Source organism: Aythya fuligula, chromosome 3, assembly GCF_009819795.1.
Source record: "Aythya fuligula isolate bAytFul2 chromosome 3, bAytFul2.pri, whole genome shotgun sequence".
Classification (NCBI taxonomy): domain Eukaryota; kingdom Metazoa; phylum Chordata; class Aves; order Anseriformes; family Anatidae; genus Aythya; species Aythya fuligula.
In genome coordinates, this window is record NC_045561.1 from 111,747,960 (window position 1) to 112,324,675 (window position 576,716).

Sequence of the window (576,716 nt, forward strand, 5' to 3'; positions counted from 1 at the left end):
CTGTGCAGCTGAAAGGGCAAGGAGCTTGGTAGTGGGGCTGACAGCTGGAAAACGGGCTGGGTGCTGGTGTTAGCACGGAAGGGAATGTGCTGTGGACCCGGCACAGGTCTGATAGACTGCTTGGAAAGGTGAGCACCAGGCAGAGGATGTAGGATGTAAGAGGATGTAAGCACAAGGAACTCCCACGAGGAACACAAAGGGAACCGTAGATCGATCTTTCCTTTCCTCCACCTTTCAGACCCTGCTGCCTTCTCTCTGGTTACCAGCACGCAGGGTTATGCTCCTTGTCTACAGGGTGGCTGTGAATAAAGGCAACTGCACGATAAATCCAGCACCCAGAAGCTGTAGGGCAGTGAAACCCGAAAGTAATTGAAATTGGACGTGATTTTGGAGTAGTTGGTAACACCTGGTGAGCACTGGTGTGCCTGTGGTCCACGGTTTGGTGGTTGTTCGTGGTTAGTCCCAAGAGCCAGGTGTCTCTGGAGGAGTAATGAAGACCCTTGTGTTGTGCACAGAGCACTCCTGGAAGATGATGCTTTGCACCACCAGTTGGGGCTGGAGTTCCACTATGCAAAAACCAGGAGCTGCTGCGGGCAAGGTAAGCGCAGCACCTTCCAGTGGTAGCAGAAATGGGATGGAAAGAGGAAAAAAAACAAACAAAAAAAAGTGACGGAATGCAACCATTCTGTCAAGGTGGGAAGGACCTCTGGAGCCATCTGGTCCAGCCCCTGCACCAACAGGGACACCCAGAGCAGAGTGCCCAGGCCGATGTCCAGGTGGCTTGTGAAGATCTCCAAGGAGGAGACCCCACAACCATCAGGGCAGGGCTCCAGCACCCACCCAGCACAGAAGTGCTGCCTGGTGCTCAGGGGAGCCTCCTGGGCTCCAGGTTGTGCCTTAACCTCCTGTCCTGGCACTGGGCAACACAGAAAAGAGCCTGGCTCTGTGTCCCTTGCACCTCCCTGCAGGTATTGATAGACATAGAAAAAAATATAGGTTTAAAGCCCTCCTGAACACTTTCAGAAATTCTGGGTGACGTTTTGTGAACCTGTCAGGGCGGTATCCCAGCTCCGAGTGCAATTCAGCTCAGTCTGGAGGATTTTCTCCAAGCACCTTGGAGTTCTCCACCTCTTTCGTTACGACCAAAGGCAAATGCTAGCAGCTGTTTTAGTGGCTGGTGTAGCCTTAATACGATGTTTTGTGGGCTGCTGATTTTTGACGGTGGCTAAATTTCCCAATAGGCAATAAGAGATCGTATTAGTCCTGAGGCAGCAGCTCCAGTTCCATAATCTTGTCACTCGATTCCTTCTCGCAGTCAAGTGCCACCGTGAAAGCCTGATAAACTGCTTAATGTCACCGTGCTTTAATTTTATGGGCAGCGATCCTGGATTACTGCATTTTCTGGTGCTGCAATCCACGCCACATCAACTTGTGCTGTTTTCTAAATATTTCACCCTTGCATTCTCTCTCTCTCACTACAAAGGCAATAGAACATTTTTTTTTCTGTCCTCCTTTAAATTGGAGGCTCTCAGGGTGGTGGGTTATTGGAATTCCTTTTTGCCAGTTCTCTCTATGAGAACTTAAAATAGACGTACTGAAGGCAGTGTTGTTAAGATGATTGTTTTAAAGGTGATGGGAAAAAAATTCAATATGCAGACCAAGAAATACTTACCAGAATACAAACGTTAGCTAGCAAAAGCTTACAAAAAGCTTACAGCTATCCATATGCTGACGTCCTTTTGCCTATAAAATGTGCTGGGCCTGGCTGGGATGGAGGTTTCTTTCTGGCAGCCCCTGTGGTGCCGTGCCTTGGATCTGTGACAAGCACAGTGCTTCTGGAGCACTGATTCTTTTGAGGCTTTCTCTCATTCCCCCTCTGTCCACCCAGCACGGAATCTGGGGGTGTGCACGGGGTGGGGAGGGGCGGCCCCAGGTGATGAGGGATATTCCTGACCACAAGATGTCACGCTCAGCAATAAAAGCTGGGGGGAAAAGGAGGAAGGCAGAGGGAATGTTTGGGGCCATGGTGTGTGTTTTCCCAAGTGCTACATGATGAAGCTTTCCCTGAAGCTGCTGGAGATCCACCTGCTGATGGGAAGCAGAGAATGAACTCCTTGTTCCGCTCTGCTTGCACACTGAGGTGTTTTGGTTTGGCCTTTCAACCTTTTAAACTGTTTTTATCTCAACTTGTAAGTTTCTCCACAGATTTGCACTTCTGATTTTCTCCTTAGCTGCCAGCTTGGGTCAGCCGACCACCACCGCTTCCACACGTGAGGGCTGCTTCCCCAGACTCAGAAAATTAAGCAGAGACATTAGCAGTGGGCACAGGAGGAGCAAAGTCTCACTTCTACACCATGCCCACATTCTACACAACCCTACTTTGACCCAATTCCATATGCCTAAACTACTGCTCACAGCCTTAGCCAACACCAGTGCGTAACCAGATGCACTCCAAGCATCTACAAGCTTCTGAGTATTTGGCAGAAATAAGGAAAAATGCAGTGTTTTCAAGGATGTCTTTATTATGCAATGTTTCTATCATCTAAAACCACCAAGATATTAAAGACCGAGGTGCTAACTTCAGCTCTGGAGCTTGTTAGCCCTTCTACTTTCAAGCACTGATACAAATACCTGCTGTATGCAAGAGGCATATTTAAAAAACGTCTCGGTATAAAAAAAAAAAAAAAAGCTAATGTTTCCAAGGACCAAATAAATAAATACATAATTTAGATGTCAACAAAAGTGACAGAAACCCAACCGAGGTTTGAGACAGACCATTACCTAGAACTCGCAGTCCATACAGTGTCTCCTACCATACGACAGCATTACAAACCCTCCACCCAACGTCACATTTTGCTGCTGGCTTGTTCCGAAGGACCGCTGCTGTCTAAAGCCTTGGAGGAACAGTCTCTGAGGACTTCCAAAGAACTGGTGATATCCAGGCTTTCCGAAGCAGCGGGTCTGCAGCCTTCTGTAGAACTGATGATGTCCAGCGTTTTGGAGGAACGGGCGCTGTAGCCTTTTGCGCTGGCATCCCTTACGACTACCTCCTGCAGGGACGTAAACGTCAACGGGACAAAGCCCTCGCTGTCTGCTGTGAGAACAATCCAGGACGAACCTGCGAAGGCAGACACACAGCTGGTTACAAACTCCTCTGTAAGTAGGCACGATGCAGGTATAAAACACATTTCTTCTAAAATTAAATGCTTCGGTATGCTTACAGCAGATTTTTCTGGCAAAGGGCACAGGGAGATGCAAAACTAAAGGATAGTTAACAACCATGCAAAATCATGAGCCTCCTGACAGTTTTCCCACTAGCAGAGGTGGCCATAGCAAATGCACGCTTTAAATAAGGAAGAGGAATTCAATTCTGAGCAGAACTCTTAAGCATCCAGACTTGGTTTTAATTAGGTATTCATAGACTACTTTACAGAGCTTAAGCTGTGCAGATACTGTACGAAGCAGATTAAACTAAATGACAAATTAATTATAATTAAAAAAAAATAGAAACAGCTTCTGTTATGTCATTTCAGTATAATTAATTCCAATAAACATGAGGCAGAAATATTGTTCTAGATTGTACAAGCCTCACATCTCTGGTCCATTTTTTATTTGACTTCACGTCGTTATTAGCATGATTTTTGCGATTTGAAGTAATTTGCTGACTCAGAAGCACCAACTTTTACCAAATGACACAAACCAGAATATTTCCCTACCTGTGTCTGTTAAGCTGATGAAGTAATAACACTGAGCTCGGGGTGGGGGGGTGTGAGGGAGCTGAGGGCAACATTTCCAGCTGTTTCTGCAGTTACATTATGTAACTTCATGTCACAAGATAAGGAGATTGCAGCTTAAAAGCACACGACCCTTTAATCTTTCGGCTTAATATCTCGTTTGGAACAAACTTTAAAATCAGTACAATTCGGGAATTTGGAACTACCATTCCTGTTGTGCCCATTTACCTAGTAATACTTGTAAAAATAATAAAGAAACCTACTATAACACTGTTTCTTTCTGAGGTTTAATTAGGCTAGTTGTCTGCATGATTACTTATTCATGGGTAACCAATTCTGCTAAGTTTACATTTGAAGCTATCAAGGAGAAGTCTAAATAGCAGTGGTAATGGGGACGCCCTCCTCAGTACTATCCAGAAAGTGAAGTTCTTCGAGTCCTATAGCTCAAAATAAAATTGCAGCATGACAGCAGACACAGTGGGTGAGCAGCTGGAACAGTACTGAAAATACACGTAGGAGTACGAGCTCATATCCCCAAGGCACGTCTCCTGCTCTTGCCAGAAGGGAGACTCTTTAAATTGACACACACCCAGGCACTCGGGATGTGCATGAGATGAATGCATGGCAGCAGAGGAGAACACAGGAAGAAAGCAGTTTCCTTCACGGCAAAAACTGGAGTGAACCAAACTGCTAAAATTTAGAGCGCTACTGTTGTGTTTATAAAGAACTATCGGATTTATTAAAGGACACCTGATAATGGAACTACAAATTAAAATACAGAAAACTGTGCATCAAAACCACCAACTCTAACCTTCCTGTTACTCAGGTTTCTCCATTTAAAACAGCTGAAAATACATCTAAAATGCTAGGTGACGGTAATTTTCCTGTATAACTAGCTGCTTGAAAAAGGGAGAAGACCAGTACATTAAAGTTTACTCATTTTATATACTGTAAAGGTTCTTCTCAGTCACAGCCTAGACTGAAAAGAATCTTTACATTGTAACTAGGAGCTTTTATTAATAACCTTTCAGTATTTGTTCCTTGTTTTTTTTTCCAGATCAGGTTATGCACACTGCTACTGCTCACTGAGAGTGCTGCGTGTGTTTGAAGTGTTCGTATTGTTGGATAATTACAACGTACCGTGCTGCATTTCTACAAGAGAGAGGTTGAATATCTGCTGGACTATACTCAGACGAAGTTTACCCTCACAAAGAATAACAGATCGCCTTTCATCTGAATCGTTTCTGGAAAGCTGCTTCTGTAAATTCAAGAGAGAGTCGTTAGATACAGTGATGTACATTTCAGCAGAGATATCAAAATGACATTTATCAAAACAAAATCGCAGCTATGCCTTCAACTACACCACTTACAGAAAGCCAAATGCTACTTTCACTCAGACCAGTTTGCAGGATTCATACTTCCAAGCCTTAGCTCTCAACATGAGAAGATTTGTGAACGACGGCAGCAAATCACTACGTGCTAAATCCGTGTCAGCACAGGAGAGGAACATTGCCCCTGAGGAAAACAACAGGCTACATCTGACCCTCATCCTACCACCCGCAAGGGACACTTCCCTGGGGAGTTCGTAAAGCAGCAAGTTTTCCATCTTTCCCTCTCCTGTGATCCACTCCTCATTGAAGAGTTGAGAAATCCTGTCCGTAAGCTTCTGGGACAAGAAACGGACAAACACATCAGAAGAGCCTGCCTCACCTCTGATCATCATGGCTCCAAGCCATAAAACTCACTAAGTGTCTGCAAAGAATATCCCCCATGGGGCCAACAAAGCATTTTTGAAGTCTGCAGAAGGTCGGTTGTTACCAAACCTACAAACTCTGCCTTCGCATAGGATAAAATTCACCTAGCCACATCGCTTCCCAAAGAAGCCTTGGTCTCAGCTCTGGGGCACGACACAAACAAGGTGAATTCTGACTCCTCTTCCACACAGACCCGCCCATCCACAAAAAAGACGTGTTAAGTGTGAAGCCTGGAAATGCACTCATGGTCCTCCTTCCCTGCACTGATAAACGTGCCACTGCTCTTTCTCAGACACTGCTTGTTTAGGATACTTTGGGGTTCCTCACCATTTTGTAAAATCTGCCTAATAAACTGGACAGTAGAGAAATGATCAGGGCTCGACACGTAAGGCGAGGATCCCTGTTTGCTTGCTGAAGATTTCTGAATCAAACGAACCCTGACTCAAGTTAGAACACACCATTCCCTGCCAGGCCTTCCAACTGCAATCATAGAAATCAAATTATTTTCTTATCACAAGTCATCACCAACCAAAATCTGGAGGCAAAACTGGAGCCTTTAATTCATGAAATTTAATTAATTCTCCTGCAAGTGTAACTCCTCGAGCTCTTGCAGCTTCAAGACAAGCTGAAACGTAACTCAATTTCAAACTATATTTTAAAAGAGATCCGAATACAAAATCATCATCAAAATTTGTGTGACCTCAAATATAAAAAGGTCTCTAAATAAGCAACTCAGGAAAATGAGACAGCAGCCATGCTCCCATGCTCAGGAAAACTTTCACTTAGATATTTAAGTCCAGTTTCTGGAGCAATGCCCTACATATCATTAGGATTTAAGAAAGCCAGAAAAAAAAAAATCAACAAACAACAGTTATTATAATTATTAAATTTTTAGAATGGAAAACAGCAAACAGAGTGAGGAAATATGGTCTAGGATCTAACAGTATGATGCTACAGAAGTTGAGAATACATTATTTTTAGCAATAAAGACCCCAAATTAGTGGTTATTGAAAGGAAATGGCAGTTTAAATTGCTACGCATATCGACTAAGAATTATTAAAACCACCTCTGGAAGAGAACTAATAGTTTTGTGCCACAATTTAATAATTAGCTATCTTACACCTTCTAGCATGAGATTTAGAAATACCTGCTTTCAGCCAAAAGTGTCTTTCAAAGGAAACTTGATTTTAAAGCCACTTTAAGCTATGCTAATTGAATTATCTTTCTGTCATTACGGGTCTCCCTCCTTCTCAGATGGTGCTCTCAATACTAATTGGCAAGACTTCTGCTCTAGAGACAAAGCCATTTTTTTTTGTTTCAGTCCCCATTATTACAGTTCTTCTTGGAAAAGGGCAGGAGAATCAGAAATTCCCATAGACAGCATTTTTCACTGCCTGAATTGCTGCACAAAAAGCTCCAGAAATTGCTGAGGAAAACATCCTAGACCTTGAGACAAGACTTTAATTCTGCAACAGAACTGTGACGCATGGGTTCTTTGGGTTCTCACCACCTTCTGCAGAGCAGGGCAAGGTACAGCTGCTCGGGTCGGAGCCGACGAGCTCAGCCCAAACGTGAGGTGGGGACAGGCAGTGCTGAATAATCCCCCAAATGAAACACTTTTAAATAAAAGAACTTCAAAACTGCAATGTAATTGCAGGAAGAGTGGGGAAGAAGGACACCAAAAAGAAACCAGACCTATCTAAAAGGGAAAGCCCTAAAATAAGGCTCCTCTCGGACTCATCTGTACCGAATCTGCGCGTACTAAACACGTGAAGGATGGCGCCCTCCCCGTGTGCAACCTGACCACAGCTTTCAACCGGTCCTTTACAAAGTCTGTTACATCCGTAAATGGGTTCAGCCATGAAGGCTTCCAATATTTAATTACCTGGTAGGTGATGTTAATAAAAGAAGGCTCCTGAGAAGATGGGTAGAGGGGAAGATTTCTCTTCCCCGATTTTAGCAGCTCGGTTAACTCACGGACGTGACGCTGCAATTCGGTAAAGTTACCAGAGAGTTTTTCTACGTTCTTTGATAAATAACTCGCTTCCTTTTCACTTAACAGGTTATTCTTGTAAGAATTTGGTATTTTGGACGCTCCATCTGTCTGCCTTTTAGGAGATGTTGGCTTGTTAGAAAACGACAGCGACGTGGTGGACAACGCCACAGCCCGATTTACTGGTTCAGCATCGAGAGCCTCAAGAGCTGGAGGGAAACCCAAAGGCAGCTTTTTGTCTTTGAGGTCGTTTACGTTCAACAACGAGCTTTGCTCGTACGCAGGGCTCTTAATTTCTTCAATGAGCTTTCTCCTGCTGGTAGGGGACTGAGGGGCAGCACGGTCTGGTATCAAGAGCCCACGACTGAGAGGGTGAACGTCTGCAGGGAGCTCGTGAGGAGCGTTGGAAAGATTAAAACAGGAATTCCCGTTAACCGCTGTGGATGAAGGACCCACTTCAAACATCAGTTCCTTAATCATCAACCGGATCATGTATTTGTCTGACCTCGAAGAGGGAAGAAACGCGGGGTCAGTGAATTTCTGTCTTCCAACCAGGATCAGTAACAGTTTGTTGGTCAGGAAGCACAAACCCTTCGGTTTCTCATTTTTTTCTAGCTGAATTTGCTGGATGTTGGGCAAATTGGACGAAGTCAGCGAATAGACTAAAATGACGTTACAGGTGTTGGAGGCGACCGACACAGTTTGAGTTCTGGGGTCAAAAGCCATGATGTCAGGAACCAGAATGCCTGGGATGCTCACTTTCTTGGTGGAGGTCACCTTTCTCTCAAAAGTCACCAGAATGAGATGCGAAGAGTCCTGCCCGCTTCCCGTCAGGTAGTCCTTGGGCCTCAGGTGAAGCAGGGGGCTGCAGTCGGCCCCCTGCTTGCTGGAAAGCAGGTGTGTCAGATCCACGGGAGACGGAAGAGTGGACGCGGGCTTCTCCGAGTCCAGCGACTTTTTGCCCCCGTCCATGGAGAACTCCTCCTCGCCGCACAAGCTGGACTGCGAGGGGAAGGATTCGGTCTCGATGCTCGCCGGCACTTCGAAGGCAACCCCCGCGTTGAGGCCGCAGATCTTGTCCAGGGGGAGCTCGGTAGCCACAGCAACTTGGAAACTCAGGGTGGCTTCTACAGCGCAGATGTAGCCCCCCACGTCGAAGATGGGGCAGAAGGAGCAAGCGTGGAGCGCTTTCTGAGCCTCATCCCAAATGTAGGAGTGAAGGGCACTGCCCACCCCCACGACTAAGCGGTTGCCTTCCTTCGTCCAGCAGGCGCAGTGGATGAGGCCGCTGCCCTTGATATCGGCTTTCACCCTGCAGCTGTTGAGATGCACGGAGTGCAGGACCGAGGCGTCGCGCGTGGTGAGCACGGCCAAGATCTCCTGCTTCGGATGCCACACGCAGCCCTGGGGGAGCACCGGGAAGGGCTCGCTGATGTCGCATGTCTGAGAGACCAGGAGCTTATTCCTCTCCGCGGCGTTCAGGCAGAGCTGCCAGACGGTGATGTGCTTCTTGTGCTGAACAGCGAGCAGGGCGGGGGCATCAGCGGGGCTCGGGCCCCAGTAGAGTCCGTGAACGTGCTCGAACTGCCCAACGACGCTCGAGTCACCAAATTTTGGCTCTCCGTTGTGGAGGTGTAAGGAAGTCAGGATGACCTGCTTCCCATCTGTCCAGGCGATGCCATGCACGGGGTGAATCGCTTGGTGTAAGGCATTAAGGCCGGTTCTCAGGAGCTTCGCCTTCCCTAGCTCCATGATTTTTTGATGTGAGGCATCTGAACAAACCAGAATGGAAAGAAAAAACAATTATTGTGGAAGACAGAGCAAAACACCTGCAGGATTATTTATCTTATGGCCCTACCAATGCTGGACTCCTCCATTCAGTGAAGTCAACACACACATAAAGCTCATCCACAACCCAACTTTTGTTGTTGTTCGTAATGTTTCCCCGGTGAAATGCAATTTTAAAAGAGGTTTTGTTGTTTTTACAGGCTTAGTCTGCTGCTTTTTCATCACAAAACCAGCCCTTTCATTCTAATTGACAGGTTGCTGCTTCTCAGGATATTTTCGAATGACTTTTAGTATTAAGAATTTCTCAAAACATCGCCTCTCACCCTCAGCTTCGTGGCCCAGTTGTGACCAGCTAAAGTAATCTCTTACAAGTATGACAGGGCATTAATGTATTATCTATAAATCTGATCCTGTACTAAGTGGGTTAGAACGAGGCATTTGTCTGGTTATTCCAGAAAGCTCTCTAAAAGAGCAAATGCAATTTTGAAACAAGTTAGAGTCAAAGTAGATTCTTCTGAGGAAATGTATGAGAAAGAATTTAAAAGAACTTAGAACACGGGTACGGGACGGAACCATCCACCTGAAAAATACTTGTTCCAGTGTTTCTGAAAAATGGGTTACATGATTTTCCTGGTGCCTCCGCGGAAGGCTTTTCACTTCCCTACACAGTTTAACAGCTTCAAGAGAGAGAAACTGACAGCAATCATTCTGTCAGGGACATCCAAAAGCCATACACAAGGTACCACAACTTCAAAGGGGTTCACAATTTTACCCACATTTCTAGTTTTTGAGCTCCAAGCAATCCCTATTCTGTGCACAGAAGCCAACTCAAAGGAGTCAATGGTCCCCTCGTTTAAGATTCTCTACGGGATTTTGCTCAGCTACAAAGTCATGGCCCAGAATGAGCTGCAGCTTTAGTAGGAAACGTGAAAAATAAGAAAGCGTTTGAGAAAGTCAACAGTCAAACTGGAAGGGTTATCATCACATGAAGGAGCTGGCTCTACTTCAGATTTTAATTAACGATTTGTTGCTGATCCCAAATGCGGAAGAAAAGCATTGGAAGAGGCTAAAATTAGACAGTTATGATGATCAGGATGACTCCTTATCAAGTTAATAACGAGTGCAAAAAATAGTAAAGGGGGATGGGAAGAAGTGTGAATACCTCTCCAGGAAATCAAGGATGGTTTAGGTTGGAAGGGACCTTAAAGATCACCTGATTCCAACCCCCTGCCATGGCAGGGACACCTCCCAGCAGCCCAGGCTGCCCAAATCCCATCCAGCCCTTAGGCACTGCCAGGGATGGGACACCCACAGCTCCTCTGGGTGTAACTGCGTAGATAGGTGCATGGCAAAAAAGGATCTGGCTTAACAGCAGATCACAAACTGAGTAATTTGGTAATTTCAGTGAGAAAGTTGCAAGATAAGACCGTATAATTTGGGAATGTTTCTAGGAGGGGTGCTACACACCAGGGAGATAATTACCATCCTACCACTGGAGCTCCGTGCCTAGCTCTGAGTTTCACAGTCCAGTGATGATGGAAATGTTTCCTAGAGTTCACGGACCACAGAAACACAAGAATTGGGTTAATTTCGTTTGCAGAAGACTGTGAGGGTAAACTTGCAACCACAAAGCGGGCGGTTGATGACAGCCCTGCTCCATTGTTCTCCAGGTCTGCCGAGCAAGATAATAAGCAGCTTAGTTTCAACAAAGGAGATTTAGGTCAGCTATTAAGGAAAAAATTGCAACTAAAAATGACAGCTCAGCACTGAGGCGGGTTACCTTGCTGAGGGGGAGCAGGTGCTCTGTGAATGTGGTACCTGTGCTATGGCACTGACAGGATTTGATGGTAAAAGTCTGTCAGGGCCAACTTTTGGCGCGTCACCTTGTGGCAAATGCACACCTGAGGTACTTCCCAGTCACCTTCTCCATCACCTACCTGGTGTTTCTCTAAGCTCAATCTTTCTTTTTTTTTTTTTTTTTTTTTTTTTTTTTTTTAAAGCAATGGCCACTTGTGGAAAAATTAAAGCGGGATTTGGTTGTTTTTTAAGTGATCCGAGCGCCACATCCCCGCCGGGCAACCCTCACAGGGCGATGCCAAAATCGCCTCACAGGACGGGCTGGGATCCTACAGCTCCGGGGCCATCGGGGCGGTTCCTTGTGGCGCAGGAGCCGCTCCTCATCGCCCCAAAAGCCCTGGAAAGGGAAAACCGAGCCCGGCGGCCACGACAGCCGGCACCCCGGGGTGCTGAGGCGTGCCGCAGCCCCCTGCCATGGCGGAGGCCGGGCTGGGCTGCTGGGTGCGGCACAGCTCCAGCTCCATGCCTTTCTGAGGAGCCGAGGAGCCTGCGGGGAGCCCCGCGGGGCAAAACGGCGCAAAATTGGGAGAAAAGGGGAAAAAAGGGGAAAAGGGAGCGCCCAAAGCTGCCCGCCCGCGCCGCTTTTCCCCAAAAACCAGCCGCCCGCCCCGCCGCTCGCTGCGCGGGCCCGCCCGCACCGATCTCCCCCGCCTCCCTCAGCGGCCCGCCCGCCGCGGCCGTTCACCGACCTCACCCTCCCGGCGGCTCGGCACGGCCCCGGCGGCAGCGAGCGGCGGCCGCCTGCTGCTCCCGGCCCCCGTTCCGCCTCTCCGCCCCGGCCCGGCCCGCCCGGAGCCCTGTGACGCGGCGGGCGGCGCCTACAGGGGCCGGGCGCTGGGACTACAACTCCCAGGAGGCAGCGGGGCTCGAGCGTGACGTCACGCGGCTCTCCGCCAATCCCGAGGGTGGCGGGAATGGCCGGCGGTCTGTGAGGGGACTGAGGGCGAGGGGAGCTGCCCCCTGCCTGGGGACCGCTTTTTTTCCTTAAAGATGGAAAATCAGCTAATTAGATACACGCCCACTTTTTTTTCTGTGTTATCCTTGGGAGATCACGTTTAAACCCAAGGAATAAAGCACGTAAACGTGATATAGAATTGCTCCAAAACAATTTATTTGGTCTGGATTTATTGCATTGGGCACAACACACTGCGAAGTCCCTGAAGCCTTTTTAAAGCTAATTGTGTGCTCCTGCAAGGTGTGTGCTGTGGCACTTGCCAGTGCTTAGTGTTGCAGAGCTGCCTGGTCACTGCACAGGTTTTGAAACTGTTTACAACAGGATGTTGAAGCACTGGAAAAGATGCATTAAAGAGCTGTCAAATTGGGTCAGGGTGTGAACACAATACTCAAAAGGAGTGTGAGGTCAAATGTACAAAAAAGCTCAAATGTAAATTAACAAATAAATAAATATATAAATAAAATAGATAAATAAATAAAAAGACTAGTGTGTGAGGGGGCTCAGGGCAGACCTCATTGCTCTCTGCAACTGCCTGAAAGGAAGGGGTGGGGAGCTGGGGGTCGGCCTCTTCTCACAGGTAACCAGTGATAGGATCAGAGGGAATGGCCTCAAGTTGTGCCAGGGGAGGTTCAGGTTGGAAATGAGGAGACATTTCTGCTCAGAAAGAGCAGTCAGGCATGGGGATTCGTTGCCCAGGGAGGTGGTGGAGTCACCGTCCCTGGGGGTGTTCAAGTCAAAACGTGGCAACTTTCTGGAACATATTTTTTAGCTAAATGCAAATTTTTCTTTAGTCACAGACAAATTTTGGAGTTCAATATATTGATATGAAATTTAAGGGTCTGTTATGCAGAAAAGGTGGGGAATCTTTGGATCTGTGACAGACTATTGGTTACAAGGTAAAATTCCAGGTATTGTCTGTCAAAACAAACAAACAAACAAACAACAAAAACGCCCTAATTTGATTGTTTTCTACCTGACAGGATACCTGTAAGATGCTGGATTACAGGATAAAGGGCTCAAGAAGACTGAAGTGCATACGAACTCTTCTCATATCTGATTACAGTGGGAAAGGGGCCTGGAAGAGAAATTCATGCCACTCATACAGAAATTTCACTTCCAGCTTCCTTCAGAAAATTGTCCTGCAAAGGAGAAGTGGCCATGAGACTTCTGGATGGCAAGAGGTAGAAAATAGGGTTTGTTTGAACTGCTGTATTTTTGAAATGAAAGGGTCTTTCTGCCAGCTACAGGCCCTTGATGCTGTGAGGTGCTATAAACAAAACAAACAACCAAAAACATCAACAAAATAAAACCAGGTTTGAGATGATGAATAGATTTATGAAGTTATATTTTAGTTCAGAAAGCAGAGGACCCAAACAACAGCTTTTGTATGTTGTTTGACAAATACATACTCTCAGATGTCTGAGAATTAATCAGAAAGTGAGCAATCACGATTTTCACATTTCGTCTCTGTGTTCCCTTTTCTCCGACAGAGAAAAGATTAACAGCAGACAGTACAGAATGCTCTACGGTAGAGAGAACAATCCAAAACTAACCTGGATCTGAAAAGGAAATCTGAAAAATGAAGTAATTCCTGCAGTAACCTACTCTTAACGATCACTACGCACACGTTCCCTATACACTCGGGGTTAGGGCCTTGACGCTTCTCAGAGGTGAGCAGAGCTATGCCCTTTAATCATTTCCCTATGGACGCCAAATAAATAAGGGTGACAAAAAAAGTGCACCTCCTATAGCATTAATGAGACTGTGGTTGTGATAGATTGGTAGTGAAGCAGCTAAAAAGTGCTGCCAGGCCACCCATGGATAAGAAGACTTTTGGGGACGGGTTTTAGCCGAGTATTTTCATCAGTGCCTGGCACCAGAGAGCTGGCAGCTGCTCTGTTCCCTGGTGGTTAAGGCAGAGCGGGGCCACCAGGGGGCTATACCAGACAGCAACAGCCTGCTGGAAGAGCTGAATTCCCCGCTGCGATGGTATTCTCGTGAGGGGAATGATTTGACACTTTTTTGTCTAAATTGTTTCATCAGGTGGAGAGATCGCATTTAAAAATGAATCAGGAGATGTTTTCACGTTAAACGTTTACTTTTTCTTTCTGTGCCTAGAGTTATGTGATCAAGTATTTTTAAAGACTTTCATTTTCATCGTGTAAATTTGCTTATAAATATATTAATTAAATCTTAATTAAGGTCTACAAATGAACCAAAGGTATCAGAAAAACTCGTAGCTATTTGTACATCTGTAAAATATGATCACTTGTGTAGTGTTTTCATCGAAATAGAATTGTCTCTGCCTACCAGAGTGCCAGGGTGGTAGGTAGGTAATTATTACTGTAATCTTTCTTTCTTTCTTTTCTTTCTTTCTTTCTTTCTTTCTTTCTTTCTTTCTTTCTTTCTTTCTTTCTTTCTTTCTTTCTTTCTTTCTTTCTTTCTTTCTTTCTTTCTTTCTTTCTTTCTTTCTTTCTTTCCTTCTTTCCTTCTTTCCTTCTTTCCTTCTTTCCTTCTTTCCTTCTTTCCTTCTTTCCTTCTTTCCTTCTTTCCTTCTTTCTTTCCTTCTTTCTTTCCTTCTTTCTTTCCTTCTTTCTTTCCTTCTTTCCTTCTTTCCTTCTTTCCTTCTTTCCTTCTTTCCTTCTTTCTTTCCTTCTTTCCTTCTTTCCTTCTTTCCTTCTTTCCTTCTTTCTTTCCTTCTTTCCTTCTTTCCTTCTTTCCTTCTTTCCTTCTTTCCTTCTTTCCTTCCTTCTTTCTTTCCTTCTTTCTTTCCTTCTTTCTTTCCTTCTTTCCTTCTTTCCTTCTTTCTTTCTTTCCTTCTTTCTTTCCTTCTTTCTTTCCTTCTTTCTTTCCTTCTTTCCTTCTTTCCTTCTTTCCTTCTTTCCTTCCTTCCTTCTTTCCTTCCTTCTTTCCTTCTTTCCTTCTTTCTTTCCTTCTTTCCTTCTTTCTTTCCTTCTTTCTTTCCTTCTTCTTTCCTTCTTTCTTTCCTTCTTTCTTTCCTTCTTTCCTTCTTTCTTTCCTTCTTTCTTTCCTTCTTTCTTTCCTTCTTTCCTTCTTTCCTTCCTTCTTTCTTTCCTTCTTTCTCTTCAAGCTATTTATTTTTATATATATGGCACCTCTGCTACTGCAGGGATGCAAAAACCCTTGGGAGATGTATGTAAGGTAAAAGTGAGACAATGAAATTACACAGGGAAAAGTGTTTAGAAAGAAGAAATGACAGCAATAAATTCCAATGGTCATGCTTATTGGAAGCACACATTTTGTCCTTTAAAAATACACACTTGCATTAAGGCAGGCTTCTTAAGCACCGAACAGTTTCACAGATCTGCAGTCCCTGCAGTGAGAACAGCTTGGTGTTCCCAGAATTTTGTTTGCTGTATCATTTTGGCATCTGCTTTTCAAGTCAGTTTGAAATACAATGTTAGTAAAAACATAGGACGGTCAGGAAGAAGTGTTATGCATACCTGGTAAAGAGTGGCAGAAGAGGAAATAGGTGTGATGGGGAGACTTGCTGTAGTGTTATTATTTCAATACTCTGTAGAGTTTCTCTTTGCTTTCATTGAATATTTTCATATTCAAATAACGTAATAAGGGCAAAGAATAATTTGAAGATGCTTGCTGTTAACTTCATAAGCATAATATTTTTAAAAAATCTGTTTAATCCAGGACACTACTGAACTAGCAAAAAGATCTCATCACAACATTTCTTAATGGGAAGGCTTAGTGAGGCACTGCCATGTAATTCAGTCCCCTGAAACGGGATGTGGTACAGCCTAGGATCAGTAGCTAAATGTGCATGGGTTTTATCTGCTTCTTGCCATTACCGTAAAAGTGTTTTGGGGTTTCTTTGTACTTTTGGGAGATGATTAGTAACAAAGTTCATAAAAGATGAGCAATTTTGTGGAAAATGACCTAAGCCTGAATCAATATCGTACTGTTACAGGAAAGCAGACAGCACTGTGAGGTGTGTGAACAGGATCACTGAGTGCAAGACAGGAGTAACTCGTCTGTTCCGCCTGGCTGAATCAAGCCAGGAGGGCTCACGGTATTTCCATCATGCAGGAGACGTCGAATGTCTCTGCTCTACGGGGGAAGGACTTGAAGGGAGTTCCTTGTGGCTCTGGCCTTTGAGGAATGCCAAAGATCAGTGACAATTTGGGGGATTAAGACAGCAAGAAAGGGAGTGGGAATTACCAGTATCTACCATGCCATGTCTGCTGAAGCAGCTGCTATTGTTGTGGACCATAAATAACATGGAAAAGCAAAACAAGGTGCATCAAAAAAAGGAGATGGCCTTTTGACGAGAGAGCCTTTCAGTTCTAAAACTGATTTGGTCAAAACAGCTATTTTTAAATGAGGATTTTTAATATGACAATGTTCCTTTAGAATAATCTTTCCAAGGACATTTTCCAGCGTACTTCATCAGAACAAATAACATGTTCTAAATTACACACCTTTATACCTGTGGTTAGGCCAGAACCACGCTAATATACAAATCATACCCTTACAGGTATTTAACAACATCGTGCAAAAGAAATTGTTCAAGTTTTAATCTTTCTAGTGGGCACCTGGAGCTCCCTTTCACTTGCATTACCAGACCTAGAGAGACCTTTTCTCCTTCTTTGCCAGTCTTGGGGTGAGAACCCTTTATTGTTTCAGTAACCAATTCAGTCCTAGGCACTTCTACCTTCTAATGTTGTGTTTTCTGCTCTGCTTTTAAGGAACTAATCTGCAAAAGCACTGCTTTCATCTTGCTTCTTCGTAGATGAATCCTGCTTTCCAGGCACGCTCCCATCACGCAGTTCTCCTTAGTGCTATTAACAGGTACAAGTGTTTTGAGGGAACTGTATCAAGGATGATCAGTGGGGCTGTATTTCACATTGGTAACTGTCACTGGTTTCTAAATTAAATGTTAGGAAAGGTAGAGGTGCAACCAGACATGACAGCTGTATGCAGGCTACGGGAGTGTAGGAATATTTACAAGCTGAGTGTGAAATCATGAATTGCTTGCATTCAACTGAGATAAATTTTGATGGTAACAGAGCTGGTATTTTGAATTATACTTATTTAGACTTATTTTTGGGCGAAATGGGTTTCTGAGGAAAGAGTATCAAGGAAAACAATTCGCATCACATTTAGTAATCAAATTGTAACCAGTTCATTTTTATCTGTTAATTGCTGGTTATGCTATCTCTCATAGTAAAATGTCAAGGAACACAATCAATCTTCTCATAAAATGCACTGAGGTGTTCAAAATAAATGTGTTGGTGATTACAGAGACTTGGGGTTCACTGCTGGATAAAAGGTACGACAGCAACGGGCACATTACTAATTCCTTTGCATGGTGTAAGAATTGCAGTGCCTTCTCCATGGTGTTGGCACAGCCGTGCAGCTGAGCTCTGGGCTGAATCAGGGAAATGATCCATTTTAGAAGAGTTTTGGTAGTTTTTTTTTAGCTGTTTACAGCTTTGGCTCCCCACATGTTCACCCAGTTGCTGCAGGACGGGAGCAGGAGCGAATGGGGTGCAGTGGTGGGTGGAAAAGCCCTTCACCAGCATCACTTCAGAAAGCTTGGCATTAATATCCCACAACTAAATTTCAGCTGGGATGTTTGAACTTTTCTTATCTGGCAAAAATATATTTTTTTTCCCTGCCATAATTAGTGCATTTTAATGTATTTTGTACTAATTTTTAAAAACAATGTTCGTGGACTGTCCCATTATCTAACAGTGCTGCCTTTTATATTTATGAAATGTGTTAAATATGTTTGATGTGAAGGAAATGGCTGTTGCCTCTAAAGTCAGCTAAGTTTGCATCTTCCTGGAGTTTGGGTTCATTTTTTTTCTTAAGATCTTTTCTTTTTTGTTCCTTTGTAGGATCACGCTGTGCTCTGTAGATGTCCTGCTCTCCTGGCTGCGTGGTCCCTTCTCCATTAGGATATCACAGTGCCCACTGCTGATGAATCCTTGCCAAAGGACAGAACTTGTCAACTCCTGATGGTTTTAAGCAGCAGGTCTGTGCAGTGCTGTGAACCTACCTCCTGTGCAGGATGTCTTTTGGTGCCAGTACCAGGCTTTGGCACAAACATCTCATCACACCTGCCTGGTGGCATGTACGGGGCAAATAATAGCAGGGAAAGGAAGGGTGAGGGTCAAGGACAGTGCTGGCTCCCTGCAAACAGGGGCTGAATTGCAGTGAGAGCTTTGGAAATCCAGATGAGAGGTACCCAAACGGCATTAGCAGGGAGATACTGGCAGTCCTCTGCTCGTCCCTGAGATAACAGCACCAGCAGGGACACATTGAAGCTCAGGAAAGTGAATTTGCATTTAACACAGAGATTGTAAAATTACTTCAGTCTGGCAGAAAGCTGAAGCCATAATAGTAACTAATTAACGTATATATTAACATATATTGCGAATATTAACATATATAAGGCTAATACATAAGCTAAATTACATTGTGTGGGACGCCAGGGGAGGTTCAGGTTGGAAATGAGGAGACATTTCTGCTCAGAAAGAGCAGTCAGGCACTGGGACGGGTTGCCCAGGGAGGTGGTGGAGTCACCGTCCCTGGGGGTGTTCAAGGAGAGGTTGGACGTGGTGCTTGGGGACATGGTTCAATGGGTGACATTGGTGGCAGGGGGATGGTTGGACCAGATGATCTTGGAGGGCTTTTCCAACCTTAAGGATTCTAGGATTCTGTGTTGCATAACCCCTGGGACTTACCTTGCCTGACTTTAAAGTTAGGTCACAGGAGTCAAGGACTGAAGGACTGACCTGTTTTGTAATTGCAATCTGGTCCTAAATGTTGGGTTGTTTTTTCAAAGAATGAGTTAGATAAACTGTCTGTCAAGAGTTATTTAGGAAAAATAAGAACTGTTTTGGGTTAGAGAGTTAGAGACTCTTGCTCTACATCTTAGAAAGGGATATTGGGCCAATGCTTGCAGTTTTCTCTTAAGACAGGCTAAAATATGTTCATTGTCCAAGCTGAGAAAGCACAGATAAAAATCAGAAATAAGGAAAAGGATTTTAGGCGTGATTTCTGCTGTCCAAATGACTGAAAGTGTATTACAGGAAATTTATACTTGAGGTTTTTAGGATGAGTATAGACAATAGTATTCTGGAGCTTTCTTCCAGGGCACATAGATCTTCAGTAACAGTAAAGAAAAAAAGGGAAAGAATAAGTTGAGGGTCGTGCAGAGTTCACCTTATGTACCTCCTGAACTGATCTCTTAGTTTTTAGTTACTATCAAGAATTTCAGAGCAATATTTCATTGTGCAATCAGCGTCATGGACTGGCTAACTGACGTTCAGTTTACTTTGACTTTGTTACATTCGATTTGTATATTGGTTTATTATCGTTTTTGCAATGCTGTTTTCAAAACCCAGGAAGAGGAGAACCTACCTGGGATGTAACATTTCTGTCCTCTGCAGTTTCCCCAAGCAGGGAGGCCATACAAGAAACCAGGAAGACTAAAATAGACGCCACGTGCTTAGCAGCAAAGTTATGGGAAACGTAAGGTAAGCTTCAACTTTAATTTGAAGCAGATTGTACTTTTAAGTAAAGATATAATAAGTCCTAAAACACACTAGGATGCATTTAAATGTGCTGCATAAAAACACAGAGCAATTAAAATGGAAATTCAGACTTTCTGGTATGTTTATTCCCCACAGGGGTAATGTTTGGGAGGAGCTGGTATGCCATTAAGTGTTTTGAGTGCCACTGGTACAGTGTACTGAGTGCAACCTTTGTGCTTTGACTTCACATTTAAGCTCCTAGCTTTCCTCTGTTTTAATTACGAAAGGCAGCCTTCCCTCCAGGCAGGAACCTTGCTCATTCTTCTTCTGGAGGAGCCTGTCCTCTCTGCTCCTGAAAGAAGGGGCCTAAAAGAGGGACTCAGCACCTTCCTGAAATTCAGGTGACCTGAACAACTCCACTTTTTCTAAACTGATCGATTTTGGACACTGTTTATGAAACAGCCCTGCTGGAGGAAGGTGAACACTTCCCAGTCTGTGCTTTTCTCCTTTCCACAGCCTACTCTCTGCTCAGCTCACTTAGTACAAGCTCTTTTTATCTTTCCACACGCCTTTTTCATTGTTTGTGCAAAAATCTTCTGTACAGCTTGTGCTTAATAGAACAGCCTTATATCTCTTTACTTCGCTGATTCCCCATCTGTTCTCCATCCAAACCAAAGCTGAAAATTATCCTCTGCTTTGCATAAATCTCTTCAGCACTTATTCCAGTGCTTTTATTACTTTCAATTTTAACTTGATAGCCCTGTGATAGACACTATACAAAATAGTTCTGCACCGGACCCCTAAATCATTAACTGGAAACAAATCTTCCTTCATTTAGGAGTTGTTCATTTGTAACTGAATGTATATGAGTTGAACACTTATTTTCCATCAGTGTGATGTGTGTTCATAAGCATGGAGGGTAGTGCTGGTTTTTAACTGCATTAATTTTTAATTGATTATAGAGAATGTTTTTCCTGAGCCTCCCTATAAAACTGTGAGTGTGCAAAAAGATGAACTGGGGTCCTCATTTGTTACCAGACTAATTGTGCTGGATAATGGTAGTGCCTTCAGGCAGATTAGGTCCTACATAGGTTCAGTAACCATTGAATCATACAGCAAAGGAAAAAATGTCAGCAAAGTATAAGAAATCCCAAAGTTTGTTAAGCATCACAGAGCTAAGTTTCCAAATTTTACAGCCACCTTTTAGAGCTATTCCCTGAAACTAATTGTTTTGTCATCTGAAAGTTTATTTGCCTCCTTTTAGCTCTGCTGAACCAAGCGAAACTTAGCAGTCAGTCAGGCGTGGAAGCTCCTTTCACTCCTGATCTTCTCAACAGGCAGATCGTTTTATAGAAAAGTTGTACATGAAAAATCCAAACGATAGTGTGTCAGACTGACAGTGAAATGCCTCGTGATAATTACAAGTTCTGAGGCTTCTTTGAAGCACATACTTGCTGATCTTATTAGGTAAGATTTTCACCTTCCAGAATTCCCCCTTTGGGAATTATTTATTAGTATTTGGGAATCCCCCCTCAGTGTGGCAGCACTGAGGCATGAAGATGACAAAAGGTAGAGCAGGAGCTCTTGGAGTATGATTCTTCTGAATAACGTGTATCAGGAACTCAAAGAAGCTATGCAGTGCAGATGGGTGTCTCGGTGTGTTATCAGCCCGATAGGCTCAGTCCTCTATTTCTTTGATTTCATATGTTTGTAGTGCAGGTCTGTACCACATAACACATTTTTTTGTATTTCAGTAGCCTCATATTAAGTGGACCAAACTGAGGGACTACCACCATTTCCCTTCAAAGACAATATTTGTCAGGAAAATTTCCTTTAATTCTTCCTTTAGTTTATCCTAAATATTCCCATAAAATATATCCTTCCATCATTTCTAGTTAATTATAATTCTGTTTTATTTTACTTGGCCACAGACCTGAGTATTTGAAGTACCAGAAATCATTGTGATACGTGAAGATGTTGGTGAAGTGCATTTTGCTCCTTCAAAATGCATTAAATTGTTTAGAAATATAAGGAAATATTAGGACAAATGGACCCAGCTCCATCACGTACCTGTGCTTGCCGCCTTGTTAGAACAATGATCTCTTTGTCTCTGGGAAGATACTTGCGTGAGAAGGACATTATTTATATCAGTGAATTGAATTAATCTGTTCCTCCTGTGATTTCTGGCTGCATCACTGGGGTGACACTCGTGCCAAACTCCCCAATCCCATTAAGTGCTTTCAGATCATAGACCTGCCTTACTGATCCAGGACTGGTACAGGGTGAGGTATTACACCTGGATTTTAGGGTGTCTCTGCACTGTGAGGCTTGACATGGTTCCCAGGAGGGAAAAAAGACTCTCCCATAGCACTAACAAGACCCAAAACACATAGAATGACAAATAAGTCTTAACAGTAGATTAAATGCCTCATCCCTTTTATGTTTCCCTGATTGTACAGGATGAAGCAGGTACACCTCGTGTGTTTTCTGCAGGGACCTATGCAGCAGTAGGAGATGCTGCACCTCACCCACGTGGCTGCTCACAACACTTTACTCATCTCATGGCATTGACAGGATGAGAAGACTGGGAGTTCCCTCAGGAGTTCCCTCAGTTCCTCCGTTACTCCTCCGTTACTCCTTTGTGACTCCGTTACACCGTAGTCACGAAGGCTGAATTTCCACAAATCTGCCTGTCTGCTCCTCAGATGTGTTGGTGTTACCCCTTGTCTCTGAGGGTGGGATCCCTCTGACTACATGCAAATGTCTGCATTCAGACCAGTCACACGAGCTCGCTTTGCAGGCAGTGGCATGGAGTAGGCACTTAATGACTGACTGAATAGGGATGGTTCACCACGATCACTTTTAGAGATCTACAGTAGGACACAAGTGATCTGCTGTAGGAGTGCTTTTGGCTTTAGGACTGATCCTACAGGAGTCTAGGTGGCAAGTTTGGTGTAGACATCTGCATGTAGCCAAATGAAATTTACATTCAGTGCCTTTGATCCTTAATTTACCTGGCAAGGCTTTTTTCTTTCTCTTCCACATGTGTGTATAAATCTACATGCTGTGTAAGTGAGACAGCGATGCAGCCATTTTAGTAGTTGAACGTTTTTTGTGTTAGAATTATGCATTTTTGAAAACATTGCAGGTTTCCATGGGACCCACTGGAACAGCAAAGAGAGCCTAAAAGTGCTTTCCTTTCTCATTTCCCTCCCCAGTTTTCCTCAACATAAATGCTCTTTAATTGCATTTTCTCCTGCAACAAAAAACATTTGGTTGCTTTTGTGGAGTCTGTACTCCTGGATTAGCCAGACTTGTTTTTACTGCATGATTTTTAGCATAACGTTATTAACATTATGCTAAACAACAGTGCTGATATGCAACAACAGTGCTGATAAACTTCAGACTAGGTCTGATCCTTCCGAAGAAACCATCAGGGTCCAGCCAACCCTAGGACTTAGCTAGTGTGTAACCATATCACAGATTTTACAGTTAAAATATATTGCAAGTAGTGAAGACAGCTTCCTAGTCGTTCAGTTTCCGACACTGCAGAACATTTCTGTATTGCTTCAGACAAAAAAAAAAAAAAAAAAAAAAAGGATTGTTAGTGGGTTTTGTTGAGCAATTATGTCACTCTGCTGGGAGGCTGCATTAGGCTGCCCTTTTTGTAGGAGTGCCCTCCACAGACTTCCGAACTGTCAGTTCCATCCCTTATGATTATCTCCTGTGCTGCTTTGAATATTAATGGCACGAAGCCGTCCTTGTCTGCAGTGAGCACAATCCAAGAGGAGCCTACAAAAATGAAGCAAAAAAAGGCAATGAGCGTATGGCTCTGGTTAAAAGCGCACAAACACATTTTAAGAAGCCATCCAGCACGTGAGCAGAGCACGCTTCCCTTTTGTACACCAAAACCTTGTCATGTTAACAACAGTAAGATCTGGCAGTCCATGCCAAACACACTTATGTGTAAATGCAAAGGGAAGCTAAACAAAAGGTCTTGAGAGTTTGAGGCATTTTATCCCTTATTTAGGTTATGTTGAAAAGCCAAGCATCTCTTTGCTAGCTCTGATAAACCGAAGTATCTCCATTTTCTGAAAACTCAGCCAGCCTTTCCGTGCCAACTTTTGTTCCAGTGACATCTACTTCTGCTTATCCCTTTTGCTCATCTGCTCTTCCCAAATGATGAAGAGATCATAAAAATGGAAAAAAAATGGTAAAGAAAATGCTTGTGCTGTGTTGGCTCTAAAGGGAATTTGGGATTTCCATCTCCTTCACTAAACCAAGATTGTTCAGTATGTTTACAATTTCATATCGCAAATGGAACAAGTTACACCTTGGAGATGGTTTCCAGAAGATATCATGATTTTAAAAAGCTGATTTATAAAAGCTGATATAATAAAATTCATTGTCCTTTAATTATTAATCAAAACTTTACATAAGAAGAGAATGAACAGAACCTGAATAACATTTTAAATCTGTTTCCTTTTAGGAAAGAAAAAAAAAAAAGGAGGCAAGATTAAATGACAAAGACACTAAAATCATTCAGGATCACTCTCTGTATTACACAGAAGCAGAAAATAAATGTAGCCTCCTACACTTTGTTTTTTACCTTCCTTTGAAAGTCAGCTTGCAAATGAAGCTATATATAATTTTTTTTTCTTTTTTCTTTTTTCTAGTGAATCATCTGTTTCCTGTTGGACTGGATCTTACAGCTGTTAAACAAAATAGTGAACTTTCTGTTTGTCTGTTGTTCGATTTGGCATTTTGTGGAAATTAAAAAAATAAAAGAAAATACACTGTAGCAGCTGGTAAGCATTGTGGGAGCCCCTGTGTCACGCATTTTCTTAGAGCATAGGATCCTGTCATTACTGAGCAGTGCCATTGGCTGGGATCTGAGCTAAAGAAAGCCTTGTTATGTTTTATTGTTCACATTTTTAATTTGGGGAGATAAGATTGAGTTTTGAAAAGGCAGATGGAAAAAGAAGATGGAAAAAAGGAACGGAAAGCCATGCTTAATTTCTGTCAGTTGTAACAAACCACGTTACTGGACAAAGCAAATCTCCCTTATACTATTAACAGAGCACCTCTCTGGGCTGCAACGCTGTTCCAAGTTGTCATGTCACCTGTTACATCATAAGGAGCTTGTCATTCCAAACCATGAAGCTTTAATCTTCTCCTCTTAATACTGTCTTTCTAATTCTGGACAGTCTTCAGATTCTGTAAATGGTGGGCCTAGAAGTGGAAACTCTGCTGTCCCAGTTGATATTATCGGTCAAATTGATAAAGCACACTCTTTTGTCATACTCCTAAGGCTTTTTATTTCCACCCAATGAAATATTTGAAATTCTCTGTGCAGTTGGTAACGTTGCTTTGAAGCATTCACCCCAAAATCCACTGAAGGCAGAAAAGCCTTGTGCTGAATGCAATTCCCTTCTGCTATGCACAGTTATTGGCACGATGACCTGCAGAAAAGAGAGCCTTGTGTGCGCTAACACCACGGCGCTATGTGGCAGGCTATATTTAGCCCAGGTAATGGTATTACGGTCCTGGGCTTAATGCACACATGATGAGGGCAAGTTCATTGCTCGTATAACTCTTGTGATCCTAATAGCCTTGCTGTGGGTATGAATGTGGTCTGCAGTTATAAGCTTTTTTTTTTTTTTTTTTCTTTTTTCTTTTTTTTTTTTCAATGCATTCAGTTTTAGGTTCATAGTTAAAAAATGCTGGGCTATCACCACAGTACAAGCACACTTTTCATTATGTCCCCTTTAATTATAGAGCATTAAAGGATGGGAGTGATATTTTTAAACATCAAATTTAATATTCATGTCCTGTGGCAAAGGAAAGATTGAGGAACATAAACCTCACCTGGTCATGACTGCAAAAAGAGCCGCATAACTACCTCTGTCTGCAACCTGACAATTTTTGCAGGATTTTGGTGAGTTTCAGAAGGATTTTTCATTCAGTCTTTCTTCTTGCAGCCAACAAACAGGCTCAATTTCTGCAACACGAAGCAGTGTACTGTGCATGCAGGGGTCATGTTAGCATGATTCTGAGATGTTGTTTGGATATCTCCCAGGTCTAATGCATGACATTGAAGAGCAGAGTTCTGCAAAGTGAATATTCAGCTATTCCACAGAGCAGAAAATACGTTTTCTCTGGCCCATTATTTATTGTTTTCCTACTGAATTGTAAACCTCTTTGCTCATTGTAGGTATTCATTTCCAAAATCAAGAACTGGAAGTACGAGCCAAAAATGTGTCCTCCTCACCCTGCAAAGCTGCAGTGTGCTATCGCAGAAGCCTGTTGGGAAAGAGCTCCGGCCTCTGCAGCACGTGGAGGGCTTTGTGTTTGCTTCCACTGCACTACACAGGCAAGAGAAATTGCTGACAAAAGTACAAAACCTGCATATACTCGTTATCTGCATATCCTGCATATCCATATTAGCTGCTGGAACAACTCCTGTAGGCCAGGGAAAAACCGAAATGTCCCAATGTGGCTGGGAGGTAGGCAGCCTCCCTGGGCTGGGGCACGTATGTAGCCATCAGTTCTAGCTTCATCAGTTAGCCTGGTATATATCAGCCTGGTACGTAACTCTCATTATTTAGAACACTTTAACATTACTACTGTCCTTTTCATTTTGATCTCACCAAAAGTTGAATTAATTTCTCATAAAACAAAGTCTTCTGATGAAGCCAGCGTGTCTCAGCCTGTCAGGGGCTAAGACAAAGGCCAAGACAAAGTTATTTGTGGATCCCTCAGTGCAGAAACAAAGCAAGGAGATCATAATTGCAGCCAAGTACCGTGTACCTTAAGGTCATTGTATAATAAGGCTGTGATGAGAAAAGCCATCAGAAGCACTGTAGAGAAATGGATAAGAGAAAGTGGGGGCCTAGGTTTCCCTGGCCACTTCTGTCTTTACAAAGCAGTGGTGTTAGAAATGTGGGATTGACAAATCAGAACATCGAGCACTGCTGTTTATTTTAGATTAAAATAGTCCCAAATGCTGCATGGTACATCTATCACATTGTGAGAATGACTTTTCCTCCAACCTCCTCTTCACTGTCAGGTGTGGGACACACTTGTGACGATGGGCAAGGCAGAATGCCAAAAGGGCTTGGAAGGAAGTATTTCTATTTCCAGATAACCCAGTGGACTGATTATTTTCTCAACCTTCCTCTGCAACGGCATCCAACATACTACTCTGGTAATAGGTAGTTCTGCAATTACTTAGCATTTAAGTGAATTTAGCTATCTGCATTTGCTACAGCATGGGGTAATTACCACAAATGCCTCATTTACACTAAAAATCTCAGTTGAAACCAGATACCAGAAATAAAAAGAACATACCATGTTTCATTTCAATAATGGGCAGATCAAACAGCTGCTGGACTAAATTCAAATGGATCTTGCCATCACAGAGGAGAACATCTTTTGTTTCTTCAGTTACTGCTCCATTTGAAAAACATTTCTTCAAACACATATATGTAAAAGAAAAGATCTTGTTAAAGGCTTAGCTGTTTTACCTGAATCCTTTTAACCATTCCCCTGTTCTCAGTCCTTTCAATTCTTTCATTATTTTGCATTTCCTTTCTCTGTCATTGCTACAGTTTAGAGATGGCACAACTGTGGAGTACAATTTGAGGCAGAGAGACCCACGGAAAGAGGCACATGCCTCTTTGGCTTTTGCTTTTTGTGCTTATGTGGCACAAACTGCATCACCCCTTCATATAAAATACATCAGGCCCCACGTTCCTGTGGCCATTGGGTCTTTCTGGCTCAAGGGTCAGTTCAGTGGAAGGGAATATTTCATGCCTACAAGGAAGTTGCTTAAGTCTTGTGCTACCAAAGCAACTGCTTTGGGTTCTGCTCAGTTTGGGCTGTACGTGTGGGTGTTTCGATACTCATTGTTCTGCTATTCCGCCCCAGTAAAATGCCATTTCTGGCACAGAGGATTGCAGAGAGGCTGTGCATAGAGACAGTCTCCCTGAAAGCTGCTGTAGCAAAGTGGCTTGGGAATCATACATGTAAGGGTGTTTTTTCTATTGATAGAGAGAGAATATATGGATCTACTGCTCTGGAAGTTCTAACATTCCCTAAAAAATATGTGTTTGAATATAAACATGGCATACTCCAGGTGGCACTCGAGAAGTTTATCTGGTCTTGAGAATTGGCACCTTTGTGTTCTGCCATTCAGGTTACTACAAAGTGCAAGGACCACAAAAATATATTGTTAATATTGTCAGTGGAGTTAATTCATTCTATGTGTTATGGAGTGAGTATGGATTTGCATTTGCAATTTCCCATCTGATATCTTTTGAAAGTCAATCGTAACATGAAAACTCCCCCAGTGACCATAAAACTGTTCTGTGTTGTACATTTAGAAGGGATCCAAGTTAATGTTTTAGAACATCTTGAAAAGAAGTCGTCTGTGCTAACTCCTTTTCTTGTCCTACCCTGTCTGCATCTAACTTTATACCCTTGCATCTTCCTTTCTGATACAAAATTATGTTTGAATAAGTTCCCAACTGCATCTGCTATTTCTGTACTTCGTAATCTGACATTTGACTAAACACATCTCTTTTAATGATTGTCTTTTCATTTCTAATTGTGCTGTCTTTTGACTCTCCCAGTGAGCACGTGCTTTTTTGCTGTGCAACAACTTTTCTAAACCAAACAATCACTTCAGTTGTTCTGTACATGGTATGTATGCTCTCGTGCAACAACACTGAACTCTGTAAGTCAGAGTGTCTACCAAACTCTCTTAATTTGGCCATGCAGATAAAGTATTTTTTTTTGTTGTTGTTGTTTTTATATTTTTATCAGCTTGTTTTTTATTTATATATTATGACTGATAGAAGGTGTAAGAACTGTAAAAATATCTTTCCATTAAAAACTTCACCCAACTTTCAAAGGTTTCCTCATCTCTTTGCCTGTTCAAAACAGCCAGAAATTTGTTGTTGTGCAATTAATGGGGAAATACCAAAAGAATCCTTAGTCAAAGAAATATCATTTTCTTAGTCATAAACCTAGAGTAGCTTCTTATTACAGCTATAGCTATATAAGAGAACTGTCATTTTTAGGTCACTTCAAATTACAAAGTACCACATTGTTTTGAACCTAAACAGACTTAAAACTCAATGGGCTGAACTGTCAGCTTGGCATTTACATTCCCAAGATGCTATTTGCCTGCTGTGTGTTGTGGATTAGTACATCTGAAAACCACTTCATTTCCCTGATCTCAGGCTGAAATACCAGAGTTTATTCAAACCTGTAACTCAGTTAATGGATTATTAAAAAAGATGACTGTCAGTTGAGACAGGTTCATTGCCTTGACCCAAGCAGTTCCTTTTTTTCATGCAGATATCCTTCAACCCAAGAATAATCAGAAAGTGGTCTAGCAATGTCTCTGTTGACTTGAAACCCACTGCATGGAAATGTATATTTAGGATGACTTTGTTCTAGTGTGCTTTCTACTTAGCCTTTAAAGTTACAATTTTGATGGGTATTATAAGTTGAAAACATTTTTGTGCATAAAAACCTACATGGCATCTCTTTTGTAAAACCCACGGTTTTACAGTTTTTCAAGTACAGACCTCAAAGCTTAAGTTTCAGAGGTGTTTGTCTTTCATCACTTTTGAGCATTCATATTAGCTGTTCTCTCTTTGTTCTGTACTTCTGTTTATAATGATAAACTTGATCACATTTACATTTTATTTTTTTTTCTGCTGAAAAATTCGGTCAGGTCCAGGATCATTCAGTTTCAATCTTCTAAATATTTAGCCTCTTTTCGTTTAATGGTGGGTTTAAGTAACGATAACGTTCCTCTTTGAGGAATATGTTCCCTCACATCACATATATTAACTGAATTAACTTAATGCTCTTTTGAGAGGTAGGTAACTCTTTTTATTCCCTTTTTATAGATCAAACCATTACACAGAGATCGACCTTGAGAGATTCACTCACCTTAGTACTTGCCATTTTCATGTGTTGAATAAAAGACCATTTTCTAGCCAAATTTTAATTTAATCCACCACTTACTAAAATATGTACCTCTGGTTTTGTTGTGTCGCTGTTTATCTCCTGCTGAAGCCAGAGACTTCATATTAATTTTCATATTAAAAGCTCTTTCTGCTGGTTGTCTTATTTTAAACCAAAGTTTATTGGTGGATTAAGAACACGTTAATCACAGAATAAACAACTGTATTTTCACATACTTGAGGGGATATTTTCAGATAAAGCTTCTGCAGCCAAACACCTGTAATCTGTCAGGTCCAGCCCTCCCTCAACACAAATCCAACAGAAACAAACCATCGATTCAGGAATTGCTTTCCCTCAGCTGTGTCAGCCTGCCCCTTGACCATTTTATAGCCTACAAAGGATCTCCTGGGCTGCAGCCAGCCAGTCGTGCTGCTGCCAATTTGTCTTTCAAAACTCATGGTTTGGAGCACAAAGAAAATCATTGACCGAGGCAAAAAAGGCTCCTGGATTAGGTGCTATACACCATAAAACCAGACAATAAACAAGCGTGTCTCTTCTAACTTTTTGGATTCCCACTGAGCAGCTAGCCAGTTCTGCCTCCCGATCCTTTTCACGTCTTGTCTTTTATTTCCAAATGCGCTGCCTACAGCTACCTGGATGCTGAGATCGTCCTCGTGAGCTTAAATTCGACGACTGATGAAACAGTGATGTGAATCAGGACGTGCTCCAATCAACAACGTTTTTACTACCCCTGGGTTAGTAACTGATTGCAGTTTGCTTGTGTTGTTCCTGCACGTGGATGTCTAGAAATGGAAACTGTCCCAGATGAGGCCCCACAGCTGTGTTGCCCCCACCTGCATTTCTTACTGCATGCACCTCACCAATGCCTCACCAAGCCATAGCCTTGGTCTTTCCATAAACGTGTCGTATTCCTAATTCATTGTCATCTTGCAGTCACTTAACACATGCAAGTGTTTGTCTTCCTCTGTTGTTTCCAGCTAATGAATATAGTTTATAGCAGAAATTCCTGCTTTTTATCCTGGAATTTCCACTATGCACTTCATATGAGTTCATTTCAATCCATTTTTTCTTATTCAAGATGGGAAGGTCATTAAATTACAGGTGTCATATTCTGATCCCCAACTGAAAATATTACAGACTTTATGCCATAAGCAGATTTTATTGGCATATCTCATCAGGTTATTAATGAAACTTTAAGATCGGCCTGAGGACAATCATGTGAAATCCACTAGAAAATTTCTTCAATTTTTTTTTTTAAATATATATTTAGAACTCTTTGCTGTCCTCTTTCCAGCTCATTTTTTAACCATCTTCATATTTCTTTTATTAATCCCAATCCCAATATTAATCTTGCTGTTGAGCAAATAATTTCCCCCGTGGCATGATTTCGAGTGCTGTACTGTACTACAAGTGTTTTAAATACTCTTCCTATCCTTTGTGTTAATAATCTCTTCTTTATAAAGGAAAGGTATCTGGTTAGTCAGCCACATCTGTGCACTGCAAGACGAATAAGGGCTGCAGTTGCCTGGATCTGTGTTTTCTTTTCTTAAACCCTTGATTTCAGCTCTTTGAGCTGTGATAATTCCAGTTCCAAACCCCGGTCCCTATTAGTCAGCTCGCTTTTGCCTTGCCCCCACATTCATCGTGTGGGATGCCAGAAACTGGTGAATAATATAGATGTGGGGGATCTGACCAAGAAGACAAGGAAAAGAGAGCTCGGTGGCTACAGGGGAGCACTGAAGAGGAAGGAGAACTATGATTTCCAACACTCAGAGAGCTCTGTGGCACAGCCTCATGCATCATCACCACAGGTACCACCAGTGAGCTTTGGCAGCCTGTGCTGCTTCCCTCTCCACCCTTGATTTCTGCTGCTGGGATCCCGGTTTGATTTCTGGTGGATCCTGATTTTATTTTGGTGGAGCTCTCAACAGCTCAGCATCTTCACATGGCCTTATGTGGGACATTCCAGCTGCAACCCTAAGTAACCTGTCAGAGAAGAGTAAGCCTGTAAAATGTTTGAATTAGAAGAGATTTGAGGTGCTCAGGGGTGCTTAAATCCCAGCTCAGTTTGCATTTATAGCACGCAGAAGGACATGTGTGATGTGATGCTAGCATTTCTCTGCTCTTTGCTCCCTCTTAATAGCTCTGCAACTAATGTTGCAGGTGTCTGGTCATCTAAGGCATGCCCTTTGTCATCCTTGATCTTTGGGATTTTTGTTGGTTTGCTTACTCAAACCTTTACTTTGCACAGTACAAAAGCTTGGCTTCATTTTTGGCTTTACATTTGTCTCTATGTATCTGACACCCAAATGATCTGGCCTAACAAAAGGTGTTGCATCTCCACTACAAACCCTTCTTGCCTGCTGCTGGTCACCTTCACAACACTGTCGTCAGAATTTGTTCTTAACAGATTCCTCACCCTTTGCTCAAAATGTTATCCCTGCATTAATCACCCCTGGTCTTGACTACTGCAGGTCTTTTATGGTCATCCTAAATCTCTTCCTTCTAAACTTCAGGCTGGCTGACTAGTTTCTTACTCCAGGGAGCAGTCATAACGCCTTCCTCTTCCATCATTTTCATGACTTTCTTTCTATTGCTCGACTCGAGGCAAAATTACCCTTTGGATTTCCAGAAGGTTCGTGGTCTTATCATAGCTGATCGCTGCAGCCTGCTTTCTCCTTATCGCTTTGCTCATTTTACTGTCACCCCCCTTCTTTATCTCTACTGCATGTATTTGTATCAGCAAATTTATTGCCACGTGTTTGGATCCCTTCAATTCATCTCCCAGCTCTGTGTAAAAATTGTTGATTTTGTAGCTGACCTTGGCAATAAAGTTTCCCATAGTGAATTGTAGGAAGGTATAAAAGTACAAATTGTCTTGTATCTAATTGTTGGTGAATGCTAACAAAAGGAAGTAAGGAAATCCTGTTGACTAATTGCTGAAAAGATATTTATTTCCTGTGTAATCAGGCAATACTTTCTGTGATGTAGGTTTTTGACATAATGCTGCTTGTGAGCAAAACGCAGGAGTTTTTAAGATACTCTTTAGATTAAGATGAATTTTATTCCTCCTGGAGAGGTTCCCCTAAATGCCATTATTTCCAAATCCAGATTGCCTTTATTTCCACTCTAATTAGCTTTTGAATGAGGCTAGTTTAAATATTCTGCAGCTGTTTCTTTTCTGGGGGAAATGGATGATAAAAGCATCTTTTTGCAAGATGAAACAGAAACAGATCTGTGGCAGATCTTCATCTCTCTCTTTTTTCCCCCCTTGTTAAATAATATCTCCTTATTGTGTCTGTCTGTCTGCCCTCCCACACTAGCCTGAATCACAAGTCTGTGTGTGATGAAAGAGCAATAATATTTGCTTTTCAGGGTTGAATGATCAAATCACCTCTGGTGGCTGGCTGCTATTACACAAGTGATAGTGCAGTGACATTTCCGAAGTGTGAGTGATCGTGTTTTTCTTTTATGGCTGTGGGCTACGCAGAATATAAATTCCAGTAGTGCTGCATGGACATGACTTCAGAGAAGTTGTGGGCAGGCCAGCACTAACAGAATAAAGGTTTTGAAGGCTATTCAGTAAGAAGATATTCTGAATAATTAAGCAATACGCATTCTGGTTTATATTACAGTTTTCTAAGCAGATCTGGAATCTTTATGTACGTCAGTAACGCTGCTGCACAGCAGTGTTCGTCATTGCCTGTTAATCATTGCTATATTTTTATCTATTATGCTTTAAACTTTTATGTTTTTAATGTATATGGCTGTGTAGTACTGCTCATTCTACTTTACGGTAAAATTTCTCAATCAAGATTGAGCCTCTGCTGTGCTGGGGGTTGCACAAACACCTGACCCAAGAAGTTTCCAGATAATGGCCATATTATTGACCGGACTGCAGCTCCTAAAATTTAGAGTCTTTTCCACAGGCTGATATTTATTTCATATGGCAATAAAGCTATTTCCTGACTTTCTGCACCGTGAACACAGAGCCTGGCTGGAACTCATAGCCCAGCTGGTCCCTGAGCTCGCAGGGTGCTCCTCAGCTCCTGCAGAAAGAGCAAGGTTCAGATGTCTGAATCCAAATTAATTAAAAGAACTTATCTTCTGAGAAAATTATCAGCTGCCTATGAAGCAAATATTTCCCCGTCTGTCTGGAGGCCTTTTTGCCATCAGTCTATTTTTCATTATTTTTTGGCATCATTATGTGATGCTGCTGGATTTCAGACGAGGGGCTGAACTACTCAGGGCATTAGATGTGAGACTTACCCAGAAGATCTATGTGTTGGGAAGACATCAAGTGGCATTTTCTGAGTCATTATAGTGTAGTACTAGAGGGGCTTTCTGCTGACTCAATGTGAAATTAACCTGTTTAGATAAATAAGAGACTTCCTTTTTAAATCTAGTTACTTTGGCAATAATTTAGGCACACTAGTTTTATTGCTTATTATTATTTATTTATTCCCAAATAGGAAATCAGGAAAATTAATTCTTACTGCTTGTGTAAGCCAACACGTGCACGTTGACTTCAGATCTTAGATTAATGTTAGGTGTCACAATCAGAACTTCTCTTTGGAAAGGTTAATCCAATCAAATCCAAGAAAAAGGGGCTACTTGTTAAATAAAGAAGTTGATTTATATTAAGAAATGAGAATTAATTCGAACATGCCGGGGAACAGAAGATCTTGATTCTTGCTAAATAAAATCCTAAATTATTTAAAATAGACTTTTTTTTTTTTAACCAGAATTTGTATAATATATCCAAGTTAAATTATTGACTAATTCAGATCAAAAGCTTTGCTTTTATCCAATGTACTTAGCATACCATCATCTGCTAAAATGCCAAGTAAATAATTGCTAACAATTAATGAATATGTTTAAATCAGTCACGATTCCCTTAATGAGTGTTCAAGGAAGGGTGCTTAGACGTCTATACGGATCCCTATCAAATAAAAGGAGGTTGTTATTGTACAACCGTGAGTCAAATTTGTCTAAGAAATACATACTGCAGCAGCAGCGTTATGAAATTAATGTATCACTTGAGTTGACTCTGCTTATCTTGCAACAGAGAATGCATTTGCAACTGGCATCAATATCCCGAAAGGAACCCTGGTTCTAGCAGCGATGCCAATAGAATCAGGATGAGCAAACTATTATCAATATAATATCGGTATTACTGGTAATGATACTAAGAATAAACACAAGAAATAATTGCACAGCCTTTGTTCCTTAGTTGAAATTCTTATTGAAGCCAGCAGGAATTTTGTTAAAATAAGGGTGGGATAGGAACATGGGGATTTGATATTCATCTATTTATTTAATGAAATGATAATTGCATACTGGCAGATAATTTTTCTGAAAAATTTGTAGTGATAACACTTTTTGCAAATTGATTGTGTCCAGTTGTGTAAAGATTAAAAGTGAGATATTGAAGTAGAAATAAGTCAGCTTTGTATCATTCCCACCTGAATTTTCTCCAAGTTGATATTCAGTACTTTGTTTCAGCCATCATGAGAGTCTAGCTACCTTCAAACTTTGGATTTGAGCTCAGGTTTGAATTTAATAGGTTTCTGGTGGGGATGCCTACAGATGGCTACTCACAGGCTCCTCTCTACACTAAACTAACACATAAACCTTGTTGTACACCTAGCCACGTGTCTTTGTGCTCTTATTTGATAGAGGCACACAAAGTCAGCTACTATCCATGACAGTTTTGCTTAGAAGTTTTGCAAAGAAAATACACAGATCTCCCGCATGATGTATCCTCTAATCCACGTTAGTCTTAGTTATTGTTTCAGTGACAAAATACCATTTTAAATTAAGCTCGATGCCAACCTCAGGTTGCATTTCTCATGGGTTGGTAAGAATTAAACTGCATCCTCTTGGTCTAAAGCTATATAAATAAAATATTGTTTTAAAGTTCAGTGGCTTATCACAATATTTGTAAATTGATGAAAAAATTACCTGATAAGTGATACGAACAACTGGCGGTTCCTGTGAACACGGGTAGGCTAAAGATACCCTTCTCCCATTTTTAGCGAGGTCTGTTATTTCCGAAAGACTCAGTTGTAACTCGTTAAAGCTGCCGCAAAGTCTCTCTAAATTTCTGGATATGTGACTCATTCCTCTTTCACTTGGCAAATTGTTATTTTTAGAGCTCGATGTTTCTTGGATCACGCTGAACTGCACTTTAGGGGAAGCTGGTCTACTGGAAGGCCTGGCAGGTGTTCCAAAACCAAGAAGAGCCATTGAGCGATTGGTAGGTTCAGCATCCAAATTTTCCAAGGCAATGGAGGCGTCACCTGGGAGCTTTTTCTCATCCAGGTCGCTAACGCTTGAGGAAGAGCTCTGCTCATAACTGGGGCTCTTCACTTCTTCAAGGAGTCTTCTCCTGCCACTAGGAGACTGAATAACTGTGCTTCTCGGTATCAACAGCTCCCTGCTTGGACCTTGGTCTTCTGTGGCAAGATTTTCAAAGAACTTTCTTTTTCCAGGTATGTTCACAGAGGATACAAAGCTGTAAAGCATGTGCTGCTTAGTGTCTGGCAGAGCTGAAGAATCCTCTTCCAGCATCAGTTCTTTGGCCATCAGGCGCATCACGTACCTGTCTGAACTCGATGAGGGAATGAAGTTAGGCTCAGGGAACTTTTGCTTCCCGATGAGGATCAACAGGAGCTTATCGGTCAAAAAGCACAGGCCCTTTGGTCTTTCATTTTTTTCCAGCTGGATTTGTTGAATATGGGGCATGCAGGAAGAGGTCACTGAATACACCAAAACAATGTTAGAAGTGTTAGAGGCTACTGCCACAATCTGAGCTCGAAGGTCAAAAGCCATAATGTCAGGAACCAGAATACCTGGGATGGTGACTTTTCTGGTGGTGGTTACCTTCCTCTCAAAAGTCACCAAGATCAGGTAGGAAGAATCTTGACCATTTATTGTTGCAGAGTCTTTGCGTTTCAGTGTAATGAGAGGACCGGGATCAGACCGCCGGTGGTTTGCAAGGATGTGGGTTAAGTCCATAGGTCCCGACGAAGAAGAAGCTATTGAATCGACAGTGCCTGACCTGTCTGAATCTGTGGACCTTCGTCGCAGGTCCATGGAGTATTCCTCATCACCAAACACCATAGACTGTGAGACTAAAGAGCCAGTTTCAGTTGCAGATGGCATATCAAACGTAATGCCCGCGTTCAAGCCGCAGATGTTATCCAAAGGAAGCTCGGTAGCTACAGCAATTTGGAAATCCAGCGTGGCTTCCATAGCGCAGATATAACCTCCCACATCGAAGACTGGACAAAAGGAGCAGACGTTTAGAGTTTTCTGAGCATCATCCCAAATATAGGAATGCAGGGCACTGCCTATAGCGACTACCAAACGATTGCCATCCTTCGTCCAGCAAGCGCAGTGAATAAGCCCACTGCTTTTGATGTCTGCCTTAACTCTACTATTGTCCGTACGAACGGCGTGCAAGACTGAAGCGTCTCTCTTCGTAAGCACAGCCAAGACCTCCTGTTTCGGGTGCCACACGCAGCCCTGGGAAAGCAGTGGAAATGGCTCCCCAATTTCACAGGTCTGAGAAACCAAGGGTTTGTTCTTCTCGGCGGCGCTGCAGCCCAGCTGCCAAACGCTGACGTGCTTTTTGTGCTGAACAGCGAGCAGAGCTGGCATCTCTGCAGAGCAACACGGGCCCCAGTAAAGCCCATGCACGTGTTCAAACTGACCGACAACGCTCGAGTCTCCAAACTTCAGCTCTCCGCTCTGGTAGTACAAGGCAGTCAGCACCACTTGCTTCCCATCCGTCCAGGCGATTCCATGCACGGGGTGGATGGCTTGATATAAAGCATTGAGACCAGTTCGCAGCAGCTTTGCCTTTCCCAGCTCCATCCTTTGAGGTTTTCTCCCTACTGGTGATTGTTCCAAAGTAGAAAATCCATGGAATTCATTTGCAGACCATGATGAGGAAAGGAAAAAAAAAAAAAAATCTTTTATTTCCTTCCCTTCCTTTGCAGAATCAATCTGTGTTTTGTTTTTTTTTTTTTTCTGTTAATTGTCCACGAGCCTATATTGTGAACGCCTTCCCAGTAAGCCTGCAGCTGCTCTTCTAAGTATAAACCCATGTCAAAGCTGCTTTTGCTATGTCTTTTCCTGGGAGGAGTTATCATCTTCATGTGATGGCTAACAAGGTTTAACCAATTACTGGACGTTTTCGTAGAAGTCTATTTTTAACTCTTCACTGCTGGGCGTGTGTTTTAAAATAGCATTTAATACCTTGACCTTCAGTGAATGAAGGTCTTTGGTGAAGGCTGGAGAGAGATCGTATGCCGTTAAACCTAAGTATTAAGCTACAGCCTGAAATAATGACCTAACACTTCTTTCAACCAGCCTTTGAAGGGTAAAGGAAGATTTAAATATATCCGAGAACTGCACAAGGCAGACTGCAATCTCTGATGGACAGCGCCTTTCAGGGATACATGGCCCCAAGTGGCTGTGAAAGGAAAGGAGAAAAAAGAAATCCTGTTCTGTTTTGTTAGTAATTCCAGGAAGATGAAGGAAGGTGAAATTAAATATATATACATGTATATATATATTCTAGAAGCAAGGACAGCTGACTAGTGTTCATTTTACGGGGTTGGATTTCCTAACTGCAGCCATGTATTGATTTCTTTCTTGGTCTTCCCAGCCACCCATATGTGAGGACTCTTCCCTCAACACGCAGCCAAAATGTATTGCTGAAAATAAATGTTCAGGGTGAGATCCCATACTCGGAGATAAGCGACCATTGCTATTAGAAATGCCCTAGGATGCCAGGGACAGCCAAGGGGGCCTGGCAGGTAGGGCACAGGGCTTGCAGAAGGTTAGTGCCACCCCAAGTGGTAGTAGGCAGCACACAGACTATCCCTAAATAGCCCCGAGACCATCAAAAATGGTGTTAGAGGCTTACGGGCAACTGGATCCCATCCTCAGCATCTTTATGTGGTTCTGGGTTTGCTGCCAGCTCCTTCCTGCTTTGATGGAACTTGTGTCTCTTGTGATTTTCATGACAAAATAATGTGAATAAATTACACCTAGGCAAAGCAGGTTGTAAAGTGATCGGTGTGATAGCTACGGTTAAAGGTTTAAGACAACTGTAAATATTCTGCACCTTTGGCTGATTTATAATTTATCTATTTTTATATTCCACCTGGCAAAAGGTGACCTCTTCTTGGATCACCGCTGCAAGAATTTTCTTAATGTCCTTTTCCCAGGTGTATTTAGTGGGGATGGTGAGTACCACTAAAGAGCTCCCAAATTTATGTAGAGTAATCACGCTGTAGTCTCATTCACAGCTACTTGCTTTTCGTAGCTTATTTCATGAAGACTGCATTCAGAATCGAAATATTTTATCCTCATCAAGGACAAACCAGCAGTGGTGACTGGATAGGTAAAAATCAAAATTAAAGAAATAGGTAAAAAAGCTAAATATGGAGGTTAGAAGATCCATTTTTTTTTTTTTATGTAAGTCTCCTAAATTATTGGTCTCTGTCTATGCTTGCAGTGAGAACATATTTTTAATGCTTTTACCTTACTGATTGCTGACACCAATGCCCAGACAGTCCCTAAGAAGCCACACTGCCAGTCTCACTAGGAACTCTGACCAGGCACTTTCTTAAAGCGGCTGCAGGATTATTCTTTCATATATAGTGGTAGCTTTTTTACCCATAGTAGTTATAAGAAACAGATTACGTTAAAAAACAATCCCAGCAGCTCCACAAAATTGCAGAGTCTGTATAAGATATTTTTGTTTTGCTTTAAAATAAGGCCACTTAGCTGCTTTGCTGTCTTCTGGAAGTATTTTACTGATAAAGCTTTTTTTTTTTTTTTTTTTAGGACAGACACCTCATCTACATTCCGAATGGTGCTTAAAATATCATTAAAAACCAAACAGCAACAACAAAACACAACAACAACACTGTGTTGCAGCTGGATTCTAGTAACCTAGAATGTGGATTTGATACAGACACTTCTGCTTCAGTATGACTGAAATGCTCAGAAAATGTTTCACTAAGGAGGATGTGTGTTTTGCCAGCTAAGCAGACATCTTGAGATCACGGACTACTCACATGGAAGATTGTCTTTTTCTTTTTCTTTTTCTTTTTCTTTTTCTTTTTCTTTTTCTTTTTCTTTTTCTTTTTCTTTTTCTTTTTCTTTTTCTTTTTCTTTTTCTTTTTTTTCTTTTTCTTTTTCTTTTTCTTTCTTTTCTGGGGGTCCTGGTAGACACCAAGCTGGACGTGATCCAGCAGTGTGCCCTTGCTGCAAAGAACACAAATGCAGTTCTTGGCTGCATGAGGCAAAGTATTGCCAGCAGGTCGTGGGAGGTGATCCTTCCCCTCCACCCAGCACTGGTGAGGCCACACCTGGAGGAGGGGGTCCAGCTTTGGACCCACTCCTCAGTTCACCAAGATAATGCATCTCCTGTTTCCTGTCACATAACATCTCTATGTCCTATGGTATAATTGTTCTAGAAAGTTTGAAGCAAATCAGTAAAAAGCCTTAGTAGCTATGGAGTTACAGTGTTTGCTCAAAGCAAAGGAGAATCCGAGATCCCTGACTACAAAGAATCTTTTTAATACAGCTTCGGTGAATTCAAGGTGAGGCCCACCAAGGAGACAGAGAACCTCTGAAGAGTTTGCTGTGCCCTTTTCTTGATTCTCTAAGAGTCTGTGTTCCTTGAAATCTGCAGAGCTTGGACACCCTGCAAGGTTTATTCTGTAGCAATTGAGTTTGAACCTCAGGCTCCATTGAGGTAACATTTTAGGATCTCAAGGAAAATCTCCTGCCATGGTTCATTTAGCGGGTTTTTGAGTGGGAGGGAATAAAGTGGGCCAGAAACTTGTGTGTGAACAGAATCGCCTCCCTGAACACCATACATGAGGAAAGTAAATTGAGAAAGATCACAGTTCACAGTTTATCTTTAAAAAATTTTCCAAGTAATGGAAGACTTGTGAAATACACAAATGAAAAAAACTAGAGCTATGTTGTGATTACAGAATTTAAATAATATCTGGATCAAATCAAGTTCCAGGCACAGACAAAGTGCAAATGAAAGACAATGAGGCTTTTTTTTTGGCACAATCTCATTTCTGAAAAAGATTATCCAATTTGGGGCCGGGGGGTTTCTTTTCACTCACTTAGTATAATTTTCTGGAAACTGGTAAAACATTTCAGTGATATTTCTGTGTCACCTTGGCATGCAGAAACCTATATAATGCCTAAAATAAAGTCTGGTAATTGAAAGCTGTCCTGGCAATGCTATAGTTTTTCTTTGAGACCTGGAGTAATCTGCTAGTAATCTGAGACAGTCCAGTGAGCGACCACAGTCTTTACAGGGACACTGAGCTAGATTCTGATCCTATTACCACCGCTGTGCCTCCGATTAACACTGGTATAACTAAGATCAGAATGTCACCCACGGTTTAAATCAAATATTTCGGCTGGTGGCACCTTTGCTGGCCCTGTCCTGCAGAGTGATCCCAGCCAGCCAGTCTGTGTCTCTTCAGAGGAGGTGGTTGTTGGAAGCACCAAACGAAGTCCAGAACTGAACACCATCCTCTGCTGGTATGTTAATAGCTAACACGTAGTTATGTTGATAGAACATAACTATTAAATAGTGGCAGTAAGTTCCCATCATTCTCAATGAACCTTGAAAAACCAAATCCAGCCCTGACAGCAGCAGAGGTTGAGCTACCCTTTTTTATAATACTCTTTTTATATTGCTGTTTTCTCCCATTGCTGTACCTACTATTCACCTGTCTGGGGAAATGGTGAATATTTTTGTGTTCAATATGAATCAGGGATAATGAGATCCAGGCTCTTAAATATATTTACTTGCCTATTTCCTGTCTAGTGGGAGATAGGTATCGCAGTATCTCTGTGGATCTGAGTTGAGTGCCTTGCTGGAAAAGCTGAGATTCAGACTTCATTTTCTCCTTTATTCATGGTAAAATAACTCCTTCTGGGCTAAATCTTGCTTCAAGTTAATTAAATTGATGTTAATATTCCTGGTGACTTCAAAGGAAGACAGATTCAGCTCCATATGTAATGAAAACATAACAGTAATAATTTTTCTAATACTAATTTAACTCAGATTTATAAAATGTCTAATGCTTTGTGATATTTCTACTTCAAAAACATTTCTATTTAAAGCTCCCCGCCATGATTTCACCAATTTAAGTTGATGTATCGTTTAGCTCGAATACTTTCAAGAAGCTTGAGTAATGTATTTATTTCTCCACATTGACGTCTCTTTTCCTTGAGATCTGATTTTAAAAAATAGTTATCTGTCACAGGCTGACTGGAACAGAATGTGAAAATGATGCACAGTTAATAAAGATACAAAATACGTAATCTGTCAGAGCAGATCTACTGATCACGCTATGTAAATCAGCATCCTCCTGACAGCGGTATGTCTGCGAGCTGTTGCTGCTCTCGGAAGGGGATTCAACCCGCTCTTCTGCTGGTGAGCTCTGGTAGGTATGTGCCAGGTGAAGACCTAATGAAACGTATTGTTTAAATAAATACGTTCAAGGAAACTGTTAAGAAGCTTGGTTAATTAAAAATAAATAAATAAATAATGTAAGTTATTATGTAAAGGTAAAGCCCCAGGCTTTTCTACGCAGGCTGTATTCTAACTAGAAGAATAAACTAAGAAGAGTTCAGGCAGGGAAGTCACGGCTTCTCTCTGTGTCTCTTTTTTTCCATATTTCAGTGTCACAGTCTCACAGGAGTCTTGTCGACAGCTCTTTTGGTCTTCATGGCTCTTGCAACTCCTTCTCTTGTGTAGTATAAAGTCAAATCTTGTTCAGTTCTAACACAGCAGTCCAGCAATATGGGGATAGCAGAGTTGGTGAAGGATTTATTAATCTCCCAAGCTTTCTCTTTTGTGAGACTTGGAGTTCACTGCAGTGGGGGAAGAGAACCAGACTTTTGTGGAAGGTCACTTTACTCTTGTTCCCAGCAAGACCATTGGGCTCAACCTTTTTCTGGTTAAAGCAAGACAGGAGAGGACTAAGGAAGGCAAGCACGCAGAGGGTAGCTATGCAAACATGATCACAGAGAATGAGATTCATCCCACTTTTAATTGTATGGATGGGATTCATCTTCCAAATGAACGTGCCTCAGTTGAGGTACACACAGTTGGCTGCCTACATGAAGGCAGCACCCAAGCTCCCAGGGGGCAGCCGAGCTGAGCCTCAGCTCTGTAACACACCCCTAGGCATACACGCCACGGTTGTCTACATCTCACCCTGCTCACTGATTCTCTCCAAAGCCAGCAGTGAGAAACAGCCACTTTCAAGGCATGATTCATCCCATCTCGAAGCACCTAAAATAGAACAATAAATCTTGCGTTATGAGTCTAGCTGATGTACCCAGCTAGGCCGTGGTTATGGGCAGATGAATGCCAAGGAGTGGCTGCGTAGGCATCACACGCGTGCCTGTTACAGCTAGCACGTTGATCAGTGATCAGCCCACGGACAGCTCGTTCTTCAGCTACCCACACCCTGCCCAGCACTGAACGCCCGGTCTCAATCCAGTTTTGTGGCTTAATACCCCCTGTCTGTATATGCCAGTCTCCACGCTGTTCTTAAAAAGGAGGATTTGCTGAGCTTAAGCTGTGTTTGTCTGGAAGAGAATCTTAAGGAAAGTGATAGAAACTCCAGTACTTACGTTATTAAAATTAGACTAGGCAGAAGAGTAGGAAATGTTCTTTAGGAACTGCTCCTGTCTTGGCAAAGAGAGGAAATGAATGATCTAATAGGTCTTTCCATCTGTAAGTCAGCATTCGGCTTCCAAATTGCCAGCCTTTTTCTTTCACAGGCATTACATTTGTTTGCTTTTAAAGAAAACTCGTATAGTATCTTCTATTTTCACACAATGAAGTAAATTTGGAGCCATATTTTTATCACCTGCACCAAATACATCAAACAACTTGGGAACTTCTTGCATGGCTACATGCTCTTTGCTGTAGTGTGCACGTTCAGTTATATCACTCTCACTGGAAAGCCCATAACTTGAACAAGAACAAAGGATAATATTTTTGCAGATACGTATTTATCCCAGCTTGATAATTTGTAAAGGTCATTTAGACTCTGTCGGCACTGAGAAAATAATTTATTATTGTAATGGGATTCGGGTCGGTATGACCCTGATACAACCCTGTATCGAAACTGGTTGGTTGATATTATAAAGAGTCAAACTCTTAGCAGCATCTGTTTTGGAAAGAGCACTAGAAAGCAAATTTCATAAAGTATATCAAAATTGGTTGCTTCTGAGTCAAGTGGATTCTAGTATCTATTCAAGCAGTTAAACCATGGTTGAGAATATTGATTGAGGAGGATGGTCAGGTCTCTCTCTGCAGCTAATTTTGCTTCAAGTATGGGGGGTGTATGATGGCAATGTGTCTGATGGCCACGTTACACAAATATCTTCACTGTTGCTTTCACTGGTAGAGCTGTTCTGCTTCAGGGATGATGAAGAGACAATTTCAGAAGTATCTGAAGAGAGATGTCTCACAGATCTTTTTGGAAATCCTTGCAACAGATAATCTTTGGCTTGGTCTTCCCTAGAAATGTTCATGCTAGTTAGATTTAAGAGGACTTCCTACTCCCTACTTCTTCCCCCCGATATAGACAAATACCTTGGTGAATGTTTTCTAATACAAACCTAATAATTAAAATTAGTGCTAACATCCTGCTGCTATCCACCTATTTTTTTTAAATAGTTCACCTTTAAACTTTCAGTGCAGACTGGAACAGAACTATCTTGAGCTAGCTGAAGTGTTAGAATTGTAGAATGTAGAATTGTATTGAGGGTCCTGTGGTGTTCAAACTTTTACAGAAAGGCTGTGGTGGTTCTGTTCTGGCTCAGATACAGCCTTAATTTAGAAGCAAAAGAATAAAATACTCTCCTACTTCACCAGTAGGATGGGTTAGAAATTTTTGCACTCGAGGGTCATTTTAAGCTTAAATGTTTGTTTCCCAGGATTCAGCCACCTTGACTCCGTAGGTGCAAGACCCAGAAAGGCTGACTCAGCCTTTCCTTTCTGTAAGAGTGCCAAAGGCCAAATGCTGGGTCAGCCCTGATGGGGAGTTGAATGCCAGAAAGATTAGTGTTTGTGTTTGTGCTAGAGATGAAACTGAAAAGCCCGAGATTTTTAGTGCCTATTGTAGATCTGTTGGCGCTTACCTAGAGTTAAATCTGTCCCTGGAGTATCACACGAAACCAAATTAAAACAAAACAAAAGTTTTACCAAAGTTTTACTGTCCTGCTCATAGCTGTTCTGCGAGGTCTACAACCTACCTCTCTGCCTGAAGATCTTTTATTTGTAACTTCAAATCATTTTGGTCCAGAGCTTCTAGGAACTCATTACACGGCATTACCATTCCACATGCAGATTGAAGGAAAACAAATATAGCCTTAATTTTCTGAATCCATTACCCAGCTCCCTTGATTCATTTATCTGGAGGATTGAGAACGCCAGTTAATTTCTTTTCCATAGTTACATTTTCCAAAATCATCGAAAGACTAATCAGAAGCTTGTAGCTAATATTTGCGGTTTGTTTGGTTTTCTCCTGTTGTTTGAACTGCTTCCAATATGTCTAGCCAGTGACATTTCTTCACAATGCAGAATAAATACCAAAACTATGGAGGAAAGAGTTTTGCTGGAGAGAGCAGCAAGTGTATTGCATTGTAAATACAAAGTTTCTCAGCGTGATCCCTCTGTCACTTCCATGGCAAGGAAATGGCAGAGCTGGAATAATTAGTTTACTGTTTATAGATGTGATTCCAGTTCTGTTTTGTTCAGTTTGAAAGACAGACTTGCTTACATTTCTTTTTATCCATTTTTTTGGTGTTGCTGTTGTTGAGAAAGATTGGATGAAAGAGAAATATTAATCCTCTTGGGCTGTCTGCTTTTATATTGTTATTACGAGAAATGTTGGTGGTGAGACCACCCCACATGACCCCAAGTTTAGGCTTTGGGCCCCAAGCTGTTACATTTATTTATAATAAAAGAGGACCTCTGCTCTTGAACTGTTTGCAATCTAAATAGACGAGGCAAAATTATCACCCTCATTACAAAGGTGGAATACTGAGGCACAGAGCAATGCAGAGTCTAACTTCAGCAAGCTGGCTTCAAAATGGTAGGCAGTGAAGCACTATCAGTGCAGTAATCTACATGCGTGCTAATTAGCCTGGATGGATGCTGCAGTTACATGTTTATATGGCACCTGAGATGCTAACTAGGTTTTACACACATTGATGTCCTGACTCTACAGCTGTGTGGTCAACCTCACTGCCACCGCTTTATTTCCTTCTCTTCTGAGTTTGGTACGAAAAATATTACTGATAGGGCAATTTAGGGAAGGGATCTTTAGAGGCCATATGGTCCAGCTGCTTGCGTGGACCAGCCAGCTTCAAAGTTCAGTCAGATTCCCCAAGGCTTCGTAGGAAAATTCATCTTGTGAAGATGTTTCCCCTAAATTTAGTCAGAGCTTCCTTTGTGATTTGTGTCTGCTGCTTCTTGTCCTTTTGCTGGGCATCTCCACCCTCATTAGGCAGCTGTAGACAGTGACTGAGATCCTTCCTTAGCTTTGTCTTCTGCAGGCTGAACAAACCCAGATCTCTCAGCCTCACCCCTAACCATGCTGGTGGCTCTTCATTGAATTTGTTCTAGCACATCAGTGTCTTTTCTTGCACTGGGAACACACAAACCTGTGAGAGAAGATACTAATCCAAAGATATTAATCCAAAATCACATTCTTTGGAAGTGGTAAATTGTGTTCTAGAAGTCATCCCCCTTGGGTCCTGGTGTCATGGACTTTTTTGCCTCCATTTCTGAGCATTAGCTACCACGTTCCTCGCCCTCTCAACTAATTCTCTAGCAATTCATGGTGTATATCCTGATGAGCTGGAGCTCTTCCCCGTGTACACCTCCTCTCTACTTTGCTTATCATGGCCAGCGATGCACAGGAGCATTTGCAGTGACATGACCTGCTGAGCTGTGCAGGCTGCTGTTTATTTTCGTTGTTTTTTCCAGCATGCTGTTGGTTTTGCATGTTCTGCACAATTTTGGATTAAAATTACTAGACAGCACTTGTTGGTTCAGTGAGGGGAAAGGTCAGTATTTGTAAAATATCCTTAGTTTGCTCTTGTTTTTTGTTCATAGAACAGTGGTTGGGTTTCAAAGTAAAATTGAGTGCTTCCCCAAGGATGCTGGTGTGGGAAATGTGTGTTTTCTGGTTGTTGTTGTTGTTTGTGGCATCCATGAATTTCTGTGTTTGCAGAATTCGTGCTTTCTGTTTATGGGCAATTTAGTGCTTTGGCCTTCAAGGGGAGTTCTTTGCACACATGGAATTTATTACACATGATTTGTAGAGCCTTTGTAGATTTTAAAAGCAGGGAAGAATGGGATTTCACAATATAGGAACTATGAGCTAAGCTATGAACTAAATTAAAACACCCTCAAAATTTGAAAACTCTTTGTCTTCCTAAAAGTGGAAGTGCACAGTTTGTAATCAGTGCAGGCTGTGCGGTTTTTAGCTAAAGAAAAAGAGATACTCAGCTGCTAAACTTTGAGGTTTGGGATTTCTGCAAAACCTCATAATGGCTGTGACCAATTCATCTTTTGTTGTGACCACTGAGGAATTTTAGAAGTCGGAGTCATGTGGTTCCAAGGTAGTGTTTGGGAAAGAGGGTTCCCCTCCTGCTTTTCCAGGCTGCTGTTTTTGTTGTCAGGATGAAAGGACATGTTGTGGGAAGGTCTTGTGGTGAGCCACTGCTCAGGAAGGTGAGCTCTGCAGAGCCTTGAAAGCTGAGACTAACGAACTTTCTCCTTGATAAAGATACACTAGATCCCAGCGTGGGAGGAGGTGAACGTCATGCAACAGCTTTGAAAGAACATTCTTTAAAATATTGCTTTCCTATTTCTATAATTGAGTTCCAGTGATTCCCTTGGTCGTGGGATTACTTTCCCTCTTGGCCCTTTTGTTGTTTTTGCCTCTCTTATAATTCTCTGCCAATCCTAAACCACTTTCCCTGTATTTCAAAGGCTTTCCTGAAGATATGGGACATTCCTTGTTTTACTCTTCTCTTCCAAGATCTTCATAGGCTGCACAGTTGCTAACACCAGTGTCTTTGAGGATCTCAGTTACAGTAAGTTGAAAAATAACAATGCTATCTGTTGTTTGATGCCTATGGCAACAAATATTTATAAATATATATTTACTCAACAATTTTGAGACACCCTCTACAGATCCTTTTTTCCATCTTGGAATTGAATCTCACATTTCCTTCCAAGTGCTTGGGAATAACAGCGTAGGGGATCTAATTAGCTCATGCCCAGAATAAGCTGTCTGTCTGCATTTAAGGATCCAGAAAGGACAAGAGACCATAGGTTAAGATACTTACAAATGCAGTAGGTTTAAACCTAGGTCACAGCCTTCGTCTCTCCTAATCCCTTCCTGTGGCTTGTGCCGTTTGCTTTAGGTGGGCTCTGTTTTTTTTCTGATGGTTTTAAGTCTGTGTGAGGATGTTGGGTTTAAGGCCTATTGTGTGTGATGAAATTCGGAGTCCATATTGTGGTCTCATCTGAACTCTGCGTGTTATGTGATTGAGTCCAGTCTCTTCCCATCACAAGACGTGACTCAGGAACAGCTAGCTATTCTTCCATCATCGTGGAAAGATACATGTACATACCCTTGATCAGAGGAACCATGTACTTACAAAGTCTAAAGTGAGCCCAGCAATGTATAAATTGCTTTTATTCATCAGTGTTACACCTTCTGATGTTCTGATTGTCTAAGAAGACAGACATCTACGTGGAGCCTGGATGAAAGCAGCCCTTTCCTGTACAGTCAAGGGCCCTCCTAGGACACAGTGTATCTAGAATTTCACTTTGTACTTATATGCTCAGCATTTTCTGAGCTATCAGTGTTGCTCTGTAATGACTCTGAGGCACATCTGGAATTAGCAATATTCACATCTTCTTAATACTTCTGTGCCACTTACATCCTGCCTAGCATTTTCCTATTTCTGCAATACATTTTAGTACCATTGCACCGATTAGAAATAAAAAGACATTCTGAGATTTGAACTGAGAAAAAAAATATTCCCTTTTCAGAATTTGCACTGTTACAGACCTGTTATGATCAACTGAAATAACTGATTGCTGAATCTATATTTACCATTTACAATATACAGATATATTTTACCATTTAATGCTGAATTAACTGGGAGGGGAGGCAGGCAAAGGGAATCCTTACCCAGTCCACATTATTTCTGAACTCAAGTGCGCTCATGCCTCTTCTTCATTCACTGTTCGGGGATCTTCATCCAGCCCAGTAATTTCAGAGTGTCTGAGTCAAAATAAACCATACACAGAGTTTGTGGGTGAACAATTGGATCAGAATAGTATAAAAAGCGGTGTGGAGGTGGTCAGCGTAGTTCTGAGCACACATGCAAGTACCACATTATTGCTGTTACAAAGCAATACAGTAATTCCCCACTTAAATCATCCTGACAATTGCCCTGTGCAGATGAAGATCATTTTCCCTGAACAAAGTCCAGGTTACAAGAGGTAAAAATCCTGAAAGAGCAGTGTCAGAGAAGCGCGGGTTGGAATTAGCTGGATACAGATCTTTCAGGTGGAACAGTGGTGATTTTGAATTTGTTTTTCCTATTTTGACTCAGAACACACAGAACTGCAAACAGGACTATTTCCTCAGAGTCACTGGGGACGGCGAGACTAATGTACACAATAATTTGTGAGGAAAAAGTATTTTCCATCTATTTCAGGTACATCCACCAGAAGCAGCTGTAGCTCTTGCACAGGTTTTTGACTTTGTAATCATCACAGAACCATTTACCTAAATTTTCTCTCACAAACTATTGTGTGCAATAGTTCTGGACGCAAGCACAAAGAAATAGTTCTGTTTACAGATCTGTGTGTTCTGCGTCAAAATATGTAAAAAAAAAAACTTCAAAATCACCAATTCTCCAACTGAAAGTGCACAGGCTTTAAATATGTAGCCTCACATCATGGCAGCGTGTATGTAGTATGTACACAGATGTCTTTTTTCTTATTTAAAACACAAATTAGGGAAGGAAGGGTTGGTGAAAGCCGGGGTGCCTCAGAGCTGCCTGCGGGAGGGCTGCCCCCACTGCCCCCACCCATTACCAACAGCGGTGCTGCGGAGAAGATAAAAAAGGATTTAAATTTACTTCAAAATGCAAAAAATTAATGCTGATGACTCCCTCCTCGGCTCTGTCTGACCGGACAAACGCCGTGCCCCGGAGCCACCCGTGCCGGGCGCTTTTCGGATGGCGCTGCCCGTCCCGCGGCCGGGCCCTGTCAGGGAGCCGGGCATGGCCCCACCACCTCCCCCCCTCAGCCCCCGCTCATGTCCTCGCCTTCTCCTCGGCCACAACCCCAAGGGAACCGGCGGCGACACCTCAGTGGCTCCGTGCTGGGGCTGAGGGGCTCCGGGCTCCCTCCCTCCCTCGCCTCCCCGCCCCTGCCCTGCATTGGCTGCGGGCGGCTGACGGGCAGCCGGGGAGGCCGCTGGCAGCCGGCCTCAGAGGGGCATGCCTGCACCGGGGGGTCCGTGCCGAGCCGAGCCGAGCCGTGCCGAGCCAAAAAGGGGCCGCCAGAGCTGCTCCTGAGAGCCGAGATGGGGGTGGAGATCGAGACCATCTCTCCGGGAGACGGTACGGGACCTGCCGGGGAGCGGGGGGCAGCCCTGAGGCTGCCGGAGGAGCTCCGAGGCCGGGGGGGTGGGGGGGAGCAGCAGCAGCCGCCAGGCTCCTGGCTGCAAGCGGAGGAAAAGGGGGAGGATTTATGGGGTTTTCAACCGGCAGCCGCTGGAGCTGAAGGAATTGGGGAGCTGGGGGCAGCCCTGTCCCAAAACTTTGCCCGGTTCCTTGCCCCCGGCTTGGCGCTGGGGTCCCCTTGGCGGAGCCCGGTCGGGTCCCCGTGCTGTGCCACCGTGCTGGAGCACACCCAGAGGTCTCTTTTGCCGCTGTTCTTTTAAGATTTATTCATTTTATTCCTTTATTTATCGGAGGAGAACGCGATTCCTAGCATACAGCCGTGAGCATCCCTCCAATAGCCCAGGTTCACCCTTGGCTGATAATAATTTCCCCAAGTCCACCTGCCGCTTAACTTTGGTGACCCCCCCTCTCTTCTCTTTTTCGGCTTGGGATTTTTATTTTTTTTGGACTTCTCCCTCTGTGATTTTTGGCTCCGGGGATCAGACCAGCTCCTGGTTGTAAAATCAGAGCCCTGGCAAGGGGGTGAGCGGCAGTGCAGGGAGCATAAAGGGTGGCAGGCAGCCTCCTAACAGTGCTGAAGCGCATCAAGGCTGCCTTTGTCAGCAGCGCGCTCTTCCACATGAGGGTCTGCGGGTTATTTCTCTGGGTTGCAAGCCTTCATCAAAATCAGCTGACTTGAAAACGCTGTCGTAAAACCACAGCTCGTCACTGGTCCTGGGAATCTCTGCTTCTAATTCAGCTGGGGTGTGAATTTGTGGAGCTTCGCCGACTTTGCTCCCGCGGTGCGATCTGTGGCGGTGTGGTCTGATACTCCCTTTCTGTGCTATATTTAACAGTGCATCCTGTGAATAACACCTATTTTACCAAGCGTAGGGTTCGTCTTGCATAACTTTCCTCAGGTTAGGTGTCTAGTCTAAAGCAGTCTTCCCAATATTTTTTTTTTTTTAATTATTTTTTGGATGTTTTCTTTTCTTCCTTTTGTGGTCATCTTGTCTCTCGCAGGCTAGGCTGGGTTTCTCTTAAGGCACTATGATTTCTCCATTGTCAATAGAGGATCTTGTCTTTCTTCTCCGTTTCATGCTACAGCTCTCAGTTCATCCTAGCCTGCTCTCCTTCTCGTGTTGTTTCTGGCATCCAAGTCCTAAGTACATAGCTGATGTCTTATTAGGTGGTATACCCCGTCACGAATAACTTGCTACCATGTTAATTCAGACCAAGGAGGCCAGAGAACCAAACTAGATATGAGCCTTAGTTTCTATCTGAATCCCCATTTCCCAACTTTCTGAGAAGGGTGTTCATTAATGATCAGTCTCATTCATACTTCCGAGCCTGGGCTCAGCCCTGGCCAACATTGCTTTAGAAATCAAGGTTAGCTGCTTCATTATGCAACTAACACCTTTGTGAGCCTGGAAGGTCTTCCCCTGTCCTTCAATGCCTTTGGCAGTACCTACAGCAGGTAACATGGAAATAGTAATTCCATTTTTCAGTGGCAAGACTAAAATTTAAACATTCTTTTCCTTTCAGTATGAACATTTGAGGGGTAGGTACTAGGCTCTTACAAGAGCTCAGTGTATCATTGCTTTACTGTTGCTTGATACTACCAAACTAAACTGCCTTTGTATGTGATTTTTTTTTTGTAAAACCCTTCCCTGCTAATTAGAGATGCCCTTGCTAGAGCTGTCTCAAGTGAAATGTGTTGAAATGTGAATACAAATAGATTTTTTTATAATGTCAAACTAAGACTTTACTTGGAAAAAATCATACCAAAAACATTCTGAGAATTTTAAGGTTATATTTCATGAAGTTTTGACAGTCCTTTTGCACTTACAGAATGGAAGTGTATATGTAATGCACACACATACAGGGAAAACTACATTACTGTGAGGAAAATATTATTTGGTCTAACAGCTAAATAGGAGCCAAGCTGAAATCTTCTACCCTAAGCTCTACCCATTCCTGCCCTGCATATAATTGATTTGATAAGGTGTAGTCAATACAAATCTCAGTCTAGCATTTTCCTCCTACAAGTTAAACATGCCTAGCTCAATCAGAGAAGATAAAAGAATAACCTTTTATAATTTTAACAGGACGGACATTTCCAAAGAAGGGTCAGACGTGTGTGGTGCACTACACAGGTAAGGTATCTTCTGAATACTCTCTCATTACCAGCTGCTTTATGCTCAGAAGTGTTTTCTCAGTTCTAATGTGGTTGTATTTTTTCGCTTTGCTCTGCCATTCATAATCAATTTGCTTGTGTTGCGATGGGTTTCCTGAATATTTGACTTCTAGCTGAGCTGTTCAGGCTACAGGAGCTAACTGTGCCTGCTAGTAGATTTGCCAGGTGTAGTGTTTAATGGTGAGAAGTTGACAGATGAAACCGTGGAATGAAGACCTGATTCTCTAAGTCAATACGCCAGCGAATGAAATTGAGCGTGAAGCAGTGAAAATACTGGGTTCATATTTTTCCAGCCTCTGATCTTGGTACAGACAATTAATGATTGTTTCTATCTGAAAAGCATGTGTCCATGTATTGGCACTAAAATTCATTCCAGTTTGAAGAGATCAATACAAGGTCTGTTTAACACCTGCTTTATGGACTTGCATGGATCTTAAGCGGTGAGTTGGCTAATGGAGCTGTTTACACCCCACCTTTATGCAGAGGGAAAATGCCCTTTAAATCAGTTTGTAGCACTGTGCTTTGTATGTAGTTATATAAATTGCCAAAAGGATGCAAAGAGTTCTGCAGCCTGAGTCCGGAGCTGTGAATTTCACATCAAGAGCTGCCATTTTGTGCAGTCTTTTCCTTAATTATATAAAATAAAGGTGATGTAGGGATCGACAGCTATTGTTCTGGGCATGGATCCACAAGGTAATGTTTTCCTTCAGGATTCTATATTATAGGAAAGTGATCACGAGTAACTGTTGCTTTATTTCAGCTTTGTACTTGGTTCTGTAGCTTATAACTAATTATTCACTATTACTAATGAAGTAAACTAATGAAGTAAAACTAATGAAGTATTTATATATTCAGGAAGCTTTTTGACATACTTTCAATATCATCTCTCCTCAGAAGGTTATGTGGGAGTTAGCACACCGGCTTGGGACATAGGATATCAGGCTTTAAGCTTCTTTACTTGTATATATTCAGAGTATTGTGATATAAGGATCTCTGGTTGGAATTGGAATAGTGGGCAAGTTAAAGACATGGGTCTCTGTGCCAGTCTCAGCTCTTACAGACATTCCTCTGTGACTTGGATCTGAAAATAGATGTTTTGAAACTGTTTTTGTGAGGATGCTGAAAGATATGTTTCTCTTCCAGCCCAAACTTCAAAAGTTTTCATGAAACAAAATTGTCACCTCCCACCTCCAGTTAGTTCTAGATAAATTTAAATGCCAGAACTGAGAGGAAAAAAAAAAAAAACAAACTTTGAGGTGACAATTTAGCTGTGGTCTGTGGCTGCCACAAAGTACAGTTCTGCTGGGTAGCTTTGAAGAGAGTGTGAATGATGAATATGGAAAGATAACAAAATGCTGCATACGCTTATTGATAATAGATAACGCCTTAGATGAGGCTATCACAAGCTGGCTTTTCATATAAAAGACTTCATGAAAACTCATTAAATCAATCTCCAGCCTGAACTGTGCTTTCTCCATTGCTAGTGGTCTCCTTGCTAGTGGTGCTCTCGAACTCCCAGATTAGAACAGGTATCAAAAAAGCTCATGAGCTCACTTTCAATGCTGCTGCAATGTTTAAGCAGTCGTTGGTGGCAATGTTTTAAAAGGGAGCCCATGGTTAGTGGATCACGTGTTTTATTCCAGTGGGGAAAGTTGAGATGTAAATGTCAGATTTTAATTAGGATTATGTTATCTAAATACAGTGTAAGTTCATTTTATACTGGTGTTGTTCCAGATATGTCTGGGATTCATCTTGAAATGATCTGTCCTATTTATATGACCTTACTAGGCCACACCGTACTTAATGTTTATTCTCCCCGCACTCATAGGAGTCCTGTATTTTTAGCAGGTGAGTACCCAAGTTACAGACATAACTGGAGAACATTTATTTTTTCACCCAAAATGAGAGTTAGGAAGAGTTGAGACACCTAGGTATGAGGACATGATCCAGATATCCTGCTTTCCCAAGCTGCTTAATATTAGAAGCATGTAAAGCCTACAAGTTGGTTTGGTGTTAAGCCTATGCAGTGCTTTGAAGCTAGGCACAAATGCCTGTCAAGAGGCATTGAGTCTGAGAATTGAGGAAACCGTGTACCAATCAAGACCTGGAGAAAAGGCATTTGGTTCCCCAGAGGAACCCAACCTCATCGGAGTACTGTGAGCATGAAGCACAGCAGTAACAGCCATTTTCAGTCAAAAACACGACCTGTAGGATCCAGCTTTACGTAGACTAGCTGAACAGTTGCTTCAGACAAGGCAAACCTGCGTTAGTTCCCTTTTCCCCCAGACAGGAGTCATAGCCACAACCTGAACTTGCAGCTGTCACGTTCTTGGGAGATGAAAGCTGACGTGAGGAGGTGCAAGAGCTGTGGGCAAGAAAAGGAGCAAGCAAGAGAGTGAGTAATTGGTTCAGGCACTCGTGAGAGTGCTGGAAGAGTTGTATTGCAGTCCCTGTCTCCAGGATTAGTTCTGTACTTTTTTTTTATCCAGTGATTTTTCCCACTGTCATCATCTTGACAACTTGCTTGGCCGTGTAACTTCTTGCAGCGGCCCTCCCGCTCTCATACCAGTGCATGCACTGAGTGGTGGTGATATCCTTAGCACCGTTGGTTCCTTGCTTCCCTGAAGGGCTCAGTTTTTGGAACGGGTTTAGGAAAAAACATTGTTCACAAGGTATTTGTGTCTTGAGAGTTTCCGGTAAGGAGGAGGAGACCAGAAGGGGCTTGCTTCTGCCAGATCAAGTTATGAATTTTCAAGGACTCTATTTTTATTTTTTTTCAAGGGCTCTATTTTGTCTTCCTTCCCCATCGTCCCTTCCCTTGCCAACAGTCTCACAGTGGTGTGTTTGCCATAGGATGAGGAGTGGTGACAGAGAGAGCATGGGCAGGAGTGGGCTGCTACCACTACAGGAGAAGCAGGCCTGCAGCTTGCTTCTGAAGCGTATTTGGGAAAAAGGTTTTTAGGAGCAAGCTGTCTGTTAGGGTTTGCCCTGGCAGTCCATCTGCAACAGGTTGGAGGTTGAGCATCCCAGCCTAATGCAGAAAACGCCCACAGAGAACCACAGGCTGCTACCCTAGGTATTTGGCAGAACTTTTGAGTCCTGTCTGGTCATCCTGTGCACCTTCCGATTCGTGCATCTTCAAGGTAGGGATTCACCAGGGTAGTTTCTAGTCTGACAACCGTACATGTTCCTGAGAAGTGGGAAGTGAGAACTGGAATCTCCTCAAGATGAGGGAGAGCTGTGACTGAGCTTTACACTCCCGTCAGCGCTGCAGCTATTATGCTGTTAAATGTGGCAGCTCTGCCTCTTTTCTCTCCTCATTCAATTAGATGCATAACCTCAGGAGCAGACTCTGTGGTCTGACTCACAAATGCATTTTGATGCCTTAGCGGATAAACCTAAGTTCCAGTGGCAGCAGGAGTTAAAGTGCAACCTCACTAGGGAACGGTTTACAAGGAACCTCTAATTCAACCGATTTTCTCTTTTTTTCTCCTTTTTTAGTGATTACATAGGAAGACTGTGATAGAATATGAAGCTGGGTCTTAGTGTATGACAGAAGAAAGTGATCAAATTCCCCTACTTTCTATCTTTCTCAAGAAATTGTAGATGTAGAGCTCAGTGATACGGTTTAGTGGAGGACTTGTTAGTGTTAGGTCAGAGGTTGGACTAGATGATCTTGGAGGTCTCTTCCAACCTAGATGATCTGTGAAACATAATTTCTTATCATCCGGCATCTGTGCTGTGTCTCAAAAGCTACCTGACCCAGCAAAGTAATGGGATTAGTAGATATGGCAGTGAGTTGGCATCGAAACGCGTTTCCAGCAGCAGTGGTTTATGTCATGTTTGTGTCATAGATTTCTTTAAGCAAGCTTCTGAAAGCTTTTGGCAATCTGCTCGCTCCTTCTGTTTTCTGTCTGCAGAATGATAGTTGTGCTTTGTGTGCCTCGTACGCTGATAGATTGCAAGCAATTTGGGATATGAACTGCCTCCTTCTTCATGCCTAATGTAATAGGGTCCTAATTGTGCTTGGGTCTTCAGGTTACGTTGCAGCACTGATAGTACTACCAGTAAACAAATTACACTATCATTAGTCCTGGAGCGTATCAACAGAACTGAGGCATTTTCTGCAGTTTGCTTTCCCGTGATTTAAATTTGTTTATTCTGGCAGCAGGAATTAGCAGTGCAGAATATTCAAAGATTTATGAAGATGATGGAAAAACGTGACTTTCAGCGAGAAGTGCCCCTAAACACAGCAAAACCTTTGCTGAGATTGTGAATGCTTTGGCTGTATGGTAAAACCAGCATTCTGGGAAGCTGACTCCTGTTTCTGGCCCTCCTGCTAGCTGATGGTGTGCCCTCAGATAAGTTTTTTTGTACATAAGTCCTCAATCTGCTCAATCTGTAAGAGGGCAGCTTTTTTTTTTTTTTTTCAAGTTATTCAGAGCTGACATTCTCTTGTGTCATCCTACGTAGCCCATGGTAAAGGTGAATTAATTCTTAACCTCCTCGTCTTTCTCCTTGCCCATCTGTAAATCTGTGATAATAATACAATTATGCTTTTTAAGAAGAAATAAGATTTGTATTTGTAGTGTGCTGGAACAGACTTCTATGAGTAAGACCACGAAGGCAATTAAATCATTAATTACTTCCTAAAGCGAGCTTCTAACAGATATCTTCTTCCATGGGTGTGTTTGACTTAGGCAATGGCCACAAAATTGCACCAGATACTTATTTTTTTAATTTATTTTCTGTAAACTCATAAAGTGAAATTCCCTGTTGGAGTAAATGAATACCACTCCATTTATTTCGGATATGCTATGTGGATTTATTGCATTTTAGGAATCAGGTCTATACTTAAAGCAGAACAAAAGATTAATTGATCTTTTCGTAATGATCTGAGGACAAGCTCAGATTGTCTTCTTTTTCCATATGTTACCGAAAGTGCTTTATATTGCCTTTTTTTTTTTGTTGTTGTTTCTTTACCTTTGGCAGTGGTATAATGTGAAAGTTATGCTTGTATCTGTACAGTTGAAAGCCCTTTTTTTAAAAAAAACCTTTTTAATAAGAGAAGCAGACTGCCTAGATGCACATTAACAATTCATAGAATATGGCAGATTCACTGTGATTTAAAAAGCATTTTCCATTTAACACGATACAAATACAATGCAGTTCCCTTGAAACAACACTTGCCAAGAAGAAAAGAGATCTGCCTATTTTTCTTGAATCACAATCAACCCAGTTTAAAGTGTAAGCAATGATAACCAGAGATTTCTCTAAGCAGACACAATCTCAAAAGACTAAGGTAAGTCCAGAATAACTTCGCAGAGTGCCATATAGTCATATATGAACCTCAATATCTGCATAACTGGATGTGCACCAGCTTAGTATGAAAGTGTTTTGAACCAGGTGACTACGGGAGCATGCTATTCCTCTGGTCCCGTGTTCTGAAACATCTGCACAACTTCAGTGAGAGCTGTGCATGTGTATCTGCGAGGAAACTAAGGAAGGAATTTAATCAAAATTATTTGTCTCCAGGAAGCTGTCTAGATAGTTTTGGAAAAGAATAACGAGCAATGCAATTAGAGCTAACGTTAATAAGAATTGTATTGTAACAGACATAATTGAGCCTTGAAATAGAGCCAGATGAATTTTGCTTACCTAGAAAGAACTTAATTGTTTCATCGAGCATGTTCACAAGATACATTATACCAGGAGAGTGTGATGTGTGTCCATCTTTTGGAACCTGCCAATTCGCATACTTTTTTTACTTGAAGTAATTTCTTCAAATTGTCCTGGCTTAAAAGATGAGAGCCTTTTACTTCACTCTGAAAATATATTTGAGGCAGCTAAGCACTTATAAACATCCTTTTTCTTGAGTGAGTCATAACTGCAAAAAGTAGTTTTGACTCTTCAGTCAAGAACATGTTCCTTTGATGCCCTACAGACACAATTTGTCAATCTTAAAACTCTCGATAAAAGCAGTAAAATTTTCATCTTTGCTTGTTTAATGCACACTGGTTACCTTTAAAAATATTTCAGTGGCATGGTCATTGGAGTCCTGAAGCAAAAGTTTGAGGAGATTTTTGCTAGGCATTTTGCTGCCAGCTTAGTGACTGATTTCAGGCATATTACTTGTGCCTTCAGTTTTGAAATCTGACAAGAAAGAGGACTGCGCCTCACAAAATTGTCTTGAAATTAATGCTTGCAAGTGCCATGAGACTTCTATAAGAAGAGACTATTGACGTGAAAAAATGATTTGAAGAATAAAAAGGGTGCAGCCATTTGTAAGAAGAAATGTAGTAGCTTCAGCAGCTAAATTAGTGAGTTTAAATTGAACATATCAGATTGTTGCCTGATGGGAAAGGATCAGAGTAATAAACTAGAGCCTCAAGTTTCCCAGTTCCTCCTCTGCACTGAATGCTGTTTTACCATGTACTGTACCCATTAGTTTCAGTGAAATTAATTCAGGTATTAGATGCTATTTAATGTGGGTAAGTGAAACGGAAAAGGAGTTTGAAATTATCCAACAGCATTTTTACAGGCAACCTGTGCTGCAAATACAGTTTGACCAAGTATTGGACATCGCTCCCCTTAAAGGTGATCCCTGTGGCACTGAGGTGTTATTTGGACACCTGCTAATGCTCTTTGTGCAAAGAAAGGGAAGAGTAGGATTGCCTGTAAACTCTGTCTTCGGTTCATTTTGGAAAAAGACAGGATGAGATTTCTATTTTTTTGTCTTGCAGAGTAAAGGAGATTATAGATTTCTTCAAGAGAACACACACAGGCACTTTTTTTTTTTTTCCCCAGACAGACACTTCCCTGCCAGTATGAGACGTGCTGAATAATTTGGTGACTGCTAGCTTCTGTTGTGGAGCACGTACTAAACTCTATAGGATTTTCTTTCATGGAGGTGCTGGAGCATCATGCTCTATTCCCGTTGTGCATAGAAATGAAATTGCTAGCAAATAATTAAACCTCCTACTCCTACCTCACAAAAACCTGAAAGACATTTTTTTTTTTTTTTTAATAAAACCTGAAATCAAAGTTTGAAAATCAGATTATGTAATGTAACAAGTAGCCAGTGGCCTCTGTGCATCAGTTTTTTAAAAGCACGGAACTGATCCAAACAGTTCTTCTAGAAAATCAAATTGCTATTTTCAAACAAAATATTTTTGCTGTATCCTCATCATACTTGTTTTCAATGATCCTAATGTGTCACTCTGCATACTTACAGCTCCTGCATATATTTAATGACCAGGATCTGATAGGGTTGCATCAGTTCTTGATAATTAGAATTCCAAGTCCTCACAAGATTGAGCAATTCTTTGTTTTTTTTTTCACAATTTATTAGAAAACAAACAGCTGTTGGAACTGGGGCTGCCTAGTGCAGTAAATAGTGTTTGTTCTTGCAATGTGCGAGTGGTTACAACATCATCTAAATGAGAAACTCTATCAGCAGGCAACAGTGATGGGCTTTTCTCCTTCTATTGACAAAATAGAACTGACATCACCGTATTTACCTAATTAAGAAGTCTAAATTGAGAGCTTAGTTACCTTAGGCTACCTAAATAGTTAGCCTTTGGACGTGCCTCACTCTCTATTGATCAGATAAAGAGCTTAATCAGGTTCCTAAGTCAGGTAGCTCAGCCAGGCAGGGCTTGTGGAAAGGGTGATATTTTTTAATTAGACAACGTGCAGTGTCATCTCTCTGGGGAAGATGTACAGCACCCATGTTTCAGGTGTATCACCCAAGCTGTTGCTGTGTGGCCAGGGATCTCTGCAGGCCGGTGCTCCTCTGAACTCCTTGGGTTGGAGCTCCCAGGGAAGACCATTGGCGAGGAGCTTATATGATGCCCATCTTTTGGCACTGGTAAGCAACTGAATGGGAGGCCTCGGAGGAAACCCGCGCTGCTGTGGGAAGCAGTGATGCAGCATTGGCACGAGTTCTGCTGAGCCTCGCTGAACCAGCGCCAGGGGCCTTCTGAAGGGGCCCTGTATTCAAAGCGACATCTCGCAACTGAGATGTGTTATTTCACTTTGGTTACTTCAGGGCATTGTAAATCTTAATTATTTTTTTCAAGAGGCTGCTGGCTGCAGAAGTCTGTACTCCCTTGCACATCGCTCAGCATGAAGGATTGTGTATGATGTGGCCGTAGCGGATCACTGTAACTGAGGCAGCAGCAAGTCCATGCGATCAACATAGTCCTTTAGTTCCCATCCAGCATCTCAGGTCTCCCAAAACTCAGTGTTCCAGCAGTGGTTGTAAGGCCCATTTGATTTGTAATCCTCCCTCTGTCTCTGTTCGTGGTATTTCAAGTCTGATTTCCTCTCCCAGACCTTTTACATTAACCCGGCATAGGTACTGGTTCTCTTTGGTCTCTCACTGCTCTAAATCTCTTCCCTTTGCACATTTAAGGATGCAACTAACTTGGTTTAGCAGGATTGACATCTTTTGTTTTGTTCTCAATGAGAAATAGAGGAATTTTGGTTTGGTAAGACCTAACACTTCTGGGGTGCATCAAGCACAGCATTGCCAGCTGGTCGAGGGAAGGGATTGTCCTGCTCTGCTCTGCACTGCTGTGGCCTCACCTTGAGGTCACAGGTTTGGGTGCCACAATATCAGGACATTAAGCTATTACAGTGTCCAAAGGAGAGCTATGAATATGGTGAAGGGCCGAGGGGAAGGTGTTTGAGGAGAGACTGAGGTCCCTTGGTTTGTTCTGCCCACAGCAGAGCAGGCCGAGGGGAGGCCTCACGGCAGCCTGCAGCTCCCTCACGAGGGGAGCGGAGGGGCAGGCGCTGAGCTCTGCTCTCTGGGGACAGCGACAGGACCCGAGGGAACGGCATGGAGCTGGGACAGGGGAGGGTCAGGTACACAAAAGGGGAGGGAAAGGTACACAAAAATATGTACACAAAACAAAAGCATGATGGAAATCAGGCTATAACACTATAAGGGATTATAGTTACAGTAATTTAGGTTTTTGTTCTTCTCCATGGATAAATTCCTGTTATGCTTCTACTGGGATTTCCAGTAGAAGATGAGGGTTTGGTACTTTAGGAGGTGAAATCTAGTGATATGTAGGGCACATAAAAGAAAATAGAGGATGAGTCACACAGTGGGCAAGTTCCTGAGGCATCACCATGAAGCATTGCTGTTTCCAGACTGGAATGCACAATTTTCACCCTAAAGAACTGAAGCAATTTTTGTTGTTGTTGTTGTGAAAGCTGTAATTTTGGTTGAAAAGCTTCTGCATGTTTTATTTTGAAGGTTGAGAATCTGAGACTGAAATTCATGGGCTAACTGCCAAGTCTATGTTGGCCTGAGCTAAAGTGTTGTATATTAACAGAAGTATGTTGCAGTATTTAAAGCTGTGAATCTGAATTTTACAGCTCAGGGTTATCTTCAGTTGTGATCTGAATTAGTCTGAATGGATTCTGCCTATGTTCATTGTAAGGCAAAATTACTTTTTCTTATTAGGGGGTTATTCTGTCCTTTCATGGCTTTCTTGCTTGGAAATTGTAGTACATGATGGTCACCCTGCCATGCATGTGCAGCCATGTTAAGAGCATCAAGACATGCTTTCTGCAGGTAGATTAACTGACCACTATCCACACATGCTTTAATCACAGAGGAAAAGCAGAATTACACTTAATCTTCTTTCATTCTGAAACCGTTCTCCTTTTTTTCTGGAAGAAGGTACAGTAGGGATCATAAAGAGTGACTTAAACCGCAAGAGAGAAGTCTTGCTGCAGGATGCCTGGTGTTGGTGGAGAAGAGCAATCTTCTCTGCAGGGCTTCCCAGCCTTCCCAACCTTGGCTTGGGCTTGAGATCCCTCTCTGGAAGTGTCTCTCTCCACTGACAAGGGCAGGAGATGCTCCTCTGTCACGCTGCCTGTGTGATTATCTTCCCCAGCCCCTCCGTGCCCCATGGTGGCCAGCTGGCAACAACTCTGGAAAAGCGATGGCTGCATCTGTCCCACCCTGCCAGGGGAAATTCTGGAGTGCCCAGACGGCCCCGTCAATAGCTTTCCTTTTATGCTCTGCTTTCAGTTTTCTTCTGCTGTCATATGCACCTTGTCTTCAGTAAAATAAATAGCAGGGGTAGGTTCACAGCTCCTGCTCTGTTCCTCAGGTCAGTCAGCAGTGCTTCTGCACAGCACAGCTGAGAGCTATCATCTAACTGGGGCTGAGCCCATTTTGTAGCATACTGCCTTTTCCTGGCTGGAGCTCAGGAGTCGTGACATTATATATGAACTCTGGGGACTTCAGAGGCTGTAACTATAAGAAGAGGTGTTGAAAGGGCATTGGATCGGAATGAAAGAACCTCATTAAAAAATTATCTTTACCTGTGCCATAAAAACTTGTTCTGTGTGAGGCCATTTACATGGCTTACCTCCTTTTCTACAGTTATTCAGATACCTGGCTGGGAATGCAGGAGTTTTAAACTCTTGTGAGTCAAATGCAAATTCATGCTTGATACCATAATAAAGAACTGCTGTTGTTAATCCCCTGTGGACACTTCTTAAAGTTGAATCTGATCAAAACACTACACCCTTCATTCATAAATCACCTTGGAAATGGAAAAGCATTGTTTACTCCTCTGTAAAAGACAGGGAAATTCAGAAGGGAAATGGTTTGTCCAGAGAACTCAGCAAGTTTCTGATAAAGCTGGGGATATAAATTTATTTAAAGGTCTTATCTATTATGTTTTCTACCAGGCTGTACCAACTCTGGAAGAGTTGTTTCTTTCTCCCCAGACTTAAAAAGATTTTAATTTTTGAGAACACACTATTTGAATTGGCGTAAAAGGTAGAAAATCAAAAAGTACTTCTGTTTTTATTAGGTTTTCTGTCTTTCTCTAACCAATCCTGAATTCAGTGGTTGTATAAGCACTGTAAACAGATAAAGAGCTCAGTCCTTCCTTGCTGTAAAGAATAACTGGGGACGTGATGGTAACGATTCTTTTTTTTTTCAATAAGGGAACTAAAGCTTGCCATACATCGATTCGCTGAAACTGCAGAGCCATTTCTGAAGTGTTCTTATAAGACTTGCTGTTGTAGCACATTCAGAGCTCCTCTTCAGGTGCAAAAGTTCCTAAAGTATTTGGGAAAACAATATCAAATAAAGCAGGACCCGGGAGAGCTTGTGGCTGGAAACATGGGTGCCAGAGAGGTGAGAAATGGTTTGTGTTGCAAAAAAAAAAAAAAAAAACAATGAAATGTTGGATTGGGATTTTTCCCTGCAGTAGTGTAGGAAGAAGCATTGGCTGCAAAATTCCTCTGTATGGTATTGGAGTCATACAACCTGTAATCTTTCTGTTATTCAGTCAGTCGCTGTGACTGGCCCATTTGTAGGCTACAAAGCATGTAAATGATGACAGTTGTATTAGGGAGTAATGGACATGGTTAGCCCACTGTGTTGATAGAGAGCAGAGAGATAAGAAGAGCTACTGGTCTTCAGTACTTCCCACATTTATTTTAGGTTTCAGACACCTCTGCACATTTTGTGGACAAGTAGCTGTGTTGAAAAAAGTGGAGGTACGAGGGCAGCAGTTATCTTAGCTCTTCTTTTTCCCCTGAGAAACTGATGTACAGCACAGCCCAAGAGGGTGTTGGCTGATGAAAGCCAGGCAGATGTGAGGTGTTCTCTGGATTTGATGTCAAGGAGCCTGCTGGCCGAGAGGAAGCACACGGAGTCTGGAAACACAATGAATGAATGAATGAGTGAATGAATGAATTAATATCATCAGTGTGCCCTTCCACTGGGCCCTCCTGCTGCCCTGGACTCCTACCATACCCAGGAGCACTCTTGTTTTTCCTCAACACGCTGAGGCTATAGTAGACTCTTAGAAAACAAATAAAACTAGTTTATTGCATATTTAGATATAATTTTCCATTCATGTTTCATTGAATTATTTTATCTTTAGAATTGTGCACTTCATAGAATCACAGAATGGTTTGGGTTAGGAAGGGACCTTAAAGCCCATCCAGTTCCAACCCCCAGCCATGGGCAGGGACACCTCCACTACATCAGGCTGCCCAAAGCCCCATCCAGCCTGGCCTTGAACACCTCCAGGGATGGGGCGTCCGCAGTTTCTCTGGGCAGCCTGTTCCCGTGCCTCACCACCCTCACGGTAAAGAATTTCTTCATATATCTAGTCTAAATCTACACTTTTTTTAGTTTAAAGCCATTCCTCCCTGTCCTGTCACTACACCCCCTGACAAGGAGTCCCTCCCCAGCTCTCCTGTAGGACCCCTTTAGGTACTGGAAGGCCGCTTAAGGTCTCCCTGGAGCCTTCTCCTCTCCAGGCTGAAAAACCCCAACTTTCTCAGCCCCTCTTCACAGTAGAGGTGCTCCAACCCTCTGATGATCCTTGTGGCCCCTTGTTTGTTCAGTTACACACAAGTTTTAACACAGTTGTAAGGATTACTCATCCTGTAGCTTCTAAACCCATTAGAGCAGTATCTTAAACAATGGGACTGCTGCTTGTTTTCTAGTTGTGCCCTCAGAGGGAGAAGCATGTGCCATGAAGTGTTTTATCCCATCCGAAGTGTTAACATGAATTCCAGACTGGGCTTCTTACAGCAGACCAAGCCTCACTCTTAAAACCTCAACAGCCCTGTGTTTCCACGAAGTTCTTATCTGTGTCTCAGTTCTGTAGCTATTTGTAACTAGCCAAAAATGAAGTAAAGTAGGGGGAAAAAGAGACTGGAAAAACAAGAGGGTGTCTCAAGCAGCGCTCTGGGACTGAGTGGACTCTTGGCTTGTGTCCCTGACCTCACCGCTATTTCCCCTCAAGTAAATCACCTGACTGTGTTTCCTCATTCATAAAATGGTTATAACAACACCAGGAGAACTCACAGAAGTGTGCGTTTGCAAAATAAGGTTAATATCTGCAGTGCCTTTCAGTGTAGGAGTAGAAGGCCTTTAAGTATTATAAAGGATTACATGAAGAGGAAAAAGAATTTACATTTTAGGAAGGAGAAACAAAAACCTAAGAGAAACGCCCACTTTTAACCTATTCTTTTAACTTTATAATGGAAAGTAAGGACATGAAGTATGTATATGTGTTTTTATTTACAGATGTGTATTAATATATTTTTGATTATTACAGCAAAGGCAAAGAGTTTGTGTTCTCATTTTGGACAAACAGGAGCTTAACACAGGAGGAAAAGGTTGGATTTGTTGTGGGCTTACTCTAAAAGAAGAGCAACCAGTTTCATGTGTATTTTGTGTTAGGAAATTAAAAGTATGTACACTTTGCAAGGCTTGGGGCAACCAAAAAAAAAGCATCATGAAGCTGTAATATTGAATTAGATAGCTGAGTAAGAACAAAGTTTAGAAGAAGAATCACTGGTCACTGGGCTGGGATTGATAAACAGGAGGCTTTCTACCCTCTGCATTCCTAAACTCACGCACCTTGGTCATGTCAGGCTCTTTTGACTTTGGTGCAGAACTGACCTGCTTAAATTCACAGCAAAACAAAGCAGGGGAGTCTCTGACAGTATGCGGCACCATGTTTCATCTTTAATTCACTTGTCTTTAGCTCTTCCAACAGAATCTGAGGCCTGATTTGGGCTAATATCAGGGTGAATGTCAAATCAGAGAGAAGTGACAGTCTGTTCTGTTGTCACTGGAGTCCGGGGTATCAATTTGTGTTTCCTTTTTGCATTTCTGTAAAACTTCCAGAGTGCAGTTAGGGACCTTCCCATAGGGCGTTCTCAGTCTCTCTGTTGTAATATGCACAGGAATTATTTTCTCTGTTTAGCATGGTTTGTGTATTTAATGCTGTTGTGGCTGGCACTAGGTAGTGCTGCTCTTACTTGTTTGTATCACTGATCTCAGAGTAATTTTTTTTGACATTTTCCCCCCCCTCAACACCCAAAAGAAGACAAAAAAAAAAAAAAAAATCTCATCCTTGAATCTCTGGACTAAAGCATATTTTTGGTTGTTTAGTGGTTAGGTGCACAACAATTTCTAGGCCAAGATTATGATTCACAATGAGAGAATTTTACCTTGAACAGGTACACAAGCTGTCTATAGTCTGGGACAGAATTATGGTTACTAATATGGTTATTAATACAGTGTGCATTGCTTTGTTTAGAGGACAAATCACTGCCCTTCTGCTGAGTGATTGCAAATTTCAAGCCTTTATAATTAACTTCTTATCAGAACATAAATCAATGTCACTAGCCGAGGTAACTTCTGAACATGCCTTGCATAAACCTGTCGCTGAGCAGGATTCATCAGAGCTGCATTTGTTCCTGATCAAGGAATGGTAATAACTTAGAGATGACAAGTCCTACCAAGGTGAAGTATTTAAAGACTACCACCTTACCCTGATCTTACAGCCTGGGAGCTGTTAGTGGGGTCAGTTGTCAGCAGGTTTGCTGAGAAATACTTGCTAAATAAACCCCACTGGTTCTCCTTCCCGAAAGTGACCCGTGGTGGAGCAGTCCCAGAAGTGAAAACCATCAAAAGCAGAAAATGGGCTTGGGGCAGGCTGATGCAAATAAAAACATAACGTTTCAAAAATCTTCTAACTTGTATTTGGGTTACAAATTAAAACTTTGTGGCAAAGCTGAACTGTCTTCTTTTTTCCCCTCCCCACAGAAGATTCATGGCTTTTGGATTTAAAAGTCAAGGAACGCTGTTTTGCTGAACCATCCTTTTACTGCTCCTTACGAAGCAGTGCTTTCTAATTTAGAAATGCTTCTTTTGGCTGAGCTAAGGATGGACTCCATGGCTGCCTCTGCGTATGAGGAGGGTACTTAGGGCCCTTTTACTCTGAGAGGTAACAGCTCCTACATGATCTTCTACTTGCTGCTTGCTGAAGAGCTGCAGAGTCAACTTAGAACAAAATGAAATTAATGTAACAAAGATTTTGAAATTTTGGTATCTCGTATACATCAGAATATTGTATTAACTTAAATATGGGATCAGCGTTTAAATATTCAAGGTCAACTAGTGTTTATTTTTTACAAATTGTTCTCTTGCTCTTGGATTTACTTGAGTAAGCCGTCTGCAGTAGGGGTGTACGTGTGTGAATGTTCTTGAGCGTGACGATCTTAGATCATAATGTTAAAAACCTTGGGTCAAATTGCAGTTTTTCTTAGTATTCAAAATGTTTTTAAACAAATCCTTATTCCATGTTTTTAGTCACTATTGGGGTTCTGAAATGTGTTATGTTACTACAGAATCATAGAATAATTCCGGTTGGAACAGAAATTTAAGATCATCCAGTGCAACCTCTAACCTAGTACTAAAGTCCACCACCAAACCATGCTACTAAGCTCTACATCTGCATGTTTCTTGAAGATCTCCAGGGATGGGGATTTTGCTTTCTGTTGGTGTTAAGATGGACTGGTGTTAGCCCTACTGTAAGTGATGTTGTTATCAGTGGAAAATGATGTAAAAAAGACTGCAGATGATAAAAGAAATAGTTCTTAAATAAGGGGTCTCATCAGTAGGTCATTGATGCGGAGTAATAGGGATCACTACATAAAAAGGTCACAAGCAAATCCTATATTTAGATTTCTATAAACCCCTTTGTTCTTCCACGCAGGACATTACAAAGAATGAAGCCTGTGCTTACAGATAAGAGGACTTGTGACAAGGAAGCAACAACACTGAGAAAAAATCCTGGGGAGTGGTGGCTGATTCTTGACTGAATGCAAGCTCTTTTGCCCAAAAGCTGGCTACAAGCCATGAATATACAAACAGGAGCACTGGGGAAAAGGGGGGAGGTTCAGAGGCCTCACACTCCTATGACTGTTTCAAAAATAGCATGCTCAGCTTTGTAATCCACAATTCAGGAAAGAGACACGAGGATGGTGGTGGTTGGGAAACCTGCCTGAACCAAAAATGCTCGGTTTGTTCAGAAAATGTTAAGGGATGGCTTGGGGAGCATAGGGAAGAAGAAATTGACAGGACAACTAAATTGCTTCATTAGTTCGTGAAGATACATTGAGGTATCATGTCTGGAAAGTGAAATTTTACGAGTTCACTTTAAAATAAGGCATTCATTTGAGCTGGAAATACTGATCTATTATTGAGTGCCGGTCAATAATTGCAGTCAATTCATCGCCCTGAGACATCTTTAAATCAGCACTAGTTCAAACAGGAATTATTTAGTGAAAATCCTGCAGCTTGCATTAAAGTAGGAAGTCAGATGAAGAGATTGCAATAATTACTTGTAGCATATAAGTGCATTCATTGATAGTTCTGTCGTGTATTTTGGAAGCACTGTTTGCATTCTCTGGTCATGCTCTTCCTCAGGTAGGTCAGTCCTAGAGGCTTCAGACCATTCCTAGGGTCATAGATTTTAGGGCTGGGCTGATAATTAGTCTGACTCACCCAGTAACACCAGCATTTGAGCTTAAATTCATTTGCTTCCCTAGGCTTAATCATGTCAATTATTTTTTCCTTTTTTGTGTGTGTGTGTGTTTCACTTTTTGCTTCTTCAGAGTTTCATTGTGCCTATCTGTATAGCTGTGGATGAAAATCAAAAAAATGGAGTTGATAAAAAATATTCTCTGTTTTTTCAGCTTCTCCTTGGCTTTATAATGGTCAGATAAAGGCTTTGCCCCATGTGAAATTTACTGGCACCAGAGGACAGTCAGCACTTTGCAGGAGATGCTCTGTATCGTGAAAAATGGGCTGGTGCAGAGCTCTAAAACCATTTGTAATTCATGTGTAGTCTGCTTGCCAGCTTCCACTGGGCATCCTTAGGATTGGTCACTTCCCTAAAAAGTACTTGGAGCATATTAAAAAGTGATTAACAAGATGACTAATCAATTCTAGAAGGTGATATTACGTCTCCCTCAAAGTCATTCTCCATACATATCCAGGGGCTTAATTAAGCTTTTACGCCACTTTGGTTGATATGATTTTTTTTTAGTTAGTTCTTAATGTGCATGGAAGAAAAAAGCTGCATTAAAACAGATGGATATTCAAATTCAAGGATATTTCTTCAGCGCGAGGATCACTCGGCAGAAACCTTTGATCTGCACTCTGAACCTGGCCAGGTAGTTCTCTCTGTAAAAATAGGTGAGAGTCAGAAATCCCCAGCAGAAGCCAGCGGCATCCACGAGACGGGAGCTTTCTGTCCCAGTCTGTAACGTGCAGAAATATTTGCAGCTCGGGAAGATTGACAAGCCAGCGTGTGCTGTTCAGGGTAACGAAAGCTGTTTGTATAAATCCCCTCGCAGCGCTCGTGTCTCATTTAATTGACATCCCACCAGCTTGCGTGGTTTTTTTTTTTCTTCTCGAAAACTTCATTTGGCTGAGTTTTCTGGAAAACCCTGCGTTACTAATTCTGCAGGGGCAAAGCGAGCTGTCACGTTGCTGTTATTTTTGGGAGCTAATTTTAGCCCTGGGAAGCATTGTCCTGCCTTCAGCCCTGCCACCTTGCCCCCACACACACGGGCCGGGCGTGCAGTTGTATGGGTCAGCGTGTCGTGGGCACATCAGGGCTGTATCGCCTTACCAGAAAACCCTGCCTTGGCACACGGCTTTCACGGTTTATGCTGTTAAGCATACCTCAAGGACATCTGTGTATGGTAAAAATAAAAATAGCCCCGCTGGAAAGAACATGGAAAAAGCCTCCACAGAGTGACTATAAAGTGAAGCGATCACGTCTAAAAATATGATGGTACCCGACGCAGAAGATCACCTTGATTTTCAAGTCCTGTGGACACTGGAGGCTGATCTGGGCCTCCAGAGGACCCAACAGGTAGCCTCACAGCTGCTGTTTGTGGTGTCAGTGCCACAAATCATAGAATCACAGAATGGTTTGGGTTGGAAGGGACCTTAAAGGCCATCCAGTCCATCCCCCTGCTGTGCTCAGACCAGGCTGCCCAAAGCCCCATCCAGCCTGGTGTTGAGCACCTCCAGGGATGGGGCATCCACAGCTTCTCTGGGCAACCTGTTCCAGTGCCTCACCACCCTTGCAGTAATGAATTTCTATCTTATATCTAATCTAAACCTACCCTCGTTTAGTTTACAACCATTAAAATAATAGTTTGGGTTGAGCATGAATATCTTCAAGTCCAGTCGTGAGATACTGCCTCATCCCATCAATGGTTTGGGTGCAAAATTTATCAGTTGATTCTGCAATATTTTAGTTTTTAAGTAGAAAATGAGACCAACTTTGTGTATTTCCTAAGTGGAATTGCCTAGCGATCAAACCAAATGCGCAACGAAACCTCTGTGAGAGATGAAAGCTCCCTTACCTGCAGCGTCACGCCGTGAGAACTCCCTCATGCAAATCCACCTGTAGCCTTGGTTTGACGGTGCACAGGTCCTGTTTTGAATTTTCTTCTTGAAGTACATATCCATCATTATTTTGAGCAGAAGGCAACCATCCTTTGCTTGTGTTACAGTAACCCCTAGAGGTCCCACCGGAGGGTCCGTCGCGCCGCGCACGGCTAACATAATGAGGTTCGTTTTATGTAGTGCCTTTGGTTCCCTGTACCCCGGTGCTCATGATCCATCATTTCTTTTGTCAGTGAATAGTGAGATAATGAGATAGCAGGTTGACAAGGGCAGAAATAAATTCAAGTTTAGGATGACTGATGGGCCTTGCGAGCAGGTTCAGCTGAGGAGGACCTCCATCTGTTCAGTGGGCACTGCTAGGTCAAAGCTGACTCAGAATTAGTATTTATGAATGCTCTATCAAAATGTAAGCATAAAGAATGATAAATGCCTTACTAATACACGTATTAACTGATATTTTCCACTTACCCGTATTTCTTAAAATATCTACGCCCTGGAGTTGAAAGGAACAATCCTGGAAATATCACTGGGTCAGAATTATGGCTGCCTCTTGTCATTCGGTGTGTTCTTCATCCAAGATAATAAAAACACGTGCTTTGTACAATGTGGACGTGGTAAGGTTTGCAACGCTCTTGCCTGTCCATTTTGTTGTTTTATGACCTGGGTTTTAAGGGATAAATGTCAGGCAGGTTTTCACACACTTGCAGTGTAGGATGTCGAACTTCTTTAATGAACCGTGTGCATTTGGGAGCAGTGGTAATTGCTATAACGTCGTAGTTGTGGTTGTGCTGTCTGGGCAAAGTTTAAGCAAATACTTAGAGATGTTGGGTTTTAAAATAATTTAGTTGAAAACAGAGAAATCAGGTGCCCAGATAAACCTGAAATTCCCACTGAATGACTCCTGCACCTTTAGACACCCGAATATCTTCAAATACATGCATTTTACGTTATGTTCACCTGCAAAAATTATGCTATTTGTAGTTGGTGTAGTGCTTTCTGTCGTGGGTATGCTGATGCGAACATTGTGGAAGCACTGAGAGAAACTTGTATCTTCGACCAACATCTCCGTATGAGAAGAAGCGTGTGTAGGACCAAATACTGCATTCTTATGGACATTATATTTTTAATCTGGTTAATACACGGCTTGTATACATCGGTGCTTAAAGGAAGCTTGTGTGCTGCTCTGCAGCAGGCACGGAGCGTTTCTGAGCTTTTACTGGGCTTTCAGTGCTATGAGTCATGGAGACAGGGGAGTATTAAACATTCCTGGCTACATTAAATGAACATCGGTCCCATTTGGCTTGCAACTTTAAGTACTTAATAGTTTATTTAATAAAGATTTTTGACTGGCCTTTATTATGTATATGCGTGTGATTCACAGGCTTAGGAGATACGGCACGTTCAGCCTCCAGCTCGAGAGGATCCCACGCTGGAGACAAGCACGGTGTAGCTCTTGAACAACCCCCCAGGCCACGTCTACATTTCAGCACAGTCAGAGGGGCTGGGAGCAAGAGCCGGGTGCGAGCCACAGCTTCTGATCGCAGCCCTGCCCCGCAGGCAGTCTGCAGCCTGCCCGTTCGGGTGCGCTAAGGTGCCTGGCGGAATATTAAACTGCCAGACAGACTTAGACAGAAAGTCCCCTGGGCCATGCCTGGGGCTGCACTTGTAGCTTCGCCGTCTGAATATAGAGCGAGTCTGATCCAGAGGGCAGCCTTCGGGTGACCCCGGAATACGATCTGGAAATACCCGTAAGTCTCAGAGCGCAGCCGGCTCTCTGAGCTGGAAAGTCAGGTCGCAGATACACTGCTACGAAGGAGAGAGAGACAGAGAGCAATTTCAGCTGAGGAAACATCCATGACCTCTACATGCCCCAGCCATGATTTTGTGGCTCTCCACTGGTGATAATCCGTGTTGGCTCAGCCCCCAGCTGGGATCAGACAGGTCAGCTCCTGCTTTGAGACTTCTGAGTGGGGGGCAGAAACAGCTCTGAACACAAGGAAACGAATGAAAAGCTTTAGAGTAAGTCTGAGAAAGGTTTGGGAGCCGAGTTTGGGAGCAGCTTCCTGACCACACCACGTTGTTCATGCAGCAGAGTCCAGGCTGTGTTATCGAAGTGTTCACTCAATTTACAAATTTACAGGTGGCTCTTGAGCCAGCCACGGGACTTGCTACCAGCCTCACCAGGCAGAGTACTCGTCTGCTGGGCAGACTGAGAGCCTGCTGACAAGAATATCCAGTGCATGATTTAGCTTCTGCAGATGGCCAGGACGTGCCAGGCTCGTTCCTTGCACGGAGGTGCCAAAGGGAGTGAAAGCAAGGAATTTGATAGGCACAGTCACAAGGAACACCCTCCTGGTGCTCTGCAGTGTAATGCAGAACAAGCCATGCAAGGCAAGTGTTTTATCTATGAGGACACTGGGTTGCGTTTGCTTCATGGGGCTCTTTAGGGCTATGTAGGAAGAGTATTTATGTCCCTCTTGAAGGCTGAATGTTGCTGCAGTTTGTGAGGTTTGTGGGGTTTTGCTATTGATTTATATTTTTATTTAGGAGAAGAGGTAAATAGCAAATCATTCACTTGCACACCCTGCCATAATTTGGGCTTCAGGACTTGTTATTAAAGCTTGAGGTGACTGAGAAACAGGAGACACTTCAATATTTAACCTCCCAGTGAAGAAACCTCTTTTATTGTTTTTTATGGAGCTGCTTTTTCTGAAAATTTCTGTCCTCTTCTATACATGCCTAATTTGGTTTCCAGTTCCGTAAACATGGGCGTGTAGGAAGAAAGAGCAAAACTGCTCTGTAAATAGTTAAAATGATGCAATAACCCCCTGTACTTACATGCTACAGGACGTGGCCATTCATTTTAAGGTCCTTTTTGCTGGAGATCTGTCCCTTCTCCAGTGATGGTGGCAGCTCTTGGGCTTCAGACAGTGACATTAAGGAAGGCACAGCTGGGGAGATCTTCAGGCTGACTTGATCCACCGCAGTTTTATGGGTGGAGTGACAAGATCAGTGCTCGGAAGGTAAGGAATGAGCTCTCTTATTTCTGGTTGTCATCACAACTAAACAACAGCTTTAAAGATCCTTTGTTTGCTGGCCCTGCAGGTGCTTTGAAGACAAAGTTCTGCTCCCAAACACCCCCCATGCTATGCATATACCCATCTTTTTTTATGTTTTTCTTTTTTTTTTTTTTTTTTGGTAGCATTGTTATTGTTTCAGGAACAGAGAAAAGAGAATTTGATTACAGTTGTATCCTAGCATCTTTCAAGAGCTCCGTTGTGCTTAACTCTGCACAAACAGATGAAGAGAAACTATTATCCCCAGACAGCTAAGGGAGGTTGACAACAAGGAACAGAGGAAGAAAGGATGTACTCAGAGACATGTATATCTTACTATCATATAGATATTACTATTATATATAGATCTTACTATTATATATATCTTACTGTTCTATATGAACAGTATATTCAGCCGACTATCCACCAGTGATGGTGGATAGTCGGCTGAATATGAGCCAGCAGTGTGCTCAGGTGGCCAAGAAGGCCAACGGCATCCTGGCTTGTATCAGGAACAGTGTGACCAGCAGGGCTAGGGAGGTGATCGTCCCCCTGTACTCAGCTCTGGTGAGGCCGCACCTCGAGTACTGTGTTCAGTTTTGGGCCCCTCGCTACAAGAAGGACATCGAGGTGCTTGAGTGGGTGCAGAGAAGGGCGACGAAGCTGGTGAGGGGCCTGGAGAACAAGTCCTACGAGGAGCGGCTGAGGGAGCTGGGCTTGTTCAGCCTGGAGAAGAGGAGGCTCAGGGGCGACCTTATCGCTCTCTATAGGTACCTCAGGGGAGGCTGTAGCGAGGTGGGGGTTGGCCTGTTCTCCCACGTGCCTGGTGACAGGACGAGGGGGAATGGGCTTAAGTTGAGCCAGGGGAGTTTTAGGTTAGATGTTAGGAAGAACTTCTTCACTGAAAGGGTTGTGAGGCATTGGAACAGGCTGCCCAGGGAAGTGGTGGAGTCACCATCCCTGGAAGTCTTTAAAAGACGTTTAGATGTAGAGCTTAGGGAAATGGTTTAGTGGGGACTGTTAGCATTAGGTCAGAGGTTGGACTCGATGACCTTGAGGTCTCTTCCAACCTAGAAATTATGTGATTCTGTGATATACCTTGCTATTATATTTGCTTTCTATTTCAAAGGTAAATAAAGACAATAAATAAAGACAAAGGTAAATAAGAGTCATCCCGTCACTAACTCATTTCTCTCCAATGTCAGGACACGCTTGGGTGCTGAGGAGAGCTGCTCAGAGAGAGGTGGCCTCAGGGAGATACTCAGAGAGACAGAGAGCATTCGGGCTATGCATCACAAGAATCAACACCTCCGCAGGTCCCCGAGAGCATTTTGTTTATTTTGGAAGCGTTGAAACCCCCTGGCAGCCCTGCCTGTTCTAGCTCCAGAGAGAGATGGTTGTGCCATGGTGTGTACAGTATGAATGCATGGCTATTAATACAGGATTTATTTTTTTTTCTTGAGAAAGGGGAGGACTGCAGAGACATCCTGCGCTGCTGGCGGCATCGCCCTTGAGTCATCCCGTCCCGGGGAGCAGTCACTTCAGCGCTGCAAAACCGCCACGGGCTAATCGTTATTAGAAGCACTCAAGGCACAGTCTGGCTCCCCCCTCATTTAGTCTCCCTCCACTTTAGGTCTGTAAATATTTGTGCTGTCCACATCTATTGTTGGCACAGAGGCATCAGAAGAAAGTTCTCCTAAGCCTTCGCTTGCATATTTGGCTCCAGGCCAGCGCGAGTTAAATCCGAGCATCTTAGCCTCTTGCTGCCCCTGCTAATTCTTTTTTTTTTTTTTCAGGAGTAAATGATGGCTCTCTTCGAGATAGGCTGGCATTTCCTGAGGGTAGGCTGGCACTCCCCCAAGGCATACTCATTTAATAGCATGTGCCAGTGCAAGTAAACAGCAGGATAGAAGTTTTTTCTTCCCTCTGTACACACCATCCAATTTGTTCCTTGGCACTTTCCCCGCTCCCAGGGAAGGATGGCTGTCTCTCTATACAAGCCACAGTTGGATTTTCTTTTCCCTTCCTTCCTCTAGCTGTCTGTAGCAGGCAGACCACATTTCCAAAAATTAAGGTGTTAATAAAGGTATTTCTTACTGCCCCTGCTGCAACATCTCTGCCACCGCTATTTGCAAGTAACCCAAAAATGAGAAAATAAATTTGGATGACTCAGGGAGACTGCTGTGACTCAGACTGTTTAACGTGGGAGTGCCTCGGGGTCGTGTACATTTCCATTAATACAGGGTCAAACGTGAGAAGGGAGCTCTGGCTTGATTTGCCTATTTTTAGCAAAGTCACACCGATGCTGCCAACCCTGACGAATTAGACATCGCTGCAGGTAGGGAATTTTGTACAAAGTCCTCTTTTCTTCTTGCACCCCCTGACTGATGTGACCATCTAGCATCAGCTGTACTGCTTTTGCAGTGACAGGAGTTGAAGCCTAACTATTTGAGTACCTCACACACAGGTTTGTTTTTTTTTGTTGTTGCTGTTCACACAAATGAAATCTCTGTCGAGCTCTGTTCCTTTAAAAGTGGTTATGCAAGGAGACTGAGCAAGGTGAAATCATTTCTCTTGCCTCTCAGAGGGCTCTTGATGCAAGGACAAACGAAGAAAGAGTTTGGAGCCAGGTGTGCAGTTTAGTGCAGTTGGTAATAAGAAGGTGTGGGTACACGCTGTGTCTTTTGTCAGGCTTCCAAGGTTTAAGTCCTGGGCCCAGCAGAATAATGTGAGGCTCCATGTCAGAAAAAGTGACTGGTGCAAGGATCAGAGCGTGTCAGTTGTCTTGCTCCCAGGGAGGCAAATTATCTTTAAATACAGCAAGTGAGGGAAAAAAAAAATAAAAAGTTGAGGAATCTGTATTTAGGAGAGTAGAAAATGGTTGTAAGAATGTGTGTGGTGGGAAAATACCTGTACCCAAAAACTCGTGTCTCTGGAATGGCCCAGTGGGAATTTCTCCTCAGCTTGCCAGCAGTGCTCCTTTGACCTTCTCAAGGTTCAACTGATTTACCCCAGCTTCAAATCTGACCTTGTGTGTCCAGATAGCAAGGTGGCGGAGAACTGGAAGAGATCAGAGCAACACTTCCTAATCTCCCCGGAGGCTTCTGAAGCAGATAAGAAGGTAACAATCCTGCTTTGCATTCTTTGACACTTCTGCAGAGTGAATGGGATGTCGAAGGTGCTCTGAATGAGGTCGGAACAAGGTAATTCTTGTCACCCTAAAAATGCAGGTGACGCTGATTCCTGCTAAGCAGCCAAACCGAGCCATGGCCCAATGCCCTTAGTTGGGTAGCGCCGTAAGCACAAAGACAGAAATAAAGATCGTATCAGATCACCAGCCTAAAAGGCTGCTAAACAAATTAGGGACCAGATATCATGTTCTGCTGGTCACTGGGACAAAGCCTGTCTGCTTCAGAGTAAAAACATACATTGTGCCCTAGCTGGAAGGGCTCTCTGCAAACTTCTTGTCGTGGGTCAAAATTCGTGTGCTGAGCAAAGCATTAGGTCATCTGAAAAAAATGACAGAAATCTGTAGTTTGAATTGGCGTCCCCTCTTTGTTAGGCAATACCGAGTCAACACAGGTCTTGGAGCTCACCCAGAGGAAGTTTGGTATTTGATTTGAACATGCACAGTGCATCTCTGAAATTCAAGCTTGACGTGGAAGCCAGACAGATATATTCAGACAGGCAGCCTGGACCTGCAGCCTGATGTCATGCTCTTAGCCTGCAAAGCGTTTGTAGCGCAGCATTGGGAGCAGGAACCATCCCTGCAGCACCACAAACGAGGGCTTTCTGTTGGTTTTTATCACCGCCAGGGCTTCATCTCCAGCCATTATCAGATGATTAGATAAGGAACCTGGCACTGAGCTCAAGCTAATGCAAGAAAATACAATTGCGTGTATCTGTGCGTGCACCAGCTCTGAAGAACTGGTACTGCTTATGTGTTTATGGGAGATAGGATTCACCTGTAGGCTGCACCACAGCAGTGTCTGCATCGCTGGGCCCTGGGCCATGTCTGAGCTTCCTTGCTGATACGATTCTATAATTTTCCCTTCCTTCCCATTCTTCCAGTCTTACTCACAGCAGCAAGACTTAAAAAGAAAACCGTGATCTTTGGATTTCTAACCGGCAATACCTTGGGAGAAGCAGCTCGGGCTGCTCCGCTGAAAAAGTGGCTACGAGATGATCTCATCTGGCAGCAGGCACCACAACAAGGCTTGGTGTTGCAGCAGCTAAAAATGGCAATCTGCAATGCACCAATACTTCGGTTTCAAGGTCCCGTAAAGCAGTTTAATTCAAGCAGATGCAGCTAAGCACTGGTCGTGTTCTGGCTTCGTGCAGGACGCACTGTGCCTGCGTTATGCTCATAACTCGGTGTAACAGAAGTAGAAGAAATTATTACAATGAGACAGAAGCAGGCTGTGTGTGATACTTGCTCCAAAAACGACTTCTCTGCCTGTGCAATGTTGCAAATCCAAATAAAAGCTGGTCCAAATAAAGCTGGTCTGTAAATCACTTGACACTCTCTTAAAGCCCCGGTGAAAGAGGTATTTCTGGAATGGTTCAGCAAAATGTTAATTTCGGATTTGCTATCTAGGAGTCAGGTGTGATAACCTACAGAGCCAGGTGCTCAGGTTTTTGCAGAAAAGGCTGTTGATGTTAAGGAAGCCACCTCGGTGCTACGCACAGCTCACAGGAGGGCGTGCTGATTCATTTGCGGGCTGCGCAAAAATTTCTGTGTGTTTTTTGCCTGGAGAATTGGCTCCTAAATACCAACCAGATTGGTCTTTGGAACACGTGACCATCTCTAAAAAGGCCATGAGTAACGAGAGAAAAAGTAGAGTTCCATATGGACAGAAGGCAGTATGTAATCCCACTGCTAGAAGGGAAGCACCGGGGCACGCAGCGCTCAAGGGAGGCAGCTGATGTATTGACTTCCAAAGGCAGAGCACACAAAAATTACCGAAATACGCGTAGATCGAGAAAGTAGCTACCAGAATTGTTAGTCTGCCTGCTGGAGACCTCTTGATCCTAGCACGTAATAATTTTTCTGAAGGCAGAGGGGAGGTTAACGTTGCAGGCTGGTGGAGAATAGCTGTCTGGCACCCCAGCCATGGAGCCTGTATGGTGGTGCAGGGGCTGCTCAGAAACAGAAGCCGTGCTCACACGCCACAGCCTGCATGACAGAAAGCTCTCAGTGGAGCATTTTCAGAAGTGAAGAACTTGTTCTTAGCAGAAATTGAGCCTTCCCCAGCATACGGGCTGATGGAGGAGTGCTGCAGCAGCATAAGCAGCAGACAGAGAGCTCGCATAGCGTTGCTGCAAAGCCAGCAGGCAGAAGAAGCCACAGGAACTGCCTGAGCACCCTGATCGTGCCACGATACGTACGAGACAGAGGAACCAGTGCTGCAAAACAGACCGTACCCCAAATTCAGGTAAACCTTTCAGTTTACCAACAAGAAAATACAGCTGATGGTCTCAGCAGGGACTCCTGTATCAAAGAAAGGCTCAAAAAAAATTGATAGCCATAACTGGGAAGCACATCATAAGCTGTAAAGCACAGGTTTATTGGGAGCGTTACCAAAAGTCATGGACGTACAGATCCTCATCAGAATTATGTGCTGGTAAAGACTGAGTGCTGACGACGAGCTGGTTCATGTGAATCAAAGTGCCTTGTCTCCTGGGCAGATTATTAAGTTGTAAGCATGAAAGCGATGCCAAAACCAGCAGTGGGTCTGGTGAAAAAGGCAGTTTTACTACACCGTGGTGTTTATTCTGCTAGGTGGATGCTTATAATAGCCCAAGTAGGAATGTGATATATGGTGCTCCGTGTCTCTAGGATACTGCCGGAGCCCACAGACTGCAGAGCACGTGAGATGTGAAATGAGATGCAGGGCATGCTTTCGTGTGGTTTGTTCCTGTTAGAAGAGAGTTATGGCTCTGTCCTTAGCGATCCTTGGGCACGTGAGCAGGCAGCAGCCTGTAGGCATTTGGCTGTGTTAGAGAACACGGATGACATATACTGAGAAATTTAAATTCTCTGCACCTTTTTTTTTTCCTTGAAAAAGCCACAAATAAACCGTGCTTTTCCAGGAGAGAGGTTTGTAACCGTATCAGGTTGGGGTCAAATCAACAGTGCTTTTTATTTTTTTTTATAATTAGATTACTTAAATTCACTGGTTTTATGTAATTTTCCATTTTATTTCCTTTCTTTCCTAGCAACTATTTGATGACATGAGCAACCAAAATACTTGGGGTTCTGATGAATGATTTCCAAAGATTCAGCAGCCTGGGTGACTGCTGCCCCTGGGAGCTGGATGACTCGAACTCCCCGTGCAGGCAGCCACTAAATCTGCAGTTCCGTCTTTAAGCTTTAAAATGATACAGGAGACTGAGACAGATAAACTCCCACAAACCTTGTTCTTTACTCCACAAAGCAGGAAAATGGAAGCAGCAGCCTAAATTAATGGAGCTTTGCCACGTTCCTTAACATTACGTAGATATGGATTATACCTGAATTTTATCTGATACGCTTCCCTTTCAGCATGTTCTTCATGAATTTTTACTTTTCTTTCTCTCTTTAGTGTTTTCTGCTTAACAGCTCTGTTATCTCGCAGATTGGATGTAGCTAAACAGTATCTGGTGTTAAATAATTGGAAAGGTGGTGTAGTTCAAGAACTCCCTAGACCTCACAGAAGCTGAAATTAATTAGTTCATATTAGTAATTTGAAAACAAAGCAGTGTATTCTCAGTGGAATGGAACATTTCAGATGAACAGAAGGGATTTTTTTTTCATTTCTGAAAGTAAAATGTCTCACTATTTCATTCCATTCAAGCCTGAATTGTATTTTCTTTAGAGTTTTTGATAAAATTGAGCAGGAAAATCCCTTTTTTTTCTGCAGAAAAACATCTTTCGTTACTGTGCTCAGGATTTGTATGGTTTTGGCTACTTAATTGCTAGGAACAGATTTTTTCTTACACCATATAGTAAGTTATTCATATAGGATGCAATTTTTTCAGTTACATTTACTGAGATGATGAAGGATAGTGTGACCTGTGATAGAAAGCTGTCTGGTCTGTAACCATTCCCGTGAGTTGTGCAAGGTATTTACCATCTCTGTCTTTGCTTTTAGAGATGATAACATTACATGTTTCACTACAGAGTCTGAAATCTTCCAAGTTTTCATTGCTGGTGTAATAACAGTTGTGTGTACGTAATGCTTCACAGTTAGGTCCTCTCTCAATTTGCTTGTTTTGTTTTCCACTCTGTTGTCCTGTTGAGGTATTTTTAGCAATGTTTATCTTTGTTGCTTGTGTCTATGGGCTGACTGCTATTTCTGTTTGTGGTGTCTACGCTGACTTAATGTACGTCTTTTGTTTGCTGTAGCCCCGTGTGTGAAAATGCTTCTGCTTCGGGAAAAAACATCATAGCCTGTCGAGTCCATTCTCAGGCTTCTGCTGAAATCAAGGGGAACTTTGTCTAAAAGTTGCAGGGATGAACCCTACACAATGTCAGACATGATTGATCTAAGAAGACCAAGGAGCAAGGATGCAGGTCTTTGCCTATCCCGCTGACCTCCCTACTTACCACATCCTTATCCTCCTACCTTCATCATTCTCCATGCCCAGCTTCCACACAGGTTGAAGAGAAGGCATAGAGAGAGCTCCTGTTGAGTGTTTGATTGTCCAGTGATGAGAATACCATTGGAAAAGGTGAAGGATGTGGTTTCTCTGAGGTGTTTCCCCTAAAACATTTATTTTGCATTCTCCTTGCTTCTTCCCTTCGCTAGTCCAAGACACGAGTGGCTGGTTAAGCAGATGAAAATAGATACAGGCACTTGGAAATTCCTATTGTTCTCTGCAGAGACGACTGCCTAATGTCCAGCAGAGCCCTGCCTGAGACCCATCTGTCAAGATAACAGCTGCCACTTTTTCCATAGTTTCTTTATAAGATCACAGAGATCAAAACTGAGAGATGGAAAAGACCTATTTATAATAACAAACTGCGCTGTTAATAGCTCCTTTCCACTCTGGCTCTGAAGATACTTTAAAGGCTTACTGAATGAAGCCTTTCAAGATTCCTGAGGCTGAGTACATTAATTAATAATATAATTCCTGGTTAGGCTAGCGACTCTCTTTCTGACCTTTAGGAAACCACAGTCACCGTTTCACAGGGATTAAAAAGAAGGTGAGTTATACTTAGCTGTCTGGTAGCAGAACCCATTCTTTCTGACATACAGCCTTTTGCCTGGATCACAGATCTGTGCTGTTCTGTATTCATGCAGGATTCTGCTCTGGAGAGCGATTTCAAGTGCATCATTCAGCTTCGTTTTAAATTACTGTGATCTGGGTCTTAACCTGCTATATATTTTTTTTGTACTTTCATTAATAGCAGGGAAACCGTGCCAGTTTACACCAATGAGGACTGGCAGCATTGGGAAGGATGAACAAACCCAGGAAACAAATGTGGAAAAAGAAGACCTAATATTATTGCAGAACATAATGAGAGGCAGAGAGAGATTTGTGATTCTGCTAGGGTCTGCCTTCGAGCATGTAAAACTGTTTACACTGAAAACAGTATGCATAAAATGTTATTTTTGTGAAAGCAGGTGCATTCCTAATAGGTGGGAAGAGCAAGCTACACATCTATAGAAAGGTTTGTTCCTTTGATGAGTGTATCTCACATATTTTTTTTAGAGCAGACAGCCTAGAAAAATAACGCTGTCTGAATAAGGCATTCTTTCATTGGCGTGTTGCAGCATGTGGCAAAGGCTCCTTGGCAAGATGCTGTTTTTATCTGATCTTAATTGTAGGCTGGACTTTGACAACGTAATGAGGGCTATTCAGTGCATAACTTGCTAATAAACCCTTTTCAGTGCTCACTCGAAGGCCAGAAGTGACTTTTATCATCTAATTGTTGTACAGCTTGTTTACTGTATGTAGTACTTTACAGAAAGTGACTTGCAAGTAGATCTGCAGTCACCAAGTCTTACAGACTGTGGGCAGCACAATCCTTGGGAAGGAGTTCAGTATGCAAATCAAAACCAGTTTGGGTTCAAACTTTATTTTCTCTCCAGTCTTGACTGTGATCAAGTCATTTTGTGTGGGATTCATGTCAACTACCTTTAGCTACCTAAAAGCCCATGGTGTGCCCTTGTCAGCAGAGGGGTGAGCAGCATCCAGCTACCTCTCCTTGTCCACTCTTGAGCAGGGTGTTTGTTCCCCAAGAGAAACAGTGCTGAGTTCACCTGACTGCCCTGGAAAACGTCTGTGCCCTACAACATTGAGGCCCCACAGAGCCCTGCCTGTGCTGTTTTCAGACCGGTGTGGCTGAAGTCGCGTCTCGCTTGCCCACGTGGAATCGCACCCGGGAGGAGACGATTCCTCGGGAGCTCTCCGAACACTTGCGGCTATTACATAACGCCGGCTAGGAATAGCATCCCACAGCTCTAAAATAAGGCACATGGCAGAAATGCCTGACAAGTCGGGATCAAAAAGTTGCATGCCCTGAGTGAAAAGCATTTGACTTCTGCATTGTGTGTGTTTTGTGTACACATGAGCTGGGGATGGATCAACACTGTCTGCCTCTGACTTATTTAGCTTATATGTAATCCTGGCACATCGACTGTCCCTTCTTACATGCCTTAGTCAACAGCCATTTTTATAAGCTGTGTTTTCTTCTCTGTTTGCATCTTGCATGTCTCTTTTTCCAAGAATGCTTTTCCTTTTCTCCTTCCTATTGAAGAGCACACTAGTGGCTGAGTCCTTTGCAAGATTTTAGATGATTACTCCATTTTTCAAGATAAGTTTCAGCAGAAAGCTCCCCTGTGAATGAGATACAACCATGCTATGCGTGAAGAAAGGTGGATGTCACAAAAAAAAAGGGTAAACAGAGCCCTGAAGGAAAGAAAGCACGTTCATTCATGAGGGATGTGACGAGAAATGTTGTTTTTCAGCTCTAAATGCCCCAAAGGCCAGCATTAGGTGGTAACACCAAGTGGTAACACATTAGGAATAGACTTTTTTTGTGTGTGTTCACATGTATTGTTTCAGGGTATGCACAGCTTCTTAGCACAGTGCCCTACCAGAAATTTGTCACTGGGCTGGTACTACTTCTAGCCAAAGGGATCCAAAGTGTGGCACTGATAAATTAAGATTTCAGCACAGATTTTATTCAGAAGGAATTGGAGGCATATTCTGGAAGTCTAGACAGATGAAAATCAAAGGATGGCCAGGCTGGGAACAGGTGGTGATTAAAGCCCACCTAATTACTGAAGAGGTTTTGTTGTTGGTATGGGCTAGGCTGGCTGGGAATGGGTGGTGGTGTTCTTCTGGCAGATCAATCTGCCTCCCCTTTCCCAGCACAGAGGAGGAATTGATTGGTAGGAAAGCTGGTAGAAACACAAGAGACGTGAAGTATTTCTTTAGTAACATGTTCTCCCTAAGATGTTGCTTTAGACATCTATTGTCCCAGCATAGCCAGGCTGACCTGAATCTGCCATACTTACTCAAACAAAATTTGCCTTGTGCTGCAGAGCATGTATGTTTTACAGCTTAATTTTGTAATGGTAACAGAATCAGAGCCTAAAATGAAATAACTTTGTTAAGGCAACAGGATACCAGAGGAATTGTTTTGGTCTCCTTACAACTCACGCAGAAGATGCTTACTGAACCTTACATCTGCCTTGGGGGTGAGCCTATTTTCTCTTCTCTTTTAGAAGTATGCAAATCTATCAAGCCGTTAGGACGGAGTGATGCCTTTCAGGAGAGCGAGCTAGACAATTGCATGTAATTTTGCTTGGCTGTGAAGTCAGGCTAAGTGCAAGGCTCAGTCATGTTGTCTTGTAGTGGTGCGCGACGCTGATAGATAGCGCGCGGTAATGCATTATTGAGCAGTTGTCTTTGGTGTCTTCATCGCATGGTGTCAGCTGCATAATAAATAATTGATTACATTGCTCTTACTCCGCATTAAAGATATATGAGGATATAATACACGAGGAAAAAGCAGCAGTGAGGCAGCCCGTGTGGAAAAGATCAACCCTTCTGAAGTGCTCTGCGGTAACAGGAGCTACCAAGTGACCACCGCCGCTATTTCCCCCTTCTGTACTTGGAGGCAGTGATTGCTTGTCATGGCAACAAATGGCACGTACAAACTGTTGCTGTTGCTTTTTAAACAGAAAAAAAAAAAAAAAAAGATTGTGGTGAAGATCTGATACGCTGCAGAGATGCACCCCCAAGTCTCGCCAATTATTATCCCTCTAGACGGAAAAAATCCCTTAGGAAGGCTAATCATGTTTTCTTGAGTGGCTGCAGACTGTCAGAAAAATACAGTCTAAGCAAATCCTTTTCCCTCTTAAGGCTATGTTTATATTAAGTAGAGAAAAAGTAAGTTAGAAGGGAAAGAAATTGTATTTACAGGGGTACTAAAGCTCTGCTGTTGAACCTTCCTTTCCTTTGCAAAGCCGTGCTTCCCTTCCTAATTCATGTCCCTGTACAGGACACAGTACTGCTATGTAAAAACATAGTCTAGGAAACAAAAGCATCCTCCAGCTCACATTCAACACTGTTTCTCTGTTTCCATTGCAAGAATTGCTGATGAAAACAAATTTCATCATTAAAGTTGATAAGGCGGACAGTTTTTCCAGAAAGAAGTTGACTTTGGCAGTCAAATCACGGAAACGAAGGAGGAATCGGCCACTTCCCGGTGGCTGTTTGGAAGGAGGCAGGTGGCCAGGAGAAGCTACAGGTCACTGGAAGCTGTTATTACGATGAAAAGTTGTAAACCAGCGCGCTGCGTTTTGAGGTAATAATGACATGACAAATGAAGATGTAAGAGGTGCGAGATATCCGCCCTGCGCGGATCTGAATTCTGCTGGAATGCCCTGAGGAGCGAGAGGCATGTCAGGTCCTCCAGGCATTTCCCTGGGAACGAAAAGCCCAGGGCACCAGCCGCATTGGCCTAGAAAAATATTGCCCAGATCTTTAATACTATCACAGACATAAAACTGTTTTTGTTCCTGATGGGAAACAGCAAGATTTTCAGTTATCATTAGACATGAGATCCAACCACAAGCTAGGGAGCAAGCCACCGAAGGCAGGAGAGTTGTCCTGCTTTACCACAGTATGTCCAAACTGAATCCTAAATTGGTCCATTTTCATGTAAACTGTGAGTAACCAGTAAAATCAGTGAGTTCTGCTGGTGTAGTCCAACCTGGGATATGAGTTGGGACTTTTTGGGTGTGTTTTTCCCACTACTCCTCTAGGATTGTGCTGAACTCTTCTTCTCTAAACCGTGTCCTCCTTCATACACTATGAAGGCATCAATGTTGAGATAAAGGCTTTTGTGCAGTTTCTAGAAACTTCCCAATAAATAATGGATTTTTCAGACTAAAATTATATATCAGTGATAGTCATCGACTATAAATGGGAAAATTGAGAATTTCCAGCCTGCGTGAAATTCTTCTGACAGAATATTGATGTATTTTGACATTAGAAACAATATATTTTAGGGAAGAAGGAGCACTTGAGATCAAAAATTCTTAGCTCACAGCAATGCTGACTACAGGAAATGTTGCCCCTGAGAGCCCAAGGCACTTAAGTCACAGTAACCAAATCAAATGACAGGTTTGTAACAGCACAGATTTATTACCAGGCATAATTGGAAAGGTGATTGCATTAAAGGCCATCAAAATATAGTCCCTGTCCTGAAGAACCCCTGGTCTCCATAAAACGAAACAGGATAGCGTCCTAGAAACATCTTCTGAATATCTGCCCCTCGTTCTCCTGCCAATAAATGTACGGAAAATAACTGTCTTCGAGTACATGAATTATGTTTACTTTCTGCAGGTAACTGCAGTTTGAAAAATAAGGGAACAACCTGCAACTGTTTTTTGAACATCACCCATTCAGTTCATCCCCTTAATGCTCTTGTCAAGTAAGCAAATCCCGTTGTCGAGGATAAAAGAGCAACTAGGGAAATCGAGGGATTTGTCCTGGATTAGAACCTGTGTCTGCTGATTCCCAGAATGTGTCAACACTGCAAAAATAAGTTAATTCAGTAAACGTTGGAGCCAGTGAAGCCTGGGATGCAATTCAGTCTACTTTCAGGTAGATGGATGGTTGAGTCTCCTCACTTGGGTCCTCTGAGGCCCTAGCTGCCTGGCTTTTAAAATTAATGGTGTTAACTTTTTAACTTTTTTAAGTTGGTTGACTGAGAATATACAGCAATTCCAGGAGGTTGTTGTAGTCCTCAGATACATATCTGAATGGCACGAATCATTCTTGGAGATACTGTTCTTTCTCCACTGACTGTAGACGTAGCCCAGATGACAGACTGGGACTCAGTTTCTAACTAATGATGAGTAACATTAGTAGCAGAATTCATCTCACCTCGTTTACACATATATTAACTAGATTCAGGCACCTAAATTTGACAGGAGGCCAAATTTATTATGGAAGACCTTCAGTGTTATCGCTCTCCATCCATCTAATGGATAGGTAATGGTCTGAGCATGGTTTTGGGCATGGTTTTGTTGGAACCGTGAGACTGAGCCTTTTTCATGGGAGAAGCTCTTAAAGGATCTGTTTCCTACCCAGATTTATTTTCGTGGCATGCATAGGATCTTTATGTCATTATGAACCCTACTCCTCTGCCAGACCTTGTCGAAACTGGCTAAAAGATTCAAAATTTACAAATTAAGTTCAGACGGTGCCATTAGCCTGTTCCCCTAGGAATAAACTTAAATGGTGTGGTCTTAGCTGAGACTGACCTCAGGTAATTCATGTTAAAAGAGTAGTGCAGGCACGCCTGTCCCTGGGCCTGTTCCTTAACAAAAAGATCTGTCTATTCTTTAAATTTCCTCAGCTTCAATGAGCTTTTCTACAGCCACCTAATTTTTAACACCCAGTTGATGAGGACACCTCGTATATCAGATTGTTTTCACATCCCCATGATATTCTGATGAATAATTTTGTACACTTAATTATTTTGATACGACGATTGCTACCTTTGAGAACCAAACGTGAGGTTATTGTAAGAAGCGAGCATGGAGGCATCGAGGTGTCCTTGCTCAGTCAAGCCTCCCATTGATTGCCAGGGGAGTTTTGACTTTGCAGAACAATGCCATTGATCAGTTCCCAGTTGTGTGGGTTTTTTTTCTCCCTGTTGTTAGCCAGATAAATAAAGGTGCTTGCAGGCTGAAGATGGGCATCCATCCTTGTTGAGGAATATTAACCAAATCAATTTTTTCACAAAAAGAAAATCAATTGATGCATTAGCAAGAGAGAAAATAAAACATTATGCTCTTTTAGCTCCCAGGAGGCTGAGGAGTCGACTCTAACTTTTAGAAATAGAGAGGTAAAAAAGATGGGCTTCAAAGTTCAGATCTAAATCCGGATCGGATCTTCTCCAAGACACATGGGGACTCTGACTCATTTCTAAACTCGAAGTCCATTTAAAGGGCAGTCCCATAAAAACTGACCCTCTTGCCAGGGCTTCAGCAAATACGCAGCATCTGACTCTTTGCATCCCAATTTGTCCTCCAAAAGCAATGAGGAGATTGCATTTCCGAATTCATCACTTGGTGACTTTTCATCCATTTCTGAAAATAGGATGTTCTCGTAAACATAGGAGAAAACGGAAACCTATTTTCTTCTACAAGCCTGTCTTCTCTAGACTTTTGACGGTGAAATGAGTTCAGTTTTGATATGATACATATTCAATTAGCAAGCTCTCCAAAGATACAGTTCTTGTTCTGTCACCAGTTTGATCTGTGGTATTTAGTAAACCATCAGACCTTTAAGCTAAGTATTTTAATGGGCTTTAGTTACAAAACTAAGTGAAAACATGCTGAAGTGTTGTGGAACTTTGCCTCTGAACTTGAGCTTCTAGAGTGAGGCTATTTTATGATAAACATCTTTTTCTACCTCCTTGGGATGCTGTGCGGAATAATTAATGTTTGCACACTACTTTGAATATGCAGAATCTAATGGCAGTACAAAGACTTAATATTAAAACCACAAAATATTTGGATTCTCTAATAGTCTCCTTCCATTTCATAGAAACAAATGGTTTTATGATGTGCTTAAAAACAAAATTGCTGTAGGAAAATCTGCTATTTAAGATCAAATGCTTCAAAATGATTATATGATATGCCTGAGAGTTCCCCCTGAGCTGAATCTCCCTGCCTGCCTTCCTGCATATGCATGCTGGTTTTCTCCCATCCAAATGAATCTGTGCTTGTATCCAGAAGACAGCTGTCCTGACATCCCAGGCTGCATGAGGAGCTTCGGGAGATCACCAAGCAGATAGATTGCATAATGTGTATGTACAGCAGAGCATACAGAAAACGCCTCACTATTCTACTGTAAAAACAAAAATAATCAGGAATATGACAAATGCTGCTGGTGAAGGCTGTGAAACATAATTATGGGCAGGTTACTCCATAACTGCTCTCCTAAGGTCCTCTGCACACACCCTCTTCTCTGAAGCAGCAGCTTAGACAAGTGTTGGACTTGGTCAACAGCTAAATTGCCTTAATATGTCACTTGGTTTTCGTCCTGAAAGCTCTGGACATGGAACCTCACTTGAACAATCAATATTTTGTATTCATTACTGCAAGTCTAGAACACCATCATTACTGATTTAACCACTAATGAGTTTGGAGACACCTGTGTGTGAGCTGGTTGTTTGGACTTCCTGCAAAGAAATAGGCACTGCTACAATGCGATTCTTCGTGTCCTCATGCACATCTCTAGATTTGGTCGGATGAATTGCCCCCTGAAATTGCTTTCTTTTTCCTGACTTGTTTATAGTGGGAAACAGAGTAATTAGCTCAAAAATAGCAGGAAACGTAAAGATAGGCAAGGTGAATCCGACCCTTTTAGTCCTTGCTTTTCATTCTGGCACAGCTCTTTACATTTATCATTGATTCAGAAGATGTGCTTTTTAAGTAAGCCAAATGTGCCAGGTTTTGTTGTTTGAACAATGATTTTTCACTAGAAAAAAAAAAAAGAAAAATCAACCTCATGCATTGAACTGGTCTATTAATATAACTGCTTTAATGAAAGGAAACCAGATAGACTGTCTTTCTCATATTGAATCATAAGTATAGTATTTCTCAGCATTTCCTGTCAAAGTTTGCTGGATAAAATTGTTTTCAACCAGAAAGTTTCCCAAATACTTGCTTATTTGTGGGAGTGTGTTTCTTTTTACAGCACCTGGTACAGTAGGGTCATTGTATATGCCCAGAACACCCTGGCATTGCAGCATTACAAAGAAAGTATTTATTCTAATACATAAATATCAGCCCAACCTTGCAATATTCAGAGTGTAACATTTGGAAAGAGTGGTTCTTGACTACTCTTAAGTTTAAAGCTATCGTAAATACCAGTCTGAAAAAGAACGAGGATACCTAATGATGTAGAGCCCTGTAGAGGCTTGTCCATTTGCTGTAAAATCTGTGCATAAGTTCATAATTTACAGGCTGAAACAGTGTTGTGTCTGTCCAAATGAGCAAATAAGGTGTTAACTGTGACTGACTTGGGGCTGTATGGCAATAGAAGGAATGAGCTAAGGGAGTATTCTTATAAATGTCTTTCCCTTCCCTTCCCTTCCCTTCCCTTCCCTTCCCTTTTTTTGAATGCAGTTAAACATGAATATGTTTACCTGGCAGCAAATTGGCTCGGAGTTCCCAAACCTGTATCTCCATCCCCACCCTTTGAAGTCAGAGGAAAGGTCCCGTTGGCTGCCATGAGCTTTGGACCACACATGGCACTAGTCCGGGGTCACCCATGTTCTCCACAAGGACTGTTTGGACCTGCCATACCCATTTCTGATGAGGCTTCAAAGTGAAAATGGAAACGAACAGTTGATGCGTCCAAGACACTAATTTGTCACTTCTTTCCCCTCTCAGCACTTCAGTTTAGGTGTAGCTCGGACTGAAGCTGTTTGTCTTGCTTTGGCAGGAATGCTGCAGAATGGGAAGAAGTTTGATTCCTCCAGAGACAGAAACAAGCCCTTCAGGTTCAAGATCGGCAGGCAAGAAGTCATTAAGGGATTTGAAGAAGGTGTCACACAGGTACGAAGAAGTTATTCTACCTGATTTTCAAACCACGTGAAGGGTGTGTAAGCACAGCAGTGCTCAGTGCAGTGTTGACAAGACCAAGTGGAAATGGCAGTGTGGAATCCCACAAGCTTTTCTTAATGGTTTTAACCACCCTGCCAGGTGTCAATGTGCCACATAACCCTTGCTTCTTCCCCAGGGCTAACTACCACAAATAAACCCCATCAGCCTCTAAAATGTTCCAGGTGGCAGCATTTATGGAGTGGCTTCTCTTCAGCTGCTCCATAAAGGCCAAGCTGCCATTTTGATGACCTCCACGGCTTTGAGCCTTACTGAACGGGGTACCAAACACCATTGCTTTTATGACTTAAGGCTCCCAGCTACAAAATTCAATGAGAAGCCCTCAGCCAGGAAAAAGAAAACTGCCCTCTGTTAACTACAGCTTGAGTGCCAGCACGGTAAAACCTGGAAGGAGCCACACAAGGCAGTTCATTGCCATCTCTGCACCGTTTTGTCTGCAACGCTGTGAGATCCCACCCTGAGGAGTGCCATCAGGGCTCTCAAGTGCCAGAGTGAGTGAGAGCAGGGTGCAAAATTCCTTTTTATTCCCTAGTTCTGGGTCCGGGAGCTCAAAGTAGGAGGAAATTGCTCAAATATTATTAATGGGAATAATTGTTTATGCTTAACTAAAGAGAAGGAAAGAATGCAAAATGAGAAACTTGGGTGCAGAGGGTTTAGTTTTAGCCCAGTGCAGATAAAGCTCTAGCAGCAAGCTCGAGGTGAATCAGTTTTATCCCTCCTCTAACACTCACTCATCACCCCGTGGCCCTTCATTAGGGTGGCCTGAACCCAGGCCAGCAGTCGGGGTAGCCACACGCTGCCCTCCTGCTCCTCCTAGCGGATCAGTCAGCCCGTGGCTGTCTTCTGAAGGCTTTGGGGACTGTGATTGACACAAGGCTCTTGGAAAAAGGCAGCTCACTCTGTCTAGCATTTAGATTTGGATTTAGGGAGCTCATCTGCTCTTACACCCTCAGTCCTGTGCTATGAATGCTCCCTGAATGTGAGAAAGTCATACTCATATTTTTCTTCTACCCAGTCATCAAAGCTCCATCTTTGGTGTATTTTATAGAAACCAAAAAGAAATTCAACAGGAGAAATTGCATAATCCATAGTCCAGTCCAGTCTTGGGAGAGAAGGCTGAGTTAAAATCACTGCATCAAATCCGGGATCATTCCCCGGTCAGTGAATATTCAGTCACCAGCATAGGGTGCATGAGTCTTATTTTAAGAGGAATTCAAGTCCTACCTCAAATTGTTTGTTGGAAGAACAGGGTTTTGACTCTTCATACCCCAAATACTGGTGAGTACTTTTACCGCTAGAACTAATCTGGGCTGAGAGAAATGGGCATCTCTGTCCGTCCCAGGGGCAAGGACTCTCTTGTGGAATAAGCAGCACCTGAGGTGAGGTGTCTGCCCTCGGATTTGAGCCTAGGGGAACCTCTTGTAAGTAGGACTACATCAGTCTACACATTGCATCTGCCCAGCAATAGCAAGTTGGACATTTACAGCATTAGCCTTTGGGCAGTAGTTCTGAAGTCACAGAATCACAGAATCCTCAAGGTTGGAAGAGAACTCCAAGATAACCAAGTCCAACCTCTGGCCTGACACTACCCAGTCCTCCACTAACCCATATCACTGAGCTCTACATCTAAACGTCTTTTAAAGACCTCCAGGGCTGGTGACTCCACCACTTCCCTGGGCAGCCCATTCCAATGCCTCACAACCCTTTCAGTAAAGTAATCCCTGCTGGTGGCTGAAGAAGGAAAAATGGGGCTTCTTCACTGCTTGCCAGTGAAGCAGTGATTGTCACTTCCCACCTGTGTTTCTGCTCTGATTTCTCATGACTACAAAGCTCTGACTGTACCTGCCACTGGGAGCCTTGTCCGTAACGCCTGCTGACGGCGTTACAGGAATCCCACACCCCTCAGCAGAACTCACACCTCATGCAGCTGCCTCCGGGGTAAGCCTTGTGGAGGAAAATGTTCCTTGAAAACCCTTCCTGGTGCTCTCAGACTGGCTCTGGCGATCTAAATCTCACTCATCAGCAGTGAGAAGCCAGAGGAGTTAGGAGACCTGAGCTGTGGTAGCTTGAGCTTTCTACAAAGGCTGAAAGATGAATCCCATGGTTCTAACTGGCCTCGATTCTGTAAATCTGCCATGCAGCGATTTGTTCTTTTCCTCCTAATATTGTGTGTTATCTTTTTTCCTCTCTCCCACACCCAAAACCCAGATGAGCTTAGGCCAGCGAGCGAAGCTGACCTGCACACCTGAGATGGCCTACGGAGCCACGGGGCACCCCGGGGTCATCCCTCCCAACGCCACCCTCCTCTTTGATGTGGAGCTGCTCCGGTTGGAGTGAGTCTTCTCGAGGGAGGCACCTGTCAATAACCATCCCTTCCTTCTCCACTGCCCCGCAGCGGGAGAAATCTTCACTGGAATCCTCCCCTTCCCTGCTCAAGCCGTCACGTCAGTAGCGCCTGCTGTTCGGTTTCTGAAGCCTTCTCTCCGGTTTTTTAACTCTGTGGTGTCCGTAGTTGCCTTTTATCGGAAGCTTTGCTTTGGGAAAAAAAAAAACGTCTCCCGCTGTAACATGTTCAAGTTGTACATTTTATTTACCTTGCATGTAATAAACAGTCACGGTGACGATTGCAAATATATATAAATATAAATATATATATATATTCCTTACTGAAAAACCACTGCCTTACTGTACACTTAAACCAAGAAAAAAAAAATAAAAACACAAAAGGTGCTCAAGAAATCCAATGTACGCCTTGTACATGAACGGGCATTAGCCAAACAGAGTTACCTGCGCTGCCACTTTTCTCAACTTGTACGTTCTGCTTGCTGCTGTTTTAAAAAGTACTGTCTCATTTAAGAATTAAATATATATATATAAAACAATAAAATATTGATACTTTACAATTTCTGTGTGTTTTTTCTGCTTTCTGCTGACCATTGGAATGATATTTGGTGCATAAGATGCTCTTCGAACAATCACCCACCATTTTTTTTGTTATTTATGTCTCTCTTTACATGAACACGCATAATTTTACATACTGCTTCTGTTACAGACTGCCCCGTGGAAGATCCCTGTAGGGGCAGCAGCACCTAGGAGGGTGCACATAGGTGCAGGGAGGTTTCCTGACCCTCCATCATCTCCCCTGCACTGCTGGTGGCCCTTCAACATTGGCCAAAATTTGGCTGCTGAAGAGAGGGAAAGGGATGTTCCTACAGTGCAGGTTCAATTCTCAATGGTAAAACCAGCGTAACAATTCCTGCTGGAGCTGAACCAGGCTGAAAAGGAGCAAAATTGTATGCATCCACCTCACAAAACCTTGTTCATTATCACAAAATCTTATTTTTGGGCTGCACTTTCAGGTGCTGGTCACGTAACCTGCAATCGTACTTCCCATGCTGTGCTCATGGCACTCAAGGCAGGAATATTTCTTCCATTTGACAGTTGCATGAATGCACAAAGCACTGGTTCCTCCTCTGGAGGCAGGAGGATGCGTAGACTCACCAAGAGCTCACAGTGAGGACCTTTCCCAAATGCCTCGAAAGCAAACGGTGTTGGGAAGGATCAATGCAGCGTGCCCGGAGCGACCGCGTGCTCCTGGTACACCTCCATCACCTCTCCACCCTGCTGCTGTCTACACAACAGCTCGGGCATCGCTCTCCTTTTCCTCTTCTTGGGTTTCTTATCATGGAAAAAGATTAAAAAAAAAAACCTAGGCACCTTTCCAGTGCCCTCAGCCGAACAACCCCAGCCTGCAAAACCCTCGTTACAGCTGCTTGATGAAGCTCTCTTCCCTCATCACCCCTCTCTCTTCAGAGACCTTTGTTGGAAGCAGAGATTATGACATTTTTCATGCCAATTTCATTAAAAAAAAATCTGAAAGGAAAACTAATTGTGCTTTGTGATACTTAGGGAAATTAAGTCTTCAAGGAAATGTAATCTTCAGCTCTTTATTTGACTGCAAATGTGTTAATTTATTTAATTGTATCATCGATCAACACAGTACATATAATTATTACCACTGTATAATGGATTGGAAAAAATTTGCTGCCACTGCCTGTGTAATCAGATATGCTCTTGTTACTAATTTCTAAACAGTGGAGATGGAAAAAAATGACCTTCCAGGCTTAATTTCATGCCCTACTTCCTGAAAAATTAAATGGAAAGCGAGCACACACAAAAACCAGCACAGATGTAGACTGCAAGGCTGGTAACATCTGCCTTATTTGCTGCCCTCTCTGCCATTCATACAACTGAACTCATTTCCCCATCCTTTGATATTCCATTTCAAACAAAATCTTGAGCAGACCTCATCAAAACAATCCTCCAGGCATTCGATTTCCATTCCCTCTGTCTTGCAGGTACAAATTATTATTTCATTTTACATGTGCAGGGACACTGAAAGCCCTGAACAGGCACTAGAAGAAAAAGTATGAAATGGAATATTTAATGAAAGGCAGCAGCTGAGCTCTCCGAGAAATCAAAAGCTGCTGATCTTGAGGATTCATTGAAGGAATTTTTATTAATCTTATTACCCTAAAGAATTGCTTTATATATATATTTCGAAGAGCATCAAATCCTCACCCAAACAGACCCTACAGTGCACGCAACGCGCTCTGTGCTATTGATAGAGGGAATGCAGGATTTGTACGTGACTTTAAACAAGTCTGACAGAATGCGGCTCCATCCCTAGTCCATCAGTGGTTTATTGCCAGCATTTATTTATTAGAAGCATAAATCCAGCGTGGTAACGAGCACCTTTGGTTCCAGTTACAGCCAGGGGCTTTCTAAATGCTCACTAACAACTTGTGTCAGGGGTGTGTGCGTCCTTCTGGCACCCCTCAGCACCCTCACAGAGCTGCGGCTGTGCACACAGCAGTCAGGCCTCGGGGCCTGAAGGGAAATTCGCTCATTGAAGCATTCCTGAGGCACCCCGTGTGTGCTCCCAGCTGAGAAACGACAGGAACAGCACCCGGCAAATACAGGTGACAGCTTCTGTTACAGTGCTGGGCATCATCCCCCCCTCACCCAGCTGCTGAACACGCAGGAATGTTTATGCACACACCACATGTACAGTGAGGGGTGCTCAGCAAGTACTTCCTGTGTCACACCTTCCTGTAATGATTAATTCCTTTTTAAAAAGGTTACAAACACAGCATAAAGTTTGATTAAAAAACAAAGCAAAATTATATACATGTTTATTTATGGTTTTTTTGTTTGTTTGTTTTTACTAAACAGACAGAACTGCATGTTTTAAAGTCAGATTCAATAAAAAAAAGAAAATTGTCCTTTATGACAACGTAATAGACAATAATTTTTAACCTGATTTATATATCCTCAGGCAAAGCACGTTTGCATCTGCCCATGTTCTGCGCTGGCTAGGAGTTGCACAGTCAGCGAGCTGAACATCAAAATCCAAGCACATAAATCCTCCTGGAAGGTGAGCTGACTACCTGCTGTCACACAACTCCCAGCTGTTGAGACCAGAGGCAGAGCTCAGTCCTGTCTACTTCTCAATTAGACTGGTTATGCAAACCAACAAACTGATTTTTATCCACAAGACATGAGCGCTGATGCTTTTAGAAATAAAGAGCCCCAAAATTTAAATCTGGTTTCCTTTTTCCTCCACCAGATATTACAGAGTTCAAACGATGAATGGGAAACAATTACATCACAGGTATCTAAAATTACCACCACTATCTGTGGCCTTGCTTTGCTCTGGTGTTACCTAACAACATGAAAAGCATGAAGTTTATTCCTGATGCTCCTACTAACTTCAGTTTTAACCTGGTACACTTAAAAATCTCTCTCTTAGCTATACAGCAAGATTGTCTCACAGCAGCTCACCCGGTCTGTCCTCATTGCTGGGAACAAGGCATTTTGACAGAAGTCACCAAAGCAGTTGGACTATTTTAAAAGGCCACTCATTTCCTAGTTCGTAGAAGAAACTTCATTATAAACATGGAGTTAGGCTTTGTTTGTTCCTAGGAACAAACATTCTGAGGAGAAAAGTTCAGTGAATTGTGTAAAACATACAGGTGTGAACGAGAATCAAACCATACTTTTTTTTTTTTTAATGAAAAACCAAAAAGCATGAGAATCCCTGTGGCAGGGACACTTATTTACTCGCAATACTCCATTTTTAAGAGTGGCAAGTGAAATTCACCACGCAGACAGCTGATACAAAGCCCCTTGAGCTCTCTGCATTAACTGGCTGCCCTGTTTAAGCTCAGTCCTGCAGTCTGGGCAGGATTTCAGCAGGCCTGTGCTCGGTCCTGTCCTACAAGGGCCTGCCAGAGAGGACAGTGGTTACACAGCGCTTACAGCTCAGCCCTGCAACACGATGAAGCTGTGTCCATTTAGGGGGGGTTGGTCTTAAAGCAGATCTTCTGATGCTTTACATTTATTCCTAATACGAAGATCTAAAGATTGAGATTACAGCCTATTAAATTTTAAAAATATATACATCAGAGAGAATCCTTACGTAGTTCAAGAACACAATGGCAGGTCTTGAAAACAGTTTTCAAAAAAAATTATCAGTTTATTTTGGTGGGTCTGTGTTAATTCCATATTTTTCCTTGAGAAGTTTAAGCTGTTCCTCTTTCTTCTTTGTGTCCATCTTCTGGAATGCCTGTGGTTAGGAAAATAAAAATAAAAGGCATAAGAAGAAAATCTGAACCTTTTGGCGTGTTCATTGCCAGAAATGGCCACCAGTTATCACCATGGGTGACACTGGTCTCAGGAAGCTTAGAAAACACCAAGCACTCACCCTGTTTGCGTTGTAGTACAAAACGACGAGGTATCTGTTGCACACGTTGAACCCTGACAGATGATCACAGGCGTTTTTAGCATCGAAGATGTCTTCATAGACTACGTAGGCTGTTCCTCTCGTTTCGGGAGTGTTCCCACTGCAGAGCAAGATCAGGGTGAATGTTAGACTAACTGAACAGGAATTTATTCTACTCGTGTTTAGCAGTGACTGAGATTGGCTTAGCTCGTGGAGCTTCACCACAGAATGATTACTGGGTTTGCCTGGCACTGAAATCTATCCCTGCTTCCTACACCAATCTTGGAATTCAGAGTCAGAAGCGGTAGGAAAATGTAACAGATGTGGTGCTGTTGCTGTGAGGGGTTATCACGTTTCGGCAAAGTTTTTGGAACAGCAGTTAGCTTGTTTTATCGAAGGTTATGGGATTGGGCTGTCTGCTAGTGGCTGCCCAGACCTGCTGCCTCCCAGGATGGGATGCTGTCCTTAGCACACCACAAACCAGCACACTGCTCCAAGACCACTTCAGACACACAGCCACCACCTGTCAGGCCATCAGTCCAATTTCCTTTGCCTGAGGGACAGCAGACACGTCTGGGCCCATAACGCTAATGAGCTCAGAGAGCTGACAGAGCTCACGGGTCCCAAAGATCCCGGCTGGTACACAGCTACAGTGACCTTTATCAGCAGAACCCTTCCTAAGGCACGGACTTGTCAGAGAACTCCACCAAATGTCATCTCGCATGTCTGCTCTGGGATGCATACGCAAATGAAGAGGTGAACAGGTTAAAAACCGCACAAAGGGGCTAAGTCGTTACAAAGGGAGCTCCACAGTGCTTCCTGTCTCACAACATCAGGATTTCTGAACACAACACGAACCAGCAGTGCTGAACAATCAGCAGGCACGCTGCTAGCGGCTCCTGTCAGAAACACTTCAGCGCATCTCCTGACACACCTGAATCTTTCACGTGCCGCTGTCACACCGCTCCAAACAACCCTTTTTCAGAAATCTTAGCTTTCCTTTACTGACTAATGACCGTTAATGAACAATTCCACCTATTTAGCCAAGTAACAAATTTACACCATCCCTTGCTCCTTTTACCACTTCCCCAGTAACTTTTGTTGCTCAACTCTGTATTGGAAGGATTGCACCAGCTGCACGTTCCAACCCAGCATTCAGGAGGACACCCCCATATTCCCCTCTGTTCCTGCTTGTTTCCTGAAAGGAATTCTATGCATAAAACTCGCTGCTCCTGTGCTGGTTTTACACAGCTGGGCAGCTGAGCCCCACCACATCTCAAAGGAAAAGGGGAAGAAAATGTGATAGGAAGGACTCAGGGGTTGAAATAAGGACAGGGAGATCAATCAAAAGTTACTGCCATGGGCAAAATAAACTCAGTATAGGGAGAGTAATGCAGTTTATTACTTATTACTAACAAGCTAAAGCAGTAAGACTCTAAAACACAAAACAAAACCACCTTCCTCCCCCCTCCCATCCACCCTCTTCCACCTTCTCCCTCCAAGTGGTGCAGGGGAACAGGCAATGGGGCTGCAGTCAGTCCCTGACGCTTTGTCTCCGCCACTCCCTCAGGGTCCCTCTCTGCCCTGCTCCACGCAGGGTCCCTCCCATGGGATGCCGGCCTTCCCAAACTGAGCCTGCAGGGGCTGCCCACAGGCAGCAGCTCTTCAAGACCTGCTCCCACACAGCTCTGTACCGCGGGGTCCATCCCCCAGGAGCAAACTGCTCCAGCACGGGTCCCCCACGGGTGGGTGGCAGCTCCCCCCAGACCCCCTGCTCCTGCGTGGGCTCCTCTCCATGGGCTGCAGCTCTGGCCCGGGGCCTGCTCCTGCGGGGGCTCTCCATGGGCCGCAGCCTCCTCCAGGCCACATCCACCTGCTCCACCGGGGGCTCCTCCACAGGCTGCAGCGTGGAGATCTGCTCCATGTGGGACCCATGGGCTGCAGGGGGACAGCCTGCTCCACCAGGGGCCCCTCCACAGGCTGCAGGGGAACTTGTGCTGCGTGTCTGGAGCACCTCCTGCCTTCCTTCTGCAGACCTGGGGGGCTGCAAGGGCTGCTTCTCTCCCATTTTTCACTCACTCTCAGTCGCTGTTGCACAGCAGTTTTTTTCCCTTCCTTAAATCTGCTCTCCCAGAGGTCCACAGAGGGTTGCTCATGGCTCAGTTCTGGCCAGCAGCAGATCCCATTTGGATGGACTCCTTTTTGTTCCCTCTGCTCTGACATGGGGCAGCTGCTGGGCTCTGCTCACAGAGGCCACCCCTGCAGCCCCCTGCTACCAAACCCTTGCCACGTAAGCCCAATGCAGTTCCTTACACTGAACAACCATTTTTCATCACTATGGTTCTGACTGAAATAAGCACTTTGATCCGGGGTAAAGTTTGGTCTGTTCAGCTGTTACCATCTTTACATCTTGCATAATGCAACCAGTGAAACTCACTGTGGATTCAGTACCCACCCCACTCTCAGAGCATAAGAAACAGACAACAACATAAGCAAGGCCATGTTCTGCTCTGGTCCAACTAACAACCTACTCCAAAACTCAGAGATGCCACAAGTTATTTTGTCAACACCTGGACAAAGGCAGTATGAAAAAACCTTATCAAATAAAATCTATGTTTCCTCTCTATTTGTTCATCTAAAGAAGTATGACTGACAACGTTTTCTTTTTAAGTACTGAACATGAGCTCTAAGTTTGGTCACCCACTGCTTTCCAAATACTTAGAGGGAGAAAAAAAAAAAAAAAAAAAAAAAACAACTTTTTCTGAATGTCAATACTGCAGCCAATCTTACTGCAGTTCTCAATAGCTAATCCCAAATTCCAGCTTCAACCTGACTCTTTTTGCCTGCAACTTATTAGAACACTTTATTAACCAGATGAAATTATGGGTAAATCCACAGCAATTCGACAGTACTCTGGGTAACAAGGAACATCAGAGCTCAGGTCTTCAATATTCAAAGGAACTAAAAGGAAGAAACTCAAACGTGCTGTAGAGAAGTATAACCTTGGTGCATTTAGAACAAAGTTATGGTCAGATCTCTCTGATCCAAGGACTACAGCTTGAGGACAAGCTGGATCTGATAGTGGTGCACTAGTTTTTGGTAGACATGTCCAGTACCAACAGCAGCATCTCTACTTTTCCATTACTTCAGTATCTAATACTCATTAAGCAGCAAAAGTGGTTGCTTCCAACCCTCGCTTCTCAAACATTTACATTACAATAAAAGGTTAGTGCATTTAAGGTTGATTTAAATAAAAGTCCTTATTTTACCTCCTTACCTATATTCACATCAGGTTTAAGCTTTTCCAATCTATCTACCAGCAATATTCTTTCCTACAGAATTCACACAGAAGAGAAACATCACCACCTTCCCCGGGGATGCTCTGAAAGTACATTCACCTTTTCAGCTGTAAAATCCAATTATTACCTACGGTAGTAGCACCACTGACTTAGAACAGCTACCCCAACGCCCACAAAACACTTAAGTTCTCACAGAGAGCTAAACGTACTCACACTCGGATCTGCCGAATAGGCCCGTATTTCCCAAAGATATCGTACATCTCCTCCGCGGTGATTTTATAGGGCAAGTTCCTGATGTACAGGATCCGGTTGACTTCTGGCGGCAGCCGGATCTGGAGGGGAAACAAGCCATGCGGTAACAGGCTGAAAACACTCACTTCAAGCCTTACATGTTACAATTTAAATACTAAACCTCGCGCCTACGACAGCGGAGAGACTCCGCGTCCCTTTCTCCCCCTCAGCGGCTGTGCTTTTGCCTAACCAGAGAGCAGCCCGGAGGGCCGCCCCTCTCTCCCAGAGCCACCCCTCGCCTCACACCCCTCCCGAAGGCCTCGGGGCAGGGGAAAGCACTCACATTAGCTCGTTTGGCCGCTTGCATCGCCATGGTGCCGGCTGGAAGGGGGGCCTAAGGCCTGGGAGCGAGATGGCGGCGGGCAGCGCTCCTCCAGCCCCGCCGTTTACCTCAGCGAGGTGCCCGGATGCGATCCCGGCAGGCACCGCGCAGCGCACCGCAAATTGCGTAACGCCGGCGGCGCGCCGCAAAGGGCGTAACGCAAGGGGCGTAACGCCAGCCACGAGACGCGAGAGACGTAACGCAAGGGGCGTACCGCTACGCTACCGGCGCTAGGAGCCGCGCGCTGCAGAGCGCGGGACCCCGCCCCCGGCCGCCTGAGGGGAGAGCGGCCATTTTAGCGCAGCCCCCCTGCCCTGGCAGGACCAGGGTGTGGGGAGCTCAAGAGAGCAATAAATGTGGTTTTTTTTTTTTTTTTTTTTTTTTTTTTTGTTTTGTTTTGTTTTGTTTTGTTTTGTTTTGTTTTGTTTTTTTCTTTTTCGCTCACGGGTTCAAGCCATAACGCTGGAGCTGCAATATGAATCTTTTTATTAAATGTGTCCTGCAAGGCTTTGCTTTATGCCCCCTTTTTTTGAGTCCTTCCACAATAAAACATTTGAGTCCTTCCACAGAAACATGAGTCTTTTTTATTAAATGTGTCTGTAAAGCTTTGCATTATGCCTCATTTTTTTGAGTCCTTCCACAGTGAATCATTCCAAAAACAGACAATGCAGAATCTCTGCTTTTACAACATCCATAGTGCTCCTACCCATCGAGTAACTACAGCGGTAGTTTCATCTTCTTTTAAGATGGCACTTAAAAAAAAAAAAAAAAGAACTTTAAGTTGAAACAGGCATTTCAATGACAATTTTGCCGATATTCCTGTTTTCTTCCATTGCCCTGTGTGCCTCCGCGATCTCATGCAGAGGGTAAACACTGTCGACAAATGGCTGGAGACGAGGGGAGGCTCCTTGGGCAAAATATGGCAGCACGTTTTCTGTGAAGGCTTTCACCAGCTTTTCCTTATACTGAAGGAAAAATAAAAGTGTTTTGAAGATTATTTCTAGTCATTTAATTCCCAGAAGTATCTCTAAACACACCATGCAAAATGTATACAATTCTCAGATATTTCATGGTGAGACAGACGTAAACATCTGAAAGGTATAAGCTGCTAGTGAAAAGAAAACTTATAGATGAACTATATTTTAACAGAATGAGCTTCTCCTCCAAAACAAGTGGTTTAAACTCAGTGCAGAACCATTTAAAACTCAAACTGTTAAGGTCATTGAAAATATTATGTATTGGATTATGGACAGTCTATCCTCAAGCTCTACATTGGTGTCTTTTACTGTAATAGTTGAGAAATTTCCACATAAAGTAGAATCAAACTTGGTCTTGATTGAGAAGTATATCTGTAGATGACCTAATGGAGGTTTTTTTATGTCCCCCCCCCCCCCAGACTTGATTGAGTCATCTGATCACTTGAGTTCTGTTTCTTAGAACAAACCTTTAAACTATGGTACTCATGAAATATATTAAAAAGTCTTGGGTATCATACCTCTGTGGCAGTAGTTACAAAAGGGAAGCATCTCAGACAAGCAGAAAAGGGAAAATGTGACTTTTGCAATGTTTCTAAAGTATATAGAGATAGTTCAAGGTGGTGCTTTTTTTCTTTAGTAATAATGCATTAGATTCTGTTTTAGTGCTAATAGCAAAAGAAGGACCCCAAAACTACCACAGATTTTAAGATCAAACTATATACACTGTTGATAATTACTACTTGCCTCCTTGTCTCGTGATCTTAATAGACTTGTATGAATGGTCCCTCTTTTGGAAAGCAGCCTTGCAAGCAAATCTCCATTTACAACACCTCCACTCAGTAGTCCATAAATAATCCACCGTCCATCAGTACTCAAACAGTTAAGGTTCTTCTCCCAGTAGGAGCCACCAACACAATCTAAAATAATATCTACGCCAGAACCTCAAGTAGAAACAGAAAAAAAAACGGCAATTATAGTTGAGCTGCACTAAAGGTAGGGTAATTTCAGGTGAAACTAAAACCTTATTTTCTGTAGGTACAGAATCAATCTTGCAATTCTTATTTAAATCCTTCTGCTGAAAATAGGAATTGGCACAATGATTTGTAAAGAATCCTAGCATCAGGCACGAAAAATGAATCATTACAGATAGCAGATACAAATCCTGTCATAAATTGTCTCAAATGCTTAAAAAGCTATTTTTTTCTATCTGTAAGAGAACTGTAAGAGTTTTTTGCCATAATCAGACACAAATACAAGTGCTACACTTCCTTGTAGAGGCAACAATAATATCAGCACAATTTTTATGCCCCAAATAAACATAAAGCCAAAGGGAGCCCATTCAGAAAACAGAGCCCAATTAAACTAAGATACATTCTTGGGCCGAACAGGATAACAGGATCTTTACTGTCTGTTCCTTCATTAAGGTGACATCTTTCCTCCTTGATAAATCAACCCCTGATTAGAGAATTGCTATTCTCTAACCTGGGAGGTGATTTTTGCAAGTCCAGCTGAAATAAATCACTTCCAAGATAAAATGTAGTCTACAGCACTGAAAAGTGAGTTTAGGATAGGAAGAGGAGAATATTGCATAGAATTGAAATAGAGGATTTAGTAACTCAGTATGGAAATTGGCCAGGAACTTATTTGGGGGAAACGGAAGGCATAAGATTTTCTGCATTCTCTTGCCAAAATCTGTTTAAGGCCCCATCCATAATAAAGCAGATTCAATACCGCTGGATTCCCATCCTGTTCAGCACCAAAGGGAACATGAAAAATTTGCAGTGAATCATTCCTGTCTGCAAAATTGGTCTCTTTGAAAAGATGATGAAGTCACAGTTGAAACTGAGTGATGTGCATATGCTTTAGGAGATACATATTCTTCCTCAACTGTGACTTCCACTCAGAGGTTCTTACCTTGGGTGAACGCCAAGACCTTTTCACTGAAGTCTTCATTTTTGTAGTCGAACCCTGCAGCTGCTCCAGCGTTTGCTGTCGCTTTGAGTTTCTCCTGAGTTCCTGCTGTCACGATGGGAATAGCTTTTGCCAGTTTTACCAGCTGAATGGCTGCCATACCAACACCACTAGCTCCGGCATGGATCAACACTCTCTCCCCCTTCTGTATTTTACCTGAACGAGGACATAACAGAAACGATTCCCCTGTTGGCTTTATCAGTGGAGTAAAACATGATTGAGGTGGCAAATTCGGAATAGATGAAAATATTGAGAGCTGAAAGAGATGCCTAAACAAATCCAGAGTGAACAGAACTCACAGTGTACAAACAGGACTCCATTTTACTGACTTCATTGAAATGACTTTGACTGGTTCCTGTCCAGTGGTGAGCATCCATGACAAAGCTGCCAGGGTGAGAGCAGCCAGCCTTTTTATACTGGGACCATCCACTGCTGCCAGCTGAATGTTAATAATATTTGCTGAGTTAATACCAAGCACTTAGCAGTGGAGAAATGCTACACAGATGCTTTGTAATGTTAAGGACCAGTTCTGCCTATCGTCTTACCATCTACACCGTGCCTTAATGCATTGGTTTGTTTCCTACTGATTGCTACTGGAAGTGGGATGCCTAATAATCATAATAATCATGGAATCATCATCCTAATTGACTGAAAACCCCCTGGAAGCAACACTGCTCGAATCAAGTCTGAATTTGTGGTAGTGAGGGAAGATCCTTCTTTGTAACTCATGTTCTTTATTACAGCTTTTAAGTACTACTGCTGAAGAGGATAGAAGAAGGATATCTCTCAGCTGAAGAAAGCCCTGAGAAAGTGCTATTAGTAGTGCCTCTGTAGTACATTTTAAAAGTGAAGAGTGTAAGCTTATGTCTTTTTAAAATCAGCTCAGAGGGAATGTTTCCTACAACATCTCTGTGAAGCAAGGTACAAGAAGATGTTGTCTACTCTCATTCCACAGGCAGTGAGTGAGGAACATTCACGATATGGTCATGCTTGCAGTGAAGACAAATCTTTACAAGTAGGATTTGTATTCAGTTGTTTGCAGAACATGTAAGTCATTTCAGAGTTTAGGCTTAGTGGAAATCACGATTCAAGCTGAGACACATAGATGAAAAGAAAAAACTGGCCAGCTTTCTGTATCCTTCCTTGTAAATATGCAGCCAACAGAGTATGTTGTGGTCAAGATTTCAGAATTTGGGTCTGGCCAGATAGGTAAAAGGCCCATGTGAATAGAGTGACAGAGAAAAGGGTTTTCAAAGGCAACCAGCATTCAGATGGGGGCAACAAAGAGAGGATTTAATAGCAGAAATGAAGGCGAGCTGTTTTGATGAGGCAGATTTAGAAATGCACCTCTCACCTACAAAATGCAGCAGCTGAAAGGCTGTTAGCCAGGCTTCGGGAATGGCTGCAGCCTGAATAAAAGTCATATCGTTTGGGGCTGGCATCAGGCAGCCTTCGGGTACCGTAACGTATTCTGCCTGGCCACCTCCGGAGAGCAGAGCCATCACCGCATCACCAATCTTCCACTGGCCCTTGCAGCCAGGTCCAAGCCCAGCCACGCTTCCAGCTGCTTCCAAGCCTAAAATTTCACTTGCTCCTTTGGGGGGAGGATACTTCCCTCTCCTCTAAAACAAAACAGAAGAGAGGGTAGGGAAGGAAAAGCCACACATCAATGAGCGTAATGACCTGCAAGATTTTATTTGCATGCCTCCTACGCAAATGCCTTTTTTATTTTATCCTGATTTTGGACTATGTGTTTCAGCAATTTAAGGATCTTCTGTCCTTTGGCAATGCTTCTTGTTTTGTTACTAAGTCTGTTTTATTCTTAAAAACATAAATAAAAGCATTTACCTACTGAATCAAGAGACATCTCTTCTTTTAGCCCTATGAACATTTCCTTTTAAGTCTCAGAAACAAATGCTTGCCAAGCTCGAGCTCTTTTAACTCTTCTGATTTGTAAAGACTTCAGATGGGGACTTGAAACGTTGGTGTACTTTTCAGATACATAAAGCTGCTTAACTTACACATACCTGGAGTAAATCAGCCCTATTCAGAGCGCTAGCGGAGACCTTCACAAGAACTTCTCCTTCTCCTGGATGTGGCTTCATCACTTCTTTCACATAGAGATTTTCTGGGCCTCCTGGGCAATCAAAATAGGCTGCCAACATTTTCTCTACAAATCTCCACAGGCAGTTTCTGACCTCCTCGTTTTTGCCAGCAGCAAAATCAAATCTGGAGCAATCTACCCTGGGTGGAAGCATAAAAGAAGAGGGAATCACAGTGGGAAAGTCTGTGGTATTTCCTATACTTTGCAGTATATGAACGCCATGTAGGTCTGCTGCCCAAAGATGTGTGCAGGCAAACCAGGCCCTCTTCGAGGAAGAGGAATGTGTGACTGACCTCTGTAAAATCACTTGCACGATGACCTTAGTGCTTACTTAATCATTTGTTGCAAGGCTGGAGGTGTGGAATGATGAACTCCTCGAAACCCCAGGAACGTAAATCCCCACAGGGTGGTGCTCTATGGCTGTTGTATGCTGAATAAACAACTGCTACCAATTATCTGCATAAAATACAACTTTAATCCTTTTAATTCTTCGACTGGCTGGCTATTTGTTGTTTTCGGCTAAACTGCTCAATCCAGTCCCACAACATTTGTCTGTATGAGCACAAAAATTTAGTGGGAAATCCATCCAATACTGCCCTGTGACAGGTCTTTCCCCCTCTTTATCTGTTCAAATGTAGTCAATTAAAAATCCCACGCTAAAGACATTTTTGTCCCTCTTCCACCAGTCCACTAACCTGCATTTGTCTGGATGCTTTGCTGCTAGAAGCAGCCCCGCGAAATGACCAAAAAAAACCCTGTGTAGTGACGATATGAATACCTACGTTGCTTTCAAATGCACAGAGAAATGCACAAGTTGAGAACCGAGTTTCCAAGCATGACACCTTCAAGCTGTCAGATCGGCCCGCAGAGGTCTGAGACAAGTTTTAAGGAGCTCTGTGGCTCCTGACCACGGTTTGGGACCCACCTTTTTGCTGTAAAGAAGGGAAGAGCTCCTCTGCACTGGCAACAGCCCTGGCTGTCCCTGGGAGCAGAGTCTGATTTCCTCCTCTCCAGGCTCTGCAATCTGCCATTCCCCAGCAAGTCACGGGGTGGAATGGGACGAGGTTGTGTTTTCCTTGCAGGGAAAGACGTGAGCAGAGTCAGAAATACTGAAATATTTCACCAGTGTTTCTCCCCACGGACCTGGTTTATTCCACAGGTCGGGGCAGAAATCAGCTTTTCCCTTTGGCACCGAGGTGGAGATCGCACACACACCCCCAGCACGCAGGGAGGTTTGCTCTGGTGCTTTTACCCCACTGCTGGCAGATCAGGGATCTGCAGGGTGCGTGTTTGTAGCTTCCTGGGCAAAGCATTGAACCTCTGGGCTCTGGATAGCTCAGACTGGATTTACCTGGGTTGCATTAAGGGCATGTTGAGCTGTGACAGCCCTCATGCTCTGTCTGTGGAGTCTTTTAGCATGCTCTCGTTCCATTGAGACCACAGCATTTGCAGTTCTCTGGCTCGTCTGTCAGCCCGCAGCATTTCTACCTGCTGTTTCAGCTGCCTGATCTCACCTCTTGGCTGAGCTTTGCCATTTCCCATCGGGTTATGCCTTTCTCCATATCCTCGCTGCCAGCTCTCGACTCTTTGGGAGCTGTCAGAGAATAAAACTGACATTTCAAAGCATTTAAAAATGGTGTCGTTTTTCATCTGGGTGCTCCTGTGTGGGATTCTTCTGTGGGTTTCTTTTCTTACTGATTTGGATATTTTGGGATTCAGACATTTCAATTTATACTTGACACTAAATTAATTTGGAAAATAATATAGCAAAAAAATACTGTGTTTTCACACAACTCTAAGAGCTAGTGGCTAATTTGTTTCTGCAGATGAGAAGATCATGAGGCCTGGTCTTTCTGAACCTGGTCTTCATCTGGTGAAATAGCTCAGTTGTCTGAACAGTGAGGGGTTCACCCAGATGAGAATTATTTGATATCTTACAGCATAGACAGTCTGATTATAGCCTGGTAGGAACATTGTTCCTCCTCCCCAGTCCTGACAAAACTTTGCAGTCTACTGCAGATTAAAATCAATTTCTATAACAGTCAGTGAGAGAGAAAAATGATGTGAAAAATGTGTTTTATTTGTAATACTCAAGGGCATGCAGGACAAACTGAAAATCTGTTAATGTAACAATTTCCGTAGTCCCTTGGGTCTGCGATGCTACATAGCTGAGAGAAATGCTCTGAGCGAAGTTACTTTGCTCAGGGAGATGAATAATGTTCTTATCTAGAAACAGGCTAAAAGACAACACTCAAAAGATTAAGGAAAGCATCCTAAACCAAATCTTGAGGACATCACTCAATTCTATTTAAAAACTTGGGTGATACATGCATAAGGTAGTCCTCTTGGGAGCAGTGAACCTTCAAGAGTTCTTGAAATAAAAATGGGGAAACAGCCTTCACTCTGCAGTTGGAGTGTGGTAAAGCAGCAGGTGCTTGCTGGAGTTGGGTAACGCATCGAACATCTAGGCTTATTTGCCTGGTGAGCAGTCCTTCTGAGCTCGATGAAGTTCATGGCTTCTGCTGAGTCAGCTGCCCTTGTCTCTAAAGTAGTCTGCTATAAGAATACAGGGAAATAAAAAAATAAAAAATAAGGAAAAAAATCAATAAAATATTATTAAAATCATACACAGACTTGCTGTAATGGAGATACTTTTTTTTTTCAAGCTCAGATCCACCTCAGCCTCTAATCAGAAAAACAAATATCAGCATTTATAGCTGCACATTAAAAATAGTGGTGCATATATTCATGAGGTATTACCTATTCTACAGAATAAACACTGACCACTTTAAACCTAAGTCATTTGCAGAAATCTCTCTTAAGATGCAAAGAAAAGCTAATGCCATTTGTTTTCTCTTCACAGAGAAATCATCCAGAACACCACGAACTCCAAAAAATATGCATTGTCAAAACCATTGAAAATCTGGCCCTGGAAACATGTAGACCTTAGATTTTACTCAGGAAAACTGCTCCTGATCATAGCTTACAAATTATAAAAAAAAAAAAAAAAAAAAAAAGATTTGATGAAGAATTTATTACTGATGGTCTTACAGCTCATTCCAGACTAAACAGCTTAGTCAAAACACAAATGATTTCCACTTACTTGTAGACACCTCAGTGAGGAACAAATGCTAGGAGAAAAACGGGTCTAGAATTTCATTCCTATTCGGTGAAATGAGATGGGCACATCCATAGATTCAGATTGAACTTGTTTGTCCAAAAATATTCCTTAGAAATACCTCTGTCTCCACACTGAAAACCAGGGCTGTTGAGGCTGAGGCTATATCAGAAGGACTATCAGCTCTCGTGCATTTTATCCATCTGGATGATGTGACAGAATGATAGTACACTTGATATAGTCAGCCATATACTACAGCAGTAAGATGTGTAACTTATTTATCTACCTGGTTTAATCCTTGCCAGCACCTCCTCCTAAAGGGAAAACTACGTTTGAGATGCTGTCAGGATTCTGCAGCTTGTCTACAAAGTTTTGAAATATTCTCAAATGGGGAACAGAGATGGTAACATAAAGTCTTTAACACACTGAACCCAAGAAAGAGAAACTTGAGAGGGCACACAAAGGAAACTTTGGCAGAAGAGGGAAGGAAATGGGCACTTGTTAGAGAAGAGGTACTTTGTGACACAAAGCATGAGAGAGGAAACAAAACTTCATGATGTCTCAAGATTCACGTGTAGGAAAGGTGAGTAGGCAGAGAAAGAAAGTTTGAAACCCTTAGAGGGCAAAACTGGCTTTGAAGAAGTGGACTGTGAATCAGAATATCAAGGATAATGCCCAGAGGATATGTGCAGAAGACACTGGGTCAGGATTAGTTGTATGAGTTCAATGAGACGTGACTGTCAGGTCCCACTGTGTTCAAGTGCAACTAACAGAAAATTTGTACCAAAAAGATCAAGGCCAGAGACCATTCTGCAACCTGTTCACACCCCCGGAGGCTTTGGAACATGTGGGATGTGATGACTGGAGAGGGTTCAGCCATGCAGGAATAGAATAGCCCAAGTCTGTATTCAGTTGCCAAGGTTTTCAGGATTTGATAGCTTGTCAGATTAATTTTTTGAAGCTGTTTGCGAGAGCAGAGCCAGTCAGTGAAACACTGACATGCAGGCACACAGATGCATTCATTCATCTTACCGAGTTTCTCTACAGCTTCCACGCACACGCTGGGATACATGCCCACCTTGTAAGTAGCAATCAGGATGAAAGCATTGGTCTTCACAGCTATCAGGCCTCCATCTGGCTGGATAATACAGAAAAATGGCACAAGGTTCTCAAAAAATACACGTGCATGCATATTGCCTCACAATTTAGGCTAATTACAGACCTTTTTGCTCAAATACTCTCTCAAAGCCTAAGCCATGATGCAGACAACACACATCCACATGTGTTTTGAGGACTACTGGCTATTAAAGCAAGTCACTCAAATGCTTTTTTGTATTGCCTATCCTCACTTCCAATGCTCAATCATATGTAGCAGCATTAATAAGTGCAAGTAAAATAGGTATTTACATGAAAGCACATAAGTTTTTATGAACCCTACATCCCAAACTCCACCCCACTGATTTGTAATAATGACTGGAAAAAGACACTGAGAAGTACTGCATGTTTTCTGAACTGGGGTCCAAATTTAAAAGCAGCTCAGCCTTTTCTGCAGGTTACTCAGGTCGTTTCAGCATCCCACGAGGTAAGCTGATCTAACAGCTCTGGCAAACAGGCACTGCAGCTGGTGTTAGGGGTTTGTGGTGGACATGCAGGGATGTAAATATTCACATATGTGCACACAAACAGGAACCATTTAGCATCAGGGAAACACCAGAACAGTTCAAAGGAGGAACATATAACTGAAAGCGAAAGGCAGCTAGTTTATAGACTAACCATGGGGGCTGCACTTCTAATTTTAATGCAACTATTGAGGGACAGAGTATAAGTGCTCCACTGAAATACAGCCACCAGCGTCACCAAACTTGCACCCTCCAAGTATCCTACCCAAGTTTTACATCTCCATTTGCCCACAGCTGAAAAGAGGGAGCTCACATTGATGCAGCTTAATGCCTTGCTTGCTCTAAAGGCACGTGGTAAAGGAAAAGCATGGGTAAAGTGGTTGTGCCAGGAAAAGCATGGGTGAAACCTTCTCTTGTTGAAAAATAAATAATAATTTATTTATTACTAAAAAATAATTGATGAAAAATAAATAATGGTGCTACCCATTTAATTCCACTGCTGGAAAGGTGATGTTAAGAGAGAGAAGGAAAGAAGCATGTGAAGGCTTTCAGCTCGTGTTAAGGTATTCATGTCACCAGGCAGTGAAAGAAAAAGGATGTTTCCAAAGGTTTCAGGACTGCCATAGCTCTTGTCAACGTACGTTTTTAAGATAGATGGAATACTCATCTGCTCGGACACATTTATAGTGCTTCTGCTTGAAGTAGAGTCCTTCCCTTCTGACTTGCATTAAGTTATTGTAGAAACTGTAGATCAGGTTTATGGCATTCTCTGGTGGCACCTATGTTCACACAGCACAGTGTTATGGACCAAAAGGGTACGTCTTTGCAGGGATGAACAGTTCTCCACCCTCCCACTTTCTTTGATAGTTCACTTAAAATTAAGATATTTTTGAGTGGAAAAAAAAAAAAAAATTGAGCCTTTCTATAGAGTCCGCTGAATTTCTAACATCTCATTTGAAACAATCTGCTTAATCTATGGGTACTATCTGTGCAGTCCCACTACTCACCAACACTTCTCTAGGGAATTGATACACCCAGTGGTGACTGGAGCCCTCTGTTAAAAGGCAATGAAGGGCAGGACTCAGCCTTATCATGTACTACAGTACGAGCAGAAGTGCTGTTATTCTGCTCTGTTTATCAGCTGATAGACAGTAAAAACAGATAAACTACATCCGTATCAGAAAACTAGAAGTGTCAAGGAGCATTTCTGGGTACTGTTATAACAGTCTAGCTACAGATTTGGCCTGGGCCAGCAATTCACAGGCAGTCTGGAAAATGAGAATGAGTGAGGACTGCTCCCCAGAAGCAACTTGGTCGAGCCTCTGTTTCAGGGTCATAGTATGGACACGGCCATGCCACAGCAGCATGTCTCAGTGTCAGCACATGGACCTAAGAACATCTGCTTTACAAGCACAGGGGGGATCACTGAGTGCAAGTGCTTCAAAACAACCCCTTGAAAATGCCAGTTAACTGGCATCTTTCTTCCAAAGATCAAAGGTGTGAAATTAGCAATCAGCTTCAGAAGATAGCTCTCAGAGCAGCAGCTAGGCTGTACCCATTTAGCTCAAGCTCTGAGGCTGAAAGAAGTCGCCGGTCCATTTAGTATAGCGCAGAACTCCCTGACATGATCACTACTTTGTGCTCTGGATTCCCGGAGTTTCTACCACTGCTGCCACTTCCCAGGACACTCTTTCATCACTTACATAAAAGCCAATGGTTGATGCACAGACTTTTCTTTCATTTATGTTGATAATAGCTGCATTTTCCACGTGCTTTGTTCTGATAAGACTGTCATTCAACAAAGCCTGAAGTTGGCTCATTTTCCATCTGTTCTGTGAAAAGAAAGAGATGTATAAATGTTCGTTCTCCTCCCCTCTTATATTGGAAACCAGCTCTTTCTCCAGGGAGAATTTAGGAATTTAGGCAGAAATAATGCTAAGCCTCAGATAAGAAAAATAACAATATTGAAAAATCCTAAAAATCAGAGAACAGCCGAACACTAAGGAATGAGATAAAACTTGCTGCAGCCAGCAGATCAGAGCAGAAATTGGGGTGTGAAGTATTGGTTGCTGGGCCTGAACAAACATTTTATTTTAAATGCTCAGCGTGGCAGTTTTTAGACCTTTGGGTCAGTGCAGCTCCACGAGGATGCTTTTTGGAAGTAAACCCTACATTTATCTCATTATAGTGTATCTCTGGCTGTCTGCATAAGCAGCAACAATCTCAGAATCATTGAATCATAAAATGGTTTGGGTTTGAAGGGACTTTAAAAATTGCCTAATTCCAACCCCCTGCCATGGCAGGGACACTTCCCACCAGCCCAGGCTGCCCAAAGCCCCATCCAGCCTGGCCCTGAGCACCTCCAGGGATGGGGCACCCACAGCTCCTCTGGGCAGCCTCTTCCAGTGCCTCACCACCCTCAGAGTAAAGAATTTCCCCCTTATAACTAGTCTAAATCTCCTCTAGATTTAGAAAATCCTCTAGATTTATTTACTTTTTAACGCGAGGGTGGTGGAAATGAGGTATCACAATCAAGGAGAGCTGTCAGGCTTATCAGTTAACGTGGCCAACGGCCTGCCACAGGGACATCGGGCCAGCAATTATTAATAATTTTTGAGTACTTTATTAATAATTTTTGAGCACTGAGGGCGCATTTGACTTTAAAACCGATTATACATGAGGGGCATGGACCCCTCCAGGGGCCTTGGCTGACAGGAGGCAGCGCCCCCCGCCCGCCTTCCCCGCTGAGCTGTTGCCATGGCAACCGCGCCCCGACCGTCGCCTACCCGGCTCCTGATTGGCTTAGCCGGCGGGGCGCTCCCTTTCTGATTGGTTGAGAGCGGCCACCCCGTGTCGGCGGGGGGCCGGGTTGGCGTTGCCGCGGGCTGTGAGGGCGGTGGGCGCGGAGGGATCCGGCCGCTCCTCGGCCCCGCCTTGCCTCGCTCCAGCCGGGGATGCCGCCGGTGGGTGCCTGCCCTGGGGCCGGCGAGCCGAGCCGCTGCCCGTGCGGGGGGTCCCACCTCTTCCGAGAGGCGGGAGGTAGTGGGGAGGGACTATTTCCTCAGGCGGAAGGACTCGGAAAAGGGTGTGTGTGTGTGAGGCGGTTCTGAGGTGCGAAGGGCGCCGCCATTTTCGTACAGGACCGGCGCTGTGGTTTTGCCCTGAGGCGCGGCCATGGCCGCCGCCCTCGCCTCCTCTGGTGGCTTCCCAGAGCTTCCTTGGGGCTGGTGAGGGGATCTCAGCTTGGGGGTCACCTCTATGAGGCCGGTGAGGGGTTCCCCACTCCGGGATGCCCTGGTGAGGGGGGCTCGGGGCACTACTGTCCCGCCCTGGCTTTGCCTAAGGCTTTGGGCTTTGCCTCAGGGCCCGGGAGGCTGCAGGGCAGGGTGTGCTGGGACCCAGTTCTGCCCTTGTGGCCTTGAGGGGACCCTGGCGTTCTCAGTCACTGATGTCCCCAGCCAGTGGAGGGACCAGGTGGTGGAGGTGTTTGTGGGCCCTCCAGATGCCTGCGCAGTATCTGTTCTAATGCTTTTCCTTCTGTCACAAACCAGCAGTCTGGGTTGTCTGCCCAAAACTGGCAAGGTTTCAAATCATGTCAAAATGCCAGATTCACTACATCTCATTCATTATCTACCAGGTCCTGTTTGTAGGCTTGTGCCCAGTTTGCCTCAGAGGCTGATGTTCCCTTGTGGCTCTCCTCCTCCAGGCACCTGAAGGAGTAAGGGGGGACAGAGCCACCAGAAGTGCCCAGCTGTGCTCACAAGGGGTGATAGCCCAGTGTGACGAGGAGATAGGGATGAAGACAGGTGTAAAAGATCTCTTAAGAAATAGCAGCTGAGCATTTTGTGGATGTTGGATGCATAACAAGCTGGTTTTGCTCCAAGTACTCAGTACTTTTTTTTTTCCTGTTATTTGCATATAGATTCGAGAAGTGGGACAGCTCTTTCCCTTGGAGATGAGCATTCCCTTTCTTTTTGTACTTCACAGCTCAACAGCATGACTTGGCCTTAAAAAAAAAAAAATAAAAAAAAATATTAGCATGCTTGTTACATCACTTTAGAATTAACTAAAAATTACAATGCTATAAATCTTTATTAAAATTGCTGGAGGCCTGATGAGAAACAGAAGATTTTGAAGGAAACCCTTTTGGAAAATTTCATATGCATTAAATACTGGTCCTCACACCAGTATGCTCTAATGCAGGAAAGTTTCTTTAATTTAAACAGCATTTCTGTTATGAGAGAAAAAAATTTACATGAACATGGTGGATTTTTACTTAGCAATTTTACTATTTCTTCTGCCTGTAAGGATTTTTTCTCTACACACAAGCAACAGAAGTAATCTTGCTTTGGTTTTTGTTCCTGTTAGACATGGTAATTACACGTTAGGTAGTAAGTTGAAGTATAAGTTGTATTTAATAAGTTAAGTGTGGTTGGACTTGATCTTGAAGGTCATTTCCAACCTTTAAGATTCTGTGGTTCTATGTGAGCCTGCAGGGCAGCTTCTTTTAAAGGCTTTTGTCAGAACAGGGGCTTTTGAGAGGACTGAGGCACGTGTGTAAGGATCCTTACCTTTTCTCACAGAAGTGATTAATCTGTCTTCTGAAAGTTTCTGCAAAAACTTGTGTTTAGGCAGAGCCTGCGTGTGGATTGGAGCAGGTGGGAGAACATTCTGTGCTGCTGAACAGAACTCACGAAGCAAGAGAAACCTTTAAAAAATGATTTTTAATCCTGCTGACAGCAAACCACGATGCACGTGTATCCAGCAATCATTTTAGTTAGTCAGAGATATTCCCAGGTCTGATCATAATAGAACAAGCTTTTATTTTGGTCTGCTTTTTGCCTAAATAATTCTGTAAATACATCATTTCCTGGAAGCACTGTCTCTCCAGTAAATCTGAAATAAGTAGCATTTTAAATAGGAATTCCCGTAAAGACTATTTTATCTCCATGTTTCTCCTGTCTCCATTATAAATCAATCCAAATGTACTGGTAAACATATAATACAGGAGATGGAATTTCCTGCTTGGTATCAGTTAGTACTTTAGTGTAAGCTTCATCTGTCAGAACTTTAAAAACCACGAAAATACAGCTATCCCTTTGGTGGAACGTTGCGGTTATCGGAAATCACTTTTACATAATTGAAAAAAGCACAAAGGATAGAAGTAAAAGGGGGTGGAATTTGATGACTGAAACGTTTTCGAAGCTGGCAAGCATTCTGGAGTAATTTGTGAATCACTTTGTGTCTTGAAACAAAATTTACTGCCCATTTATCATGGAGATGAGAAGAGACAGTTCCTATCAGAGGGAGTATCTGGCTAGAAACTCAATACTTCGTCTCCCTCCGTTTAACTTACTGTGATACAAAACCACTGTTGGCATGGGCTGCCAGCAGGTAGAGTTCCTTTGGAGATTTGTAACATCATGTGTCTGGAATGCTAAGGAAATCAGCTTCTTCATGTTTATGCAGTATTTTTATACGTTTCTGAATGTTTTCATGCTTCTCCCAGACTCATCCGATGACGTGTGCTGTGAGTAGCCCAAAGACTCCCTGGCAGCAGAGGCCGAAGTGCCCCAGCCGTGTAACAGAACAGGAGCAGCAGAAGCTGTGGCAGGTGAGTGATTTTCTGCCTGCCTTCAGCTGTAAATTTGGCTGTGGAGAACCAAAGTTCAGGACACATAAAATGAGGACCTGCAATTGGGAACGCAGGACATGCAGGTGTAATTGAGTTCTTGTCTTGGAAACAGCATCTGATACCCCCTGAAGTTCTAGCCTGCCACCTCGCCTGTCCTTCTGCTTGCCAGGGCTGGCACTGGCATCTGCCTGAATCCATTAGAGTCCCACTTAGCAGGATCATTCCTGTGTTTTTGTCTCTGCCTCCTAGGCATGTTCAGAAATGTGTCTCACAGGAAAATGCATGTGCATCATGTGCAAAGGATGCAAATGCATCCTTTCAGCATCCAAGTCCTGTGTGAACCTTCCAGAGAAATTCCCAAATTTAATGCCGGTCAGCAGCACCAAATTCAGAAATGCTGTTGCAGCCTGTCTTAGGTACGCATGACTAGGCTGCTGACTCAGTAAGCAGCGGTTTGATATTACAAGAGCTGCTTCAATTGACTGCAGAATTGAACCTAGAGCTACGTTTATTTGAAGAAGAGTGTCCAAACCATTCAAATCGTTGTTCTAAACCAGGATATCCCGATCTCCATTGCTTCTGTTCCACGTGTGTGAAATGTTCTTCCCCGGTCCTGAAGCTTCCTGCGAATGGCTGCAGGATGCTTTGTTCCTGCAGAGGACTGATGCTGTTTGCAGGGCACTGTGGTCTGAAGAGTGTAGGTGAACTTTTGGTTATATTCCAGTTTGTAGCTTGATCATGGATCCTAGATAAGAACCTGATCTCTACAAAGCAGGTTGATTTTTTATGCAGACCTTTCCCTTTTTTTTGCATTTATCCAGAGGTTCCCCTCAGCCCCAGCAAGGAGCAACGCAGCAAACACTTTTGACTGCAGCAGATTCTTTGGGAAGAAGAATGCCACCAAATATTGGCTGACACAGAAGGGCTTACGTCACTTGAAGGTACAAGTGGAGGAATGAGATAGCACAGGGATGAAGGGAGGAATGGAAAAGGGTTGTTTGCAAGGTTCTGTCAGTCTCAGATATCTGTGTCATTGGGAAGCAGAACAAAGAACTCTGAAAATAGTAACCCAGGGGGGTTTATTGAGCCCTTATCTCCCTGTGAGGTAGCTTTATTGAGCTCCATCTTACTCGGTGTGTTGGAATTTTCCACATGAAACCTAACCAAGCTTGGGCCTAGCTCTGTGCAGGTGCTTCGGAGCTGTGTCACCCTGAAGGCAGAGTTCCCACCTGCTCCCAGTGCTCTGAGCGCGTTCTGCTGGTGTTCTGCTCACGGGGCGATGCCTGGGCCTGCCTGGTTTCAGAAAGCTGCTGTGATTAAGTGATGCAGATATGTCAGATGGAACATAACATGGAACTTTTTGCAGATATTAGGATGAAAGGGCCTTAATACACACCTGAAATTCAGATTTCTCCTTTTTTTTGATGGTCCTTGCCAGTTCCTGCCCTGTCCTCCCTGCCTTGCTTCAAGGACTGTGTCCATAAACAATAGATGAATTTGGTCTGTATTGCCTGTGCTCCTTTACTAGGTGCCGGAGTTGCAATTAATAAGCTGGACAGTGCAATAAATTACCAATTTACAAATCAGGTTGACAACAGCAGAGCATTTCAAGGGCTGTTGTTCTCAAACCATGTTTTAGTATCCTAGCACTCATGATCTGCAGAAAGAGTAAGATGAGGGTGATGCTAGAGGAGAGCTTGGCTGATGTCCCAAAAGTCACTGAGATTTAAGATGCAGGCAGATTTATGAGCAAGGCAGAAACAAGACAGTTTCCTGCTTTGGAAGTTTTTTTCTTGTTACCTTTCTTCTTCCACCTGTTCTCCTTTGTGGAACTCCTGCACTCCCAAAACGCTGCTGCTGCCACATTGAATCCAGCTCCTCACAGCAAGGCCCCCTGGCTGTGTTTCTGCTGCCTGCCTTTCATCACAGCACAAGTAGTTATTTTGAATTCAAAGGGAGCTCTCACTCCTGCTTTTACTTCTTGTGTTTTGTTGGCATTTTGTCAGGCAGCCCCTGATGAAAGTCGAGGCATCATCGCTTCTGCTCAGGCCATCTTGGACAGAGAAAATTATTTTGTGAGGGTAAGAAGTGATTTGTCTTTTCTCACTTGCTGTGTGCTTTCCTGCATGTAAAAAATTTTATCTTCATCAGTGAACTGTGATAAAATGTCGATTGTCTGTATTCTTGGAAAGTTAAATTTAGAAGCACAGGCTTCTGACCTCTTCAGGATGGGACTGAAGTGGTAACACCTGAAATAAGAGTTTGAGAATCCTCTCTCTTCAGTGACTTAGCTTTTGTTTTGGGGGTGGGCCTGTGAGTAAAGGCCAGGAGGGCTGATCTGATCTAGCAGATTGCCTCTGCTGGAGGAGATCTCCTTCTCCCGCTGCCTCTCTTGCACTGTCTGGTGCTTATCAGCCTCCCACGCTGAACAGATTTCAGGTCACTAACCTGGGGTGAAAAAAGTGGGTAGTCCTTGGTGTTGCACTACAGCTTAAAAAAAGAAAAAGAGTGCAAAGAAAAGCTTGGTGGGAAGAGGAGAGAGGGGGGAGCAGAAAGGAGGACAGAGAGCAGGGCAGCAGTGCCCAGTCAGATCTGATTAGCCAGGCTGTGCAGCTGCCCCCATGGACTCATTAATGTGTTGGGCCAACGCGCTGTATGGGTTTTATTTTCCATCTTTCACTTAGGAGGTGGACAGGTATTTGAGGCACAACAATTTCTTAAATCTGAGGAAGAAGGAGATCCTCTACAAGAAATGGCTTGAGGATGTTTCAGAGCCACTGCTGCAGAAAATTGAGGACAAGATGGGCAGCCAGTCGAGTGACGAGATAGAGAAACGGAAGGAGGAACAGCTCACCCTCTATTTAAACTACTGCAAAAAGAAGGTATCGAGAAATAAATTTCTGTCATGGAAGCAGTTGCTTGTAGAGGGCTGTGAAACATGTTTGTGCCTTTGGGTGCTACCGGTCAAGCTTTATGAAAGGAAAAAAGCTGGGAGCAGACACCAGCAGTTTCCTTCCGTGTGCATGTGGGTGAACAGCCCCAGCACATGGGTGCTGTCGCACTGTGCTCAGCACTCACAGGAGTCACAATGGCTGTATGAAATACTTGGTTTCACTCTGAATTTCCCATCCCTGTTTACCAGATTCCTTGGCTCAGCTGCCTGCATCTCGGGATGGCACACCTAGAGTAAGAGCAGTTAGATATCTCCCAGGGACAGAGCAGGTTTATATACAGGGCATGCTTTTGTTGTCAATGGAAACCGCTGCACAGCGGATTTATGTGGCTGTAAACAAGCTTTTACAGTCCAGAAACGAAAACCCTGGGGGAGCTGTGGTGTTTTAATGACAGCAGATGGTTTATTTTTTCGAAAGCCTGATGTGAAAGCCCCATGCATTTAAACTGCACTTAATGACCACGGGCTGGATCAGTCCTGCTCCCGAGGTCCTGGCGTTTAGGACACATTGGGTGTGCGCTGTCCTTATCTCGGTCTGCATCAGCCCATCCCAAAGCTGTGCCCATCAGGGTGCCCTCCAAAAGCCATGGCTGGTGCACTGGGACGTGTTCTCCCCAGATGAACACAGCACCAGTGATGAACCTCCAATCTCTTTTTTCTCTCCTCCTTCTTCCTCCTTTTGCTCCCTCCCCCAAGTCTCTCACCGTTTTGCCTCTCTCTCTTCTGTCAGACTCCCCAGTGCAGCGTCTCTTGGCTTTCTTCCTGCTGTGTGCTCCCTCAGGGGACTGCCAGGCTCCAGGGAGCTCAAACCCTGTGGCACTGCCCAGGTGCTTGCTGACGGTCTGGGAGCAGCACAGGTTCTTGGGGCCTTGTTCCTGCAGGCCGCCATCAACACAGCCCTCTCTTCACTCACTGTAGCTCCCATTTTTGGGGTCTGGATATGTGCTGCAGCACTCCTGAACTGTTCAAAGTGTAGGATTTCCAACTCCGAGCTTGAAACCACAACCATCAGCCTCCAGAAAGAACTATATAAGGCCAATACCTCGATGGGCTGGATGCTCCTTCCTTGCTCAGGCCCCTGGAGAACTGTGTCCACAGGAAAGCTGGAAACATTCATCTGAAGGAAAAATGAGGCTGGTGGGGGCTTGGTCACTTTTTTTTCTTGTTAAGATCTGTTTCCTTCTCTTACCAAAACCTTTCTCCATGAACAGAATTTCTATTACCTAGCCTGCCCTAGTAGCGATTATCATTTTAGACTGTATTTATTTCTGTATGCTTTGTGAGAGCACTTCTAACGTGTTTATGCCTGTGATAAATTAAATTTGGTGTAGGTATTTTCCTGCTATGCTTCAGTCACCTTCCTTCTGAAGCGCAGTGTGTGAAAATTAGGAAACCCTTTAATTTTTTGTTGCATTTGTGCTATGCTCTGTGCTATCCCCAAAAGCTTCTGAGACCTGACCCTCTACCCGCTTTTCCTGCAGGGCTATGTGGCTTTGGAAACTTACGACCCAGCGGAGTACGACCCGTTCCTCCTGCAGAGGAGCACAGAGTGCTGGAAGGTGCCGTGCTTGGTTAGCCCTGGGTTTAGGTGCACCCTGTGACTGCAGAAAGTTAGTGTTAAAGAGCAGGCAGCGTGTTCCTGACTTGCTGCTCTGAGGCTGGCTGAACAAATGTGTTTCTCGAGAGGCAGCACAACAGTTAGAGTGGATAAGGTCTCTCCTATTTGGCTACCTAGTAAAGGATTTGCTAAAACATCAATTTTATGGTACCAGCTCCCACTGTATTTAAATCCAAGAGTGCCTGAAAATGATTTTCACTGGGAACACGGTGTGAATCCACACTACTTATATGTCAAATATTAGGTTGATGCTCCTCTGTGCTAACCTTGAAGCTCACACTTGCCTGACTTTGAGACAAAATCCTTGAAATCCTTGCCTCCCTCACAGGTTTCAATACCAGCCTTACAGGACCCTCTGTTAGAAGCCATTCAGCGAAAGTTCGTTGAGACAGGCATTGTCAAGCAGTGCGAGACAGGTACCTTAAATGATCGGTGTCCCTCGGAAGCACTTTCTGGCACCTTCCTTGGGGCAGCAGGCACTCACACGAAGCGTTTCTTTCCCTCAGGCAGGCTGTGCTCCGCCAGAGAGGTGAACGAGCTCAGTAAGGCAGAACCGCCGCTGCTTCCTCTGAGCCGGCAGCGCATGGATGCCGTGGCCTGGCTGAAGATCCCTCCGCTCTACATTGCGAGCGAGGCCCACCGGACCAGGAGGTGAGAGTTAATGTGTGTCTCGAGAGGCAGCACGACAGTTACAGTGGATAAGGTCTCTCCTGTTTGGCTAAAACTGAAATTTTATGGTGAATTCTGCTTTATTCTGAATTTCTCATGAGAAGGGAGCATTGGTGGAGGGAAAGCCCTCAGGCATGGATTGGACAGCAGGGTATATTAATGGAGAGCACTGCTGGTCAAGTGAAAGTAAATGGCTTTAGGGGAAGATTTCCTGTGTTCCCTGTATGCAGCCTGGAACCAGCCCTAGAGTTCAAGCCATGGAACACCTTCTGGATGCTTCACTGGAAAATCTGAAAGGATTTAATGTTCTCCAGTGTTTTTTGTTTGTTTTTAACTATTACTTTCTAGATTTTGGGAGCAGAGTGGGGTCATACTTGTGTCACAGAGCAGCTGAGGTTGGAAGGGACCTCTGGGCTCAAAATACACCAGAGCTCACTTACGCTTTGAGGATATGATACAAGACAGAAAATGAATTGCCAAACAGTCCCTGGGTACGTGCTTGTACTGGAGCACTCACCACCTGGCTTCCCTGGGGTATTCTAGCTCCAGCTGAAGGCTGTTCAGAAAATGGGGCTGCAGCAGCTCTCAGCATTTGCAGCTCTGAGCTGCAGAAGCACTGAGAGGGAAATAAATGTTTGGGATCAGGGAAGAGTGATTTTTTTTTCTAATTTTAGTTGCTGACTTTTTTTCATCCCATGTCCCAATGCTCTGGTTCCCCCCTTTCTGAAAGCCCTCTGGCTCTGCCATTGCAGTGCAGCACCGAAAGGCAGTTTGCTCCCTGGTGACAAGAAGAGCCGAGCTCACTGGGGAGCGGATGCCCTCCCAGAGCCAGGCCCCCTCTCTCCTCTCTGCCCCTGCCCCAGAGTTTTATGCCCAAGGCCTTCTCCGGTGTAATGCTTGGAGCAATTACAGGCTAACGGCAAGTTCCAGAAGGAAAGCCGATCACAAAGACAAACATTTCCTGGCGTGACTCAGTGTGGCAGAGAGGTAGCGCAGGAAGCTGTGCCGCACTCTGCAGCCTTGGCCCTGAGCGAGCTGCCAACGGTTTGTGTTTGTGTTCACAGGCTGCGAGTCGTGGAGCACCACACAGACAGCAAGAGCTGATGGCACCGGTCCTCCAGCTGACTGCCGCGGCAAGCAGGGCCATCAGAAGGTACCATATGCAAAATGTGTTAGGTCTGCCAAAGCAAGTGGTAACAGGCCAGGTCTCCCCAAAACCTGCAATAAACTCATTGTCTGAAACGTCTGCTTCTGAACTACTGTTACCAGCAGCCAAAGGAAGGTAGGAGATGTTGCTCCCATCATTTCCAGTTCCAGCCCTTGCTGTTATCCCCACGTCTGGCTCTAGCTACAGCTCCTGAGCCTGACGCATTTCATCTTACCAGAACTGGGAATGTCAGCAGTGGGCACAGGGAATGGCAAAGCCTGCACTTAGCTTCAGCTGCGGCCGTTTTGCACAGAGCTGAAAGAGGGCTCCTGGGGTGGTAAGAACAAGCTCCCTGCGAACGAGAAGGAGGTGCTCTTGCTGATGTGCACGGTTTGCACGAGTGTGCAACAGAGCTGCTTAGAAAGCACCGAGAAGGCTGCTGCAGGCCTGACAGCGTAGCGTGGTGTCCGCTGTGGTCCTTGTCTCCCTGCTGCTGTGGCTGTGCAGGAGCTCTGGTGGCAAGGCCTGAGCACAGAAACAGCTCCAGTCTACCACTGTACAGACACAGTCCGTCAAGGGTTGCCAAGATTTAGTTTTATTTAGGATTAGAAATACTGAACCACAGAAAACTGTTAAAAGTAACAGAGGTTTACTCAGCCCTGTAACAGGGGGGTACACAGATGGCAGTCAAGTGTGGATCTGTCGACATCGGGAGGTATTGCAGCACCCATGGAAAACAAGGGCATGCGCTATCCAGAACTGCATGCTGTGCTTTTTCAACAAAGCAGTTAAAGGAGGCAGTAAAATGGTTACAAAGTATCAAATCCTTTACATACTTTTTTTCCCAATCAGCCCAGGTTTTGGTGCCAAGAGAAAGTTTTTGCTTTCAAGCCGTCTCATTTTACAGACTCCCATTGGGCTAACAGTTCCCCCAACCAAACCTTTTAAACTTTTAATAAACTTTTATTGAATTTAATCCTAGAAGTTTTTCTCATTATTTCACATTCCCTTGTACAATAAAATATACTTTTTAAAAATCACTATGCATCAATAAACATCTGTAGACAAATTACATTAATAAACTTATATTTTACTCTCTATATACATGTTGGCAATGTCAAAGCTTCAAGATTCACCTGGAGGTCTGCAAAACCGAGGAAATGTACACAAATAACTTACATTTAGGAAAACCAAAAGCCGGAGGAGTATTTTTCCACATCATTGTGGGTCACAGTATTTAAAATATTTTTTTTCTAGTTACTTTTTACAACCACATTGTCTCAGCAGAGAATGATTAACCAACCAGAAGCAGAAAGAAAAAAAAATCAAGTTGCAGTTACTGATTTCAGTGCAGAACTAAGTCAAGTAAAAAACTACACTTGATTCTTAAAGAATATACAATAGAGTGGAGACCTCTCCAGTGCTAAGGCTTCTTCAGCATTTAGTCCTTACAACTACCGTCCTGAGGCAGGAAGATTCCAGTGGATATCACTTTTCATGTTTTAAACGGAATGATTCTAAACTAAACCATTCCTCAGTCTATACATTAGACCAAGTGGTAAAATACACGCGCGTTTCGATGCCACATTTCTGCTTAATACTTTTTATGGCCCTGAAAAAGGAAACATTGGCATCCAAAAACAACATTTTCCAACATAATAAAAAGGCACTGAGCTATAGTACTGTACATACAGTAACATCTGTGTTTGCATAGATCGACAACAACTTTGAACGCAGCAAGGGAAACAGTAACTGAGAGGGAACACGGAAGCAGCAGGAATTCTTGCTCAATAACCAGCTTAGGGCAAAGAATCTTTTGGGAAAAAAAAAAAAAAAAGTTCAGTCTGTCAGTTTCGTTTGTCCTTCATAAATTAATAAAGTGTTCTTAGAGGAGTGTTTTCTGCTCAAAAAGCTGCAGGTCAAAACGGACCCAGACTTCCCCAGTTGGGACTTCATGCAGCAGTAAGTGTTTAGTTGTGGGGCCTTTGCTCTCTTGTTCCGTTCGGATTTTCGCTACTGGAACTTCAGTGCGACCCAAAAAATCTGTTGGGCAAACAAGTAAAAGATGTCATTAAGCAAAGACACAAAGCTTAGAAAATCTGAAAGCAGGAGGTTAACCAGCAGGGATGGAGACCAGCACAACATGTCAGTGCGATCTGGCCGACAGTTTCTCCATGCAAATTCAGTGCAGCTCGGGCTTTGACTTCACACCGTAGCTTTGGGTAGTCACCCGGTACTACTGTTGTTAAAGACTTGAACTTTCCTTTCTGCAACAATTCAAATTTATGACAAGTGACAATCTCGACAGAAAGAGCAAGTTTATAGCCAAAGGGATTCAGTTCTAGAGCACTGCTCCCAAGCTTACTGGCTGAGTGGCCCCCAGCTCTGTGTACATGTATATCAGCCAGCAGTGACAAAAAAGGGTTTTTTAGAAGACAAAGTGCTATGGTGTTAGAATGGAAAATACACCTTTATGTCACAGTTTGATCCAAGGCCTTTAAAAATACAGATCCCTCTCAGTAACGCAACTTCCAATGTTTTCCATGTCAGCATTAAGTAATGGAAGCGATTTACAAGTCAGCTGCAGTGCTACACGGACCATAAAAAATGCAATATTTGGGTTCAGCCAACTGGTAATTAGGCTTGTAAGTCATTCTTTTTACAAGAACAGCAACCTTGAACAAATAATGCCACAGCGGGTATAGGGTCCGATTCAGAAATGAAATGCCCTCTTTCATGGCCATTTCATATATAAGCACAAGAGAGTGCTGTTGCAAGGTGCATTTAACAGGAACTCAGCTCTCCAGCTGGGAGAAGAAGCCTTCCAGCAGCCACACGTCAGCTGAGCCACAGAAAGTGTGTTTGCAGAGGGCAAAGTCACGTTTCCTTGCAGGAGAAAAGATGAAGAAGCTATAAGCCAGCTCGGCTCAAGGCAGTACCTTGCAAATCGGCAGTAATTAACCCTGTGTCAGAGCCCTGAAGAAGCACTTTTGAAGAGCACCAGAAGCTACTGACTGCCAAAAATATGTTTCGTTTCCAAGAGAAAAAAAACAAACAACACACAAGCTTATCAAGCTACTGCAGTGCAAATATAACCTAAAGTATTATTTCCAGGCACCGCCTACAATGACAGAGAAAAACTGCTTTCAGTTTCTGTTGTCTCCCCAGCTTGACAGAAAATACTTCTGCTTCTGATGCAAAAGCCAGAGTGGGATCAAATCTTGACTGCTGGGGCTATTCAACCTCTTCAGTAATCAAGTATTTTTTTTACACAGCGTTTCTCAGGAAGCAAGTGTACCTACAGGCTCTTGGAGCCACTGGTGAGGAAATCTGTTATCCCTAGTCACAAAAACACGCTCTTTTCCTAAAATAAAGGCTCACGCACTTACCATCGGGTGAGAATTGATCCCTGTCGAACATGGTGATGCACAGGACATCCTGATACAGGTCCTTAATGAAGAACTGGCAGTTGAAGTTCCACTTGGGGTTCAAGGTGTCCTGCATGGTCCTCGTCGTGTAGCTCTGAGAGCCCATGCTGATTTCACAGTAGGGGTTGCTCTTCCCTAAACACAGAGGCAGCGATGAAATCCCTCAGCAGTGCAGAAACCTCCCTCCTCTCAGCGAGCCCTGCCAGGCATCGCAGTGCTCTGAGCCTCCTGCCCGCACTCACCGTTGGGCTTACAGGCCTTTAACTCCGTTGCTTCAATCACGTGCACCATCAGGCGTCCTATTCCTGACGTCTTCTGGGAGCGAGCTGGGAACGACAAGCCAGAAATAAATGGATTGGCTGCAACCAGAAAAACTGGCAGCAGATCTGGGGATCTGAGAGGTCCCACACAGGCACTGGGGCATCTTCAAGAACTGGCCTTGCTCCAGTGTGTGCCGGGGATGAGAGGAGGACAGGAACTCAGTACCTTGATAAGCTTTTTCACGTTTCTTCTTCTCGGTCTCGATGTACTGCTCGGATGCTGCTTTGATTTTCTGGACCCAGGCAGTACTGCAAAGAGCAATCCCTACGGTGAGCGCTGTACCACAAGCAGGGAACTCCTCATCATTGCTGACTTTACCCCAACCTCTTTCACCATTTTTTCCCCCACTGGATTTCAGAGGAATTGCAAGTCAATTCAAGGACTACTACAGAGGTTTTGGATTCAATCTTATGCCACATTTCCCTATCAGCCTAAATAAATGAAATCAGAACTGCTGCTTTATTAAAGTCTGCTGCGCCACATCAAAGACTGACTAGGACTGGGGAAGAATTTTATGGGATGTGGGACTTTGCAGTCCCAAGCTATTCTCTACAGCTAGGAGCAGTCGGTGTGAACACGGATTTCACTGCAAGAGCTGCCACACAAGCAGAACAAAGTGAGAGAAAGCTTCCCATTCAAATGAGAGTCAGAGGAATTTTATGTCCTGCTTGGGAGGCTGAACCCTGTCCTGTGAGCTCAGGGCCCCCCTGTCTGCTCACTGGAAACAGCCCCAGCCACGTTCAGGAGGGTTCATCTCACACCTGTGTTTGCGCTACTCACCGCTCGTTAATGTTGTCGGTTTTAAGCGTGTAAACCCTGTCGATGTGCGATATGTGGAAAACTGGCTCATCGCTTGAAGGGTCCGTGGGCAATTTCACGAGGACTTCATTGAGGAAGACAGGCTGAAGGGAAAGCAAACATCAGTGTAGCAGTGGCACCCTGGCAGTAAGCAGAAACTTGACAAGGATATTTAAATACATGGTTTTCCTGGAGAGAAAACTGAAGTTGACACAGGAAGAACAACCAGATCGCGATCACCACAAAAAATTGCAACAATGGACTAAGAAAAAACTGCGCTGTCAGTAAGCCTCACGCTGTCCTCCTAGCTTCGGAGCTCTGTGAAGGGGACAGGACTGTAAGAAGAGATGTAGTGTGGAACTGGAAATCCTGCCTGCATGGAGCAATTTTCCAGGTTGCCTGTCTGAAAGCAGCCCCAATACTGAACTCTATCTCCCCAGCTCCAAAATATTGAGAACACTGACCAGTGAGCACGTGCTGTGTGTATACAGAGACTGAAGTTCTTAAAAACTTGGCTCCTGCCACTATTTGGAGTCCTAAACAAACATGCATATGTCAAAAAACAGCTCAAGCCACTGGAGACCTAAACAATCAGGCACACTTTAAAAAGGCACAAGCACGCTGCACTTTCTACTTTTTTCAGAAGGTCAAGTACTTTCTTGTGGGTGCAAGAACTTCCACAAGCTTAAGTTAAGGCTCCTGATTCTGAGCATGGTGCTGAGCTCCTCAGCAGCAGAGTAGACACGATGCTATTTCTGCTCCTGCAGCATGAAGTGGAAGGAAGTGTTCATTCAACCAAGACAAAGAAGCCCGTCCTTTTCAGGGGGTTAAACCGAATGACATTGGCATGTTCTGTCTGCCAGTACACGCCTGTGTGACAGCAAAAGATCAGACAGATGGTGAATCCCAGCAGACAAAACAGCATTCCTCAGCAGCAGCCGTGTCCCACCAGATCAACGTGACCACGGGGCATCTTATCTCACTCACCATTTTGTACATTTTGAACTGGGAGTTGGATTTGGGGCTGAAGAGTTTATCGGAGCCAGAAGAGACAAATTGTTTCACCATGTAGGTGAGCAGCAGGAAGTCGTTGAAAAGGAAGCCGTACAGCTCCTTGCTGCTCTTCGCCTTGTAGAGCTTGCCGCTGTGCAGGAGTTTCCGTGGTCCCAAGCAGTTCGTCAGGGAATTGAAAACTGGTTGCTACGAGAGAAAAAAATCCATCATCATCAGCAAGTTAATGCTCCTCCTCACAGTGAAGACTGCTCAAACTGCTCAAAATCCTCTTCTCTTTTGTTTAATGAAGGTGGAGTTAAGAAGAGCCCACAGAGTCACGAGTTGCTCTGCTCATTTAGCTATCTAAGTGGTGTTAGTTTTACGCTGGTAAATGGAGGTTTCTCCACTGCCAAAACCAGGCACAAACAATGGGGGCTCATCGTACTACGGCTGCGGGCAGAATTTAATAAAAGCTTCTCTGCCAAGGGCTCAGCAGTGGATCACTTCCCAATAACAGATATGAGCAAGCACTCCCACTTCACCCCTGTGGCCCTTCCAAAATGAACAGCAGAAGCCCTGGCCGCACAGCGCAGCGGTGCAGCTACCTCAGCGAGTCCTTCGCACTGCACGTGGGACTGGATCCACTCCAGCCTGTCCGAGTTCTCCTTCTCACGCACCCCTTCGTTAACCTGAGAGCACAGCTCCTCCGCACGCTCCAAGGCAAGCCTGAGGTTACTGTGGTCTGGGTGATTTTCTGGAGTATTCTCTAGAATCTGGCGCAGAAAAAAATGGGAGAAACCAAGAGAAGAAAAGATATAAGCAAAGGAACAGTTCCTCCACACTCTCAGAGAAATCCCTGTAAAGGGATAATGCTTTTCTACTTTTGCTTTAGAGACCAAAATCAAAAGCATTCTCCCCCAAGGCTTCACTTGGGGTACTCACACTCTTTATAAGCAGAGGGTAGCGCGTTATTCTTTGCATCGGCTTCAGGAGGAAACTGGAGAGGGGCATCCCTTTGCAGCGAGGGTCCAGGGCGAGTTTCTAGGGTGCAATCCAGAGATTTAACAGAGACATTGCGTTATTCATCAAGGAACAGTTCCTTCACTGCACTGAAAAGAGTCTGATCAGATTTATTTTTTTTCAGGTATTCCAAGAAATCTTAGACTTTTAGGTCAGCAAACAGCACAGTTCACTGGAACAAACAGGAAAGCCAGCGCTGTCACTGTGCTCAGGTGCTTTGCCAGAAAAAGCTGTAGCATCATTGTTCACGTGGAGTCCTGACGTTCAAAAGCATTCTAGCTTTTATTTTGACATAATGTGCCTCACTTGGGTTGCAAAAACAAACCACAAAGCAATGAAAGAACCAAAAGCCTGATGTCAAAGGTTCTGGCATTTCTCCTTTACAACCTCCTTTTTCTCTCTTCAAATCCCCAGCATCAGCTGCAACACGGCAGCAATTATTTATTTCTGTATTTATTTTTTATGCTGCAGCCCCACCATTCAGACACCCTGCACACACCCCACTGGTTTGCAAGTTGCATGACGTGTTTGGGACAGCAGCCTTCTTGTTTTAACTCTGCAGACTCCTTTGACCACATATATTTTGGAAAGGCACTGGCACCTTGTAGAGTTAACCAGTACACTGAAGGAATGAGTGACAAACAGGGAAATGGAGCAATGTACTCACTAAAGACATACAAAAAGCACACACAGTGCTATCCATGGAAGGTTCTTGTCTATTTTTGCAAGATTTTGTTCTCTGGGTTATTTTGATCTGGTCGCTGCTGGTTAGACAGGCTCCTGTCATTGAGGAAAGGAGAAGGTACGAAAGCTGCTGAAGAAGATACCTTTAAGTAGTCTTTGAAATCAGCATCTTCATCAGTTTTCTGCTGCAACAATGAGGCCCCGTTAAGCTGGCAGCTGCAGAACCGAATGTAGGCCTGCATGTGGGACAGTTCTGCTGCCAGGATGTCCCCGATCATCTGCACAGGCATTTTTTCTCCTCCTGTTTTCTTACGCACTCGCAAGGCTCTGGAGAGAAAACAAATCACCATCCAACACTGCTGCAAGGCCTAAATCAAAATTCTTACAACACGCAGCTGCGAAAGGATGTGAGCCTCAGAAGTTCAGGCTGCAGGAAGCTCAGTGTGGCCTGAAAGATGCCCGACAGGGTCTGCGTGACTGAGACACTCCTTTGAGGCTTCTAGGACAACTGCTGTGTTCAAGCACCATCCCACTACAGCACACTGTTAGCCACTCTGTCTCCCCAAAGATTATTTTTAGAGAACAGAAGGTGGCTTTGCAGAGAGCTGGGGAGAACACCTCCCATGCTCGCTGTTTGCTGCAGGGCTCTGTTTCTAAGAGACTACAATAAATGTGCATCAGTTCTTGCTGTTTATTCCTGCCTCTCTCTTGTAACATTTCCTTCTTTCTGAGACGCTCTGAATGCCTTCAGCTGTTCTGAATGCACACGTACACAGCAACTAATCGGCAAGGACAGAAATATTTACTGTAAAACCAGAAACGTCCTGAGGGAAGGAACAAGAGGATAAAGAGGAAGAAGAAAACACAAAAGGTGAAATTCACAAAAAAAGTGAATTCTTACTTTACAAGACAAAAATGTAAGTACTCACTTCAGCAACTTTGTATTTGACATGATGAGTTCCTTCCAGTTAACAAAGATCAGCCCCATTTCCCCTTCCGTGAGGCAGCCTGAATCAGCCATTGGTTTCTGGAAAACCTGTGGTCAAAAAAAAAAATCATAAAGGTGAGAAACTCTCCAGAGACAAAACCACGCTCTCATTTAGATTAGCAGCGATCTTGCTTTTTTTATGAACGCTCAGCGCCCAACGTCTCCACGGAAGACAAAAACAATTCCTCTCCAGCTCTTGTGACAGCCGTGCCTGTTTTTCCTACACGTGTGACCTCGTTCTGATGGTGGCATCACCACTTGTGAAGCTGGGACAAGCGCTGGGACCCACAGGCTGACCATACAGCCTGAGAACCTTCCTGCAATTTCAGTCAAACGCTGCAGACACTGCACCTGTCCCATGCCCAAAGTGGTCACAGCTAACACGTAGAGCTACCCCTTCCTTCCTTCCTCCATGCAACACCTCCGGATACCAGAACACCTCTGCAACTTGCTCTATTTTAAGGTGTAACACTCCACCAGTTACTTTATGTAGAGAGACCAAGACTCCCAGGACTGTCTAATGCTGGCCCACCTAGCAGGGCAGTCTTGCTTCTAGAAATAAAGTCAGAGACAAAGGCAGATGATCAACTTTTATGGTACTTTCAGAGTTTGTCATGAGCCCGTGCAGCTTTGCCAGACAGCCCATCAACCTTTGCCCCTCGTCTTTACACTGAGCGTTGGCCCAAACTCTTAAGAGCAGGGTTTGGAAAATCCTAAGGTCTTTGTAGAGCAATGTCTTTCACAGCGTGACTTTTTAGCCTGTTGGGTGACCACGTAATGTTCACTAGAAAAGGAGGTGCTCACACAATGTCACTTTCTTCCTCTAGCATTTCCCAGTTTCTAAGGATCCCTTTACTTGCTCCTGTTCTGTAGGACCAAGGTGGTGTTTGTCCAAACACGTTTTCACATGCACGACATCTCACCTCTAAGACAAGCTGGAGGTCGTCCATGTACCTTTCTTCCGTCTGGATGAGTTCATGGATGTAGCCCTGTCTTTTCCTCTCTATGGGTTGCATAGTATCAAGGCTTTGGAGATCAGCACACCCTACAAGAAGCAAGCCAGGAGTTTAGATCCCGCTCAAGCCACCACATCTGGTGATTTAACAACGTTGCATCAACACAGACCAACCCATGACTCAGACTATATGCACAGCTCTTCTTTCTTGGGTTTCAATAAAAAACAGTGTAGTGGTTAGCCCCCTCCCCTCTTTGTGCCAGGTTTCATTCTGTCACCTTTTTATTTCTTCGAGCATCCCTTTATGTTGAGCTGTGATGCAAATGAGAATTCCTGACTTCATGTAACTCCATTGATCTTATGTTTTTTTCCCCCTCTTCTCCTTTTCTGCAGTGCTGTTTTCAATCACAGTTGTGATTTTCTCTTACCTTACACAGTGCCTGTTGTGAGACGAAGTCATCCAGAACGTGTCTGGCATTAGTTCATGACATTGCACCTTTAACCTCCACCCCATTTCTAAAACACTCTGCCTTGATTATTAATTTACTCTACAAACCACCAGCAGAAGTTTGCAAATGTGTAATGCAAAATTCATAGTTGCACAAACCTCAGAGTTGCACAACTTCTTTCTGGTTTAGAAACCAAATGAGCCAGGGATACGTTGAATTGGTTTGATGCATTAAGTATAAACAATCAAAATCATGCAGAGGAACACACAGACATCCAGGGACACAAACCCCAAGTTCTCTATGCTAACATGCAGACCCTACAGCTTCGTTCTTTCTCCATTGCACATTAGTAGACATGACAGCAGTGATTGAAATTTAGTAACTGAAATGAAAACTGGTAAAAGCAAAGTCAAAGTGGTGAATATATTTAGATGGGTAAAGGGGAATAGGTGAAGTCAAACTCTGATCCGTCTGTTGACCATCACGTGCTAGCAGAGCACTGCAACGTAACGGGGGGGGAAGAAAAACAATTACAGCGTATTTAAGGATATACATCTCCCATTTGATGTGGCTGCATCAGATTTGGATGAAATCTGAACTGGATTATGTAGAATAACAGAAAGGACATGGCAGCAACTCTTTTAGACCAGGCGTTTCTAGGGGAACGACGACTCTTTGACAGTTTACAGGTGTAGAGAAAGGCAGCGCGACCTACAGCCCCGAGGGTTGTGCCTCCCCTGTCACCCTAACGCACCCAGGGCATCAGAATGAGGCTTCGTTCTGTTTGCTGCCTGTTTATAGACTTGCCTGTGGGAAGACTGCCCGAAACAATGACATGAAAACGAATAAATAATACATTTGTAAAAAAAAAAGAAAAAGGAAAAAAAAGCCAAAAAACGGGGAACATTTGGCTGAACTTGATGTGACAGTGGCTGAATGTGAACTTCCAGATTTGTGTCCTTCTTGTCGGGCAGGCACCCAGCTGCTTGGAAGCAGCAGCATCCTTCAGCAAAAGAGACGGCCACGCCAGAGAAACACTTGTCAGATGAAGTTTTAGGAAACCACTCAGAGTATTTTAATGGGGAAACCCTTGGGGCAACACAAAGGAGTACAGCAGTAAAGACAACAGCTCGATTTAAAACGAGGGCTTTTCACTTCTGCCATGTGCCCTCCGGAAGGATCACGAATCTGAAGCTTTCAAACAAGGACTGAAAAAATACTACTTTTGATGAAGGGATCTGGGATTTCAGCTCTTCCAACTGTGGAGAACACGGCTTTCAGACTTAATTATTTCCAAAGTTAAAATCAAGCCAAAGTCAGAAGAGAAAAGGGAGTAAAGCTATAGATCAAACTGATTCCTATGATCTCATCACGCATCAGTTTTTACTTTGGCCAACCCGTGCAACTTCTGGATTCTGGTGTCATTCTTTAGCATGTACAGAACCAAATTTAAGCCCAGCTATGCGGTCCTGAGTGTTCCTACGACCGACAAGTCCTAATTTTAGGCCTGTCAGGTCCTTGCACAATAGCCAGACTTTATTTGCCCAGACTCAGACCTTAGATCTCAGCTTTGACCACGTGTTTTTTCCTTCCGCTGCGAGGTACAGCCCTACAACCGGGGCAGCAAAGCACTGAAGCTCCCGCTGGTGTTTGCTTGTACCACAGCTGTCTGAACCACCCACACCCTTGGGTTTGTGTCTGTCTCCTGCTAAGTCAGGCTGAAGCAAACTGGGAGGCAAACACGCCTTTTATACGCACCTAAAATAATCTGATTTATAAATCTTGTTGTCAGGCACAAAACTGCAGTTCACTTAATTGGCCCCTGTACTAACCTTGCCTTTGGACTGCCAGCTTTTGGAATCGGTGGATGAACGCTCTTATATTTAAATCAGTCCAAAAGCTCTGGGTTTTGATGGCTCTGACGATAGTGGCATAAAAAACAGCTTGGAATCCATACATCTGATTTTAGAAGGCAAATTTTAGGCCTTTGGATCTGAGGGGAAGAAGGTGAATGAGGGAATACAGCGATGTGCCTCACCCTCGCCAACCTTTCTCTAAAGCAGCCGCAGCAACCCCTTGCAGCAGGGGTGGGCCCGCAGCTCTACCTCTCTCCTCCCACATTCCTGTTCCCTCCTTTCCCTGCATCACCGCTGGCACTTCGCTGCCTCCCAGCTCGCAGCCTGGCAGAAAAGGAATCCTGAGGGAGAAAAGGAAAACAGCTGTTTTCTGCGAGTCCAGTAGCCAGGAACGCGCATGGAAGCAGGAGGAGCGCCCTTTTTTTTGGCAGCCGAAAGCTATTGCCTTGGCTTCTGCCTTGGAAAGCTTCATCCCAAGCTCCCCATGCAGCTCGTAAAAGCAGAGGGCTTTTCAGAGAGCAATGCCTGCCACGGCTGTGGTACCTTTCGTGTTAAATCCTGCTCTCCAAGATGGGGAAGCAGCTCTCTCGCAGCGGCAGGGGAGAACGAGCTGGAGAGTTTATAAACAGGAAATCCCAGTCTCTAAACTTATGTTTAAAATTACACTTCCCACTCCAAATATACCTGAGCAAGAAATACTTTCTTGCTACTAACTTAGTTAACCCTGCTTGGAAAGCTAAAGCTTCATAGTCCAAAGATTTTCTACCCTGCATGAGATTCAAACACTTGAAAACCAGGGGCAGAGGGGATCTTTCAGATTACCGACATATTCTGGACTTCAGGTAAGTTCTAGGGGAAGAATGACTCTTTCTGAAGAAACCCTTCTGTGAAAGACAGATGAACAACATCTATCACCATTTCAAAAAAAATATATTGTTTTTTTTCCTTTGTTCAAAAAGGGGAAATGAATTTCAATTCTTGACTTAAATCCAGTTCCAAAGAATTGAGGTAAAAACCAGCCAGACACAAAGCTCTCAAAGATGCCCAGATTTGCTTGGGCACCACATGCTTTGCCCACTTCCCCAGCAATGCTGCCCACTCAGTGAACAATGAAAAAACACATTTAAAAAATGACAGCTTTGGAAAGACATCTTGAGCCTCAAACATGAGCTCAAGCACCTTCCCTGAAGTATATGTCCTAAGCAAGCTGTGAGGCATCACAGCCAGGTCATTTAGTGAGGAGTATTTCAGGGCAGACGTGGCCTACTTTAGTAAACTCCGTTTGTAAGCAGATAGCTTGGTTTAAGATTTGTGGATTTAGCTCAAACCAGTTGATATGGTTGGAAAAAGCGGATAAGGCTTTTGTTTTTTGTCTGTATTAACCTGTCTCTGTAATCCTAGGCTACTGTAGAAAGAGCACATCTCACCGTGGAGCAGCATTAAAGGAGCCCCTTCACTACAGGCAGAGAACAGACTGATGGTGTCAGGGAATCTCTCTCACATTCCCAGCTCTGCTGGCACACCAAGAGGCTACCTGACTTGCAGCGTACTCCTGTCACTGCCTGTAGCTGTCCGTAGCCTCTGCGCCTCCTGGAACCTGTGCAAGGAGCTAATCCAGCAAACCTGAAAAGGTCCGTTTCCATCAGGCCCCAGGAAACATAATCCAAGTTGTATCCAACCACCCCTAATCACTATGTGCAGTTTATTCTCTCCACTACAAAAGAAGAAATTAATGATTCAATTTACAAGAGGTAAAAAGCAAAACTAAGTCGCTGTGTCACAGACCCAGGTAACATAATGCTTGTCCCAACTATTCAGACAGGAAAAAAAAAACACAAACCTCCCCAGGTGAACAAAAAAACCACAACAGACAAACTAGATCCTTTTATGCGTCCCTTTAATAAAGTACATTTGCATAGTTATCTTACAACTTTGTTTGAAAACAAAGATGAACAATTGCCTCATGCTAAGCACAGCCTGCATTTGCATGTCTGAACAACCATCCCCACACGTTAATACTCTAGCTTGAAGAGAACAACACAAGGTAATTTTAAGGCAGCACACACCATGAAGTAGCAGTTTATTAGTTCATTACATCAAAGCAGCGTTACCCTGCAGCAGCTCCCAACACGACTACAGGCCAAGGTTCGCCAGCGTTCCTACGAGCAGACTTATGTACAGGTGTTTTACCCCGACCCCAAAGCACCGCACAGGGATACGGTCTGACCAAGCACCAAGGTGGGACATGTGGTCATGGACTGGTAGGGTGTGTTGTGACTGTTAGCGTGTAACTTTTGAGTGGAGCTTTACGCCTCCTGTGCTCCTAACTCCACTAGTAAGGACGACGTTAGCGCAGTGCTCTGCTTTCACACTACTCGCACGCCCAGACCTGCACCGGGTCTCGGTGGTCGCACGAGGCTTTCCTGCATGGATCTAATTGCTGAGTGGGAACTCAGCTTTGGAAATCAAGCTTTTGCAAAACTAAGCTTTTGTAGGTTTTGATGCAAACCAGACAATTACAAAATTAGGAAGCGCTTCAGTCCTTGTTCTGGTGCACTTCAGTACCATTTGCAATCTCGCACCCAGTTACACAACGGCCCCCATTCTCTGCTGGCCCATAGGAAACGGCATTAAGCCAGTGCTATGCTGCAGGCAATGTCATGTTCTGCTTCATTTGTAACATCTTGTGGCTCTGAGCAACACTTAGCCTCTCAGGCCTTCAGGGAGGACTGTCAGTTCAAGAACTATCCCTGGCTTTCACCCTGTCCTTAGCTGAACTGTCTTCACCCAAATCCAGGATGAGCACTTTGATGCCAGTTTTACTTGGCTGGCTGGGACAATACCTGAACCTCACTCCAGGGTCATTTATCAAGGAGAGAGAGGGTTACATACAATCAGCAAAGACTGGATGTTTTTAAATCAAAAAGTCTGATTTAAATACAGCTTCCATCAGCTGCACCTCTTTGCTGATAGATTATTTTAAAATCCTGCAGTACATACAGCCTCAGCAGAGCCTTTCCTACTGACAGCCTGATGTAGCTGTGCGATTCTTTCTGCACCAGCACGTGACAGGAGAGCAGAGCTCTCAGGTGACTGTGCTTGACCTGTATTAGGCAGACTTCTGAAAAGAGAAATACCAATGGCAGGGACATTGTCTCTTTCAATCAGCATTATTATTAAGTCTATTGTTATTATTATTATTATTATCATTGTTATTAGAGAATTTAGAGCATACTCAAGTAATACTGAATCATCAGAAGGTAACTGTGAAAGCCCAAAATGCTTCACCGCAATACTCATCAGTTCAAACTGAGGGGCAGCTGTTGCAATAATTAGTAATGCTCATATCTATGTACCCAACGACAGGGCTACATGGGTGAAACTGTACTTGATACTACCCTAATCTCCAACTGCACCATTAAAATTGGGTAGAATGACAGTTGTTTTTGGAAAATGCCATGATATTAGTTTGTAAATCATCCCAGATGTGATTTGAAGTTGTTTTTCTTTTTCCCAAATCAATGAGTAGCAATTTGGCATTCCAGGAAAATTGACACTGAACGTTTGGGAAGTCAGCTTCGCTTAAATCCCACAGGTTCACAGTGCCTCTTAGAAATGGGATAATTTATACGATCACCTAATTCTCAGACTAACGTGAGTGACTGACTGCTTGATGCCACTGGTGTAGCACAACAAAGTTCGGTCTGCATTAAACAGACCTTCAAAATCAGAAATTAAGAGAAGGCAATTCAGAGTGATTAGCATATTTTAGCAGAAATATTTAAAAATGTAGTTTCAAAAGGAAAACAAGTCAGCTAGAATACTGGAGAAATTATCTAGCACATTATTTGCCTACAGTAACATTTCATTCTACGACAAAATACTGGTTTAGACAAAATACATCCAGAATAAAAATCCATTTGTAGTTTTATGTAGGCACGTTGCTGTAGTCTGTATTGCACAAAAGATATACCTCTGACCTAAAGGGCACATATACATCATTTGATAAAGTATATTAAATATGTAACATTCCACTTTTTCGATAGAAATTTCGGAGAAAGGCTTTTAAATCTCTGCAATTTGACTAACCTTTTCCTGATAGTACCTTCACAACATTCATATATATATAAATATAGTAAACATACAACGGTTTGTAAACATTTCTGATTGCATAAGTGACCTTTTCTGATTTGTTACCAAATTCAGGAAACCAACTAAATTAAATACTGTGTGTGACTAGGTCTCTCCTGTTGTTACAGGATCAAAGAACTATTTCATCAGATGAGTAGTCTGCTATTGATTAATCCTTTTATCTAAAGGGATATCAGGGTTATAGTCCTGAAGTCCCAATTCCTCTCTCTCCCCATCCCAAAAATATGTGGGCACCTTTACTGCATTGTATCGCTAGCGTGCCGTAACTGTGCCTTCAAGGGCCACTTTGTAGATGAGGAATATAGGTCCATTTTTAAACCAAAGTTCCCTGCCTTCAGCTCCAGGTGTCTGTTAGTGTTTCTCTTCTGACAACATCTCTTTACCAAGGCTGCCTACGTACTAGGCTGCTATTTATTTACCAAATAGAAGAGCAGCAGCTTTCAGCTGGTACTTACTTTATGTCGCTGAAGAATTTAGCGAGATAAAAACACCACTCGGTACCATAACTATTTAATGAAAAAAAAAGGAGCAGAGCAAGGGTCTAGTAGCACAGAGGCTGTACAAGTACTGCACTAACTAGTACATACCCACTATCTGCTAAAACTGAATCAAGGCAGGAGGTTGTTTAGGGTACAACTTATCAAGCCAAAACAACCTGAATTCCTGCTATAGGACTACTGTGAAGGAAGAAAATAAAAAGTATCTTCCATTCTATGCTAAATATTTCTTTCCCCAGTAAAAAGGGTATTTAAAGGCTGGACTGCACCAGATCTAAATCTTAGATCGTGTAGCATGTTTGTAATCACAGTGACCACCAGCAGTACAGACAGGTAGGGTTTGGTTTCTGGATGAGCCTTACGGGCTGTCATTTTAAAAGCTCAATATGCAGAAGATCAAATCAAATCCATTAGAACAGTAATCAGCGAACATTTTAATTCTGCAAAGTATGTACAGTACAACATTGAAAGAACACAACTGCCCATTCAAAACAGCTCAGATAAACTGTGCAAATAGTGGGTCTTTGTGTGTCTGCAATCCCACCATGCAAACGATAACTTGATATGCATGCTAATGATCTAGGATTATCAATGCCAAAGAAAAATGCTAAAGGAAACAAGAATGAACAGCAGTGAAAGCCACACAAAGACCCACTATCCTTTCTCCTTTTACAAATCAACTGTAAATGTTATAAGAAAACCCACAAAAAAAAACTAATTTCTTGACTGGATCTAACATTCAAACGAAGCAAAAGGATTGTTTCAGAGATTTTTGAGCAGGGCTGGCCACCCTGCCTCCACGCTACAGTCAAACTTGGATAGTGGGTCTCTGAGGTGCTTTCACACTGGAAGACAACATTGGGTCCTAAAAAAAACAAAAAAAAATGAAGGATAAAATGAACATAAATTTGAAGAGTGAAACATATGAGTTCTATGGACAGACAGAACAACACCACAAAGGTCAGAAAGGAATGGCTAACACCCAGCTTTCAGAAAACAGACATAACGTGCTTCTACTCTTGCAATTTGGTATTTATAAACACACCCAGCATTAAGTACTTGCAACCAGCCATCACTGACTCAAAACCACTGCAGTTGACTCACTTTTTTTCTCAAAGAAGACTTCTGTTATGCAGACTTAACACACAAGGTCAAGCCCTAGGTGGTTTTTAAAAGGCAATGGCAAAATTCCCTGAGATTTCAACAAAGCCAGGATTTCTCCTGAAAAACTTGTAATAAGGCATTAGAAAAGCAGATAGAAAGTCAACTTATAAAGAAAAGCCCAAGTGCTATTCATATTGGCACATAAAAACTAACCTGACCCCTTACTTGATAGCCAGTAAGAGAAACACTGAGTCCTTCCACAGCAGCGTCCACATTCAGGCACAGAAACGCACCTGCCCCAAGTATGTTGGTGCACAAGTTGGTTTTTCAGTGTGAACACCCTTGAAAATGAGTCAGCTTCACTAATTAGACCATGGTGAACAGGAATTATGATCTTTCAGGCATGGGAATAAACATCTGGGAAGACAGAAGTTGGTGAAAGGACAGGACTTGCCTCGTGTCTCTCTCTAATGTGTCTCACGTACACATAAGGCTTTGGGAGGGAAAAAAATAGGTAGATCCACTGGTATTACTAAAACCATGAGGTGTGTTGCTAAGGAAATTCACTGTTGCCATATGCGTGTCAAGAGTCTAAGGAGAAAGGATCTGTTATTCCCAGTGCTTCCAGTCTAACTATCTTCACCCAAGGCCCCTGTGCTGACAGAAGGTACAGCAGTGAGATTTAGGGGGGGGAAGAAGGCGCTTGTCAAGCAGTGGGGACTACCTGGAGCTCAGGTCTAAGCACTTGAAGGAATAATTTAGATGCAAGAGGAGCTTCAGCAGCACTAGTACATGGAAAGGAAAAAGAGTGGACAGAAACAGGAACTATGCATGCATTAAAGCAGAAAGAATGGGTACATTTCAGTACGATGAAAGAGAAATCTCAGAGACACCTTGGGTAAGAAGAGCTCCACGTATGCTCTGCACACTGAGTGCAGGCAGGTTGACCTGGCTGAGTTTGCCAGCTCTCAGCAACAATGTGTCTGAGGGAAGGAGCAGATCTCTGATACAAAAGACATCCAGCAACCAAGTACGCCAGTGTAGCCGGACCACTTGTCCTGCCTCTGTCTGAGGTGGATGAGGGGAAAAAGTTGCAGCTAAAGAAAATAAAAGAAAAGGCTCCGACTGGTCCCATGGACAAGACGACAGACTGAAAAAGCCAATATGTAAGAAGAGAACAAATTCCTAAACCCAACTGTTTAAAGCAGACAAAGATTGTCTCCGGTGACAGAATTACGTCCAGATCAGGCCAGGCCATCAGAAAGACCTGTCAAGTGGTCAGGGCTCCCCACTCACCCACCTGCACCCCCTGGGAAGAGCAGGAGGAAAGCCTGGGAGAGACGCACCACGCATATGCTGGCAGCACACGTAAGATCTGACCCTCAGTGGATGAGCGAGCACTCAAAGACAAGAAAATAATAGATACTCCTGTAAGTAAATCTATAGCTATTTATGCTTTAAAACTTTCTGCATGTCTTTATTTGCATGAGGATGATTTGAGGGCAAACATTAGAATAAGAGCTATTATAATGCCATTAAAACCTGAGTGGCTCTAACCATCACCAAGGTCGCTGAGAGCAGGACTCTCAGTGCTTTCTGTTCTGCAGTCACCAAGAGCTGGTTTGTAGTAAGAGACATGCTTACAGAACTGTGATATCCTTTTTTATTTTTTAGTTTTCCTTGCAGAGACCTCATGGCAGAGCGTACAGCTACACCAACCGAAGAGAAGAATCGTCTTGCTCAGCTAAGTTACTGCTCTGCTAGGGAAGTTTGCCATTACAGTTGTAAATAGTAAGCCCCAGGAAAGACTCTAGGTGCAAAGGTGGCCCATATAACAGAGTTTAGATTTGAGGGAAAAGTATAATTTTCATAAGCTATAAACCTATTTGAGTAAATCCTATCTGCCTGCTCCCGTTCAAATACAATTATATTTGACTGGCTAGAAGAGACAGTAAGAGAAATTGGTATTTGTCAAAAGCATTACAATACTTAGGTTAAGAATTCTTTAAAATATGAGAATACATTTTATAAATTATACTGATTTTTATCATATGTCTAAACTGGTCCTTAGAAGACCACAGAAACAGTTCTGTGGGATAGTTCCTTACCAATTTGTCAAGAACACCAGTAATAGTTTCTGCACTACATTTAAGTGTAAGCAAAAAAATAATTTTTGAAATATCCAAGGATGTTTGAAAGTTTGGTCAGTACCTATTTAAACATTTCTATGGTTATAGAAAGGTAGTGCTAGCTTACTGCTACCACAACTTACTAGCTCAGACTTCACCCTGTGTGGAAGCAGCCCAGCTGACGTGAGCCATCACAGAAATCTGTGCAAGGCTGTTTGCCTGATGCTGCACTTAAGCCATGCTGGTTTTGAGAGGGGTCTAGACAGAATACTGTTGTTTTATTCCTGACATTTCCAGATGCATGTTTTAACACTACACAAGAGTGACAAATTCTAGCACAAAACTGATTCACAAGTTGGCTTATTTGAAATACTCAGAGAATTTTTTGTTTAGATTTTCAACACATTCTTAATTCATCAATAGGCAAGTTTTCTTAATTTAGCATCAGCAGATGTGCTTCACAGAAAAGAAGACAACAACAACTCAGACAAACAGAACTGTAACAGCCAAGTACAGATGAGATCTGCTTTTTGCTGACTGCCACTGGCTGGCCTTGTCCATATACTTTCAGAGGACAACTCTCTTCACATAGCCACAATTTATGTGGCTGGAAATATTTTTAATCCTCAACATTGAAGTCTGAGAAAGAGTCTAATGACTTAACAGAGAACGAGAAAGATTACCACATCAAATGTTCCCATTAACCTTAATTTCATGGCCTGTCTGGATTTAGTCTATACTATTTCTTCCAAATTGAGATTTTGTCTGTATGTAAAGAGAAAAAAATTAGAGGAATATTTCAGTCATTTAGACGTGTCTAATCAAAAGTACTTAAGGTTCAATCTAAATGCAGATTTTGACATCACAGCCATGCCAGTCAGAAGCATTTAAAATAAAACAAAACAAAAAAAAAAACACATCATTGTGTTACCAAAAATGTTAGCACAGATGTAATTTAACTACAAACCTCAAGAATGGTGCAATATTGTATTTTGACCAGGTACCATAGCAAGCTACCACGGGAAAATATTTCATCTTCCCAATCAAAGTTGTACCTCCTCTACTAGGTTTGTGAATTCTCTAAGAATATAGCTAAGTTGATCAAATCTTAACTGCAAACTGGTCCTACAGACTAGCTTTTAACCAGACTCAAGCAGACTTCCAGATGCACATCTTTATACTGTGAAAAATACAAATGATGCTTAAGGAAAAACAGCAAGTGAAGGGAGGAGGCTTGGTATTGAAAGGATCAACTTTTAGACCAAACCCAGGTGGGCTCCCAATGCCACTAACGTCACGGGCTGATCAAAAGTTGATTTAATCACAGTGCCCCAGGATGAAAAGCCAGGTGTGTAAGAACAGAGGTAGTTTCCTCCGTGGAGAGGGAACAAAACAAAAAAACAAAAAACAAAACAACAAAAAAAAAAAAAAAAAAACAAAACAAAACAAAAACAAAACAAAACAAAACAGAAAGGTGGGCAGGGGATGAGAAACATTTACTATGTTTGTGTGCAATATTTACTCTGTGTTGTTTTTTTTTTTTTTTTAATCCATTCTGTGGCTATTTTTACTGATTTGATAAATAGTTTAAATGTAAGTTAAAGTTGACTACAGGAGACACTTTTTTCATATTTTATAAAACTCAATGAAGTTCTACAATCAAGCGTAATATACCTGCACTGACCCCCTGTCAGTGTAAGTTATCAAACATCAGCATCTTTAATGGAAGGTAATCACCTATCAAATCTAATATTTTAGCTCACCCTTGCACCCTTACTGTTACACACTGGCTGGTTGGTAACGTGATGGTTGTTCGTAGGTTAAATAGAAAACTATTTAAAGCACTTAGAACTATAGTAAGGTATTTAAAGAAAGACCATTTAAAATACCAATAAATTCAGTTGATGCATGGAACTCTAAATTTCAAACACAAAGCAAAATTAGAGCAATGCACTTTTGAAATAAAGTAACAAAAAGTTTTTTTAAGAAAAATGTTGCTTACACTGCTGACTTGGATCAGAATCTGTGGTCATCTTCACGTAGTTTGAGGGGAAGAGACCTGTCACACCATTGATTTCTCCTTGCCACCAGTCAGCATCATCCTTGCTCAGTACGTTAATTAGCTGCCCTTTGGAGAAACTGAGCTCGTCTTCGTTGTTTGCCATGTAATCGTACATTGCTATCACTTGACACACTATTAAGAAAAAACAAAGTTAGCAGAATGCTGTTACACAAGTATTATTTTTTCAGTATTTTACATAATCACAGGAAACAAACAACAACGTCACATAAACTGTTACATAAGAAACATACCAGACATGATTTTATCTTGATGCAGAACTGTTCTCCCTTTTCTTTTACTCAGATTTTGAACTGGGCCAGGCAGAAATATTTATTTTGATTTTATGTATCTATCTATGCACGTACACAGAAAATTATTTCCATTAGCACTAGGATCTATCAACCTTCTAAACATTTTAAATATAACCAAGTGTACTTCTCTCTCTTCCACTGGCTCAGCAGGGAAAGTGAGTTTGATTATCTTACAGCTGATACTTGTGAGAAAAATGCAGCAGAGGAAGAGGAAACACACATTAGCTAATCATGAATTACAAATGTAGCCAAAGGGAAGTTTTGTCCGGTAATACCTAGGAAGTTGTTGTATAAGCAAGTCATAGCTGCAGAGAACAGCAAAATTTAAGCATGCAGAACCACAAAAACTGCTTTTATATGAAATAATCTCATTAGTAGCCAGCCATCCAAATGAAAAGCACTAGTGGAAATTGCAGCTCAGTCTCCCTTCTTAGAAAGGAGGGCATGTATAATTCTAAGGTGTTTGCCAATGATTGCTAACATTCTGTAAGATTGTTGCTGGCAGTTGGCAAAAAGAAAAAGGAGTTTCCAAACAAGAACATTGTTGCTCTTCAGGGAGTTCAGAAGAATTAAAAAGCTTTTCTATGGAAGATGGACTCGTAGATTTCTGGATATAAACATCATCATATGACTGAGACTTTCTGTTGTAAGGTAGGTAGCTAAGTACCAGCCATGGCAGGGACCCCATGAAGAACTGTTTTGATTAAAAAGCCATGAGATTTTGCCTTTCTTGGTCAGAGATGATATCTGAACGGACATGTCTGTCAAAAGACCCAGACGCTGACTAGGACTTAACCTTCCACAGTGATGCACAGTAAGGTAGGGCCATTAAATATACTATCAAGCTAGTGATGTAATTCAGATTAGTATCTGAACAACCAAAGCAGTTACATGAAATACTTTAAATGAAATATAAATAAAATCTTTTTTTTTTTGGTCACCTGAGGGAGCAGCAGATGTGGTTCGTTCACTGCTTGGACCCAGTAATTTCACATGGCTGGCAGGGAACCATCCTTTCTGTCTCTTTTTCCCTCTTGCCTGTAAACATTTAAAGAGATGTTAAACAAGAAACCAAACAGTCTATAAACTGGAAAAAATGCAACAAATGTGTCACACAACTTTGCCTACGAAAGACAGAAAAAGTTGGTCTTCCAACACCTACTAAACACTAAGCAACTCAAAAGGTAAATTCTAGCTAAAGGATAAAATAGCCGAATTCAAATAAAACTGCATCCTGATATGCTCTGGCAAATGCGAAGTGCAGTTAATGACTTCAGTGCACAATTTCAAGGTAGGGCTGAATATTTGCTCTACGAAAATTGCACTTAATGTATCAAATATAGTCTCTAATGAGATACCACAACTTTCTAACCAGCTTTCAGAACACTATACTTGTTTGTTTTTTCAAATGAAACCAAAGATCACCTCATTACTGTTCATCAAATCAGAATTATGTTTCCTTCAATTAATTACCTGCAGCTCTCCTTGCCACCATCCACTAGCATTTTTCTTCAGAATAAGTATTAGCTGTCCTGGAGCGAGACTAAGCTGTTCAGTTCCTGAGGCAGTATAGGCAGTAGTAACCTGAGCAATTTCTGAAAAGACAGTATATTAATTGCATTTGTTATCTTTTTTGTTACAATAAGAGCTATTTCCACAGAAATACACTGGTACATATCTTGTAGGTAAACACACCACCTGCCATTAAAACACTGCTATGAACCTAACCACTCATCATCACTTTAAAAACAGTCCAAAACATTAAAGTTATAACACACTTACCAGGTTTCTTATTTATTGTTCCAGTTTTGCCAGCATTACTAGAGCCCTACAAGAAAGACAGAACAATCTTCTTTTAATATGCAATAAAACCAGTAGACTTTGCACCATCTTTAAGCATGTGAAAAGAAAATAGAGGTTTTAACTCTGAGGCCATTTTTAACAAAATACCATGCTCCTGTACTGAGGCAGTCAACGTGACACTGTGGCTAGAACTCTCATTCAGGTCTCAAACTTTATGCTCTTCTTTTCTGCAAATGAGTTTAATCTCTACTTAAAATCATAATTTAATAGGTGGGTATCAATAACAAAAAAAAAGAGAGAAAGCATCATGCATTAACTAAGCCTCAAAATAAGAACTCACTTCTTGATCCTTTGGTCTGACGTAATTGGAGGGGAAGATTCCAGTTCTGTCATCGATGCTCCCTGTCCACCATTCCCCTTCCTTCTGGGTCACGAGAATTTCCTCTCCTTCCGTAAAAGTCAAGTCACCAGGTTCGGAGCTTGAATACGAATACAGCGCAACATACTCTGTGCGCACAGTACATATAAAGGAGAGAATAGTTTAGATAAAAGGATAAAAGTTCATCAGACACAAGCAAAAGTACCTTTGATATCAACGTTCATCAGTGTGTTCATAGCATGGATCATGTCTTAGCAAGCCTGCGTATCAGCTTACCTGCCTGACTGTAATCACAGCTGGCCTCATGCTTACAGCTCTGAATTAAGGGTACACAACATCTTACAGACAAATTAATTTGGCAGAGTGAGAGTTACTACGCTTTGAACAGACTGCAGATAAGCCTGTAGGCCACAGCTAGAGAACTTACATCTCATATAAGAAGTACTCCACCCTACCTCCATGTTTCATAGCAGGCGTGTATATTCCACACCTACATCTGATTAAATCCATTCTTATCTAATACAGCAGAAATGAAAAACACAATTGGAACAAAAAAAAAACAACTGGGGAAACAAATATACTGTACTAAAAGGCTTAGAAAGTGTTTCCAACAAATTCTTCTGCAGCAATACTTTTCTCTACTTCTCACTGATTTAAAGAGAACAATCCACATTCAGGAGACTAAAATCCCTTCTCCTATCTCTACAGCACAGAATAGCATAGCAGAAAACAGCAGGAAGAGAAGGCAGCTTATGGACACGAGACATTTTAATTTTCAGAAGCAAATTACCGGAGCATAAGCCCTAAACAAACAAGCGATCAAACACAACCCAACAAACAAAAACAATATGCCTGAGCTCAACCTTAATTAGTTACAAATTTTACTCAAGTTCTTGTTTTAGGATTCCCATAATAATAAGTCGATATTTGCACTGTATCTTTTGGACAAACATTAAAAGACTTGCTCAGAACTTTTTCATATATTTAAGCTTAGTCACATGCAGTTAAGCAGAAACAGGGTGTAGCATTAAGTAATATACTTCATGCAGGCTTACCCTCTCCTACTGTATAAGACTGTGTATTAGGTTTCTTCTTTACAGCTGCATAAATAGCTTCTGGTCTGCAGTAAGAAAAAAAAAAAAAGTTTGAGAAACTAAAAAATCTGACCAAGAAAAAGAATCTCTTTCTTAGGATGAGACTAAGCTCACATTAGCTGTCTTAAAGTTGGTATTTCCTCTAAATTATTTACAAAGGCTTCTTTGAATGTCAAACAGTGACAGATATTATGGATATTTAAGATGTCAGTAGCAGCCAAGTGCACACCACACTTCAAAAAAAAAAAAAAAGTAATATTATAGATCTAAAAGATATGTTCACGAATTATGCTACCCGAAAGAAGTACAAAATAAATTATTTTTTTTTTTGGTCTAAATTCTCATACCAGAGTGTTTCTAAGAACTTTCATCATAACACATGTCAAGAACAATCCACACACAATGGTGCAGCCACTCCAGCAGTAACCAGGCTTTTAATAACTACCTGAGCAGTTACCTACAGCATTAGAATAGACATAAGGATTTTTCCAAGAAAGAAAAATACCACTATTTCTGTAAGATGTGCCTTACAAGCTTTTAATGCTGAGTGTTAAGGAATTCCTTTTAGGTCACTTAGAAGTTGGCACCCTTTAGAGGCTCAAAGCAACTCCACTGCAAGAGATCTGACTTGGTAACGAACCAAAAGAAAGCTGGCACTTGATGAATGACCAAACACCATTGACTTTTCACAGCACTCAGCTTGGAAGACTGTCTGTTTACTCAGTAGTGAGCCCAACATTACTTGGCTTGCTAGAATGAAATAATAAAGGCCTAAAATGGTATGGTGTAAATTATGAACATTATGTAGAATCTGTACTTTAAAGCACTGTAGCGATTTTGCACTCTAAAACACCTCTTTTTGTAAACTTTAGAACAAAACAATAATAAGGCACACTTACTCCTCTTTCTTGATTTCGCTTCCAGGTAAGAGCTTGACGTAAGATTTTGGAAACCAACCCCTTCCTCCATGTACCTCCCCAAACCACCAGTTCTCCTGCTGCTCCAGGACAGTGATGATATCATTTTTTGAAAAATTCAAGTGGTTATCTTTTTTTGCAGTCCAAGAGCAAAGTGCTTGTGCTTTTAAGTTCTCGACAGGTTGCCCCTGTTTAAGACAGAAGTGGAGATGTTGGCTGACCATACTACCCCTAACTGGTACAAGTGCTAAAAATAAACATATGTTGATGTCTAAGCAAGTTCATTCCTAAGTGTTGGCTGAACCTTTTTTACTTTGTGCCTGGACAATGTTTTACATTCCTGTATGTAAGTGATAGACTCAGGAACACTCTCTCAATTCTGTTTCTTACTTGTTACAAATACCTTGTGTGTCTAATTACAGGTAAAAACAATCACAGAATTATGAAACACATTGCATGAGCACTCTTGGTCACCAGTCCACTGAAATGTATGGAATTATGTCTATAGACAGTAGTGGAAAATTCAGACTAATTTGTTTATCCCCTGCCTGCCCAGTGCACACAGTATTAGAAAAATTAGAAAAGTGTGTTTGTGTGTTTGTTTTTTGTTTTTTTCTTAAAAAAGTGTCATTAATGTGAACAGCAAGTTCTCCACTCTCACACAATATACCTGTCCGTGAATGGGTGAAACGGATCCAGGGGACACAGTGCGAGTGAAAGCTGATTTCTGTTGCCATGCTGTATTAACGTTCAGACTAGAAAAATGTAAGTTTTGGTAATCAGATTCTTCCGCAGATTTACTTGGTGAAAGTGGTCTGCAAATTGAACAGAGACATATTTAACATGACAGTTTTTATTTTAAAAGTATCTCAGTAGAATCACTGTGTTCCTTTTTTTCTTTTCTTTAATAAATATAAAATAGATAATCCTATGCAATGCAAAGCAGATGATCAAATATTTAAAATGCACAAGCTAACACTTTCAGGTAGACTTGTCAGGAAGTTTTCTGCATTTATATTTATATTTTCTGTATCATCGAATGATACCACGTAGCACATTACGTTTTAACTTTGAAAAAGCAATTTTAACACCAATGTAACAAACACTCACTCTGAAGCAGCTGAGGTAGTAGATAAAGATACTGTAGGAGGAAGTAAGGCCTTCTTAGGAGATAAAGGTTTTTCTCCTTCTGGTATTTTTTCTACATAATTGCATGGAAACCAACCAATACGTCCTTGAAAACTCCCGTAAAGCCAACCAGGTTCTCCAACATTTTTTTCATCAACCTATGAACAGGCAGATAAATACCAAGAAAATACAATTAGCTGTCTGAAACAAGAGGATATCTCATGAGTCAGCACCTGTTGGCACTCTGAATAGCACATGCAGCACTCTCACAGGATCAGCATTTTCACCCTGTTTTTCAGAACTGAGCTGATTTTGCCCTGTTCAAAAAAGAGGATGATGCAATTTCACTGTCTCTCCAGCAGCTCCTTCCAAGGTAACACACCAAATCTGCCAGCCAGATCCAGAGACATGTGGAGACAGGCCTCGAAGATGTCATATTCCTTCAAACAGGCCCCAGACAACATGACACTGGGGACCACGTATGATACCTGGAACAATTCTGGCTTGCCAAATGCATTGTGTCACATTTCATTGAACACAAGACCAAGAAGCAGTGGCTGGCTGGCTCAGCAGCACAACAAACTGGTACAGCTCTGCTTAGAGAACAGCGGTGGTCTTAAGTGGGGAAGTGCAACCACATTTCTCAGTGGTTTTCTGTAAAAGACTGCAGGAAGGATGTGCTGCAATTAACTGCAGACAAAACACATCCAAAAAATCTGTTATTTACTGTAATGATTAAGAGTAGAGCATTTGTATTATACATTCCTATCAGTAACGAAACCTCCGCTATGCTGCATATAGTCAAAGCTATAGAAAGAAAAAGCAAGCTAAAATTAGCAGCTAATCAAATACTAACAGCTAGTTAGCTTAGTTGAGCTTGAGGGTAGAAGAGGAGGCGGTGTCTGCTGGCATATTTCTAAAACAGGATATCAGCAGTTAAATGAGACAGTTAATTTTATCTGAAAGGGAAGACAAAACAACAACTTTTATTTCCTTGTCTGTACCTCATTGGCGTGAAAATGCAAATAAATTATTTAACTCTATCAAACTGAAGGCTAATACCTAAAGGTTTCGATATTCTGTAACTGCTTTCTGAATTCTCCCCTATCACCTCTCTGTATCATTATAATTTGAGTGAAGGAGATCCATATGCACTTATACATTAGATGCATGTATATTAACTGCATCACCACAGCTGTAAATCAGTTTTCACAAGTCTACCTGACTGCACAGACTTTCAAAATTGTTTACGCTAACAAATAATGTAATTAAATGAAATAAAGCAAATTTCAACCAAGAAACCAGAAAACATTTCTGGTCTTATAATCCCTCTGAAACATTACAGACATCATACTCCACAGATACAGAAAAATACTACACAGAATGGATGCAGAATACTCTGCTATGGGCATCTGCCTGAGAGAGCATTTATGAAGGAAATACCAACAAGACACAGATTATGTTAACCATACATTAGAAAATGGTACATAGATTCAGAGGAACCTTTCACATTAACTTGTTAAGAAACTGGCCTGTTTCAAATGCCATTAATAATCTTGTCTTCTTATGTAGCCATTCGTGCCTCTATTTACTACTCTCATATTTCAAGCAGACACTTAGAGGCCAGCATCTAAATGTACAAAAAACTGCCGCAACTAGATCATTCCTGATCCAATTTTAGAAAGTCTATATTTACAGTTCACTACTGTTATACCAGACAAAATCTCGACACTTCTAAAATACAAATAAAGATTTTATCTGAACTAATCCTAATTTCACCTGTTAAAAAGAAGTGATCAAGTTTAAATTGTAATTAAATCTAAAATTTATCAACCTAATGCTTCTGCCATCTAGGACTTTGTGTATCTTAGGATCAGAGGAAGGGGTTGTTTTCTCACAAGTTAAATATGAATGGCAAATCTTACCTGAATTATATCCCCGGTATTAAAGCTCATCTCATCATGATTCCTTGCTTCAAATGGATATAAAGCTCTGTAATTTACGAAGGCAACCGAATTCCTAGACTCTGAGGTACTAATTGCATTGCCTGAAAGGATAAGAAAACTGGTTACTGCAGCTGAAAGCACGTGGAGCTCTACCATGCTAAGCAACATGTACGAATATAATAAGCAGAGAACAGTTCTTGCCTTGAAGACACTAAGCAAGTATCGGAGGAGATCACTAGGTAACATGCTGATGGGATGCACACAGTGCAGGGGTTTAACATGCTAATCACTAAATGTAATGCAGACAGTAAAATGCATTTCCTTCCCAAGTGAAAAAATGAGATCTCATCCTTTCTCAAACACCTCTGGCTAGGCCAGTACTTTAATATAGTCTCGTCTAACACAAATTTAATTTTCAAGTCAAAAAGATAACACTGCTCCAACAAGTGTTCAGCAGCGCTGTGAAGATTTTACTTGAAAACCTCACAAAGCAAAATACCATAATTTCTGTTTTCTTTGCTTCTGCTTTCTCAAAGTCTGTGAGTGATGCTGCTTAACAGTGAATGTTTTACAAGGTCTAGATAAGCTGTGCAAATATCTTTCAGTGCTGTCCTAACTTGGTTCCTGTTTAATTCAGTGATAAAAATAGCTAATGAAAACTTACAAGAACTAACGAACAATGGATTAAGCAAAACTGCTTTTAGTGAAAACGTTGTTAAACCAGCATTTTTCAAAGTCCTACAATGAAAGTTTAGGTTTTTTTTTGTTAATAAGATGCATTGAATAAGGCAGAAGTAAAGTGGATTTCAATATTAATAAGTTACTGAGTCTATCCACTCATTACCTGACAAAACTCCATGTTAGCATTCTGCTTTAATCACAGAAAGTTCTGGCCTTATGAAAAAGCTAAAATATTACTGTTTCCAACATCCACAATTTGTTAGCCATGATCCCTGGAATATTTGTCTTCAAGGCCGCAGGTGGTGATAATTGACAAAAGACAAACTAAATTAATAGGATGATTTATACCTAACTAAAAACATAGAACACTTGTTTTCTTTCTTTCTTTGTTTATTATTATTACAATATTTTAGACAATATGTCTGCCAGTGTTACATTAAAACTAATACATCTAAAGAATGAAATGGTACTCAGGAAAATAGGAATCATTAAAGCAATAACTAAACAGGCTACAATTACCTTCATTTTTCCAGGGTGGCTTAAGACTTTTACCCTCTGTTGGTTTCAACAGATCTGCAAACTTTTCGGGTATGTTTAATTTAGAAGCGCGTTTTTCTGTCTCTTGAGAGTTGGTCACTTCTTTCTTCTTCTTTATTTCTTCGTTCTTCTTACGCCTCTCCTCAGCTTCTTTTGCAATTTGCTCTTGCTTTCTTTTATCTTCTTCCAGTTGCCTCTGTCTTTGTTCCGTTTCTCTCAAGATTGCAGCTTGCCTATTTTTGTCCTCCTCTTCATGAAGCTGTTGTTTGTTTTCCCTGTCTCTCATCAGCGCAACTGCTTCTTCAGCTTTCAGCTTTTCTTGAACTTTTCCTTGCATTCTTTCTTCCTCTAACCGCTTCTTTTTCTCCTCCTCTTCCCTTCGGATATTTTCCTGCCATCGGTTCTCCTTCTCCCGTTTTGCTTTCCTTAAAAAGGGGAAAAGGAGAGTGAGAATGAATTTTTATTTTTCATAAAAATGAAAGTCATTGCAAGAATAATCATCTGCACTTTTAAGTAAAACCATGTCTATAATATTGATGACTTTTCTCTCTGGGCAATAAGCAGATTGTAAAAACGTATTTGTATTTTCTTTTTGTCCTTCTAAAAAGGAGCAAAATTTAAAATCCATCTTTCAAGATTAACATATGAGTTAGGAAGTCAATGCACTTCCTATTATCTTAAGTATCTATCTCACAGTTGTCTGAACATACATGACAGAAAAACTAGGAATTAGTCAGAAGGGCTTGTAAGGAGATAGGTACACGGCTAGCAAAACATGGTAGAAAATATGAGGAATTTTAGAGGCGTGAGTATTATTTATTAAAGAAGCTAAAATCTTAATAGCAAGAGTAATTACTTGGTTTATTTACCTACCAAACCTGAGTTTACAAATTCTATGAAAATGATGATAAAAACAGATTGGGAAGAGGACATTCAGAACACCTTGTCTCAGTGATACTCCATATAAAATGTTTTCTCTAAGGCAACTAACCAGGATGTATTTTTACCAATTACACTTCCTGTTTATTACAATCAGTGTCTTAAAGTCACCATGACATTTTTTTTTTCTTTAAAAACTGCAGTGCTGACAGACTTTAGACATGGTACCTTGCAGCCTCATCTTCCAGTCGCTTTTTCTGTGCAAGTTCAGCTCTTCTTTTTTCTACCTCTCTTATTTTGTCCTGTTTGATCTTGTTGAGCTGCTCCAAGGCTAATTGCTGCGTGCTGTAACTTTCTCTCAGGTCCTAATAAATAAACACAATAAAGTACATCAAAAGAAATAAAATCAAGCTTTCGAGAAAAGCATCAAGGCATTTTAATGTTTTGTGAATCAAAGTATTACTTGGTCCATAGAAATGAACAAAGTAATATGAAGTTGTAATAGTCCTTGAAGGTCACTGTAAAGAAAGTCAAACAAAGTATAAAAATAGCTGCCAGGTTTGCAAAGCCTTTTATGTAACTTAGGCTTTCAATGAGCCCTTCAGTCACACACCTGCTGAAAATGGCAAATGTGACGGGAAACAGGAAAATATAAAACTTAATGTCCAAGCGCAACATTATTTAAGAACAAAGAAGACAATGAAGCATATTATAAATAATCACAAAACACATTTCTCAAGGAGGCAGGCTCCAACTGAAAGCCAATGCAATGCCATAAAGCCAAGAACATATCCCTTAAAAAGGGTCTTCAGCTTCACCATGCTTTCTTTTTTTCCGCTCCATTCACCATTGTAAATTACAACTACAAATTGGTACCATCAAATGGAAGATTGAAATAACTCTGACAGAGTAGGCTTACCACTGCAGGAAGCTATAGCCTAAGGTCACTAACTCAGGCTACAGTTTTGCTGTATTTCTGAACTTTTCTTTTGAACATATCCTTCAATTCCTATTCCATCTCTCTCTGTTTAAGAACAGTTTCATAAAACATCAGCCTGAATCTTTGGGATAATTAAATTTACAAAATAAAATTTAAAAAAAAAAAGGCAGGAAAAAAAAAAACAACACAATAACACAAATACTTCAGAACGTCTTCATCACATTACAAAAGATTTCGAACATACTACATTATTTTTATTAGGAATCCTTCTGATATGCGACAGGTATACCCTGACTTTTTATATTTGATATCATAAATGCAAATAAAGCAATTAAGAATGATCTATTCCCACTATGATATGCACCACTACCAATAATCATGTTCCCTAAAAATTACTGTGCATTTTATATGAAAAGGGCAAGGTAATAAGATTTCTCTGTCAGTGAAAGTCTCTAACAACTAATTAAACTGATCAATTTACCACTATTTTTCCCCAAACATGTTCAGCTGAAAATGCTTCTAACTCTACACAGAAATCTTTGATTTGAGGAGAGAACAACTCTTCTGCAAAACTGAAAGGTCAGTGAAGTAGTTCTGAGAATAGTTTATGAGGAGGAAAAAAAAGCCAGGTTTCTGACAGCAGAGGACAAAAGCAGCATTGAGGAAAAACAGTAAGCAAGCTTTAGTACAGGGTTAATATGGAGGTTTAAAAGCATTGCATTTTCATGCCATGTGTCATATTCTGGGCATTGATGCTATTTCTAGTCTCTAACTCAGAAGAGAATTTGTATACTTGACTCACAGCTTAAGATGTATGAATATAGGCATGGTGAGACAAGTAGAGAGCAACAGATGGAAAAGTGAGAAAAGACACTGTTTCCATCTAAGACAGTGTTCTTTTTGTTGATGTTATCTTAATTAAAAGAAAAATATCTAGGTGAACATAGCTTATTAAGAAGTAAAATGTCTATCCGTATTTTGCACTTTGGCTTTCTAAGCACATAACAAAATTGCAAATCTTTCCAAGGATTTAAAAGTTAGCAGAAAGAAAAAGAGCCTACTGATTTTCTTTTATGAAAATGTATTTAATAGAAGTCATATATCCAAACAGAAAGGGTAAGCAGAGGAAAATTGCGAAATAATTAAAAAGCAAAAGAGCCAAAGATTAGAAAATAACCTTAAGTAAGAGGAAGAGGTTGTTGAGACAGCTTAGCAGAGACAAAAGGCACTGAAGAACAGAATCATCCATATTCTCACACTGTAAGATAAGGCAGATAAAAAGCTAATTAATCTTTGCACTGTATTTTGAAAAATGTATTTTAGGGAAGACTAAACTGTGGATGCAGCCACTGAACACAGCAAGCCATGCAAGTAAACAAGTAACTAAAAATGCAGGTAACCAGTGTTACATGAAGCCTTTTTTTTTTTCCAAGGAACTCTTAAAATGTTTACAAATTTTGACTTTTTGTCATTTTTAACAGAGAGCATAGAGCCCTCACATTGGCCCAGCATAAATGAATTATTTAGGAATAAAGTTCACACCAGAGCCACTAGGAGTAAGCTGGGAAGTGGATATTTGCTAACCTACCTGACAGTTGCATGCATTTTAAGGTAAGTCAAGAATTGCCAAATCATAAAAAACAAAACTGCTTTTATTTCCAACATTCAACATTTACTAACTTACTCTCCAGTTAAGTGGCCTGTGCTTATTTACAGAACAATACCTAAGCCTGCTACCAGATCTTCTGCAATATACTAGGAAACCCTGTTATTCTTTCGATTAAAGTGTCCACAATTCAAGAATTGTTGCCAATATAACCCTGTAAGAGCAGAATCTGCAAGAGCCTGAGAAATGGATTAAAGTTTGTATCTCAAGCCAAATTAATTCTAGAAGGCAAAAGTTTACAGTGAGCAATCGGTGATTCATGCAAAGCAAGGATGAGCAAGATGTTGATATTTTAGTACATTAGCAATAGTTTTAAATGTATTTTTATTGTACTCCAAGAGTTTCGGAAATTCTTATGTGACACTAGAAGTTGGGAAGAGCTTTTTGGAAGTCTGGTGGAAGTGCCACCAATTTTTTTGTTTGGATGGAGAAATAAGAGACACTGCTCAACACTGCAAAACTATGTATTCAGAGAATACACTTACCTTAAGCTGACTGTTAAATGCATCCATTTCAGCAAGTTTAGAAGCAGTTTCTTTCTCAAGGGCATCTAGTTGTTCCTTAAGTCTTTGGCATAATTCTTCCTTTTCTAAGGACTTCTTGTGCACTGAACTAATTCCTGCACCTGCATAGAATCATAGAATCACTAAGGTTGGAAAAGCTCTCCAATATCACTTGGTCCAACCACCCCTCTACCACCAGTGTCACCCACCACCATGTCCTTAAGTGCCACATCCAACTTTTCCTTGAACAATCCCAGGGACGGTGACTCCACCACCTCCCTGGGCAACCCGTCCCAGTGCCTGACTGCTCTGAGAAGAAATGTCCCCTAATTTCTAACCTAAACCTCCCCTGGTGCAACTTGAGACCATTTCCTCTAGTTTTATTGCTGGTTATCTGTAAGAAGAGGTCAACCCCCAGCTCCCCACAGCTTCCTTTCAGGTAGTTGTGAAGAGCAATAAGGTATCCCCTGAGCCTCCTCTTCTCCAAATGAAACTATCCCTGTGCCTTCAGCTGCTCCTCACAGGACTTGTGTTCCAGGCCCTTCACCAGCTTCGTAGCCCTTCTCTGGGCATGTTCCGGGGCCTTGATGTCCTCCTTGTAGTGAGGGGCCCAAAATCAAACACAGTACTCAAGGTGTGGCCTCATCAGAGCTGAATGAAGGGGGACTATCACCTGCCTGGTCCTGCTGGCTACACTGTTCCTGATACAAGCCAGGATAAAAAAAAAAAAAAAAAAAAAAGACAAGCAATTTTACAAGGACTTTTGTTTTCATTGTGTTTTTTGTTTTGTTTTGGTTTTTCCTAATATAAATGCATTCCCAATGTCTTTCCTCACAAATATCCCTTGATTTATCTTCCTATTTGTATACAGCACAAAGAAATAGGCCAACACCTACCTACCTGAGGCATACAGACATCACGTATAATATATACAGAATACTTTGCAAACTGTTTTTAACACCATATTAGACCAATTCATAGCAAGCTTCTGAAAGAAGAAAAATCTAGTGTGATTTGAGAGGAACTTCTAGTGTGATGTAAGGGCCAGTGTCAATTTTACATAAATTAACTCCCTTGAGTCTACACTACAAAAAAAACCAAAAAGACATGGTGTAATAAGGATCATAGTATCTGCAGTCTGTATAGTCTGCATAAGTAAACTTTTGAGCAAAATCTGTTTTGTCACAAATACGTGTTTGTTTGCCCCTTTTTAGAACACAAAGGAAATAATGGAATGCAGATGCAGCACTTCCAAGGTGGCACTCACTGAAAAGATAGAAAAAAAAAAGCAAAGGTGTGATTAACACCCCTGTATCCTACAGCTTTTTTGTTGTTGCTTTTTTTTTTTTTACACTACAAGTGATGAAAAGCAAGCAATGCAACAGAAGAGAATTCATTTGCAGGTACTTACTCTGAGTGTTGTCAAGTTGAACGTTTTTAATTCTTTCAGTTAACAATTGCTTTTCAGGAACTAAATAGATTAGTTTATTCTGGTACTCCTGTAGATATTAAAGAAAACACAACAGCTTTTTAATACTGTTTATACTTAAGTAAAAGTGGGTGAATTTCCAAACATAACCTCAACTCACAGTAATGAAATGTAAGATGCAAGTTATCATAGAGCAGAGGAAAAATGATTTTTGCACTACCAACATAAACACTCTTATAACTATTTATTTATTTATTTATTTATTTTACCAAAAAAGCATTAACACAGCTGGAAAAAAAAAAGTTACTATTTATACAGTTAACATAAGAACATTTGGCTACCTCAAATCTAATATAAAAACAGTAACTTTCTGTGACACACAAGAAGATGAAAAGAAGTTTCCCTGACAGGCAGGAGCATTACATAAAAATAAGGTAGAGGATGATTTATTGTAGTCAACTATTCTGAAATAATTTACGTCTTGCTATTCAAATACAGAAAAAAAAAGGATAAAAAAAGACCTGCAAGGTAACTCAGCCAAAAGACCAACTTGGTCTGCATACAGAAAAGCATTCCTCATAAAAATCTGAGTTTGTAGCTATAAAAGAACTCATAATTAAAAAGAAGTCACTAGTATCAGTTCACAAAAGTAAAGCTGATGTTTTGACTGGTGTCCTTATTCAACTATCAGCTTGTTGTAGCATATGTAATCATTTCTTTAACAACACAAAAAAAAAAAAAACTCTGCAACTTTGATGGCATCGCCAATTTCCTCTCTGCACTATAATCAAACTGATTCACTATTCCTCCCTATCAAAACTGATTATCAACATTACTGAAGCACAGAATAGGAAATAAAGGAGAACTACAAACATATCAGAAAGTTATGTACCTGCAGCTGTTGTTGTAATTGCTTGACTTCCATAATTCCTTGATCACATTTCTTATCTAAAGCCTCCAGCTCAGTTTTCCGAAGCTGCTTCTTGTTTCGAATATCTTGCAACCTGCCTGAGATTTGCTGATGTTTGTCCGTCTAGGAAAAAATGAGAAACGAATTATATCATCTACATCAAAAAAAACAGATCTCCACAAAGCCTTTGGGCAGATTAGCTCACAATCAATTCTTTGAAAAAATATATATATATGTATCTGCTTTAGAGCGCTCACCCAAAGCAGAGTGGAACTCCTAGCAGGCCATCAACGTATATTCTAAGATTCGCATACTTTAAAATACTGCATTTCCTTTCAAGATGGGCAGTAACACTGTGTCTTACCAGGGCTTCTAATTCAAGATTAAGGCTCTTCTTTTTAGAGGTCAACCTGACAATTTCTTCTTGTTCCCTGTTACGTTGATTAAGAAGTTCTTGGCGACGAATTCTCTCCCATTCCAATCGTCGCTGGCGCTCAAGTTCTTGCTTTGCTGCCTAAGGAGAAGTTACATTACTTTAAATTACAATGTAGATACAGAACCCAGAGACTATGTTTTAATACATTGTGCTCTACTTTTAGATAGTGTAACAGGAACACAATGTATTGTTGTTTTCAAAGTGATCTTGCATATTTTGGCATTAAAGAATGGAGAAAGTGACCCTCTTAAGAGGTGGCACTTCATGCCATGCTCCTAAGTCCAAAGGAAAAAAGCTGTTTGAAAATAGTTGCATAATTCAGAGAAAAAAATCCATTTAGCTCAGAATACAGACCATAAATGAGCTTGTTGAGAAATATTACACAAGCTTCTTTGATTATTTCACGGAACTACATATAATATGAAATTTTTATGCATGCAGTGTGATACCACCTAGAAGCAAATTTGTCTTGAGTTCAAACAGCAAAATATTATCAATTATGAATTCAGTAAAATCTTGTTTGGAACAGAGTTTTTTGCACGAATCTAAGAAGCATCCCAGAAACCTCATCTGTCCTTTGAACTATCTGAAAGTCTTTGACTTACACCAACACTGCATTCACTTGACACAATGTTTTCAGAAAGAAATGACATTGGCTCTACAAGAGAGCTTGCCACTAGCCATGCAAGAATAAGGAGCCAAAGTCAGTGCTCAAATCCTGAATGTTGCATCAAGTGAATGCTGTATGCATATATACATTCCTTAAAGCATTATAAAATAATTTCAAGAAAACAACCTCCCGCCTTTCTATTTCTTTCTTCCTTTCTTCTTCCCTTTGTCTTTCCAATTCTCGTTGTCTCTCCAGCTGCCTTTCCATTTCAAGTTGTTTCTTCCGTTCCTGTTCCTGACGTTCCCTCTCTCTTCGTTCTTGTTCTTCACGTTCTTTCTGAGCCTTACGTTCTGCCTCTCTTTGTTGCTGCTCCAACAGGACCTGACGGCGTTTTTCCAGCTCCATATTTCCCCTCTCATAGTTTGCTTTCCTTTTGTCCTCAAATGTAACTAAAATAAGCAAAAGTAGTTATTTCTGCCCTGTGCAAAAACATTGCTCTCAAACAAGTACCTCAGTTGCTCCACTAAAGATAGATATTTCCTTTTTGGCAAGTTCAGTTAGTTAGGTCATGGATAATATAAGCATCTTGCATTTTTCTAGTATTATTTTTCTTTTCAAAAATACCTTTAAATTTTCCTAAGTCTATTCCAACTGAAAAAATGTTGCAATTTAAAACTGACAAAGAAAATGGCTTTAATTTTAGAGGAAATACAAAGGAACAGTTTTTAAAAGCTAACAGAAGACAATCTTCTGTTAAAAAGGTTTTCCACTGTGCAAGAAAAATTAAACACACAGAACAAAGAGTTTAGTCTTAAAGGCTATTCCCTGTAAGATCTCTTGGAGTTAAGAACAGCAGAAAACAAAATAGGATTGAGCTCAGTTACTGCAGTACAAAAAGAGATACAAAGGAATGGTTTTGGCTCCCAGCAACCATCTTTCCAAATAGAGAGACAAATTGTGTCTCATGCTCCCCACATAACAGACCTTTGCTGGCAGGATCATGGAGCCAACAGCAGAATTCACTTTGTGTTCAAATTGCACCTTGTTTTCAGAAAATTGAGCAACATTGGGACCTCTTGTTTCCAAAACACCCAGAACAAAGTAATGCCAGTAACATTCAACTGCTAAAAAAAATTGCTGTAGCATTGCAGTATTTGGCCATGAAATATTTCTTTTCCAAAATACATTATTAATCAGCACACTTTCCCATTCCTACAGCTAATAATAGTCCCTTTCTCTGCCTTCTCAATTTTATTAGATGTAATAGGCTGACTACATCCCCTTAACAACCTTCCCACCGTCAAGTTAAAATGGATCTAGCTTCTGAAATGAATCCCCATAGGGACTTGTTATGTCTTCCTCTTCCTAAATGTTTCAGTGTCCTTCAGAGACAGCCCTATATATTAAGAATGAGACCATGAAGCCTGTTTTACCTGGCTGTTTTTTCTGTGGCTCCTCCTCTTGCACTGGCTGGTAAGATGGCAGAGTTCCATTTATATTTTCAGTATATTTTCCACTCCTGGAGGGGAAAAAAAGATACAAAAAAAAAAAACAACGTTAGACAAATAACACAGATAATTTCTTTGCAAAAAGAATTTGCATTGAAAATATGTTTCACTGCTCTCAGTGATTTACCTGAAAGAAGGTGGTACCAGTTCAAGAGGCAGAGTTAGTGGTAGAGGTTGTCCGGCTTTGGCCATATCGGTTAAGTGCATGGCTAACACAAACTCATCAGCTTTCAGTTGTCCATCTCCATCAATATCAGCTAGTGACCTGCACAGTTTTAACAGCAATAATAATTAGAACTAAATATCACAACCACTCAAGTGACAGCTGAAAATTTTCACAGCTGAAACTGAAATAATTTTGAAAATACAGAATTTCTTTGAAATTATCTGTCAAAAATGATTACAATTGATAATATGAATAGTGGATGAAAGAAAGTATTCTTTTGTTTATAATGTGCTGCTATGCAGATCACAGATGTTTTAAAATACACAAAAGGATAGGAAAATTTAAGAGACTTCTTAAACTTCAAGAGGAGAGCTGGGAAGGGATTTCATGCCTGTTCTTAAGCAGTTCAACAAGGCAGAAACCACTTCTTCCTTTAATACAAAATAAAATGTTACATAAAATTAACCAAATGCTGCAATGGGAACCTTGGCATAGAATTCTTTTTTCCCTTGTGTTTCCTTGGCATTGAAGGGAAGATAGGAACTACTCCAGAGCTCCTTGAAATGGTAAGAAAAAGATCATATGCCCCCTCTAAGGAGGAGGCAAATCACACAATCATACCATCAGCCTACTTGTACTCAAAATGCTTCCCACACATTCAGGAAAAAAACAACAACAATGAAATGTTTCCAGAGATGCAGACAAGAAAACAGGAATCTTTCTCAGAGAACTGTCTATATAGATGTAATTGCAGGAATGTGTCCTTAGACTGGACTTAGGTGAAATGATTACTAAAATAAGTGCTTGTGCCATTTTTTTTATACACACTACTTTGGACAAAAAATATTGAGCAGTTTAAAAAAAATCAAAAAGGAAACAGACAATAAAATCCACCACACATCCACACACCATGGTGAAAGATGAAAGGAGATGATTAAATGAGATTTTTTTTTTTTACGTTGACTGAGCAACACTGTTCACATATAGCAGTACTACTATTACAGTAATTACCATGAAGATCATACTCTGGTAGAAATATTTTATAATTCCTTACTTTGGGCAAAACTGTAACTAGGACTTGGATGTTAATCCTTAACATGTGTAGAGACATCCCTGTGCTGGCTCCTGATAGCTTTAGACTGGGCACCCAGGAGAAAAACAGTACCTGCTTTATTTCCCCATACTCCTGTGTGGAGGAATATAACCTGAAACTCCATTTTTACCCTCACAGTGTGCAACCAAATCAGCTGAACTAATAAGAGGAATGTTTCAGCTTGCTGCTGGAAAAGACAAACAAATGACTCCTCCTGAGATACAGAGGAAGAAGAAAGCAGCCTGCCTCAGAAGGAGCTGTAAAGCACAAAGCTGTTATGAATTCCTCTGGGACAATGAGGCTTATGCACAGCATAGAAGTTATGTCTGAAGGCAAAATCCAAACTACCTTATCTAGCAGGTTAAAGGCAGATTATTCAAGCCTTCAGATGACTGTAACTATTTCCATCACCACAGTAAAGACAAATCTTATAAAATGTGTAATACATAGTTATCTTCATGGGAACTGCAGTGAGTCTCTAAAAATCTGATGGGCTACTCGTTTTTAAATTTCTCTCCACATTTTAAAACTAACAAGGTCAGACAGTCTTTTGTTTCCCAATTCTACATTTGAAATGAATAAAGCTCAACTTAAGTAGCAAATCACTGAAATGGTAATTAACATTAATACCTATACTATCAAAGGGAGTCTAACAAACAAATACAAACACTGAAAGGCTTACTATATGAAGTTGAGGTATCTTTCGAAAAATGCATTAATCACCAAGCCAGTTTAATAAGTAGCTTACTTTTCATTTACTATAGTAGATCTCTGGAGTCCCTTCATCATTTACTATTAAATAAAGTACAATTCCTCTCTTTAACACTACAAATGCATTGAACGCATAATCAGTAACTAAACTTACCAAATAGTAGCCAGTTGAGTCTGTGAAAGGTTTGATTGCAGAAGGGCGTTTCTTGCTTGAAATCCTTAGAGAAAGTGTGAAAGATATTAATAAAAATAAATACTTCCAACAAAGATTCACATGTAGCAAAAATGGGTCATGAACTAGGGCATGTTTATTTTTAATATTAATCTAATCCCTTTTCATTAATGGCTGACAGTTGGCACTGCTCCCAGGCTTAACCAGAGGTATTACAATCTGAACACAACAAAGATTTAAGTATTTTTGGGTACTTTTTTTTTTTCTACTCAAAATTCGAAACAGTAAAAACTGACATGAAAAATGGATGCTTAGGGTAATCCCCACAGCTGTTACAAGAGCACAGCTGATTGTCTGCTGAAAGCTGGAGCTAGTCAGCTGGAAAACTGCCAGTTCTCCTCAGTTAACAAAGGACCATACACCCTTCTAGGCAGGTCAATGAAACCTTCAGCTCAAAAATCAACTGAGCAAGATAAAAAGCATTAAGTCCACTTCAAAAAAGAGAGAATTGCCCTCCTTTCTTGTGGAGTACAAAACTGAGGCAGAGGCTTGGTAAGTACTCATTCTGAATGAGAAATTTGGTCACCTATCTTTCAGAAAATCCTACTCTTGTACTAACTGTGTGAAGTCTTTCAGAATCACCATAATGTTGTGGCACAGCATACATCACTGAAACTCAACAAGGAATTACTCCCTTAAACCACTTCTGAGACTTTACAATCGTGTCTGTAGTACTGCAGTGTCCTCCTTGATCTGCTTTCTATGAAAAGAAGAGAAAGCCCAAATATCTAAACAATTATACATAGCACAGGAGCATGACACAAAAATGATTGTGCAGTCATCTCTCATTTCACCAAGTCATAAGAAACAGTATCTACTCAAAGACTGATGTTTGAGAAACAACTGCTGATTTTATGGAGTTAACTTCCCCGGCCTTACAGCTTTCAGGCTCTTCTAGTTCTCACTGCTGGCACTCTTCTCTTCTTCCCATTGACTGCTACTGTTGCTTCCCTAGACCATTTGGGAAGACTGATACCTCCTCAGTCCTCTCCAGGTCTAACACAGACCCTGAGCCAATAAGCTAATGCCCATTTCTATTTTCTGGCTGACCAAAAGCAGAAGCCAATCCTCACTGTCTCCTGCACAGTTCTGAATATCAACAATTTCAGCTTTCATTTCGTTTGGAAGTCAAGTGGTTTCCATGATTTCAGCAAGCCAGAATTTCATCCCTAAACCTTCAATGTTCCAGAGGCAGAAAACAAAAAACACTGCTCCACTGTCTTTTCCCCATCTGTATCAAATGCCACACTCACCTGATAAATATCCACTCATACTTTTATCCAGGCTGTTAAATTTCTGTCTGTATTTTAATCTGGAGGCCTGAGGAACTGCCCAGTCTGAGGATGTAATCTTTGGTGAATTCCCAACTAGTGAAGCACTGGAGGAAGAATTTGAACTGTAATAATGTTTCAAAAAAAAAGAAAGAGAGAAGACCTCTAAGTTACTTGGCTTAAAAAGCAGGCATTGGTACAAAAGATATATAGCATCTTCTGGTAACAAGAAACAACTTCTACAAAGTTGTCTCTGCTAACTTGCTATAAATATTTTCATGGCTAACATGAAATCCTACTGTGAAAGTAGGAACTTATACCTAAAGGGAAATTTTTGAGCTCAAGATCCCATTCCCTTAGTATCACGTTATTATTTTATTATTATTATTATTTATATTTTTATAATTTTATTATGCCACATGTTTCACCAGAGGATCATTGTGATAATAGTAGTACAGAAAACCACACGGATACATCTCAACCTTCATAAGAATGTTTAAGGGAACTGTGAATCATTTGGTAGATGTCTACATAACTTTGAAGATGTATGCAAATGGGTAGCCAGGAACACCAAAAACACCAAAAAAATCTATCTGATAAAGCTGCTAAAACCGCTATATTCCACCTCTCTCTCTGTTTTGCCATTAGTGACAATGACAGGCTGAATGGAGATTTTCTGGTTCATGCAATTTCTGCAGAACAGCACTGATCGAGTGTTTAGTTATGCCTAAAATGCTTCTACCTTTAAATCCCAGAATTTTTGCACTGTGCCATCTTCGAAGACCAGAAAAAAACAGTCTGGTTTACTTAAGGTAATCCCCCTATTCATCCTACAGGTTGTGTATTGGCAGCAAAAAGGTGCAAGCACTTCTAAGTCACTTTCTGGAACAGAGCTGGGGCTGAAATGCCCTCTGTGTTGTCTTTTAGAAGACTGTTCCTTCAAAGTCCAATTGTAGAGATAAATCTAGACCCTCACTTAGTCTCTGACAAAGCTCTACCATCAGTGAAATAGAGTTGCTGATGACAAAGATTTATAATCCTCTATTATTCATAAAATAAATCCATAGATAAATATTTATAACAAATACAATTCTTACATGTCTGCTAATTATTTGGTGCCATCTATAATGAATGAGCACATCAATCCATAAACATTCCTTTTACAACCACTTGCAAGTTTTACCTCTACTTACTAATGCTGTACATTCCCTCCTTTTAGTCTCCACTTTCTCTCCTTTGAGCTCCTCACCTACATTTACTGAAAATATTACTTATTTGCATATATGAAAACAATCTACTTTCAGACCTGGTAGACCATTATTAATGAATGAGACTTTGAAAATACAAGTGTTCCATAATTTTTAGAAGACATACATTTAACATATAGCCATTTTAAAATTAACTTTCATACCTGCTAGATCCCAAATCGATTAGTGACTGTGCCTTCTGCATATTAGTACCACCAAACCCTCCTGCCATGGGACCTAAAGAACCAGTATGAGGCAGCGCTGAAACAAACAAACAAAACCAAAAGCTTAAGGCAAACAGGCATGGTTGTTTGAGGCTTTGAGACAAATAAAAAAAGTTAATCAATGTCTTGTTTTAAAGGTTAATTAGTTAAAACTGATATGATGAATGTGAAATTTGGGAAAAATATTATTATTTCAGTCAAAAAAATACTGGACTATACTATACTTACTTGAAGAGAAAGGTATGGACAAAGGCTGCAGAAGGCTGGATGTTCCATTTGGCAATGATGAGGTACTGACAGAAGGCACCAGGGGAGCAGAAATTACCAAAGGAGGAACGGAACTCATTGAGGTCAGAGACATGGGAGCTAATGGTGTGACTGCAGACATAGACGTTGGCATGGACAGATTTGGCATACTACCCATTCCTAGAGTAAAAATCAAACAATTAATGATTTAATACCACAGAGACTTCAGGAAGAAACTGACTCCACTATGGTAGGCAGAAACTGCACAAAGCAACCTGCATCCAGAGATACAATAAGCCAAAATAGATGCTCACATAGAATATTTACTTTTTTTTTTTTTTTTTTTTTTTTTTAAAGCTAAGCAACACAGCTCACAGAGGAAAATAAGGGAAAATATACTGAAGAACATTAATTTAAAAAACAAAATGCATTCTCAAGGTAGCTAGTATTTCACAAAAGGTTTAAGATCTAATGTTCTGTAATTAGAGATATTTACAGAATTACTGTTCTTCAAAAAGCCCATCTGCACCTGCCCCCTGAGATAGAAATATAACAGAACTAAAGTGTTGTGGGAATCCTCTATAAAGATCAGCTCATACTCTTTCTGAACTAAGTCTCTTCCAAATCTCAGCCCTGGGAGAATCTGTATGGGTGAAACGTCCATTTTGAGGGACACGTGCCCAATAATGTATTCCTTAAATCAGTTGTCTGAAGCTAATTAAAACACCTGAATTACTGGCTAACTCTTGTGGAAGAGAACTGGATGCAGATGAAATGATGAAAGGTTAATATTAAGTAATTGTATGCCAACCACAGCTTGGCATACAAATAAATGCATGCACTTGTATGCAAACACACAAGATTCGGAGTTGGTCAGACATTTTACATCACCTATGTCACTTATATACAAACATTTAATTTCAGTGTACATATACAGAAGCATATGCTGCATTTTGTAACCTAGCTGAAGTCACAGTGTGTATTTATTTATACAAAACAACATGTCAACTAACAGACACACATTGAAACCCAAAACACAGTTAGAAAAAAATAAAAGTACTTATATCTAATTGATCATATAGTTAGTGAACAATCTGATTCATTTTGAAAAAAATATTTAAAATAACTGTTGCACAAAAACCATGGCTTTTGCTAAATTTAACTTAAAAAGGAAAAAAAAAGTAATAAGTATAATTTGGTGAATGAGTAGGAGGGAGATAAAAAAAGCCTTCAGTATAAGAGGACATTGCAAGTCAGATGGGAGGTGTGAATGACCTTCTTGAACCTCAGGTCAACATTCAATAAAAGCTTTTATTAAATATCTTCGAAGATATTTCGAAGATAGCAAAAATATATACAATTTGCTCTGTCTCAAGAAAGAGGCTTTGTGAATTTCCTACATCACCATAGTCATGGTGGTTGGTTTGTTGTTGTTTTCTTTGGTTTGTTTTTAACAAATTGCTTCAACTATTGGTCAGATTAATGATACTTATACTTGACTGCAGATCAACCATGTATTTTCTTTCTGAACACTAAGTAATTACATATAAATAAGTACCAAAGCGAGCTGACATTAGCGGTGAAAGTACAGGAGATTGTTTCATGACAGGAGGGAGAACCATAGGCAAGTGCTGTCCTTGTAATTTCAGCTTGATGAGTTTCATGGCTATAGAGAACTCCTGTTGATCCATTTTTCCATCCTTGTTCAGATCTGACAGTGCCCTTTGGAGAAAGAAAAAAAAAAAGCCCACAAGGGAGAAATGTAAATTAAAGGTTTTCATTTAACGAGAAGCTTTTCTATCTGTTTTATTTACTGTTTTTATCTAAGAAAACAACAAACATTGCAGCCATTTCTGTATTTTCTACTTTCGTTAACAATGAAACCCTGAAAAGTTTGCATAATTTCAAAGCATAATGTTTGTCTAACTACATTAAATGACTTCTACCAAGTTCAGTTTTAAAGTTACTGTGTATGAAATACTTGGCACTTGAGAAAGTAAAAAGATATTTGGAAAAGCAGTAGTCTCCTGCCTGGAGTCCTCTGTTCACTTGTTGCTACAGATAAACCTCAGCTATGCTTCCTTCTATGCTACTAGCAAAATCAATGCAAAAACTTCCTTACCACTCTTTTCATGCACATTAAGTCTCAGATGAAGAAACTAGCTTAGCATTATTTCAAAATAAATGTTTTCTTTAATATTTTCCATAGGTGAATTCGTCTTAATTATTATGGCCCTCCACTCTGTGACTTTTAGCATGTGCATGTACTGATAACAATGAAGTATTTTGAAGCAAACGCAGCATTCTTTGTAACTCCTCGGTCTTCACCATAAAATTTCTGTTTTAAGTCTTGTAACTACATGCTGCAGAGAGCAGCACTTTCTGCAGTGTTGTAGTACTGGGTTGATATCTTACAGTGTATTATAACTGATCTTTTCTGTAGCTTCTGATTTTTATCTTTTTTCTGGTTTCATTATAGTTTCCACTCCTAGCTGAGTAGTATGTAATTTTTCCCACAGCTAATCTTATTGCCATTTTTTAGTGTTTACTGGTATTTTAAATACCATTCATTTCAGTATCTCCAGAAATTCATTAATCTCTTTATTCCATATTATTATTTATAACATTAAAACATGGTTTGGCTTTTGCAGCAGTCCAACAGGTGCTTTCCCCCATTAGTGCCTTTCAATTTTTCAGCACCTTTTGCTTCAAGCACTTCTACAGTTTAAAAAGGCAGTGTTCAAGACGGTCTGATTTGAATTAACATGGTAAGAAAGATTTAGAAAGATACTGCTTTTTAATTAAGTGTTGGTACACGAGTTCAATCCTTCCTCTAAATTTAATAAAATTAAAACAACACTCCTTCTTTGACTGCTGAAAGCATCTTATGGACAACGCAACATGCCAGAGATGGTATTTGGAAGCTACATACTTCTTATAAAAAAAATAAAGAATACCTTACCATATGTCAGCAAGGACTGAAGCTGGTAGACCCGATTGCAAAAAAAAGGTACGTGCTTGATCACCTATGACAAACAAGAAAGAAAGAAAGAGACTTTTACACTAGAGACATGGATATTTACTAATACCTTCATTTTCAGGTGATCTCAGCACCCTTTTGAGGGACCAGATCTTCAGAACAAACCACCACAACAGATGCTAAACTTTCCAGTTTCCTACCACCCAACTCCTTCCTCAGTGACAGCAATTACCAAATGTCCTTCTGTTCTGTAATCTTGAGCCTTTGCTCTGAGAAGTGGATTTAAATAGATACAAAAAGCTTTAACAGGTCAAAAAACAACAGCTGCCAACAGTTCATCAAATGAAAGATGCAAAGAAATAACATACAGTATAAATGACTGAAAAATTCAGTCCTGACCCAATTACTTTTATAGGAAAGGATGAGCATGCTATTTCTTTCCTTTATCCAATCTAACTTGAGCCAGTACTGCCACTCCAGGACAAAAAAAAAAAAAGGGAAATATCATGTTCTAAGTAAAATTCTGTTCCATCACAGAAGCATCCAATAATCCAGTATTTCAGGAAGGGAACAGGAACTGTTGTGCAGGTCCATACTGAATTCCACATCAGTTGGTAAGGATATGATAAAACACAGATAGTGGTGTTTATGCTTATCTGTGAGTGAATTCTACATGCTTAAAGCCAAGACTTCAGGATATTCTTTCAGAACTTTCCTCTCCTCTATTCATATATAGCATTTCATTTCAAGCACTTGCCAAACAAATAATAAAGCCTGCAGACATGCAGGTGTCGGCCCTGATGTGGCCTAAAGGTAGTCCCCAGGACTGCATACTTTTCCAGCTGGTGGTAAAATAAACACCAATCTCTCAGTGCTGTTTGCTCAAAGGAGGAGATGATCCTAGCCAGAAGATGGGCATGTTCCCAACAGACAACTTCTCTCTTTCCTCTGTCTTTTTCAGACCAAAAAGAGGAAAAACGGGGGCACTAGTGTTACCAGATAGGTTAGTCAGCAGATAGGCAGGCAGAAGTGATCAGGGCTCATCTTTAGCACCCCCCCAACCACAAAGAACAATGCATTCTTCATTTCAGTCATCTGTGCCACTGAACTCAAGGCTTTTCTCCACGTCACAAAGTGCAAATTCTGAAGGGCACAGCAACATGACACAATTATTCCATAGAAGAAAAAGTTGAATTCAACTGGAACTGACAGCAGGCAACTGCAAAATGCCCTGAGCCTGTCCAGAATTTGCTGAAGGCCCAAGGGTTAAAATATTTCAAGCAGTCATTAACAAGGCAGAGTTGTCAGTAACTCTCCCTGCCTCCCCCCCATAACAAAGATCTCTAACAGCACAGTGTTCTCTAGCACCATTCAAACAGAAGAGAGTCACTTGTGTTTCTGGTATCACTTGTCACAATAGCTACTAAAAGTGTTTCTTGGCAGCTTCCCATCTCAGCACAGATTTAGCCTGATACTCTGGTTTTTGAAACTAGACAGAATGACAGCGCATAACTGCTGGCTGCAGAAGTGATGGGGTTAATAAGTGAGTGTTTCTGTGCCAGACTTTAGTCCAAAGCTCATAGAAGTTTTGTAATAACCTGTGGCTGTTTGCCTGAAGAGTATGGTTATTAGTCACACAACAAAGGGCTGAAATAGGATGTAGTTTTTAAACAGTTTCACAAAGATACTCTGTGTACACAGCAGTTAATGTGTAATGCAGAATCCCAGACCAACCTGTAATGTAGCCTCCTGTGGGTTTAAGGCTATCAAACTGCTTGTCATGCTTGGTCCGCTCTTCCAAGGTGATGGCCCATATGTTTGGACCTCCTAAAAAACAACAACAAAAACCAGACTGAAGATTTTTACAAATAAAGCACATCATTTGTGAAATCAAAGCTTGGTTTCTCGAGAGACAAAATTAGATCTAGACACACCCAGCTCCTACCAGTTTGGCAAGGACATTCTGAAACACAAAAACCTGCTTCCCAGATGTGCAAGTGTGAGCTGAGACAACTCCTCAGCCAGATCGCTTTATGCTCTGCTTTCAAACAAGCTGTCTTGGCTTTCAAAGCTGGTGCAAAGTAGTTTCCTGTTGCTGCTGATTGTTTGCAGTCAGGGCAGGAAGCATGTTGCTCACAGTACTTTGTGTGAACCAAATACTCCCCTGGTTCACCGGTAAACAAATAGGATTCAATGTCACTTACAGGTTCCCATACTGAAGGCTCACATTCCTCCAGCTGCCAAAAAAACTTATGCTTCATCTTGCCGATGTTCTAAAATCAAGAGTGGGACTGCTAATAAAAACACGCTGGTTTTGTATGACAAAGGGGTAACACCTGAGACGTGTTTTTAAGCAGTTCGTGATTTCAATTTAGCATTTTTCAATGCTTAAAAGGGAAAAGTATAAAATATTACAGCCTTGAGGTAACCAGGAGAAATTGCAGGGAACAATCTTGTTTACAAAGCTGTGCTGATACACCAGACAGACCCTGGAGTGACTTTCAGAAATGCTCCAAGGTGCTGTAGAAAGGTCAGCGCGTTCACCCTTGCAGGAAATGCAGTTTGCCAGTAACAATTGGTTTGGGTTTCAAGTAGGCAGAAGTTTTAATTGGGAAGCTTTTGACAAAATCTCATTTTTCAATCAACGAGTGCAAGAATTATTCCAAATTCTGAATGCAAGCCCCCAAAATAGCATTAAAAGGTTATTTTTAAAATCTCAAACTAATTCTACTCAACATTACCACTTTCAAAGAGCTGTTGCACTGTTCTTCAAAGATATTGCTCAGTGAAAAAACAGCCGTGGAAATAAATAATTCTTTTAAGAAGATATTAACAAGCTGCTTTAAAATGCACGGCACTTCGAAAGAAAGTTACTACAAAGTGCTTCCTGTTTTCCGACACAAACCTCACTTCAAGGCTTTGAACCGACAATATTTCAAGAGCTTTTTTCACTGCTTTCCCCAAAGCAGTAACAAAGCTAGCAGATGGCAAGCTAACATACATGCCAATACACACACATACTGGCAACGTTAAGTCGCCTCTCTGTTTATTCATATATGCAAACACATTTTCCAAAAATACTACCGTCTCCTCTTTACAAGGTCCCGTAAAGATTACCCGTATTTTCAGATCCTTTACACTGCTGCTTCACAGGGAAAGACAAATGGTTAAAAACCAAACAAACAAAACCCAAAAACTTGCTGGAGATAGGAATTGCAAAAAGGCCAGGAGGACATTTGGATATAACCTTTAAGCACCCGAGTTTGGAGTTTTGTTTCTGCGCCAGCAGCAGTTACCCAAGGTCTACAGTGAAACAGCTGTGTGATGTACGAGACATCTCGCTTCGGAGGAAGGAGAATGAAGATGGGATGTGAAAAAGAGCACTGTCAGCTCAACGCTCGCAGGCCTCCTTCTGGCTCTCCACACTTACATGCTGGCCCATCTGTCCAGTGTCTTACTGCTACTGAAATTAAAGATGCCTTAGTCCCAGAGAAAACATACCCCAAAGGACTTTCCAGAGTCTTTCCAAGAAAGGGAAAGGCTTAGAAGGAGGTTTTTGCAGGCTACATGCAGAACTGCACTTCAAGAACCCCACCTTAAATGACAGGAACCTTCTTTCTTCTGATTAAAGGCATCTAAATAAATCTAGATTAGATTCTGACAATAAATCTAAATAAATCTCTCCAAGATGCCTAGAAATTGATGGGCACTGTGAGTATCGCCATAACACACAAATGAGGACAACTTCCAGCCTATGGCAAAAAATCTTTGGTAAAAATGGCACTTAAATCTTTTAAAATGTCAGCTCTGAGATACAAATGGAAAGCGCATACTGTGGTTAATCCTTAAGGAATTTATCTGAACAAGATGAACCACTGCTTAACTGCAACTTCAGAAAACCTGACCAATTTTTTTTATATATGGAAAATAAAATCATAGCACCACCATGGTTTTGTTATACAACACCGTATTTTAATCAGCCTTTGAAGCAGGTAGCTACAGCACTCCTCACCTTTAGATTATCAACCAGAAGGATTAAGGCTGCCACAATATGTTCACGCGGTCAGTGGCTACAAAGTGCTAAAAACACTGTAAGAATTCATTGACTGTTGTTACTGGCACCACTGTAGTTTATCCAATATATTATATATTACGTGTTTCTGTTTAAACTTATTGAAATTCACAGTTTCACGTAAATGTATCACAAAGTATGCAAGAAGATGGCAATCAACCTTGAAACACTTCTAATATACTTCAGCGAAACGTCTCTGCATAAAATCTGGTGACTTTTCCTTCCTCCCCTTCTTCTTTTGCCCCTTAGTTCCCAAATTAAACATCCAGCAGCATTTCTTCAGCACCCATCTCTGTGACAGGTTTCTTCCAAGTATAAATCTCATTCATAAAAGCTCTGGCTGAGACCGACACTGTTATAGCACCAAGTGTTTATGGCATAATCTTAGTGAGACACTGCAAGCAGCTACTGGCCTGTCCAAGTGCTAACCATGGAGTCGTGTTATGAAAAGTGCACAGTGAATGTTTCAGGAAACCAATTCCATATCCAGAAAAGACCAACCTGCTAATAATTTATTTTCAAAGATAAGAATTTCAGATTTTCCCTGTTCCTGCAGACAGACTGGAAATGTTTTCGTAAGTAACTCCACAAAGATATGCTGTCATCTCCTGAGGGGCTTGTAGTAAGAAGCAAATAAAGTAATAGACCTTAAAACTCAAAGCAGAACTCCTCCCATGTACCTGGAATATTCTCCTTGTAAGTAAGTGTATAAAATATGCATACTTTATAAATAGAAATTCAAAGGAAACATGTTCCATTCAGACTACTTCAGCAACATCTCACAAGATCTGTCAACCTTCAATACCTTGAAAGGTAAGATGTTTAAAGGGAGATTATTAGAGCACCTTTTAATTTAGAAGGCTGAATGAAAACACGTACTAAACTTCAAACAGAGATGAGATTTGGGTGCAAGACAGTACCCAAACAAAGTCCTTCCAGAGCTGTGATTCTTTACATGCTAAGAAAAAAAATAAGAGCATGGCACTGAGGGAAGGTGAAAGTGTTGTGAGGGCTTATTTTCAGCTTAACCAGGTGCTCATCCCTCTTTTGATGTTACTATTTGGAGACAAGATTAAGAAAAAAAAATTGTCTGTACTGAAAGTGTCATTAAAATTAAGATTCCACAAAGCACCAGGCAAAAATACCACATCAATCTATCTGAAATCAACACGTTGAACCGGGATCACAAGGTCTTGACAATTCCACAAAATGCCTTGACACCACTCTTCAAAGCAATTACTGTGTTTACTTACAGTACGACTGAGCCCATCACAATAAAGACTTGCCACAGATGATAAAGTTAGTTTGAAACTCTGCTCTCCTGTGCAATCACCATCAAAACATGTTACAAACCTCGTGAATGTTGTGGCTATCTCCCAAAGTAGCCACCTGTGGCAAAACTGACCAGTCAGTATTGCTCTCAAGAAAAATAACACTGCCTGATGCACAAACTACCAAGTTTTCTTGGTTACTGAATGTCTTGGGACTCACAGCTGACACAGGTAAGCGGAAGAGCACAACTCCAAGTCGTAAGTACCATGGGCACGTCAAAGTGTGTGCCAATGGGAAGAGCACTCCTTTCCTTGGAAGGACAAGACTGCAGGAAGAAGCAAACAGAAATCTGCCATCCAAGACACATCACCTAAAAAGATCTGGCCCAGCTCAATGGTCTTTGCACGAACATTTCAACCCTAGGGCTGACAAACCTCTTGCCAGTAAGCCAGATCTGACCAAAGGGAACAATCAGTTTTGCCCAGAGCCTCTGCTGTTCTTCCTTCCTCACAGCCCCAACCCTTACTCACGGCAAGTCATGCATGAATCACAAAACCCAACTGCAGGCATCTCCTCTGCTCAGATTTTGGTGGGTGGGACACAGGATGGGGGAAGCACACGTCTCCTTGATGGAGCCGTGGCGAACCTTCGGCACTCCAGAAATTTTGAGCTGGCATCAAGTAGTAGGGAACTACACTATTTAAAACAAGTTCAGCACCAGAGATCAAAATACCATTGCCGCTGTAGGCTCTCATGACAGGCTTTGCTGGGGGCAATTAATAGTAAGTTACTACTTCTCTAACTTAAATTTCTTGGAAATTTTCATGAAAGAAATACTTTTCCCAGCTATAGATGGTATAGTTTGGGATGGAAAAAACGCAGTGTCTTTGGCAATAAGGTATCTCCTAAAACCACTTCTTTTTTCCTCCAAAGAGGTTCCCTTGCAATCTCATGCCCTCATACCTGAAACACATCCACTTGAATGAAGCTAACACCATATTTGACTACTCTACTTTTTTAGGAATCAAAACTCAAGAAAGGTTGAACTTGGAGACTTACCTCACACAGATTCTCCCCAAATAAAGTAATTATTGCCTTCACTTTCTTTTCTGTCTCTGAAAACAAGAACATGAAACCACCACAATCCTATAGAGTATCATTTTTAGATCGATCTCCAATCTCTTCTAGCAGTGGCTAGTACTTCAGAGAAGACTGGATAAACATCAAGACTGACAAGCAGTCTCAAGATTAAACACAGGAAATCCGGACTCAAGGACCAGAAACGTCTCAGCTGATTCCTTATACCAGGCCAGAAAGCCTGGGAGAAACCAACAGAGAAATCTCCTTTCCTCCTACTCCACAGCTCGATGACATATTCAAGAATTCGGTCGTGTGGGGATTCTGCCTACATTTAAGGGATCCACAGAACTACAAAGACCATAGACCTTGGTAGGAACAGCTCTAGAAATGCCGTCAGAGCTCTGCATCAGACTGATAATCTTCTAAAGAAAATAAAGGACTTGCTTTGATGGGCTGCCAACACGAAACAAAAACAAATGTGTCTCTTTCCTTAAAACGGTAAGCTGCAAATGAAAAAGAGGGGAGAAACGAAAGTGCAGTCCTAGGAGAGCAGCAAAAAGCCTTGGAAATGCTGCAGTGAAACGTCTGCCACGTGTTAATATTACCTGCAGGCAGAAGGGAGCTGTACAGAGTGGTGGTATTAGCAAAAGGGATACGGGCAACTTCTCACTTGTGGAACATCACAAGACATTTCTCACATTCTTCAGAGAATTGTGTTTGGTTTTCACTGATTGGTGTTGCTTGCTTGTTATTCTTCGGAAAAACTACGCTCCTACGAGCTACAAAGTTAATTAACTCCACGGAGGTAATAAACCAAATTGAAAGGGAACTCCCTGTACACATAAGTCACAAGGATGAGTGATTATAGACCACCTCCTTAACCATCCCAAAAAACAGTATTAAATTTCATAAAGACCCTAAATAAATATTTATCCCTGTGTTTAGGGAGGGGGAAATGTCATGCAGCAGCTTGCTTGTAGCTGCACAAGGGGCTTTCCATAATTCAACCACCAAGTGCATTACTGTCTCCCATCAGCAGGCTCGAGAGAATTGTTTGGTGTAAGGAATATTGGGATAAATCTAACATGTACAAATATAGACAGGAATCAAGTTTACCACAGGATTATTTATTACAGATCAGATTTAATGAGCCCAAATGAGGTAACTGAAATGTGGAATTGTACTTTTGATTTTTCCTTGGGATTGGGTAAACACACTAGGAGACTAAAGTACACAGATTTCTCATTATTATGAATTCCCTTATTTCTTACCAGTGTTTCTACTATTTTCAGTAACTGTTTCACTTGATTTATGTTGATTTTTTCAATTTATTTTTGTTCTTAGCTCATTCCACAGCCCCACCTTCCCATCCTTGATGAATGCCCTTTGAATCCCAGCTCCCCTACTCTCAGATCACAGCAGGAGCCACACGACCTGCAACGTGTGCATTAATCCCACTACTTCTGGTCCTGCCAGAAATCCATCAGAGAGGCTCACAGCACGTTAGGCAACACTGCAACAACTGCCAGGGGAAAAGGGTATGTCTATGCTTAAGGAAAACTTCAGCAATTTCTTTATTTCTTCAACATATACACTGTTGGAAGGAAACAACCAGACCTAAAGCTCATTCAACAGTAGGGCCAGGCTCCTGTGTTTCTCCTTCAGTTTTGTATTTTCACTAAAATTAAAGAATTGTGCCTTCTAAAGCCAAGAGTATTTTTAAAGATTTTTTAATGTCTCTGATGTGCTTTCCAAAAACAGCTGTTCCACACAGGGTGGCTGTTAAACAGTGTCTGACAAGTGCAGGGCTACGCAGATTTGGCCATGAAATGCCTGCTTAATTCAAGAGCTTCCTGACAGAAACATGAACACAGAAGCATAAAACACTGTAATTTAGGGTACAGTTCGTATTCTTTCCATTATGTATAGGAATATAGGTATTTTCACAGAATCACAGAATCATTAGGCTTAGAAAAGACTGCCAAGATCATCTGGTCCAACCATCCCCCTACCACCAATGTCACCCACTAAACCACGTTCCTAAGCACCACGTCCAACCTTTCCTTGAACACCCCAGGGACGGTGATGCCACCACTTCCCTCCTCATGTTCAGTAGTTCACTAAAATCAAATCCTGGGATCATTTCATCTAACTACGTGTCCCATGAAACAGGAGCAGAACTCCATACGATGCAGTATTTTCTCTGATGATATGGTAATTGCAACCGAAGCCCCACTTCAATATACAAAATCTATCTGCAAAGTAAGACCATTAGACTTTCCTTGGCATGCCATGATCTCAGTGTAGAAACATAATCCTTTTAGAATGAATATAATCCCTAAAGCAATGTAAAGATGCATAATAGCCCGGTGTAAAATACAGAACAGTCTGCCTGCGCTGCAGGTAAAGAGCCACTTGTTTTCTCAATTTCACAGTGCAACCTGATGATTCCAAAGCACTTAAACTATCAGGTTATAATAACGGGATGCATTGCTCTGCTTTATAAAAATCACAATATCATCTAGCTCATTATGGCTATCCGTTTTTAGAAGTGCCTTTTTAATCGTTATTGCCAAGTTCCACTGAAACATAATGCAATGTACCAAGCAAAACATAAAAAAAAAAAAAAAGAAAAAAACACAGATGTAGCGAATGACAGAAATTTTGTTTTAAGATGTGTAAATGAAAATCTTTCTTAAACTTCTGTTAGAGCTCTACCAATGCAAAAATTAGGAAAAGTGTCCTCTGACATGACAGTACTCTCCACTGCACATTAGCATGCTTTTACACTACTTTCTTGTAGTAGCTTTGATAATTCATTCAATAGTATTTTACATTCTTTTTTAAATATTAAAAAATTGCCAGAAAGCCAATTAAAAATTGTTATTTTTATGAAGTAACCAGATTTCTATTTATCATCAAAACGTGCAATCACTGTAACCTACAGAGTTTGTAAACTTGTACTTTATTACCAAAACCTAGGTTAATTTTTAATTTTCTTACGGAAAAAGTTGGCACACAGACTTGTCTTAACCTAAAACTCCCCCATTCAATACTACCAATAAATATATTTTCTGTCCAATTCTGGAGAACCAAACCAAGGAATTATTTGAAATTGCTGAGCTACCAGCAGATGCACGTGAAATGAGCCCATTTTTCCATCTACTGATACTGCTGTGTATTTGCCCAATATTAATACTTCCTGATGGATTTAAGAGATGGAAAAGAGGAAGAAATAGCAATAAAATCGTACTACCAAGAAACTTTTCAATGGCAGGTATGGAAAGTTTGAAGTAAGCAGCACTGTCATGACAATAAATAAATAAAACGGGGGGTACTTTGCCACGTTCTTCCACACCAAGCTGCAAAACCTGCCTCCATCTGTTGTTAGCATAAGCATGCTTCCAGCTGGCAGACTGCAGCCTTCCTTGTCAACAGGAGACAGAAGTTGGAAGACATGCTTATCCTTCAGTTTAGGGCACGTCAGCAGCTCTTCTGGGTGAATTCCTGTCAACCTGTATCAAAGCCTTCAATAAGGAAAATTCAAAGGTTTTAATCATCATTGTTGAGGAAAAAATCTTCCAGTGTTTAGACTGAAGTCTTCTATTTCTGAAGATTGATTTCTTTTACACTGCTGATCACCAGCGTTCACAAAAACCCTACTCATTAATTAAAAAGTTACAAAAGGATAATTTGTTTAATTATTGTCTAGCAAATCTCTATGGAATGCAGCAAAACTAATAAGATTCAGGTCAGTTGCCATCTGCAGCAAGTAATAAATCTTTTAGCACTGGGAGAAACACTGGCATTACAAATACCAAGGAAGAGGATGCAAAATGAACCTTGAAATTAGGTTGAGTAAAGGAAACAATCCTCCTACAAAAACATAAGCTGACATAAAATCAGAGCAGATTTCTGTACAAAGAATGTTATATCCTTTATAGTAACTTTTGTAGTTCTCTTCATTCTCAGGCTATTAGAGTAAAAACGACATTCCCAGGTTCTCAGACTTGAAGAGGAAGTCTGGGACCAAGAGGAAAAGAAAAGAACCACCAAATAAAAAGTCAGACAGGAAGGGTGAGACAGAAGGAATATGAAGAGGCATTTCCTGAGTAATCCGTGGAATAAAATAAATTAGGAGATAATTTAGGAAACAAACCACAGTAAAGACCCTGCCAGTTCAGACCAAATATTCACCTAGCTAAGTACACGAATATTCATCCAGCTAAGTACCTGGCTCCCAAGCTCAACACCTGGCACAGAAAGAAAGAATAAAGTAAGCATGTAGTGTTTATTTCCTCAGCATATTTTCTCAGCCTCCAATGTAGCTCCTGATCCAGACGTGATACCTCATTAATGGGAGCAAAATCCATCTATGTACGGAATCCAAGTAACTGTTTGGCATCCAGCTTCCTACAGCTTTCACTGTTTACTTGACACTGTGCAAAGTTTGATACCTGCCAATAGTATTTTCACTTGATACTGGTTAATTCCTGTATTATGAGAGATCAATTACCACTCCCTTGTCACCTTCTCAAGGTGATTTTATAGGCATTTACTGTATCCAGCATTCCCACTGTTTCTTTTCCAAGCTGAAAGGTCCCAGTCAATGTAGTTTCTCCTCATACGAAAGGTGTTCTGTAGCTTTGATCACTCCTGTCAGCCTCTTTATAATTTCTAGTCCTGATACACAGAAAACACATAGAGAGAGTTGGAAAAAACACAAAGGTAACAAAAATCAAAAATAAGAGTTTCCTTAAAGAGTGCTCATTATAATGTTACATTACTAATTAGCAGAATCTCCAACTACAGTCCGTATACATACACTACTGTCTATAGTTGTATTAGTTGTGTATTGGTGTTGTACACATACGATATTACTTTCCCAGCACCCTAAAGAGGTTGATTTTAAACTAAATAAATGACAATATGACTCATTTAAGAATGTAAGATGTTTACTATTGGGTCATACCAAAGTCCCTAACCCTGTTTCTACAGTAGCTCATGTTCACTGAGAGAATTAGAAATAGAGTCCTTCCCTGGGTATTATACACCCTTAACTTTCAGAAATCAGCAATCTGGGAGATTTCTTGAGCCAAAAGAGGCATCAGAAGAATTGCATTTAACAGCCAAGTAGCCAAGGCATAGATCTTTCCTCCACAAGCTTTGGTTCCAAGTATTTGGAGCTCTGGGTTCCAAGGCACCTTCATACAATGAGTTCCAAACTATGCTGGTCATTAGGTAGAAACAAACAACAAAAACAAAAAAAAACACACAACCACCACCAAAAAAAAAAAAAAAATTCTGCCTGCTTTAAACTCAATAATCTTATTTTGTAATGATAAGAAACTAGTCAATTGAACCTTTTTTTCTTTCCTTTTTTTTATTTTTATTTTTTAAGGATAGAAGGGGTAAAACACTGGAAATCTATCTCAGTTATAACTTAAGGTCATTGTCCAATTCTAAGAAAAGCAGCAGATGTCTTCAACAACTGATCTAGCATAGCCTGAACCTACAAGATTCCTAATTAAAGTGACACAGCACTGTATAAATACATTTAATAGAAAATGAACAATGCCTAAAAATGGTTTATTCTTGACATTATAATTAGCAGGCTAAACCTGAACTCATTCTGCCAATACCAATTAGTCTTATCTATGGCCTGTTCCACTTGGATGGGCCATAATGACCACAGAAGACATGGTAGTTAGTAGCTGCTAAAAAAGAAGCATTTCACCTGACGCCAAAAAAAGATAAGTTGCACTAACTATATGAAGCAGATGTAGTTTTCGAGAAAACTAAATTTTTAACAGTTAAAGCCCTTTGAAGCTCTGCCATGTGGTAGATTTGTTTCTGAGTTCCGTCAGTGAAACCTTCAGGCTCTGGCTTCCTTTCGGGGAAGTACTTGTAGATCTTCCTGTGTTTGCAGATTTGTTTTTCCACATGCTTTGAAGAACAACAAAATCATGTGGAAATTTCACTGATACCCCAGATTAATAAAGCAGCTTGCAATACAGCATTATTACAGATTAAAGAATACCTTCAGTTCCCCACTTACTGCAATCTTACCTTATAAAACCTAACACAATACTAAAAGCAAGACAGGGCAGTTACAAGCTTAAATTAACTCAGGGGATGAAGATCTAAAACCTTTGCTAGGTTATTAATTAACATTTAGGTTTCTTTTGTTGGTTTGTTTAGGAGGTTTTTAGTCCTTGCTGCCAGAAATGTCCCAATTTGACTGATGTCGGTCATGGCAGACGGGGTTTGGGCGGCCATGTTGAGCTCAGGGGCTGGCGCTGAGGGCTGCGAGGTCCCTTTGTCACCCACGGCCATCACAGTCGACTGAGTGTGGCTGAGGCTGGTGGAGCTTTGGCACATGTAAGGTGTGCAAGGTGACATCTCAGCCACTAGATACTTCCAGAGGAGGAAATGGGGGAAGAGGGCAATTCTTTTTTGGTCTACAGAACAAGTCTTACGAGGGAACCGGGGTTACTTAGCCTGAAGAAGAGGAGGCTCAGGGCAGACCTCATTGCTCTCTGCAACTGCCCAAAAGGAAGGGGTGGGGAGCTGGGGGTCGGCCTCTTCTCACAGGTAACCAGTGATAGGACTAGAGGGAATGGCCTCAAGTTGTGCCAGGAGAGGTTTAGGTTGGATATTAGGAAACATTTCTTCACTGAAAGGCTTGTGAGGCATCGGAAGAGGCTGCCCAGAGAAGCGGTTGAGTCAGCATCCCTGGAGGTATTCGAAGGCCGTGTAGATGTGGTGCTTATGGACAGGGTTTAGTGGGAGGCTTGGCAGTGCTAGGTCATAGGTTAATGGCTGGGATGATGATCTTGGAGGTCTTTTCCAGCCTAAGTGATTCTGTGATTTCCACACCAACACACGAGCAGCCGATTCATCTCCATTTAACCTTGTGCTATCACTATACTGAAAGAAAAATATTTTCCTTCCTTAATATTTACCTTCCTAACAAGTAAAATAAAGATCAAATTTATTTACAGTAAAGTAAATACAATTTTTAAAAAGCAGTAAGCTTTTATTTTGGTAGGTTAACCAAGGCAATCTCTTTAGTCTTTCTCAATACTTAATTCATTTCGCTTGGATGACGCTGAGGCCTAACTGCACCTATTAATTTATTTTTGTTTTGTCCTTCCTTAAGCATTTAGTCCAAGCTCTGCCTGGTATCCCCGAAGATGTCTCTCTCCAGCCTTATGCAAGAGCACACAGGATTTCTAATTTCACCCATCACATTTCAGGATGCATTTCCTTTCCCTCAAATCACGTAATTATTACGTGATCATCTAATACATCCTGTTGCCTTTCTCCTTAGTCATAGCCAAATCCTGAGCTGCGAGCATCCAGCAGAAATTCTTCTAGCCTATCATGGGATGACTAAAAAGCTATTTGAGGACAGCATAATAGAAACATGATGAAATTGAACCAATGATATGCAGTGGATCCTGTATAAGTCTCTCTGGAAAATGACTCCTAAGTTTGTATCATCAACAAATTTAACCAGCCTACGCTTGCTTTTAACTAATGGATGCTTCCATAAATAATAAACAGCAAAGTCTGGTTCCAAGATACAAATCCATGGAGAATTTCACTGTTCTGACCTCCTAGTCTAATACTTCAATTTTCTCTCCCTTTTAGCAGTTCTTTCTCTAATAAAGTCCAAATACGAGATTTGTTACACTCCATCTACAAAATTCAATTATTGAAGAAAGTGTAAGGTGCAACCTTCATTAAAACCTAGTTTCACTTATTGCATTTAACGTCCACATCTTATTATTTTCTCCTTCCAAAATTTCCTCTTACATCTTCCATGTGAATCATGTTATCCTCATAATTAAATATGAACAGGACAATTGCTACTCTGCAATCGTGTATCACTATTTCTGACTTTTTAGGACTAAAGAAAACGTGATATGGCACATAGAATTGGAAATCTATTTTTTTTTTTTTATTTTTTTTTTTAGAGTCTAAAGGTGGAAGATATATGTCATTCTGATTTGAGCATGCAAATTTTACTCTGTATCAGCTGACACCAGTGTCCTCACTGAGAACTGAGAGGAAGGAATAGTTTATAAGTGAGGCCATGGAAAATTTTTTGTCTTTATCTTTTAATTTATTTCCCTTCTTTGATGTAGGAGAACAAATTCTGACATTTTCTTTGCAAGCTCTAATTCAGTTCATTGTCTTTACCTACTCTTGCTGATATCCAAGTCTACAGCTTCTGTAGACTTGGGTTAAAAGTCATGTTGCATTCATGAAGGTTTAAATTGAGCTGTGATGACCAGGGAAATAGAATTCCATAGAATGTATCGGTGGAACCAGGACAATCTGCTGTGAATTGTATTTCCAGCAGCATAAAATCCAGCTTGACTTACAAAGTTTGCAAAGAAGGTGAAATGAGAGTTCTGAGCAGTCCTTTTTGCACCTCAGCTTACCAGAGGAATTTTCCTGCTGGACCACAATAAATTATATCAAAGGAAACAGGTGGTAGGAGGGAAGAGGAAGGACAAATAAAAACATAAACAAAAAAAGCACAGCCCAAAAATTCCAATGGTACTTAAGGAAATTGTGATAGATACTGATCGGCAAATACTGCCTTCCTTGTTCCAGCTGGACTGTGGAGATTAAATTTTCCCCAAACCAAAATTCAGCATCGGCGTGGATATTAAACCCTGAGAAATTCTAGCCTAAAGAGAGTTAGGAGAAGAGTAACATCTTGCAACTGCTCTCAGGCTGTAGCAGAAGGCATCCCATGGCAGTGAAGACCACCTTTTCCTGCTTTGTGATTAATACAGCAATCACAGAGTTAAATTAAGTGGAAATTCTATTACAGCCTCTATCCTTTTAACTTTTGTTTGTTATGAATGTATTAACTTCTTTAAAAGGTACTCATTTGAAGGTACTCATGATTTAATTTAACTAAATGCCACTTTTACAAGACTTGGGATGAAATGTTAGAAAAGCTTTGTCTAGAGGGAAAAATAACTGCATGTAAGGAGAATAAGCCACAGGAATCTGGATTTATCATTTTCCCTAGAGATGATGATCAATATTCAGACAGTTACAGGATAAATCAAGATGCTGAGTAGGGAATACTAATTTGCAAACTGGGGAGATAGATATGCCTGGAGTAGCTATGTGATAGACTTGGACTTCACAGAGATATACTCAAATGTCTGTGATCCATCTGGTGTTATATATATGCTTTGTAATCGGCAGCCTTTCCACACAAGAAGAAAGGCATTACTCAGCCTTGCCTGTTCACATAAAATGTCATCACAACCTTTACATTCTTCATGAGATAAATTTCTGGGAACTGCTGGGCCCACCCTGAGTTCCGTATAAAATCAACACACACTCTTCACATCCTGCTTCTCCTCTGAAATTCCAGCCTGCTAGCAAGACATCCACAAAGGTCACCTTGGACAGAAATGGAAGGTCAAAGGCAACTTGTTTGTCGATGTTTACTGCATACTTTCATGTCTTTAGAGAGGTAAGGTAAGTGGTTTAACAAGAGTGTGTGTCCCAGGAGCATACAATGTCTTGATAAGCTGAAGTTTACATGTGGCCACATAATTAAAAAAGAATATGCCAGTTCCCAGCCTAACACGCACTTTGGCCGTCAGCCACATGCTGAGGCTGGAGAGTCTTGCAAACCTGTTCTGGTGTTGGTGGATTCTGAATAACAGCTCAAGGTGAGCCTCTGGACTGGAACTCCAGCACACAGCTAAGTCAACCTTCACGAGATCCTGCAGACTTCCCTTTCTCTGCTCAGACTGGGAGACAAGGAGTTGTAGCATCTTCTGCTTGTAGTTGTTTGAGCTGATCTGAGCATCTTGCTTCGTCATTTGAACCCTGCACTTCTCCAACTCGGTGTAATCCTGTACCTTGTAACCACTCGCTCATGCACACGCCTGCTCCACGATATCCACTTAATTTTAACATTGAATGCCAAAAATAATCCTGAAACAGAAACTACTTCACATCTTATGTAACCGATGATCTAAAAGCTAGGTATATTGTATCTTGCTGAGGACAGGGGTTCCTTCCCAGAAGAAAACCATTTCCCCCTGGTAGAGTACAAAACAAAAGGGTCAATGCCCTGCTAATACCAAGGTGTGGCAGGCAGCCAGTGCCCTCCACTTGGGCTGCAGCACTTTACTTGCCACATGCATAACCTCGTTCTTCATCCAGTGCTTGAAGTCACTCACTACCTAGGTCTACTACCATAATTAGAGGTTTCCACTGAAGCAGTGAGTGGTAAACGTAGGTGATCTACTCTGAATGAAAACACTAGTAGGAAGTAGCAGAAAAGAGGAATGTGGATTAGGGAAGAATGATTTCAGTTGCAGAGTTCTCAGTATTTATTCAGAAATAACACTGAAACTACTCTTTTTAACCCACATGACTTGTTTCAAATTTAATCAAATTCTGATGACAAATGACTGCAAAACTACATGCAATCATTTAAATTTATGTGAGGGGGAACAATTTAACTGTTGCTTGGTATTGCTCTTACTTACATTCTCTCACTAAACATAGAAAAATTCTGTTACTGACAGAATAAATCTGCATCTTTTGGCACAGTTCCCTTTTAGGCCGATGGAGAGTACTGTCAAGGGATTCCAGATCCAGGGCCAGTCTCCCAAACTAACAGATTTCTGAGTTTGAGTCATGTACCTGCTCACTGCTGTCCTCCAGCAGCATCAAGGAGTAAAGAGCCAAGCCAAAAAGACAGAAAATACTTTATGCATAGATCAACCACAAAGGCAGCCAAGAACATAAAGCTGTAACCTCCCTGAACAGTGGTTTTTGTTCGTTTGCTTGTTTTAAATTGGGGACCAAAGAGTATGAGTATGTGACAATTAAAAAATGTTTTTTCATTATGCCCAAGTGGAAGTAAATCTGATACTTTCACTATTGTATGTGATACATCAACCCCTTTTACTTCTCCTTTTATTAAGTCTGTGAAACAAAGTCCAGATCAAACTGCAGCTGACTGCATAAAAAAGGTGTTGATCACACAAATTGTTTCACAAGATGTTTTATGCACATGTGAAATGTGTAAGAGTTTAAATTTGAAATCTGAACACACTTCATTTGCTAAAAAACACTTTACCTTATTTACCTAACTCATTTTAGCAGCAATGACTCAATTTGTTAAATAAAGACCTCTCAGTCCTGCAGTAACCTTCACAGATAAAAAAAAAAAAAAAAAAAGAAAAGTATTTCTTATCTCATTTAATTATTTTTTAAATTCCACTCAGTATTTGGAATACCTGAAGTGCAAAGCATTGTTGCTATATTTGTCTTTTCATTTTGGCCAGCTCTGTAGACAGCACCACATAACCATTAAATTTCTTAGCAGATATTTTCAACTTGTGACTTCACAAATAAGCTTGCTTTCATAATAACAAGCTCCGTTATATACATATACACATGAACACACACAGTTTTCAAACTTCATCTTTCATACGTCTTTCAAAGAAAATCACCAAGAAACAAATACAAAAGTTTCTGTATTGCCTGGGATGCAGAATCAAGAGGAAAAATCTTAATTTTTCTTTTTAAAGAAAGTCTGCTTATTTTAGTAAATAGTAGTACATCATTTAATAAGTTCAAATATATTTGGCTTAAAGTAAATAGCATAATATATTGCAATGAAACAGATTCTGTGCTGATTTACGTAACACAAAAGGTATGCAAGTTTAATCAACTATTACTTTGCATATTCCCCACTTGAAGTCAACCATTATTCATAATACAAGTCACACATTCCTCAACCCTTTAAATAATCTGAGATTTCTAGATGCTCCGGGCATATCTGTATCTAAATTATGCCACAACAATGCTCGTACTCATTTTCTCCCAGTCTTACACTCAGAGTTGGGCTACAGGAAGCAAATTGCAGCAGACTGACCGTATTGCTGCTGCAGGTACTAAAATCAGCTATTTTCAGTATCAGCATTTAAATGAAAAATAAAGACAAACATCCACACCCCGACCTAGACAAACCAAACCCAGCTACTCACCATTCATGGCTGTGGGAAACTGAGCCATCATGGTCTTGAATCTGCCCCGCTAGCTCTTAGCCATCTGCAACATAAAAACATTGTGCCATTAATAATGCAACAAGGGCAAAACGTCGCTGCGCGCTCCCGCTGAGCAGGGGGAATGTCTGTCCCCTTCAGCTCCCACTTCCGATAGCAAACAATGCAGGGCTTCAGAGCGCTGCTGAACAAGCTGAATTTACATTTGGGAGGGGGCGGGGGATTTTTATTTATTTATTTATTTATTTTTATAGGGTGTGCAGTGCAGTCTTGAACCTAGTGGCACATTCTTAAAGGAAAACAGTACCAACTGTTCAGCAGCTCCTGCATAACGTACACAAACAGTTGACAACATGTCAGGACATATGGCGTGGGGAACAATCCTCCCCTGGTGAGGAGACAGACTCCGTGTCCTCACACATCTTTTCCAGTGCTCCCTGGTAAATATTTATGTATATCGTTAAAAAGTTCAGGGTGCAGCTCCGTAAGAGAACGCTTCTGTTGAGAAAATTGGAAGAACAATCTCTATTCAAATTCGCACACTCAGCTACTCCAACGCAATTTACAAAAAAACGTTCTTATATGATGTATTCTGGGAGGAGAAAAAAAAAAAAGGACTCGTTCTAATAAATCTTGCAGTCAGTTTTCCATAACCAACACCATGAAATTATTTCTTTTCTTGGGCTACTGAAGGAAGACTCAACAGCAGCATTTAAGGGGGTTGGTCTCATTAAAATGCTAACAAGAAATGTCAGAGCACTACAACTTGTCTTGTTTATCCAGTATGTATAATGGCAAGAGTACCTATAGGGGTTATTATTTTTTTGGCATTGCAAACTATAAACTAATACTTACAACTTATCTGAGGGATAAGCACAAGCATTGCTTTACATACATCAGATTAAGACAGTACAGAGAGCTCTTGCTTTGAGTGAGAGAATTTTAGTCAAACACTAAAGCTTACACATCATCATCCAGCACACTACATGGAGAAACTATTGTTCAGGATGAAGCTAGAGAAATGAAGTTCTGCAGCTGATCACTGTTGCCCCACTCCAGCAAGTGCATCACATCGCAGACCCCTCTGTCACCCCCTCTTCAGACACCAATCTGTTTCCTCCCACACCAAAAAAAACCCTGCACCTTCTCAGCACAACCATGGACTTTAAGTACAGAAAAATCATGACCTCATGCTCACCCACCCCCAAGGAAACTCCTGTGCATCGTGTCGTGAAAACCCCACAACTGGAAAGCACTCCAGTTTTACTTGTGGACAGGGGAGCATTGTGCATTTCTGAAATAAAAATAATGAATAAATAAAGAAATTAAGATACCTGGGGTCAAGTGTCAGCAACCCTCTCTCTGTATGTTTATACACTATTTATAATTTCATTTTAATAAATATTTACAAATTTATACATCCTATAAGCAACATCTAACATCAGGAAACTGTAATAGGATATAAGTCATTCATTCTCATTGGATCACCTGTAAACATCACAGCCACACGTGCACTTGGTTCTCCCCCAAAATGAGTGAAGAGATGTATTTTATCTGCAGTTGCCTTGCTCTGTGGTGCTATACATAACTGTCCAATACAGAAAAAGTATATAATATATATTTTTTAAATGAACACATTTCTGAGCAGTATCAGTAAGACACCTGACACTCCTGGGCATTTTTTTTTTTTTTTTTATGTATACACAGACACGTACGTTATACATTCGTATAAATAAAATATATATAAACATATTCTGCATATACAGAACACACACACACAAATGGAAACAACTGATGAGTCCAAATAATCTCCCAGGGTGTCATTTGACATCAGCTGCAGAAAGATGCAAAAAGGAGGCATGGATCTATTCCGAGAGGAATTCTAAAATGAATTTGGATATTTTTAGGTTGCTTCCAGCATCCCTTCCTAGGCCCTACCAGCAACCTAGCAAGAGGCGCTTGAAGTCTATAAATAGCTTTCCCGACAAATGCCTTCGATGTTATTAAACATTTCTAAAGCACATTTCTCTGCAAAAGCTGTTCTGTCAAGGAATGCTAAAAGAGAAGGCGAAGCCAGGAGAGAGAAGCAGGATGCTGAAGAACATCCCCAGCATCCCCAGAGCAAAGAGCAGCAGAGCTCCATGCCGACAGAAACCTCCACCCGTCCATGCCTTGCTGCAGACTTACAGATGTGTGGCCTTCGGCCATTGAGACTGATAATTCCTCCAACATACTTTATTTTTTTGCTGGCCACTTCTTGAGTTTTTAAATTAGTAATTACAAGGTACAATGCACAACGTCTGATAACGCACTGATTCACTCTTAAACACTCTCAATCTCAAAATACATATTTTAAAAACTATTTACAACTTACAATAACAAAGTTAAACATCATTGTCAAATTCCCTTCCCTTCTGACACCAGGGTTACACCAAACCGAGGACTTCACTGAGGACTGATTCAGAAGTTGTACTGAAGCTAAAAAAGAGAAAATAAAAGCATCTCTGCAACATAATTTCTCCCCATTAACTGTTTTTAGGGAAGGAGGGAAGGGGGAAACAGCCCAGTAAACTCCAAGCTCACATGTTTTTTCACAGAAACAATCCTTTTCAAAGGATTTGCTTCCCTTCAACAAGCATTCTGCCTGCTGAGTTTCCACGGCGTGCCCCGAAGGCTCAGGTATGATGCATGTATCAAAGTTAAAAGGAGTTCACTTTCCACACATTCCGAATCAAATTGCTCTTACCACCCGTAAAAGTATCTTGCACCTTTAGGACACAGGTGTGCACTGTTTATTTACAGGGAGAAATCTCAGGAAAACGTTACTTTAGGCAAAACTTACTCATTTTAAGACAGCTCTGTTAACTTTTAATCATTAATGGCAGCAAAAGCTCTACATTTCCAAATAACCTTATAACACTACAGGGAAATCTAATGACATATAGAAATGCCATAAGAAGCCATGTCAGGAACAGCACGAAATCCACCCTGGAACAGAAGTGTATCAAGTGTCCCACTGAACAGTGTAGGCTACAGTGAGTCCTGCTGCCATTTAGGGCGAAAACAGGAAAACTGGGATGTTGTGTATAAATAGCAGGACCACAAGTTCTTGTAAACAAGTGATCTGACGGCTCCTAATGCTTAAAGCACTAACTGTGTCAGATGTGCCGAACTGCAACTTCTGCTCTCAGTATTGATTAGAACTGAGACAAGCTGAGAAATAAAGAGACCGCAAGAAGGAGGGGGGAACTTGAGACTGTGCTGAAGTATTAAGAAAGCATTAGAGCTGGGCAGAACGCAGGAAAAAGGAAAAAAAAAAAAAAAAAAAGGAAAAAAACACTACTCTCTTTTCCATTGTAGGCTTATTTTTTGTTTGCCATTTTATGAAGAACAGCCTTACCACAGCCTTTGTTAATATTTATACCTAAGCCTTTTTTTCTTTTTTCTTTTTTCCCCCCCAAAGTATTTCGCAGGGAAACCACAGCCACATAGTTTCAGGAGGAACGAAGGTCTGGTGCATCAGGTTCTGGCGCACCACTTGTGACTGGAAGCGAGCAAGCGCTGTAGGAGCTGCACGGCTGGACTCACTCCTACTCTTCCGCCTCCCTCACAGACTGCAAGGAGTCACGCTGAGGATTTCTGCTGTAAGAGCCCACTAGCAAGGACAGGCACCACAACAGCAGTTGGCTGATTCCCCCTTCACAACACCTGTAGAACTGGGTGATACAAGAACTGCTGGTATTGGCAAAGCAGACAGCGATAACGCGATACCCATGTGGTTCTCTGCCTTGTTAAGTGTCAGTAAGGCATTATAAACCAGCACAGCCCAGCATCTTTCTTTGCTCAAGACATTTGTGTAGAAAAGTCTACTGATTTTAAATATATAAAATAAAAACACAACATCTTGGCAGGCCAAGGATCGATTTTCTTCATGGAGTTGGACACACTGACCTGGCCCTTTGAGCACAGACTGCATTCAGCTTCGCAATGCCCATCCGCATCAGTAACACAGAGTAAGTGGATCTTTGAAGCCAGCAGATCACTAGCTCTTCCTGCTCCCCTCTGCTACAGTGAGTAAGTGCACTGCAAGCCTTAGTTAACATTTTGACATTTCAAGACGAAAACAAAAACAGTGGAGCATTAAATACTTTACTTAACCCTAAGTGACGAGGCCCCTTCTTTGCTCACTGCCATACAGCGACTTGCCTCCAAACAGCGATTACAACAGAACACAAAAAATATTGCTTCCGACGAGTATTTGCTGTAAAAAGCATAATTACAGTTATTTGCTACTGAGCTAATTATGTATAATTTTCCATCCCCACTGTTTTGCACTTTCTGGTTTATGCACTCCCTGCAGCAGGAGGCTCACAGCAGAGCACATTTGTTATTCAGGTGAGGCCTTTCATGAATTAAGCATATTTGGAAATCACAAGATGCTTTGAAAGGAAGGTTTTAGAAGTAGCAACCCTACAGACTTGAGTCAGAGACACTGCTAGTTAATTCTGTTCCCCTAGGAAGCGCCATCCCAGCTATGTTATCCTTCCTATTCTGCCTTTAAGTGAGATTGCAAAGACTCACGACTGGATTTGATTTTAGGTAACTGCAGCGATCTAACTGGATCTTTAAGAGCATTAAGAACAACAAAAATCAGAAGTGCTGCTAGCTATTGACCAGGACAAAAATTAAATTAGTTTTAACAGAAGACATTCCCACACTTCACTGTTTGACACTACCAGCAGGAGCAGTTAGGGAAAATGCTAGCAGCAACTGCTCCAGGTACCACGACTCTGCACCAGACCGACAACGTTCAGGAGTAAAGATAAGTTTACACCTTTATTCTCCACTCTCCTAACTACATTCCTCTCCCAAGGGGATCCAAAATTCATGCTCCAACCTACCCCTTCCTGCCCCTTGCCAACCAGACCCCTGTTCCTTCCTCTTGCACACCCATCCTGCCTATGCAATGTGCTGCCTACAGGTGCTGGACACGTAATGCCAAGAAAGAAAATCCTATTCCAGCTCTTTTGGTGGCTGCTGTGGCAGCAGAGAAAAATTGCTGATGTCACGCAGTAAAAGCAAGTCAGCCTGATCAGTGCCAACCATCAAGGGATAGAAGTCTTCTTCCAAATAAAAACACCTCCATGCAGGTGACTGCTAAGTCAACAAGCATAAAATACCAGAGCAACTGTCCTCTTTAGGACTTTATCCCATAGTTCAGTTTAGAACTGGTACAGAAGTAATCCAGAACCACCTCAATAATGCATTTAAAGTGGTCCAGGTACCAGTTTGGGCATCTCTGCTTTAAGGAGTTGCTACATTGTACCTGTCACAGATGAACCAGGTTTTAGTCTTTATTCTGCTGAAGTCAATCTGACTCAGGTGTTAGCCAAAACACCAGAGAAGTTAACAGAAAAAACTCTCCCAACAAAAGAACAGCACATAAACCAGTAAGATTCATTTGACTTCATTTTAAGGAATTTGGTTTGTGTTTGGCTGGTGTACGTCAACCTACAAGCATAAAAACCTCCGCTCCCACCTCATTTAGTTTCCAACTACCACTTGGGTTGCTCACTTTGCTAGCTCAAAAGAGGTTTAAATCGCATTGGAATTCACAGGTACAGCCTCCTGCCCACCTTGTCCGACTCACTGTGTTTCTGAATATACTGACCATGCAAAATGGATGCCCTGCAAAATAAAATAATCACTGCTTCCGTTAAACAAACAAACAAACAAAAAACAATAATTGTGTAGTCAATATTGATGAATTTACTCCTTCACTATTTGTTTTTTACAGACAGCTGCTCAATTTGACAGTACCCACTGAAAATACTAAGACACATTTCAATTCTCTATCTCTGGAGACCTAAATCCATCTTTCCTTCCTCTCAGGAGGAGGCACTCCCACATTTTATTGCACAGCCATTTAAGGAAACCTGCACACAGTGTTTGGAATAGCAGTGTAAACTCAGGACTTCACCCTGCTATGTGAAAATCTCCATCATCAAGCTGGAACGACACAGGTCCCTGTCTGTCCCTGCCACCACAGCTTTGATTCTTCCTCGCAAAGAAGAAATTTTGAAGGAGGGAATGGGAATCCCACCTTGGAAAGTTCACTCTTGAAATCCCAGGGCTCTCTCCTAGGAGATGTGTGTGTGAACTTCCTCAGGAAAGGATGGGAATCCAACCCAGCTCTGCCACACCCCGAAAAAATGCGTTCACTAACCTCATTCCAGACAGGGAAAGACATCAACACTTCCACTTGCTTCGTTTAAAAAGAAGAAAAAATAAAATAAAAAGAAGCAAGAACAACAACAAAAAAAGACAGAGGGTAAATTATTTCCAAGATGAAACAACAAGAGCTTCTACCTCTGAGAAGGAATTCCAGGCTGTATATCGTAACCTTCCCGGGTAGCTGAGTGAGACACAACTGCTCCTGAATGGGTGGTAACTTAAAATACTCTCTTGCCTTCTTTGCTTCCTACTTCCTAATTTGCATGACTGTGCACTCCGTATGCTGCTTTTTCTAGATCCTGTTTTGAGACACACAATTTTCTCCTCTAATACTTTGCAACCATTGCACAAGAGCCCTACGATGCCATTCTGTGGGGTGCACACACCTCAAAAAATGCAGTTCTCAGTTTATTGCAATTCTTACTTGTGTCAGTGTGGACTTAGGCAAAACACAGATCTTTGGTGTATTTTCTCTTTGTTATTTCTCATTTCTACCATGTTGAGCAACATTCAGGGCAGGTTATTTAAGAGCTTATCTCTTTGAAATCTCGTCATGCACTCTTTCTCAAAGTAAACTTTGAGTCCCCTCCTACCCTTCCATCAGAAGCACAAGTGACATCTGCCTCCTAACAAAGCAAAAGTAGAAAGAGAATTCTTACATTATCTACAGCTTTGGATACAAGAGCTGCTACTTAACCTTTTGCTTGGGGTTCAGACCCTGGTAACAGTTCAGAATATACACAAAACATTCAGGGGCTGCTAAAGGTAAGCATAAAAGAAAAGGTACAGAATAAGGGCAATCACTTATGCTCAGCAGAGAGCAATCTTTCACTGTTTGTAAAAGTAAAGGAGGCAAACTAATCAGCCAGACTTAGCTTTACGTTTTCAGAATTTGCTTTCACGTTGGGCAGGTATACAACCCATCACAGGCTTTGCTCCTCCAAACCAAGTGAAATGGAAGGCAGAGAGGAGACAGACCAAAAGAGGTCTGTAAAGTGGTGAAACGTAGTTTATCTTTGATGAAAGGGGTAAGCCACATGGGTGAAAAAAAGCAAAAGATCAGCATTTATGTAGTCAAAGCAAGAAAAAACAACTCTATGTCATTATTTCAAATGGGCAACAGAAGGGTAAAAGCACATTCCTTCTTAAAAAATACGAGGCTGGCACATTTGGAAGCACCAGATACCTAACCTACAGTATTATGGTTGTAGGATTATTAGTTTAAAAGTAACAATTAGTTCACAGGATCCCCAGTGTTATTCAGAGGAAGTCTGGCTTTGCTAGCTAAAGAAAAACATCTTTTTAGATCATAAAAGACAAAAAAAGAGCGGACATTCAACTGAAATTCGGTCACTTAATCTTTAACACTGAGCTCTACTGCACACCAGTGACATTTTTACATTACAACCGAATTTCATGAACTTACGGAGTCGTTATCACGGGAGTTAGACATAGATCTCAGTGTCGTGTGAAGTCCCCAGGAGCTAAAGTATAGAACAGTTCGAAAGACAGTTGTTCTGCATTAATAAGTTCATAATAATATGAGGCCACTAAGAGTGTGGTGAAAAAAAAAAAAAAGGAGTATTGGTAAAATTCTTGACCTCTGAAAGAGAAGACTATAAGTAATTTCATTGGAAACCAACATTCTTGCTGCATGTATTAATAAGGCCATAATGTCATTTCTTTGCATTGCAGCTGTCATATTTTTAGAAACAAAGAAGAATAACTCCCATTTCCTGTTCTTCCCAAGCATTACTTAATGCTCGCTGTTGAATCACTTACAGATATCGCCCCATGACTGATGCCACTGCACTTCAGAAGCTCCACTTGCATCAGCACCGAAAATTTTCACCCAAAGAGTCAACTCAGAGCTATCATCTGCTACTTCTAAAGCCGAAGCAACACCACCAGCACGTTCCAAGTCAGATCTGCTGCTCTTGGTACTGCAAAGCAGCAGTGACTTACCTGAACTAACAATGTTTTTTTCAACTGGCTGTAACTACAAAAAAAAAAATTATAAATAGTTCTCAGGTAATTGTTCCCTATTAAGTAATTCCAATGTGGTGTGCTGCTACTGTCATCAGGTTACGTCATTTGAATTTCATGTGCTTCTGAGAATAAGGGTTACACAACACCGGGCTTGTCTACACCAACACTCACCCTTCTGCTTCGGCTCTAGGACCCAAGAAAGCCTGATTGTATTCCTACACTGCAAGAGCCTTAAACCTGAAGTTGAATAAAAATGAAACTTCATCAGCTCCACATTCATTTAATGATTCATTTCTGTTTGTGAGTTAATCCGCACCTTTTGAACATTTGGTGCTAATGGCACAACAGCACCAGAAAAACAAATTGCTACAGTCCCTGTGTAATCTTGCAATATGGCAAGATATTTGTAAATACAAAAAGAATCAAAGATGCCTCATGAAATAAAACCAACTAACCTGTTTTCTGCAGAGAGGCTTACCTTTAAAGAATAAAAATGTCCCGATAGGCTAATCAATGAGAGAAGGAACAACATGCCAGTAAGCAGCACGCTTACATTTTTAGTCTGGCTTTCTCAGGGTATGAGCTGAGTGGTTAACAGGTACTTTGATGAAACCCACAATCAACACGAACCAAACCTGACAGAAGGGTACAAAAATATTAACTGCCTACAAGATTCATGAAAATAGGCAGCCAGGCAGAGGAGATGCTGCCAAATTTAGTGTCCCCGTTTATGAAGAAGACTGCTGTGGGTGTATGCTTGAGTACCAATACTAGACACCAGAGAATCCATCTGGCTGAAAGCTGTTTGAAGCACACAAACCATGAGAAAAACTTCTCCTAAAGCTTGCATCTCATTAGGTTCAGACACCCAAAGCCACAGGAAACTAAGCTTTGCCAGTGGTGTTGCTCACACACAGCTGGTTTAAGATTTCAGCTTACACCAGTCTGTCAAGCCAAGGAAACTGAACTTACCACCAGAGATAAGCCCCGCAGGTGATGAGGATTCAGAAACAGGTTTCCGGGGTATGCATGGTTAAAATGTTTGCAAATAAGCATTTGAAGATGGTGAGATCACTTCAAACAGCTGCTTAGCACTTTGGAAAATCTGACTGTACTCTAACAGGAGTGTTTCTCCCCCATATCATCTGTTGCACCATCTACCAGCAACCAGGGTACAAAAGGAAGATACAATTTTAAAGGGTAAAGGATGGAAACGTTTCTAAAGCTAGAAAGGATACAGTAGCCATAGTTTTCTCCTATGCCTAGGGTCAACCTCTGAACCCCGCAGTACACTTGGCCTTAAGTGTTTTACTGAAAAGTGATAGTGCTTGAAAAAAGTCAAGGCCATAAAGGAGAATTCCCTAATTAACTCTACATTATCTTTGTTATCTTTATAATCACCAGTAGTCACCTAAGACAAGGAAAAAGATAAAGAAAGGTCGCTGACTTTCTCACATAGTTCAGCCACGTGAAATGAGTGCTCCCATCTAAAAGCAATGGCACAAATTCACGAATTCAGCAGCCCACTGCTCTCTGTTTTCACAAAAGGACTGTGTTTATGCCAAGCTTCCCCCTCAAAACTAAAAATATGGCATGATCCATCATCTGATCACCTTGCCAAGAGATGTGGCATTACAATGAACTGAAAGTGGCTTTCGGAAGTCAGAATAATTTGAAAACAATAAATTACAGCAGTTGCTAAACACGGAACAAAGCTGGGAGCAGTGCTGCCAGGAACACTGGCTGAGGTCATTGCGAGACTGCTCTCGATGGTTTTTGAAAGGTCCTGAGGACTGGAAGAAGGCAAATATCACACCCATCCTCCAGAACAGCAAGAGGGACAATTCGGCAATAGAAAAGCTTCAATTCTGACTTCAGTCTTTTGAAAGACTGTGGAGCAAATCCTGTTGGGAGGCATGTACAAAGAACAAGATGGTTACTGGAAAAAAAATGTATTTTCCTTTCTGTTTTCTGTTTTGAGACGAAGGGAGAGCAGCAGGTACTGCTTATTTGGACTTCACAGCAGCTTTTAAGAGGTCTTCCACAGCATCCTTCCCTTGGGAGCCAAACTGGAGGAACGCAGTTTGAACAGGCTGCCTGTAAACTGGGTGGAAAACAGACTCAAAGCATTGTGATGGGCAGTATGAAACCCAGCTGGCTGCCACCAGCGATGCTCCTCGGGGCTGACACTGCTTAATGTCATCACTGACAACATGGGCAATGGGATGGCACGCACTCAGCAAGTGCAGAGGATGCCAGATGGGAGCAGGCTGCCTGGAGAGGCTGCGGATTGCTGGCCCTGGAGGCATTCCCAACGCGAGCAGACGTGGCTCTGAGCAACCTAAGTCAGCCCTGCTTTTAGTGAGGGTCGGACCACTTAAGGTCCAGAAGCCCCTTCCAAACTAAATCCTCCTGTGCCTGTGTTTTAGGTAACTAAAAGCAAAGGGAAGCAGTGAGGAGGTATTTTAAAAACTGAGATATTTGAGGTATTTCCTTTCAAGTGAAAATAGGCCAGAAATGAACACGTCCAATGTCTGAGCCATTTAAAAAAAAAAAAAAAATGCAAAAAGAACAACTCAGGACTTTCACAGAAAATGTCATGAAATGCTGTCTTCCTCAATTTTATGTACCGATCAAACCGCATTTCATGAGGTTATTGCAGAGACTTACAAACTTAATTAGCAGGTTCTCTCTCAGGCCAGAGACATCCGTGTCAATTTGTAACAGGAACCAGCGAGCAGGAATGTGTTCCTCTTCAGGACCTGATCACAAGGTCTTTTCTTACCAGACACCTGCTTTCAAGGGGGTGAAGCTTCTTCACAATGCCTCCAGCCAAGCACATAAGCTACCTTTCACTTTTCAAATCCCATCCCACTTCCCCTAGCAGTAGCTGAGTGAAAAATTACTATCACCTACAGAACGTAACTTCATTTTTGCTTGCTGCTGCTTTGCTACGGAACAAAATTAATTCACTTCTCATTATTAAAGATCAAAACCAGAAATACTTGTAAATATCAGAGTGGTGGAAAAGAATAAGCAGCTCATAAAGCACTGGTAACATAATACCACCTGTGATAGATGACTCCATAAGCATAAATGAACCAGAGACAGCATTTTTGTTACTGCTAGGGCTAAAGCACTGTTCTCTTTATATTAGAGTAGCAACTAACAACTCAGTCTGGGACATATCTCATACCCTAGATCTTGTGTAGAAAGAGAAGAAAATAATAAATGCAATTCCCTCAGGATGGTAATTAAAAGCAGAATCAATCATACTCACTTGATCTAATTTAGGCACCTGATTTAGGAGATTAACCTGACCAAAATTTCCGTGTAACAGAGAGCATGGAGCAGTCCAAATCCACATTTGTAGGGATGCATATAATTTTCCTAACGTCATACAGAGCCTACAGCCTGCGTAAATATTTCCCTAAAGATCCAGAGGCGAAGTGGTGTCAACCCCCCAGCTTAGAATTAAAAATAATAATAATAATAAAGGACAAACCAAATGGGGAAGTAAAGCGGAAGCATGAAAACAAAAATGAAGTTTAGTAAAAGAATAAAGTCCAGCTACCTATTCCTACAATCAGTTCCTACTGTTTGTTATTTCTAAATGTCACTGTCACACCAGTGGATTCAGATGCTTGTCACAGCTGAAGTCTTTAAATTTCAAAGCAAAATGCATTTTATGTACCACCAACACAGTGTATAAACACACCACAGGAAAGCCGTATGTGAACGCTTCTTATGTGTTTTCCTGTGTATAGACAGACCTGGGAACTGCTGCCACCACAGGCAAGCACGAACAAAACAAGTTTAAAGCACCCTGGGTTCCCAAACGAGACGCATGCGATACAGCAGCCTGAACGCAAGTGCAACACCTTGTAACTTCTCGCTCCAGGGCTGTAAATGGGTAATTTTCAACTCGCCTTTGAGAGACCTGCTACGAGCATGCGTACTATGACGGGAACTACCTAAAGCACAAGCTACTTTCAAGTGTTGTAATGTGACAGATGTCAAAGCGCCAAGTGCCGTGCAAAGTGTTTCGGGGCACCGAAAACCCAACTTGATACCTCAGCGCTTGGAGAAGCGGATCAAGCCTCGCAGCCTCCTGTTATTCTCCAGATTGTTACCTCCCATTGCATACAGTTCAGATCAAGGAAGAGCAATCTATTTACGAAGAGCACGACTTTATCACCAACATTTAACCCCCCAGAGCTCTAGGTTTTCCTCATTTTCCTAAAAAACTACCTCAAACTCACCAACACCACAAGAAGCCAGGAGGGACTCTCAGCACACCCCATCACCCAGCTCCGCCAGCGGGCTCCCCGGTGCAGACACCAACCGGTGGGGCACCGACACTGCTATTTCTTCCCTGGGAGGGCATTAATAAAACACAGGGGAGCAGCAGCAGGACCTACCGTGTTTGTTTTTCACTCCTGCCTTCAAAAACACACACACAAACTACACGCACACCCCGGCCAAACTTCACCACCCGAAGCTGGAGCCGGCCCCAGGGGGCAGCCCCCTCGGCCCTGCCAGCCGCTGGCCGGAGAGCGATAAACAAAACGAAAACAAACCAAACCAAAACAAGGCCCTTAAAGTAAATAAATAATAAATAAATAAATAAATAAATAAATAAAGCTCGGCCTAACAGAAACCCCGAGCACTCCTTCCCACGCCTGGCCCCACGGGCTGCCTGCAGCAGGCGCTCCCCGCACCTCAGCCCCGCTCCCGGTGGGACGAGGCCGCCCCGAGGCGAGGTTTCGGCCCCACCGCCGGTACCTGTTGCCTTGTCCGTGAGCTCCTCGCTCCGTGCTGCCCGCCAGCCTTCCTCCTCCTTCTTCTCCTCCTCCTCCTCCTTCGCCACCGCCTCCCGTGGCGGCGGAGTCAGCCCCACAACATGGCGGCGGAGGCGGGGGCCGCCCGGGGAGGAGGGTGGCGGGCACGGGCTGAGGGCGCTGCTGTGGTGGTGGTGCCCGATCCGAGCTGGCCTTGAGGGTTGGGGGGCGCTTTGTGGGGTGGCCCCGGTGTCTGGGTGAGGGTAATTCCTTCGGGTCGTGGGTTAGAGGCAGCTCCGGGTGTGTGGTTCGGTTGTCACAGCCGGAGGGCTTGGCTGTGGGCCCCGGAGGAGATGGCCGCAGCCTGGAGGGTCACCTTGTCCTGGGGGGCTGCCTGCTGGGGCTGAAATACCTCAGGGGTCCAGCCGTGCGAAAGGCAGAGCTCCTGACATCTCCTGCTCCAACCTTTGCTGTTCAGGTGCAGGGATCCCTGCTGCAAGTGGGGTCAGTGTTTGCAAGAGAACTTGTGCAAAAGCAAAGAACAACCTGAACTCTCACAAAACTTACCTCATCCTTCCTGATTTTTCCTCACTGTTGGTTCCAACTGCTCCCCAAAACACTCCTTATCTACCTCATAAATGACTTCTTCCCCAAGTTTTCTAGCTATTTACAAAACAGAATAATAAATACTGTCACCCCTATCTCAAGTATTACTTTCTTGTGGAAGCTGAACAGCTAATGCCTCTATTTTCATTGCTCTAATGAAACTGCCCCAGCTGTATGGCAATTTCCCTTGTAGAAAAGTGGTGCAGCACCTTTGGGGTGCCTTGGGATGCTTTTGGGGTGCCTGGTGCTGCTTATCAGTGGGAAGCATGTTCTGTGGGGACACCAGTCCTGCCCATGTGAGCAGTGTCTGACACATTCAGCCAGTGTCAGGCACTGCTCAGCTAGCTGAAATACAGAAGGTTTCAGGGATTTATTTTTTCAAAAACTAGTTAATTCTATAGAAAGGGGAGATGAAAAATGCCTTGATTTTTAAACATTAAACACTGAAGCCAGTTTTCCACTAAAAAGCTATTTAAGCAAATAATTATCAAAGACCTTTATGAATTACTATTACAAGGACTTTTATAGCTTCTTCAGCAAGCGGACCTTGCTGTCTGTGAATGATTACAGTGTCTTTCTGCTATGTTTTTGCTGTGTAGATAATTACATATCAACTTTGAGTATAGATTCTTTCAGTGACTCATTCTTTCAGGTTCTTGAGACTTTCCAGTTTGTTACACCTTCTATAATTCACCATGACCCCAGAACAGCCACATTATTGTGCCCTATAATGGTCATAGTCACACACTAGCACATGTTATTCTTTGGTATTTTAGCTTAGATATCTAATGTTTGCATTTGCTGTTACAGCTGCCACATTGCATTGGCGGCTTGCATGAAAATATTTACCCTCATGATCTCCTCAGCCATCTTCTAATTTAATGCTTTCAAAGATACAGTGTTTTCCTTCTTTACTCTTAGACCCAAAGTATACTTTTTATTTTTGTGCCTGTACACAGAGAGCAACCTAGTCTTTGATTCATAGATATTTGCCATGTAGGTGGATTAAAACACATGTTGTTCAAGTGGCGCTTGCTTACTTTATGGTTTAAATCACTCTGTGGTCACCAGCCCATGCTATTATCTAGGCCTTCAGCTGTTTCAAAGCGATCTGCAAATTTCATGAGCACTACTTCATTTAATTCCAAATAATTGACTGAGATAATAGAACAGCACTGGGTCAAGAACAGATTCCTCTGCAAATGAGTTTAAACGCTTCTAATGTGGCAATTTCTCATTTAAATTACTTTTTAATATCTTTTAAAAAGCAGCCTTTAATCCCTTTAGTACATATTATAGTGATATTGCCTAGTTCTAAACATCACTGTTGCGTTTGCAACACCTAAGGCCTGCTTTAGATTTAAGAAAAATGCTTATATTGGACATAACAGTGTTTGGATTCATAAAGAATTAGAGGGAAGATTAAAATAACAATTAACCAGATAAACATGTTTCTTCTCATAGGAAGAAAAAGACCAAGTCAGTGATTATAGTAGTTAAGTATTGAGGAGGGCAGTGGAAAATCTGTCAACAAAAGCCTCTGAGAGCAGGTTAGACAGAGATCTGTGAGGAGTTAATGCAAGTACAGGTGACCCAGCTTTGGATGTTGAACTAGATGTCTTCTTGAGGAACTTCATGGCTCTTTTCTTACCGGGGTCATGTAATGTGTGACATCTGTTCCACTGACCAAAGGTCATGCACAGACCTGGGGGAGGAGGGCTGGGAAGCTGCACCCTTGGTATGTGGTAGGGCATGCTGCTGGTGCACATGATCAAAGGGAAGATGAATCATGCAGCAGGGTGATTTTTGATGTGTATTAGTTGATTTTAATTTTATACACAGTCCTGCAACCACTTAGACCTATGGATAGGCTAGAACATGAATTTAGTGACACAGTATCTGCTCTCGTGCCACTATTGCCTCTGCTAAAAACCTCAATGTAACCCAAAGGAGATAAAAAGCTGTAACATCTTGGCTTTGGCTACCACCTTTGAACATCAAGTGTGAATTTTATACCCTAACAACACTTGCAACTCTTAATTACATGTTTTGTGTTATTGTTAAACATTCCTCTCTCCCCATACTAGATAACTCACTAGATAACTCATATGCTGAATATGAGTGTTTTCTTTTCTTTTTTTTTTTTTTTTTTTTTTTTAATGTATGTAAATTTGATAATCTGCCTACATGAAAGCAGATACCTGGTATCATTCAGTGCCTGGTACTGAGACTCTTTGTACTACATTGAAAAAAATCCCCAGTTGTTTTTCTACTTCTGTCTGAAGACATACTACCACCTGAAGGTAAGTTATAAAACCCAATAAAAAAAAAGACAACCAAACACTGTGCCCAACAACTACCTTTGAGATGACAGAGTGCACAAAGCAGGAAGTGTATAAAGGACTTTGTGATACCAGATTCTGTAATTATGACAGATGGGGAAGGACATATCTATGTTATTAATGTTATGTGAGGTTCTCATAGAAAAACAGCAATGTAGCTCACTCTGAGGTACTTACAGATTTTGCCTCCTATGACACAAAATTTAAGACAAGAAAACCTGCAATTTGTTGCTTGGGATGGAGTGAGAAAGAATGCAAAATTCAGCCGACTCCCTAGAGAGAAAACCTGGGGTAAAATTCCTTGGGTAAGGAATTAGCATATCAAAGCTTTATGTATTCTTATTCTAGACTAGCTGAATGTTTTGTCTGCATTATGACAAACAACCAGAGCTAATCAGAGGTATTAGAACAAAACATATCTGTAAGATTAGTTAGTTAGCAGGGAGAGGAACAGGACTCACAGGCTGCTATGAGGACCCATTTGAACACAGCAGCACCTCAATCATTTTCCCTGTAATTGGAGCATGTAGACATCCAAAGTTTAGTGTGAACTACAAGAACTGCATCCTTGAAGTGAAGCTGAACCAATTTACCAAACCCTAGAAGACTTTTACAGAGCTAGTATTATATCTACTTTGTGTTAATATATATATATTTGGTGCTAATTTAGTAACTGCATTACTATTTCTTTAAAATGAATACTTTTGTCCTCTGGCATATTAAAATTAAATTTGTTTTAATTCAGAGTTTGACTATTGCTTAAAGTAGGTTCAGAAGAAAGACGCTCTTCTTAAATGAAGGTGGAGTTTCTAAAAGGTCTGTAGTGGATGCTGCCTTTGGGCATCTCAGTGTTTAGGGAGAGTATGCTTTTTTCAAGCTTCAACATGAAGTTTTGGGGGCTGATGGCAAGTACTAGGTGAAATAAAAGACCCTTCTTGTGGTAGTTAGTATTCTGCAGGCAAGGAGTAGACAGTGGGAAAGCAACTTGAAACTGCAGGGCAAAATTTGTTTGTCCCAGAAAGCCATTGAGGTTAAGCAAATTACTGATGATTAATAGGAAAGACAGCTGAAGGGAGAAGAAACCAAACATACGATAGCACAGAGACCTGTTCCAGACATTGGGCCAGGATTTCAGCATAACAGCTACGCAAAAGAGACCAATTAAAACTAAATGTGTGGGAGAAGCAGAAAAAGAAGTGGAATTCACTATCAGCAATGTCTCATCCTGTAGTATTACTATGTTATCATTTACTATACAGCAAGTCCTTGTCATACCTGGTTTAAAAAAAAAAAAAAAGAAAGAAAAAAGAAAAAGGAAAAAAAAACTACCAAGATATTACAAAGATGGATAAACTAGAAATATTAATAGCAACTCAATTTTCACATTAACATTTTACTTTTTTTATCATTATCTGTACCTTATCCTCAATTCCCTGCTACAACCAATTGTGTGTCTTTATTCATATTCAACTTTATTCATGATTTCTTTTGCTACCAATGGAGCAATTGCCTTATTAAAGTTGTTTAAAATGAACAAAGTGGCATTAAGTAATACATCTTCTTCCCTGCTCTCTGTGTACTCCATAATATCACTTATTTTCTCTGCTGTGTTGCAGGAAAACAATCCAGAAGTGAATACTTTGTTCTCTCTGTCCAAGCCCTCTGACCAGGCAGTGTCTAAGCTTGCTGACAGACATGTCTATGCAAGCATGTTTAAAACATTTAAAGTTAAGCAAAGGATATACATGAACACCAGAAATCAGCTACTGCCAAGAATAAGCCATATTTTGTGAACACTTACTGATCAGGCATCAGGGAATGCGAAGTAGAGCAACTATTTCTGAATAGTCAAAAAGCACTGATGGCAGCACAGTGATTTGCACAGGTTCCTCTTGTGGTATCCTACTTAATTTTGCTTGCTAATGAGAGGTATTTCCTCATCTGGAAGTCCAGCTTGGTGTGTCCCAGCTACATAGAACTTAGAAACAGCCACACCTACCCAATGAATGACAGCTCTGACCCTTGTATTAGATTCAGCTCAATTATTCATGGTAAATTTTCTTTTGTGCCTTTTCCTTTTCCCCTCAGCAACACAAAAGCAACGAGCCCTCTTTTAACACTCCTACCAGGTTTCATTTTTACATCAGCATTCAACTGCTTTCTGCCTTTTGAGCAAGTGGTAGATATTGTCTTTAGCCTAGCTCTTTATTTAAACCTAGAGACACAAAACACAATGGGATAAACAAAAGGACAAGTTCATATTTACTTTCCACACATAACGCTACAGGGGTGGTGCATTTTGGATGTCAATTATGAGTAATAATTTATCAAAAAGGTATACAAGCACAAAGCACATGCTGCATCAAAAGTAGTGCTTCTAGAGATGCTGTTTTGAAGTCTGAAGCAGAAACCCACACAGTTCTTAAAACACAAAAGGTTCAACCTGCTGTATTAATTTGCAGGATTTTCTGCTAGTTAATAGCTGTATAAAATAAAACAGTAATGGCTCAACTTTCCTCCCTGCCGAGCACAGATATTATTTTGTAGGGGATGGGGAGCTGGACTGTGTTTGTTCAGAGTAGCAAAGGCTCTTTTGGCTACTCATACTGAAATTAGTTTGAGATTTAAAGAAAATCTATGTAACCATAGAGAAAGCAGATTTCCAGGCAGGCCAGAATGTGTTGTGAAGGCAGCACTGACTCATGCAGGCTGAATTTTGGCAAATAGTGTTGTCAACAGCTGAGCAGATACAGAGTTTTACTTGTAAAACCTAGCTACAGCACAGGCATTGAGAGACATGCAAGTAGATAGGAATTTCAGGTTTCAACTGCTGGCAATAACACATTAATAGCATTAAGCAAGTTATTTGTTGCAATTTGTAATCCTTACACTATAATTAGTAAATAATGCTTTGATAAGTCAGAGTTGCAGGTTCTTTTCAGTTGCATTTGTTTCTCCACTCTCATATGTTTTAAAACAAGCCAAGAAAGCAATTTTATTCCAATAGGCTGGTATCTTTATCTGTTTGCCATGATTTTTTTTTTCCCCAAAGCCTTCAGTTTTAGGTGCTAGAAAGATGTCATTTGGTTCATATTGTTAGGTTCTGTGATACAAGTGGTGTGAGGGTGTAGGGGCTGTCCAAATAACACCCTGCCTGGCTGCTCCCAAGCCCCTTGCAGGAGCCATCAGCCTGTCAAAAGCCCATCTCCAGAAATCCGAAGGTGCACAGGGGCACAATGGCAGTCAAGGACCCAAATTATAAGCTCCTATGTGTGCAGCTGTAAGCAAGATGGTCTATACCAGCAACTGGACAGGGGCTGTTGTTTCAGGGGCTCCAATGTTCAGGTGCCAGCAAATGGGGAGACTGGAAACCAGGCCCCAGAACCACTCTTAAGAAGTTATGGTATGCCTCTTACTGGAATTTTGCAAAATCCTCTAGAGTTAAAAGTTGCTTTTAAAGGATGAATGATATAAGAATCAATTTTGAAATATTTTTTCTTTGATCTTTCAGTATGTTTTGTGAGTTGCTGTGGAATGTTTTCCTCATTCAGAGATTTCAAGAAAGATGCAGTCATTCTACAGAGAAAATAAAATACCGTGATAATAGGCAAAAGAGTGTAAGAGAGCAAAGTAAATGTATAATCAATAACATAATTAATACAATCACACGTTTACTGACAGAGTAAACAGATAACCAGACATAAACTGGTTTTAAGCCAGTTTATGGATGTCTACACTAAAGCTCTGTGTTAATGAAACGTAGACATTGCTCATGACTGTGGTTCTTGCTTGTCCCTTCTAACACTGACAGTCTGAGGTGATACTGCCCTCCTCTGTTTTGTTTGCCTCTTATTCTGGTGGACTTTTCCTGACACAAACAGAAGCAAGCACGAAGTATTCCCTCACCTGCTGCAAACACTCTTGTGCATGCAGTAACTCCAGCCACTGGAGGTAAAGAAGTTGTTGCATTCAGAAGGTTGGATCTAGTTTTACAGTCTTGAGGCAAAACTGAGTTGGCCTTTGACTTTGGGTTCTTCTGCACTCAAAACTTGTTTTTGATGAGTGGTGAGTCCTACAGAGCAAGTCACTTTGTAACTTTGATGTTAAAGTTTAACAGAGGTCAGGCCAGAGCTGAAGTCTATGGAGTGTGAAAAGAGACCATACTATGTCACTAATGTTTCACTGGAAATTTTGTGCAAGACTCATCTTGTTTTCATGCTATTTCTTGCTTTAGTAAGATAAACCTATAGAAGTTTGCTAATCTGCTTCACTGATCTCCACAGAGCCCTTCTCAAAACCCGTTTCCCTGGCAAATGAACTTTTAGTGACCAACAAAATAAATCCATTGGCATTTGCACTGAAGTCCTTCCAAAGAGATGCTATACTGCTTTGCTGCAGTTGAATTTGCTTTTCCTCTTCTGCACCGTGATCATCTTGGTTAGATGCAACTACTTAGACTAATATCTTGTCATTTAGTGAGCATATTAACTGGAGTGACAACTGCAAACACAGCAGTTTCTCCCTACTATTAAAACCAACTGTGCCACAGATCTGTTCCATGTTTCTGCCATGCTGAAGACCTGGGCCATTGTGTCTTCCAAGCAGGCAGTCCAGTCCTGCCTAAACAGCACTCACTAGATGAATTTTATTATTCTATTACTTACTTCACTATTAAATAATTTAAAATCAGATATAGCATCTCTCAAGACTAAATATAGAGTCACAGAAAAGGAAAGAAGCTTCAATCTATCTATCTATCTATCTATCTATCTATCTATCTATCTATCTATCTCTATATCAGAGGAAACACAGGCCCCTAGGAAAACTCTCCAAGATCTGTTTAGCATCATGAGGCATCAGTGCTGGGATAGTCAATAATAAGCGAGTAACTTCATTGATATTATTCCAGGTTGATCTATGCCAGCAAACTCGACATTGTCCAGACTACAGTGGATAAATTTGGTGTACCTGGGGATCCTCAGACTATCCTTGACTTTACCCCTCAGTCAGAGAAAACACACAGGGGAAGCATATATAAATTGCAAAACTATAATGCAGCTTTGCATCAGAGCTCACAGTAAGTCATTTTTAGGCACAAATCCATAAAAAGGTTTACTTCTGTTGCTTGCAAAACTACTTTTTTTTTTTTTTTTTTTTTTCACAAGACCCACCAACCTTTTTCAGTGCAGAGGATGAATGATATTTGCAAGATGAACCGTGCTTATTGAATTGGCAAAGTTTTTAGAATCCTTATTATTCATTGTACAGCCTTAGGTTTTATTTAACATGCACCATTCAGAACCTGCACTAAATAGAAATATATTTTATTTTTCTCTTGGGTTTTTATATTGTTCTTATTGTACTTTGTTGTGCTTCACAAACACAGCTTCTCTTCTCCACAGGATTCCTGAGGCAAAATAATATTGGTATCTTCATCCTACAGACGAAGGGGAGAGACGTGGAGCAATTTAAGCAAGAAGTTTCAAATGCCCACTATTTTTTTTCCCACAAATATCCACTATTTTTGGATACTTCTCTTGGGATATAAAGGCCTTACTTGAAGGACTCGCCCTGTTTCTGGTGTAGCCAGAGGGGCTGGATCTGAAGCTTTCTTTCCACAGATCTCACTCACACAGAGATGAGGGATGGTGCGTGACACTGTACAGCTCCTCACCACACAAAACAAATTTAGGTCCTTCTTTTGCCACCGTCCTTCTGTTCCTATCCCCTCACAACAGAGCTGGCACTTCCCTGCCTCCTTCAGCGAGCTAGATCCAGAGAAACAAATTAAAAAACGTGACTGTTTTGTGTTTTTTTTTTTTTTTGACAACTACATAGCACCAAGCTGCGGGGCGGGGGAAGGCACCCCGCAAGGCCACCCCCACCACGAACACACGCGCAGCCCTTCAGATAAATTTTATTTTCACGCGTCTGAGCGACTAACCACCCACAAAACCCCTTCAACTGGAAGCTGAGGGACGCTTTTCACACTCCCCTCAGCCTATGCAAAGCCCTTCCCCCCTTCCCCGGGGCCCTGAGGCGGAGCTCGCCCCTCAGGGGGCTGAGCCTGCGGCCGCCGCGCACCCTCAGCACGCAGCCGGTGCCGGGCCCGCCCCGCGCCATGTTCCGCCGGGCTCCGCGCACCTTCAGCGCCCGGCGCCGCCCGGCCTCCAGCGGCAGCAGCAGCAGCGAGGAGGAACCGGGGGCTGAGCCTGCCCCTGGCCGTGCTCCTGCCCCTGCCCCTGCCCCTGCTTCTGCTCCGCCGCAGGATCCCGGCACCGCCGCTGCGGAGGGGCCGGTGCGGAGCCGGGCGGGGGTGCTGAGCTTCGGGAGCGAGGAGGAGCGGGAAGGTGAGGAGCGAAGGGCGGGGGGGGGTTCTCCTGATGGAGTCTGCATCAACTGCTCCGGCGCTGCCCCTCCTGGAAGGAGGGAAAATAGGGTGAAAAGGGCTCGGGGGTGAGATGAGGGCAGGGAGATAGCTCATGGGCTGCCCACAGGCAGCAGCTCTTCAAGACCTGCTCCTACACGGCTCCGTCCCACGGGGTCCATCCCCCAGGAGCAAACTGCTCCAGCACGGGTCCCCCACAGGCGGCAGCTCCCCCCAGACCCCCTGCTCCTGCGTGGGCTCCTCTCCACGGGCTGCAGCTCCGGCCCGGGGCCTGCTCCTGCGGGGGCTCTCCATGGGCCGCAGCCTCCTCCAGGCCACATCCACCTGCTCCACCGGGGGCTCCTCCACGGGCTGCAGCGTGGAGATCTGCTCCATGTGGGACCCATGGGCTGCAGGGGGACAGCCTGCTCCACCAGGGGCCCCTCCACAGGCCACAGGACTCGGCTCTGCCCAGTGATGGGCCCTTTAGAGCTGGCTTGAGCAGGTTCCGATCTGACATGGGGCAGCTTCTGGATTCTTCTCACAGAGGCCACCCCTGTAGCCCCCTGCTACCAAACCCTTGCCACGTAAGCCCAGTACAGTGGGGGTGTTGGTTGCTTGGTGGACTACAGGTCCCTTCTGTGCACCTTCCTCTGAACACAAGCTGGGATCCTACGTTATGGATGTTGTGGGGTTTAGGAGAGACACACCCGTAACAGCACTTTGATGCCTCTTTGTGTGCTTGTGGCACACACTGAAAAGTTTTGTAGAGATAGATAAAACTTAGAAAAAATGGGAAGGTAGCTTGCTGCAATAAGGATATTGAGCTGCTGGAGCTCAGAGAAGTTATCTGTGTTCAGAGAACAGCAATGAAGCTGGTGAAGGGACTAGAAAACAGGAGAAGCAGCTGAGGGAACTGGGGTTGCGTAGTCTGGAGAAGAGGAGGCTCAGGGGGGACCTCGCTGCTCTCTACAACTACCTGAGAGGAGGCTGCAGTGAAGAGGGTGTTGGTTTCTTTTCTCAGGTGACAAGTGATGAGGCAGGAGGAAATGGCCTTGGGGAGGTGTTGGTGTATCAAGGAGGCTAAGCTCCAAAGATGTGAATTCAGAAGTAATGGATCCTGAGTGATAAAGTGATAGAATTAGACTTAATGCAGTCAGAGCTTCAAAATGTATGCTGAGTGCACATATAAGGATTATTTGCTTTATATATATGTATTTATACACACACACACATATATATATATATATGTGCTTTGTTGATATGTCTGAGTCATTCTGTTTTATCTCTACAGGTGATGAAGACCTTTTCAAAATCAAAAAGCCGTCCTTTAATGAAGTAACCTTTAGAATTCAAAAGAAGAAAAGCCTGCTGCCTGCACAGAGAGAAGCAGAAGAAAGCAAAAGTAAGTACTTCTATTGTTAAAAGATTTTCTACGTTAGTTTTATGAAATCAGTAAATTAAGAGTATTGTGTCAAGATTGTTAGATGTTTTCTGTTTGTTGTTTGAGTCTAGGATGATACTTGCAATGTTACTTTACAAGCTTATAATTTTAATGTTTCTACGATTTTTTTTTTCCCCCGTACTGACCTTGCTAAAAGAGGGTTACAACTTGGGGGCTCTTCTTGAGAAGAGCTGAGTATGCAAAATCTCTGTAAAATATCAACGTTAAAAATGTGACAAATGTATCTTTCAAACTGTAGTAACTATTCAATGCTGGTTACTGTCGGTTAACACTTTCTCTTAGTGCAAATATTGAGATCAAATGTGAGCTTAGTAAGATTTTGTTTGGTGGAGCTTAAGGGAAATCTTAAACTTTGTGTTATTAAACCATTTGCTATTAAAATGTGGATATCTTAATTGGATACCATCAATAGCCTTGATTGTTCTGTTAATATTCTAAGTGTTACTGAATAACAGTAGAGTTTCTTAGTGGGATTTGGGGTTTGTCTCTTTTAGCAGTGTGTCTAAGATGTTCTCTTCCCTTCTATTTACCTTTTTGACACTTGTGGCAATTCACAGATATGTTGCTAATGCTGCTGCTAGATAAAAATAAACTAGGATGAGATACAATTTCCTTTGTGGTTCAAATAAATCTTCAGTAACTTCTTGTAAAAGTATGCCTTACTCTTATAACTAGTGGCACATTCTGTTGTTCAGTAGTCTGATGACTTACTGAAGATGTAGTGGCAGATGAAGAGAAACTAGTGTTTTTAAAGAACTCTAATAAAATCAGAGACAAGACATGCATGAATCTTTACAACTCAAGTACAGACTCCCTCATTGTTAATGCTAAAAACAATCAAGCCACCCCCCTTTATGAAATGAAGCTGTGACCTATGAAGACATAAATCAGATGTCAGCTGGGAGCTCATGTGTTGCTCTTGTGTGTACAAATGTGCTCTGTCTCTTAGAAGAATGTGTTAGTTCAGGGCTGCCACAGATGCTTCAATTCCAGATTTAAATGAGATTTGGGCTGTAAATAACTGTATTGGAATGTGTGAAGGTTTGGCCTGTTTTGATAAGGATGGGTGAAAATAGATGTGTGACCAGTCTTTGGTCATACGGTCCAAACAGTTACTAGTAACTAAATAGTGACTTAGTAAAATAGTTAGTGGCACATCACATTTCAGCAGCCAAAACTGAAATCATGTCTTACTTCTTTCACTTAAAGCAGAAATCTGTGACTTGGAGCCTGGAACTGGTAACAGTGAAGACACAGATGAAGAGAAGAAGGAAGAGGAAAGTTATTCTTCACAAAGTGAGGACAACAACAGTGCAGACTCTGAAAATGAATCCACTCCTCCAGGGAGGAGAAAGGATTTATCACCAGGTCAGTGATGGATGTATTTATTTTTTTTCAGAAGTAATACTACAACTTCTTTTGTTTGAAAGTACATGACAAGACGAGTGAGATGAATCCCAGTAAACTGAAGTCATGTAAGATGTAAGCATCTTGTTTCAGCTGAGTTGTGCTTCTGAAAGCACAGGAATAGTTCCCCAATATTTTTGACTGCATGTGTTTGTGGTTCTGTGTTAATTTCAGGAAATGGAATAAAAATTATAACCATTCCTTTTGCAAGAAAGGCAGTGAAAAAACTGCTGTCTAATGATGTATAATTCACTTTGAGATTAGAATTTAACCTCATCTATGCTGTCGTATTTGTAAATTTTGGGTTTCTTTGTAAACTGCATTAGTTCAATAACTTCCATCCTTTGAAGGGATGGAAAGAAGGACAACAGGCTAATGATTATTTGAAAGAAAAAGTCTGAGTTTTGTTTTCTGGATGGAGCTGCTTTTTAAGGCTGTCTTTCCACCTGCTAATATTCACTTACAATATTATATGGTAAGGTTCCAAGAAAAATATCTTGTCCTGTATTCAGAATTGTACAGTGAACTTGAATTGTGGTGGTTATTGACATTAGGAACAATACAGAGCATTACTTGGATTTTTTTTTCTCTTCAATGCAGTTAATATCCCCAGTGCCGCCTGTATTGAGTCTGCTCGGAGGAAACGTCACTTAGCCAGGACGCAGGCTGATTATCTTCCACTGGATGTTTCAAATGGTCATCAGGTTTCTCGGAGAAGAGAAAGCAGTGAAGAGAGTGAAGACGAGTCTGATATGAAGAATCTCAGTTTTGCTCCGAAAATGAGAACTCTTAGGCAGAGAATGACTGAACACATGGGTGAGTTCAGGCCGTTTTTCCCATTGGCTGTGTTCTTGTTTTGCTGACATCTGGAAGAATGAGAGAACTTGCTCCTGGGGAGTCTTGGCAAAAGGCTGTAAAGTTGATGCTTGAGTTTTATATGAGACATTTACCTGCTTTAGATTTCACTTATGTAGGGGTGCAGGATGCCTTGAGGAAAAACTTTTACAAAGATTCTTGACCTTGTTGACTTGAAGGAAAAAAAAAAAACCACCTTGTTGGAGACATCATATTTAAAATATATAAAACTGGTGTAAGAACAATTGTCCTATGGAAACTTTCTAAATCTTGTTTCCTACTTACTCTCCATTCTACCCAGTGGTCTTTTCACGTTGATGTTATGTCTCTTGAAAATGTGGAGGAAAAAAATAATCCCTGAACAAGACAGTCCTTCAGAAGTAAACAAGCCTATTGCACACAAAGCATATGTGGCACTTCCACTGGTTTTTAAACTTGTCTGGCTGCTTGTGGTTTCGTTTATGAAGCACTGGTTTGCCATACTTGTAGACTAATTTTGTTCTTATTTGAATAATGGTTATAAGGATTGCGTAGCTATGAGCTAATTCTGTAATTCTAATCAATGCTAATGAGATACTTTTGTATCTGTAGTAGAGCATACATTTTGGAACACTCAGGGATTTGCTCTATATAATGTCCCCTGTTACAGTCTAACTGTACTTACATTTTATATAACTTTGCTTTGAAACATAAGTGAGGTGTTTGTGCTCCTGGTACTGCCGTATTAGTTGTCTGAAAAACAGTATGTAGAGAAAATTAATATTGATATCAATTCTACGAATTCCAATTGCCATTTCCAAGGCTTCCAGTTTCAAAGTCCTTCATGTGCAGACTTCTCATCTGCTATTTTTTGTGTACGTCACTTCTCAGTAATGGCTGTGGGAAGTGGTGTTTTTGAGGGAGGAGGAGTATTGGTCAGGGAATAGGGAGGTAGGTAAGGACTTAATTACTGTACTAATGATTGTTTTTACTTCCAGTGTCTGTTAGTGATGAGTCAAGTGAAGATGAAGCACAAATGAAGTGGGAAGAACAGCAAATAAAGAAAGCTGTCAGGCTCTCTCAGGTGATATGTGCTTTCTTAACCACTGAAAGTTGCTTTTTGCTCATAGGCTAGAGAAGAGAGCTTGTTCTGGAGTGGTATCTCCTTTCTGCCAAGTCATAAGAGATTTTTAGGAAGTTAGGTGCTGGTTATTCCAGGAAAAGGTGATAATGACAATTTGTGATCTCTGCATTGCTGTTCAGAAGAAGGGTATTGTAATGCCTTGAGGGGTTACCAATTTGTGAAGGAACACCTTGGGAGAAGCAGAGATGAGCCCAGGGATTTTGACAGCAAGATTTTTCACATACTGCAGTATAGAAAGATGCAAAGTCAAATTGGCTATTTCATCAATGCTAAATTGCTCTTGTGTGGCAATCAGAGGCTGTTTTTTTTTTTTTTTTTTTTTTTTTTTTTTCCCAGTTAGGCAGAATGGTCTTTTTTTTTTCTGTTAAATAACTGACAAAGGTGTTTTCTGAGGAGGTTTTTTTTCTGGCTTAAATCGTGTATTCTGGATCAGACTAGGAAAATCTGAATGTCCCTTTTGAAATAAAAAACTGGTTAATTGTAGAAAACACTGCTTGTTAAATAGGAGTAGTCAGAAGATTGGGGGAAAGTTGCATCGATCTTTTGAGTTTCAAATCCAGTGTGATTGGTCCTCATGCCCCACTTGTTTCTGCAAAATCCTTAATTTCTGCTGATCAGCAAATGGCAAAAACTGTTGCAAACCTTGTTAGTCATGCACTTGATTGCTTCAGTTAATTGTGTTTTGGTCAGGCTTTAACTTACAAGTTTCTACTGTTTTAGAATGTAGTATGTCTTGTAAATTATAAGCTAAAATGCTTGGAATCCTTTTTTAGTTACAATTACAGTCAAGCTGAGTTTTCAGAATGAAAATTCTGTCCTTATCGCTGCTTAACTGTACTTCATGATTTCTACATTTTATGTATAAAATTGTAGTACTAGTGAGGTCTCAGCTGTCGTTTTGTATCACTAGAGTGATTAAGATACTCAGACCAAGAAGAGAGCAACTTTAATGCACCCTAAATTACAACTTATTTTGTGCTGTTTGTTTATGTATACTCTGTATTGATGCAATGTATATACAGTTCTTATATTCAGTTTTCCTTGCTTTTGTTTTACAAAAAAAAAAATTAATCCTTGAAATATGTATGTTTTTATCATATGTCTTGGATGTTCAGATTGTCTCGTTGATCTCTAAAGCTGCAGAGGCAGAACTTGTATAAGTTGTTTATTAAACTCATTAAATTTGTCTTAAAAATTAACAGTTACAATTCTTGCAGGAAATTTACAGTGATGCTTCCCTGTGTAAATCTCAACCAGCTAAACCCAAGTTTGATACCTCTGTTTCCTTACCACCTGTGAGCTTGGAAATTGTAAAAAAGCGACTGACTGAAAGGTAAAAACTGATTTTAGAATTAACTTCTGAGATGTCTGTGTTCATTTTGTTGCAGAAGGAGAGATGACAGCTTGTTATTCTTTCTCCTGAATATCGGAGGATTTCTGGATTAACATGCCAGTTATGTCTAGCACAGTGTTATAAACTTTTAACTTAGCAATGCTTTGTTGTTAGAGTATATGGACTTTTCAGTAGCATTATATTACCTAGAATAAAGCAGCGGATCCTTGTGCTTGCTAGTAGTTCTTACAGGAGTATAGGTACAACATTAACTTTGCCAAGCATGGAAAACTTCAACCAGGGCAGATGCAGCTGGCTATCGTATCCCTCTCACACTGATTACCAGCTATCCTATCCTTCTCACAGTGATCACCAGCTGCAAAAATAGCTTAGTATTTCCTAAAGCAGCAGCACAATCTATGCAGCCTGTTTAGGACCTGTCTTGATGGGACTAGATCATCTTTAAAGGTCCCTTCCAAGCCATGTTATGATCCCCTTAGTTTGCAAGCTGTGACTTCTCTTCAGCTATTCAGCAGCTGCTGTATGGGCAGCTGAAATGTCCCTGGCTGAAGGTGTGAATCTGGGTGAAGGTGAACACCAAAAAGGTGTTTGGGCAGGACAGCTGGGGTCGGGCATCCCAAGGTAAGCCATCCCCTGTCATCCTTCAGAGCCAGCTCAGCCAGAAGCAGTTGTGGACATACTGACATGTGCTATAGTTTTACAGAATTTGTTGCCTAGAATCAATTTAATGTGATATCACTCAACTTCTCATGGTTTTGGGAAGCACGGTGTATTGAGGAATCTAGGTAAAATGTCAGTGGTGCTTTCAAAACTCAGATAAGTGACATTTGATTCTCCAAAGCACAATGCTTGCCCACACCCCATACTCTTGCAAGTGCTGGCGTGCGTTTAACTTCCAATGCTTCTTAGCTCAAATACAAGTGCTATTCTTAGCACAGGCAAATGTTTTATACTTTATTTTAGTGGGAAAAATGTTTTGGAATGCATTAACTGTTAACTTGGCAATATTTTCTGGGTGTTTCTTTTTTAGGATAACATCATTGCAGGATGTGCACTGTGCCCACCAGAGGGAGTATGAAAAATATATGCAGGACATTGAAAGTTCAAAGATGACTGTCGAGGAACTGGAGAAGAATTCAGATGCTGCTTTGAATTACAAATTCTACAGGGGCATGAAGACATATGTAGAGAACCTGATAAACTGTTTGAATGAAAAAGTATGTATCTTTTTTTTTTAAATCATGATAAAGGTGCATTCTTTCAATGTAAGATGAGAATTCTTGTAAAAAGGACACTACCCAATTACAAACTCAGAAATTTGAATACAACAGGAAACAAAAATAAAGAGAAACAAGCCAACCCTCACCATGACCTAAAGTAATGATCAGGCTAGTATACGTTTACTGACTTGGGCTGTGGTCTCACCTAGAGTTTGGTGGATAAAACCAAAACCTTACTGGAGGGAGTTTTGTGTGTGTACAGTAACTAGAGTGTGCTGAAGTTGAACAAGAGGTAGGGCTTAAATTCACATTCGGGATCTCAAAATGTATGTGACTTCTGTTATGTAATAGAGGTAATAAGGATTTCATGTTAGGTTTGAATTGGGATTGATTTAGTTGAGCAATGTAGGGATTTGTCTGTTATCTGCTCTATCTGTTCCCTGAAACATTATCTATATAAAAAGAGGAGGAAAGGTTTGGACGTGGGGAGAGGCTGCCTAAAGTTCAGCTTTAGTGAAAGTGTCCTGTGTAGACAGTGGTATCAAATCTATTTTACATCAATTGCATTGCAACTGTGAGTCTTTTTGTGTAACTCTAAAGAGAGCAAGTGCTTGTTAGTATTTCTCTTTTAATGGCTAGTGGCTCAAAGGCAAACTGAAAGGAAACTAAGTGTTACACAAGTGTCCTGTTGAGTGCTTTTCCATAAAGTCTTACGTAATTCTGTGATAAGCAATTTAATTTATTTTTCAGTCGTAATTTAAAAAAAAAAAAATGCCTGAAAACCTCCAGTGAGTAGGAACTTTTAGTCTTTAGTACTTTGGTTCTAACTTTACTGCTGTGCTTGAAAATCAATGGAAACACCTTGTTCTTTCTTTTTTTCATTTTATTTTATTTCAAACCTGATTACTGTTTGCTATATTTCAGCTGAAATACATTAATGAGCTGGAATTGGCTGCACATGCACTTCTTCAGCAACGAGCCATGGCAGTGTTGAAACGAAGGCAAGATGAGCTGAAAATTGAATCTGCTTATATTCAGCATCTGACAAGTTAGTATGAAGTCACGAGTTACTTTCTTATTGAAACAGTCAATCTTTAAGCAGAAATACACAGTTAATTTTTGGATGGTATTTTATTCTTACTTTTCATCTTCTTTCCTCATCTTCTTTCCTCTTCCATTTGTCAGTAACCACGTTGCACTATATCTCAGTTGAAATCCTTACCTCAGCAAGGCCTGTAATGTTTTCTGATATAATAGTGAATATAACATGACCAAGTACTAATTTTGGCTTATTAATCCTGGCAATTATCTCAGTATTTGAAAGGAGACATGGAGTCAGTTTTCTAGTAGGTCTTAAGCTGGGGAAAGTAACAGGTCCAGAGGAGGGCCATGAAGTTGATCAGAGGGCCGAAGCACCTCTGCTATGAAGGAAGGCTGAGAGAGCTGGGGATGTTCAGCCTGAAGAAGAGAGATCTCCAGAGTGGCCTTATTGCAGCTTTTCAATACTTAAAAGGGGTTTATAAAAAAGATGGAGAACTATCTCTTGCTAAGTCAGATAACTGGACAAGGGGGAATGATTTTATACTAATAGAGGAGAGATTGAGATTAAAGGTTGGGAGGCAATTCTTCACACTCAGGGTGGTGAGGCACTGGCACAGGTTGCCCAGAGAAGCTGTGGATGCTCCATCCCTGGAGGTGTTCAAGGCCACGTTAGATGAGACCGTGAGCAACCTGATCTAGTGGCTGGTGTCCCTGCCCATGGCAGGGGGTTGGAACTGGATGATCTTGAAGGTCCCTTCCTAACCCAAGCCATTCTGTGATTCTCTGAAAGCTTGCTGGCACAGGGTTCTGCCACTTGTGAATCTGTGAAAAAGCAATGCGTTTACTGGGCAATGTGACTTTACATTAGGGTGTCTTTAAGGCTCAATGTACGCTCACAATACAGATTTCAGACTCTTCAGTGACAATTATATGAAGAGAAGGACATGAAGAAAGAAGCTTTTCTGTGTAAGGATTTTATCCAAAACACAACTAATCTTTTAGTTGCTGTAGGAAAAGCGATAACAATTTTCTAATCTCGTGTTTTCTTTCCATGCTGATGGCATTGTTTGTGTGCAGTGTGAATCTTTAGCTGTTGCTGTTTAAAAAAACAAACAAAAAATCCTGTTTAAAGCTGTTTAGGCAAAGCAAACAGCGATACACTTGGAGGTTCTGTGAACAGATGGAGGCCAGATGCACCAGTTTCTGGTAACAACCAGCCATGGATTCAGTGCTCTGACTACACAGGACAAAAGGCTGATTAGAGAACCAACGGCATGTGTAATTTTGTAAAATGGTGTGGTAGACTGACAGCAGGTGCTTAGAACAAAAGAGTACTTGTTTGTGTCAATAGCAGCTATTAATTTTTTTTATTTTCAGTTTATTACAAATGGAACTGTACTTGAATGTTTAACAGAGCTTTTAATTGTTATGTTCCTAGTTGTGTTTTAATTTAGTGGAAATGATGTTTTTTCTTATACTGGAATACTTGAGAGTAGGATGCTTTTTTGTATGTTGTGCACACACCAGCCAGCTGATACTGATACAAATGAATGTCCAAATAGAAAATGCTTCGAGTTTTTATTTCTCTGTTGGGCTGAAGAATCAGAGTATGGGTAATTTGGATCACACAAGGAGACACAAATAACAGGAGATAGTGAGGAACTGACTAGTCTTGAAATTGCAATACAATAATCTTGAATAATGTAAATTGGGGATTTAACATCCATTGCAGTGTTGGAACTAAAACTCTGAAGTTATTCAATTTATTGCAAGTTTCATTTTTTTAACATACAGGCTAATTAAGTCCCTACACATGCCGTTCGTGCTGCTAGGAGCAGATTGTGGAAGACAGTTCTGTTTCCAACCAGGACTGGGAAGCGGTGATTATTGGCTGGAATGTTTTCAAACCCCCTTCCATCAGCTGTTACAAAGGAACAGCCACATGTGACTATCATGCATTTAACATGCAATATTTGCTGTGCTTTACCCTGGAGACTGTTACAATTTTTGATCAGGAGGTTTTGTTTTCTTTGGTTATTTTCCAGATGAAAAACAATAGGACGAGAATCATTTTTGCATTTGAGAAAATAGGAACTCTTAAATCATACTCTTTTCTTTTGTCTGTTTCTGTCTTCTGTTAGCTGGGAAAGACAAACCAACTAATGGCGGATTGGAAGGTGATGAAAAGATGGAGATTCTGAAAACATGTGAACACCGAAGGTAGCTATTATGTATATGTACAGCTAATTCTGATAAATGTGTGGTACACTAGCTTCCTGTAACTAATCAGTGATGAATGTAAATCTGCAGGATTACTAAATAAGATTACACCCAAAAAAATGTATTTGCCTTCCAGAGCTCAAAGCATTTGGAAAATCTATTTATTAATGTAATTCTCTCCATTGCTAATTTAGATTGTTTTATTTTAAAATACCTTGTTTTTAAGTATGGCTGATTACAAAACTATGCGAGAGGAGTTTTTTCTCTCCCTGGTGTAATAGGTAATACTGTGACCTTATTCAGAAATACGTTTTTGTATTATTGCATAAGTAACAAAAAGAGTCTGCGATTACTGTTGCTGCTGGGGGGGTGGTGGTGGTGAATGAAGCAGTACAACGTCAAGCCTATCCTCAGTCAGTGTAGGCTAGATACTACATCTTGGGTTTTAGTGTTCAGAGACTGTTTTTCATCCATTCCAATTCCAAATTTCTTACTGCAAAGCATGGTTACGAGTCAAAGTACCAATGCAACTGAGTTTCAAAGCTTCCAGTAACTTAAAAAGCAGCAATGTGCTAAAAACCTCTTAATTAAAGTGAACCATTACTGCTAATTGATATAAATACGTGAGGTATTTATGCATGTCATTTGCATGACATATACAATTTCTATGTGACATGTAAGCTGTTGATTTTGCAAGCTGTTAGGATGCTTGGTGCCATGGCAATAGCATTTTTTGAGCTGCCACAATTTTTATGTGGGCTGTTGCACAAGCTATCTGGAACCACAGTGACAGACTGTTGAGGGCTCAGTAGTTTCCTACGTACTAAGACTGTCAGAGGTAGTATCTCCAGTACCATGCTAGATGTCTGGTGTTCCAGGTGGAATGAGTTGTTAGAGCCCTCGGTAGGGATGAGGTGTAGTGAAGGTTCCTGTGTGGCGATGAGGAAGATGAGACGTTCTTGTAACCTCCTTTATGTCAGCTCACAAAGTACCTCCTTGTTCCACAGTTCTTGCTCCTTATGGTTAGATAATTACTGGTGCTTCCCCACTGCATTTCCTTAAGTTTTTGTTCTCACCACATGTTTTTAGTGTATTTCTGAACTCGGATTGTTTTTCAATAGCTTCCTTCCACATGTACATGGGGAATGGTAACTCATGTGAGTTCATTACAAACACAGGACTTGCAGACGGCAGGTGAGAGAGCAGTCACAAAAAGCTGATCACCACGAAGGCATGTCAAGTGACGATGAGCTGACTCCAACAGAGGTGACTGAATTCCAGGAGAGCAAAGGTTGGTGCCAGTCTTGATATGACATATGATAACAAAATTTGTTTCCTGTTTTTTAAATGATTTTTCAAAGGAAAGTGAAGAAATACTTGTGAATTGTATGTCATTTCTTCTATGCTACAGAGAAGAAATGCCTTCAGACAATTCTGACTAATTACTTGGGTAGAATAGATATAAGGTTGTGTTTTTTGTCTAATAAAATTGTTTTCTGAAGATGGAATGAATGAATTTTAATTCAACGTTTTAATTGCCTTGAATATGTGGGTCAGGAGGAGCTGGGAAAAACATAATTTTTTTTTCTGGATAACAGCGGAAGGATTTTCAGGTCTGAAATTGCAGGAGTCTGTGATACAAAGTTGATACAAAGCGGATGTATAAAACTGTGCAATAGTTCATAAAGAAGTCTGTCTTTCTGTGGTCTTCTGTTTTGTTTTTTTTTTTCCTGAAAAAGGGTTTTCCAGAGAGCCAATTTTAAAACCCATTTCAGTGTAAGATATGTGAAAAATAAATGACAATTGCAATTATCATATAAATACTTATGTCCTATAGATTCATAAATTATTCAGCTTATGCCTCAATAAATTGTGATTGTTTCTTTTTATTCCCAATGAATATTATCCATAGATAACATTTTAGAGGATAGTAGGAAAATCTTTGAAGATGTACATGCAGATTTTTGTGACATCAGAAAAATCCTGTTGAAATTCCAGGAATGGAAAGAGAAGTTTCCTGACTCTTACTGTGATGCTTACGTCAGTTTTTGCCTGCCTAAGCTTTTAAATCCATTGATCAGAGTTCAGTTAATAAATTGGAATCCTCTTGAGGTAGGTGCATCATCAAACTTCCTTTTCATGGAAAAATTGGTTGTATTATATGGCAGAGATGACCTCTAGGTTTCTGGGTATTACACTGAAGCAGTGGACAGTGCTCCATAAAACCTGTTATGTTTCTGGTCTGTGCTGTCTTAGTAAACTTGGCTTTTCTGCTTTATTCGTTCTTGGTAGTTGGTGAGCTCTGTGAGCATTTCTGGCAGCTCAGAGTATGACAGGGCAGAGGCCTGCTCTTTGCAGGGAAGACTTCTGGATGGGAACATTGTCATTTGGGTTGTAGGGGCATTCCAGAGCTTGAGATAAAAGTATCTTATTTAGAAGGAGAAGGTCCGTTTCCTTCTGCCAAGTCATTTTTGTATATGAATTGTTTTAATCTGTACTAATACAAAAAAGAGGTGTAGCTCTTCCTGTGCATAGCACAGCCATTAATTTCTAATGATCTCAGAGTTAGAATCTTCTTAACTTTCTTCCCCTTATCCCCTGGCCCTTTTGCACCATCCCTTGTAAAAAGAATTCTCCGGAGTTCTTTGAAGACAGCCCCACTGTTTGAATTCTAGTTTTAAAACCAATTTTCTTAACTTGTTGTTTTGGCCCATTGGATAAGGATGGATCTAAAACTAAGTGAGAATCTTTGTGGTATCACTGGATGTATTTTTGCATGGAGCTTTTCTTTTCAGTCCTGACCAGCTGACAACTAATAGGAATGATCTTTCAGCAGAGTTCTACAGACTTGGCAGAGATGCCCTGGTTCAGAGCTGTAGAAGAATTCAGTAATGCCGAAAACTCATCTGAATCAAAACGGGAGGATGATCCTGATCAAGAAGTCTTGCCTAGAGTGATTGAAAAAACTGTTCTACCAAAAATTGCAGGTATGTTAAGGTTGTCTTGAAAATGTTTGTGTGCTGTAAGGAACCAAACAATAAGTGATAACTATCAGATAATGTTAGATACCTAATCATTCCAAGATATAGTGATTACATGGTTCCACAGAATAAGGCTAAAGTAGCCTCTTGTAAGATTATTGTAAATGAGAGGCTTAGCTTTTTAAATGTTAGCTTTCATTATGTTTTAATGCCTTGAAACTAGAGCAGAGAACCACTTGGATATTATGAATTTAAGAAATTCCTTTGTTTTTCAGCGTTTGTACAGAATGTGTGGGATCCTTTATCGACTTCACAGACTGAGAACCTTGTACAGCTTTGCAGAAATATCTTTGAAAAACAAGTCCCGTCCAAAAGTGAAGGCAGAAAAGCGAAAGAGGTAAAAAGCTCCTGTGGTACTGAGAAAAGAAGAACTTCATCCACTGTCCACACTTACTATGCATGCTCCTATGTGCACTTATAACATTGTCCTGAGGTTTTTCAGTTCTGATTACTTGTTTCGTCACCTCATAGTAAGAAGATTTAATAGTTGACTTTCACTAGTCTGATGCTGTCCTTACTGATGGTGGTAGAAGATGGGATATTTCTAAGGCAGAAATCAGCCCCTGTTCCTAGAAAAGTTCTGCCTGTACATATCAAAACATCGATCATAGATCTAATCTTTTTGCTTATGACAATAGCAATGGTTAGAAGTTTCAGTTTTGCATTTAATTATCTTTCAGAATCTGAGATATAAATGCTAGTAATACTTGTGTTCAACTTGTAAGATTTTTTTAAGTAGCCATTGAGTAGAAAAAAGAGGATTCCTCTTTGCTGTTCTTCACAGCAGAAATCTTAAAATTTAAAAATCCCCAAACTTAAAATGTTCTCAATTTAAACACATTCCCCCCAAAACACATACTCTCCTATCTGTGGTGATTTTTATATAGAATTTCATGGCTACAAGGTAGCAGGAAATAAACAAAACAAAAAAACAACAATCATCTTAAGGGTTATCCAAAAGGGATGGTTTAAAGCTGAGACTTGCTGATAGTTCTTTAATGTAGCTGTGATCTATGTTTTATATGCAAGTGGCACCTATATATCTGTGTTACGTTCCTAGATTAACAAAATTGAAATTGTTTTAAATGGAAGGTGAAGTCTTTTTTCTTGTGAAGACCTTTTTTTTTTTTTTTTTTTTTTTTTTTCCTTAACAGGATTTGATTAAGGAGGTTGTCCTAAGGATGAAGAAATCTATAGAGGAAGATGTTTTTATTCCTCTGTATCCTAAAAGGTAAGCTGACTCTAGGACTTTTACCTCCCTTTTAAATTTTGTTTCTGTATACCTCTTCCTCACAGATGTAGGTGAAATATTGTAGATATTCATCAGCAACTAATGTGACAAACATGCATTCTACTGTTCCATTGTAGGAAAGGTTATGAAGCTTTACTCTTGTTAGGAGTTTGTAAATGTGGACTCCACGGTGGACTTGATGCTTATTTGTTCCTGTAACTAAAAGCTCTCCAGTACCTGAGGTCCCGTCCCCAGTCTGGTTTTGCTGTAGCAATCTACAGTACCTGAGGGCCTGGGTTATTTTTAGGTGGTCTTTTACACCTGCTGCTCTTCATTCCTTATGTCATTCCTAAAATAGGGTTTATATTCTTGATGCTTATTACTGAACACACTTTCAGAGATGGGAATGAGGTGTTTCCAATTGCTAATTTTATCTGAAATGATTTTATAGTAGTTGTATTATAATGTGCTTAAAGTGACAGCTGTTTTTCTGCACCTTTAATTCTGGTTGTGGTGGTCACTACTGGAAGAATTTCCATAATTGTATATTCCTCAGTGTTTGAGATCAATTGTCTGCTTATTTTCTTTTAAAAACCAAAATCCTTATTTCACCTTTTTTCTTATTTTCATGACCAGCACCGTGGAAGACAAATCATCACCAGGTTCAAAATTTCAAGAAAGACGTTTTTGGTCAGCTGTTAAGGTAAAGAAAAAATACCTGTAATGTATTTTCAGACAAATCTGATTCCTGAGAGATTAATACAGTAGCTATTTTTCTTGGTGAAGGATGTATTCTTTTTAGCGACCCACATGTGATGATTTAAAAAACTAGAAATGAGCACTTTGCTTACCCAACTGGTACATATTTTGCAAGAGACTTTGATTTGACCATCTGTTCTGCTCTTTTTTTCTTTCCCTTGGGTGCATCAGCCAGACCTGGTGGCATGGCATCAGATCAGTTGGTCATTGTCACTCTGTTAACAGGTCTGTTCCCTCAGTACATGCCTACAGCACAAATGCTGTCCTTACTGTAGGATATACTCACTGCACATTTGTTTAAGTCCCTCAGTGTAGTTTTACTTCTGGAGTGCTAAGCTGGGAATTTCTGAATGCCTGTGATTTAATTCCCGCTCAGATCTGCCTCCTTTAGGGAGTCTATTTGTACTAAAGATGAGACTTAGATGCATGAAGGGATAAAAGTTTTTAAACTGATTTACCATGCTCTCAGCCACCAAGTATGCATGTTCTGTTTTTTCATCAATACAGCTGCTCTCCAATGTTCTTCTTTGGAATGGGATTGTACAGGAAGACATGGTCCGTGATTTGGGACTGAGCAAGCTGCTGAATCGTTACCTTCTTCTGAACCTCTTAAACACACCACCAGGGCCAGATAACATAGAAAAGTGTACTAAGGTAAGGCTTTTTCTCATGAGGACAGGATTAGCCTGAAGATGGAGTGTCACCATGCACCATTTAAGATTTTTTGCCTGATCTTGGTGTGTGAAACATTTTAGAGCAAATGTTAGTCTAAGGGTTTTTAAGAATAACTACTTGTAATGATAATTTTGGTTTTAAAGAAAAAACATTCTACTAATAATGACTGAACTTGCCAAAAGAAGACCCTGTCAGAAGTAGTGGGACTTGGTTTTATTGAATATTCTTTGACTCAACAGGTGGTTGTGTGCCTCCCAGAAAGATGGTTTGAAGATCTTGGAAATGGATCAACTCTCCCAGAGTTACTGAACTTCTGCCAGCATTTGCTGCAGTGTGCACGTGTGCTCCACAAGAATAACCAAAGGTATGTGTGTATCCCTTGGGATTCTGCACTTCTTCATATACTTCATGTTAACATGTTGTTTGAGGCTCTAGATTTTGGGTCCTGCTACTGATCAATGTATCTGGGGCACCCAACTACAGGTGGTGAAGGAGAGATGCCTGACTCTCTGAGTACATTTTAAACTTATTAATGTTATAGCAACACATTTATGTACTTTATCAATTTTTTGTATCAATTTTTCATTTTTTATAGTGATGAAACAAAAGAAGTTATTCTTCTGTTGGTGAAAGTCAAGGCTCTGCATATCGTTGAAGACTTCATTGAAGAGTACAAACTTGAACATCTTAAATCCATAATTGGGAAGTAGGAATTTCTGAAGCAGTGTTTAAAATTACTGAAACAAGCCTGATATTCACACTAAAAAAAGTTCTGTTTAATTAGTGGACTCTGCCTACCCAAAGATGTAGTGGTGATCAGTTGACGTCCCTGTTTTATTGCTAAATACTCGAGGATATTTTTCCAAATATATTCTACTGCCATCTACTCGTAAGTTAAGGAGTGTTTTAAAAAATCACAGTTGTCAATGTAAACTGCAGACATCCTGAAATGTACGGCAATAAAGCTTTATTGCTTTACCCTTCTGGGAAGGATTGTAGGCACTCCCTATCTTTCCAGTAAAGTTTATCACTGCTAGAGAGCTGACACCTTTACAAGCTGTTTTCAATATTATATTGCTAACTATCACTCTGTGTCAGCAGCCATTGAACTCTTCTAACTTGTCTGCAGAAATTTTGTAGGGTTATCGTTTAGGTTGTCCATAGTGGAAAAGAACTGATAAAGTTGCAAGGGTTTTGACGTTGACAGAGAAACAGAGGAAGTCAGTGTGCAGTGAAGAGTCTGATCAATGTTTACTGATGGTAAATGGGGTGTTAGTGAGGTAAGAAGTTGCACAATGTCTGGGGAAGAACAAGTGTAGTTAAGATAGCGTGTGCCTTATAGGGGAGTTTTGTACTTGATCCAGGCTGAACTTGTGTGCACACACCTGGAGTTGTCACACCTTGATTTATCAGACTCCTAATAGACCTTCATTGTGAGAAGGATAAGCACAACCTCCATGACCTTCTAGTAACCACCTTCTAGGGAAATCTCTTTTGTTTCCCAGGGTGAGATCCTGAACCTTATTTCACTGTACCTGTATTAGATCTCTCATGTTTTATAACTCTGTATATTTGCAGTATTAATGCAACAGAATATAAAGGATGTTTTCTTGTAGAAACCCTAAAGCATCTCAAATTCTGATGGGTGTTTACTTGCAACTGTATCTCCAGAATCTTATGGGATGAGAATTTCACTCTTGTAGGTTTGTTTTGTTTTATTTTTTAATGGTAAAATATATTTTTGTAAAAGATTTTAATTGTAAATAGTTCTGATCCGTGTTACAGACAAAAGATGACTTTTAAAATAAAACCAAAACAATTATTTTGAAAACAAGTTAACAGTTTTGTTATGTTAATGAGCCTCTACAGTTCAATTCTTTAACATGTGACAGGACTGGTACGTGAAATATGGAAAAAACTTTGGCACTATGGGCCCCTCATTACCTTCAAGAATTAGGAGTACTATGCAAATTCTGCTTTCTAATAATTGCATTTTTATTTTCCTCTGAGTATCACAAAAAGCTACTCTGAAATCAGCAGAAGTGTATGGTTTTATTCTTTCTTGCTTTGTTTTATCTGGTCTGAAGCTTGCTCCTCAAGAAGCTACTAGGAAACTATAATTGATGTTCTATTACAATAAACTCTGTAGATGTTGCTTCCAAGGGATTAAGCAGTACTTGTAAGGACTTATAATAATTGCCTTTCTATGTTTATGAGCTCAACCCCTGTCCCAGCTGAGCACTTGAGACTTCTGTGATGCTTCATGATGAACTTAAACTAATTCAAAGGATCTGGTTCAAAGAGCAGCTGCTCAGGCTCCATTCTTTAAAGCTGATTTCAAAGTGTTTGTATCTGCTGCTCTGGCAGGTTGTTATTGGTGTATTATCAGAACTGATTGTCTTTACAGGAAAGCTAAACAGCACTTAAGACTCTAACCATGTGGTTGGGCTTGTATTTGTCTACTTCCCTGCTGCTGCCCCTTTCTGAAACCCTTGGGGCAGGCAGTTTCACAACTGGCCCCCACCTACTCCATAAAGCAGAAGTAGGTGGAAGTGACAACACAAAAACATGAAGGGTTGATGCCTGTTCACTGTAATTTAAAAGAGGAGGCCTCTCAGGTCTGAAGCTGGGACGAACAGTATTATACTTCTCAGAAAAGGGAGTGGATGTTTTCAGGCATGTAAACAGCGTTCAACCACAAGTTTGTACACTTAAAAATTCTGAAAAGGTTAACTTTATTGCATATTTTGCTTATGTACATACAAAAATTAATTGAACTCAAAGTAAAAGTATTAATTCTTAATTCCTAGCTTTGCAAGCCATTATTATTTTTTAAGTTCTTCATTTATTTCTTTCCAAATTTTTTCTTCTATTTTTGAAGTGTCATATTCTCGCAGCATATCAAATTCTAGCCACGGCTGGCTCCACTTCTGTGCTGCTTTCATTTTTTTCTCAGGCAGCTCAAACTTTATTCCTTTTATATTGTATTTTGGCCTTTCCCACCGTTTTGACCATGGTTTAGGTTTCATTCTTACCTGCAGCTAGGGTGAAAGATTTAAAAAAGAAAAACACATAAAAGGTATTAGGTGATCAGAAGTTTGACTGACTGTGAACTTAAGTGTTGAGACAAACGCTGCTCTAACAGAAAGCAAGCAATAGAAATAAACCAGTTTGTCATGTCAGGAAATTAAGGGACTACTTCCCACTTGACACTATTGACAGAAAAAGAGCTCATTCTATCCACGTGGCTGACAGATCTGTTAACGTGGATAAAATAACACTGTCTTGATTTATTACAGTCCTTAAATTGGCACATACAATGAGCATAATTCCTTATCTATAGTTCCACCCATTACTCTGGAAAACGAAAGCATGAGAACAATTTGTTCTTCCCTGTAAGTTACTGAGTTAATATTCTTTCAAGGGGTCTGTAGGTTGCCAGATCTTCTGAGATAGAGATTTTATTAACTCTTCCTTCCTGACAAGCACGAAAGCACTAGCATTAACATTTTTGTAGCAGAAGCTGTACTCTCTGCAAAACTTAATTCAGTGACACAGAAGCCACAGCTTTGTGTGTGTGTCTTCCAAGTTAGTTAACGAGGATGGCTGATTTTCCATTATGAACATTCTTTCATTACAGACATGGCATAAAGACATGATTTTATATACTATTGTCACCCTGGTAACACAAGTAAAAGCTGTTAACAGCCTTCCAGGATATTACAGAATATCTTGAGTTGGAAAGGACCCATGAAGATCATCAGTTCCAACTCCTGGCTCCACACAGGACCACCCCAAAATCAGACCCTTTGTCCGGAAGTGTGTGAATTATCCTCCATATTCCCTCTAAAACATTAACCTACCTTGTTTACAGGAATTTCTTCATGGTCTAAACGAGATTCAGGTTTCATATTCACATCAAAGGTACTATATTCAGGGAGGGCATCTCGCAGGTACATCAGGTTGTCATCCAGCCTCTTTTCTAGCTTCAGAACTTTGATTTCTTGGATTCGAGGACTGTACAGTTCGTAACATATTTCCACACCTTAGGGAGAGAAGGTCTGGTTTAATGATCAAATCAGCTGGAAATACTAATACCAAATTAGTATTTCTTCAGTGTTCTACATCCCCATATTATTCAAGAACTGCCTTCTACTTGTACAGGGAAATACATACACAGTGCTGTGTGCACGTGACATTCCATGTGCATTGTGTCCGCACAGGCAACTGCAAATCTCTAAATCCAGTTTTGGCTAACAGAACAGACTGAGAGACATCAAACGAATGAAATTTGAAGAAGAAAACCTTGGGTTTTCAACAGTGCTTCCGTTTGGTCATGACAGCTACATACAAACTATACATATATGTACAGACACCCAGCCCTTTTGTATTTCATCTCAGAATATTGATATTTCCACCTCTCCAAACTTTGTCATGAAATAGTGTAAGAGGTTATAAAACTCTGCTAATCTGTGCTAGTTACACAGTTCATGCATACACCCCCAGTACATGTAAACACACGCTGCTCAAAGTGGGCTTGTATTTACATGGCTAGCAGTATGCTTTCTAGGCTCAAATATAAGCACAACCGTAATTAATTGCATTGCATTAGACTTACGTGGCAAGGTTCTGGTAGCAGGGGGCTGCAGGGGTGACCTCTGTGAGCAGAGCCCAGCAGCTGCCCCACGTCAGAGCAGAGCCAGTTCCAGCTGGCTCCAAAGGGAGCTGCTGTTGGCCAGAGCCATTACATGAATCTCTTACACTGAGTCTGTTCTGCCCGACTGTAAATGCTGAGTGATCTCCCTGTCCTTATCTCAACCCACGAACTTTTATTGGGGAATAAGAGAGCAGCACGGTGGAGTTTAGCTGCCCGTCAGTGTGAAACCACACCACACAGTCTCATCAGAGCACAGATCAGAAACTACTAAGTATACAGACATAAAACCAGTAAGCAGTGCCATGCCTTCAAATGTGTGGCATAACCGCTGAAGTTAAAACCCACCTTGGTCTTCTATAACATTCCGAAGCACAAAGGTAGCACCAAGCCCCTTCCCTCCTCTTTGAATGCAGATGCCCACAAAGCGGTTGGTTTTGCCATCAGCATATGGATCCGCAGTAGTAACGGCGAGTATGCTGCCTGCCCAAAAATAAATAAAAGGATGCTAGATGTACTAAAGATGTGAAGATGTACTAAATATGTATAAGCATCAGCTGAAGTGCCCATATTTCAGTATGTTTCAAAAATGTTTTCTCTTTCACTAAAAATGCCAGAAACAAAATACACTTTTAACGTGCCCCGAATCAATAAATATTAAAGCGAGTGCAGATTAATTAGAACCTTCTTCATCTTTAGCCTTTCACATTTATCTTTTACTCTTTATACAAATTGAATACAAATAATATAATGCATTTTCCTTTCTTCAGCTTTACTGGTAAACCATACACTGAAGTACCAGGACTTAAAAAACAACCAAACAGAAACACATCAGTATAATCTTTTCAATGTAAGCTAGATGTAAAAATGAAATTAAAATATGAAGTAGTACGCATAGCATTACGAACTAGTCAGTCTAACACACGATACTGTGATGTTCTATGATATCCAACAGAGTCAGAGCACACTTTTTAATCTCCCCAGCCAACGAACAATATTGACAAAATTCTGGCAGTTCTGTTACTGACCAACATAGAACTCTGGGATGTTGAAAACTTTTCGCCTCTGTATCATATCCTTTCTTTCGATATAGAATTTGAGAGGATCTGTTCTCCCTCTGGGAGGTATAAATTCAGGGCTCAAGTACCTATAAGAAAATCCAAATTGTTTAAGTATTAAACAAAATCATTTGCATAAAAAGCACCAGAAGTGTCCAAATGCTTGCCTGGAAATTAAAAATAACCACCCACGAACCATCTGTACCAGCTGCCTTTTTGGAGATATGAACTGCAGTTCACGAAGTTACTGATTTATTTATTTTTTTGTTCTCCGAGAAGCTTTTTTTACAGATTTTTTTTTCCAAACAAAGAATAAATGTTGTTCTCAGAAAAGCTGACTGAGAGAGATCAGTTCTGTTACTGTCATCACAGCTTAGGAACAGATTATTTCATGCTTTAGTTGTAATCCCCATGGCAGAACGCTTACTATTTAATGACTTTATAGTAACAGATGTGGAACAATTTGTTATCAGCTTTTGCAGACAGCCAAACAGAGCCTACAGGACACAGCATAAATATTTGTTTGCTTTAGAGAATCTAAAAGAGACTCTTAAAGTTATTTTCTACTCCCATAAATTATACTGTGCCAAGGAATTTCCTCATGCCCTGGAGTTCAGTTTCTGACTGCTAAGCCAAAGGCTTCCTGACACGGTACTGGCTTGGGCTGAGGGCCACTTCCAATAGACCGTTTGCATGTGGTCACTCTGGCTTGGGTGCTGTGACAGCTTAGCCTCAGAGAATGAAGCTGGACACATTTAACTCACTTAAAACTTCTGGATTTGTCCAGAAGAGAACACAGAAAAGGAGAACACAAAGATAAGCTTGCCTTACAAACCTTACAGGGACTACAGGGGACAAACAAGACAACACACAGGGCAGCACAGGGGTTCTGGTTCGTGCTGATACAGAGATGGCAGACAACAACAGGTCTGCTCCTGATCTCCATTACATGCTCTCAGAAGAAGGCAACGTTATTCAAATGGGGCTCCCTGCTCTGCCCAGCGATTGTATGACACGCTGTATGCCTTAGGTGGGCTGTGCAGACTCCTAACTTAATCACAGAACATCTTCAGCTGGAAGGCACCCACAGAGACCATCAAGTCCAGCTCCTGGCTTCACATTGGAGCACTCCAAAATCAGACAGTATCCAGTGCCTGAAGATATTTATACTTACAGATCCAAAGGCAGAGTGAAAGACTTCTATGGTCTGATTTTTAGTAATTTTCCCATTCATGCACTGCCGTAATACTATGCGTTTCAGGGTGGAATATGCACAATGCTATATTGCCATTCTCCTCTCTCCAGCACAGCACTACCATTTTAACCACTGTGTCATTTAAAGTGACGCAAACAGATTTATGAGACAACAAAAACACTCAGAAGAAATTTTGTGAAGGCTACCACTGCTGATACCAGCAATGTTTGCGGTCGGCTCACAGCTGAGCTCTAGACGTGAGGCAAAAGCAGACACTTGACCTGTGTCTGGGTCATCTCCTGGTATACTGAGGAGATAAATGTCTTTAACAGAGGAAAACTTAATCCACTAATCCCCAAATTTGTAAATACATTAACTGGAAATTCCAACTGCTAATTTGGAAAAGCGTTAACGGTTTTTTCCTACGGCGAGCCCAGGCCGCCCTACCTCCTCTCCTCCCTCTGCCTCTGCTTGTCGATGATGACGGGCTTCGGGGGCGGCTGGAATTTCGCTGTCTCTCCATCCGTGCTCCTTCGGCACCCCGAGGAGGAGAAACACCCTGTAAGAATGAAATACTCCTTAAAAAAATATGAAAATAAAGGCGTTTCAAGCCGGGTGTCCCTCCCCCCAAACCCCAAGCCCCAGCCTGGGGCTCCCACCCTGGGGATGCGCTGAAGTGCAGCCCACGGGCGAAGGGACAAGAGGACAGAGGGACAGGGGACAGACGGACAGGAGGACACAAGGACAGGGGGCCAGGGGGACGCTCACTGCTGGGCCGAGCAGCGGCGCCCCTCAGCAGCAGCCTCCCGCAGGCCGCCGCCATGGCAACAGCCGCCATTTCCTCGCTGCCGGCGCAGGCGCGCAGGGCGATTAGGGCAAGCGCGGAGGGCCAAAAGATACCTCAGCGCGAATCGTTTATTTATTTATTTATTTAATTAATTATTATTATTATTTTTTTTTAATGATTATATGCATTGGTGTTATTGAGCTGCTCCGCGCTTACCTTTGTTTTCAGTCAGATTTCCTCGGTAACAGCCCGGATTCCATTAGTGGCTGCGCAGGCAAAGCTTAAATGCTGGGTGCAGACCTGTAAATAACACCCCGTTGTTTAATTTTTTGCAGGGATTCCTGTCAAAATAGGCCTGGCCTCATCAACTAATTTCATCAATCACGTTGCCGGGGAGGTCCCCTCAGCCCCTGTTATTTGTGGCGGGTGACTTTGCAGCCTGCCAGAGCCCCCTCGTTAACAAGAGTTATTTTCCAGTTTGTGGTTATCTGCTTGGATGCTTAACTCTTGTTTTGGTGACACGCTGTGCAGATGACAAACCACAGTATTATTTCTTCATAATCTACTAATCTGACAGAGGAATTAATGTTTGGGACACTGATGTGACAGAAGGGGGCACTCTAGCCATTAAAATACAAAAATTCTCCACCAACACTGAATACACCTCTTGAAGTAAAGATAATAATAATAATAATAATAATAATAATAATAATAATAATAATAATAATAATAATAATAATAATAATAATAATAATAATAACAATAACAATAACAATAACAATAACAATAATAAACTGTTACTAAATTCTCACTGCGTAAGTGCTATTAAAAGGGGTAGAAAGATATTTCTCTTGGTGGTGAGGAATAGATAGGGATAATCCCAATACTTTAATGGTGGTTGAGGAGATCTCAAAATGGTTGTAAGGAGATGTGTGGATTATAATTTGGGAAAATGCAGATTTGTGGCTTGCAACTGGCTTTAAAGAAGAGAATTGGATCATTCAAAGACCCATTTCTAACTCCTTGGCTGACCACTGTTGACTGCACCCTAACAAGACCACCCTGACACCTGGAACTGCATTCCCAAATTACTGTAGGTGAACCTCACCTCACTTGAGGTTCCCTAAAGGGACCAGCACCTTGGCCCTGCACACCACGTGTGGTTTCTGTATGGTTTGTTGTAGCACCCTGGAATCGAGGCACCACTGGTTTGTCTGGCTAAGCTGGCCATGCATGCTCCATGTTAAAGCAGCACAAATGCAGGTGATCAAGGTTGACCTGCAAACAGCTATTTCTCTAGGTTCAACACTTGTACTGTGTGAGCATTTTACTAGTGGGGGACCCCCTGTTCTCATCTGTCCATTCATGGGGACAGCTTTCTTGAGTTTGCAGGTACAAGGGACTTCAGTTTCTTTGCTGAGCAGGTCATATACAGGTCAGGAAGGGCTGCCTTCCTACTTTTCTTACCTATGTAACACAATCTATGAGAATGTAGATCACTTTAGAATCATGTGAGTTAATCACTTTTGTAAAATGCTTCTAGGAGAATTTGCGAATTAAAGGCATCACTGTGCTCAGGTGATCTGGCAAATATTAAACAGACTTTGGGAATTCTCTGAATGAGTTCTGTTTGAGTAGAGCATATTTCTAGTCCCTTCTGTCAGGTCCCTGGAAAGTTCAGCTGTGGTTCCTTACTGCTACAATACAAAATTTATAACAGCTTGAATTATGGCCCACTAAGTGTGTGTCTTCCTCTCATGCAGTCATGGTCAAGTCACTCTGAGTTCTTTTTGATAAGAGTTTTGGCCGAATCTGCCCTGGAGGAGGAGGGTTGTCCCATGTAACATCCTGTAGTTGTGTTTCCACAATGCCCAGGCAGCTATGACTCAACCTAGGGATGCTGTGCCCTGCAGCTCTGTTTTGTTCCCACTAAAATGCACTGCAATTGCCTGCGTGGGTGTCTGAGTTTTGTTGGAAAGAAAACCCAGACAGGTAAAAAGTAGTGCTTGGCCTCATTTCTTGTCACCTGTGAGGTGGGGACAAGGTCTTCCATTTAAGGAAGACAGTAACATCCTTCATGTTACTGTCTTTGAAATCTTTTCCTGTATTTCAGTGTCCTTCTTGAAATATTTATTTCAAAACTGAACACAGTAGTTCTGTAGTGCTCACAGTCATCCCAGATACAGAAGAAATGTGCTGTTCACTGGTAAAACAAAAACCTGTCTGGTTGGCTAGTCCCAAGGATTGTTGTGATTGGAGTTAAATCTGCCTGACGACCAGTCATAAGTTGTGTTCCCCAAGGCTCAGTATTGGGGACAGTTTTGTTTAACATTTTTACCAGCAATCTTGATGAGAGGATTGAGTGCACCCTCAGTCACTTTGCAGCTACCTAGTTGCATAGGAGTATTGATCTTCTCGAGGGTAGGAAGACTCTGCAGAGGGATCTGGATAGGCTGTACTGATGAGGCATATCCAACCGTATGGCATTCAACAAGGCTAAATGCTGAGTGCTACATTTGGGTCACAACAACCCCATGCAGTGATATAGGTCTGGAGCAGAGTGGCTGGAAAGTTGCCCTGCAGAAAAAGGACCTGGGGGTGCTGGTCAACAGCTGGCTGAACTTGAGCCAACGGTGTACCCTGGTGGCCAAGAAGGCTAATGCCACCCTAAGCTGCATCAGAAATAGTGTGGCCAGCAAGACTAGAGAAGTGATTCTCCCTATGTATGTGCCACTGAGGAGACCACACCTCAAATATTGTGTCATCTTTTGGACCCCTCACTGTAAGAAGGCTAACGAATTGCTTAAGCATTTGCAGAGAAGAGCAATGTATGTGTTTGTGATGCAGAGATGCCTGACAGGCTGCACCAGTGATACCATGGAATGAGTTCTGAGACAGCTGCTTGAGGTCTAGAACACCTCTGAGCCTGTGTGATACTGAATGTGAATTAAGGAACCCCCAGAGCTGTTACAAGGGTTGGGGCAGGGCTCTTATTTTGTGTTGTGTGAACACGGGTAGACTGCTTCCAGGCTTGAGCTGACCTATCTACCTACATCTAACGCATGCTCTTTGGACCCATGAGGCTGGGGACTTGGTATTTCAGTCCCAGCATGGATATGTGCATCAGTCTCTGCAGCACAGGATGAAGGCTGTCAGTATCACCCTCTGAAACAGGCTGTGGTGCAGCCTGAAATCACAGGCTCCAAGATTTCTTCTGAACACCTGAGGCCATGTTGCAGCAGCCCCAACACAGCTGTCTGTGGAGTGTCAGAGGGTGTGAAGAAGGGAGTGAAACTTCATGTTCCCCAAGGGAACTTGGATATTTTTTTAGAGGAAACACAGCAAACAGTGGTAACACCTGCTGTTATGTCTCCGTACAGAAAGAGATACCTACAAGGGGCTGAGCTGCTCTGGAGGTGTGGTGTGCTGTGCGTTCACTGTTCAGAACAGGATGTCCCAAGAGGCCCAATTCCAAATGAAATGGGGCTGACTCCTGGAGGCCTTCCTCACCTCTTCCTCCTTGGGTGTACAGGAAACACCCAGAGTCATTTCCTTCAGAAATGGGAACGAACACTGGCTCGATACAGACCTGAGGACTTGGCACAGTTTGGTTTCAGTTGGATTTGAAAGTGGAAACATTGCGTTTGCTAACTCCTTTCTAAAACCTTAAATTAACATCTGTTATCTCAGTAGTGAAGTTCCTTCCCCTGCCATTTATGCAACATAAATGCATCCATCTCTCCTCTCATCTGTACTTTGTTGGTTTGTACAGTCATGCGACCACATGCAGAGCCTACAAGCGATCCTTACTCGCAGGGTTTCCACACAAAGGTAAAATGGGGAGAAAGAAAGGCTAACAAACGAATCCTGACAAGCACTCAATATGCCCTTATTGCTAGGACATATTGGCTGTTGTTATCTGGCACTTTTTTGTCTGAGTCTCCTGAGCAGCTTTTCCAGTGGAGAAATGGAGGCTCAAGGAAGCTAACTGGAAGCACGATAGATTGGGTGCTGTGGAGTAGCTCCACTGCTCTGTGGCTTGTATGGAAGTGGCCCAGAGCCTGCTTTTGTCCTAGCTAAATCCTACCCTTTCCAGAGCAACTGCCAAGTGATTCATAGTTGCTGTAGGCATACCAGTCTCTGCTGGAGCAGCCTTAGTGCTCTTCAGACTGAGAGGCCATGCATGTCATGCAGTCCAGGAGTATCTGCCCCATTGCCTAAGTCCCTTAGGCTCTCCTGAAAAACCATGTCAGCATTGGCATGAGGCAATGCCTGGATTTCTGTGTCCTCCTTATCCAAGGTATCAAAGCACATGTGTGGGACTGCTGTGAGGCTGCAAAGGAACATAAAAAAATAACCTAGAAAGGTTAGAAAGAGCACAGTGAAATTTTATTAGAATATTCAAACAGATCTTGTCTTCCTGGAACCTTGCCTTCAGTAAGGCATGAGTTGTTGCTTACCTAAAGGTGAGTTGCTGAAATTTAATAAACTAAATTATTAAACCCAAATGTTGCCTAAAATGACCTAAGGTACCAGCCCCTTCTGCCTTGAACAGCTGTTCACTGAGATGGCCATCAAACATCCACAATAGCATTTTATACCTTATTGTAAAGCAAGCAAAGAGGAGAGTGAAAACTGTTCTTCAAACGCAGCATCCTAGCACTGAGCTTGGGGAGGCGATGGACTGGAAAATCTTCAGCTCATTCTGTCCAAACACCCCCAGGCCTCGGCCGTGTTGGAGCGTACATCCTGTTGGAGCCACGCGTGGTTAACCCTGCCAGACCTGTGGACTCCTCTTTGCCTGGGGTTGCTGGAGCAATGATTACATCTGCTCACCTGAGCCCCGGGCTCTTGGCGTGCCCCTGACAAGGGGCATAGCTTTCGTGGCACATCACCTGTGTTCTCATGCACATCTATTTTCTTCCGTTTCCTTTTGCCTTTGCTGCATTCCAGCCTGGAAGGATAAATTACTATTTTATAACCTTAACAGGCAAAAAATAAACAGGTGCTGATGCTTTCTATCGGGGGCAGATGACACATGAAATATGAACTGGTGTGTTGGCAGTTGTGCCAGTGCCTCAGCAGGTACTTGCCCTATATTCAGAATCAGAAATGTCTTTGAAGTCCTCTAGGAGTCTGTGTTGTTTTCAGATAACTGGCAATTTCAGACATGGCTGGTTTTCCCTTGTCTTGGGGTTTTGACTGTCAGGTGGGTGTCCACTCAACATCGATTTCCCTATGGGATGTGTGGCACCCTTACAAGTTACAAAAGGGACAACAGCACTGGTTTATCTCAGCTGACATAAAACTCTGTGTTCTCCTAATTTTCTGGTTCTGCAAGGCATCTTAAGAGGAATCTAATTTGGAAGCCAATATTGAAATGAATCTAAAGCAGACTCCAACAGACGGTGTAGAAGACAGTTCTTACAGTGTTGCCTCAGAGGTTAAATGAGTGAGATATTATGACTTTAGAGGAGGAAGCAAGGTGTGTGACAAAGTGAGATTAAGTTCAGTAAACAGTGTCTGGGGCCTTTCCCTTAGGTTGTAAATTCTTGGATCCTCTCGAGCCCCTATAGGTTTGAATGCCAAGGAATGTATGTTGCTCTGAGCTTCCATAGTGTAAATGATGGAGGGTGAGCTTCTGGAACTCTCTTACAGAAAGCCTCAGCAGAAACACCTTCAAACAGATAACTCATTGACCAGCCCAGGCAGTTCCTCCTGTGCTTATGTCAAACTGCAGAGAAAGATAACTCTTGGGCTGGGAATGCCTACCTCCTGCCAGAAATCCAAGCTTCTTCAGAAATGATCTGGAACATCTTGAAAACCTGAAGAGAGCACTGAGTTGAATGTCCCTATCCTGTTTCCTCCTGTTTCCTCAGATGCTTAAAAAAAAAAAAGAATGAAATATTGGTAAAAAAAAAAAAAAAAAAAAAAAAAAGAAACATTCATCTTGAAAGGCAGGTGTAATCTGAAGACTGATGGGTGAACTCCCAGGTACCTTTACATTTCATAGAGTCAATATTTGTTCTTTCTCCATTTATAACCCCATTACTCTCTCAAGGTGGGCAGGAGCTTTCAAAGGGAGACCATTTGTTTCTCCTGATGAATGCATTAATGCAGCGGTTTGTCACAGTAAATTAAACCTACTATCACAACCTTCTCATGCAGGGGAAATAGGAAGCCAAAAATTTATGATCAAATCACAGCTTTTCATTATTTTAAACCAAGCCAACCTCTGCTCTTCATTACTGTGCAAGCAGTGAGCAAGCTTAGGAGAAAATTTGATCCCAAATCCCTTGATTTGCAAAACTCCTTTAGAAATCATGACATTATTTTCCACTATGCTGGTTCAACTTCATGCCGTGTTATTCCAGAAAGATAGGTGAGAGAGAGAAACTGTGACTTCATCTTACATCTCACTTAGCATCCACTGAATTCGTAGAAGGGCTTCCACCTGAGAACTGGGCTTTACCAGCTTCACATCTCTGCCTCATCCCCCAGAAAGGCAGCAGCAACTATGGACACCGGCTTCCTAACCCAGCTGAAGAAGCCCTCCACTCTTCTAGGTAATTCTAACACCATTTGTGGCAGTTGTTTTTCACTGAAAACTCCTCAAATCAGCGCTCAGGTCACCCTGGGACTCTTTGTAGTGAACAGAGCTGTTTTCCTCTCATGTCAGAAGGTGCATTTTGTGGAGGGAGGGTTATGGGGATGCTAGCTGGTGTGCTGTCTCGGGGAAGATTTGGTGAGCTGAAAATAACTAATTCTACCTGTTGTTGCAGGAAAGAAGAAGAAGGTGTTTTGGCTCGTGGGGCTAGCAGGTGAAGCAAGAAATTGTCAACAGTGTAGTAATGAATAGAAAAGATTCTCCTCTGCAAAGGGCTGGTCCAGCAAAAATTGAAAAAAGGATTGGAATCTCCAGTCCCTTTTTCCCTCACCTGCTACAAACAGACCAGTGCTTCAATCATTCACCAGAGGATGTTTCTGTTTTTGAGGTATAATCTGAATATACAAATGTCACCTTTTATGCTAGCATTATGCAATTCCCTGTTGTTTACAAGCACTAATCATTAGCTTAGTGCTTGCGAGCAGCTCTGCACATAACAGTGCTGTCAGTCCAGGCAGCCCCTAACCAGGTGAACTCGGACATCTCCTGTAATCTCCCCAAATCTCCTGCAAGCCAGCTGCGTAGCCTGCTTCCTTCCTCTGTGCTCTTTGTAGCTGGTCCAGCAAGTAACGTTACTGCAGTAAGTACCAGGGAGGGCTCTTCCAGCCAGGTGTCCCGAGACAATGAAGGCAGCGATATTTCGGTATGGGATTTCTGCAGTGGGAAGTGTCTCTTGTTTAGAAGTTAACTAGAGTTCCCTAATGCCACTGTTGGGGCTACAGAGTGCAAAGGTTTGAATGGCCTGAACTTCCATGCCATTGTAAGCTCCTCGGTCTGTTTGAGATGACATAATCCAGCTCTGTCTGCAATGCCCAGCACACCTGGGCTTTGTCACTGGATAGTCTCCTGAGACCATTGTAAGATAAATAACTGGCAATAGGATTGTCCTGAGCACTTAAATGCATGTGGAAGTGTACAGTTACTTTTGAAACACTCCCTTCAAATAGAAAAAAATAAAATAAGGGAAAAGAAATTGTACTCTAAGTAATATTTCTCCTTTTAAGTACATGTGAAAGGAGAACATTTCTGTTCTGCTTCCTGCAAATGGCAGACCGAGTCTATTGTTGAATTTGCACTCACGCTAGTGAAATTACACTTGGGATTAATGTTGCCCATTCAGCAGAAAGGCATTTCCTTTATTTCCCTTTGATTTCTTACCAGTTTCTGATGTGTGAGCCAGCATTTTTTTTTGGTGAAATTTGCTATCTGCACGAAAACAGAGAAATACCCTGTGCCTGTAGGCAATGATAAGCCTGAGGCGAAAGTTGATGTCCAGGTTATGCAGGGAAGAGATTTGCTCCCTATACATTCCTCATGTGCTCTTGGGCTCTGCCTTCAACTAGACCTGCCCTCCAATAAAGAGAATTTTAGAAAGTGATAAGCTTCAGTGAAACTGCTTTCCTGCAATCTGGAGTTGTTCAAATTTGCTGATGATCAAAGGACTTGAGGATGTGAGGGACTCAGAGAGCTGTATTGTCAGTTCACTCTCGTGGGAGAAGAAAGTCCTGGTGTTGAACCAGAAAAGTCTGTAAGGACTTTTTCACTGACTTCAGTCTTGAGCCCAGCCTCTGCTGAATGCCCCTGTAAGAATGATCTATCTATAAGGATGTTGGAGCATGGCAGGCAGCAGCCTGGGCTGTGTCTGTGCTGGAGGCTGGAGGTGCGATTGCAGAATGCAGCTTTTCCTGGGCAGCTCTGATCAGGCCTGCCTGAGGGACCAGGGATATTTGATCTGTTCTTAGCCCATGCCACTGCATCTTCATTGCAGAACTTCTGAAACACCAACTGGGGGTTTAGCACACACCTGGCTGTGCTCTTACAGTCTTTGAGCACAAGCTAGCTCACTTTAGATCTTCAGCTCATAAAAAAGAAAGGTACCAATCCTATTAATACTGACACACTGACATGCTGAACTCTCTGCATAATTTCACTGGCTTCTTTCAGACCTGTACACTAACCAGTATCAAGACTCATTCCTTGGCCCTGAACCAGCTGTCACCATCTGGCCACATTCATACAACAAACTGCTAAGCAGGATTCCTCCCTGCCTGTTGGGAATGGATGAATTCGCTTTTAGGCCCTAAACCATGCTCAGGAGTTGCCTGGATGCTGAGTGGCTTGGGTCAAAAGTGTGCCAAGAAGAGATCTAACAGGTAGCTGTAACCAGAAGAGCTGCAGTGCCTGTGTCCAGACCCTTGCTTCCTTCAGCTTATTGCTATAGATGTAGATGTGATGCAAGGGCTTCATGGCCATGTTTGGAAACAGTCATTTTGGTGGGAAAAAAGGTCTCTGGCAACTAAATGGCTTTCCCATGTAAGTGTCCTATGCAAGTTATAACAGTAATTGTAATAAGGATGGGATGCGACCGTGTGTAGATGTGTTGGGACAGGAGCATCTTGGGGACTACTGAAGACTCTTCAGTAATTCTTGGTGCTACTGCACTCACATGCCTTCAGGCAGAGTCCACAGTGCTCAAGAGGTTTGGGATAGGTGCTGGAGCATCATTTTAGGTGTCATTTGAAGGCTGAATGTTGAGATGATTCCTACTTTTTATCAATGTACATCATGGCATGTTTGTCCCACAGGACAAGCAGAGAACTTCCAGACAAGTAAATCTGAGGAAGGATTCTGGTGTCTATGGAAATTAATGAGAATGTAAATTATGTAGGAGGGTTGGTAGGAAATGTGTGAAAATGTTAACAATAGAAATATTTGGAGACTACAAAAGGATTCACAAAAAGAAAACAGAAAACTAAAACCTTTCTCCTCATGTCACACCCCTTATTTGAGTGTACATGGCTGCTTGAGAAAGCAGATACCATCAGGGGTAGATATTTTCAGGTGTAAAATTCATCCTTTTTCTATAATAAGCAGTTCAAGAGTGCTATTGAATATATTGAAGGAAAGATAGTGATAGTAGTGAAAAAGCCAATATGTGCTATCATCCAAGTGACTGACAAGCCCTCACAGAAAAGCCATTAAGAGTGGACTAATGAGACAGGTCAAGTGGGAGGAAAGTTTCATGTTAAAGGTATAAGGGAACAGTGTAAGTCGTCTTAAAGGTCTTGGAGGACTTCATGGTCTCAGCTGGGTGCCATATGCCCACATATCAAGAAATGTCAGGAAGCAACATCTAAAGAGTCAAGATAGATGAAGCACGGGGAAAAAGAAGAATTCATGTCTGAGAAACTCTGGTCACTGAAATCCTTGTTTCTGGAAATCCTTATGTTACTTGCGATGGCGTACGAAGATAAAGTATGGAGATGACTCCAGTTCCCTGTAGTTCTAGTGTGGTGATTAATCTAAGAGCACCCCCCACACAAGGCAGCAACTAAGTCTAATTGGACATGCAGGTCTGAAACTGGACATGGGGTAATGGCTTTAAACTAATAAAGGGTAGATTTAAAGGATGTAAGGAGGAAATTCTTTACTGTGAGGGTGGTGAGGCACTGGCACAGGCTGCCCAGAGAAGCTGTGGATGCCCCATCCCTGGAGGTGCTCAAGGCCAGGTTGGATGGGGCTTTGGGCAGCCTGGGCTGGTGGGAGATGTCCCTGCCCATGGCAGGGTCTTGAACTGGATGATCTTTAAAGTCCCTTCCAGCCCAACCATCCTATGACTTTATGAAATAAAGCACCAGGCTGTACCATATGCTGTAACTTAGAACATGTCATTACTGTGAGGAGAATGCCAGCTGAGAGCGGTTTCAACATCAGTTACTTAGGACAGCCATGAGAAGAAAGGTTTTAGCTTCGTTGTGAATCCTTTTGTAGTCTCCAAATATTTATTTTTGCAACATTTTCATACATTTGAAAATTTTGCTTCATTCAGTATAACATTTCTCAGTGTTTCTGTGAGATAAATGCATCCTTTGGGGCCTTTGCTATACACAGAATTAGCAACACTCCCACTCCAAACCTGTCCCAGCATGGAACAAGTCCCCCAGGATTTATATTTGTTTTGTAAACTGGGTTGATGGAGTGACACAAAGTGTGAAAACTTCCAAGGCTCATCGGTTTGAATATTCTGCATAGCTGTTTAATGTTGGATACAGAGACAGGAAAAGATTTTTACTCCTGAGATTCCTGGTGTTTTATTGCAAAACTGCAATATATGAACTCCTGTGCCTTCATACTGATGAAAGCAGACTGTGCTCACTTCCATGAGTAACCCCATCTGTTTCCATAAGACACTCCTAGGGGAAAGATCAAGGAAAAAAAAAAAAAAAAAAAAAAAAGAGTACAAAGAGCCATACTATGCTGGCAAGCTTTGCTAGGTTATTTTTGATACTCTCTCCACCTAGTTTAGACAGTATTCTATAGGTATAAATGCATGTATATTTATGCATGTATATTTTGTTATTAATTGTTATTCATTTACAAGGAGGCAGTGTGGCAAGTGGACAGAGCTCTAACTGGGCTCAAGAATGTATTTAATCTTTTTTTGTGATACAGCTGCTCCTAGCTGACCCTGAAATATGGGTGACCTCTGAGAAATGACTGCTTTACTTCTACTGTGTGTGAAATGAAAGAATACAACAGTGCTCTCAAGGAGAATGTGTTGAGACATCATAGAAAACAGTAAGAAGTAAGTAATATTACTCTGGCTCAGAAAGCAAGATTAGTCCTAGCACATTTGGACAAATACACCTGTTTGTGACTGTGTAAATAAACACGACTTCAGCCTTACAGATGATTCTCTAGCTGAAACCTGAACCTGGTCCAGCACTTCTAATGACCAGCCCTTCTTCAAGCTGATGGTGCTTTAGCCTAGCAAAGCAGAGGTTCGCAGTGCAGGGTGAGAAAAATAGGAAAGCATTGCCAAATATCAGCCCTGGAAGGCAGCAAGATCAGCACATACAGCATTAAACTAGGAATTCAGCTATCTGGGTCCTGACTGTCATTCATAAACTGGGTGATATTGGGGTGAGCAAACTGGGTGATGAATTTCTTCACTTCTCAGTGCCTCAGTTTTCCTAGTTGCAGTAGCAGTTAACTGCATTTAAAGCACACTGGGGACATGCACGTTTCAGATATTACAGTTTTATGTAGCAGGAGAGGGATGGGACCTGCAAAAGAGCAGAAAGACCAATGCTCTTAAATTCATGGTGATAAAAGAGGACTGAGGTACAGTTGTTAAGCATGGAGGAGAGAAAGAATGCAATCTTTCCTCCAAGCTAAGACATAATGCTGAACTGCATCTCATTTCTGACCTATTCTCCCTTCTGGGTGGCCTTGGGGACAAGGGATCCAAGAGATTGTGCATGATCACATGCATTATTACCTATCCCCAGGAGACAACTTCGAAGGCATGGTTGGATTTCAAGGGCTGTTAACCCCAAAAACAAAGGCCCACACTGGCGTTCCCATGATTCATGTTTACCCCATAAGACTATCCATGAGAGAAAGACCTTCCTTTGTCTGTGCTGCTGTTGGGACAGGTGGCCTCTTCCCGTTTGAAACACACAGCTGATGATCCCCTAAGGAATAAGGGTATTATGGAAATGGACTTTAACAGAATTGCCTGTTTCTCAAAGGATGATATATATATATATATATATGTATATAATTAATATTATTATTTTTAGCAAGAGCTATTTTCACCTTTGCTCTTGGAAGGCATCTTTACAGTCTTGTTTAAAAACAAAGTCCTCATGTGACATTGATGTAAGCTCCCAAACCTCTGGTTCATGTTATTAACAATAACATAAAGGGCTGCTCAAGCACACTTCCCATGTTTAGCCTTAAACCCCTTGTCATCAGAGTTCTTTTTCATTCCCGTATACTGAGTCAGCCAAACCTAATTACCCTTTAATCAGTAAAATCAACACCTGCTAACAGGGTGGGCTTTTTTCTGCAAATACAGCTTCCCTTTTCCAGAGTGCTGATAAATTTCCAGGGGCCCTATTACCACTTTATCCCACTGATAAGGAGCTTTGGCTGATAATCTGGTAATAGGCACAGTTATCTCACACCTCTGAGGCTGTAGTGGTGAATCTTCCTCTTGGCAAGGGCAGCAGAGCTAGGTGAGAGAGGTGTTATGTGCAGATGCAGGGAGCCAAATGTCCTGATCTTTTCTATTTAAAGCTTAGGACGACTTTTGGCAGGTGGGATTAAAGTCTTGGGTGAAACAAAACAGCCTGCAGAGGTTCTTGATTGTTGATCTTGCTTAGGTGGCCCTCTGCAAAGTGCCACAGTGGCAGGGGCATCTGTGAGGAGCAGGAGTGTCGGGGTCACTGCTGTCCTTGGGAGCTGGCTCCTCTGTCCTCTTGCTGTAGATCCTTGGGGTGTGAGGAGCTGCTTGTGGGACAGAGGGTTGCTTTTAGGTGTCATTTAGACCAGACCAGCTCCTTGCTCATGTGGTCTTACGCTCAGGATATCCCACACTACCCTCATCCTCAGTGAAGCTGGGTGGAACTCGAGCAAGTGGTTGTATGGACAGAAGGCAAACAGGGCCACAGCCTGACAGCTCCCTTTCAGTTTGCTTTTAGTGTACAGGCCAGGGTGGGTTTCTGGTGGAAATAATGAATGTGGTATTCATGGTAGTGCTCTTGAAAATGTCTTTCACATATAACCTGACAGCCGGTCTGATTCTCGTCTGAGAACAGCCGAAACATTGTTTGAAACTTCAGCATAAGAAGCTCTTTACAAGGGCACTCAGCTTTGAAAAAAAAAATAAAAATAGAGGTGTTTGGGCTGAAGCCCCTTATGCTTTTCAGTTCTGAGGTGAAAGTTTTTGGAAAGTTTGGCTTATTTCCATGTGGGTGAGCAGGACAGAAGAGTAAAAACCAGTTGTGGCTTTTCCTTGGATGTTCCCACTCTGGTTATTTTTGGTGGGGAGAAGGTGCAGCTTTGTCCAGGAGCTGTGTGCCTGCCTCCACCTTCCCTGGCAGCCCCACACCGTGCTGCTCTTTGGGTTTGGGTGTGCACCCCCAGACTGCTAAGGGGTGTTGGCTTTGCCCGTCAAAACCATCTGCCTGTTCTCTGCACCATCACTCTGTTCTAGCCTAGATATATCAGTTATGTCCATTATTTATACACAAAGCCTGAAATGCTGCTAATGCTGATGAGCAAGGCCAGGATCTCTCTCCTGTACCCGAGGAGTACATGTGTATGGATGTATGTGTGTAGATCGTGTGTATGGATGGAGATCAGGTAAAATAAAGTACTGAATGTGCTTCCAGGTGATCTGAAGCCTTCTTTTGGCTCTGAAGTGTGGGCAGAGCTTGGGTTAGCAGCTAAGCCTGTGCTGGTTGGAGGTTAAAGCAATGGCTATAGCAGGAGACAGCTCTCCTGGTCTGAAGAGGTTATGAACTGCATGAAAATCCTCTGTTGAGCTTGGTGGAGGGAAGAGGTGTGCAGGGGGATAGATGAAGTCTGGCCTGGCTGGCTGCTTTCAAAAGGAAGGAGGATTTTGGATGTGTGGACTGACACCAGCCCCAGTCTGGCACTGAGATCCAGGAGGGTTTGATCCCAGTGATACTAGTCCAAAATCTCTTCCACCGTGAGATCAGCTGTAAGGCTGGGCATTGCTGAAGAGTCGTCCTGTCACCAGTCTGGCAGGACACCACTTCTCAGCCTAACTGCAGCAGCAAGTGCCCATCCTTCCAAAAATCCACACAAATTCAGATGCTTTGTCCCGGGCTCCCTCCTTTGAAAACACTGCCCATCCTTCTGTCCGTCTGCACCAGAGAGGAAAGATCCCAGGGTGCCTGAAATAACAGTGACTTCTCTAAAACAACCCCCAGGGAGCCCCCCCATCTCTTTCACCCCCCTGCCCTGCCGCTGCTGGACAGCTGCACGCGAGGAGCCCGCAGCAAATTTGGGTGAAAAAGCGATGGCTTTTAGGACCCTGGGACCTCCGCCAAGGCTCAGGTAGGTCTGTCTCATTCGTCAGCCTCACTCAGTCGGATTCATTCACTCCAAGGGATGTGTGTGTGTGTGTGTGTGTGAGTGGTTTTCCTTCCTGGCTGCTGGCTGCGATCCTTCCAAGCTATGGGACTAAGAGTTTTCTCCGGGCGATGAGTGTCGGGCTGGGGCAGAGAGCGCTTTTCTTCTCTCTGGAAGAAAACAAGCCGTGAGGATACCTAAGGATGTGCTGCCCAGATGTGTTTCCTACCTCCGCCTTTCTCCTGGGACTGATGTGCTTGACAGCTTGCAGCAACTTTGCTAGGACTTCGGCAGACTTCTCAGGTAGGGGAGAAGTGCTGACCCAGCCGGGAGCTCTTTTTACGGTGTGCAGGGACAGCACAAGGAAAGTGGATGGGGAGCAGATCTGGGAGAGTTGTGCTGGGAGTGATTTTAATCCTTTTAAAGTAATCTGATGGAAAGGATCCTTCTGTAAGAGGATTTTGAGTTTGTTAAAAGCCTGCCTCAATAACCCTGAGCAAAACTGTTTCAGTGGAGTAGGATCTGAGTAACTTTGGGAACAGGGATGGGAAATGTTTTAACTTCTGTTTGTAGCTGGGTTTGTGCTGCCCTTCTCTGAGGAGTGAGTGAAAGGAGCTAGGTTAGGAGACTGGGATGGCTGAGGATGTAAGAGAAAGCTAACATAGAAATTTTAAGTGTTTTGTAATGGGCCAGATTCCTTTGCTCTTATATACATCTCCTGACTGTTTCAGAAGTCCCAAACTCAGAAAAAGGAAGCATTAGGTGCAGATTATGAATTATACTCAGCCTGTGATTGCTTAAAGCAGGATAAGATGTGTCTCATTTCTAAATATGTTGTAAAATAGGAAACTAAAACTATTCACAGCACTTGTTTTGAGTTGTGCACAGCAGTTAAATACACAGTGCTTTGAAGGTGGGGAGTCCTGTATAAGTTTTATAACTATGTGCAGCTGCTTCAGCTACTTTAAAATTAGCTTTCTGCATCTGTTCTTTGTGGATATGTGTATGAGTCAATGAAAACATACCAGGTCTCCTTTTGCAGTTGAGCAGGGTGATTATTTTGCTCAGGAATGGCTAGTGGGGTCGCTTTGCTTTTGGGATATCTGCCCTAACTTTGTGACCTAATGTGAAGTCTAGCCTGGCATGTCTTTTAGGTGAGTGTTGCAAAAGGAGCAGATAAGAGCTGCCAATTGCAGTTTGCTAATGGAAAAAGGCGTCCTTAGCAAGAGCTGAATCTCACTGGTTTCAACACATCACAACACTGCTGCTTGCTTTCTGGGAGTGTGTGTGTCTGTGTGCTGTGAGATTTGTGTTAGAAAGGAGGAGCTTGTGGCAGAGGGTGGGGGAAAGTATATATAGTAGCTTGAAGTCTTTTAATGGGAAGCTGAAGGGGGCTGACTTGCTTGTGATTCAGTCTCCTTTGGAGGCAGGACAATCCTGGGGGCTGCCATTCAAGGCAGATCTGCCTCTGAATGGGACAACTGAGAGTGTTCTGTCTCCTCCCTTCTTGGCGATGAGCTTTCTCTGTGCTCCTCATTGCAACCACGTTAATACAAAAGGGGTGCATGGAGTGGGCACGACAGGGACAAGAGCTGTGATGGGAAAAGCTCAGCTTTTCTACAGTGCAGATACAGTTCCTCCCAGCCAGGCCAACTGATAAGCATTAAAAAAAACATGTACAGAGGTGTCCCATAGCAAGGATGCTTCACGCTGTGCCTACACCACACAGCCGGAGCAGCAGGCGCAAATTCCTTAGGTTTGGTGATGCTGGCACCGGGGGCAGATGCTGTCACTTACAAATAAAAACAAACCACTGAAAACAACATCAAATTTTCTGCAGCATTCAACTGTTCTGCCATGCCCTGGGACAAGAGGGGTGGTTTATAACCCTGTGTACCTGCACTGCAAGGTTGTACAAAGTTGATGCAGGGTCTGTAACCCCAACAATGCAATCTTCTGTGTTCCCACAAGTACCAAAATCTTCCACCAGGTCCAAGCCGTGTTTCCTAATAGCAGGCTTGGCAAGTGTCCCCAGTCATGTTGGACTGACTGTACCTTATGGGACAGGAAACATAATTTGCTGCAGGAAAGGGCTGTGCCCACTGTGTAGCAGCTCTAATAACGTCTTGCACGCTCAGGAGCTGCGTAGCCACAAGAAGAAAGTGGGTAGGGAAAGGAACAGCATGTACCAAATCACACGTTATGCTTCCCCAAAATATTTTACAAATGTCAGTGCTGAGAGCTCACACAGTAGTGGTGGTACAGCCCTGTTAACTCTTCCTACATGGTAGAGCTTTTTTTTTGCTACTGTCACCCCTATAAATGAATTGTCAGCTGGTATAAGGAATAGAAAGGGGTAGCATACTTTGACCAGAATGGTTTCTAGCCATTTATTTGCTTTTTCTGTACTTTCGGATGTTCAGGGTTGTTCTCTGATATGGTTGGAGTTGAGCAGGTGAAGGTTTTGGGGGAACCTTATAACCTTACTTTATAACCTTACCATATGCCCACCTAAAGATGGAGCACATGAAACACAAATTGCATCCCAAGGAGATGAATGCATATCTATTGATTGCTGCTGAGGAACACAAGGCTTGATGTGATCCTTTGGAAGGTTTTGGCAGCAGTTTGGCTGCTGCCAACTTATGGGAAGGAAATGACACAGCTCATGGGGATGGAAGGGTTTTTCCAGGTTGCAAATAGCAGTGGTGTCCCCAAAGAGAAACTGATGCTCTCCGGAGAATAATGTTTTTTAAACCCTGTAGACCTCATTCAGCCACACTACTTCTCTGGCTTCTCAGCTTGGTTTGGCTCAGCATGGCTGGGAGCTGCTGCTGGTGTAGGAAGAGACTACGTAGCTCCAGTCCTGGAAAGAAACAGTTTAGGGTCTTCAAGGTAAGCACCTCTTGGCTGCAGGAGAATTTCATAGGTCATGGAAAGGCCTCCCAGGGGGGTAAGCAGAGGCCCAGCAAGGTGAACTGTGTTGCCCACAGGAAAGCACAAACAGAAAAGGCAGAAATCTCCCTCACTGGGGCTCCCAGACCTGTGAGTGCATGGTCTCACTCTGCAGCTCCATCCCTCCTGTTTGCACAGCTCAAACACCGCAACGTGAACGCGAGTGCGTGTCATGCTGGGGACTGCTGCAATCCGAGATGTAAGAATTAAAATTCCTTTTAAGTGAAGTATTTGAACTATGTGGAGAGTTTTGGAGTTGTTTTCTTTAATAGTTCTTTAAACATTGACGTTTGCAGGAGGTTGTGGGGGTAGGAAGCAGGTCTTCGGGGAGCGAGTGGAGTAACCAGGCACTTTGCAGTCACTTCTTAAAAAAAAAAAATAATAAAATAAAAGGCCTGGACTTTCTCTCCGTGGCTGCTTGTAGTATGGGCTCTTGATCTCATTGTGATTGCTTCTTGTGCTCAGGACTCAGTGTCATGGTGTGTCATGTACCCCCTATGTTCAAGGTGACGCTTGAAGACTCTGATGGGGTATGGGCAAGAGGCTGGTCTTTCAGCTCCCTGTGCTTTAACTGCAAAACACTTCATCCTAATCTCAGCCCTGGAAATGAACTCCCTGAAATCCCTGCTGGTTGATTAAACCTTTATTTTGGCCCTCTTCAATTCATGGTGGGAGTCCAAGACAAAGCAGTGGCTTCCTGTGCCATTGCCACTCTGCGTAGGCCCTGGGAGCTGGTAAGCACAAAGCTCACTCCTTAGACGTGTAGGATTAAAGAAAACAGGGCCCAAACTAGTCTTTGGTGCTAACTGAAAATGCAAGTGTTGAAAGTTTAGCCAACAGCTATTGCTCATACCCCATGTGCTGTCTCTAGCTCCAGCCATGGGGTTCCTTTTGCTGCCCTGCAGATAAATCATGCAAACACACGGTGACTTCTGCTCTGGCCACCACCAGCCACGGTGGCTGTTTAATTTCCAGTTGCATACCTGCAGGGATTTAGACATTATGGTGCCATGGCTGCTCCACTTCTTTCACCTCCTGCAGTAACTTTCCTGTTCATTAGCTAATTTCTGGATAGGACAGCAGTGGCATCAGATCTGTTCGATTGCCACGAATCTCATCGTAGTGGGGCCAGATCCTTTCACTACCACTGCAGAGCAGAAAAGGCTGTTCTGTGAACTCTACTCTTTGCAGATATCAGAGGATCCGCTGCAGGGAGCCACGCCAAAAACTTAGGGTTTCTAGGCATGGAAATAGCTTTGGTTGGGACTCGTGCCTTTTCTGACACAGGGGAACCCAGCTGCAGGACATAAAGCTGTAGGAAAAAACAGCCCCGGTAGAGTTGCTCCCCCCGGGCCCACTTTAATATTTATGTTCTTTGCATTATATTTGGCACGAGCAGGATCTGAGCAGCACTTTGCTTAAGGGAGCTGACCCGGCACAGAGCCAGATGAATCCTGATAACTCCATCCACGCCCTGCAGGTGAGCCCTGGGTAGCTTTCGGGAGCTTTCCCTGGAGGCTCTTCCTGGCTTTGAAAGCACAAAGATTTTTTTGTTGGTGATGTGTTTTTTTTTTTTTTTTTTTTTTTTTTTTTTTTTTTTTTTTCCCCCCAAGAATGGCAGGTTTCAAGTGAAAGCTGCTTTTGCCACTTCCCTGCTAATTGGCTCAGGGTGTTTGTTGGAGCTGCTGAGGGCTGGAGTTGGGAGGGGAAAGGCTCTTCTCCCTGATTGCGTTTAATCAGCCCACAATAAAGGCAATTTGTTTGACAAGCCCATTCACCAAATTATCACCCAAATCTACATGCTAACAGCTTCTGAATGGCTTTAGTCAGACTTTGATATTGGTTTTGGAGTGCTGAATGGGTCGATAGTGTCAAGAGGGGGGGGCATGGGGACAGGATTTCCATGTGTTGAAAGCTGCACGCTGCAAACGGGGGATTTTTGAGAGAAAGGCAGATACAATTTCTCTTTCAGTGCAGTGGTGTAACTCAGTAATGAGGTCTGTGCTTTTGACCCTAAGGGCAAACAGACGCATTTTGGACTTTGTTTAAAGGCTGGGCTGAACCCAGACCACCTCTGTACCTTCTCCTTATGAAGGGCCCTGGAGAATGAGGTTGGAAGGACCTCAGGCTGCTGCTCGGAGAGGTTTTTGCCCCAGGCAATGTTTTCCTCCTCAGCTGGAGGCCCTATAATCCAGCCCATCCATCACAGCTGTGTGGGCTGAGGGAGGCCTGTGCTGGGACAAAGAAATTCTCCTTTTGCAGAGGTGACAAATTCCAAAACCTCATGGAAGCCACTTAAAAAACAGCTTGGGCCTCTTCTGATGACATCCTGGAGACATGGCTTCATGGTGCACTGTGTCAGCAAGGCCTGGGGAGCTGAAGGAGGGTGCCAGGCTCTGGCAGCAGGAGCTGAGCAGCTCTCCCGAGGGGAAGGTGTGTTGGGTTTTGTCTGCAGCTCTGCCTGTCAATGGGCAGAGAGCTGAGCAGTGCTGGAGGAGGAAATCAATGGGAGGACGTCAATTGGAAGCACAAACCTGGGGCTGTCTCAGTGCCTCAGGCTTGTCCCAGTTTGTCAGCAGGGATGCTGCTTTGTGAGCATCTACAGACTTTGTTAGGCCAGGGTTTATGTGCTCTGTGCCCCTGTCCTGAGGCACACTGTAGAAAACAGCAGGGATTTCCCAATGCTTATAATGTTGTGAGGGGGAACTGACTCTCACAATGTTCAGATTAGTTTTCCTCACAGCTAAAGGGGGCCAAACTGAATTTCGGGAATAGAAACGTGCTTCTGATTGTCTTTGTGGTCCTGGGCTGTGCTGAGAGGTGCAGCTGCCACACAGCAGTGGCAGGTCTGTGTTTGTGCCCCCAGCAGGAGGAGGCACCACAGGGGAAAGGAAGATGGGGTTGCTGTGGGTGCCAGGGTGTCTCGTGAGGGGTCTGTGTGAAACCTCGTGTCTGCAATGACTTCCAGCCTTGGTGAGCCATATTCAAGAGCCACATGCATGCATCTGGCTCGCATCATGTGGAAATCCACAGTTCCTGCCATCAGGGCTGTCAGCAGGGGCCAAGGGTCCCCAGGGATCCCAAGTGGCAGTGTTTAAACAGCACCTGCTAAATGCTGTGGCCCAGAAACTGATCCACTGATGGAAACTTTTGTCAGTACTGGGAACACTTCAGTTAATTCGTATTATTAAAACAAACAAACAAACAAACAAACAAAAAACACAAATCACTATGGTAATTTTAACCATACACTTTTAATAAATGTCTCAGGTTATCTGTACCCAGGGGAAGCTGTTTTGTGCACAGTCTATTCCAGCAAAATGCCCTTGCAGCATTCATCCCACGTCTGTGTGTTGTTAGGGATACGAATGCTGAAGAATTAAAGAAAGCAAATGTTTATGTCCTCAGGTAAAATGTGTTCCCTGATTTAAGTCTCTGTGAAAGCAGATTTCATAAATCACAAATCGTTTGTTCAATTCAAAAAATAAATAGTGGGAATTTTAATGTATCACCTTCTCAACTGAGATACTTTGGTGCTAAAGTAATAATTTTAGCTGCGGGGGACAGAATAAGCTTGGTCTCTGGGCAGAGAACGTACATTTTTACATTTGGCACTTCTTCTGATCCTTTTGGTGATGCTAATTTAAGTCTGGCCTGCTCTCCCAAACTGCCTGGTGTTCAGAACTGAGAATTGAAGTGTGCTGCACTTAGGTGGCCAACACCAGGGCTGTTTACGTGCTGTACTTGCTGCTCGTGCTTGGCATGTATGTGCACGTAGAGATTGAACTTTCTGCTTTCTGATCCAAGACAGCAATCCCAGTCCCTGTGGGGGACTGTTTGAAGTAACTGCCCTGGTGTGGCGTGATGTGTGGTAGTGTTTTCTTTTTTTTCCATTTTTTTTTCTCCCTGTCATTCCTTTTTATTTAGGTGCCCAAGACCTTCACAGACTCAGTCCCTTTCTGACTTATGAGAAATATAAGGCTGTGTGCAGGAACAGACCCAATGTGCCGCTCAAAGTAGTGTAGAGTATTTTTGGTCAGGTTGGTTTGTGATACTACAAAGTTCCTTGTGCCCTTGCCAGTGTGCCTCATCGATAAGGTACTGCTGTTGTCCCTTGGAAAAAGCACAAAAATCCTAGACAGGCAAGGGCCAAATTCTGCTCGGCTGTGAGGCAACTTTGCTGACTTGCTTTGTAGGGTGCACAGAAGTTAATCCCAACTCATCTTCTTGCTGATTAAATCTGATATAGAGGTAATAATTGAGAATATTTTTAAGAGAACTGCTTGACTTAAGAGAACTGCTTGGAAGACGTACGAAGAATGGCTGAGGTCACTGGGCCTGTTCAGCCTGGAGAAGAGGAGGCTGAGGGGAGACCTCATCACAGTCTACAACTTCCTCGTAAGGGGGTGTCGAGAGGCAGGAGACCTTTTCTCCATTAACACCAGTGACAGGACCCGCGGGAACGGGGTTAAGCTGAGGCAGGGGAAATTTAGGCTTGACATCAGGAGGGGGTTCTTCACAGAGAGGGTGGTTGCACACTGGAACAGGCTCCCCAGGGAAGCGGTCACTGCACCCAGCCTGTCTGAATTTAAGAAGAGATTGGACTGTGAACTTAGTCACATGGTCTGAACTTTTGAGTAGACCTGTGCGGTGTCAAGAGTTGGACTTGATGATCCTTAAGGGTCCCTTCCAACTCAGGATATTCTATGATTCTATGATTCTATGACTTACCTGTTATTATTAGTTACCTAGCTGTTCTTTTTGCCTGAGGAAAGATAGAGAGTTGTGTCTCCCTCAGTTTGGGTTTGGGCTGATCCAAGTATGCCTAGCTCAGCTCACTAACAAGATATGAGCTTGTTTGTAGTAATTAATATATGTATATCTGCTCTTTCGGGGGTGCTTAATGTTTGGCTGCCTGGAACCCACTGCGTGTCTTTTCATGTCAGAAAGGCAATGATGGCTTGGCTGTTCTGAGATGCACGGTAAAATAAACCTTGAGTGGGGCTTTTCAAATATACCTTGTGCCCTTGAATGGAATTAATGGATGCTGTGGTATCGGTTTTGATGGGGTTCCCTTGGATGTTAAGGCTTGGTGTACAATAATCACTCTTGGCACCATCTGGATCCTGGCATGAAGACGGAGCAGCATGTATGGGATTTGCAGCTGGGGAACTCTGAGTGGTAGGGTTTCAGAAGTGAACATGAACTAACAGATGGATTTAGCATACTGCAGAAGAATTTGCAGTAGATGTTGTCCCAGCACTTTAGTTGTGGTGGGCAGGGACGATCACATACACCTGCGGGTGAAGTATCCCACATCAGTTGAAAGATTTAAGCAAAGACTCTCCTTTTTTAATAGCAATTTCAGAGAAAGCCTAGAGACCTGGAGCCCAAGAAGCTTTATCAGCCACCTACAACCTAAGAACTTCCATAACTACATTCGTGTGTCACCTTTTGACATGGTATTGACATACTAGGTGCTAGCAGAAACACTCGTCACTCCTTCAGCAGCCCACAAAAGCATCAAAATGTCAAGGGTGTGAACGTGGGCTGTCTTCAGATGTGTTTTGCTGTCCTACGACAGACCAGGTACCTGATGGTGGTACTAAGGACCATTCAGACCACCTACTTGGAGACCCCCTATGTGATCATGTTTTATTTTCATCTGCTATCAGATTGTTTCTGCTTGTGGTTTTGCTGCTGGATTTTATCAACATGTGTTGTATCAGCCTCGAGGGTTTAAAATGGGCTTTTGCTCCTACAAGTAAATATAAAAACAAACATAGAAGTGGGGAGATTTTTCCTTTTTTTTTTTTTTTTTTTTTTTTTTTTTTTTGGTATTGTTTTGTGGGCTGGGGTGACCTGCATCCTGTGCCTGGGACCTGTGAGCTCAGCTGTGATCCTTTATTGCTTGCTCCTCTGCATTGCTACTAAGGGTGCTCCATGGCAGATGCTATTTCTGGCATTAATTTCCCATGTTTGCTGTGTTTTTGCAAAGGCTTTTGGCTCGCGTGTTTTCCCTTGAAGCTGTGTCGGGGCCAAGAGCACAGACTGTCAGTGCAATTAGGCTGATAGGTGGTAACTTGAGCTGCTGTAGATGGATTGTGTTCAGTTTTGGGCCCCAGTCTTTGGGAAACCTCTTACCCCTGTGGTCTGTGTGGGGCCTGTGAGTGCAATGCTCCCGTGGCCCCGCCAATGTCTGTAAGGTGCTACAGGACAAAAATCTCTCCTTTGGTTTTGGAAAAGTTTATCGTTTCTGCTTAATATTCAAAAACTGCATTAAAGATGTAAGTTAAGAAATACTAAAATTAAGGTAGCTACTTGAATCCATCCCTTTAGGTTGTTTGGATTTTATTATTTACACTGAGTTACTCTTTAATGAGTGTGTATTACTGTTCCTCCACTTCCTGTCCCCTGTGGACATCTTGCCCAGTGCACAATCCAGCTGCCTCCAACTTGATCATTTGTTTTACCTTCAGGTTTCTTATGGCCCCAGAGCCTTATTTACCATGTGCTATTTAAACCCGATTCTGCTTGCTGTGAGTGCTGGCAAACAGGGATGTAGTTACCTGTCCAGCCCTCCTGGAAGGAGAAGCTGGGGTGTTATCTGCATTGCACAGATGAGGATCTAAGAGGTTAGCGTCAAGACCTCTAACTTCTCAATTTGGGGCACTAGGAACTGGCAAATTTTTCAGAGGTTTTTCAGGATCTATTTTTTTGCCTCCAGGAGCAGCCGGTGCCCCTTATCCACCCTCTCAAGCTGTGACAGGCAGGAAGAAATACATGGTTGCTGGTGCTTGATCCACAGTTCCATCTCCAGCACTGTAATGAGCATCTGCAAAAAAACAAAAACAAAAACAACAAACAAACAAACAAAAAAAGCTTAAGATGAGCATTACGGTTGCACATAGCTAAGTGTTTGGGTTTAGACCTGGTAGACATCTAAATGCCATGTAGCTCCTTGCCCACTTCCCCCTCCAGTGGGTTGGGGAAGAGGAAAGGAAGAGTAAAAGAAAGAAAGCTCATGTGCTATGATAAAAATAATTGAACAAGTGAAGGAGAAGTGGAAGAAGAGAGAAAGAAAACAAAATAAGTTTTTACAGAGGCAAAAGGCAGAGGCAATTTGTTGCTACCTCTCATGGGCAGACTGATGTCCCTGAGCAGTTCTTGAGCAAAATTTGGTTGACCTCCCTGAACTACCCTCCTATCCATTTATTGCTGAGTATGACATTATATGGCATGGGATATCTTTTTAGTAAGTTTGGGTCATTTACCTGGTTGTGTCCCCTCCCAGCATCTTGTGCATCCCCAGTCTATTCACTGGGGCATGGAACAAGGTGAGAAATGGGGGAGGCTTTAATGCAGTGCAAACACTGCTCAGCAACAGCTAAAACATTGGTGTGTTTGGGTCACTAATCAAAACCACAACACCATACAGGCAGCCATTTAAAAAACAAAACAAAACCAAATAAAAACAAACAAAAAACTTAATTCCATCCCAGCCCAACCCTGTACAGTAAGGAAGGGGCAACGTTACACCTAGGTTTCATAGGCAATATAAACTAGGGGTGGATATGATAACAAGCTTCTAGTTGTTGGTGGGTACAGTCTGAACCCATGAAGTGCAGTTGTAAGAAAGGTCTGGTTTTGAATAACTTTATTTATTTATTTATTTATTTATTTACTTTTATTTTAGAACAGTCGCACTTTGGGGGTTGCTTCATTTAGGATGAGCTAACAGTACTTAAAGTTGGGTAACAAACGTGGGGTCAGTCCCTAGAACATGCTCCTTCTAAATGAGGTTTGAAGACATTATCCCTCCATGTTTTTGTTTGTTTCTTTTCACAGGCGAAAAATGTAAATGTGCCTATTCAAAGGCACAAATACAGATCCTCTGGTGCAGGTGATATCGCTAAAATGGAGCCCCTGGGATTTGTCTGGTTTAATTTATCTCTGGATTTTCATTGTGTGGGTAACCCCTTGGAAAGTGAGGTTGTTGATCTGCCTGCTTCCAAAGCACGTCAGTTTCTTCATGCATCCTTTGTAAAGGGGCTGCTTCTGTTGTGTTAACACTGTTTGCTTCCTGGTTTATGTGCTCAAGCTGAATTCCAGCTCAAAGAGGTTAAAGCTTTATAAAAGTGAGTTGAGCAGGGAAGTGGCTCCACAGTTGATGATGAAGCACACACATCTGTGACCCACGCTGTGCTCACATGTTAGTTTATTGTTAGCCTCACAATAATGGATAGTGCTGGGTTTTGTTCAGCTAAACAACTTTGATGGAATGAATTGTATAGAAAAAAAGAATAGATGAAGCCTGGCTGTTATTTGCCAAAACATTCTTTGTTTTAGCTGTGTTGTGTGGGACACAGAACTCCCAGAAGAGGACAGTCTCTCTTCTATTGCAGCCAAGGGAAGCTGGTTGGCTGAGCAGGGAGGCAGAGAAAGAAGTTCAGTAAGAAGGGGTGAAAATAAATAATGTGATTCTTCCTGCCCTTTGGGTTTGCTCGTCCCTAGCTGTTAGCCCAGTCTTTCTCTTTGGCTGTAGGAGTAGAGGCTCTGCTACACCACCGAGTTGCCCTGCAATGTGATTGGTGCCATTTGGCTGGGATTTGGTTCAGCTTTATGTACTCAGGTAGCTGTTGATACATTTTGGCAATAGAAAATGCCTCCTTCTAGCTGATGGAGTGTAAAGGTCTAGCAGGAAGCTGTATGTGTGGTGGCAGACAATCAATTTTTCTTGCTGGTTAAGTGCAAATCACTTCTTACTTCTCTCTCTAACATCCATATATGTCCATATAATTGGAGGGCAGGGTTCAAGTTCAAACCGATAAGATTATTTTGCCTCCCTAAGCTGCATGACAATAGCAAATTAAGTCATGGACCTCCTTTTTCTGTAATGGGAACCAATCTCATTAGAAACAGAGCTGGATTAATGGAGAGCCCAATCTACCGTACAGATACGCTTTCTGACCCCAGCAGGCCTGAAGTGCCTTTTGTTCACTCCAGGCTTCTCTACATTTTCCCATCGCCTACACATCACCTAGGTGGAGCTGGTGGTGATTGTTCCTCCTCAAGTAAAGCCTGCTGGGGGTGAAAAGGAAGATGATCGGCCAGCGCGGTATCACAATTTGAATGACAAAGTGATTTTTAAAAAATGTTTCCCTTAATTTAAACTGTTGGAGTACAAAACTGATGAAGGTGCCTGTTGCAGGGTATTGGAGATAAAGAGCTCTTCTTTGCTGGTTTGACCTGTGAGACAGAAGTTCCTCTTCTGCTTCTCAGCATTGCCCTCTACTACAGATCAAAACATCTCGGACCCTTTTACATCAACCTCTCCAATATCTGGTCACAGGAAGCTAGCTCCTTCTATTGGGGGAAGAAAAAGACAAACTTTTCCACCCATGACCTGAGTTGCTTCTCTCTGTCCTTCCTGGTTCAGTTCCATGCTGGTGTAGCATGTGCTGCTGTTATTTGCTTGCTTCCCTTCTTTACATCCTTAAGTTCTTCTTTTGGGATCCACTCTGTCTGTCTGTCTATCTACTTATTTATATTACACATATTTATTCCCCTTCTGAGATCACTCTACTCTGGGGGATTAGATATACAGTCCTGGCTGGTTCCAGCTGCTCCCATGAAATGCAACCACATTACATATGCAGAGGGAATAATCCCAACAGCTTCCTGGGTTGAGAGCTTTTCCTGATCCTTAAGGAACTCCTTGTGCCATGGCATCTCTCCTGCATCCTATTTCTTTGACTGATATTGGAGGTCTTGCCTGGAGCTTGACTCCTGGCTGGAAGTCCAAACCTTGCAGCACACTGGCAGGCTGGGCAGATTGGACAGTGTTGGAAAATGACACCAGGGAAAGAATGAGCCTGGCCAGATACTGTAATAATTTGCTGTTGATCAGCCCGGAGGCTAATGATTAATTTGTGAGGAGCCCTTACTTGTGTGTAATTCCATTTAAAGCAGCATGACTATTCACATAAGGCAGGGTTGACTTCTCTTTATGCCCACTCCTCATTAATCAGATTTATTTATTTATTTTAATGAGTCATTAGCAAAAACAAGGGTTAATCAGGATAATTAATACTTCTAAACTGTAGTATTTCACCAGCCAGTCTGCAAATAGGGCATTGCAGCTGAAGAAACCAATCTGTTTTCTGTGCATGTTAAAATTCTGGATATATTTTAAGGTTTCTCAGAAAGGCCAGAACAATGCAACACCCTTTGACAATAGCAATCTCTTCATGGTGGAGTCTGAGCAAGCATTCAGTCCCTTTCCTTCTGGGATTACTCATTTCCTTTTTTTTTTTTCTTTCTCCTGAAATGAAAACAATGTTCCCCCAAAAGCACAACTTCTGCCGTGCTGACAGAGCCAGGCCCTGTCACTGTCAGTCAGGCGTTGGGTGGGACATTGTCTTCTCATTTCCCCCCTCTAAGCTGCAGCTCAGAGAGGAAAAAAAAGAAATAGAAAGCAACAAAGAAACCCTTTTCAGACATTGTTTTATTGCTGTCAGAAATAACTAATGCCCACCCTGAATTTCACTCGGTATTTTTTTTTTTTTTTTTTTTAAAAGGCTTCCATCCTTTATATGCACAGGGGAGAGCAAGACACATGGGAAAGAAATCATGTTCAATGAAATGAAATGCCATCAAGCAAACTAGAGGCACAAACCACGGGTCTCCTGGTGTCTGGGGCTGTAGCCCCAGGCCTGGTTCAAGTGTGAGGAGAGCCCGTGATTAAAGAGACTGTTCCAGGCCTCCTGTGTGTTCCGGCCCCAAAGCTTGCTGTGAAAGCCTGGCTGTAGGCCTGAGCCTCTGTTTTCCTGCCTGTCCCAATTGATTACTGCTCCCAAGTGTCTCCATGTGTTTTTTTGCTACAGCTTGATTCCTTGTAGTTATTTTCACTATGAGGGTGGATGCCCAGGCTGCCCCAATGAGCTGTGGGTGCCCCATCCCTGGCAGTGCCCGAGGCCAGGCTGGACGGGGCTGGGGGCAGCCTGGGCTGGTGGGAGGTGTCCCTGCCATGGCAGGGATTGGGACTGGATGGCCTTTAAGGTCCCTTCTAACCTAAACCATTCTGTGATCCTTTGATTTTTGGAGCTCAGCTCCCATAATTAGATTTTTGTGACTTCCAAGGAGCTTTGGTGCTGGGAAGTTGTGGAGTGTTTGTACTACCCCATGAATGCTCTCCCACACTTCTCTCAGTGCAAAAGTAGGACTATATATATATAAAAAAAAAAAACGTAAAAAAAAAGTGGATGAGCAGCTTGATAGGCCTGAACCTGCTTATTTCTCTTGTACGAGGGGGTTAACACAGCATGAGACAGCTCCAGCTTTGGGCTGGGGAGAGGCTGCAGGTGGAGCTGGCAGGGGGCAGGTGCAGCTGACAGGAGGCATTTGATAAGCAGTGGTAGCTCATGAAGGTTAAAAGCAAGCTCAAATGGAGCAGACAGTGGATTTATCCACATTTATGAGGTTTGCCAGCAAATGCTTTTGGTGAGACACTGCTTCAGCAAGTTGCTCACGTGTAAGACACCATGGTGGTTGCCTGAATATCTGAAGAAAAGTAAAAGTGCAGCTGGGGCTGGCGGGATCCTTTCCTTTGGCAGCTGGGCCTGATGACAAAGGTCTCTGATGTTACCTCCACTAGCATCCCTTCTTGCAGAGGTGATAGAGTGAAACACTTCTACTTCCTCACTGTGTCCAGTCCTGTCCTGTCCTCTCCTCTCCCCAGTAAGAAGTCAGGATGTGCTTGGTCCAAATTTTACCCTTTGTCTTTAAAAGAACCAAATCAGATGGACTCATCTTGATTATAAGAGATTTAAGATTTGTCTTTCAACTCAGGCCTGTCCCTTTGTTCAAAATTCTTCTGCTGGGTGAAAACTAGTTTTCTGCTGTGGGGTTAGTGAGGGCTGGAGGATGCTGTTAGTACCCTGAGAGGGATGCTGTCCAAGTATCCATGCCTGCTGGATGCAGAGTTGCCTTTTCAAGCCCCTCTTAGCTTTATCAGTGTTGGGGGATTAGTAAGGAAGAACATTTTGGGGTCTGCTTGCCAAAGGGGCCCAAGCAACGAAATGGTGGATATGGAAGGAGCCTGGCTAGATGCATGACCCCTTGGGACTTTCTAGCCCATTTCCTAGCATTGCTTTCTTGCAGAGCCTGAAGCTGCCTCCATCCCAGCCCTATATCATTGGCTTAATGGCAGCACTGATGGATGTGGAGAGAGTCTGATGCTTTTTCCCTGAACACTTGGCCTGGTGGTGTTGGGGCGAGAGTGAGGTCAAAACCCTTTTCTGCTCTTGAAGGAGTGACTATCAAAGGGCAATAACTTTCCATTTAGGGCTTTTTCCATTGGTGACAATGGGCCTGATTTGCATTGTAGAAAAGCTGTCATGTAAATAGTGCCTGCTCATGCGATAACAAAGCTCAGCTGTGCTCAATCCCCCGTGGGATGTGCAGTTTAGATATGAGGGATGTGGAAGGCACACATCATGAAACGTGGTGGGGAGAGGCATGGAAATGTCTGCCTGATGGTGTACTTAAACTGAGATTGAGCATACGGGAAATTGGTGGGTAGGGATGGAAATTTGCTCTTCCAGACTGCTGTCCATCTGAGTCTTGCTTGGGGAGCATCCAGCTTTCTGGATGCCCAGGCATGCGTAAAGCTCTGTGCAGTCTGAGTGCTCTGGTGAAGGCTGTCTTGTTCTCACTCTGATGGCTTGTTTGTGCTAGTGCTTCAGTGATAAATCATTACTGGTGTTTCTAACGAGGCTTTTCAGACAGCTCTGGAAACTTTAAAACGCGAAGTAGTAAGGTAGAGGTGGAGGTAAAACACCTCGGAGGCTTGGTTTGCCTCCAAGGCAGGAAGGGCCAGGTGCTTTTTTGTTCATGACTTAACTCTAAAGTTTCTAGCTTTATAGAAAGCCATTTCTATAAATGGCTTTCCTCCCATTTCTCCCTCTAGTTTTGAATTTACTACAGGTCTCCAAGTAACACGTTCAAGCACACTCAATAAATCTATCAAATAATTCACAGCTGCATGGCATTGATCATTCATAGCTGTACAGGCATTTCACCATAATAAATACCAACAGTATTTTGCAGATGGAGAAACTGAGTCTCAGACTATGGGATTTGGTTTCATTTAACTGTACGAAAGACACCTTCATCCCACCTAAGCTTTTCCTTTGGACTTCTAGCACATACACCATCTGAGTTGCATTACATCTACATCTGGAGATGAGGGGCATCCCAGGATTTCTGGTTCCTCTCCATTGACCTACAGAAGGTCCAGACAGCTGGCTCAGACCAGACAGGTCCTGCTCAAAATCACTAAACTGGAGAGCAGCAAAGCTGATATCCTAAATTCCAGACCATCTCCTGAGCCATAGTTAGTTAATAGCACTTTGCTGATATGCAGCAGACATTCAGTGATTTTTTAAGTCCTTCTTTCTGTCTTTTTATGACACTTTTTGAAGTGCCACCTACCAGGGTGGCAAGGTAGGGAGCTGGAATACCACTTTGTGTCCGTGTCCTTTCAAGTAATGCTTATGTAGTAGACTGCTATCCTCGCAACCATTCCCTTACTGTGAGGAACGCTAGATAGTACTCCTTGAGCTCTTCTGACAGCACCAAACAAACCCCAGGACTGAGGAGACTGACCTCAATGGTTTGAGATTACTGCATTTGTGTTTATATTTTCTGCATTTCACTTTGCTGCCTAAGTACATTCATTAATTGTTCTGATGTATGTGCCCATCTCCTGTTCTAAATGCAGTGCTTGTTCTAAGAGCAGAATTACATTCATTCGCTCTGAAACAACCTAGGGATTTGTTTTCTTGGGTGTTGTAAAACACACTAGGTATAAATGCTGCAATTAGGAGGTGATGGGCTAATCTCATTAGTCAATGGAAGGAAACATTGGGGTCAGTGGGTTGGATAATGAAATCTGAAGATAAATTTTGATGTGCCAGATGGCCTGGCATAGTGCTTCCACTCATGTGGGAGGAAGGAGAGCCAATAGTGGCTTGCAAGAACAAAAGCTTTAGCAAGAGGCATGGCATGTGATTTCTCTGAGCTAGAAACCTGCTTATATGATGTTTCAGTTGTGTGCAGGCCTGTGGGATTCTTTTTTTCTTTTTCTTTTTTGTTTTTGAGCCAATTTTGGACAGTGAGAGACAGGCCTCAAGCACAAGTTAATGAGACACCGGCAGTGTTTTGCTGTGTTTGTATGATCAGTGGCTCAGCAAGAAGAAATAACTCTTTCAGAAGGGGCTGATAATTTAAGTATGTTCATTCTGAAGGGCAGGTTGTCTTTATAGTGTCCCGTTTGCAGCAAATATTTAAGAGTTGATGTTTAAGTCCTGAAATTTGTTTTGGGGAAAAGATTGTAGGCTCTTTCACTGTAACACTTTTCTCTGGGCTCAGCTCTTCATTTTCTGGGATCAGTTCTTTCATCATCAGTTATGTCAAGAAAAAAAAAAAAAAAAAAAAAAAAAAAAAAAGCAGGGCTGGAAAATATGTCTTAAAAAAAGGGCATTTTTCAAGAATAACCCCTGAGATGGGAACACATCTGTTTTAGCTTGGTCCAACTGGAAAGCTGCCTGGTGGAAACCTGGGGGTATTGGTCAATAGCCAGCTGAATGTGAGGCAGCAGAGTGCTCAGGTGTCCAAGAAGGCCAACAGCATCCTGGCTTGTATCAGAAATAGCGGGGCCAGCAGGACGAGGGAAGTGATTGTCCTACTGTACTCAGCTCTGGTGAGGCTGTACCTCAAGTACTGTGTTAGTTCTGGGACCCTCACTACAAGAAGGACATTGAGGTGCTGGAGTGAGTTCAGAAAAGGGCAGAAGCTGGTGAAAGGTCTAGAGAACACATCTTATGAGCTGAGGGAACTGGGGTTATTTAGCCTGGAGAAAAGGAGGCTCAGGGGAGACCTTATTGCTCTCTCCAACTACCTGAAAGGAGGCTGTAGCAGGGTAGGGGTCAGTCTCTTCTCCCAAGCAACAGGACAAGAAGAAATGACCTCAAGTTGTGCCAGGGGAGGTTGAGGTTGGAAATTAGGAGACATTTCTTCACAGAAGTGGTTGTGAGGCATCGGAACAGGCTGCCCAGGGCAGTGGTTGAGTCACTATCCCTGGGAGTATTTGAAGGCTGTGTGGATGTGGTGCTTAGGGACATGGCTTAGTGGTAGGCTTGGCAGTGATGGCTTACAGGTTAATGGTTGGGCTTGATGATCTTGGGGGTCTTTTCCAACTTACCACTTTCCAACTTTTCCAAATGACGTAATTCTGTGATTCTTCTTCTACCAGATTCTCCTTTTGACGAGGAACCCCCTGGCTCCTTTTCAATTCTAGTCTGCTGGTGCACACTGTAAGGTGCAATCAGGCCATTCCCATCCTTGGTTTCTCTGCAGGGTTGTAGCCCAGAAGTTTCCCCAAAGATGAATGGGAAGAAGTTGGGTGCAGTCCTCCTTCTTTCTGCCTAGCTCCACTCATTTCTTACCTGTCTTACCCACCCACACCACCATTTTCCCAGGAAACAGTGAGTAGGGTTTGCCAAGCTTGGCTGTATTGCCTAAAACAAGAGTGGAGGAAATCCAATTGCATGCTCTGGCCACCTTACCTGGCAGCACCCTAGTGCTATTTTCTTTTAGCAAGCATTAGGTGCAGGCAAAGGCTTATCCTGGGCTCTGGGCCATCACAGCAACTCTCCTGATTAGTGCCCAGGCTTGAAACAGTCTGATAAAAGCTCTTAGTCTTTAAAGCAGTGTCCAGAATGGTAGCCAGACTTCATCTGGCTGTGAAATAATGAAAAGTGTATTTACAATAAGAAGCTTATTGAAAAATGTGCTTGTAACTGGGATGCAGCCAGTCAGTGCTCGGTGTCTTCTGGCAGAAGGGAAAGGAGGAACTTTTTCTTGGTAGTTTACTGTGTTTAGTATTATGAAAGTTAATGGACTGGATCTTCAAGGGTGAAGTAGCGTAGTTCTGACAGCAGTGAGGCTGCATTGATAACAATCTTTATACCACCTAGGAGTAGCCCACGAGCATAAATTGCTGCTTAAACATAGCTGGACTGTTCCCCTAGGAACCTTTACCATTCCCATAGAGTAATATAGGATGTAGTTTCTTAGCCCTTATCTGGAGTCCTATTTATGTCAACATTATCATGGGTCAAAACCAACAGCATTTTTGCCCTTAAATGCTTTACACACTGCAGCACTTTGAAACAATAGACGTAGTTCAGCCACATCTAACCTGATGTCTTCCAGCTCAAAGTGTGCTCTTAGGAAATAAAATTTAATGTGAAAATGTCAGTCTGGCAAGTGTCCTCCTTCTCCTCCTGCAAAGAGGATAGATTCTGTCACTGAAATGGTCCCAAGAAGGAGACCCAAAGCCCAAAAAGTGGAGGCACTTAGTGGCAGAGAAAGTCCCAGAGGAGATGCAGCTGTGGGGGAGGCTGCTGTAAATCACGGTGGCCCCAGCTGTCAGGCAGGGCAGAGCTGAGATTGATGGGGTGGGTGGGGAAGCTGAGGCAAGGAGAGTTCAAGCATCACCCTGACCCGCATGAGGGGAAAATAACTCCAACCCTCGGCAACATTTGATTGAAGCCTGCTGTTCCTCTGAAGGGGAAAGGTCAGGCTCTGCTTTGTTGGGTGCCCTCAAACAAAAAACCTGTTTATACAGGACCCACCCTTGTACCTTGGGAGTTGGAGGGTGAATGGGCTTGGAGACATTCACCACTCTTCTCTCCGGTAACGTTTCTGTTGATCACCAGTAGAAATTCAGATTGGGCTGGCAGTAAAAGCCTGGAAGCAAGAGGGCAGGTTAAGATCCCACATAAACATTAACTGGAGTCAGCCTCTGTAAGTGTTGTAGCAGTGATCCAGGGAAAATGCTGCTCAGTGCCTTGAATTCTGCACCAAAGGGATGGGATGAATTGGCAGGTGATGGTTCTTGCCAGCAGGTCCTTGAAATTAAAGCTGAAGCAGGGCACCTCTGTACGTACCCCTGCACCAGGGTGCTGCTGGGGAGATGAGAGTTTCCAAACTTCATTGTTATCTCTGTGCTGCAAGTGCTCCCAATGACCTGACATAAGGTTTTACCAACCTCAGTGGTTCAGCTGGAAGTGAGGTTTAAATACGCTGTGTCTCTGGGGACCTGCAGTTAGGGGGGCAGTCTTACAGCATATTCCCAGTGCTGGAGGTGTCTGCCAGAAAAATTCACCTCCTCTGCTTCCAGGCATCCTCTTTTTGAATCTCCCCAGCCTATGGACAGAAAACAATTTCTGGCCATCTGAATTGTTATGGTGACCTGCTTCCTGTCATGGGTTTTTGTTGAGACCTCCTTGGTCCCCTGTAATGCGATGGATGCTTGTCCGAGTGTCCCATGATACAAACATAAATTCCTCGGTCACAATTACATACATAACAGAAATATAGATTTGGGGATTGGTTTCCACATCCTGTGCTGCGTCTGGTTTCTGTCCATACTTCAAATAGAGCTGTTTGAGATGGGGGGCTGAAGAGGGGAGCCCTGTGTGGTTTGCCCTACCCGAAGGCTGAGCACCCATTCTGTTAACCGTAGTAAGAACTAGCAACTAAGGAGCTGATTTGTGTACAAATCAAGTGTTTCTATCAAAGGAGAGGAGGCATGAAAACAGCTTCAGCCATTTGATTTCAATGTACCACCATACTTCCAACAGCACCCTCCCAGCAGCTTTCCAACCTCTCCCTTTGCCTTCTGCCCTCACGTGGGAGAAGCTGAACTGAGTACAGCTCAGCCAAGCATGGGCAAACTGGCATCTCTGCTCCAGTCCTGCATGGCTTTTATCTATTTGAATGTTATCAGCATAGAATACATTGATTAATGGCCCAGGAAATTAATTGGCAGCCTCTGCGGGCTGCTTTGCAGCTAATGGCTGCAAAGAGCTGTTGGAGTAGAAAAGCACAGCAAAGTGCCAACTTATTAGGCTGTGACGGTGCCTGCTGTAGGCCAGGCATTTTCCTAACAGGAAAGGAAACAAAGGCAGCTCACTGAGGAATTTTGTGGGCAGAGAGTGACTCACAAGCAGGGTGGGGGAAAAGGATTGTTAAAAGTCCAAAACCAGGGGAGAAAATCCCAAATGTGTAGTTCAAGCATGAACTCAGTGCTCTTGAGATAAACAGCATCTTTGCCACAGGATTGTAGCTCTAATGGTGTTTGATTGGATATTACAACACTTGATAATATGGTATTTCATTTGTTGCAGTGAAGATCTGGTTCTGCCCAGATCTCAGCCTGTGAAGATCTCTCTTCTTTTTTCCCTTTCCAAAGCAGCATAGACATAAATGAAGAGCTAAGGCATCTGCATTTTCCAGCTCTCAGGGGTCACTTTTAGATTAGTAAGCAAAGCAACAATTGGCAAATATGGCTTAAAGTGCTCCCTATATATGCCAAACAAATTACTGATGTTAAATATCAAAAGCAAAAGGCTTCTTCTAAAAAGTCAAGGTTCTGGTCTGTGTGGGGAGCATGAAGTGCCATCAAGAAATAAATTGAATTAGATGAGTTGGTTACACATTGCATGAAATAGAAGAAACGACATGGTTTAAAATGTCACAAAGAGGATCCCCTCATCTTTCTGTGCATCCATTCATCTCTTTTATGTGAGACCAATTATTTTGTTTCTCCAGTTTTGTAAAAGAAATTTATCAGTGTTGTCTAGACATTACAAGAAATACAACAAAACACCTTGCTCTCCCCAGGTCTGAGGTTGCTGAATGTGTGAAAACCTGCAAACTCCTTTCCTTAGCTGGGGGACCAGAATTTGGTTCCCTCTACCTTCAAGTGCTGTTATGGTTCCCTTACAGGGATGGAGATGCAGCTCCATAAATCGGTTCTTCCGAATAGGCTTTGAAACACCAAGACTTAAGTAGAATTTAACTAAGTAGGATCTTAGTGCTTATTCAGACTCCTGGTCTCTCACTTGATTTCTGGTGGGAAGTAAGGATTTTAGGCACTACTCAAGCACTGAATATTTTATTGGATGTGGGTCTGAGCCCATGTAACTTAAAGTCACAGGATGTTTTCCTTCCAAATAACTAAGGATACAAAACTTTGTTGTGGGAGTCTAATTTTACCAAAAAGAAAACCTATTTTTAGGGCTTCTGTGATCAAAAATGCTGCAGCATTGTAATGCAAGAACTTCCTTGGCTGGTTCAAAGCTGTTAAAACAGAGTTAGATGTGTTTAATTTCATATTCACTCAAAAGCATGGTCTTGTTCTGCAGGCACGGGTAGGGGAACATGCATAGACGAGGTGTTGAATGGGCTGTAGCAGAGAGCAGATTTCCAGCTGCTTGCCTGCCTGGCACTGTGGCTATTTCCGCACCACTTAATTGTCATTCTGCCCACCATGGGATGGAGAGAATATCTGCCTTTGTGTGGAAAGGACAATCGATGGGGATGTAAGAGTGGTCTGATCAAAATTAGATGGAGTGGATGGTTTGGAGGTGACAGTCAGAGGCAGTAGGGCAAGTGCCTGCTTGCTTGCTTGATGTGAGGGATTCTTCAAAGAACGATGAAAGACCAGGCTTATTTCACCTGGAAGACCTCATTGTAACTCTCCACACACTTTATATCTCCATGGCTGTTGGTCCACAGAAAAATAATGTAAAATTTACTGTTATGTTTGGTGTGACAGGTTAGTGGCATCAGACTAGAGGATTTGCTTGGTTATCTGGCCCCAAAGAGCTTCAAGTGGAAGACTGGGAGTGTGTCAGCTCAGAGGTGGAGTGCGTTGGCAGAGCTGATAAAAGCTACTTGCTCTACCCATGGGCTTGCTTCCTCTGTACCCACACACTGTCCTAACAGCTAGTAAAAACTGCAGTGTGAATGCATTCAAACCGCAGTGGTTCCAGTAGAAAATAACTAACAGGAATCCTTCTCTCAGACTGGAGGAATGTTGAATTCAGCCCTCAGTTCATTGTCCCCATATGCTCAGTCCTTTAGCATTACCCCTAAAAGATTAAACACCACAATTATGCTTCTGAGGTTAGGGGAATGAAATACCCATGGAAAAAGGAGCACGTTAATGCCTAACCCAGCAGATCTTTACTTAAACACACTCCTGCCTCACACCAGGTTGTGTGAATACAAGCTTGCAACTCTTGTGTTTTGCCTTGTCCTTGCATAATGAGACACCAAAGTATTGCTTGTCTTGGCTAAACAACAGAAATCGGCTGTGATGAATCACATTTTTGCCTGTTTCTGACTGGTTTAAGGTGCCTGTTTCAAGTGGCAAGGAAGAAAGATGAGTGTTTATGTTTCTTTTAAATGGCTGCTGCAGGCTCTGTGCCCCTAAGTAGTCCAGCTTAGCACATAGCCAAGAGTTCTGGCGTAGGGCCACGAGGACAGATTATTCACTGTACTCTGAAAGGGTGTAGGGTTTCTGTATCTGACCTTTGGGATGGATAAATGGGAGGATTAGCTGCTAAGGAAGCAATTATCCACTCTCTATAATTAATATCTCCTTCTTATTCTCTGGTGTTACTTGACCTGGAACCAGGACCTGTTTGTGTTGCCAGTTTTGTGTAATTACCACCTTAAAACAAGGACTCGAGTACCAGACCTTTAGAAGTCACTGCAGTGGAAGTGTGGAGTAAGAGCACAAGGCTGAAGTTATTGAGTCAAGCTCCCGTGTCCAAAGCAATGAAGAACAGGATGATTAAAGACTACTTTTGTCCCTGAGGTAACTTTCTGCCCTTTAATGCCACCGTGTCTTTTGACATGAAGATTAAATATACTTGCTATTCTTCTGAAACAAAGCCCGCCCTGTCAATAAAGCAAACAGGTGTCTAATGCTTCTGCACATGCCTTTTTAAAGGTTGCCTTTCCCATCAATTCTGCTGTGTTTTCAGCTGTCACTGTTTAAAATGCCACCATGATCAGGTGTAGCTAGAGATTGTCATTCTGCACTCACATCTCCCATTTACAAACCCAGAAAGATGTGTCTAGATGTTGACAGCATCTGACTGTTGTAGGAGAAGAACATATTCTTTTTACACTCTATTTTTAAAAGTAATCCCGAATTCCTTATTTATCTCTCTGTCTCTTTTGAGATATTTATACTCCCTGTTGTCATTGTAGAGGAGGATGAGACTAAAAATATTTAACGATTCTCTGGAAATGTCCAATTTGGGTGTGTGTCTGGATGTTTTTTAATGGGCTATGATTTTAAGATCAGAGCAGTAGTTTGGCCAAAACAAATTAGATTTCCACATTTGAGTTCATTTCTTGTTAAAATTTCACACATGAAAATCACTTCTGGAATCAAAGGAAGCCAAAGGAAACTAAACTTATAAAACTTGTAGATATAAAGTTAAATATTAACTTTTTAAGCTTCTAACAGGATTAAATGGAGCTTTTAAAGTGTTCTTGTAAATTAGACAGTTTTCTCCAGACACTGTTGCTGAAGTGGCACCACAGGTGGGAGTTGTTTCTCCCTTGCACCATATTTTGAGATAAAGGGAAATCACAGTTAATAAATTTAGAACAATTAAACCTTTTATAGGATACATATTTGATAGCAAGCAGCAACAGACTTAGACTATGCTACTTGAATACCAGGGATTATCGGGGGGATTGTCAGTTGAGTGAAGAGTCTCTGGGGAAATGCCGCAGGCTTTCAGGGAGTGATGAGGTTTGAGCAGGGAAGGTGGGACTTTGTAGAGCACATAAGTAAATAGGGAAATCACACGAATAGAGAGTTAGATCATGCCCTACAACCCAGACAGAGGATTATTTTCCTGCCTACCACAAGCTCAAAGCAAAAACAAACAAGAAGGGTTAAGCACGTACCGTGAAGAACAGCAGCATTTTGCTCAGGGGAGAAGACCTCTGAAGTTGTTGGGGACAACATCTAACGAAGAGCTAATCTATCAAGTGGTCTTCTGTTGAGTGCCAGCTCCAGTAAAACAGCACCAAGGATCTCTTTACCAGGCCTTTAGTGGATAGATTTTTTTATTGAATAGTCAAAAATATAGCAGAAATTTGCTGGTTGTGAACTGAGATCTGTCTTTGACTGAGCAAAGGAGGCTGAGTTCCTGGAGAAAAAACCTTCCATGGTACTGCAGATACTAGAAAATGTCCTTTTTGTGATAGAAGAGGGTCTCAACTGCTACTAATACTATGGAGTCGTTCTCAGTTGAAGGTTTCCCCCTGCTTAGGAGGGATATGTGGGCTTGTTTGGCTGAGCTCAGTGGGAGACCGATTGAATTAGCCTGGCTTAACCCTGTGCAGTACGAGAACCTGGGGACTGCTGTATTATCCTTAGGGCAAACTGAACTTGGAGACAAACATTGACAGTGAAGATTAAGAAGAAGAAAAACATGTGGGGAATGTGAAAGCCGAACATCCTGTATGCTCTTGCAGATTAGTGTGGTGCTGCCTTTTATTAAAACAAGGAGGTCACTTTGTGTTATTGTAAAAGCTGTTTGTCTTGGTTTCACAATACACGAGGACCAGTCTCCAGGAAAACTTCAATTAGTTCTCGGTTGTATTCAGTTAAACTTACTAATTCAATTCAAATAATACATTATAATAATACAGTAATACAATCTTAAATTAGCTAATCAGCACTCAACAACGGTAGTGGTAGTTCATATTAGTCATAATTTCTGAATTGCTGTGTAGACTGTGCAGGTCTTGGGCCAACAGTTGTTCTTTCATATCAGGACAACTCCAGGAGTTGCATCTACCATGGTGTGCTCAGATAAGGAGCATGATCCACAAGTGAGTTTTCTGTGTCTCAGTTCATATTATTTATATGTATCTTTGTAGGTCTTGGGCATAGGCAATTTCTATTGGTAAAGAAAACTGGACTTTTCCAGTGATGAGAGTTGATACTTGATCTCTCAATGTTACCAGCAAAGCCGACGTGAGCAACTTTGGTGCATGCACCATTTCTGCTGGCGATGATTGTCCAAACCTCAAAGCTCATCTATTTTTCTCTCAGATCCCTGAGGAGGACTCTAGGATTTCTTTTGATGTTTTCGTACTTGTCCCAGAGCTAACTCTCCCATCAAATGTTCCCCAGTTGCAAGTCATGAAATCTGCAATAACAATAATAATTAATCTTAATGAGAAGTAAGTAAAGTTAGAGTTATCACTCTGTTATAGTTTCTACCCATACATCTATTAGGGGTACTCAAGGCACTTAAAGATTTTTTGCACAGGGTCTAAAATGTACTTTTGAAGTAACTAAAGTAGGCATTCTCCCATAATCACCTGTCTCCAGGAGATGGAGCTCCAAGAAAAACACTAATTACTGTTGGGTTTGTAATTTAAATTATGAAGGTTAGCAACACAAATTCTATGTCCCTGGCTTGGAAGATTTGTCAATAGCTCAACTGCCAGTAGTGAATCTCATTTTGTATTCCAGAAGTGTAGTGAAAAGAACGGAGAGGAGAAAAATACGCTCATTTACCTCTGTTAGAGGCTGGGCGTGTATCCAGTTGTGAGTAATTCTTGCTGGAAACAAGACATGAGCATTTAACAAGGATGGTAATTAACTGTTAGTGTAGCTTATGAAGATATGCCATGGATTTTTGCTTGTTTGGAGCTTTTAAATGTGAGATGCAGGAGTTTACTCAGTGAATACTTCTTTTTGAAGTTATTGAGCTTTAGTGAAAGCTTTGTCGTGTGAACACCTAAGACCTGTGTTATGGTGGAGATTTGGCTAAACAGGCTTAATAGCACCGCTCGGCTTTGAAATCTCAGTAATTGGGTTGCGCACATGGATGTGAGGCTCAAGTTTGGTCTTTATTGATTAAGAAAATTTACACTGAAGAGACCCTGTGCATTTGGGATTTGAATAGGCCATTCTCTTTTGGCTCTGACAGCTTTCAAAAGAAAGTCCTGAAAGAGATGAAGCCCTTCACGAGGCAAGGAGCTGCCATGCAGCTGTTCCACCAGCAGCAGAGCCTTTGCACCCTGCTGTTCCCCCTGCCCTGACTACTTCTCCTCCCTCCCTGGTTTGCTTGAATGTGTTCTCCTGCAGTGTTTGGGAAAGTGGGGATTTACAGGGAAAATGCTCTCCTTCCCAAGGGAGACCTTGCTGTGCATGTATTCAGTTTAATGGATCCTGGGTGAGATTTGAGGAGGAGAAATTCAGCCAAAGTATGTGCATGCATACACTGACATCTTCCTTTCACTACTAGGAGGGAGGAAAGAAAATCAGTATGAGTGGTGCACTCTGAAATATCTCAGAATGGAAATACATCAGTGACAAATGCTGTACTTCTGGGTTGGTCTTCTTTGCAAAGGGATTCATGAAAAATGTTGTTTCTTGACACAGACTGTGACTTCACCTCAGCTTTAAGAATCTACCAAATGGTTCAAAGCTATTTAGCAAATGGCTAGTCAAAAATGTAAATTATTTTTTTCCTATGGTGGAGGTAAAACACCAAGAAACATCTACATGTTTATGTTAAAACGTAGCACCAAGAAACATCCACAGTTTTTATTTTACATAAAAATAAAAACCAGTTCTAGTACTTAGAACTCTAGTTGAGCAGAGTTAGTCTCTATTTCTTTTTCTATGAAATATTTTTATTTTCCCAGTTTTTAAACCTGGAAATTCCAAGTAAGATGAGAAGTTCCAAAGAAAAAACAACATGAATTGTTTTGTTCAAAAAGTTAAAAAAAAAAAAAAAATCTGGAGGAAAAGCGATGAGAAAAATCAATAGTGAGGTACAAAATTGTGTTTTTTCATTGCTTTCATTTCTAATAATCTAAGACAGGTAGGGGCTTTTGGTCACATACAACTTTTAAGTCATTTAGGAGCTTTTTACCTGACACTAAAATCAATAGTGAAGATTATAGAAGATGGCATTTCAGGCTGAAAAATAACTGTTGCTTGTGCAGGCAGAAATGTTCAGATATATTCTGCTAGAGCCCTGAATTTGTTTTTATGAGTTTAGACCAAACAGCTACCTCAATAATAATCCATCTAGGGAATGAAATCATATTAACACACAGCTTCATGTTGTTGGAAGTGCTTAGAGTCCCCCCTTTTTTTTTTTTCTGAAGATGAGTAATACAGAAATCAAGATGTGCTTTTGCCTTCGGACAAAAGAGACCTGCTTTTGTTAGTGCCAATATCACTGTTTTTTAATGTTACTTTCTGACATGTGGGAATGCTTTAGTATGCAGGTGATGCTTTGAAGTTCTGAGTTCTGTCTTTCTAAGCTGTAACCCTCCCTGACTTTTATTATTCACCATAGTTTTTTTTGGGGGAATAATATGCTCCCATGATTTTTAGGCTCTGCATGAAGTGCAACAGTGACTGAGTGTATCCCTGAGAGGTTGCTGGTGTGCCATGGTTTTTGTATGGGCTACATTCTTTCTCTGGCTTCTTTTTCCTTATGATTTATAGAAGGATTGTGATTATGGATTGTGGTTATAGTTGGATATTAAACAGCACCAGGGTGTTTTGATAGTCTGTCATTGTGACAGACCAGTCCTCTGTCACTTTCCCAAAGAGTTTGTGCGCAGTTCCTGGAGTTAGGGATGGGCACATGGGGTGCAGCAGTCTCACTGTGGAGGCTATGAGGGATTAACAGCATAGCCAAAGCCAGGCTATGCCAGGCCAGAGAACGGAATCTGCCACTAGTTATTATTTTTAAAGGTGTACCAGAAAAATGGGTGATCACGACAGCCCTTCTTGTCTTCTGATAAAATGGGTGAAGCCCAAAGAAGACAGAAAATCAGTTGGGTTTGCTGAGTCACTGACATGGCCCATATACACCTGAGCTGGGTGACTGCATGGTGTGGCACCTGGACTATGTGTTTCTGTGGTGGATATGCTGAAATCATGGTGACTACAGATCTCACCATTCTTGCAGGAGGCATAGGTAGCTCCCTTTTAGGAAGGTCTCCTTCCAGGCATTATCAGCCATATGACATTACAGCAAAGGTAAACGATAAAAGTGGCAGTAGATATCCCCTGGTGGTGTCACTCAGAGCCAGACTGCTCAGGAAGCAATTCAGTGCCACACCAAAAGCATGGAACAGCAGTCTCCAGAGGGTCAGAGACCCTAAGAGGTGCTGTCCCTAACCCCGTGGTGCCAATGCTTGCTAGTGCCAGCTTTTCTTTCTGTTCTTTTCATGGTTGGCAAAAGGGTGGCTTACTTTGTTCTAATTCAGCTAGTTCTTGGCTCCTCCTGAATCACTGGTCCACTGTTTATTATGGGGGAGGACTGTCAAAGGCTTAGGGATCTGGAAAATGTGGTTGAAGTGCCTTGCCTTTCTCCTTGATTTCAGGCTGGCTGTGCCTGAAGGAAATAGGAGATGTTTTTGCATGCAGATTTTCCTGGGATATTTCAGGGGTGATTCGATGAATCATGCAGGGGTTTCATTCCTCTCCCCACTGGACTCATTTCCCTATTACTCCCACCGAAGCAGCAGAGCTGCTGCTAATTGGCCTGACAAGTGGAACAGCTCTTTTCTGAGGGAACCCCATACTTCATCTCAGAGAGGAATTTCCTTTGAAGTCCTTTCCTTGCTTTGCTTTGTCTATACACCTTGCTTTGCAGGAGTGAGATAAATGGAAATCAAACAGTCCGAGACCTAGGAAACAACTGCTAAGTCCTGCCTGTCATTGTGAGGCATTTGACATGTTTATAATAAAGCTGTCAGGGTGGCAATGAGAAACCAGAATCAAAGCTGTCAAAGCTGCCAAATACTGCTTTTTTTTTTTTTTTTTTTTTTTTCTTCACATGCACACTTGATTCATTTCTTTTGGCTAAGAACATATTGAAGCTGCTGGCAGTGGGTTGAGCTGAGCTTGTTATTACTACAATCCATGCACGACATAGTGTCAGAAACATTGTGACACATCGTGGCCATGCCATTCCAGTAAAAAACCCAGTACAACTTTTGTAATTAGGATGCTCCAATGGATTATTCCCCCAGTGTTATTAGTGCTTGGAGCCCTAAACATTCCTCAGAGATGTAAAAGGTGGAGCACTTAAAAAAAAAAAAAAAAAAAAAAGAAAACCAACAGAACAAATTGGTGCAGATTTTCAGCTGCTGCTCAAAACAGCTAAAGTCACTTTGTATGGTTTGAGAGGGAACCCGGGATGGAAGGGGAAAGACACCATTTTTCAAAGAAATAGGGCTGTTCCATGTTTCTCAGGCTATGGGGCTAACCCGTGGCAGCTGTGTGGTTGAACCAGCCAAGGGAAAAGTGGAAGAACCTTTGCATCCTGGCTGTGCTCAGGGATGCTGGATTATTGCCAGAGTGATCGGGGGGATGGATCCCAGTGGATTCAACCACGCTGTGGTATTCTGGCTTCCTGTGCAAACTGTTTGCAAAGAAGGACTCGTGCCAGGATGACGTGCTTAGCAGTCTTAAAGATCTGGGGGAGACAGGGATTTATTAGTCTTTTAGTGATTACTTAGAGCAGCCTGAACCCAGTGCTTGTTGCAGGTGTTGATCAGCTCACGCAAAGGGTGTGATTGCAACATGCTTCCTATGCAACATGACATGTGGTGAGGGGAAACTAAAATTACTGTGAAGACCTCAGATTATTGTATATGAGGGGCCATACACATAGCAGATCCCTCTTCCCTATGGAAACTCCCAAGGCTTGACTGCAATGCAAGGGGACTCTGCACCTCAAGAGTGGCTGGCAGTTGTGAAATTCGACATGACAAATAAAATATGCCAACCGAGTAGGGTTATACTTGCTTGGAAGAGTTTTAGCTGCTCACCCATGGGATTTCTCTTTCCCACTGAAGAAATAAACGGGGCAGGGAGGGAGAGCACATAGCTGTTCAGTCTGTCCCACTCAGGAGGTGGCACTTGCTGGAGGGCTTTTCCCCACCGAAGAGCTGAGCTGCGTGGGGAGGGGTGCAGTGGCTCTGAATGCCAGCAGGAATAGCTGTGTAATCCAAACTTTCTTGTTTCCTGAATAACCCAGCCTCCAAGCACAATCGGGCTTCAGTAGTGTGGGGGGAATCTTATTAGGAGACTGCAATGAGGAGAGCAGACTGGCTTTTGTAAGTAGTAAATGAAGTAGTTATTAAAAAGAAAGGACAAAGCTACCAAAGGCCTCATTCATGTTACAGGTTCGGGCATGGGACAGAGGAGAAATCCACAAAAATCTGCCTTTCAGCTTTTTCTATTGCTTGTGTTTGAATGGGAAATTGAATATCCCCAGGATCCTGGGAGACAGCACAGATGAAAACAGAACCAAATTCCTTCAGGGGTGTGCAAAGAGGAAGTGACATCTGTTTTGCATCCAAACATTACTTGAAGTCTAGTTAAAACTGTTGTTGTGCTGGGGAGGAGAAAACACAGGGAAAATTCTCCTTCCCTTTTGGATGGGAATCTGTGTAGTCAGGCAGAGGGAATACTAATGGAGTTCTCTGATCTCTTCACTTACAAATCAATGCCATCCCCATTTCAAAAAAGCCACTTAGTCACCCTTGGTCAACTCTTCAGTAAATGTTACACAACTTGTTAGTGATAGGGTCATTCACATTGGGCTATCCTGGATTCTGCGTTTGTGCTGGTTTTACCCAGCTGGGCAGCCGAGCTCCACCACAGCCGCTCTCTCACTGCCCCTCCTCAAAGGGAAGGGAAGAAAATACGATGGAACGGGTTCAAGGGTTGAGATAAGGACAGGGAGATCACTCAATAATTATTGTCATGGCCAAAACAGATTCAGAGTAGGGAGATTAATGAAATTTATTACCTATTACTAACAGGCTAGAGCAGTGAGAGCTAAAGTCAAACTAAAATCAACTTCCCCCCATCCACTGTCTTCCACCTCCTCCCCCTGAGCAGTGCAGGGGAATGGGGAATGGGGGCTGTGGCCAGTCCCTGATGCTTTGTCTCCACTGCTCCTTCAGGGTCACTCTGCCCCTGCTCCACGCGGGGTCCCTCCCACGGGATGTCGTCCTTCCCCAGCTGAGCCTGTGGGGGCTCCCCACAGGCAGCAGCTCTTCAAGATCTGTTCCCACATGGCTCCATAGCATGGGGTCCATCCATCAGGCCTTGTGTTGGGCCTGGAAGATCTTCAGGCATTTTTCAGAATCAGAGACACCAACTCTTCCCCCTCCCTCCTCCATTTTCTAGAATACTTTTACTGTTTTTATGCCCACCTGGGAGCTGGAAGACCCATGTTCAAATATAGAGTCTGTCTCTCTCTGAATCCCCCAAAGGGAAGGTTTTCCATCCTCCGGAGTCTTCTTTAGGTGAATGAGATGCTAGCTTATCTCTACCATAGCAGTGCAGCTGTTAGGTGATTGCCTGAGACGGGGAATTCATGGGTAAGTATCTGTCCCATGTAGGGCAGCCCAGGGACTTCCCTAGCAGCTAATTTATCTGCCCCAACTTCTCAGCTTGTCCTTTCTCTGAGTCTTGCTCTGGGAGCTGGGAAACATCCCCACATAAAACTAAATCAAGATGGAAAGGAGTTTGAAAATGTGGAAATTTTGCATTTTTCTTTGGGTCCTTACCCCCAGAAACACCTTTCTTCTTCTTAAATTCATTCTGGGTCTCTCAGTTCATAGCCAGGCAGGTAGGCTGCCCTGCCATACAAAATATCCCTGCATCTGGCTTGTGCCCTATGTTGTGGTTGCCTTTGAGCCTATGTGGAAGACTAGGGTGAAACAAGAGAACGGCCGAACTACTACATTTGAATGGCTCCCAAGTTAAATTGCACCAGAGATGACATTTTGTGGCAGCCAGGGCAGCCCATCTTTCACCCTGCTTGTGAGGGGGGACTTGGGCTGCTACTGTCTGAAGGCAGATGCTTTTAGGCACCCATGTAAACAAGGCTGAAAGCTGAATTGTTTCATTTTGTTAGGCAGAAGGATCAGGCAGGCAAGTTTGGGCTAAAGATTGCTCTGCTTTATCGAGACCACACAGCCAATCTCACCTGCTCTCTGCTAGACAAAACACAGAGCCTGGAGGTGGGAATAAATGCTGGAGGAGGCCAGCATGGGGAGGAACTGCTGAGATTTAGGCAGGGAGATTTTACCTGTGTGGTGTGATAAGCAAGACAGCTGTGCTGGGTTTCTGCTTTTTCATATATGGATATGAATAATCAGCAAGTTGCTGTCTATCATTTTTCCTAGTTCATTTTCCCAGTTTTTTAATATGATTCTAGTTAGCAGAAGACTGAAACAACCTCAAACTATGCGTCTAATCATGGGAGCCGATGCAAATTCCCTGTTGGTCTGTGCCTAGGATGGTTTGTGGGTTTGTCTGGGTTTAATGGGTGACATTGGTGGTAGGGGGATGGTTGGACCAGATGATCTTGGAGGTCTTTTCCAACCTTAATGATTTCATGATTCTATGATTTTAAATGGACCTAACAGCTCTAGGTCCTGACTGAGATAGTGTCCAACGTCAGGAAAAACAGCAGGTCTTGAATTCAACACTTGATCAGTCTTTGAATGTCCCTTTAGTCCAGCTATTACTATTAGAATTGAATAGCTCTGTTCAGTTTTAGATCCCTGAGCTGCTGCTCTGCTGTGGTTTTGTTCTGCCAGGGTGACTGAGGGGGGCTGATGTACTCCAGTGGTTGCTCTTGCACAGGGCGGGATTACAAAAACATCTCTTGATTCTTCCCTTGTCAGAAGCTTGTGGTTTATGAGGTTAGAAACCTTTCTGGATTAAGCTTTCACTTCGTGACGGTAAGCTGTTTTACAAGAGTGCAATGAATTTCTTTGAAGTTAATTTCAACTAAAGGGCTCTTTTCACTGCACCTCTAGCAGAAGAGACCATCTTTGGGGTTTTGAAAGAAAACCTTGCAAGTCAACAAGTCAAATACAAAGAGTGGGTAGCTGTACCAGCATGAAAAAGCGGTGGAAGTTTACTGAAATGAGACTTCTCTGTTGGGCTGAAGAGACTGTTTGAACTAGGAATTCATTTTTTCCCCAGCTGGATGCCCTTACCTGAGAAAGAAATGCCTGGCACAGCCTTCCTGCAAAGAGTGGATGGGTAGTGAGACTGGATTCCTTTGGGCAACTCCCTTAGCTCATGTATTGTCCAAAATCTACCTAATAACGTTCAGTATCTAAGTGTTGGTCTTTCATGTTTGTCCTACAGCCAGTAAGAGCAACTGCAGCTAACAGTGGGCTCAAAAGTGGTGGATATTGTTATTGAGGCATAGGTACTCCAAAGCTAAGGGTAAAATAGGGACTATAGGAGCACTTGGTGACTGAGAGACTTCCAGCGACTAAATTTGGGGTGTACAGGGAGAGGACAAAAATGGGGAGAAAAGTGACATGTAATGAGGAAGATTGCCAGGCTCTACAGAGCAGTTCACTGACTTGGTTGGAACCCCAGCAACCCAGTCTAGTGCATTGCACTGTAATGGTTTTCTTAAGGTTGTAGTCGTCGTGTTTTACTTAACATAAAAGCACTATGTGTGATAAGGTGGGGAGTGAGCTGTGTCACAGGTGGAGCTGGGACGATGTGCCTTGTGCTCCCAGGGGCTCTCTGATGACCATATTTCAGGGCCCATGTCCACATCCCTGCACACAAGTTGTGCAGGCCTATCTTCATGTCTTCCTTGGCCTCAAAGTTTTCTTACCCTGGGAGTGACCCAGAACTATTCCCTACCCTTTGGATTCCTGCCTAGATGGCTGCATGGGAACACTCACAGAGCATTTTTATTTTTTTCCCAGCCATGAGGTCCTGTTGGCTGCAGAAGGTCTGGCTTCTTACTTCTGTCTCTGTAACATGCTCTAAAGTTTGACAGTGAAAGATATGAGCAATAGCAAGCCAAATAATTAGATATCCCAGTCCTAATTCCCTGGGCAGAAGTTCACTTTTCAGTAACTGAGACTGGCTTAATCCTAATCCCCTGCAAATTCCCCTTCCTAAGAGTCTTTGTGAGGCTTCCTTATTGGTGAAAGCTTCCAAAAAGACCAGTGCTACTGTTACAGTGATTTTTTTTTCCTAAGGACAGTGAATCTCTGAAGCCACAAGCCCCTTAACATATGAGTGGGATTATTAATGTATAAAACAAAGAGTGCTCATGTTGCAGCCACAAGTCTTTTCCCCTCCATTATCCTCATTTCTTGCCTCTCATGCAAGTTGCCTGTTTTTGGGGAGAAGCCTCTCTCAGAAACAGCTTCCACTGCCTTTTCTGCTTTGTTGACTGGCAGTGGTGGGTCTGAAGACTTGCATGGGGAGTCTTTGCTGCCTAATTTAGCCAGTGGAGAGAAGTTGTCACAACTGATAAATTTGGCATTTGCTTCTGACGATCTGAGTAGTGGACTCTGCTTCTCTTTGTGTTGTCTGTGCAAGAAGTGAGAGCCTGATTGCCCACGTCAGCTCCCTGGGCTCTGAGCCTTAGATGACTCACTGAGTTAGATTGTCTGCAAGCAGGCCAATTTCCTATCTTCTCACATCCCTCCTTTACCTCTTAGTTCTCTTTTCTGTTTGCTGTTCCAGTTTTCATCCTGGAAAAGGCTTGGTTAAAAGTCTCTGCAGTTAGAGGTACAGGCACCTAACCTGAGGCAAAAAGGACAATTATTTATCATCACAACTTGGTTGGTAATATGAACTACAATTTTAAGGATTATAGATTAAAACTAATTCTCAGTTGTTCAACAGATCAGACTTTGAATGATTATTAGTCTTCTGGGCTGCATGAAGATGAGGAGATAACATGTTATCTTGTGTGCAGGGTGGAGAAATTACTCTAGTATTTAATTCTAAGGCTTTAATTCTCCAAATTATTCAAATGACACTTAATAAAACAGTCTGTTTTTGGACTGGAGAAACTTTAATCAGCATTGGTTGGGAAGGTAAAAGAATAGGATCCTGAGCCAGGTCACTGTATCTGTTCAGTGGAAGCAGTTGTGCTACATGCCTATATCTGTCCTAGAAAATTTCACACTTTAAAGGGACACCAAGGGACTGGAAGACAATCACAGAATCATAAATAGATTTAGGTTGAAAGGGACCATAGGAAATCTAGTTGCAAACCCCTGTTTAAAGCAAAGTGGACCTCAAGGTTGTGTCAGGCTTTTGTCACAAGTTTGCTTGTGACCTTGCCCAGCTGAGCCTGAAACTCTCAAGGATGGAGCTTCCGCAGGCTCTCTGCAACCTGTACTTAACCTCCCTCCCTGTGGGGGAAAATTAAGTTTGGTTGGATTTTCCCTTGTTGCCTCTTGGATGGGGGAAGAGGAGGAGTGGGAAGAAGAGTGTGGGTAAACTTTGTATCATCCACATTAGAAGTGGATAAATTCTGTTTTCCCATATTTACTCTGGAGTACACTGATTTTCTGATGTGTGGATGTTTCACCAGGTGACTGAAATTGTTTTAGAGGATTTTGAGGAGCGTAACACTATGCCACTGGCTGGGGATTTTTGTTTTTTTCAAAGCTTAGGTTCACCTGAGAACCTCAAACTGGGTTTGAACTCTAAATGTCTCCTAGCATCAGGATTGAATTTAGGATAAAGAGAGCAAAAAGACAGCTATGCCATTTTGAGCACCCTGGTTGGTCAAAGTCCCCAGGCACTGGTTTTGTGAGAAGACACACTCCTCTTGGTTTTGTTTCTCCTGTGAAACCTGCTATATCTTTTCATCCTCTGTTCACAGGGTTAATGTGGACAGACACTCTTAAAGAAGCAAATGAGAACCAACCAAAAGGAATCAGATAATTCATCTCCTGTCCATGCAAATTTGTGTAAGACATACTTAGTAAGGAGACTGACCTTGCTTCTCCAGGTGCTTGGATCCATTCCCAAGGTGTGAAAAGCTCATGCTTAATGCGTAGACTCACTAGTGAAACCTGGACAGCATAAACCTTCCTTCTGCCTTTGGAAGGGTTGCTGTAGGCCACCTATCTCCAGTAGTCCTGTGGAAGACTGTGCCTTTTTATCATCCCTTATGATTTTGGTTGAGAATTAGGTGAGGGATTGACATGACCATGAGAACCTGATGGCAGGTATGTGTCTTTTCTGCACATGAGCTATGCTGAGACTGCCAAAACCCACTCATACCCGAATGTTAATCATCTCATCCACATCTCACTTGTGAAAAACATCTTGATATGCAGCTGTGTCAAGCATAAGCAAATTGTATCTCCATTGCACTGTTGGCAAGTCTAGTGCCTTGATAGAAAGAAACACACATAAAAATTTCTTCCTACTAGCCCTTTTGCCTGTGGTTGGACAGGTTGTTGAAAGACTCTTCAAATTACTTCAAATTTTGGAAGTCCCCAGATCAATGAGCTGTATATGAGGGTCCAAGCAGCAAATTGGTCTCTTTCAGCTGGATGGATCTGCTGAGTTAAATATTCCAGGAGCTGCCAATTTTTTCTTTTTCTGGTGGGGAACAAGAAGTGCTACTAGGAATTCTTGTGAGATCTTACAGCCACTAAGTTTTGGAATTTTTATTTATTTATTTATTTATTTTTGGCAATTTTTTTTTTGCTGCCCTACCCTATCCAGTCCTGTGGAAGGTTTCTATCCTGCCTCGATGCTCTGTTTTTCTTTGGAGAATACTTCTGCTTGACCCCTTTGCCTTTACAAACAACATGTAGGAGACCATTGGTGTTGCTTCCCACTGCTTAGCCAAGATATAACAGATCTGTTTTTTTCTGGGTGCAGGGAAAGTAATGTCTACGCTGAAATTGTATCCAAGAAGTTTCTCTCCTTTCTAAGGTGCTGGTAGTGGAAACCCTAGCTTTATGCCCTTGTTTTATCCTCTGGGAGGGACAGTTCTGCTTCACAGAGCCCGAGGCATTCTGCCAATTCCCCACTGTTGTTATTATCCCCTGACCTTTCTCCTGGCTTACCCCCCTCCCACCTCTAGGGTGAGAGACAGTGAAGGGAAGATGGAGTTACAGCTTCCTAGACATTTGTCTGTTTTCTCTTTTGTATATCACATTGTGGCTGACAGGACTTTTTTTTTTTTTTTTTTTTTTATCTTTTTATTTTTGGCAGAAAATACCTTGCATGCTAATCTCTGTGCATTAGCTGATCACAACCTAAATGCTTGTCCATTAATCCAATGCCTTCCTGTGTGTCTTTCATCTCTGTGCTCTCTAGTGCTCTCCTGTTTCACTTCTCCCTCCTTTGTCTTTTACTCTGCTTAACACAGTCCACCTCAGGACCACGGCTCCAGGCTATGGAAACAGGGACAGATACTGTAAGGAGGGTGATAGGCTCAGTTAATAAACGTGCCACTCAGTGCTGAAGGTTACATGTATGCTCTCTGCAAAGGCCAATCATCGTGTGATTTTGATAGACAAGTTCCCTTCCACTGTTTCTTTACCTGCTAGTAAGAGCAGCTTACTGACTTTTCTGCTCTACTGATGTGTTGCCTAAGATACATCAGCATATTTCCAGATAATTCAAATACTATCTTTATTGGTGCTCTTTTACCTTGTGACAAATTGAGTGGCTGTAGAGCCAAACAGTACAGGAAGGGCTGAGATGACACTGTTCTATCTTCTGAGTTTACCATGCAGATTTCTAACCTGAGACACTCATCCCAGGCTCCTTTATAGTCCCTGCAGAGATGTAAGCAGTCTGAAAATAACCCCAAAATACCTATACGAGCATGAACCAAAGGACAACCTTATGAGGTTTCTCTGTGACCAATTTTTGGAAGAATGAAGGATCAAGGCAAGCAGTATTGTTATCCCTACATCAGGGAAATACCAAATTGAGGGAAATTCCAGTAACAGGGAAATACCTAGTGATTTGCAGTTTAGAGAATCATGGAGGCTGGAAGACTCCTTTGCATATTTTGTCACTGCTCAGAGCAGATTGCTGAGAACAACCATTTGGGTTTTGGGTGTTTCCAGTGATGGAGGCTTCATAATACCTCTGGGCAGCCCATTCTAGTTTGATCACCCTCGCAGCTCAGGGACTTCAATCAAGATTTGCATGTGAGTTCACTGGATCTTGATGGATTTGTCTCATATTCTTTGGTCTTGTGGCTTTTTTTTTTTTTTTTTTTTTTTTTACTCCATGTATATACATATCAGGGCAGGTGGCAGTAAGTGCCATTGCTCAGCTTCATAGGGTAACTTTTGTTTACCTCACTTGATTCCCCTACATTTTTTTAAATTTATTTTAAATTGAGAGGAACAATATTTTCTATCCCTTTGCCTCCCTTCCAGCTTCTGTATGATCTGTTGTACCTCTCAGCTCTCACTCTGCCAGCTAGAAGATGGCTAGCTGCAAATTCCCACCTTTCTCTAAACTGTTTCTAATTCTACTGCATGATTTCTGATTTGGTGTGGGGAGAAAGAAAGGAGGAGGATCCTCTTCACTAACTTCTCTTCACTAGCTTCACTAGCAGAACATGTTCCTCACATACAGATAGATTTTTTCAGCCAGTGTGTGAGGATAGGTCTCAAACTGCTTAGTTTGCTGCCAGCACAGCACATGTACATGTTCAGAAGTCCTTAATTTTGTCATGTCCTGGGGAAAAAATGGGTGTCAGGATGACTTGCATCTGCCAGTATATTTTCTGTAACCCCATTGACATGGCCTTTTCTCCTGGACATGGAAAGCAGCTCCCTGTCTGGAGGGTGGTATTTCTGGTGGGAGCAGCAGCCAGTTTCCAGAGGCTGCTTCACCATCTCCTCACCTGCCGGGTGACCTCTTTGCTGAGAGATTGCTTGTGATCATCTGGGAATTGGAGAACAAACTTCAGAAAGAGCAATCAAGCAGGCTACGAGGGAGTGTTATTGGCTGTGTAAATCTAGAGACTGTCATTGCGTACAGTATATAATAAAATTTTCAAATGTCGTTACCTAAGTCTCTGTTCCTGTAGCACTTGCATTTTTTACATCACAGTAAATCAAATTAATAAACACAGATGTAAAGACCAAACAAATCCTGAAAGGTGATCTTGTTACAGCACTTACTCAGCAGATGCAGAGTGCCAAGTGCCATTTCCATTGTCTGAAGCAGCAGTTTTACTGAATGATAATGCTGTTTATAAAGGTCAGTGATGCTGCTCATCCAGGAGATGTTCCTGGGAACGCCTTTTCTTCGCTGAGCTCTGTTGCAGTACAGTCTGAATCCAAATAAAAGGTGAACAGAGCTGAGATGATGCTGAAATGCTGCCTGGGGCCATAAGAAGCAGAGCTCCAAATATGAAGGTTTTCTTCCAGAATGTTTTAAAGGAGACCTGGGCTTGCCAATGTGTGCTGAGAAGTGGTTTGATATCACAGAATAGCTGAGGTTGGAAGGGACTTTTGAGATTTTCTAGTCCAACCTGTCTCCTTAGAGCAGTGTTACCTACATCATCTGACATGACATATAATTTTAGATTCAGCTAGAGAATACCTGGGTACAGTTCCATGTCCAGTCCCAAAGGAGAATAACATAGGAGGGGATATTCATCAAACTAAGTTTTCTGAGGATAATAATAAAAAAAGTCATGTTGGGGTGCCTTGTTTTAAACTATATATCTTAGGTTATCACCCCATAGGAGGGATGGCGTGTTTATTTCCAGTTGGGATGCGCATTCATATACAGAGATTCGGAAATGCTCCCAGGTCTTGTGGTTTAATCACAGCCTTTGCCTGTAATGAGAAATGCTGCCCATATACGTGCACAATCCTCACTGAGTTTAGCAGCAGCTGATCCTGGAACTGTTTTGGCCAGCGATGTGTTTTGGTATGTAATACAATAGGCTCGAGGAAAACGTGTGGTGTGGATGTAGTTGCTGTTACAGCTGCGAGGCTAAGAGCCCTTCAAAGTGTTACTCTGCAAAAGAAATCCCCTTCTCCAGCCTATTAGTCAAAACAACTGCTCTGTGTCAAAGCAACACAAATAGCTTTTAGCCAAAAAGCCTTTCCAACTGCTGTTGCTCTGAGGCCATTCTGCTCTGCCTGATTGCTGTCCCTATACAAGGGGTTAGTGTAGTATGCGGCTTAATAAATTCCATGGCTGGATTTCTATTGTCTCTTTGTTCTTCGTTGCCAGGGAAGCCAAATATTATTTCTGTCCTTGAAAGAAGCTGCAAATATGGGGAACGGCTTCAGTGAGAGGTGAGGGAGAAAAGGGACCCTGTGGAAAAATACCTTTTGTGTTTTCACTTATTGCCTTTTTAGAGATGATTGTGGTGATGTGGTAGAACGGGGCTGTTCTGTCTTTTCTCTGTTAGTCGGACGTCTTTATTAATGTTATTAACTTATATGCCAGGCTAAGTGATTCCCTTTCTTTACGTATCCTTTCATACCCTTTGGTGTGTCCTGAAGTGCTCCTGAGTGCTCCTGGTTAAAAACCAGTACACATTTCTATCTCTCTATCCCCAGTCTTTCTGCAGCCCCTGTTACTTCACTTTCATACGTCCTTGTTTTTCCCTGTCTTTGGATATAGAAATGGGGTCATCTCCAGTTAATATTTGGGAAACTGAGGTGCAGGGATGATAACAAATGAAGTGTACTGGGAACTATTGTCTTGCTCTGAGTCTGGTGGCCAGAGTTGACCTTCGTTGTTGGTACAAGGGAGGAGATGGAAGCTGTCCGTGCCTTTTGGTCCCGAGAAGCTAAACTAGTATGGCTAAACCTCTGTACTAGTAAGAAAAACAGAGCTGGGGGAAGTGCTGACTACTGCCACACAGTTGTCCTGCTTAAGCTTTTGCACACTCAAGGTCACTAATTTGACCTTCACTAGGCAGCAATTTCCCAGTCACTGCCAGAGCATGGCTCGAGGGAACACACAAGCTGTCTAAATAGAAAAGTTCACCTCATTTTGGGGGAAAGGATAAGAATTCCATCATTCTAGCTGATCTGTCAAGCTAGTGGTGTTTGGTCCCTCTCCCTTAGGGATATGCATTGTCCCTGGGCTTATTTTATGTACATAAATGCAGTCTTCTTTGTTTGGTCTTCTGTAGGATTCACTTTAAGATGTAGGCACTGAAGACAAAAGTTATGGTGGAAGTGACTACAGGAATAGCAAAGGCTGAGAGCACCAGGGTCTCTCCAAAGACCATGTTCTAGCACTAACAACTGCTGTACTGCTGTAAGAGAAACCTCTGTAGGACCCCAAAGGGATCACCTCTGTAGTGTTGCCACCCTGCTGACCTTCCATACCCAAGAGGATCTCCACACTGGGGCAACCCTTGTTGGAAGAATGTCATGAAGCCATTGATCAGTGCTATGATGCATAATGACCACGTTAGCTCATCTTTCTTTTGATGCCTCTAATGAAAATATGCTTCAGCTAATTAGATGAGGCTCCCTTCACAGTCAGTGGTAAACTGGTCCAGACATGGTTTGTCTGACCTCTACTCCTGTTCTCTGTTGGACATCTACTTTAGAATAAAATGTTTTACATCTGATACTGCTTGCTTTCCTCTACTAACTGTATGGAGAGAGCTCAAATAGTAGCTAAACCCCATGCCAGGTGGCTAACAGGTCTTGATAATGAAGCTTAAACCAGAATAAACTAATTAGGCCAGTGATTTTAAAAGCCATACCAAGGAGACTACAAGTTCTGTTAGTGAGTGATGTGATTCTTCAGGAAAAAAATAAAACTACAGTTAAATTGGAGCAGTATTTTGAGACAGGCAAGGTTTTTCACTTGAGTACTGGGAAACTATGTCTTGTTTAGCAGGCAGATCACAATCTCCTGCTTCAGTTCTTGATCTTCAGCCCGAAGTATGGAGACCATCCTACCTTTACTCCCAGTGCTAATTACCTGTCCTTTCCTGCAATGCCTTTCCCAAGAGGAGTATGTGGGAAGTGGCGATTAGCTTTGAGCTGGTTGGGCAGCCTGACAGCTTGAACTGGTAATGCTCAGGATGCCTGTCTCTTGTTAGTGTTGTTTATATCAAACTAAAAAACCAGTTTACGTGTGAAATCATCCCTCCTGGTACCCTGACAGCATTTATTGTTGCTTGAAGTTGTCCAGTTACTGGTGAACAGTAAATCCCCTCTTGGCTGAAATTAATGACTAAAGCAGAAGATGCTGATTTGGCAGTTTTGCCTGGCTGTTGCATACACAACACACTGCACGTTGTATCAAGACAGTATTTGAGTTTGTAACCAAGCCATTGGAGATAGGACACATCAGAAATTAGATAACATTCATACAAACCTACTCTTCAATCTTATTTTTTTCTCTTTTCACAGCCACTCTGAGCTCCCTTTTCTCCTGGGTAATTTTTATCTCTGCATAACACAATCCTTTTTGCCAGCAGGTATGGTGTTGAGATCCAGGAGCTCAACCACAAGGTCACTTACAAATGGATATTCCTGCTCAAAATATTTCTCTTTTCCACCTTTTTAGTATTTTAAAGCTGCTCCCTTTCTGTTTCTGTAGTTTCCCTACATTTCCCTACTTTGGCTCAAGTGATCTAGCACCCATGATGTTTTCCTGGGATCACACTTCTGACAAATTAGAAAGAGATTTTTTTGCCCTCCTCCTGCACCCTTTGTCTCCTTTTGTTTTCCCCTTTTCATTTCCTTCTTTATCCCTTACTCTGCTTCTTCCTTTCACTGTTTAGCCTTTTCTATCTTGTCTCAGTCTCTCCTCATTTCCTTTCCTCTCTTGGGGTTCATAAAGCTGCCAAGGCCTGGCCAAAGCAAAGAGAAATATGTATTTCACAGGCCAGGGTCATGCAGAGGGCAACATCATGGTTCTTATTGCAGGTCCTAGGGAAAAGGATGCAGGTTTGTGTCAGAGCTGTTGCTCTCATTAAGTTAGTCAAATCTACCATAAATACGAATAAATAAATAAAATAAGGAATGTAAAGCAGGAGGAAAAGGGAGATGTTAAAATACCAGTGACGGAAACAGGCTAAGTATTTATATTTTCTTATATATTTTCTATATTTTTTTTGCCTAACTGTTATATTTTCTCAGGTAGTGAGTTCTAGGAGAATTAAGCTCAAGGTCTCTGGTCTGGAGGGGAACCACAAGTGTGGGTTCTCTGCTGTGTCTCAGCAGAGCTCACAATATTTGTCTGTGAGCTCTGTGCCTTCCACAGACACCAATCTGTCATTGTCCTGAAAAATTTCCTGCTTCTACAGTGGAAAAATTGTTAGGTGCAAAGCAATCTAGACTGATTTGACCTAGTTGAGCATGAAAATTGCCTATCCCCTATGCTTATTACACAACATAAATGAGAGAGTTTCACAGTCAAAAAAAATCATAAAAATGACCATCACAGTGTTGAATTGCTCATTAAAACCAGTGAGAGGGACTAAAAGCTGATGGGAAATGTTTTTTTTGTAGCAGAACTTTGCCCTGCCAAGATGGTATTTGCACATGTAAGTCACGCTGTATTATTTCATGCAGGGTAACAGGATTTCAAATTTGCTCTCTAGGATCACAAGAATCGTTCAACATTTTGACCTGCTGGTTGAAATCTACATTTTTCAGGGATATGCAGGCTGCTCTGAGGGCCCCAGAGCTGCCTTCTGGTCCAGACTGCAAGGAGCGTACGTCTGCTTGTGATCGCTTTAGCAGCAGCTCCTGCAGGGTTATGCACTTTTGCCTTCACTCCTGCCATTTGTCCTAGTCTGAACAAGGCTACCGTCTCTCTGTACTCATAGTCTTGACAGAAATAAGTTCTTCTGAATGGTCAGAAGGCTGTTTATTCAGTGTTGGTGTTTCTTAGCCCTTGTCAGATTGTCTTAGATCTTGATTTGCTTACAGAATTGGTCAGTGCACATATTTTGTCTGTCACTCGTGTGGTCCAATAGCAATTTTCATTGTCCCAGTGTGCTGTGCTGTGCAAAAGCTTTCTTTTAATTTGGGTGGTAACAGCGTTAAGTCACCAACTTTCCTGGGCTGATGCTCTGACATGCAGCAGCTGGTTTCATGACAGATGCTGGATATTTCCTATTGCCAGAATATTTAGGAAATAATTTTCTTTGGTATGTGGTGAACTGTCAAACCGGGGGCCTCCAAAATATTGGAATAAAAAACAAAAGGTGCATTTATCAGGTGTAAGGGTGCACCAGAAGACTGCTATTGCTCACTGTCCTCACCAGCCTTGACTACAGGTGACATGACTAAGAAGAGCCTAAGAAGGAATCTGATGGAGTGGCAGTGATGGTTTGCAGACTGGTTACACAAACCATGAAACTGCAGATCATGGCTTAGGTGGAGGTGAGCTAAGAGGTTGGTCACCATAAAGTGTTCTTGGCCTGTTGAATAAGTAGTAAGACATTCAGTGAACGCAGAACATGTCCCAAGGCAGGTGCACGGATCCATTCCCTGTTATATAAGCACTGTATTGGGTAATCGCTTTAGCAACACATGAAGGATTGGCACTTGCTGTTCTTCGACCCTCAGCAACCCCACAACAGAGGGGTCCTCTGAGAGACCAGGCAAGGTAGATAATTGTTTAATGCCCTCTGTCTCTAAGGCAGCTATACCAAAAGCCCACCAGAACCCTTTTGAGTCCTTGCAATATCCTCTTTTGAGATAGTCTATGCCAAGGATACATGGAGCATTCGGGCCAGTCACAATATGGTGCTTTTCCCACTCATTCCCAGTCAGACTCACTTCAGCCTCCAATACAGTCAACTGCTGAGATCCGCCTGTCACTCCACAAATATAGATGGGCTCTGGTCCTTTATAGCTCGATGGCATTATAGTGCATTGTGCACCGGTGTCTACTAAAGCCTTATACTTCTGTGCGTCTGATGTGCCAGGCCATTAATTCTGTTCTAACTGAAACCAGGACAGTGGCCTTAGTCTATGTAATAGCTGGCTCATGTATTCTCTTGCCTCCAGTTGAATCACACACAACCATGTTCTTTCAGGCAGGTCTTTCAGTGGACTTTCTGACCCAAAGTCTTCCCCTAGTTGTCCTGGACCTCCTGGTCCCTCCAGCAGCCATCTCACAGGCTCTTTGCTCTCAACATGGCCCAGACTTATGATCATCTACATCTGGATTCCAAAACTCTTAAAAACTTCACTGAGAGCTGTTGCCATGTAGTAATGTGCCATTTACCATTGCTCTTGACTAACCCAACTAAGTAGGGAACACCTTCATCTTCACTGTCTCATGCATGTTACTTGTACAGTATCTGTTATTGCCTGCTCCAAGTCTGGAGCATAGCCTTGCCACTTGTCACTTACAACATAAGTAGCATGGAAGGAAGTTTTTTCCTTCCTGCAAAATTTGATCTCATCAGCATTTATGTTTCTGGCTGTTACTGTGACTTTTTGTTTTCTGTCCAGGAGAATACTTGTTTCTTTCTGAATTAACATTTTGAAATGTTGGGAAGGTGCGGATAGGAGGCTGGAAGGCTGGGTGGTCAGCAGGCTGTCTTTCTTCAAGGTGAGTTTAATGCTCTGGAAAGACACAAAGGTGTAAATACTGAAGAGAGAGTCCCTTTGGTTACAGGGTAGGTAGTGAGATGCATGGATCCTTGAAGTGCCCTTGCCACGGGTCTGGACTTCCATTTAACGAACCACCCATGATTCATCTCTTCTGTCTCATCCTTGTGCTCTCTTTTGGTAGGATGTTGGTAGGGTGAGAAAGACAGTGTGGCAATCCTTGGAAATCAGATGGGACTGCCAGCTGATTGTTTTGCTGCAGGCTGTTGCAGAAACATAAATGGCATCACTTTTTTTTGTCCCTCACATAGATGAAAGGGTCTCAGCCTAGGACTGATGGGCTTCTACAGCTTAATCCAGAGCCCTAACTAGCAAAGGGATTCCAGCTGGATCCTCTCCTTCTGCAGGGAGTGTTTTGACGAACTGACTAAAGTCTGTATTTATTTCGTAGTAATCAACAGTATCATACTCATTTCTGCCTACAAATGAAGAGATGCGGCTTTGGTTGTTGGGTGGCTTAAATTTGGATTTAACTTTGGATTTGTTTCAAGATCTGTGCACTGCTTAATGAGCAACTTGTACACTTTCTAGGCAGGTTGGATGATGGTTGGCAAATGTTTCATCAGCTGTTCCATGCTAAACCAGTTCTTATTACTCCTTGGAGTTCTCTGTTTCTCAGAAACTGTAGAGCTGTGGTGACACATAGTGTTTGTAGGATGCAGTTCAGCAGATATATCTCATGCAGTGCTACTCTGTTATCTCAGGGAACAGTGCTCTTCATTGTCTGGCAAAAGTTTTTGTGGGATTCTGATGTGAACTAGATTGGTGAGCTACATTTGAGTTAAATCAAACTGAAGAAAAAGGAAGAAGACAAGTTTCTAAACCCATTTCAGTTCCATGATTTAGTTCATTGCATATCTCTCCAAATCTGTGTGTTGGCACAGTAGACAAGGCTTTGATCTGAAATATAGGAGCAGGAATAAACAGCTGGAGAGGGTTGGAAGTTGGCAAAGTCCTCATACAGCTCTTTACATTCAAAGTCTCTGTACTATCAATTTTCCTTCAACATCGTGGCTGCATGCCTGCACCCATTCAGCTAGTAAAATAAGAGTTTTTAAAGAAATACTGAAATGAAATGGAATTGGATGGACAACCCCTCAAATTAAAGATCATGATACTGGTGCAAGATTATAAGAGTGATAAATTGGAGGGAGTCAAGTGGAGGGCCAGTAGGAAGGGGCTGGAGCACGTGGCATGGGAAGGGAGGCCAGAGAAGAGAAGGCTGAGTTCTTTCCTTCTGTTTCATAAAAATGGTTGTAGATAAGACAAAACTAGACTCCTAGAAGTGCACAATGAAAAGGCGACAGACAGGCACTGAGGAACCTGCTTTGGCAGGGGGTTGGACCCGATGATCTTTCGAGGTCCCTTCCAACCCCTACAGTTCTGTGATTCTGTGATTCTGTGATATGAATTAGAACAGGGTAAATTATAAGCAGTTATATGAAAAAGTTTCTTATCACAAGGGTGGAGAGGCACTGGCATGGGTTCTTCAGAGACTGGAGGATTCCTGTTCATAGTAGTTTTCAAAACTCAGCAGAAAAAGGCCATGAGCAACTTAATCTCCGTTTGAGATAGCCCCTACTCTGAGCAGAACTTTTGACTAAGATGACCCACAGAAGGCCCTTACAGCCTAAATTTCCCTATTATTCTAGAAAGATTAGAGTAAAAAATAATATATTTTTAACTCTATTTATTTGCCTTTACAACACTTAAAAGATTAGAAAATAATAATAATAAAAAACCTTCATAACCATATCTGCTTAAAAAGATATTTTTACAAAAGTAAGTTCTCAAACAACCATAGACTTGCAGGAGACTCAAAGAAAATAATCTAAGATGAAGTTCACATAGTAAACAAGATTTCTGCATTGAATTTTTAGAGGAATTCTTTAAAGTTCTAAACCCCAAAAGTTGCTTGTTAAATTGTCTGGAGTTCTTCCAAGAGCCTTTGAATGGGCTGTGTAGTACTTTATTAAATTCTATATGAGTTTTCAGTTAGAAAGTTTAAGGGAATAAATAGGAATAATATTTACTAGTATCTGTTTTAGATTCAAGCCTGTGGAGTTTAAAACCACGTTTTAATTCCAGTCACCCCTCGTCCTCCCCAATCTACTTTCCATTACCTTCTCATCCTTATGCAAACCCAAGGAGACCTATGAAATACTGTTCAGCATTTACAAAGTGTTACCTTGTTTAGCCTTGAAATACTGGCACTTAGCCGCGGTTCTAAATTCACTCTTGCTTTAAAGCAGTTTTTCTAAGTTAACACCGGATACTGTTTGGAGCTGCAGTTGCCATACAGAAGATCAGATAGTGTGCAAGGAAGTGTTGACTTCAAATGAAAATATTTTCCCAAGTATGCTTACAAGACGTTCAAACTTTTCTTGTGCTGTGTGGTATCTGAAAGGTGAAAGGGCTGGGGGAAGTAGCCGAAATGAAAGCAAATCTCTCTGTAGAAGGTCTGTAATAGCAAGTTTTAATCTCCAGTATTATGAACAAAGCAAAACAAACCCTACTTGTCCATACTAGGCTTCCCTGTGATTTGAGAGAGTTGCTGTTACTGCTGCAACCACGGGATTATCAGTACTGCCTGGTATGAAATGCACTCATTGAGTTACTCGTTCTGGCTTCAAACCTCAACAGGGGTCACGTTTCAGCCCTGTTTGCCTATCCTAGTGGTGTGTTATTCTATTCCACTGGTTTCGCACTGTTTCAGTGAGATGTTAGCAGTATTGGTGTTCTGCATATAAAGAATAAGGTGAAATTCTACAGTCCATATTTATCTGAAAAAAGCCTGGTGTAGGGGCAGCCTGAGCTCCAGAAAGCTATCTGATTAAGGCTTCTGGAAGAAAGTTCTGTTTCATATTCAGTCACAAAAATATCCACAGGGAAGCTGAGGAAACTAGAAGAAAATCACATTAGGTAGTTAAAAAGCAATATAGATATTAATAATAATGAAAAAGAAACTAAAATCACTGTACACCACAAACAAAGAAATATTTTGTTAATGAACACAGTTAATTGTGTCAACTTCATTTGTTTCAGATAATGGGAAATCACTTCTAAGGATAAAGATCTTTGTTCATGTCATTTATTTTTCTTAATTATATGTATACAATTCTTTATTCATAACTACAAATGCTCAAAATTGGGTATTTTAAAAAGACATTATTGTAGCCGAGATATGGCTTGATGCACAAAGTTCTCTGGGTTGAATTATGTGTGGTAGTTCATTTGGTCATTAAAATCCTTTAAATTTCCTTGTTATTTATTAAAAGATTTTAATCATATCAAAAGTGTACAAAGAATAAATTTTATTGTGGTTGGGTCCATTCCTGTGACACACACAGACTGAGATATTCCCTGGGGAAAGTGAAGTTTGTCTTTTGATGACTGGTGAGATGATGTGTTGCTATGGTCCTTGTCAAGCAAAACTATTTTAGTAGAAGCAGCAGAAGAGGTCTTACCATTTTTAAACAACCATGGTTAATTAAGATATATGTATAAGTACATCTGGTTTGCAGGAAAGTTCTTGTATCTATGCTTTTGTGAACTGCTCCATCAGTTGCTTTGGTTTCAAAAAGGCAGGATTGTAGCTCTGTAAGAGTAAGTGAAGGATGATATTTAGATTTGCAGTACCTATATAATTCTTTATGAAACTGTTCTTCTGTAGTCCATATATGTATTAAGGCTTAGAAGTGGCTCTTGGATGAGAACTGAGCAACAATTCCCTGAAGAGGCAATGGTGAAAATGTTTCTTGGGAACTGACGTTACTGGGTGAGATAGAGTTACAGTCAGCGCTAAGGGCTGTGTTTGGTGAGTACTGGAGAGTAATTGCTGATGACTGATAGGAATCAAACTTTGGTCTTAGAAAAAACAAATTGCAAGCAGTGTTTGAAAGAAACATTTCCTTCTTGTCAGAGGAAAATATGATCTATCATTTTTGTGATATAAAACACACTGTCCTCAGAGTGTAAATCTCTGCTTTAGTAATGACATTGGCCTTTTAAATCGAGAAGTTTAGCACGACTCCTCCAGATTGCTTTACTTTGGGAGTATGAAAGCCTACCAGCAAAGATTCCATGTCCTCGTCACAGTCCTTAAAAAAAAAAAAAGAGAAGTACTAAACCCAAAGGATTTTGACATCTGTTTTTCGTTATCTCAGATTTTAAAAATGTATAGCATTTTGGAAAGTTTTGTTTGGCCTAATGCTTTAGTTGTCTTCTATGTTTTTAGCATGCTTTCAGGATGAAATATATATTTTAAAGAAAAGTTCAAATTGCTGCCTGCTCTAACATTGTCCTCCCTAGACAGGCTAATGAGTGAATCACCAGAAAATTTCCTGATAAAATCATGAGAATTAATGTCACTTTCACCCCAGGACAAACCATGAAAAAAAAAACAGAGTAGATTTTACTGTGGCCATACAGCTGAAATGTTGCTTGCCTTCACGTCCTAGATACAGCAATGGTGATTTCACATCCCAGAATTTGAGGATGAAGAAAGGACCCATTTTCAGTAAAAGCCTGCTGTATCTGTGTCTGAAGTGGACACTTGGAAGGCTGTAGCTTCTATTTCAGATAATAATGCAGGGAAATTTACTTGATGGGGAATTATAACATCATTCAATAATACCTTTTTCATCTCAGTTTCTCGACTGTCATTCTGTGGTCTGTGAATAGCTGATTGGTGATCTGCTGTATCATTTTACTAAACAAAAATATGCTCTTGCAGCCATCAAAAAAGATTTTTTGCATGCTTGCCAGGAAAGAGTCAGGGCTCTGTAAGCTATTCCTTTTGTATTTATGAAGTGCTTCTTGCTTTGGTATACAAGTGCCATTGAAGTCTTCAAACACCTGCCCTTGGCTACATGTTTATGCACTTCACTCAGTAAAGAGCCTTCCTGTAGTTCCCTCCCTGGTACCACATGTTGGTCACTGGATACCTGTCACCTAAAACCCAGCAGGAATGCTGAAAACAACTTAGATTTTGGTTTACTGAAACATGAATCGACGGATAAAGAAATGCCAACATTTTCAAAAGAACTGCCAATGAATATAAAGCAAATTTGGCATTTAAAGAGAAAAACACAGAGCATTAACTCTCTACAGCCTGTTCCTTTTGCTCTTTGAAGGACATGGTGTCATCCCTGATCATGTCCGTTTCTAATCCAGTATCTTCTCATAGTGGTCAGTGCCAGATGTTTCAGGCATTGTCCTTTGTTTATCATTACTCAGTCACCATCAAAGCATTCAAGCCATTCAATATCTTGAGCCTGAATGAGCTCAAGTTATTTTGAGATTGCTGATGGAAAAGGAGAGGAAGGAGTTGTTTCAACAATTGATCTGCACTAATTGCAGGGGTTGAAACCTTCCCTGATCCTGAATTGGTACTATGAAAGGCGTGGTGTAGGATAGCACTTCTCACAGAATAATTGAATATTTAGAGGAGCCAGTGCTGTCTTGCCTGCGCTTTGGCTGTATTTCTAACAGGGAGGTCAGCTTTGGGGAAAAGTTCTAATGCACTGGAGTAATGTGAAAAGTGAGAGCTACTTTTATATATACGTGTATATACATGTGTATATATATATATATATATATATATTTGTTTGCTTTTCCTGTTGCCCAACTTGTATGGTTACCTCACTTGTAAGGGAGCAGAGCTGATCTGACTCCAGGACTAGGTGTACAGCATCACACAGAGTTTGTATTCTACCAACTGGGAAAGGAAATGCATTCCAGTAGTTTATTTTATCCCCAGAGCACTTCTTTGATCAAATGATATAATTGCACTAAAGTAGTGCTTTTTCCTGATCTGATGCTGCTCTGTCACTTACTCTAATTATTAGGACTGTGTCAGTCTTCTTATAAGCAAATGCTGCCCTAGGGACTTTTAAATTAGTATGTGATTTGTATAAATAGCTATTTGGTACACACCTTAAGGCATTGCAGCAGCAAAATTGCTAAATGAGAACTACAGGCTAAAATTTAGAGAAAGCAGAGAATCTAGCCTTCATAAGCAAAACTTAAACGTCTCAGTTAAATTACTGTGTGTTGATTATTGCTAAGAACAATTATTATAGTTGCTCCAGGCACCTCAAAATTCCCTTGGACCAGTATTCTCTCACACGACTCCTAGGCAAGGTTTCAGTGTTTAGTATGAATAAAAAACTGTTCCTGATAAGAGATCTGGATGAGGTTATACTATTTTGGAACATTAGAGGAATTTGCTGGTTATGGCCTTGGGGCCAGAGAAAAGGCCCTGGGAGTGTTTAATTTAGTGAAGTAAAGATAGCCTTCAGATGCATATACAAGGATAGCTCAAGTTGACATTGAAATGATTCTCAGGAAGCCACATGAATTCTCTCAAACCACATGAATTGTGCTTCCCTGTCTGCATAGTCATGACAGTCCTGGAGAACATGCTGGCAAACGTGAGTAAGCAGTGCACCTTACAGCAAGGAAAGGTAACTGCATACCAATCTGGCCTCTTGGTATAACAAAGACATTGACAATCAGGAGAGAGTCTCTCTAGCTGCTAAGAAGGCTAGGGTACTGGAGCATGTGATAGGCAATAAGAGACTGAGGGAGTTTGTCTGTTCATCTTGGAGAACTAAAGAATAAAGAGAGTGGAATCTAATTACTGTTTGCCAGGATCTAAAGGGGTTGTAGAAGAAATGAAACCAGACTTTTCTCTGAAATGCATAATGACAGAACCAGAGGCAATAAGTAATCATTATGACTGATTAATCTTGACTGTTAGGCGTTGGCACAGGTTACCCAGAGAGGCTGTGGAAGCCCCATCCTCGGAGATATTCAGAACTTCACTGGACTAGGCACTGGGCAGTCTGGTATAAAGTGGCCCTGCATTGAGCAGAAGGTAGGACAAAATGACTTGCAGAGGTACCAGCCCAAGTTATTGTATGGTTATGGGCCACCAAGATGAGAATCACATTTCTGCCATTTTCTTAGAAAACAAGTCTAAGATATATGTCAGGTTCCATTTTAGGACTCTGTCCAAGTATTATGTGTTTCTCTTGATGGTCTTGTCATTACTCTTTACTCTACCTTTGAAAAAAGAGGTACAGGAAGACAGAGACAGGGTATTGTGTGATTGCTGCTGGTAGACTTGTGTTAGTGGTCAGTGGTGGGAAGGGAATTCCAAACTCAGTGTAGAGAGGAAAAAACCTTTGGGGTTGAGGGGACTGTAGCTGGTGCTGCACTTGAACATGCTGCAGAGTTCCCTGCACAGATGTCTTTATATCAACACCACAGAGATTTCCCCTCAGGCTTGAGTGCGGCAAAATCAGGAGCTATTTGGCAGTTGCCATGGAAACCTGAGAGTAATCAGCTTTTAGCTCATCATAACTTTAATGAGGCTTTGTCACCATGCTTTATTTTCATTAACAACTTTATTATTGTTGATAATGCCATCCTGTGCAAACAGAAGAGATTTGGTTCTGCGTAAGGTTTTTCTTCTAACTTTATTGTACTTTTGCAGAACTGGGGAGAAGGAAAAGGTTTTGTGTCAAAAGGCCTAGAATAGAAGATGTAACCAGAAAATTAAAACAGTATATTATGAAGAGAGATCAGAGGTATGACTGGTGTGCTGTGATGGCACAGGCCCTCATACAACCAACTGTAAGTGCTCACACCAAATGTTCCCCTTAGTGGCTCCAGGTCTGGGACTTTCTTGCCCATTGTCATAGGATCCCAGGAAAATCGAGGTTGGAAGAGACTTTGATTGTCTAACTTCCTACTCAAAGCAGGGTCAACTACGAGGTCAGACCAATTTGCTCGGAGCTTTATCAAGTAAAGTCTTGAAAACCTCTAAGGAAGGAGACTGTGTAGCCTTTCTGGTAACCTGCTCCACTGATGGACTGTTCTGACAGTGAAAAAGTTGCTCTGTATACCCAGACTGAAACATTCTTGTTTTGATTTGTTCTTGATGTTCTTCCACCATATGCCCCTGTGGAGGGTTTGGCTCCATCTCCTTGCTAACCTCCCTGTAGATATTGGCAGGTTGCTATTAGTTTTCCTTCTTCAGAGGCTGAACCAGCTTCTTCTTACAGGGCTAGTGCTCCAGCTCCCGACCATCTCAGTGACCCATGGCTGAACTCCCTCTAGTTTATTGATGTCTGTCTTGCACTGGGGGACCAGAAATCACATGCAGTATCTAGATGTGGTCTAAATGATGAGTCTGGCTTAGCTGCATTTCCTGTAAACTTGATATCTGTATCAATATAAATAAGTAGTATGAGCAGGCGAAGAGTTTGGAGCATCTGAATATTTCTTCCTCTAAGGATATATAACATGGCTGAAGGCCAAATCATCCAGCCTCTCTCTTTCTCTCTCTGTGTCACTGTCTATCTTCTTTTCCCATGTGTGAGATGAGTAATAAATTCTACATCCCTCATGGGTTTAGTTGTGTGTTTGTTAGACTGCATTATTGTAAATCATCTAAAAATTAACTGTCACTAATGATGTTTTTTGTCATGTTCTTTTGCAGGTTACATATCACAAGTACTAAAGAATTACACTGACCATGCCTGTGATGGAGAATACATCTCCCTGAGATGTCCTCACAGAACCACCATCAGCATCCAGTCTTCTTTTTATGGCCGAATTGTACCAAGTCATCAGATGTGTCCCTCTCGCTATCCCCACTCCTATGCAACTTTAATTAAGGAAGACGTTGACTGTTCAGTTGGCACTTCCCTTCAGGTATTGCATGATAAATTGCATCTGTTCATTTTGGATTTTTTTTTTTTTTCTCAGGCCAGGCAGCAGCTGTCTCTGTTGGTCCTGCATAGCTCTGCATTGAGCAGTGCTACCCAGCACGGGAACAATGACATCCCACTGAGCTTGGTGGGTGATTCATCTTTGTAGTTTAGACAGAACTGAATTAGATTTTGTTGCTAATGCATTTCTTAATTTTCCGACAGTCCTAGTCAATAACAGTTCAGAAATGAGGTTGAAAAACAAGTACACTGCAAGACCAAATTATGTTTGGACTGTGTTTAAAGATTTATTTTTTATAGTTCTCCTGCCCAATGGGTAGCTTTTTTAACATATTTAGATTTTTTTTTTCTTAAGTTCAGAAATGATTCTGTTTCAAAAGGCTTTTACTTTAGTAACTTGAAACCCAGTGAGAGTCCTTAACATTACTTCTTCTCCTGACTCATTTGGCTCTTAGGCCACCATAAGTGATCACACATCACTTAAGCTTGTAATCTCCCAAGCATCTGTAGTAGTTAATCACCTCTGTCCATTTGTGTAGGGGTTGTTGGCAATATGTATCCTCCCAAGAGCATACGTGACTTCAGCAATTCAAAGTATTATTTGGAAGGTGCCAGTGTTAGTCAACTGTCAATAAGGGCAACTAAAATTAGAAGCACAAACTGGCTGATGTTGAGATGAGTAGAGTCTGCTCCCAGATGTATAAGAAAGCCCAACTCTTTCCAAGTGCAGGACTTGGGACTGTGAAAATCTTTGGGCAAAGACCTCAACTTTTCTTAAGCACCCTGTGTGTTTATGGCTATGAATCAATAATGACTCATAATAAAAATTTACGGCAGAACTAGATTAGTGAACCTACAGGGCTAGTGAATCATTTCTTTTATAATTTGGCTAAAGGCCAGTGTTTCCCACATCACTTTTCCCTCTTGCATCCAGGACTTTTTAAGAAGAGTTTACAGCATTTTTTAAAGTAGATATGAGTGCTTTGGCTTCCAAATGTTGGTGGTAAATTCTTAAGAAATTGCACAGGGTTGGAGTTTGCCTGTAATGTAACCCTTGAGCTGACTGATTTGCAGCTGCCCTCTTAATAGTTCCACTGCACATCAAATGTCTGAGTTGTAGTATGGGAAGATGTCATCCTTATCAGTGGGAAGTTTTCCCAGATATGATAACGAAAGCTTTTAATACAACAGATGAGGCAGTCATGTTGTTTAAGGTGGGAGAACATGGACTGAAGACTTTGGCAGAGGCCAACCTTCCCTTCTTTCTTTTATTTATTTACTGATAAATTTGCTTGAAACATTCAATTTGATAGCATGATTGATACCTGTGTATATAGACTCATCCTTTGTGGGTGAGTGACCCACTTAAGACATCTGGAAGAACTAGAGAAAAAGGAAGATGTAGTCTTTGGCTTCTCATGCCATAGTTTTATATGCAGGAGGGATTTAAGCGACCTTTATCTACATATCTTCTTATGTCCTCAGAGCTGTTACCCATTAGCTTTGCATAGGTTCTTAAGGTGCTTGTAAGTACAGCTCCCCCTATTTATCAGAGTGAGAGTTGTGTTTCCTGTAGGCATTCTTGCAGCAGATCTTTGTACGATAAGTTTGTTACTTGACTAAGACCAGGACATGCCTATTTGCCCATTTTGGGGGGATGCATACCTGCTAGAAGAACATTCTCTGTTCTGCCACAAGTTTGTTAGGGGACCATTGGCAACCTCCTGAGTCTCTTTGGAAAATATTCACAGTGCCTCTCTGGTGCTTCTAAATCCGGCTTTGATACCTCAGTATGCGGTGTCTGGCCAGGGTAGGATGAGTCCAAATGCCAGAGCTGGATCTTGTCTTCTTTCCTAGTCCTGGAGGGGGTGATGCCTCTCTGAATGTAAAGCCAAAAACTCCACAAGCTGAATGGCAAGCTGCCTGCAGCTAGCTGGTAGGAAATGCATGTATGTAGGAAAATTGGACATAGACAAGAAAATTGTAGACAAGAAAATTGCATGTATTCTTGTGGTTTTGAAACTCACTTATATGGCTGCTATAAAGAGGACCATTGTATATGTGTTCTGATTGGCACTAATTTAAAAAGCCAGCTAAACTAAACACTTCCAAAATTAAGTATATAAAATTACGATGTCTAATCGAGCCCATGACTGTATAAATTTATTGCTGTTCTGGAGATTGGCCTGGGGGATTGTGAAGGACAGTTACAAATACTATTCCCTGCAAGCACTACCTGTAAATAACAGTTAATTCTCATTTAGAAGCTCTGTCCCCTCTAAATGTCCAGTTCAGACATACTTTCTATGTTAAAAAGGGAAAAGAAAGAGTTGATTACTCTGAGACAACCACTGCTAATTCAGCCTTAGCAGGCTGGCTGCCAGGATCCCTTGCTTTAGTCACTTGTTTTTATTTGAAATGAAATGCAGACCACTTGGGAGAGTGTGTCCAAGACATGAAGGCAGTGACCCCAAACTGTGCACATTTCTGTGATTCTAACACCATAATGTTGGATTCAGTGGGAGATTTTCAAACGCACAAAGAATTTGGACATTCAGTCTGGGATTTCAGTTTTAATGTGGTTTGTCTCCTGTTAGCTTTTAGATCAAGTCACACATATGGAGAGATCAGAACAACAAAATAAAGTTGTGTTGAAAGTCAGACATTATTTGCTTTATAAACATCCTCCTAACCCTATTCCACTCTGTTAAACAGGGGAACCCAGAATTAGCACAAGTCACATGAGATATATTGCAGGAAGAAAAGAGAGATTTCTGCTGTATTAATGAAGCATCTTTGAGATAATTTAAAGATGGGAGTGTAGAAAACTCCTACACACCCTTTAATACTAGGAGCTTATTTTGTGCTCTAATGCTGTTATCTACAGTCTGGGCTGGTATGTTCTCTTCTGTACTTTGCCTGTAGAGTCCTGCTGAAGTTATTCGTCGCTGGGAGGCAAAAGAGAAAAGTGTCCTAATCCCAGCCAGGAGGGCAGGATGGGGTCACAGAAGAGGAACATCTGAAGCTCTGCCTTGGTGGATTTGAAAAAAGAGCTGCATTGGCATGGTCCTATTTGTGTTGGTATCATTGCAATGAGTTGTGACTCACACATACCTTGATCCCTTTTGAGCAATTGTGCAGGTGCAATTGGTCTGAGCATGCAACCTAATCAGAGAGCTTGAAGGTTTTTGGCAGATCAATGCATTGGGCTTTCACAGTGGAGTTTTCTCCTGCCCCGTAATCCCATGTCACACAGGTAGAGCTGAGCAAGCCCATTTTTAATCCATGAAATGTCTGATTTTTTGGTGTGTGAGGGTATAGAGAAGGAGCTACGTTAAATTGCTGCACAGCTGGGGAACATCTGGAGAGAGCTTTTATTCCAAGGAGATTTGGAGATCTGTGGTTTTCTCATCTGTCACACTACCACACGTATTTGCACTTTGCTTCTGTGGGGGCATCTGGCCCATAGATTAATTCTATGGGGATCCTATGAGATCTTGCCTTTTGCGTAAATCTGGAAGCTAATAAACAGATACAGTGGCAGTTATGTTTATTCAGACAAACACATAAAAGTTGGCACAGAGAAGAAAGAGGAGTGTTACTGCTCTGCATTCTGCATCGTCTGCTGATAAGTGTCTACTGATAAGTGAATCTGTTTGGTGAGATACCTAAACACAACTTGTGCCTGCAAACATACACGGGGCACAGGTATGTTTGAAGCTATATTTGAAGCTGCTCACCTGAAGAGGAGGAGGTTGGGAGTGCCTTGTTTATAAAGCTTTCCACAGCTTCTCATTTCTGGATTCATGTATCCTGGGTTTCAGCAATACACAACTCAGGGAGAATGTTTAATGATTGGCTTAAAATTATTGCTTATTACCAGAAAACTAGATTACACTTTGCAGCAGATTATCTGCAAGATTTTCATTTTGGTAAATTATCATAAAAGTACAACCAAAGCTTATGTAGAAGGAAAAGAGAAAGCCCTGGAGCAAAGCTTATTGAGGAGGAAAATAAAAAGCCGTGGAGATGCATTTTTCTGTTGTTTCAGCTTCCAGATATTTATCAGAGACATTGAAAGTTAGCTTCTGCCTTCACAGATACATGTCCTGGAATCGGCAGGAAATGTTTTACCATGCAACTTGTGTCTCCAAGAGGGCTGTGCTTAGAAGGTGCTCTGGAGCCAAGCCCTGCATCTTGTTATAAAGATTAAGTGGGCTGGGGAGGGAGTTTAGGCACAGCCTGTGGCCTGGGTCTCTTTCAACACTCTCCAGGACAACCAGCTGCTGGTGACAAGAATCACTAGTGCTGCTGATGTGGTATTTCCTTTTGTGCTTTAAGCCAGACACACGACACCTTTGCTGCCACCATCTCCCACTGTCACTCTAGCAGCCTGTGAGACAGCCCTACAAAAGGGAGCAGATTCCTTGCATGCTAACCACGAGTCCCGAAGCCCTTCTTACCCCTTCTTTTTTAAAGAATAGGGATGTTTCTGTTATAGAAATCAAAGGGAGCTGACCTCTTTGGTGATGAAAAGATGAGATAAACTTTCCAGTAGCTGCTTGACTTTCAAAGCATGGGCCTGTTGTTGGTCACAAAGTGATGGAGTTGGAAGGTGTGTGAGTTACTGAAGAGGGTTTTTTCCTGTAGTATTCTGGCTTAACATCATGGGAAATTAAAATACAAAGTGGAGGAAAATGATTTAAGTGCTCTGGCTTTTTTTTGAAGACAACAATGGTGTTGCTGGTCGTGCCCTGCCCCAGGACACAGTACAGTCCCATGGATGTACCAGCCCTAAGAGTCCTTAACAGGAATCAGGGTCCTGCTGTAGCAGCACTACATAGACTCAGAGAAAGGGTCCTTCCCCATGTCTCTGAATCTATAAGATGACGATGGTCAAGGGGAAAGAGGAGGAAACGTAACAGAATAGAAGAATAATTTACACCAGACCACATGGCCATCAGTACCACTGGGAAGAAAACCCAGTGTTCCTCCTCATACTGCACATTAGAAGATCTCCAGGACTTACAGACAATCTGAAAAAATAAAGTTTCAGTTTTAGAAATACCAGAATTGAAGAGCAGTTTGGGCAACTCTAAATCAGACTATGCTGGTTGTTTTGCAGAGGCTCATGAGCAGTGAGTTTAGGGTCCAGAAGAAGTTAATGTGGTGCCAAAGTTGCTCTTAAAAATCACAGAATGAGTGAAGCTTCATTCATGAAGCTTACAATGGCTGAAATACAGCTGTCTGGCAAGCATCCCCCCCAGCTAATTATTTGCAAATAGAAGACAAGCTTGATGCAGAGGTCATAGATAATCTCTAAATTGCTGTATCTTTGAAATCTTTGGCTTGACTGAAATAGCTCGTCAGAGCAGCGTGATTACGTGCCGCAGAAGGAGGGGCACTGGAGGCAGAGGTGGCCGATGCAGCCTGTCTCCCTGATGAGGCAGGACTGCTCCCTGGGGTGTAAGCCTCCTAATGCTTTGTTTACTCTAAATTTAAACTTTCCAAGTCACGGAGCTTCCATCATTGCTACTAAGACCTTGCTTGACAGTGTAATGGTTTGCTCTCAATGATTTTTCTCCACTCTGTTTTAAGCTTTCACTTTTTTTAATCCCGTGACTTTTGGTTATGCATCCTTTTGGATTTCTTAAACTTAGACCTCCTCTCCCTTTGAAGTTGACCCCACATACAGATTAAGTTTCCCACTGTTAGGAAACGTAGGTAGTGGTTAATTAGGTAATATTTGTAATGCAGCTTTTATCAGGTCATTTTATCTGCTAGACATAGTTCTGCTCCTTGTGAATTGCTATCTCTGGGCTCTTTCAAGGCTCTACCACAGGAAATCTGGTGAATCTTGAGGTTGTCTTTTGCCATCCCAATCCCACTGCTGCCTGTCCTACTGCCCTTGTTGGTGTTTACTACTGCCATAGCAGAGCTGGTGGAACAGAATGTGTGCCCAATTTTCAGCTCTGTTTCAGTCTGGTGTGTTAGAGTAAGTCACCAAATGCATGGGCATAGTTCCCTTCTGCTGACTCCCATGTAGGTGCTGGAAGGTCCATGGGAGAGTGATAAGAGATAGCTAGCAGAGCACTAAAACCACCCATAGGTCAGTGGTCAAGATTCAGGGCCTTTGTTATCTTCTTCATTTGGTGCACAGATTGAATGTGGTAATTTGGGTAAACCTGAATTACTTTCCAGTAGAGCAGGCTGGGAAATTGTTTGATAAAGCCATAGGCATATAACCTGTATATCATCAATTTCACTTCCTCACGTACTCTTTCTTCCCTGTTCCTGATCCTTCAAAAATCCTCTTGCTCTATGGACTTCAATAATTTACACACATGAATAGAGATGAATGTGCAACCTGCAGATAATTAGAAGGCCCTGTAAATAAGTTTGCAACTTAAAAGTGCTAAGTTTGTAGTATGTTTTAAGGTAATATCAACATGCAGAGTTATATAGAACTGTATCAAAATTCAAAGAAAATGAGATATAAAGCAATCACAAACACATCATGCTGTGTGGCTTTGTAGGGACAACTAATGCTACTTTATTTGTTGTATTTACTTCTTCTTTTTGCAAAACTCACAGAGATGCACCAATATAAGTGTTGGTCTAGCTCCACCATAATAGTAATACCTGCACTAAACGTGACCTATAAATGCTTTATCATATATATATGATTACTGGTATCTCCTTGTGTAGAATTCTTCATACAAATCTCTGCCCATCTTCATTTGACTGCACACAGCTCTGATCCACTCATGCAGCTTGCTCCCTGAATTACTCTGCTCAGCAACATACAATTTGGGCAATCATTTAGTAGGGTTCCTCTGTGTAATTTCATGCCTGACTGACATGCCCTGAAGTCATCCTTATGTTCCTTTGATGATGGAGGCTGTACAGAGAGCAGCCCTCTGGCAAAATCCCAGCTCCCATTGAGTTTCACTGTTGGCTGCTATGGGTCCAAAGTTTCACCCTATGCGTGTTAAATCTATGAACTACTACAAGGCACTAAGAACTGAGATAAGCTTAATTGCCTTGGGTGTTAAGCTCAGTTGTGGTTTATTTTAAGTGTGTAGGGGAAGCACTTCTTGAGTGATTTGAAGAGACAGAATAAAAATGAATGCACCCTTGGGAATGGCTGAGGACAGCCTTGTTGCAGAGTTCCCATCCAGTTCCAGATTTAAAGGGTTGTTATCTAATAAGAACAAGAAATTACTTAGCTAATGAGCACAACAGTATGAGCATGAGAAATGTGTTTCATCTGCAATGCCCACTAGTGGTTTTGAGCTTGAGGCTGCCCTTGCTTTAAGACCCGGGTCACTGCAGTGAGATTAATCCTGGGCATAAATCACAGGGGTTAGATTAGTGTTTGTTTTACTTGAATTCACATTTCTTTCTCTCTTATCTCCTCTAAATCTTGCAGATTCTTAGCTCAGTCATGAGCCATAGGATGGAATGGGTTTAAACAGCCACAGCTTCCCTCCTGAGCACTGGCTGTCAGCCCTCAGGCTTGATTTACCACTGAAATGTAATTATAAAATGGCATAATGCAATTAATGTGTCTTCCCTCCTCTCTCATGCCAGACAGGAATTCCTCCTCCACCTTCTCCCGTTGGAGTGATTTTTATAACATAATATCCAATGTGACTTTATTTTGTGTTACTCGGGTGTCTACCAGATGACATTGACCCAAACAGATGATTGTATATACCAGTCAGGGACAATTTTGTGTGTCTATAACTTCTTCTATGCAAGATCAGTTTGCTCATGGACCTCTTTTTATTTAGTTGTTTTTGTGGTTGTGTTTTCCCATCTCTACAACTGACAGTGAGAAAAGGATAAATTGCCAAATTTTTTCCAGCCATTCATCACACCCATGTGAGCTCAGGACATTCACTACCAAGAAAACCCACAGCCTTCCTGGTGTCAGCCTGGCTGATCAGCTGCAAATACTTCAGAAACGACATCTGGTATCTGCCAAAGCTCTGATCTTGCTTGAAAGTGTGGTTCTGTGAGTAGGACCAGAAAGCTAAAAGTCTTGGTTTGTAAGCTAGTGTGAATCTCATCTTGTCACACATGTTCTGCAGGGTCGCTGTGTTGCACGGTGTTTAAGAAGACTGACAAAAGCAATGGGGAAGAAGTTTTCTGTGTATGCCAGGATAGGTGAAAATTGTATACACCAGTTTTTAGTTTAATGTTAGGGCTGGTGTAACTTGGTTTTTGATCCTTCCCTTCCCTTCCCTTCCCTTCCCTTCCCTTCCCTTCCCTTCCCTTCCCTTCCCTTCCCTTCCCTTCCCTTCCCTTCCCTTCCCTTCCCTTCCCTTCCCTTCCCTTCCCTTCCCTTCCCTTCCCTTCCCTTCCCTTCCCTTCCCTTCCCTTCCCTTCCCTTCCCTTCCCTTCCCTTCCCTTCCCTTCCCTTCCCTTCCCTTCCCTTCCCTTCCCTTCCCTTCCCTTCCCTTCCCTTCCCTTCCCTTCCCTTCCCTTCCCTTCCCTTCCCTTCCCTTCCCTTTCTCCTTCTCTCTCTCTGATTAAAGAGGAACAAATGCTGTTTAGGCATTGGAGACAAAATTTGCAAAGAGGCTTCTTGTTGACCTCAGTCTCTGCTGAAATCTGGGGTGGTTTTCCCACAGGTTTTAGTGACACCTACTACATAATGTTGAAGTCTTTTGAAAATCCCAGCCACACAGTATGAAGAGGTTTGCTGACCAAAAACCTGAGTCTGCTGCCTTTAAGGAGAGAACGCTTCCCTGTGGGAAAGAAAACTTTCAGGATGTTCCTTCCTTCCCTTTGCTACATATTCATAGCAGTGCCTAGGTGTAAACACAGTCATGGCTGTGCGGTAGGAGCAAATCCTTCCGGGTCCGCAGTGATTTGGAGAGGATTTCTCGCCCTATATGAAGCACTCGAGAGTTGCTCCAATTGTTCCTTGCCTTGTGACATAAAAAGAGGTGTCTGCATAGAGATCTTACTTGAATTCTTTTGCAACTCATTGGCTTTTGCATTAAATTAAATTTCATATGCTGAGTGAGCAGTCAACCCTATGAGCCTAGAGGAAGGAATATGCTGGTTTTATGCATTCTAACATGGTGGTCAAGCTACGGCTAATGCTCCCAGGCATCTCCTACACTGTTCACTTTTCAGCCTTTCCATTCTAAGCCCTGTATTTTGGAATGAGATGCTTGCATTTTATTAAATTTGTGAGTGAAAAATAACAGCACATGTTCTCTGCTCTCTAGAAAACGCCTGAATCATCTTGGTTTCAACTTTAAAATAAAGGTCAGGCCTGAGGTAGGCACAAATTCTCGCATGTGTCAGTCCCAAAAGTGAAAGCCTTAGGAAGTTGCAAAGAACCGTGGAATAGGGCAATTTAAAATTGCACTTGAAACCGGAGCAGCTGTTGTTCAGAGGGTGACATTCAGAGTTATAATGCTAAAGATAATATAATTATGTCCAGGGAGAACTCAAAAATGGATAGAGAGTCACTGAGGAAGATAGAAATTTGGGTGGCATGTGGTGGCATTTATGCAAATGGCACAGGGATGAGATTGTGGGAAAGTCCAAATACTGCGGTGGGTACAAGAAAGGGAAATAGGGAGGTGTCTGAGGAAGTTTCTGAGGGAGGATTTTCCAGCAACTCATTGCAAGTGAAGAATTAATTGTTTTGGGACTGGAATTCACTGCTCTGTATTGCAGGGACTTAGTGAGGCTGCTGGATTACCTCGCTCTGCGGTCTCAAAATGCTCTGACAGGTTCATGTGTGTCAGGCAAACATTATGGTAATTTTAGCGCTGTAGGGGCTCTACAGGAGTATACCTAAGTCATCCAGCTGAATTTAAAACTTAATTACTGCCCCACTTAACAATATTCCCTCCCCACACTTCTGCTCTGGAGGATCATAGGGTTAAAAAAAATCATTAATCTTTCTTAATGAAGCTATTTTCTAGCAGGAGACAGAATGTCTTGCCCCTGTGGATTCTGAGACAGAGTTTTTATGAGTGTTATGAATGGGCAAGTGGGAAGCGAGAGCCAGAGGAAAAGCAGTGTGAAAAAACAGGACCAGGGCCCAAAATACTGGTGGTGGGAGGACCCTCCAACTCACAGACCCTTGCTGAGTTGAGCTAAAAGGAAAGCAAAAGGCATGGGGAAGAGGAGCGAGCCTTATTAAAAACCGACTCAGTTGGCTATGTAACAGCATTCCCACCACAACGACTAATTATTGGAATACCAGCTATTGCCAGAACTTTCATATAACCAAGAAGAGAGCTCCTTTGAAACCTGTGGTTGAAACTGTGATTCTCTAGAGGAATCTAAAGCAGAACGGTGTGGGCAGAGCTTGGGCCTCTGTTTTTAATTGTCACGCTTTTCCTGGGACATGCTGCTGGTACTGCCTTATACTACAATTAAATTGCATGTGAATGTTTCAAAATCTCTGTGACCGGCTCCTTTTGCATGCATTAAAGGAAAAGAAATGACAGTCATTAAAACAGTGCAAGCTTTACTCCTCTCTTTTATCGCTTGGTTCCTTTAGTACCCGTCACGTTAAGCTGGGTAATACAATTATTGCTGGAGCCAGTTAAGGAGGCAGGGATTGCCATGCCCTTCTCCGGCTTGTCTGCATTTGACGATCCTTTTGGGAGATACTGAAGTGCTTTCATTTTTCTGTCTCTTGTGCGCATCTGTGTGCATCCCCTGCTGCAGAAGATGCTGGACGAGTGCCAGGACAGACGGAGCTGCCAGTTCCTTGTCAATAGCCGGCTGTTTGGCGCAGATCCGTGCCCTGGAACCGGCAAATACCTCCTCGTGTGGTACAAGTGCAGGCCAAGTGAGTATCTCTCCATCAAATCTGTTTGCTCTGGCAAGACCAAAACAATTTTGTGCTTCATCCTTGCCAGCGAGACCTTCTGGGACTTTTTGTTCCCTTCCACCTTTATTTTCAGTGTAACATAACCCCTGGGTGCTGTGCATTTCCCTTCTCCCCCTCACTTGTTGCACTGCTCTTATGCTACTGCTCCATCTCTTCCCATCCTGCTGGCAGCCTGTGGTGCAGATTGTTTTTGCAGGTGCCAGTGGAAACCTTTGCCAAGGCTTAGCTCATGCTGCCCTGCAACGCTGTCGGCAGTGAGGGGGCTGCTTCAGCTCCTATCCGGTTCCAGGCATAGGAACAGGCTGCCCAGAGAAGCTGTGGGTGCCCCTGGAAGTGTTCAAGGCCAAGTTGGATGGGATTTGGGCAACCTGGGCTGGTGGGAGGTGTCCCTGCCCATGGCAGGGGACTGGAACTGGATGGGCTTTAAGGTCCTCTCCAACCCAAACCATTCCGTGATCTGGGATGCCCCTCTTGTCCCACTGGGACTTATCCCCTCTCTGCCTGTAGTGGCAGCCTTGGTGGTTGAAGATTTTGGATTCAGGTGCCTGAGGCAGACAGTTAAGAGAGCTGAGCAATGAGAAACTCACCTGCCCACACCATGCCACAATCCAGCTTTTAATTGCTTCCAGATCAGGCTGGGTGACATTAACCTGTATTTTGTGGGATCTCATTAGCTGTGTTTAAATTAAATGGGGCCAGTGTCTGGGTACTGGGAGTGCAATTGTGCATGCTGCGGAGGAGTGTGGTTTCGGAGTGGGACAACCAACAGTTTCTTGGCCAATTCCTGGCTCTGCTGGGGGATTCAGCATGATTCCTTGAGCAATTTGGAAGCAGGCACATTAGTTTGGAGACAGATCGGGTCTATTGGTGAAAACTGATTTCATACAGAGAATAGACCCTGACATTATTATTAGTCCAGACATTTCAGACCAAGCCCTTTCAATGACATAAATAATGTGGTTCCAGCATCACATCAGCAAATTATTTTTTTTTTGGGGAAAAATATATAAAAAAAGTTTGCACAGGGAAGAAAAACATATCTGCTTTCTGAAAGGCTTTGAAACAACAGCAAAAACGTCCAAAAACTGAGCTGCAGAGACTTTTTGCCCCAGCACGTAGAGACCTGTGCGAATGAAATGAAGGGATCTGGCAGGATCTGTGAGGAATTCAAATGAAAAGTAGGTAATGAAGCACCTGCACTTACTGTGGGGTTTTCGTGAGTGATTGGAACATCCCTTGTTAGTTGAGAAGCGCATCTCTGTGAAGCAGGAGCGATTAGCAGGGTGTTCTGACAAGTCCTCATAAACCTGGAGGTTTTGTATCAAAGCTCACTCGAGAAATCTGACTATTGGGGCCCATGCTGAACTTCTGAAGGCACTTCAGGATCCCATCTGTGCATAAATATTTATGGCTTGGCATTCTTTGCTAATTACAGCTATGCTAGGAAAGAAAGAGTTTGTGTGTGTGCTGGGTAAGTGATTTTCCTGAAAGAGAGCAGGGGAAGTTGCTTGAAAACATTTCCCCAAGACATTATTTTTTTCAGACAGCTCCAATTTTGTAGGGTAAAACAGGGTAACCTGACAGAAACTGTTATTCACTGAGCAAACTTTTAATCAGAACCCACTGGATTAATAACAAAGTTTGAAATACGTGAGGATTAGCCTTGCACAGAGATACCAGGACACATTCAACCTTTCCTTGATGATCCAGTGCTTTAATTTTAAGTCTCAGAAAAAGAGCCCAATGCTTGTTTGAGTCTGATAATCATGTCTTTCCACCCTTCTGCTAGGAGAATGTTAATGAGAAGACTGGTAAGGATGGGTCCACAGAATGAAAAACACAGAGAGATTTTGGTTGTCTCTTTTGAGTATTGAGTACTTGAGTATTGTTTATGAGCTATAAATAAATTCAGTGGTAGGTCTTCATGCTTAAGAATTGATCCCCAAAGCTGTGGTCTCATGAAGCGTTGCTCCAGAAAGCCCGAGCACCCATAACTGTAACTGAAGACTACCTGAGGGTCATTTTCAGGAGCTCACTGCCTGCCACATGCTTTGATCCATTATTTTATCAAAAGATGTGTGCAATTTTTTGGACTATGCCTCTGTTCCTGGCTTTGTCATTCTTAACATTATACATGACTGAAGTGCTGTAATAAGAAGCCACTTCAAGTCTGAATTGTCCTCTAAATATTTGCCTATTGAGGGAGCCTGATGTGACCATGCTAATGAAGCATGGCAAAATGCCCACCTAGGAAGAAGAAATGTGAGTTTTCCTACATACAGGTATGAAAGACACTTTGGGAAGAGGCCTCCAGAGTTTGGACAGGACATCTTTAATATAAATAAAGGATGCCCAAGCCCTCCCAGTTTCAGATTCATTCTGGAGCCTCAAAAGGCCCCTGAATAGATTCAGTTACCTAAAAAGAAAGCCTTTCTTGAAAGAAAGCAACATTGAAGTTAGTGGCCTTTACTTGTACCTTTGCTGAAGAATAACTACATGGTGCAGTTATCCCCTCCAGCCACTGTCACTGCAGTTATGCCTCTGATGTTACATTGCATTTGAAATTTAATGGTTTCAATGCTCACTGGCTGTATGGGGTTCATTCACAAGGCAAGGTGCTATTTTGGTTCCTCATGGGCAGAATTCCAAGGAGATGAAGAACAGTATATCATGCTGAAACTGAAAACCACACATTTTCCAAATGGCGGAGACTGCTTTCCAAAGGTTGGAAACTTTAAGCGGTGCTTGCTTAACCAGAAACAGTAAGAAATTCAATAGCTTGTGTGTTTTGGGAAGTGTTGAGTTAATCCTGGTCCCTTGTGATCCAATGGCTGGAGCTGGGGTCTAGGGAGCACTCATCTGCATGTACAGGACTCAGATATGTGCCTGGGACTGCTTTTAAATGGCAGAAGTTTGGCAGTCCTGTGTATTCTCTCTGCTTGTAAATAAATACACTCTGTGTGTATACTTTTAACTCTAAGGTACAGGATTGTTAACGAGATCAGAAATGATCAATGCAATCCCCTGTCAGCTTGGGGTAAATGAGACGTATTTTTTGCTTCTACGTGGCTTGAGGGCCAAGGTTCAACAAAGTATATAGGGGCCTAGCTTTTTGTTTCTTTTCCCACTGCATGTGGGCTTTAGTTTCAAATGTGCACCAGCCTTTTGGGAAGATGCTCATAAGTACAGTACAGGTCTCAGCAGAGCACATCTATGACTTGTGCCTCTAATCTTGGATGTTCCTTTGTAAATCATCCCGGTACCTACAGGCCCAACAGAGCCCTCCCAAGGAGTCCCTGCAGGACAAGGCTGGGAGATGTTACTGTCGGCAGTGAAACCTGAAGCTGTGCTTTGCTAGTGTTGACAGATCCTCAAAGAGTGCCAGAGAGCTGCTGCGGGCACAGGATTTCCATCACTCATGTTATTAAACCTCTGTTGAGGGCCAGACCAAGCAGGCCAACCCAACTCCCAGGCCCAATCTGGGCTTTAGCGCTGGCCAGGAATAGTTTCCAATTGAAAGTTTGGATGTGGCCACCTTGTTTTAGAGGCTAACAAAATTCGTGAGAATGGCTGCAGGCTCTTCCATGCCAGTTGGCCTTAGTGCCAGAGAGCTGGCACATTTAATTTATCAGGGCTGAGGCAGCCTGAGATCTATGTCCAAAGCACACCAAAGCCTAGGGTCAGGCCCTGAGCACACAGAGGATTTCATTCTCCAGGGTACCTTTCAGGATCATTAAAAAATTGCACACAAATCCAATTATTTCTCAGGTAACATGCTGATTTGATTTAGACCCATTAAGTATAATTACCGGGCAGGCTGCAGGAACATATAATTACAGGGAATTGACATACTATTTAATTGGTCTAACATGAATTCCCTCTAACTGAAATCTGGATTCACCAATATTATTTAAACAATTCAGTGCTTGTTCATCCCCCTACTTCAGAGACAGATTGCATGTTATTGTAAGCTAGGAAATATTTGCTATGTGCCTGACTTTCCAGAGGGACTGCAAGATCTGATTCTGGCTGGGAAGAGAATCATTGGGGCTGCCCAAATCATGCTAAAGAAATAATGTCATCTTACTGTGCCTCAGCAATGACATTGCAGCTTTTTACCAGGTTGGTTGCTGCTCTGGCTGTTGTAGGAGCAGGGATCAAACTGTCCCTGCAGAGCATCTGTTTGCCCATGGTGACTTTTGTGGTTGTTTCTTTTTGGCCTTCTATTTCAAAAGTGTCAGTGCTCCTGGACAAAATGAAGGCATAAATGCATGCTTCTCTCTGCTAAAGGATTATTTAGGATGAGATCTGTTTGGGTGGCCATTCACTGACAATGCTACGGAGAGAAGAGAGGGCTTCAACGCTGCTTTTGTGACTTCCCCTCTGAGTTCCCCTCATGTTACCTTTTCCTGGTCTCCTTTGCACCCACGAGATGCCACTGCCACACTGTCCTTGATGCACTGTCCCCTTCTCAGCTCTGAATGGCCTGAGCTGCAGCCTCCTGTGACACTCTAGTGACATTTCCCTCTTTCCTATCAGGCGGTTACTATTTTAGCATATGAATTCAAGGACTCTGGTAGACAGACCCTCCATCCATTTATTCATTTATTTTTAATTATTATTGTCTTTATTTAATTTTAAAGTGCTGGCTGGAGCAGCTGGGTGTGATAATGGGAGGCCAATGAGTGTGAGGCTTCCCTGTGTTCATCGTCATGTAGCAAAGTGTAAATCCAAGCTTTGCTGCTCTCCCTTCTATTCACAAATACAAGCTTAAAACCTTTTGAAGTTTCAGAAAGCCTAGATTGTGACCCGGTCTCCAATTGCAGCTCAAATCCCCCTGTAACAATACAAGAACGTATTTGTGAAAGGCACAAGGCTCTGAGAAATGCATCTGGGAAGCCTGCATTTGTTGGCAAAGGGTAAAGTGCCAAAAGTTTTTATGGGGTAGGAGGAGGAAAGGGCTTGGGGGGAGGTCATTTTGTTCTAGTTCAGGGCCTGTAGCTTTGATTTATGGGGAAACTTTTGTGCTGAAAATTGACCTGGGCAAACGTTTATAACAGAGCAGGCATTTATTCTCTCCACCATAGATTTAATTCTAATTTAAGAAGTCCAGTTAATTCTTGTGAACTGCAATGACTGTTTCAAACTTGGAAATGCCCATCCTGATGTTCTTGCCAAAATCTTACTCAGAAAACTCTATTTTTTTTTTTTTAACAGCACGAGTCAATTCTAATTAGAAGGCAATTGAATTTTGAAATCGATTAGGAATTAATTCTAACTAGATCTTCTGATAAAAATTCTGATAAAAATAAATGTTGTCTTCAAGTTTGCAGCCTATCAGATGGGCTGTCCTCCATGGTGGTGATTCCCAGTTGCTGGTGAAGTTGAAGCTGCCTTTTATGTCCTGGGGAATTGGTTGGGTCTGCTCTCACCTTTCAAATGGATTAACTGAAAAGTTTGGGAAGGACGTTATGGAAGGAAGATGTAGGACTGCAGTGAATGCATCTTGTGTGCCTTTTAATTTCTGTGTGATCTGTTCCTACAATACTGACTTCAGTGCGAGCTTTGCCACTGACTTTTCTGGGCTGAGGATTATCTTTTCTGATAAATTCGGTGACTGCCTGGTCTTGTTACACATCCTTAAAGCTTTCACTCTCTGAGCAGAATTTGCAAATGCTGTGAGCAAGAACAGCATGCCATGGAAAGACAGAATCTTTGTAGAAATTGCAGATGAGAGCAAAGAGGGACCTGAATATATCCTTGGTCCCTTTAACACTGGTGATTGATTTTAGTGCTGGCATAGATTGGTAATTCAGTAGTTATCAACCCTTTCAGAAAAGCATTAATCTCCTTCATAAGACAGCTTTATTGGTGGCAGGAGAAGTTCACTGTATTGTTCGCTGCCTGGCTTTTTGGTGGGCCAGGCTTTCTAAAGCAGTGCGGCGGAGTGTGGGCTGTTAAAATGGCACATCCTTCTGGCCCAGCCACTGAGGCAGTAAAATAGGTCTTTTACCTCCTGCATTCATCAGCTTGCTCTTGCTTATTTGTATTAGTTCAAAACTGTTAAGATGGTGCAGGGAGGGTAAATTTATAAGGGCAATAAAACTTCAGGCAGCAAACTCCGTAGTGATGAAAAGATGTAAATAAAGGAATGCTATAAATAACAGCGGACAGATCCATCAGTGATCTGGGTCAGAGAAATGTTAATGCTAACGATTACTATTGTTTTAAGCCGTTGATGCACAGAGATTTTCAGTGGCTGTCCAATAGCCCTGTCTCTGTAGCACAGCAATCCTTTGACTGTCAGGAGCAGGATTAAGAGGACCGTGTGATTTCATTGTCAGTGAGTGCTGAGATTATTGTCAGTTGCTGCCCCCAACATGTGTGAGTAGAGGAAAGAGAAGGAAACCGCTGCTGACCTGGGAGAGTTAAAAAAAATAAATAATAAAAAAATAAAGATCCCAGTTCTCCTTCAAACTCCTCAGTCAGGCCTGATAAAAAGGAGAACAGAGAGGTGGTGATGAGCAGGATGTGGATATAAAGTTTGCTGGGTCAGACCTCCAGTATCCAGATGTGGACCACTGAAAAATACATTCTCATGGCTTCCCCCTTCCATTCTGCCTGAACTGTATACATCATAGGCTGTGACTTTTACAGATGTCTTTTGTTCATTGGCATTGAAGTTTTCTGAGAGGTTGGACGTGGAAAAAAGAAAAAAAAAGGAAGAAAAATGAAAACCCTTTAAACCCTTTTAAGCTGTGGATTTTCAGCGAAGGACAAGAAAAGGATACTCTGTCATTTTTCTTTGCAGAGATGGGTGAGTAGATGGCATTGCCAAAAGGACCTGGTAGCCTTTGCCCTGAGGCACAACAGGTTTCAGGAAATGCAGCCCATCCTTGGGCATTCTTACTGCCAGTGATACCTTCCTGGGCAGAGGATGGAGGCTGCGATGTGGACAGTGCTTCAGATGTGACATTGTGTGAAACAAAGTGATCTGGGAGCCTTCTCCTCACAAAAGCAAGGCTGGGCCCTTGGGGTGTTTAAACATGGGGGAACCAGGGCCCAGGTTTTTGAGAATGAAAGCCCTAAATCCAAGTCTCAGCACGGTCCAATTGTGATAGAAGTTGTCAAGCTTTGGATGGTAGATTTCAAGATTTTCTGGTGAGTTTTCTGGCACACGGGACAAGGAAAGCATATCCCAGTAACAATATGCTTAATAAATCCAACTGAAATGCTGCAAACATTTACTTTTATGAAAGTTTGGATCTGTTATATTGAAGCCACAGTTTAAACCATGTGTTTTGGTCTCACAGAGCAAGAAGCAGAACAGAGAGGTAAATTCATGCAGGCCTTCTGCAGGGAGTCCTGTATATGGAGTTATTCAAGACAGAAAATATAAATCAGTTGCTCTACTCAAGTAAAAAAAATGGAAAAAAATACAGGGAAAAGTAAATCTGAAAAGTACTGGGATAGACACATTGTAATGAATTCTTTCCAATATTGTGAATATTTTTTCCATATCAGTCCCACATTTGGTTTTCAGATTTACGATACATTTTTAAAACAGGAATTTACTGATATTTTCAACTTTTTATCATACTACTGGCACATCAAGCTCTTCACAGTTACTTTTGCTTTTCTGACTACTTAAATAGCACCAGAGGTTGTCACCTAATCATGTCTCCAAGAGCTGGGATATCCAAGAGCTAAGATTTCTGTGGCATTGAGACTTACAGGAATTTGGGAGATTTGGTAACTGTGCATTTCTTCCAGCTACATTTTTCCTTCTTAGACAAAGCCATTGAGGGAATGCTGTGTGTTTAATTATTTAGGAAACCAGCAGACCAGTTTTTAATCTAGTAGGCCTCATTTTCCCTTGTTTTATGCTCTAGGCAACCCCATGGATTTTATGCAAAAGTATGAATCAGTTATCCTTTTAATGTTCCCATGTTAGAATTATTAGCACCATTATTTTGACATTTGGAGAAGACTTTTTATGATATAAAAGACTAAATTCTCCCTTCCAGCTATTTTAATAGTAATATTTACACCATCACTGGAAAAGATGAACAAAAGTGCCGCAAGCAGTTGAACTAATGAAGTCTTTTTATTTACATATTCAAGTAATTTTTTTCCTTGGTGCATCCCTTCCATCTTTTCATTGCAGTAGCAAAAGTTTTCACAATGCTTTCTATTTTACCTCCTATGGTGTAGCTCTCCAGATCTATAGCCATGGGTATTACATACATAGATGTACATAGCCAAGCTGAGTATTACATCCATGCAGGTTGGTTGGTGGGACAGTGCAACAATAACCAACAGCTTTGGCACTAATTAGGCTCTCCTCTGTATCTGTCTACCAGTTTTTACAAAACATATAGGGCCTTAAACTGCCTCTGTCACCTCATTTTTTTCTGGCACATTTTGCTGAAGTTTAGCCAGTGGGTTCTCAAGTCATTCGAATGGGGACTAATAAATGGCAAGACAGAGGGTCAGACAGAAGAAAAGCCATTTGACTGAATGCTTACTTCAGAGAATTAGCCCAAATTCATTAGTGGGAGAAGTGGGACAAGAATTAAATTCATCCCTGGCTCCCAAGGGTTTTGTTTAACTCTCGTCTTGCAGCCTAGTGTATATACTTCAATAATGCTCTGTTCTTCTTTAGATAACCATACACTTCTGTCCAGCAGGAAAGTGCAGCTAGGTGCATCAGAACTCAACTTTGGAAATGAAATGTAGCAGTTAATTTGCAACACTGCCAGACTTTGTGGAGCAGAATACAAAAAGACAACTACTTCAGACTAATGAAAGTGACAGTGGGGAAAGGCTCCTCTTAAACACTGCAAATTGGATGGGTGCATCAGACTCGTAATTTTAAAGGAATCTGACAAGGTCATTTACAAAGAACAATCTTCTTACTTGTCGAAACAGTTTCAGACCTCCAGAACTTAGCAGTTTTGAGTTTTCAGGATACTTCTGAAGTTGGCAAACAGCCTATTTGGTATAACTGGACTGTCATCCACGCTGCACCTTTCTGAGTTTCAGATTAGCTTCTGCAGAAGTAAGTGGTGTGCTCCAGGCCATTGAGGGCAGCAAACTTCAATATTTAAAAGTTATATTAGAGCATCTTCAAAACAAGTTTCTCAAAGGGAAGTTCAAACTTAAATGATGTTAAAAGATATTTATTTGAAAATGTACCAGTTTGTGATATTCTCACGTACTTATGCTCCAAATTAAAGGGTCCAAATAACAAAGACTGTGAATGTTGAAATGAGGGAATGACCAGATCATCCACAGTTTAAATGTTTGTGGGGGAGTCAGAGGAGAGTCTGTACCTGAGGACTATAGAAATCTTAGCTGGCTTGGAAAGATCTTCTCCAGCCAAATCTGCCTAAGGAAATACTGACTTGGTTGATATGGATTTCTTCAAATCCTGACATGAATGAAAAGTTCTCATTAGTAGCAGGTTGACACAGATGCTGGGGGAAGTCCTGAAACCCAGGATATGAGGTGCATCTCTCATGAATGAAAGGAAACCAGAAGAAAACTAAAAGCAAGGAGCCAGAGCAATGTGCCGTGCTCCAAACAATAGGCAGTTGAAGCTGTTAGGATTTTCTGATCCATGTTGACCTATTTACATCTGGGGACTTAGAGGCCAGAATCTGCTTGTATCTTTAAAGAGTAAGAAAGGCTCAGGAAACAAATGCTTACATAAAATGAACAGTAAATAAATACAAGAACACTGTAATAAGAGAGAGGGGAAAAGGTGTGAAGGGGAGCACCAACGGGCAGATACCCTTTTAGTCCAACTGCCTTCGTCACAGAGTACAGGAGTCAGTGGAAGCTGTCCAACGCACCTTTGCCTGCTCTGAGATGAGCTTATCTATTTTAATTTTGGGAGGATCAACTTAGATCTACATGCACTCAAAGAATTCTCTTTCTTACAGAAGATGTACCACAGATCCTGGAAATTTGCTGATTATGGGGGAAAACAGGAATATATACAAGTAGAAATGAGTTTCACATGTTATGAGGAAGAGTACTGAATGGGTATCTGCAAGCTGAATGGTTCACAGGCAGTCTGGTTGCACAGGCAGTCTTGTTCACAGATGCTGCTTAGGGACATCTGTCATGTTTCTTTTCTTGGAGACTTATCACTTCGATTCTCCCAGAAGAGATATTAACAGATACTAGCTATACTCATCTTTCAGATGGTCAACAAGATTACTGGAACTGGTTGCCCAAGCAGATTGTGTAGTTTCAGTCCTTGGAGATATTAAAAACTTGACTGGACATGGCCCTAAGCAACTTGCTTTAGCTGACGGTGGTTCAAGCACTGATAGGTGCAGGTAGAGATGTGGGTAGGAAGAGTGACACAGTGCACGGGAGATGTACCTGCTCTTAACACTGTTCTTGTGGGGGGAGTGGCTGTGTGAAAAAGAGAGCTGTCCCTATGCTGTCCTGTCCCTATTTGTACATCAATGCTAACCACTGCTTAAAGTTCATTGATCATTAAAGGAAAATAGGACTAGTGTTGGTGGAATAGTTGGATGTCCTGAAGACAGGGAGGTCACTCATGATTACCATCTGTGGTGGTTGCTAAAAGGCAACAGAAAATGTACAGAGAAAATAATACAATCCCCTTTGGTCAGTAATCAGGAGGCAGGGAGAGGAAAAACGGACCCCAAAAGGTATTGAATGCTAGAAGCAGTGTGGTGGTTTCACACCGATGGGCAGCTGAGCACCACCACGCTGCTCTCTCACTCTCCCTCCTCAACAGAACAAGGGGAGAAAACACAATGAAAAAAAAAAAAAAAAAAGCTGGTAGGTTGAGATAAGGACAGGGAGATCACACACTAATTACCATCATAGGCAAAAAAGACTCAGCATAAAGGAGATTAATGTACTTTATTGTCCACCAGTAACAGAGTAGAGCAGTGAGAACTAACAGCAAACTGAAACCATGTCCCCCCCATCCACCCTTTTCCATCTCCTCCCTATGTGTGGTGCAGGGAATGGGGGCTGTGGTCAGTCCCTGACACTTTGTCTCCACCACTCCTTCAGGGTCCCTCTCTGCCCCTGCTCCGTGGGGTCCCTCCCACGGGATGCCAGCCTTCCCGAACTGAGCCTGCGGGGGCTGCTCACAGGCAGTAGCTCTTCAAGAACTGCTCCCATATGGGTCCATACCACAGGGTCCATCCCCTAGGAGCAAACTGCTCCAGCACAGGTCCCCCACGGGCAGCAGCTCCAGCCCGGGGCTTGCTCCTGCAGGGGCTCTCCATGGGCCGCAGCCTCCTCCAGGCCACATCCACCTGCTCCACCGGGGGCTCCTCCACGGGCTGCACTGTGGAGATCTGCTCCATGTGGGACCCCTGGGCTGCAGGGGGACAGCCTGCTCCACCAGGGGCCCCTCCACAAATTAATTTTTCCATGTCTTTCCAGCTCTTTGATCTGGGAAATAGGTCAACTATTATGCACTGATTATGCGAACCATATGTATGTTAATTAGCAAAATTTCCTAAAATTTTTCCACTACTAGTTCTGTTTAAAAATATAATTTTAGACAAGGCATTCCATCAGCTTGTTAGATGCAAAATGGTTTTAGAAACTTTTATTTCTAAGATCTTTCAGAGACCGAGCCAAATGAATTTAGTTTTGAGCTTCCCAATCATGATCATTCAGAAAATTTTCATGGACCATAGATGAAAATGTCATTAAGTCACTGGGTAAATTTATTTACTACAGGTCAATATTTTAGTATTCTTGCACACATCCTGTAAGTACAATGGGTCTTGTTCTCTTTGCTATTTGAGAGAGCCAATTTTTCCATTAGAAACATTTATAATTGTTTTCCCTCGATTGTTCTAGCTATGTTATAATCATGTCATATATTGACCTTTAAAATGTGTCTAGAAAAGCCTGCAGCTGTTCCCTCCTTGGTTTCTCTCTGTCGAGTTATATTTAAGCCAGTGTCTCTGAAAACAGGCAGTAATAAAAGGGATATTATCCTTAGCAAATATCTTAATCATGGTAAATCTCTGTTGCCCTACAAATGACTGCATGGGGGATTAGAGTTGAGTAAGCCATTTGCTGAATATCACTGCCACCTTTCCTAGGCCATTTAAGCGTGTTTAATTTTTCAGGGTGAAACATGAAACCCACTAATACAAATGTTTGCATTTGGACTGAATTATATCCAGACTGTAACAGTTAGAGCAGGCTTAGGACCAGATTGTGACTGATCTGTAGGAGGCCAGTCCTGCTTGGGAGAGTGAGAGAGAAAAATGCAGATTCATTCCCAGTCCCAGATCTCTTCTGTCACTTACGCTGCCTCGATTCTTTTCAATATTTATATAAGGCTATTATGGGCTGAAGTACCAGTAAATGTATGGGTGATGCTTAGTTCTCTATTTTCTTTGCATCAATCACAGTCCTTACCACTGCCCAATGCCTGGGAGCCATCAGTGTCTGGATGAAAGACAGCTGGCTTTAGTTCATCCTGGCTAAGATGGAGGTGGCAATGCTATGAAGCAGAAAATGCTTTCAGAGGCTTGTGTCCTCTGTAACATCACTTTCTATCGGTTTGTTTATCCAGATTTCTATCAGGTTGCCCTGAAACACTGAGAGCATCTGTTCTCCAGTGATCAAGCTTATGGGAAATTTTGGGGAGTCTGAAATACCACTGGGTACTTCATCCTTTATTTTTTCTTCTTTCATTCTAACTTTTAAGAAAGCTGTGTTTTTCATCAGTGACAGCCCAGGCAACTGCACTTCTAACCTGCCTAGACTCATCCAGAACCAAGTATTCATGACCCTGGTGACCAGCAGCTCCACTAGGTGTTTCCTAAGGCCGAAGTCAGTGCCCACGAGGAGGTGGCATCTCTTTCAGATGTCATGGCCCTCTGACTCCACATAGCATCATGCCAACAGCACATCACCCATAAACTACACTAGTCCCCATGGAGTGCACGGTCAGACTCACTGCCCTGGCTTTGTATTTTGAGCCATCCATCAGGCAGCTCCCCCCACCAGCTCTGAACATGATTTCCTGGAGCAGCTCCAAGGGTAGGAACTACAGATGTGAGAGGCAGAGCTTTGGTGCTGGCTGTCAGCAGAGATGCGAATGGCTGTGCATCCCAGTGACTTCTGCATAGAACTCCAGTGAAATTTCCAAACTCTGACTTTGAACAGTCAACAGCATTTAATCGGTATTTTAGGGACCTTATGTGGGTCCACAGGACATGTGGTAAAGCAATCACTTATACTTGATAATTGGGAGAAGTAGCTAATAATAACTGAATCAGAAGAGGAAATTGAGTTACTGCCTTGTAAGAAATAAGACCCTCACAGGGGACCATGGCACGTGCTCTTTAGAGACGTCAAAATCGATCTTTTTCTAAAGTTAATCAACTATTTCGTATTTCAGCCGCTTCAGCCATGTAGTTTGTCCTATTGCACTGTTTTATGCCCTTTTTACTTTTATCCACACTAAAGCTCTGGTCCCATTTCCCTCCCAGAAGAAACAAAAGTCCTATGGAAGACAACTAGAAATGAAGTTAACTCAGTATATTCATTATATTATTCAGATCTCCTTGTGGTGATAGTGGCTGAAATACCTACACAGATACTATGGGCTGACTGATTCTTTCCATCTGTATGAGGTATCCCCTTTCTGAGCTTACTCTGATGTTAAAAAGAGCTTCTGTTCCTGCCCTGTCTCTGTTCTATACACTGACCTGGTTGTGGATTTGTCACTGCTGAGGGATCTGTGTTCTTCAAACAGTCATATTCTCTCCATGAGATAGGTCTTTAGTCTGTCTTCATCTACAGGGAGTAGAGCTGGATGAGAAAGTGTTTTCCCATCCTTAAATATTTTGGAGGTTTGAAAGTTTTTCTGCAGTGGGATGAAAAGTATTCTTTTTTTAAGAGATTTTTGTACAAAGCTGATGAGGGAGAAGGAAGATTGCATACCCAAATAACCAGTGTCTAGGGTTAAGATTGTCACCTGGTCTGTGAGTGGTTTCCATGCTCTGGTGGATGCTCTGATCACCAGGTAATAGGATATTTTGAGGGAGCTGTTTTTTAGCTTGTAGTAGGAATTTCCCAGCTGAGCATAAGGAGTCATTTATTCTCAGACGTTTATTTTAAATCATCGTATGTCTGTTTTGGTATAATATGTGTTTCCTTCATGTCATTTCTTCTGAAAAAAATAATCAAATGCAGAAATTAGCCCTGCTGTTAGCAGGAGTTAAACCAGATGGTGTCCTGAGGAGTATTCCAACCTAAATTCTTCTGCGATTCAACTTTGGTGGAACATTTGTGTCCAGCTCCCATTAGGAAGAAATGATTCTTGGACCTATAGTTACAATACAGACAAAAATGTCCCATTATGTCACAGCTGCCATGGTGTAAACACTTAAGCATTAAACTGCAATGTAATTATTATCTTGTGTTCTCAGTTATTAAGTGGTTTGATATGTATGGATTTTGCAGAAATCTTCACACACACACACATATGTAAATATATATGTTTATATTTAATAGTGGTGATATCAGGCCTAGAGAAACAGTGACACGGAGAGACAAAACTCGTGTCTATGCTAAATACAGGGCCAGGGGCAGCTGCAAGCACTGGCTGATGATTACCTACACTGTTAGTCATTAGCATGCTTTGTGGCACCGTTTTGACCTGGGACAACCAGCAGCATTTCAGATGATGACTGATCATGCCAGGGAGGTTGCCACGGGTCAGGGACCCTTCCCATTAGGTGATTTGGATGCAGCACCTTGCAGTGGGGAGGAATGGAGGAGTGAATGCTTTGTGAATGCTTTGTGAATGCTTTGTGAATGCAAGGTGAGCTATACCAGCTGGCTTTGGGGCTCGAGAGCAGTCTTTGGCCTGTTGTGGCTACATTTCTAGTGGTAAATAATGTAATCAAATGGAAAGACACTACCGAGACTGGGGAGGTTGAAGTTATATTCGTGGCTGTGCCCTGGGTCAGCTGGGGTGACCTTAGACATGCCACATCAGTTTTCTTTGTCTTTTTTTTTTTTTTTTTTTTTCCCGTTTGTAGGTCTCTAGCTATTAAGACTCAGCTCTTCAAACTAGTGTTTATCTTCTGTGGTGTGTTGGCAGACATACGTGGGGAGGACCTATTCTAGGTTGGGACCTCTAGGGGTTCCCATAATACAGATAATAATAGTAAAGAGAAGGGAATGTTGTGATTTCTTGTGAAATAATCGCCTAGTCTCTTTGACAGATGTAAACTGAGTGACTGCTCTGTGTGCACCAGGCTTACGAAAGCAAGAGTGGATTTTGTGGTTTGGATTGTCCATTTCAAGAAGGATTTGGGAGGCAGAATGCAGAATGAACACTTGGCACACGAAGTGCTGATCTGTGGATGAGTAAAGTGCCTAAAATTGTGCCTTTACTTTCCCATGCCACAGACTTCTAGTATCACCACAGGGAAATCACTCAGTTGCCATGCCTCACTTACATGCCTGCAAAATGAAATTATTGGCAATTTACTGGAACTCACATGGGGTAGATTAAACAGCATTCATTAAAGGTGCTGATAATGCCAGAGAGAGAATGCATAATGCAAATGATCCCTGCTACTCTAGCAAACGCAGTCGTAAGGCTGGGCTTCTGGCAGCAGATGTGCACCTCTGGATGCATGCACAAAATCACTGCTGCCTCTGACAAGCTCACGCCATGGGGAGGTGATAAGGCTCCCTTTGTGCTGGGTGCCTGCCTCTGGATCAGCTGAGTAATTAAGTGTTTGTTTCCTTCCAGACGAGTACAAGAGTAAAGTAGCCTGTGAAGACGACAAGCTGCGGCTGAGCTGCAAGAAGAGCATGGTGATAGCCATTTACTCTGCTGTCTTTGGAAGGACACAAGGAGGCAGCCTGGAGTGCCCGTACCAAAACCTAGGGATGCCCATGATTGGTAAGCAGGGGAATGGCTCGGCAGAGCCCACTGAGCTGGGCAGGGTGGTTTCATTTATTGCCATCACGTGCTGCTGGCACAGAACCCATGCAGGAAAGGCAGGACTGGTACATGCAACCTGCCACTGCGGTGCTCCTGATGTGTGGTGCTTCGTTAGCCAGGGGTGAGCTTCATCATGAGCACCAAACTGAGGTTCAGATAGATGCCCTAGCCAAGTTAGCAGGCTGCAGACTTTTGGCAAAATCATGGGGCTATACACTTGAGTTTCTTGTTCAATTTTCTGCCCTCCGGGTGGTCCATACCCTCTATCTATACTATGGAGGTGTGTATTAGCAGCAGATGTGGCTAAGTCTTGACATCATGTTTAAATGTTAATAAAAGTTAAATCAAGGGGTGAGAATTCAAAAAGCAAGCTGTTAAGTTGCATCATGTTACGGTTGACTTACAGTGCCTTCAAGGAGCTTCTTTACTCCCAGGCTATCATAGTCTCTCACATTCATATGTTAAAGATTGATAAACTTCAAAACATTCACTAGAACTGTCTGTTCTTGAGCCAACGTGAAATGAGCTTTAGTGTTTCGGGCAGTGTCAGAGAGACCATGTGTCCGCAGTGAAGAATCCTGTGGTCAGCATTCCTCACCATCTTTTCCTGCAGGGTTAAGAGGGGATTAACCCCTTTCCCGAAGGAATTGCCTCTTGAGGGGGAAGGACTTCAGAAGGGAAGCTTGAGGGGCTGCTATTGCCTGTGCTGGTATCTGTTCAGCTGTATCTGGAGATCTTTGGCTTCCCAGCTGCTAATCCTGTGCCCTTAAGGAGTTAAAAGTTATTCACATGGAAGCATGTGAAGTGGCTGCTTGGAAATATGATACGCAGATTATGGGTGTCAATAGGAGACCACAGGTGGAGTCAGGCCAGTCGAGTTATTTGTGCAGTAGGATGAGTGCCTTAGTTGTGTAACTGCCAAAATCTGAGCATTGCAGCATAGTGGAGTAGTTCGGGGTCTTCTGCTCTTTGCCATGGTTCAGTCATGTCAGGAGAGTCATGGTCCTTTAACAAGCTACCTCCCATCTCCTGAAGTGACATATGTCTCTGGATGTGCTCCTGTTGTCCCCCAGTTTCCAGAGAGCAGAAGCCAAAGCAGATACGTTTGACAGGTTAGCCTAGACCTCCTTCTTGTGGTTTTTGGGATGGCCTAGGGGTGCACACACTGGTGTGATGGTGGTTCTGTTGCTAGATGATAAGTCAGCGAAACCTGATGGGTTTCTACTGTACACCTGAGCACACCACCCCTCCTTTGTCCTTGCTGAGAGTGCAGAAAGAGGCACACGCTGGTGATGAAGTATGAGCATTGGGACCTGCTCTTGAGTGTCAGCATGAAGCAAAACTTTTCATTTTGAATCAAAGTCACAAAAGGTAACGTTTTCCTCTTCTCTGCCCAAGCGTGAAGTCCTGAAACTTGTAATGGCTGAGAAACTAGAAAATGGGATGGAAGACAGTGTTGCTCAGAGAGCAAAGCTGTAGCAAAGAGAACAAGCAGTGAGGTATGAAGCAGAATTGCACGGCTACTCTACAAAGTGTGATGTTTTCCCAAGGAAATAAGGTGTTGGGTCCTAAAGTGCAACATGCAGCCTGCTACTGAGATGTGTGCTCGTCCCAGTACTGCTACTTCCTTCAGCATCAGCTTTTAAATGAAAACCAGTGCAGGGTTTTAAGCTGTGGGCTTACTCTAAAAATAATTAGGTTGTTGGAGAGGAGCAACTCTGTGTGTTTGTAGTTGCTGCAGTCTTGGATATCGGCTAAGCCAGCCTGGTGCTGCTGGGGGAGCTGGTGGAGGATGGACAGGTATGGCTTGGATGGGAAATGTTTCTGGGATAGGGGCTGGCTGCATGCCCTGCCAGGCTGGGGATGAGAGGTGTAGGGTGTGTGTGTGTGAGGTAAATCACTACAAGTGAGCTGGTGGTCTTTCAACTCTCCATACTCCATTTCTCAAATCCCAGCCACATCTGAGGGTGTTTGTCCAGGTCTGCTAAGAGTGTTCATCAGTAGCTCACCGATTCCCTCAGGATGACATTGCCAGTGCTGCAAGCAGTCTCTGCTTATCGTCAGCTTGCCCTACCTTCATCTATCTTTTGGGAGCTGCCCCAACGGGACAGAGCTCTAGCGATGCAGGGGAGGTGGCTGCGATTATCACTCCTCTATTGGCCCCACAGGAGGAACCGGTGTAGGATCCATCTGCAACCCAAATCAGTAAAAAGCACATTCACACTGCGCTTCCCCACGATGCGCTGCAAGAAATAATAGGCATGCATACATTTGCAGCTCCAGAGTGAGGGGGCTGCACTCCCAGCTGCCACTAGCAGTTGTGGGAGCGGCTTGCAGAGTCCCCCAACCTGCTCCAGAAATCGTGCTCCTGCCACGGGCTTGCCTAGCCCAGCAGGCAACTCTGTTCCTTCAGGAGTAGGTGAAAGCATCACAGCTTATAAATCAAAGCTTTCCCCAGCAAGAGAACATTTCTCTGCACGTTTCCACAGCCCTGAGATATGGAGAGGGTTGCTCCGTGACAGCCTTTGATCCCAAACATTTGTGAGGAGCTGATCTTACAAACACGGCTGTGACTCAGACTCTGTGGCAGCATCCAGTTCCCGTAAGGCAGAACCCAGCCACGTTCTGCACAGGGAAGATTTATTCTTTTTGAATTTCACGGGACTGATGATTTGTGTCACTCCTGAGCCTTGGCAAAGCGCCTTTCCCTGGGAAGTAGGTCCTGGACAAGTTTGCAGTGTTTAGTTTTATTCAGGCAGCACAAAGTATGGATGAGTGGAGAACTCGTACTCGCTCCAGAGGTGAGGAAGGCTATCTTCCTCTCCTGATGAAAAACAGTTCAAAAAATGTAATTCCTTTTTTTTTTTTTTTTTTTTTTTTTTTTTTTTTTTTCCTGAACAAAATGCACATTTGGGTTGAATTTAGAAATCCACGTCTTCTACAGATGAGACTTAACAAACGGAGAGATGGGGAGGAGGGTTGGCCTAACACAGCAGTGTATATATTTCTGACTCTTTCACTAGAAAATGGGACAAATCATTTATTTTTTTGTTGCTTCTGCCTTGAAAAACAAGATCATGTACCCCTGTAGGAGTGTTGAGGAGATAAAGTCCACTTCAAAGTGAGTTTCTTGGATTCTGCAGAGACATGAGGTATGTTGGGTACTCGGCTGGAGTGGTTTGAGGCATTAAGGCACTGCAGCCCTTTAACACCTGCACAGCCCAGCCACCCTTGTGCTGCTTTTGAGTAGTGTGGGATCCCCGAGCCAGACATCCCACACCATGCCCTGCCAAATGCATGCTTTCTGTCCATGTCTACATGAATGTGCTTAGCATCTGAGAAGGGAACGTTACTGTGAAGGACTCCATCCTATCCCTGTCATGTTAAAGAGAAAAACTGCCAGGATCCCTTTTTAATCGGAAACGTGCTGAAACTTGTGTCTCTGACCATAATGGGAAACCCCTGCAAACAGCTGGACCCCTCCTTGAGTGCCTTGGGAACTCTGAGAAGCTCCTAAAGGAATGTGACCTTGTTTGTAACTCTTTTAATAAACCCTCCACTTTGCTGCCAGCTTGTGCAGAGACAATACGCAGAGCATAGCGAGGTCTCTGGGGAAAGGGTTATTTGCAAGCAACAAGCCATTAATATCCAGCGAGCCCTCTGCCCCTTTATCATGCTGTTTGCAGCTGCCTCTGCCTGCATCTCTGACTTGTTTATACCACGGGAAGCTGATTTAAAAATGGACTTTTCCTACTTGTATCTGAGTGCAAGGTAATGATCTAATTAGGAGACTGAGGAGGAAGAACTTGGATGTAAAACAATTACCCTTTCTGTGATTTAGTGGAGCAATATCCTTCATCATATTCAGTGCACCTGACATGTCCACTTGTATTTTCATAGTAACTAGCCCCTGAATCACAGGGAATAAGATGGATGTGTCCAGATCACCTCTAACATCAGGGTCCAGGTCTCCTTCTCACAAATGCTGTCTCTCCATCAGCTGTACGAAGAGCCCACAGCAATCTCACTCCTCATCTGGATAGAAGGAAGCTGGGCTTGGCACAAGACTGCAGGAACTGTAGCTCCAAAGCCCAGCTTGAGGTCGTGGTGTGTGGGTTAAACTGAGAAGTGCTGAGAAATGAAATACCTTTGTCACCTAACACCCAGGTTCTCTCCTGTGCCTCTGTAGAGAGAAAACGGATGTGTTTACAAAGCCCTGAGGAAACTCAGATGGAAGTGGCTTTCTCTAACTCATTGGATCTGATAAGGAAAGAGCAGAGAAATGATTTCAGTGAATAAGCCTGTGCTTTAGGTGCTCATTCCCTGGCGTTTTTCATTTTTATGCAGTGACAGAAGGTGATTTAACCCAGTTTGTTTTGATTTCCTCCTCTTAAGGCAGATGTATATATGACTTGAACCGGAGCTTTCACAGAACATCATGTAAATATTTATTACACCATATAAATAATAGATCCTTCTAGTTTGTTTACCTGTGATCAGATCTAGCCTGTAAGTATGAAATACATACAATAAAAAAATCATTTTAATCCATGGTACATGTTACATTTTTGCCAACACTAGAGCTAGTTTTAAGAGACTACTGCCCCTCCAGCCATGCATTTTTGTCTCTCTTCCTCCTTACCAAGACATATTCGACCCTATATTTCTGTCAGTACAAGTCCGTGGCTGTGGTCTAAACTTGGTCTTAAGTGAAATGCTTAAAAATAAAAGGCCTCCAAGCTGTGGAGATGAGGTGATGAGGAATCGAGACCACTGATACTGATGGGGAAGGCAGTGGGGGATTGGCATGGCAGAAGACTGAGGTATCTACTGAAATTTGTGCTGATCAGGTAATGCCACATAACTCAGCTATCCTTTAGCAGATCTGGGTGTTTGTGGCTGAAATGCTCTTGTGCTATGGCCTTTTGGCCTTTCACCGTGCAAGAGATGACATGGCTGTAACGCTGGCTTTGTGGGATGAGCAGCACATGTGGGAGGGAATTGGACTCTGGCTTTCTTTCCTAAGGTGCCCGCCAGGATCCAGAGGGCGCCTTCACATAGGTGGGACTCCCTCTATGCATGTTTGATTTATGATCAGGGCAGAAACTGCTTAATTATGTGTACAGTTGATGATTAAGAACATGTTTTTAGAGGCGAATCTGTTTGTATGCAATAAAACTCACAAGTACCCAAATTTGAAGACTAAATAAATATCAGTTGCTGTTTAATTCACATATAATACCTAATTAAATCTAAAACGAAATAAAAAATCCATTTAGAATGCAAAGTTAAAGTGAGACAAAACCTGCTTTCAGAAACTTATTTTTCATATTTTGGATAGTCTGAGTGTTTCACTTTCTGTTTCAAAACACCAGGAGGTAATTAAAATTACTTTACAACTGTTTCTAAACTTAAACTATTGTTGGGTTCCATAGTCATAAAAAATATTTATATGGAGTTGTTTTTTATTTGCACACAATTACTATTAAAAAAAAAAAAAGAAAAGAAAAGAAAAGAAAAAGAAAGCCATTCAAATTTGCTTCTGGGCAAGTTCTTTCTCAAAGCCAAGGTTCAACTTGGTTTTAAAAAATATTTACAGTGGAGTATATGACCCCATGCAATGATTGTAAATAACAATTCTGAAAGTTGTAATTTAAATAGCACTAGCAGGCTCTGTTTTGGTATTCATATAATATTTGGGGAATTAAAGTGGGTATTTCTAACACCTTCAGAATGATAAACTTATTTAGCAACCAATCTTACAAAAGACATCTGTTGCCCTAGCATTAGCTAAAAGCAAATTCAGAATATACTCCTAAAAATAAAAGGCAAGAACTTAGGAGATACAAATCTGTAACATTTCAATGTATTTCCATGGAGCTACCCTGAACGAAAACCAGTGTAACTTGTTCAGAACTGATGCAGTTCCTTTTACAATAATTCAGATGTCAATCAAGAATATGACAAAATTACCATGATGGTGAATGCTGAGCCTGAGAAACAAAGGTAATGCGAAACCCGTGAGGCTGCAGGCACGCTGTGCTTTATTTTAGGAAGCAAGGGCAAGAAATGACTTGCAGATTGTGTCAGCTGGATAGTCTTTTAAAAAGATGGGCCAGTCCCACAGCTTCCGAAGTTTAGCTCTTGCTTCAGCACAGATGGAGGCACTTTTTGAAGTGCGTCCATATTCAGGAAGATTGTTGGGTAGTAATAAATAGGAAGGACAGATAAACTGAGGATCTTCACGGAGCAGTAGCTGTATTGAATACACCAACCCTATCTTCTACTGGCTGAAGCAAGAGCTGTTAGCTTTTTTTGCTTTGTATCTTGAATGCCTTATGGACCACAATCAACCGTTTTCTGCTGCAAATTAAATAATAAAATTTTACTGTCGTTGCCAGACCCAGACTTTGTTCTCTGAGACTTCTTGGAGCCAAGTTTGTTGCTGTCCTCTGATTCTCACTTTAACTCAGAAACCTGAAAAACTTTATTAATTTGCTCAACTTCACACACTCTGAGTCAGTCTTTGCAAGACTGGAGTCTCATATGTTTTATATGGGTGCTTCCAGCTACAAATTGATAAGACGGTTTCAGATCACTTTTATAAACCAAATGCTTCTAAATGTAATAATGGCATCTGTAATTAAGCCTGCAATGGACAATGGATCTTTCAGTTGCAGTCTGTAGATGTAATTAAAGTTCTTTTTTTTTTTTTTTTTTTTTTAAGATAATTTTTCTTTTCTGGCCTATTGCTCAAGTTTCCAAAGTTTTATGAAGTGTGTGGTGAGTAATTTTTCTCCCTCTTTAATTAAAATGCATTTTTTATTGTAAAAATGGCCTTGTTAGCACATCCTTCTAATGTTTGGATGTAGATCTTTTTAGCCAGCTGTTTTCAGTGACATTGTGCAAGACATAGATATTATATCCAGCTGCACCAATGTGAATTTCCCTACTACTATTTGTAATAGTGATGATGGCAATGTATATCAGAAACCCAGTTCAACGTGCTACCAAAGTACCAAATACCACAAGAACAGGAACAGAAACGAAATAAAAAGTATCTGAAACTTATAAAAGCTCACAGAAGAGGAGATGTCAGGCTGGGCTTGATGCTGTTGAGGAGTTAGACTCTCCTTGGCCTTTGTGCGGACCATGAGATTCTGGAGCATCTCTCTGACTCTGTTCTGTACCACATCAGATGGTGCTCAGACCACAGCTGGGCAGCAGGGACCTTGGAAGCCAGAGCTAATATGTGGGCCAAAACCCTTGTGTTACTTCCCCAGCAATCCTGTCTGCAAACCCTCTTCCACATTCCAGTGCCCTATCCAGCAAAAAAATCTTGAGCCCCTCCTTACAGCTCAGAAATGCTTTTAACCATCTCTTCTAACAAATTGTTCTCTTTTATTTCCTACTTGAAGAGGGTTTTCTTTTGTTTGGAACAGATTTACTGTCCATATTTTCTGAAATCTATTGTTCTGTCTTCCAAAACAACAGCCTCCTAATTGTTTTGAATCTCCACTTCCTGAGCTTTCCTCTTTAGACATCTACTTCTGCTTCTTTTCTCCTTCAGGGCAGTCTTTTGTTTCTACTGGTCTTGACATTGGTTGGTCTTAAGGTCTAGTACCTGTGGCTTGGTTTTCTCCCCCTGGTTTCCTGCATGATAAACAAATCAGCCTCCCAGGCTGCTTCCTCTAGATGGACAAAGCTCATCTTTATTAACCATTTTCTGCACTGGATTTTAAAAAGAACATCAAACTTATTGGACTTGGGCTAAGCTGAAAATGCCTGGGAGTTGATATACAGCACATGGTGTGGGCTGGTTCATCAGTACTCCATGAAGACATCCTTTACTGGCTTCCCTGGTGGCTAATTTGGCAGCTGAAGCAGAGGCATCATCATCTCCAGAAACTGTTGTTTTATGAAGGGGATGAACTTTGAATTAACACAGCTGATGGAACATCTTTCAAATAAGCGAGAAACTCCAAAAGCAGAAGGGAAGCTTCCTTCCTGGCTGCTTATGACAGGGATTCTCTTGCAGAATGAGGCAGTTCTGAGTTGTTTCTTGGTTTTCCAGGAAGCAGTCTAGGCAGCAGCTTCACCTGCAAGATTGGAGTTACTTTCCTCCTACTTACATCCTTCTTTCCCATCCACTGAAGTTCGTTTTATCTTTTGGCAGATAAGTGTGTAACCACAGTGCTGATTCAGACCTCTGTCAGTATTTTTTTTTTTTTTCAGGAATCAGATTTCTCTCTTTAGTTATTTGACCTCCTCGTCTTCCATCTTTCATTCTGTCCTCCCTGCTTCAGAGCTCTCAGCACGTAACTTTTCCTGTTTTATCCTTTAGCAAGAAATCTTACTGCATGTTTCAGAGAGAAATCACGTCCTTTGCTTGGGAGGAATTTCCTTCTAGATCTGTCACTTGCCTGTGAATGAGTTCCCTCAAGGGAATATATGCCTTAGCTCATTCCTTTCACCTGCTCCTCAAAATACAGTGAGGACAGCTAGGGTTCTGCTGACTGTTTTAATTCCAGCTGCAGGTCTGCTCCCAAGGCAGACAGAGCATCACTGAGCCTGAGTGTGCTGCAGAATTCGTCTCTTGATTAGGCACCACTAGTCATGTTCCAGTTCCTCATCACTTCACATGTACTCCTGGAAATAGTATCTTGGGCAGTGAGTCTCTTTCTGAAGACTTCATTTATAGCTAGCTCATCATTTGGTCTGATACTTCAAGATCTTATACTGTGTTTTATTTGTTGAAAAAGTTTAAAAGCTGTGCCCAGTTCTGCGCTCCCTGGTACAAAAAAGACAGGGATCTCCTGGAAAGAGTCCAGTGGAGGGCCAAAAAGATGATACGGGGCCTGGAGCATCTTCCCTATGAGGAAAGGCTGAGAGACCTGGGTCTGTTCAGCCTGGAGAAGAGAAGACTGAGAGGGGATCTCATCGGTGTGTATAAATACCTGAAGTGTGGGAGACAGAGGGATTTGGCCAACCTCTTTTCAGTGGTTTGTTGGGACAGGACAAGGGGCAATGGCCACAAAATGGAGCACAGGAAGTTGTGCACCAACATGCGAAAGCACTTCTTCACGGTGAGGGTGACGGAGCACTGGGACAGGCTGCCCAGGAAGGTTGTGGAGTCTCCTTCTCTGGAGATATTCAAGGCCCGTCTGGATGCCTACCTGGGCAGCCTGCTCTAGGGAACCTGCTTTGGCAGGGGGTTGGACCTGATGAACTCTTGAGGTCCCTTCCAACCCCTACAGTTCTGTGATTCTGTGATTCTGTGATTCTGTGATTCTGTGATTCCGTGATTCCGTGATTCTGTGAAAGTAGAATGAGTGCTTCTATTTTTGTGCTAAATTCACAGACTCAGATAATGCTTCCTATGACAAGTGGGTAGAGGTTTCTTCTCAGGCTCAATTCTTTTTTTCAAGTGCACACATGTCATTCTTACATGAAATGAGGACATACAGGACCAATATGCAATCAGGGCTATCAAGATGTAAAGCTGATATGATGCTGAGGTGAAAGAGTAATTATTGTAGCGAGCAGTGAAAGATTGAAAATGTTGTGTTAGCCCATGATCCTCAGGTCTGTGAAGAATTATTTACTCTTTATTCTGACAGAAGAGTCAATGGAGGTGTGTTCCATTCCCTGCTGCCTTTCTAGGCCCTTGGGCAGCCTGTGGGAAAAACCCACTGCCTTCAGCCTTACAGCATGCTAATTTATTAACACATTCAGGTGTACATGATTCTTGCTCTGGAAAGCTTGCTTCATCAGCTCAGTGCCTTTGCAGGCTGCACGTGGATGTGTCAGGTGAGTCTGATCATGAGGTTAACAAAGGCACAGATGTTCTTGGGCATCTGGCACATGCCCAACTTTGCTGCACAATTAGTCACACATCTCAAAACAAGGTGTCTACATCTGGGGATCCATCTGTGATGACTGCTGCCTTGGAAGAGGCCCTGATCTCCACCACAGCATCTAAGAGTTACCATAGTGCAAAAATTAAACTGTTTGGAAACATTATTTTGAACCCAGATAGATTTTGCAATCAAAAGCAGCAATGTATGGCTTGGCTTTCAGATTTGGATGTGTCACCCTTGCTGGAGAAAAACAAGTAACTGTGAGTAACCAAAGTAACGGATGTGATTAATAGGCATTGGCTCCAATTTATTTTTGTCACCAGGAAGAGGTAATAAAGAAATACTCATGCTGGGAAGCAGCCTTAAACTGACTAAAACTCATTCATTGTGGTGAGCTTGATGATATGGACATTACATCACTGAGATTGATTCTAGTATTAAAGCCAGTGCTGTGTGCAAGTTGCAGCTGGTGAAATCCTCCAGCGTGGGTCTGGTGCTATCTGATTTTGGTTTTACCCTGTCAGAGGTCGAGCTGATAAGGATGAGGGAGTAATATCAGCCTAGCAGTCCTGGAATACTAAATTGAAGTGGTAAGATGAATTGCCTATCGAGGGCTTAGACTAACAGTTGTGAAATGAAGCTGCCCAGCAGTGTGCTTTTGTGGAGCGATGCTGTGCAAGGGAATTCACTTGGACCTTGCAGCAGTAGCGAGGCTGGAGGGACGTGCAACTTTTAGAAAGTGGGGCCAGGAGTAGAGAGGATAAAGTGAGCTGATCCCGCTGTCCCCCAGACACAAACTTTGGTTTGAAATACCAGATGCCAAAAGCACAGCTGATATCTTTAAACACTTTCACATGTGGAAGCTTCACCATAGCCAGGAATTGTATTTCTTCTTAGGCAGTGTACTGGAGCAATCCAAGACTAACGAAAGCAGAGGGTAACTCTGGTCCAACCTGTGTAAGTGGGTTCTGTATTGCCTGTGAGGACTTAGAGTAGTTTTATTGCTATGCTGTGGGATTTGAGCTTTGTGGGCTTTAAAAGGTTCTTGGCAGGGACCTTTCTCTGCTTAGCAGTACTTACTTCAGACTTACTGTTACTGTCACAGAATCACAAAATTTCTAGGTTGGAAGAGACCTCAAGATCCTCGAGTCCAACCTCTGACCTAACACTAACAGTCCCCACGGTGTTGGCATTTTTGAGTATCCTTTGCTGTGACACATGGGATCAGGATAGTATTTAATATAACATGCACAGTTTGCACTTAGCAAACAAACAAGCAGGAAAAGAAAGGAAATGTTGCCCTAAATGAGCATGCCATCAAGTGCAATGAGAGTGCCGCATCAAGTCTTCCACTTCTGAAGGTCTGGAAAACATGACTCGCGACCATGACCCAACTCTGCTCTACCACATTGCTGGGCTTGGCTCCCCTGCATCATTTTGAGTGGCTAACTGCTTCATTTATGGATAAGAAATTCTCCATTTTATTCCCTCTCTGAGCTCTGGGAATCGGTAATTGGAGGTGAAGCCTTCTGACCTGGAATCACTTCCTGAAAAGGTACCAATATACTTGGAGATCTCTTTAACCCAGCTCCCTAAGGATTTGTTTACATTCAGAAGTTAAGTTACCTACATGCATGTCAAAACAGCTAGCATGAGTGATGCTGAGTGTGTTTATAGCCCTGAGACATGGGGAGGGAGGTGGAGTAAGGGGTGGTGGTGGCGGGTGTAAAAGAAAAGACCAGGTTTTCACTTCTAGAGCTTTGCATGACATGGTGGTGACTGTGATTTATGAGGATGCTGTAGCCTCATCTATCATTCAGCCATCTCTCAGATGTATTATTGATATCTTCGATGCTAGTTAATGAGGGAATACGGTTTCTAGAATATGGCATTTTGGCTTCCAACTGAATGACCTCCTCATCACAAATCCTTTTGAAGTGTATGAGGGAGATGGTCCCATTTGGAGGTTATGATGATGCTGTTACATTTTTCAGTACAATGTGTTATGTGAAGGATAGACAAGTTGACAGGTCAAAATAAAAGAGGGGAGACCAAGCTAATTTCAGTATAGGTATAATCCTCCCTCAGAGTACTGCTGGCTGCTTGCTCTGGTGTTTCTGGAAATCACAAGACTTTTGTTCTTAAAAGTTGTATGCAGGGAAAATTCTCTGTTGTGAACAAAGGGAAGTTTTCAAAGTGAATACTTTGCCAATTTTTGTGCTGTAGGGTCTTTTTTGAGTACTGTAAGAGAACAGTCATGGATTTGTCATGTAGGACCCTGGTTGAGCTGGCTCTTGTAGCCTGTGTTTATGAGATGACTTTTTAACATTTTTGCACTCACCAGATTTTGGTGCTCATTAGGGTTTGGAGTTCAGTGCCAACAGTAAAGACCTGACTAGATTGTGACTGTTTGCTACAAGAGCCAAGAAAATTGAGTTCTACCAGAAACCTCCACAATGCTCTGCTGAAGTCCAACTGGTAGCCAGTTACAATAAGTCAATAATAACCACACACAGACCAATATTGCTTAAGATGTTTGGTAATGGCTTGAATCATGGGATGGAGTTTGTGGGTGGCATCAAACTGAATGGCAATTGTTACAGCAAGTGGTAGGGACCTCAGAGGAAAAACCTTGTGAAACCTTGTGAAGTTAAGCAAAGGCAAATTGCACCTGAATGCAATTTGTACTCTGCAACAGTACAGGCTGGGTGTCAGAAAGTAGCTCTGCAGAAAAAAAAAGACCAGGGTGTCCTGGAGGGCAAGCAGTTCGGTGTGAGTCAGGGTGAGGTCTCATGGCAATAGTGGCTAAATGGGTACTGAACTGTATTAGTAAGAACATAGCAAGCACATCAAGGAGAGGGTTTATCCATCCTATTTGGCCCTCCAGTACTTCATTTATGTGCAGTACTGGAGTGTTCAGTTTGGAGCTCCCAAGACAAAGACAGGTGTTGAAAAACTGCAGTGAATCTAGCAAAGAGCCACTAAGATAGTCAGGGGGCTGGAGCACATGGCATATGTGGAGATGCTAAAAGACCTGAGTTTCTTCAGTCTCTCTGCTTAGGCAGGGATGTCATTGCTGGTTTTTCTACTCCCTAATTGTTAGCTAGATACAAGACTTTTTGGAAATGAATAGGAAAAAAAAAGAACAATGAAAAAAAGAAAAAAAAAACAACAAAAAACAACACAAGTTACAGCAATGGAAATCTGATTAGATATAAGGAAAAAATTCTTCACCTGGAGATTGGTTTAGCCCTGGAACAGGTGCCCAGGGAAGTTGGGCAATATTCATCTGTGGAGATTTTCAAAACTTGCCTGGGCAAATTATTGAGTAACCTGATGTAACTTCAAAGCTGTCCCTGCTTTGAGCAGGAGGTTGGACTGGATGAGCTCCAGATATTGCTTCCAACTAAATTGTTGTATGGTTTATGTGCTACAGTCCTAACAGGTGACTCTTGCACTGTATATATATTCAATATTAAGGTTTCTAAAAAGCCCATAAAAAAGAGGCTTTTAAAATCTTTTTAAATCTACTTTCGATGTTAGGGATTTTCATCAGTATCTGTAATTGAAGCATGTAGAGTTTATTCTGCTTTCCACTCATTTTGGCTAATGCAGGTGGAGCTGGAGCAGTCTGGCATTTGGAGAGTCAAACATTACATTACTGGTGATAGTTAAGTGAATAAGGATGGCTGGTCTGTGCCGTAAGAAGCTGGCTGTCTAGGTCTACCTGTGTGCTGGTAAACTAGCACTGCCAGGGCCTGGACACTGGAAATACATCCTTTGTGCTGTTAAGTTGTAGCATGGTCCATACCGTAGTTTGTTGTCTTGGCCATAAAAACATTCTCCTAGGCAGTCCAGAAGACTGTTGGAGATTGTATACAGAGCGGGGACAGCTCCCATTGTGTTTTACCACCCCATTTTGGAGGGTATTTAATAACATGGATGTGGGTTGTTCCAACACAGCTGGCCTCAGGGCTGGGGAATGGGCCAGGGTAGGTTTCCATTTACCAGCAAACATGTTAGCCAAACAGTGTAGGCTGGACCTGGGCACTGTTAAAATACAAATAGGAATTGCAATGTCAGGGCCTGCTCTGGCAGATGGCTCTCTGCTTGGATATTATAACTCAGGCTACATCTGCATTGGTAGGTGGGGCTGGGGAACACTTGTGATGACTAGAAAAGCCAGTGATGTTAGCACGAGGGCATATGGCAGATAAAGCTGTTAGCAGCATTTTCAGTGTGCTAAATCTACAGATCCAGCACCTACAGAGTCAGTCGAGCTTATTATAGTGGAAGGTAAAGTCTGTAGCTTGTAGCAGCTAATTCTCACAGGAGGAGAACCCAAAGACTGACCATTTCTGGTGATGGTTGCAGAAGACTTGTCATGCCCCTCTCAGGACCTGTAGAAGCTGTATGGGTAATTCTCCAGCCTCCCATGGAGGTGGTATGCTCCTGTGCTGGGGGTGAGGCCCCTGTGCAGACAGCCCTGTGGAGTCCGTGAGAACAATAACATAAAAAAAAGAACAAGCACCCTCCGTGAAATCCTCTGCAGTGCTTAGATTTGATGAGTTTCTCTAACTGGACATTTGACAAAAGACAATATAGCAGGATTGCTGCATGCCAGATGTTTCCACTGGAATTTCTGACACTCAATGGATCAAAAATCCCCTAAGGAAGTTTGGGTGTTTCAGTATGAAAATGCTCACACGGGGCCCTGTTCTTTTGTCATTTGCAGCATGTGAAATAAAAAGCTGCCTTTCATTTGAGAAAAAGACATGTTGCCCTCTGGGCTTAGTTTTCTGTGGCCTTCCTGTGTCTGTCATTGCTTCGTTGTTGTGCTGCTGTATTGCGATATTGGGACAAGGCTTTGGTAGGGGTCTGCAGAGGTGGCCTCTGCAAGTAGAGCCCAGCAGCTGCCCCATGTCAGATCAGAGCCAGCTCCAGATGGCTCCAAAACAGACCTGCTGCTGGCCAGAGCTGAGCCATGAGCAACGCTAGTTGAGACTCTGGGAGAATAGATTTAAGAAAGGGGAAAAAAAAACTGCTGTGCAACAGCAGCTGGAAGAGAGGAGTGAGAAAATGTGAGAGAAGCAGCCCTGCAGTCCACTGGGTCAGTGCAGAAGGAGGGGAGGAGGTGCTCCAGGAGAGGCCCCTGGTGGAGCAGGCTGTCCCCCTGCAGCCCATGGGTCCCACATGGAGCAGATCTCCACGCTGCAGCCCATGGAGGAGCCCCCGGTGGAGCAGGTGGATGTGGCCTGGAGGAGACTGCGGCCCATGGAGAGCCCCCACAGGAGCAAGCCCCGGGCTGGAGCTGCAGCCCGTGGAAGGCCGGCATCCTATGGGAGGGACCCCAGGTGGAGCAGGGGCAGAGAGGGACCCTGAAGGAGTGGTGGAGACAAAGCATCAGGGACTGACCGCAGCCCCCATTCCCCGAGCCACACATAGGGAGGAGATGGAAGAGGGTGGATGGGGGGGACGTGGTTTCAGTTTGCTGTTAGTTCTCATTGCTCTAGTCTGTTATTAGTGGACAATAAAGTATATTAATCTCCTTTATGCTGAGTCTTTTTTGCCTATGATGGTAATTAGTGTGTGATCTCCCTGTCCTTATCTCAACCTGCCAGCTTTTTTTTTTTTTTTTTTTTTTTTTTTTTTTTTTTTTTTTTTTTTTTTCCCATTGTGTTTTCTCCCCCTGTTCTGTCGAGGAGGGGTGTGAGAGAGCAGTGTGGTGGTGCTCAGCTTCCCATCAGTGTGAAACCACCACACTGCTTCTAGCATTCAGTACAGTTTAGGGTTCGTTTTTCCTCTCCCTGCCTCCTGATTAGTGACCAAATGGGATCATATTATTTTCTCTGTACATTTTTTCTGTTGCTTTTGGCAACTGCTGATATTGAAGAAGTATCACCTTGCCAAATTCCCATGGTGGCTGGCCTGCTTGGACAGTGAAAGCAAACTATCAAGGCTAGCACCAAAAAGGTGGAGAGCATGTCTGTACAAAACCTCTGTCTTACATGAGAAAACAGTAGCTAACAGTCTGGTATAAGATAATACTTGAGTAAATATTTACATATGGAGCTTTGCATATTCTGAAGTCCTGATCTGACAAACATTTATTCTTGCATGGAATAAACAAAATTAACATAATATTTCTACTTGCACGGTAGATGGTAAAATTGTAAATATTTGACCTCACGGTAACCCTCCTTATGCTTGGAAATACAGCATCTGCCAAGAGTAGACAGGGACGCTAACCACCTCTGTCTGCAGAAGGGGGGGCGGAGGTGGTGACTGAAGAGTTGAGACAGCTCTCTTGGACATAACATAGGCTAAAAAAGCCTACGAACAAGTACAACATGGAAAAAAAATCTATTTACATAAATCAGACTGGGGTTTTATCCTTCCCTGAACGAGATCACAATGTCCATATTCCTTACGCTCACGAGGTGGAAATTTGCTAATAATTTTGCATGTTGCTATGATCAGTTGCATTATCAGCTAAATAAATCTACATGAATTCCATATGAATATTGTAACTGTTATAGCCACATATTTTCTGTTCCTATGACAGTTTCTTAGTTTATGGGGAAGCTTGTAGCGTGTCTGGATAAATGGATTGGAATGAAACTCCTGAGATCTCAGACATTTTCCATGCTCTGCAGTGACCTGCTGCTGTAAGTCTCTTCATGTTCAGAGTCATTTTCTGAAACAGTCATTGTCTATGGCTCTGTTTCTCCACCTGTGAAAATGAGGATGACAATGCCTCTCTTAGAGTCTTTTAAGAACTTTATAAAATGAATGCTAGGTAAAGGGGAATTATTTTTATTTTGGATAGGCTTTTCCCTTTGAACACAAGTAATCTTTTATTTACAGCCTTCTTTCTGCTCATGAGGAGAAGTTTTGACACTATTCTTTTTGGTAATTCTCTTTCAATTTACCATCAATTAGATGTGTTTGAGAGTCAGATACAGCTCTTCATGTGAACACAAAGATTTTAAAATATTGTCAGAGAGCTCATATGTATGTGCTCTCACAGTCTACATCTGGTAATTTTTTTCTTAGGGAATTTATGATGTGGATGGATGAATATTCAAAAATAGATATCCTTTTTCCCTTGTAGATTGTCAGTCGGCTACTGCTCTCCAACTCATGATCAAGCGATGTCATGGGAAAAGAAGTTGTAGCATATATGCCAGCACCTATGAATTTGGAGATCCTTGTTACCCTGGCATCCGAAAGCATCTCAATGTCATCTACACTTGTGGTGAGTTGCAAAAAAGCTCTTTAACTCTCATTGGGGTATGAGTTTAATGAACAGCAGTGTGTGGAAAATGACAAGAGTTGTAATTGTGCATAAAAAGTGGTTGAGCTTCCAGTTGGCTGATGGCTATTTTCATTTGGCCAAAAGGGAAAACCCTGTGGATCACTTGAGTTTAATTATGCCTCTTTTTGTACTTACTGGCTTGACAGAAAAAGCAGAAAATGTGGAAATCGTGTTTTTTTTTTTTTTTTTTTAACCTATTCAACACTGCCACAGCAAGGCAGCACAATCTGTCGGTGAAATCAACCCATTCATTGAATGCTTACATCCCAAATGTTAGCATCTTGCTGTTTTATTTCCCTGCAGCAAAGTTGTGGTTATCGGTAGGATCCTTTTTACTTGGTTCTGTACTTCATTTTGTACCAAAGAATAAGACAATCACTTATCCATAATTTTCCAGGACATTAGAACAAAATTGCATGCAAAATCTCCAGGTGAACATAGCAATATTTTCCTAACAAAAAATTGTTATTTGAAAAAAAAAATGTCCTCAGTGGGGATCATAAGTCATATTGTTGAGCAGATACTGTACTCCTAACTGACTAGTCATCTTTGCAACAGAGAAAAAAATTCTTCCTCTCTGAGCTATGTGGTATGAAAACAACATCAGGTCTGTCTTCTTCCAGCAAAAAAAATTTGGTCATTTGTAGCTGATATATTTGAAAATATTTGCTTAAGGGTTTTGTTTGTATAGTTGTTGCTAGGATCAGCTCTGTCTCTCTCTCTGTTTCTTTACACATCTACCTGGAAGAGAAATTCTGGTGCTATTTTGAATCTGCTAAGTAGATGGCTGAACCATCTGATATGCTGGCCGTGTCATCAGACAACAACAGATCTGTGGGTCAATCTCCAGCAGCATGCCAAACAGCAGCATGCCAAATCTGCTATATGATTTTTGAGATGGAGTCACTATAGAATTTGTATAATTGCTATAATGTGGCTGATGTGTAACATGTTGAAGAGCAGAGAGAGAGATTTGGGAGCATGAAGCTCTGGGCTCCTGCCTGGCTGTTGTTTCATTTGGCAAGAGTTGAGGGAATGTCATTTTTTTTTTCTTTCTCTTTGCTTCTTTGTTTTTGTTTGAAATGATTTAGCAAGAAATAGCAAGAATATTTATCAAAGCCTTGTGAATTTTCTAGCCATGAAGGTGATATTGTTATGCCAGTTTTATTACACAAGGACTAGAGAGAAGCTCATGCTCATGGGGATATGACAGAAACCAAGGCAACACAGCAAAACAGGAGCTCCATAATTCAAAATGCAGGGACAAACCAAACAAAGCCCCATGATAAATTTCCAAGAAGATACCTCCTTCAAAGGTCTATGCAACCTCCTTCTGGCATTGTGGTCCTTGTCCCAAAGTCCACTACAGAAGGCATTAATCATCTCTTAATCTGACCTTAGCTTTCCTAGTCATAGCCTAACTGGATCAGGAAATGAGTCATACCTGAGAGCAAAAAATGGCATGTTTGGCTTTTTAGTGGGTGAAACCTGCCTCATCCTTTGAGGTTGTCTATGGCTCCTTTTCAAAACCATGATCTCAGATGTGTCTCAGCTGGATTTTGTGATCATTCAGACATATTTCTCCCCTCAAATGGCAAAATCCTTCAAAATACAACCCCCAAATTAACTAGAAATCAAATTCCAGTTCCATGGGCTCACGCTGGACAGAAGAAAATTCTGTCATTCTCTTAAAAGAAATGATATAAACAAGGAACTCGATGTTCTTACGGTTTAGAGAACAATTGCGGTTTAGAGAATCTCCTGTTGGATATCTCTTTGTTTCAGGTTTCAATAAAGCTGCATACATTATTGCTCCTGCTATGGTATTCTCCTCTGTTCACAAAACCCATGGGAATGAAAGAGGACAGGCTTTGTCTGATTGGTAAAATGACTCTTTTACCTTTTGGTTTGGGCTTTCTTTTCTATGACCTACATCTTGATACACGTCCCTGTTCCCCACCTCTATCAGTTGTAGATACTGGGTGCATGGAGTGTGGGTTGTGGCTTTGATGGTTTCACTGAAGAGTAGTGAAAGATGCAGGGTAATATTGACATAGCTTGGAAACATGATGGATGTACATTGAGGTTTCTCTGAGCATCACTTCACCCTTTCTCCTGGCTGCCTCACAGAGGTGATTTCATTGCTCTGAGACCAGTCTGCTCACCCTTCTCACTTCTCAGCTGCCAAGCTGTGGCAGAAATGTCCAGCCATGGTTCTGCAGTTTGGACCATGTCACTTGTCCTACCCATGACAAGAACAGACGTGTCCTTGACCAGTGTTACTGAGCTCCTGTGCTGCTTCAGAAGAGGAAGTGAGAGCAAGCCTACTGATGAACATGGTACTGTGGGTAGGAGGATCTTTAAAAAGACATTTCCCATTTGAGAAACTTTACTAGTTATGTGTTCAGGGCAGCTGAACTCTGCTCTGGGGTAGGCTGGAAAGAGAAAAATATGTCTCCTGCTGACAGCAATTTCTAGAAAAAGAAAAATCCATTGAGGGATTAATTTGTGAGGTGACAAAAGGTGATATTAATTCAAAACACATGTGTTGTTAGCAGAAATCATGTCTCTTTTGCTGATGTGGACTTATGACAGGCACTAATATTGGTGTAGGCTGTGTAGAGCAATGGCTAGTGAACAGCAAGTGAGGTGACTTATCTCCAAGTCCTGGTAGGAGAACATCTGCAAAAATCTCTCAGGTCAGCCTTTACAGACTGTCCTTCTCTGACTTGTCAGCAGGAGCTGAGCCCTATCCCTGATCTCCAAGGAGTAAATAGGTAAGGCAACAGCTTTGGTTTCTTTAAACTATTTCCAAATTTCTTGGAGGTTCATTCCTCCATCCCCAATGTTTCATTGGATATAAAAAATCCTGCCAGACATACACAATTTTGTTGATGAATCTGATTTTAAGGAAAGGTGTCATCTAACTTTTTGTCCAGCTTTAGGTTTTTGAATGATTTGTTGTAATTACTCCAGTCACTGGGAATGCTTGTCTCAAGTCAGTGTGGCAGGATCAGAACTCCATATTATATCATATCCCTTTGCATTTTTCATTAAACACCGATTGATATCACTTAGCTGAGATGGAAATGCTACGAGCTAGAGTGTATGTACAAGATAATTGAAACAAGCAAGAAACTGGCAGCCCGATGAGATAGCGATCTCGTGTGTGCATTAGGGTCCCATTAGCCCAGCCAAGGAAACAGATGAAAATCCTCCAACATAAAACATTCCAAACCTGAACCTTGGCAGGAGCTGAAATGCTAACGTTTGGTCCAAAGCCAAATTTAGCTAATGGGATGGTGGAGGAGGTGGGATTTTCCAGTATGCGGGTCCCATTGCTGCATTAATAAATGCATTAATTGTTATTTAAATAGGAAAAGGCAAGTTAATTCTGGGAAAGCACGTAACATGTGGTGAGCTTGCTTTCTGAGCATGGAAGCTGTAACTAGAGGAAAATACAAAAATTTTGGCTCTGCTTTTCCTTTAAAATACCCTGAAACTCATAGAGTGTAACAGCCAATAAAGGCAATAATGCAACTTAGAAATATAGTGCAACAAAGACTTCAGAAATCTTTCTCTCTTTCTTTATTATTATTATTATTATTATTATTATTATTATTATTATTATTATTATTATTATTATTATTATTATTATTAGTTGTTAGGTTTCATTTTGTTTGGTTGGCTTAGTTTGTTTTTCCCCTCATCTTCTCTCTGTCCTAGTCTCTGTCACTCTGTCTCTATCTATGTCTTTCTTTGGTATAAAACACCATGCTTGCAAGATCTGCAGGTAGCTTCCTAGTGTCATTATTGCTGTGATTTTTTACTTACTGATGGAAGTTACTGTACTCCCGACCTTTCCCTTTTTCTTAATTGTCCACTTATTACCTTCAAAGATTTCCTTTAATTCTCTAGACATATTTCCTCTTTAGTGTACTGAACTCATAACTCAGCAATGAATTTGAAGACTAGCTGAATTTTTTTGCACATGCGTAATACAACTTGCATTCAAAGAAGTGTTTAAGTGTGTGCTTTACTTTAAGTCCCATGCATAAATGGAATGAAAGTTAAACATTTTCTTAAATACTTCCTTGAGTGGGACTTGACTGTATGTAAAGAGAAACCATACTCATAGCACTGTAAGTCAAGAGAAGGGAGCAATCCAGAGTGCCTGCTGTCCTGACTGCCAGACCTGCCACCATGCAGGCAATGGAGACTGCAAATGTGAGTCCTCTGCCAAGTACCTCCTATTCTTTAAAAGCATGCATTGATCAGAAATGCTGTGTCGAGGAAAAAAAAAAAAAAAAGAATAGAAAAGAAAATGAAAGAAAAAAAATAGAAAAGAAAAGATGGGGATTGTAAATTTCTTTGTGTTAGGCATGTTTCAGTGGATTGGTTGTAGGTCCTGGATAAGTGCTGAGTTTTTTGTGCCTTTGTTAGATGCAGGTTTTGCAAAATGGAGCAAATGTGGCCTTGGATATGAGTATCCATCATGTGTTTAGATGTGTGTGTGTCTCCTTGATTCATGCTCAATAGAAAGGGGTCATTGGGCTGAGAGCTAATGAACTGCCATGGAAACTCATAAATTGCTTGAAAATCCTGCAGTTCTGCCGCATTAATAATCCTGCCATCCTGCTTTATGAGGCAATAAGCTGAGTCCCAGAAGCCTCACCCTTTACATCCTGATGAGAGAACTGGGCGGGTTAAAAATAAAACATGACTGCAGAGACAGCAGCTAATGCTGTTTTGCGGTGAGTGGTGCTACTGGGAGACCAAACGTGGCTGATGGGAGGTGGTAGAGATGCTCTGGGGTGTTGGGAGTGTGCTGACCTTTGCTTTCTCTGGGTACTTGGAAAAGCAGGCTGGCTTCATCCAAAATGTTGTGTTTAATCAAATACCCTATCAAGTACATTGGACTAGAGGCAGGCTCTGTGTTAGATGAGAGCTCTGAGGTGGTTGCCCTCATGATGATGATGAGGAGAGAGGCTGAAGAGGCACACAAATTCTCTCCTGTCACCTCAAAGGGACAATCCCCTAGTCCATTAACTCCTGTGCAGTAAATCTGTCAATGCCTCAGGCTGGGTGAATATAATAGTCCCTTTTGCTCTTAAAATTTATGAATTCACGAATGTAGAAAATGTATTTTTATCACTGTAAAAATGCTTTTGTTGCTATTAAAAGCAATGCCCAAGACCTGAAAAAAAGAAAAAACAAAACCCAAACCAAACAAAACAGAAAGAGCAATTCCAAACTTCAAAGAAGAAACAACCCCCTTCTAGACCCTCTTAGAAACAAGGCAACACAGTCAAGGTCTTGCTAGAAAAAGACAGACACAGAATATAAAAAACAGACTTCTTTTATTCAGAAGTTATAAAACTGATATTTACCAGCAAACAAACATTTTAGAAAACCTAATTCTAGGGATATTAAACTGGATGAACAATGTTTGATAATGCCTGTTTAACTGGGATTCTTTTGTCGTACTGTAAAGCAGAACTTGGAGGTGTAGATTTTACATTCATGGCCACATAGTTTGATCTAACAAATAGATAAAGAAAAGAATAATAGTTTAATATAATCAAAAGATATGGTTACTTTCAATGACATGAGTCTGGGTTCAGAGATGGTTTGGGACATCTTTTCAAATCCTGTCTTATTTTCCTAATGTCATAGAAGTTTCTCCAGTATTTTTTGTAGCAAGCCTATGCTTCTGTTCAAGTTACAGTGTTCTTTCGAAAAGCTATCCAGTCTCATGTAATGACTGCAAATAATGAAAAATTCATAAAGTGGAATTCATCTGACCAAGTGTAGACACATAAGCCATGGAGATTTATAGTGTAGACATTCCCATCTGAGAAAAATTCCTTTTACAGGTAATGGAGAGAAACAGCTGCTTCTAAGGCACAAATCATCTCATCCTAAAGTAGATGCCTGAAAGAGATGAACTGCGTATCTGAAGTGACAGTTCCCCTGTACTGGCTATCATGCAGCTTCTGGTAGCTAGCTGAGATATTGTTATCAAGACATAGGACCCCTGCAGTGCAGATATCTACATCTGGTTAGATGGCTTTCAATCACTGTGTTCTTGGGCAAATGCTTCTTTTAGTCAAAATTATCACTGCCATATAATTATAGTGCTTATCTTTTCTTCTTATGTTTATTGGTTCCCACTCCCACTGCATTACTAGATCATAGTAATCATAGTTATCATAGACTTGTCCCAGTAAAAGATGAACTTGTTGCTTGTGTGTTCATAGGGGGATTTCTTCCTTTGTATCATGAGTGCCTTGCACCCCAGCTCAGGGTTACTTCAGTCTCCAGGACTGGGGTTGGAGGAGGATTTTCCTGATAACTGGATTTGCACAGGGTTGAAGTCCACTCTCTACATTTCATCTTTGCAAATTTCCCTGACGTTTCAAAGATGGGGTTGATAGCTTTGCTGTGTTCTTTGAGTGCCTTGCAGGTTTTGATTTTTCCATGCTTTTGTTCTTAGCTTTGTTACAGACTGTTGAGGACTGCAGTTGCTGGTATGGGAGAAGGAGCAGAGTAGGTTTTCATTGGTCTTGTAGCATCTGTTGCCTGTTCCTACAGGCGAATGGATGTGTTGAACCTCTTTTTACACATTTCCATATAGGAAGGGAAAAGCAAGAAGCCTGTTACTCCTTTTAGAACCTCAGACCTTACTTTCAGAAATACTCAGACTTCACACAACCTGTCAAAAAAGCATGTAGTGGTGTAACTAAAAACTGCATTGTGATAGGTCAGACATGTCAGTTTAAGGATGACATTTTCCAGATTCTGAGGCTTTGAATTTTTCATCTTTAGTGATGTTCTGGTAACAGTTTTTGTGGATGCAGTTTCCTGGATCTTAGAGAAGCAAGGAAGGAAACTGCTGGGTCAGCAAGGCTTGTGTAATTTGGATCAATGGCACAGATCTGTTGGAGATCAAGGATTACCAGAGGGCAAAGGCAAGATGCCATCACTTTTGCTGACCAGTGCTAGAGTGGGACACACACTCTAATAATGGTCTTGGAGGTACCTGCTAAGAGCAGAGGCTTTCTGCAGTGGCTCTGTTATCATACATCAAGGAGGAATATGCTGTAGAGGCAAAGAACTGTTTAGGTTTAAGGTTAGGGATTGCACAAGAACGTGGAATTTGAGTGACACGGCCAGGAGCAAACTTAGCTGGGAATTAGAAAAGGCACAAACACCCTAACTAGTTTGAAGATGAAGTTTGGTAAATGAGGTAATGGGAAGCTGTCAGTATGCTGCTCCTGTTTGTCTTTGCTTACTCTACAGCTCACTGTAGCTTGATCTGAATCGTACATCCAGAAGAGTCCGAACATGTCTGGCCTGGCTGGCCCAGGCACAGCAACTCTTCATTACCAGGGCAGAATGAGTCTGTCTGACATAGATTAGGGTAAATAAATATTCTGAGGAAGCAGAGCTCTGCATCTCAAGTGGAGGAGGAGCAGGTAATGCTGTCACCTCAAGGGAAAGACTTGAAAGTCCTTTGATTCTTGCAGAGAAGAAATGGAGATAAAAATCATTGCCTTGGGGATGGGGAGGAAGGAAGATGAGGCTGGAGGAAGCTGAGAGGGAGTTCAAAGGACGTCTTTACGATGATCCTAAGCAGAATGAACAGTGAGACAAATGCTGCCTTAAAATTAGGCAAGATTTGCAAGCCTGCTGCTGTGGTCCTCCATCTTGACCATTATTGAGAAGTATCTATGGAGAAAAAGTGTCCCACAGAGAGTTAAAGTACTCAGAAACCCCTGACCCCCACTGATCAAAAGGTGTGTGCACCTCAAGCCTTTATTACTTTTATCTCTATGTTTTGCTTTGTCTTGTTTTACTTGATAAAGACCGCTGCAAAAGTCATGGGTGAGTGGACAGGGGGCTTGTTGCAAGGTTCCCGTTGGGTTGAGGAAGGGGCTGCTCCAGGGTTGCTTTGCCCAGGGTCTGTTGTGCTCCTGGCTATGGGCTGCTGGAGGTACAGCCAAGGAAAAGCAGATGGATGGCTGTGGTGGAGTGACTGATGGCAAGGATGGCCAGAAGGCAGGTGCTTTGTTTTGTTTTCTTTTCATTCAATTTTAGAAATATTTTAGAACGGACCCAGAATTTGTACTGCAATAATGGAAATGCTAAACTGTAATGTAATCAAGGTCAACAAATCTTTAAGGTTTCTAGACAGATTTGCTTATTGAATGATTTCCTCTGGCATACATATGCACATCCTGGGGCCTGAACAGCAATCTGAACACCAACTGGAGAACCAGGCTGGGGGTGGCTCGGGGGTCTGCCTGCCTCTCCTGAGACCTCCTGCTCTAATGAGGAGGACACACTTTGAAAGCCACTGTGATCCACCCTTAATTTCACCCTGGAAAAGCAGACCTACCTGAGAATGATTGTGCAAGGTGACATTTGAATGTAATATATTTAAAGGAAAACTTTCAGGAAGTATGGAGAGAGATAAGTGGAGCAGAGGTACAATTACATGGACTATTTATATCTTGGTTATTATTATTATTATTATTATTTATTTATTTTTTTTTCTGGAAGCATAACTCTGCTGCCCAGACTTTCTATTCTTTAATATAGTTTCTCCCTTAACCATATTCTGTTAAAAGTTCTGACCGTTAATAGATTATAGATATTTATTGTTTTATGGTAACAGGCTAGTTTTTCACCTGGGAACCTCATTGAATACCTTCATTAAATAGGGTTCCTGTTGACTCTCCATACGTGTCAAGACCTGCACAGGTTTCAAATGTAGTAATTAACATTAATGTTGCCACATACGAGGTTTTACCGAGGCGGCAGTAGGCAGCCAGTCTGCCAGCCCCTTTCATGCAGGAGACTGCAGGCTACAGGCAGAGGAATGAATCCCTTCATTCAGCGATCACCCTAACTCCTCCTAATTGAGGTTAATGCCAGAAGCATTGACACCTTGATGCTAACTCATTAGTGCCTGGAGGCTACTGGTGATTGCTGACAGCTCAGCGAAATGCTCATCAGATTAAATTTAAAGGCAGCGTTTGACACCATGACCAATTAAGATATATTTGCATGGCTCACTTATATGTTTGCGTTCCCTTTTTTTGTTGAAAATCTATCAAGGCTATGCCATTTTCTTCCACCGTTTTTAGAAGGATTCACGGCTGGTGTCTTGCTGCGAGCACGTGCACATTTCTCTGCTGTGCACGTACCACTGCCCTGCTGTTTACTGGCTGCCTTCTCGTCTCCTTCTCCACTTCACTGCAAAGCAAACAGGAAATTCTCTGGGATTTGGAAAATCCTTGTTCCTGAACATGAAAAGAGAACTGGAAGATTGGGATGGGGAGGGGAAATAAATAGTGATTTTATGAAAACCACCGAAGATGCATATGTATGTGGCCTCCATGATGGGGTCCTTTGGTACAATTGGGGTTGTGAGCTGAAATAGAGTAACACAGAAACGAGCCACTCAGTGGCTCATCAACAGTCTGTAGCCTGTTGATGAAAGGTACGTGGGCATAAGATGTGTATTCAATTTCTGGGAAGTGCACTAATGATTTATATCATGTTGCCTTGCCTCCAGGCCTCAGCAAGGACTGTCCCGTTACGCAAGGCACTCTCTTATTAAGAAGTGGTCCCTGCTATGAGTAATTCTGTGGTTACATAGGCAGGGCCAGGCAGACTTTGGGAGAAAGTGTTGCTTTCAGTTTATGTGTGGAGATAAAATTTACACAAGGGTTTGTATCATAGGAGCTAAATCTAAGATCTTTCAACATAATGCCTTACCCATGCATGCCTCCTCCTTTTCCAGTAGCTTATTGATGGTGGTGACTTTCTTAGATGAGTAGATCCATGCTTAGTTCTGCAGGTGGACTTTTCACCATGCACTATTTCCTGCCCAATCCTTTCTTGCATGAGATGATGAGAAAGCAGCAGGATGTGGCAAGTACATTTCCATTTCTTTCTTCACCTGCCAGGAACCTGAGCTGTGGCTTTCCAAGGCCAAAACAACCAGGCGCTAACACCCTCTGCCCTGCATGGGCTAGGCAGGGAGGGAGGATGGTGCTGTGCCTCATTTGCGTGACATACATGTGACTTACATGGCTTGTATGACTTACCTGATTTAACATGGCTCAGTGATGGACATGTAACAATCAAGAGGATTTCTTTTGTTCCAGTCCATTCTCAGCTGGGAGAAGCAAAGTGTTGATAGGGCACAGAGGGTGTTGTTTCCATTTCTTCCCTCTACCTGTGAACATGCTCTGTCCCATTTGACCCTTCAGAGGCATGGGAAGAGTACAGAGAGCCACTCTTCTCTCCCTCTCTGGACATTTTATTCTCTTCCTGCTGGTTCTCTGAGCCCTGAGGTATAGAAATTTTATCTTCTGGCTGTATGGAGGCATTAGGGTAGGCTTAAACACTCCTGGTATCTTGTCATCCCCTGCACTACTGCTTATGGTTGGGAAGATCCAGTTAGGCATTTTAAGAGTAGAAGCCCCCAAAAGGCTCTTTGGGTGATGTCTGCTCAGTTCAGATGACCTTGCAGGATATCCCTCAAATTACGGCAGGGAGGAGATTGCTGTGGCAGCTACACCCCAGCAGCCTCAATCTTCTGGAAACTTCCCTAAACATTCATCTACTTTTCCTACTTCTATTTCATGACCTCAGTTTATTCAAAGTGTACACGCCCAAATGGTTAATGCCCCTTGAGACAGACACTTCAAATACTGTTGACAGTGGCTACTTTTCGGGTCCTGTTTTCGTCATTGTTTAGCTAAGCCATTCATGTTCAACTCCTTTAATCTTGCCTCATAAATCAACCTGTCCAGTCTCTCAATTGTCTTTTTGTTGCTCTTTTCCACAATTACCTATATCTTTTAATGAACTCTGAGCAGGCTTATGACTATTTTTTCCTGGGGGCCAGCAGAGACTTGCAATTTCTTTGCCATATATTAACAATGGATGCTGTTTGGGCTTCATGCAGTACCAGCACTGCTACCTGGCAGCAACAGCCAACTCTCTCTGGAGTTTCACTCTCAGGTATCCTGGTGCTCAGTATTTCACTTATTTCCCCTCACTTAGGCGAACAAGGAAAGCACCAGCTTCTGAATGCTGGAGTAGGAAAGGATTTCTGCACAGGGAAAACAGGGTTATGGGGGACAGCATCAGCATCCCTTCTGGCTGGTTGTTTTCCCAGCTTTATAATACAAAGGCCCGAGGCCTGAAGGATGACTGATACTGCATAATATAAACAGTGCAGCAAATCCTACTAAATCCCTTTAGAAGATATTTAACTAAATTCCTAACCCATGAGGCCACCCTGGGCCATCTCTTATCTTTAAAAGCCATCTCACAGCTGCCTGCAAAGACTCTGGAGGCTGGCTAATCCGAGCAGCTGGACCCTTGGTGCCTTCAGGGAAGGAGTGAAGGAGGGAGGGCAAAGATGACTTGGAGATCTTGTTCTCTGGATGGTGTCACTCCATTGTGGTCCAAGCTAAAGCCTTAAAGAGACAAAGATACCTGGTATGCAGCTCCATCTGGAGTATAACAGACTTATTCCCTAGTTGGCCAAAAGTTGCCTCAACCTGGATGCTCTCAGTGGCCTAAGGAGTGTGTATCAGGCACCGCGTAGTAGGTGGGACTTGCTCTGTCTAGTCCCTAGATCATATTTATTTTCTTCAAGCTTTGATGAAATTGTAGCATTTCTTTTCAAAGAAGGAAAAAAAAAGCTCTTAGGATATAAAGGAAATCCATTTTTTAATGAAGGTACAGGGAAAATTAGAAGGAAAATGGATCAATTCATAAAAGGGCAAAAAACCTAGCACCTTCCTTCCCCTTTCTCTTTCTTGACAAGAATTGACATTTTTTTCCCCCGTTTTTTTTTTTGGACAGGCATAGCTGAGTGGATAAGCACTGGCCTTAGATCAAGGAGCTTTCTTTTTCACCCTGATTTGTCACCAGCTTTTTGGCAGTGGGCAATCACTTGGCTTCCTCCTGCCTCGTGTAGTTAGACTTCAGGTCCTAGGACTGTTTGCTCAGCATCTGGCACAAGAGAAACAGAAGCCTCACCACCTCCTGTGGGCTTTCAGTTTATTCACCTAGTGCAGACATGATCACACAGATGTGGTGAGTCTCTGCTTTCAGTGCTTACAGTTCCTGTTGAACTTTATTGACATGAAGCTTTGGAAAGCTCAGGTGTTAAGCTTCTGCCTGACATTTCCATTGTTGTCACAATAATTCACTCAGCCATGAACTCAATGACTGTCTCACATTCCTCCTTTATGTTTTGTTTCTCCTGGAGTATTCTTATAATTATTGTTACTATGAAAAATGACAAATATTTAATTCCATTCTCCCTTGTTTTTTTCAGTAAAAAACCCAAACCATTCAGTGTTTATCTCAGGATTACATACTAATACACATTTCTTGATGTGCTCTATCTTCATCAAAGAGTCCAACTTCTGCTATGTGAAAGTTGTACCTTATTTCCCAAAAGTTAAGAAAGGCAAATTTTCTCCTTTGTGCTATTAAAGATCATCAAAACCTTCTGCAGATGCCTTGGGTATCAGTGAAGAATGCAGAGAGCATCAGCCCTGCGCTGTGGTTCTCAGTCAAGAGGAGCGAGCCACCTAGTAAACTGGAGTTGGAATGTGTGTAATGGAAATTTTCTGTTGGATATTTCTTAGCCTTTTACCCTATTAATAAACAATGAATTTGCTTTCCTTCCTCACCGTATAATTCTTTCTCCCCTAAATTACCTTTAAGTAAAAATTAGGGTGCCTCTGACAGTTGGAAAATGAAACAGTGAAGGTATAGATACTGTTTTGTATTTTTGTTTTTTCTTTCCTTCCCATTCCCATTCAGTGTTGTCAGGGCAGTGATTTTCTCCTAAGTAACACTTAGGCTTATGCATATGTTTGCATTTAATTTCCAGATGGAGAGGCAGGCTTCTAATAACAGTACAAGTTGCTGCTTTATAGATCTGGATGACTGACTGACCTTTGTTTTTGCAGCTGGCCAAGAGACTCTGCCCCATACTCTGGGATGCCAACACACTCATGGTTGAGCCAGGCTTTTTGACTTTCAAGCTAGACTGGTGCAAGAAATGGCTTACCTCTCTCAGACTACAAAAGGGTTCAACAGCTCTCTACATATGTGAGGCTGGCTCACTCCTGAATTCAGGATCGTATGAACTGCTTCACTTTTTGGCATTATGGCTCTTCATAAATGTGTTTCCTGAAGTTTTGAGTGGATAGGTTTTATTCAAGGAAATGTATTTAATCATTAGCACTGACATTTTGGTTAGGGTGAAAATATTTTCTTAAGTGAAGGGACTTGTAATGATTCCTCTTTGTTGCCCTGGAAATGCTCCTCTGCAGACCTCTTGGAGGGAATGCTGTGTCTCTAGCTGCATCTCAGATGTCTTGTCCTGGCGTGGCCATTTGTGTTTCCTGATGGAACTTACCAAGCAAGTCGTAGATCTCAGTGCAGCCAGATCCAGCCCACAGATGCTTTTGAAGTTCAAGACTAAAGGTTTGGACTAGCAGTGGATGCAATCTTGAGTGTAGGTGGAGGGATGGAGTACTGAGTGCGTGGACATATTGATCTGAGTAGGAATGCAGTTGCAAATAGGTATGTTATTAAACACAGTCTAATGCTGACCAGATGTAGTCGTCTACATTATAATCAGCTACATATGGACTAGATGCCCTGGCCTCCCTTTGTAGTCAGTATATGAAAAGAAACGGGCATTTCTAGGCTGCAGTTCATCTCATTTTTATGTAGACATCGCAGGCACCTTACAAGTGCTTATTTCTCTCTGCGGTTTACTGAAGGAAATCATGGTGACTAAATCAAGTGTGAGTTTCTGCATTGCTAACGTCTAAAGCTAGATCAGATAAGTCTCACCTTGAATATGTTTTCTAAAAAGTTACGTATTCTCAACAATTGTCATTATTTTCCTTAAAGAGTTTTCAAACCTCACAATACTTAAGTCCAGATCTATCGTCTTGTTGGTTGTGTTTGCTAACTTGCTTCAGATCTTTTTATTAACTTACAATTCTTTAATGGCTTTGTGTCTTATTGCCAGAAAATTCAAAAATTAGGTATGTAATACCTGCTTTCAGGAAATCTGTCTCTCCTGACAGGTTCTTATTCTTTGGTGGGTTTGTACCCAGTTTCCTTGGATGTGATTCAGTTTCTGATACCAAATGTAGTTGCCTAGAGGTAGATGAAATATCAAAGTTCGTGTTGTAGCCAGTGAGCCTAGGAAACTTCTGATACTGACTGCTGTACCTAGAGTTCATTTCCCTCTGTATATGTTCACGGAGATGTTTTAGACAATCTGTTTTGTTTATAGGTTCTACCTAATATTTGCAAACCCTGCCTTTGATGTTTCAGCCCAGGGCCTTTCAAAAGCACTGTGCACTCAAGTTTAACTGGATGGTGGATATTTGCCGAGCTGAATTGTTCTCAGACTGTAAAGACGTGATCAGTGCTGACATCAGTGGGAGCTCACACACCTAATACCCTTGTGGATGTTTACACTGCAGACATATAAATACAGGTGTCTGAATCCTGGGCTGACTCCCACCCTTCTTGTCACAATGCAAGGAGGAAAACCTGGGAAGTGTTTATCTTTTTTTCTAAGGGTTGTACTAGTCCTAATATAGTTTCATTGCTCTGGCAGCCATCCCTGTGGAGGACAGCAAGAATGCATGAGAGAGAAGGCTATTTATGTTGTTATTTCTTTCTTATTTTTACCCATCTTTGAAAACAACAGATCCCAAAAATGGACATGGTACTGTTATCCCACTTATGGCACAGAAGAGCAAAGAGCTTCATCTCTATTTTAAGACATCAAAGGAATCCATGTCCTTCTGAAGGGCATTTCCTTTTCTCAGTCAGTGATAAGAGAAAAATTTTCCCATTCTTTTCATTTCAGCTGAAACTTACCCAGCTCAGAAGCAAGGGTTTGGAGTTAGGACTAGGGTCTGTAACATTGAAAACATGCTAATTTCCAACAAGTAATACTTTGAACCAACCCAAGAACAGCAACTTGTCCTGTAGTTAAAAGCTCCTGGAGGTGTTTATACCCTGTAGTGCATAACAATAATGTGTAGTGCTCTGAAGGGTCTGTGTATTGCACACCAGCTTTTTGGGAGATTCGGCCCCATGGAAGCAGCTGGGGTGACTCCAGTTGTCCTGTTCCTGGAGCTGTGTTGCCCCAACAGCCTTATTCAAGCATGGGAGGTCTTGCCTGATTTAAGGGACATACTCTGGCCAAGCCTGCAAGGAGCTGCTTGCTTGGACAACTTGTGTCACCTGGAGAAATGTCAAGAAAGGGGGAATAAATATCCCCATCAACACTGGGAAACTCTTCTCTCCAGCAAAGCAGAGCATTTAGTGCATGCAGCTTCCAGTTAGGCACAGACAGCATCCTGGGAGGCTCTCAAGGGACTTTGCAGCCCTGAACTTGGCAGAAACCAGCAGAGCCTGGCTAGAACTTTCTCCAGTTGGCTCCGAGCCCTTCAGCACCATCTGCTAGCAGACGTGTTGCAGTGTGCCACCCCTTTGCCACTCCACTATCCCTGCCCTGATGTGCTCTCCACATACCAGGCAAGGGACTTGGGAGCTATGGGGGTTGGTTCAGTGCCCACTGATAGGAAACCCCTGTGCTGGGGGGAATCCCTCCAATGGTCAAGCCCTTTAGTATATTAATGTAGGTATATGCTGGATTTGACCTCCAGATCAACAAGTTTTATTGGTCATTATTCTTCCAGTCCCTCTTTGTTCACTCTTCAGTATGTCTGGGTTAACAAGCTATTGCATTCATCAGGCTGGCATGCTTAGAAAGGATCCCTGCTCTAGATCAGCACAGTTTTCCTGCTGTAAAGGACAATGGTGCTGCAGAAGAATCTCTTGCAGGAAAAATGTTGAGACAGCCCAGACCTTGTGTGATACAGAGTGAGACTTGATTTGGCCAGGGAATGGGCAGCAAACTTTGCACTGGGGAGGGTTTTCCCATCTTGGCTCCTGTCACAGTGGGAGAGCAAGAGTGGGATATAGGAGGGGGCTGCCCTGCCCCCAAAATGTGCCCCATTTTTGCTTTAAATCTGTTCTCATATATTTTCATCTAGTTCTTTATCTTGTTTTTGTTGCCACAAGGTTGCAAAGCAAATCCTGCTAATGCCAGTTAGCACATCCAGGGCACAAGGATGTCTTCTCTCTGATACTAATGACTTTGCCCATGATTTCTGAGCCTATCTGGATGGAAAAATAAGTTGTTGGACAAAATCCACCATTATTTAGATTGGCAATGGAAATAAAGCTGGTCTAGCTTGATAACTTCAAAACTACAGACTCCTCAGTGTTTCTTTTGGACATTCACATTCAATTACCATTTATTTCTTTAATAAAAAAAATCTAACACTTTTTATTAAATGTTCCCAGTTCAGTTTGAACTCTGATTTGCTTTGAAGGTGCCTGGAACCAGATCCTGTAGCCAGAAGAAACTGCAGCATTTCTAGTCATTAACAAAGAATGAGCCTGAAAGAGGCTTTGGGTCTCAGAAATGAGGAGGTGCTGGAGATAATCTTTCTAATCAAGGTTTGAATCCCTTCTTAGACACGAGCTATTGCAGCAAAAAAGGCCAAACTCCCCAGATGTGCTGAGCAAAGTAAGTCAGTGAGGGGGTGATGTCTTGTCTGAGTGGTTTGTAGGACCTGCTGCAAAATCTTTCAGTGGAGTCAATAGGCTTTGAGTCAGGTCTTAAATGATTCTATCCTGCAATAAACACAGGGGAACAGCAGTAATTGTAGATCACAGTGTCCATTTTGGTCACTATGATGTTATTATAACTGATTCCCAGTCCACAAACACACCCTGTTTTGTTAGCTTGCCTAGCAGCTCTCATGAACCAAACATACTGTTGAAAGGGAGCTACAGATAATGTGGTTTTCTGAGCCTTTCAAACATGTTATAAAACCAGTAGAGCCAAAATAATCATTATTAGTAAGCAGGCAGTCTCGAAGCCTGAGTCTTAATCCACTGTGAGTATAAACAACCTGCCTTTGTGCGCATCCTCCCTGCTTTTAGTGACTAAGGTTTTGCTGTGAGATTAGGGGCTGAAGGTTCCAAGATGATAATTTCAATTGTGTGCCTCTTGGTGTTATAAAGCCCATAGACCAGAAAATTTATTGCTGAGATTTAATTGCAAACTCCCTGGAGTAGACAAGGGTTGTGGACCTCGTGATAAATAGCACGCGCTAATATTTAACAAATGATAATGCAGACCACAGGAAAATACAAAAAGAGGAAAATGTATTCCCAAGGACTGATAACTAATGCAAAGAGCCAAGGAACAGTTAGGGGAAGGAGGGAATGTCTCCAGCTTCCCTCTTGCATAGGTAAGTCACTGCTGTCCTGATACACTGCACAGGGCCCTGTATTGATCCCTCCAGAACCAAAGGCACTCTTGGCAATAGTGCAGGATACACAGACTCCCAGTCTGATATTTTCCAGCCCCAGCTGGAAGGTGATGGAGGCTATATTTGAAGCAGCTGAAATGGCCTGTCGCTAGAGCTTGACTGGCTGTTTACAAGGTTTCTCTGATGCTTTTGTGCCATCTGCTCCTCCTTCTGCTCCGTCCACAGGGTGGGTATTTTATAAGACCATTTTCCTGTCACCATCTCCCAGCTAAGAAAGAGAGCTAAAAAATCCTCCTTCTTCTTGCATCCAACCAGCGAATCCATATCCCCTCTACAAAGCTCCCTTTACCTGGGATATGCCTTCCTGGAAGACTGTAAACACCAGCAAGTGTGCATACAGATGGGACCATTCTGATGAGCACGGTGCCAAGACATGTCAGGCCTTGAGGCATGAGGGTTTGCACAGCTGGGAGGTGGTTGTAGTAAGCCAGGGGCTGGGGTGACCTCCAGCCTCTTTTTTTTTCTTGTTGTGGCCTTAAACGGAGGCAGCTGGGAGGTGGATGATGCTGACCAGCTGTGTCTGCTGCCTGCGGTCTGGCACGGGGATGGGGCCAGGCATGGTGAATTCCTGGTGGACAAGCAGGAGGAGGTGAGAGGGAGGAATGAGAGGGAGGAATGAGAGGGGCAAGTCTCATCCTAGAGCTGTGATGGGTCTGCAGAGGATGGGGCTATTTCCCCCTTTTTTGGCTGCAAAAGTCCATATGTACTTCAGGACCATATTCTGACCCATATTCTGGGCTTTTCACCTAAAATATTATTTGCAGAGAAGCTGTTTATTCACCCCCAACCCTGGCACAGTGCAACACAAGCTGGCAGTGTGCTGTGGGTCACTGAAGAGTTGGTGTGTGCCTTTGCACTGTAGCTTTGTGCCACAGCAGTGATAGAAAATGCCCACTTTGTGCATTGCTGCTCTGCTTAATCCACAGCTGAAAAGAAGAGAGCTCAGAGTTGGAAGAAGCAATTGCTTAATGACTTTAGGTGTTACTTTGGGATAGGAGGTATAAAATGGCACACATAAACGAGCACGAAGGGCAAGGCTTTTCTTGAAATGAAATTTGCAGCTTGGATATTTCTCTGTTTGTTATGAGAAATGCATCCTGTCAGTGATCGGAGATACAGCCTTGACACTTCTGAAGGAGAAGGATTAGAAGTGCGGTCTGTGTCCAGCGCAATGTGTTTGTGCTTGGCCTCATAAGGTGAGAATTAAAGTTTCCTGTGTGATTATGTGGAAACTGTAGTAAAACATACATAAAACTAAATTGTGGGTCATGCGTTTCAGATGCTGGAAAGGGAAAAATGATAGATAGCCTGTGGCAAAATCCGATATATACACGTGTGACTGCAAAAGATCAGAAGAAGGCATAAGCATCTGATTTAAAATACTTGTAGTGCAGAGGCAGATTCATAGCATATGTTGAGAGCTTATAGGGAACAGACCGTGCAGAATCTGATACCACACGCAGAGAGAGCGAGCACACTGGAAACTTCACTCTCCTGGGAAAAAGATCATGGAGCAACATTTATATTTAAGAGGCACCCTCATGTTTTATTTATTCATGCTTTCTGCCCTGGTATTCAATAGCAGTGCATTTCATCACTTGCAGACATTCTGCTTGGGAAGGCAGGCTTGGAGAATACCTGCCTTCTGCTCAAATCCATTTTCCTGCTGTTGCATACCATGCTGTTCCCATTATTTGACGGTTCTGCATCCTGAAAGCAAGTTGCATGGAGCTAGGTTTAGCTAATAAGGTATATCCTGGGAGAGATGCACTGGAGAAGGATGTCATAGATTAATAGACCCAAGGAGCGGGTCAGTGATGTGCTCACAAATAGAAAGTCCAGCCTTTCCCCCTGAGTTTAAAAATAAATTAACATGAAAGCTGCACGCTTTCAAACCCCTCTGTGCTCAAGTCAGAGCAGCAGCACCATAAATAATCCTTATCCTCATCCTAGTCCCTTCCTCATGACACCAGAGAGCTGGTTATCCTGCTCGTGTTCTCCCTCTGCTCCACCTGGCAGCCCTGTTTACAAGCAGACCGAAGTGCTGTGCATTCACCCTCTGGCTAAGGGAAAGCAGGAGTCTCGGACAGGTGCCTACCCTCATGCTGGATCTGTGGCGGAGGCACATCCCCACAGGCCAAGAATCTCTCATCGGAGGTGACACAGCCCCTTCTGTCAATGTTTCATTCGTGCTGAATGACATATCATTGGGGTGAGGCCAAGAGGGGCAACCTTTCTCCTTCAGATCCCTTCTCCAGTGACTCGAGGCTGCTTGCAGGTTACTGAACAGGCAGCCAAGGCCTGTTACTGCTCTGTGCTGCCATCGTCACTCAGCATCCTCCTGCAGCACAGGCAGAGGGGGTCTGCTGGCTTCTTTCCAGCCACCAACAACTGCATGTTCCCCTCCTGAGAGGCAGCTCTGGTCCAAAGCGAGATGGCCTGAGTATGACTACAGTGAAATTTAGGGAAAGACCTGAGGCGAGATTGAAGAACTGGAAAGAAGGGAACATTTCTGGAAAGGGACAGCAGGAAAGACTACAGGAATGGGGCTGACAATAGCAAAGTGAGCAGTGATGGCAATCAGAGGAAGGTGGGGCTGTGGAGAAAGAATGGAAGAGAAAACTCCGAGAGGACAAGTGATTCAATTATCCTGTAGATAATAGTTGATATTTGAGCCAGGATTCCTTTTTTTATTATTTTTTTTTATTTTTATTTTTTATTCCAGCTCTGATTTGTGAGTGACTGCAGAAGAATTGTTTTATTGTTTTGTGCCTGACTTTCCCCGTTTCTGAAATACAGATAAGGGCCATTAGCAACCCTATCACAGATGAGGGCATCTTAAGATCCTAGCGTGGAAGTGTTGACACTTGAGCATTATTGATAGACTTGTGGAGACAGGCTGTCTCTGTGAATACCTCTGCAAAAATCTTCTTGAGTGTCTTTAAATTTGGCAGCTCCTAGAGCACATGCACCAAACCTGAAGCACCTTCACAAGGTCTGACGCTGGTACTTACGTCCTTCACTTTTCTGCCTCCTCATGATAGGTTTTGTAATGTCTGGAGATGGAGAATGTATTGTGAGGGGAGGGAGCAGCAGAGCTCTGAGCACATCCTTAAGGACCAACAAGCCATAAGATTTGGCTGCGGCCCCAAAAGTGCAAGTGATGGATGTCTCTGCCTGCACCAGTGGTGGAGAATTGGGCAGGCCTGTGAGACCTTAGACAAGTCATTTATTCTCTCCCTTTTTCATCTGTCCATTTAAAAACAACCAACCAACCAAAAAACAATTTCCAGGAGAGCGAAGAAGGTAAGTAAGGTAAAGGGTAGGAGGTGGTGAGGTGTAGTCAGAGTGTCCGTGGAAGTATACAGGTAGAAGTTCATCTGAAAAGTGGATGTTTGTCCTCTGCCATTCGTTACATCATTCTCCTTGCTGCACTCCACCCTCAGTCATTAACATCACTCAGAGACTCAAAGGGATTTTCATAAAATGCCTGAGATGTGCTGTTTCTCATTTTAATAGGTCTTAGTTAAGACAACAGAGGGAAACAATTCAGTGTTGCAATGCTGATAGCAAAAGAGTCACAGATGCTGATATCAAGAGACTTATCTAGTCCATTTTGATCTTTATTGTCTTGCTTTTCTCATCTCATCAAACAATCACCACTGGACTTTACAATTAGGTTTCCTTTGAGATGTCTTAGGATCCAGAGCTCAAGCCTGAAGCTCCCTAAAGCAATGGTAATTTGGAAGATCTTAGCTGTAGCAGCCTGTCTTCAGTTATGCTCAGTTCTCTTTTCAGAACCTGAAGTCAATGATGAAGTTTTTCAGATAAAAATATTTCAGATACAGGTTTACCATTAGGCTCATATTTGCCTATGCTCATCCCTGCAGTTGTGCTCAGTTGTAGATGTGTGTTGTGGATATGTTGACTGCTTGGACAAAGCACGAAGCGCAATAAGCATGAGGAGTCCAATAGCTTGGTGTTAGTTGCCTGAAATCTTCTCTTAGCCCACACATTTTCTGAACCAAGGCAGAACTTGGCCTTTACTTTTTTCCCACCTTTGCTGTCACAGAACTGCCCAGCTAATTGCTGCACTCACCAATCTGCGTCACGGCGCAGCTGGCACATGCTGTTCTCTTCATTGTTTTTGGAGAAGTCTTCCTGCTTTAACAGGGTAGGGCCCCTTGCAGGGGACATTTACACAATTTTCCTGCTCTGAGGTTTGGCTTTTCTTTGTTACTGTTGTGTCTCTAAACTTCAGGAACTCTGTTAAAACTGCCATTTTGTTTCTGCTAATGGAAATTCACATTTATGTTTGTTCAGTGAAATGACACAAAGCAATGGAGAGCTCTTTTTTTTTTCATGACCCTGACCACAAAATCTTGATGATTTGGGTGTTAAACTGATCCAGAATCCTGTTCTTATCACCTGATTATGGGGGTGACCTGCATTACGTGTGGTGGAAAGAGTTCTGAGCTCTGCAAAGAGTGACTCTAGGCACTGAGTTCTTCATGTGCCAAGCTACCTTGCTGCTGTTCCTGTGGGTTAGTTGACTTTCACCAAGTTGGGAAACATTCATAAGCAGAGCTGTGAATGGAAGTGACATATTTACCTCGCCTTGTCTCCTTTTATCCCGTTTTAGACTTCAAACTGTCTAACAGCATTAGGAAGCCCCACAGAATGAGAACTTGAAGTCAGTACTGCTGGGTTTACCAAAGCACTGTGATATCTCCTGACACTAACATTAACTGAATACATTGGGAACAGGGCAGAATGAGGCAAATTTCAGGGATATGGGAGACAGGAATATCCTAGAAATAAAGTTTGGGAAAATGTATGCCACCTTATTGCAATTATCCAGTAAGGTGACTGGCCAACAAACAGTTACCTCTTTTCAGTCTGTTTTTAGACGACAGAGAAAAAATATCTTGCATTAATCTTTAAGATCTTTACAAATTGTACTGACATTTAAGAATAACCAGCAGTCAGTAAAAGAGCTAGTAACTATCCCAAAAGTCTGGCTTCCATCTCTAGTAAAATAATCTAAGTAAGGAAAGAAGAATTTACTGTGCCATGCAGTCACATGGAGGCATGTGCATCTTAGCTAACCCTCAAGATAGTTGCCAGAACAGACTGTAAATGACGGGAAAAGAGAGGAGTGAATTTTGTAACAGAATAATGGAGAAAATACTAAACAAAGAAAATCTGTAAGCAGTTAAAGCAAACCTCATCCCCGGTGAAGAAGAACTTATTGACTTTTCTGTGTGACTCAGAGCACAGTTTAGTTATTAATTCAATTCCTTTAGTGGCATGTAGGAAGAATGCAGACCCCTCTACACATGTTAACTTCCCCCTTGAAAAATAAAAGAACATGAGTAGCACATGCATAAATTTCTCAGAAACAAATCCTGCCAGACATAACTTAATCACTTAGTATGATCCAACTGCAGTCCAAATAGATGAAAAGAATGTGGTCTTTTAATCTGCATAAATAAGATGTCTGCTCATATATTAAGGCACTTACTGTATTGTCTCGTGAAGGCTGAGCTGAAAAATTAATTTAGATTGACTGGAGATGAAGATTATAAAACAGACTGAAAACAGGCTGGAGGGACCAGAAACACATAGTGATGAATAAATGCCAACACTTGGTGGGAGATTCCTTGGGGAAGCAGTAGGGAACAATGTTAAACTGGTTTTGCTTAAGATCCTAATTAATGATTTGGAAGGAGTGTTGGCTGTGATGTAAACTCAGTGCTAGGACAGTACTCATCTTGGGAGGGATCATGCTTTCCAAAACACTCATACTAACAAGTTTTGATCTGATGAATTTTGGATAAATCAGAATCACAAACAAGTTCAGTCTAGGGGCTGTGACCAAAGTCCTAATTGCACTTGTCAGTAGTTAATTTGAAGTCTAGGTCTACCATTTGGAGCAAACAAGATCTCTTGATTTTCACTATGGTTCAGCCTCTCCCACTTATTTATCTATTGTTTGTCCAACTTTGTGCACATCGAAGTCTCCACACAAGAACTGAGAACCTCCTGGCTGACTCCATAAACACACTGTTTTGTTCTACTGATATTTGAACACGTATCATAATTCCAGCAAGTATCTTGCAAGTATCTGCACCAAACTTTTTCAGGCAGATGGCTGGTGTAATAACAGGGATTTATAGGGCCTTTGTTTCCTCATTAAATTTACTGTCCTCCAACCTGTTTCCAGGGGCCTGGAACCTCTCCATCAATTATTTTATTTTATTTTATTTTATTTATTTATTTATTTATTTTCAGTTAAAGTCTTATGTCAAGATGATCCTGGGGGGACTCTTACCGTTGCTTTGAATTTGGAGATTCAGATTGGGTCATCTGTCTCCTCTTGCCTTTGATGGTCCATTTTTAGCAGTCCTACTGAGAGAAGGGCTTGGTGCTGGCTGGGAAAAGGGATGGGATGTGCATCTTGCCTTGCTGCTTGCCCTTGAGAAAAAGAAGCTGCAAAAGCAACCCCATCACATATCTAGAAAGAAGAGCAGGGAGAGAGATATAGTGGGGCCAGGAAAGGCAGAGCAATTTTCCTAACATTTAGCAGTGCATTTGTTGGCACTGTCCATCACTAGCTGTAAGGCCCAGCAGAGGTTATTAATTTGTTAGGCATTTCCCAGTGCTACCCCCATAACCACCTCATGACCATGAACGTCTCCTCCAAGCCTCAGGAAGAAATATGATGGGATTGTGTGTGCTGGGTCGGGTTTGCAGGCCACCAGTTCAGCAAGGCTGGGTTATATTCTATGTTGTGAGCTCCCTGGGGCAGGGAATGCCTTAATGGGTTTCGTTTTCACAGTGGAGTTGCTTCTTTGTGGTTTTAGGGAAACATGCACAATACTTAAACAATGGATAGCAAGATTGAGATCAGGAGGCAAATGAAAGCATGAATGACAAAAGGAACAAGCACAAGCCAAAAAAAACCAGGTGATAATGGAGAGAGAGAGTGTGTGATAGCCACAGGATCATGTTTATCTCAGCTTCTGTAAGAATCTGATATTTTTTTCTGTGGAATCTTCTGGCGTGGGTAGAGATACCATAAAATATGTCAGTCTGAGCGTCATAAATACCCAAATTCCTTCTTCCCCCTATCCAGTGCTTGTCTGAAGGAAACGTTTGCATATTCCTCTTTTTAAGTGAACATTGATTTCAGGACTTGAGTGGGAGGAAGGAATAAGAACTAAGGATTAATTGCTTGATTCATTCTCTGATTATCCTCTTCAAGTATCAGAAAAGGTATTATTATCTATTATTGCTGAAAGATCATTATTTTAATTGTTCTTTGATGGGAGTAGAAAACAAGGGAATCGGTCACTCTGTGTGGTCCATTAGTAGTGTGCTAAAGAATAAAGGAGAATCCCGTGAAGCTTTTCCCAAGAGAAGACATTTATTAGGTTGTAAAATAGCCTCCCACAGAAGCACTCAAAGCCCTGTCACTTAATTGATAAGTTACTGAGACCAACAAGGCCTAAGACTTCTCTGAATTAGTTGCTGTTTGCACTGAAGTGAAATGTTAAAAAAAAGTTGATTTGAAGATTCCCAGTGACTGCAAGTATCCCCCACACATAGCAAAATTGTCAAAGAAACTGGATTTATTTCTGTTCTGAATGTCTAGATTCAACTTTTAGCTATTGGTCGTTGCTAGAGCGTTTACTCTTAAGGCTGAAGAACCCTCATTAGGTAACTTTTATTCTGTTTTTACATACTTATAGTCTGTGATTAGGAAAACCTCTTAGGCTTTTCTTTGTGAAATTAATGAGGTAGAGCACCTCATCTTTCTCCAGAATAAAGTTTCCCAATTCTTAATTCATTCTTGTGGCTTATCCCTGAATTCATTTGCATTTCTTAGTATTTGCAGCCTCTGAAATATGCTCTGTATATCAGTAACAGTTGCAAAAATGCCAAATTAGTATGATGTACAATTTCTTTGCTTCTTCTACTTGATATTACATCCCCAGCGCATGCCTTACTGTTGAAGATGTCAGACTTGTTGTCCTTAAACTAATTAGACTCCATAACTTGCTAGGCTTTTTCCAGCTTACTGCTTCTGGCCTCCTGTCTCATGCCTGAGAACCAAGGTCTCCCGTGTTCAGTCTTACATCCAGGAGTCTGCATATGTCTGTACTGAAATTCATACTCTTGGCTTGTGTGCAGTTTTCTGGATTGCTCTCTGGATTGCCTTGCTTTATTGTCCTCTTCATACCACCTTTGCAAACTTTCACAAACTTGCTAAATAATAATTTAACTTTTTCTGCCATCTCAGAAGTAAACATATTAAATGACAACTGGTGAGGCAGGATCTAATGGGACCAAAAATTCACTCAATGACCACTTGCAGTTTACTACTACAAAGATATCAATTAGCTAATCTCCAATTCATCTATACTATGCTGATTTTAAACCAGTTGAATTTAGTAGTCAATAATTCAAGCCTGGAGTTTTCCAGAAGCCTTTTACATCCATCCTATTACTTTTATCAACCTCATCTGTAGGCTTATCAAAAAGTGAGACTGGATTAATTTCATGGGATTCCTTCTCTGCTAACCATTATTGATGGACTATTATTGCCTATTTGTCTGTAGCTGTCTTATGATTTTGCTTGGGATTGATGTGAAGCAGACAAGCCAGTGATGATAGGCCTATTTACCCCTTTCTAATGTATGCAGTGTGTGGGGAGCATCAAGTCATTTACCACCTTCTGAAACCTTTTAGGAGTTTTAGGAGGAAAAGCATTGCATTGCAGTGAGCAGCGTACACACAAGCAGCTCCTGGATTTCACTTACGAGTTTTTAATTTTTAAAATTATTATAGATGTGACTGTTGGTTTTTATCATTGTATCATACTCCCTTCTGGGTAGCTTATAGAATGGGTAGCTTCTGGGTAGATCATAGAATCTCATGGGTTTTGTGCTTCTTCAGAAAATGGATAGGAAGAATCTTTCAGAAAATCACCTGGCCTGAACTGAACTATATATTTTTTTTCTGTTCTATTCCTGTACTCATCAGATGAATTTTTGAGCATCTTCCAGTAGTGCATTAAGCATAATGCTTATACATCTTTCAAGTATTGTTTTCTCAACCTCCCCTCTTGGGAGGAGTGTTTGAAGTGTAGCATATTATTTTGATAGGATTTTAAGGTGGTTTGGTTCTTATGAACTGTGTGTGTTCTCTCATGTGTTTTATTTCACATAGGCAATGCTAAAGAATTGCATCATATAATTGTAGTGAAAGTAGGTGAGATCTGAAGTAGTCTGTGGCTCGTAAAGGAATCATTTTACTATTTTAATGAGACCCTGATTTCTCTTTTCATGGAGCCAGAGGATCAGAGTTTTTAATCACTGTGTTCTTCTAGAACTTTTATATGTCTTGGAGATGTCATGGATTCAGAAGACAAAAATGAGCATCAAGGACCAGAAGTAACTTCAGAAATCTTCAGGAAACTGGGCTAGATGGTGGAGGGGAGGTTTGTCCTGCAGCGGGTGATGGAGGAGAGGTGTGACCTGCAGTGATGCTCTTAGCTGGCTGGGTTTCCTGTACTATGAAATCTCCATGCCCTATATCCATCCCACAGTTCTATTGATTTAGCCAGCTCAATCTTTAAGGCTTTGTTCAAAAATAGCACCATAGAGGAGCTCAGCATCAGCATTCCTTGTAAGCTGTACAACTGCATGTGGGAAAGAAAGATTTCTTCTCAGAGGCACTGGGCATTTCAGGTTGAAGCGTTACCATGGCACAAGTCAGGAAGAAGGGATGTTTGATTCAGAAATCTTAGCTCAGCATTGCTTCAGGATGTTCAGAGCATGACTGACTGCTGGGAATGCAGCTAGGCCCATGGCTAATGGGTAAAAACCAAAGTGAAACATGCTGTTAAGAGAGAGAGATGACACTTTTCAGACCCTGACCATCTTTCTTTGCAATGACCAGTTTTGATGTATACTGCAGTTACTGAGGGTTTGAGAAGGGTTTGCCATCAGGTAAAAAGTTTGGGCAGAAGTTATAAGCTCCGGGGAGGTCAGATAGGTTTTATGTGTCCTGTTTTGTTTTGTTTTGTTTTTCTTCTTTCTGACAACTTGCTTACATGTTAATCCTCTTGCTTGAATTCATCACCTTCCAAAGGGTAGAAATGCAATGCTGAGATATTGAATGCAGTCAATTCACCCTTAGCAAGACATGAATACACGCAGTTAACTAAGACCCTTAAGAGCAGTAGTTCCAAAAGTTCCCTATTCGTGAAGCCATTTTTGGTGCCAAGGCACAAGTTTCCTGCACACTTGCAGGACCATTAGCATTTCTAGTTCCAGGCTGGGGATGCAGCCCAATTTGGCAACCCCTGCTCTTGCCCCGTGGAGTCCCAGCAAAGCAAACACTCCTTGCTGACCCTCTTGAGTCATGAAATCTGCAGTTTCAATTGGACTTTCTTTTCCTCTGTAATCACTGTTAGATATGAGACAGCATCAGCAGTGCTGTGCAACTGGGATGAAGGCTTTCATGGCTCCTCTCTGTATTACTTTTAATTTTTAAGAGGATTCCTGAGCTCAAGTTTTCTTCTTTAATGCATGGGATATACTTGTGGATAAGTAGCTACTGAGTGGTTTTGGTTCTGGGAATAGTTCTTTGGCCTCAAGAACATGAAGGTTTCCCCAGAGACTTTCCCAGGAGGTTGTGTGCTTTAACTGAAATGACTGTTCATTGTAAATTTATATCACTTTCACCAACTTAGTGCAGCAAAGGTAGTGTTGGAGGCAATGGTTCAAACTGCAAAATGTTGCAGTGTTCACATTGTGGTGACTGCAACCACCATGGAGTTTTACTGTGTTTAAAAAATCACCTAATGTTGGCTTGCTGTGGAAAAATGATGCCTGCTGGAGTGTTTCTGCCTCTGACCATCTTTTGACTGTGCCCCAGCGTGAACTCACTTATGTAATGCTTCCTAGCGGCAGTGCTGCTGCAGGAGACGTGGCTGTTTCTGCAAGCAGAGGTAGCCCCACCCCCGCTTTTACAGGTCTTCCCAGCCATGAAATTCAACAAATGCCATGCAGGGGAGCAGGGGGTTTGTTCACAATCAACACAATGGTGGCACTGCACGGTGGGGCTTCATCCACACCTACTGTGCCTGGTGAGCTTGCTGAGAAGGGCTGTGTGCTCATTTCATCTCATAGTGCATTGCCAAAGACTCTTTCTTTTCTCCTGCTGCAATTTCCCTCCCCCCCCCCCAACCCCCCTCCCCCCCCGCAGGTAAGGGAAGGCAGCTGAGTATCACAGTGAGGTGTCTCTTGGTTGATATGTGTAATTTTTTGCTCTTGTGCCAAATGCAGAACGACCATGTCGTTTGGGAATATGTTAGCATGTTAGCTCAGGGCTGGATTTTCAAAGAGTTGACTTCACAAGAACATGTCAGTCCAAGGCTTTGCTGCTGACACTTCTTGGCTGTGTTATCAGCAGCTTTTAAGGAGTCAGTCTCAATGTAACATAACAAACAATAATAAATAGTTTTAGGAATCTTCTCCATTATCTATGATATTTGTGGAAGTCATGATTTCTTGGTTGTGGCACAAATCTAATGTATGCAAGAATAGGCACTTCCAGATGTGCTTCCAGGCCTGAATTCAGAATCACAGAATCACAGAATTTCTAGGTTGGAAGAGACCTCAAGATCATCGAGTCCAACCTCTGACCTAACGCTAACAGTCCCCACTAAACCATATCCCTAAGCTCTACATCTAAACGTCTTTTGAAGACTTCCAGGGATGGTGACTCCACCACTTCCCTGGGCAGCCTGTTCCAATGCCTCACAACCCTTTTGGTAAAGAAGTTCTTCCTAACATCCAACCTAAAACTCCCCTGGCGCAACTTAAGCCCATTCCCCCTCGTCCTGTCACCAGGCACGTGGGAGAACAGGCCAACCCCCACCTCACTACAGCCTCCTTTAAGGTACCCATAGAGAGCGATAAGGTCGCCCCTGAGCCTCCTCTTCTCCAGGCTGAACAAGCCCAGCTCCCTCAGCCGCTCCTCGTTGGATTTGTTCTCCAGGCCCCTCACCAGCTTTGTCTCCCTTCTCTGCACCCACTCAAGCACCTCGATGTCCTTCTTGTAGCGAGGGGCCCAAAACTGAACACAGTACTCGAGGTGCGGCCTCACCAGAGCTGAGTACAGGGGGACGATCACCTCCCTAGCCCTGCTGGTCACACTGTTCCTGATACAAGCCAGGATGCCGTTGGCCTTCTTGGCCACCTGAGCACATTGCTGGCTCATATTCAGCTGACTATCCACCATCACTCCCAGGTCCTTCTCTGCCTGGCAGCTCTCCAACCATTCCTCTCCCAGCCTGTAGCTCTGCTTGGGGTTGTTGCGCCCCAGGTGCAGGACCCGGCACTTGGCCTTGTTGAACTTCATGCAGTTAAAAATCTGTTGCAGTTAAAAATCTGAACTTCAGAGCCAAAAATCTGTACCATTCTCCATTCAAGAGCACTCAGGAGAGAGCCTGGATACCCCTTTATTTATTGGAGTTGCCTCCATATTTCATGAGCAGAGACTTTGTAGCATGAAGATGTAATTTAAGATCATCCCTAATCTGATCACAAGCACTCAATTATTTGCATTTTACAATTTAACTGCTCTTGGGGCAGAAGCAAATTGTCTCAGCTGAAGCGTGGGCATCGTAAGGTAGTCTGCTAGCGATCAGTTGTCTGCAGCCAGACATCTGGCAGGAATCATATCTGTAGGACTTCCGTACTCCCCCAAGGTAAGCTGGGCTGCTCCAGAGGACTGTGTTCCCTGGGACAATAATTCTGACTCGTTTCCATGCCTCATGTTCTTGCATCCATTCACAGCAGAACTCAAACTGCAATGCTGCACATTAGGTATTCTGCTTGCTTTATCTCAGGTGCTAGAGCTTATTTGTAGGATTTTTTTTCTTTTGCCTTTTGTTCTTCCTTTTTCCTGTTTCCCCACTCTTCCAGTTTCTGTATGTGTAAAATTACACGCCAGCTTAGCATTTATGTACTTGTCTCCTGTTCTTGCTCATGCTGACTTAGAAAGCCTGGAGGAAAACGCTCTAATTGAATGTCCATTCATGTGTGTTTTCTGTACTTCCCTTGGAACACAGCTACACGTGGAAACCTTGTCAAGATCAGAAACAACAGAAATACAAGCCCCACCATTCCACAGAGCACAGAACAGTCATAACAGAGACGAATCATCCTTATTTTCTGTGGGAAAGTCTCATCACTTCAAAGCCTGTCCCCTTGACTCCCCTGCTGATCGCCCTGTTAGCTGCCTCCATCTAAATTGGGAATGTTGTGAGTAGATGATGCCAGAGACACCACAGTGAGGGAAGCTCTGAGGGCTGTAGTGAAAGTCATCTGTAACCCCCAGTCTAAATCACTGCAGAGTGCAGTACAGTAGGGAGTTGGAGCTGGCTCCACATGAATAGAAACAATATCCACAGTGCACCCAAGCTAATGTGCTCTGTCAGTAGGGCTTATCAGTTCAAGAAGCAAAATCCCTTGCATAGCTTTGCTTCATCTGGTCCAAGCCAAGGCCACCAAATGCCATCCTGCAATGCGAGGTAGCACTGCCAGCTTGGTAGGACATCAGCTTGGAGATCTCACTGTGTTGGGGCAAAACTGATTAAAGAATACATAGGAAGCCACACAGATTTGTATTTCACTTGAAAGCATCCTCCCAGGCATCCAGTGCACTTCTGTCCTTTCTCTCCCAGGTGTCTGGTAAGCCTCTGGCTTTCGTTGCTCAAAGGAAATTTTGCCTTATTGGCAAACTGCCTGGTTTTAATAACCTCCAGTCCAGAAATTGCAGTAGCTTCGGTTTGCTTTGGACAACCAGAGCTGTCTTCCATCTAATTAAATCCACTAGTGGAGGACAAAGAGTGGAAGGGAACTGATTCATCAGCAATAGTGTCTCAAATCCATTTGTTTACCTCTGTAGTGCTCTGGGAAATGTTTTCCTTAAAAACCGCAAACTGCGATACATGGAGATTGGCAGCTGGGTGGTTCTGCTGAATATAGTACTCTGTACAGACTAATTAGAGACACACAGATCTTGCTGACACCTCTGCGACATCCGATCATTCACACAGGATAAGGTCATGCTGGAAAACTTGCAGGAATCTCAAAGCAGAATCTGACAAACCTTGGAAGTTTAAAACCATCACAGTCTTGCCTGGTGCTTCCTTTGCTGCTGCTTCCTCCAAGAAAGGTTAAAAGAAGAAAGGTACTTTTAAGTTCCTCTTTGTAAATGAAATAATAATTGCTGGAAAAATAAAGCAATTGATGTAATGTAAACCTCCTGGAGTAACTAGAGAAGGTGCTATAGAGGCTTCCCAGCAGTTATACACTGAGAAACATTCTTAATCTCCTAGATAATGTAGAAAAGGAATGACATTTATTAGCTACAAGTCCTCACAAGCTGAGGATGCAGTTTTTAAAACTGTATTTGGCTCCCCCTCCTTTTCCTCCTTTATTGTGATCCTTCACCATGGATCATTTTATGTCCAAACTCACCTTCATCTGTTATCATACTTCAGTGATTTATCGACATCACAAACTACTGATTAATAAGGCTAGACGAACATCCATCAGAAGAGCTGAGAATGTGTGATCATTTCCTCTCGGGCTCTCATTAGCTGTAGCTCTCCTTTTGGGAGCTTTATTTTCTATTTCCAGACTAAAACATATGATGTTTAAAAATAATTTCCTACAATTAATCTTTTGTTTCTCTCTCTCTTTTTTTTTTCTTTACATTCAGTTGAGATCCTTTATGATCTCTATACTGACAGCTAAAACAAGTAAAAAATAATCCAACCTATCTCTGTGTACACTCAATGAATAAGCAGGCAAGTCCAAATTAATAAATAGCTTGTTTCAGTTTCCTTCATTCAAGGTGGAGAATGTAGGCTCTACAGATAATCCTATGATTGTTTAAAATGGTTGTGGGATAGGTAGGAATTACAGTCAGTGTCTTTTCTGAAAGAATATCCTTTTTTTTTCTTTACATTGCCTGAGTTTTAAATGACATAGGTTGTTCTGAAATGCACCTCTGGTATTTTCAAATTATTACGCCAACTAAGGTGAAGAGGGTTTTGTTTTAGAGTTTCCATACCAAGTTCTCCTTTTAATGAGACACTCCTAGGTTAAAAATACCTTCCAAAAGTGAATTCCCACGTCTTTTCTACATTAGTGACAGATTGGAGAAGAAAATGTGGAGTAAGCCTGAAAGTGATAAGTTGAGGTTAGAGGTCTAGCCAAAGTCAAGTGCTAGGGAGTTTCAGCTGTAGAGAGCTGATGCTTTGAATTATAATCAAGTGATTAATGTTTCTAACATAAGTGGGTTTGGGAGTTACAAGGACTTGCAGCAACAGCTTCATAAGTATGGTGAAACCTGCTTTGAGAGATATTTTATTTATAGCACATTCATTAGGTTGGACAGAATGGACAACATGTACTTATGTGGTTAATGATAAATCCATCTGAGGACTAAACCAGTCTGCTGAGTTATGAGAGAGCCATTTGTAGGTCAGATTTTTCTGAAGAGGGAAAGACTTGAGAGAAACAATTCTTATTTGTTTGGGGGGGGGGGGGGGGGGGGGGGGGGAGGGGGGCAGGGAGAGAATGGCAGTTGAAATCAGCTTTATTCCTGATGTAAAGTGTGCAGGATTTAAATGTTACAGATCTTCTTCCATTTCTAAAGGTCTCTTGCCTGTGAAGTCTGTGTAGCCGGCTTCTTAAATACCAAAAGTAAAATGGGAAGGAGCAGGCATGTTTGGAAAAGAACAGAATATTTTTATAAAGTAGCTGGTCATCTAATGGTGATGTGTGAAAACTGCAGTGATCTCTGTGAAACTGCAAATGTCAGGAAAGGCTTCATCTCTCTAGCATTATAGTTTCACTTGTGGAATTCAGAAGTATTATCATGAAATGAAAGGAATTGAACAAACAAAAATGTAATCGTGCCTGTTTGTTCCTTCTGTTTGAATTCAAGAGACCTGAATCCTGTCTCCCTAAGTGGTTTAGAATAAAGAGTCTTTCAACTAGACGTAGTTTCCCCTGAATGATAAAACAAAGTGAAAGCATAGCTAATAAAAACAATGCTTTGGTACCTTGTTATTGTTGTGGTTTTAGGGATAGATCTACCAACAGGATGAAATGGATTGATTCCCCTCTTATAGCCTTATTCAGGGTGGTGCAGGTCATTCATCCACAAGTCCTACTGGTTTCCACCATGGGCCATGCTGCCATTGGATTTCAAAGTGAGCTCTGGACAGGTCTCATTAAAAAAATAAAATAAAATAAAATAATTAAAAAGGAATTTTAAAAAGGAATTAAAACAAACCCCTTATTCATTCCTTTTATATAGCAGCCAAATGCAAAGGTGTGTTATTTCTCCCAAGAGTCTTATTAGCTGCTTGTCTGGATAGGACAGCTGAGGATGGTAGAACCAAAAACCTCACAGGTAAATGTCTATCAGAAGGGGACTGCACTTTGCACATCCTCAAAAACAAACAGGCAAAACCTGTCCACTTGAGACACGCCTTTTCCCTGCTGCTAGTCTGATTTTTAGGTAAAAATGGAAATGTGTTCATTGTCAAGGAAGCTAATTGCAAAGTGCCTGCTGTCAGATATGTTGCCAGTACCTTTTCCAGGTGTTGCTGCAGGTGCTATGTGAGGGTGAGCTTAGTTTATCAGGAGCCTGAAAGCTGACTGATTATACCCAGTAAGTATTCTTAGAGTGAGAAAACAACAGCTCATAAAAAGATACTTAATTCTATATATAACTTTGCAACAAAGCAAAGTACAGGAAGCTGCCTTAGATTAATTCACACTGAAAACTAATTTATGACACTCAGGATTATGAGATAATGAAAGACACAGTGGCTTCTCCCTCTCTTGACATCTTTCAATTCAGAGTGGATGTCCTGCTGAGAAGATACACTTTAGTGACACACAGTTTGTTGGGCTCAAGCAGTAACTGTGTGAAACCTAATGGCCTAGTCAGAGTCTACCTCATTCAGAGGCTATCCTGATCACTTGTTTCCAGCATCAAAAGGCATGAGGACACCATTATCATACTTATTTTATAGATGAGGAAGAATCTGTGCACTGTTATGTCAGGCAAACACATCTTGCTTTTGGTCCCCATGTTAGACACTGGAAAAATTAGGTGTTGAGATTGAGAGAATTACCTAGGCTCCCTCCATGGTCCCTGAAAAAGAAGGGGCAGCTCTTGAGGTGATTCATCTCACTTGTCTTAAACTGGGTTTGGATAAGATGAATTATGCTCTGCAATCTCCATTTAGTACCTACAGAGAGGCGGCACAGGAATTAAGTTCAGACCTAACAGCGAGATTGCTGGGATGAGGGGAGATGTCCCATGGGTTTGAGGAGCTGCACTTGTGCATTGGCCAAGCTCCAGGGGTGGATGTGCTCCTCAGCATACATACAAACATCTGAGCCTACAAAATGCAAGAAATAAGGGTGTTAAAGCTGTGTGGAAAACTCTGGGACTCACAGGGGTGAGCCTGTATTTCTGCAAGGCCTTCAGATGAAGAGTTTTGTGGAGCTTTTGGGTCACTTGTCATTCTGAGACTATTTACGCGCTGCTATATTGTAGTTATTTAGTTAAATTAATTAAATAGTTAATTAAATAGCACAAGTCCTGTATATCTGTTATCCATGGTGTTAAATTCTGTTGTGGTCCCCAGCACAATGGTTATCCCAGTCCAGTGACAGCACTGGCATGGCTTGGACATTAGCATTGGCCAGAGCTCATTCCCTACAGGTGGTTTGGGTACAGCCATTCACTTTTGGAGGTTAAGGGCATTTAACCTCTCATGTACGTGTGGCTGGACTGTGCCTGCTGGCCCCAGGGCCAGAGACCCCTGACCCCACCGAGTTCATTAATATGGATATGTCTAAAGCAATGTAATGTAATCTCCATTGGGTGAGGCGTCACAAGGTTCATCAACATTTTTTACAGTCTTTTCACCTTCTGTTTCTATGATTTTAAATATACTATTAATAAATATTCTTTATTATTTTAATTCCCCTTATGTTATTATCCTTGTCAGGATCAGACCTGTGGGGAAACAGGTGTGGTACCTTGGGCTTGATGCAGGGCATTGCAAATAGTGTGGCACTGTCTAATCCCCCTTCCGCTGTTCTCTCTAAACTATAATGACTTTAGAAATCTGATTTTGGCCTTAGTGCTTTACTCTGCATCATGGGCTGCCCCTCTCAGTGACTTCCATGGGCTGCACTGGAGTGTGTCAGGGTTTGGAGCTGAGGGTGGTGTTTGGAGCTGGTTGACAAAACAGATCTGCGAGGCCTCTTCCTGACAGTACACCAGCTCTGATCTGAAATGTGACACAGCCTCAGACATCTGTTTTAAGGGCATAACTGCTCTGAGCTTATTTGAACTCAATACGGGGCTCTGTTTATATTTCTCTGATTAATTGAAAATAACCTCTTGTTAAGGGAGTGACAACCGATACCTTAAATTGTGCTCAAGTCATTCACAAGAGAGAAAAAAATACACCAAAGGTTAGGCAGGTCAAAGCCCTTGTTTGGATCAAAGCATATGTTGAACACTGTATAAATGCCAAATCTTAAAGTGTTTTGTATTTAAGGTTGAAGTTTGGAGTAAAATGATACTATACCAATAAATCCCTAATTCATCTTGTTAACACACTACCAAATTCACAAAAGCACGGTGAGAAGGGATGCTTCTGTTGGGCTGACTGGATCTAAGTGTCTTAAAAATTTACAGCAGAGGTGAGGTCATTGCTGTAACACCACATCCAGTTCTGGTAGGCACATTTAAAAAAAAAAAAAAAAAGACTTTAACGCAGTGGAAATGGATCTCAAGAGTGACAGGCACAGTTTGTGGTCTGCCCATAGAATCTACCTTACTGTGAGAGACTAAAAAAGCTCAGCTAATTTTATTTATTCAGGACAAGGTTACGAGATAACTTGGCTGTGGTTTTGTAAGGTCAAGCCTATATGGCGAGGGAACAGTGGGCTCCAGTTTCCACTTGGGGCTGAATGGTGTGGGTACTTTCCACCAGAAAACTTGGAGGAACCACAGCTATAGCTGGGCTTAAAATACTCTTGCTGTGCTGAGAGTGAACTGAGGTTGGGCTATGTCCTGGTGGGCTGTAGCTCTTCTTTGTCCATGCTGAATCTGTGGCTTATGGAGCAGATCAATGGGCGATGGACAGGGTGGAGAGTGAGGCAGGCAGGTACCGATTAAAAGGGCAGCCTTTCTTCTTCACAGGGTGATAGGCACTGAAATAACTTATCTGGGTTGGATTGTCCTTCATGGATAGTCTCTGATTCAGGGTGGGATGTGTCCCCGAAAGATGTGCTGTAATTCATAGTGGTCCTGGTGTTCATTCAGGACACTGCTCTGTGGCTTCAGCTATAAAGAAAATCAGACCAAGTGATCGTAATGATCAGAGAAGTGTCCTCACCTGGCCTTAAGATATTTCTATTCAGCAGGAATATTTAAAATTCTTATTTTAATAGGCCTGGCTTCCAGCTGTCTCCATGGCTTAATGTATCTGTTGGGACATCTTGGGGCAGAACGAAGGGAACTCATCAACTTCCAAGTAGAAAATTTCCATCTGACCCATACCTCAGTCTATAGTGAGCTGTTGTGTGGGTGGACTGGCACCCATCTCGTCCACCCTATAACAGCATCAGGAAGACTAAAGAATCCCTTAGGAAGTCCCATGGGACCCTACCAAAGGGTTTTGGGCACTGCCTGCTGCAAGGGCAGGTGGGATTTGCCAACAGCCTGAAACCTGGGGTGCCTACAAGGAATCACGCACCCACAGTGTTAGGTCCAAATGATGCTTTAAATAACGCCACCCAGCTGGGTTGTCTTGTCCCCTTGTACCCAGCACTCAGGGAAGCGTTGAGGGATTTGCCTCGCTGGAAGATATCCACCAGCTTTGTTCAATTACAGCAATGAATCTCATCCAGCAAGGCGAAGGCTTGACCGCACACCCAGTGTGACTGTGCTTTGGTGGGTCCTGTTGGTGTCACGCAGTGCCAAAGCCACGTCTCCTGGCTTGCCAGCGCTCGGACTGCTGCCTGCCTTGTCCCTGAGGCGCGCAGGGCAGCATGAATCTTGTGGGGCTGAGAATGAGACCCCTGCCCCATACCCTCTACCATCTCCACGGGCTGGCAGCTGGCAGCGCTGTGTTTTGGAGCAGCTCACTTGCAAACCTGGGCAGAATTAGCTGGGCTCCCGCGGGCAGCGGCTGACGCATGGGGGGATCTCGTATCCTGCCCGCAGCCCTCTTACACAACCTGCAGCCTGCGAGGGGCTTAGAAAAGCCATAAAGCTGCTGCAAACTGTGTTTCGCTCTCAGTGTCTAACACCATCACACAGCTCTTGCTCAAATAAATAAACTCTGATGGGAACCTCCCCCCCACCACACACTTCATTCCCTGCTTTAATAAAACTTGTCACAGCGCTGCTTTTTTTTTTTTTTTTTTCTTTCCCCAAGTCAGCAGATTTTTAGGCTGGCTAATGAGGGGGAAAAATTTCTTCTCCCCCCGCACCCCATTCAACTGCCTCCCCCTTCTTTTGCGTCGGGGGCCAAGTTTGGATTGGAGCCTGGTGAAGTTTCTGTGTCATTTCCTGTTGCTGCCCTCGACACTCGCTCCCGCGCTGCTCTCCTCCCGCAGACGCTCACTCGTCCTCACTCCCGGCTCGCTGCTTTTTGGGGAGGATGTGAGCAAGCACGGGAACACCCCACGCTCTCCCCTGTCACACCGCCTGCCTGCCGCTGTCCCCACAGGCTCAGCTCCTGGCCAAGCAGAACAGCCGAACGGTAAAACAACTTTCTTCTTTTCCCAACAGCTCAGCGATACTTTTTTTTTCTTCTTTCCCTAGGCAGCTGGGAATTTAAGGCGGCGAGAGCCAAAGCAGCCTTTTTTCTCGCAAACTTTCTTCGCCAGGGGGACGCAGCTGGTGGCTGTGGTGGTCCCAGTGGGGATGGATGGGAACAGAGGTGGGGAGCCAGGGGCTGTGGATGCGGAGCCCAAGCGTGGCGATGCGGGAGTGCGGTGTGGGGCTCTGGAGAGGGGAGAGGTCAGCATCCGCGAGGGCTCGCATCGGTGCTCTTCTGCAAACACTGATGGCTTGATGTGAAAGGGAAAAAAGGAGGAATAAACCTGGCTGTGGGGAAGCCAGTGGAGGGAGGTGAAGGAAAAAGCAGGGGGTGCGCAGCGTTTTCTCTTACATGTCCGTCTTTCAGCTTCAGCCTAGCGTTTACCCTGGTGAAAGGTTTTACCTAAGGCTTGCTTGCTGTGGAGTTCAGGGCTTTGTGATCCTGGGGACTGCTATCAGACAGAACTGATACTTACTAGAATGTGAATTGCACTCGCTCAGGGGAGTGGGGACAAATCAGCTGGCATCTGTAAAAACCTGCCTGTAATGCCGTTCCTCTGACATTTCCTTATTTGCTCGCTAAAGGCAGATATATTTATTTATTTGGTGAGAAAAAGACACAAATGTTTGTGCTTTAAAGCAGAGCGCCTGTGACTTCATGTGCTATTTCTGTCAATCCTGACTCGTTCTGTCTTGACTGTTTCTTGGACAAACAAGGCGTAACAAAGTGATGGCTAAATCCCGAAGCATGTGCTGGAGCTAGTTCCCGGAGCTTTCCGAGTTAAAAGGCTTGCTTGAACTCACTGACACAGGACAGTAAATTTCAACATGTCAGTAAGTGAGGGGAAAAAAGAGCTTGCAGAGCATAAAACACCGGCAGATAGGCAGCGGCAGAGAGTCGGTGCTGCACAACCCCAGGGTCTTCACGGGCAGGATTAGTTCCCAACACCCCCAGCTACTCGGCAGCATCTAGAAAGGTCAATTATATGTGTAGTGGTTACCGGCTAATTAGAAGTGGGGGAAAATGCCTTGGAGTTGGCCCTGGGAAAAATGATCTTAACACTTTGTGTACAGTGTGTTTACCTCCAAGTCATTGATCGATTCATATTTCTCCCTCAGCTCACCCTCATTTTATGTTATTTTCACACTGAAGTCCTGCCTGGCCCCCATCCCCATGATGGGAGTGTAGGTACAAGATGGGAAACATAGGCAGGGGGTTTTGGGCACACCCTGAGCACATCCATCCTTCACCCCAGCCTCCAGCTCAGCTCCACATCCCATGGCTGGGGAAAGTTCAAGCTCCCTGCCCAGCCTTGGCATCCCTTGTCTTGTGTCCATAAGCCATGAGGGACCCAGGAGACGTTACTGACATCTTTGCCTGGAGTTCATTTCTAGGCAAAAGCTCAAAATCTGTTTCATAGTTCCTATACAAAAGTGTTTTTTTTTTTTTTTTTTTTTTTTTTCCCCCCCAAAAAATTGGGCTGTGTAGGTAATGCTTTTTTTGGGTCTTCCCATCTCTCAGACTCTTTCTGAATATCATGCTTCTCCTTACTGATTATTCTATAAACATTCTTCCCTTTCAGCTCACTCAGCTTCTGTCTGTATGAGTAACCTGTTCTTGATGGTCTTTGCTGGCACCTTGTTGATACCCACGGTCCTTGACATAGGATGGCCTGGGATAACTTCTGTGTGTTGCTGGGAGCTTGGATGGGCCAGGACACTCCAGAAAGGCATCTTGGATGTGGCCACCTTGTTTTAGAGGGTAGGAGAGTTTATTAATACGTAGGCGGCAGGCTGTGCCAGTTGGCTTCAGGGTTGAAGAATGGGCTCTGGCACCGTTCAGTTTACTAGCAGAGACGTAGCCAAGAGGTTAACAAGCTCGTTTAACAGAGGGAGGGGAGAAGCTGTAGCAGGAGTTACTCCTGGCACCTCTGAGGAGCTGAAGAAATAGTATTTACCTGGAACTATGCTTTGCATTTCTAGGTATGAGAGGAAATGGAGCAACAGAAAGATGTTTTTGCAGGAGTCCAACAAGCAATTTAACTTGCAGCTGAATTGAGCAATTGCACGTGCAAGGGGGCTGGAGGACTAAGCAGCTTCAGGTGCTGCTTAAAGGGTTGTTAGAACCTGATGTTCTTTAGAAATTCATCTCTGTATTTATGTGTTGAGAGAAAAACCTCTGTTTCAAATGCAATTTGGGGTAATCCGATTCTAAACTATCCTACATCTTAGCCTGTGGGTGCCACAGTGGCTTTAGATAAGAACAATGCAATTTCACCCTTAACTATTTTGGATCTAAACGTGAACCCACTTCATTTTAAGCTAACATCACTCCATGATTTCAGTGGAGTTACTCCTGATTTACAGCAGTTGAGGGCAGATGAAAGTCAGTCCCTTCATATTTGTTTTTGTGTATGATTTGCAAGGGAGAAAGCAAGACAAGAGAAACCTGCTCAGGGTGAGATCATGGTGGGAGCTGAAGCGGCTTGGGTACCACTAGCACCTTTCTGGCTTTTTTTGGCTTTTGTGGCTTTCTCTCTTGCCCCATATCTCATCTTTATGTTCTGTTAATGGAACCTTGCTCTCTATAAAAGCAAATGCTGAAAACAGGGTCCTGGTCCTGTCTCTCCCTTTGTGCGAGCATGTTCTCCACACCATGCTTTTAGTGTTGATGTGGCCTTGACAGATGAGTCAAGGGATGGAGATTCCAGTTCTGCTGCTTGCCTTGGGAAAGTGCTCTGGAGCCCAACAGACTTTACTGTCTGGAAATATTTCCTGTTGCACAACATAAATTGTCTGTTTCAGTTTAATCCTGTTGTCTTAAATTACATCACTAAAGTATTACCTTGAGTGAAGCCTCTCTTCTGGGCCACTTCACTGCAGTGGGGGAACCAGTATTGTAAGAGGCCTCAGGTTGTGAAGTCTCTGCAAGAAGGTGGAGTGAGCACGAGTTTCCCTTCCCCCTTCCTCCGTCTTGCACAAGCGCAGGATGAACAAGTCTTGCTTTGTAGCAGCTTAGAGGTGCGGGTCTGTGCTTCTTCTAAGCCCTGAGCTTCAGCAGCCACCCTTCAGTCCAACGGTGGCTGCTGAGATCTCCAGGAGACATCTCCCATTACTGGTGGCTTCTGATGACTCTGGTGGTCCTTTCCTCTGTGCTGCTTTTTTGTGCTTAAGTTAGCAATACTCCCTCTCCTATCCTGCCTGAGGTTGCTCCAAGGATGCGCTGGTGCTGCCTGGCCTCACGTCACCTGCGGTCTGCTTCTTTCTGCTGGGTTTTGCCTGGAGCCCCAGATCTTGTGACATTTAAGTGCTGATGCACAAATGAAGGTAACATTCACACGCTCTAGTGAGTCTCTGGCTCGCCTGCACAAATCTCTTGTTTCCATTCTTCTAGAGCAGCGTCACTACCTGAGGACAGCCCTCGCCTTGGTGCTGCAGGGAGCTGTTGATCACTGCTCTGTTTATGGGATATTGCCATAGCAATCAGGATGTGTAGTGGAGATAATAAGGAGATGAAGAGGTACATGCCTCCTTCCCTCTCCCCCCTCCTTCCCCAGCCAGCATCTTGTTTGCATTGGCTATTTTTAAACATATTTGCTACCAGAGGCTGAAGATCGCTATCAGTCTGAGCCTTGCCACTGTGCAACTCACAGCTGTTTCAAGTGGATTTGTGCTGAGGGTGGAAGGGTGGTTTTTGCTCTTCCAGCTGCTGGCTTAGGGCTCCTGATATAGCTGCTGATGATTGTGGCTCCCCAGGAAATCAGTGAAGGGTACCAGCCACTTTGACACGGACCACCAGACAGCTTAAAGCCAGAGCTTTTCCTCCTTCCTCCTGACTGCTCCTGGAGTCGAACTGGTGAACGCAAGGTGAGAGGCTTCTGAGTCCCATCAGCAGTCCCCTCAGTCATCCTCTCCCTCCCTGGAAGTGTTGTTTTTGGTTAATTTGTACAAGACTGGGCCTCCATGCTCTATCCTGTGGGAGGAGGCTCGAAGCTGGAATTTTGTAATAAATGCCAGATTGTTCTCTTGAGGCACAATGGAGAAGGCCACTCCTGTTGCTTCTCCAGTCCTTGTAGGCTCTTGTTAGCTTAATCTGCTAACTGTGAAAGGTTTTCTTTCCCCATTGAGAATAAACCTGACCTCTGCAGAAGGTCAGCATCAGGGGTGTTTGTTCTGAGATTCATGCTTTCCATGGAGCCATGGTGGGAATCCCAGACCACATCTTCCTGATGCAGGTTCCCAGCAGTTTGCTGGGGCTGAGTCACTCTGAACGCACCCCCAGGCCATCTGCAGCATTGCTGAACCACAGCATTGCTGAATCTGAGGACTTTTGCTTCCCTGTCCTTGGCCAGTCTCTTTGGTGCTACCCAAGGAGCGCAGAACAATCTGTCCCTGTGCACGCCAGAGGCAGCTCGTTTGTGCTGGAGTGAGCGTGGGCTTGTACCTGCAGCTCAGGGCAAAAAGTTCTGCACTCCTTAAAGGCTTTCTGTAGTCAGGAAAGAAAAAGAATCTGGCCATCTGATTTTGGCACTGTCACTGATTCCTCATGTGACCACATTGTTTCAACCTTCTTCTCCTGACTGTCAGCAATAAAAAGATCACCACTCCCTGCTCTCTCCTCCTGGCCACCTCACTTTGAGATGGCCATAACATAAATAAGCATGTACAACCATAACTGAAATGTACGCAAAGAACATGCTATATAAATATGATTTTGCTTCTTGGCCGTCAGTCATCCTACTAAGGACAGAGATAACAACGGGTGAAACCCGTATCTCATCCTCAGTGGTACCTGGCACTCACACTACCTGCAGCTCTTCTGGAGTTTCCCAGTTGGACTTAATTTCACTAGCTTAATAATATACATCTTGTACTCCTTTTATTTGAGTACTCACCATTATTGCCCTCTGACATAGTCTAAAATTATATAAATTATGCTTGGATTCCTTTTTTCTTTTTTTTCTTTTTTTTTTTTTCTTCTTCTTTATTAATGCATACATGGACTGTATGAGATTTAGAGATTTCAGAGATTTATTTTTCTTTAATGAAATCAACCTCCTTTTCCTGGCTAGTGTACTGCACAAATGTCACATTTAAATATGTGCTTTCAAGTTCAGTCCTCTCCCTCAGACATATTACTTTACACTACATTTGGCTGGGTTAAATTGCACTGCTGATTTACTACATCAGTGGCCACGAAAGACTCGAATTCCTCTGACTCCTGTTTTGTTGTTTCTCTCTATTTACTATACACAGTGCTCTGGTTTTGGAATGGTTGGCAGACTGTAAGCTACATTTCTTATTTCTTGTCTTCCCTTGATATAATGTTTACAATTGGATTCATATATTTAGCACACTCAGAGTCAAGTAAATTGCAGAGCAAGTACAAAAAGCTCTTCTGAGAGCAGTATGAATGCCACAGTCCTGTGCTGTGCCAGGCACCAGCTATACAGAGGAGGGAAAGGGGTAAAGATGTGCCCAAAGTTCAGGGAAGCTCCCTTGTCTGTCTTCTACAAGCAGGAGCTGGAAGCAGGAGGATGCTCTTCAACCAGCTAAGGAGGCTTGAACAGCACCAGGAGCACAAGGAGGCTTCTCTATCCTCCTAAGTTTTGTATCCAGAAGATTGCCACCTCTCTTCTCTGTCCAAAACCTGCCTGAATGGAAGCTCTGGGTATGAGATTCGAGTCTAAATACCTTTCACTAATTGGGTTTTATTGTCTAAAAAGCAAACTAGTGCAGCTTTGGGAATTCCCTTCTTTTTGTTTGCTTACTTGGAGAAGCCCTGGCTAAGCAAACCTGCCGGGCATGCTGGCTCTTCCTGACCAAAGGTTTTAAAACGGGTTAAAGCATGTAGTGACAGCAACAGTGGCAGCAAAAACCTTCCCTGGAGAGGAAGGAGGCACCCCAAAGGCAGTCAAGCCAAGCTCCACCTTCTGATTTTACCTCCCTGCGTGGGGCTGCGTCACCTCTCCTTCATGTGGAAGCTGCCAGGTGGTGAAGGTCTCATGCACTGCAGGTGAGAATTTTCAGCTGATACTTAGGAAAGGCTTCTCCGATGTCAGCCAGTTTCTGAGAGGAGCTAGCCAGGAGGTAGGTGCCTGTTCAGATATATCCCAGCCAGCTGGCTAGCTCTCAGCTTGGCAGGCAGGAGCACCTAATTGCCCTGCACAGACACCCTGTCTCCGTGGACAATACACGAATGCTTACAGGTTCTGAGTCATTCCTCAGAAATTCAGCACTCTGTTAGATACCTCAACACTCACGATAGGTGCTCTGGGTTATGCTGGTGGGCAGGATGTCTTTAGGTTCATATTGTTCTTTATTCTAGGTGGCCTGAAGTCAACTTTCCATAGCTTGGCTTTTGCAGGTGCAAAGGAAAGGTTGCAGTCTGGGGAGGAGTACTGTTGGCCTTAATCAGTATTTGCAAAAAAAAAAAAAGAAAAAAAAAAGTATGCAAGGCACTGCCCGTTGTTACTAAGAGAAATTGTGCGTGTTAGGACCACATGGCTATCATGCCACACAATCTCACTTTATTTTCTAGTAGCACTAAACACTTACTGATTCTGTCCAGACCTTGCCTGTTCTGTAATTTTCTAGAGTTGTCTCTACCAGGCAGAAGCTTGCCTGCAAAAACATAACAAAACAAACAAAAACCCAAACCAAACCAAAAAACGAATAGTATCCATCCAGGGTGCTGGTTTGTTCTGCACAGCTTTTAGTGTGCAGCTAGCTCACTGCCAAGCATCACACAGCACAGCAGAGAGCGAGGCAGAGAAGTGCCTGTGAATCACCATGGAACAACAGCAGGCGAGCCAAGTGGCCCATGTGATTTTAGGCAGGGCTCAAGAATTTCATTCCTTTAGCTTCAACCCAGGGGGCAAATTTGTTCATTTCTCTGGCATCGCAACAATGATAAAGACTGTGCACCCATTTGCCCTGAACTGGTGTGTTTTTTACTGTGAATCACTTGCTGTTCCCATTGTGTGAGATCACAGCAGTTTTAACTTTAGGAAAGGTGGAGATTCACTGGAACCAACTCTCATGTCTACTAAGCTGCCTTTCCCCACTTCTGAGTGTAGAAGATAGCTTTAAAGCAAAAGTAAATGGTGTAGTCAGAGTAAGTGGGTTCTAGAATCAGACAAGTTCACTGCTCTGAAGTGTGTTTTGCAGATGTGTTAGGAGATGGGTGCCAAGCTGTGAGCTGTCTCTTATCTCCACAACAAATGACAGAGAGAAATTTTAGGAAGGTTGAGGTACCTGTGTCTGCAAAAACTCCAGTGGTCAGTGGTTCTTTTGCATGTGTTTGGTACATGCTGGTTCTTGAGTCTTTTCTTGGAATTATTTTGAAGAGTACTACTTGGCTTGGACTAAAAGTTTGTGAGATCCCTGTGTAATAGCATAGACAGTCAAGTTCCAGCACCCATGCTTGCATCCTGAACTAGGAAGGAATAATTCTGGGAAAGACAGGAATACAGGCAAAGATATGAAGAACACCACCTGCTTGAGAGAAGCAACCTCGAGAGGTAGACATATAACTTTCAACCTTGCCTTTCCATGTCTTCTGGACAGCCTGGAGTTATTTCACAACAGCACAGTTCAAAGCAGGCACCCTAAATTATAACTGTGTTGCAGTGGTTCTTCAGGGTATAATGTTCCCCTACAGCCCTTAGGACTATTATCGATCTGAGGGGGGTGGGGGACACTTGTGTCCTTCACCATTCATGACAGCAGGAAGGTCATCTTACCCAACTGCAAAATCTACTATCTTGCACCTGTCTGCCAGAGATTTAATTCTTTCTTGCCTGCAACTTGCTTGAAAAACGAAAAGCTCCATGTGACTGCTGTGTGTTATTAGTGAGGGAAGGTTGGAAAAAAATCCCCAAGACTTTCTGTCATATAAGTTGCTTGAGAAAAGACATGCTATCCGTAGCGAGACCTCACAGCATGCAAATTCTCAAAGCATATATGTAAAAGATTGAAACTGGAGGTTTTGTTGACCCTGGAAGAAAAAGCAGATTCCAAACTGGGGCTCAGAAAAAAAAATAAAAAATCTCCTGTTTCAACAATATTTGTTCTTGCTTTATTGATGAATAGATGCAGCTTGCCTGTGTTGTGGTTTTGCCCTGTTTATCTTCTGTATTTGCATACATTCTCTTGCTGGGCAATTACAATTTCAAGATCTGGCCTCAAGGTAGGCAGCAAAAGAGCCACATCATCTCTTCCTTCTTCTCTTTCATTGAATTTCTGAGCTTGGGGTCTTGCTTTTGAGCAGAATTTTTGTGATGGGGACTGTAGGGACTAGATTACCATAGAGAAAATGTGAACCTCCATCGAGGTTTGAACTTTGGTCTGCAGAAAAGAACCTGATATTTCATTCTGAAAAACTTCTTAGGGTCATAAGGACCTACAGATTAAAAACACACAGTATAGGAAAGCTTAACAAAATAAAATCTCCATGGCTTTGGAGGGAATTAGTTCTACCTTGTTGTTTTCATTGAACCGTGTGACTTGGAGAAGGATGAAGTGAACCTGCTCAGAAATCCTCAGGAAGAGATGTGGACTGCTCGAGGATGTCCGTGGGGGCTTTTCCCCTGTCCAAGGCTGGGTAGTCAGTTCAACTGTTCTGCTGCAATATGCAGTGACAAGTCTTTCCTGTGAGGTTCAAGGCACAAAGAGAAGAAGCCATTGCCAAGGCAGGCTGCATTTTTTTATATATTATTATTATTATTATTATTATTATTATTATTATTATTATTATTTCATTTTTTATTTTTTTATTTTTTGTGGGGGAAGGGAAGGTCTGTGGTCCCTCACTCCTTCTTCTGAGTGGTTTATCTGCTATGCAGAGGCTGTTACTGTAGGATGACACCAAATTCTTCTATTTGACTTCAATTTAGCTTTTTTTTTTTTTTTTTTTTTTTTTTTTTTTGACTATCCCAGTCTGAATGTAGGTTCATTACAGCCCCTGTTTACTGGGAGGCATTGTAGAAAAATCCTAGCATGCATTTATTTAAACATAAATGGAGTAGCTATAGAGCTCTTTCCAAAGAGTTTAAATGGCATCCTTGGCAAGAAAATAGAGAGGAAGCAAATATCTGTTACATGCGCCTGTGTATTGCCCCTAGAATAGGATCAAAGTTACAAAAAGAAACTGTGGTTTTGTTTCTCCACAGTTGTTAGAGTTCACAAACTTCCCAGGATCTATATTTCAAGGCTTTCATCAACCAGATTTTTGTACACATTTACATTCATTCAAAATAGTTTCCAGGCAGTGGGTGATTAGTGGTTAGACGTGGCCTACAGTTTGGTGATAATTTGATTAAGCGAAATCCTTAGGAAAATGAGCATTCCAGGTCTTTCATGTTCCTGTGCTTTACCTATGGACCACATCTCCTTCCCCACCCAGTCTCACAGGAGAAAGCTCCTTTATCTCCTGCATTTCAGAAAGGAACAGATGAATGCTAGGCAGGAAAGACGAGGGGATCCTTCCAGCCAGACTGAGCAGCAGGAAAAGATATTAACTCCAAAAAAACACCACTTTTACATTTTTCCAGGAGAATTCAAAAGGCAGTCATTATCTCCCTCTCCCCAAGAACTCTGTGTACTCTGGTCCTTTTGCATGAATTCAGCATTAAGGACCGTGGTGTGCTACTAGCAGGGGGCTGAGAGGCTGTGCTGTGGAGTTACAGAGTTTCCAGAGGTGGAGGAAGCACAAGATTCCTAACTTCTTGAGAAGATGTGGACCTCCTTGACATGCTTAGGAGGGCAACCCCTGTAGCATCCCTTGGAGAAGCATTCCTTTGTCAATGGGCCTGGATGCACGAGGAGGTGGTCTGCAAACAAATGAAGCCAACCTATACCAGCACGTTCCCCTGCTGCCCAGTGAGCCAGCCAGGAAAGCAGATAAAATAAAAACAAGATGTAAACATACAGAGGTTAGCCAATTTTTATTTATATGCTATTGAAATAATTTTATAATGTTGCACAGGCAGGGCCATGGATTTTCTTCACAGGAAGATGAAGTGGTGTAAGAGTGCGGCTCGTCTGTAAGTCCTGGCTAATAGAAGGACCATCCTGTGTCCTGCTCCTTCATTTAGAAACAGGGAGAGTGGAAGGGACAGTCAAGTCCTTAAGTGTCTACTTTATCAACAATCTTTGCTATACTGATTTACTTCAGGCAATTTTGGTTAAAAATATTGATTTAAAAAAGGATGATGTCTTTCCGCCTTCCTGTAAATACTGCAGGTATTCGCCTGCCATGGTCACTGACTCAAGTATTTCCAGTTGGTGAGAAGGGGCTTACAAATGTTTGGATTTACAAACACTCATGGATTTACAAACAGTTGCTTGCAGTGGCTTTGCAGATCTCCTTGTGATAACAGCACACCATTTGTCTCTGAACCATAGGCTTCATATGAGCACAGTGCTGCCTGGGGTGGCAGAAGGAGACAAACAGCCTTGCCTTCTCTGTGTCCTGGAGACCTTTCCAGCAGCTGAGAAGCCAGCACGGCCCTACATGGACCAGCCATGGCTCTGCTGACCATGCAGGGAGGGAAGCATGGGACACGCTGGGCTGAGAAGGATGCTGTGTCCTTGTGAAAGCCCAGCCATGCATCCCAGGGACAGAAGCAACCTCTCCTCTTTTCTCCTTCCTTAGGAGTGAAAAGCAAAAGTGATGGACATTTTGTTTTCCTGCAAGGGAAATTCTCTCCTCTCCCAAGGCAATGAAGTGATCTGTCAGAGGAACATTCACCTGAGAAATTAAAATCCTAGCCTCCTGGCTGCCATCACAAAGTGGGCAAACCCAGCTATTTCCTTAGGTTCCTAAATAAAAGGTGAGAAAAGACCACTGAGACCATTCAGTCCATCTTCCTGGATAAAAGCAGCCATAGATTTTCCCTGAATTAATTCTCATTTCAGTTACAGCAAGCATCCCACCATTGTTCTGCAGGTGGTACCATCCTTGTCAGGGGTTGTTCCACTATCACCAGCAGCTGACGTGGGCACAGCCATTACTTTCCCTCTCCTTGGCCCTAAATCCTTTTGTGTGTGTGCCATTAGTGGTCCACGTGCCCTCATTTGGGACACCTTGAGCCATAGCAGCATCTCTCAGGGAGGGCAGCCACCTTCATTTGCAGGTTTCACACGTGGAGAACACATGAGAAAATCTGAGTATGATTTTCAGCCTAAATCTATTTAAAACTTTATATGGAAAAAGAAAGGTCTGGAAGGCCACACTCCAACATGCATGGGACTCGGTTAATTCACCTTGAAGAGGCCTTTCAGAGAACTCTAAAAATGCACGCTGCATTAGGAATAGGACATGGGTGAGTGCACCAGAGCAGCACCAGACAAACAGCAAACACTGCAGCAACCCAGCGAGGAGGTCATGGGAGCTGCGGGGCTGGCAGCATCGCTGAGCAGATCTGTTTGCGCTGCGGCCGTTTTTTTCTCACAGATGGGATAAAAATAAGATAGATTAAGTATATCCAAGAAAAAATAGTTTTGCTAAGGCTTGAGCAAGCTGCCAATGTCAGCAAAGGGAGCAAGTAATGTAAGCAAACTTCAGAGAAGGAAAGCTGCAGAGTCTCCTGCCGGAGAGAGCAAAGGGGGCTGGCTCCATGCACTGGCTGGATGTGGGGTGAGGGGTTGGCCGGGCAATTAGGTTGATTTGTGTCTTCTATGTTTACCCGGGCAGATCCCAATGGAGAGGGAGGTTTTTCTCTTAGCTAATAAATATTCCTGCCCCTAGTTTCAAATGTTTTTCTTCCTGCTGTGGCCCTTTGGAGTTAACCTCAGCTGAGGCAAGTCACTCAGGCTGCTATGTAAGTGTTGAGGGTCCTACAGAAATCTGGAGCCCTTTGTCATGGCTGTTAATGGCTGTGCTGCTTTTCCAGGGTTAGGTCTACATGTGGATGTGATTTTGCACCCAGCTTTCCAGCAGCTCCTTGTGAATGGCCGATTTAGGCAAGGTGAAGAACTGCTCCCTAAAACCAGACCTTCTATCAGCAGAGTGAGCAGCAGCAACTCTTCTGCCATCTGTGCAGGAGGATGCTCCCCAACAAGCATGAAACTGCTGTTAGGATGTGTGATGGAGCAAAAGCAGATGGTGTATCAGGGCTTTGGTGGGCTCAGATGAGCAATAGTGCTTCTTGGTTGCTTTTCACTAACTGGCTGTGAGCTTGGTCTTAGGCAGTGGCAGATCATCTGCCTTCATTTAGTGGGTTGTGAAAGCAGAAGCTTCCTGTTGATTTCTGGTCTTTCTTTCCTTTTTTTTTTTTTTTTTTTTTTTTTTTTTGAGAGTTACAGCTCCAAGTTACAGCTCCATACGTTAAGTCTTTAGGGGTGCTGATGTACAGAAAACCCCTGCTCCAGGTGAAAACATCATTCAGAGAATTATTTCCTAAGCATCCAGGCTCCATTTCTCTTACCCCGCTTCCTGGTTAAGACAGGGGAGGCCACATCTGAAATGGCGCTGCTCTGATTTGGGAGTTCTTACTCCACTTTGGTGAGGTGCAAATGGTGAGGGGCATGACCAGAAGGATCGAGGATATCATTCTCCACTATGTCATGGTTATTTGTTGCTTTCTTGAGTGGTTACTTTTGTTTTTTAAATGCACTTAATTCACACAGAGGTAACCTCAGGAAAAGGGGGTTTGGGATTGTGTAGGGAACCTTCCTATGACGAACGTCTGCCTCTTTTTGGTTAACAACCGTATTTGTTACATTGAAACAAATGCCACTATGTGACCCAGAGAGCTTGTGGAAGAGGGCCAGAAAATAAACTGTTGCTACTGACGAGATAATGGATTAAAAAGAAAAAGATAGCAGTACTAAAAAAGAAAACTCAGGCAAAAAGCTGGTTTTCATTTATTTAACTTTGCCCTGAAAATGAAGACAAACGTGGTTTTGCAGCTCAGTCTCACTTTGTAGAGTTGTTGGGTTGGACACTCGGGGGATAAAGAATCCTAACTTTCCTTTCCTGTGTTGTTTGAGAACCGCACCAGAAATGTGTCTGAGTAGCAAAGTTTGCTCCCTGCCATGTGTGAAGATGGTTAGGGTCAGGGTTTTGATTCACTTTGCATGAGAAATAATAACCAGACACAAAAACTGAGTCAAGACTCTAGGGTGGTGGCCAAGAGGGAGCTGGATTCACTTTGGTTTCTTCTCTGTAACTGGTGTCTGTCTGTCTGGATCTGTGAAAGTGATGCCATTAATGCCAACGCACCGATCCCTCCGTCTGTCTGGCAAGCCAACATCAGTCTCCCATCTGGGTATGATGCAATTTCCTTTGCTTCTTTATTAGGAGATTAAAGGAGCTGCCTCTTCTCCCTTTTCCTTGTAGATAATTTATTGTTTCTGGAATTAATAGCTTTTAGTATTTGAAAGTTTCCTGCAGATGGATCAGGAGCAGAAAACAACATTGCAATGACAGCATTTTATAGGCAGATACCTACAGAATGGGCTACCTGTTTCCTGCCCTCCCTATTGTGTATAGATCGAGACTTAAGTGTTTACCTGAGCTGTCACTGTAGGCTTTTTAGGGCCCTGTTTCATTCTTGACACTTGGAACTTGCCATGTGATGTGGTCATTCTTTTAGGACAGTACTTACTAAAGCCATTTATGTTTTTATCAGTAAGCACAGGAGTAGCAGAAGGAGATACAGATGTCCATCAGCTTTGCACCAGGTTGCAGAGACCACTTCATGGCAAATACTCCAAAGAGAAAGTTCTCCTACGTCTGTGAGAAATCTCTCTTGCCCAGGGCCAAGACACGCTGGAGAAGAAGCTGACACAGCCTCCACTGCTCTGCTTATCTTGTGTGTTCCCACTGAAGGCTGAGGTTTGGCCAAGTGTGTCTTCTGTTTCTGTGCAGACACTGCTGTGAATGCCCAGGCATGCACTTGGGCTAGGAGGAAGCAGGTAACAGCTCTGTGATATGGCCGAGGCTGCAGCCTGCCTGAGAAGGTGCTCTCCTCTTGTGTCATATTACCAGCAGGTGCTGGGATGTGATGCTGGAGGAAAGCAGACTTTCTGGGGCTTTCCTCCCTCCTTGGCTCCTGGGAAGAAGCGTGCAGGTCTAATCGTGTTACAGGTGGCTTCAAACTATGACTTGTCCTGACCTACCTCTTTGTAGCAGGTCTAGGAGGATGCTTGTCTCAGGGTTAGGTGATTACCAACATGCTTGGGCAGTGGATTAGGGCTTTGAGCCCATATTTCTGTCCTCAGCCTAGTGCGTGGCGTAGTCTTGCAGCACTCCTCTTTTGCAACTGAACCAAAGCCGTTCAGAATATATCAGAGGCATGTTTGTAGGTTTAAAGGTCTGTAAAGCAATCTGGATCTTGTGACCCAAGGGAGAGGGACAGTCTTTCTGACCTACCTGCAGGTATTTCCAGTGCTTTGTGCGTCAGCATATTCCCATTCCACGTTCTGTCTGTTGTAACTGAATGACGAGTGACTCTCCCTGTGAGAAACCCCAAATCTCTCTCTTTTGCTGGCCGTCTGATGAGTGGTAATAACCAAGGAGCAATGAGCAGCTGGTAGCACTTATCAGAGGCAGCTCAGCGGCTGGTAGCTATCTCCTCTGGGGGAAGCTCTGCAGGGGAAGTTCCCACCTCACCGCTTCTTTGCTTCACTGGAAATCATTTTGGTTGTATATCTTGGCTCAATATGCCTCCAATCCTTTGCCTGGTATGAAGATTCACAGCTGGAGTCTCTGTCTGCAGGGCCTTGCACAGCCCTTTTCTTTGGATGCAGAGATGCCTTCTCCATTTCGAAGGGTAATGAAGGATATGCAGGGGTTACCACTCATGATAAGCCCCTGGACAGAGTGGGAATACATGTGGACCATGATGCCCAGAGGATTTTAGTGCTTCTGAGTGATTGAAAAGGTGGAGCCGTCTCTAATGACTGTTCACTGCCCTGCAATGAACGCAATATATATCCTTTGTAATGACACTTTCTTCTTTCTTTCCAAATAAAGGGTTGCTTTACTTACCTGGATTTACAACTCCAACAGCCAAGCTCTTTTAATAAATTGCCCAATAAAGACATCATTAATCTCTGCCAGAAGGTTTTTTTTTTGCCCATGTAGTTTTTACTCTACTGCTTGGAAGGAGAAGCTATAGCAGGAAACAGGGTTCCTGGCCCTTGCATGAGGTGCTTTGTTTGTATAGCCATGTCAGATGCAGGTGTGTGATTTTCCACACTTCTCACTGACACAGTGTTACTGGCAAAATGTTTATGTATAAAATGAGCCAATGTCACGTACTTTCTCCATCCACTGGAGAAGGTCCAGTCCCAAGCTCTTGTTTTTTACCAAGAGCTTAATGGAGAGAATGGTAGAGCTGGTGGCACAGTGAGAAAAAAATTAAAGGCTGAGTTTTATTGCAGGGCTTTTCATCATCACTGCTGGGAACTGTGAAAACACAGGTCTGAATAAATGGGTCCTATGATGCTGGGCTGTGAACAGGATTTGAACCCCCAGGCACTGGCACTTAGCTCTCAGTCTCCTGAGTTGTACAACACTACATGGCCCTCTTAAATGGGGCCATTTTTCCGTGATTCAAGGCTGACTCAAAGAGATTTTCCTATCTGTTGATTATGAAATATATATATATATTTCATTTTCTTCAAGAAAGACCAATTTATTTGCCATTTGAGTGAAATCAATATTCTGAAATGTCATTTCAATGAAATCAAGGTTGTAAAGTAAACAGGGTAATGAGAAGACAAGCGCTGTACATAGATTTTCAAATGTCAGACAGTTGATAGATTTTTTCAAATACACAGCTTGATTTCTCCATGATAAATAGTGGAGATGGATAGCATAGGAACCAGAACTACAGAAGGAGATGTGAAAGTGCCTGTGTTTTCCTCCTGAGCTAGTGGCAACCTGTAGACATGGATGGGACTTCCAAGGGCTGAAGATGAGGAGATGCTGGCTTTCTGCATGGATGTGGCTAGAAAAAAAGCAATTTTAAACCTTGAGCCTCTAGTGCTGAAACAAGTCATGTCCTGGGTGTTTTGCCTCAACAGTAGGATGCCCAAGGGAGCATCCCACTAAAGGAGGAAGGGTGGCAGGGGATCACTGCATGAGCCAGGATTGTGCTGATGCCCAAGCCCATGGTGCTGGAATCTCCATCTCTGCTCTGCCTGCACAAATCCCCCAGCTTTGTGTAAATTTCACATGTTGCACAAATGACTCCCTCTTGCTTTTCCCGGGATCCGCAGTGTGTTTCTGCTCTGCTAAGCAGTGGCCACGGTCCAAGCAGCAGCGGCTGCAGTTTTATGCTCCTGGATCGGAACAGGACTCGCGTAGTTTGAATCATCGCTCACAGTCACCCACAACAGAAATGTTTGCGATTAGAAACCCGTGAGATCATCCCTGTAGCTCACAAAGAAAGTTTGACATCTTGCATGGGAGAAAGGCAACTGGAAGGCTGAAACAATTATATGCCACTTTACCCCAAAACTGCTTTGAGGTGGTGGATGAACAACATGCAATGCTATATATATATTTTATATTTTCTTAATCTCAGTATCCTTCCCCAAAATGTAGTCCTGATTTCCCAAGTTATAGCAAGAGTCAAAACTGTTTGGTCTGCAGACCATTTATATTGCTAGAGAGAGAGGTAAATAGCCAAAACTCACCTAAGAAGGAAGCTTATTCCTAAGGTAATTGCTATTATTTTGGTTGGAAAGGAACTCTGGGAACATTTTACCATGAAATGAAAGCTTACAAGAAGGTAATTGAAGTAATGAGCTGTTTGAGGGAAGAATGGAGTAATGATTTTGAAAAGGTAATTAAAAAAATAAAATAGAAGAAGGTTGAGAGTTAATACTACCAGGATCTTGTATCTTTGCAGAGCTGGTGAGGAGGACAGTGATATTTGGCAGATCAAGAGAGCACTGCTTTGGATTCAATAAAAGGGATGTTTTATCTCTAAAAAATATGGGTACTGATGAGTGATAACAGCCTGGAGTTCTCCGTGCTGGTTCATTTTTCAGGCTTGTCACCACCCATGCATTTATTTTTGAGGGTGGGAGAAGGTGCTGGAAGTGGTGTGGGGTCAAGGGTTGTTGCTGAGTGGGTGTGATAGGGTGGGTGGTGGGGTGCAAGGAGTGGTGATAGCCCTTTCCACCCCCTCTCTCCCCCAACTCAGCCTCCCCAGCAAAAGGCTCAAAAGCCTAAAAGCTGTCTTTGGTGTTTTCTTTGACAGATGTGGTGCTGTGCCCACATTTGTTGCTCCTTGCTACCCTCTGCTTTGCCCTTTCTTCTTGCCCAGGCTCACCAAAGGCTGGTGAGCTACCTGCTAGTGCTGGAGGTGCAAACAGCTCCATTTGTGCCTGCAACATGTAGGATTTGTACCCTAACAAAAGCAAAAGGCTCTCCTTGCCCCCAGGCATTAAGGAGGGGAGAGGCTGGAGCGCTGTGCTGCCAGGAATCCAAGGTAAGACTCCGACCTCCCAAACTTCCCGTTGTTTCATCCTAACCCAGAAATTACTCTGGCATCTTTCGTATTCCTGCTGGTTAGAGAGTCTTAGAGCTTTCATTAAATGCTGGATTTGGATCTTGGCTAATGAAAAGAAAAATCATGCGCACAGTCTGGCAGGGGAATGGAATATCTGGGCAGTGTGAAAGCTCCTCTCAGGTGCAGGCAGCGCTGTATGGGCTGTGCAGTGCTCAGCAAGCCTCGTCACTGCCTGGGGTTTCCTGTTGCTCACAGCATTCCTTTACTATTACTTCTTATTTTCATCTTGCTTTGTAGAATTTGATCTCTGCTTTAAATTAAGTCCCCAGTACCTGATTATTGCAGTATGCCTCACTGAATAGGGATCATTCCCTTTCTCACTCTCAATTCACTTCACCTTGGCTTATAGCTTTACTCTCTGGAGAAAGGCAAGGTTGATGTTCCTTTGGGATTGACAGAGATGATGGTCTTTGATTTCTGTGTCTGTGGCCTGAAATCTTTCTCAAATCCAGCCTGTCATATTGAAGTGATTTACTTCTTTCATTGTTTGAATCTCCCCATTATTTCTTGCCAATTTTCTGCGAGTGAACACTCATTCCTGCATTTACCAGGGCTTTCTGCATCTGGCCCAACTGGCAGGTTCACATATGTCTTTCATAAAGAGGATTTTGCAGACAAGAACTCCCTGGAAAAGGATTAAGCCTTTTTGTTGTTGATGATAACGAGTTTGTCGCTGCTGAGTGGATGACAAATGCTGTGCACGAGGCACACCATGATGAGGACACATCCCTTGCAGGGGATGGATGTCATTGTCTCTTTGCATGTTGTCACCTGTAGTACAATTACAAAGGTAGTGTAAATATTCGATAAGTACATTTCCCTGCCTGGCACGGCTGAAGTGTCTAAGCCAGAGCTCTGAGTAGTTATTGTCAGTGCTTACGTGGGATCTGCAGGCAGATTATGTCTGGACACCTTGAATGGGTTTGTCCCCCAGAAGCAGAGAAGCCCTGTTCCCCCAAACTTACACATCCTATGGATCTGGGATCACACAGGCAGCTGTGGGACATCTTGGCTGCCTTTAGTATACTCTAACACCGATTTGCCTTGTTGGCCTTGGGCAAATCAATTGACTCTCAAGGTTTAATTTTGTCACTTGTGAAAGGTAAATGCTTTGTTGATTTTACAACACAGGTGGTGTTTTTAAGGGTTAATTAGTTGGTGTTTGAGGCACAATAGTGTTATATAGGGGTTATTCAGAGTGAAGGCATACGTAGGTGAGTGTGTGATTAACACAGTGAGCCTGGAGGTGAGCAGATTTCCCCAGGCGAGAAACTGAGCTGTTGTTGGCCACTGGCTATCCCTTTGGCATGTGTTCCTGCAAAGGCTGCAGCTTGGGGAGCATCCCATGCTCATCCTGGGTCTTGCAGGGCTGCTTTCAGGGCTCCTCACTCGCATTCAGAGCTGCTCAGCCACATAAGGGCAGGAAGGAGCTGAAATTGCCTCCTCCTCCTGTCTGTGTGGCCAGGTGAGGAAGTCAAGAATGTCATTTCATGCACCATAAATACTAATAATTCCAGGTACTTATGATTTGAGCATGCACATTAATGTGGTGCGAGCTCTCTCCCCTGGCTGGACTTGGTGTAATCACACTTTGGACCTGTTTGTCTTGGCGGAGCTGCCCTTGTGAATGAGGTAACTTAGGAAAAGACATTCCTTCACTCATAGCAAGCAGCTAAAAATATCTGAACTTCCACATCCCTAGGGAGGAGAGCAGGAGCCAGGGTAAAGCTCAGAGCATGGACCTCTGGGGATGCAAAACTGTGCTCTTTATCAGAGCTGGGCAGGGGCTGCTGATCCCTATCAGAGCATCTTTGTTGGACAGGGTTTTACCGTGGAGTGTTTCCTGGGACTTGAAATGCTTTACTTGTAAGCTGCAGCTTGCAAGCTTCAGCAAGAGAGCTCTGTTCTTTGCTGCATACCTTGGTTTGATTCCCAGTGACTTGCACGTTGAGTTTACATGGGTGATGTAAGAGCTGCTGCTCTACTAATAGCTGTGAGAGCATCTTGGACAATGACTGCTGCTTTGGGACAAGGTACACAGCACTATTGTTAAGTAAAGATAGGATGAAGATTAATATGCTTTCCTCCTACCCTTTAAAATAAAAATTACACAGCCTTCCTCTTTGATGATAAGAGGTGCTTGTAAAGGCTTAAAGCTGGGGCTGTTAAGCTATTTGGACATGCAGGGATGGCGATTTAAAATGATCAAAACCTGATAGTTGTCTTTCATTGTGTGTGTGTATGTTTAAAAAAACTTTCGAAACTAAACAACCAAAAAACAACACTTCAAAACCAGAATGAACCTAATGAAGCAATGCAGTTATGCCTCTCCCTGAAGATCTGACCGCAAGCTTCTGCAGACAAAGAAAAGGGTTTGCTCAGGTAGATTTTATTATGTAGTGAGAGTTCCTGTTGCTGCTTTCCCGTACAGCTGGAACCACAGCCCTGTGTGTTTTTATGTGTACATGCATGTGCTTACTTAGAGGCACTTCATAAATCACGTTTGAAAAGTGCATTTTTTTTTTTCCTTTAGGAATTTGGCAATAAACAAGTCAACTGAGAGAAAAATCAAACCTGGGACTGGTTCAGTTACCAGCTGTGGGGGTGGAAGGGGGCTCTGGAGATCAGTGTATTTATAAGTGTGCGGTAGCTGGAGTGGGTGGATAGGCTACTTTTTTGGCAAGGCTGCAGTTGCTCGATTATTAAGAATTATTCCTTATTATTTATGTCACCCATTCTGGGGCTGCTGTCTCTCTGCAGATGTGTCCTAAAGCAGGGAAGTGAAGCACAGGCAGCACAGCCAGGCCTCTTCAGTTTTATTGCAAAGTGCTGCCTTTGCTGCGAGAATGGCTTTTTACAGCCAGCCTGGCCTTGCTTTGCTTTCCGGAATGCAAAGGGGGGGAGAATGAAAAGCAGGGAAATGCAATTTTGATTGAAACTCCAGGGGACCATGAAAGAGGGCAGAAAGAAAAGCAAGAAAACCATAAAAACACCGCAATGGGGGCCAGCAAAAGCGTGGCACGGTCCTGCGAGAGCAGTATGGCAGCAGTTCTGTAGCACCTCTTTCCCCAGGATGATTTTTGATGCGTGCTATGAAAAGCCCAGCAGTTTGTAACCACTTCAGAGGACGGATCAAGATTTGGTTCTTCCTGAAGTCCGAGGGCATGTGGATGTGTTTTAATTCCTCTTGCAGTGCCTGTTGTAATGGAAAAGGCCATGCCTGTCTATGAGGGCCACTTATGGGGCTTGCTCACTGTCACTCATAATCTTTGTGTTCGCCTTTGGGTGCTGGGAAATAACTTTTTTCCTGCTTTTATGGAAAACTGGGACAAAGAAGGACGTAAATCCTGATCCATGTGAGCACTGAGGTGCTTGGGTGTGCCCAAATTTCTTGGGCTGCCCCCTCACAAAGCACGTGCAATTTGGGCCTGGGTTCAGACACAGGATATGGGTGAGGGAAAGCCTGGGTTCTCATCCCTGCTTCCTGAGGTGCACATGAATTTGGCATTCAGGGCCTAAAAGCAGAACTCGACCAGGACTCAGGACTTCTCCCATTCTCAGCTCGAAGGCTGCAGGAGCTGTGTTGCCAGCTCTTTTTCCGCCTCTGTGACCAGGCCTTGCTTGAGATGTCATGTGGGTGTTTGCCTCGTGCGGCTGGTGACTGAAACAACAAAATGGCTGTGGGCTTTTCTTGGACAGCTGGCCAGGTTTTGGTCAATACTGCTGCTGAGAGAAAATCAGCTGTGTGGACCATCAGAGCTGCCGTCATGGATACAGTCCTTGCTCACTTGGGCTGCAAAACTCACATCTGCTCATCTGGGGGTGAGGCTTTGAGTAACAGCAGAGACTCTGCCCTACAGCTTTTGGGCTCAGCTGATCAGCTTCCCCAAGAGAGGACATTTTCTTCATCTGGACTCTCTTGTCCTTTCAGGACTTGGAAATGATTAACTTTGGGTGTAGCCCTCATCAGGCTGAGCTGGGCTTTGGATGGGAATCCCTTGTTTCCTTAGCTCCACTGACAAGGTTGCAGAAGGTGGTTGCATGCTTTATTTTTTTTTGAGGCAAAGCATCTGTGAGTGCTGATCTTTGTGCAAGAGGCCACTGCATGATATGGGACCTTAAGGGATGCTTTGCTGACCTGGTGACATTCCCAGGCACACACAGCTGATGCTAACCTGGCATGGGTTTAGCGAGGTACCTGGGCAATACTTTATTTATTTATTTATTTTTATTATTTTGACTGGTTTTGTTAATGTTAAGCAGTTACCTTCTCCCTGAAGTGAAATTTGTGTGCCTGATTGCTGTGTCGTAAATCCTACCTGAAGTGGTATGCCCAGAGTGAGAAATAAAACAGTGCATAAAAAAGCAGGCAGAGAACATTCTGCTGCACCAAGGGTTTCCTTCTCCTGGACAACTGGGAACAACCTTACGGCTTTTTGTTTTCTAAGGCTGATGTGTTAACACCAGCAAAATCCTTCATGCCGGTGGTCACAACTCTGACGCACTCTTCTCTCTGTGGTGTTGATTGTAGAGAAAGGCTGGCTTGTCTGAATCTTTTCTTATTCTTGTTGCTTTGCCAGGATGATGCATTTATTTGGGTTAGGTGTCAAGCAACATCTACTGTGAGAACAACACTGCTGACTGCCAGAATCAGGTCACTGCTGGTCACTTGCTGACTGCTTGGTTATTTTCGGCTTTGGCACTCTGAAACATTTAGGTGATGATTTACAAATGTTGCACTGTGAAAGCTCCCATCAAAATTACGCTCTGCTTGATAAACTGCATTGGATGAGCATTGGGCTGGGGTGAGACAAGGCAGGATGCATTGCTCAGTAATTGGATGTGTAGATGTGCTTCTCTGAAACAAATAGCAAGAAGAAGGGAAAGGAAATACAATTTGATTAGCTGTTTATCTGAGTAGCTCCCAAGGAACAGAATGAAGATATGGAGGTGGGTGTTGGGGTCACTTAATCCTACTATGAGGAGATAACAATTCATTGTTCTAAGGCAGAAATGCAAAAGGTGAATATAAATGCCTTCTTTCTTCATGGATGAAACCTGTGAGCCTGCTGGCTACTTGTTTTTATACCGGTTGAAAATAGCAATCAAACAATTTAACTCTCACAAGTAAGAGATGCTAATTAGAAGTTATCTGTTTAAAATCAGAGTCCTTATTAATTTAGGAAAGGGAGGTAGGACAGGATGGGACTTGTGACAAGGCAAAGGTAATTCATGGCATTGCCTTCCTCATGTCGAGTATCTGGGAGGCCTAATCCTGCTGAGGTATGTTTTGGGGTACAGAAATGCTCTGTACAATCCTCTGAATATGTGCACTGCCAAAATCCCCAGTAGTACTTGGAGAGTGCTTCTGGTGGTTCTTGCTTTTTTTCTCTGTCATGCTGTAGGTTTGAAACATCCTCTCTTTTCTGGGATTGGTTTGCTGCATGGGGAAGTATGAAGGAAATCAATTTAGACATAGTTTCTTGTGCACATTTAACATGTCTGTAAGGAGTTGAAAACTGAAATGACCTCTTCCAGTCCTTTGCTCACTGAATCTTGTTTGGCTGAGCTGTGTTGATGAGCTAGAGTTTCACCTTTTAAAGTAGCTCCCTCTATACAGATTTGTTTTCCACTTGCTTCCCTAACTTAAATGCTTTTCTGCCATCCTTATAAGGTTAAAAACTATTTAAGTAAGAGCTCCTAGTCAGCTGGCAGCATGATACCTTGGTGAATTAACATAGACCTTATCATTGCCAACTGGGAGAACAGAGGCAATCAAAGCTGAGTCATTTTGTCAGACAAGTGAATGTGATGAGCAAGCAGGCAGCTGGGACTGAATTAGGTTAGACTGATTTGGAAGACTCTGGAGGTCTGGGGAAAATGAGTGGGAAACTGAGAATGATGCATCATAATGATGTATCAGTGGCCAGCAGGCAATTTAAAGTTGCCAACACAAGCCGGCTTTGTCAGTATCTTCTTGTACAAGTGGAGGAGCAACTGCTTCACTCTGAGTCAGACAACTGTAAGCTCCTTTCAGAAACTCATCTAGTCTACCTTTGTGTCAGCAAGCAGGATGGGCACTGACCAATTCTGACAGAAATTCTCTGTCAGGAGACTCTTGTGGCAGTGTATTTCCAATGCCCTCCTTCCCATTAGAAGTGTTTGCCTAATGACTAACCTAAATTTTCCTGCTGCAGTTTCTCTTAGCCCATTATTTTTAATGTTTCCAAGTGAGCACAAAAACCATTATTTCTTTCTGCTGTCTAGCAACCTTCATAGTTCTGAAGCCAGTTTTTGTGTCTCCCACATTCCTTCTCAGTCTTCTGCTGTGTGGTGAGTGTGTCAACATTGTCTAATCCATTATATTCTTTTTTGAAGGTCCATGTTTCATGTGCAAGTGAGGGACCCAGACCAGGCACAGTACTTCAGATGAGGTCTTATCAATGCTGAGCAGGAGGAAAGGGTTCAGACATTCTGGTCTGAGGTCCATTAGCTGCTTGACATCACTGGCTGATGTTCATCCTTGTTACCTGCACGACTGCCATGTGAGCAGCTCTCCTGTATGTGTGTAGTGGATTGTTCCTGCCTGACTTTGGTATCTTGGACTTGTCTGTATCTCCAACCTGTCATGAGCACGTGGAATTCTTTCCTTTTATTACAGTCTTTCCTCACTTGGTATCATCTGCAAATGTAATAAACATTATCTGTATTCCAGCATCCTGGTCATCATCCAGGTACTCTGTGTCCGGGAACATACAAATATTTTTCATTAGGACTGGATCTAGGACTGACCTCTGCAAAACCCCACTTGATGTATCCTTTCCCTGTGAAAATGAATCATTGATAACTACAGTCTAAACTCTTTTCCAGCTAGTTTAGTTCCTGCCCTAATAGCACACCATGTTTCTGTAGTTTGATTATGAGAAAGTCCTGGGAGACACTATTCTTTCCAAGACACTGCTGATGTGTAGTCTCTGAATAGGGATTGTTCAGATTAACAGCAAATTAATCCTCTGGTGAAGGCAAACCGTAAATGAAATGCTAGAACACACAATGGTCACTCTGAAAGCTACTGCTCATTTTTCTTTTCTCGTTTTCAGAGAAGCAGCACAGCTCTGTTTCTCAAGACCACACAGCATTTGACTCTAATGCTGCAAAGTGAACAGTGCATCTTTCAAGAATATTTCATTTTGACTTTCATGCTAGAGGCACATGGAGCCTTCCTTCCCCCAGACACCTTTCCCAGGACAGGGGAATACTGTGTAGAATGAATGTTGGGTGTTCCCACAGCTTTCTGAATAGCTGCACAGTAGGAAACCAACTTTGCTCTGAAAATAAGTTTTATTTGCAAAATTGGTTGATGATGACGTTTGAATAGATTCAAATTTAGGAGTCAGCTTACTTATCAACAATAAGTGAGAAATATGTGATAGTGCATATAAATAGGTGCTAAATAAGAATATGCTGTTACAGTACTTTCATAATGTAACCTCATTAACTGGAAGGAAGGCAGAACTTTAATTTTATTTCTACAGTGTTGGCATCCCAGAATCTGACTTTAGCCCACCCCTGATCAACCTCTGTTTATATTAAATAAACAGCCACGTGACTTCTTGTCTGAATCTCTTGCTGCATCCATACTAGCAAGCTGCAAAGGTCCAAGGTGTTGACTCAAGCATTGGAGCTGTTGCTGTGCTTTGTGCCATGGCTTTGCCCTGTGCTCTCTAACCCTTGTCCAGGCTTGGGAGTGAGTGTGGGCCAGCAGCTCTTCCCTGTAAGCATTATGAATGAAACCATGCTGTGTGGGAGCATGCAAGGGAGAAAATTTAGCCATATGGACACAAGCTGTGCTGAGAGTATTGCCCCAAGGGTCAGAGAATGAGCCCTGACCAGTCTTATTTATAAGCATAGGCATAGCAGCCATGGCACCCTTACAATTGTAAGAAAAGGTGCCAAATACTTAGATGTGCATTTTAAATGATTTTGAAAGTTCTCCTTCCCCTTGTGATAGGAAGTGGGTCCACGAGGGTTGCTTTTAAGGCCAGTTGTTCATACTTGCACATAGGTGAGTTTTAATGCTGTTCAACATGTGTCAGAATTTGTTGGAATAAAGGTTCTTTTGTGCTTTAGGCTTACAACCTCATGAGCCATAGGTTTGTCTTCAAAATAGTCTTTTCATGAATATTATTAACAATTTATGGTGTGGAGGAAGAGAAAGGAAAGTTTGTTATTTAGACTTTTTGCTCATTAACCAAAATTTTTCATCCTTCTGTTATCTGAGTTGATATTTGTTATCTTGAACTGAACAAAAACTGATTAATGTAAGCATTTCTTGATGTTAAAACCCATTGGTCACCACATACCCTGGTGTAGAACCTGCTACGTCACACCAGCACATTTAAACAGGTAATTCAACTCCCATGGTAATTAAATAATGGGGCAGAGTAGAAGTTTTTGCCACAGGATACTTCTAAAAGTTCATGGACAGGTCTCTCTTAAGTTCCTAATTCAATCATTGCCCATGGACAAACCTTCTGAAATGTCTTTAATAGCTCCAGTAGCAACTGGATTTACTGGATTGAGATTTACAAACTCAATGATGTTTATTAGGAGTTGATTTTTTTCATGCTTCTGATTGACTGGCAATTATGAGGTCAGCCTGCTATGGCTTTCCAGTGTAGAACCAGTGATTATTTTTCTTCATTGACGGTGTTACAAGCCAAGCTCTCAGCCTTCGGCAGTTGCTCATCATCATCTTGAATTTAGATTTCATGATAATTAGGGTGCCTGAGTTGTACAGTAAGAAGAGGCAATCTGATCTAACCCTGCATCACGTAAGTTTCTACTTTCAAGCCATCTGCATGCTGTGAAAGCTGACTGTGAAACTCCTCAAATTGTTAAAGCTGAAGGGATAAGAATAAGCTTTATTTAATAAACCACTTTGGAGTGGCTTGCAAGCTGCATCACGAGTGTCAGCAGGACATAGGTGTGTGCGCACCCTCACTTAATGCTATAAACAGGGATTAAACAAGGTGTGTTTTGTGGCTGGATGTTGCTGCCTCTTGCTCTCTGCTTGCTTTTATGGCAAGACTCAAGCCCAGCTCCAGTGCACCATGGGCTGGTTTGCTCCCTATGTCATGTTTGGTCCTCGGTGTTTTCAGACACCAGGGGAGAAAAGGAACCTCAAACCAAAATGGGGCACTAGTCACAACCAGATGTTGGGCTGCCTTGTGTGCCAGGAAGTGGAGGGCTATAAATCACAGGCAGGCATGTGTTGGGGTGTGACAACCTACGCACATGTGATTGCCATTAACAATTTGCTTTGCAAGTGCAAGCGAGAGTGAATGAAAATAACAAGGCAGTAAACAAAGAGGGGCTCGGCGTCTGTGGGGCTGCATGCCGATTTTCAAAGACACCAGGGTAAGGCACATGAAGTTACACAATGTCTCTGTGGGACAAATAAGAGGGCAGAAAGTTTGTAACTAGGCTTCAGAAATCAGGGATTAGGAGAAAAGAGCATCATCATGAAATATACATGCCTTTTTTATTTTTTAATTTAGGTTAAAGGGTCTTATTAAGTAGTCTTAGAGAGGCTATGATGAGAGATGATGACTGATGAGAGACTATATTACATCTATTACTAGATGAAATATAGTAATACATCTATTACTAGATGTAATAGATTCCATTGCCTGCTTAATATACTACATGTATGCTCAGATGAATGTAGCCTTTTTTTATCTCTTTCATGTTTCCTTTTTTCTTCCAAGCGTATGATCTACAATGTTGAGAGCACCCACAGCCGAACAAGGTAGAAAGCCAGGTGCAATGAAACCATGCTTCTTGCAAGGTGCTTCATGCGAAACTCATCACAGACATGCAGCAAAATGGGATCATAGGGCATAGAGGAGTTCAGGTTGAGAGGGAGCTCTGGAGGTCTATAATCAGACTGCCTGCTCAATGCTGGGTCAGCTATGAGGGCTCAGGGCTCTAAGGTAGGTAGAGGACAAGGTGTTGGAAAATGGGACAAATGCTGACATAGTGTGTATAGCTCATGTGCTTCCTGCTACTTTCAGTTTATGGAGGAAAGGAACCTAATGTTTTTACTCTTTGAATTGTCCCTGGCATGGGGGCAGTTTTGGCTCCCTCTTAATGGGAATGCATTTGAAAGCATATGTTGAGTGATCTCAGAGAATCGCTGATCACAAAGACAGGCCACGCTGAAACTATAGCAGTAAGGACATTGTTTATGACAATATGAGGTTAAGTCTTAGAAACAGAGTTGAAGATGCCTGCGTTAGCATAATGGGAAACTCATTACACATACTTTTAAATATCTTTTCCAGTGCAGTGCAGCCAATGTTTTATAAAGGTCATAGGTTTATTCATTCACGGAGTTTAAAAGCCATACGGGACCACTGGATCATCCAATGTGATCTAATACACCTTATTATATTTTATCCAGTTCCTTTTATACTAAGCTCATTACAATAAACACATCCCACCTTGGGGTAGAGGCCTCATTTGGAGAATCCATAAGGACAAGTGACCCACGGCAGTGACGGTAACGATGAGCAACCCAGACTGTTAAAGACTTGCACCATTTCTCTAATCTGGGATGTATCCAGCCAGTGGTTCTTGTTATGAGTCCCTCTGCTAGGCTGAAGCATTCACTGGAAGCTGATGGTTTCTTTCTCAAAATACATCAGGTCAAATCATCTTTCACAGAGCACATCATGCTCTTCCTATTTTCCAGCATAAAGCTTTTCTTCAGGTCTTAAATCATTCCACTGCTTCTTCTCTGCTTCTGCTTTTATTTATTTATTTATTTATTTATTTATTTATTTTCAAGCTAAAACAAATGGACTGCCTGAATTATACACAATATTCCAGTTACAGTCTCTGCCATGCCACACAAGAGAGTAACATCCTCTGTCCCTACAACACTCCTCCCCTTTATACCTCTAAATAGCATACTACAGTCAGAGCATCACACCGCATAATTTTATCCACAGTGACCTCTGTTTTTTCAATGCTGCTGCTTCCAACACAAGACAGCCCTGTCCTCCTCCCTGTGCCCTAGTTCTGCCTACTGCAAAAGCAATTTGACTTGACTCCTGCGCTGCTGACGGATGGTTTGCTGTCGTAGCTCTGTGTCCACCAGTGGACTGAGGACATCAACCTGAGTGTGCTGAGGCAATCAGTGTATATGACTGCCCCCAAACAGATTTCTGGTTGGAGGATAGGTTTTATACCTGAACAATTCAAGATTATTGCTTCCCCGAGGTTGTTTTAGGACAAAATTTTTTCATAAAATTGTTTGTCTAATTCCTTTCTCACATGCAATTTCCCACCCTGACACAAAATCACTCTGTGTAATGTTTACATTTTATTTAAAGATGTTTTGTCTTTGAATTGTTTTAGTTCATTAGCATTATCTTTGCATTTATTACACTGTATTCAGGGTCCACTAACTCAGTAATATAGTCCTCAAGACCTGCATAATCTGGTTCATATGCTGGAACTATCCTTGCCTCTGCTGCGTGAATTATTTTAAATGTCAGTGCAGTGCATGAAAAATGCTGCAAAAGCATAGCATTGCAAGAAGCAGAGAATTTGTGTGTGCGCTAATGTCAAAAGGAATGAATTAAAATGGTGAATGAATGTTCAGTGAAGCCTATGGGTGATCAGTAATGCACATGCTAATTCAGAAGACATTTTTAGAAAATCCTAAATTTGACCATTCAGGCAATTAATAATGGCTATGTCTTAAGGAAATTTGCAAGTACAGTAAATTTGATGTGCAGAATCCTTTAAACTTGTATTTATTGTTTAGATTTTCCCTGCAAGGAAGGGTGCATGTACCTGTTTCAAAAAAGTGATGATCATTTTGTCTCAAGCTCCTGTAGAAAAATATGATCTACGGAGAACTTTGAAAATATCATTAATCATTACTACGTCCCCTACAAGGAAGAATGGTTTTGAGATTAGGGCTTTGGAGGAGGACTTGGAGGATCTGCTTTGTGTTTCCCAGCTCTGTAAAAAAACAGTCATACATCTGCATCATCATACATCATACAATCATACATCAAACTATTTCAGAATAGTTTATCTAGCAGCTCAGTAGAAGCAGAAATAGCCATATTTTCAAATGCAATAATTTTGTTAGGTACTAAGCCCCTTGTAATCTCCTTTGCAGCTATGGGAGTTCTTGAAAAGAATAAGCTTGAGTTCCTACCTTTAAAAGATGAATTACCTCTTTCTGCGATCATTTTACTATCCTTTTCCCTTTTTGTGTCAAATATGAGCATTTTGGAGCAGGGACACTCAGACTGAGTTTGCATGGCTCTAGGAAGGACTTCAGCTGTGTTTCTGCCTTTGGGTACAACTGTAATATGAATCCTAATTAGAAGTGGTTTAGCCTAAAGAAAGGAAGACTAGGATGAGAGTAGGTTAGTAGTTTTCAGGGACATAGGCTATGGCAGAGATGGAGAGAACTACGTGTTCTTAACCTAGTTGCTGGAGAAGATAAGAACATAAACTGTAACAAAGGAAATTTGGGTTATATATTCAGAAAAATATCACAGTCATGAAAAGAGAAAGGTACAGGAAGACACCAAATGGTAATAGTGGGGTCTCCATTACTGGGAGTCTTTACAAGCAAGCTAGCTTGCATCCTGCTACAGAGCCAGGAGAGACTAGACAACCCTGCAAAGTGATTTGCAACCCTATTGCTATGCTCTACACTCAAGTTTATTTTGCAGTTGCTTCAGGTTGATCCCGTGACTTGCCTAAAACCACATAATGTGTTGTTTTTAGAGCCAGGATTTGCCATGCTTCTTCTCTGACTATTTGCCAGTAGACCTCTCCTTAGACTTTTCTGCAGCACTGCCAGGAGCTAACGCTGTTCTTTCACTTCAGGATATTTTTTTCCTGAAGCACAAAACTCTACCTTGAAATATGAGTTTTCCAACTGTGAAGGCCATCGTTTGTTTTCACACAAAACTTGAGGGAGGACAGGAAAAGGTGTTTGGTTTTTGGCGATGTTACCCACATGTGATTTTTGGCTGTGGATGCAGAGCGTGGAGTGGAAAGCCTTACGTTCCAGCTGGCTTCACTTTGCAAAGCAGGACTCCTTGCCAGATTTCTCAGGCTGATTTAAATCAGCTCAGACTCTGGCTTTCTCTCTCTTGTGCAAATAGAAAGGTACGGTGATGTGCACTGGGGGCCTTACTCCTTACCAAAACCTCTTGAGCTAGATGTTAAAGAATGGTTGTGACAGGGCACAGCACAGAGTGCAGAGGCTGCACCAATACAGTGAAATGAAATATGGCAAAGCCACTCTGATCTTGGGAGCAAGTGGCACAGCAGGACTTGCATCTAGACAGATGTTTTTTCTCCAAAACAGGTCAATGGCATGTATCCCAGCTTCCTGAGAGCAGTGGTCCAGGCTGTTGCCAGCCCTGGTCCAGGGAGTGCTGGTTGGCGTGGTCCAAGACTCTACTGAGGACTATGTGAGCATTTAAAGAGTACAGCTGATCATTTTGTAGTGCTTGGACCAATGCCCTGGGCCTCTAGAGCACAAGAGGAGAAATGTAGCTTATAGACCTACAGCACCAGTGTTGGGAGGACTTCCTAGCTCAGCTCTGTAGGATGCTCTGGAGTCAAATCCTGGGGAGAGGGCACGTCACCCAAATGAAGCCTGTACTGATGCAGCAATTCATGATTTGCACAGGAAATCTGTAGGTGTTCAAACCTTCTTCTAAACTCATGATGTAAGCTCCCTGGAGTGCTTCATGGTCTTTGACTAGATATCCAGTCACTCAGTTTGGAGAACTGAGACAGACTGTGTGCCAGCTCTAAGCCCACCTCTCTTGTGTTTTGTTCTCTGAGAGCTGGCAGGACTCGTCGTGTGAGCCTAGTGCACCCCTAAGGCCTGGTGGCTGGGCTCAACATGCCCATGTACTCCCTGTATTGTGCTGCTTGGGAAACGTTTTGGTTGGGTTCACTTTTGAGGAGAAACAGATGGCAATAGTCAGCTATGGATGAGGCTATTTGAAGACTTTAAAAGGAAATGTTTTCTCCTTGACAGAGGATTGCTTCCATTCAATCAGATTTGATGATAATACTTGTATGGCATTGGAATATTTGAACCTAATATGATTTTTAAAATTTATTTATTTATTATTATTATTATTTTTTTGTGGTCACTGGGTTCTATTCTTGGCTATACTATTCAGGTCTGCTGCAGACAGACACAGAAGACTGGTTTCTAAAGAGTATATTGCCTTCAGCATTTGGCACATGTGGCTTCTCTGCTCCTTCCTTTACAAGTAGGTACTACTGAGGGTGGTGAAGCTGACAACCATGTAGCCTGGGATGAATGTGCTCTGGTTACTTGCTGAAATGATGCAGGGCAGGCCATGTAAGCTTCCTGCACGTCACCTGCCTGTCATGAGCTTGTTTTGGAAGAACCACCTCGGGTATGAGAGTTGTGCCGTCCTAGGATAGAGGTATCATTCATTATGTGTCTGGCAAGTAAACTGACAGCCAACAAGTCTTCCCATTAATGTCGTTCATAATTATGACTTTTGCTACTGAGTACTGAAACAAGGCTAGCACATTCATTTCACACAATTCATCACCCAGACATCATCTTTTTCCTCTTCTGCATAATATTTATCTGACATCTGTGCAGTGCTTGAATCCCAGACTCCCTCTTAATGTCTGTTATATGGCCAGCTGACTGGCTGTGTCCATCCAGGGAAAATAGCAATTCCTCTGTCCAGCCATTCCTCCCAGGAGGTCAGGACATGGTCTGGCTCACGCTGGGCTGGCAGTGAGAAACCTCAGCTAACTGTGCTCAGATTCCACGGTGGTTACTTCCACACTATGAATGCAGAAGGGCACAACTGTTTTTAATTTTCTCTGTATTCGCAAAAAGAAAATGATTCTTAATCAAATAATTATGAGGGCTTTGTTTGACTAAGCCCCACGTTTATTGGCAGCATTTTGCAGATCTTTTCTGCAATTAGTGTTAAGGACGAAGCACAGAACAAAGGAGGTAGAAGGCTGGGTTCAGGATGAATTGCACAGCCAGCTTTTAATCCCTCTCCTTACAGTCTGTCTTTCATGGCAGCTTGTGTCCATCTGTGTGAATGTGCCAGCAGTGGCAGAAATCAGTGGAAGACCTCCTATTGAGCTCTACATCAAGGTGTCTTGGGGCAAAACTTCCATTAATAATTATTTCTATGAGGAGTTTGTACTCCCCAGAGTCAGAGCTGGGCCTGGGAGGACAGCCCTGGTAGGGAAATACCTGGTTTTAAATTGGGTGGAAGGTTTCTGTCCCAAGAGAGATGGAGTGCTTGTAAATCTCTGGCTGTTGATTTCTTCAGTTGAAATAGGGAGATGCAGTTCACCCCTTCTGTGGGTGATCAGCTTTTTAGGACTGTCTCTGGCTCCATGTGCTCAGCACTGATACGGAATTTTTTTCTCTTGGACAGTTTCTCCTGATGTTTTTCCTGGTAGTGCAGTTCGTGTCTTTCTTGTTGGAAAACAAAACAAAACAAAACTTGATAAATACCAGTAGAAGAACAAGAAAATAAATAAATGCAAAACATGCCTGTAGAAGATGTTCCCCTTTAAACAGATGGAGGTACTGGTCTCAGAGAACGCCATCAGAAATCTGACTTGTTTTTCAGTTGGTTAAACTGAGAAGGAAAAAGCAGGTTTAATGTCAGACTATACCATAATACTTTTGCAAAAATATAATCATGATTAATTGTGTAAAAGCATGTCTATAAAGCCTTGCTTAAATGTACATGGATGGAATATGGGAGTTTCCACATAGAAAGCTGTCTTACATCTGTGCTGTTAGCTCTAGCACAGCCACAACTGGAGAGGGGCACCGATGGGAAACAGCCCTTGAATAGCTCATTAAATCAAATGATTGATACAAGTGTGGCTTAAGACTAAATTCCACTGTAATTTTACACAGTGGTTGTAATGGTATTTAAGAGAGAAATCTTAGGAACTCAAAAACATGGGGGAGGTTCGCTGCACATCTATCATCTATTTTAGCTCTGTCATTTGCATCATTTAATTGAAATATGGAAAGATTAAAAGTCAAAGACTTCCCTTTGACATAAAAAGGAGCAACATTTATGGCTTGAATTTGACCCAGGAGACTATTTTATCTTACCATCTCTCCCCTGAACCCTGCCGGTCTCTTTGATGGATGAAGTGCCCAGTATAACATCCTTGCACAATCACAGGAGCCTGCTGGACTCCCTAACACAACCTTTTTGTTCTTTGTGTTTAAAGGGAAAGGAGGAGTATTAGGGAAAGATACGGTAATATGTTTCCTTCCTGTTTCTGGGCAGTAGCAGCTCTACGCTGTGCTAATAAATTACTTTGATAAGAGTGTTTAGCTAGGGCCAACTGAGTTCATTCTCTTTTATGGTGGAGGCTGAGTGCTGCTGTATGTGTTGCCCTGACAAGTTGAGGGGATGAGTATAGTTCCATGGGGGCAGATGGTGCATCACAGATGGTCTACTAGAGACAGGTAGCTCTGTATACAAGAGGGTTTTTTTTTTTGTGTTACAAACATGCCTGGAACACATGAGCAGGGACAGGTCAGGGAGGCCAAGTGAATATTTTCAACTGTTTTTCCCCATGGAGCATTTTGCTCCTTCTAGTGTTTCTAAAGGGCTGTCCATTCGTACCATGCATAGCTGGTAACATCCCCGAGCTGAGTATATGTCACGGCCCTGGGTCTGGCTACTGTCCTGCAGGACTGTCCCAGGTCCCTTCACTGGGGACAGACAGCAGATCCAGCTCCTCTCTTGGCCTGACACATCTCCAGGTCACCAACTTCATGTCTGTTATAATGCTATGGACCTGTGAGTCCATGTCCCAGGTGCTTTGAGTCCTGAGGAACTCCCAAACTAGCCCAGCTGCTTAGTCTGCTGTGTTTGACCTCTGGAGTTAATGAGGTTTGTACTGATGAACAGAATCGTGCCAAAGCCCAGGAGCTCTTGCCACTGGAACTCAATGAATGGTCTTGCTTAGTTTCAGGTGCAGTATTTGGTGTTGCCCATTCCTGACACAGCTTAGAAGTTAGCATGGACTATATGCTGTTCCCAGTGGGCATTTTGGATGGAGCCACTCTTTTGAGTGCTAAGAGCGCACAAAAGTTGTCAGGATGTACCAGGTAAATGGTGTGTTTAATTTCCTAGCATCACTGCAACCACAGTTTACTTCTTCCATAACATGTAAACGAAGCCCAATGCTCTTTGTGTCTTTTTTAATGGTTCCAAAAATCAGTTGATCTTTATTTTATCTATCAGAAAATCTTCATGGCTCTAAACAGAACACTTGAAGGACCACACGCATTTCCCTTCCTGGGTTTCTTCATCACTTTGGGTACCTTTGCATGAAGGTCAGGACCTGCCAATGATGCTAAGGTCATTCCTCCTACGCTTCGATCTGTCTCCAGATCACAGCTTCCCTCTTCCTCTGTGGCCAGGTGTTCATTGCCTGCAGATAGCTGTGGATGTTGTATATTTAGTCTCCGACCTTTCAGAAGAAAGTAAACAAAAGAAACCTTTAGACAACATCAGACCCCTGTTGAGAAAAAAAAAAAAAATCCTTTCTCCTTTTGAAGATGATCAGCAGAAATATGAAATTTAAGGGAAGCCCTTGTCTCAGTGCACAGCAAGCACCAGTCCTGGGAGAGTAGATTTACAGTGTGGTAAGAAATGCATCAGGAGTGTTGCAAGATCCTGATATGCAAACTACTGTGATTCCACTTGAAAGAGGCATTCTATGGATGATATTTCAGAGTTACCACTGATACGTTTCATTAAATGCCTGAGTTTGAATAATGCTATAGCTGTTTCATCCGTTTTGTCAGCCAGTTATATGGAGACTAGACTGATGATAGTTTTTGATTTCCAGCTCTGTGAAACTTGGCATCAAAGCAGTACTTAGGTGCCTCCAAAGCCTATGCTGCTCTTGGGAAATTGTGAAGGCAGTTCTTTGCACCAACTGTTGTACAAGCACAAAGATAGCATTTCTTCTACACGCTGTGTTTTTAATTAGAGCGTGCCTCTTTCACAACGTGCCTGACTTTGAACTCTATTTGTCTTAGACTTTCCATTACCTGGGATGTAATTGGAAGTGAATTATTTGCTCAAGGGTGAAGAAAATAGTTTTTATGCAAGATTATTTTTTTAAATACAGATTGCGTTTCAGATAGGTTCTCCATTTTTTCACAGAGAAAAGTCTGAAGCAACTCAAAGACAGAAAGCTCAGACTAAGCAGAATACTGGGCCAATTCTCACCCTTCACCACAGCAATAATTTTAATGGGATGGTACAGGAGTAAACAAGGTAGCAACATAACAGAATTCTATATTGGATTTGCTGAAGTTCTTGCTCAACTAGGAGAAAGCTAGGAAGGAGTTTTACCAGAAAGTAAACCAGAGGGGAGTCTCTTGCCTTATTCCAGTGAAACATCTAATGCTTTCATCTTTGTTCAATTATTTGTTTGCATTCCCACACTGCCTAGGAGTCATGGGCATGAATCACAGCCCTCTCCTGCCAGGCTGAGGTCAGTTTTAATACTTTAATATCAGATAAATCTCCTATCAGCAGTCTGTATCTGGCAGTCAACAAGTTAACAAGTATTTTTCTCCTACAACTGTTATGATCCCAACCAGTTATTAGCATTAGGGTAATTAAGGTGGATACTTCAGATTTGAAGTAACGTGGATGGTTACTGGAACTGCAATTAATAACAGCTTGTCACTATATCCTGAGCAGGTTGTGAGGTAGATTTTATCCCATGCAGTTGAAATGATAAGGATTCATTTTCGTTTGGAGGACCTGCCACTTTTATTTGTGCACCGAGTGAATCCTGCAACGTGTCTTTAGAGAGAAGGGCAGACTCTGTTGGTATAAACCACAGTCATCCCAGCATGGGACAGAAATACTTTGATGGACTATATGAGTTTCTTTGCTATTTATATGGTCTCATAAACCATCCCTGTCTATACCACCTCCTGAAATGTGCTTGTTAAGGGTTTAGTTAGTTAAAGATGCTCACAGGCTCGTTGTGTTTGATTAATCCTTTCATCTGATGATAAGGTATCAGGGTTGGTGGGCTCAAGATAGCCAGTAGAGGGAACAAATACACTGTGCAATACAGAGCATTATATTCCTCTTGAAAGAAGTGGCAACTTAAATTGAGTGCATGCCAGATAAAGGGTCTGCATTGAGTTCAAGTTACTAGCAGCAAAGGTATGTGTTAAAGTCTTAAAAAGATTTTAAGAGTCCCCTAAAGAAAGCTTGAAAATAAAGGTACCACATCATGGAGTGTGTACTAGAGGCCCTATAGATCTTTGGCTGTGAGTTAGCAATCTGTATTTCCTAGGGAATATGTAATTTCCTATGTAATAAGAAGCACTTTTAAACACATACATGTAGCAGATGAAGATACATCTCCATTTGCTCTTTTAAATGGATTGAATTCGGTCATTTTGAAAGGTGAAGTAGGAGAGATGGCAATTAACAGGCCTTGCTACCCAAATAGGCAGAAACTGGACCATGCTTGGCAATGGCCAATAAAAAAAGCAGTGTTGCTGACCTTCCCAGAATGACTGCGCTGGGGCTTGGCTAGGGTGGCAACGTGGTAAAGATTTTCCAGTGAATCAAGTATTATGAGTAGCTGGGATGTGTCAGACCTGCTATTCTCTTCGAGAGGTGTCAAGGGAGTCCCAAATAGTCCTGAAATAATTTTTCCATTTATTGGCGGGTAAGATTCAATTCAGCATTATTTAGCTCAATTAACAATGGAATAAATGAGATAAGTCTTTTCTCCAGTGATGTCTTCCACATCAATATCTCTATATAGGTGTATATATATACATATGTTTATAACTTTTGTACTTGCAGCTCAGTCTTGCAAAGCCTTAATCGCACTAATATTGGTATTTAACTAAAGTGGTTAAACTGGGAGACCAATCAGCTTACCTGTATAGTTGATGGAGGAGTGAATTAATCACCCATCCCATCTTAGTAAGTGCCTTCAACTAGGTGGTGCAAGTCCAGGTATCATCTGAGAAAGGGACTTCCATGTAAATGAATCTTAGTTACTTTTGTGAAGGGTAGAAAAGCACACAGTAGAGTGCTCGAAATACTGTCGTCACTGAACATTTCATAAAGCCTAATAGAAACAAACATTTAGCTTTTGAAACCTCAAGTTCTTTTAAAAAATCATTATTAAGTACTGGAAAGCTGCCACAACCATCCAGCGCTGCATATTCCCACAGTTTTTTCCCGTGCTCGCAGATTGTGCTTGGTGGAAGTAACTGCAGGGCAAGTTGCATAAGAGCATAGGGTAGGTGCTTAGTGACATCCTCGCTATGCTAAAACAAAACCCTGACATTGTTTTCCATGGTGTGTGTCTGCTTTTATGTGGTGGCAAGAAAGTGACTATAATTTGCTGTTCCAGAGAACTGGCAGTTACTTGCAGTAGCAACTGTAGTAACACTCGAACTCATAGTCCTTACTGCTCCCTCAGGATATGCATGGAAGCAAGATGATGCATGCTACGTGTTTTTCTACCAGGAAAAAAAAATACAAAAAACACACAAAGAACTTTTCACAGTCTACAAGCCAGATAACTTAAGGCCAATGGTGTGTGTTAGAGAGGCTCTGCAACTTAAATGTACTTATTGAAAAAAACAGAGGAGGTTTAATACTCTCATAATTCAAAAACATCTGTAGGGTTTATCCTCAAACTTTTCACTGGGCTCAGGAAGTCTCATCCCCAGAGGAGGATGTCTCACAGGTTATAACCATACAAATAGGAGGATTTATATTAAAAACAGTTTTGCCACTTTGTTCAAAGATCTTTGGATTTCAAGTTTGTTATTGTAGTCTGGCTTCTCTCATAAGCCAAGTCCTGTACAACAGAAGCTGCATCATGCTCTGTATCTTAAACTGCATTGTACTTTGGTTCAATAAATATTAATTTACATTAATCTGTGTATAACTGAAGGGCATATAGCACTGTAGCCACTTTATAAGGTTTTGTTCACTTTTAATCCTTATTCCAATGCTCTTGCTAAGCTTTCCTTGTGCAAGGTTTCCAGCCTGGGCATCCTGTGGGATCCTGAGAACTGTCACACTGAATCAGACATCTGACCAGATAAAGTCATTGCCTTTAACGGCAGAGGTTACCAGCTGCTCACTGGACATTTCTCAGCCCTTGTTATCAAGGCTCTGCTATCTTTCTGGAAAAAAAAAAATAATCCAGCCCATTGTGTAGTTCTCTGTTGTTTGATTACTGGGAAAAAAAGCTGATGACATGATAAAGAACTAGCACACACTGTTGGGTAAGTAGTGCTTAGTTAAAAAGAAAATATTTTTTTAGAGCATAGCTTTACTGCTGTAATTACAAACATTTTTAATTAGACAAGAGGAACAAATGGGAAGCATCTCCTGCCTATGCCTGCCAGCAGACACGGAGACAAACCATGTGGGAATGTCTGGGGAAATGCTGGTTGGGTATTTTGTTGTTGTTTGCTTAGGGTTTGTTGTTGTTGTTTGTTTTGGTTTGTTCTGTTTTGTTTTGTTTCTTAATTAGTTCTTTTCTGTATCATTTCTCTGATGCCTTACAGGTCTAGGTGGATTACAGGATGGGTAATGCTGCATAAGAGATGGGCTCAGACAATTCCCTAAATGTCCATCTCATTGAGTAGACTCAGAGGAGAAGTTATATTCCTAACTCTTGGAATTTAATGGTTGGATTGTATCAGGCTAGTGATTGGCTCAGGTGCTGAAGCATGAGGCTTCTTACACTTTCTTTGGGGTAGGCCAGTGTAGCTGTGGATGTCCTTACTATCCCTGGTACCTTTTCTTCTTTGACTCCTGCTTCCCTGCCTTCCTTGTGTTCCTGGTGGAGGCTGGAATGGCTTTTCATCAGCTCTAGACTGTTTCAGGGCCTCTATTCCTTTACTCCATGCCATTCCCCTTACTTTATCTTGGATATCCTTGTATCCTTGGTTCCTGGAAACCTGCGGAGCTGCAACCACTTGTGTATGTGTTGGCATCCTGAGCACGGAGACTCTCCTCCATCACTGGCAAGCAGTTCTTCACATGAACAACGCCCTGGCTCTGAATCAGCCACACTTGAACACACAATGCTTCTGTCAGCGTCCTTCTGTGAGCCACACATTGTGTCACATATTTTCCTGAAAAATAGATATGCTGCACAAAAGACTTTTCTGCCAAGGCCAAAGCCTAAATAAGCCAAAGACAATGGTTCTGTACTATAAAAGTAATTTACAATAGTAAAGTCTTTCATACAGTATTAAAAGATTGTTTAAAATGACTGAGCATGATGATAACTAGTCACTAGTGAGGTTCTGCAGGGCTCCATTTTAGGGACAGTTCTCTTTGATGTTTTCATTAATGACTTGGAGGCAGGCCTTGAAGGTGTGCTGAGGTAGTTTGTGGGTGACACTAAATTGGAGCTGTTGACTCCCCTGAGGGTAGAGAGGCCTTGCAGACAGATCTTGCTGAATTAGAGGGCTTGGCAGTCACCATCTGCATGAATTTTAACAAGTGCAAGTGGTGGATTCTGCAGCTGGGATGGGGCAGCCCTGGCTGTATGTACAGATTTGGGGATGAGAGGCTGGACAGCAGCCCTGCCAAAACGGATCTGGGGGTTCTGGTTGACAACAAGTTGGACCTGAGCCAGCAGTGTGACCTGGTAGCTAAAAGGGCCAGCTGTACCCTGGGTACATCAGGCATGGAATTGCTGGCTGGCTGAGGGAAGGGATTGTTCTGTTCTGCTCTGCACTGGTGCGGCCTCATCTCAAACACTATGCGCAGTTTTGGGCACCACAATTTAAGAAGGACATAAAACTATTAGAGAGCGTCCAAAGGAGGGCTATAAAGACAGTGAAAGGTCTAGACGGGAAGGTGTATGAGGAGTGGCTGAGGTCCCTTGGTTTGCTCAGCCCAGAGCAGAGCAGGCTGAGGGGAAGCCTCGTGGTGGCCTGCAGCTCCCTCATGAGGGGAGCGGAGGGGCAGGCGCTGAGCTCTGCTCTCTGGGGACAGCGACAGGACCCGAGGGAATGGCATGGAGCTGGGCAGGGCAGGGTCAGGCTGGGGGTTAGGGAAAGGTTCTGCACCCAGAGGTGGTTGGGCACTGGGACAGGCTCCCCAGGGCAGTGGTCACAGCACCGAGCTGCAGGAGTTCAAGAAGTGTTTGGATAATGCTCTCAGACATACGGTTTTGGGTGGTCCTGTGTGGAGCCAGGAGTTGGACTCCATGATCCTTGTGGGTCCCTTCCAACCCAGGATATTTTATGAATCTATATAAAGAAAAAAAAAAAAGAAATTTGTCAAAATTTGAAATTTAGCATCACCGTGATCCAAAGTGGAGTGGATTTACTTACATCATTGCATAAAACTACAGTCTGTAATAAAATTATCCTCTGAAGAGACCAACTGACTGGTATTCTCTATAAAACATAAGAAATCCATACATGAGCAGGCTAGTTTGCAAAGTATCAGTGCAAGCATGTGCTAGATGCAGTTCAAATGGGAGAACAGAGAAAGCCAGAAGAATGCTGCCATTTGTGGAATTAAGGGTACATAATTGAATGGCCAGATTCTGAATGTGCTTGGCACGTAAATAAGGAGAAGATTGCCTAATTCTGCAGGGTTGCCTCCATATGTGAGTGCTGAGCCAGTCTTCTGTTCCCACAGTGACCTTGCTGATGGTAGGTACCCCATGCTTCTAGCAGTAGTTGCTGGAGGTGACGTTGAGTTTGATTTTCCCTAAAATATACAGCTGCTGCTTCAGAGTGTAAAGTTGCTGTTGTGGTCTCCTCTGGGTCTGGTGGAGATTTGATGCAGCTGGACCGCCAGAGAGGTCTTACAGCTACACCTGGCAGAAGGTCCTATGGGGGGTGTAGCTGAATACAGTGGAATTTGGACAAGTCTCAGCTTGAGTCTTGTCCTCCTAAAGACGTATTATCTAGTGAAAATGCAGAACTCTACTGACTTCAGCAGCAAGCAGAAATCTACCAGATGAAAGTAGCTCTTCGTATCTGCAGATATCTCTTACAAGGCTTTCTTCCTTTTGATCCATTTTTCTCTCCAAATAGAACATGTAGGGAGCAGCCTGGTGCATGCGATGCTTTCCACTGTGCCCTTTGGAGACAAAAAGCCACATCAAGCAAGAGATTTATGAGTTCCTGGCAATAGATGCTTCGTATTCTGTTATTACATTTAAGATGATGAAAGAAGAACAACTAACTTTCATGACTATGAAAGCAGAAGGAAAAGTGCCTGTGGATAGATCAAGCACATGCATCATTGGCTAGAAATTAAGGTGTTTGTAGCTTCAAATCCTGATTTGAAAAGTTCAAGATAGAAGAAAAATATCTGAGTAAAAGATGTGAAGCAGTTTGTAAGATTTTAACTTAGATACACCCAGGAGAATAAATCCACAGGTAACATTATGATTCATTAACTACCCCTAATTAGGCTCCTAAATTTAAGTAGACAGAATCTCCCCTGGAGGGTTTCAAGGCACCCACCTTTCACTGTTGTGACTATACAGGGAACTTAGGAATGTAGCTTCTTTAAGGAGGACTTCTTTAGGGCACACATATGTTGAATGCCCAAATGAGGTGAACTAGTTCTTTTGATAAGATTATTGCATTTCTGGAAATAGGAGAAAACAGGGGGGGAGGTGTCTTGCAAGTCATGTGCAAGAGAAGGGAGAAACCTGGAGGGAGCAGTGCCTGTGCGTGTCTCTACGCCATGAAGAGCCTCAGTCAGATGTGCCCTGTGGTACATTAATCTCCTAAAACCTCTCACATACATCACAGACACATCACAGTCCCAGCTGACTGCAGGAGAATCCACTGGGAGAAACGATGAGATAGAGATATTTTTTTTTGTGGGGGCTTTATTTTCTGGAGCAGAAATGCTTTCACTTCTGAAGTCACTTCTCTGATCTCAGCTGCGTGAGAAAAGGATGAACGTCTTTTCTGTAGAAAGCAAACAAGATAAGAGGTTGTCTGCCTTGTATTTATACCATTATTGCACAACCTTTCTGTAGTGAGCTGCTGTCAGAAGATGCAGCAAAGAGCAAAGTGACTGGGCTGCCTCAGGAGTGGTCTTGGCAGAGATCTCCAAAGGTTTATATGAGCTGTGCCAGGCATCCCAGCTTGTACCGTTTCTCACCAGCCCCAAAATCACTAGAACAGACATGGATTTCTGCTTTGGGCAGTGTCTGAGGGGAGGGGCAGGGGAGGAGGGCCCTGGTGCAGGCTTTGGGCTCGGAGAGGTGTGTGTGGGTTGGTTATGGCAGGGCTATTTTCCAAGACAGTCTCACTTGATTTCCACGTGGTGCTTGGAAGTGGACTTACTGTAATTGGCATGAGTCATTTCCTTGTTATCGGTGGTTTGGAACCACCATGCTCAGAGAGCATGCCTGCAGTAGGCTGAGTAACTCCCTCTTTCTCTGGGATGTTGCATTCAGTTTCAGGATTACAGCCCATACCAGTGCTGGCTGAAAAATCTCCCTTTTTAAAGTGAATGAAGGAGAGGGAAAGGTCTTGAGTACTTATGTTTGATAAATATCTGCTTTTTTATTTTTTTTCTTTTTTTTTTTTTTTTTTTTTTTTTTTTTTTCGGTGGGGGGGGGGAAGGGGACTGAGGGTTTTACATGGCAATGTGTTGATCAAATTCCAACTTTTAGGCGTATGTTCTGCTGCACAAAGCACCCTTCACATCTCCTGCTGTCTCCTGTGTCACTTTACACTTTTTGTGTAAACTGTACCATACTTTAAATGTGATATAGGCTGCCCAAAGGTATAATATGGCTTTGCAGCCAAGGCATGGAGCTGATGTCCAGTGCACTCAGCCTGTCTTATGGGAGTGCCCATGTAGCCACTCATGGAGACATTTGAGAACTGTGCGATCTGATGGTCTCCCATCTAGTATTACAGCTATACCTGACCAAAAAGCAACAGTTCCCCTGTCAGATGAAGGGGAAATGTCTGATCATGGAGCAGGATTTAAAGGTAAGCTTTGGATGTCTGATGTGACAGAGGAGACTATGACAAAATGAAAACTCTTGCCACATGATGCTAACACTTGAATGGGCTATGAGTGGCCACAGACAGCTGGAAGAAATTTCAACCTGCACCTTGGCTATTCCTGAGACCCTTGGGAAGGAGACAGAGGGTTAGGCTATGCCTTAATTTAATTTTGTTGATCAAATTAGCATCTTCAATTCCCATGTTCCACTCTACATAGCGGTGTTACTTTTGTCATCAGGCTCAGAGTGTTTTCATATATGTGAATTTTCCTTTTTGCTCTGTGATTATATTGTGATGCAGTCAAAATCCACTATTTTAATATAAATTGTTGACTGATTGCGTAGTGAATTCAGGTTTTACAGCACATAAAACACTTCCGGTTCTGCAATTTTAGAGAGGCATGTACCTTATATATGTGCTAAAGAATTGCTTTATTTTAGAAGTTCAGAAACATGAATGATCCCATTTCTGGACAGATGCTGTTTACTTTCAAGTCTCAAACAACAACCACTTAGAGCTCCTAGCTCTAAAAACCTACAATGGTTTGTACTGGGTGTTTACTCACAGTATTTTTTTTTTTTTTTTAATTTTATAAATATGTTGAGTGTCAACAGTTCCTGGCCCCAACCTGCCCGGATAAAAGGTTTGCTTGTAATTTTCAGTGGTGAGGGAATCATGTTTTGTTCAAACTGCACACTGCTTCAGTCATTCACAGCAGGATTTACTGAAGGTCCTGCAGATCTGCTTTAATTTTACTGAGCTCATGGACTGGAAATGCACAAGTGGAGGACTGAAGAATGACAAAGCCCCCGTCTGTATGTTTTTAAGAGTGAGCTTTCACTGATCTCCCCTCCAGTTGACTGACTTGTGTATATAATGGAGGTCAGGGAGTGGAAGTCTTTAAACGTGTTTAGGCCCAGATCAAACATCAGGAAACACCAAATGATGAAATTATCAGAGTTTAAGTGAGGCTGGACTACAGGGAGTTTGAATTAGTTTCCTTTCTTTGGCACAGATTCCTTCCATGAGATTGGACAAATTATTTTGATATTTAAACACTTTCAAAACTGTCCCTAAGCCAGTTCCCCATCTGCAAAATCTGGGGCTATAACAGTTAAATGTTTTGTTTAGGGGAATAATATATGCACTTCAATTGAAACACTCAGCAGCATATTGGAGTAGAGTTCCTGAGAAAGAGCCATATTCCTCTTCGAAATAATCCCATGTGGCAAGGAGCCGAACCCCCAGAACTGGAGTGTTTAAAACTAGACAGACCAACATAGTAGACAAAATACAGCAAACCATCTTGGTTTACAAAGAGGCGAGGTGTTGGCTGGCATTTTCCATCTCTTAGCACTGCAATTCATAATTTTGCTGCTTGTAGGCATAGCAACTCTGTTTCCTGGCCACACAAGAGAGTGCTTGTGTGAAAATCCCAGCAGAAGTAGGCTCCACCATGTACAAATAAGGATGCTGTCAGCAGCAGCAGCACGTGCCTCTTCACGCTGTCCTGCCAGTTGCCTGTACTCAAGTCTGATGGGTCTGCTGTACCAGCCAGAGCATGCTTTGGCTTTGATTTTCATTTGCTGCCGCTTCTGCAGGGGGAAGGTGGCAGACAGTGGTGGTGAGGATGTGTTGTGGGGTTGGTACCACTAATTCATCGTAAATGGGTGATGCAAATCTGGGTTTGGGAACTGGAATAAATTATTGCCAGCACGATGTTGATTCAGACAGATGAGCAGTCTTCCAGTAGGAGCAGTGGGAGCAAGGAGCCTGAACTACTTTTAAAACAGACACAGAGGGATGATATAAAGATTGTAAGCCCCACTCAGCTGCCTGGGCCACGTTATCTGAGAATTTCATCATTTGGATAAATGCCCACGTCTCAACGCTGATTGCTACCCTTTGAAAGACTGAAGATCCCCAGAAGTCCCCCAAGCATCTCCCCTCTTCCAACTCATCCCAACTCATTTCTCATCCATATTTCAAGGTGCAAGGCTCCTGACTATCGGACGTGTTAGCATTTTGATTGAGGGCCCTGTTTCATTCCCACTTGTCCTCATATTTCACTTGTTCTGCTGACTGAGTTGTGTTAACTTCTCTGCTTGATTGAATGGAGCAGGCTGGGTGCCAGCCCTTCCCTGCCAGGATTTCTGTGCTTAATGCTGAGATAAGACTAAAATCCCAGGTACTTTTTTTCTGGTGGGTTTAATTACAAATAACTTTTCTTGACACCTTGCTTCAGTTCATGCCATGCTTAATGTCAGATGTACTCCTCTCTGGAGAATTTAAGGAGGGTATTTCAAAGGAACCAGATGTTTAATCTTTCTTGTGGAGTTGGCTGCCACACAGAAGCTAACTGGAAATTGTGAGGTGTTTTGCACTTGAAAAAGCCTTTCCATTTTACTTTCTAAATCAAGCTATCTAAGCTGTGTATGGGTTTAGTGTCGTATAAACTAGAAAAAGAACAGACTTGCCGTGTACTGTCACTCTATTTACTCTTTGCCAAGGTAGTCTTGTCCTGGCAAAATGTCCTCAAGATGTTTATGGAGTCCACAGAGAAAAATGGTACCTTCAAATGAAAAAGTCCTAAGTTCATCTGCTGTAGACATCCTGTTTTGCACTAAGTTGCTTCCAGATCTTTAAAGGGGTTTAGTTGCTGAGATGAAGACAAGAACTGCCTAGGGTTTTTAAAAGTACCAAAGCACATGCTAATCACAGATGTTAAATGTCTGCCTGCTTTTGGGAATCTCTCTACATAGCCACCTGCATTTTTAGACACCAAATGCCCACTTGGTGTTGTTCTTTATGCCTTACGTTCTCAGCCATCCCCAAAGGATGAAAGCACAACCATAGCCCATTAAGGTGCTGTGACACTTTGTGAGTGAATCCCTCCGAATACATCTCCATCTCCACCCTTCCTTGGGATGCCGCTGACTTGTTGCTGTGTGATTTATGATGCTTTGTTTTACTCTCTCTCTTCTTGTGGTCCTGCAGGTAGCATTTATAGTGTCTGTGGCACAGCTGCCAAAAGAAAAGATGTAGTTCAATTTCCTAAGTGTGCTTAGGAGAAGATTTATTATTATTTTTTTTTCCCGTTTGGCTTGAAGTAGCTGGTGGTGCCACCTGTTCAAAGAAAGACATGGCTCCACCCAGCCTGTGTTCTGCCCTAGAGATGGACATGAATACTGGGAGGTGAAAATGGATGTTTATGATTAAAAGGCAGTCTGAAATGTGAAAGACTAGCTCAAAATATGCTAAAAATGTGTCTCTGTGTTTCTTTTGCCTCATTTTCTTCATCAGACATATATCAACAGCTTACCTGGGTTGCAATTTGGAAGAAGGGTGTTTAAGGGCATATTGACTTGAGTCCTTTAGATGCCTTTCAGGTCCTCAGCCTGAGATGCAGCAAAAAAAAATATTTTTTTTTCTTTTTATTTCTGGAGGATGCTGAGCCCTCTGAATATCAGGTTTCCCTTTGGTGTCTCAAATTAGTCACCCAGAATTGTGATTCTCCCTGGTTGTGTGGATGGTCTCTGTTCTACCCACCTCCTCCCCAGACTTTCTGATATTTCTCTGGCACAGGTATCCCCCTTGCTTCTGTTTAGTTCTTAGCAGGGGATATGTTTCATTTGCTGCCTTCCCATCAGAAGACAGTTGCCAATTCTGGTTTCACTAGAAACTGCTGTGCCAGCTTTTTGCTATTCAGGAGCTGTAGGTTTTTTATGTCTGTTTCCTGACCTAGCATGACTCTACTAATAATGTGAGAACTTCAATGCTGATATCTTGGCAGCCTCATACAGGTCAGTCAGTAAATATAGTTACAATTCTCTTTGCCTCAGCAAAGACAGTAAGTCAAACACAATGTAAACAAGGCGGTTGGATTGCTTCCCCCACCAGTAATATTTGTAGTTATGCAGGCAAATTTAGTGGGCACGATTAAATCTCATGCTCCAGCTTTGCAGCTGATTAGCTGCAGGGGGCAGGCAGGAATTTCCTTTCTGTTCCAGGGCTGCACGCTTTCCAAGTCCTCCTCCGAGCCTTTGCCAAGGATCTCAAAGTGCTTTACTTCTTTAATTATGCTACATCACACCCCTGTGAAGAGTGTAGATGAGAGAATGATCTGCAACAGAGCAGTGGGGAAACTGAGGCACCAGGAGGTGGCAGCCAGCTTGGGACATGAGAGGTGGTGGCCATTAGACTTGGAGGAAGGAGAACTGAGCATCCCAGCAGCAGCCCTCCCTTGGGGTTTCTGTAGGTCTAATGAACTTGCACCTCATTCTCAGCAGTCTGTGTCTTTAACACAGTAAAGTCGTGGCTCTCTGAAGGGACAAAGTGGTGCTTTGATGTATGTGTTAGAGTACAGTCAGTGGAGGAGAACATGTATTTCTCCTCTGGAAATTTAAATTTATTTATTTTGTCCTTCATTGCTCTACTTCTCTGATTTCTGAGCTGAACGACCCGTCTATGTGTTTTTTCTCTTTGTATGGAAAGGCGCTTTTATCGGAAATAGCCTCAGGCGTTGGCCTCGGCTGAGGCAGAGAACTGGTTCAGCTCCACAGGTGACATGCTTCAGTGTCTCCACAGGGCTTGATCAGTGAATTTACGGTGTGGATTCACTTTCAGTGGGTGTACACTGGTGTAGTCACACCGGCTTTGATTGCTTTGCTTGGAGGTACAGCTGAAGAGCTGGCCTTGCAACATCGAGGAGGGGAAAATAGTCTTACTGAGGCATGCTTTGGTTCAATGTAAAGGCCAAAGATGCTCAGACACAGCTCTTGTAGACATATCAACCTACCTTACCTGTGTATTGGATGAAAAATGAAGCCAAAGGGTTTAGCTGAGCCTTCACCCTCTTCCTCGGGGTGGCAGGAATAGAGGGGTCCTTCCCAGCTTAGCTGATGCCTAAAGCCCAATGAGGAGTATTTTCAACCCCACAGGGTGGGGAGGATTTCTTATAGGCAGGGTTTCTTATTCTGTGGTGGATGTTTTAAGCTTTATGCATTTTTGTGGATAGCATCTTCCAAAGGTTGGTTTTGGGATTCCAAAGTGGACAGAAATATCTGCTGTGCAGTTCTGAGCCAGCAACCTGATGGCTGGGGAGAGGCAGGGATTCAGGCATACCAGACAGTCCCTCCCCTTTGCTATGGGCTCCCTGCCCAACCCTACACCATAGTAGGAATGGGGCTGTCCAGCTGGAGGACTCCAAACCTCAGGGCTGAGACCAAAGACCAGCTTACCAGGCATTTCAGTGCCTTAGATGGGTGTCTAAATAAGCTGTTTGAATCTGACCCTTTGTCTAGTCTCAACCCTTAATTATAAGTAAACAATATCTTATTCACTTTATAGTTTCTAGCATTTTCCCATTGAATGTCTCTGTGCTGGCATTTGGAGAGCATTCATCAAGTGGTAAATGAGTGTCTGTTTGGTCTGCACATAGTATAATTAAGTATCAGCTGAGCCCATAGCATAATGTGATAATTCTCATCCTGACCAGCTGAAATAACTCGCTCTAACAACTGTGCTTTTCTTACTCTTCTCTTTCAGTTCCCAGGAAGCTTCTGCATGAAACCCAGCCAGGACCAACCAATTACCAAGGATTTCAGAAGCCACATTTTCCACTGTGGCCAAGGGTGTTTGATCCCAATGTTATAGGGGACGGCGTGTTCCTTTCTGATGTCTCTCCTTCCAATATAGGACGTGCTCTCCCAGGTAGCTATAACTATTGCAATGCTGTCTCAAACCTAACTGTGATGTGGTAGCCGTTCCCTTCCATCTCCCCTTACAGACGCTATATACATTACCTGGGTTTCTATATTGTACCCTATATGTCAAAATAGGGTACATATATGTCTATATGTCAAAGTCACAAAGAGAGGTTTCGAGGCACGACCACCTACTGACTAAAGTGAACTGTGAAACTCACTCTGGGTTTCTTGAAGTAGCAGTAATGGCCATGCATGTCAAAACTCATCACAGAAATTCTTTGCAGACCCGTCTAACACAGTGGCAAATCAAAACCAGGGCGGACATAGCAGGAGATCTGCCTCAGAGGGGACAGAGAAGCATTCAGCTGAGCTTTGAAATATGATGCTATTTTCATAAAATGCAAAGCGAAGATATATGAATGAAGTCAAATCTTTGCTATCTAGGGACAGGTGAGTAGGAGGAAGGGATGGTGTAGGAATAAAGGAAGAGCACAGGTGAGCATTTACTGGGTTAGGCAGTGTTTTTGCATTATGTTTCCCAACATGCTGGAGACGGTGATGACATTACTTCTGAAATTCCCACCCTGTGCTCCCAGAGCTTTAGGGAGTATATGGACAGAGCTACCTTGTCTTTGTCTGCAGTCTTGGTAAAGTTAACCCACAGCCTGGATAATCAATCTGCAGGTAACTAAAAGTCAGCAAGAACAGATTTGTCAGTTTAGAGGATTTACTGAAAATTTGTCAAGGAGAAGAATTTTAGGTCAGACTGAAATAAATGTTGTGACCCTGATGATTCTTTTAAATGCACAAAAAAGTGCTGAACTCATTTTCATTCATCTAAACATTTCACTTCTAGAAATGACACCTTTTTATTTAGCTTTCTTATTGTTTATTCATTCATTTTGAAAATACACACAACTTTTCAAACAAAGATGTCATCTTGAAATTAAAAGCTGTAAGACCGTTTCAAAAATAGCAAAAACAATATTTGGACATTTCTGCAATCTCCTTTCCTGTTTTATTTCTTTTGTTAAAACTATTTGCTAAAGTCTGCCTGATATCATGGATAACCTCTGCTATGCTTAAGTTGTGTCACTGGCCAAATTTACTGCTAGCTGCAATAATTTCATTCAACTTCGGTGTAAAGTCACTGGGAAACTGCTTGAATGAGTGGAAACAGCTGGGAAAGGGTGAACATGGTGAAGAGAAAACCAGGGAGGGATTAGATGAAGACAAAGTCTGCAAAGCTAGCAAAGAAAAAGAGGTTCCTTTTAGTACGATCCTGGATTAAATGACACAGGGAACTGCGTAGCATAGCAACACATGACCCTTATGAAATTATGTTTGTTTGTTTTTTTTTTTCCCCTCCTGCATAACCCCAGTCATTTTCTGTCTTCCCTGTCTGTGCTTGTACAGTCCTGCAGATGACAGAACCAGTTCTGTGGTTTTGTGGTGTTCTTTGCCAGAGTATAGTGTATGCAGATGAGTATTAATTTAAAAACTTGTTTGATTGCATCTGTTCTTTGGATGTGTCAGAGAAAAAAAAAAAAAGATTCTTCTTACATTTCACATAAGAGGAGTTATGCATTAGTCTCTCCTAAAAGACACCATTTTTGCACAGCTTGGTTTCCAAGGGATGTCCAAACCCAGGCAGAAGTGGTGCCCATCTCAGTCTTTCCTGGCTGATCTAGTACCTGAACATGGAGAAGCCCCTACAGGTAGTATAATTTAAACCTTAGTCCTAGTGAGATCCTGTGAATGCATTGGCAGTGAGGGGAAGGTAGATTGTCACTAACCCAGAGCTGGACAAGTGAGAGAACATGATGCAGAGGTCCCAGGTTCATATCCTACCAGCTAATCTACATTAGCTGGACTTCAGTGCTGTGTTGTAGAAACCTCTCAAAGACCTCATAGGAACCTGGAGCCACCTAACTCAGTGGTCCTCTTTAGGATCAGATGTATAGTTAGTAGATCATCTGATGATTCTCTTCCTTTTCATTGATTGTAAAGGGATTTTAGATTAATTAGTTCAGAGCTAGACCTCAGCATGTCGACATCCTGGGCAGGATACAGTTGCTTCCACATATATATCTCATTTGAGATGACCTGGGATGTTCACCTGGCTTCTGGATGCTGCTCTAAAAGGGTGAGAGTTTTCCCTACATCTCTTCTCATATCTGGCAGCATTGCATGGATGTCCTTCTAACCCTGAGGTTTCTTAGATGTCTGTGTATGGGCAAATAACATCAAGCTTTAAGTATCAGCCATGGCGAGAGCTGAATCACTCTTAAGGTCTGTCAACTAACAGCAGGATTCAATTGCCTCAGTTTAGATACATAGTGCTATGTGATATGCTTTGAAGTATGCAGGACATCTTCAGGAGAGTAGTGGTTCAGTTTGTGGACATGAAAAATTTACCCTTCTTTCAGTGGATTTCTTTGCAGGAACAGTAGTTGAGAAAAACTCAACCAGTTGTACAGATGTGGATTTACTGGGTAAAGAGAATAAAAAGAAAGATTAGAGATCATGTTAATATTTCTGGTGCTTACATCTGAATTAAAATATTTTCCAAGGCTTTCCTGTTAATTTCCTGCTGGCTGTGCCTTTACCCCTCTGTGCCCCAGTGGCTCCATTGCATAACTAGTCTGCAGCAATCACTGTTCTTCCAGAGCAAGAAGCTCTTTGGATATTTTTCTCTTTTGCATTTGCCAGCCATGCACCCACATTTGAAAACTTTGCTCGGGGGCCAGTCATTAACACCTTGGTAGCTTGTAAAGTGTGGCTTTCCCAAGGCCATGCAGCTTTTCAGTGGCAGAGATACAACTGTGACCACATTCCTTGGGGCTGATCCCTTACAGCTTCACCTGGACATCCATTCCCACTGCTTCTCCTGTGAGGCAGATTAGGACTTGACACTACTGCATGCATGTTCGTGCACTCAGTGCCTCTCCACCCAGTATTACCTGTTCTCTTTGACAGCCCTCGATTTCTGTCATTGCTTCCCTGGGCTGTGCCTCTTCACAGTGCACACAGCGCGAGGGTGAAGGTGATGTCTCATTTTGGCAGGTTTTCAGGGAACAGAGGCAGATGAGGTGAGCACAGACCACCTCATGTTGTGGCTGTGGTCAGAGTGCCTTTTCTTGCATGGCACTGGTTGTATTGTAGGAGATGGACCCGGCAGTTTCCTGAATTTAATACCTGCAGGTAAATGGGAGCCAGGTGCAAGTCTGTGATTTTACCTTGTGCTGCTTGGAACCAGACACATGGGGAAAGGAGCCTGGAAATCTGTAACAGCTACTGTTAAACAGTCACATGGATGATGGAACTGGGTCCTGTGCACTGACTTTTTTTTGTGTGTTTAAAACAATTAGTGTTTTATAACTGGTGGGGGTGTCTGCCAGCAGATCAAGGTGCAGGGAGTACTCAGCAGTGAGCTGATAAGGTCTGAAAGGGTCGCTTTGAGCCTCCTGGAATTAGCTGTATTCTTAGCTCCAGTCTTCAACAAATAAAATCAAATCATAAACCCAAGTTCACTCACCTCTCCGAAGGGGAAATGATGTCTGGGTGAAACACAATGCAAGCAGGCTTCTGAAGGAAGTCATAAACTCAAATCTGCCCTTCCCTGAAAAAGCTGGAGAAAAAGTGCGTCTGTTTGCCAGGTGTGGATGGATCGCTGCAGCGTGACACTGGCGGAGGGTTGCCAACTCTGCCGGTGTTTTCTGAGCCAGTGTGCTGGCTTATAACAAGCTTAGCTGATAAAGGCCCCTTTGATTTACATAAGAGAAAAGAAACCTGATTACATATTTGCTGTAACGTAGGTGGGTGTGTTTAAGTGGTGACATGAAAGAGCAGGAGACGGGGGAGAGAAGATGCTGTCTGGATGCAGACAGGGCATGGACTCAACTGAAGGTAACTGCAAAGGTTTAGTTGACCCCCAAAAGAGGAGCAAATTTGGGTGGCTTGCTGCTGAGCAGCTCTGGATTTCTGAATGCAGATGCTGACCTTGTGAGGCTAGGGCAGGACAGCGCTGGTACACTTGCCTGGTTCCTCATTCCCTTTCTGTTTCAAAAGCAGAGAAGAAGAAAGGGAGATCGGCCACGTTCTACCCTCTGGACAACACCCCCTTCCTGCTTCCTGTGGATGAGACACAACCGCCGGTATTCACCAGCAGCATGGAGCCCGTGGGCGTTAGCACAGAGATGGCACTGCTCAGCAACATCCTAGCAGCATACGCCTTCATCACAGGTAGGTCTGGTGGCCACCACCTCTCTGGGCTCTTTGTAGACCCTCAAACAAGCCTATGTTTCATAGCCACCTAGGGCTAAATCTGCTTCTTTGAACTGTTGGTGTTTTTCATTCATCTCTCAGCAAATTCTCCCTTGAAAGACCTGACGAGGGCAGCTCTAGCTGACAGTATACAAGAGGGTTTATTGTGCTCTGCGCTTCCCTGGATTTGCTCTCATCTGAAGTTGAATACAATGCAATCTTACATGCTGTATTATTCCTAATGCTCCATTTTCCTGGAGATCAAAGCCTGGCACATTAGGAAGGCAAGCTTGTTGTCCTGTAATTTGGAAAATAAGCAACACTCAGATCATTACCCTGCTTAAGAGAATTTGGCTTATCTTCAGTAGAAGTGTGAAGATGAAGTAGCTTGAGAGTCTGCTTAATTGTATATTTAAATGTAGTTTAGAGCAAGATTTCCTTGGATCACAGTTTATCTTTCACCCACATGCAGCTTTCAAGTAGCAGAGGAACCATCTGCCTTTAAGATTGGTGTTAAAAAGTTGCTCTTGAGATAGAGACTGTGTGCTCTGTTCATTGCTTGGGGTCAGTACCACTGATAGCAAAAAGTCCAGCAAAGGCAGGAGACGTAGTGCAAATGTTTTCCATCTTGTGAGGTGCCTTGTCAAAGTAGAGGTTGACTACAGAGTTGGATAAGCCATGCCCAGAATAGGAGGAGCACTGTCTGGGTAACATCAGATGCACTAATTCAACACATTTTAGGGCAAACTACTGCTTTCCACAGAAGGAAGTTTCTTATGGGATTGCAGATTGTTCTCCATTTGAATGAAATATTTGTATGCACCTTGTTAGTAATACTAACGTGTTGCTCTTTCACTGCACACTGTTAATAATTCTGTGTACTGCAACTGGTCTGCTCACAGTTAGGCTGGGGTCTATATAACTAAAACTCCTGTATTCACGAGCAACAATTATTCATGTCTTTGTGCCATTCAGCCTTGCCGATTCACTAAATACTAATGCATTCTTGGTGCAATGCTCTTGGTTTTGCTGAGATACCACCATGCTGCTACAGACAAGTATTTGGATTTGAAACAACTAACTAGAGCTTTGCATTTTGGAATCACTGAGTAGCTTAAGAAGAGTTTTTCTGCACGCTTAGTGGACAGTCCTTCTAAAAGGACCACGAATAGTGAATGCAAAGTTCTGACTTTCTAGTCATTGAATGGTGGCATTGGGTCCTGTTTTTTCATGACACCTTGAAGAAGCAGGCAGATTAAGTGGAAGTAGTAATGTTCTTCACAAAAGATGGCTGAAAGGGATATATTTTCATTGTATGGACTTCCCTAAGGAAAGATTAGGAAAAGCAAACATTAAATGAATCTTCTATGTATCACACTTCTCCCCTCTTTTACCTACATCTGCCATTTTTGACACGAAAAAAATACCTTCATTCCCAACTTTACTATAAAATAAAATCCTGTTAACATTATTTTCCTCATCTGAATGGTAATGGGTAGCAGAAGGTTGTAGGATTTATGGTAGGGGCCAGTTGGTACTAGGATTCAGGACTGCTGACTATGCCCCAAGGACTTAGCTTCCATTTACCACAGCAGAACTCTTTGACTCTGCATTCCTTTTATGGGGCACAAGGCCTCAATTCATCCCCTTCCCAGGGTGTCACTCTTGGCAGGAGCCTCTAAAACTTACTCCAGCACCAGTAATAAATAATGACAGCTTTAACTGTCATGTTGCTGTGGAACTTGCTTGTCCTCTCACAATGTGGTCTCCTTGTGATGTGTTTGGATTCACTGGATGTCAAATAGGCAAAACCGACACCTCACAACTTTGGTTTACAGTGAGGAGTTGAGGAGCTTGTTGCACCATGACTGTTAGTTGAATTTTGATCTCAATGGTATGGATGTTCAGTTTGTTATTTATCACAAAAATAATTGATGGCTGCCCTGTGGATTGAAACAGCAGATGTCCTAAACCATCTTTATTTGCTACATGTAATTTAGCTCTTTGATTTTAGCAGAGAGGATAGAATTGGCATGATTTATTTTGATATATGTGAGAATGTGGAGGTTTTAGATTATATTTTCAAAGACAAGCTGTGTCACAGGGCACAAATGTCATTTGCATAAAACTAAAGCACTGCAAAGCCACCCCCGTTCATCCTGCAGACATTGAGCAGCAAAATAGTTGGAAATTTTCATGCTTCCCTGAGTTTTGAGCCCTGAAGTAAGCTTAAGCCACAGCAACTGTTGATGTTCATAGAGGAGCCACAGAAGTGTCTCAGGAGAGGCAGGGTGCCGGACAGCCAGGAAGACTTTGGTTCTGCTTCACACAATTTTCACCACTCTTAACCACAGCTTCTGTGCCATAGGGAGACATTAATGCAAGAACTGCAATGTTTCCTGACACTAAAAACGTCCCTCAGGTACACTTTGCAAACTGAAATTGCTGTATTCAGGTTTTGCTTGTGCTGGTGAGTTGGCTCAAAACAGGACTTCGCAAGAGTAAACTGTAAAAGGCAGAGGTGATATATAAAGAAAATTTTTGGTTTTGGTACAGGGGATGCTGTAAACCCTCAAATCCACTCCAGGAAAAGGCAGTTACGGGCACTTGGTATTGCATGGGTCAAGAGTAAGGACAATCCACTCTATTACTTGTAAGGACAATCTATTATTTTCCTGCCTCCTGGCAGTGGGGTGTCTCTTGGCTTGGGGAGAATACCAAAATCATGTGCTCACTGGTGTTTACTTTTTCTTCACAAGATGATAAGTTTTGTTGAGAAGCTGCAATAAAGAGCTGCAGGCTCTGTCATTTGCACCATTGGTACATGCAGGGTCTTGCAATCCACAGAGGGGAAAAGTACCAATGCTAGTGAAATCTGTGCTCATTTCTATCATCTTTTTGGCTGAAGTTGTCGTATAAAAGTTGGGAACATTCCTATTGACAAACGAGGGTTGAAAAGTCACAGCACAGCAGGAAGCAAAGGCTCTTTGCAGGAGTGTTGGTTCTCACTGTCAATTCTGTTTGCAGCTATCACCATGGTTAGGAGTATCACAGCCAGTTTGGTGTTAGTCTTGTCCCAGCTTCAAGAACCTTGAACACAATTTCTCAGAAACAGGGAGAAAGAGTCAACAATATCTATGACAAGTGAATTTACAAGCTGATCAGACAAATATGTCTTGCTCAGAGTTCAGTCCTGCAAAAGGCTCAGGGATGCCCCTAATTTGAAAGCTGATTTTTGTTACAGAGTTAGGTTTTTAATTATATGCAATCCCTGCCTGTAAACCTCAGACCTGTTATTTGTCATGGACTTGATCCAAAACCTGTCTGAGTGCTTGGGAAGATTTCACCACTCTTGGTGACAGCTGGAACTGGCTCTGCAGTCACAGTCTGTCACCAAGACCAGAACCATCCCTTGTGATTACATAAATATTAAATGTCCCAATTGTATCAGAGCACTCCCAATGCCTTCCTTCGGACAGGTGACTTACTCCAGTTTTGTAGCCCCATTCAGATTGAAGTTGTTAGAGGGAAACCTACATAAATCCATGTTTTATTCTTCTTCCATAAGCAGAGAGCAATGCTGCCAAGTTATTAACAAGGAGCTTCCAAAAAACAACCCAGGGGAGATCATTCCAACTTCTGGACTGCTTGGCCTGAGCCTTATTAATAAGGGGCTCCTGGAGAGCTTTCTCTGTTCTACCAAGGGAGTTCAGCAGCCTGTGGGGCTAACTGCAAATTCCCTAGAAGATATTGCTCCTACTGTTCATCTGGCTATGCTTAATGCCGAACCTTTTATTGGGGCCCTCTCAAATTCTCCTCCCCACTGAGGTTTCTGAATGTATGAAGCCATCACAGGAAGCCAGCAGTGTTAATGCCTAGATTGGTTTTTATTTATTGAAACAATTTGTTATAATAGCAATAACAACCTTGGCCCGGGGCATTTCCTGGGGAATTAATGGCAGTCTGGGTTGATGCTCCCAGCAGATTGTTAGCCCTCAGGAAACAGGCTCCATAATTGCTGCTGGTTTGGTTGGAAAAACAAAATAAAATGTGTTTCTAATTTTTGGTCAGTTTGAGCACATAGAAAATGGTGGCTTTTGTATAAAGGGCTGTAAAGAGCATATATCTTTTGTCTGCATTGATTAAGTTCAGGCTTGAATCAATGACATTTTCATCAATGCTTTCAGTCCAGAAAGAGAAATACCAGGGAGGAGGGAAGGAAACGCCAACTAGAGAGATTGACAGCAACTGGGTCCTGCTAAAAGTTTAGGAGAAAAACATAGCTCTGAGCTGTCATCCACAGCTCAGGGGAAGGAAAAGCTGCTCTGGTCAAAATCCATGTGTTAAAGGGTGTAGTAGGGCACACACATACACACACTTGAATGCATACCAAAATTATGTTAACTCCTGCCACTGATATCCATACACTTTTAAAGAGTTTTTCATATACAGTAAGTGTTTTGAGGTGTCAGTGTTTGCATGATGAATCTGAGCCTCTCTTGAGTTTTTGGAAGATGCTGAGAATACATTTACTGAAAAAGTTTGCCCCTTTTTGGACTTAGCAAGGAGAACATGTATGGGGGGAGGTTCTCAAGATCACTAATCATCTGTCAGCCCCCCAAATTTAGGCTGTTGCTGACTTGGCTACTCCAACAGAGAAAAAGCACAGCCCCTGGTTTTTAGCTTAATTTGCTCTTTCTGCTGTGAAAAGAGAGATGTTGCTGTGCAAGTGGATTGTATGCATGATAAATGCCAAGACTGCAGTTGAACATAGGGTTACAGCTGAGTGAGGAAGTCCAGACAGTGTCTCAGATGTTGACAGAGTAGCTGTAGGAGCTCATAAATGCCAGTGGAGCCCAAAGATTCAATTACAGCCTCGCACTGCATGAAGGGCTATACACACAAGGACAAGCAGGGGATGAAAAATGGTTGCTTAAGTAGTAATTGAGGTGCAGTTTGCTCATGAGCTGGATACAGTAGCATGGAAAAAGGAGCGTGGAGGAGAATGGAAAAGCAGGACGTGGACAAAAATGGGAGAAGAGAAACCACATGTCTGTGTCTCAGGCTCAAATCTATGTTTTTTTTTATGAGTTGCTTTAAAAGAGCAAGCAGTGGAACTAATGCAACCAAATCAAGCCCATGTGTGTGCAGGAATGTGGTGTGCAGGAAAGTGTGCCTGGCATCTTGTCAGCCAGAGACAGAACAGAGGCAGACTGGACCAAGTGTCTTCCAGGACAAACAGAGCACTCCTGCTCATTTGTTCTTTGCTGCCTGGGTGTCCTTGGAGCCTTCCTTACACCTACTTGCAAGGGAAGCTGTGCAACTGCTGTCCTGACTTATACTGCAGATGGAGGTAAAAGCAGTATCAGTCATGGTTCTGCTTTTCCTGGGGTTGTCAAATGTCTGAAATTAAGACCACTTCTTTGGTGTTCACACTGTAGCAGATGGGCAATGGCTTTGCTACAGCACAAGCAGGGCTTAAGCTTTAATTTAATTTGAGTTCTGTCCCTTGAGTTCAGGGTTGCTGTTAACTTCATTGAAGCCAACATTTCACTTAGCCAGACTGCTACAAGAGCTGCCAGCACATCCTCTCATACCTTTCTGCTATATTCTCATTTACCTTCAGCTTTTTGCTGGCTCACTCTTGTCAAAATATTTTAGTTTAAAACCTCTGGTTTTGATCCCTTGCCGCTCGAACTATTGATGCATTTCCTTCCTCTTCTGCATTGCTGAATGCATCTTTTGCAGTTCTCTTTTCCTGCTTTTGTAGTCTCTATTCAGTCTCTTTTTCTCTCTCCACACCATCCACATGAGCCCCTCTAGCAAGTCTCAAGTTTTATTAGCCAGTTTTCAGGTTATCATGACATCTTCCTCTTCCTTAGTTTGTCAGTCATCTTTGGATGCTTTTGGTAGAAGAGAAATGCAGAGCACAAAGTCATCTCTTTCCTGTAACTGTTCCATGAGCATCTCCATACACTGAACCACACATTGCCCTGAACCACACACAAGCCAGTGTCCAGGTTCTGACCACAGAATCAGAATAATTTAGGTTGGATGGGGCCTCCAGAGGTCACCTGGTCCAAGCCCCTGCACAGAATGTAGTCAGCATTGAAGTTAGAGCAGGTTGCTCAGCATCTTGTCCTGTTGAGTTTTGAGTATCTCCAAATGTTTTCCAGTTCATCTTTCCTTAAGGAAATCAGTTTCTAAAAGCACAGTGTGGGGAGGTGAAGGTGGGGCCGAGCCTTTTAGTCACTGAGATCTTCCAGGGATGCAGTGTCAGTCTCTCAGCTGGGGGAACTGTTACAGCTCTGTCACCGAATTCAAAGGAGTAGGATTCATCTGAGGAGCTGACTCCATCCCTCAACTCAGGACTCCCAACAGACACAGCAGAGTAGAGCTGGTCTTGACACTTCTGCTTGGTTCATCTTCACCCATTCAGTCTATCTATAAACCCAGAATATGCTCAGATGATTCAGCCCAGGGGAATCACAGTAACAACATTTATCATAATTACACTTCTAAGTAGTCCCACGAACCAAAAAAAAACCTGCAGTAAGTAAACAAGATAACCTAGTTTAAAAGGCACTGTGGGTCCTTTGGAGTCTTGTTATATCACCTCTGAAATGCGGCCATGCAGGATTCATCCTGTTAGTGCACTAACTCCAGCTCTACTTCTGCAGCACAGGTATACTTTTTGGTGGTCTGGGCAGAAAGCCAGCACACTTGCCTTAGATAAGCAAATGAAACCTATGAATAAGTAATACACATTTTTCCTTGCTGTAAGGCTTGCCATTTCTGCTGGGCCACAGCACAGGGAGTGTATAAAGCTTTATAATAATCTTTATTCCTTGTGTGAAGATAATGGATGTGACAGAGAGTTGCACTCAGCTGCTGCTGGGTGTGCAGCTCCCTGGTCTCAGCCCCACTCCCACAGCCACTGGAATTAGCATTTAATTCTGTGGGCTGCTCCTACCCCTTCCAGATAACTCCAAGATGCAACTGCAGCTAACCCACATTCTGCATGTGGGTAAATGCCTTGGCAAAAATCCACCATTTAAATTCCCCTCCCTAGCTTCCCTGGGGAGAGGTGGCAAAGGACATTTGGAAGCAAAAGACCCATCAGAAACTTTGCCCCTCCAGAGAGTATTACTGGTATTTGCACAGAGGAGCAAACTGTGCGTTCTGTTCTTTTAAGGGTTGTTCTCAAGCGTTGTTTCCTTTCCCCTTCCAGAAAACCCTGAGCGAGCTGCTCTGTATTTTGTCTCCGGAGTGTGCATTGGACTCGTCTTGACACTGCTGGCCTTGGTGCTCAGGGTGTCCTGCCGAACGGACTGCAAACGCTCCTCCGCCAAAAAACCTCCACGGGAGCGGGAGAGCGACAGTGACAGCAGCGACAGCGACGACGATTCGGACACCACTTCTGACCTGTCTGCCCGCAGGCATCGCAGGTTCGAGAGGACTTTGAACATGAACGTCTTCACGTCGGCGGAGGAGCTGGAGCGAGCTCAGAGGCTGGAGGAACGGGAGCGCATCATCCGGGAGATCTGGATGAACGGCCAGCCGGACATCCCAGGGACCAGGAGCCTCAACCGCTACTACTAGGTGGTGGGGAGCCCAACCATCCCGCACTGCTCCTCCACACCTGGTAGAGGGGAGAGGGAGGGGAGCAGTTTCACCTGGATGTCTCCTCTTTTCCTTCCAGGAGTACTACCTGGGGCAGTGTGGATGGACAGCAATAAAGCTTTCCCCCTCTCCTTTTCCCTGACATATTGCTATCACCCCTCTTCATGGACAATTTCTAGTTACATCAGAGGTGGTTGCCAACTTTGTTTCTTAGTAGCCGTCAGGAAGCCGGCGATTAGAGTCCTCCCATGTGGGACATGGAGCTTGGCACGCTGCAGTACAAGCGCTCCCCTCTTGGCTGGGGAGAGGAGTCATCTAGGTTTTGGTTTTCATTTAGAATTTTGGGGTTTCTCTTTCCTGAGGACTTTGGGAGAATTGTGAACGAAACTACAAGTCTGGAAAGATGATTTGGGAAGGGAGGGGGAGGTAAATCCCGACCGATTGTCTTGTGACTTCAGAAGCCATGAGATTAACCTAATTAAAACCCAACGGCAAATGACTTGTTAAGAACTGGGGGATGGGGGGGAGGGGGGGATTCTTCCATCGTGAAATCATCTCGGTGCTTGGATGTTTGCCATAGTGTATTCAGTTATTTATGGCTGTCTTTTCATCTTCCTTTTCAATGGGAGCATTTTTATTTTTTTTTTTTACTGACACCTCAGGGATAAAATCCTATTTTTTTTTGAGTCTGTTCTCCCTGCTGGCCCCTGTCAAACACAACCCAAACCACCTCCGACAGTGAAATTATGGTAATATAAGAGATGTGTCAGTGATTGGTGAGATGTTAACAACCTCAAAGAGGTTGAAAAGGGTTTTCTTTTTGTTTGTTTTGTTTTAAATATATATATATATATATATTTGAAGATGCTGCACAGGAATGTGCCTTATTCTTTTTTTTTTGTTGTTGTTAAACTACAGTTTTCCTATGGATAGCAATGCACAATGTTTTATATATTTTATTAAAAAAATAAAAAAGGAAAAGGTCTATGTTTACCAGAGGAAAATGGAGACAGAAGAAGACACGTATAACAGCAGAATGGGTAATAAATGCTAAATAAACTCTGGTTTGCTTCAATGCATTTGAATTTGCATCCTCACTTTTGGCACTTTGGTTGCTCGAGGGAACTGCTTTGGAAGAGGAGCACACCTCTGCAGGCAATCAAGGCTGACGTCCTCTGCATGCAGGAACCTGGAGGCACTTTTTCCTTTGGCCTCAGCCCAAAGTCTGCTTCTGCAGGGCACACAAGCAGGAGCAGCTGAGCAGTGCATTGGTTCCCAATGGCCATCCCAAAGCCTACCTGCACCAGGTGAAAGAGTACCAGTGGTTTCACGGTGCTTTGAGCTTGTTCTCCAGTCCCAAATCATACCTGGGCCAACAAATACTCAATGGACCAAAAAAATAAATTGAAAAAAAAAGTGAAATGTATTGTAGTACAAGATTGGTTTAGGGTTTGATCCTCAGTCGCTTAGGCATGCTTGTGTCTTAAGAGTTTGCCAAATACTGGCAATGCAAGTTACAACCAAAGGCTCTGGATGCCCAGAGCTTTTCCCTAGCATCAGGGAGAGATGGGGATGGGTGGACCTGCCCACAAGATAACCGGGGACATTAGAACAGGGCTGAAAGGGTTCATATGTTATGCCAAACAGCTGTGTGGTGGGACAGCCCTGCAGACCAAGGGCCTTCTTAGAATCGTAGGATATCCTGAGTTGGAAGAAACCCATGGGGATCATCGAGTCCAGCTGCATTTGAAGTGCTCACAAGTGTTTTCTCCTGTCTCTTGGCTCTTGGAAGGTGAGAACAAAGTTGAATAACTGCAACAGGTCTTGCTGGTAACATCAGCAATGAGTTTGGCCAGCAAGAAGTGGCTTAACCACAGAGTGGTTCCTGTTTCTGGCCCCGTGCAGGTTCAAATGGAAAGATTCGTTATCGACCTGGGATGTAATTTTACAGCTGATATTCAGAAATAAAGCAGAAAGGAAAGTCCTAAACCCTGGCTGAGACACCAGGTGCTGTGCTTTAGCTGGTATGTATAATTTGCTGTGTATGCTGTACTGAGAGAAGCAAAATGACAGCATAAGGTCAGGGGATCAGTTTTGTTGGCCATTTGTTTTCTTCCACAATAAGATACAGTCCCTCAACATTGGTGATTAGGGGATAGCAAATTTTTAGATTTAGAGTGCTGTTTCCTGAGAAGTAGATTGCAAAATTGATTAAAATAAATGCTATAAGTGAATGGATTTACATATACGGTTTTCCCAACTGAATTCTTTTGACCAGAGGAAAAAGCAAATGTAGTAAGTCTGAGTGTACTTTATATGCAACTAAGGGATTCCAGTGTAAATCACAATGAAGTCCATGTTACAGACTGATGAACAATCCTCCCTGAGCATTGCTAGTGCTGCTGTAAATCTTCCAGCTGAAGCTTGCAAGGCAAAGCAGCAGGTTGTGCACACTGCTGCTCAGAGCTGAGCAGACAAGCCCAGGTCAGCCTTGCCCAAAGTATCAGGAGGTAACAGAAGTAGACTTTCCATCTTCCCAGCATGTGCAGTGCTTCCTTGTACCTTTTAGCTCTTCTTGTCTCAGGGCCATGCATTTCTAATAAAGCTTTGACTCAAGAAAAAGAAAAGTACAATCCTTTGAGCTACCCTAAGTAAAAGACTTCAAGTCATTCTATAACTATTTCTGGATTTGACCCAAAACTGTTGCATAGTTTAGAGGAAAAGAAAAAACAAAAATAAACAAACAAACAAACAAAAAACACAAAAACACAAGATTCATGGGGAAGGAGCTGGTGGTTTGCCTTTACCTCTATAAACCAACAGAGGAAAAACACGTGCTTGGAGTACAAAAAAGCTGGATTCCCTGCAGAATGGGGTCAAATCCATATTCCTCACCCCAAAAAAGAGTATGAAAAGAATATCCTCGTATCCTCTCAAGCTTCTGTGTTGCACTTACCATGCCATGTAGAACATTTGAATGCTTCTGGAGCCAGAGAGCAGAAAACAAACACTTTTTTACTAGGCTAACGTGAATTGCTCTTGCAGGAGGCTATGCACAGCTCTGGCTGCACTTTCATGGTTATTTAATTTTCTACATCAAAGTGAGATACTGTTATAACAATAACATTATCCAAATTCCTCAAGACAGATAAAGCAGTCAAAACCAACATTTCCTGTTTCATGAATGCATTTCCTATCAGTGACCTTTTGGATAACAAGGCGCTGAGGTCGTTGTGTGCATGAATCTAGTCTTTATGCCTCAGTTTGCCTTTATAATTTTAAAACAGAGAATAACAGAAACATCCTGGACTCCGATTTACTTGAACAGTTGGCAAAGAAGGGAGCTGTGTGGTACAGTATTTAAAGGAGAGGGACAGATAGATAGGATTGCAGTTACTGTGTGCTCTCTGGTGGGGATGCAGGTGACCCTCAGGAGGTGAAATGTCTGCCCTATGTACCTGGACACGTTCAAGCTTCTACAAATTGCAGGACACTTGCATTGGGAACCAGAGAGTCATTAAATTACATATCAATATCTTGTACCATGTTAGCTTTGTAAATGAAAACGATGGGTTGGAAAATGGAGGGTGGTACTCCTGGGAGAAACTAAATGCATGGAAATGGGTGATGTTTTCAAGAGCCAACCACACACTTGTTATCCTTCTTTCTGTTGGGAACGGTGGGCCAGTTTCAGAAGTCACAGCCATGTATGGAGAGGCTGCATAGAGGTGAGTTTCTCCCGTTAAATACCCGCTGTGCTCTCCCGACTCCCTCTGCATTGCCCTTGATTTCTCAGGGCCATTTTCACCTCCTGCTATCATCTGCTCCATCAGCACTGACCTCTTTCGCCGACCTGTGTTCAATGTACCTTGAAAACCTTGGTAATATGGTGTTTGCTGCCTTTCCCATGTCCACCCTGGTGCTCATATCCTCCACGAATTCCAGCCAGTTAATGAGGCATGCCTTTCCCTTCCAGAAACCACAATGCCACTACTTAACCCCTTGCCTGCCATCATTCCCAGCACCCCGGGGGCTGCACAAATAAAGCAAATTCGCTTAGCTGTTGTGCTGCCAGGATGCAAAGCATATGCTCATGGCGCTGTGGGGAATCTGAATTTCATCTCGTGCTGCATGGACTCTCTCGAGTTTCTGGAGGCATCACAAGCAATTAATCATCTTAGACTGGCCCAGAGATCCTTCTGCTCGCAATCATTACTGAGGTCTCAATCACAGTAGGTTTTAATAACATGATCTGAGATTCTAGTGTCCTTAGATAGCCGAAAAAAAAAAAAAAAAGATATTTCTGAAAGCACTCTTCGCCTTCCCTTGTCCACTCATTAAAATTAGTACAGCTTGCATCTTCACATAATTTCCTTGCCTTTATCTTTGTCTGTTAGTCTATTTCTGTGGTTGTCTTAAGAACAGCCACAGCTCAGTATAACTCACCAAAAAGTCAGTAATGGTTTTGATTCATTACACAACAGCTCACCTTTATGGTGCAACAAATATGCCTAGTCTGAAGGTGCTCACTTACTCTGGTGGTTTAGTAGAATTTAAGTAAATCATTTGCTTTGGGGATTTCAAATTACCCATCATTGAATGGACCTGTTCCAGCGGTGGTCATGTAATTGTCACCATTTGGAGTCTCGGGTTACCGGTGCTCCACCCTTGCGAGTTACGTGTGGGATAAACCATGGCCAACTGAACGCTGTTCAGAAGTGTGTGTGTGATGGGTGCTCTGAGAAGTGCACTGTGGTGTTTGCCTACCAGTTCCTTTTGTGGGACTCTCCAGAAGAAGACTGAAGGGCAGAAAGGAGAGCAGACTTGGCTCTGTCCTTCTCAAGACTAGAAGTGTGTGTGCAACCGACCCATGGTTCCCCTTGAGAAGTGTCTGCTTGCTGAGGGGAGGTGCATGACACATTCTTCAGTCAAATGCCTGGAAATGTGGCCAACACCTCTCCAGAGGCAGGTTTGACGGGTGGCATCACTGATTATTCCCTCTCCATCTGGAAGTCAGGAAGGTACCCAGATGGAGAGGGAACTGGACCACTGTGCTTCATGCTGAACCTCTGAGCAGATCCTTCCATGGTTTGGGGATGGGGACCCAAGCATTTTTTGTTTTTCCCTTTATACAATGACAGCATATAATTAGAATGCTTTGCAAAAATTGTCATTTGGAGATTTTATTTTTTTTTCCCAAGAAATTAATTTAAAAGGTGAGTTCTCCAAAGAAAATGTTACCTTTTCTTATCAGCCTTATAACCTTCCTAGAAGAGATCCTAATGAATGGAGGAGGTGTTTCTTTGTGCTAATGCCCAACCTTGTTATTTTTTTTGAAGCATTTTTATTTGAGATGTCCCAATCCCTCCTCTCTACTTTGCTGAATGACTTCTTACAGCCCTCCTCGTGGTTCCTCTGTTGACTGCCCAGCTATGGCTAGGATTATAAATGGTGGCAGACCACATTCCCATGGCTGATCTTTTCTCCTCTCTTTCCTAGCTGGTGGGGCCAGTGCCAGACACTCTTTCCCCATCTACTCCTGAGAAAAGGTCACATTTTTTGTGACAGTGGAATAGATCTTGGCTTTCACTAGTTCATCAGTCCTCAGGATGAGGGGTAATGGTTTTAAACTAAAAGAGGATAGATTTTGATTAGCTGTTAGGAGGAAATTCTTCAGTCTGAGGGTGGTGAGGCACTGGAACAGGTTGCTCAGAGAAGCTGTGGATGTCCCATCCCTGGAAGTGTTCAAGACCAGGTTGGATGGGGCTTTGAGTAACCTGGTCTGGTGGGAGGTGTCCCTGCCTATGGCAGGGGGGTTGGAACAAGATAATCTTTAAGGTCCCTGCCAACCCAAACCATCCTGTGATTCTTTGATTTTCCTGTTGAACAAAAAATACATGTAGATGTGGAGTGAAAGAAGAAATCAAAACCTGGCTTTGGATTTTTTTTTTTGTTTTGTTCTTTTTTCCTGCTGAAGGACATCTGGGCAAAGCTGAGTGACTGCAAAACAAAGCAAATCCTCAGTCTGTGGCTGAGCTTGAACAGGAAAAACTCAGTTTTGAGGGGGAAGTACTTCTGCCAAGGGTTTGCATCCTTTGCCAAATGCAAACATTGCCACTCCTGAGGACTACAAGAATTTCTCCTGTGTAATAAGCTTTTGTTTTTGGAACATGCACTTTCTGAGAACAAATAGTGACAGCAGATGGGAACAAAGTCAAGTTTGTTTGTTTAAGCTAAGAGAAAATAGCTTTCCCTTTCCATTATGACTTTATGAAGAAATACAAGCTATAAAGATGTGATGGAAACTGGCATTAAAAAAAGAAAAAAGAAAAAAAGTAAACAAACCTGAAATGGCATAGCTAACTGAAAAGGCAGCTTTCTTTACAGTTTCTAGTGGGGCACTGACTTAGCTTGTTTATTTTCTGGTTGTGTTTGGACTCTGATGTTATTCTGTGTTTTGAGTAAAATATAAGCTCCCTGCGGCACTTTTCTGTGCAAGCGATGCCATGCTGGAAAAACATCCTCTGGCTTTTAAAAAGGCAGCAATTTGTGCATTCCAATTCTTGCAAAGGTCTTTAACCCCTCCTTTAATGTGGGATAGTCCTTGCCTCATTCTTGGGGTAAGGGTACGTTTGTTTAAGTGAAGGAATCATTTAGAAGGGACAGAAGTTTTTCTCCTTCCTCCAGCTCCTGCGTTTTTTGGAGCCTCCAGACCACCCACTAACAGCAGAGCTCCGAGTCGTCCAAAGCTTTTTCTAAACCATGCTTTATAGGAATTGCTTTCTTTTCTGGAAATCGCACTGTTATTTCCAAAGTAACAGGCCTAGCAAAAGCTGTGAGTGTTGGTGTTTCAGCCCATAGCTGTCCTAGGTGTCTGAGCTCCCAGGGCGATTACAGTATCAGTAAAGCATCTGTATATTTCTGGCATCTTTTGAAAGGACAATTTCAGGGAACAAGTTCAAGAGGGCTCAAGCAAATCAGCGTGAGTCAGAATCGATGACTTTGCTTCTGCACACAGTGTGGGATTTTTCTCCTGGAACTGGAAGTGATCTGGCAATGACCAAGTTTGCTTCTGAGAACTGATAAAAAACAGCCAAAAAAGCAATTGTTAGTGATACTGCCTGAAGACTAAGGAGCTTGTGTGTTTTTTGTGCTTACAGAACAGTACTAATAGAGGCGGAATTTCCTGTGAAGAGAGGTTGAAGGCTGCCTGCCAAGACACTGGAAGGTGCCACCTGTAATCCTGGTGTACTTCTGAGACTTTTCCCTTTCTGTTTTGTCTGTTACAGAAGTACTTCAGCAGGCTTCCCTATCCAGATCTACACTGGGGGTTGCAGTACCAGTGATGCAGGTTCCCATAGCCGATTGTCTTGTAGACCAGAGGAGGGTGAACAACAGTGGCAGGACAAACAGGGTTGAGGCTGGTGAAGCTGAGGCTCTTCCCTTCTTCTTGGGGGCTGAGGTCCACCAGGGAACGAGATGCTTCTCCTTGGTGACCATCCTGCCCCAGATACAGCTGTCTACAGCCCTTATGTCCCTCCCTGCCCCAAATATGGATGGCGGCTAGGAGAGCAAATCTTCCTCTCCTTCAGAGATTGGCCTCTTTCTTCCTATCCTGCCTTCTGCCTCATGGCAGGATCATGATTCCCTGCATGGGGGGACCCTCTCAGGGAGGATGAGTGCTGACTGCAGCAAGTAGACATGGGAGAGCTGGGGGGATATAGCTTGGGATATCATCTGGGGTTCCTAGTGTAGTGCTGTGGCAAGGAAAGGGGAGGAGAGAAGAAGATGTAAAGAACAGGGGGTCTGTGAAACACAGATCCTTGACTCCAAGCACTCTGCTCTCCAGATCCCTCTCCCCAACACCAAGGTCTTCCTAAAGCCCTCCTGGCAGCTGGTTTGCCTGGAGGACCTGGGCCAGGACACACTCTTCAATAGGCTATATAGTCCTTCTGGATGAGAGCTTGAGCCTTCTGAGATGTAGTTTTATTTGCAGAACATGACCTGATTCCAGCAGTGAAAACTGGTGAGGGATAACTCTTCTCTATCTTCCGCAAAAGAAATATCTAATTTCTTCTCGTAAACAGCATAGTGTGGCCGGTGCTGTACAGTCAGCTCAGTTCACTAGTGGGTTGTGATTTACAACAGGCATATTTATACATTGGTTTTAAAATATACTCAGTTTTCCAGGATGAAGAAGTGACATTTGAATGTGAAATAATTATATTTACTTCTTTATTGTAAAGTACCTTTCAAAAGCAAAAGCAGCAGTGAAAGCATTTGAAGTTTATGTCTCAAACACCCACACAGACTTCTTGCAGGGAAAGGATGAAGGAGTAAATAATTTCTGTCTGTGTCATTTTGATTTGGGCTATTTCTATTTCATGTCAAGCTATTAAGGTGCAAGGACAAAATATATTTTTTGATTGGTAATCTGAAAAGTTTCAGCTAAAAATTGCCCAACAGGGAGGAGTTGAGAAACCCCATTGCAACTAAACCTTTTCCACAATTAAAAAAATATAGTATATGTTTTGGTGAAAACTTCTCAGCTACTTCTACTAACAAGAGCCAATGAAGCTGAAGCTAAGTCAGACTAGACATAAAGCAGACTTTTTTAATAATGACAATAATTTGGGTTTGGAAAAAATTAGCAAGTGGTGGATTCTACGTGACTGTAGAAAATTGCAATCAGGACAGTGGGGTTCTGAATGACATACTGCATTCCGAATCAGAGAAGAATTCAGGGAAAGCCTAAACACATGTGATACTGAAATAATATTAGATAGTCAAAACAGCTCCTGCCAACTCTTTAACCCATGGCACTGAGAACTTATCCTACAGACTCTGCTTTCAGATAAATTCAGGGCAGAGCTATGGCCTTCAGAATGGCAATAGAGCAACACAGAAATTGCACAGAACTACTCAACACCACCTTCTAGGCAGTGATCCTGCCTATAGGGGAAAACTTTGTCCCTGGGCAAATTGGGCCTTGAGCTGGCCCAATTAAGGGAAACTGGCTTTTTATAGAAGTAGTCACTGGAGATTTTCCTTTTACTGAAGTGGTTGAGGAGCCAAGCTCTGGGTCTTAGCATCATGTTGGCTTGCTCACTGGGGACCCCTGATATGCCTTGGGTCTCATCAGTCTTGCGGGTGCTTGCCAGGGTTTGCAGCCAGCATTTGCGTAGCAAAATGACATTTCATATTTGAAGCATGTCTTAGGGCTGAGAGAGGAGGGAGGGAGAGAAACTGGTGTGTGTGAGGCACTTCCTCTGCCATCAGTCATATTTGCTAAGGCCTCTTGAGACTTTCTTCTCCCGTGAAGACTAATGGTGTGGGAGAGGCAGGTTGTTAGCAAGCACATATCCCCTCTCCACCAGCCTTTTGCAAAACCCCTCCAGGCTGTTGGGATCCGTCACACATAAACTAAGCAAAAGCCAGCATGAAGAATGACAGGCACCGTTAGGTCCTTCTGGGAACAATATCATTATTAATAACCCATTAATAACGTGGTTCAGTTTCATGAGTGGAGTGGGTTATGATGAAGTACTTTTATGCAGATACTGTTCCCTCGGGCCTACTTTCCAGGCCTTGTGTGCCAACGCCCTGTGATGTGAAACAACTCCTCCACCCTCTCTGTGGGCTCATGGAATCTGGGGTGCTTTGCAGACAGCACATTCAACGTGTTTGTGAGGATAAAAGGGTGCTGTTTGATTAACATGCCCATCTCAGAGCTGGGTGAAAAAGCAAAGCCCAAGATGTCTCTCAGTGGTGAGAAACCGGAGTTTGGACATGGTAGTATTGTGGCTAGGGCTTGACCATCATCTGGGGAAGCTGACCGTTTCTGGCTTTCTACCTAATTCAGAAGACAAGACATGCTTAAAAATATACACAATAAGAGTGTGAGATCTGCACTGCTTCTTGGATGTTGGACATGCAGCTTCTGAGATAGATAATATTCCCTGATGTTAAGCCCCTCTGAGATTTATAGATGAGGTCTTTTCTCCCAGTTTTACTTGGGTGAAAAAGCGTTGTCTACAGCTCAGGAAGGAAGAAATCCATAATGATTTCAAGAAGATATAAACTGAGTCCCCTTGTGATGAGTGTAAGCTATTTCCTGAATGTATTGGTGATGTGGAAAAATGACATTTTTTGATTTCTGTGCAGAGATCTGAACCTGTTGCTGATCCTATGGGACAAACAGAAGCACAGGTGCAGTCATATAAAATAAAACTACTTAGGGCAAAACTAAAATGCTAATAGGGCTTCCATTTGTATGTATGAAATATTAATGAACTCAAGGTCTGGGGAAGAGACTTACATTGATTAGCTCAGTTCAGGGTACTAAACATTCCTTTAGAGTAATTCCTCTCAAAACCAAGTATCTCTTCTGAGAGAGAAACCTTTGAAATGTGATTTGTAATTGCAAACTGCTGAAGACAGGGTTGCCTTGGTTGGGAATTTTTTCAACCTTCAGCCTCAGTTCTGTATGCCTTGTGGTTCTAACATCATATTTTATCTTTGGGTTTATTCATAGTATGGCTGTAGCAGTAAAATATTTCCTTGCTGACCTATCAGTGTATTCATTTTGTTTCAAAGAGCACATTATCCTTTGTTGCCTTATGACTGCAAGAGGCAAAATAACTTAATGGTGGTATGTGCTTTAAGCAATCATTGGGCCTGTGGCAAATGCTTTATAAACATGACACAGTGCAGAGTGCAGTTAAGCACTGTGCCTTGAACTAATGAGCATCTGCATTTTTTAAGACTGCAAATTATCTTCTGATTTATTCCAGGAAGATCTCCCTGAGAATTAAAAAAGTTTGTGTTGCCTTTCATCTCCAAAGCCCTCATCTTGATCACCTCTACAGAAGTTACTGTCTTTTTGCATATGAATCTTTCTTACATTTATTTTTACCAGCCTTTGTTAGAGCTCATAGCCTGACAGTCGTTCTTCCTTTTCTGAAAGAGAGCTAAGGTGATTATTAAATTTAAGGTTCTGGGGGTCAGAAGGGCACAGCCCAGCTCTTGCTATAGATGCTCGAGTCTTTCATTCACAAAAGTGAGAAATATTTTCAAGATCACTCCTGGTTTCTATCCCAGAGAGTACTTTGTTGCCCTATGCAGAAAGGAAAACTTCAGCCAGAAAACTGGGAGCAGATGAAGGTGTACATGTATGTACTCACAAACACACACACACATGAACACAGGCCTCCTGTATCCTGATTCTTAGATACTCCTTTGGAAAATGGCCCATGTAAGTTCAACAGCAATAATATCTTAATTTTACTTTATGGGCAAACACCTCAAAGAATCTGTGAGATTTTATTATTTTATTTTATTTTATTTTATTTTATTTTATTTTATTTTATTTTATTTTATTTTAATTATTATTATTATTATTTTTTTAATTTGTATTTCAATTTAAACTGTATTTAAGAATTTTGTAGTGCTGAAAATGTGCAAAGTTTGACAAGAAACTGTTTAGCTTCAGAACTAAGAACAACAGTTATTTTGGGTAGGGTAATTCTGGTGGTGCTGGACTGTGTGTGTCAGCATCCTGCCGGGCAACAGTGAGCACCAACTCTCCTCTCATACCAACTGAGCAGTATTTGGCCACAGAAAGCTGCAGCTTTTGGGAACGTGACCCCATGTCACAGAAAAGAAAAGTTTATCCAAATCAGGGCCTGATTGCTCATCTCTGTGAGCTGCTTACATTTAACATCAATGTATCCCCAATGACTTTTTTTTTGTCATTGATTATTGAATTGTCATTGTTGTTTGCTCATGAATTTAAGGCTTAACCCTCCTGATGTGCATGCTGGTGTATGCAAACACTTCTTCATTCAAGCAAAGCAGATGTGTATGCAGTAGATCTTCCTTTTGAATACCGAATAATTAGTAGAACAGATGGCAAAGGGGCTGACTTTCACTTCATGCTGCTTTTTTACATCACATTATTAATGGTTGATGTTTCATGTGTTTTGTGAATGTACACACGAGAGGTGAAAAAGGTTCCTGCAATGTATTTCTTAATGAAAAAATGAACTATAGGTATGTTATGAGACGCAACTTCACTGGCTTCACTAGACTTCTGCTGTTTGATGTTGTTTTAGAGAGAAGGAAGCCCACAAATACATCAGTGAAATTAGCCAAAACTTCCTTGCTATTAATGAATCTGCAGGACTGAAAAGTGTAGTATTTTGGTTTTCTGAAGAAAAACCCATGTCTGTGTCTGAAGCAGATCTGGTCTTCTCATGGATACCTCATGTCCAGAATAACAATATGGGTCTACTAGACCTACCTATGGCTTTTCAAACAGAAAGCAGACAGCTGGGACTTGACGAGCGCCCCACCAATGTGTGGGTAGTGCTCTCTGACTATGCCAGCCTTTGGGAGCAGCTGCTGTAGCACAGCTGTAGCTCAATCCTCATCAGATAATTTTATTGGTAGCAAGAGAGAGAATCAGTGCTAAACAGGAGAATATTTAGCAGAGTATTCCAGAGTTGGTATTCAGTGCTTAAAATAACAGTTATGCTCTATATTTTCCTTTGCAGTGTCCCGTTAAAGATGCAAGATGAGTACAGATGATATCCAAGACTCAGTAGTTGTGATTCTGGGATCAATTCATTTGGGAAATGATTGCTGGGTTGTGGAAGTGGCTGAAATACATCCTCCTAGTCTCACTCTGGAGGAGCAATCTGATCTCCAGATGTCATCACTATGTTCCTGCAGCTCTGTACCACATCTGGGCTCTGTCTGCCCTCGACTGCTGTCAGCTCAGTATCACTGGCTTCTTACAATGAAGCTTGAAGCTGGGCAGGCTGCATTCCAGTAATGGGCTGCTGAAAAATTAATCCACTCTGACAAATTAACAGAAAGAAGCTTTGGATCCTTCCCAGATCTACACTGGAAACACCATTTGAGCTAAGAAATGTCAGCTCTCTGGTGTTAGTCATAACCAGAAAAACATGGCATGGCCATCAGTACGTAGGCTGGCTTCCTGAGAGTTTTCTCATAAACCCTGTTCCAGCTTATCCAAAGGCAAAGCCATGTATACAACTTAGTTCTCATTTCCTTGTGTGGAGCAAGCAATTTATAATGTTCATCCTGAGCTTTGTGGGGAAAAAAAAATTAGAGGCAGAAGTGTAAAAACAGAACTAAGGAATGATGAACACTATTTAGGAGATCAGTGCTTTTGTTTAGGCTGAAAGAAGTGAAGTGTTCTGAATAATAACCTTGAAAATGAGTTGGTGCAGGGAAATTAATTTAAAGGGTCTACTCTGACTTTATACATAGCCAGAGTATTTCACAATCAAGCTTCTGCTTGGAGCAATGTGTTGGAAAGTTATCATTGTTTTTTCTGCTGTGCTGTTGTGATGGGTCTGGAAGATGTGTCCAAGAAGTGTTTTAGGTATTACAACGCCTAAACCTCAGCTATCATATAATGTAGGCAATCTCACTGTCCTGAGTAGAACTCCAGGTCTCTAATACAATACTGCAGCACTCCCTCTTCATCTCCGACTTGCTACCTTAGAACAAATGCAAGGTGCTACCAAACACAACCTGATGTCACGAGACCACTGCGTGAGATGGCCCTAGAGTTGTGGATAATGGATATATCACTCCCAAAAGAGCAGAATGAGGCTTTGAAAACAAAACTCCCATCTTGTAGACAGGTATGCTTGACAAAATTATCTAGTGCTGTGGGTTGGATTGTATAGAAGGCCCAATATGGTAGGTATGCTCAGAAAATATATTGACTTGGGTCACATTGATAAAATAAGGAAATGCATTGTTAAAGATGTTGTTGGGTTTTAGGCAAGAGCTGATACTTCAGGCATCTTGTCAGTAATGAGACATAGGTGGTCGTGTGTGTTCATTTTGGGAGAACCATAGACACTATATAGTCTTTGGATATTTCATCCAAGGAGTCACGGAAGCTCAGCAGAGTGTTGTGAAGGAAATGTCTCACTGTTACATGTGGCATACCTATGGGCTGGAGTCCTCTGCCCTAAATTAGATCAACAATAATACATTTAATTGAGCTAGTCTTTGCTAGCTCCATAAAGATATGGAAGTCAGAACCTCTGGAAGGTGATTCAGCTCATCCTGAGAAAGATATCTGAGAAAATAATAATAATATAAAAAAAAAGATTAATTGTTCTCTGGGGACTTTTCTGGGCACCATCAAGATCCTTTGCTTAATGCCCACAAGGTGCTGGAGTGAATCCCTTCTCTGGACTTGTACCAACAGGTCCTTGTCCTTCTTGCCCTGGGAACCCCAGAGTTGAACACAGTACTCTAGGCTTATATCCATGCTCATACCTTTCGTAATCAGACTTTCCCTCGCACACCTTCCAGGTCCATATCCTAAACTAGTAGGGTGTAATAACGTTCTTTTCTCATGCATCCATCTATGTTCATAAACTGAGCTCTAAGTATATCAGAAACTATGGTGCAGCATAGCTGACTTACAGAGCTGTCAGGGGACACTCACGCCTTTTCCCATCCTTTTAACCCACTATCTTTGTCTCTCTGGCCTGTGGGATCTCACAGAATCACATCTGGAACAATGTATTTCCCATGTGCTTCATGGTTGCACTGAGAATTAAATACATCTCTGTTGGATGTATGTTTTTCTGAGCCTTCAGGGCCTGGTTTGCCCCAATTGCAACTACTGGAAGTCAATGCAATGTCACAGAGATTTGGTTTAGGACCAGCAAGAGGGTGGAGGAGTGACAGACATTCAGAGACAGCTCTGGTGGATCCCAAGGATTGTAGCAGAGTTAAATGTTCTAATTAGGAACCTAATTCCAGCTCTAGAAGCTCTTTACATCAAATTTTGTAGTCTGTTACCCCAGAGGACATTGAACTCAATGCCTTTGGCAAATGCAACATATACATTAATATTTTAGTAAGTAAAAGGGAGAAAAAACTTCATAATTGTTTCATTGAATCATCAGGCTGGGGTAGCAACACAGAATTTTGATATAAGTCCCATGTTTTATTTAGAGTAAATTAAACTACATTTCTGTTTAAATTTGGTTTTCTCTTTACCTCACCTTGCAGGGGCTTTTGGAGCAAAACACCATCATTAAGTGCTAAGGGAATCTTGCTCCTGCAGGAAAGGCTCAGACTGTGCTCTCTTCTCAAGACTCATTTTGTGTTCTTTTCTGCTTTTAGTTAAAAAAAAATGTTGTTATCTAATTACAAAGGCAAACAAACAAACAAACAAAACAGTAAAACCAAAAAATAATGAAAGCACAAGTGTCTGGATGAGAGAGCAGAACTTGTGTGTCTGCACTGAGGAGCAGTTTAAGGTTAGACATCTGCCTTGTAATAGGTGGCGTCTGGACACAAAATGCCAGTTTTCACCAGCAAGCCTCTAGGAATGCAAAGATGCAGAGTATAAATATTTTAAGGTCTAGTATAAATCAAGCATGTTATTTCCAGGTGCTTTCAGTCCTAAAAACAGATCTTCCCCCTTCCTTTGGGAAAGAAAGAAAACAAGACAAAGCAAAGACCCAGAACATTCCTACAGAGATTAAAAAACAAAATAATGGACTGACTATTTCTGATGAGCTCTGGCACTGGAAATTCACAGCATATTTTATCTAATGGACAGAAAATATTTCAGCTTTGGTGGAGGACTTCTTGGTTAACAACTGTAGTTCCTTCACCCAGTATAATAGGTGTGCATTGCAACATATGGTGTAAAACGAGATTATTTTATTTATTTATTTATTTATTTATTTATTTATTTATTCTGACAGATTCTTTCTTTGTGGCAAACAAGGAGGTGAACCACCTAGCATGGCTCCCCTGCAGCATTGACTGCTTCTCAGCAACATCACCAAACCTTCCCCAGCATCTGTTTCCTCGTTGAAGAAGCCCTTTGTATTCTCAGATAAAACAGTTGTGGAGCCTTCTTTGGTTCTAAGGCTAATCTGTACAATTTATGCATATATTCTTTAATCCCTCTAATCCACAAACCAGGATGGCTGGATCCAAGTTGCCTCCTGGGCCTGGAGCTAACCTGTGAGTCATGCCCGTGCATTTCAAGTTGGCCGAGGTCTACACAGTGACATGGGGGATGCAAATAATGCAACAGCATGGGTGACTGTATGACTTTTTTTGGGCCCATGCCCTCATTTTTGTTCAATTTGCTAATGTACCCATAGACAATGAGTCCAAACAGGTCCAGAGGCAAGGCTAAATCAGCAGAATGGCTCCAGGTGTCCATATATAATTCAAGGACAGATTCTTATTATGGGGTAGTCTCTAAGCGGAGAGGTGGATGCTGATCCCCCCATCCCCTTGAAGGATTTCTATGCCAGTCTAAGGCAGCAGCTGCATGGTTGAATCTCCATGCTGGGCTTCATTGAATCTTGATTGAATTTTGGTTGAATCTTGAACGCTGGGCTTCTTCAGTGACCTGGCAAATGGTGTGCAACTCAGATAATTTTTTTTTTTTTTTTTTTTTTTTTTTTTTTTCCCACCAGATAAAGGGGAAGGAATTCACAAGATGGGAATGGATGGGGAGAAATTCCCACATATTTCTTTCTCCAGTCCCTTACAGTGAATGGAAGGAAATAGGTGTTATGATGAGTCTGTCTGCAGAGCAGGCAGATATGGAGAAGGGCAGGAGAAATCCCAGCTGAGATTCAGTGTAATCCCCAAAGTGTAAAACTCCTACAGCTTGGGGCATTGGGAATACATTTAGTGGTGAAAGTATTTAAATGAGTTAATCGTGGCTAAACTGCTTGTTTAGGATTCCGAATCTTTTCACTAAAAAGCAGATCAAGTTAATCCAAATCAATTTCTCAAATCCATTTTTATTCAGATTATCAAACTTTAGGGCACATTAACCATTCTCTAGTGCATATGTCCAGGCTACATGGCAGCTCTCCCCTTAAATCTTTTAAGCATCTGGATTGAGGGATAAACCAGTGTTTGGATTAACCTGACATTTATCTCTCTCCTCTCCCTCCTCCACACTCCCTCTTTTTTGGGGTTGTTTTATAGTCCAGTTATGAGGAAGTCTCTGGCACTGATTTTTTAGACATAAATTTACAATTTACTCAAATTTACATCTAATTCAAACTTCATTTTTATGATCAGAGCTGAGACCAGGCAATCAAACCCAAATTACTTTAGATCTGATTCTGAACCAGAGCAGGTATAAAACTTGCAAGAGCTTAACATTGTGACAAAATGTCTTTTGTAGTTGGAAGAATGAACTGATTAATTGTTTTTTTGAAGTGAATTTCATATTGGTTAGAAGTACTAGTTTGGCTTCTCTTGACACTCGAATCCTGCAGACTAGATGTGAAGGACTAAATATTTCCTTACTAGCTAATAGGCTTTAACCATCTTATTTAAAAGCTAGCATGTTCGGACATGCTAGGAAGTAGTGCAATGTGCTTGTCCAAAGCTTCTCTGTTCCTGGGGCCCAAATGAATAATATTAAAACAATCAATAAGTTTAAAGTTATTGCCAGTAAATTAACAAATGTGGTTGTCAGTGCTGGTTTGGGAACTGAATTATTCCTGGACACCAAGTGAAGTGAATCGCGCACACTCATATCCTGAAATAAACATCTGCAAAATGTCTGCATTAGCATTGCCATTGTGGTTTTGACCTGAAGAAATTTTCAAGCCAGAGGGGACTACTAGATCATTCACTTGACTATCCACATAGCACAGGGCATAGAATTATGCTGAATAATTGCTGTCTTGAGCCTTCAGGTCCTGGTTAAGCCAAAGCAAGAGGAGGGGGAAAAGAAAAAAGAAATATTTGTTTAGGTGAAGGTAGAGAAAGGAAAACTTGAACAGTGAAGAAAGATGAAAGGCAAGGCTCCAGATCACCAATGGTCAGTCACCATGTGTCTGTTTAAGGTCTAAGGTGCAACAATTGACCTGCAAAACAATGAGGGAAGTGTTTCTGTCTGTGGCCACTGTTCATATTGTTCAGGCAACTCTTTCTTCCAATCTTTGACTTACTGCTGCAGAGGCAGTGCCTTTCCCAGTGAGTCATCAACTGGGAGCAGTAAATCTGAATTGTTTCTGGGATCAATTGATAGCCATGTGCTGGGAGAGGGAAATCCTCTTCATTTCCGTTTTCCTAAATTTGCGTAGTCCAGATGACTAGAAGTTAAAAATAGCAATGGGACTATGCCAGAGAGTTCAGAGTTGTTCCTGAGTCCCTCCAAAAAATGGGAATGTTTGCTGGCAGGCTGAACCAGAGGTGTGAACACGTCAGGAAGAATACCCTGGATGGCTGCTTTGGAGAAATGGCCACTAGCACTGCAAAGGGTTAGGCTGGACAAAAGCCTGGTGGTTTCCCAGGATAGTCCTGCAAACACTTCTTAGAAATGCCCCATCAGTTTTTCATTTTCCATGGGTTTTCCTCTCCTGTTCCCTTCCCCACAGTCTCTGAAGACAGATGGGAACAGAAGGGAACTTACTGTGTTGTGGCTACCAGTCTTGGACCAGAATGTCAAACCATTCAACTAAATCATCCAGTAGTTGAAAATCATGAAAGAAAATTTGAGATTTTTTTAAAAAAAGAAGGCATGAAATAGTATGAGTGATCCAAAAGAGATCCAGACTCCAGCTGTTACTGGTTCCAGATTGGCATTCTGATGAGTTTTCTTCCTGCCTGAGTGAAGAAAGGGTCTGCCAGCTCTGGTATAGCTACCACAGTACCCCTGCCCCCCCCTTAAGGGCCCAGGAGTATTGTGGTAGCTATTACTACATGGTCTGCACAGGACCCTGCAGTGGGGACATTCTTCCCCCAGGAAGACCCACAACCTAGATCACTAAGGCAGGGAGGAGATCTGGAGGTCTATTATCACTGTGGATATCACAAGTAGAGACCCAAAACTAAAATATAAAGCACCCAAATGACTCAAAAAAGCAAAGACTCACATACCAATTGAAAATGGACACTTGGTTCCCCACTGGTATTCGTGGGAATTTGGTGCCTAGGACTAAATGTGCCAAAATATGCCCTGACCTGAGCCAGCCTGCGGAGTGCTGGCTCAGCACTCTACCGATGGGGTCTCTGTCTGTCGTGTCGTTGAGAATCACTTTGCTGTGTACTCAAACTCATTGCCAATGTCACTCAGACACAGGCATGCTGATATGCAGGTGCATTTCTGCTTAAACCTTTCACCCCCACTTGGCTTTAGCCTCTTGTACTACTAAACCTCCTCAAGGCCCTTTTTATTTTTTTACTGTAAAAAAACGTTCTGTTCAGTGTTTGGTCTTCTGGAGCTGCCTTCCTGCAGCACTGATTCTGTTTCATTTCAAAAGCCAGCTAAGAAATATCTCCCTGGTCTCCTGTTTATACCTATGACAATTTATTAAGCTATGCTGCAAACATTTCAGATCACAGTCGGGCAAGGAGGCATTGCATAAAATAGGAACTTTTTGCTCGCTGAGTGCACAAGATGTTTCTTTGCTTTTGGGATTCTTTGTGATGTTTGGTGTGTCTCTCATTTGGTTTATACTGATGGGAAAATATCCTGGGTCTTTAATTCTGATGTATATTGCTTCCTGGACTAACCCCATATTTTAACTCCATAGCTGGAGAGTGGGTGGAAGCAGAGAAGCTGATAAAATCTCCCTTTGCTCTTGTTGCATTTCTGAGATGTTTTCTTCATCTTAAGGTTTCTTTTTTCTTTCTTTTTTTCTTGTTTTCTTTTTGGATGCTGTGGTTAGGAAACCAGACTGAATGCTGAGGGCAAACAACCACACCATCTGATGCCTTACTGGGTGCTGGGTTGGTTACAGAATGGAGGAGGCCTCAGCAGGGCTTTTACTGTAGTTCATGACTAAGTCCGTTCATTTATACCAAAACACTTGAATGTCCTGAAACTCACAAGTACCTGTAAATTACCCATTTTTTGGTTTGTGTTGGGATTTGGAGGATCCTTCCCCAGGAGAACTGTGATGGCTGCAGATGATTTGTCTGTGCTGTGGCCTCTTTGCACATATGTCTTGGCTGCTCATCTGGCAGTGCTTGAACATCCCCAGATCCAGCATCACCAAATCCGAGCTTTTAGGGTAAAACAACACCAAACTCAGCCTGCTTTAAATGTAAAGCTGTGATGATACAGAGGCAGCTTGGCTGTACAGAGAGACAGGACAGGCAGCATGGGGTAGCATCTGTGTCAGCACACCTCGGTCATACTTCTTTGGCTTGGGTTGCTCCATGGTAAACTGCAGGATGGAAACAAAAACACGCACAATTTCTGGAGGTTGTCCTCAAGATTAGGTGCACCACATGCTTGCAAACATCTGCCGTGGATGCAGGCAACACGCATTCCCCAAAACTTGAAGGATGTTGCATTGCCCACGCAGGCTCAGAGGGCCATAGGCTGCTTTTCCAGAGCTGGTGAGGTTCACAAAGCTCTTCTTGGAGGAAGCAGAAGGGAGTTGGAGGCAAGCTGGGCTGCCATATGGGCTGTGTAATCCCAAACATGTGCACCGCTTCTTCCAGCTATTCACTGGAGAGCAGAAGTGTCACGCTCCTTGTGCGCCGGGGCAGGAGGGGCCCCACGGCTGAACTGGAAGCGGAGCCAGGGCCTGTAATGGAGTCCAGAAGACAAACTTCCGTGAATCAAAGGCCTGCATGTTTATTTACAGTACAGTCAGCAGTGGGGAAGCCGCCCCAACAAGCTCATAAACATATTTACAGGGATTTCACAGCAAGGTTTGTAAGAAACAATAAAGCAATCACTCAGCACCTCTCCTTAAGAGCTCTTTATAGCATGGAGTCTTATCCAGAATTGCGAGACGCTGGCTGAGTCACTCTTTAAAAGGCCTCAGTCTGCTTAGTTGAGGTTTATGGCTTTTCTCTCCCAAAAGTTTTCCCAATTCCCTCTCCTCCTGTAAGGCTCTGATCTGTTCTTTAACCCCCCTGGGCCTGGACAACTCAGCTGAGATGTGGACAAGTAGCCACCACCTCCACACAAAGTCTTTGATGTCCCTTGTTTCTGCAGATGTTTGGGCACCGCATCCAGCCTAGGTGCCAACATTCCTGTCACCAGCTGTTTTCCAAACACCAGCACCCACCGAGGAAGCCTGAGAAAATCCCATCTGTCCTCCCAAAGCCTATAAATTTGAGGCCCTCGGGGTTTGTTTTGATGCTTCATCAAGCATGTTACACCCATAGTGTGTTACCCCCACTTCTGGGCCCAGCAAAGGAGCCAGCATTGACTATTCTAGTCAGTTTTCCAGTTCAAGGGATGCTTTCTCTCTCCATAAATTATTTTTTTTCTGTCTCTGAGAACAGCTTTTAAGGGGGAGACTATGCCGGATGCAGACACAGAGAAGGAACCAGACAGCAGAGCTGTGTCTGCTGCAAGGGAGGCCCTGGTGAGGAGCTGGGAGGTGGGATGCTTGCAGCCCATGAAACTGTGTCAGTGCCAGGCAGATGATGCTCCTCTTCCCACTAGCACAGGCTGGTGGTGAGGCACCCTCCAGCATCTCTTATGACCATTTCATGTGGCTCCACATCCAATTTGTAGATTCACTGGAGCTTTTTTTGAAGCTCTTGCCATCTCCAGCCCCAGTGCTGGAAGCCTTACTACCTACACCAGATCTTACAGAGACTGAAGAGTACCCAGGCTTGATGGGAAGAGCAGCTGAATGAGCAGAGATGTCGTTTGGCATCTGAAGGATTCTTTGAAAGTTTCCAAGTAGTTGCAAGTTTGTAAATTTGCAAGGAAATTGCAGAGCTGCACAAGCTAGGGTTGTCACCCCATATACTCCTGGTGCTCCTCGGGAAAGGGAACCGGCAATGTCCTTTGAAATACTGCAGAAAAATTCCCAGGATTCAGTATCATGGTTACAAATAGGGCTAGAAAGTGTGGATAAAAACAGTGCAGTAGCATGAAGGAAGGTAAGGAGAACAAAAGCAGAGACCTGCCTTTCTCCTTGACCACCTCTGAGCTACTGGCCACTGAAGCATGCCCTGTGCTCTCCTCTGGGCTCAGCAACTGCAGAATCCCCCTACAAAACTGGGACTAGAGCTCCTCTCTCTGAGAGGGCGTGTGGGTTGGAATGGACCGTGGTATTTTTAGTAAAGAGCACAAACGTATTTGGGAAGGGTCATGACACAAGCCGGCCTGTGAAAGATCAGCTGTTTCTCAAGACATCGTGTAGGAGGGCTGATGGTCAGCAGGAGGAACACTGCCAGGCTCTGGTGTGGAGGAACCCCCTGGGGAAGGGCTGGTCTCTGCTCTCTACGAGGATAAAGTGTTTAGAAAAGAAAGAAGCTGAAGGGCTGATCTTAGGCAAATGGCAAGCCAGGCACATTGCACGTGTGATCTCTTTTATGGAAGTAACTCAGTTCCCCATTTTATTTCATTTGCTTTCTCCAGCTAGGAGGATGAACTTCCTAGACCTTTAAAAACAGAGCTTGAGTGTGGAGAGGGAGAAAGTATTTTGGTCAAATTTCATATTTTGACTAGGCAGAGAGGACAACGTAGGAGTCAAGAACAGGACAGCATACAGCCCTCCCTCACATAGGGAGAGGTAACTTAATGTCTCAATGCAACAATGCATCTTCTGTCTTGTTAACCTTCAGGATGCATTGCTTCCAGTCACCCTGAGGTCATGTACAACCCTCAAGATCCACAGCCTCTGCTGTTTCGAAGCAAGAGGTTGCAGTCTGGATGGACAAGGTTTGGGGTCATTTGACTCTCTTTCTGTGCAACTGCAGCTCTTTGGGGCTCAGCAGACGGGACACCAAAGCTACCCAAATTCAACTGTAACATTCAGAGTTTTTTAAGCCACATCTTATTGCAGGTCACTGGACCACCTATCTGGATGAGAGTGGCAGCAAGCTTGATTTCCAAACACAGCTGGTGGCTCTTGCTCTTCATGTGTTTTGGTGAGGGTTTGTTTATTTATGTATGTATGTATTTATTTATTTATTCATGCTGCATATTTCATAGAGTCATAGAATGGCTTTGGTTGGAAGGGACCCTAAGGATCATCTAACTTCTAGTTTCCAGCTAACAGTTCTTGTTCACTGACAACTAACATGCTTGCAGCTGAGTAAGGAGAATTTTGGGAAACGTAAAAAGATGCACTGTGCAGAAGGTCCTTGTCTATCTTGCCTGAGGGGTTTGAGGACATCTGTGATGTTGTGTGTGTATGTGTGTGATTCCCACTTTCCAAGTATCGAAGCAATCTGAGCAAGCTCATTGTAAATCATTTTTAAAATTATATTGGAGGCAAAAATCTTTAGTAACATTCTACTGGAGGCACATCTCTTTCCCATAGTTGAATTCAGATGCCCTTAGATAAGGTAAATGTGCTGGGAGTTCTCATTTGGATATTAATTACAAGGAAATATCCAACATGTCATGAATCTTCAGGAAAGGTATTTCTTATTAAATCATCCCGAAGCTTTCAGAAGGATTACCAGTATTAAGAAATGATACAATCATATTTGGAAGAATGGCCTGAAATCCAGCTATTTTTTAAAATGCTGTCCTTATTTTGAATTATTGGTGGTGTGTTTGTTTTGAGGGTTTTGTTTCTATTCCCCTGTTAGTGTTCCCCATGTTTTCCTGCCTGAAATTTCATTGTTTGCCAGTGAAGCGAGGAGTTAGGAAAACCAAACCCTATATGAGATGCTTCTGTGTTACTGATGGAAAGTGTATTGGAGAGTATTAGCTTTAAAACCATTCAAAGGGAAGAAATTTGGGTAATTTCTATTCCAGTATGAAATTTAGGACTTTATATTATCAACCCAGAAGTGGCTGAAAAAGAAAGGAAATTGAGAGGGTTTTTTTGGGAGAAAAATGATGTTTTGTTGGATGCTCCACATTCTCCTGGTGTTTGATTCAGTTCTAAATAAATAAACTTATGCTGTTGAGTGTCCCAGTCAAGAATTTCCTTGGAGGCTGTCCATGCTTCTTTGTTTGAGACCTGCTTAAAAGACAGTTCTGTGGATACTATGAATTGGAGATTCACATCTTGCAAACTTTTTTTTTTTTTTTTTTTTTTTTTTAACAGTCCCTTTTCTCACTCTGTGAACACTTGCAAATATTTTAGGAGCAAGAAGACATTTGGCTAAGCAGCCAGAAACACATGGCTGCACGGAGGCTGTGACCATTCAGGTAACAGCTCATTCGCTCCAGGGTTGTATGAACTGTGATTTAAATGAAAAAATAGCAACTTGCTTCCTGAGCTCTGCTGAGGCACAGATATGCCCTCTCTCCTCCCTTGGAAGGAGAACTCAAGACAGACAAAGGTGAGAAAATACAGTCCCTCCCTGTGTGGCTCTTTGGCAGAGGAAAAGAATAATTGTTACCTAAATTCAGTTTAATCTGCACTCTGTCCCTTGGTCCCAGGCTTTCCTCTGTATTAGCCAACCATAAAACCTAACAGAACAGAATACAGGGAAATAAGTTATTTTTGGCTTCTGAGTTGCATAATCTTTTAGGTGAGACATTTAGCAGATGATGGTGTAGTAAGAGAATGTGGTGGATTTGGCTGTTGTAGCTCATTGCCACTATGGGGCTGAACGTGTCGAGGACTGGAGAGGAGTGGTGTTAATGGGCTGTAGCACATGGGAAGTGAGCAGGGTGAGTGATAAGGTCTGGCTCTGGGGTTTGACGATTCCCTCTGGTGTCTGAAAGAGCCAGAGTTTCTGCATGAGCTGTTAAAAGGTCTACTGCAGAAGACGGACTGCATGATGAATAAAACCATCTGTGCCTTTTGTTCTTGCCACAGCAAATTCAATATTAAGGAGCCACAGGGGTTCCAGTTGGGTCCAAAACACCATGTTTGCTAATGCATACCACAAGTGGTAGCCATATCTAACCAGGCTCCTCTGGCAGCCAGTTGGTGGCTTTGGAGACATACCAGACAAGAAGGAATCTAATGCTCCCCACCAGTATGAGAAAAGCCACCAAAATAGGGCCAGTATGCTGTGCAAGCCCTGGAGAAGTTTTGGGTAGCATAGCCTTACACAAATTCACTACATTCTTTGGCTAATATAACTTGTGGCTGGAGCTCTTCCTGCTTATTTCCATCACAAGAGGGAGCCCATGGTATATTACTTGCTCATGGCCAAGGAAACGAGGTGCCACACAAGGAAATCCATATCCACCTTTGTTTAGAAAGATGGGAAAGGGCCCTCCAGTGGCTCCCGTGGATGTGGCACAGGAGAAGACACACGGCAGTGGGGACATGGGTACTTAGGGAGAAGGAATGTACCCATTCCCTTTTTGCTGCTAGCAAAACCTTGAAAGTAAGGTCATTAGGACTAAGCATATAAAAGATATCCTTACCAGGGTAGTAGACCCTCCAGAGAAAAACCTGGATTATCAGGAGTCCAGCGGGAATAAAGAGCTGTAGCTCTGTACTGTGCATCACAGCAACACCTGCAGAAGCTGTCCTGGACACCCAGAGGTCCAAAGCATGGATGGAAAACACCACTGCAGTAAAATGGTGCCAAGCAGATTAGAAGTTATCACAAACTATCAAAATCCATTGCTTAAAGGCAGGCATGGAGACATATGCAGACATCTAAATAAACGTGATCTGACACTAAAAGATATTGAGCATCCAAAGTGGCCGTGAAAGATGAGGATATAAAACTGATGTACAGACTGAAACAGACCTGTATACCTACTAGATGTGCTCTTATCTGTTAAATCACAACTTCTGTTACAAGAAAATTATTGTCCCTCTACTTAATGCATGTTAATCAACACAGCAAATTACTCAGTTCCCCCAGGTCTTGTTAAGAGCTAACAGCAATTTTCATCAAGTTACCAGATTGCAAAGGCTGCAACTTTGACAAAATGCATGAGAAACCATTTCCCAGCTTATATAGAATATTTCCCATGATTTTAATTATTAAATTGTATCTGCTGCATTAGCTTGTACAGTTCAGTAGTTTGAAAACAGACATATTCCCCTGTTTGATGACCCAAACTGGGCACTGAGAAGTGGGTAGGATTGCAAATATGTGAGCTCTAGTTAAATGTGAGCATCCTGCATCTGGTCCTGGGTTTTTTGCTAACTCACTGGTTTCAGAAAGTCAGTCATTCACAGCAGATTTTAGATTCTGCAGGAGTTACCGACAGCACTCCTAAAGCAATTTATTAAAATATATCTTTAGGGACAGCAAATGGCTCTAATTTTCCGTGAAAATAGGATTTTCCCAGTCTACCTTTTTTTCTGCTCAGCTGCTTTGAATTAGAGCCAGCTCTTCAAGGGCCCATTTTTCTCTCACTTGTACCAATGTAAATCAAAAGCTAACCGTGTTAATGTCACTGGTGTAAAATTGGAGGAAATGAGAGAAGAATTATCCTGGGTAAAATCTAATTTGCTTTTTTTTTTTTTTAAATTTTTATTTATTTTTATTTTTTGTTTCCAACTTACAATCTAGATTCAAAATATTTACCAACATATTCGAATGGGAAACTGGCACAGCACACCATCTATCCAGGAGAAGAAAACTAAGGATTTTTTTCCTGAATTCCCTTTCTTCAAAGCAAATGAAAATGGACAAGGCCCCTCACCAGGTTCATACTAACAAAATACAAGAGGAAAGCTGCACAATACCCACTGATTGCAAGTCATGGCTGCTGGTATAAGTCAGACCCTGGAATGTGAGCAAAGCCCTGGACACGCAGGGTTAATGTGTGTTTACACAAGCACCACAGGCTGTCATTTCAGTTCTCTCCCATCCATATTTGCCATGGCTCACACTTACAATAGAGCTCTTTTCAGAGATGACATAACGTAGTGTTTCAAAAAAAAAAAAAAAAAAAAGGGGGTGAAAGTTTTCTTTTCATCCTGCCAATGGGAAATGCGTCTTATGTGCTTCAGCAAATTACTGCCTTGAGGCAGAAAAAGCTCTTTGTAATACTTTGGTCCTAAAACAGGTACCTAGTCATCTATCCAGCAGGGCCTAACATAGCTGTATCCTCCGGAGAGAGCTGGATGCCTTTGAACGCACTTTCCCAGCAGTGCTGCTACGTTTTCAGATGCCATTCGTCTCTAAGGAGGTCTGCTGCAGCTGCAGCACACATTTTGTGGGTTCTGCAGAAAGAAATGGTCCCTCAGAAAACACAGTAGCTACATTCAGGTGTGCATTTTGCTAGTCTGTCTATTCTTCAGGCAGCCACTGACAAATGTAAATGCCCCACTTATAGTGTGGCATGCCTGGGGCATCTTTCTCCTTATGGAAACTCAAGGCAGTCTGGCTGGAGTAGGTCAAATTTTCAGTGTTTTGGGCAAGAGAAGGACAACTGTCATAAAGAGTCTGATGTCTTCTACCAAGTTAAATGGAGGGGATGTTGAGAGCTGGTGTTTTTCAGCTGACCAAGTGCTAAGGTTGGTAAAAAGAGATGAGCTTTGTGCTCATCTCATCAAACTCTGAAGAAGTAAGTGCCTGAGCATCCAACTATTTCCAGCTATAGTACTTGATCTAATAAAAGATGTTACCTCTCCCCACAAGCCTTGTCTCCCTCAAAAATGACAGCACTCAACATTCCCATCAGCAAAGCAGTCCTGCTATCTCATTTCTGCCTCAAAACATGGGAAGGAAAATCTTTTCATCTTGCAATGGCTAAATTTGATTTCCTGACTTTCTGGTGGACTGCTGAAGTGACCAAACATGCGACTAGGTTTAATGATTTCCACCAGCCTTCCCTCTGTAGCACCAGTTTAATTAAAAATTATTTTCACTGAAAACAGTTACTGGCTAACCTGGGTTTCTCTTGTCCCACTGCTTCCTACAGCAGAAAGTATTCCTCAGGGATGGAGAGTTGGCATCTCTTTGTTTCCTTTAAAGCTGTCTAGATTTGAGTGTGGGTTATTTAAGGCCAGGGTGATTTTTAGCTCTTTAATCTGACCTCTGCTATCCCCAACCTTTACTTTTCAACCTGCGGGGCTGACAGCGAGATTGGAGCACACCTGTGACTTGTGTTTGGCTGAGGCACAGGGCTCCCAAGCTCACTTGGGATCACATTTATTGCTTTCCCATGTAAATAAACGTGGCATATCACCACTGGGTGACAAGCAATTTCCTCCCACTTCCTTGTTTATAAAGGCAGAGAAACGTTACAAATGTTGTTGCTTCAGAAAGACATAAAAGCCAACAACTCATGCATTTCCTGGCAAAAGGAAGCAGAGAAACATTACAGATGATTTTGTGTCAGAATAGCATAGACAACAACTCTTCATGTATTTCCCAGGAAGAGTGCAGAGAAGACTCCCAGTTAGAACCAGCTGCAGGTTGCCAGTGCAATGCCACACTTTCAAATCCTTTCTTGGAAAGGTGTATTCATTTTTATTGCCCCACGACACCTACAGAAGGAAGGGAGAGGCAAAAATGTGGTGGCAAATTGCTCCTCTTAGTGGGACTTGTTGCAAAACTCAGCCTTGATTCTCTGTTGTCTTCTCATCCTCCATGTAATAACGTGCTGGAACAGAACAAGTGGACACAGGAATAAATGTGGGGATCGAAATAGGAGGCCTGAGGATCTCAATGGGGTTACAGCTCAGGCCAGCAAAGATAGACTTGATCGCTGAAATCTGACTCTGATCCACACCTGAACCATCTCCAGGTCAGGATTAGTTCAGCTCTGAATTAATCAGCTTTTCATAACTAAAACAAATGTACTGCTCCTGTGCGCTGGGAATAAGACATCCTTCAGGGTTTACTGCATCAAAGTGGTGCCACTCATTTCTGTCTGTGTTTTGCCTGTGTTGTGCCTGGTACTTAGAGCAAATAGAATCACAAAATCACAGAATCATTTTGTTGCTATGGAACTTAAAAAATAAGTTATTCTTCCCATCCTTTTTCAGGTGTAAACCATGCAGGCACTCACAACTGAACTATATACCTGGGGCTGCCTTTCCAGTCCAGGGGGACAATTGGGACATTTCTCATGGTGGCACTGCCCTGTTTCACATACCTACCTTAGGCTCTCCTTTGGGAGATTTAGTTCTATTTCCTTCTGCTGACTATAAAAACTCTTTGATTAGTTCAGATAACATTATCTACAGATGAAACCTGCTCCCTGGGTCTCAAAGGTCACTTTAACGCTCTCACATAGTTTGTTTTTACGTTCCATTGAGAGTGGCCACTCTGGGCAATAAAGAAAGGGTGGTGAGAAAGTGAAAGGCAGTGAAAAAATGAGGGAAGAGATCAAAGATCTTGCAACAGAAAAGGGCATCTGTGGTTACCCCAGACTGCTCACTTTAAAAAAAAAAGAAGGGGGAGGGGGAAGGGGAAAAATAGATTAAGCCTTCCGTTATTTTTTTTTCTGTCCATATACCCTCCCTCAGCCATAATGTAACCTCTGCCCAGTGCAGCCACTGAGGCGTACATGCAGAATCCTGCTGCACCAGAACCCTGAGTTTTGGAGGTCCCTGGTAACTCAGGGAAAACCCATGGCACCACCTAGAGGGAGGAAGGAAATACTGTAGCTGCTGGGTTATGGTGTCTTCTGAGAGGAGTGCTGTCACCCGAAAGGGATCAGATAGATGTGGAGGCAGGCTAGAGGGAAATCAGAAGAGGTACATGTTGAGGTAGAAGTGGGGGAGAGAAGACTGTGAGAGGAATAAGATAGAGCCAATTACTTTCTCTGTGGCTGCCTGCGATCAATACTGCAGCGGTCCAAGGATTAGATTTAAAACAATCTGTCTGGAGATGACGGAAATGTCACAGGCAAGAAAGCATTTAGGAAAGTCAACCTCTAAAGACATGTCAACTTTTTGCAAAGTTTGGAAAGCCACTCTGTTTTGTCTAGCTCTTTCACCTCAAAAAACTCACTCAAAGACAAATGATTTCCTCCAGCAGTCCTTCCCGCATCCCCAGCCAGTGATTCCCCCATCCTGCTTTGGCCCTTTTCCTGCTGTGTGTGCGCTCCAGGGTATGAAACACAAGAAGTTCTGCAGAAGTTTAATAACTGAATACTGTCATCAACAGAACAAATGCAGTGTTGGGAATTTGAGAGTATGGAAGTCAATAACATTATCAACACAGGAGATATTTTGTGTTTATGCCTAGTTTTCAAACAAATAGTAGTCATCTGAGTTTGGCTGCACTTGTGCATTCCAAAGGTTGTTACTGAGTTATTCTTCTGTTAGTAGGTTGCGACATCAGTCATCCTCAGAGCCCCAACTTGTTTGTTGGCTGCCCTTAAATTGCTGTGAGGAGTAGTGTATCCATGTGTCAGTTCTTCCTGCAGCCCTCTCCGCGTGGCAATGTCCCTGCTCTGCCATGGCCTTAAGCACAAGGAGAAGCACAGGTCAGGCAGGGGGAAGCCATGCGTGGGGAAGCTCAGGGCACTTCAGCCCTCACCCACAGCCAAAACAAGCCTCTACCTGGCAAAATGCACTTTGCCAAGATCCTCTCAGTAGAACCACGATGGCAAAGTTGGCATCTCCCATGTCCATGATGCCCAAGACATCACAAAGGGCCGATGAGGAGGACTTCTCTGCATCAGAGGGGACAAAGTTACATTTGCATGGCAGCACCCCAGACTTCATCCTTCAATTCATTATTTTATTTTTTTATTTTAATTTAATTTAATTTAATTTAATTTAATTTTATTTTATTTTATTTTATTTTATTTTATTTTATTTTATTTTATTTTATTTTATTTTATTTCGTTTTATTTCGTTTTATTTTATTTTATTTTATTTTATTTTATTTTATTTTATTTTATTTTATTTTATTTTATTTTATTTTATTTTATTTTATTTTATTTTATTTTATTATTTATTTTGCCAGTAAGGGCCTCCAAAACTTCTGGGTAAAGTGGAGCAATACTAGAGACACACAAAAAAGCTTAAAACGTCCTTGAGTAGATCAGAGAGAACAGGGAAATCGGAAGGATCCGGAGGTTCCCCCCTCATCGTACAGTTATCACCAGTTACATCCGATACGGTGGTGGAAGATTGCACCGATGTAGTGAGGTTGTACCGCCACACGATGGCATGTTCCCTCTTCAGCAGGGGTTGGGCTGGCATGTTGCAGCAAGGGTGCTGGACGTATCCTTCCTCCGGTCCAGCAGCCCTGAGCATTCACCTGTCTCTTGAAAAGCAAGGATGAACTTTTGGAAGACACAGGAGGCTGCTAATTGTCGTCAGAAATTTCTGCTTCATTTAAACAGGACTTCAGAGGACGGCAGAGACTCCAGCTGGAAGAAACTGCTGAAAACCACAGAAATACTGCTGAGCTGGCATGAAACATGCTGGTGTATCTGTACAGTCACATCCTTCTAGCACCTGCTAGTCAATGATAGGTTAAGTATTAGGAGAATTATGAATACACTCATTCCAACCCTACATTCATTTGTTTTGGTTTCATTCTCCTATTATCCTGCTGACACAGGCAAAAGAATGTCTCTTGAATGTGTATTACACAGTGCTTTGCACAAAGGATTTTTGGCTAGTTTGGTCCCACTGCATCGTATGTGCTAAAGGAAAAGAAAGAAGCTGAAGCACAAGCTACTAAAGGATATTGTAAAAATTTTGATGCTGCAAATAGCACTGATATTTCCTATTGCCTGTGGGGTGGGAAGATGATTTACAGATAATCTTATCTATCACTTTATTTTGGGATGGTGCAAAAACTCAACTCCATGTGCTCAGGATTAGAGCTGGCTTATATATATGTATAATGAGAAAATGCAGATTCATCAATACAAAAACTTTCTATAGGAACATGTCAGTTCCACTACATTCAGAAAAAAAGTACATCAAAGTACTTTGAAGTGCCAGTGTTCTCAATTCCAGCCCAATGTTCTTGAAATGGAACACTGTAATTTTTTTTTTTTTTTTTCTCCCCTTTTCAAAATGTTTTTTTTTTTTTTTTTTTTTTTTTTTTTTTCTCAATAGATTTCATTTAGTGGTTAAGTTCTAGATTTTAACAATAGCACCTGATTATCTTTCTAGGTAGACTAGTATGAAAAAATGTGATTTTTAAAGGTCTGATTAATAAACAGAAAGTGGGAGAAATATTTTATTTATTTATTTATTTATTTATTTTTTGTGGGGGAGGGAAGAGGTAGTTCTACAGGTAGTTTGTATACTGAAAATTAAATTGTCTTGAAAAGCATTTTCTGGAGAGCAGATATGTATTACAGGGCCTCAGAAAACAAATCACTCTGCTAGCCTAACTCAACAGCAGCTGAATGAAACACAACAGATCTGAAGACTGTGACCATGCACCATGTCTTGCTGCAAGCAAAGGCAGTCTCAGCAGGTATTGTAACTTGAAAGGACCCTATTTTTCTAAGTATGTATCCTCAAGGGATGTTTAACCAGAGTTGTTCTTAGTTTCATTAGGAAGTATCTGGTTCTTTTCTACTTTTACAGCAGCTGTGATCTTGAATCCAAGTCCAGCTAGCCATCATCATCTTCCCCGTACTCTTTCAAAGCTTCATCATGCAAAAAAAAATCTGAAAAAAAAAAAGCATATTTGCTGACTCTCCAGAAAAGAGAGCATGGATAAAACTGCCCACAGGTGAGTAGACTGAAAAGAAACAATTAAAATGCAGTTTGGTGATACTGCAGAAGTACTTCCAAGTGTCATTCATCCTGCATACAAAGCCTGTGATAGAAGAGATGTTGTCATAATCCATAATGAGTAATAATGACAGGTCATCTGTGGAGTGGCTTTGGTGACACTGTCTTGCCTTGGAACAAGTAGATAGTAGGTAACACATAAGAATCCATTTCACCCCTATTTTTCATGGTTCTATGGACTTGCACAAAAATGTAAGAACAACCATTCTGGGACAAGCCAAATACCTAACTTTTTGTCATAATTGAAAGATTGCTTTCCTCATTACTGAGACCTATTGGTTGGGTGTCGTTTTTGCTACTTGTCCTTCTATCATGTCTGGTCAAGTTTGCATCTTACATACTCCAGATGTTTTCCTTGGCAGAACTGCTGTCCAAACTGCCACCGCAGCTTGTCAAGATTGCTGTATTATGCTTGTCCAGGAAGCCCTAATACAACTGCACCATTTCAGTTCTATTCAAAGAGGTATTGTAAAGATATATATTTTTTTCCTGTCTATTATTTCTGTAACAACACTTGATTTCTCCTTGAGATCCTCCACTTAGTCCAGGTCTTTCTTTCCCTGTAATGTGTTACGCATATTGGACAATGAAGGAACACAGGAATTTTGCTCACAACTACATAAAAACCAAATACAGAAAAGAGAACAGAATCACTGAGTTTAGAGGTCTACTGCCGCTGTTTTTACATACCTCAGTTCCCTGTATAGTGGAAAGTAACACAGACACTTCAGACTGGATGCAACACCTAGCATGTTGATGGAAGAGGTATTTAGCAGGAACTATTGAAGGAAGTATTTAAAATCCTTCTTTCCTCTTAGCATTAGGAACCTACAAAAAAAAATTAGATATGGGCACCTGATTTGTACTTTTGGCTACAGAAAGCTGGCTAATTTTCCTTTGCAATAGAGAAGTCAAATACAGGAGACTGCTTTTTATATAAGAACTGCAGTAGTTATTGTGTTTGACAAGGATGGGGGACACTTGAGCTCCTCTCAGCCTGAAGTTCTTCAGGCTCATCACTCATTTCTCCAGCAGAAGGGCCTGAACAAGCCATCTATTAACTCAGTTCCTATGCAGGAACACTCTGCTTCCTTCCAGTTGAGACTGTGAAGACACCTCCACCCCTAGACTTATGGGGACAGAGGGAGAAAATTCAAGAAGAAATTTGGATCTCTCGCCAAGTCATGAGGCATGACTGGGGGTATCCCAGGATCTTCTCCCTGTTCTTGGGCTGTTGCATTAAACAATCCTGAATAAAACTCAAGAATCTTCTAGGGGTTCATGAGCAAAGCTTGCTCAGGCTACCAACACTGGCAGCAGTTTGCACAACAATCTGCTTTGGGAGCTTCTGGATTGTCTGAGGACAATGGCCAGGATCTTTGGGATTTGCCTGGGAACCCTCTGAGAAACTTGAGGGTGCCTGGTGCTGCCAGGTAAGGCCAATGTAAGGGGAACCACCCTTTGAGTTGCTGCTTTCTCTAGGATGTACTATTTCAGTGCATTCAGATCCACATACAGAAACCATCTTCCATGCGATAGAAATCATCAGACTGGGAGAAAAATCATGGGCTGTGCAAGTCCTAGTCATGCATGAAATCCTAATTGTCTTATCCTTGCTCATAATCAGCTCCTGACTCTTACAGAACCATGGGCACAGACAGTTCACATATGCCTCCATCTGTACACAGACTCCGTCTGTAACATCTTTAATATCTTCTTACAAAATGAGAAGACTTTTTGATTTGCTCTGTTTATTCCTAGCTGACCATCAAATGCTCAAATGCTCTGCTTTTCAGTGAGAAAGAGCATTATAAGTGTCTACAGAATGACACTGTTGACTTTAGCAGATGTGCATGCTTTGTAGTTGGTCCGGAGATGGCATTTCTCATATTCAGAAGAACTCAGTTCATATCATGAATTAGTGATGCTTTATATTATACATAATTAAGCGTGACGATGCCATTTGATATGGACAATTAATCTCATATTTGTGAGCAAACTACAATTAACAGTATAGACTGTGCCATTTTGGAATTTGCTTTCAGTGAGCTGAATAACATTGTGTAGCTAAAATGCAATTGAAAGTTTATCTTTAATTTAGTTCTCTCCCTTGCAATTAATCTTTTTTAAGACAGCCAGATTAGAAACAGGATGTTCAAACAGGATGACTTCAACTAGGCTGCATATCCAAGCCATCCCAGTTTTCAGGCTATTTCAGTAACAAATATTGTAAAGAAATGATGCTAATGACAAAAAAATATATATCATTTTATGTCTTTATAGATAAATATTATCTTTGGAAGATCCTTGGGAAATTAAATTCTTGCTATAGATTCTATACCTCTGACTTCTCTGTATGTGCAAGATTTCATTTGAAATTATTGAAAGATATAGATTGAAATGTATGCCAAGATTTGCCTTTGTAACAGCAAAGAAAATGGAAGCTATGCGTATCTTGTTACATTTTATTTTATTTTTTTTTTTTCCTTTTTCCTTTTTATTGTTCCTGGCAAGTCACAGAGCTTCTCTGTGTCTGCAATGATAATTCATGCAGAAAAATTTAGTGTATTTTACATATATATATGGAGTGTTATATTAAACAGTGCAGGGGGCTGGGCATTGGAACTTGATTGTCCAAAGCTTTTTCTTCGTGTGGACCCCCTAACTTTTTTTTCACATTCCTATGTATTCCGACGCATTGACATATATCACAGATGATTCCTAATAAGAAGTATGGGTGCCTTTGTCCACTATTTTAATTAAATGGGAATTGAGAACCATGGCTCTGGTCATACTGGGCCAGTTAAGGCAATATTTCTAATTAGTTCACCAATACAACTGTCAGCTGCCTCTCACAAAAGAAAAATTCATTATATAGTCAGCTGATGCCATAGGATTTGAAATAGCCATAGGTTGAAATACCAGCCTGTGCCAGGCATTATAGAACTATTGCATTAACTCTGCTTTTACTTTTAGTCTCTATTTCTAAGTTAGAGAATAGATGGGAATAGCAGTAAAATGTTAATTAACCATTGCTTTTATCCTGATGTAATATTATTGAAATTTATAGATCAGAATCTTTCAAATAACATTGGTCTTAAGTGGTGGATCAGACAGTTAGATTACTGCTTCTCCATAAACTGCTCAAAACAATGCATGGAGGAGTCTTCTAATAAAAATTAAGACATCTTTTATTTTAATGCCTTATATATGAGCTGATTTTCTAGACTTTTTTTATAGCCAATGCAGAAAAGTAAGTGCTTTTAGGTTCCTTCCTTATAACCTAGATGTCCAAGACAGGTTATATGAGTCACAAACCTCTAAGTGAATATTTATGAGGAAAAAAAAAATGATAAAAAATTAGACTGGAACTGACTTCTGGCTGCCATCTAGACCAGCCCTCTGCTCAAAGCCAGACTAGCTGCAATGTTAGAATGAGCAAGCTGATCTGGTGGAAGGGTTGGACTAGACAGTCTTTAAAGCTCCTCACAACCCAAATCTTTCTCTATGATCTCTATGATTTAATGATCTCTATGAACTGTTTCTCTCTGGTTTAGAAAGGCCAGATTAGGATTAACTCGTTAGAAAGGATTAACTTGAATGTGGATGACTATATTGAATGTGTCCACAGATAGGGACAGGAGCCTTTTACTTTCTTTTTTCCATACAATCTTTTTTTCTGTATGTTTGATGAGTGTTCAGATTGCAACTTCTTCTGACAGCTGTTAGGAACATCTGGAGTACAATTTCAACATTTAAAACTAAAAGAAAAACTATGGTGCTTAATGAAGGAAAACTAAATATCATACCACCAGAAACATGGACCAAGATGAACTAATTCCATGGTCATTGCCAAAGAAACCCCTTTCTCTAGAGAAGTCATATTAAGACCTTTAACAAATTCAGATGACATGTAAAATGAAATCATTTTTATAAGAACATGTATCTTCGTTAGGTGTGAGGTGCAAGTACAGAGTGACAGCTCTCATTGACTTTATGGGTGGGATTCAGTTTGAAATTTAAACTGGATTTATACAGTTTGAAGTTTAGCACTTAAATTTAGCTGCTTACGTTTATAAAGGCTTTCTAGGTATCTTAGCTGTGCTGTGGTCAGTGGAGAGCTAGCCAGTGGAGTAAACAGGGCCTAGAGAGATTTGGGTAACCATGGGCTGGGGCTGTGGTACAGGTGTCTAATGCAGATGTCTTGTGCCTTTTAGGATGCCCTTAGTGTACCCTATCTGCCCTGTCTGCTGTCACAGAATGAGCAATCTTGTAGGTCTTGCCTTGTACCACATCTGCCAAGCCTGCATTAGTTGGTCTCTTGCATGCCCTTGCGGGGTGCCTTTGAATGCCACCCAAGGCATCTAAATTTCCAATGGTATTAATTTCTACCTATCTGCCAGGCTTCTTGGGCAGCATCTTCCATAAGTACTGTCCTCTCTCTGAAAAATGGAAAAACACGTTATCTGAATTATCCACAATCCTTGTACAAAGATTCTCCCCTGAGAGCATCACAGCTAAGAGGGCCTGTCATAACATCATAGCTAACGTCCTTAGGGGCTATCTACTATTTCCTGGGAATTTTTTAAAAATGAAATATTTATTGGAAGTGTACTTGCAATGAAATATAACAGATCTGGCTGCCATTGCTGACTGTCACTGACCTGGGTGGTGTGGGTTCACTTACTTGAGTGTTTTGTGTCTCTATTTGCCTGTAAATTAAACCGAGATGATACAATTTCTAAAGGCTTTGTGCTTCTTGAATGACAGTGGTATAAAAGAGCTGAGCAAAATTATTTAATGCTTAAAACAATGAAGGTACGTTTTGATTCTAATTGCTGCTGAATCTTTCAAGCCCCTAAGAAAGAAATACCAGGGAGGTGAAAGAAAATTGCATTACAACAGTCTTAGGAAAAGAATAATTACAAAATCCTCAAAGAATCATAGAATCATAGAATCATAGAATATCCTGAGTTGGAAGGGACCCTTAAGGATCATCAAGTCCAACTCTTGACACCGCACAGGTCTACCCAAAAGTTCAGACCATGTGCCTAAGTTCACAGTCCAATCTCTTCTTAAATTCAGACAGGCTCGGTGCAGTGACCACTTCCCTGGGGAGCCTGTTCCAGTGTGCAACCACCCTCTCTGTGAAGAACCCCCTCCTGACATCCAGCCTAAATTTCCCCTGCCTCAGCTTAACCCCGTTCCCGCGGGTCCTGTCACTAGTGTTAATGGAGAAAAGGTCTCCTGCCTCTTGACAACCCCTTACGAGGAAGTTGTAGACTGTGATGAGGTCCCCCCTCAGCCTCCACTTCTCCAGGCTGAACAGGCCCAGTGACCTCAGCCGTTCCTCGTACGTCTTCCCCTCCAGGCCTTTCACCATCTTCGTAGCCCTCCTCTGGACACTTTCCAACAGTTTCATGTCCTTTTTATACTGTGGTGCCCAGAACTGCACACAGTACTCGAGGTGAGGCCGCACCAGCGCAGAGTAGAGCGGGACAATCACCTCCCTTGACCTACTAGCGATGCCGTGCTTGATGCACCCCAGGATACGATTGGCCCTCCTGGCTGCCAGGGCACACTGCTGGCTCATATTCAACTTGCTGTCTACCACGACCCCCAGATCCCTCTCTTCTAGGCTGCTCTCCAGCGTCTCATCGCCCAGTCTGTACATGCAGCCAGGGTTTCCCCGTCCCAGGTGCAGGACCCGGCACTTGCTCTTATTGAACTTCATGCGGTTGGTGATCGCCCAGCTCTCCAACCTGTCCAGATCCCTCTGCAAGGCCTTTACGCCCTCATTTGAGTCCACAACTCCTCCAAGTTTGGTGTCATCAGCAAACTTGCTCAAAATACCCTCTATTCCTACATCCAGATCGTTTATAAAAATATTGAAAAGTACCAGCCCTAAAATGGAGCCTTGAGGGACCCCACTGGTGACCGCCCGCCAGCCTGACACAGCCCCATTTACCATAACCCTTTGGGCCCTGCCCGTTAGCCAATTGCTCACCCATCGTATGATGTTTTTATTTAGCTGTATGGTGGACATTTTGTCCAGTAGGATCCTATGGGAAACCGTGTCAAAAGCCTTGCTGAAGTCCAAAAAAATCACATCAGCTGGTTTCCCTTGGTCCACCATACGGGTGATCTTATCATAAAAGGAAATCAGGTTAGTTAGGCAGGACCTACCCTTCACAAACCCATGCTGGCTGGGACCAATGACTGCTTTGTCCCCCAGGTGCGCCTCAATAAGTTCGAGAACCAACTTCTCCATGATTTTACCAGGCACTGACGTGAGACTGACAGGCCTGTAATTGCTAGGGTCTTCTTTCTGACCCTTCTTGAAAATCGGCACAACATTTGCCAGCTTCCAGTCTACCGGGACCTCTCCAAATTCCCAGGATCGTTGAAAAATAATTGATAGAGGTTCCGCGATGACATCCGCCAGCTCTTTCAGCACCCGGGGATGAATCCCATCCGGACCCATGGACTTGTAGGGATCCAGGTGGAGTAGCAAATCCCGCACACGTTCAGGGTCAGTTGGGAGTTTGTCATCCCCACCGTCCCGGTCCTCCAGCTCAGGGCACCCTGGGTCCCGAAGCCCATCATCGGCATTGAAGACAGAGGCAAAGAAGGCGTTAAGCGTCTCTGCTTTGCCTACGTCATCGTCTGTGAGGAGACCTTCCCTATCAAGGAGCGGCCCTATGTATTCTTTAGTTCTCCTTTTTCCATTTACATATCTAAAAAAAAACCTTTTTATTTTCTCTCACAGACACAGCCAGCTTCAACTCTAGCTGTGCTTTGGCCACTCGAACTTTCTCCCTACAAACGCGAACAGCATCCCTGTATTCTTTCCATGACGCCTGGCCCTCCTTCCAGTAGCGAAACACTCTCTGTTTCCGCCTAATCTCCATTAGAACATTCCTGGTCAGCCACGCCGGCCTCCTGCCCCGCCTGCCTGACTTGCGATATTTTGGAATTGCCTTATCTTGTGCTTCTAGGAGGCATCGCTTAAAGAGTGACCAGCACTGGTGGACATCGAGGCCTTCAAGAACAGTTTCCCAGGGGACCTTACTGACTAGTTCCCTGAGCAGCCTGAAGTCCGCTTTCCCCATATCTAGGGATGAGGTTTTGGTGGCACTTTTCCTTCTGTCACCATAAATTTTGAACTCAACCACTTCATGGTCGCTATGACCGAGGCGGCCACCAATCACCACATCTCCCACCAGACCCTCTCTGTTTTCTAGCAACAGGTCTAGGAGGGCACCTTTCCTAGTTGGCTCCGTTAGCACCTGTACCAAGAAGTTATCATCTAGGTGCTTCATGAACCTCCTGGACTTGCTCGTGTCAGCCGTGTGGCACTCCCAGTTAACGTCCGGCAAGTTGAAGTCCCCCATAAGGACAAGGGGAGTTAATCTCGAGGCCTCTCTTAGTTCTGTAAAGAATAATTTATCGGCGCTATCATCCTGGCCAGGCGGTCTGTAATAGACTCCCACAACGACGTCCCCTTTATTCGTTCGTCCCTTGATCCTTACCCAGAGGCTCTCAACTTTGCCATCGCCGACCTGAAGTTCCACACAGTCCAGCCCCTGCTTCACATACATCGCCACCCCACCACCTCGCCTACCCTGCCTGTCCCTCCTGAAGAGCCTGTAACCATCTATCGCAACACCCCAGTCACAGGACTCATCCCACCAGGTTTCGCTTATGCCGATGATGTCGTAGTTGCGGGACTGGGCCAGGACTTCTAGCTCATCTATTTTATTCCTCATACTGCGTGCGTTTGTGTAAAAGCACTTCAGGTGCGTCTCCTTACACTCAGCACCTTGTGGATCTGACCAAAGGACCCCACTGGCACACAGCCCCTTTGATTCTAGCGTACCATCCCTTAGGTCTTCACCGGCGCGCCTGGTTTTAGCCCCTTCCCCCTTCGACTCTAGTTTAAAGCCCTATCTATCAGCCCTGCCAACTCCTGACCTAAGATCCTTACCCCTCTCCGAGAGAGGCGCATCCCATCCAGTGCCATCAGGCCCGGTGTAGCGTAGACCTTCCCATGATCAAAGAAACCGAAATTCTGCCGGTCACACCAGTCTCGAAGCCACGAGTTTATGTGAACAGCACGTCTTTCAGCTTCGATTCCCCCTATCGGAAGGACAGAGGCAAACACCACCTGCGCCCCTGATCCTCTAAGTAGTCGCCCCAAATCCCTAAAGTCTCTTTTGATCGCCTTCGGACTTCTCGTTGCTACTTCATCGCTACCAGCCTGAAAGACCAGTAGCGGGTAGTAGTCAGTGGGCCGTACCAGGCGCTTGACTTTCTTGGCAAAGTCTCTCACCCGAGCCCCAGGGAGGCAACAGACTTCTCTGCGGGTTGGGTCCGGTCGGCATATCGGTCCCTCTGTCTCTTTCAGAAGGGAGCCCCCCATAACAATAGCCCTTCTTTCTTTTTTGAAGGATGATGTGGCAATGCGACGTGTAGGTCGCATTGTCTTAGGCGCCCCCTCCAACTGGGACGGGTGTTTGTCTACTTTGTCATTTAGATTGTCTTGCTCTAGTCCTTCATATCGATTATTTAAGGGTAGATGAGAAGGTGAGGTGGGCAGAGAGAGGGCTCGCCTACCACCCCGAATAGGCACCTGCCTCCATTCCCCCCCTTGATCTAGGTCTCCTCCCGCTGCCTGGCCGGAGGAGGGAACCTCCGTCTTCTGCGTAACAGGAGACGCCTGTGCCGTGGCAGTCTCGTGAGCCTACCTCAGAGAGGGTAGAGCGCACCTCCACCAGTCAATTTCCCTCTCTGATTCCCTGATGCTCCTGAGCCTGTTCACCTCCTCCCGGAGCTCCGCTACCTGGTTGAGCAGTTCTTCAACCTGGGCACACCTCCCACAGGCATACCCACCACTGCTGTCGGAGACCGACAGAAGGCTGGGGCACACTCTGCAGCCCAGGACCTGGACAGCTGCGTGTTTCCCCGAGCCCTCCGTCTGAGTAGCCACACTGGCGACCGTGGCTGGAGATGCCTCACGAGATGCGGAGGCCACGGTTTTCTGCCTGGTCGATACCATGGTCAGGTTCTACGCAAGCAGGTTACAAGCACCGAAGGGAGAGGCAGCTGCAAAAGAGCGACGATGGGCCCCCCGCTCGCCCTGCCCGCGCGAACTGCCGCGCAAACTGCCACACCCTTCGACGTGCCACGCCCTGTTTGCCCGTCCTGTTCGCCGCGCTCCTGGTCGCTCGCGCTCCCTAGGGGCAACTTTTAAACAGCCTGGGAGGGGGCGCTGCTGGCTCCGCCCTCGCCTCGTCAGCCTCCCTCGCGAGGACAGCCGGGTCCCGGCGGCTCCCCCGAGTGGCCTCGATGCTGGACAAAAAGCCCTGCCCGCCTCGGTCCCCTGCTCCGCTGCAGAATATATATCATATATATATCATGCAGCATATATATCGCCTCAGCAAATGCAGGAGACAGAGATGGTTATATTAATCCAAGTAAATTATTCATGCATTCAACTCAAAAAAAAAAAAAAAAAAAAGCTTATATTGCTTTTCTGATAAATAAATAATGTCTTATATTGTATGACAATACTGTCAACAATTGGTTGCAGAAATGACATTCCAGTGGTAACTCCTTGTGGCAACAGTTATGAGTGTCCAAAACACAGCCTGCAGTTTCATAAATTCAACAAGGCCAGGCATGAATTTTAGTCTGGTAAGTTCATAATGTATAGATCATATCTGATCTTTTGATAACTTGTTATGAGCAATTGCTTGACTACAGGGCTCTCAGATAAGATGGGATAGTATTTAATGAAATGTAACTAAATAGTATCATAAATCTGAGATTACACATAATAAAATTCAAAGCTGCAATAAGGCAAGGCATAATAAAATAAGAGGCTGCATCAACTGGGGTTTAGTATGGAGGAGGCTGAGGGGAGACGTCATGGCTCTCTACAGCTACCTGAGAGGAGGCTACAGCAATGAAAGTGTCGGTCTCTTTTCTCAGGTGACAAGTGATAGGAAAATACAAGATACGAGATAATGGTACAAGAAAATGGTTTCAAATTGTGCCAGGGACGTTTAGATTGGACATTAGGAAGAATTTCTTCATGGAGAGGGTGGCCAAACATTGGCGTGGGCTGCCCAAGGATGTAGCAGAGTCCCCATCCCTGGAGGATTTTAAGAAACATGTGGACATAGCAGTTAGGGAAATTAGTAATGACACAGCATCGTCTATGCTTGAACTTCACAGCTTTGCTGCAAATTAAGACAGCTGCAAGTTGTGACACAATAGAAAAGCAGCTGGAGTGGTATTACTCAAAAGGAAAGATTGTTGCCTGAGAGCAAGAGACTGAGAATGTGTTGCTTATTTATTCATGAAAGACTTGAGTGATATCCAGAACTATTAGGAGAAGATAAGGAATTGTTGTTTTTAAATCAGTTTCCTGGCCTAAATAATAATACTTAATAATACTGAGAAATGGCAAGAATATCTTCTCAAGTGTGATGGTAGCAGGTTTTTATAATGTCACAAAGATTGTGAATAGCAAGATGGAAATAAATTGATATGAAGTATAAACAGAGGTAAAATAAGGTCCTTGATAAAATGTGGAATTATGGTCCACAGACAAAAAAGTTGGTGATGGTGATTTTGTTTTATTTTCAACAAAGCATTTCAGCACACTTATAATTGTAAACATATAAAGAATTCTACTCAGATCGGTGCATATTCCTCAGTATTTAATATCAGACAAATGTTTAAGAGTTTTGGATGAAAGAAGATTTCCAGATTAGGCGTAGATATATCTCAATTATACAGTGGAATTCACTTGGACAGGATGAGGGAAAAATACCTAAAGAATCGATTGTTGAATGGAATATACTAGAATATCTGAATAAGGAAAACAAAGTTCATAGCTGTCTTGCAATTTGAGGCTGCTTATGAAATTCTAAAAAAAAAAAAAGGACATTTGAAATGCATTCATTTTCTTTCTTTAATTGCATACCAGGAAGTAAGTTTTGCTGAAAATGAGCCAGCTATTGACGTGTTCCTTCAGCAAGCTGTGACAGCTTTACAACTTTATTTTCTTTTACAGCACAACATATAAAAAGAAAGAAGATACATTGAGTCCTCTTCAGTACGTGCCAGAGACTCCAAGGTAAACGTCCACTTTTGAGTAGGGGTCACAGCTATAATCTTGTGGGACTGGTATAGATCACAGTCCATCTCAAGGGCATATCTATATTAGAAAATTAAAAGGCTTCAGGGCAGCAATGTGTGATAGTCTATACTGCTCAATTGTTCAAAGGGTTTCTGACTCACTTCTAGTCTGGGCTAAAAATTCACCTTTCAAAATTACTCCTAGATAGGAAACTGGGCTGACCTGGATCTCAGTCAAAATAGGTAGTTTGGGGATGACTTCCTGACAGTGAAATTAAGATAATGTAGTAGTGGTTTGGTATTTCATAGTACTGTTTAATGTGTTTAACATTGCATGATGAAGATGTGTCATAAGCAGAGTAAGGGACAGGCTTTGCTTAGTTTATGTGGGCTTGAGGGAATATCAGTGAATGCAACTGATGTAAACCAGGACGAACAGATGATCTGTTGAGTGGGGCTAGTCTCACTGAAATTTAGGAGAGACCTCACTTAAATTCAACTATTTGAGGGCTGAATTCCTAAGGTTTGGTTATATTGGTTGTATTGGGCTTAGGTGGCAGGGGGTCTGCAGGGGTGGCCTCTGTGAGCAGAGCCCAGCAGCTGCCCCATGTCAGATCAGAGCCAGCTCCAGATGGCTCCAAAAGGGACCTGTCGCTGGCCAGAGCTGAGCCATGATTGATGCTGGTTGGGCCTCTATGAGAGCAGATTGAAGAAAGGGGAAAAAACACCTGCTGTGCTACAGCAGCTGGGAGAGAAGGGTGAGAAACTGTGAGAGAAGCAGCCCTGCAGCCCCCAGATCAGTGCAGCAGGAGGGCAGAAGGTGCTCCAGGCACATCTCCTGGTGAAGGCACCAATACTGTATGCTTACATGTGAGCAACTGTGCTAGAGACTTGTCTTAGCTTCCCACACAGCAGTTCTGAGGGCAAGAGGAGAGTCTCCAGATGGGCTCCAGTCTTCTGCAGGTCTTTTCACATATCTATCAGACCTGTGGGGAAGTCTTGGATATCCTTGCGTGTCTCAGATTGCACTAGACAGCTAAGTTTAAGCATCTGAGCTGAGATCTGCCCTGACAACAAAAGGAGCTTAGACACTTCGCACAAGAGTAAACACCTAGCTATAGACACCTCCACAGAGGTGTCAGACTTCCCACCCTAGCTAGCCTTCAAAATAAGCAACTGCTTTGAGCTTAGCAGAGAAGGTAAGAGTGCTTAGGATTTAGTTGCAGTGTTCCAACAAATTTTCAAAGAGATCCCCTGAGTCTCTGTGTCCAAATCTTCATGTCAATAGAAGCTAATTCATTTGCAAGAATTCAGGGAGGGATGTTTCAAAAGCTTTTTTTTTTTTTTTTTTTTTTTTTTCTGAGCATCTGCGATTTCAGGAGCAGATTTTCAGTTGTTACAAGTGTCTAGAAAGCTTGAACTGTCTGGAGTTATGTGTTTTTTTCCAGCAGCTCATCCCCTCTGGGGATTAGAAAATTTGAAGTTACATTGCAATATTTCTGAAGAAAAGTTCAGGTTTCACTCCTTGACTTTGGTTACTTGTACCAGTCATCCATCTCTGATTGCACTTATCTGGTCCTTCCTCTTGTAATACTTATTTCCTCGTTTAAAACTTGGTGAAGTTTTCTATGACAAGTCCTACTTTAGAATTACAGCATTACATCCTGTAAATGGAACTAGGTCATGGAGTTTGTCAATTTTTTAAGCATGTTAAGACACGAAGGGATTAATGTATTAAATAAAAGCCTTACAAACAAGACATACAAGAGCACAGTAAATTACAATAAACTTACACTAAAATACAATTTGCTTAAAAATGTGCTTCTTAACATCTAAAATACATGTAGATTTGAAGAGAAACAAATTTATTCGCTGATTTATTTATTTATTTATTTTCTGAGGTAACCCATTCAATTGCAAAAGAAATTATTTATTTGAAAGTCTCTATCAAATATGCTTTACCTATGGGCATAAACAGTGAGATTTTCACACTACTGAGGCCAGTTATATTTCTATAGGAATGGAGATCCAGAAGGCCATACTCTCCTGTCAAGTGAACTTTGCAGTTAACTTATTTGCTTTTTTTCTGTAACTGTGCTTCTCCATGGTAAGGAGAAATAGAAAGAGTGATCAGAATACAAGAGTGGTGTGAACAGTACAAGTGAATGCAAAAATTCTCCACCATTGCTTCAGATTCCTCAGTCCTTCAGCACTGCGTAAAATGAAAGGTGTAATCCAGAGCAGGAAGGTCATCTTCTAGACATAACAATGCAGATGCCCTAGTACAAACATGCTACTTTCTTGAGGAATTTTTGTGTTGGCTTTTTTTCATTATCACATCAGTTGTTAGGAGCATACCTTGACACAAGAATAAATTGTTAGTGAAAAGGCTGAAAATGGTATTTTGTCCCATCCTATGCTGCTTCCTCCACGTGCCATCCTATGCTGCTTCCTCCATTCCTATCAATGTAATAAAGGTTGCATTTGAATGACTGCTTTTTTTCTGTGTAACTTCCATAGGTGAAATTCATATATTCTTCCTTGGAATGTGTAAGTAAAGTCTGAGTTATGAACTCCCTTTTCTGCTTGATTTCCTGGGCAGCCCTCTATCAGTGTGTGCTGGGGTTTTTCCAGTGACAATACCGTCCCTGGGGATGCAAGGATGGTATTTCCATTTCAGGAACAAGTCTGATAAGTGCCTTCCTCTTGTTCACAGAATTCTAGCTCCATTTAAGTCAATATTATAGAATAGAAGATGTGAATCAGTCTTCTTTTCATGGAATCATTAAGTTTGGAAAAGATTGTCTGGTCCAACCATTACCCTACTACCAATGTCATCCACTAAACCATGTTCCTACTGGGACAGAACTTTATTCTTCACTATCAGCAATGTGAAGACATCTCAGTGTGTCTGTCTTAGTCCTGCTTATTATTATATTTTTTAGCACCAGGGGAATGGAAAACAGCTTATACCTAAACTGGCAACCTTCTTCTGGAATTAAAATAAAGGCCCTATTCCAAAAACTGTTCCAAAAAAATATTCCAAAAACTATTCTAGGTGACAACAGAGAAGCCACAAATTTATATAATTTTGGTGAAGAATCTAGAGACAGCAATGGTAGTTTGTGCCCTAATGCTTTATTTCAGTGTGTGTGTGTGTGTGCATAGGTGACTTGGCATGAGGGAGCATTAGAGCTTGGCTTTGGCTTTGGGTAGTAGAAAAACCCTGTATTGCAGGAAACATTTTGCACTCGGCATTTAACTTTGTCTTTTTACTGTTCAAAGAAGCTTTTAGCTGCTCTCTGTGTACCACTGAGACATATTGCTAATAAAAATGCTTTTTAACTTTCCTGTTGATGCATAATAGAAAGACAAAATTTCTAAAGGGTTCATTGTGCTGTGAAAATGATAACGTTGTGAAAGACATGATGAGCAAGGCCTCCTTTGCTGTTTGCTTTATTTTGCTCCCTTTCTCCTGGTCTGCTACTATTCTCACTGACCTCAGGCCATTTAGACAGTTTTGCAACTTTACCTCTCTAAGCACTTGTTTTTTTGTTTTTTTTTTTTTTTTTTTTTTGGTCTGTATTACTTTTATCTTTTAAAAGAACTACCTAAAACCCACAATATTTTTCAGATCATTTTTGGGTGTCTGAAGATGAAGATGGAAGAACACTAACATTTATTTACCCGGATTGGTGTTTAGTCCTGTTGGATGAAATTATCAGAAAGCTCAAGATGTATTAAAATATCTGCAGTGACATATCATGTTCCCTATTCTGCACAGACACTATATGAGTAGGCTTCAATTTGCTCCTTAAAAAGGCTTTCTGGGTAAAGTTTGATAGGACCATAGGACTTTTAGTATTCCCCTGATGGATTTGAATCTTCACTGGCCATGCTGAGTTCAAAGCTGACTAATCTCACTTTGCTTGCAAAATGAACAAAAGATATAAACTGTTACATGTGCAGGCTGTATGGAAAGAAGATTTGTAAACCCCTGAGTGTTAAAACATTGGGATTAATCTAACCCAACTTCAGCTACCTAAAAATCAGCTGGTCCAAGCTAGGCTGCCTCTATAGCAGATGGAGAGAGGGAGGCACTGGCACAGGGGTTATTAATGTCATATAAAGTGAGGCTGTAAGCTAGATGTTATAATCCTCAGTATGGAAGGTTACTTGCTGAGACTAGCTATTTAAGTTTGAGACCAGTGAAAGTACATGAGAATCTCATGCAAAACCACTATTTCATAGCTGACCTATGGTTACTTGCCAGAAGAGCATGCTTGGAAATCTCCTATAAAATGGGAAATATAAGGCAGGGAGTTCAGTAGAAGCCAGACAATCAGAAAGAAGAGAACTGAGGTTATAAACAGGATAGCTGAGTTTTTATGATCTGCATACATATAACCTGAGTTTGCAGAAACAGACTGTGAATATGAACGAATCCCATTTTTCTTCTGTGCTCTTCTGACATGTTAATAACTGGTCCCTTTTGGAGCTGTTATTTGCTTTGATGGAGGTTATCACTCTTTCAGTACAGAAGAAATGATTATATGCCTCCCCTCATATGTTATTATGGCTTATTAATACCTATCCACATGCATAAGGCTGAAATCTGTGAACAGGACTCTGAAGATAAAGCTAACCCCCAAATTAGCCAATCCATGATACAGTGATTGAAACAAAGCCATGCACAGCTTTGTTTCTCCACTGGTGAGCTCACGAAGCTCACTTCTGCCTTATAGGACCTCGTTCTAGTCTAAAATTTCCCTGGAGCAAGAACAAGCAGAATTATATCAGAATCTGGGGGAAACGCATCTTCAAGCAGGAAAGGAAAGACTGTGCTAAAAGCTCTTGCAGTCATCAGGAGAATCACAGAAAGGATGAGGTTGAAAGAGGACTGTGGAGGTCATCTGGTCCAAACCCCCTGCTCAGTTAAGACCACCTACTGCTAGTTGCTCAGGATCATATCCAGATGGTTTTTGAATATTTGGCTTACTTTGCAGAATAATTTGGAAATCTATCAGATAATGGTCCCCATCCTGCTCCAACAGAACATAAGATCTTTGTCATTGATTTCAAGTACAGCAAATTTAGACTGTGATGTTTAAACACTTTGAAGATGAAAAATGCTGCTGTGCAGCTCAGCATTTATTTTCACTTTGGAGAATAGACCATGGGAATTGTTCACAGTCTGTCCAAAGCCAACATCCTGTCTCCAACAATTGCTCAGAGTCAATTTGGAAGTTAGCAAGTTTGGCTGTAATTGCACATGCTTCATATTCATCTCAACTCCTTATAGCTAGAGCTGAAGTACTGAAGCATGATCCTTTATATTCCAAATTTTTGCATCAAAGTGGGTGAATTCCAATGATCTCCAGCCTCACTGGCCTGGCTGCTGAAGATGACTTGACCTGACGTGTTGATTTACTGATGGATTGATCAAGAAAATGTCTATTTTCTTTTCTTTTACAACCTCTAGCACTATTCATTACCTCATATGGTCAGCCAGAACCTTGCTCTGAACATAGCTCATAATTTGCCTCCTTCCTCTTGTCGAGAATAAAAGAATGACCATTATCACTCTCCAGAAGTTCAGTTCTGACCTGTGTATTATTATTATAACTGTTCAAAGCCATATCCTACAACAATTCCCATCCTGACTGTACTCATTACTGATAAAAAGCATCCTACTCCTGCATGGTAAAGCTAAAAGCCTAGAGATTTATGGTGAACTGAGACACTGCACAGCATAGCAAAGTCTGGCAAACTCCAAAGTGATTTCCATACACATGCAAGAGAAACTCATTCTAGACAGTGTGTATCTGTTATTTTCAGAAACTGGAATAGAAAGAGATTGCTTATCTAGGCAGCATTGACTTTGAGGAGTTCAAAGCAAATTCAAGAAGGGATGTTAGAATTAAATGTGCAGTTCTCAGAGGTAACAGAATGGATTTAAAGTTTAGGCAGGAAGTAAAAGCCTTTAAGTGAAAGGGTCATGAATTTAGTATTTGTGAATAGCAAGGCATCAAGCCAAGTAACACAGAAGCATTTCTCTGCATTTCTTAAAATGACATTGCAGAATTGTTAATCCAATAAATATATAGCCCAATACATTGACCTTCTCGGTCCTTACCTACTGATCTAGGAAGTCAAGTGTCGTTCCTTGCATTTGTGGAATGGAATGAGTGTGTGCCAAGTTCAGGCCAGAAGTATGAAATCTCTGCTGCTGAGACTTACATTAGGATATTAAGATAATAAGTAGTGGCATTGCTGACCTGACAGTTCCCAAATACGGTAGCTATTTCAATCCCACATCTATCAATGATACCTAATACTAACAATTCAGTGGAATTTTGTGTCCATAGCAGGCTCCAACGTGAGCTAAAGTGATAGCAATGTATTTTCATATAAATTACATTCTCTTTTTGTTTTCTGATTTAGAAGCGAACTTAATATTTCTGATCAGGGCCAAACTGAAGATACAAAGATGGCGATCCGCTGTTGATCTGATCCGCTGTTGTGCAAAGTCTTATGCACATGGTGAAAGATTCCCTTACCATATTTTGCCCATGACCATTACATTGTCACCGAAACATCTCTGTTGTAGAATCAGCCCCTTAGACCTGACAACTGACAAAGATAAGAATGATATAATTTTCTTCTAAATAAAACAGTCTTTTATAGTGGCATAGAAATGAATTGTGTTGTCCATTTGTTATCCCTGGTAGCACCTCGCCAATATTAATATATAAATATATTTATGGTCTCATTAAGGGCTTAGACAGCTAGGGAGGAGGAATATGCAGAATTTTCTGTGAAATAACTCACTCAAACACATTCACCTGCTTATATTTTTATAAACAGAGGAAGATACCTTTGGACCATATAAAGGGGAATTTCATCTGCCTGAGTTAGGTGCTTTAACTTAGTCAGACAGATTACTGCTATGTAGATGTCGAAGTCAGCCAAGGTTTATATAATCTAGTTTGCTATGTTATTGCTCAATGAGTCGCAGCTCTTTGAAGTCCAGACAGTTTCACACTCTCAGTACTGTACCATGAACGCTCTGTCTCTGCCCATGACTTCTAGCACCTCGCTAATGCAGATGATAAGGACATGCGTACTTCTTGACAGAATTCATTGAGGTCAAATAACTTGGATTGTGTGTAACAGATCTGGAAAGTGGAAGTGAAAATAAGTATATCCCAAGTATGTGTGCTTGTGGGTAAGTGTAGTTACTTTACTTACTTACCAAATCAGCCTTTTGCAGATTTTTCAGATCAAGTAATGACAATATTAATACACACGTACTATTCTAAAGCTCGTTCTTATAATACATAATTTTCTTGAAGCTCACACTTTCACTAAGATATATTAACATCTTAAAACATACATTCAATGAGGAAGATGAAACGTTTTCATTGCTCATACAAGTGTTATTTTTAATTTAACTTGTCTCTCACCCTTCCTCAAAAATCTCACCTTCTTCTGCTGATCTGTTCCAGTGAAGCTGCCAGCAAATGCCAATCAACAGCTAAATGGAAACAGTGCATGTTGTGAAGAAATAGCTAAAATGGAATGAGTGGGAAGCTCCAGGCCCACTCACTTAAGTGATCTTTCATGAGGATTTCAGCTTTGCTCTTCAGTGGATGGGCTCAAATCTGCCTTCTGGCCTCTATTTTTGATTGGACATGACAAGTTAATTGGCCAGGTTGTACACTGAATAGCAATACCACAGATGTGATTTATATATTCTGAAAAAGTACAGTTTTGATCTGTTATTGGTGCAAGCAATAAGCTCTTCCTTTGGAAATCTGTTCCTCCTGTACAGGTTAAATCAGATCTGAAAATTGGAATTGCAATATTTGGGTTTGTTGGCAACAAAACCACTAAAAGTATAATGAATGAATGGAAGGTCAGATTGAAAAGTTCAGTAAACAGAAAAAAAAAAAAAGATAAATTGGATGAGGTCTGATAACATTTTGTTTGATTTGTAGCAAAAGTTTCATCTGTATTTAGCATGACTTTGGGTTTTGTTGGTTTGAAAACATCAATGAGATTTCAATTAAATATAAAACAGAAATGTTTTGCATTGAAAAAAAAAAACAAACCAAAACAAAACAACAGTTAAAGTGGCTTGATGTTTTCAGACAACTTGCTTTTGCCATGGGCAGTAGACAGTTCCAGTGGTGGCAGGTGGCACTCACTGAGTTTCACAGCTTACAGGACAGGCTGTATGGTTTGGGTAGCAGCACAAAACCAGAACAGTATTGTAGTTGTGGTTGGGCTTACCCATTGCCTGGGGCTGAATGGTCTCTGCAGGGCTTGGTGTCTTTGGTCAGATGTTAAAGCTGGCAGAGAGAAACAGAGAGGCAGAAAGGTTGAAGACTGCTAGGCTGAGAGAAGGTCACACTTCAGTCATACTCTAGGTATGACTGAATCCTGTAACACCTAATGGGTCTTTGAAGTTAAACAAGGGACATGCTAATGCAGTTCTTCTACTCAAATGCATTCTCCTCCTGACTATTACTTACCATATTTAGACTATTACTTACCAAATTTATTACCTTCATCAGGGAAAAGATAAAAGTGTCCCACAGGAAACCTTTCAGAACCCATAGTTTCTGTTATGGGAAAATTTATAGCTCAATAACATAGTGCTTTAAAATTGACTACTAAGAGAACCACACAGGCACCAGTTAATATATATTTGTAATGTCCTTCATGAATCCATGCACAGTAATCACAAACAAGAGAGTTCATTTAAAAAGTATGGTTTATATGCATAATAACTTAGAATTAATACAGAACTTGCAGACAAGTACAATCAATGTTAAAAAAAAAAGATACAATATATTTCATGTTAAACACTATTTCTGGCAGAAGCCTATGTTAAAAGCATCTTATAATAACCTTTCAGTGCTGTGATATCTCTTAGCAATCTTTGGCTGTATGGCAGTACTGAAAATAGGAACTCTGCTAACATTAAATCAATGTGTTGCTTAATGGTTCATATTAACATCTCCATCAGGAAGTAATGGACCTGTAGTATTTCCTATAATTGCTATATATAGTTATTTTCTGTATTAAGTATTGTATTTGTCCCCATTAGTCCAGAAATGTTCCCTGCTTCCAAAAGTAACACTACAGAACTTAAATGCAAGCTCTGCAGAAAACCTACTGGTTCAAACCCAGACAGACAACAGAGATCAAAAGTTGTTTTCATTCAGGCAAGCTTTGAATTGCCACTTCTCAGAGGAGAAAAGGCTAGTGCAATTTTTATTTATTTCAGGCTGCATCCTTTGATCAGACATCTCCCTTGAATTTGCTCTAATACATGCTGTCATATGGAAGTGGAGAACACTTTACCCGCTGAAACCAGAGCACAGTTTGGCTTCTGATTTTTTATTGCTTTTCAGCATCCCAGACTGTGACCTCTGGGGCTATTGTGCAGGTCCTGCAAATGTAAAGCACTCCCTCTTTCTCCAGAATAAAAGGGCAGTGAGAGAGAATCTTGCATTTATTTTTTTGCAGGCAAAATTTCTGAAGAGACTTTTTTTGGAAGTGTGTTGGTTTATGTGCCCTTTGGAAGCTGTCCACTGCAGCGCTGTCGACACTGACTTGCAAAGAAGAGAATCATATTAGAGTTTTCTTGAGTCACTGTGTGAATTGACATAAATATGAGTTATCTGTTAATATTGTTGTTATTGCTGCCTGGCCTAATGACTGCGCTGCCCATCTCCAGTGCTGGCCAAAATATTCAATCAAGGGAACTGTGTTTTACCCCTTTGGACAATAAAAGGTGCTGATAATCATTTTCTGAGTCAGTTGATTCAGTTTTATCACCATTTTTTTTTTAATTTTTTTTTTATTTTTTTCTGTGCTGATATTTCTGAAGCATTTCCTTGATTCCAGAAAAAAAAAAAAAAAAACTGTTTGAAATTAATGTAATTCACTTTTATTTTTTTTTGTAGTGAAAAACACATTGTGACTGAATTCAGAATGAATTTGCAAAATTTAGGACAGTTTTTGTTTAAGTTAAGATTGTTCTTGATGGCTATTTGCTAAAAGAGGATTTCTTAAATATATTAAACATATTTTAGTAGCTGATTCATGATTTTGTTTTAAAAATTCTTTGTCATTACAAAAACTTATATTCTTTATCTGTTTCTTGCTGTAGGCAATGTAGAATTTTTAATTTTCTTACAGGATAACCACAGTTTTGGGTGTACATAACTGTTTTTAAAAGATTGCACAATTTAATGTCATCACTGCCAAAACTCCAAATGAAAACGCTTAAGTGCTTTTAACAGTTTTTTTTCTTCCTTTTTTTTTTTTTTTCTTTTTTCTTTTTTCTTTCCCAAGCCTGCTATTTATTCTATTTTTGAGTTCAGTGAAGAAACTGAGTTTCCATTGAACTAATTTTTCTACATTAGAGCTGCAGCTCTACATCCTAAAATTGATCTTACTTCTCTCTTCTGGTTTATTGTGATTTTTTTGCATGACTGTCAACCATGAGATGCCTGCTGAGACCACAGCCCCACATTGCTGGATGCTGTATGAATGCTCAATGTAAGGCAACCAGTGTTCTGAAAATCTGATCTCAATCTTCCAGGCAAGATCTGGTCCTTGTTTTATGGCTCAGGTACTGAGACATGTTGGAGAATAATGACAAATTTAACATGGCAGTTGTAGGAAGAGAAACACCTCACTAGCTGTAGGTATATTTACCTACAAATGTGGGCTCACCAGTCCCAGGGTGCCAGGGGAGCCTCCTGCTGTGACTGTCCCCTAAACCACATATCAGGAAATGTAGATTTTTGGGCACAGAAAATAGTGCCTTGAATTAGTGCAGCAGCGCACCTCCCTTCACAGCTTATAACATCAGGGGGTGTTAATCGTACATCCTTCGTCTGCCTGCAGGTGTAGTTGCAGACCTGGGTCATTCAGTCTCCTCCAAGGCTTCATCAGATCGCCCTGGCTTTGCGTCCTCATCATTTGCTCTCCTGCCTCAGGCTTGTAGCTCTGAAAACACATTATTTTAGTTCCAGTTTAAACAAGGGCTTCAGGCTTTTCAGCCTGAGGAGATCTGAAGCAGGCTTACCTGGCATTTACCTAAACACTAAAAGTTTAGAAACCAGATAATGCTATTTAAAAGGGGCTCTGGCATTCACCACAGCCCTGTTGCCTCTCTCACCCACCCTCTCCTACCTCTTGCTCCAGGTTTCCAATCCCACCAGGATGAGACTCCTTCTCAGTGCAGAGAGGACAGAGGGTGTAACAAGAACAAGATCCTTCTGCCATGGGCAGGCTTTGGGGGCCCTCCACTGCAGTGGTGGGCAAGTATGACAGAAGAAAGTAGTGATTAGGAAGAAATTCTTTACTCAGGGGGTGGTGAGGCCCTGGCGCAGGCTGCCCCAAGGAGCTTTGGGTGCCCCATCCCTGGCAGAGCCCAAGGCCAGGCTGGATGGGGCTGTTGGCAGCTTGGGCTGGTGGGAGGTGTCCCTGCCATGGCAGGGGTCTGGAACCAGACAGGCTTAAAGGTCCTCTCCAACCCAAACCATTCTATGACTCTATGATTCTATGACAGGACTGCTCTTATGCCTTAGAAATTGTACTTCCTACACTGTAAGGCTTTCCAGTGCCAGGTTAGTCCTGGATAAACAGGTACGAAGCCATGGCCTTATAGGTTTTGTATCAAGATGATTTCTCTGCTTGCTTCTGCTACTGTGATAGATTAAAACAAGGCACTAAGGAAGAAAACAAATTCTCAGTGATAAACGTTTGTATTATCACATACATTACATGTATCACCTGCATTAAAACATATTGAAACTTATATTTGCTATTAATTTAAGTGCTTACCTTCACATGCCATGTGATATCTAAAAGCATTAGTGTTATGTAATATTCTCTTAAGTACTCATGAAGCATCATTAGTTTTCTGTGTCTCCTCCCCAGACACTTTTAACTCTTTAATGGCCTGACACTTGCCTCAGTACACTTCTAAAGTCCAGCACATTTCTAAAGGAAAGCTGGATGACTGCTGCAAACACCTGCACTCCAGATATTTGCTGGGAAGTTAAGAACAAACTGTCACCACTGCAACCATGCTGACTTATTTCAGTATAAGAAAAGGGCACTGCCTTGTTGATTAGACCAGATGGCATGCTGAGGAATAAATATCAGCATCACAGAATATTTGAGGTTGGAAGGGACCTTTGGAGCTCATGTGGTCAAGCTCCCTGCTCAGGCAGGGTGCCCAGCACTATACCCAGGAAGCTTTTGAAGATCTCCAAGGAGGGAAACTTTACAACCTCAGCCTTTCTCTGGCTGAGAAAGCTATTAACCCCATGGGAGCAGGGACAGGTGGCAGCAGTTATTATTTTACCTGTTACACATAAGATCAGGCAGTATATACGTACCTGTGCTTGCCATGAGAAGTTTCTAGCACAGCTTTTGATGAAACACACCAGGGAGAGGTAGCAATCCAGCTGTGGCATCCCGGAGCTCAGGGAGGTTAATTTACCCATCTTCTCAGCAGGCTAAATTAAACCTAGTCAAGCTCTGTATGGCTAAACCTCTTTTTGTTTCTCAAGTATTTCTAATTTGTTTTGCAGCTTTTAGTAACAGGCACACCTCAAGTTGCTTGATTCAATTTGTTTTCATTGGCAAGTGATATCCACCAGGCGTGAGAAACCCACCTGTGTTTGTCAGATCAGTGCCTTTATTGCCTCTGCATGTGAGACAGGGATCAGAAACGCTATCTTTGTTTTCTTTTAGGCAGAATATCTGAATCACTTTGTTTTTCTTACTTTCTTCATAGTTATCCTGCTTTGAAAGTGAACGTTTCAGTAATGCCAGCAGAAATTCCTGCAGGATACCTGACATTTTTCTTGAGGCTGGAAATCTGAATTCATGCAGTGTTTGGATGGGATAGCTGGATATTTCTGCGTAGAATCTACAGCTCTGATGATTCCTTGGCTTCATGCTTTTTAATCCCTTTGGATGTTTGAGTGTAAGATTTGCTAAGCAGGAGGGAAAGGAGGTGATCAATCACCTTGTGTGTTTGCTGCCTTTCTCCTTTTTATGAGTACTTCCGTAGTACTGCTGAAAGCAGAATGGAAATGGAAGCATGTGGCATTTTGGGATATGAAGGTTTTATTTCTGACCTGCAAGTTAGTGACAGCGCATTAGTTTCCTGGAGGTCTTAATATCCTGGTGATCCAGAAGAAGATAGTAACCTATTTAGTGGGGTTAGGATTTAACTTGTGGGCCAGGCAGTTCTGCTGGTTTTGTAGACAATAAATTTGTAATGATGGCTGCAGGCACTGCTGAAAAGTACCCTCTGGAGAACCCAGGACTTGGAGCAACTGCATTGAAAAAAGCTTTTCAGGCTTGCTCAGCCAGGCAGCACATAGTGGTCTGCAAGCTGGTTCTGAGATATCCATGCATATTGACAAGGACTGATGATGGAATGAGTCTGGATATGGTACCTCTTTTGCCTGTTTTTACTTTGGAAACCAAGCCTTGAGGTAGCAAAGACACTTTTGTTGCAAGTTGTAACTGGGTATCTACAAAGCATGTTATGCACCAAGTCCAGTAATTACATCTAGAAGGGAGTATAATTTCATATTACTCTGTTACCAGGTCCTTCATTTCCATTATCTTGGACTCTCTGTTATATTAAGTCCTAGGAGTTGTATTCTACACCATACTACTGCTGCTGGACATTTATTGCTTCCTCCAGGGATACCAAGCCTCTACTGTGAAAGGCTTGTGGAGAGTGGTGCTCTTGAGATTGTTGCTTCAGGATAGCTTCCTCCTGACATTTGGAATGAAACTGCAAAGCAGCTGATTCAGCTCTTAGAAATAGCCTAGAAGTTCACTTTCAAAGCAGGTATTGCTGATCCAGTGATATTGTGGGCGTATCATTGACTTCCAGAGGAACAGAGCAGAAGGTTACTCCATTAAATTTGGCATAAATAATGCAAAGAGAATATTATTTTCCTGCATGTTACAGAGCTACAGAGCAGCTGGTTGTGTCTCTCCTTTTCAGCAAACTCTGAGCACAGGATTTTCTTGGGTTTGTGAGGTGATTAACGTTGGTAGGCAGCTCAGCACCACACAGCTGCTTGCTCACTCCCCATCAGTGGGATGGGGAAGAGAATTGGAAAAGTAGTGTGAGAACTCATGGGCTGACGTAGAGACAGTTTACTAAGGAAAGCAAAAGCTGAATGTGCAAGCAAAACAAAACAAAGAATTCACTCAGTACTTCCCTTTGTCAGGCAGGAGCTCAGCCACCTCCAGGACAGCAAGGCTTTGGGGAAACCAGGGATTGGCACAGGAGAGCCTTTGGACATTAAGGTCTCAATTTTAAAAGGTATTTTAGTACACATAGATGTCAGCTGGAAGTCTTAAAAGCCTTAGGGGACCTTCTTTCCAAGTTTTGAAGGTGGGATTTTTCTGCATAATTACAGATATCTATCTGACCAAATGCCTACACCCTCTTAATGACAAAGGAGAGAATTACATGCTTTTAGAGAAAGATTCATCTGCCTGCAGAATAGATGAGGTGAGAAATGGACTCATTCAGTAATGACACTCATTTCTCTCTGCTGACTGCGGAGAAAGCTTTCATGACTAGATTAGGTATAGACACTTCTAAAGTACATATATGAAGTTATGGATCTGACAGTATGCAGTGAAATGACCCCAGATATCAGGCCCTTGGTGAGTTGAGGCCTTCTTTGGACTAAAGCAAGCAGGGAGTTACTGGCAAATGGATGTGATTACAGAAGGACAGTGTCTCTGCTTCTGCATCTTCTTTCTATAGGCAATTTCAATATGCTTTCTGGATTCTAGTGAGTCCTGACAACTCCCACCTGGTGTGTATTAGGGCTCCCATTCCAGATGGGTCACTGAGAAGTGCAGCAATGGTATTTCCATACCATATGGGATAAGAATCCTCCCATCCTCCTAGAAGCACCCTGAATGACTTCTGATGAGGTTACATAGAACTGGATGTTCTCAAAGACATAACTGAATTTCAGTGAGATAGAATTAAAAACAGTTCCCCTCAGCTCCCCCTGCCATAGCTTTCTATGTGAAAAATGGGAATAGTTTCGCTGTTGATAGCCTTTACATTTTTACTCATGTGTGTCGTAAATTCTTAAGAATGGGTATTATCTCTTGCCACTTGTCTGTACAAGGGCTTAATCTCAGCTAGACCCTGTGGGTTTTAGAGCAATTCAAGTAACATAGTATGTGATTTATGTATAAGGAAACAGCTCATCTGATCTTGTTCTAGAATTAAAAAAGGCCATGTACTCTGTACTCTGTCCACCGTAATAATGACCATAAAAATTCCCAAATGTACCTTAGAAAAAGGTTAGATTTATGAGAGTGTCTGGTTCTTTTTGGATTCAGTTCTCACAGATGCTCCAACAATAACTCAATCCAACTTTTTCTGTACCTCCACCAAACTTCAACAAGCCTTGTTGTGTTGGAAAGGCAAACTATTTCTGAGATATATAGCTCTAAGGTAGCTATTCCAGGTAGTATGCTTTTTATAAACTTTTTTTTTTTTTTTTTTTTTTTAAAGTATAAAATCAGAATTCCAGAGTTCTGTTATTACTAGCTTGTAGCCAAAGAGCATCATATATCTTTTAAAGTGTTATCATAAAGAATATAGACATGGGACCTCTGCATATTGATGTTAATCAAAATCAAAAGTAAATCAAAAAGTCAATTATAAGGGTTAATCGTTTCAAAGGATGACACATACAAATGCAGATTGAAAAGATGATTTTAGAATGAAGCAATAGATCCTTAAAATATATCTTAACAAAGTGCCAGGAAGAGAACATCACAAGCGTCTGACAGTCAATTTGGACTCCAAGTGAGAAGTCAGCAGCTGCCCAGTGTCACGGTGAGGCTCTGCTCGCTACCAGCAGCAGAAGCTGGCTGTAGCTCTCCCTTGCTCCTCAAACTTTTGCAGATTTGCTCTGTGGATTGGCAGTGGCACCATGTCCCCTGGGAGCTGCTTGTCACCTTTTCAAGGTAATGGTCGAGCTGCTGCCAACGGGGAGATGATGGGGTCCTTGGGCTGGCGCTGTCTGGCATTAAATCCTCTTGGATTTATCTAATCCATTGAGGACTTACCATCAAAACAGCCCTTTTTGCTGGATGCTGTCTTGCTTGGTGGGCATCTGGAAGACGTCCCAAGCTGGGATTTAACACCCTGTGCCTGCTGGCAGGTGCAAATAGGCCATAAAGAGATTGCAAGTGAATTTTGGAGGTCTTCCCTATCCCTGAAAATGCATCCTTCCCTCCTTGTGTATTGGGAAAGAGATACTGCAGGCATACCTGTGATGGGATGAAACATGACGGTGTCACTCCAACAACTGGCTGTAATGTGGCTGAAGTGCAAAAATTATCAGTCCTGTGGGGATGAATGCAACTCTAGGTACAATTTTAGCGACATGACTAAATAAGTGAAGAAATATTAAAGTAATTGAGTTTGGATGTGGAGAGAAAGGCTGGGCTCAGTTTTGTTTTCCAAGGTTGTAGGTTTGTCCCATTGGCACTGCTTTCAGTCCCAAGTTTCTTACTTGCAGACCCATTTTTTGCTAATGACACCATCATATGTCTTTGCAAGGAATTGGTCTGGCACTGCTGGGCTGCCTCAGCTCACAGCATCTCAGCTGAGGTCCTGCAAAGTTTAGCTTGTATTTAAATGAAGTTTATGACAGCTTAGCAAAGTAACACTGAGGTTTGGACCTTACAGAGCTGGAAGAGACTCTTAGGAGGCAGTTGGACTCATGAGGGATTTGAGGGTCATAGTACACTTGCAAAATGTGTTGGGAATTGTGTGGATCAGCAGGAGCTGTTTTGTTCTTGTGTAACCAGCTATCACATTATCCTAAATATAAACCTTGCCCTTTCAACTCTGCACACAGTGTGTTGAAAAGCTAGCTTCATTTTCTCATTTAATTACCTGTCTCTGCTTAGTAGAAACTATGGAATTCCACAAACTAATGCAAATACATAAAAAAAACTAATTAGGTAAAACTCCTATGCTTAAAAAAAATCAATCGGTCAATCAAAAAAAAAAAATAAAAATACCCCTACCCAAGCCAGAACTCACACACACCACAAAACCTCCCGTCCTTTTTCATATGCCCATGGCACCAAATATCCTTTTGGGTTTCTGCTATGACGATAGCTTTGTATTAGCAGTAGATGCAGATTGGCAGACAAATAAGAAAGGATTGCAAATGTGCCTTTAATTGATGAAATAGCTAATCTGGAAATTAGAATTCTGTCTCTCTGCAATTTTTAGTCACACATGGTAAGTTTCCAGCTCTTAAAGTACATTTTGCAGATTTTCTGCTGTGCGTAATTTAGTGCGAGTCTCTAAGCACCTGCCTCACAGCCTCATCCTTCCCACAATGAGTGGCAAATTCTGAATCGAAGTGGGAAAGGAAAAAAACTATGCAGCTAAAATGGGCTGAATGACCATCTGGATCAGAAAGGGTTGCTCCTCAGTAGCCCCACAGGATGCAAATGGGCTAGCTCAGCCTTTGCTGATACCAGTTTTATCATGCTGGTTCAAATCACTGAAGAAATTAAAAATGAGACATATTCTCAGCTGGTGTAAATCAATATAATTCCAAAGACTTTAGTAAAACCATGCAGATTTGCACTAACTGCCCTACAAATAGTTCAGATAGAAAAGTTTATGATGTTCATCTAGTCTGACAACACAGGCCATAGACTTTCATTTAGGATATCCTGTGCTGAATCCAATAGGTTATGGATGAAGTAGAGCACATCTTTTAGTAAGACAAGTAAGGCTAGAAGATTTAGGAAACAGTAGAAATTACTCTAAATCCAAGATCTGCCATTATTTCTGTGAGCTGAGGTCCCAGAATCTAACCTAAGGAGAACCTAACTGAGAGAACTGATCTCTCTGTTAACCATAGTTGCCATTACTAATAAAAAAACAATCTGGTGTTTCCAGTTTGAAATTTTCTATGGCTGAGATCTAGCTCTTGGACATGACTAGGTCTTCATTAGTAATATTACAAAGCCCTCTTATACCAGGTATCTTCTCCTTACATAGGGTATTTTTATTCCTGATGAAGACATTCTCTTTCCTTTTCCTTCATTAATATGCTACAGTGAGCCTCTGAAGCCACAGAATACTACTGTCTGCTTGAACCATCATGAGTCAGCCCATCTTCATGTGCGGAAGATGAGCTTTAGGGGTTGTTTCAAAACTCTACACTTGGCTGTGGACAGCCCCCACTTCCCCGTGGGAAACCATTCTGGGGCAAGCACTAGTGGTGGAGCAGGAGCTGTGGAACAAAGTCTGTCTTTTCTTCCTCATATTTCATTAAATTTAAAAGGATCCTGGGCTGGCTACTGGTTGGGTCAAGATGACCCTTCTTGTAGCCCCTCGCTACAAGAAGGACATCGAGGTGCTTGAGCGGGTGCAGAGAAGGGCGACGAAGCTGGTGAGGGGCCTGGAGAACAAGTCCTACGAGGAGCGGCTGAGGGAGTTGGGCTTGTTCAGCCTGGAGAAGAGGAGGCTCAGGGGCGACCTTATCGCTCTCTATAGGTACCTCAAGGGAGGCTGTAGCGAGGTGGGGGTTGGTTTGTTCTCCCACGTGCCTGGTGACAGGACGAGGGGGAATGGGCTTAAGTTGAGCCAGGGGAGTTTTAGGTTAGATGTTAGGAAGAACTTCTTTACTGAAAGGGTTGTGAGGCATTGGAACAGGCTGCCCAGGGAAGTGGTGGAGTCACCATCCCTGGAAGTCTTCAAAAGACGTTTAGATGTAGAGCTTAGGGATATGGTTTAGTGGGGACTGCTAGCGTTAGGTCAGAGGTTGGACTCGATGATCTTGAGGTCTCTTCCAACCTAGAAATTCTGTGATTCTGTGATGAGAGCTAAAACTTCCTTTAGGGATAGCATCAGTTCAAGGGGATAAGAATACCCTTATCAACTCATGATGGATAATGCTTGTGTAGATTCAGTGTGTGATATACAACTTTGGGGACTTTATGTGATGGCATATGCCTACTGTTGAGGACAGTCCTGAGACCACTGGTGCCTCTGGCTGCTGCACAATATCTCCAGCCTGGTGGCTGGCTCTCCAGGCAAGTGGCAAAGGGATCGATGGAGTCTCTGCCCTTGAAGGTGTTTACAGTGAGCAGTAGTAGAAAGCAGTCAATGAAACACTCATAAGATCCTTATTTTTGACAGGTGCTATATCTATTGTGTTCATTATCCTCGGTGACCTGAGTGGGGTCAGCAGTTGCCTGGGATTTAATAAGGGCATATGGATGATTGTGCAATACTAGATGTTCAAGAGAGGAATACCCTCAGAGTGTAAGGAGCAATAAAGGTGACCAGAACTGGCAAATACAGAGATGAGAAAGCACCTGAGCACCTGACAGATGTCTCTTTCCATCTGGTGAGAGCAAATCTGATGCCCTACCTTGCTTCTCTTTGCTGTGTCACCAGAAGGTATATCTGTGTGAGAAGGTGATGCTGAGCAAGTCTGTCCCTTGCTTCTAAGTGCTAAAGGTAATGAGAGCTCTAGTGATGGCCACGTTTAGGTAAGAAATGCGCAGAGCTATTTGGATATTAGGGCTGCAAGCAGACCCACAGTTTATGGAAGCTGGCACGGTCTTTATTGTTGGAGAGCTTCACACTGATTTCAGTGGAATCCTGCCAGCCTCCATCACTCAGGGTCTGGCTCTGATCCTCCCTGTCCTCTGCCTCTTGAGTAGTGCCACTTCACACCTGCTTCATATAGGCATCAAAGACTGGCTGAGGGTGCAGGGCAGTGCACAGCCCATGCCAAGCTATTAATTTGTTTATTTAAATTATTTTAATTTTTTGTCTTTCAGAATGGTCTGATTATGAAAAGCGTGATCTGATCAACTACACACAGCTAATACCTGTGCCAACAGACAAGGCTGAATGATAAATCAGCCACCAGTGCAACCAAGATATATTGGGAGCGAGCCTGATGGAGGAGAGATTAATTTAATTGGCTGCTTTGCTCCAGCTTTGCCTCAAGCTACCCATGCTACCATCTGCTCTACGTGCATCATCATCAGGAGCAGCTGATGCAGAGCAGACCGGACACATTCACAAGTCCCAGTTCCTACAGACGAAGTGTTTGCCGATCCAGGCTGTGCTTTGGGCTCTCCAGGATGAGGATGGCACAGCTGGGCATGGAGCCTGACCACATGGCAATGCACGCTGAGGCCCAGAGAGACCCTCTGCTCTGTCTAGTGTTTATTAATGTGGAAGTTAGGTGCTGGGACATGCGAGTACAGGTCATATGTCTCTTCTTTATTCCCAGTTCTTACCCATAAATAGATCTTAGAATCACAGAATCACAAAATCATAGAATATCCTGAGCTGTGGAAAGGTACCATACATGAGAGATTAATACTTGCTCCACTGTTGTAGAGGTGACAGTGAAATCACAAATACTTAGTGACTTTTACACATGTATTTCTTATAGCCAAGTACATTTTCATGGACTCTCACTGTCTGTTCTGAGCTGTCAACTGCATCGACATTTTCATGACTGAAAGGTAACTTTTTGTTTCAGTACTAGCCATCCACCCAGTTTCTGCTGGGTTTGAAGTGATTCTAGCAGAAACACACTTTTCTGTCATGTACAGTCTTCCAAACTATTGTAATTATCATAAACATAGAATATGCTAAATTTTCTATGGAAAACAATGTGAAAATTCCTTCTTTGCTGTACTAGACCTTGGGCCAGACCTTGTACTAATACTAGTACAGTACTGAAGTTCTGGTATAGTACTGGTAGTTCTGGTACTAGTACAGTATTAGTACTAGTTCAGTACTAGTACTTTCCCAAAGTAATCTCTTGCAGAAAGGAGAAGTGTGGATAGAAGCCTTATGGACAAGAATGGATCTCCTAGCCTTCTCTCTCTCTCTCTTTCTTTTATTTTTTATTTTTATTTTTATTTTTATTTTTATTTTTAGCAGTGTAAACATAGCAACAGAATCTGCTACTACAGCAAAAACATGCATATGAATCCTCCAAATGACTAGATGTTGGAAGGCTATTATTATTCTGGGTTGTTTCCTGAGAATAAATCTATTCTATGATTCTATTTACTTTAATTTCTTTTGTATTATCTTTCCTTGTTCTATTTATGTGACTTTTGCACTTGCATTATCTGACCCCTAAAGTGCAGTTTTCTTTGCTGATCAATTGTTTTTATTATCCTCCTAAGTGCCTTTTTTTTTTTTTCTTTTTTCTCTTTTAAGATGCTACAATAAGCTTACAACACCTTTCCCAGTTATCTGGACTGAAGGTAAAGCAACACTAGCCACAGTAGTCAGGTACTGGAATGGGTTGCCCAGGGAGGTGGTAGCATCACTGTCCTTAGGGGTGTTCAAGGAAAGGTTGGATGTGGTGCTTAGGGGCATGGTTTAGTGGGTGAAATTGGTGGTAGGGGGGTGGTTGGACCAGATGGTCTTGAAGGTCTCTTCCAACCTTAATGACTCTATGATTCTAGTTGTAATGACTACATAGTTAAGGAATTTGTTTGCATCAAGGAATAAGTAAAGTCTGATTCGTTAAGTCTCCAAATTTTCCTCGTGATGTTCTCCCATAATAATTCCACTTCTAGTTACTCACAGGGATCTCAATCTCTGTGCTAAACTCTGTCTTCCCCTTCAAATTTTTTTGACCCAAGAGTATTTTGTTTTTGACCAAATCATGTCTCTTCAGTCTGTTTCATTACTGTATACCATTCTCCTGCTGCTGTCTTCCTCATTCCTATCTTCTGAAGGTGTGTACCTGAGTGTCAGTATTTCACCATGACAGATATGTTAAATTTTGCTACATTCCTTATTTCAGGCACATTTCTGAAAGCGGTTTCACATCCTGTAGTATCCTAGTTAGTCTGATGACACTGCTCTGCTTAAGATGAGGACGCATCTTCAAGGTTTCTGATGCTTTGGCTCTGACATGACCCTGGCTGAGTTTTAGGGCAGAGATGAGAAGTGATGCTGGACGGCTGGAGGCAGTGTTAAAATCAATTTCCCTTGCATTTGACAGGTTTACAGATCCTGTTACTGGAGATACTCTGTTATCTCTAGAGCACTTTCGGAAAGAGTCTGATGTTTTCCCTTGCACGTCCTTTTCTTTAGGCCATTAATTTATAGTCTCTGATGTCATGGTGGCTGAAGAGATTTCTGCTTTCAGCCCCCAGCTGCTCATCTCTGCTAGGTGTTGCCATACTCTAAGCGCTGTGTGCCTTTGCTTCCTGTCCTAATGTCCAGCTGAACCATGCTTGTAATGTCCTCTGCTTAAATCATTTACTCTGGCTGAAACAGATTTGGATGCTCTCGCCTGATAGCCTTAGCCTGCAGACCACTGGGGACAGTAACCTTCAACCCTGTGTGCTGAAAAATGACTGAAATAAGCCTACAGACTGGAGCTTCCTTATCTATACAATGAGACCTGGAAGCATCTAGTTTCCTTACTCTTCTGCACCCTCAAATTAAAATTAACCATTGGAAATGTGTGATGTGACCACTCAGTTATAACCCCTTTGTCCAAACACTATGTGACCTAAATTGTTCCGCATTCATCTTTTTCTAACAGAACAAATAAACTTCTCTTGTGCTAACACACTATCTTCTTTTGGCACTAACACACATCTAATTCAGGGAAAGGAAATTATTGTTTAGATTTGCCTATTCTAGTACCTTCCGGATTTTACAGTCTGCCAGGCAGCAGGTGCATCATCTGACAAATGCCTCACTGCCTCATCTCCTTTGTATCCCTTTAGGTTGTATTTTTTAATGGATTGATGTATGGCTGAAATACAGCTTCTTGAAAATTTGATCCTTTTCAGTTACTAGTGGGGAAAAAAGTGCAGGAGGAGACTGTTGGATAAGATGAAGAATTTAGCAGATGTATCTGTAGATATGGAACGTTCCTCATCTTTAGAGACTTTACCCTTTAATAACTTCATTAGAAAGATTTTTAAGCAAAGTCTATGTAGGGAAAATGAATTGTTAAATGAGAGGTGTTAAACACTCTTCTATGCATGGCAGAAGGATAGAGGTCTGCATATCAATGTTTTCAATTGGTTGGAAAAAGGGGATGGGAGGGAAGGTAATGTGACTGGTGGAATTGGTGAGGCATAAGGAAGAAAAGAGAAGAAACTATTATTTTCAAACAGAATTAGGAAAACAGGTCATAGAGGATGTAAAATCTGATTTTTGTTCTTTGACTCTCTTTTTTTCCCTTTCTTTATTCTTTCATTTGACCAAAACTTTTTCTTCCCCTCCCCTCCCCTCCCCTCCCCTCCCCTCCCCTCCCCTCCCCTCCCCTCCCCTCCCCTCCCCTCCCCTCCCCTCCCCTCCCCTCCCCTCCTCTTTTTCCTTGACTTCTGTTACCTTGTTGTCTTCATCTCTTCCACCACTTCTCTCTCTTGGTATTTCATACATCCCTTCTTCTTCCCTTGCATGTTTTATTACTATTTTGTCTTCAGGAGATAAGGAGTACCACACGTTGACCTTCCCACTGGGTAGGAGTTCACAGTTTCAGCTGCCTCTTGCTTGGCCCAGCGTCCTAATTGTTTTCCTCCATGTAGTGAATCATTCATGTGGTGACTCCTCCTCTTCCACTGATTTTTTTGCTTCTTCTCCTTGGATACAAATACACAGATTAGAAAATCAGGCCAAGGCATTTGCTAGGTCTCTGTACCACTGATTTTTCATGCTACTCAACTGCTAGCATATGTCCATGTGTCTGACTGAGGTCAAATGTTCTGCCTCCTGTTTTATTTAGCAGCAGAAACATAGGATATGTCTGTAAGCTTGTGAAAAGGGCCATTGTTGGTTTTGTGATGGGAGTGACCCTACATTATCTCATTTTCTTCTTCTTTTATTTAGTTTTTCTTTTTTTCTCATACTTGAATGGACAGGTTTTACGGTTATATGGTTCTGCAACTCCCACTGATGTTGACTGGGACTGAGCTTTCAACTACTTGTGCCCCAGTGACTTCTGCTCTAGACAGCAGTCAGGTGAAAGGATAGACTGATGTTTATAGCAGTTGCTTAAAGTCATCAAACAATTCTGTTTTTCTAGTTGAGGGTTTGATTACGCCATTATTCTCATGTATGGCTGCTTGAATCACTAAGGTGTTCTTTTTTGGAAAGGCTTAGGAAGAGGTAAATCTGTGGCACTGTGCATTGTGGTGCCAGACCCACAACTGGTGTCCATCAGTGACTCAAGGCCAGGTTGAGGGCTGATCCTTGTTAAATGCCAGGACAATCAACGTGAGCAAGCAGAGGTACTGCTTCCTTATTGTGTAGTGCCCTCTCCCATGTGATGCCCCTGGCTTTCTCCTGAAGGTCTGCTTCAGCCACGTGAACATTGCAGCTGGGAAAGACTTGGGTCTTTCCCAGCACATGATGCTCGGAGCTAAGCCATTCATATGGATCTGAAATCAGCATTACAACGTGGGAGGTCTTCCAGCAGTGATTTGTCTTGAATCTGGTGAGCTGTTCTGTGCTGTTACCAAAACCATTTGTATGGGGATTTAAACCGCATGCTGAATGGGGAGTGCAATCTGACAGAGCAGAGGTTTAGAGACTGTTCCTTTGCTTGTTATAAGCTACCTCTGTGCTGTTTCATCTGAAAAAAAAATAAAATTAATAAATAAAAAGGAGTACAAGAGTTAAAGCAGCTTGAAGGCCTTATTCCTGGATACAAAAAGAGTTACACAACAAGTTAGTGGTGCTGAGAGGAGGCAGCTGGACTCCAGCGTGCTCCTTGCCCAAATATAGAAAGATGAGGAGAAATGACACGGAAATGCCGGCTATGGAAATAAAAGCAGTTCTCAGGAAGTGGAACCACATTTTCCCGCTATTAATAAATGAGGGCCCGCTCTTTGGCCTTGAGACCAACTGACATAGTCTGGTAGGGGACCACATAACTCCCTGACATCAAGAAAAGCAGATTTAATATGGAGCTAAACTCATGCTTCTCCTTTGCTGATAAATTCTGTTTGTTTCCTGCTGTTCAGCTGGAACAAATGCTTCCATCTCCCCTGCCCAGATATCAAACGCAGGAAATAGCTGAAACCCTGGCAGGGCATTTTTATTCTCAGTGTATAAAGAAATGCCTTTTATTTTTTGTGTATGTCAGTTAAACTCTTTTAAGACTGTCTGTTTTTCTGGCAAATACCGTTTCATCTGATAATTTCTCCCAGTTTAATGAGTTGTGCAAAAAAAATCAGCTATTTATGATGAGTTTTCACAGTCTCTTGGACTTGGTTTTGCTTTCATCAACAGCAAGAGAATTGGAGAAGCAATTGCATAATGCTTTTCTTTTAGCTGCTTGCACCTGATTAATCAATTAATATTTACAGTGGACAACTAACTCTCATGAGATTTAATTGTGACAGAGTTACAGCTGTTGAAAGCACAGCTGCTGTCATTTATTTGTTTGCCTTCAACAACAAAGATTTTCTTGTAACAGAGAAAAGAGGAAATAATGAGAAGAGAAGGCTAAATATAAACCTAAATACTGACGTATCTATATGTTGCAGTGAAGATATGGGGAAACATCTCCTTGTGAATTTGCTCTGTGATCACACTGGTGATCACTTGCCTCAGATCTCTGCTGCTCTCTGTACACAGCTCTTTAGGGCTGCGTGGTTTAGATTCAAAGCATTGCTCCCTCGCCATGCGGGCAGGCGAAATGAAACTCCACATCCTTATAGCATCCACAGCTCATGTTCCTGACTCAGAGCGACTTCGGATTGAAAGAAAATTAAGAAGGTAAGACTGCAGAACAAGGTGGTTGGCATGTCTGGAAAATATGCTTACGTGTCTGAACAAGGATGGGTTAATCAGCTTAGGTAACATAGCTGACAGAGATACTACCCCTGAACACATGCCAGGCTGGAAGCTGCAAAAAGAAGGGAAACTGAAATAGAGGTTGGGTATTCACTGGTACTTTGCTCTTCTCAGACCCAGGCTATGTGATTATTTTAAATCAGGAAAATGTTTACCATTTTCATTTAAAATCTCAGGAGAAAAAACAATTATTAGAAGATGCTCTGTCAAAAAAAGAAAAAAGATGTGGTTATGCTTATCAGCCTGTCAGTTTTTCCATCCTGAAACAAACTGATATTCAGAATGATGCAATTCATACACTGGAAGCAATTCTAATCTCTTGGTGCCAAATCTTCTCACATGAAAGAAATCCCCATCAGACCGTAAATTTCTTTAAAAGGGCAACATGCTCTCTGTAAAATAAACAGTGGATTTTTACAAATGAGTGCTATATTTTTCTGAACAAGCAACCTGCAGTGAAGTCACTGAACACATCTGCAGACAAAATCTGGAAAATCCCAGTGGAATAATTTTACAATGAAGACTTCTTGACTAAGCTGCAGAGTTCTGTCTAGGTTTAGTGTGAACTGAGAAGCTAAGGCCAGGCTCAGTCATGTGAATCACAGCTGATTTCCAGCTATATTAAGTGAAATTCATAACACAGATGAGTATTTTATTTTTTCTGTATGTTGTCTGTTTCTCTATTTGTTTCTGTCCTTGTAAATCAGGTATGATGGTACTAAGGTCATGAAACATTTGGATAATGCTCTCAGATACATGGTCTGATTTTTTGGGTGGTCCTTTGGAGACCCAGGAGTAGGACTCAATGATCCTTGTGTGTTCCTCAGGATATTCTGTGGTTCTGTGATTCTCTGAAGGTCATAGGAATTATATTGCATAAGCTACGTTTGAGAAACAATTTAGTAATTACCTCTTTGACAGCTACAGACACTTGTCTTGCAAAGCTGTATGATGGAGCTAGGTTGTGCTACAGTCCTCACCAGATCCTACAGCAGGCTTCCAAAAATGAGTTGAAAATAGCGAATAAGGTCATCAATTCAACCTGAATAAGGCTCATAGGTGAGGAGAAATTTCCTTCAGCAAGCCTAAGAATCTCATTTTTATATTATAGATATTATTAGATCTCAGAAGAAGCTCTTCCAAGATTTTGAGGCACAGTTTGATGATTATTAGCTCAATTCAGTGACACAATTACTACAGGCCATTTAACACGAATGTATCCCCAGTTGCTATCCATTATACTAGTAGCTTTGATAATGTCAGTGCGTATAGCTGAGAGCACTGTACATCATAAAAAAGAAAAAAAAAGAAAAAAAAAATTATATGTTAATATCACAGCTCAGCCATATATTTATAATACAAAGCCCATGACAACATCTTACCACTCAAATACTTAGGAAAAGGCTACGTTGCATGCCAGCTGAAGTATACTAAAATCAGACGTCAGGCCAAAATATGATTCTTTTTTTCATTATCATTGGCACTGTTATTCACACATAAAATTGTCCTCTCCTTGTGGGTTAGATTCATCTCACCTACCTTACTCACCTAAAAATTCATTGCTTAAGTCTGAGCTAATCACCTTAGACTCTGTAGAGTCAGTAGAAAGAAATATGTATCTCCAGAGGGTGATTTTTCTCACGGTGAAATAGATGTCTGGGAGGGCACTGAAGATTTACCCCTTCACATACAAATAAGTAGGTCAATTTTCTCATCTATCCTTAATTCAATAATCATTTTTGTTTGTCTGTAGTGTGGTCAAATAATTTTTTTTTTCCTTAAAGGGGATTTACCATCTAGAGCAACCACAGGGTGACTGGAATCCATGGAAGTCTCATTCCCAAAGAAAGGGCACTCAGCAGAGGAGGTACCAGTCAGGTGGAAAAGGGTCTGAGGACCTAATGCTAATTTAGCATAGCTGTCTCTCGATGTCAGATGTTAACAAGTGTGTTTCTGGCAGTAGGAGAGGGAGAAACACACCTTGAACCTGCAACCTCTCTTTGGGATTTTAACAGCAGTAGCTCCTTGTTATACAGAAGTCACTTTAAATTTTAAAATGAATATGTTAATTGAGACCTGGAAATAGTCTTTACTGAGGACTTTACCTTGTATAACTTGAAAAGAATGACAAACAGCAGAGCTGGATACCTAACGTCTCTTGTAATTAATGGTAGCAAAGGTGATTGCTCTCTCTAAATACAAAAGGGAGGTAAGGGTGAAAACCTATAATATAATTAGATCTCTTTAAAAGGGCTTTTAGAGATGAGATCCTGTGTAATGATAATGTAGTTACACTCAACAGCAGAAACAAGAAGGTCACTGGAAGCCTTTGCAACACTGCATGCCTACAGTGCCTGCCTGACACTTTGGAGGCCCAGAGTCACAGCACCTAATGCACAAGCCTCCAGCCACTTGCTTCTTGGGGCTGTGGTGCTCTAGAGATTCCCTCACATCTCCTACACAATTCCTTCAATGCAGAACAGGGGATTAGAAGAAAGGCTGATGCCCCCACAATGCCAGTTGACCCAGCAGCCAACAGAGCAAGAAAGTGCCTTAATATTGCATGAGAAAAAAATTAAATGGGGATTTTCAGTGTTTACAGTAGGCTTTGCAAGTCCCAGAGTTAATGAAATTGCCCAGTAACCCCAAGTCACTGCTAAGAAACTGCTGAGGAAGCTCTTGAAGAAATCCCATTTCAATTTGCTTATTTAAGTTACTAGAAAAAAAGACCTCCTTGTTATCTAATTTGTTGATGAGTTCAGACACTTTCTGGAATGATTACTTGCATAATTTACTTTATTAATACATTATTTATAAGTCCTCATTCAATTCCAGGCTCGGGGTTTGGAAGTAAGTCTTACATAATGGGTTGCTGGTGTCACATTGTGTCAGAGGAACCAAAAGTGTTTTTGACAATCCAGGGATTGTCACTAAAGCAGCAATATAATCAGAGGTAATCTTTCTTTGCTGATTCATTACAAAATGCTCCCTTGCCATTAACTCATAGGAATCTCATAAATTATAATGTCCTTTATTGCTTGAAGAAGAGTTTCCTGAGGAGGATCAGTTCCAGACTAAACTGTTCCCTAAACTGAAATCCAATATCTGCGACTGGAAGCAGTGCTTTCAAGACTTTCTAAAAGCATAAGTAAAAGATCTATTCAAGTTCAATACAGAAACACTGATATGTGAGGACCCAAACACCATGAGTTTCAAAACACTAATGCTTTGTAAACTGCTTGGTGATACACAATGAGTTTAAAAATTCAGTGAGGCTTTGGCTTGTCCCCAGGAGCTCAGCATTTCCTTTCCCTTCCTGGCAATGTATTTTAAAATATATGTATACTGAGAAAAGTATGTGTATATTGACAGAGAGTATGTATATATTGACAGTTTCCATTCACTGTGGTTGGGAGAAACCCTTTAGACTCAGGCAGATAATATATTTTGATAGAGAAAGAAGCAATCAGTTGCTTGAGGCAATAAATCCCTTTCTGTTTTAAGAGTCTGATGCTAACTAGCAAAAAAAGACTGCTCAGTCTGTCCTGCTGTGAGCAGAAATATTTTTGTTTCTGCCTCGTTGTTCTCTTTAGCAGAGCAAGAAATAATTTATTACTTCAGGTTTATTCCATGAGAGTTTATTACTTAATATGTCAAGGTTTGAGCCAGGCTGGCCATATTAATGTAAGAATCATCTAATCAGTGTTCCCGGTGAAGTGTGCTAGGCATTTTAGATGGAATAAAATCCCTGTCTATCACGATAAGATCCACTGCAGGAGAATTTGTAACTAACTTCAGACAAACTTAGAGTTTTGTTCCTAGCTGAATTTTAATATCTGTTTAGAAATAAAGACAGAGCTTTGAAATGTCTGTTTTACTATTTCCTTTCAAATCCACCCAAAAAAAAAGAAAGAAAAATGAATTGCTGATTCTTTATTTAAAAACCCCTAAATTTTCAGTTCCAATACTCAGAGTGTAATATTCTTAACTGACACTATTTGAACAAATATATGTTAAAGCTCCTATTAATGCCAATGTCTTCTGGTTTATTATTTTTTGAAACAAATTCTTCATTCTTTTTGCCTGCTGACTTTTAAGGGACCAGTGGGCACTATGATGACATTTTAAAAATGCTTTCCACACATTTCAGGACTTTAGATGTTTTTCTGAAGAAAAAGAAATGTGCAAGTGTTCCTTCAAATTCTCGTCTTTTTCTTTGAAAATATATTTTTTCCTTTTTCCTTTTTTTTTTTTTTTCTTTTCTGTTTATTCTCTCTCTCTCTCTTTTTTTCTTTTTCTTTTTCTTTTTCTGATGTTGACTCATTTCAGATAATAATTTTTAGAAGGTTGAATTAGATTGGATGGTCACTCATACTGGAGATCAGAAACAAAATAAAGCCAACTCATAAGCAGTCATCATTAACCAGGTTCAAAGGAGCTGGCAGAAACTCAGCTCCCAAACTTTAATTACCGTCCCTTTACTGAATCCCCCTTGGAGTCTGAAGCACATCATTCCCCAGCCCTGTTCATAATCACCCTTCCACACCATGGCCTAATGGAAATTCATTAAGTGATGTACTTAATTATGTAAATAGTGTGTCTTCTGCCTGCCCTCTCTTTGCACTTGCAAGTGTGCTTGCTTATTGATGGCTGGCTGCATTCAGCTCAGTGCAGGCTGTCTTTGCAAATGCATTGGAAAACAAGCTGTGTGGTGCAAGCCCAGAAATAAGCAAACACTCACTGTTACAGGTCAGTAGGTAACAAAGCAAGCAGACATGTCCTAGTCAGAAATATTCCTTCAGGTGAAGGCAGGCCATGAAGAGAAACTACAGAGTGAGACATGGGGTTGGTGCAGGCACTTTATTTGGAATAGCAGCTCTCATGGACAGTTAAGTGCACAGTTTCAGGTCCACCGTCTCCTGTCATTTAGATGATACACAAACTGCCCAAGTGCAGACCTAAGTAGAATCTGAGAACTTCTTGGTGGGCAGGTGCTTGTGCACCTGCACAGGAGGATGGATGAACCACAACTACAACCACCAGCAGCTGCCCTGCTTCTGCTTATTCCTGGTCATGGTGTAAGATCTGTGCTAACCTCCCACCAGGCTCATTGCCAACACTGCAAACAAGAATTCTGTGGGACATGAGTATATGCAATGCTTTCCAACCATGTTATTGCAGAGGTATGGATACAGAGGTCACCAGAGGGGTCTGCCTCCAGACTGTGCAGATAGAGACTAGGTGCACACCTAGGTATAGATAGGTGTAAGGGGAGTTGGCCTGGCTGGAGGTGGCCAAAAATATTTTAACCACTAGACATTCTAGCACAATGTAAGCTAGAAGGGGATTTGAAGAACACTGTTTAAGGAACTTTAATCATATTTATGGGGAAATTGTCTTCTACACTGATAGTAGCAGGGAAAAAAAAACACAACATATAAAATAACAAACATGGGTGAAAGCTGTAGTGCATTAGACAAAACCACTGGACAATTTACAGGTCTGAGCATGGCGTACAACCCATCCATACTGTGTTCTGGTCAGGGAATGGTGCCCAAGTAAAGGGTCTATAGACAAACTTCAACATATCACAGTGTGAGGAATCCCCTTAAAAGAATAATTCAACATTAGAATTAGGTATCTGTCCTTCCACATATAGTATCCAGATATGACAGCTGAAAACAGATCAGGTGTAGGTCCCCCCAGATGCTGATCCAGGCTGCCTTGTCCTTGCAGTCTGGGTTTTGAGTGTTACAAACATGTTACGTATAGCTGGAGGAATGTGATCCTTCTTCCACTGGTGCCCGTATCCCATGCAAGCTCATTCCCAGCTCCTGCTTCTCCATTGCCTTTTTGCACATAGGACCTCTTCTCAGCCATTCAGAGGGACAATAATTTTTCAGAGTACCTTGATCACAGCCCAGAATGCTGCAGGTTTACCAAGGATGACTGTGATAAACTCCTTTTTTGTGAAGGGTTATGAATATCTGAAAGGCAGAAAGAGAATGAATTTGAGGACTATGGAATTTAAATTCATGGACATCCATTAGCTGAGTCACCATGACTAATTTGTGTCTCAGGTCACTTTTATAAATGGAGGATTAAAGATATGTGTACAGAGATTTTAAAGATTTTCTTTTTCTCATAAGGCATTTATGCACAGGTTTATCTGCTCCACTGGTCCTACAGGAAGAGAAGACAAAGAATACCCCCATGGCTTGGAGTGAAAGCTTCTTTTAGACATCTGGATGGCAAAAGACTTTGAGGTTCTGAATTTTAGCAATAATTCAATTGCATTAGCTTGCTTAATGACCTGTCCCCCCCCCAAATTAATAAATAAATAAATAAATAAATAAATAAATAAATAAATAAAGGTGCTGCTGCTTTGGTTCAATAGGAAGGGAAAAGAATACACTGGTGCACTGTTTGGTGTTTTGTTCTACAAACCTGCAAGAATCCAGCCAAGTTTGCAGAGTTACATGGCTGTGTTTGTCAGTTAACAGAATTTTGACTCACACTGGAAGCCAAGCAAAAACTATAAGTGCAGTTTTGGAATGTGTGCATTCAAACCTTTTGCCTTGGCCTTATTCCTCAGGTGTGTAATCCTTTACGTTTTAGAAACACAACCAAAAAGGCACAGATGCATCTTCCTGCACCAGTTTCTACCAGAAGCACATGAATTTTATGATGAGTATAGAACATCATATATAATCATTTATGATATTTATAGAACAAATATTACAAATATTTGCATTCAAATTGCAATGAAAGGGAAGCAGAAAAAAAACAAGGAGACGCCTCAAAGGAAAAATAGAAAAATAAAAATACACCCACTCTCTCTGTGGTTTCAAACTAGAGCAGGACAACAGAGATGAAAGGTTCTGCTTTTCTTTTAATCTCACAGCACAGCTGTCTTCTCTATTGTTTGCAATGTGTCGGTGTCACAGATGCAAGTTTCACCTTTCTCCAAAAGCTACATCCTTTTGACAGCAGTGATAAACAGTAGACAGACAGTCAGACTTGCAGGATCTTTGAAAATGCCAACTCCCTGGACCCAACACTCATTTTTTCAGGACAGCTCTAAATCACGCTCCAACTTTTCTGGCTCCCAGGAACCCCAGGGAAACAGAGGAAAGCAAAACAGCCTGCTCTTCGTGGTCCTTCCAGCTGGATCTTTTGTGAGTATCACAGTCTCCAGCCGTGATGGTTTTGGCTTGCTTATTTTGGTATAACAAATGCATTAACTGAAACAGTTTATCCAGGAGGGATGCAGATGTCCTCTCTTTGCTTATGCCTGCAAGGGGAATGCAGGTCCCTCTGGACTCTGACCAATGCCTCTCTTACCTCATTTTTTAAAATTATTATTATTTTTATTTATTTATTTATTTATTTATGAGAAAAATGCATCAGAAGACAATTCTCCCTTATCATGTGCTGTGGCCACATTCCCAATGTGATCTGGTGTATCAGTGGGTTAGGAACAACAGTAGAAAGTTAGTGAAAAATCACTTCCTCGTAGCCTGGATAAACTGCACCAAGTGCATATTTAAAGACCATAGCAAAAGCTTAGTTGTGTCAGAGTAAAAATAAAAGGTTTCCTTTTCTTTAAGTTTATGATGAAAAAACAAAAAACAGTTTATTGAAACTTTTTTCTATTTATGACTAGGGCAAAATTAGTACCTGGAGGATACCGTAAATTTATTTAGCCCTGAGGGTGACATATTTGATGAAAAGTAAATGAAGCCCACAAATCGTTGGTGATAAACTGGTTAATAATGTATTGATTTCTGAATTGAGGGACACATAAAAAGTACCAATATATCTTTTTGGTGCACACAACTCCATTTTCAGGCATTTTGTTTATTTAGCCCAGACACATAAATCTGCATCACTGGGAAGAAAGTCAGCTACACGGTAATAGTGGCTGCTGATCCAAAATTTGTTAGAGAGTGACTTAGTCATGTAACTGGCACCAATACATGCAGGAAAAACAAACCACAATATTTTTATGAGTCATATAAAATATAACAGTTAGGTACCAATAAGGTCTAAATCAATCCTTGCTTGTGCAAACATTGATTTCCACATATATAAATATAGGTGTAAAGATTAATTATAATTAGAAAGCTAAATTACCATAAGCAAGAATTAAGTTTTCCTTTCCAAAGCACTGCCTTGGTGAGCTAACTGGGATGCGAACCTCTTTCCAGTGAAATTATGGACAAAAAAAGTAATTGAAAGGCAAAAATCAGTCTCCTAAGTTTCACCTGAGTTACTTTATAGCTTAAGATGTATGATTGATTTTGTAGTTGCTCCTGGTTTGCCAATATTATACTAATCTTTCCAGATCATGCAAAATCTGCACTGTCTACAATTGAGATATAGTTGCTCATGCTGCCTTTTTTTATCTCGTTAATTATGATGTTACACCACAACAAACTCTATCAGGCACCTTCAAAGATAGTGCCAGCTGTAATCACAGAAAGCAACACTCCAGAGGCTTACATGGACTCAGTGACAGCTGCACAGGTTGGTTTGCTTTGGATCTGTTGAGTCAGTGCTAGACATTAGATTTTGGACAGGCCGCAGATTAGGAAAATATGTAGTGTACTGGCAGAGCATTAACTATTCAGGATAAAACAGCAAAGGAAGGCCCTACTGTTCAACTTCATTTTATTTAAATAATTTAGTATTATAGACTTTGGGAGTTTAAAAAAAAAAAGCTTGAAACAAGGGAAAGAGAGAATGGTCTACACAGGGAAAACTTGAAAATAACTACAAGAAGATAGTTCCTGTGTTGCAAGAACAAATACTACCTGCAGTAGTAGCACTCCTAATTTTCACTTCGATAAAGGATTCTTTACTTGACAGTTGTGCAATTCTCTCATGTAATCAATCACCTAGTACATGGAGAGGAAATAGCAATAATAAAATGTACTTTTCTGTTCCGATGCCAGCACCATGGCAGGAAGCATTGGGAGTGCAGGTCACACCAAGACCTTGGCTGCTGCTCCCAGGCTACATTGTCAAAAGACACTGGTACACTGTTGTCTACTCTCAGGCCAGTCTGGCCACATCCACACTATTTAAATCTTTATCTTCTAAACTAGAATGGGCTGTGTATGTAGAATAGTCGTTTTCCCAAATTAACCCTCAGGCTAGCCTTTGGAAATTTACTGAGTTACATTAAGTCTACATTAGTAACAAAACAGAGAAAAATTCTGACTGCAGGCACTGGCGTGTGTTTGTCCATGCAACTTGTTGGTTTTAGCATTTTCTCAATGTCTAGACGTGACTTGAAAGATATCATATTCCTTACAGATAATATGGATGAGGCCTTCCTTTATGGTAGAAGAAGAGAACCCAGCAGCATGCAGTTGTGCTATTCTGTACTCCTCATACCTTGGGGCAAGGAAAGAAACCTGACCAGGGTAATTTCCTGGTAGAGATGTAGCATTTGTGTCTGGCTTTGAAATTCAGAAGTGCTGTAAAAGTACTGAAAACACTGCAAAGGCTGAATAAATGCATTTCTGTGGTTAGCAACATATTTATAAAAAGCCCCACAAAAACAGCATGGACTTTAAGAGCTGCTTGTAAAAAATGGAAACAATTATTCTCTCCATGTTTGCAAAGTAGTTTCTATAAAGGGGAACATTTATATTATCAGAAGTGTGTGTGGACTCTGTTTTTCTGTTTGTTGTTACTACTGCAGAGATTTCTGTATTACAGAAGAAGAATTTTTCTAATTCCCAGCCTGTTTACTTGATCACAATATGAAATAATAAACATAATTTGGACATCACTGTTTTTTGCCATAAATATGACAGGGATGATGTCTACTATTATCACTTGCAGTATTATATCTGTTCTTTAGTGCTAGGCATTTCTCTTTCCTACCTCTTCCTACATAGTCCAATTAATTTTAAGCCTTTACAGCAGAGGTTTTAACTCTACCTGGATATTTGTGCCACCTTGTAAAAACTGGTTTCATGTTTGGTTTCATTTTTGCTTCCTGGATAATTAAAATAAATGATTAATGAATCAATTCATTATTAGGAGATGAGGTAGTGCTTTCCTAAACCAAAAGGGCAATTCTGAGGTAGGTTGGTGGATTTGTCCCTCAAATTAAAAATGTATTGTGGTAGCAAATAAGCAAAATGTCCTGTGATCCTCAAACTCACCTGCTGCCAAAAACTCTCAAAACTGGTTGCAGAAAGCCATACTCTACTTCTCTCATATATACGTTAAGTAGCATAGAGAGCTTTATTTTGGTCTGGGATCTGATTAGATAATTCTACTGTGAAAGGACAACTTGCACTATGATTGAACAAGCTTTGGCTGAGATATAGAAAGCTCTTCCAGAAAAAAAAAAAAAAAAAAAAAAGAAAGAAAGAAAAAGAAAAGAGAGAGAGAGAAAAAATTGTCTTTAAAATCGTGCTGAGCCTTTGATGTTACTTTTGTCCACGAGTCTGCCACTCTCTGCTGGTATATTACTTTAGTCAGTCACCTGCTATGAGTGTGTGGAGTATGTTTGGTCCAATGTGAAAGACAGCTGAATTTTTATAACACTGGTACTCATATTCTGACTGCTGCACATTCATGGAGTAGCAATAAGGGTCACACTGACTTCAAGGGGAATTCTCTGACTGTTGACTCCTCTGGCTCTTAACCTAGAAATCCCATACTTCTGCCTCTGTTGAACTTAGCACCAAAACTGTCATTTACATTCAAAGATCCCAATGGCTTTTTCCTGACTTGAAACATTTATCCACTTCTCCACATTTATTTATTATTTTTTTCTGTTGACAGCACATTTTTCTAATGCTGTAAAAAAAAAAACGATAGGGTGAAACTCATGCAAAAAAATGTCATCAGTCTTCAGTAGGATGTTTTATTGATTTCAGATTAGCAAACATCGTTTTAGAAAGGCTAAACCTAGTCTGGCCTTAAGAAAACCAAACTAGGAAAAATGGGAGCAAGAATCATGCAAAACAATTTGCTCAAGCTGGTGAAACAGAGCAGCTAATTGAATATCTCAGGTGTCTCTCATTTATGAACATTGCATAGGATTCCTCTGTTTATCTACATAATTTGTCAGCTTGAGGGATGTGCCACACACAAAGGAGGCACATTCTTAGGTTTAAATGTTCACTTAAATGGGAGGAGAACAGAGATTTTTCCTTCAGAGGATGTACTGAACAGATCTGGTTGCCCTCCAGACAGATGATCCTCATCCAGGGTGCTAGCTGGCAAAACATTTAGGTATGACATATTCAGTAGGTCTTAAGTCTGTGGGCAAGTAAAATACAGTCATGATTTGAAAAGGGAGATGCCACCTGGCCCACAGGTATATGGAGAGTGCAACAGAGTTCGTAGGGTTCCCTAATAAAAAAGGACATGGTCATTTTGGTTACCAAAGGTTCCTATTTATTACAAATCACTACAAATCACCACTAGCAAGAATACTATGATTAATAAGACAAATATCTATATATATATATAGATAAAAACTATTACAGGTACTACCAAGAAACAAGATATATGAGTATATATGTAAAAGGTTATATATTAAAGAGATATTAAGTAACACTACTTAATAGTAGCAGCAATTAGACGTAGTAGAAAAACAATTTGATGTAGGAAAATCAGTAATATAGCAGCAGATAGGGTTTGAGGATAATTACAGGTCAGAAAACTTACCAATAATACCATGACAGTGAATGGACTTACTATGACTAACAAACAATAATATAACATCAAATGTGCTTGCCACAGATACTCTTATTAAGACTACATTTATCACAACTCTATTTATCAATAGCAAGAATATACTTATCACAACTATATGTATTAAGACTGTATTTATCTTTTTATCTACATATATATATTCATAAAATCATTGGCACCAAACACATCAAACTGATCCCAGAAGAGAGGACCAATGTCATATGACCTCAGAGGGGTCTAATGAAGAAACCAGCTTCAGGCAAAGACCAACCTCAAAGGGTCTAAAACCAATCTCAGAAAGAGAATGACCAAAGTGATGGACAGTCTCACTTCAGAGTTGATCCTCATCATGGGGTGTGGAGTGTCACAGAAGTTAGGAGTCAGTGTTGCAGTGTCATGAAGACAATGTTCCAGTGAAGTTTCAACCAGTGTGAGGAAAAGAAAAATGAAAGAGAAAAGGAAAAGGACAACATGCAGCACAAGTAATTTTTCAGAGAGGAGCTCTGTCTTGGGTAAAAACAGGCCCTTTTTCTTTCCTTGAGACATAAGAAGGTGTATGTCCTATACGGACACGACCACTTAGGGAATCAATGGATGGTGTTCGTTTTTGTCTTCTTCCTGAGACAGAGAAGACACAAACACCCTGGAGGTGTTCAAGGCCAGGATGAATGGGGCCTTGACCAACCTGATCTAATGGGTGGCATCCCTGTCAAAGGCAGGGGGGTTGGAGTTAGATGATCTTTAAGGTCCCTTCAAACCCAAGACATTCTATAATTCCATAATGTTCCTTGCTTTCCTTTATTTTCTTTAAACAAGAATTGTATTTCTCGTTTCAATTCCCAGTTTCTCAGGTGATATGTTGTCCCTCAGTTTCTTGTTTCATTTCCATCAATGATACTTTCCGGATGCCGATGGTACGAGGTATCCACCCACACATCAAGGATATTTTTCCTCCTAGGCCAAAGGCCAAGGAGCCAGGCCTGGTTCCCAGGCTGAGTTTTCAGGCTGACAGACCTTTTCTCCTGTGTTTAGCAGTCTGTGTTTAGCAGTCATTTTATGTCAGAACTTGTCGCATTACAGCCAGGTTACCTCTGTAACTGCTCCCATCAAGTACCTTGTTGATTTGCTGAAGAGTGGGAATTGCTGTGCTGGGCTCTTAACGGTGAGAGCATTACACTGTAAAGACAGCTCTTTTTTAATGTATACATTCTGTGCACATTTGGGATTATATTTTCATTCAGCATCCTCATGATGTTTAAAATAGCATCAGGTGACGCTAGACAGAGTGGTGCATTTGAACAGGGGCACTCTGATGCCTTTATCTATAGATTTACTTAATCTTGTGTGTGTACTCCCACAGGTGATTCCGTGTATTCATCTATTTTTCACGACATATTCCCATTATATGACATCTTCCCAGTGTCACTGTGTGCCTCTCAGCACAGATTAGTTTGTTTTGAGGAATAAAAGAGATATAAGAACAGTCACCATCACCTTTTATGACCTGATCTCTTAATAATCATAAATAAAATTGATTAAGACTGTTTTGCATTACTAAGGCCCTGAGGTTTTCTCTGACTGTTTTAAAAGATGGTTTTGAAACATTCAAGGGGAGAGCACTATTTTCTTATGAACTCATGATTTTGTGATGAGAACCTTAGGTTTCCTTCAGATAGACAAACTGCTTTGGAGATCTTCCCAGGCCTTCTCTATTGCAGTAAGAGAAATTGTGGATTGTAATGCAGTGAGGAAGAAGAGACTGAACTGCCGTGCTACCTGAAAGAGTGCAATACACAGATCAGCCCTGGGTCATCCCCATCAACAAAAGAGAATACTGAGGCACTTTATTGAAGTCAACTAAGAACAGACACAAGTGCTTGTGCATGCCACAACTCATCTCACCTGTCTCCTCTCAGCATTGCCATATAAATTTTGAATATCCTCAGCCACTCTGTTGATCAGAAAAAAAACTGGACAAAGACAAATAACAAATGTGTCTGGATCAACTCTTCTACCTCCTTCTCCCCTCCTTAATATTTGAAGAGAAGAAAGAAAATGAATGAGCAACTGTGTTACTTGTCATGAAATATGTATTCAGTCCAGGTGACAGGTTCACCTGCCCTGCAGTGGATGTGGTCCTTTCAATGCACACCTATGTTACTCATGGGGAGGGTCTGGAGGTCTCCAGCTTCGTCCAGAGTTGAACTGACTAGTTGTGCAACTACTGTTTCTGGTAAGCCTGTGATGATATTGAAATTTTAAACTATTATATGTGTCAATGCAATTTATGCTTTCCTGCAAAGTGGACAGCATTTCACATCCCATCTGATCTCTGCTATCTCTACTAATATTTCCAGGCAGGATCACAAGAAAAAAATAAAATCCCGTAGCACATGTCTGTAGCTAACATAGCCATAGTAAATCACACCATTCTGTTGTACCAAATGAGATGTCTAAGAATCTTCTTGGCTAACTGTGTGGATTCCCAGACACACTTAAACTAAGACTTCCTAGCAATCATGTTGCATTCAAGTGAATATGGTTGCACATTTATTCTAATGGGTGATCAATGATAACACCCTAATCAGTACAGCATTAGTGGAGCATCTAGAAAATGAAAATGACCAATTAAAACTCATTGCTTTTCTAGCACTTAGAAAATGAGCTAATAATAATAATAATAATAATAATAGTAATAATAATAATAATAATAATCTAGCTTCCAAAAACTGCACACTCACCTTGCAAACTCAAGCCTGAAAATAAAATGTGAACAGCTTGATGCACTTGCAATTAGTTGAAGAAATTTCAGCAAGTGATCAAGACTTCAAAAATGTCACAATTAAGAATGCCCATGGCATTTTAATTTGCCTCTTGTGTGTCCATGTGTGGAAATGGTCTATAATTCTATTGACACATTTTATTTGTTTACATGGGGCATGACTTGCTTGGTTTACAACCTAAGCATTACTTTCAAGAGATTTGGACTGTGAAGAAAGGTTAATATGATGCTTTCCTTATTTATTGCAGAAGATGAAAAAAAAAAAAAAAGTAGTCATAGAGGCAGAGCAATATTCTGCTTCATTATTAGGTTAAAAGCAAATCAGCATAATTCCTTTGAAGTCAAAGTAGCCAAATGTGTTTTTATTTTATGACAACAGGATATGGTCCATAGGAAATATACATTTTCTAAATCATCTCATAAGGGGTTCTTGAATCTCCATTATTTCAGTGGCTGATTGTAGGCTTGGGAGTTTGAACTTCTGCCTGCCTTTCTCCAATACCCTCAACACCTTATTGTCCAGCTCCTGTGTCTCTGCGACACTTCTTTCTCTTTTCTCATGTCAGCAGAAGGGTCAGGTATTACCCAGAAGATGTGTCTTGGTGCAAATCAACAAGTAGGGATCAGAGGGATTCAGAGGGATCTGGATAGGCTGGACTGATGGACCAAGGCCAACTCTATGAAGTTCAGCTAGGCCAAGTGCTGGGTTCTGCACTTGGGACACAACAACCCCATGCAGATCTGAAGCCCTGTTCTACCATCCCTGTCCCCCTGCCTTCCTGCCCTCCACATGGACATGAGGAACATCTGCAATGTGAGGACAGAAAGAGGAGAAGACATTGTGTGGACAACCTGTGTGGTGATAGGGGTTCACCTGCTCACCTTTCCCTCCTTTCAGTGCTTCCTAAGGAGGAAGATCCTTTTACTCTCCACCTCAAAAACTACTTGGAGATCCAGCCCACCTCCTCCCTCTACCAAATCCCTTCTCTCAGCATGGCCACAAAAGCCATTCTGGTACCACTACATGAAGTCAGTGGCTATGAGGAGCCGAGGAGTGCAAGAAAAGACAAACTGCTTCAAAATGTTGCCTGGCAGGCTACTTCAGGAGGTGGAACCTTGTCTGGAGCAATGTGTCTGCAGGATGTTCTACCTGGAAGCACGTGGAAACAGGGAGGTGGGATGGAAAGTGGTGTAGGGAGATTCTGTTGCAGCACCTTTGATGTTTCTTTCACATCCCTTACATTTCACTGAGTCCACCAGTGCTGAACTAAAAAGTACCTTGGCCAGTCTGGTACAAATTACTATGTGGTATTGAATGTCATTTTTACCATGTGTGATTACACACCATGCCTTTCTGCCAACCCAAGTAGACTACTATCCATTTACCAATTTTCTGAAAACATTTCTGGGTTGTGTATGGGCCCTGAACTGGCATGTTATGTGTATATGGCATGCCTGGCCCTGAGAATGCTTCTGACAGACCACATCCTGAGTTTGCCAAGCTGCAGATCAGGCTTAACTTCTCTCTTCTGCCCTGGTTTCCATGGACTTCATTATGTAGATTACAGACAGCAGCCAAGCCACAGTATTTGTAAAGTTGTTCTCTGGATAATTTAAGGACTAGTATTGTATGTGGCATTCTGGAAAATGTCTTCTTGATGCTGTAGGTATTGCTCCTGTTAACACCTTCGGGCTCTCAAACATCACTGCCCTGCTGGCAGTAAGAACCTCAGAATCAAGGTTCTGTTACTCTGTGCTTCCCTGGTCATGCTCATGGCAGGTGAATTGGATAAACAATTTATGTGTTGGACTCTTAGGACTCTTATGTGCTCTTGTAAAGCACATGCAACCTCAAGAATTTGGATTTTTTAAATATTTAGTAAAAAGGTGGGTGCTTTTCAAAGGAATGGTTAAAATTGCATGTGTGACACTAAACTGATTTTCCTGACAAAGCAAAAACATGAATGAGCTTCCCTAACAAAGTTTTAGGTATACAGACACACGTATAAGTACAGGTGCATGCACAAACAGAATGACTGACAGATGACCCACACACCAACTTTACTTTAGGGGGAAAAACAAGAAAACATATTTTTTTTTCTGAAATTTTTCATTAAAAGTATTTTTGAAATAATAAATAAATAAATAAATAAATATATCCTTCCTTTGTGGGCACTAACCGTTTCCTTTTCACATTCAGGCTGAAAAAAAATGCAGAACATTTGTAATTTTTCAGTACTAGTTTCTTCAGAAGCATGGTTTTCATTCAAGGCAGGAGTCTTAGAGGGCTGAATGACCAGGGATCACAGTTTAATTTTACATTCTGGATGGGTATTGCTATAAGCCATATCAAATATAGATGGCAATAAATTAGAATAGCTCCTCTTCTATTTCCATATTCCCTAAGGAAGGATATATATATATATATATATTTTAGCTTGTGAACCCAATTAGAAATAGACACTGTGAGTGTGTAAATGTAATGTCTTTTTACTGGATTCTATTCAAAATCTTATGAATTTGGGGGTTTAAATTATGAATTTTCCTGATGTCCATAGTTATAATTTCTTTATGAAAAGGAAAAAGAATAAATCAGAAGTGCCAGGAAGATGCATTGCATACTAGAAAATTAACAACATCTCAAAAATTTTTCTTATGAAGAAATGAATTATTCAAAAGTAATTTTCTTGAGTTCAGGCTATATTGGGCTGTACTCTCTCAATTCAGATTAGAAACCTCTGAGTTGTAATGCAATGATGTAAACCACTGCCTCATCCCCTGCACATATCTTGCATCCATTATGATGAGAGGATTGACTAACAGCTTTGTGAGCTATTATTGACATTTCATAGAGGGGTAGGGGAGTAAGGAACTGATATTTCCTAAGTGCAAATAAATGCCCAAATTAGGGGTATTTCTTATGGGCATGATGACCATACAGTCATCATAGTCTTACTCTGTGTAGAATAATAAACATTCAAAGTGATAATCAGAGCCTCTCTCTTCACAGATGGTAAAGGGAATTCAATGTGGTTGGGGAAACAATGTCCTTAACTTGATGATCTAAAGTTATGTGGGTCTTACTGACCTTCCAAAAGTCATACAGTCTGTCTCTGTGGTAGTACATGAAACAAGACCAGGCCTTGGACAATTTATTACTAGATTTGGACCCTGTAAGAGGAAGAGTGGACCTCACATAGGAGTCTCTTTGGTTAGCAGAGAACTCGTGTAGCAGAAACACACTTTACTCTGGTGTGAATTTTACCTGTAGTTCAACAATTAATTTCCTTACAAAGTTCATGGTTAGTAAGAGTTCAGTTCACTACCCTCAAAATGGATTTTTTCATATTGCAGTGAATAAATGCAATGATAGACTTGTGTTTTCTTTCTGTCTGTGGATGCTTTTGTACTGTTGCTGATCATCCAAGTTATGCAGCCTGTTGAACAGCACCAGATACACATTATTAATGCACAAGTGACATCATTATTAAAGCTATCTTTTTTTTTTTGTTGTTGTTTTTTTTTTTTTTGTTTGTTTTTGTTATCATGGGTCAGCATAATTCAAACTAGAAGGGAATGATAAATCCTATCATTTCAAAAGCATTTAATTCCTCTATAGTCACTCCTTTTCAAAAGATGGCTGCCATGAGGAAATTGTTGTTTGGCTGGACAACATACAACTCAAAAATGCCAGGACACGCTTCTTAATGAAGAGTAAGACAAAGGGGAAGGCAAAGGGTTATCTAATAACAGTCTACAACTAACTGAATGTCATCTAACAATATGATGAAGCTAAACTCCTCTTCTTTTGATGGGTATCCATCCATCTTTTCTTGGGACAGGCAGATGTTTTCACATGACATGGAGGTTACAGTTAATGGCTTGAGGTGTTCAAATTGCCCATTAGGAAAAAAGACTTTCCCCCAGAAGATGGAGTAAGACAGGAACAGATTTATCAGACAGGTATTGACATCCCCATCTTTGAATGTTTTCAGCACCTGCTCTGACAAAGCCATATCTGACCTAATTAGATAGTGGAATAAGGGGACTTTTCTGACACTGAGAACAAGATTTTAGTAGGTGACAAGTGCTAACATTTGAATTAAGAAATAATTTTAAATTAAAAAATTCTTGGCATGTTTCCTTGCACCTTAACTATCAGATTTGTTTTCTAGCAAAGGGATTATAGCCAACTTTTAAGAGTAATGTGCATTTTTATAATTTTCCATATTTAAGAAGGAAATAGTCTTGTTTTCATCAAGAAAAAATGAAATAAATTATTTCCTGCAGTTTTACAGTATTTAATGTGTTATAAATCCAAAGAATGTATTCTTTTGTCACTTACATTGCTGCACTTTGCATATTTTGCCAATACAGTGTTGAGCGTGAAGATTTAAGAGGCTTCCCACTAATTTGCAATGGAAGAAATGTTTTTGAAATAATTCCCAACTTCTTGCCTTGACTCATATTTCGACTGGTGTTTCCCACTGTGTTACATATGCCTGAAACTTGTGTTGAAATACACTTTTGAGATGATTTCCCCTGCTTGTGTATTGGGATAGAGTTGGTTCTTTATATCACGGACATAGACAATCAAATCCATCAGGATTTAAGCAGTCATGGGTGAAGTAACACCTTTTGCTCAGTATGGAGCTGTGCCATGGTGGAGGGAGTTTTGAGGAAGCTTTGACTGACCCAGAGGGATGCTTCTTCACTGATAAAAGAAAATGCAAAATCTGTCTGAGTACATCAGACTTCCTATCCATGCACAGCTACCTTCTGTAGCTGCTGAGGTTGACTGAAGCAAAGCTGGAAACATCTCTCTAGCTGTCCACTTATCACACAGGTGTGCAGGAGGCAGTGCAGCCAGGCACCCATTATTCTTTTTCTCCCCCATTATTAATGGCTACAGTCCTATAAGCCTAAGATGAGGTGTTTGATTCTTCTGAATGTATGTGTAGGAAGAAATCAGAGTCTTATATCTATTAAATATTATAATCAGTACTACCATAAAGAATATAATACAAAGAAAACTCGATACAAGCTCTTCAATTCTCTTAATAAAAATAATCATAATAGCTAAGATTTTTTGTTTGCTTGTTTTTGTTTTTTCCTGTAAGAAAGCATCTTTTCTGTACTTTTCTGGTTCCTTAAATTCTGCCCAAGACACCTAATAAGTGACAGGTAAGTCTGGGTTTGCAAAGAAGATTATGAATTCTATATAATTACAGCTTGTGTGAAAACTTTTTTTTTTTTTCTATCTTGTTTTAAACCAGATAACAAAGTTGATGCCCCTCATGGTACAACATGTACTTCCAGTTAATGTTCTACTGCCTTCTGTTTCCAAAAACCACCCAGCCCTAGGACAGTGAAATCTGCTATTCACAGATTCCCAAGTTTGGACACAACAAATTGAGGGTGAGAGCCCCATCAAATTTTTTCTTCTCCTCTAAGTGCTCATAGACCACTCTGTTTTCCCTAGAAGCCTAGCCAAGTGTAAAAATTCCTTTTTTTTTCAAATCCCACAGGCATAGGGATTGCCATGTTTGCCTCCAGGCAAACACGGAGGGCATGATCCTGAGAGGCGTTAGGAGGTTCAGCAGTCCTTGAAGTTGAAGCTTTACAAGTAAATGCAGGATGTTTCCATCTTCAGCTCTTTCATGACATCTGTACCTTTGCTGATTCCTTTTTCTAGAACAAAAATATCCATTTAGTTTAGCGGGATGCCTCTGGCTTTGTCTTGCTGCTAGCTTCTTCAAAATCATCAGTAACTTTTAATTCCAATTAAAAGTGAAAATTCAAAAATTACCAGTTATTTTTGCCTATAGTTTTGTGCTGTGCTTGAAATGCCCTATTTTTTTATTTTATTTTTTTAGTTGTTGGAATATTTACATCAGCATCGTCTTACTCCTACTTCACTCCTAGTTAAAAAACAGTGTGATTTCAGTAAAATGAAAACTTTGGTCACGCTTATTTGATCCAGGATCATTCATGCTGTTAACTTACAACCCCAGGATTTCATTCCTCTTGGAATTCTTTTATGCCCTCCTGCTGTAACCAACATTTTGTCTAAGTTTCCCATGTTCCCTGAGGGATATTTCTCTGTCACGTCACTGTGTACTGCCCACGTTGCCTTCAGGCCTTCACTGATTTCCACGTGTAACAGGACATACTCAGAGCATAAGCAGTTACTATGTCAGTGACTTGCTAGTATGGCATCTGTGCTGTGACAGATTTAGTACTTTTGTATGAACTTTGAGGACATTAGAGTAACAAATTCTGTAATTTCAGGTTGTATTAGGGAAAACTTAAGCTCTGGAAGAATTACTTGCATTCTTTCTCAGTATATATTATTTCTTTGTATATACATAACTTTTTGGAGAGCCAAAACTAGAAATGATTACACTTGAGAAGTTATGAGAGGCAGGCTATGTTAGGGAGGGGTGAGATTTTTATCAACTCACTGATAACAAATCTCAGCAGTCTCTGCTGGGAAGGCAGTTGTGCTAGGAGAAAAGTAACCTGGAGAGGCATAGAGGAATTAATATTTCACTTTTAATGTCCAAGATTGCTAAGGTGACAAAGGTTTCTATTTTTCATAAGCTGGAATAAAGGTTGTGTCTCCCTCAGTCAGTGCTGGTCTGTTCTTGCTTCTTCTGAACTGGTTCCATCTGCCACACACCACATTTCTCTGGAAGCTCCTGTTGTTTGTCTCCAGAATCAATAGTTAATCCCAAGAAAGGCTGAATTAAATGACCCACTTGCTTTGGAACACACAACCATGTGCTCAGTTCTGGAGTGATATTTTTCATTTGTCTGTTTTGCTTTTTGAAAACATTTACCAAACTAAAAATATAATTTCCTTCTTCTGCAAGTTTTTGTTGCTTCACTATCCTTGCTGTATATGCAGCAAGACATGTAAGCTGCTCTGCTGACTTCAGGGGTGTTAACGATATATTAATACCGGGCAAAAATATGTGTTTAGTGAAAAAGTCTTCAAAAAATCTTAGCTGGTGTAAACAAAGGTAGCATATTGCTCTTTATGCCTCATGGCTCCTACTGCTTCAGTAGCTCATTGATGCAACAGCAGATTTATCAAATTACACCTGAGCCTGTAAGAAATCAATTTCCAAAACAACTATAAAAGAAAAAATGTTTCTTATTTGTTGGGAAGTGCCTGTGTGCTTCTTCACATTGTGAAACTCTTTGGCAGTTATAAAATAAAAGTTGCAGCTTTGTAATTAATTTCAAATTGGCAGAAACATATTTTTACTTGACAGTTTTGTTACACTCAATTTTTTAACAGTCCAATCTTTTCTGTTTTTAAATATTTCTGATCAATATTGTCTCATTATTTTATTTTAGAGTCCTCAGTTTTGATAGTTTCCAATGTCTGACTTGCCTAATCAATCAGATCTAACCACTGAAAAGAAAAAAAATGCAACAGAAATGAGATCATCTCCTTCAAAAATAATGGTAGAAAATAGAAAACCTAGCAAGGAAATAAAAGTTCAGAAGATACTGTAAGAGCAGTGGAGTTCTTATAAGAAACAGTCCTTGTGAATATTTCAAAATAGTCAGAATTAAGTCCAAGCCAAAATCAGGAATGTCTGTTACTGAAGTGGGAGAAAAGTTTTGCTGAATTGAAGGCAACATCTGACCTGGGAATCTTTATGCCTTGTTTAATCCACAGAAGCTGCTGGCCAGTGTGGTAGCAAGAAATACTTGCTAGCAGTAATTGTTGTAGCAACGTGAAGGGGGCTTTGGCACTCAAAAAAGGATACTTTAGATATTTGCAAGCCAGCAGAGCTGGTCAGAACAGATAGCAAGTGCCAGGTGATGATCCTGAGCTGGAAATGCTATGGATGGTGTTGGAATGTCAAACAAGTCTGCTGCCAAAACGGGATGAGTCAGATGAGGAAGATGCTTGCAGTGGTTCCATAAACTGATGGAGAAAGTGATGGTAAGAATGGAAGGGAGGTGGTGGGAGGGGTGAGGTAGCACAAAGATGTGTTAATACAATTTTTGCTTCTTCTTGAAGAAAGGGCCCAGATGTGGATATCCAGGAAAGACTTCCTGGCTGGTGACTTGATTGTCTTAAGAATTTGTGTTAACCATCATGCTTCCACCTGGGGCTTCACTCTTGACCCTTTCCTTTCCTCCAACATGCTGCAGTAGCACGGGAGCACAGCGTGGGGCTTTGTATGACCTACATGCTACCAACTTCTCTTTGAGCTCAGCCCAAAACCTGAACTGTGAACGAAGAAGGAGGCAGTACTTAAAAACATCTCTTAGCAGAAGCAGCAGAAAATAGCATAAAATGTGGGCAATCTTACTCATTCTGGAACTTCCAGATCCATTTTAGGAAAGTCACTGTGCAGCCATGTGGATCCAAAGCACGCCACTCATCCTGCCTGGGGCTTTCTGACCGATCTGACATTTTCCAGATCGACACAGCTGTGTGCCAGCTGAAATTGGTTTATTACAGTATTACTTTCCATAGGCTATATCACACTTTCTTCCGGGTGAAACAAAATTAATTGGATTTTTTTTTTATTATTATAATTATTTTAACTGAACTTTAAAAAAAATTACACGAGTTAGTCAAAAGTATGTAATTGTTTTTGTTCAAGTACTTATGGATCTGCTGTGCTTGCTGTGGGTGGGCATTCTTTCCCAGCAAAGCTCAACCAAGACCTATTACTGTGAGTTGATGTGCTATTCTAGGCTTTATTATTTATTTATTATCCAGTGTCTTTTACTGGATCACTTAACAAAAGATACTGTTGACAGCAAAAAGCCTGTGAGTTTAAAATTTGAGCAAACAAACAAAAGAGAACAATTGTTCTGAAAGACTTGAAATAAAACAAATAACCTTTGGTTTAGGAATGAGCAAATGGGTAGGTGCTGGGAGAGCATACCAGGGATTAAAATATGCTAAATTGCTTGCACTGTCCTTGGGCAACCTAATTTGCATGGCTTGTAGTGTTTCTTAAGATTAATATGCTTATATTTCATTCCTTTAAAAAAGTGCCACAAAAGGGTTGCAGTTGTATCTGGACTTCGCTGCCCTTCATGGTACAGGAGTGATTGGTCTTAGGTTGAGCAAGCATGAAGAGCTCTTCATGTTGAAGCTGTGGGACACAAGCAGCATCCTCTGAGTTTTTCTGCTTCTTTATGACCTTGATTTAATGTTAAATGCACCTCTCTGATTCAGGGTTTTCATTAAGTTCTGGGTCATAGAAGAGAATAACAAATAAGTTCACAGAATAATTCAGGCTGGAAGGGACCTCTGCAGGTCTCCAGTTTGACCTCCTGCTCAGAACAGATCTAACTTCAAAGTTAGATCAGATTGCTCAAGGATTTTCTTCCTTTCAAGTTCTGAGTATCTCCAAGGACTCAGATTTCACGAACTCTCTAGGCACTTGTCCTACTATTTTAGCACTTGAAATTTATTTTCCTGGTATGAAGTCAGAAATTTCACTGCTGTAACTTGTGTCTATTGCTTCTTGCCCTTATACTGTACACTTATAAGAACAGCCATATTTCAACTTCTCTATTTGTACACTTTCCATAGTGAAAGAAAACACCAAGAGCTCTTCTCTAGGCTTAAACACACCCAGTTCACTCCAGTCCATCCCAGCAGTGGTTTTGGCATCTCATTAAAAGACAAAGTGTCCCCAGATGGGGTGAGCCAGCTCAGTCCTGCTCACAGGCAACATTCAGCTTGATCACAGTGCCTGGAGGCAGAAGGTACAGCACAAGAGAAACATGCTGAAATATTAAACTGCAAAGGCAAACAGGGATGCTATGATCTAGCATCCTGTGATTCAATGTCTGTGATTGCATCTGGTGATATAATTCAGCTGTGAACTGAAAAGAAGGAAGGTAGATAAAGAGTGGAGGATGCCTTAGATGGTTTCTACAGATTGGGTGAGGCAGAAAGTGACTTCTCACTATTGAGTTGCACCAGCTGTATGGTGTGTATGAATATTTTCAGTCTTAGTACTGCTAAATGCTGTAGAAATGGAAATAGCATCATGTAACAATCTTGCAGGAAATTCAGCTGTTGGTTACAGCAAATAGAGCTTAATAAGATCTTTTTCTGTTTTTCCTCCCCTCTCCACCCCCCCAACACCAAGAGCTTAAGTATTGAAAAGAGTCCATAAATTGAAACCTATAATGAAGTTTAGTAAGTGATGTGCTGAAATGTATGCACCTTAACAAAACTTCCACCAGGAAAATTGTCTCCTAAATAGGATGCAGCTTTTGCTAGGAAGAGAGAAATCATATTTCGTAGTTTTCATGGGAGCTCAACATGTTGAGGGAAACCTCATCCGCAGTCCATGCTAAGGACCAGGTAGTGTTGCAATGAGTATGGGGTCTCTGAATTTGGGGTGCCTAGATTACTGAACTGGTAAATCTGAAAGAACTTTCTTTTTCTTCATGACATAAAGGGCTTTCATGCAAAAGGTCCCTCTTGTCTGTTGCAAGATGAATCCAAATAATGAAAGATAAATAGTTCATGCAAAACAGAATAATTCTTCATTGACTGGCTCTGATACTATGTAATCCCAGGCTTCCAGTATCTACAAGATCTGGTGTCAAAAAGTAAATAATTTCCAGACACATATCAACAGTGTCCCCTTATTATTTACCTTATTTATTTATTTATTTACGGCCATTTTTCATATATTTATATATTTTACAAACAATAGAAAAACACTTTACTTTTTTGTTGTTTATTATTGGCATCTGTCTTATTACTTGCATCTGCTTTATTGTTGGTGTCCGTTTTATTATTTATTATTAAAGTGTCTGTTTTATTCCCTCAGAATTAGAAGAAGCTGCTTTTATAAGGATGATAGAGAAGCTATATGTCCTCTAGCAAATAGAACTTAGAAGATGATCTTTTGTTACAGTAGCTATGTTAAATAAAGGTTTTATCAACAATGTATGAAAGTTTCATTGTCACATTTCATTTTCCCAGATTTACGTTACCTGCAGATCAGGAGAATACTCAGGTTTCCAGTGCTAAAGATATAGAATCTTTCCTAATTACTTACTAAACTTCATTTGCTTCTGCAGAGAAAAAGGAAACATCCAAACCATGCTGCTATATTTTTGGTCTGGTAGCAGCATTTAGCAAAATTTCAATTCCAAGAATGACAAGAAACACCAAATTACAGTGGGCTTATGTTTATCTATACCTCCTGCTACAATATTTCTGATTGTTCTTAGCTTTGGAAAAATGTAAGAATTGATATTCAGCTATAATTAAATGTGAATTTTATAGAGAAGAGTGATTTCAGTTGTAGGTCTTGCATTTCTGAAATCTGTTTTCCTTAGTGTGAGGGGGAAAAAACAAACAAACAAACAAACAAACAAAAAACCAGAAAGAGCAGTTTTAAGAAATGTTCAATAAAGCAGGATAGAAAACCATGTTTGAAATTGACATGCCTTGATCTGATGATCTAGAGGTGACATCTTAATGAGCTAGGCTGTACTGGGAAGCAGGAAGAGACTCCAGTTAAATGAAATCTTGCATTATGGAAGCCCTTTGTGGGTAACTTTCCAGTGCAGTTCTTGTTCTTATTTATCACATTGCTTTTAAAAAATGACCTTTCCCCCAGAAAATATATATTTTTTATTACTTATTAAATTTGGGACATTGGGGTGTATTCTGCAGTATTTTGAATCAAAACTGACAGACTACTGTGTGCATGCTACCATCCCCTATATCTGGTTTCTTATTTTTCAGAGAAGATTCAGAAATGTTGAGAAAGCTGAGGATGTTGAAAGCTGTTTAAAGAAAACATTTTTACTCCTATTTTTTCCTGAAACTGGGTCACATATAAGAATTCAGCTGCTAGTAATTAATTTTTCTGTTAGTCTGCTGTCACGTCTAGCTTATCACAAGATGGACCTTCACTGTCAGCACACATAGCACTTCTTTCTCCATTGTGGAGCTCAGCAAATTTGTCCCCAAGGTCAGGCATCTTTATTAGCAGCTTTCCTTTACTGTATGTACAGTAAGCTGGCTCATCTGCTCTGATGTTATCAGATAAAACCTGATTGCAATGACTGCCTCAAAGGTGACCTGACATAAGATGTGATGCATCATTCAGCCATGCAGGAGGCAATTTTGCTTGAGTTGTTTAAAAAAAAAAATCCAAAAGAAAATACTCCTAAACCAATAGGTCTGTGTGCCGCCTGGAGAACTTGTGTAGAATTTGCATTGTTTTTGCTGTATGCTTAGAGTAAAGGGACATATAGACATATACCTTTACTGGTAACACAGTTCCTATCATGTAGCTGCTATCTGCCTCACCGTGGGTCAAATCTGATGGCAGGATGAGGGACCTAGCATAAAGAAGAATATTTATGGTCATTTTTAACTTTTACGTAGCACCTAATGTGATCACACATACATGTCTTTGTTGTTGTTAGAGAAGTCTTGTACCATCTCCTGCCCCGACTGGAAGTCCAGGGTGTGAATTTTCTGAATCTGGCAGTGCAACAGCAATGCTCACTGGTAACATCCAGTGAACATTGCAGTGAGCAATGGTAACACCTAACCACAGACCTTGTGGGACAGAGAAAGTTCTCACCTGATTTATAGAAAGGCTCTATGAGATTTTCTGCAAGACGTAATAACAATTTCACTCTACTTCATGGTGCAAAATGGAGATAGAAATATGTTTTAAATCAAAGGATCTCAGAGAATAGCAAAGCCTTTGATTTGTTAGTTACTGCCATGCTGGTAAAGTGTTTTTTTTTTTGTAATGGTAATTGTAGTAGAATAATTGTAGAACACCTGTAGTGGAGAAATTACACTTTATTTGTTTGAATAACAAAGACTCTGGGCAATGTATTAGATCACCTGTTGAGGTATTATCCAGCTTATTTTTCTAAGCTTCTGTGACTCCATTGGGATGACAAAGGCTAAGGACAAAGATTTGTCTTCTCAGAGTTTACAGTAATTGCAAAGCAATTGCTGAATGTGATCCTTATAGATTAATTTTACAGCATTGGGGCAATAGACTGCTCAATTCAACAACTTTTTCCTTTCACTTGGTGCTGTTCCTTGCTCCTGATAAAGTGCTCTCTCAGTGGTGCACGTTATCATCTTTCATAAGCAACAATTGGAGAAGCATTAAATATGTAATAGAAAAGGCCTGATCTTGTTCCCAGCCTGGTGTGGGTGAACTTTATGGTTGACTTATGTGTGAGCAGAATATAGCCCCAGGGACAAGCCGCCTCTGAGCAGAGACCCGCAAAATCTTGTTTAGTCATTCAGACTTGTACCGCACAGTGTTCTTCAGCTGCTCCTGGGACAGCATGTACATGTATGTGCTGATCCTACCCGTGGGGTGCTAGCCACTAACTCAGCACAGCATTGAGAGGAAGAGTCACCAAGGTGCTGACATTGACCTGACAATATGGAAATGCTATTTTCTTGCCTTGGGACTGTCCATTTCTTCCTTCCTTTCTTCATTCGTCAGACAGCTCACTAGTTATAGACAGGTCTGTAAGGTGCAGCCCCTTGTCGTGGAATCAGGGCTTGAGATACTCCTGTTAAGTAACTGCTGAAAGTGTCAGATTGGTTCCTTTAATTTATCAACCCCATATCTGTCAAGATTAGGCTTAGTTTTTCTGTAACTGTAGCTGTGAGACATTGTGAGAAATTTTCTAGATATATTTTCTGTACACACAGGTCTACGCCTAAGCCAAAGTAAATACTTAGGAGATCCGATCTAAAATTATGAGTTTCCAGAAATCAATTTCATTTCAAAATAACTTTGTCACAGAGAATTTGGAGATGATCCCACGTATCTGTCATTCCCTCATATGCATTGACATGAAAACATCCCCCTCTTCTAGGGACAATGCAAGCATGGGTGTTATGAATTTTCTTATGTGGATTTCCCCACTTGATTCCTAGAGATCAGGTCTACAAATCAGCCAGAAAACCTGCAGCAAATTGAGCCAGTCAAGTTGAACCTAAATTTTAGGCTAATAGTGAAACAGTTCTGCTGGAAGTAAATATCTTCATTTCTTACATAGCCAATGTCTCGCAGGATCTACCTTTGAAGGCTTTAAGGGAAGATCCTATCAGACATTCTTTGGCACTTCTGCTTAGGGGGTTGCAACTTCTTGCTGGAGATCCTTCAGAAAGGATCTGGTGCTCACTGGGCACCAGAGAGTAATTCATCTTGTATGCATAGAAATCTTTTATCTATGGATAGAAAAATCGTCTTCTACTGATCTATTTTCATTAACAACAGCAGGACCTAAATCCACGATCTAGACAACTAACCTCTAGATACCCAAATGAGGTCAGAGGAATCTGTGTCTCCCAAAGCCTGGGCTCATCTGCTGAGGCAAACATTGATGCAAAATTTTACTGACAGGCAAGTTCATAAACGTCCTTTAGTAAGAGACAGCTTTAATACATCCCCTCCTTTTCTATCCTGATACAGTGAAAAGAGGGTGCTCAGTCATCAGCCAGTTCAGGAAACTCACCTAGAATTGCAGGTCTCCTGCAGGCTTTTTTTTTTTTTTTTTTTTTTTTTTTTCCTGAGCTGTCCAAACTCACATAAAAAATGTCATTAAATAAAAAGCTGAACAGGAAGGGGATGGATGCATATCACACATTTTTTCATGTGTTAGATACTTTGTATGGTCTCCTCTGTGCATATTGATGTTTTATCTAACTTCAGGCAAAATATCGACACTGGGAGGATCACGTTTGTTATCTCATAGTAAAGTTTGGGGAACTAAAGGCCCATAGATCATGAGACCAGGGACTAATGAAATAATCTACTATGAAATTCTGCTGGGGAAAAACTTAGATTAAATCATTTTCTCTCTTCCTGTTCTTGTCTCTCTGTCTCTGTCTTTCTCTCCCACGCAAAGCCACTTGCATATTGTATACATATTGTGAAGCTTCTTGCACTGCAGTTTGGAAGCTGTGTCTCTGCTCTTTATTTTAAACCATAAAAAACAAAAACATTTTTTTTTCTGTCAAAACTGAATACTTGTTTTATTCTGAAAAAAATCTTGTCATTCCTTAACAATCAGTAATATTTTTTTTTTTTTTAATTTTGTATTTTGTATTTTTTATTTTTTTGAACAGACTGTCACCTACTGGGGATTGTGATTTAAAAAATGAAAGAAGTGATTCAATTCTTTTGCAAGTTATGTGTGGCTATCATGCTTCAGGTAGCTTGAGCAATAGACTTCTCTATATCTTCCCTTTGACTTTCACTCCTTGCAGATCTTCAGGGGAACATTACTGCAGAAATAAAAAGTGAGTTGGAAGTGCATTGGTGTTTACCTTTAAAAACTGTGTGTGTGATGAAATAATAAGACTGCACATTTTTTCAACCTAATCTGTTATTTGTCATAGTCATCAGCTTCTGTACCTGGAGGAAGAGAAGACAGGTGTGTAAACCAGATGGACAGATGGAACAAAATGTCACTGAATTGTGCAGGCTTCGAAATAGAAAGACCTAGGACAAATGGCATTTTGGATGGAAGGTGACCCAGTCAGTCAGTTGTAGTCAATTCTTATTAAAACTGAAACAGACTTTTAGAAAACGTGTTGGAAGGTAGACAGAATGATGCTGAATGTTTGTTAGTCCATTTTGTGTGTGCATGTGTGCTGGAAAGAGGAGGACACACCCAAGACAGGTCTAAAACTAGAAGCTTAATATACAAGAAACTTATTGGATGGCTTCCTTGGAGGAAGAGGATGCTATGTATTTATTCCAATGACCCACCTTGCATTAACTGGGACATCACTTACTGTCACTGAGACCTTTGGGGAACATCCTTCATTTCAGAAGAGCTCTGCCTGGGAATATCAAGCATATTTCTGCTCTCCTTTGAGTTCTAACTTCTTTGGAGCCAGTTTTCCATTTTTCCCCACCTTGGTTTCAGCAGCCCTAATCCATATCCTGTTTCCCAGCTTCTTATTCTGACCCATGATCTGGATATTTGTGAGTTCTTCCTTCACCAATATCAGATAAACTGCCATGTAAGAATTTATACTAAGGACCCTTCTATTATTGCTATTGTATGCAAGATTTTATAGTAAAGGTTTTTTCTGTTACTATTGCTGTATAATGTTTATAGTGATAGCCTGAAAATAACAACTGTACTGAGATTCCCATCTTGGCTGGACAGCAGCATGGAGCACAACATTTTGGCACTCAAATTGTTGTTACTGTGAGGCCACAAACCACCTACAATTGGCTATTTTTCATTATAATTCTAAAATCTATTTTTATAGGCCTAATCCTGGAAAAATCACATAAGCTATAAAAGTAACCTCAATTTTTTTCATGTCAAGCACAAAAACTAATTTTCTGGGGCTCATAATTAAAATAAATAAATAAACAAAAAATAAATAAGCAAACATTAATGGCTTGGTATTAACAAGAAAAAGAATAAAATAAAATGTGTTAGTTTTGGTCTTTTTGTAAAGTGACCAGCTGCCCAATGTGGCATAATTAAACAGACACACGGAGTAATGAGCATGATAAGAATCCTCCATTTTCAGTTCATACCCATAAATGTACTGCTGAAGAAGTGCAGAATAGTATCCACCTGTGAGTGGACTGCAACCAACTAGAAATAAAAAAGAAACTTTCCTATAGCTTGAAATTCAGAGCAAATGGGACAGAAAACACAAACGTGGTTCAGCACATATACAGGTTTCATCTTCAGACAATCTGATTCATTTTGCACTTAAAAAGCAATTTATATTCATACATCTGGTTTTATTTATTTATTTATTAGAACTGCATTTCTTGATGCAAGTTTATTAGCTGAAAGAAGGACTTTTTTTCTTTATCTACCAGAGCATTTATAATGAGATTTATAAATTTGCATGGGAGAAATGTTGATCAGGCTATGCAGGTTTTTATGTGAGCTATTAAACAAAAAATGTTTTCTTTCCTCTTTAGGAACATGCAATGGGTATTCATCAGTACTAACTACTGTAGATGGTTTTTATTCACTTCATCCCATTTAATAACCCTTAATGTGTTCAGCATGACCTTCATGTTCAAAATAGTAGTCCAATAGGACAGCATAGTTACCTCATAGTCATTTGCCTGTGAAGAGAGTGGATTACATTTTTTTGTGACAGTTTTTGAGGGCTGCAACACTCTATATGATTAAACTCTCAGATACTTATTCATATTTGTTCTTCCTGAAGCTTTTCACTCTCCCCATTGGTGTCCAATGTCATATGAAACTATGCAAGTCTGCACTAATTACAGGAAATGGGACACAGGCAAAAACAGCTTTGGTGGCAGGGACAAGATGGTCATTGTTTTTTTATTTAAGAAAAAAAAGTCAAATGCATTTCTTGGACAAGATTAAAAATCCTAGTTTGTAATAAACTGTTTCCAATCCTGACTCAGTCTTCATGTGGACCTGCAAGCTAGCACTGATGGCCACCATGACTCTCTACATTCATCTATTATGGACTTCAGATCACAAATTCCACAAAAATATTAAAAAAATTAGCTTCCTTGTATTTTAGCAAAAAGTAGACTTCTCTGCTGTGAACATCTTGAGCCGGGCATTTCCTGACACTTTTCCCTTGAAGAACAACCTGAACTTAGTGTCATTGTATTATCTGGTTGTTTTCTTTCCCCCGTGACAGGAGGTCAGTCTTGAGGTGGAAGCTGCATCTACTTTGGATGATTATAAAGAAAAAAATATTTTTAGTTTGGATAAAATTCCCTTCTACAACACCAAATTCTTCTCCAATCAACCCCACTGCCTGCAAGAATGGCACAGGTCCAGTTTTCGAAACAGCCAATGTTAATGGTGATATAATTATTAACAGAGACCATCGTCTATCTACTGAAATAGCTGAGTTCCTTTGGGAAGAAGAATCTAGACTTTCATGCTTTAATTCAGAGCTCATTTGGAATCACCTTGTCTGTTTGAGTAGGGATGTTCAACATAATTAACATTAGAATTAAAAAAATATACATGTAGATACTCAAGCAAAGCCACCTGGGATGAAGAAAGGGAAAACAGCAGGGGATTCCAGTAAACTTTTAAAATCTCTTGGTATTTCTATGTATATTTTCAAATTTTGCCTGCCCTTGAAGCACTGATTTAATGGACCCCAATAAATTAATTAACACTGAGATGGCTGCCACACTCCCCTGAGAGTATCTTAGCAGGCCTGGAGAGTGGAGAACAGGGAGAAGAGGCTGAAGGATGTTGAGAGAGACAGAGGAACCTTGGTACAGGTGGACTAAAAGTGCCCATGTTTCCCTGTACAAGGGCTGCCCTGCCCCTCCTAAGAAAAGAGGAGAAAAGGGCAGCTTGTCTCCATACAAAGCAGGGAGAGCAAGAAATGTATCTAGATCTTACTGCCCTGGAGATGTTTCTAAGTTTTGTAAATTCTTTCTTTCAGGGACCTAAACTGATCCCAGGTTACATTTATCACACCTGAGAGGAAGAGATTTATCCCCAAGAGAAACCTGGACTGGGCAAAGAAGCAGAGCTTGTCCCTGTGTGCAAGGAAGAAGGTGACCTTGGGTAGACCATCAAGTGTCACAGCAATAGGATCTCCTTGATCCAGGGTGAGAAAACACAGCTAAGTCAACCACCTTAGGAGGGTTAAGGACTCAGATTTTATCTGCGCATATTCAGGTACAGGGAAACTTCTTGCTTTCATAAACTCATTTATGACTTGTTAAGCCTCTTTCTCTCATTCCTCATTCACTCTTTTCTGTTCCCAATAAATCTTCATGCCTCTCTTCTATCTTGTAGCTTTATCTGTGGGGAGGGGGGAGATAGTTCCTTAGGTGCAAGTTGTTAAGATTTATGTTCTTGTCTTTGATGATACAAGCTTGTCACTCCTTGCCAGACAGTGCTATTAGTTCTGAATTTCTTCAAAGGCAGCAGCAGCCTCTCTTTGAAACAAAGAGGAAACATTATGTGAAGGTACTGAGAAACTCAGATGCTGGGAAAAATATCCCAATTCTTCCAAAACAGTGGAGGAAGAGAGGGAAAACATTTGAATTACAACAGAGTGGGGAAAGCTGGGTTTGCTCTGATTTGACTGGGAAAGCATTGTATCTCTACTAGAAAACTGTCCAGTGCCAGGAGCTGTTGTGGAGCCCTGAAGCCAGCTGGAAAACCAGGCTGTCATTCAATTCCTTCCATAATCCAGGGCTTGGTGGGAAGTTCCTTGCTCTGATCTGGCTCCCAAACCATGCTGGGGAACCAGCCATCTGGGAAACTGTTAGTTGGTCTGGGCCAAAAGCAGCTAAGGGCTCCTTTAGCTTTTTAACAGCAGGGATAATGAATTCCTGCACCTGTGCTCTTGTCCTGGTGTTGTTAAATTTACTGGTACAAAAAAGGATGGTGGGAAATGAAGGAAGAATATTACGCTCCAGTGGGAGTCTAGTCTCATGATATTATAGGGGTGCAGAAGCAAACCCACAAATACTCCTATTTTCTCTCAAGACAGAGGTTAGTATTTAATATCAAGTGCTCAGCACCTCAATAAAGATCTCTTTCTTCAAAGCCTGCTTGACTTGTGCATAACCCAGTAATGAAGAGTGCTGGTATAAGGGATGTTTATTCCTTTTGACATACTAAGACCTCCCAAATAAATAGCCTGACTGGCAGCTCCTGCTTCCTGGGTTTTGTGATCTGTTCTTGTTTCAGAACTGGGAGAGATGGAAGAGATTTTCTTTCTGTCTGTTTTTCCCTCTCTTTTTTTTTTTTTTTTTTTTTTTTCTCCTTATAAATCCAAACAATTAAATAAATACAGTGTTGCTCTGTGTTTCCAAGGTGGCACAGATGGAACCAAACAGCGGCCTTTCTTCCTGTATTGACCTCTAGAAATACTGAAAATAAAAAGCAAAGATCCTCACAGTGTACTGGAATTCACTGAACTAACTAAGCACTGCAACCTAGGCTGCCCATTTATTTTTGACCACCTACCCATCATCTCAAGCTAGGGACACAGAATTTGAAGCACTAGAAAGTTGTGCTAGAGTGCCTTGCTGTCCCTTGCAGCTCTGAAGCAGTGAAATGAAAACATGACAAGTCTTTTCTTACAAGGGTTGTATGCATTTGATATATTTTATCAGCAGGCAAAAGAAAATGCTGCTTTGTGCTTTATTGACATTGCAGTGTTATTCATGACTGACGTCAAATGGAGATCCAGGTGCTTTGATTTTTATGGCTTCTATTTGCACTGTTTTCTCTCCACAAAATCAAAAACAAAACAATTGAAATGCCAGTAGAGCATACTGCTGAATAACTGATTACTTTCTGTGATGAGGTGACAAGGGAAGAGCAGTGGGTGTTGTTTGTCACCATAGTAAGGCTTTTGGAACAATCTCCCATGGTAAACTCACAGTCAAATGTAGGAAATAAGGTCTGCAGGAGTGGATGATAAAGCTTGTGAAAAAGTGTCTGGACCACAGGGTGATGTTCAGTGGCACAAAGTCCAACTGGTAGTTGTGTATTAATGGACACCCTTGGGGTTTGGTACTGGGAAAAATATTGCTTAATACCTTCATTAAAAATCTGGATGATGGGGCAGTGCACTTTCAGCTCTTTTCATATTGGTGGGGATGTTGATTAATGGAAAGCATAGCTGCTATATGGAGGGACATAGACAGGTGAGAAAAAGGAGCTGACAGGAAACTTGGAAGAGAGAGAGAGAAAGAAGGAAAGAGAGGAAGAGAAAACTGCCTTTACAATCTGGTAATTGATGGACCAAGACCCGTACATGTCACATTACAGTGTGGAATAAAAGCCATCTTTAAAACATCAAATTTAGAGTGAAAATGGTTGTACTATGGGTATCTCTAAAAAAAATTATGGCTGTTGAGACTGATTCAGTAAGATAAGAGAACAAATTTCATGGTTCCCAGCACAGAATAAGCATCTGCAGGGGAAGAGATCTCCTTTTTATTTATAACACAGCACTGCTGGTTTCCACACTTGCAAATGTTAGTGGTTTTTTTTTTTTTTTTTTTTTTTAATTATTATTATTACGTTTTTATTATTATTATTATTATTATTATTATTATTATTATTATTATTAAGCAGTAAAACTAGTATTATTTTCATGAAGGAAAATGCTATTGTCAGTTTATTGTTCCTGTAAATGATTCATTAATTATAAAGAGGCCTAAAATCATTAAGGATCACAGGTAGCCCAATTGAATTTGGTCTTTCTTTGCATTTTAGGGTTTAATTACTGTAAAAGGTTAAAGGTCAAATGTACTGGATTAACTGAACATAGACTCATACTGATGGGATTTATTTTACTTTATTCAGGGTTGGGATTCTGTCCATCTGGTTTTGTATGCCTGCAGTGTAGAAGCCTGCATCTCAATGTACTGGGTCTGGCTGGAATGTTAACTTTCCCGGCAGCAGCCCATACAGTGCTGTACTCTGTACTTGTAGCTGGAACAGCAGTGTTATCACACCAGTGTTGTGTCTACTGCTGAGCAGCAGTGGCACAGCATTGGGCCTTTCTCTAACCCTCCTAGGGGGTGGGCAAAAAGTGAGGAGAGAAACATCACTAGGGCAGCTGACCTAAACCAATCAAAGGGATATTCCATACCATGTGGTGTCACACTCAGCAATAAAAGGTGGAAACAGGAAGAAGAGGGGAGGGGTGGGCTCTCATTGAGAAGACGTCGGTCCTCCTCTCGAACACCGGCTGCGTGCATTGAGGCCTTGCTTCAAGGACGTGGTCAATCATCGCTCATTTGTGGGAAGTAGAGAGTAATTTCTTTCCTCTGCACTTCCATATAGCTTTCATTTATTTTGTTTGTTTGTTTTCCTCCCTTTTTTCCCCTTTCCCTTTTATTTCCCCTTAGTTAAATTGTTTAGTTCATGGTAGTCTTTATTTAATTATTATAATTATTTCCCTTTAATTAAATTATCCTTATCTCAACCCGTGAGTTGTTCTTTGCTTTACTTCTCCCCCTCCTCATCTAAAGGAGGGGGAGTGAGAGAGCGGTTGTGGGGTTTAGCTGCCCAGCACGGTAAAACCACCACACTCAAACAGACATCTTGGGCACTGCTTCTGCACAATGCAAAGTGATGGGCACTTTTATCTAATCTATTCCAGCTGTCTTTGTTAGAGCAAAAGGAAAAGGTCCGAAGATGATTATACTATTCATTGAATTCAAAGTGAGTTTCCATTAAGTTTAGGTTGTGGACAACTAGATCCAAACTAGTAAATATGGATATTTACTTTTTAGATGTCAGCAAAGGAAACAAAACTGAAATGTCTAAGTCCAAGATTCATCATCAAGGAGAACAGATACAATCAGTAGGAGATTCATTCAGCATCTTTCGAGATGCTTGAATCTCATTTGGAGATGCCAGTTTCTTTCTTGAATTGAATATAATTGAAATGCATTGGAGTTTCCTGCTCTGAATTACTTGTGAAAGGTGCCATCTTCTTCCCATTAATTGTAGAAGGAGACAAATTTTTTTTCTTGGCACCTGCCTTTATAGAATGGTCGATGGGAGGGTAACAAGGATTCAATCTATACAGTAATAGATCTGGGCTTATTTATCACACATAAACCTAAATACATCCAGCTGGTTTGGGATGCAAAGTTTTGCTGTTCCACTGCTGTCTCTTACTCCTTTTGTGTCCTTGTGTGTTTAATGGTGTGTCTCCATTTGCCAGGGCAAGAAAGACAGTTGTGACTTTTCTCTGTGCAGTGTATCTTTCCATGGTAGGCATTCCTCCCCCTCATCTTTTTGTGCCTCCACAGGAGAACACCTCCGCTATCATCTGCTCTAGTGGAGGGAGGATGAATGATAACTGCATTCCCATTACGTGTCTTAGTTTCTTCATGATGTTTTTGAGTCTGCTTTGTTCCCAAAATGTTCTATTTTCTGTAGCATTAGTAACTGCTGATGCAATATCTGCCAAAGCATGCACTTGTGGAAAGTGAACTTTTCAGTTTTTTTCTTAAATTCAGATGGTGAAAGCCCCAAAATCTGTAGGCGTGCATGACTATAGTCTCTCATAGCAAAAGCAGGAGCTGACCTCTTCCTCTCAGTGTAAAAAGCTTTGCTTTGTGAGCAAAGACCTGTCCCATGTGCCAAACTTTACTAAACTCTGTTTCCAGAGTGTCTTCAGATTGGAGCAGGATCTGATGTGTTTCAGCTGGGCTGATAATTATCCATTTTATGGCAAGTATCATTCCTTGGCAATTTTTCAGCCTCAAGATGTAGGCTATAAAACACACACCGCTCTATTACAACAAATAACTACACACACAAAAAAAACCATATTTACATACTTCTATGGAAGAAAAAATCCATATAGAACTATACAAATGAATTGATGTCTGGCATAGGAAGTCCCTGAGTTGTAAATTACAGAAAAAGGGGATAGAATCATAGAATATCCTGAGTTGGAAGGGACCCACAAGGATCATGAAGTCCAGCTCCTGGCTCAACACAGGACCACCCAAAACTGGACCCTTGTCTGAGAGCACTGTCCCAACATTTCTTGAAGTCCGGCAGCTCAGTGCCATGACCACTGCCCTGGGGAGCCTGTCCCAGTGCCTGACCACCTCTGGGTGCAGAACCTTTCCCTAACCCCCAGCCTGACCCTGCCCTGTCCCAGCTCCATGCCGTCCCCTCAGGTCCTGTCGAGCTCAGCGCCTGCCCCTCCACTCCCCTCGTGAGGGAGCTGCAGGCCGCCATAAGGCCTCCCCTCAGCCTGCTCTGCTCTGGGCTGAACAAACCAAGGGACCTCAGCCGCTCTTCACACACCTTCCTCTCTAGGCCCTTCACCATATTTGTAGCCCTGTGTTCTTCCCTTCTGGGGAAGTCAGCCTTCCAGATGAGATAGAGCTTTGGGCACAGCTGGCACAGCATAAAAAGTAATAATCAGAAAAACATAAGCTAAATATTTTTATTTTTTTCAGTGTACTGCAATGAAATAAGGTATAAAGGCACATACATGTGTTTTTTTTTTTCTGTTGGGCCCAGGCAGTAATGGTTAGATGTGAAGTCAGATCACTAACCAGATCTTTACCCTTTCTGCAGTAAAAATAAAACGATTTCCACTGTGCATCATGTTAGCCTGCTTGTAAGAGGAAAACAAAAGCACAGCTTTCAAATCCTTTAGGAAGAAAACACACTGTGTACAAAAGAACACAATAAATGTTTGTGCGCAGCCTCTATCAAGGTGATGCATATCTGTACCCCAAGGTTTCTCATCAATTACCAGGCAAAATAAACAAGTCTCAAGGGATTTGTTTTCTCCATATCTGTTTGCAAAATTGCTGTGCTTAAAGGGTGTGAAAAGAATGCTGGCAAGCTTCTGCTTGCCGTAGTTAAGTCTAGCATTGAATTTAATTTGATCAAAGATGTTGTTTAAAACAAAGAAAGCATAATGGGTGTAATGCAATGGCTTGCCTTACATTGTATATACCTGAATTTTCTACAGATCCAACTCATATGTAACTACATTCTGCTTGAGGCACATTATTAAATGAGCTACAAGTTTTTTACAAAGAATTGTTGCAGTACCTTTTTTTAGTAGTGGAGGGGTAGGGATGCAGCTACTACACTGCAGTGCTATTAAACTGCAATTTATGTACCCTATGAGATCTAACAAAGGGTCAGTGGAAATAAGGGTCTAAGCCAACATTAAATATGATGAGATATTTTACTGGTGTCATGAAAAAGCAACACTGCTGGTTTTCACAAGGAGTAGGTTCACGTGTTTTAAACCCAAATCATGTTCAAAGCTATAAATTGATAATGACATATAATTAACTGGAAATCACTGAACAGTACATTCAGGTTTGATATCAATTAATAGAACAGATAAACCTCAATAATAGAGTTGGGGCAATGCTAAGGGTGCAGGTCCCCTGCTTGCACTCCCATCCCATGGTAAATGAGAGTGCTCCAGATGTACATGTGCTTGTGTCACACACTTGGGCATGAAACATTGTGCAGGGGCACATAGAGCACCCTGGTGTTTCCACTCATTGCCCCCAGCTCTCCCTCACTGACTGGTTGCCATGTCCCTGTAGTATCCCAGGGGATGATGCTCAGCCCAGCCTGGGCAGGATGGTGATGCTGCAGGGTGACTTCTGGCAGCACCAAACCACGTTCTGCTCTTCTCACTCTGATGTCTTTCCCCATTACACAGTTCCAGGATTTTTCTATATATCTTTTCAAGGTGACTCCTTTCATATTGCCAGAGTCTGTCAGCAATTTCCTTCTTACTATTTGGTTACACTGCTGGTCATCTTTGTCTTCACCATGATGAGTTTTGGGCAAACACTCTCAAGACAGTGCTGTGTATTTTCAACATACACACTGTGTGCTCTCACATTTTTGTACTAAAAAGGGTTGGTTGTTGTCCAGGCCATTTGTTAAGGAGGGGACCATGAAAGCTCTCCTGTGCTTGCATAGTGCTTGGGTCTTTTAAAATGGATAGGATCTTGTTGTGAAGGGTGTTGTTGGGAAAGCATGGAATTCCAGAGTCCTAGTAGTGGGAACCTAAGTGAACTAATCACAACAGCAATATAGCTGCTTTCAGTTAACACCAGGAGAAGGATGTGAAGAACAGAGCATGTATTTCACAGTGAAGATGAGACTCATGCCTTTTGGTTTGCAATTTCAACTCTTCCAGTCTCTTCAAGTTAGAGGTAATTTGTTTACTGGTAATTGGACAGATTAACCTTCTAACAGGTTATCTTTGAAAAAACAGTCTCACAACTCAACTTGACATTTATTTACATTTCATCCATTGTCTCTAATGATAATTACTTTAGGTCAAACAATAACAATAACTTCGGTAGCTCTTTGAACTGTTTTGTTTCCTGGAATAATCTGTGTAATTTCCTAGTCACCAAATAGTGTTCTCTACTAAACCTTTGAATAACTCTGGGGACTGTAGATGAAGGTTAGCAATGGGAAAAACAGCCAACCCTTGGAGGCCAAAGGATCTCTTGTCTTTCTTCAGGCATAGGAGCAGGTGCTCTCCCTGGACAGGCTGTGGTGGAGGGATAGCACCATGGGGCAGGATTAAATATTTCCTGGTGGCAGCTGCTATGTGAGAGCTTTTCCACCTTTCCAGGGTGAGAGGAGGATTGCATACATCACATACATCAAGACCATTGTTTGAGTCAGAACTGATATTTTTCACGGCAGACCTTCTGTTTTCTTATTTATGTGAAAAAAAGCAAACAGGCTGGCATATCCAGAGACCTCCAGAGGCCTCTAAAAAACTGCACACTAAACAAATACATTACGCTATGAAGTTCCTTACAATTGTTCTAAAATCACCTCTTTTCTGAATGCAGTCTTTGTCTTGCCTCGGATAGCTGCAAAGTGCATCTGTGCCTAAATGCCTCTTTTTGTCAGCCAAATTGTTAGCTAGCTACCTCTGCTGCACTCACATGGAGAGTGTTGCCAGTATGGCTGGCACAGAAGTGGGAAATAGTCAAGATTTATAACAAGTTATCAAAGAAGTTTATAATAAATGAAGGTAATCACATCTGAAGAGAGAAATTCATTCCTGTAGTAACTCCACCAAATTACACCTGGGATGAATTTGGACCATTATTTATTGAGTAAGTGTTAGCAGCCCAGCACAGTAGCTAAGATAGCATGTTGGGGGATCCAAATGAAAAAGATCCATGTGGCTGTTTTCTCCCCTGAGTATTTCTTGTTTTGCTCACAGATGGATGCTTCTGCTAAGAAATTAACAGTGAAGCTGATGACTTTGTTTTTCTTGAACTGACTGAAAAAGTCAAACAACTTGTTTTCCTTTCTCAGAAGGTTTATTTTGGCTGATCTTGAGACTGAGAATTAAAACTGGCATTTGTTTTCAGTACTAATAACTAAAATCACAAAGGAAACCATCCCAAAATCACGAAATAGAGTCTGAAGTTATGAAGTTTTTATAGAAGAAAAAGGTTCTTTAAGAATTCTGAACATTGTGGGTCCTTTTATATTAAGGAATATAAAATATTTGTTTCATATGGAATATCTTCTGCCAGGGAAATAAAAAACATGAAAAAGAGAAGTTGTTTGATATTTCCAGACCATCACCATTTTGGGAGCTGGAGTTTTAAAATTGATGTGAAATAGAGAAAGAGTTTCAAAAAGCTTGTCAAGGTAGGTAGCACAGCTTGAATAACAAGTGACTCAAAGGCAGTGATCTCTTTCTTTTTCTCTTAAACAATAATCCTAAACAAGCAATACCCTGTAGAGAATGCCATACTTTACCAAGTGAATGGCTCTTTCCATTTTGTGGGGTTATAAGTGGGATCACAGTTCTGGAGTCAATGCATTCCGTGGAAGTTAGGAGGTTAATTACTACAAGATCCAGAAACACCAATAAGCACAGACACAATGATTTCTGTTCACAGACACAATGACTTTTGTTTTTATTGAAGGAATATGACACTTGTCTCTTATAAGGATGTTCCTGATTCAGGGGGTTGATTGGTGCAATGCAGGTACTCACAGGAATGCAGCAATGCAGTACTTTCCTGTTATTTTTTTGTTTGCTTGTTTGTTTTGTTTTGTTTTTCAGACTTGCATTAGAGTAATCAATTTGGGAAAGTTGTAGTAATCTGCAGTAAAATCAGGTTTCCTTGCTCAAACAAGCTCTCATGTTTCTTGTGTGTTTTGACTACTGTTACTGACCAAATACAACCAGTCCTAAGCTCTCTTTGCTGGATATTTCTGGTTTTGCTGTTCAATCCCCACTGAATGCCAGTCAGAGGGACTATCTGTTCAGAGTTTAGTCTGTTTTGGTTATTATATTTTTTTGCTGTGGAAGAATTTTGGCCTATTTTTCTTTCTTTTTCCTTATAGGCTAATCATAGAAAAGAATAGTTTCATTTATCAAAGTCATCCACATACTTCACTTCATCTCAGAGGAACTACTGTGCTGTCATCTTTGAACTTGAGCTCAAAAAAAAAAAAATCAAAGGAGGGAAGGCTCAAAATAGTCCTATCACAGTCTGAATGTACCACTTATCTCATTTTTTAAGTGTCTTCCTTTCAGACAGGTTTTCAATGGGGTTATTTAAGTAGCTGCTTTAAAAAAAAAAATTGGGGTTTCTGCTCTTATACCTAGGAAAGCACTGAAAAATGAGAGGAAGCCTGGGAGAGGGCCAGTTTGTGTCTATGCTGCCCTTTAGATGCTCATGAGAAATGAGGGAAGAGGAAAAGGAGAGCATGAGAGGACAAAGATGTGAAAGTTTTTGCAAAACAGCAAGGATAAAAGGAGGACAACCTCTGCTCTGTCTACCCAAGCCTCTAAAGAGCCATGCATGACATCCGACTGATAGGAGAGGCAGCCCTGCTGAGGATATTCAAGCAGCAAGTTTAATCATTTCTAAAATCCTTCCAGTTTAGCTGTGCACATGGCAACAAGTGATAGTGTTATTTGTGATGGTTTTGGAGTCATACCCTGTCTGAAGAAGGAGGCTAAGAGGAAACAGATGACTTGCCAGGAGCAGGGGACACTTTAGGACACCAGGAGAAGTGGTAAACACATAAATAACCTTTCCCACCTCTCATGACATGTCTGTGTGCCCTGCCTCAGGCGGTTAAGAAGATAGGCAGAGAACAGTAAATCATTCTACCCTTGCTCCTCCCAGAGGAGAAACACCTGAATGTGTCCGGTGATGGGCTTGTCGGGAACATTTTCTTCACCTTGACAAAGTGAGTGATTCCGCCAGGATTGTGGGAGCTAACACTTGCGAGGAAATCATTTCCAATATTACTGAACACCATCAACATCACTCTGAGGCACAGCCTGTCCCTTCACCTAATCTCACAGCACCATTGCCCAATATATTTTAAAATGCAACCATCGACGCAGTACATCCGTAGCCTCGGCGTGTGTCACAGCACAGAGCTGGCCACTCCTCATGACAGGGCTGGCAATCCTGCACCCAGGGGACACCTGCAGTCAGTGACAAAGTTATCTGAAATCACCTTTAATACTTTTTATTAATCTGTGTAAGACAGTCTCTAAAGCATGCTACTCATGTCTGCAATGTTTTTTAATATCTATAGTGTCTTATACCCATGAATCAATAAGGGACACCTCAACTGCAGTAATGACAACTCTTGACTGTGAAACACCACAGGTCTAGACTTGGCTGGTGTGGTGGGATTAAAATCAGTTCACAATACTCTGGGAAAGTGATAACAATGATCTTCAGAAGACAGAGGACATCTTCACTGAATGGTTATGAATATGGCATAGGGAGATTGCATAATACTGCTGCTGAAGGCCAGTAATATGCAGTGACATAAAGAAATGAATAGTAATAAAGATGTGGGAGATACTTGGGGCTGTTGTCATTGCCACATATAAATCAATGCTGCATCTCAACTTTGATTACTAGCTTTTTATACTACATCATGAAAGGACACCATAGAAGTCAAAATAGTTCAAAGATCAAAATGGGATAAAGAGGTAGAAGATTTTCCTTTGAGATCAGGCCTCTAGGGTACTTTAGACTGGCCACACAGAAAACATGTTCTACTCAAAAACAAGGAATGGGGTTCTGTACAGGGAGCAACTAAAGTGGTCTCACTAATGTTTGTTAGATGGCCAAACCTAGGACCTTATTAATCTACTAATGTTTTAATGTTGCCATTGGCAAATTGCCATTTACAATTCCATTACTCCTTCCAAAAAAATCCCAACAACCTTAAACTCAAATCATCCCACTGGGGATGATGTTGTCCTCAGATGGAATGGTCACTGGGCAACTAAATTCCTGATTTGGTTGCTCCTATGCTTGACAGTACTGCAGCCTGTGGGGAGTAAGGACCAAGGAGAGAGCCTTTGCTACTTTTGTTATGTCTCTCTATTTACTTCTATCCCTTTTTACCTTAGACAGATGGACAGCACTATCGTTCCAAAACTAGACTGGAAATATTTTTGTACCTCTCTCTTCCTAAAATAGCCTTTTTAGACCCTAATTCTTGTTGGTTAAAGTCATCACTTCTTTGATGTCTGTGGAAAGGTGCTCATTTATACTACTCAATTTTACTCAGTATTGCTTAAATGGGTTGCTTACTGATGCTTATGATGTACTTGCTCTTTTTTGATCATCTACTTTCAACATTCTTGTTTAAAGGCTTGTTTGGACTTCATTATATATTATAGCATTCAGAAAGGAAGAAGCCTTGCCTAAACATACTTGAAGAAATTTTTTTTTTCCTTGAAAAACTTAAATAGAAGTCATCGAAGTTCACGTTCAAAAATGCAGTCACTCCTGAGCATTATCATATGCTGCCCTTTTATCTGTCTGTTATTAATGTGTTAGCATAAGCACTCTGGACTTGTGTATTTTTCATCCTTGACTTGAGTCATTAACCTGGAGCTAGCTCCATCTTCCTCTAATTGTGTTGGTCCCAGATCTTTCCTATGTCCATCTAAAACATGATTCACATGTAGATTGCTGACAAATGAAGCCAGACCTCCTGCAGTTTTCTATTCATATGAGAACAATAGAAATTTGTGCACTGTATCACCTGTACTATGAAAAACACTCTCTCCCCATCCATCCACTGATGCTCCAGAGACGTAAAAAATAGTATGCCAGAGAAAAACAGTGGAAGAGAGGAAGAAAAAAATTAATGAGAAAAGGCAGGGAAAAAAATATCTTCTGAGTGCAGATGTTTAATGAGATGGGGAGGTGATGTGTTGATTGGATACATGCAGTATGCTGGAAGGAAAAGGAAATATGGGGAGGGGAAAATCTTTTTATAACCGCTGCCTATTCTGTAAGAGATGGGAGAGTACTGCATTGAACTTGCTTTCAGTAATATTGCTTAAATGCTTGTGATAAACATATGATAGAAATCTCTACCAAAGTGTATTAGTATTGTCTCAGGAAACATGAAAAAATAAATCAGTTTAAATAGTAGACCTACAGTTCAATTACATTGTCTCACAAATAGCCTTTAATTCCAGATCCTCTGTAATGTTAAAAGGGGATCTGTGCTGAGATGTTGATTGTGGTTGTAAGACAGATAATAACCTGGATTGCAAAAGCCAATGTGTAAGTTCAAAAGGAAACCTCTGTTTGCTGGTTATATTTTATATATCTAAGGATGGCTTTGATGCTACATAAAGGAGAGTACATTTATTGTCATTTACCAGCAGAACAGTTCTCTACAGCAGCATGCCTTGCTTTCCACTAGTACAGGGTATTTCTGTGGCACAGAGGAGGAATTTGGTTTATATTTGAGCTTGAGGATGTACATGTGGTGACGAGTAAACGAGCTGAAGTAGTAAAGTAGGTGTCTGCACATTGTCTGCAATGAACGATAATTTTATCAAATGGATTTGTCAGTAAAAGTTAATGACCAAAACTCTTTGCACAGGTTTCATTCACTCTCTGGTTTGTGATTTATGCTGTGATTCCTTTGGCTATAAAAATAGGGCTTTTTATGATTATTATTACTTTATATATATATTTTTTTTATTTTTATTTTTGTAAGGTATCAATAAATGGTCATGAACCCAAAGGGAAATCAAGCAAGCTCATTCCAAGATTTCTGGAAACATGATTGTGTTATGCAAGATCTTCTTTATGTGCTAATTTCTCATTGATGGTTATTACCACGTTTTTGTGTTAGTGCCAGAATCAAAATGCAAACCACAGTCTGCCCTACAGTCAGGACAAAAATGTCCCTGCATAGACCTAAATGCCTTCACATTCCTGGTGGACATGTTGTACATTACACGTGCTGGCAGGCCTGGGTCTCCCATCTAGGTGAAATAACCAAAATGCACGAAGCTGTGTTTCATGGCTGTCAAGTTTAAAGGGACTCCGGTGTCAGCACAGGGCATCCACTACCTGTGCTAAAGAGGATGACAAGGAGTCTTATATTAATGCTATAGTTAAGCTATGTGGATCACTGTGTAGGATATAGGACTGTTTTTTTCCTCTGTGATTCCACACTTGACTTTGCATGTTAATGATCCTCAAGATAGTGAGAGTATAAACATTTGGAGTCACCCAGAGTTCTGGCTTATTCAGCTGTAAAACTGGAGTATTTGTGCTGATCCATGTTCTAAAGCTACTTCAAGAGGCTAATGACAGTCTCTGTTAAAGTGTAAAATGTTCCTATTTTCAGCTTCTTTAACAAAACTCAGATTAAATGCTTTGTATTGCTGGACATCAAATGAGTTATGAGTTATGACTGACATTAACTGCTAATGTTAACACTCAGTAAGTCAGCAACATATTAATCTGTAAAAATGAATATTTTTCTTCATTTGAAACCTGTTTCCATAACATGATTTACTGGTAGGAGGACTCAATATCAATGCTTTGGTGACTTGGAGTCAGAGGGCCACAGAAGATGCTCTAGTACTGTTCTAGTTCTAGTACTAGTTCTAGTTCTAGTACTGTTCTAGTTCTGCTCCTTACACTGCAGAACCCTACTGCTTCCAACACCTGCAGCTTTAGCCTACATCTTTCCAAGAGGTGGTCACAAATGGAGATGACACACACCTGCCTGGTTTGTTGGCAGGTGCCTCATGACAAGAACATCAGAATCTATTTTGACCAGAATTGAATTTGATTTGAGCCTGGTTTGCCATGAAAATCTGGTTCAATCAGATTTTTTTTTCTAAAAGAGAAATCAAGGGAAGGGGATCAGAGAAATTCCAAAGAACACACAATTTTCCTTCCTTCCACCTGCACCATATATTTCTTATTCATAGCTTTCTTTTTAATGTTGTGCAAGGTTTTTAACTTTTTCCCTTGAAAAATCACCAGGTTATTGATTAAAAAAAGTCAAAGCCATCAAGTGCATTTCCCCAAGAAGAGATAAAGACCACAAAATTACCATCATCCAGGAAAACTTCTATTTGCCAACAATTTGGAAAGATCTTTGAAGGATGAAAACACCATCACCTCCTTATGTCTTTTCAGAATGATTTATTTCCATTGTCCTTTAACATCTAACAGTGATCATAATTCAAATTGAAAAATCATCTATCATCATTCACTTTGTAGTTGTGTGTTAAAGGACAAAGAAAATACATATAGTAGAAAAAAAAAGGAGAATGATTCTTCACTGTTTTTTGAGTTAGTTGTTAGCTTATTTATTTAGTATTTGTTGGAAAGCTGAGCAAGAAAATTGGTCATGTACTTCAGTGGGTCAGGAATGCTAACTCAAAAAAGTCTGCCCTCCATTTCATCTGTAAGTCAGTGTATGATCTTTATGAATAACTTATTTCAAATCTATCTGAGGAGGAAGAAACTGTACTCCTGCCTACACTTGATACAGATGGACCTACCCATGTGAGGAAGGGGTGAGTCTCTTGAACACTACTAGTTCAGAGCTTATGGCAGACAAAACAGAAGAGTGAGCATCATATTTCAGGATTGGTATATGCAGGCAGTGGTGACTCTTTTGGAGGGAAGACTAGGACTTTGGGAGAGTACTGTTTTTTATACAGCACTCAGACTCAGACCTAACTTGGGCTGTCTGCTCCACTGCATGAGATAGATAAACACTTGTTGCATTATGTTTCTTGGGATGCCTTTTCTTCATTCCAGAGCTGTTAGTCATGATGTCCTTCAGGTTTTACCACTTCAGCAAACCGTTGTCTGAAGGAACCTCTTATTTTCTCCCAGACTTACATCATCTTTACTCCCAGTTCTCATTAACAACTCACATAAGAGTGGCAGCAATATAAAATGAGGGCTTGAACCAAGGAGTTGTACACGTTGTGGACTCAGCTCCTCCTGTTTTACCAGACATCATGCATAAGGACTCTGATGTTCCTCTGCCAGAGCTTGTCCATCTTGAAAAGGCCAAACAGAAGGATACATATTATGAGAGGGTAATACCTTTCTGTAGAGAATATTTCCATTTTAAAAAAAGGTTGTGTATTTGCTTTGCTTGCTCTTGCAGTCACATGCTTAGACGTTCTCTGCTCCAGTCCATCTGGCAGCTGCCCATAGAAACAAAGCCCACATGTCAAGCACTACTGTCTCTATCCTAATTAGCAGGGGAAACGTTCTGCTCCAACATATCTGACACAAAGGTAAAAATGGGAAACAAACATTGTCTGACAATCTGGCATATAATAGATTAAAATCTGCTTGTTTCATAATCACAGGCAAACTGGGCTATAGACAGCTAGCTCAAAGGATCCTTGCCACATAACATGAGTTGCAAACTTTTGGGAGATTGTTAGCAAACCAAAGACAAAAAGAGTACAGTTGCATTGATCCTTTTCTTTTAAACTGAGTTTAAGAACCAAAGAGCAAAGTTCCACTTGACGACTCTGGAAACTTCAGAGTGTCATGGCAAAGGGCATTGCTGTTAATGTAGGTGCTGGCAACAGTAGAGGAGTTATGAATTGAAAATATCTCTGTGATGAAGAAAATAGGGGTATGTACTCTGTTGCAAAGGAAGAAAAAACATTTTCAATTTTTTGAAATTTGCCTTTGCTCAAGAGACCTCATCTAAAGGGACAAACTTTGTAAGAAAATGTTACTGGTATATTTAATTACATCAGTGACCATTTTTTTATTTTTATTTTTTTAATGTGGGTTTGCTGTGCATGGAAAAAAAAGATTTCCTTGTGTCCCTTTTCCCATAATTGTCGGTGCTGAATTTTTATCGAGGGTGAGTTTCTGTCTCCCTCTACAGTTTTCTCTACCAAGCTTTTTTTTTTTTTTCTTAAAAAATAATGATTTATATGTGTTAATCTCAAGCTCAAGGTTTCACTTTTTGATACTGATGGCTCACCCAAGCATGTGGTGTGATGTGAGCACTGATGAAGAATGCTAAATGTCCCTTCCAGGAATATTTGTAGGAGTGGAAAGGATGGACCCACCCCAGCAGCCTGCTTTGCAAGATGTGAGTAATTTGTCTATTCTTGATAGCATACAACAGTATAAAATGCTATCAGTGCTGTGGAAAGGAAAATACAAGAAAGAAAATCATGCCAGGAAAATTATGATTTAAATTCAGTTAGTGAATTCTCCTTTAATTTTATCTCTATTTTATTATTATTTAGGCTTATCCTCTGGATAACATGTTCTGATCCTTTGTTACCCAGTGATTACAATTAACTATCACGTTATTGCCCCTGTTTGCTTGATTGTCCATAGTTCTACTTATTCTCTGAATAACTGTACTCCAGTAATTTTAGGATTCCCCAGATCAGACCTTTTGCACATTCCAGAGCTGTTTCGCTACCTATACAGTTCTCTTCAAATATGTAATCTGTTTGACAGACTAAAATGGTATTACTCTTTTTCTCTTGACATTGATTTTAAAATACCATACAAACCTTTTAAAATAAAAGGTATTAACAGGGAAATGGAGCATAAAATTTGGTTCTTGCTCTTATTTACAAGGAGCGGTTATATCCTAGAGATTGTTTTCAAAGGCATTTTCACAGAGCCCTTGGATTTTAATAAGAAAACAAATTGAGTAGTCAGGCATTGGGGAAATGAAGGACAAACTTGTAAATATCGTTTGGTCAATACTTGGCAGCACATTCATTAATTATAATTGTTATTATTGCTTCCAAAGCCACCTTCTAAGACTTAACCCAAATAAAGTTTATGTCTTTAATAATTTATTTATTTATTTTCTCACTTCAGTCATATACTACCCAACTGTAGTCATTATTACATCTAAGTTGTTCTAACAGAGGAATTAGTCACTCAGGAGACCTTTCTTATTAATGCAAACAGTTCTGGATAAACCACCATTTAAATGGAAAAATCATCTGGGAAGTGCTCAAGGTGAAAGAAGTCAGGAGAGTGGAAAAGGAAGGAACTTATGTGTTGTAGACACATGAGCTGGTGTTGGGTAGAAAATGTACTGCAAGCATGAACATTAGGCCTTTGGTTTCATGTCTTCTTTTATAATCATCCCTCTGTCCCATCTGCAGGGAGAATTCAGGAGCTGAGACACATTTCCTTACATAAAAATATTCTTGAGCTTACGTGGGCGATTAGTGGGTCTTTCTTAAATGAAAAACTTGGTCTTGTGCTTGTTCTGCAAATATAGTATGGGAAGAGCATGGAAATAAAGCCTTCATGCCCAGCTCAGCTGTGGGAGAGTGTTCACTTTGATAGACGGTTTAGTAGTTAATAGGTGCTCTTAATAGAGAAAAGAATATAAAAGTGTTTCTCTACTGGGAAGGTGTTAGGAAACTTCCCAATCTCCTCTGAAAAATGAGGGGTGGGGTATTTGTGTATATGAGAGTGAAAACTAGCCTTTGGCCATGTTGGGGTGGGGGCAAATGGGGTCCAGTTTTCAGCTGTATTACTGCCATAAAAATTCCACTGCTGATATCAAAAAAATATTTGTTCTTTGGGGACACTTTCACCAGTAATTTTCTTTTATAAATAAATCAGTGTTTTCTTAAAAAAGTAGTCATGAGACTGTTCCATTTGTTATTAAATTTCATTTTGATGATACTTCTGAGAGATTTCAAAATGTCTCAGGCATGAATCACTAAACAAATAAGTCCCCACTAACCCCCTTGAAATGTTGATGTAGAATTGCCACAAGCAGAGTGAACTGACCTGAGACCATGGTCTTAGGGAGCTGAAACATCGTCAGTAGAAGAGATTATGTTAACTAAAAATCTAATTCATTCTGACTGTTATTTATACCTCTCTTGACCTTGCATGTAGTTAAAAGAAAAAGTACCTTCAGATGTTGTGGAATAGCTGTGGAAGGAGCACATCTTATCAGTAAATTTCTTAGCTCTGCTTTTCCAGTCATGATGTACCATGCTCCTAATTTCTCCCTTCAGAGAATATAAGTGGCTTTGTAGGAAGAGGGATGAAGAAGGATGTGCTGTGTGTGCTAAACAGACCTGAAGAAACAGCCTGATGACTGCAAAAGGATGGAGGGGGAATGCTTTGCTGAAGAATGCACTGTTCACCTTTTCAGGTGGAGAAAGTGCTGATGCATATTTATTTATTTATTTATTATTTTTTATTTAGCATTTAGCTTCCATCTTCTTCTTAGAACTTACTCACAGTGGGAAATGCATTCACTTCCAAGGAACTGCTTTCTCTGCCCAGATGGCTGCAGGTTGCAAAATACGTTGGGTAGGCAAGAGAACAGACTATCAATCTCCTGTGTTTGTGTTAAGGCCAAAGGGTTCTGTTCTAGCAAGCTCTGCATTGAAAAGAGCATTAGAGAGCTCCCTGTAGCAGCTGCTCACAAATGCCAGGAAGGAAAATCCAGAAGTAAAACAGTCTGTCTCAGAGCAGTACGTTAAATGGATCTTGTCTGACTCTTTGGAAGATGAAAATGCTACAGATTGGCAAGGGCAGGAAAGGTAATGTGTTTTCTATTGTCAGCTTAGGGTAAAATCACAGCTTCCCTGCACTGAATAGGAGAAACTTGTGTCTAACATTGGTGGTATGTTTGTCACTCAAAGTGTTGAGGTGGTGACCATACTGTAGGTTGGGTTTCAAAGGAAAGCAGGTTTGTGGTACAACTGTTCTGTGTTGCACTGTGCACACTGGTTTGTGCCATAAAATCCAGTGTGGTGATGAGCAGGTCTCAAGTTGCCAAATTGCCTGGGATTTATGATCACTACAGTTGGCCAAAAACACCCAGAAGTTTGATTTTCTCTCCTCTCCCCAAATAAATTTAGAACAGTCGTGAAAAAGCATTTCCAGGCAGAATGTCTGCTAGTGTACAGTGTGTGTGAGAGAAAGGGTGTGAAGATGGAGAAATGATGTTTAGACCCTTCTATACCACAGGGCACCTGTGATTTTTCATGTCTTCTGCACTCCAGTTCATGGATCGGGTTGGAGGCCTGGATGGGTGGTGGTTTATATGGGGTAGCCAGGAGAACTTCCGGGCTTCTTCATTACAGCAAGGCTGGTAGCACTGCCTATATGTTTAAGGGGACGAGATGCAACCCTTCCTGATTCAAATTATCTCCTGTCTTTTGCTGTGGACCTGTTCCTTGGAGACATAAAGATTTACAGACCATCACCTGGCATCTCTTCTGCTATATTTCTTCCAACTACTTCTAATTATTTCCTTAGGAAACACGTTCCAGCTCTTCTGACTTATAGATGATGATGTCACCATTTCTCTATATAAGGGATGCATTCATGGGATGAATGGAACAAATCATGGGGGGTTTAGATGATTTATGAAATTTGTCCTCCCTTTTAACATTTCAGTGGAGTTCTAGGGTATAAAAAGAGTAGTTTCAGTTCAGTCAAAATAGGTCACTTTCTATTTCTGTTAGAGTATAATACATTTCAAAACTACAAAATGAAAAATCATTTCTATGAAGTAAAACTGTAAGTTTTTATTCTAACAATGATGAATCTGCACATTTAAATATTGCAAGAGCTATTCCGATTAATCCTTTATCCCCCCTGAATCTTCTTCTGATGTGATTTCATGAAGTGTTTGCTTCATTGTTGAACAGGACTTCCTGTTCTGATACTTCTCTGGACATCTTTATTGATTGCTCTATAGGAGCACAGAAAACAATAAGAAAGTGTACAGAGATTTTTTCAGCCTGTTCAGTCTCAACCCATCTCAATATCTCTGGCCAATGCTTTACTTTCTCAGTAGGACCAGAGCTTAATCAATGCTTATTTCTTGGTCACATGTGAGCAGGCTAGCTACAAGTTGTGTATTCATAAATAATCAAACTTTCCCAGTCTCCCTTGGCTTCTTTCCCACTGGTTTCCACCAGGGATGAGCTGTAGGATTTAGCCATCTGAGTTAGCACATGGACTTGTTTGGCTTATTAGCTCCACTAACAACAGAACGGCTGGATTTCCTCAAGCCTTTAAATCTCAACAGCCACAGCTCTTCCAGCTAAATTAACAGTAATGGGAGGTGGGAGAGTGGCAAATCTAATGGAAGATTCTGAACTGCTTTTCCCTTTGGGAATGGAGCAGAATGTCATGCATTTATATGTCTGCAAATGAGCAGAGGTACATATCCTTCATGAGCAAATGATCCTTGGTGGTAACCAGCGGGCAGCTGGGCTGCAATTAATGGATTAATCTCATACCAATAAGTGTGCAGGGTAAATAGAGCAACTGAGAGCAAAAAAGTAAAGAAGAGCTGGCAAAACAACAGTCTTTTTAATTATTTTATTTTAAATAGGCATTGAATATATTATGATTGCTGAAAAAAGGGTGGGGTGTAGGGAAGAAAAACCTCAGGTTGTGCATATCTGTGCTGATAATAACAGTTTGATTTGTACTTTTTCCTTTTCATCTTCTGGTTGTCTATGGGTGTAAAACACTTTGAAATTCTCTACCAGAATAAAAAAAAAAATAAAAAATTGTAAGACAATCTCCCTGAGTGCCCCCTCCATGCATTATGGGTAACTATTGGGGATGGATGAATATGCACAAACTTAGTATTTCTTCTAGTGTGTTCAAAGATGTAAAGAGCTGAAAATTGAGAAAAGAGCCTCACTTCTCATCTGACTTGCTTCACTGGATACATGTGAAAATGCTCTGAGCAAACAGATATGCAAAATACTGTTTTCTGCTAAACTCTTAAATAACATAAACCCAGAAAAAAGTATTGTAAAATAAACAAGAAACATATGGCCAGGCAAGAAAAGGTTAATCCAGTGAAGCAGAAAAACTGGGCAGTGAAAAATCAAATTGTGTACTTAACTAACATGGGCTATGAGAGGTCTAGAGCCAAGTCCATTTACTCTAGGCAGTGATTGTAGACTATTTCCTTCATATCTCCATGTGTCAAACTTCCTCCTTAGCCCCTGTAAATTGATTTACATTCCTAGCAATAATTTTGAAGCATTCATATGTAGGATTTTTATAATAACCAGAGACACATATTTTAAAGAATCCACTTTGGTAGGCTTGGCTGTTTCTTCACCAGCTAATTAAATGTCCAGAGAACAGTCTTGGGTACCTAAAGCCAACTGGCACTGAATGGCCTGCATTTAAGCTATTAAACAGTCTTAGCCTTCAAAACAGTGATTGCATCCAAAGTGATTATTAGGAATAGTTCCTGGCTTATGTTAACTTCTGAACCATATCCAGGAGTTTGGGGGAACTGCCCTTGGCCAGGAACCACTCTAACAATTTGACAGTATATAGACAGCCAGCTTTTAGCACCCAAGTGTGTTCACTGACACTTCTTAATTTTCTTGTAAGAGATTAGCATTTAGGATGCTAATAACCTTCTTAAATGCACTAGCTAATTTTACAAATGCAAAATATCCCTTTCCACTGGCAAATGAAAAGTTGGAGAATGCACTCTAGGACAGTACTAACCAAATTCTATCTTCTGCCTACACTATCCATTTAAATTGTGATGGTAGCCCAGCTTCTGACTCTTTCCATGGATGCTCGCTTAGCTATTTGAAGGTCTCTCTAGTGTTACAACAAGAAGCTCAAATGCTGTTCTCTGGTTAGTCTTTTAGAGAATTGTGGAGACGTTCAGGACTCTCAACAGAGCAGTCTTAATCAACAGATGCTTAGTTTGTGACTCTTGACTTCTGCCTCTCTATGATGAAGAACTCTCAAGCATTCATTATCTGGTGCAAATGTGTGAGAATGATTGCATATAGAAATGAATGTGCCTGCAAACACTCAGCTGAGGAGAATTTGGGCAAAGAGTTAAAAATTGTATTTGTCAGAATCAAAACTGTAATTTGAAAAGATAGAGACAGTATTTCCTACAGGTGATAGAATGGAAAGAAACTCTGAGGACTTTGTTAAAAGCAGGTCATTCAATTATTTATGACAAGTCTACTTTTGGGTAGTAGTGACTTTTAACATGTTCAAACAACATGTGACAAATACAGTAGCAGCTAAAAGGCAAACTTTAAAGATTTTGTGTTGTTGAGGGAGCTAGTCTCCTCCACGGTCAGGATGTCCAGCCCAAGGGACGTGTTGAATTTCTGCCCATTCTTTACTTACTGTTTTGTGAAAATATTTGAAGATCTCTTCTATTATATGTGAAAGCAAAAGAAAATTTTAAAATCCTGTCAGTGCATATAGTAGGACTTTTTTATTAACTAGAGGTATTCCTTAGATCTCAGGCTGGGGAATGGTCTTAAATTATTAACATCATTTGCTTTCTGGACTCAAATGTCTATGAAACTTGCACTTTTTCCATGGCAGGAGAGGAGGCTGGTCCCAACCCATATTGCTGCTTTACTTTGAGGCTCATTGGTGACCAGGACAAGCCTTTTGCAGGAGACAGATCAGCTGAGGCTGGTTTGTTCAGTCTGACAAAACGTCTAGGAGGACATAGATCACAGGAAAACCAGACAAGGAGAAGAAAGCAGTGGGGTGTGAACACCAAGGAACTTAAGACTAAAATTTAACAACACAGATGCAACAAATTTCTCTAAGCTATCCATTTGGCTTGCAAACTGGAGGATAGCTGGAAACTTCTGTAGTGGTGGAAAGTTTAGTAGAGTTTCTTAAGATAAAGCAGCAGTGGAGGTAAAAAAAAAAAAAAAAAAGCAAGCAAACAAACAAAAAAACAGTACAGCCTGTGGTGGACACCACTCCAAAAAAACTGGTGAGGAACCAGTCTAGTGAGGTCATAGAGGAGAATGATTTCCAGTGCTTGGGCCTGGCAATGCTTAATTTGTTGATACAGACATAGCGTTAGTGTTCCTTTTCCTGTGTTTCTAATTGCCCTGGAGTTCCTGGGAACTGAGCACGACACATTTGATGGGGATTCTAACATTAAATTTATATTCACATATTTCCTCATATTTTCAAATATGCACATAATAATCCTTGCATTTCACCCTCTTTGTCCCTGCTTAAGTGTGATGTTCATGGGGCAGTAATTGAAAAAGAAGGGAGAACAACAACAGCTCTTCATGCTGCAGGAGTTACATCTGCTATTTGACTGATTAGTGACACATAATGACCTGTATGGCCTTGACAATAGGAAAAGCTTCCCTAATTTTGGCCAGTCTTCATGAAAATGCCCCAGTCTCACATTCTCATTTGTAAAACTGGAAAGTTATGTGCTAATGTTGGGAAACAATATTTTTGAGGAATGATACAATTTGAGGAAGAAGGGGAGTAAAATTGTTTTGAATGGATAGGCAGAGTCAAAACTTGCCCAATTTTGTTTACAACCAGAAGGAGGAAGTTTAACCTCGTATTCTTATTTTAGTCTAGTGGACTGGGCATGTACTCAGGGAGAACTGAAGAGGAGGCAGGAGGGCTCTGTTATCTGGGACAATGCAGAACTGGATGGACTTGGGATCCCTGATCTTTTTGTCCTTGTTTGCTTTGGTAGAGCTTTGCTTTTTGGTAAAATATATTTACCCAGCACATTTCATTTAGATAGTTCCTGACCTTATCTGGTACTAGAAAAAAATAATAAAAATCCACATGATCACAGAAGAAACTGGCAGTTGTGAGTTAATATTTTCTCTTACATGTATTGATTGCAATGTCAAAGATTCAAAATCAATTCCTTTAAATGTCCCTTTAGAAAATAATATAATAACCTGCCAGCCCAGTGGAATAATGCCAAACTAGATGGAAAAACAAAACTGACACCACCACCCCTTCTCAACCCCTGAATGCATGGATGCATCTGGTGTCAATAAAATAACAATGCCTTGATATCAACAATAAAAATAAGCAAGATTAAAAAAAAAAAAAGATTAACAAAGTATCTTTTTTTAATTTTTTTTTTTTTAATTAAAGCATAAAATGTGAGAGGTGGATAGAGACGAATTCAGAAACCATCTGAAATCCTATTTACATTCTTTCCTGACTGCTTCCACAACTTCCTCAGCTCTGTTCTTGCACCCTTTTTTCCCTGTTGCAGCTCTATAAGCTTACTGTCCCTCTGTTATCTTTCTCAGTTCCTTCCTTCCATGGGGTACAGAGCCAGCAGCATCTCCGTGGGACTTTAGTGACAATACCAGCTGACATTGCCCCAGCAAAGACTAAACCAAGATTTGCATTTGCTGAAGCTGCAGGAGCGTTCTGGGCCCTGACTTGAAGGGTACCTCAGAGACCAAATGACCATTCCTTCCTTCCTCTCCTTTAAACCAGTAAGTGAGCAGGAAAATCTATCAAAGCACTAAAACCAGAGCCAGGCAATTTGCTCTTCACTTAAGTTATAGGAATCAGTAATGTTTTTCCTTTTCAGCTGCTCACGCTGGATTATTGATGTCCTGAGCAACCAAAGGTCTGTTCCATTCTCCTGGAACCAGAAAATGCTCCATGTACTTTGTCTTCATGCCTTTAATCATTGCAGATAGATGGTGCCGGGGCAAAAGACAGATAGAACATTGCTTACCAAATAGCATTCCACTGTTTCAGGTTTGGGTTTTGTGTAGGTTGGATGTGAATTGTTGTTCAGCTCGGTTCCTGTTTTCAATCAGCTAGTTTCATTCAACTTCAA

General features: G+C 42.0%; 11 protein-coding genes across 23 annotated transcripts; 4 read left to right on the forward strand and 7 right to left on the reverse strand.

The window, feature by feature from the left end:
- Positions 1-2,504: 2,504 nt before the first annotated feature.
- LOC116488066 (WD repeat and coiled-coil-containing protein) lies at positions 2,505-11,878 on the reverse strand. Of its 2 annotated transcripts, none has more exons than XM_032185376.1 (4): positions 11,816-11,878; positions 7,374-9,253; positions 4,875-4,992; positions 2,505-3,118 (listed from the first exon to the last, which is right to left on the reverse strand). In XM_032185376.1, exons 2-4 carry the CDS (start codon positions 9,231-9,233, stop codon positions 2,847-2,849), a joined length of 2,250 nt encoding a protein of 749 aa, XP_032041267.1. In that variant the 5' UTR covers positions 9,234-9,253; positions 11,816-11,878; the 3' UTR covers positions 2,505-2,846. The 2 variants fall into 2 exon arrangements, with proteins under 2 accessions (XP_032041267.1, XP_032041268.1); XM_032185377.1 differs by lacking the exon at positions 11,816-11,878 and adding an exon at positions 10,737-10,744.
- Positions 11,879-23,203: 11,325 nt separating this feature from the next.
- LOC116488316 (WD repeat and coiled-coil-containing protein-like) lies at positions 23,204-37,481 on the reverse strand. The gene is made up of 3 exons (XM_032185812.1): positions 35,565-37,481; positions 26,949-27,069; positions 23,204-23,390 (listed from the first exon to the last, which is right to left on the reverse strand). The coding sequence occupies exons 1-3, from the start codon at positions 37,479-37,481 to the stop codon at positions 23,224-23,226; spliced, it is 2,205 nt and encodes a 734-aa protein (XP_032041703.1). The 3' UTR covers positions 23,204-23,223.
- A 12,716-nt stretch (positions 37,482-50,197) lies between these two features.
- On the forward strand, positions 50,198-93,809 carry FKBP1B (FKBP prolyl isomerase 1B). Of its 3 annotated transcripts, none has more exons than XM_032183816.1 (4): positions 50,201-50,339; positions 52,490-52,537; positions 90,877-90,989; positions 93,264-93,809. In XM_032183816.1, exons 1-4 carry the CDS (start codon positions 50,303-50,305, stop codon positions 93,390-93,392), a joined length of 327 nt encoding a protein of 108 aa, XP_032039707.1. In that variant the 5' UTR covers positions 50,201-50,302; the 3' UTR covers positions 93,393-93,809. The 3 variants fall into 3 exon arrangements, with proteins under 3 accessions (XP_032039709.1, XP_032039707.1, XP_032039710.1); XM_032183819.1 differs by lacking the exon at positions 50,201-50,339 and adding an exon at positions 51,166-51,246; XM_032183818.1 differs by lacking the exon at positions 52,490-52,537 and having other exon boundaries at positions 50,198-50,339.
- A 2,429-nt stretch (positions 93,810-96,238) lies between these two features.
- Positions 96,239-101,843, reverse strand: SF3B6 (splicing factor 3b subunit 6). Its single transcript, XM_032183820.1, has 4 exons — positions 101,713-101,843; positions 101,352-101,470; positions 97,822-97,960; positions 96,239-97,683 (listed from the first exon to the last, which is right to left on the reverse strand). The coding sequence occupies exons 1-4, from the start codon at positions 101,740-101,742 to the stop codon at positions 97,594-97,596; spliced, it is 378 nt and encodes a 125-aa protein (XP_032039711.1). The 5' UTR covers positions 101,743-101,843; the 3' UTR covers positions 96,239-97,593.
- Positions 101,844-102,512: 669 nt separating this feature from the next.
- Positions 102,513-107,782, reverse strand: TP53I3 (tumor protein p53 inducible protein 3). Its single transcript, XM_032185027.1, has 6 exons — positions 107,729-107,782; positions 106,727-106,943; positions 106,054-106,321; positions 104,643-104,855; positions 103,473-103,669; positions 102,513-102,716 (listed from the first exon to the last, which is right to left on the reverse strand). Exons 2-6 carry the CDS (start codon positions 106,862-106,864, stop codon positions 102,528-102,530), a joined length of 1,005 nt encoding a protein of 334 aa, XP_032040918.1. The 5' UTR covers positions 106,865-106,943; positions 107,729-107,782; the 3' UTR covers positions 102,513-102,527.
- A 1,296-nt stretch (positions 107,783-109,078) lies between these two features.
- On the reverse strand, positions 109,079-114,337 carry PFN4 (profilin family member 4). Its single transcript, XM_032184405.1, has 5 exons — positions 114,327-114,337; positions 113,244-113,372; positions 112,182-112,319; positions 110,954-111,059; positions 109,079-109,359 (listed from the first exon to the last, which is right to left on the reverse strand). Exons 2-5 carry the CDS (start codon positions 113,358-113,360, stop codon positions 109,331-109,333), a joined length of 390 nt encoding a protein of 129 aa, XP_032040296.1. The 5' UTR covers positions 113,361-113,372; positions 114,327-114,337; the 3' UTR covers positions 109,079-109,330.
- A 105-nt stretch (positions 114,338-114,442) lies between these two features.
- FAM228B (family with sequence similarity 228 member B) lies at positions 114,443-124,538 on the forward strand. 4 transcript variants are annotated; one of them, XM_032184401.1, is made up of 9 exons: positions 114,443-114,503; positions 117,050-117,154; positions 117,997-118,116; positions 119,182-119,256; positions 119,860-120,057; positions 121,610-121,687; positions 122,075-122,162; positions 122,253-122,397; positions 123,480-124,538. In XM_032184401.1, the coding sequence occupies exons 1-9, from the start codon at positions 114,495-114,497 to the stop codon at positions 123,517-123,519; spliced, it is 858 nt and encodes a 285-aa protein (XP_032040292.1). In that variant the 5' UTR covers positions 114,443-114,494; the 3' UTR covers positions 123,520-124,538. The 4 variants fall into 4 exon arrangements, with proteins under 4 accessions (XP_032040292.1, XP_032040291.1, XP_032040293.1 ...); XM_032184400.1 differs by lacking the exon at positions 114,443-114,503 and adding an exon at positions 116,882-116,934; XM_032184402.1 differs by lacking the exons at positions 114,443-114,503; positions 121,610-121,687 and adding an exon at positions 116,882-116,934.
- Positions 124,407-202,425, reverse strand: ITSN2 (intersectin 2). Of its 5 annotated transcripts, XM_032184395.1 has the most exons (40): positions 202,346-202,425; positions 189,320-189,383; positions 172,580-172,672; positions 170,828-170,891; positions 169,424-169,587; positions 167,848-168,045; positions 167,560-167,656; positions 166,131-166,273; positions 164,800-164,863; positions 162,803-162,940; positions 162,601-162,686; positions 161,354-161,616; positions 160,486-160,635; positions 160,104-160,244; positions 159,194-159,281; positions 157,765-157,904; positions 156,791-156,871; positions 154,902-155,038; positions 153,777-154,219; positions 152,556-152,677; positions 150,613-150,788; positions 150,173-150,317; positions 149,485-149,690; positions 148,547-148,611; positions 147,453-147,619; positions 147,092-147,137; positions 146,783-146,904; positions 146,251-146,347; positions 144,939-145,130; positions 132,718-132,839; positions 131,736-131,842; positions 130,950-131,133; positions 130,045-130,143; positions 129,708-129,875; positions 129,097-129,309; positions 128,092-128,213; positions 127,477-127,559; positions 127,233-127,316; positions 126,952-127,125; positions 124,407-125,605 (listed from the first exon to the last, which is right to left on the reverse strand). In XM_032184395.1, exons 2-40 carry the CDS (start codon positions 189,348-189,350, stop codon positions 125,448-125,450), a joined length of 5,373 nt encoding a protein of 1,790 aa, XP_032040286.1. In that variant the 5' UTR covers positions 189,351-189,383; positions 202,346-202,425; the 3' UTR covers positions 124,407-125,447. The 5 variants fall into 5 exon arrangements, with proteins under 5 accessions (XP_032040286.1, XP_032040288.1, XP_032040287.1 ...); XM_032184397.1 differs by lacking the exon at positions 156,791-156,871; XM_032184396.1 differs by lacking the exon at positions 202,346-202,425 and having other exon boundaries at positions 189,320-189,508.
- A 12,786-nt stretch (positions 202,426-215,211) lies between these two features.
- On the forward strand, positions 215,212-230,076 carry GCFC2 (GC-rich sequence DNA-binding factor 2). The gene is made up of 15 exons (XM_032185069.1): positions 215,212-215,344; positions 216,361-216,446; positions 217,724-217,839; positions 218,891-219,077; positions 220,005-220,128; positions 222,263-222,341; positions 223,520-223,632; positions 224,254-224,453; positions 225,178-225,328; positions 225,598-225,719; positions 226,537-226,613; positions 227,250-227,316; positions 227,880-228,026; positions 228,287-228,411; positions 228,643-230,076. The coding sequence occupies exons 1-15, from the start codon at positions 215,281-215,283 to the stop codon at positions 228,755-228,757; spliced, it is 1,773 nt and encodes a 590-aa protein (XP_032040960.1). The 5' UTR covers positions 215,212-215,280; the 3' UTR covers positions 228,758-230,076.
- A 454-nt stretch (positions 230,077-230,530) lies between these two features.
- On the reverse strand, positions 230,531-235,792 carry MRPL19 (mitochondrial ribosomal protein L19). Its single transcript, XM_032185070.1, has 6 exons — positions 235,723-235,792; positions 235,402-235,513; positions 233,730-233,848; positions 233,050-233,184; positions 231,911-232,092; positions 230,531-231,088 (listed from the first exon to the last, which is right to left on the reverse strand). The coding sequence occupies exons 1-6, from the start codon at positions 235,790-235,792 to the stop codon at positions 230,873-230,875; spliced, it is 834 nt and encodes a 277-aa protein (XP_032040961.1). The 3' UTR covers positions 230,531-230,872.
- A 14,706-nt stretch (positions 235,793-250,498) lies between these two features.
- On the forward strand, positions 250,499-449,600 carry EVA1A (eva-1 homolog A, regulator of programmed cell death). 3 transcript variants are annotated; one of them, XM_032183515.1, is made up of 8 exons: positions 250,499-250,598; positions 305,104-305,318; positions 316,043-316,166; positions 332,005-332,157; positions 349,174-349,317; positions 437,034-437,198; positions 441,266-441,439; positions 448,692-449,600. In XM_032183515.1, the coding sequence occupies exons 1-8, from the start codon at positions 250,499-250,501 to the stop codon at positions 449,060-449,062; spliced, it is 1,446 nt and encodes a 481-aa protein (XP_032039406.1). In that variant the 3' UTR covers positions 449,063-449,600. The 3 variants fall into 3 exon arrangements, with proteins under 3 accessions (XP_032039406.1, XP_032039407.1, XP_032039408.1); XM_032183516.1 differs by lacking the exons at positions 250,499-250,598; positions 305,104-305,318; positions 316,043-316,166 and having other exon boundaries at positions 332,012-332,157; positions 441,269-441,439; XM_032183517.1 differs by lacking the exons at positions 250,499-250,598; positions 305,104-305,318; positions 316,043-316,166; positions 332,005-332,157; positions 349,174-349,317 and adding an exon at positions 387,608-387,762.
- Positions 449,601-576,716: the final 127,116 nt, after the last annotated feature.

Coding starts and splice junctions, on each gene's coding strand:
- LOC116488066 (XM_032185376.1), bottom strand. CDS start 9,233: ATGGAGCTAGGGAAGGCGAAGCTCCTGAGAACCGGCCTTAATGCCTTA. Junction 4,993..7,373: donor TTATTAACATCACCTACCAG/GTAATTAAATAT, acceptor TTGAATTTACAG/AAGCAGCTTTCCAGAAACGA. Junction 3,119..4,874: donor TCTTGTAGAAATGCAGCACG/GTACGTTGTAAT, acceptor CTGCCTTCGCAG/GTTCGTCCTGGATTGTTCTC.
- LOC116488316 (XM_032185812.1), bottom strand. CDS start 37,481: ATGGAGCTGGGAAAGGCAAAGCTGCTGCGAACTGGTCTCAATGCTTTA. Junction 27,070..35,564: donor TTGTTCGTATCACTTATCAG/GTAATTTTTTCA, acceptor ATGTGTTTGAAG/AAATGTTTTTCAAATGGAGC. Junction 23,391..26,948: donor CATTATTGAAATGAAACATG/GTATGTTCTTTT, acceptor TCATTTTTGTAG/GCTCCTCTTGGATTGTGCTC.
- FKBP1B (XM_032183816.1), top strand. CDS start 50,303: ATGGGGGTGGAGATCGAGACCATCTCTCCGGGAGACG. Junction 50,340..52,489: donor GACCATCTCTCCGGGAGACG/GTACGGGACCTG, acceptor TAATTTTAACAG/GACGGACATTTCCAAAGAAG. Junction 90,990..93,263: donor TTGAAGAAGGTGTCACACAG/GTACGAAGAAGT, acceptor CCCAAAACCCAG/ATGAGCTTAGGCCAGCGAGC.
- SF3B6 (XM_032183820.1), bottom strand. CDS start 101,742: ATGGCGATGCAAGCGGCCAAACGAGCTAAT. Junction 101,471..101,712: donor AAGCGGCCAAACGAGCTAAT/GTGAGTGCTTTC, acceptor TTTCCCCTCCAG/ATCCGGCTGCCGCCAGAAGT. Junction 97,961..101,351: donor CCTATTCGGCAGATCCGAGT/GTGAGTACGTTT, acceptor CTTGCTCTGCAG/TGGGAACACTCCCGAAACGA.
- TP53I3 (XM_032185027.1), bottom strand. CDS start 106,864: ATGTTGGCAGCCTATTTTGATTGCCCAGGAGGCCCAGAAAATCTCTAT. Junction 104,856..106,053: donor TCAGCTGCTGCATTTTGTAG/GTGAGAGGTGCA, acceptor GTCCTCGTTCAG/GTAAAATACAGAAGGGGGAG. Junction 103,670..104,642: donor GGTCTTGGCGTTCACCCAAG/GTAAGAACCTCT, acceptor TTTCTACTTGAG/GTTCTGGCGTAGATATTATT.
- PFN4 (XM_032184405.1), bottom strand. CDS start 113,360: ATGAGCCAACTTCAGGCTTTGTTGAATGACAGTCTTATCAGAACAAAG. Junction 111,060..112,181: donor ATTCCATCTATCTTAAAAAC/GTACGTTGACAA, acceptor TGTATTATCCAG/CCAGATGGAGGCCTGATAGC. Junction 109,360..110,953: donor GGAAGCTGTAGAGAAACTCG/GTAAGATGAATG, acceptor GTATTCTTATAG/CAGACTACTTTAGAGACAAG.
- FAM228B (XM_032184400.1), top strand. Junction 117,155..117,996: donor AGCAGCAGAAGCTGTGGCAG/GTGAGTGATTTT, acceptor GCATTTATCCAG/AGGTTCCCCTCAGCCCCAGC. Junction 120,058..121,609: donor TAAACTACTGCAAAAAGAAG/GTATCGAGAAAT, acceptor CTTTTCCTGCAG/GGCTATGTGGCTTTGGAAAC.
- ITSN2 (XM_032184395.1), bottom strand. CDS start 189,350: ATGATGGCTCAGTTTCCCACAGCCATGAATG. Junction 155,039..156,790: donor ACCTCTTCCTCTTACTTAAG/GTTATTTTCTAA, acceptor TTTATTTATTAG/GACCTGAGAGAAAGTTACAG. Junction 145,131..146,250: donor CACATCTGCTGCTCCCTCAG/GTGACCAAAAAA, acceptor TTTTCTTAATAG/TGTGTCAAGTGATAGCAATG.
- GCFC2 (XM_032185069.1), top strand. CDS start 215,281: ATGAAGAATCTCAGTTTTGCTCCGAAAATGAGAACTCTTAGGCAGAGA. Junction 223,633..224,253: donor TGAATTCCAGGAGAGCAAAG/GTTGGTGCCAGT, acceptor TATTATCCATAG/ATAACATTTTAGAGGATAGT. Junction 226,614..227,249: donor ATTCCTCTGTATCCTAAAAG/GTAAGCTGACTC, acceptor TTTCATGACCAG/CACCGTGGAAGACAAATCAT.
- MRPL19 (XM_032185070.1), bottom strand. CDS start 235,792: ATGGCGGCTGTTGCCATGGCGGCGGCCTGCGGGAGGCTGCTGCTGAGG. Junction 233,185..233,729: donor CATCCCAGAGTTCTATGTTG/GTCAGTAACAGA, acceptor ATTTTTGGGCAG/GCAGCATACTCGCCGTTACT. Junction 232,093..233,049: donor GAATGTTATAGAAGACCAAG/GTGGGTTTTAAC, acceptor TCTCTCCCTAAG/GTGTGGAAATATGTTACGAA.
- EVA1A (XM_032183515.1), top strand. CDS start 250,499: ATGTGCTGCCCAGATGTGTTTCCTACCTCCGCCTTTCTCCTGGGACTG. Junction 332,158..349,173: donor CCTAGGGATGCCCATGATTG/GTAAGCAGGGGA, acceptor TTTCCCTTGTAG/ATTGTCAGTCGGCTACTGCT. Junction 441,440..448,691: donor AGCATACGCCTTCATCACAG/GTAGGTCTGGTG, acceptor TTCCCCTTCCAG/AAAACCCTGAGCGAGCTGCT.